This window comes from Salvelinus namaycush, chromosome 35 (assembly GCF_016432855.1).
Source record: "Salvelinus namaycush isolate Seneca chromosome 35, SaNama_1.0, whole genome shotgun sequence".
NCBI lineage: Eukaryota > Metazoa > Chordata > Actinopteri > Salmoniformes > Salmonidae > Salvelinus > Salvelinus namaycush.
The window spans coordinates 8,347,636-8,918,163 of record NC_052341.1 but is presented as its reverse complement, the minus strand read 5'-3'; the positions used below and the strand labels follow the sequence as shown (position 1 = coordinate 8,918,163).

Below are 570,528 nucleotides of genomic sequence, written 5' to 3'. Positions count from 1 at the left end.
AATACCATGGTAGCAATTGAAAAGGGAACAATTTTAAGATAATGCGGAAATTATCAGAACAAGTGTGAGGACACAACAGTTCATCTGACAAGGCCGAATCCTAACACTACACTCTTGATTTTATGTGCATTCTACTTGTAGTCTACATGAGTTCTCGAACAGAAATGTGAAATTCAAATGTTTTACTCACAGGTGTGTGGTTTGCTTGTATGACATAACATCCTGCTTTTGATTTACAAAATCACCTTGACAACACCACAATATGCAAAGGTAACCCAATTTGCGGGCAGGACGGGGGCAACAAGTTGCGGGTGCTACACCTGCTTAGAATGTCTGTCAGTTGAATCCCGCCGTAAAGCAGAGACCTAGAGCCCGCTCTCACATAATGTATAGTATGTTAGTGTTCAGCCACTGTGTTCCCATTTAAGCACTTATCAGTGACCAAATATGCTATTTTCAACCTGTATACGTGATGCAGTGTAAAGGGCTACATATTAATTAACACTGGCCTGACATCTTACCCAGCACCCACTGCTCGGAGAGAATCCTGCTCCCATCTGGTCTCTTGCCTTTGTACTTCCCCATGCAGAGGCCTGCCAGCCGGACCGTTTTGCAGACTGTGCCCCCACACAGCTCGATAAGCTCCACCAGGCTGTGGGTTGGGGGCTGGGCGTCCCGGGAGACAAACATTGCAGGCTGACCCAGGAACAGGTCCTGCTGGCACTCCCCTGCAGACAGGAGCTGCTTCAGATTACAGATCTGGGAGGAGAGACATGACAGAGTCTAAGGTGGTATGTATTTTCCCAGAAAGGGGAGTTGTTTGCAGTGTTTTTAAAAAAAGAGCCCATCTTAATATAGCTAAAAGAGTAGTTATTCAGCAATGTACATTTTGTATATGTATTGTTTGTTTGGCTGACCATTAGTTGTCACAACCAGTGTGTTGCAGTGTTCTCTTTTCACAAGGAGAGGGCAGAAAAACACCTTGAATTTGTAAACAAGTCTTCCTTTAGCCTGTATAGGGATAACCACATTTCATACAAACAGAGCTGCTGTCATCACCTGTATAATCAAATACCCTCCAAAAGGCTTGACCCCCATCTGACTCCAAACTCACCCAGTCTAGTATTTCTCCACTTGAACAATCTACTAACTTGGTATCTTGACAAATGTTGAATTTAAATAAAACATATGTGAAATACAACATGATATGTGAAAGGGATTTGAGGTTTGAATTGAAAATGAACATCTGCCTGCCAGAGTGAACCATAAAACCTCTTAGCAGTAAAATAATGTTATAACAGGAGTCGTGATGAATGATGTGGTTTTTGTAATCTGGGGCCATGCTTATTGACTTGTAATGATTGAAAATATGAACAAGCTAACCACATGGAAAAATATATATCCACTCATTTTGTTTAATGCTTTCCATTGTGTAATTTGAGCAATGGATTTAATGTCTTAGGTTTATAACGATGCATATTTTGGGGGTCCGACAAGGGGTAGAACAGGGTAACTATATTAAGCTTAATCTAAAAGGTGATCCCCTACTCAGACCAGGTAGACATTTATATTTCACTATGAGGACACGTTGGTCACCCTGGACTCCAGTCCACATCTCTGTGTAAGCAACAGCCCTTCTCCACAGCCTCTAGGGGTGGACAAATAGCCCTTCTCCGCAGCCTCTAGGGGTGGACAAATAGCTCTTCTCCTCAGCCTCTAGGGGTGGACAAATAGCCCTTCTCCGCAGCCTCTAGGGGTGGACAAATAGCCCTTCTCCGCAGCCTCTAGGGGTGGACAAATAGCCCTTCTCCGCAGCCTCTAGGGGTGGACAAATAGCCCTTCTCCGCAGCCTCTAGGGGTGGACAAAAAGCCCTTCTCCGCAGCCTCTAGGGGTGGACAAATAGCCCTTCTCCACAGCCTCTAGGGGTGGATGACATTGGCTGACACAGCTCATAGCTTGCAGTTGCGCCGAGTAATACGTCAAAGATTCAATAAAATGCCATTCTCCGCGCCTGGTTTGACTTCCTGGGGCTGCGGTCCAGGCTGTCCATCCTCATTGCCCGAGAGCACTGAATGAGAACATACAGGCAGTCTTCGCTGACATTGTGCTCCGTCTTAAGACTACAGAGTGGAGTTCTCAGCTACAGGGGATGTTTGGAGTGCTGCTCCAATCTGCTGCTTTATGAATGAGTGCCAGAAAACAGGCTTTACCTTGAATTAGACCTTTTGGAAGTTTTTTTTTGCAGGCCATTCTCAGACTTTAAAGCATGTTGGTCCTCCTCTGTACATAGCAGGAGCCTTTTTATCACTAATACTATAAAATAACATTTTGGTCAAATGGTTCAAAGGGAGAGTGAACGGAGCATTAAAGTACATTGTTCACTTCATGGGGCGTGATACTTGGGGTGGATTCATAATGAAGACATGAGGATTATCAGTGAAAACTGTGTCTTTCATCAGGGAACACTGATTTGAATCAAGTGAACCATTGATTCTCAAGAGATTTGTGACAGAGACTTGGCCTAAAGAAGCATTGCAATTGGTTGAATATCAATCAGGAGACATCTCATATTATTTGAAGTAGGCTAACTGTGGCATATACAGCTGGCAAAAATTGACACTCAATATAACTTTAAACTCATTAGTCACGCCACAATATTTAGCATAAAGCGCAACCCTAAAGAAAGTGTGTAAAGTTATTACTCTGAACTAATGTATTGTCTTTACAGATGTAGGATCTTAATTGTATCACCCTGTTGTTGCAGGAAATCTCCTGAAAAGCAGAAAATGCTAACTTGTAGTGTATTCAAGGTTCAAAAGGGCTTCTAAAGTTTGTAATTTCCACTTATATATTTCAGGCTTGACCCAACTAAAAATGTATCAACCCCTACAAAAATGGCCATAAATTATCATCTACACAAATAATTCACATTTCCTATTGCTGTATGATAATTTTTTTGCTGTGAGAAACTGGTCAAATTAAGATCCTTTATATATGTATTAATCTATATTGGAAAATATTGTGTGTTGGGGGGGGTTTGGATTTCTTTCAAATTATGTTCCTTTGGAAATGTAATTCGTCTTAACACTCTCCTTTTATGACATTCGAAGTTATTCCGTGGCTGTCAACATTTTGGTTGTTATTAACAAAAATTCAGAAAATGAAACACATTGAGTTTGTGGTTTTTCTAAAATTGGGTTCCAATCTAAAACAGCTGCTTGGCAGATTCTGTGCAGTCAAACAGGTCACAAAAGCAGTCCTCAAAAAAGGTGACAGTTGGGTTTACTTTATGAGAAGGTTAAACTACAACAGCTGATCAAAATCACAGGTTTGCAGTAACTAGACATTAAAGTTTTTTAAATCTCATGAGTCAAATAAATGAATGATTATTGAGAGACCAAGAATAATCTTAACAAGTTTAAGGTCTCTTCTTTCGTCAGCTGGGTCCAACAGAAATTCGACATACGCTTTGTCCCAACCCCTCCGAAAGACATGCATACGTATACAGGTTGGAGAGGTGCAGGGGGCTGCCACACTGAGCGCCCATGGAGCAGTTATGTGCGTCTTTGAAAATAAGTTGTCTTTAATTATCTTAAAATGTGTCCTAAGAACAAACTATTTCATAAACAATAAATACCTCTACATTATACACAACTACTACTAGTAGCCTATTGTGTTGATATAGCCTTTTAGCATCCACAAAGGAGCATGAGTGGATTGTGCTTTGGATCACAATTCCGGCATAAAATAGGCTAGGTCATTGTGAGTCACCTCCTTCCCCCTGATGAGCTTCCTCCAGACATGAAACGACTGACAGACAATCAGACGGCCACACATCTAATGGCTTAGCGATTCAACTGGAACTCATGAACCAACTCGTTTTTCTGAAAGCGGCCTTCCTCTGTGGTCATCTGCCTAAAACGTGCTACATTTCCTTCACATTCTGTTACCTCACTTCACTTCCTGTAATTCCGCTTCTTGTGTGTGCTGGGACTTGAGTATGAGTAGAAGACAAATGCAATGCATTGTAACAGAAACTGATGCTTAAAAATACACACAGAATATACCTAAAAAGGTTATATGACCTTTGGAATATTTGTAAAACCGGTCTCAAAGTAAAAAAACGGTCAATCAAAGAGAGAGACTAGCTGTTTCACCCAGATGTGAAATATGTAGAGCTTCAGTGTTAAGGGAAATGAAGAATGAAGCTAGTGGAGCAATAGGAAGATGACAATGATGGAGAAACATCCCTGGGGTTTAAGACAAAACATCCTCCAAGCGGATTCACTTCCTTTGTAGACCACCTGCATGGCCCCGTGTGTGATATCAGCGGTTTAATATAGCTCACATCATTAGAATAGACAATGACTTGTAAAACATTTTTACTATACTTAACAGGCTGGCTCATCTTGAAAATAATAAACGCAATACACCATAAGTCATGTTTAAATATTGCTAAATTATTTAAAAGTAATAATCAGCCTTGTGTATAAAGCAAATCAGCCTCGTTATTAGTATTTTATGTTTTATGTCTGTCGTCACTAGAAGAGCTCAACTACTGAACTGAACTGCATAGAACTGAGAGGGGCTCTTGTCAGGTTTGTTAATGTGTGACCCTCACTTTGCACCGACCCAACTTGATCTCTCATCCATTCAAGCCAAAGGTTAATGTAAACCAGCTATGTTTGCCATGTGTTTCAGTATATGCATGAACAGCATTATGTTAATGTCCTACATGTCAAACCCCAGGACTTATTTATACATCTAGAACTCCTGAAATGTATCAAGCATGCAAGTAGATGTAGCTGTAGAGATGTCAAAATGGTCATGGTTTTTATAGCGCTTATGCACCTCCCTTCATCAAGCAGCATGTCACGCTCTACTTTACCTGAAAGCCTTGAATAGCCGACCATGTAAGATCTCCCGAGGGTGACTGTACACACACACACACACAACCAAAAATCAACCACTAAGTTAAAACAAAGCACACATTCCAGAGCTCATTGGCACCTTTGAAAATGAGCCAGCATAAAAAATAAATAATCCTTGCCCCTCCTTGGAAGACAGTTTTCCCAACAACATTTATTGTCTATGTCCCCTCCCTATGGATAAATACGTATCAAACCATGCTTGAGCTCCTGAATAAATCACAATATTTTAGCAGTACGGACAACGTTTTTTAATACTATTTCAACCTGTCTGGTTTCAACTGACTAGACTACTTGGGACCGTTTTCTCCTCATGATACTCCATGCTAGTCTAAGAAAGGCTTGAGACAGGATGTAGGGAACACATCCTCTCAAATCAAAGGTGGGAAATCAAGAGGAGAACGTGGTCTGGCGACAGCCAGACACCTCTAAAGGTTCTAAGTTAACTACAGTACAATAAGCTAATAGTCAGGTAAATTACATTGGCTTCAGACATGGCTACTGTGTAGTACTGTGATTATGGTAGTTTCACAGCTGCCTGTCTACAGCTGCCAAGATCAGAGGTGATAAAGAAAAAAGAAGCGCCTTGAAAAAGGACTAGATGAAGAACCTTGACTACTTCATTCCCACACAGGAAAAAAAACAACAGGGCTCTGTGAAGCCAAGATCAGTTTATTTTAAGTCACATTAATGGAGATTTAGCATCTTATTAAGATGACATGAAGTGGACGGGTGAGCTTTATTAATGTCCCCAGAACTTCAGCCAGATACTCTTCTCCCTCTGTAAACATACTGGATCTCACCCCTTCATATGTAACCAAGACCCTGATACAGCCCAGTTGGAGAATGACAGGAAATAAGAGCTAATGTTTCTTAAGACTGAGCAAAGAGCTCGGAATGGGATGAGTGACGACAGAGAAATAGTCTCTTTCCCGCAACATTCTCATACTTAGACAAATGCCTGTACTTTTGTCGTCGACAGGGGAAAAAATATTTACAGTGGGTAGGGATGGATATTGCAATTGCAGACTTTGCTGGAAGAAGGCAGCTGCATCCAGAATAGATGATCGGCCATCGGCTTGTGAGAACACAAAAATATGGTAATTACTTTATACTATCTGCCCATCTGTCTCCCTGACCTGTTCATAAAGCTCTCACTCTCATGCAAACAAGAGGATATGGCGGGAAGTGTTTAATTAGTGCATCTGCTCCTGTGTGTGTGTGTGTGTGTAAGAACTAGTCTCCGCATTGCTGCTTCCAGCCCAGCTGCTCTTCACAGTGACTGGCCACAGGGATGTAGTGGGAGGGGCCTTGCCTTCACTCCCATATCTAGCTAATCAGAGGGCCAACTGCAGCTGAAACCAAGAGGCTGGGGGCTTAATGAAAAAGGGTAAGCGTGCAGTCTAGGACTGGGAACCTGCAGGAATGACACCATCTACCCGGTATACCCGCTGACCGTATCCCCTCCTCCCGCCTATAAAAGAACCTGAAGAATTGAAAGAGGACTGTGTGCATTTGGATATTCCAGAGGAAAGAATTACAACAATATTTCCCTTCTAAAAACAAATCCATTGAAAGGCAGTGAGTGACCCAAAAGAAGAATTTTGGATAACAATTTTACAATACAAATTTTCGTTTTAATTCTTAAAATGTTTTATGTTGGCTTACTGGTCTTGAGTGGCTGCTTGGCCCGGGGGACCGGCTACAGGAAAACTCCAGACACGACAGCTGTTAATCAGAGACAGTACCAGATCCAGAATGGCCCGTGCAGCTACACCTTTCTGCTGCCTGAGCAGGACAACTGCAGGACCCCGAGCAGCACCTACACCAACCTGGTCCAGAAGGACGATCCGGCAGAGTATGACGAGTCTGCCCAGAGGCTGGAGCAGCTGGAGAACATCATGGAGAACAACACGCAGTGGCTCCTCAAGGTACAGTGTTCTGCTTGACTTCTCACAGCTTCTCTACTGGGAGTGCAGGTGTGTGTGTTCAACAAGGTCTCACACCCATTCGCATGATATTATACGTTTTTTATTCAGTCCCTCTATATCTTATGATCTGTTTCGTCTTTCTAATTAATTTATGTTACAAATGGTTCCACGAAAAGGTATGTTATTTGCACTCTTTGGATGAGTGCCCATATTTAAAACATAAGGGACTTGGTTCCGGATACCCCGTTGGGTGCTATGAGCCGTTCAGTGATTAAGCAGTAAATTAATGGCTCTGCTGCTCTGCCACTATGTTTAGGGCTGGCACAATTACCGTATAACTGACGGTTATGGATGAAGAGTCATGAAAATAACCATTTTTAAATCAGCTGATTGAAGACAGGACCGCTGAGCATTCCTGCAGTTGAGTCCATTTCAGCTGTACCATGGACTCTTAACATGAAACTTTATTGTAATGTAAAAAAATGTCATTCAAATTCTGTTAACTGATGTGGGTCATGTAATGGAATGTATTTGTTATGATATTGAGTTGAATCAACAAATCAAAGCATATCATTTTACTTCCTGTTTGCGCCTATGGGTACACTCGCAATGGCCGCCAGTCCACCCATTATGCCATCGTTGACTTGAAAAGGGACGCCCGTTATATTCATTATATTTCTATGGCAGCAAATGCATAGAAATAAAAAAAATATTGCTATTCAAATGGTGACTGCGGTCATTTGGCTGGCCAATTACAATCATCCAAAATTCCTTGATCGTCACAGCCCAAATTATGTTACGTAAATTTAAGATGATAAAGTTAAGAGACAGTAAGCTTTTGCAGCCTTCGGCATAGATGTATAATCTGTGTTAAACTGACCTCATTATGTATCTTACTGTGCAGAGGTGATGTTATGTAGTATCATGGACTCATTTCAACTCAGGGAAATATTCATTTAGGCCAGTTACAGGTTCTGGTTTCCCACTCCGCTCAATATGGCTTACAACAGGGCTCTCCAAACCGGTTCCTGGAGAGCTACCCTTGTGTAGGTTTTCAATTCAACCCTAGTTGCAACTAACCTGATTCAGTTTATCAACCAGCTAATTAATTGAATCCAGTGCCCTAGATTAGGGTTGGAGCGAAAACCTACAGGACAGTTGCTCTCCAGGAACAAGGTTGGAGAGCCCCGTTTTACAAGTTGCTTTCTATAGGACAATTTTATTTCCCCCCCATGAGAGAATACAAGAGTATACAGTAGGACCAGGACTATACCAGTATCATGATTCTCGTTAGTATCATGGCAGGAAACAAAACAAAGCGGATTTGACTTCTTTAGGAAAACAGCCCTAATGTTGGAAACAAACATCATGTCATCCAGAGTCACATTTATTTTCCAAGCTATAGCACACAATATTTTACATACAGCAGGTTTTTAAAAGGAACAAATCATTTCTTCCCCCAAAAACAGTGATACCAGTATCTTCACAGCCCTAGTGTACACACCAACTCTTCAGTGATGTGCAGGCACGTTATACTCCAGTCACTTTCCTTACTGCCAAGATGGCTTTGAAAGACTTCCATTCAGATTCAAAGAATCCTCAGATTCTGATTGAGAGGACTGAACTTGACCTTGTAAGGATGTAGGCAAGTGAATTGTGACATTGTCCTACTATTCGAAGGGGGCATCTTGAAATGGATTCAGTCTTGAGCAATAAGAAAGTGAATGTGAGCCGAAGTAGGAAGAAAGTATCCTGAAAGACCATAAAACAAAGAAGCGTCCCAGAACAGAAGCAGGGCTGTGGTGGCTCTGTGAGTGGGTGAGAAGGGCCTGAGAAGTGACAAAGCCTCAACACAGGTGCCCAGATGAAGGGCGTGCGCATCCCTTTCAGCACTGCTGAGCCATCGCTTGTGAAAGAAACAGAGTGCCTCTGCTTGGGCTGCCTCCATTCTTTCGTCTCTATAGAGTTTGATTAATGATGAGGTCTATAGAGCTCTGACAAGACAAGCACAACTTCAAAGTCTTATCACACAGCTCACACCTCTTCAAGGAAACAGACCCTGACCTGAATCACTCCGCCAGCTAGGTCAGCTGCTGCTAAGCGTTAGGGTCCCTAGACCTTTTGTCATTGCTGTTACATCAGAGCCACTGCTTAATAAGAACACCTCAATTAGAAAAATGTAGTCTTTAAAGGATGATGTTTTGAATATGGCACTCAACATAGCTTAGAAATACATTACGGACAGCAACTTTTAAGCTAAGGACAGTGATTGATCTGAAAAGTCAGCTCTCACTCCGGAGTTTAAAAGCCTCGAAATGAAGCCGTTAAAATAGTGAATCTGTAGTCTTCAGACTCCGTGATAATCCGTCATTCAGTTCATTAAGCGTTTACTGCCTCACAGAATTCTATCCTCGAAGGACATATTTGTTATGCGCAAACATGCGTGTAACTCTGCTAAAATCTCAAATCCAATTGACATGCATGATTTATGCTACACAATAGTCAGAGTTATGTGTGTTCAAGGTTAGGATTTGGCCTAAAGTGACTACTCTGGATGGAAAGGATTAAGAACATTGTCATTAATGTCTGTCATGGAAAGGAAGTCCAGTCTTTAACTGAAATGCAATACATTGGATGTAAAACAAACAAGTGAGCGGAACTAATCTATAGGAGATCTGCAAAGGTTCAGAGACTCCTGGTAAAAGTGAGGTCGGCTCAATGTGTCCAGAATTCTGGAGGTATTTTAAAGGAAAAAGTAGACTTTGTAATAGGGTCATTTGAAGAGAATTACTAATACTAACAAGTAAGAACAAAGCCTTATGCAAAATGTAAGTATCTATTTCCCAAATACATTGCTAATAAAATAAAATATAATTTTTCCTGACACGTCATAATTTCACACACTACAGCTTGTGGGAATATTGGCATGATCTGTAATAACAGAGGAAAGGCTCTTCCTCTGTACTGCACAATGTAAGACCCTGAGTCAAGGACAAAAGGAAATCACTGTACATCAACTGATGAAATGAACATTTATTGTGAGAGCAGAGATAATACCTCAAATTATTGCACTGTCCCACTCTGAAAAAAAATAGGGAGTCCAGCGGATGAACTTAAAAGATGTGTCAGTTTGTGATCACGCTTTTCATGTTAACGGGGAGGAAAAACAAGCATTGCTCGTGGAATCCTTAGAGGCAGGAGTGGAGTAAACAGCTGATTAGATAGCCGTCATTGGGAACTTCCCGCTTGCAGTTCCGATGGCACACTCTTCCAGCCTCCACGTGTCTGTGTCCAAGAACACAGCCAATATGGAAGTGGAGAAAGGAAGAAAAAAAAGAAAATTAGCACTGACTGCAGCACTGTCATTCATTGACATGGGAAAAGGCTAAATATGCTTCCCAGTTTAAACTTAGTCACAATAGTTTAGCTTCTTGGCGGATGGGTATACAACCTAATTGTTTACGCAAAATACCAGAAAAACTCGGTCTACAAGTGCCATGATATCATCTTGCAGTGGAAGACGCTGTGTCGTAGAGGATGCAACTCATCACTCATCATTTCCAGCCTGTTTACACGACTTTCAGGCCTAATTGCCACTCAGGAACTTGATGCAGAAAAAGCTTTATGATTGGGTTTGTTCTAAATCTGACAGGTGGATACTGATTAGGGGACATAACTCCTATCTAAAGCTTTTATTTTCTCTGAAGACAATGATACCATGTGGGATAGACACTAGAGAAGACAGCTTATTTAGAACTTTTCCACTAGTAGATATTTTACAATTTATTAGTTGTCGTCACGATGACTGAACCTAAGTCATGTAAAGGCTCATTCAGAAGTACAATTTTACAAAAAGAACCTTAGCGGTTGAATATAGCATGTTGACAGGGAATTACAGTGCAGTCCCCAATGATTGTGATACAATTTGATGTTACCAAAAACAACCATATACAAAATGTGTAGATTCAGTTAGATATTAATCTCTAGTATAGTTCAAGTGATGGCATTAATTAATATGAATCAGAAGGGATGCTGGGAAAATATTCTCAGTCTTCTATTTTTGACCCCAACAGAAGCAAGTGAACTTCCTGCAGCAATTTGAGGCTTCAATATAATGTAAATCTAAACACTAGTCAAAATGCCTGGCCTGTCACTGGATAATTGTCTACATCTACCTCAAGACTTCTCGGTCAGACAAGGGGAAAAGCCATGAACTCCATGACAAGGCTGTACTGCATAAAAGGAGTAATTCTAAAAGGGAAATAGGCTACACATTCACTGGGACATCCATATGGTAAACCACAGTATCATACACAATTCATTTGACGCCATCACAGTGAACCAATAATACTGATATATCACTTAAACCATCTCACTAACCTGCCTTCGTCAACTCTTATTGATCCTTACTGCAGCTGGAGAACTATATCCAGGAAAGCATGAAGCAGGAGATGGCCCAGATCCAGCAGAATGCTGTCCACAACCACACGGCAGCCATGATAGAGATTGGGGCTAACTTGCTGAGTCAGACCACTGAGCAAACACGTAAACTGACCAACGTAGAGGCGCAGGTGAGGACCTTTAACTTAACAATATTGGTTGTGTGTGTGATATATATACATACTGTATACAGTGCTGTGAAAAAGTATTTGCCGCCTTCCTAATTCTCTACTTCCGCATTTTTTTTTATACTGAATGTTATCAGATCTTCAAACGAAACCTAATATTAGATAACAGGATCCTGAATGAACAAATAATACAATTGCATACTTATCTCATTTTAAAAAAAAATGTCACACCCAATTTTTATTTTACTTGGCAAGTCAGTTAAGAACAAATTCTTATTTTCAATGACGGGCTAGGAACAGTGGGTTAACTGCTTTGTTCAGGGGCAGAGCGACAGAATTTTACCTTGTCAGCTCGGGGATTCGATCTTACAACCTTTTGGTTACTAGTCCAACGCTCTAACCAGTAGGCTACCTGCTGCCCCAATGCCACCCAATGCCCCTGTGTGAATGTCCCCTTACACTCAATAACTGTTTGGCTCCCTTTAGCTGCAATGACTCCAACCAAACGCTTCCTGTAGTTGTTGATCAGTCTCACATCGCTAGAATTCTCTGATACAGAGCAGAATTCATGATTCCTTCTATTAAGGCAAGTCGTCCAAGTCCCGAGGCAGCAAAGCATCCCCAAAGTATACATTTTTGTTATTTGTAAAGTCAGGTTCCCTTTATCTAATATTAGGTTTTGGTTGAAGATCTGACAACATTCAGTATAAAAAAATATGCAAAAATAGAGAAAATCAGAAATGGTGCAAATACTTTCACGGCACTGTATGCTAAATGACTAAACATTCATTTAGCAGCAGCGGGGATAGTAAAATGTTTTCAGTGTAAACGTAGACGACTAAAACCAGACATAAAGTATGTAGAAAAGATCATGGAGCTCTATATATCACCAAAATAAAGTCACCAAAACAATCACCAAAATAAAAAAAACTTGACAGTCAGGGAGAATGCTCAATTCCAAAAATGTCATGGCATGGGGACCCCATTAATTTTCTTATGTTTGACACACTCCAATAGCATAAGAAAACTGCATAAGCCATGGAAAAGTGTAGAACTGCAGGAAATTAGCTTTAAAACTGCAATTTTTTCTCTTCCCCATGGTTAAAATGTGTAGAATTGCAGGAAATTAGCTCTGTGGCCAAGAGGGCCTCTAAAATGTTTGGTCAGAGACACCGCCGTTAGCCCCACCCCCCCATGCTAACTTTGCCACCACCACTGAAAAAAATCCTAGGGGAAACACTGCAATTAATGACAAAAGTAATCAAATTGGCAAAATATATATATATATTTTTAATCGAATGCTGTCCAACAGGGCCAGGATTATGATTTGCTTTAGAAGGCCATTGACCATTTTGTGAACGAACTACACAGCATTTCCTGTTACTAACGCCATTGTATTCCCACAAGAAAGGGTTTATCAATTTGTCACAATCAGACATCCGTGTGTTCAAAGTCACCCACACCAGCTCCAAATGGTAGACAGACACATACCCAACATTCATGTAAACAACAAATTGGCCCAGGATTTTGCTGAGTTCAGTTCCTCAAACTGGAAAATCAGAAGGGGTTTTCTGGACCTAGGATTTCAAAACATCTAAAGAAATTCATTACATTATAGAGCCACTCTTTCACAGTAGCCTCTACATCCTCTGCCCCTTTCCAATATATTTGTCCTTTATTGGAATTTGATTGTTCAGTTTTTTCCTGTTTCGAAACAGATTTCCACGACCATCTACACCCATGCTAATTGTGCTCTAAGAACGTGAAGTGAACCACAAAGTGTTTGCACATGAAGTAAGATAGGACTGTTACAAATTGAGTTTGCACTCCTAGAATTTTTATCAAGGGCTACATTTACAAAATACAAATCTCTTGAGGGTGCTGTATTGTAAATGTTTTCAGTCTACTGTGAGTGTGGATAAAAACTAAACTTATGGCAGGCTGTGCACAATTTATTTTCAACTGTAGCTGATCCAAAAGAATTGCTGTGAACTATGGAGCTGTTTATGAAACGGACTACTCTAGAGAATACAGGGATATATCAGAATCCATTACATATTACTAATTTGAGATATTTTTCTAGCCAGGAAAAGACCAATGTTTCATTTAGTCATACTACATCCCCAATTGAGAGATTGCCACTTTAAAGTAATCAGTAGTTGAAACAATAACGAGCCCCCGCCACTGTTTCGGTAAAAAGCTGAGGGATGGGGGTGGAGAATTGGAACCACTCAAATTCATAGATGGAGCTATTAATGCAAGGATTGACCATCCATGATATCAAAATTAGTTATATCGAGGTTTTTTGAATATACAGTGTTTGTTTACATTGACTTTGTTTACACCATTGTAGTAAAACAAGCTTATATTTTGGGCTCTGATGAGGAATTTATAAGTTCTATTCTTCAAGAATCAATGGGTACATTTCATTAAATGGGAAAGTCCAAAAATGTATATACAGTGCCGTGAAAAGTATTTGCCCCCTTTCTCATTCTCTAGTTTGCACATAACTGACACTGAATGTTATCAGATCTTCAACCAAAACCTAATATTAGATGTGATCAAATGTCAGATACTTTCAAGCATGACATGATTGTTTCAGATCCTGCCACAACATCTCAAATTGGGTTTAGGTCTCATCTTTGACTAGGCCATTCCAGAACTTTAAATTTGTTGCTTTTCATCCATTCTGATGCAGAATGACTTGTGTGTTTTGGATCATTGTCTTGCTCCATGACCCAGCTGTGCTCCAGCTCATGGACATATGGCCTCCTTTAGAACTCTTTGATACAGAGGAGAATTTATGGTTCCTTCAAGGAAGGCAAGTCATCCAGGTCCTGAGGCAGCAAAGCATCCCCAAACTATTACACTACTACCACCACCCGATCGAGAGGTTGTGGCAGGACCTGAAACTAGCAGTTCATGCTCAAAACCCCACTAATGTTGCTAAGTTACAGCAGTTCTGGATGGAAGAGTAGGCCAAAATGTATCCACGGGGATGGGAAAGACTACAGGAAGCATTTGGTTTCAGTCATTGCAGCTAAAGGTGGCACAACCAGTTATTGAGTGTAAGGGGGCAATTACTTTTTCACACTGGGACATTGGGTGTGGCATAACTTTGTTAATTAAGTATCAACATTGTCATTTGTTCACTCAGGTTTCTTTTATATAATATTAGGTCAAGGTTGAAGATCTGATAACATTAAGTGTCAGAAATATAAAAAAAGAGAAAATCAGAAAGGGGGCAAATACTTTTTCATGGCAATCAGCACTTTAAGGGCAGATTCTGAAAATACAAAACAAAATTACTTGCGGGAAAACAAAAGCAAATCCCTCAAGATCCTGTGTTCTTAATTTGATTCTTGACAAATATCTGACAATGACAACAAAATTATGTTTACTTAATTTAATCTGTAAAAGGCTTGCAGCAATTAATAGCGCACTCTCATCTAACATTTTCTGTGGGAAGTAATTGTCTCTCATCTTTAGGTAATAAATAATACAACTCGGCTCGAACGTCAGCTTCTTGAGAACTTTCTGTCAACGAATAAGTTGGAAAAACAGCTCATTTTCCAAATAAATGAAATAAGCAAGCTGAATGACAAAAACAGGTAAGGATGTTTTGTTGTTTGTAGTAAACTGCACTGTCATGCAGGTGCCCAATCTCTAAATCATGCTTTAACTAAACAGGCTACAAACACCAGATATTAGACTAAATATTTACTGTTTCCTATATTCTGTGTGAAACAGTTTTGTAAAACAAACCTCTTGATAAGATAGCTAGTTGCTTGGATTGGAAACCAGGGAAGTTGAGTTGCCATATGTATTGTACAACAGTCCACAACAGTAATAATTGCTGGGACAACACCAACATACTATGTAGTGCTATAAGACCAGTAATGCCCTGCCAGCTCTGTTGCGAGTTGCTGAGCGTGTACCCTGCCCTTCCTCCTCCTCAGCTACCTGGAGAAGAGGGTGGGGGAGATGGAGGTGCAGATGCAGGTGGAGCTGGAGCAGCTGAAGGAGAAGAAGGAGCAGCTCTCTACACTGGTACTGAGACAGACTGCCGTCATCGAGGAGCTGGAGAAACAGCTGCTCCGGGCCACCACCAACAGCTCTGCCCTGCAGCGGCAGCAACAGGAGCTACTGGAGACCGTCAACAACCTAATCTACACCATCTCCGTCCCCTCAGGTGGAGGAGGGTGACAGAGTCTGATAGACTCAGGAGGGGGGAACATTGGCATCTCAGCAGCATCATTGATTAAGGCCAGAATGCTATGGTCAATTCAATTAGTCTAATAAGACATAGGTTTAGTAAAAAAAAAAAAAAAAAAAAAAAAAAAAAATTGTTTCAAATGTAGTAGATCAAAACCACTGTTGAAAAGTAACTATCCTACTATATATTTATGGAAAAGTAAACTTGCTGCAGTATAAATTTGATGTGCTATCCACTTTTTGCAGTGAACAAGCCTACCATGATGCAGGATACACCGACCACATACCCAGACTGTGCTGCACTCTATAAGTCGGGGAACACAGACAGTGGAGTCTACTCACTGGCCCTTCCCAACACTACACAGGAGATTAAGGTACAATTAAACTCTTATGTTAATATCCATTTGTCCTATGCAATTTATAAGCTGTCTACATTCAGAATAAATGTACAATTACAGTTGAAGTCAGAAGTTTACATACACCTTAGCCAAATACATTTAAACTCAGTTTCACAATTCCTGACATTTAATCCTAGTAAAAATTCCCTGTTTTATGTCAGTTAGGATCACCACTTTATTTTAAGAATGTGAAATGTCAGAATAATAGTAGAGAGAATTATTTATTTCAGCTTATATTTCTTTCATCACATTCGCATGGGTCAGAAGTTTACATACACTCAATTAGTATTTGGTAGCATTGCCTTTAAATTGTTCAACTTGGGTCAAACATGTCAGGTAGCCTTCACAAGCTTCCCACAATAAGTTGGGTGAATTTTGTCCCATTCCTCCTGACAGAGCTGCTGTAACCGAGTCAAGTTTGTAGGCCTCCTTGCTCGCACATGCTTTTTTAGTTCTGCCCACAAATTTTCTATGGGATTGAGGTCAGGGCTTTGTGATGGCCACTCCAATACCTTGACTTTGTTGTCCTTAAGCCATTTTGCCACAACTTTGGAAGTATGCTTGGGGTCATTGTCCATTTGGAAGACCCATTTGCGACCAAGCTTTAACTTCCTGACTGATGTCTTGAGATGTTGCTTCAATATATCTACAATTTTCCTGCCTCATGGTGCCATCTATTTTGTGAAGTGCACCAGTCCCTCCTGCAGCAACCCCCGTGCTTCACGGTTGGGATGTGTTCTTCGGCTTGCAAGCCTCCCCCCTTTTCCTCCAAACATAACGATGGTCATTATGGCCAAACAGTTCTATTTTTGTTGCATCAGACCAGAGGACATTTCTCCAAAAAGTACGATCTTTGTCCCCATGTGCAGTTGCAAACCGGTCTGGCTTTTTTATGGCGGTTTTGGAGCGGTGGCTTCCTCCTTGCTGAGCGGCCTTTCAGGTTATGTTGATATAGGACTCGTTTTACTGTGGATATAGATACTTTTGTACCGGTTTCCTCCAGCATCTTCACAAGGTCCTTTGCTGTTGTTCTGGGATTGATTTGCACTTTTCACACCAAAGTACGTTCATCTCTAGGAGACAGAACACGTCTCCTTCCTGAGCGGTATGACGGCTGAGTGGTCCCATTGTGTTTATACTTGCGTACTATTGTTTGTACAGATGAATGTGGTACCTTCAGGCGTTTGGAAATTGCTCCCAAGAATGAACCAGACTTGTGGAGGTCTACAATTTATTTTCTGAGGTCTTGGCTGATTTCTTTTGATTTTCCCATTATGTCAAGCAAGGAGGCACTGAGTTTGAAGGTAGGCCTTGAAATACATCCACAGGTACACCTCCAATTGACTCAAATGATGTCAATTAGCCTATCAGAAGCTTCTAAAGCCATGACATCATTTTCTGGAATGTTCCAAGCTGTTTAAAGGCACAGTCAACTTAGTGTATGTAAACTTCTGACCCACTGGAATTGTGATACAGTGAAATAATCTGTCTGTAAACAATTGTTGGAAAAATCACTTGTGTCATGCACAAAGTGGATGTTTAAACCGACTTGCCAAAACTATAGTTTGTTAATAACTTCTTACAGCTGAGATCCCGTTAACGGGATCGACTTGACAACAGCCAGTGAAAGTGCAGGGCGCCAAATTCAAACAGAAATCTCATAATTAAAATTCCTCAAACATACCAGTATTTTACACCATTTTAAAGATAAACTTGTTGTTAATCCCAACACAGTGTCCGATTTCAAAAAGGCTTCACGACAAAAGCTCACCATCTGATTATGTTAGGTCAGTACCTAGTCAGATGAAAAACACAGCCATTTTTCCAGCCAAAGAGAGGAGTCACAAAAAGCAGAAATAGAGATAAAATGGATCACTAACTTTTGATGATCTTCATCAGATGACACTCATAGGACTTCATGTGACACAATACATGTATGTTTTTTCCCGATAAAGTTCATATTTATATCCAAAAATCTTAGTTTACATTGGCGCGTTATGTTCAGTAATGTTTTGCCTCCAAAACATCCGGTGATTTTGCAGAGCCACAGCAATTTACAGAAATACTCATAATAAACATTGATAAAAGATACAAGTATTATACATGGAACTTTAGATAAACTTCTCCTTAATGCAAACGCTGTGTCAGATTTCCCAAAAACTTTACGGAAAAAGCACACATGCAATAATCTGAGTACGGCGCTGACACAAAAACAAGCCATACAGGTACCCGCCATGTTGTGGAGTCAGCAGAAGTCAGAAATAGCATTATAAATATTTACTTACCTTTGATGATCTTCATCAGAATGCATTCCCAGGAATCCCAGTTCCACAATAAATGTTTGTTTTGTTCGATAAAGTCCATAATTTATGTCCAAATACCTCCTTTTTGTTCGCGCGTTTAGTTCAAAAATCCAAATTCATGACGCGCAGGCCAGACGAAAAGTCAAAAAATTCCATTACAGTTCGTAGAAACATGTCAAACGATGTATAGAATCAATCTTTAGGATGTTTTTAACATAAATCTTCAATAATGTTTCAACCGGAGAATTCCTTTGTCTTTGGAAATGAAAAGGAACTCAGCTACCTCTCACGGGGGCGCGCCTGAGTGAGCTCGTGGCACTCTGCCAGACCCCTGACTCAATCAGTTCTCATTCCCTCATCCTTCACAGTAGAAGCATCAAACAAGGTTCCAAAGGCCGTTGACATTTAGTGAAAGCCTTAGGACGTGCAATATGACCCCATAGACACTGTATATTGGATAGGCAAACCTACAAACCTCAGATTTCCCACTTCCTGGTTGGATTTTTTTCTCAGGTTTTTGCCTTCCATATGAGTTCTGTTATACTCACAGACATCATTCAAACAGTTTTAGAAACTTCAGTGTTTTCTATTCAAATCTACTAATAATATGCATATCTTAGCTTCTGGGACTGAGTAGCAGGCAGTTTACTCTGGGCACCTTATTCATCCAAGCTACTCAATACTGCCCCCAGCCATAAGAAGTTAACAAGAAATTTGTGGAGTGGTTGAGTAGGGGTTCTCCTTAGATACTTTTCATTGGTGAGTTACAATCTGGCAATTACACATCGCTTGTTCTCACAAAACTACCATTGCTTTTAAACTACTGATATGGAACTGTTTTTATTGTTAAGTTTGTTGCTGTAGATACCGGGAGAAAATCTTTGTTGTTTTGTTTGAAGGCTTACTGTGACATGGAGATGGAGGGGGGTGGATGGACAGTACTACAAAAACGATTTGATGGTCGGGTTGACTTCCACCGTACGTGGAAAGAGTACAAAATGGTGAGCGCTAGAGGAAATGATCCCAGTCCCACAGCACAAAGCTTAGATAACGCTGGCCAGTGGCAACAAACAGAACAAACATTATGATCATATTAAAAGTTGAATAATTATGTTTTTATATTCCTTCAAAGGGCTTTGGAAACCCTTCAGATGAATACTGGTTGGGAAATGAGTTTGTTTCGATACTGACCAATCAGCAACCATACGTCTTGAGAATACAGATGATGGATTGGGAGGAAAACTCAGGATTCTCACTATATGACCAGTTCTCTCTCGGCAGTGAAGCAGAAAACTACAGGTATGCCTAGATTTCCCAGGTGTGGTGTTCCAATGCTAGGCTACTTATGTGACGGAAACTATGTTGGGGGAGTCTGTGTGGAGGACCTTTAAATATAGGTGATCGCTTTTAGTACTTTGCGATGTGGACTGAAACACATTATCATAGCTGCATGACAGAGACAGATTTAGTCTGTTACTCAAGATGTTTTGATGTAGTAATGTTAAAGTAAGTTCTAACAAAATGGTGCATACAACATGTTCTTGAAAATCAACAAACAAAACATTTACCTTGCCTGAAAATATAAATATGTAGGGTGGGCGGTGGGAGGATCAAACACTTGTCACCAGTCCAAAATAAATATTTTGTCATCTGGAAAATGGTCAGGATCTGTGAAACAGAAGACTAAAATGCTTCGGTCTCCTAAACATTCAATCTGCACCCCTAGACATCACCAGTACCTGCCATTTTCTTTGCTGAACATAAGCTGATTTTAAGGAGAGAACTGATACTTCCTCTGTTTGAACATTAGACCTCTACTCAAGCACACTCCTATTCATTACTTTAGTCTCAAAGTATGACCCTTGACTATTCTAGAACCAGAAATATAAATGATTCCATATAACTCATCTTAATACTGAAATTCAAAGGCCACAAAACAACAGAGGTTAGCAATGACATCAATACCTCATCACCAGCATTGATATTTTCGACAGAATGAATGGGCGGAAGTTAGGCCTAGCGGTTAGAGCATTGAACCAGTAACCAAAATATCGCTGGTTCAAATCCCCGAGCCAACTAGGTGTAAAATCTGTCGATGTGCCCTTGAGCAAGGCACTTAACCCTAATTGCTCCTGTAAGTCGCTCTGGAAAAGAGCATCTGCTAAATGACTAAAATGTAAAATGTAATGAACAACCAAACCATAACAGGGCCCTTCTGTCAGCAAACCCTACTGCAGCTGTCATGCTTCACTTAACTTGCAAATGACTAGTGTGAAGACATAGCCTATAGTAGGGTTACTCAACTCTTACCCTACAAGGTACAGAGCCTGCTGGTTTTCTGTTCTACCTGATAGTTCATTGCACACACCCGGTGTCCCAGGTCTAAATCAGTCCCTCATTAGAGGGGACCAATGAAAAAATTCAGTGGCACTGGTTTCGTGGTCCAGAGTTGAGTTTGGGTGCCGATAGCTTGTCATGGAGCACAAGAAAGGTTCAAAAGTAGTCACGGAAAACCAAGGGATCTACAAACACAGCATCTTGTAGGTTAGTGCTAGCAGAGTAAGGAATCCTTGGCGGACTAAACTTGGGTCTTCTGACGAATGGCAATCATGTACTTCCTCCTCACATTGTATTTCTCTGTTTTCTTTACACAGGATACACCTTAAAGGCTACAGTGGAACAGCAGGCAAAATTAGTAGCCTTGGTCAACCAGGAAGTGATTTCAGCACAAAAGATGCCGACAATGACAGATGTGTTTGCAAATGCTCACAACTGACAACAGGAGGTAAGGAACAGGTTCATTTGCCAATCTCCTCGGCTTTTCCACCGGCCTTCATTAAGATCAATTATTTCCTCCATTTTCACATTTAACCCCCCCCCCCACAAGCGTTTGGCACTACCCCCAGAAAAAAAAGTTAAGACGTCTTGCCTTTTCCTTCTGTCGTGGGGTCAAGGCTCTCAAGCAAAATTAGATATGAGCTGATCAGTAATTAACTCAGTTGGGAATTCAGCCCCTGCAACAGTTGACATTAATAGTCTGGGAACTAAGGATTTCCCCCTCCCCCTCTCTCTGAGCTCAGAATAGAGGTCCTCCTCCATGCCTCTGATTTGTAGACTGCTTTGGGCGCTAGACTTGGACTTGTTCCGTGTATCGGGGGTCTGCCTACTCTACATGTAAGCTGCTCTCCAAATGATTTCCCCTCCCGAGGTCTCGCATAGAGGAATCCCTATACCTCAGGGAATTGTTGGGGATAACCAGCTGCATATGAACAAAAATAGGACTAAGATGACAGACACAGGGGGGAATGAGCTGCACAACTTGCAGTCCATGTGATATAACAATCCCGACTTTCCCATTGAACTCAACGAAACTGAGGCTACAAAACTGTGGGAGTTAATCGTAATGTGATAATACAAAACGTCAGTGTTAGAAGGAGAAGCACAGCCCCTCATTGGGCTTGTTGTCTTACAGACCATGCACATCATGAAAAACCTCAGACTGACAATCTCTTGTTTTCTGCTTTTCAAGGCTGGTGGTTTGACGCCTGCGGCCCCTCTAACTTGAACGGAATATTTTTCCAGCACGGCCAGAACTCTAATCGATTCAATGGAATCAAATGGTACTACTGGAAGGGCTCAGGCTACTCACTGAAGTCTACCACAATGATGATCAGACCAGTAGACTTCTGAGGCTGTCCCAGAGACATGCCTCTCACAGACGGACATAGGAGAGCATTGTCACTCTGGGAAACTACAGACAAGACAGACAAAAAAAGACTGAACTGCTCCATAACAGCAACCTCACCACAAGGAAAGGAACAAATTAATTCACTCCAACAAAATTGACAGGTGAAAACATGCAGAAGTCTATGAACTGTGTATTTTCAGAAACATATGGGCTTTGGACTGCATAACCAACCAGGACAAGGCAGTCAAAGGATGAAACAGGTATTTATAGCTAACTGGAACTGTGGTAGAGATAACAGTATTGTTTTCTATAACAAGCAATACCAGGGGAAATGTCAGTGTGTAACACAATGCAAGGTTGACCAAGTACATTCTGTAATAATGATATTTCACCCCATTACATTTGATACAATGAATTTGAAAATGGTTACATTTTATAATAGGCCTAATACTAAAAGCAAAGAGAACTAGGGTACAAATACTTGATCAAATATGAACATAACGCGCTATGGTCATCAGTAATGAATCTCTACTGCTTTTCTTTCTTAGAGCTTGTACATACTTACATGATATAATTTAAAATGTATAGATGGTTCACAAAATGTATTAAAATCAGATGTGATAACTTTTATTGGGATGTTACTCAAAACATGTAATCAATGTCAATTAACCTAATTATGCACTTGTGCGAATCTATTGCAAGTGTGTTCAACTTTTTCCATGATTACACAATCGACTGAGTAATTCGACTTCCACATCCTTTGCCTGACTTAGGCTACGTACTCTGTTGTGATTCTAATCTGTACAAGGTATCCAGAGAAAGTGGAGCATATCTGCTTATATTTATCAATCAAATTTAATTGTTGTACTGTAGAAATGTGATTTATGGTTATAATAATTTATGTAATACATTTTACCCATGCTTCTGTGAACATTTGGGACCAAAACTTTTTCACTTAATTCTTCTAAACGACTGGCGTTATGAGTAGGATTAGTGTATTTAGGAATTTTTCTGTGTGGAGTACAATGTCTTGTCAGATCCTGTCACTCCTACGTGACGCTCGTCCCTGAACCGACGGCCGTCGCGCAATCTGATGTGAAACAATGATGTGGAGAATGGATAATGGTTGTCAGAAAGGCAAAGAAATAGACTTTAGAACACCATGCAAATTAAATTATCTTAAATTCAAGCTACAGTTGTCTTCATTCTGCTTTAACACAAAACAGTAAAAATGTGTTTTAATGTCTGATGTGTCATGCCTATGATGTTTAAAAAATGCCTTCAACTTTCAATTCAGTTAGATTCTCGGACAACGTCAGGCTTTTGCAGGAAGCTATTTACCTCAGCACTACCCACTACTGCACAAGACCGAAATCAGCACAGATTGAGCGTGTGTCAGGTAAAAATGCTGAATGGCCCCATTCAAATCAAATGACCTGGCTCATCAAGAGCCTTCAGGGAGTGTGGAGATTGTTTTGGCCGCCACAACAGAACTGTGTGCAATTTCAAAAGGAAATGTGATGAGACAGTATTCTATAGCAAAACACCCCTTCCCCTTCACAGATGCAAGCCAAAGATTAATGAATGGAGAAGGACAGGAAGAAGCAACATCCACATCTGACACAGGATGCTGGAGTGAAAAAACACTTTGAAAATTAATTAATGGCAATAAAATGAGGTGTCCTACCCACTTCCTACTGTTTGGAATTCCAGCTCTTAGAGACAGTTGCAGCATATGCTAGTAAACTGACCAGGCCATTTCATTATAAAAGCATAGACTTAACCAATATGACCCCACGGGCTATGTTTGAATAAGAATAGTATACAATATTAGTAGAATCTTCAGTTACTTACAGGTGCTGCTCACATGGTTCTTCTGGAATTGTCTTTGCTCCAAACACCACAAAACCTGTTTAGGGGAATATTACCAGCAGTCACGGGCGATGCCCAGGAGAATGTTGTGGGTCCGCCGGTGGCCCACCGACACCACGTGGGTTGTGTTCTTACACACCTGGTCCACCACTGGGAACCCATCCAGAGTTTGGACCACCTGGGTCAATATGTGCTGCTTTCTGAGGAGCCAGAGGTGTAAAGAAGAAAACCTTTCTAAATATCGAGGTTAGTAGGTTGAGAAGGCAAAGTACCACCAAGAAGTTCAACAAGACATGATCAAATGTTAATCTGTCTAAGATCCCAAATGTGGCTGTAACAAATACGTTTGGATCTACTTACTTTGTGGGCATGCTTGTCATAACTAATGTCCTTAGTCTGGATTGAAAAATTATAAACAAATTATATGCACTTTAGAGTACATTAGCACACAGTGAGTTCAATACAAAGTACACACCTAAATAATGACTAAGGGATAATAGCAGCCATAAAGTCTCAGTTTTCAATAGTTTGCATATTGCTTTCCTTTGTTGATATCGAGCGGCAACACAGTGGTACAGCTCTGGATAGGTAAACAGTGAACACCACATGCCAGATATCTGCAGAATTTGATGTGTGAAGAGGAAATAAACGCCCCAAGGCCATGAAACAGTGTAAAACAGGTTGGAGCACACCGCCGGTATTTAAAATTATTCTGGACCATCCATCTTATATACAGACACAGTAGTACCACCGCCCCCTCACAGTCAATCAGCACTGAACACCTGAGCGACAGGGCGAACAGGCTCTTTCCCGTCAGGAACCGCTCTCCAGTCCCCCAGCCGGAAGTCTGGGGTGAAGGCGTCCTGAGCAGAGGGCATCAAAAAAAGCCCACCAGTACACGGCCCCATACATGACTGCTTTACATGCATAACAAGGCATCCGTGACATCAATGTGGCCCAGGTGTGATAAAAAGGTTGCTCGTTGCGTATTAGTAATGGCGGGGTTGGAAACAGTCAGCATACGGCAAGGGTTGAGAAAAGTTTAACAGGCCTTTTGTAAAAAAGGTTTCAGCTTTCTTTAGTAAAGCATGGCATGGTTTGGTCATCCATCGCAAACGATTGTCCTTAGCGCAGTGCTGAAATAAGTTACTCACTGATCTTTAAGATGGACATCAACCATCATCACTGTGATGGAAGCTGATTATATGGGATGGAAAGAAATGCTGCTGTTGATAATACCAAAGAAAGGTGTGCATCAGGGAGGAAACAATGTTTTCAGTAGCAATGCAAGAGACTGGCTGCCCATTGCTGACACTGATCTGGGAATGTTTTTCTGACATCAAACAAGCTGGCTAGGAGGATTTTCTGTTAGAGGGTAAAAAGCCTAAAGAAATATTATTCATTTTTCACTCTTTTGCCAAGAAACAAATGAGGAATTTCAACAACTACGTTTTTTGGAGTTTCCTCAAAGGGGATTTTTGGCTTCACTTATGCAATGTTCTGGCAGCAGTGCAAGAGGGCAGGCATTGAACAAAGAGTCTGCACTAAATAAACCTAAGACAAAGAGTTGGTGTAAACTGTTGCACCAGGCTCCATTTCAATGCGCCTCTCACAAATGAAGGAAATTATTTTGGGTATGACGAGGTCCCGTTGATGGCCGGTCTATGCAAACTGAAATGACTCAGGCTCTATCCATACAGTCAACTTCCATTGGCCTTTGTCCTAATCTATCTGGGGTCAGGGGGGCTGGAATGGCCAATTTTAACTGAAAAGCACAAGGGTACAAAGATCTGATTACCGATTGAACATTTGCAACAGCCGTGCATAGAAAACATCAACAATCACACGGTTAGGCTGCATGAAGCCAATAAAGTGGTTACGGCATCATGTTTCCTGAAGTTCTTTAAGAGCACATGCACAATGGCATCTTATAAAGCCAAGTACTCAAGATAAAAATCAACTAATTTCTACATTAGGGGGTCATACAAATAAATGCTCAATGATACACATACAGGACAACTCCCCTTACTGCTAAGGGTACAAAGATCACATCAGATGTCATGCTTCATCAAAACGTTTCATTAAACATATATTTTTCCCTCAGTAAACTACTCTACAAAATCAGACTAAGTTTGATAATGCTGATAGTGTCAGAAGAACAAAGAGGATAAAAGTGATTTATGTTATGACTGTTGTACTTGCACATGACTTCATTCCACTCTTGGTGAATGGTAAGTCTACCTTTGTTGAGATGCGGAGGGGATTGAAGCCAAATCCAAACAGTTCACTCCATAATATCTTATGAGTGCTCAAAGGCCCTCCTTTCGGAGATTTTTGCATTTTTTAAAACACCTGTAACTGCCAGTTCCTGCAACACAGCGCAAAAAATGGCCTTATATGATAACAAATCAAGGGAAAACTATTTCATAAAAAAAAAAAAGCACATTCCACAAAGTGGAGCAGCACCTCTTACAAGCTTACATTCATTGGGGAGAACCCTCGCCCCTATTACACAGGCTCTTCTGTGAAGGTTGAAATCTATTACACAGGCTCTTCTGTGAAGGTTGAAATCTCTTCCACAGTTGTAAATCAAGGGGCCAGTTCTCCTGAGAAGTACCCAGATTTTTTTTCCTCCATCAGATTTTGGGGTGGAAGTTTCATGACATTATATTCAAATCACTCTATTAAATGTAAACTAAAAAGTAGACGAACTAGCGCATGTAATGATGAAAAAAATACTATGTATTCTGCGATACAGTTCACATGGGAATTCAAACAAGATTTCTTCATAGTGTTAAGAGCTGAAGTTTTGTTCAGGTTGAGCGAACACAGAAGACAGTGTCAGGTACATTTTCACAGGAGAGGATGTTATCCTACCAACATGTAGGTATCACAGAGAGCCCCTGTGGCAGCAGCTTCAAAGACCATCATGACTACTCATTCACCCACTGCAGTTTGAGCAGCTGTGTTCAAAAGGAATGGAACACAAAAGGCAAACAATATGCCACTGTTCCTCCACAGGTTGGCTTTACCAAGAGATCATAGCGAACAAGTAGACCAACTCTAGGTGTCGGGCCTAAGTCGTATTCCAGTCACAAACTGTCAGGTTAAATAAATATCTATGAAAATCAAAACCATGACACTGTTTAAAATGATTGGCTATAAAAAATGTAAAAAAAGAGTCATACACGATATACAAGCTTCAGGTAATTTATTGGGTAAACCAATGCTGGGCTATAATAATTACAGCCAACACCACCACAGAAGCAACTTCAGATGATCAATTTGGTTACCTTTGTATTTTTGTCCATGCTCTTGCCCAACACATTGACTTGTCTTTTCCGTTTGCTTAAATTTAAATGGTCAAAAATTGTGTCCGTGTCACCAGCTGCTGCAGCGTAGGCAGTTCCTCTGCCTACAACTGCTGAATGCGTATTCGCTTGTTTTTGTATGATGATGGTATCAGGCGAACAGACATTGTCAGTAAGGTTCTTCTAGAAAGGTTAACATTTGTTTATTAGAAAATGTATCACCCCATCAGTATTAAACCGTTAATTTAATATTGTTTTCCCATCATTTCAGGGGAATCCTCAATAGGCTATATTAAAACTTCCAATTCACAATATGATTAACTTACATGGGCCATACAATGTTTTTCAGCCTTTGCATCAAGGTAGTATGATATGGTTAATGAATGCCATACTGATGCTGTAATAAAATGGTATCACATTTTGGGACACTGGCAGAGAAAAGATTGCAAACATTCATGTGGATAATGAAACTCAACAACCACTGTGCCAATTCTACAGCATATTATTATTATTACCTGAGAGGCAAAAGTGTTTGATGTTGATCAGTTACATTTAAGTATAGCAAACATTGAGAATACCTTCCTAATATTGTGTTGCCCTCAGAACAGCCTCAATTCGTCGGGGCATGGACTCAACTAGGTGTCGAAACCGTTCCAGAGATGCTGGCCCATGTTGACTCCAATGCTTCCCACAGTTGTGTCAAGTTGGCTGTATGTCCTTTGGGTGGTGCACCATTCTTGATATTAAACCCAGCAGTGTTGCAGTTTTTGGCACAAACAGGTACGCCTGGTACCTACTATCTACTACCTACTGTTCAAAGGCACTTAAATCTTTTGCCTTGCCCATTCACCTGCTGAATGGCACACATACACAATCCATGTCTCAATTGTCTCTAGGCTTAAATCCTTCTTTAAAACAAATCTCCCCTTCATCTAAACTGATTGAAGTGGATTTAACAGGTGACATAGCCTTCACCTGGATTCACCTTGTCAGTCTGTCATGCAGGTGTTCTTACTGTTTTGTATACTCCATGTATATTGATTAGTAAAACATGCTAATGTCTTGAATACCATTGCATTGATTATATTGATGACATGGTAACATCACAACACGTAGTATATACGGTTTAGAATTCATATACTTTTGAAATGTCGGCTACTTTTTACTTGTTTGTCCTTGTGCCGAGTTAAGAGAATCAAACTTGTTTGCTTATCTAGTGCTTTGTTTGCTGCTGCCAAACTTGGTTTTGAAAGGTGTGTGGGATCTGTTGAAGCACTCTGCTGGTCAGGGGCACTAGTCAGTTCATCAGTGAAGTCTTTAGACACTCTAGAGAATGGCAATGCGCTATGCCTACTTCTTCTAGTCAGAGTTTGTTTTGTATTATTGTCCTCGGAGGATGGACATCCCTTTGTATCCTGGCGTGGATGAGCATGTTGATCTAACATGCTGTTTACACTGCTGGTTTCTCTTACACTGGGCACCCCATGTGTTCTCTTTTTGGCACTGGCCGACTCAGACCCTGTGGTTTCACTCTTGCCCCTCTTCCTCTTCCCAGGGCTAGGCTGAGGCTCCAGTTCAAAGGGGATCGGAACCTTGGACTCTAAGGGCAAGCTGGGTAAGAGGCAGCTTCGTTGTCTCCTAGGGTTGTTAGCTGGAGAGAAGAAGTCCACAAATACCCCATCATCATCGTCTGCACAGGGGGAGGCACGGAAGCTATTTGAGACCGTGCAAGATCTTTCTAAAGCAGGAAGCGAGGATTTTATACATTCGCTCACTTTTGATTTCGGTGTGGTAATCTTTAGGGACGTTCGATGAGGCACAGTGGGTTTTTCGGGTAAACATTTTGAAGAACGGCGACTAGAAATCTCCAGATTAGTAGTTGGCTTACTTTCTGGAAGGGACTGTGGTGTTCTGCTTTTCCTGACAGGTGGTGTGACTTTTTCCATATTACTTCTGCTGGATGATAGCCCATTTTTTCCCATCCCGAAACTGTTAAACGTAAACACTGATTGCACACTCTTGCTACCCTCCGGGCAGTCATCCAGACAGGGACTCTCTAAGGAGATGTGCTTTTTGATGACATTACATTTAATTGAGGTCCTCTTAGGATTTTTGTCTTGTTTACGCTCTTTAGCCGGTGAATTGGGCAAAGGACTTTGAACCAATGCATTTTGTCTGGGCAAATCACTGCACGTTGACTTCCAAGGTTTCTGAAAGTCTTTCTTGTGCTGTGGTTCACAGGTGGCTTCATGTTGCTCCTCTCCATCAGTCTGATTTGAGCCAAAATATGTATTAAAATCCTGATCAGATTCTTCTTCTGCAGGAGAAAGATATGCCATTATGAGAAGAAAAAATACTGATAAACTTCTAGCATGGTAAAATTGATACCGTCAACGCATCTTATGTACTTACCCAGGTTTTTCAAGAAAGAGTGGGATGGTGTATTCCCAAGAGAAGGCTTAAACTCAGGTGATAACCTAGATTGTCCCATCTGTGAAGCTGAGAGAAAGCATTAACTAGAGTCAGCAAATATGTCTCAACTCAATCGTTTAACACCCCGGCCCATGTTTTGCAGATGCTACACATACTATACACATAAAACCATTGGCCAGTCACAAAACATACCTGCGGCGGATAGATTTTCCCTAGCTTCTCTCATCTCCTTCAGCCTCTGTGCCATGAAGTCACACCGTTTCATAGAAGGACTGTAAACTATTCCTTTCTCTTCGTCGATAATGTAAGGGGACACATCTGCTACTACACAGAAATATATTTACATATGAAACCACAACCACACATAAAAAAAACATATTTATTTATATTAAATGAATAACATATTATGAATATAATGTATGACATGAGGAGAGATTCCTTACTAAAAGGTGATTTTGGTACTAGGTCTTCGATCATCTTGTCCAGTTTTTTCTTCATGCGCCTATCATTCTCAGGGGTCCTCTCAGGGGTGTCTCTTGGCTGCATACAACGATGCTGTATAAAAATAAAATAAAAGATATAACACTCATTTTAGATAACACTTCAACAGACCCTTTCAATAAAAATAATCTCCATAGCCTAATAATTTAAAGAAATTAGGTAAATATGCAGTAATGGATGAATTGCAGAAAGCTAAGTAATTAATGACAGTGATTAACTATTGCCCACTGGTATATTAATGTCTTCTTGATAGTGAAACCCAAGAGAAGTTATGCACTGTGAATACTTAAACCTAACTGAGAATTAAATTTGCCTACCACCCTTTTCTTGAATGCTGAATTGACTTCATCATTTAATGCCGGATACAACTCCTCATCAACATGTTCACCATCATCTTTACATCTGCATTAATAAAACAAACAATATGAGTGACAGGATAACAGGGGCAGAAGGTAGCCTACGGTTAAGAGTGTTGGGCCCTGAGCTGACTGGCACTTAACCCACATTTTTGTTTTCACACTGTTGCTACTCACTGTTTATTATCTATGGATAGTCACTTTACCCCTACCTACATGTACAAATTACCTCGACTAACATGTACTCCCGCACATTGACTCGGTACCCCCTGTATATAGCCTCAATATTGTTATTTTATTGAGTGACTTTGTATCTTTATATTTGGTTAAAAAAAATCTTAAAAGTGCATTGTTGGCTAAGGGCTTGTAAGTAAGCATTTTCTGGTAAGGTACCTGCTGTATACCTGCTGTATTCGGCGCATGTGAAAAATCTAATTGGATTTGCTCATGTAAGTCGCTCTGGATAAGTGTGTGTGCTAAATGACTAAAATATAAACACAACATGTAAAGCGTTGGTCCCATGTGCTTAAAATATCCCTGAAATTTTCCATACTCACAAAAAGCTTATTTAGCTAATATGTTATGCACAAATTTGTTCCTGTGGGAACATCTGAGACCAACCACCCAGACAGCTGATGAATATTTATGTCATTAATAAAGCCCTTGTGTGGAAAAACTGATTGGTTGGGCCTGACTACCAAGTGGGTGGGCCCCTGCCCTCCAAGGCCCAGCCATGGTTGGGCCCCTGCACAATCATGTGAAATCCATAGATTAGGGCCTAATTAGTTTATTTCAATTGATTGATTTCATTATATGAACTGTAATTCAGTAAAATCGTTGAAATGGTCACGTTTATATTTCGCTCAGTATAAATAACAGAGCTCACAGCTATTTTATTTGTCAGTCAGTGACACCTTGTGGCTGATGAAATAATTGCAAAAACAACAAAATGGTCACCGACTTGTCATCATGCAGACCAATAGATATTGGTAAAGCATGGCACTTGCAACACCAGGGTTGTGGGTTCAATTCCCAAAGGGGACCAGTATATAAATGTATGCACTCACTACTGCGAGTCGCTCTGAATAAGAGCGTCTGCTAAATGTTGAAAATGGAAATGAAGCTTGAGGCTTACCTGGCCACCCAGAGGACAGACACAAGTCTCACACCTGTCTTCTTGGCTTTATTCCAGGTTGCTTGATGGCCATTTTTAAAGACTACGTGTGTGACTTGTTTCTTGAAGGTTTTAGATACCTGGAATGATACAGGTAAATATCACAATGTGAAATGTGTACATAGAAATAACCTTTCAAACTACTTAAAGGAAAATACCACTCAAAAACAATGTTGGTGTGTTTTGATAGTCTCCAACATTATTTGCATGTCAGCAGTCACATTTTCAAGATACAGAACTAAAAAAAAAAAAAATGTCACAGTATGATGTGTTTTGCATAATACCAAAAGATAATGGATTTGAGTGGAATTTTTCCTTTAAGAATGGTAGTTTTAAGAACCCCACAGGATGTCATTAAAAACAAACGTCTGGTTTTCGAGAGCCAATAGCTCTCGAAAACCCTTCTCTGTACATAGGGTTTTCAGCAGTTAGTCCCCCACAGTTGGCTCCATGTGAACTACAATTCCGACGCTGTAATTTAACGTTTAGACACATCAATAATCACTTTCAAACTGTTTTTTCCCCCTAAACATATGCTCCTTATCTTTCATAAGAGCGAGAAGGAATCTTCCAAATAAAAATGTAGCAGTTTTGCACAGATCCACAAGCTGTGTGTGCCTCCAGTTGACGAACTTCCTCTCTAGTTACGCTTACATACAGGTGTTAGGAGCATGCTAGATAGGTGGCCAGCTGTGCTAATTAGCTATGTCTAAACATGAGCTGTAACATGGAAATATATGGCCATGTGGGAACACTAACCTATAAAATATGTAATTTAACCTTTTTTCCCCCCTCCTCGCCAATATGAAAGATATGTTCCTTGTGTTTCCAAAAACGTACCGCAAGCGATGCGTTTTAACGTTCAGAATGAGAGTCTGGGATCTTAACAGAACTCCCCCAACCAGAATACACTATCGTCAATAGGCGCTAATGTAGTTAGCATCTATGACAGGGTTAGTTATCCATGTATAAAAGGGTAACTCACCACACCTCCCATATCCTGCAGCTGCTGGATGAACGGTTTCGAGTAATTCTCTGTTTTACTTGATGACCACACGTCAACGTAGGCAACAACATCTAGAGAAAATATCAAACCCCACCCCCCCATCCTTTATTCAAAGACAAATGAGAAAATACAAGAAAAAGCTGTAGCTAGTTAGGCAAGCTATCCAAACAATGATGTTAGTTTACACATTTACCTTTCAGAATAGAAGCAGATTTAGGTGTAGTGTTTGTGGTCATTTGAGTCTCTTACTGAAGGATTTCCCTACAAAATTGGAGAAAGAAGTAACCAAGTTCAATTTGAGGAAGGAAAGTGCAGTCAGTTAGCTAGTGCAATGGGGGCGCATACTGGGAGGGGGGGTGCTTCTGGCAAGTAATATAAACCATATTTGATGACATATTACAAAAAGCTACAAATCCATTTGTATGTGTCACATGCTCTGAATACAACAGGTGTAGAATTTACAGTGAAATGTTCGCTTACGAACCCTTCTCAACAATGCAAAGTTTAAAAATAAAATAGTAACACAAGCAGAATAAAATAAAATACAACAATGGAGCACCAGTACCAGATCAAAGTGCAGAGGTAAGAGGTAGATATACATGAAGGCAGGGTAAATTGACTAGGCAACAGGATAGAAAATAAATGAGTAAATAACAAGTAAATAACAGAGCATCAAATGAGTAAGTGTGTTTGTGCGCATGAATGTGTTTGTGTTGTATCAGTCTGCATGTGCATATGTTGCGTAAGTGAATGTGTGGGGGTTGTGTGGTAGAGTATGTACAGATAGTTTGGGTACCATTAATAAGCTGCAATATATAACTTTTTGTAGGACCTGACCAAATTCACATCGAAGTGGTATAGATCTGTCATTCTCATTGAAAGAAAGTCTAAGGAGCAGTAGAGCTGTTCTATGTATTTTATGTATATGCTTACCGTTCTTAAGTTATTTTGTTCGCCTTTTACTTTCGGTTTTGTATACCAACTTCAGACAGCTGAAAATAAAATATTTTTGGTTATGTAAAATATATTTCCCAGCTGTTTAGATGGCACATTATCTACACTATTTAATTAGTTGCTTGTTTTGTCACAAACTAAAATTAGGAGAACAAATAGAATTATAGCAACCAGGAAATGGCGGAGAGATTTCTGCATAGCGCATCTTTAACTTACTATTTAACAGCATGGCTACGAAACAGTCTTATGGCTTGGGGGTAGAAGTTGTCTCGGAGCCTGTTGGTCCGAGAGCCGGTGCTCCGGTACCGTTTACCGGACGGTAACTACACCCACTTGCAAACTCGTAACTATCTAGTTAGGCTAGGTAGTTAACTAGAACTACAAAGTGTATGTATAGTACTGCAAGCAAATTCACAAAACATTGGGTCCGAAGACATCTAGCAAAGTAGTTAACTTGTGAATGCAAATCGTAAACGCTTTAATTTCCCTGCAAACTGTGACCATGACTAACTACTTGCCATTGAGTAAGGAGTGCTAACTTTAGCTAGCTAGCTAGAACATTTCGACTGAATTAAGACCATTTCAAACAGAGTAGTTACCGTCATTTTGCTACTAATTGTATAAAGTGTGTAATCTGTTAACTAAAATGTGTGGTTAAAAAAAACAAAATATATATATAACGTTATATATACACACTTTTCGCTACTTACAGTCGGGCGCTGGACAAATCCTTTCCAAAATCTTGACTTTCCGCGCGTGTATTTTTTTAGGACACAAGGCTTGCTGGGAAGTGGATGTGGTGTAACCTGTCATTGGTTGGTGAAAGTGTTGCCATGTTTGAAGTTTTCCTGGAAATTGGCCTATTTTGAAAACGACGTCGCGGGTGAAAATGACACACACACAGGATGCCGCGCGGTGAAACACTGCTTCACATTCATTTAATTGGAAGGACAGTTTGAGACGCGAATAGGGCGGTGCGAAGGTGATATAGGACGCGGTGAAAAATATAAACTTTCCCAACTTTATGCAAATCACCAGTGGCAACGGCTGGGTGATGACCAATCATATCGAGTGGTTCCCATGACGAATTTGACGCTATGCGACCCAAGGCTGGGGACTTTCTTCAGCAAAGACGGCTGACAAGAATAGCAAATGTAAGTGATTATAACGTCATAACGAATCATGCAAAAAATGTACAGTTGAGAGGAATATGTTAGCTAATGTAGAGACAAACGATTATGCATATTTTTTTTTATCAGAAAGTTAATTTACGAAAATCGCGATGTTGCAAGCTAGCTGACTATTGTTAGGGTTGCGAAAGTTCAACTGAGATAGGAACAATAGTACACCTGAACTTGGTTAAAATAATTGTTTAATTCAAAAGTTAATAAATGGCAAATACATTTTTCGTATATACGGGTTCACTGCACCACCCCGCAGGGTGGAACAGAGAAGACACTTGTTCCTGACAAAGATAGTATATTATACTCGTGACAGAGGTTAGTTCCCACTTCCGAGCCGGCCTGTCAGAGTAGAGACTGGGCGTGGTTTAGACTCACCCAGCCTATCGTTGGTGTTGGCACATAAGCTGGTCCCAGCCCCTTTGCGCTCTCTGGTGTCCTTTCATTGTTGCTGTGTAGATTACGCTCCCTCACCCCAGAGACTGGGGTCAGACAGTTTTGTAACATTGTCTGAGATATCTGCACCTGTATACAATGTCCACTGTTCTCGCTCAAGGCTAACTACAGCTTCCCAGCACTCTTATCTGAGCTAACTGTTACTTCCAGCACACACACACAGACACCCAGGCGCCCGAACAACAGTTTGTTAATATCCAATCACATTTAGTACAGTTGCTAATCACGTTTGTTATAGTATTCAATCACATATGATATAGTTGTTAATCACGTTTGTTATAGTATTCAATTACATATGATATAGTTGCTAATCACGTTTGTTATAGTATTGGGTTATAGTCCATTGTACACCACAGTCAGCAGTCTCATGATTCACCCCCTCCTGTGTCTCTCTAAGATTAGCACAGTCTCGGTCACACAGTACAGCTTCACACTACTGATACATTTGTTGCATACACACACATATTTCATACACACACATATTTCATACACACACATATTTCAGGCTGTGGCCTCATGGTTAGACAGAGCACTGGTAAGAGTAGAGACTAATGGAAAATACAGGTTCACATGAGTCAGTAATTCAAACTTTAATGCATAAGAAGCCCTACTAGCTTATAGTTAGTTAAGCATGTCAAAAAACCTTATAAAACCCCACACTAGCTAACATTATCCAGCTAGCTGGCTAGCTTTATGAGTGTTGTGACAGGAGTATGAAATTGTAATTCTGGTTTTTAATGTTTTAGGGACTCCTGAAACAACCAGCAAACCGGGCTGTCGTCTTGTGAAACAGTGGATTTAAATAATCTAGCTAGCTAAAGCATTTACTGCCAATTGAATGTACAATTTTGTAAGCTTGTCTTGCTGATATTTGCCCGGCAATGCAGATAGATTAAATAACGTATGTTCTTGCTTATTGTGCAGTGGAGAATAAAAAAACCTGTGTGCCTATGGATGTGTAGCTAGCTATGTAGCCGATCTGTGTATGGACCCAAACGTTTGGTATACATATTAGTTCAGAACCTAGCTTTGAACCTCAGCAATCATAGCCAGTTGTATCAACTTCAAAACAGTCTGAATGACATTAATGAAGCCTGTGGGTTGAGTAGAATATAATATAACTTTGTGTCAAGGATGCAAGTCGTATATACATGTAGTTATTACCATGCATGAGATCCCCACATTGTAGCCTTTACATATCATGTACTCTACCTTGGCAAATAAAGGTGCAGTTCAGGTATGAATGTCTTTGAGATTATTTTTGTCATATCCATGACCAGTATCACATTCCAGTCTTTGTATGATGCTTTGTATCATGCTGTGTCTGCATGTATGTATTACAATTATACACTTCAACAGTGTTTACCAATCTTGGTCCTGGGACATCAATGGTTACACACTGTAAATAATAGACTACAAACAGGATTTAACTAGTTAAAGGCTGATTTGTAATTCATATATAGAGAATTTAATATATAGAATAAAAAAAAACAGTACACTACACTTCCTATGCATCATGTACAGTTGAAGTCGGAAGTTTACATACACTTAGGTTGGAGTCATTGAAACTCGTTTTTCAACCACTCCACAAATTTCTTGTTAACAAACTATAGTTTTGGCAAGTCGGTTAGGACATCTACTTTGTGCATGACACAAGTCATTTTTCCAACAATTGTTTACAAACAGATTATTTCACTTATAATTCACTGTATCACAATTCCAGTGGATCAGAAGTTTACATACACTAAGTTGACTGCCTTTAAACAGCTTGGAAAATTCCAGAAAATGATGTCATGGCTTTAGAAGCTTCTGATAGGCTAATTGACATCATTTGAGTCAATTGGAGGTGTACCTGTGGATGTATTTCAAGGCCTACCTTCAAACTCACTGCCTCTTTGCTTGACATCATGGGAAAATCAAAATAAATCAGCCAAGACCTCAGAAAAAAATGTTGACCTCCACAAGTATGGTTAATCTTTGGGAGCAATTTCCAAACACCTAAAGGTACCACCTTCATCTGTACAAATAATAGTACGCAAGTAGAAACACCATGGGACCACGCAGCCGTCATACCGCTCAGGAAGGAGACGCGTTCTCTCTCCTAGAGATGAAGGTACTTTGGTGCGAAAAGTGCAAATCAATCCCAGAACAACAGCAAAGGACCTTGTGAAGATGCCGGAGGAAATAGGTGCAAAAGTATCTATATCCACAGTACAACAAGTCCTATATCGACATAACCTGAAAGGCCGCTTAGCAAGGAAGAATCCACTGCTCCAAAACCGCAATAAAAAAGCCAGACTACGGTTTGCAACTGCACATGCGGACAAAGATCGTACTTTTTGGAGAAATGTCCTCTGGTCTGATGCAACAAAAATAGAACTGTTTGGCCATAATGACCATCATTATGTTTGGAGGAAAAAGGGGGAGGCTTGCAAGCCGAAGAACACCATCCCAACCGTGAAGCACGGGGGTGGCAGCATCATGTTGTGGGGGTCCTTTGCTGCAGGAGGGACTGGTGCACTTCACAAAATAGATGGCGTATTGAGGAAGGGAAATTATGTGGATATATTGAAGCAACATCTCAAGACATCAGTCAGGAAGTTAAAGCTTTGTCGCAAATGGGTCTTCCAAATGGACAATGACCCCAAGCATACTTCCAAAGTGATGGCAAAATGGCTTAAGGACAACAAAGTCAAGGTATTGGAGTGGCCATCACAAAGCCCTGACCTCAATCCTATAGAAAATGTGTGTGCAGAACTGAAAAAGCATGTGCGAGCAAGGAGTCCTACACACCTGACTCAGTTACACCAGCTCTGTCAGGACGAATGGACCAAAATTCACCCAACTTATTGTGGGAAGCTTGTGGAAGGCTACCCGACACGTTTGACCCAAGTTGAACAATTTAAAGGCAATGCTACCAAATACTAATTGAGTGTATGTAAACTTCTGACCCACTGGGAATGTGATGAAATAAATAAAATCTGAAATGAATCATTCTCTCTGCTATTATGCTGACATTTCACATTCTTAAAATAAAGTGGTGATCCTAACTGACCTAAAACAGGGAATTCTTACTTTGAATAAATGTCAGGAACTGTGAAAAACTGAGTTTAAATGTATTTGGCTAAGGTGTAAGTAAACTTCCGACTTCAACTGTAAATACTCTAAAACTGGTTCATCTCAATATCTAATGCTCTTCATCTGCATTGATCTGATAAACAGGATAGGTGTAGTATTTCAACAATTGAGAGACTTAATTTCAACCAGTAGAGAATGCAAAACGCTTTATTGAAAGAAGTTCATTATCCAAGTGTTATAAATACAAGCATTATAAATATTATAATTGTAATATTATAAATACAAGTTCAATCTGTACTTCAATGCACATCTGTTGTGCATTATAAAACAGAGGAAGAAAGAGGAGGTGCGAGAGAGGTGTAAAATACAGAAAGGGAAAGAGATAAGAACATAGGAGCAGGGAAGGCAGCATATGATTAATGAATCATAGTGCAACCCAAATATTCTCTCAGTTCATCACAATTACATAAGTGTCTAGTTGGCCCGAATGTTATCTTAAAAGCGGGTGAGGTGGCGATGATGGCACTGGGGGTTGGCATCCTCTCTCACATCAAAACATATCTGCAGATGAGCGACAGATAGCATGTTTAATCCTTTTATTTTTTATTCTGACATTGTTAGTCATCATAATAATCAGGAGGTGAAATGCAAAACTGACCTTGGATCATTAACTCTGGGACTACTGCATCTCTATCTGTATTTCAATGTAAAGCATCTCTTTATAATACTTCCTGTTGACCTCTCACCTCTGATCATGCTGTGGCCTCTATGTAGCCAGTTCAGATGCGGGAAGGGTTCACCGACACAGCTGATATAACCTAGAGGATTTAGGGAGAAGAGGAGAGAGGGATGAAGTGAAGGAGAGACTCATTCAGAAAATAAGGTAGTTAAAGAGACAGTGTTCAACAGGAATCTGTGTGTGTGGCCTCACCTGGTGTCCACACCACACTAAGTGGCTGCAGAGTACTTTATGCTGAAAAACATGAACGAACACATTAGGACAAACAATATAGCGTAGTTATAGAAATAATGACGTTTCTTACTATTCTCCATGGTGTGCCCTCTTGCCTATTCTTTGAAGGTGGAAGGAGCCACAGTTATACACCTGAGCCTGCTTACTGCACAACACAATCCATCAATCAGATTGATACATGACTGTGTAGGTGTGGGTTATAGCGTGTCTAATTGTTCTACATTTTTTCAATATGGGTGATTTAAAATAGCCTGTTTAAAAAAAAAAAATATTATACCTAAACAGCCCCCTCATCTGAGAAGTAGAAATCAAAGGGAGAGAAACTGGGAATTGAATAACTGCAGTTGACATAGCTAAGTTAATGGAAGAATACTCTTATTGCAATGTGAATGGCTCTTTAAAGAGCCTTTGGTTGTGCATAGTGTAGTCTATGGTGTTGCCAGGGAACAGCACCCTCTTCGAAGAAGTAGGTGGTGAAGATCTCCCGCACACAGATTGCCTGTCTTGCTGCGTTGTTGGACCCCATCCTTGAAACATCCTGCAGAGCAGCAGACTACTCCTTTGGCACACGGCAGCGAGCTGCACATCCCCTCCTGCTCCTCGTGTCCATCCTCATGAAGTTATGCAGGACACAGGTAGCCTTAACACACCCAAATTCCTCCAGGAGGCAGTCCCAGATGGCCCTTGTCACCCAACCTTGCAGTGCCCTACAAGTTAACTGTAAGCAATCATTATGAAGGAATCTCCAGTTACAAAGTATCTGTAGGAATATGGAAGACAAAGCAATTAGACTTTTACATCACCAGGTCATTGTGGATTACTAAAGTATAATATCCCTGATAACAAATCATGATAACATTGGATTGATAGATGCATGGGCACACATATGTGTATGTGTAGCATGTGACAATAACAGGATCATAACAAGGATAGCATCACAAATGAATACATAAATACCACTTGAAGTTTGATGATGAGTTGATCAGTTGAAACAGCTCTGCAGCGCTAAGGAAAAAACCAAAATGTGCACCCCTTTGAGTCCCCAGGACCAGGACTGAGAACCACTGCTCTTCATATGTAGACAAGCTTTCATAGCTCTCTTTATCTGAGCACAGAAAACATCACAAGAAACATACTTCATTATAGTCAAATTACACCGCACTGAATATTATGTTACTATTATCTCCATCCTCACTTCTAGGGACAGGAACTACACAAAAGTACCTGCCCTATCCAGAATAGCTTACTCTCTTACTGACAGTTGGGGCTGCTATCCTTTTACCCTCCTCCATGGCTGTTAGCTAGCTACCTACAAATGCATTTGGAGTTAGTTTTTTACAGTGATAAAAACATCAAGATAGCTGGCTAATATGTTGTTTAAGTTAAGCAGATGGTGATTTTTTATTAACTTAGCTATCTATACAGTATGTGAAGTTGGCTAGATAGCTAGCTAGTTGGCAGCTCAATACATAGTTTGTTTTACATTTTCAAAATGTAAACTCAGCAAAAAAAAAGAAACATCTCTTTTTCTGGACCCGGTCTTTCAAAGATAATTAGTCAAAATCCAAATAACTTCACAGATCTTTATTGTAAAGGGTTTAAACACTGTTTCCCATGCTTGTTCAATGAACCATAAACAATTAATGAACATGCACCTGTGGAACGATCGTTAAGACACTAACAGCTTACAGACAGTGGGCAATTAAGGTCACAGTTATGAAAACTTATGACACTAAAGAGGCCTTTCTACGGACTCTGAAAAACACCAAAAGAAAGATGCCCAGGGTCCCTGCTCATCTGCGTGAACGTGCTTAGGCATGCTGCAAGGAGGCATGAGGACTGCAGATGTGGCCAGGGCCAGGGTACTGTGAGATGCCTAAGACAGCACTACAGGGAGAGAGGACGTACAGCTGATCGTCCTCGCAGTGGCAGACCATGTGTAACAACACCTGCACAGGAAAGGTACATCTGAATATCACACCTGCGGGATAGGTACAGGATGGCAACAACAACTGCCCGAGTTACACCAGGAATGCACAATCCCTCCATCAGTGCTCGACTGTCCACAATAGGCTGAGAGAGGCTGGACTGAGGGCTTGTAGACTTGTAGGCTTGTAAGGCAGGTCCTCACCAGACATCACCAGCAACAACGTCGCCTATGGGCACAAACCCACCGTCGCTGGACCAGACAGGACTGGCAAAAAGTGCTCTTCACTGACGAGTTGCGGTTTTGCCTCACCAGGGGTGATGGTCGGATTCGTGTTTATCGTCAAAGCAGTGAGCGTTACACCGAGGCCTGTACTCTGGAGCGGGATCGATTTGGAGGTGGAGGGTCCGTCATGGTCTGGGGCGGTGTGTCACAGCATTATCGGCCTGAGCTTGTTGTCATTGCAGGCAATCTCAACGCTGTGCGTTACAGGGAAGACATCCTCCTCCCTCATGTGGTACCCTTCCTGCAGACTAATCCTGACATGACCCTCCAGCATGACAATGCCACCAACCATACTGCTCGTTCTGTGCGTGATTTCCTGCAAGACAGGAATGTCAGTGCTCTGCCATGGCCAGCGAAGAGCCCGGATCTCAATCCCATTGAGCACGTCTGGGACCTGCTGGATCGGAGGGTGAGGGCTAGAGCCATTCCCCCCAGAAATGTCCGGGAATTTGCAGGTGCCTTGGTGAAAGAGTGGGGTAACATCTCACAGCAAGATCTGGCACATCTGGTGCAGTCCACGAGGAGAAGATGCACTGCAGTACTTAATGCTGCTGGTGGCCACACCAGATACTGACTGTTACTTTTGATTTTGACCCCCCCTTTGTTCAGGGACACATTATTCAATTTCTGTTAGTCACAGGTCTGTGGAACTTGTTCAGTTTATGTCTCAGTTGTTGAATGTTGTTATGTTCATACAAATATTTACACATGTTAAGTTTCCTGAAAATAAACGCAGTTGACAGTGAGAGGACGTTTCTTTTTTTGCTGAGTTTATTTACTTTACCTCCTCCCAGGCATGTGGACAATTGGAAACAGGGCAGCAAAGTTTGTTTGTCACCAGAGCTTTTTAGAGGATATTCCTATTGAACTATGTACCCATTTAATAACCAGAACTTCATACAAACTTGCTATGCTGAATTCTTGACGCACAATCGAACATGCTGCCATATGCTGCCAGCATACCCACAAGCGACTCACAATGGGCGGCCTAAGCAGCACACTGCAATTTACTGCTATTTGGTGTACATTCACCGTGACTTAGCTTATAACTGTACTGCTCTCAACACACACTCACACACACCCTCCCACCAATCACTCACTTAGCAACAGCCTGCCTAACTACCTGACAGTCAGCAGCAGGTCACAGTGAAATATATTTTAAAGAAAAATGCCATGTTGGACGCCATTTCTCTTCAAAATATATAGAGGAGAGAGAGCAGGTTGTGACAATATATTTCACTGTGACCTGCTGCTTTCCAAACCTTTCTCTGTAACACATTAATGCGCTAGAACTGATGCACATCAAGAAATAGTGCAGACAAAGCACTGGAAAAAGACTTTGGGCGCACTAGAGCGCATTACACAAATCCGCTAGGAGGTGGTTTAAACTGCATTCTAATGTTGACTGCTTAAAGAAAATGGTTATCAAGCCAAGTGCTTTATGCATGCTCAGTTCTTGAGTCTCAGGGGCTGCCCTAGTGGAAATTTCAAATGGAAGTTGAAGTTATGGAACCTAGCAAGGTTCTTTCTATGGGGAAAAGTCCTCAATGAAGCTGACATTAGGCTAAATGTGGAGAATTATACATTTGCCTCTGTCGGCCGTCAAGTAGCCTATTAATGTCTATGCCATTGTAGGCTTCCATTTTATACAATACATATGTTGAAATAACAATATCACTAGAGTCATTGCAAATCAATTTGTGCCACTTGTGTAGCCTATAGGAGCTGGCATAAGTAGCCTATAACTTCAGTTTATTGTTGTTATAGCCTTGTGTTATTATGAACGCATTAGATTGACAGTAACAGTAGTCAGATTAGGCTACAGGTAAAACAAATTATAAAAAATAAACACTGGCTGTTGTTGACAAGCATATTCGGGTAATATACATATTATTAATATTTAATTCAGTGATTGAAATTATGACCACATCCTCAGTAGCCTATTACTGGGAAACACAAGCACTTCTTATTGCGAAATCGCCTCGCTATTCATGTTGAATAAATTATTCTGTTCATTTGAACTAAGCGTGAGATGTAGGCCTATCAGGGGCTATAGGCTACAGGCTACCTGCCTTTATTTAAGCAAACTATGGCAAAATGTAATTACAAACATAAACACAGATTTTAGTCTGTAGCCTATATCTATTGAAATGCAAAATCAATTTTGCAAATGGGCCATTTATAACGGTTTGTAGTCTTGACATCTGGCACATAATAACAGGCGGTGGCAGGTAGCCTAGTGGTTAGAGTGTTGGACTTGTGATCGAATCCCTGAGCTGACAAGGTAATCTTTGTCGCTCTGCCCCTGAACAAGGCAGTTAACCCACTGTTCCTAGGCCGTCATTGAAAATAAGAATTTGTTCTTAACTGACTTGCCTAGTTAAATAAAGGTTTTAAAAAAACAGCACAATTGCCTAACATTATTTTTTTTAATGTACATCCAAGCATTTCTTGCTCAAGAGATTTAGAGATCCTCTGTCCAACTTTCATCACTCAAACTCTCCTGTCAGATTTATCTATAGTTATGCACAAAGGGGATTTATTTACAATTATATACCTGGATCGAGCCCTGAATTCTGATTGGCTGAAAGCTGAAAGACCATATACCACAGGTATGGCAAAACATAACTTTTTACTGTTATAATTACATTGGTAAGGAGTTTATAATAGCAATAAGGCACCCCGGGGGGTAGTGGTATATGTCCAATATACCACGGCTAACGGCTGTATCCAGGCACTCCGCGTTACGTCATGCTTAAGAACAGCCCTTAGCCGTGGTATATTGGCCATATATCATACCCCCTTGTGCCTTATTGCTTAATCATAGCAGTTAAACGAGTTACATTGACATCCATTGATGGAAATTTATCTGGCGAGTTTAATAAGGGAAAATGATCTTCTCTTGCTACATATTCAAATTCCTTTATGTCATAGCTTGCAATAATTATTATTTTGAGGAAACCCGAATTTAGCTTCAAACGTCATTACTATGATATTCCTTCTTAATTGGCTCGAAAACGTTATGAAACAAATGGTTTATTGTATAGATATGGCAACAACAAAAAATAGGGCTAGTATTCAGGCCTTTTGGGCGGGTTTTGAGTGGTCATTGGTGAGACATTTTTGCTTGACCTGGCAACCCTGGTTGGTCAGAAATGTACAACTCACATCATGCATATCAAAATGTTAACTCATACCCAAATGATGTTGTTGACTAGTTTTATTCATGGATTGCACCGCCTTCACTCGGTTGTATCGTTCCCATTGTTATGAACTTTCTACAGACGCCGCCCGCAGCCATATTGGTGCCCCACTGATGACCAATGCCGTCATTCTGAACAGGCATAATGAGTTGTCTAAATTAAACTACAGCTTGCTCTGAAAAACAATGACAGTGCTAAAGTAGGCAAATAATTAGTAGGAAGCAACTTTGCCATCATTATGTTGTCAAATGTACTTTAAAGAGAGGGAAATGTTGCCATTAGCTACCAAAGTTAGTCAGAAATAGCTAGCAATGCTAACATTAGCTAGCTCAAATGTTGTACTGTCCATTCAATCTTAGCTAGCTAACGTAAACTCACCCCATTCCGTACAAATGTGCGTAACCGCGACATTCAAACGAGGCTACAAAGAAAACTAATGGGACTGTAGCGACTGTGTTGACTTCAAAATCGGGGGTGTGAACTAGGTTTCTATTCAAGCGTTGATCGACATGGTAATGGCTCTATAGTATTGGAGAAAAGTTGAAAAAACTGACCCTCTGATACATCTTGACGTGTCATGTCGTAACGTACAGCACACATAAAGCAACTATTTCTGTGTTACAATCTCTCTCCACCAGGTGTAGCACTTCTCTCATCGTTTAAAAACAAGAAATGGACAGTGACGGGTAAGGGGGGATACCTAGTCATTTTTTTCGTCATCATTGCATGCGATCATCATTCTCAAAGCCGCTGTTTACTTCTAAGATCACTTTAGCACCGCCCTAAAAACCCGATTCAAATTCGACACAAACCTTCAAATAGGTATGCAATGACACATTATATAAACTCTTTATAGTGTTTTATTTACATTTTAGAGGCGATAAGGTGATAAGTTGGACAGATCGAGTGAAAATAAGGGCAACTGTACGGACCAAGGCGATGTACGAGTTTACGTGAGTTTACGTTACCTGAAGTTATACCACTGATAGAACAATGAGACAAATAGTTCACTGGATGAACGAGAGGGATTTTGGCCGACATTCTGATAATTTACCAATCGATTAAACATTTGATCTTAATACAGTTTTCTGTTCCCAAAATTACAATCTGTTACGAACAGCGTGGACTAAGTTTTGTAGACTTTACCCAAGTTTTGAACACGTTCACTTCACAGAGTAGGCGTTCCCCAACGGAAATATGCAAATGTACCTAGAACGCACCAATAGGATTTCGCTAGCTCGTTCTTGGCTCTGCCCACCTCCTTGCTTGTTCTGCCCACTATGGCTCATTTGTTCCCATTTGCTACGACAGGATGTGGTATGTATTGGTTTAGTTATACAAATCTGTGGTTATACTGCATCTGAAGTCAATCTGCCAACAGCATAATGATGACAAAAGGTTTCCTATGAATTATGTCCCTCCTTTTGAAATGTCATCGTGTTTCCAAGACACTGGAATCATTGCCATGCATTCATGGATGCATAGGTTCCCCAAATATTTGACCAATAAAAAATATGAATCTCTTTGTGTTTTCATAATTTTCTGTCAATTCGCAAGTGGCTGAATCTCACTGGAGAAATCATTCGAGCGAGGGAACAGCGCCCCTCTGTCTCAGTATGTGTAGCTCATGTATCTGATGCTGTCTGGACCAAAAAATAGTATAACATGTTGAAGCCGTAGCGTTTTATTGATATTAAGCCAAACAGAAGACACGATTTTCTTGTTTTTTAAATTTACGGATAGCCAGGGGCACAATTCAACACTCAGACATAATTTACAAACAAACATTTATGTTTAGTGAGTCTGTCAGATCAGAGGCAGTAGGGATTACCAGGGATGTTCTCTTGATAAGTGCGTGAATTAGACTATTTTCCTGTCCTGCTAAGCATTCAAAATGTAACGAGTACTTTTGGGTGCCAGGGAAAATATAAGGAGTAAAAAGTACATTATTTACTTTTAAGTTGTCAAAAATAAAAATAGTAAAGTAAAGTACAGATACCCCAAAAATGACTTAAATTGTACTTAAAAGTATTTTTACTTAAGTACTTTACACCACTGAGATTGGGATTTGGATTTGTGGTTTTGACTTAATTCTCTGCATAGGCCATTGATTATGAAGGTGTCAGGGTTTACCAAAATTGGACCCAGAAGCAGACCAGGACAAGGTGAGTATGAAGATGGTGAGTATTTATTAATAAATGAGAACGTGGAGGTAGATAGTTCCAGGTGGCGGAGCGGGCAGCGGAGGTGTGTTGATGGGAGTGGATAGGCAGATCCAAGGGATAAACAAAAACTGGCGACGAGCAGACAGGGATGGGATATGGGTTCCGGGTGAATGGCTGTAGACAGAACAAACAGAGGTAAGTTAAAGGCAAGCAAGACGTACAAAACAACAAAACAAACTCTATCAACTGGAGGCTGGTTCGTGGGCACAACATACTGTTCATGGCTAACGATCCGGCAGGGAATGGATGTCAGGTCCGGGCTTAAGAAGAGGAAAGATGATGATCAGGACCAGGTGTGCAGATAGCTGATGGGATACAGGTGCGGGTAATCAGAACTCTCCCAACTGGCTACATTGCCCGGCAACCAGACAGGGTGCGTTCCAGGACGCCGGAAAAAACACTCCAGGACAGAACACAGGCAAAAAACCGACTCAGGAAACGGGATTCGTGACAGTACCCCCCCTCCGACGAACGCCACCGGGCGGACTACCCGGAGCGCCAGGGTGGAGGCGGTAAAAGTCACGAAGCAGGTCATCGTCAAGGATCTGACGCCGAGGAATCCAACTCCTCTCCTCTGGACCATATCCTTCCCAATCCACTAAATACTGGAACCCTCGACCCCGCCGTCTGGAGTCCATGATGCGGCGCACCGTGTAGGCAGGACCACCTCCGATCATCCGAGGAGGAGGAGGACGAGGAGGAGGGGGCAACAGAGGACTGAGGAGAACCGGCTTGAGGCAGGAGACATGAAAGGTGGGGTGTACTCTAAGCGTTGCCGGCAATTTGAGTCGGACCACAACAGGGTTAATGATTCTCTCCACCACAAACGGACCAATGAACTTTGGTGACAGTTTCCTCGACTCAGTCCGTAGAGGAAGATCCCGTGTAGCCAACCAAACCTTATCTCCGATGGTATAAGCGGGAGCAGGAATACGGCGACGATTCGCCTGGATCTGATACCGGTCAGAAACTCTAAGGAGGACCTTCCTGGCCCGATGCCAGGTCCGGTGGCAACGACGAATGTGAGCCTGGACAGAAGGAACCGAGAGATCCCTCTCCTGAGAAGGAAACAAGGGAGGTTGGTATCCGTACAGGCATTGGAAGGGGGACATCCCAGTGGCAGATGAAGGAAGGGTATTATGGGCATACTCGACCCAGGGTAATTGAGATGACCAAGAGGTGGGATCAGAGGAGACAAGACAACGCAGCGTGGACTCCATCTTCTGGTTGGCTCTCTCCGCCTGACCATTAGATTGTGGGTGAAATCCAGAAGTGAGACTGACTGTAGCTCCAATGGCCAAACAGAAGGATCTCCAGACAGCAGAGGTAAACTAAGGACCACGGTCAGAAACAATGTCACTGGGCAATCCGTGGACCCTGAAAACCTCCCTAACAAGGATCTCGGACGTCTCCGTGGCAGATGGAAGCTTGGAGAGAGGGACAAAATGAGCAAACTTGCTGAATCTGTCCACAATGGTCAGAATGACCGTGTTCCCAACAGAAGAGGGCAATCCCGTGACAAAATCCAGGGCCAGATGCGACCAAGGTCGCCGAGGAATAGGTAGGGGGTGAAGAAGCCCAGAGCTGGGCCGATTGGTACTCTTGTTCTGCGCACAAACAGGACATGCGGCAACAAACCTCCGGGTATCTTCTCCCATGGCAGGCCACCAAAATCGTCTGCGCAGTAGCGCCATAGTCCGAGCAACGCCAGGGTGACAAGCTATCTTGCTGGCGTGGGACCACTGAAGGACAGCAGAACGGACCGACTCAGGCACGAACAACCGACCGGGTGGACCGTTACCGGGGCCGGGCTGCGTCCGAAGGGCCGCCATCACATCCTCCTCAATCCTCCATGTAACGGCTCCCACGACAAGGTTCTGGGGAAGAATCGTCTCAGTCTTGGCCCCACTCTCATCCGTCTTGGAGAACATCCGGGACAAGGCGTCCGCTTTGCCGTTCTTCGACCCAGGTCGGAACGTCAGGGAAAAATTGAAACGTCCAAAAAACAACGCCCACCTGGCCTGACGGGAGTTGAGACGTTTAGCCGATTGCACGTAAGCCAGATTCTTGTGGTCCGTCCAGACCACAAACGGTTGCTCCGCTCCCTCCAACCAGTGACGCCACTCCTCCAAGGCAAGCTTCACAGCGAGAAGCTCCCGGTTACCCACATCGTAGTTTCTCTCAGCTGGTGAAAGACGACAAGAGTAGAAGGCGCAGGGATGGAGTTTACCGTCAGTGGAGCTACGCTGGGACAGGATGGCGCCCACCCCCACATCAGACGCGTCCACCTCAACAACAAACTGACGGGAAGTGTCAGGTTGAGAGAGAATCGGGGCGTTGGTGAATCGGCTCTTCAAGTCCAGAAATGCTCGGTCTGCCTCAGGAGTCCAACAGAAATTCCTGGTACAAGACGTCAAGGCAGTAAGAGGAGCGGCCACCCGGCTGTAATCCCGGATAAACCTCCGATAGAAGTTCGCAAATCCCAGGAATCTCTGGAGCTGCAATCTCGTACCGGGCTGGCCCCAATCCCGAACCGCCCGAACCTTCTCTTGGTCCATCTTGATCTCTCCCCTGGAGATGATGTACCCGAGGAAGGACGTAGTGTGGGCGTGAAAATCACACTGCTCAGCCTTCACGAACAGACGGTTCTCCAATAACCGCTGCAGGACCTGCTTGACGTGGCTAGAAAGCTCCCTCGAGAAGATGAGGATATCATCCAGGTAAACGAACACAAAAATACCAATCATATCTCAGCACGTCATTCACCATACTTTGGAACACAGCAGGAGCGTTGGTCAGTCCAAACGGCATCACCTGGTACTCGAAATGTCCCATAGGTGTATTGAACCCAGTCAACCACTCGTCCCCCTCTTTGATCCGAACCAAATGATAAGCATTGCGTAGGTCAAGCTTCGTAAACACCGTAGCACCCTGTAATGAGTCGAACGCAGAGCTCATCAAGGGCAGGGGATACTTGTTTTTGACCGTAATATCATTCAAACCCCGATAATCAATACACGGTCGAAGTGAGCCATCCTTCTTGCTCACAAAAAAGAATCCTGCTCCCAGGGGTGATGACGAGGGACGAATGAGACCTCCATGAGACTCAATGAGACTCTCCACAGCCAATGTCCTGAATTCAATCACAAAGTCTGCCACACTGCGAGCTCCTTGGCGAAGAGAGAACAAACGTTTAGCTGCGTCCTTACCTCGGACTGGATGGTCAAAAAGCTTTCTCATCTCTGCCGTGAAACCCTGGTATGACGTCATGCAGGTGTCCCGTCGTTCCCAAACGGCTGAAGCCCATTCCAGAGCTCTACCACGCAGCAGCTCAATAACAAAAGCTATCCTAGCCTTATCTGTGGCGTAAGAGTAGGGCTGCAGATCAAAAACTAACCCACACTGCAAAAGAAATGAACGGCATCCTCCCAAATCTCCCTCGTACTTATCCGGTGTCGGAACCTTGGGCTCACGGAAGGAACCCACTCCCGAATCGGCAGGTGATATGGGTGAAACAGGTGGTGGATGATCTGCCGGCAAACTGAGCTGATCCTGGATACTCGTTAAGCTAGCCGATAAGTTCCGGATTGAACCCGCTATCTCGTGTAGCGCCGTGTTGTGTTGTCCCAACATCTTCTCCTGCTGGGTAATTGCATGGCAAACCGAGTCCAGGTCCGCTGGGTTCATCGCTGGCCGGATCGTTCTGTCAGGGTTTACCAAAATTGGACCCAGAAGCAGACCAGGACAAGGTGAGTATGAAGATGGTGAGTATTTATTAATAAATGAGAACGTGGAGGTAGATAGTTCCAGGTGGCGGAGCGGGCAGCGGAGGTGTGTTGATGGGAGTGGATAGGCAGATCCAAGGGATAAACAAAAACTGGCGACGAGCAGACAGGGATGGGATATGGGTTCCGGGTGAATGGCTGTAGACAGAACAAACGGAGGTAAGTTAAAGGCAAGCAAGACGTACAAAACAACAAAACAAAACAAACTCTATCAACTGGAGGCTGGTTCGTGGGCACAACATACTGTTCATGGCTAACGATCCGGCAGGGAATGGATGTCAGGTCCGGGCTTAAGAAGAGGAGAGATGATGATCAGGACCAGGTGTGCAGATAGCTGATGGGATACAGGTGCGGGTAATCAGAACTCTCCCAACTGGCTACATTGCCCGGCAACCAGACAGGGTGCGTTCCAGGACGCCGGAAAAAACACTCCAGGACAGAACACAGGCAAAAAAACGACTCAGGAAACGGGATTCGTGACAGAAGGTGTTTGTGATCTAACCATAAATTAATATGTTGTGCCAATTAATATGTTATACGCGTAAATATAACAAAAGATAACATAAAATATAACAATGGGAGTATAACTGAAGAATGTATGGATTACAGGATTAGTGTGTGTTAATGATGGGTTGGGGGACGAGAATCAATGTGGCGAGGGGTACAGTGTCATGCTTAGACTTTGGTATCTGCGGTGGTGGCAGGGAGGTATGAATGGGAAGTGATGAGAGAAACCACAGTAGGGAGTGATCATTTTCTGGTTCGATAGTAAGGTCAATATGAGTGTGTGTATGCAGAATAGAGGCAATAACATGAGGTGGTGCTTTGAGAAAGCTAACTGGAAGATGTTCAAGTACCTGGTGTGAGCGGGCGGGACAAAATGTATCAACGGAGGGGGTCTGTGGATGAGTGCGCTGAGGCAGTAACATCTGTAATTATATCAGCTGCAGATGTGACCGTTCCGATGTGTTCAGGGGGGAGGAAGACAGCGGGTGATGCCATGGTGGACAGATGAGTGCTCAAAGGTGGTCCAGGAAACAGATATAGCTCTACGGGAATCGCTTGACAGAAAGGAATCTCATGGAGTATCAAAGGAAGAGAGCGATAACGAGAAGAACGATTAAGAGGGAAAAGGGAGGCATGGCGGGAATTTTTCTCCACTATTGGTAAAAAAGAAAATGATGGGGAAAGGTAAAAATGCTGGAATTCCCTGAGGCCTCACGTTTAATCCCACAAATAAGGACCCTGTCTGGTGCCACCACAGTTATACATAAAGAGATCAATGATCAATTCAAACAATTTTACTCTGCGCTATACACCTCTGAATCCCCTCAAGACCCTTTGCTGATTGATTATTTCTTTAATGCTTTGAAAATGCCTTCAATTGATACAGACTCCCATGACTGTTTAGAAGAATTTACACCTGAGGAGATTGCAACAGCAGTGTCCGCAATGAAAAGTGGTAAATCACCGGGTCCGGACGGTTTTCCAACCAAATTTTACAGGACGTTTTCTGGTCTGCTTTGTCCATTCTTGTCTCAATTATTTGCAGAGTGCCTTAATACCTCAAAGCTACCGCCTAATCTTTATCAGGCTTCAATTTCATTACTTTTAAAGAAAAACAAAGACCCCCTGGAATGTGGATCCTATCACCCAATCTCACTTTTAAACTGTGATTACAAAATCCTAGCCAAGCTCTTAGCCATTCGTATGGAAGGCTCGCTGCACCAAGTAATACACTCTGACCAGACTGGCTTTGTGAGAAATAGGCATTTGTTTTTCAATATTAGACGCCTAATGAATATACTGTACTCCCCAGCGTCGGGGGACCCAGAGGTGGTGGTCTCACTTGATGTGGAAAACGCTTTTGACTGCGTTGAGTGGGACTACCTAACAGCGGCCCTTTATAGATTTGGCTTTGGCCCCAAATTCAATGCGTGGATAAAGAGTCTTTATTTTTCTCCCATGGCTTCGGTGGGACAACTTGTCGTCTGACTACTTTCCCTTGCACTGGGGATCCAGACAGGGTTATCCACTCTCCCCCTTGTTGTTTGCTTTGGCAATCGAGTCCCTCGCCATCGCACTACGCTCTAATGATGCCATTCAAGGTATAATCAGGACGGGCTTAGAGCAGAAAGTCTCGCTATATGCTGACGACCTCCTTCTGTTTCTCTCCAAACCTGATACCTCATTGCCACGTGCCTTATCTGTTCTTAAAAAGTTTGGATCAATCTCAGGGTACAAGCTGAATCTAGGCAAGAGTGAGCTTTTTCCTGTAAATAAGGCTGCTTTAAAGTGTTCTTTTACAAGTTCTCAGTTTAGGATTGTCCGGGATCAATTCACCTACTTGGGAGTTAAAGTGACAAGGAAATATTCAAATTTGTTTCAGGAAAACATTGTTGCTCTAGCAGACAGTTTGAAACAATCTTTTACTTTTTGGAATTTGCTACCTCTTTCTCCTATTGGAAGGATTAATGTCATTAAAATGAATGTGTTGCCCAAATTTTTATATTTACTTCAATGTTTATCAATTTTTATTACAAAATCTTTTTTTAATTCACTGGATCAAACATTCATGTATTTTATTTGGGATGGCAAGGTACCACGGATTGATAGAAAACATTTACAGAAGCCTAAGGCATTGGGTGGTTTAGCTCTACCTAATTTTTAGACATACTATACATACATTTCAGAGCCCTTTTGTACTGGCTGCAGACTGATCCTACTGGCCCTAGACCACTCTGGGTCCAGATGGAGTCTGAATCATGTAAACCTGCTGCACTTGCTTCTGTGTTGTGCTCGTCTCTCCCAGTGTCCCTAGGCAAAAGGTGTGTCAACCCAATTGTAAAGCAGTCTCTTAAAATTTGGAATCAGTTCCGTTTAGCCTTCAGCCTCCAAGGCTTTTCTCTATCAGGCCCAATCAATCAGAACATTTTATTTCCTCCATCTTTAAATGATGGGGCTTTTGGCATCTGGCACTCACTAGGCCTCTCCTCACTAGCCCAATTATTCTTTGATGATACATTTGCCTCTTTTGCTCAGCTACAGGAAAAGTTCAACCTCCCCAATCCCACTTTTTCCGCTATCTCCAGACTAGGAACTTTGTCAGAGCTAACACACCTGCATTTCCACATAGGCCTGCGAATACAGCTATAGAGAGCATATTTGAGCTGGACAAGTTTCCTAGGGGCGCAATTTCAGATGTATATGCAATCATTAATGACTTCTTTGGTGCCTTTAAAGACTCGATGGGAAAATAATTTATGGGAGGAACTTGGGGAAGCCACCTGGGAATCTGTGCTGCACAGGGTGCATTCGTCCTCTTTTAGCACTAGACACAGCCTCATTCAATTCAAGGTGGTTCACCGTATCCACTGGTCCGGGGCCAAACTTAGAAGAATATTCTCTGATTTTGATCCTGCCTGTGTCCGATGTAAAACAGAACCAGCCACACTGTATCATATGTTTTGGGACTGTCTCAAACTGTCAGGTTTCTGGGAATTAATATTTAAATGTTTCTTTGATATATATGACACTGATCCGTCTCCCCTTACAGCCCTTTTTGGAGTACTGCCCATAGGTACCTCCCTGTCAAGAATTTAGTTGGACACTGTTGCTTATACAACTCTTTTAGCTTGACGGCTAATACTACAGAACTGGAAGATGGCAATTCCCCCATCTTATAAATATTGGGTGAGAGATGTGTTGTGCTCTCTGAAACTAGAACATTTTTAATTCAATACACGTGGGAACCCCAAGCTGTTTTATGAGGCTTGGGCTCCATTACGGTGTCACTTTAAACAGTTCATCCCGGCATTCATATTAAAACAAAAATAAGTCTGTATTTGACTCCCCTGGGACTTAAGGGTTGGATGAGCATTTCTTTGTGTTTTTTTTTTTGTTGGGGGGGGGGCATTAAGGTTGATGATGTGCTTATTGATTGTGACCTGCGGATGCCTTGTTCATCTTGCCCGGTCAGAGACTAAAATGTGAGCTTGTTTTGCTCTGTTTTTTAATTATTATTATTATTTTTTTTTTTAAACATTCTAAACTTTATTTTTGGTACAGTGGATGGTCGGTCTGTGGCCATGACTGTCTGTGAGTGGTTGCATTTCTCCACCCCTATCCCTTGTCTGTTTACAGGAACAATGGTGAGGTGTCTGCTCTGTCCCTGTACTACAGATTGCCCTTTAGCCCTTTAACCTTTGTAGCCTTCTGCCCAGTGTGTTTAACTTGTCTAAAGTACGGTCTCTTTAAAGCTATTGTTTTTTATTTGTATTTTTTCTAGTTGAGAATATTATTTATATTGTTTTGTGTTGTCTTGTGTGTAAAACAGAATAAACAGAGATTTCAACAACAAAAAATGCTGGAATTCCAGTGTTGGTAGAAGGAAACATCACAGCTGTATCAAGTAAAGAAAAGGCAGATGTCCTAGGTGGTGCGTTTCCAGCGGTTCATAGATGTGATCACCTGTGTGATGAGAGTAAGAGGAGACGTAGGGAAAAGTTAAAGGAGCGTGGAGATGTTTTAAAGAAATAAGGGGAATCAGGAGAAGCTATGGATGCAGAGTTTTCTATGTTTGAGATGACAAGGGAGTTGGAGAGGTGTGGGCGGACTGCTCCTGGAGAAGATAGGGTGTGTTATGTGATGTTTAGGCACACACCGAACAGTGTGTTGGAAGCAGTGTTAGGGTTGTATAATAAGGTGTGGAGGACTGGGGTGATACCTGCTGGGTGGAAATGTGCGGTGGTGTTGCCGTTTGTAAAACCAGGGAAAGATCCCGCTAGGGCGGGCAGTTATAGGCCTATCGCACTGACATCCAACATGAAAGTTGATGGAATAGATGTTAGTGAGTAGGATGATGTATTTCTTGGAAGTTAGGGGTTTAATGAGCATAGCACAGAGTGGGTTCAGGTGAAGGTCTGCCATGGATGCCCTGGTGACAGTCAGTACAGAGACAGCCAAGGCCCTGACAATAAAAGATGTGATGAGTGTTGTGTATTTTGACATTGAGAAAGCTTACAATACCATGTGGGTTGTTGATCAAGTTGAGTGCATTGGGCATTGGGGGACGTGTGTATAACTGGATCATTGACTTCCTGTTCGATCCCACCTATTTAAGGAGGTGGGACAGGGAGTGGGTGTGGCCTTGTATGCTGATGATGTATGGAAGAGAGGTGGGAATGTGAAATATGTGATAAGGAAGATGCAAGAAGCTGTGGCAGTTGTGGAAGATTGGTCTCTAACATAGGGATTTAGGATGTCTGTGGCCAAGTCCTACTTTATGGTGTTTTCTAGGAGGAAGGTTAAAGATGTTAGGCTGCAAATATACGGTCAGGATAGAGGTAGGGTGGCTGAGTTTAAGTAGTTATGTATGTGGTTTGATGAGAGGCTTACGTGGAAGAGACATGTTGAGTATATTGAAATTAAGGATAGGAAGGTGATGAACCTCATGAGGCAGTGTGAGGATATGATTGGGAGTCAGATAGACAAACACTGTTGATCATTGATCAGGTCATCTTTGGATTATGGGTGCTTTGTATATGGATCGGAAGCCAAAACGGTACTACAGCACCTGGGTAGGATACAGTCAAGGGTCCTGAGATTGTGTGTGGGTGCCTTCAGGACGACACCTGCTTCAGGTGGATAGTGGGGAACTGCCACTGAGGATAAGGCGGGACAAAATTGCATTAGCGTACTGGGCAAGGTTGAAAGGGAGTTCAGAAGAACATCCTGTGGTCACGGCAACTGGGGAATGTTGGGAGCAAGGAGTGGGTAAGCAGAGGGCGTACGGATGGACGATTGGGCAGAAAGTGGTAGAATATGGACTGGGCGAGAGCGATAGGGCCGACAAATGCATTGTGGAGCGTTCCTTTGTGATTGTTTCCAAAACCAAGTGTAGATGTGGAAATGATTGAGGGCAGGAGAGAATGGGGTGATGACATGAGACGGGGTGCGGAGCGATATATAGATAATCGTTTTTATTGTTTTTTAAGGATATATAAAGATGGTTCAAATGATCCAGTCAGCGGTAGGGTGGGGGCAGGGGTGTATATCCCAGATTTCAATGTTAGAGTATGTTAGCGGTTAACTGATTATGTGTCAGTGTATGCGGCCGAGTTGATGGCCATGATTATAGGTGGAGGTGAGTTGAAACCACTCAGAGTGGTGATCTGCTCTGATTCGGCTGCAGTGTTGAGTAGCGTGAAGACGAGCATGTCTGATAGGGGAGACTTGTTTGTGGAGGTGATGGTGCTGTTAATGGGATTGGAGAGAATGGGAGTGGTGGTAAGCTTTGGCTGGGTTCCCGCCCATGTGGGTGTGGAGGATAATGTAAAGGCTGATGTTGTGACTAAGAGTGCTGTGAGGAGAGAGGGGGTAAATATTCAGGTCTCGCTGGGCTGCAGGGAAGTCAAGTCCTTGATCCGGGCAAAAGGACTCGATCTTTGGCAATGGGAGTCGGATGCTAGTAGTAGGGGGAGGCAATTATATTGCGTGCACCGGTCAGTAAAGGAAGAGGTGGGGAGTATGGGATGTAGGAGAGATGAAGTTGTGTGCAGTAGACTACGATTTGAGAACAGGTCTCCCTATCACGCACGCACACAGACAGAAATCAGTACCATGGACAGCCACATGATATTTAGCAACATTGATTGAACTAAATAGTTATTTGGTATCTTTAAGTTTGTTTTCAGTGTACTACACTAAGCATACTGTAGGTTGTAATATGGCTTTTTTTACTGGCTTGGCTTGGCTTCATCAGTGATTTTACCCACGCACCGCTATTGACTGTAATGCACTTTTGGTGAAATCTTCATCAGTGCCGACTGACCATATATTGAGTAGAACGTTCATTCTGGCGTCTGTCCTCAAGTGAACGTTCAAACCAATATTGTGACGAAACGTGTAACCTATGTATTTGTGGCCAAAGCATACATTGGAGAAAAGAACACTTTAAAAAACTCACCACAGACTGTTTTCAAACATGCTTGCTATTTCCTCATAGAGGATGATCTCATCCTTCTGAAGAGGATGAGCTGGCCAATCAGTGATCTACTCGCATGAATATTTTTAATGGCTGGTATACACCGACACCATCCTGTTGTTGGGTTACGTTCACACCAATCCAACATAGAAAAGCTGCTCTTTAGCATACTTAATAAAACAAACTTGTAAGGAAAACTATTTTACTCATATTGTAACTAATTATAGGTCATATTTCTTTGAAATCTGGAAACACTGGACAGTTACTTTAAGGTAAATAATGTGCAAGGGACACAACCATCAGAGGTTGACTGGTAACCCAACAATCGGTATAACATTTTAATTTCCATACAAAAAAAAAAGTTGCGCTAAGGGCCGTAGAAAAAAGTTTCAGAAAAAGAGACGAAAATGCATTAACTCAGATTGGTTGATCATTTAGATGTGCAATTCAATCCCAGGTGCATGGCACTGAGAAGCTTTCCATCACTCAAACTCATTTGCAGGGGTAATGCTTAATTGATTTTTAACTACTCTGTTGGATTCATAGACCCTGACATAGATTGGAAAACAGCAAGACAGTACATACATACACAAACTTAACTAGAACAGCTATAACATACAACTATTTTATTTTATACAGTTCTATGATTATTCTTTTATGAATCTATTTTCAATGCTTTTTTTAAGGCCCTTCAATATGACGGTTGACAAACCTAATGCTGTACTGCAACCTCTTGCCAGTAGAGGTCACTATGTCTCCAGCTTGCCTCAACTTTCTGCAGTGGGATGCTTTCTGTGTGTGTATTTTTATCCATTGTGTTGATTCTATTTAGCAGTTCATTAAGGTGATACCATACATTGTAAGGGCACCGAAGACACATACTATTTCTCATAAATATAGAATAAAAACGATAGCGTAACTGCTAAACAACATGAATAGTTCAAAGACTTTTAAGGTCTCCTTGATTTAGCTCTTGCACTTTAGGGACTATTCTATTCGTTCCAGAATACCAGGCAAATTAAATAAGAAGTACGTTAAGTATTTGAAAGTGTAACATACGTATTTGACCCACGTCTGGAGTCTTTTTTGAGTAGAAATAATAATAATTTATTTAACTTGCATAGCACTTTTCATTACAGAAAATAATCTCAAAGCGCATAAAAAGCAAAACAAACAAACAACACATTTAAATTGAGATGGTAGAGATGGAAATTGAATGTCTCTATTTGGCTTGAGATGAAAGGCTTGGAGTTGAGGCAGTTTGGATTGGAAAGGCAGTGTAGCTTCAGTGGAGGGAGGGGGCATCAATGGTACAGCCAGGGAGAAACAAAGACGGTCTGACAAACAGGCCCGGAGCGCTTCATCAGTGCACCACATCTGCTTCTCTGACGGTCCATAGAACCCACTCCTCCGCAGGTATTGGTTTCTCCATTGTCGGACATGTAGCACCCACCTGGGTTATAAGTGCACGAACAGCAACCACACCTTGGCAGTCGTTAAGACCATACACCATCTGAAATACACTCTGAAATACACTCTGGTATTGTGCTCAGGCCAACATCTACCTGTTCCCTGGAGAGAGGAATGACATTATTTAAGTAAACCTCTAAAATTGGCAGTGTATAAAAGAGAGGGTTGGCTCCTGTTTGGCTGGATGTGCTACCACCACAAGCATGCTGTGCCCTCCTCATGCACAATTCACCTTGACATGGTGAAAACACAACCCATTTTTTAAATCAAATAGTAGGTGGGATGTAAATATTTTGTTAAGAGCCATTTGAGAATTAAATCTAATTGACATACCCCATAGAGGGTGTGGTAAAGATTTGCCACATGTCAGGCTTGCAATTTGCATGGGGAAATTTATTTTCAGCACCCGTCTGTCTGCTGGTCTGTCTGTCTCAAAAATAGTTATCTACCTTTATTAACAGCCTGGTCTCATAGACTAGATGTAACATAGTAAACGTAAATCCAGGACACTCAAATTAGCATGATATATTACGTTTAGTATGGTTACATAAGACAGATGGTTACTTGGTCGGGTTGGATGGGTGGGCGAGTTTGAATGTCATTACGGACAATTGTAGCTAATTAGCAACTTTTCAACTACTTACTATATTTTAGCTACTTGGCAACTACTTAGCATGTTAGCTAACCCTTCCCCTAACCCCAACCTTAACCCTTTTAGTTAACCCTTCCCCTTCCCCTAACCCTAACTCCCAAACTTAACCTTAACCCCTAGCCAAGCTACCGCTAGCCACCTAGCTAGAATTTGTAACATAACATACGTTTAGCAAATTCCTAACATATTGTACATTTTACAAATGTGTAAAATAAACTCAGCAAAAAAAGAAATGTCCTCTCACTGTCAACTTATTTTCAGCAAACTTAACATGTGTAAATATTTGTATGAACATAACAAGATTCAACAACTGAGACATAAACTGAACAAGTTCCACAGACATGTGACTAACAGAAATGGAATAATGTGTCCCTGAACAAAGGGGGGGGGGGGGTCAAAATCAAAAGTAACAGTCAGTATCTGGTGTGGCCACCAGCTGCATTAAGTACTGCAGTGCATCTCCCCCTCATGGACTGCACCAGATTTGCCGGTTCTTGCTGTGAGATGTTACCCCACTCTTCCATCAAGGCACCTGCAAGTTCCCGGACATTTCTGGGGGGAATGGCCCTCACCCTCAGCCTCCGATCCAACAGGTCCCAGACGTGGTCAATGGGAGATTGCCTGCAATGACAACAAGCTCAGTCTGATGATGCTGTGACACACCGCCCCAGACCATGACGGACCCTCCAAATCGATACCGCTCCAGAGTACAGGCCTCGGTGTAACGCTCATTCCTTCGACGATAAACGCGAATCCAACTCGTCAGTGAAGGGCACTTTTTGCCAGTCCTGTCTGCTCCAGCGACGGTGGGTTTGTGCCCATTGTTGTCGGTGATGTCTTGTGAAGCCCTCAGTCCAGCCTCTCTCAGTCTATTGTGGACAGTCTGAGCACTGATGGAGGGATTGTGCGTTCCTGGTGTAACTCGGGCAGTTGTTGTTGCCAACCTGTACCTGTCCCGCAGGTCTGATGTTCGGATGTACCGATCCTGTGCAGGTGTTGCTATACGTGGTCTGCCACTGCGAGGACGATCAGCTGTCCGTCCTGTCTCACTGTAGCGCTGTCTTAGGCGTCTCACAGTATGGACATTGCAATTTATTGCCCTGGCCACATCTGCAGTCCTCATGCCTCCTTGCAACATGAGCAGGGACCCTGGGCATCTTTCTTTTTGTGTTTTTCAGTCAGTAGAAAGGCCTCTTTAGTGTCCTAAGGTTTCATAACTGTGACCTTAATTGCCTACCGTCTGTAAGCTGTTTGTGTCTTAACGACCGTTCCACAAGTGCATGTTCATTAATTGTTTATGGTTCATTGAACAAGCATGGGAAACAGTGTTTAAACCCTATACAATGAAGATCTGTGAAGTTATTTGTATTTTTCCGAATTATCTTTGAAAGACAGCTTCCTGAAAAAGGGACGTTCATTTTTTTGCTGAGTTCATAATACGAATTGTAATTCGTAACATATCATACGAAATGGGTGATGGACATCCACAAATTAATACATACCGTATGAAAAGTAAAATAACATACTAAATGAAGTGTCTCTGATTTACTTACAGAATAATACGAAATGCTCTGAGACCAGGTTGTTATAAACAATGTATCACATAGCAGATCTCACCTATTGCCAGGGAAGACAGAGCAGTTTAATAACTGAACACAGATATCCGGGCTCACAGTTACATGTATCGAGAAATCAAGCATTGTTTTCCATGTCATTGTCCATCATCAAACATCATCAAAATACAGCTCTTCATAGGTATACTGGGACATGTTACTGTAAGAGAGAGACCGGTGATTATTTTGTATTGAGGTTACAATACTTTGATTTCTAGCACCTTTGATTAAGCTCCGAAGCTAGAATTCTCAAAAGCGATGGCAGCTGCTTTCCGGTCCATGTCAGTGTGTATTGGCATCTACCTTTATTCCAATTAATTCTAGGGAGAGGTGGGGCTCCACTACCAGAGAGTAGATGCAATGGGCTCAGCTGCTCTGAGACAGCTTGACACTGTGGTACTTAGGTTGTACCTTTGTGCCTCAGTCGGTAGAGCATGGCACTTGCCATGCCAGTGTTGTGGGTTTGATTCCCACGGGGAACAATATGAAAAAGTACAACAAACGTGAGCATTTGCTATTGTGAGTCTCTCTGGATAAGAGCTCCTGCTGTAATGTAAAATGTGGATGGCACCAGGGCTAACAAAAAAGGAGGAACGTGACCACTGTTTGCTTTTTTCCAGTCCACCACATAGTTGGCAAAGCAGACGTAGAGAGGGGGAAAAACCCAGCAGACCTGATTGAACAGTGAACTAAGCAACAAGAGAAAGCTCTTGCCATCTGCCCAAAGCTCTCCTGCACAGCTGTACTCCCACCAGCATCAGACACATTTTGAACAAGTGGATTCCAAAGAGGGTATAATTCATGCTTCTCTAAAGAGGGTATAATTCATGCTTCTCTAAAGAGGGTATCATTCATGCTTCTCTAAAGAGGGTCTCATTCATGCTTCTCCAAAGAGGCACTTGGAGAATGGGAGCAAAAGGAGAACAGATATTAAATGGAAACTTGGACAAAATTCTGCATGTGTCCCAGAGCTGTCTGGCAAGCTGGTGGAAACATGGTTCAGCTGGTAAACCATAGCTTGACCTAGCTGGTGGAACTTGGAAGTAGCCTAATGATTGAGCTGGTAGACCAGTTTGGCCAAGCTAGTGGAAATATGCTTGAGCTGACCAGCTTGGTCAAGATGGTAATATAATTGTTTGAGCTGATATTGACATTGGCATTGATGTTCATTTATTTTTTTAAAGAAAACTCAGCTGTCTGTGACCAGGCGAAAAAACCTTTCCAAGCCAAACCTTCATATCAGAACCGCTAACCTCTACACACAGCCTACATCGTTGTCATTAGTAAACCCACTACAATCATGCAGTACAGTGAGCAAGCAGTTTAGCAGTTACACCAGCGGGCCCCAGTGGCAATAAATTAATCAAATCAAAAGCTTACCTTGACTTGGAAGAGTTCCAGTGTTGGATAGCCATAGCCAGCTTGCTAACATAACATGTTTGACCCGGGTGTTTAAGTAGGCTAAACTAGCTAACTAAGTAAGAAAGTTAGAAAGTAAAAAAAAATAACTTCATTTTTGAAGAAATATATTTGTTCAAAACTGTTCAACTATTGTTTTTCTCTCTCTTTGAGTCAATTCCTCACCACATGTTAAGCACTGCAGTGATAGCTAGCTGTAGCTTATGCTTTCAGTACTAGATTCATTCTCTGATCCTTTGATTGGTTGGACAAAATCTCAGTTCATGCTGCAAGAGCTCTGATAGGTTGGAGGACATCCTCCGGAAGTTGTCATAATTACTGTGTAAGTCTATGGAAGGCGGTGAAAACCATGAGCCGCCTAGGTTTTGTATTGAAGTCAATGTACCCAGAGGAGGATGGAAAGTAGCTGTCCTCCGGCTACACCATGGTCCTACCCTAGAGAGTTGTGTTGAGGCTACTGTAGAACTTCATTGCAAAACAGTGTGTTTTAATCAATTATTTTGTGACGTGAATATATTTATTATAGTTGATCTAAACATTTTAACTTTTTTAATGTTTCACTATTTTCATTAAATTCCCTGAGGAGGATGTACCTCCCCTTCCTCCTCTGAGGAGCCTCCACTGATGTGTTGCTAGTTAGCTAGCTTTATGAGGTTTATAGTGATGTTGCTAGGTCTGGATTTCTCTTGCCAACCTGTGATAAAGGTCGATGTTGGAAGTGCGATGATGCGACAGCGTAATAATGGCGCTGTTAAGATCAGTGATTAGTCTCCTGAGTTCGAGGTGTACATACCTACAGTTGAAGTTGGAAGTTTACATACACTTAGGTTGGAGTCATTAAAACTCGTTTTTCAACCACCCCACAAATTTCTTGTTAACAAACTATAGTTTTGGCAAGTCGGTTAGGACATCTACTTTGTGCATGACACAAGTCCTTTTTCCAACAATTGTTTAGACAGATTATTTCACTTATAATTCACTATATCACAATTCCAGTGGGTCAGAAGTTTACATACACTAAGTGCCTTTAAACAGCTTGGAAAATTCCAGAAAATGATGTCATGGCTCTAGAAGCTTCTGATAAGCTAATTGACATCATTTGAGTTAATTGGAAGTGTACCTGTGGTTGTATTTCAAGGCCTACCTGTAAACTCAGTATTTATTTGCTTGACATCAAGGGAAAATCAAGAGAAATCAGCCAAGACATGAGAAAAAAATTGTAGACCTCCACAAGTCTGTTCATCCTTGGGAGCAATTTCCAAACGCCTGAAGGTACCATGTTCATCTGTACAAACAATAGTACGCAAGTATTAACCCCATGGGACCACGCAGCCGTCATACCACTCAGGAAGGAGACGCGTTCTGTCTCCTAGAGATGAACGTACTTTGGTGAGAAAAGTGCAAATCAATTCCAGAACAACAGCAAAGGACCTTGTGAAGATGCTGGAGGAAACAGGTACAAAAGTATCTATATCCACAGTAAAACTAATCCTATATCGACATAACCTGAAAGGCGTCTCAGCAAGGAAGAAGCCACTGCTCCAAAACCACCATAAAAAAGCCAGACTACGGTTTGCAACTGCACATGCGGACAAAGATCGTACTTTTTGGAGAAATGTCCTCTGGTCTGATGAAACAAAAATAGAACTGTTTGGCCATAATGACCATCGTTATGTTTGGAGGAAAAAGGGGGATGCTTGCAAGCCGAAGAACACCATCCCAACCGTGAAGTACGGGGGTGGCAGCATCATGTTGTGGGGGTCCTTTGCTGCAGGAGGGACTGGTGCACTTCACAAAATAGATGGCATCATGAGGATGGAAAATTATGTGGATATATTGAAGCATTATCTCAAGACATCAGTCAGGAAGTTAAAGCTTGGTCGCAAATGGGTCTTCGAAATGGACAATGACCCCAAGCATACTTCCAAAGTGATGGCAAAATGGCTTAAGGACAACAAAGTCAAGGTTTTGGAGTGGCCATCACAAAGCCCTGACCTCAATTCTATAGAAATATGTGGGCAGAACTGAAAAAGCGTCTGCGAGCAAGGAGGCCTACAAATCTGACTCAGTTACACCAGCTCTGTCAGCAGGAATGGGCTATAATTCACCCAATTTATTGTGGGAGGCTTGTGGAAGGCTACCCGAAGCATTTGACCCAAGTTGAACAATTTAAAGGCAATGCTGCCAAATACTAATTGAGTGTATGTAAACTTCTGGCCCACTGGGAATGTTATTATTCTGCTATTATTCTGACATTTCACATTCTTAAAATAAAGTGATGATCCTAACTGACCTAAGACAGGGAATTTTGTGTCAGGAATGTCAGGAATTGTGAAAAACTGAGTTTAAATGTATTTGTCTAAGGCGTATGTAAACTTCCGACTTCAACTGTAATTGTACATTTAAAATTTTCAACTGTAACTCTGCAATGTTGGATTGTATTGGAGATAGTCTCAGTCTTAAATCATTTCCCACACACAGTCTGTGCCTGTATTTAGTTTTCATGCTAGTGAGGGCAGAGAATCCACTCTCACATAGGTACGTGGTTGCAAAGGGCATCAGTGTCTTAACAGCGCGATTTGCCAAGGCAAGAAACTCTGAGTGCAGCCCTGTCCAGAAATCTGGCAGTGACTTCTGATGAAATCAAATTTTCACAGAACCGCTTGTTGCATTTTCGATGAGGCTCTCTTGTTCAGATATCGGTAAGTGGACTGGACGCAGGGCCTGAAAGTGATAACGAATCCAGTTGTTCGGGAAAGTCCATGCGTAACTGCTCACCAAGCTCACTCAGGTGCTTCGCTATATCACATTTGACATTGTCTGTAAGCTTGTGTTCATTTGCACACAAACAAATCATACAATGATGGAAAGACCTGTGTGTTGTCCTTGTTAATGCAGACAGAAAAGAGCTCCAACTTCTTAATCATAGCCTCAATTTTGTCCCGCACATTGAATATAGTTGCGGAGAGTCCATGTAATCCTAGATTCAGATCATTCAGGTGAGAAAAAACATCACCCAGATAGGCCAGTTGTGTGAGAAACTCGTCATCATGCAAGCTGTCAGACAAGTGAAAATTATGGTCAGTAAAGATAACTTTAAGCTCGTCTCTCAATTGAAAAAAACGTGTCAATACCTGCCCCTTGATAACCAGCGCACTTCTGTACGTTGGTAAAGCGTTACATGGTCGCTGCCCATATCATTGCATAATGCAGAAAATACACAAGAGTTCAGCGGCCTTGCTTTAACAAAGTTAACCATTTTCACTGTAGTTTCCACAATGTCTTTCAAGCCATCAGGCATTCCCTTGGCAGCAAGAGCCTCTCGGTGGATGCTGCAGTGTGCCCAAGTGGCGTTGGGAGAAATTGCTTGCACGCGCGTTACCACTCCACTATGTCTCCCTGTCATGGCTTTTGCGCCATCAGTACAGACACCAACACATCTTGACCACCAAAGTTCATTTGATGTCACGAAGCTTTCCAGTACTTTAAAAATATCCTCTGTTGTTCTGGTTTCCAGTGGTTTGCAGAAGAGGATGTCTTCCTTAATTGACCTCCCATAAATGTAACGAACATATAACAGGAGCTGTGCCAGGTCCGCCACTTCTGTTGACGCTTCCAGCTGTATTGTATATAATTCACTGGCTTGTATGCGAAGCAGTAATTGTTTCAAAACATCTCCTGCCATGTCACTGATGTATCGTGAAACAGTGTTGTTTGAGGAAGGCATTGTCTTTTTGGACTTTTCCCCCAGCATTGTCCCAGCCATAACGGCGGCAGCAGGAAGAATATAGTTCTCCACAATAGTATGGGGCTTGCCTGTCCTAGCCACTCAATAGCTCACCATATAAGAGGATTCTAGCCCCTTCTTATTAATGGTATCTGTTGCTTTTATACATGTCTTACTAGTCGAAAGTTGTATTATTTCTCACTCAAAAAACTCCTGTGGCTTATTTTTCATATTGTCATTTTTCGTTTCTAAATGTCTGCGCAAGAGTGAAGATTTCCCGTGAGAGGGTAATGGTTAATGTGATTGGATATTAATTATTTGACTAGGCTACCTTTATTTGACATTGTGTTGTTATTTCGCTGAATACTAGACGGTTTAATTTTATTTTTGGCAGTGAAACAAGGCTACTCCGGTGAGAAAAAAAACTCACCCAAATGTATAGCCCCGTTGGAAAATATAAATGTACTGTTTGAAAATGTGAAGAATGTGAATCAGTACCCCCGACAGCATTGCGCGTACCCCATTTTGGGAATACCTGTTCTAGAGGAATCGGGCGCTTCGAGTCACGGGGTCCGGGGCTCAACCTGTGGTGTGCTTTGCTCTCCAGAGCCGCTAAAAGGGATGATCAGTGGGGTAGCATTGAGTGCAGTGGTGGATCAAAGGAAAAGGAATATTCCCAGTGTTTGTGATGCCTGCCGTTTGGTGAGACATAGACCCGGTGGCAATAGCGAGACCGAGACTGTTTGTCTTGTTGAGCACTACCTGAAGGTCAGATTAGGTTATATTTGCTATTCAGAACCCACTTCAATGCTTTAGTTGCCAAGAATTCAGATATGTTGCAGCAGTGTGTAGAAGGGAGATCCCACAATGTGAGAAATGTGCATAGTGGCGTACCGTGAGGTTCTTCTAGGCCTTAAGAGAAGTTTTAAGGATTTATATCTTTTAAAATATATATATATTTTTAGACCCTTTTTATATATTTAGCCCCTTTTTTGTGGTATCCAATTGTTAGTAGTTACTGTCTTGTCTCATCGCTACAACTCCCATACAGGCTCGGGAGAGACAAAGGTCGAGAGCCATGCGTCCTCCGAAACACAACCCAACCAAGCCACACTGCTTCTTAACACAGCGCGCATCCAACCCAGAAGCCAGCCGCACCAATGTGTCAGAGAAAACACCGTACACCTAGGGACCTGGTCAGCGTGCACTGCACCCAGCCCACCACAGGAGTCGCTAGTGCGCGATGAGACAAGGATATCCCTACCGGCCAAACCCTCCCTAACCCAGACGACGCTAGGCCAATTATGCATCGCCGCATGGACCTCCCGATCACGGCCGGCTGCGACAGAGCCTGGGCTCAAACCCAGAGTCTGTGGTGGCACAGCTAACACTGCGATGCAGTGCCTTAGACCACTGCGCCACCCGGGAAGCCTTAAAATATATATTCTTTATTAAATGTCATTTTAATTTAACTTTACAATAATTTTAATGATTCGGAAAGTATTCAGATCCTGTCACACCCTGATCTGTTTCACCAGTCTTTGTGCTTGTCTCCACCCCCCTCCAGGTGTCACCCATCTTCCCCATTATCCCCAGTGTATTTATACCTGTGTTCTCTGTTTGTCTGTTGCCAGTTCATTTTGTTTCGTCAAGCCTACCAGCATTTCCCCCGTGCTCCTGTCTTTCTCTAGTTCCTGTTTTCTAGTTTTCCTGTTTTTTTACCATTCTGCCTGCCCTGACCCTGAGCCTGCCTGCCGTTCTGTACCTTTCAGACTCTGCTCTAGATTACTGACCTCTGCCTGCCCTTGACCTGCCGTTTGCCTGCCCCCCTGTTTTTGTAATAAACTTTTGTTACTTCGAAACTGTCTGCATCTGGGTCTTCTCCTGAGTCTTGACAAGATCCCTTCCCTTTTTCCACATTCTGTTACGTTACAGCCTTATTCTAAAATTGATTAAATTACATTTGTTCCTCGTCAGTCTACACACCTTACCTTATAACGACAAAGCGAAAACAGGTTTTTCGATTTTTTAGCAAATGTATTAAAAATAAAAAACAGATACCTTATTTACATAAGTATTCAGACCCTTTACTATAAGACTCGAAATTGAGCTCAGATACATCCTGTTTCTCAGGTGCATCCTGTTTCCTTTGATCATCCTTGAGATGTTTCTACAACTTGATTGGAGTCCACTTGTGGTAAATTCAATTGATTTGGAAAGGCACACACCTGTCTGTACAAGGTCCCACAGTTGACAGTGCATGTCAGAGCAAAAACCAAGCCATGAGGTCAAAGAAATTGTCCGTAGAGTTCCGAGACAGGATTGTGTCGAGGCACAGATCTGGGGAAAGGGTACAAAAACAATTCTGCAGCATTGAAGATCCCCAAGAACACAGTGGCCTCCATCATAAAAAATTCTGCAGCATTGAAGATCCCCAAGAACACAGTGGCCTCCATCATTATAAATTGAAGACGTTTGGAACCACCAAGACTCTTCCTAGAGCTGGCCGCATGGCCAAACTGATGGGAGAAGGGCATTGGTCAAGGAGGTGACTAAGAACCTGATGGTCACTCTGACAGAGCTACAGAGTTCCTCTGTGGAGATTGGAGCACCTTCCAGAAGGACAACCATCTCTGCAACACCACCAATCAGGCCTTTATTGTAGAGTGGCCAGACGGAAGCGACTCCTCAGTAAAAGGCACATGACAGCCCGCTTGGAGTTTGCCAAAAGGCACCTAAAGGACTCTCAGACCATGAGAAACAAGATTCTCTGTTCTGGTGAAACCAAGATTGAACTCTTTGGCCTGAATGCCAAGTGTCACATCTGGAGGAAACCTGGCACCATCCCTACGGTGAAGCATGGTGGTGGCAGCATCATGCTGTGGGGATGTTTTTAAGTGGCAAGGACTGGGAGACTAGTCACGATCGAGGGAAAAATAAAGGGAGCAAAGTAAAGTGAGTTCCTTGATGAAAACCTGCTCCAGAGCGCTCAGGACCTCAGACTGGGGCAAAGGTTGACCTTCTAACAGGACAACAACCCTAAGTACACAGCTAAGACAATGCAGCTGTGGCATCGGGACAAGTTTCTGAATGTCCTTGAGTGGCCCAAGCGGCCTGAATATTTTCTGAAGCCACTTTACAGTGCCTTCAGAAACTATTCAAACCCCTTGACTTTTTTCATAGTTTGCTGTGTTACAAAAGAGGTTTAAAAATGGATTTAATTGTCATTTTTGTTCAACGATCTACAAAAAATACAATGTGTTCAATACCATTCCATTTACTCCATTCTAGTCAATACTATGAGCCCGTCACCCCCAATTAAGGTGCCACCGGCCGCCTGTGGCATTGATCCCCCTGAGACAATACATGGTAGAAACACCTTTGGCAGCAATTACAGCTGAGAGTCGTTTTGGATTGTACAATATTTGCCAATTATTCTTAAAAAAATGATTCAATCTCTATCAAGTTGGTTGTTGATCATTGCCAGAAAGCCGGTGCTTAGCTGTTTTCCTTATCTTTTTATCCTAAAAAACCCTCTTGTTAATACATAACATGATGCAGTCACCACCATGCTTAAAAATATGAAGTGGTACTCAGTGATGTGTTGTGTTAGATTTGCCCCATACATAATGCTTTGTAAATATGACAAAAAGTTCATTTGTTTGCCGTGTTACTTAAGTGCCTTGTTGCAAACAGGATGCATGTTTTGGAATATTTTTATTCTGTACAGCCTTCCTTCTTTTCACTCTGTCATTTAAGTTAGTATTGTGGAGTACTGCAACTATAATGTTGTTGATCCGTCCTCAGTTCTCATACCACAATCATTAAACTCTGTAACTGTTTTAAAATCACCATTGGCCTCATGGTGAAATTCCTGAGCAGTTCCCATCCTCTCTGGAAACTCTCTGGAAAAAGTTAGGAAGGACTCTTGTATCTTTATAGTGACTAGGTGTATTGATACAACATCCAATGTTGAATTAATAACTTTACCATGCTCAAAGGGATATTCAATGTCTTTTTTTTTTTTTTTTTACATGTCTACCAATCAGTGCCCTTCTTTGTGAGGCACTGAAAAACCTCCCTGGTCTTTGTGGTTGAATCTGTGTTTGAAATTCACTACTCGATTGAGGGACCTCACAGATAATTGTGTGTGTGGGGCACAGAGATGGGGTAGCCAATCAAAAATCATGTTAACCACTATTATTGAACACAGAATGAGTCCATCCAACTTATTATGTGATTTGTTAAGCACATTCTTACTCCTGAACTTATTTAGGTTTGCTATAACAAAGGGGTTGAATACATATTGACTCAAGACATTTCAACTTTACATTTTTTATTAATTTGGAAAAATGTCTACAAACAAAAATTCACTTAGACATTATGTGGTATTGTGTGTAGATCAGTGACAACATCTCAATTTAATCACAACACAATGTGAATACGGAATGCACAGTAGGTAGAGAACATTGAACAGAACAAGGCTATGTCAATAACTACATTTTGACAAAAATGCAGATAGAACCTTATACTCCCAAGCTCTCAACATTTCGAAAGAGCAAGAGAGGAGGCAAGGCTCGATCCCTTACTGTGCAGATGAATTTTCTTCAGTGGGCCTCTGTCTGGATGTTCCTCACAGCTGTCCATAATTCCTCCACTAATTATGCATGCCAATGATTAATTATTGATATGCCAGACCACTGACTGTCCAAGCTGTCTGACTTAATGAGATAGACAGGAAAAAAACATATTTTGGTCCAGTTCCAAAAGGTGCTCTTTGGGGTCTCCTCTCCATGCGTCACAACACATCTCATCACCTAAATTCCTCTTGACATAGGATAGGCACATTAACATTTTCTTTTTAGATAATGGCTTAAACTCTTGGTCACCACAACCATTTAGAAATGTCCACGTTTTTCCTCTCTTACAGTTGAATTGATTGACGTGTATGCAAAAAAATAATTCAATTGTGGCATTGCTATTCTCAAAAGCACTTTTGTTTCTAGCTATATGCCACCGCTATCTAGGGCTGATAATAAACACAGAAAGCTCCAGTTGATCTACATCCCAGTGCTCTACAATCCACACACCTTGCTTCTTTCTAACCCAGATATGTCATAAAAAGTCAGCAAGAAATCGACTTCTATCGATCAAATGGAGTCTTGACATGGTTCACTAGTTTATGTTGTGTAGGCTCTAAATTATTAGCGATTACAGGCAACATCTAGAATGTTTTTATTTTATTTGATTGACTTCATTGAGGTTGGACAAGCTGACTAAGCTGAAATCATTGTCAGAGTGGAAAATGAGACCGTCAATACAGGGTTCAATAGTGTTCTGTGAAATTGTGTAATTATGTTCAACTTGACTTCCTTTGGGGCATGTATAATTTGGACTTTTCCATAAACTAGGGATTGAAGTTTAATGAGTAGTCTAACTTGTATAAAAATCGAATGACACAGATTTCAAGTTTACATTAGTTCAAGTTCAAAATGCAACTTGATACAGCCCACCTGTAGCCTGACCAGTATGACTACATCCCTTAGACCAGGGTAGAAGAACACTACTGTAAAGTAACCAACCACAGCTCATGCTGAGGAGCAGCTGTGCAGAGTGAGATTTTCACTGTTGATACACAGCAGTGCTTACTCATGGTTAACTAACTCCTAGAGGACTTCTGGAGAGCAACGCTCTCACTGTTAGCCTGACTCCTAGAGAACTTCTGGAGAGCAACGCTCTCACTGTTAGCCTGACACCTACAGAACTTCTGGAGAGCAACGCTCTCACTGTTAGCCTGACACCTAGAGGACTTCTGGAGAGCAACGCTCTCACTGTTAGCCTGACACCTACAGAACTTCTGGAGAGCAACGCTCTCACTGTTAGCCTGACACCTACAGAACTTCTGGAGAGCAACGCTCTCACTGTTAGCCTGACACCTAGAGGACTTCTGGAGAGCAATGCTCTCACTGTTAGCCTGACTCCTAGAGGACTTCTGGAGAGCAACGCTGTCAGCAACACGCTGTCATACACACCAATCCAGAGCATCCTAAACATGCTCAATGGGTGACATGTCTGGTGAGTATGCAGGCCATGGACGAACTGGGACATTTTCAACTTCCTGGAATTGTGTACAGATCCTTGCGACATGGGGCCGTGCATTATCATGCTGAAACATGAGGTGAAGGCAAAGGATGAATGGCACAACAATTGGCCTCAGGATCTCATCACGGTATCTATATGCATTCAAATTTCCATCAATAAAATGCAACTGGAGAGTACCTTATGTACCTTATGCCTGCCTGCCCGTACCATAACCACACCGCCACAATGGGGAACACATTGACATCAGCAAACCACTTCTTCGGTTATGCAAACCCAGTTTCACCAGCTGTCCTAGGTGGCTGGTCTCAGACGATCCCACAGGTGAAGAAACCGGATGTGGAGGTCCTGGGCTGGTGTGGTTACACAATTCTCTGGCATTCCTGCAGTCAGTATGCCAATTGCACACTCCTCAAAACGTACATACAGTTGAAGTCGGAAGTTAACATACACCTTCGCCAAATACATTTCAATTCAGTTTTTCACAATTCCTGACATTTAAATCCTATTAAAAATTCCCTGTCTTAGGTCAGTTAGGATCACCACTTTATTTGAAGAATGTGAAATGTCAGAATAATATTAGAGAGAATGATTTATTTCAGCTTTTATTTCTTTCATCACATTACCAGTGGGTCAGAAGTTTACATACACTCAATTAGTATTTGGTAAAATTGCCTTTAAATTGTTTAACTCGGGTCAAACGTTTCGGGTAGCCTTCCACAAGCTTCCCCCAATAAGTTGGGTGAATTTTGGCCCATTTCTCCTGACAGAGCTGGTGTAACTGAGTCAGGTTTGTAGGCCTCCTATGGTATGATGGCTGCGTGGTTCCATAGTGTTTATACTTGTGTACTATTGTTTGTACAGATGAACGTGGTACCTTCAGGCATTTGGAAATTGCTCCCAAGGATGAACCAGACTCGTGGAGGTCTAAACATTTTTTTCTGAGGTCTTGACTGATTTCTTTTGATTTTCCCATGACGTCAAGCAAAGACGCACCGAGTTTGAAGGTAGGCCTTGAAATACATCCACAGGTACACCTCCAATTGACTCAAATTATGTCAATTAGCCTATCAGAAGCTTCTAAAGCCATGACATCATTTTCTGGAATTTTACAAACTGTTTAAAGGCACAGTCAACTTAGTGTATGTAAACTTCTGACCCACTGGAATTGTGATACAGTGAATTATAAGTGAAATAATCTGTCTGTAAACAATGGTTGTAAAAATGACTTGTCATGCACAAAGTAGATGTCCTATCCGACTTGCCAAAACTATAGTTTGTTTAACAAGACATTTGTGGAGTGGTTGAAAAATTTGTTTTAATCACTCCAACCTAAGTGTATCCTAAGTGTATGTAAACTTTCAACTTCAACTGTATGTGGCATTGTGTTGTGTGACAAAACTGCACATTTTAGATTGGCCTTTTATTGTCCCAGCACCAGGTGCACCTGTGTAATGATCATGCAGTTTAATCATGCTGTTGATATGCTGTCAGGTGGATGGATTATCTTGGCAAAGGAGAAATTCTCACTAACAGGGATGTAAACAAATGTGTGCACAAAATTTGAGAGAAATAAGCTTTTTGTGCCTGTGGAAAATTTCTGTGATATTTTTATTTCAGCTCATGAAACATGGGACCAACACATTGCATGTTGCATTCATATTTTTGTTCAGTATATTATGTTACTTTGATATTAACATCCCCCATTTTAAGTAGCTACCCATTGGGCACACTGGTTGTATCAGCATTGTTTCCATGTCATTTCAATGAAATGACATTGAACCAAAGTGGAGTCGACGTTGAATTGACGTGTGTGCCCTGTGTGTACCTATTTTTGAAGCAACATTTAGGTATTGAGATGGAAAAAACTAGGGAAGATAATTCTGGACTTTTCTGTGTTTTAAATACTTCCATAATTCCATATTGTAGCCTATAAAATAAATGTAACAACAAATGAATATGATGTGGTGTTTTGACTTCTTCCCACAGATGCTTCCAGAGAGTTGTTTTCCTCACACAACCATATAAGGTCCACATAAGGTGAAATAAACAGAAATAATCCCAAACAGAAGGTCTGCTCTGCTCTCCTCTCTATCTTTGTGTAGCCTATGTTGAGGGATAATTAATTGTGCACCATCTCTGCGTAGTTCCTGACTCCTAATTTTTTACCACCATGAAGGAGTCATGAAGCAGTCACCATGTGTCATCTATTCACCTGTCTTCTTCTTCTTCTTCTATGCACCATCGGAGTTTCTCTTCAAGGAGTCTGGTAATAGAGTGCCAATTGTCCTTGAAAGAGTCTAGCATTCCAAAATGGCTGCTCATAGCGCCATGACTACATGGAACTCTATTCCACATCATGTAACTCAGTCGAACAGTAAAGTCTGAATTATACAACATAAAACTATGGAACACCACAGACTGTGAAGAGACATACACAAAGGCACACACACGGCATTCGCAAACACATGCCAACACACACACTCTACACACACATACATTTTAATATTGTTATTTTGCTGTATTATTATTTTTAATTGTACATACTGTATGTTATGGTAGAGTAGTGTGTAATAATGTGCTGTGTTATGTATTGTTTTATTGAGTTTATGGTACGTTGGCAGCAGCTAATGGGGATCAGGAATAAAAAATAAAAACAATTACAAAAAATATACACTGCTCAAAAAAATAAAGGGAACACTTAAACAACACAATGTAACTCCAAGTCAATCACACTTCTGTGAAATCAAACTGTCCACTTAGGAAGCAACACTGATTGACAATAAATTTCACATGCTGTTGTGCAAATGGAATAGACAAAAGGTGGAAATTATAGGCAATTAGCAAGACACCCCCAATAAAGGAGTGATTCTATGCTTCCTGGCTGATGTTTTGGTCACTTTTGAATGCTGGCGGTGCTCTCACTCTAGTGGTAGCATGAGACGGAGTCTACAACCCACACAAGTGGCTCAGGTAGTGCAGCTCATCCAGGATGGCACATCAATGCGAGCTGTGGCAAGAAGGTTTGCTGTGTCTGTCAGCGTAGTGTCCAGAGCATGGAGGCGCTACCAGGAGACAGGCCAGTACATCAGGAGACGTGGAGGAGGCCGTAGGAGGGCAACAACCCAGCAGCAGGACCGCTACCTCCGCCTTTGTGCAAGGAGGAGCACTGCCAGAGCCCTGCAAAATGAACTCCAGCAGGCCACAAATATGCATGTGAGAAGTGGTCTGTGGTCACCACCTGCAGAATCACTCCTTTATTGGGGGTGTCTTGCTAATTGCCTATAATTTCCACCTTTTGTCTATTTAATTTGCACAACAGCATGTGAAATTTATTGTCAATCAGTGTTGCTTCCTAAGTGGACAGTTTGATTTCACAGAAGTGTGATTGACTTGGAGTTACATTGTGTTGTTTAAGTGTTCCCTTTATTTTTTTGAGCAGTGTATATATATATATATAGATATATTTTTTTTTTTATACAAAAAACAATACAGATATAGTTCTGTTCAGACCAATAGCATGCTGCATATGTAAATAATGCTGCTGTAGGTCAGATGTTTTTTTTCTTCATATTTTCCTCTTATATATATGCTTCGGATGAAATCTTATTAGGCATTTTTGTGTCAGTGGCCAGAATAATAATCGAGCTGTGAAGTTAGACTGTAAAACTGTGTTTCATTTCAGTACCCATTGTTGTCTTTGAGCATGTATGTATGTTTGCATGTGTGCAGTCACATGTGGACATATCCAGGATGCATTGGTCATTAAAAAACGTTTTAATATTTCTTTGAAAGTTTGAAGATCAATGAACTGTTGGAAAATGCAATAGCATACTGTGCTACTCCTGGATGTTTTATTTATTTCGCTTTTACGTTTTTATGAGAAATGTTTGAAGCTTTGAATGCCACACTACACTGGAGATTCTGGTCCTCATGTCTCATCCTTCGCTTCATGTCTGCACAACAGAATTATAAAACAAGAGAATGCCAGGGAGGTAAACCAACAGAGGTGAAATCAGGGGGAAATATTTAAAGTCTCTTTACTTGTCCAGTCATGTAGAAACACAGGAAGCTGGCTCTTGATCCACAAGCAGCTGGACTCCATATCTCTTTTCATCTAGATGCAGCCAGCTGAGTAAATTTATTCACAGAAGATGCATCTCAGACTTATCAAGGTATGGGGGGAAATGCTATGCATGATCTTTTCTCAAGCAGAGAATGTGAAATACCAATAATGTGAAACAACAATACAATTAGATACTGTGTGAACCATCAACATTTAGTAACAATTGTATGGAAAACTGTGGGTGTAAGATTTACCTATGCTAAACGTGAAGGGGCAGTTTCTCAGACACAGATTAAGCCTAATCCTTAACAACAACAAAAATATTTTAAATGTGTTATCCATTGAGTTAGCTTTTTAGTCCAGGAATCCACCCCAATACACATGTATTGGTACTGCTTTGCTTTACCATACAGGTTTTGTCATTTCAGATTGACTCATCCCGCATCACACTTCCTGAAGAGTGACTTTCTTAGAGTAAACATATTTTTATAGGTTTGTTCCTCTGAGAACTTGTCAGTAAATATTACTGTGGCTTCATAGGTTTTTTTGTTTTTTTTAAAGCAACAGGACTTTTTTTTAACATCTTTTGATAGAGCTGAAGCATCTGACATTTTGTACAATTTTTTCTACTGAAACATAATATTGACCAGACTTTCTTTCAAATATAGACATCCCAACCCAGTAGCACAAAAGTCATCTAAAGTACATTATATTATTACAGTGCCCAGTTAAATCAAAGGCGGTAACTGAGTTATAGATATAATATAATTTAATTGAAACAACCCTGCAATGTCAGAATGGTTGTCAATGCCATTCACTTCATTGGGCAACATCTTGCCATATGTTAAATACTGTGCTGTCTTTCAGCAACCAGATGGATTATACATTATGTCGAGCGGAGAACCTATCAAGAAACATGGCGCCACCTGTAGGGTTAATTTTTGTTGACTACTTTTCATTACTTTATTAAATCCATGAATCTAAATATATCTTCTGGAAGCAGTTGAATAATATTTGTGGGATTTGAGAAACCCATTTATCAGTTTTCATAAAATAAGACCTAAAAATCTGTGACCTACGATTTTTGAAGAGCCTGTCTAGACTGGTTCCCTTGGAACCATGAGATTATAGACGTAATGTCATGTAACGCAAACTTTCAAAGTCGATTTTTGAGAGCAAGTTGAACCAAAGTGTTTATACAGTCCTCAACAGTGGAAGAATATCTATTTTAAGTTTCTTTTAACTCTCTAAAGTGGGATGTTAGCAGTGTGTACAATATTTTATTGAATCCAAAGGACATGACCCATACCATCTGATCTACCTGAAATCCAATACAAAACGTCTGCAACTTACAGCCAAATCACATCGCAGGAACTTATTAGTTAATAGCCTTAAGTACAGAGCCCACCCCTTCTCAAGGTTACTGGTGAATAAAAACAAGGTAATTAAACATAACCTAATTTCCTCTCCCCTCTCTCCTGTTTGAAAGCAGGATAATCACGTTCAGTCCAGCACACTGTAGATCTCATAATGCAATCTTCTCTTCTGCTTGTTATAAATATTTCCTTGGGGCTTCCAGATTTGCATTTAGCCATTCAAAGTCGCAAAGCTGGTTTAAAGACCCAGGAGTGTTTTCGGGGTAGGACTGACCCCAAAGAGCTGGAGATGTGCTGCAGCAACAGGGTGTTTTCATAATGCACCGTAAGATTTTCGCTTTGTCTCCCTTCTGTCCTGAAATGCTAAACAGACACGTCTATCTCAACAAAAATGTTTTATTGTCACATACAATAAGGCTAGGTGCAGTGAAATGTGTTCATTTACAGGGTCAGTCATAGTACAATCTTAGAAAAAAGGGTTCCCATAGGAGCACCCTTTTTGGTTCGAGGTAGAACTATTTTCGGTTCCATGTAGAACCCTCTGTGGAAAGGGTTCTAGGAGAACCCTTTGAAGAACTCCTTTTGGTTCCATGTAAAACCCTTTTGTGATTCTACATGGAACCAAAAAGAGTTCTACCTGGAACCAAAATAAGTTATTCAAAGGGTTATCCTATGGTGCAGCCAAATAACACTTTTTGGTTCTAGATAGCACCTTTTTATCTAAGAGCACATTAGACTTCCTGCATCGACAGACTTTTCACCTTTTCAGCTGGGGTATTTGAACCAGAAACCTTTTAATTATGGATTCAACACTCTAACCGCAAGGCTACCTGTGGCCCCTCACCTCAACCCACTGGCAATGCCATCTATCAACATCTCACATGTCGCTTTGTTTCTTATCCTGGGGAGTTGGGTTGTTTTTGCACAGCCCCATTGTTGAAGGGATCAATAAAATAACACGTTTATCACCCATCTCTATGCTGTGAAACACATTCTATGTTTTCTAAGACCTAGCACTACCATAGGCTTAACATAGAAATAACTAAAATGATGTGTGGATCGACCCATATTGTCTGGAGGAGTGTGGTTGTTCTCAAAATCTTTTCAGATTACTTATTTCTTTAATTTACCTATGTGTATGTTTCGACTGTTTTCCACAGACATGGCAGTAAGGGAATTAGATTTTAGATTTAGATTTAATTTGTGTCCTCTACCCTTTCTTGTAATTTTCATGAAAGAATTGCCTGCAGTTTTACTTATTCATGTGTTCCTTTCCAGACAGGAGCAGAGACACTAATTTTGAAATCATTTTGAAAAATATTAAACTGTTTTCCTGAAGATCGTCTATCACACCAACACATTCACCTCTCTTTTGTCTTTTGCAAATAACATCATTCTTCTCTCGTTATGTTTGAACATTGTTCACTTTCAGGAGATCCACTAAAGGTGGATAAACCAGGTCAGAAACTTGGCTCTCACCAAGTTCCTTTTTTCACTTTTTTCATTCCCTCAATTCATACTCTGAGAACTACCTTGAAATGGCTTGTGGTGATAAGAAGTCACCTACTCTTAGTTAAATGAATCATATTTCCACATATTTTTGTTCTCCCATGAAATGTAATGTGCTGTTATGCAAATAGACAGGCATCCCTCTCTGGATCTGGTTAAACACCAGTACAGTATGAGGAGGGAGAAGAAAAGCATGTTCCCCACAGACAACAGTTTACTTTCCTCCAGTGTCCCCATACCAGGTTCAAACCAGTGATCCTCGACCTTCAGACACGCTTGACTGCCCTCTTTGACATCATACCAACCGGTTGAGCTATCAAATTTGATTGCTCCATCAGCAACATTTCAAGTTAGCTGTGGAGTAAATTTACGGTACATTGTCAACTCTGTTATACATGCAATGGTTTATAACACAAAGGGCAGGCCTAGGGTTGTGCTGTGCTGTACCCAATCTCTCTAGATTATGAGGCACATTGTAGTTAAAAACAAATATGTCTCCGTTGCTGAAAACCCATTCCATCTTTAGCGTGGAAGGTTTTCATAATTCACAGTACAGATATGAAAAAAGTTGTTCCTTGTCCATCTGTCGGTGTTTCTTTTATCATCTTCTTTGATTGTTCCCAATATGCAAAGTGGTTAAGGAGGCATGAACACGTAGAGAATGGAAAATAGAGTTTATTTTTAATCCTTTTGAATTAAAAGCAAAAACAAGTCTAAACAAAAGTAATACCCACTAACAATATTTTGGAGATGGTGTCTGTTGATTCAAGACGTTTTTTTGTTCTTTTCTAAAAATAGTTTGTTTACAATCAAAAAAATGAAAGAAAACCTGCTGTTATTGACAGCCAAATGTGAGCCTGTGCATTTTGAGAGGAACATTATCATTGTTCTATTGTGCTGTATCAGAGGTACATAACATCAAGATCACTATGACAAATTGTTCAGAGTTGAAAAACATAAAAAATAATCATAGCATCAACAAGATCGAGTGCATGAATAGGCAGGTTGCTCGAAATTGTAATAATCATTTAATCAGTAAACAAAGGGACCGGGATGGCAAAAATATACAGATACGCAGACAGAAATTGAGCAGGATTTTCAAATTCCCAAGGGATATAATTAAAGATCACTTCCTTATGCGCTCCTTATGAAAGATTACAAACAACGACGAGTATAGAGAGCAAGAGCTGTGGAATGGATAACTATCTAGACGAAGCCTTGTGGAATTACCTTCATTTTGTGGTGGGCAGCAAAACTCAAATGCCTCTTGGAGAAAATTGACTGGAAAATTTAACTATGCAGTTTGTCTCTTTTTATAGTCACATACATGTGTGGATACTGGTTAGACAAAGATTAATGCAAAGTGAAAAGTAGTAGGCTATTAGCCTGACAAATCACATTAAATTCTTCCGCTGCTCTGCCGTTCGCTAGATACTTTATTCTGAGACTGCCGTCATTGAAGCCGTTTTTGGTGACGAGGGGCACGAGGGGCGTTGTACAAAACAAAGTCATCGGCGATCGGATCGTCTCTAACCAATCAAAGCCAATGACGCATTTTCTAACCGCCGCTTTACCCACGTGTGTTCTGGCTCTGGCCCAACCCATCGTTTTCTGGACCAATCAGACATCCCAGAATGTGCTCGCATTTGGTGACCTGTCGGGTAGGTACTCAGATCTAGACTCATTGCGGAGAAGAAACTAACGTCCGTGGGCGTGGCGTAGCATTTGACCGGAGCAAGGAGTCTGGGTAGCCAGGCAAGTAGGCTATTGCTGTGTTATAGCTGTGTCAGCCATATTCAACATTTAATTGAGGGAGACAATCGGTCAAATGTCCAAAGTGGCCATTGAAATGGAAAACAGTAAACATACTGCAATGATAAAAGAAATGGTGATTTGAAAATGGCACTGACATTTCTAAAGCCATATAAGTTGAAAGAAATATATACAAAACTACCTAGCCGTCTCGAAATGGCAATGGAGCAGAATTAAAGGAGTTCTTTCTTGATGGCTCACTTCATTGCAAAGATGGGCCCACCATTTTCTCCACCATAACTGTCAATGCATTATTACCGAGGAGCCTTAACAGATGATTCGTGGCTAACACATAGCCTATATAATGCATCAGACAGAAAATGAAAGGTATTTGAGCTGCTAGTAGCTTGAAGAAGATGTTGAGAGCATTGAGGACAAAGTGGAGTTCATTGAGGGTGACACAGGGAACTGTACCCATCAGCTGCATTTCAAACACATTGTCAAGTTGAACCAGTACGACCCTTGACTGAGTTGATTTGTATCGGTAACCAAGATGACGTACAGTACAGTCTGACATAATCTCTGTGAAAACAAAACGCTGCTAGCACTATTATGAAATCTATTTCTATGAGTAATTGGAGGGAGGGAGGGAGGGAGGGAGTGTCACGCCCTGACCTTAGAGATCTTTTTTATTCTCTATTTGGTTAGGTCAGGGTGTGACTTGGGTGGGCAAATCTATGTGTTCTATTTCTTTGCCGGCCGGGTATGGTTCCCAATCAGAGGCAGCTGTCTATCGTTGTCTCTGATTGGGGATCATACTTAGGCAGCCCTTTTTCTCACCTTCAGTTGTGAGATCTTGTATTTGTACAGTTACTGTGTAGCCTGTAGAACGTTACGTTCGTTTGTCTTTTTTTTTTTTCTTTTTTTTTTTTCTTCATCATCATCAAAATAAAGAAAGATGTATGCTTACAACGCTGCGCCTTGGTCTCATTCCAACAACGGATGTAACAGAGGGAGAGAGGGAGAGCGAGAGGGGGAGCAGCAGGGAGGTAGGTTCAGTCTATACTCTGTAGTATAACTTTAATTACTTGTCTTATCTGGGTGGGATGATTGTGCTAAATTACTGCCCTGTCAATCAGTTTGGCTGTGCTTGGAAACTCTGAAATGTTTATGCATTGGCCCATAGAGGTGCTTAGCTCATTTAAACATCTTAAATATAGAAGAACAATGGAAGTAAATTCCTACGAGAAGGTGCTTAGAGAGGGCATCCATTTATAGCTCTTAGAGAGGCAATTATAGAGGACTTTATTACTGTAAAAAGGCTAAGTTGGGAGAAACACTTTTTAGGATCAGATGGTCTGCAATGAACTCTACTTCATATTAAATCAAAACCAGCCTGTTCTTTTGCCAGATGCAAAATAATAGTGATTGTTTTGTCCCAAAATGCAACCACTGTGTGTCAAAACAGATTATAAACTGGGTGGTTCGAGCCCTGAATGCTGATTGGCTGACAGTCGTGGGTATGACAAACGGGTATGACAAAATACGTTGGTAACCAGTTTAAAACAGCAATAAGGCACCTCGGGGGTTTGTGGTTTATGGCCAATATACCATGGCTAAGGGCTGTGTCCAGGCATTCCGCAATGGGTCGTGCATAAGAACAGCACTTAGCCATGGTATATTGGCCATATCCCACATGCCTTATTTCTTAATTAGACCCAATGATACCATGATGGTGATTGTTTTGTCCCAAAATGTAACCACTGTGGTTCAAAACAGATTAAAGCCAATGATACCATGATGGATAGTTTATTCGATAAGTTTGAAGAATCAAATTACTTTAAATGACTCTAATGTCGGACAACCCCCATGAGATGCCATTGTGGGACATGAACATTGTGACTTACTGTAGAGGCTGTCCCAATGAGCGCTATAAACATTGCTCTTTCAAGTAGTGACTTCTCTTGCCTAGGGGACAAACAGTGTAATGACATTAAAATCATGTTTATGCTAGACGTGGATAACCAATGAAATTAATTTTCTATAATCCACTTTAATCCTTGCTTTAGGGGCATTGGCACGTGTGAGAGGCAGGTCAGGTTACTGCCATAGAAATGTTTGAAGTTTGTCACAGTTAAGTTTGGGAAAAAGTCAACACGTCCACATTCGTCACAAAAGGCCTTTTATAAAGTTCTGAAGGCAACGTTTATTATGTAACTGAATGTAAAACAGTAAAAAGCAAGGCTGCACATTGTCCCTGTTAGTGTGTGTTTATGTGGTCTGAAGGACAGCTCCACCAAACATGCCATGTGTATATTAGTCCCCATCCTCTAGTTTCTGTCAGAGCACTGCACACTTTTCATGCTCTGTTAAGCTTGTCACTTTCAACTGACACCTGCGTTCCTAAATGAAGCACATGCAAAACCCTAAATAACTCTTCATTGGGGTGTTTTAGCTAAATCTGCACCATTCAACCTTTACAATACGTTTTTTTTAGCAAGATGGCCAAAAATAAGCTTAGATGAAACAGGCACTCATAGGACATTCATTGTTCTAATGAATATCAATCCCACTGAACTGACTTACACCAGCTTGTGATTTTGATGGCACTGCACTTTTTGCTAAACAGGTTGTAGAAACATGTAGGCTACACCGAGGCTGTATAATGTACTAAAATTACAGCACTGATCGTTGACCGCTACAGTATTTTGAACTGTGTTACTGCTTTCAATCCAGATAAGATTCTTGGACACTACACAGAGTTTCCTCCAAAGAAACATGGGATTGTCTGCCATAAGAACAGCAGGGGCATGTGGCCCACTGTTTCCCCCCACGGGTGAACACAAAGTAGAGAAACAGTTGTGTTTGCTTGATGGTGATTCTTGTCAGATGCCATTGAGACAACAACCAACATTTGCATAGCTACTGTATGTGAGGGATGCAATACATGGCAGAACTACTTATCCATGAAGATGTACAAATACACTGATCACCGCTGCATGAGTGGGCTCCCAAATGGCACAGTGGTCTAAGGCACTGCATCTCAGTGCTAGAAGCATCATTACAGACCCTGGTTCAATTCCAGGCTGTATCACAATCGGCCATGATTGGGAGTCCCATAGGGTGGCGCACAATTGACCCAAAGTCATCTGGGTTTGGCTGGTGTAGGCCATCATTGTAAATAAGAATTTGTTCTTAACTGATTTGCCTAGTTAAATTAAAAAAATTAAACAGAGGGATAGTGGTTTGAAAGGATGTTTGGTGAGCCTGTACATGGAAAATTTCCAAGAATTTGTCAGAACAACCCTTACGGTAGCATGATTTACTTGAACAATTGTTTACTATGACTGGTTCATTGTGGTCCTCTATTGCTAAGCAAGTGGCTGCAGGGCAAAACAAGTGACATGGACACTCTGCCATACATTCAATCATACACAATGCCCACATATTTACATAATATATACACATCTAACAAATCAGTCCACTAGCGCAGAACGGTTTAACACTTGGCTAGGAGGCCATCTCAACATTAACCAAGCCTTGCAGGAGTGTTTGAACCTAAGACTGGCAGAAACAGTTATCTCAGCCGGGAGTTTGTTCTACTCTACCTCTGCCGTATATAAAAATGTGTTCTGGCCAGTACAGCTCTTGAATCGACATTGCACAAAATAGTAGTAAAATAGCTTTTTAGATACTGTGGAACTGTACAGTACCATACATAATTTTATGGACAAATCTCAGATTCAGCTTAGTGAACCTTTTATCAACGGATAGCAACTGTAGTTCCCTGAGCGGAGAAGGGCCAACATGAGCCTGAGGGCTAAGATTCAGAATGACCCTTGACATTTTATTCTGAGCTGTCTGTAGCTTGTTCTTGATGAATTTAGGGGAGCTACTGTACCAGGTTATGCATGCATAGTCAAAGTAAGGCTGCACTAATGCTGCTGAAAGTGTTTTCAAGGTCCCTTTATCTAGAAATGTGGCATCCAATGCAAAAAAAGAGGTATCTCTGGTTTAAACTGATTGATTTTGATGGGGGATTTTGTATAATGCTAATTAGATTTTTGCAGTGGCTCGGACATCGACCTTACACAGTTCTTGGCTGTAGCAGCTGTGTCACCAACCATGACCCTGAAGCCTGGTGCTCCACCTAGCCTAATCTTAGAGCCATATAATATTAGAGCCAGATAATCTTAGCAATATATCATTTTAGAGATATTTAATATTAGAGTCATTTAATATTAGAGCCAGATAATCTTAGATATATAATCTTAGAGCCATATAATCTTAGAGCCATATTTTCAAAAATCTGGGGCCGGCCCTGGGGAGATGGGGGAGGGGGATTATATACACTATCCTCGCCAAAAAGTTTGAGCATTGAAATCTCGTGCAATCTCTCAGTTCGGTCCAAAAAGCAGATGCGATCTTGTTTCCTTCTTCATCAAATAATATGAAAGGCATCCAATCATCCACTCCTGACTGGCATACAAAGCTCGAAGTGGTTTGTTATGATGGTTTGTTTGCAATGGTGCTGCCGGAGTGCAGAGGAGCCGGCGCTCCCTCACTTCTTTTCATTTTGAGAATACATGGAGCTGGTTAAACTATTTCTGGAAAATGTATTATTTAATTTCACTAAAGTTCCATGAAAAACGATAGTATGACAAACCAAATAAATATGTATAGCAGCCTAGAGGTAAATGGTGGTTTGTTCCCAGTCTTTTCTCTGGTGGTGACGAGAATGATGGAGAACTGTAGGCTACGTGTGCACTGTGGAGACCTGTCGGAGGCTTGACCACTTTGGCCAATCAGAACGTTGAAAAAAAATACCTAATTCACTGCGTGTCTGCCTTGCGCAGTGGAACCCAGAAAGATATGTGACCACTTGGTTACAGCAGCACTGTTCTGCGAAGGACACCCAAACCATGGCACTGCAAAGCCCAAGGAGCCTGACCCTCTCTGGAAGTTGCTGTAGCTCTGCTTGGGATATTTTCCTACATTGGCTATTGGTTGAGATGCAGGGCCCATTCTAGGATGTTATGCCAGGGTGTGCAAATGTAAATGTGAATTGGGGCAAGTTGGAGGTAATAATGCATTTAGGTTAAGGTACTTTTTAAAATATTTGTGTTCTGTACAGGTTTTCTTTTCACTCTGTCATTTAGGTTAGTATTGTGGAGTAATTACAAACTTGTTGAGCCATCCTCAGTTTTCTCCTATCACAGCCATTAAACTCGAACTTTTTTCACTTCACCATTGGCCTCATGGTGAAATCCCAGAGCATTTTCCTTCCTCTCCGGCAACTGAGTTAGGAAGGACGACTGTATCTTTGTAGTGACTGGGTGTATTGATACAATAAATTAATAACTTCTCCATGATATTAAATGTCTGCTTTTTTTTTTTTTTTTACAGATCTACTAATAGGTGCCCTTCTTTGCGAGGCATTTTAAAACCTCCCTGATCTTTGTGGTTGAATCTGTTTGTAATTCAGAGAGTGTGCAATAAGTGTCTTATTATGTACACAGAGTGTCTTATTATGTACTTGCTAAGAAAATGTTTACTCCTGAACTTATTTAGGCTTGCATTAAAAAAGGGGTTGAATACGTATTGACTCAACACATTTCAGCTTTTAAGTTGTATTAAGTTATAAAAAATTATAAAAAACATAATTCCTTTTTGACATTATGGGGCATTGTGTGTAGGCCAGTGACACAACATGTAAATTGAATCAATTTTAAATTTAGGCTGTAACACAATTTTTTTTGGAAAGAGTCAAGGGGTGTGAATATTTTATGAATGTACAGTACTGTATGTACACACCTTAATTGTATACCTTTCACTGCTTTTCAAACAGGTTTCCATGCTGTTTAACCATTCATCTGTCACGCTTGTCGTGGTTGGAAGAAGAGGACCAACGCGCAGCGTGGTAAGTGTCCATATTCAATTTAATAACTGAACACTAAGAATACAAAAATAACAACGTGAATGATACAAAACGAAAACGTCCCGTATGGTAAAACCACAGACACAGGAAACAACCACCCACAAAACACAAAGGAAAACAGGCTACCTAAATATAGCTCCCAATCAGAGACAACAACTGACACCTGCCTCTGATTGGGAACCATACTAGGCCAAACACATAGAAATATAACCATAGAACAAAACATAGAAAAACAACATAGAATGCCCACCCCAACTCACGCTCTGACCAAACTAAAATAAAGACATAAAAAAGGAACTAAGGTCAGAACGTGATATCATCTGTAATGCCTTAAAAGAAAAATATAATTATTCATTAATTTGTCGATTTGTATCTGCGTCAGCCTAAGTAAACATTTAAAAGAAATCTGAAGTCAGTCACAAATAGAGACAAAGACCATCTCTACAGTCATCAGACAGAGAGAAAGTAAACAAACCTTTTCATCTGTTAAACAAATTGTTACCTTTACCCTGCCGGAGCTTCTACCTAACACTATGACCTGTGACAGTGGGGAATGCTCTTCATTTTCTATTCAAGCAGAGAATACAAACCCTTTTATATCCTGAAGCAGAGACGCTGGGCCATGTGGATATTACAGGAACATCTCGTGTGGATTCTGTCTCTCGAGGAGTCACATCCACTCCTTCCCCCCACTGTGGTAATATTTACATTTCTCTTGGATGTAGCATGGGGAGAGGAGATGTCTACAAGACTTTTGCCTTTGACAAGCATGCGTAGTTAAGTAGTCTGACATGATTGGTATTCAAAAACTGAGAGAGGTCTTGTCTTGATAAGAACATACAACGCTGTAGGTCACTGTATAGATACATCTGAAATTCACAACCTCTCCGCTAGGAGCATTCATATACATCAGCAAGGGAAAGCTTTGAACTCAGTGCTCTGCTCCTGTAATATATTCTACAGATTTGTAGGCAAAATATCACTGATCTTTCATCCTTTGTTTGATGGATTAGGAAACACCACACTCATTAGATTCAATGATTTAAAAATCAAATTAAAATCAAACAACAGCCTCAAATGTTGTAATTGACTTTTCTTTCTCAAGTGCTTCTTTACTCTGAGTAACACAAACAAACTTTGTTGAGTTTATCCCTCAGCTTCTCACAAAGCATTATGCATTGGTATATTTCGTCCTCACAGATTAAAGTGTGATAATTATTTTTCTTTCCATAGGGACATAAACTAAATTATTTGGTACACCTTCACTTTGGCTCATGAATACTGATCTACATTGTGAAACAAGCGTCTAAGCTGATTAAACATTTCTCATGGTAGTTATCCCTCAAAGCTTTAAGTCAAATTAAAACTGTGTTTGCAAAGTCTTCGTATTTAATCCAACCCAAGATAGGAATTTAGCTCGAAGACTATGATATAGCTGCCAACTTCATAACCATGGAATATATTTCAGAATTCTCTGGGCTTTAAGTATGCAGTGACACGACGTGTTACATTACATTTGACGTTTTAGTCATTTAGCAGACACTCTTATCCAGAGCGACAGACAGGAGCAATTAGGGTTAAGTGCCTTGCTCAAGGGCACAACAACAGATTCACCAAGTTGCATCAGGGATTCGAACCAGTGACCTTTCAGTTACTGGCACAACGCCCTTAACCGCTAGGCAACCTGCATTCAAAAGAGAAAGTTAGTTCATTTTCACCTCAGTCTGACCTCAGTCATTATTTATTCTCACCAACTGTGTCACAAACATGTTTTTACTTCAGCAGTATGCTACCTTTGAGAGAGACTTGCCAATCCATTGTGCCAGTCTGACTCCTGGTCTGCCACAACAATATCAAACGGAAAAAATGCTAATTAGCCCACAATGTCCACTGCTATTGCATATCAATTGAATTTTGTAAATTAGACACTGTAGGGAAATGCTACCATGGTATGTTACTGCATGACAGGCAATTTAGTCTCTGATTCGTATCATAACTCAGTAGGCCCTACATTATCTGTTAGATCATATTACAGAGTGTGCTATTCTAATATAACCTCCTATACAATTTTGTATTACCTGGATGTTCACTTTTTGAGGTGCTGATGACCATCTTCCATCTATTACAAAATGTCTAATCACAAAGTGTAAGAGGAAGGTGAGGAGACTAGAGGGGCAGGTAGCCTAGTGGTTAAGTGTGTTGGGCCACTAACCGAGAGGTTGCTACTTTGAATCCCTGAGCCGGGAAGGTGGAAAAATCTGCTATTCTGCCTTTGAGCAAGGCAATTAACCTCCCTGTTGATTAAGGCAGCCCCCCGCACCTCTCTGATTCAGAGGGGTTGGGTTAAATGCGTAAGAAACATTTCGGTTGAAAGCATTCAGTCTTGCAACTGACTAGGTATCCCCTTTTCCTAGTTTAAGAAGTTGTAATTTCTCTCTTGGAGCAAGCTTACTGCTGTTTTGACATGTGGGTGTGGTGGCAGTAGGAACCAGCTGCAAGTTGAAACACAAAAAAATGAATTTTCCTGCAATCTAAAGCCATAATCATTATGCCTAATTCTATATTTTTTTCTATTTTCTGCATTTCTAAGCATACCTCTTGAGCTGTCTGTATCGTCCAAACAGTTTAGTTTTTTTAATTAAACATGACAAATCTGAGGGGGCATGTGCCCCTGTGCCCCCTATGCCATAGACCCAAATGTTTTTTTTTTCAATGCCAAATAGGTTACCAAAGCAATTTCCCAAAATCTTTTATTTGAAATATTTGTTTTGTCTAAATTAGCTTATTGTTTACAGAAATGTTATATAATGTGATAAAAATTGGACACACAGTGTTCTCCATGTGAGAGATTTTATAGCAGTAAGAGAGATATAAGGGACAATCAGTACCACGGAGCTGCACAATCAACATACAAAAGTAATTTGTCATTTCATATTAATTCCGGTGTTGGTGTGGAAGGCTGTATCGTGCTTCTGTCTCTGTGTAAGTTACAACATTATTCCAGTTAGAATAAAAGCCAAAGTTTTGTGACAGATTCAGTGAAAATAATTGATTAAATATTGACTTTGAAATTTGATGAGCCCTGTGAATCAAAATTAAATATTAGCCCTAATTAAAAATACATATTTGTTATTAATTGAATGCTCTTTTGAAATTCCTCTATAAATGTAAAAAAGCTAGTGTTTATCTTTTTCTTTGAACGATAAGAAACTTGACACTCTGTGTGACATACTACGATGACATGTTGAGAGCACTGGAGAAAAAGAAAACAGCCACATGTCATTAGGCTGTTGGACAAGACATATCTTTTCAATGTTACTAAATGTTCAGTGTATGTGACACGCACAGTGGGGAGAACAAGTATTTGATACACTGCCGATTTTGCAGGTTTTCCTACTTACAAAGCATGTAGAGGTCTGTAATTTTTATCATAGGTACACTTCAACTTTGAGAGACGGAATCTAAAACAAAAATCCAGAAAATCACATTGTATGATTTTTAAGTGATTAATTTGCATTTTATTGCATGACATAAGTATTTGATCACCTACCAACCAGTAAGAATGGTGGGATTTTGCACAGATGGGGCTCCATCTATGGCGGTACGGCGGGCAGGCCTCTGCGCTCTAGTTCTGAATGTGTCTCCCTCTGCAATATGGAGGCATTGTATGATACACTGAGAGCAACTGGCAGCAAAAGAGCTGAGCACAGAACTCAGAGATATACTGTAGCAGGTAACTTCGATTGTATACTACATCAAACCACATCCAATGAACGCACGCCTGAAACAGCATCAGTAAGTGTCCCACACGAGTGATGACTGCTCACCTCCAACGCTTGGAAGAGCACTTTGGTACCTACTTCCCAATCCATTTGACTGTGATCCTGGCTCAGTTGACATGACGGTAAGTAAAATCGAACAGCTGATCGAGCTGTCATGTGACCAAATACACTCACGGGTCACTACGGAGAAGTTTTGGTTCCTGACTCAAAGGGAATACCCTGCCACCTGCCTCTGAGCATTAATGCCGCGTTCAAAACAAATGTAAACTCCAACTACCTACTTCAGTGCATTCAAGACAACTGAACTCGGGAAAAAACGAGCTCCGACTGGGAAAAATCGTTTTGAGCGGTCAACAGGAAATTCCAACTTGGGAACTCTGGCCTATTTCTAGAGCTCTGACTTCCCGACCTGAAGATTATTGACATCATGATTTGACCTCGTATTTTTAAAAGTTCCCATGATACCCTTTGTCAGCTCATATCTGTGTGAAGCTGGATTCAGTGCTCTTGTCTGCATTAAATCCACATTTCGATCCAGGTTGGATATGACAGCAGAGATGAGGTGCGCACTGTCATCCACACCCCCTGACTTTGAGAAGGTCCGATGCGACATACATCAAGCACAACAATCTCATTAGTGGTGGTTAAATAATATACATTGTCAGACTAATTTGCAATTGACTGTCATAGGCCCACATTAAAAGCATGTGATGAGTTGAGGAGACAATCTTAAATACTTTTAGAATGTTTTTCAATTGAATGCCATAGTCCTAAATAAAAAGAAAGCATCGGTTGTAAATTAGATCATTTTTTTCCATTTTCAGATATCAAAATGTGGTCGTGGGCCAAAAAAGTTTGGTCTACCCTACATACTGTAATTCTGTGATAAAAAAGATAACCAATTACGAGTTATAACAAGTCTTCATTGCCATTTTACCTGAAGTGAAAATAAATATTTTAGTGCCTGAAACCTATAGCCACTTCTAGAAACCCCATTGGGCACAGATGTCATTTCAACATATATTTTTGATTTACATTTGTTTGCGTCAACTAATGTGAATTCAACATGAAATCAACAAAACATTTCAAAATGTCATTGGATTTAGGTTCAAAGTTGGATGAAAAAAATATGAAATTCCATTACATTGATGACATTTTGCAAATCCAATGAGTTTTCCACATTGATTCAACGTCATCAAATATATAACTTGGAAACATTGATTCAACCATTTTTTGCAGAGTGGGCCAGTCCAAGTTTATTGTTGCTCTTCAGAGACAGTTTTTCAGTTTCTATCAAGCTGGGGATCACTGCTACAACAAGCTCACCCCTACTACCTCATGCTGACAAAATGGTTCTTTGAAATAGTTTGTTTCTCAACTCTCACCTGTTCATCTCTGTTTTTCCTGTTTGAAATATCCTTGTTCAATGGGATTCACACTTTATTTTGTTAGTCCCCTATAGATGGTTCAACTAACTGTCAACAAACTGTTCTACTAAATACTGTACAAGTGTCTTCATGACTGCTTTGACCTACTGTATCAAAAGTAATCGCACAAAATAATTTAAATCACACAATGATCACTAGGCTACTGATACTGGAACGGGTTCATTTGGGTGTCCATACAGATGTAAGATCTTAATTTGATCACCCTGTTGCAGGAGAACTTTCCTGCAATGCAGGACATTTAGGAATTGCAGCGTATTTGAGGTATAAAAAGCTTCTGAAGTTTGTAATTTCCACTTTGAAACTTCAGAGTTGATTTTCCCTTCTGAAAAATGTATCAACCCCTACAAAAATGTCCATTAATTATAGTCCACATATCCTGTTGCAGGATTATTTTCCTGCTGTAGCACACTGGCTCAAATTAAGATCCTACATCTGTATGACATACCTGTGTCAACATACCCTGAGGGCAGATGTCTGTATGTACTCTGCACTATATGTTTAGCTTTAGGCAATATATAAACTTAATTATGCCTGAACATTAAAAAGTTGTCATAGTGCTGTCAAAGATAAAGCACTTTCCCTGTTGAAGCTGTGTTACTTTTTTGACCACTCCCTAACTTTCTACTTTAATAATACATGTAGCTTAGCGTTACGCACGCCTCTGAGAAGAGGGAACGCAACACCCTGCTACAACTCAACTCCCCGTGAAGTGAAAGAGGTATGGACTGTAGGTGCGAGTAAGGATGACAAAAGTCAGAATTTACCGTTTAAGGAAATAAATCCTAGTAATATGGGGAAAAGGGGCTGGATGGAACCAAAGCAAAGAAAGTAAATATCAAAGCTTCCCCCTCTCCTATCTAACCACTTAACTTACCTAACTTAGCACCACCTGGTGCCCTAACCAAAATACAGGGGGTGGTCCGCCCAGGTCTTACCTAGTGTGCCTAGACATTGAATATACTACGGGTATATGTATGCCCGCGGGCCTCTTGCCTAAGCACTCCCAAAGTGCCTTCTCCTTCCCCCCTGGGAACAAATGAAACAGAACAAACAATTTCAATAATCAAAACAGTGCGTCCTATAACACATAAGACATAACCAATCAGCTCCCTCAGCAACAACTTACATAGTACATACCAAATCTCTTTGAGAAACAACCAACACTTTATCACAATCAAATTCTCCAGAAAAAAATCTCTCTCTCTCTAATCTCTCCAAAATATTCAATCTTCTCTCCTCCTGAACAGAACACTGGCTTTTATATAGCTTCAGGAGTCTAATTGGATACAGCTGCATCTTGACGAGGGGGTGGGGTCAGCTCTCTAATCATCCATTAGCCATTGAGTCGACCAATCAGCTGGTTGGGGAGGCTTCCAGGAAGCCATCTCCTGAAACACACACACTCAAATACAACACAGAAACTGGGGAACGTAACACTTAGGTGCTGAGAGATGTCTGCAAATGGAGAAAAAAATAGGAATTTTAAGATTCTGTATTTGTTTACTTGTACTTAATCGAAGGGGCACAACTTTGGTTTTAGAAGCAGGGGGACATAAACAGCCTACCCGACCACTTGGAGGCGTCCGCATGGTCCAAAAGGTGCCTTGTTTTGTATCACATTCCAATGATAAAACTGGGAGTGACAAAAATGCTATTTCAGAATGTGGGGGGACATGTCCCCCCCCGTCCCCAGTGAAAGTTGCGCCCCTGCTTAATCCACATTTCATATTTACTTCCAATTTCAGTCAAACAAATATTCCATTAAACACAGGGTTGCAAACTGCCACACGCCTCAATGGAATACTAATATCTTTCATATTCAGTTGACAAGAACAAAATTAAGTCAAGCGATGTCAACCAGTTTGGCTCGCTCGTAAAACAGGTTCAATGCAGATTGACAGTCTGTGTAAAACGTCTGCATGGGCTCAATGGAAGCATGAGACTGAAAACCTGTTTCACTCAATGCAGGCAAGATACACCCCGAATGAGGATCAATAATGGCAAACCTGTGCATCTCAAGGCAGAATCCGTTAGTAAAAGAGATGAAAGTGCATCAGTTAGGCTGAGCAGAATTGAAATTGATTCGGCAGACAATTGTAATTGCATAGGTCCTCATCTAAGCTGGCTGTATAATTACATGTGAAGCGTTGCCCAGGAGAATTGATAGAGCAGGTTTCTGCTAGTCTTGTTAGACGTTTCTTTGTTCTGTTTTCTGTGTTGGCGCAGATCTAGTATCAGTCTACCCTCCCTCAAATCTTAACTCAGAGGGGAAACATAGAACTGACCTAAGATCAGAATATAAGGGGTTGTATAGGGGCAACTTCATCCTATTGTGGTTCATTCATAATGTAACAATCTCAGGGCTATGCTGTGCAGTTCACAAAGGAATCAATCTTTTTTACTTATCTTGGTTAGTTGTTAGACTTGTTCCCAGGAATGTGTTGATCTTTTCCCCTCTGAAGAAGTAATTGATGCGCAATTAATTAATGGAAAATGGAGCACAGCAATCTACCTCGATCAATGACTTCTGAGGTAATTGGACTTCGATATCAATAGCATTATAGGCATTTATCATTTTTGTGGTTTTGCTAGTAGAAAACTATTAGGGCTTCCAATGGCATGCCTTATACTTAGTCAGCCTAGATGTTGCTGTCCATGGTTCTGAAACCTAGTTGACCTTTTTGTTTATTGGCCTACCTGTTTAATTTGGATCCAGCGACGTGGTTAGCCTCAGTTGCTGGGAACGCTACTATCTGTCCAAACCCCAAACACTGCCAAACCCTAAAGTCTGAAGATATGCTGCTTGGCAAAGCAGCTAGCTTAGCTTCTAGCTATCAAGCTAGCCAGGTTCCTTGACAGTTTGAACACAGCCCGCAATGCACTTAGCCCTTGTGGCTGGGACCGTGGATAGTGCCAGGCTTGTGGCTGTTTAAATCCCTGCTGTTGCTGTTTCCATCGGCCCTGCGAGCTGTGCTTGCTGAAATTGCGTGGCGTACCAGCTTTAGCTTACGTTACTATAATCATGCCACCCAAAGTTAAAGAAGGTTGGAGTAATGGAGAGGACAGTGTTTGGCTATCACCGGTGCGTGACCTTTTAAATGATAAAAAAAATATGTCTACAAGCAATTGTTACAGCAACAGGAAAATAGCTTCAAGAGCTTTGTCCAAATACTGATCGACACAACTAACAAAAGAATGGACGATATGACCAGAGAGGTCCAAGACCTTAGGAACAGTTTGTAGTTCTCCCAGGGAGAGGTGGATGTCCTGAAAGAGACTTGCAGCAAGATGATAATAAACTGCAAGTCCGTGCGAGATGACATCAGCACTGCCTGTGACTCATTATTACGGATGACTGGGAAAACAGACTTTCTATACGGACAATCCAGGAGGAATAACATTGTTGTGGATGGCATACCAGAGTCTTAAAGCTGCAGATGGATCATAGGAAGATTGAGCTGGAGCATGCCGACAGGTCTGGAAAACCTGTAAGCAGCCCAGGTGACATACCCAGGCCAATGGTGAAGTTCCTAAGGTTCAAGGATAAGATGGCTGTTCTAGAGAGAGCCAAGAACTTGAGGAACCAGCATCTACCTCAACAAGGACTTCTCTGAAGCTGTGCGCCAGAGGTGGAAATAACTTATCCCAGCTATGAAAGTTGCCAGAGAGTGTGGGGACATTGCCTAGATCCTCTACGAAAAGCTCATTGTCCACTCTCCCTCCCAAAAGCCTGGGAGGAGTGAGAGAACCAAGCTTCCGTGTCAGTAGCTTCGGCCCAACATCACACACATACACCAACTGACACAAGTGCCTGATTGACTGACTATTAGCTAAACAATGTTTTTATTTTAATTTTACCTATTATTTTACGTATTAATTTACGTTTCTCTCTATTATTTTTTTCTCTGATAAGCTACCCAGGAAAGGTCTAAGCAAGGTTAATATGGTTAATGAAATCAATAACTTGCATTACATTCATATACTGTCCAACTCTGAAACTCACTTAGATAATTCCTTTGATACAGCAGTAGCAATACAAGGTTATAACATCTACAGAAAAGACAGGAATGCCTATGGGGAGGTGTTGCTGTATATGTTCAGAGCCATATTCCTGCAAAGCTTAGAGAGGATCTTGTGGTTGCAAGTTCACCTGCCTCATCTAAAGTGTCTTGTTTTTGGGGACTGCTGTAGGCCACCAAGTGCTAACAGTCAGTATATGGATAATATGTGTGCAATGCTTGATTGTGTGTGTGTGATGTTAAAAGAGGTCTATTTTCTGGTGACCTGAACATTGACTGGTTAGCAACTATCTGTCCTCTCAAGAGGAAGCTTCTAACTGTGACTAATATCTGTAATATGACCCAGGTTATCACTCATCCAACTAGAGTGCATAGCAATGGTGTTGGATCTGTGACATCCACTTGTATTGATCATATCTTCAATAATGCTGCAGAGCTTTGCAAAGCAATTTCAGTTCTCATTGGATGTAGTGACCATAACATTGTGGCAATAATAAGGAAAGCCAAAGTGTCAAAGGTTGGGCCTAAAATAATTTATAAGAGATCAGACTCTTGTTGAAGATGTAAAAAATGTACATGTATGTTGGTCTGATGGGCACGAGGAAGTGAATTCAGATGCAGCACTAGAAGTATTTGTAAAATTATTCATGCCAGGTGTTGGCAAGTGTGCACCTTTAAGAAACTAACTGTGAGAACTGTTAGAGCCCTCTGGATTGATGATGAATTAAAACATTTTATGGTTCAAAAAATTATGCAAAAGAAGTGGCAAATAAGTCAGGCTGCTCAGCTGATTGGTTGACATACCGTAAATTGAGAAATGTTGTGACTAAACTTTAAAAAAAGAGAAAATAGGAAGGAGAATAAATTATATTCCAAAAGATAAATTACATAAAACACAGTGGAAAAATACTTTTGAGTATCTTAAATTATATCATGGGCAGAAAACCCAATTAATCTCCATCGTTCATGGGTCATTTATAACAAAACCTTTCAATATTTCCATTCATTTCAATGGCTATTTCACTAATAAAAGTTGAAACACTCAGAAGTAAAATGACAACATTGAATAGTGAACCATCATATTTTTGTATAAAAGAAGGATTTCCGTTTTGAATTTTGTGAAGTTAGTGTGGGAGAGGTGGGGAAACTATTGTTATCCATCAATAATGATAAGCCACTAGGTATAGACAACCTTGATGGGAAACAATTGAGAATGTTAGCGGACTGTATTGCCACCCCTATTTGCTACAGTATATCTATAATCAAAGACTAAAGGAGTGTGTGTTGACAGGCGTGGAAGGAAGCTAAAGTTATTCCACTGCCTAAAAATAGTAAAGCACCCTTTGCTGGCTCTAACAGCCGCCCAATCAGTTTGCTGCATGTTTTTAGTAAACTGATGGAGAGAATTGTGTTTGACCAAATACAATGGCATTTTTCAGAGAACAAGTAAACTACTGACTTTCAGCACACATATAAAGAAAGATACTCAACTAGTACTGCACTGATTCAGATGACTGATGATTGGTTAAAATAAATGGATAACAAGATGATAGTTGGAGTTGTATTGTTAGAATTCAGTGCAGCCTTTGGTGTTATTGATCATACATTGTTATTGAAGAAACTTGCTATGGCTTTAAATCACCTGCCATCACATGTTTGGAGAGATATTTATCCAATAGAACCTAGAGTGTTCTTCAATGGAAGCTTCTCTGACATCAGCTATGTACAGTGTGGTGTCCTTCAGGGCAGTTTCCTTATGCCGTTACTCTTCTCTATTTTTACAAATGATTTGCCAATGGTCTTACACAAGAATGACGTACGCGGATGATTCCACACTCTACATGTCAGCACCCAAAGCCAGTTAGATCACAGAAAATCTAAATAAGGAGTTATAGTCATTATCGGAATGGGTGATTAATAATAATAAACTGGACTTAAATACATTAACAAATAAAAACCTCAACTGGAGTTGTGCGTAAAGGGTGTGACCATTGAGTAAGTTGAGGAAGCTAAACTCCTAGGTATACCACTGGATGGTCAATTATCATGGTCAAGTCATACTGACAAAGTTGTTGGAGAGATTTGTCAGTTTTAAAAAGATCAACTGTACTAGTTGTTCAGGCTCTGGTCTTGTTCCATCTTGATTACTGTCTGGTAATATGGTCAAGTGTAGCAAAGAAAGACCTAGCAAAGCTGCAGCTGGCTCAAAACAGAGCAGCATGCCTTGCCCTTAACTGCACACAGAACTAATATCAACAACATGAATGCCAGTTTTTCCTGGTTGAGCGTTGACGGGAGATTAACTGCTTTTCTTCTGGTTTTTATGAGAAGTTTTACAGTGATTTAAAATTCCAGATCGTCTGCATAATCAAATAACATTCAGCTCAGACACCCATACATTCCCCACAAGACATGCCACCAGGGGTCTCTTCACAGTCCCCAAGACATGCCACCAGGGGTCTCTTCACAGTCCCCAAGTCCAAAAGTAATTCACGGCAGCGCACAGTTTTAAACAGAACGATGATCACATGGAACTCCCATCTCCAATTAAGCAAACAACAAAATGACCTTCAAAAATCTGATTAAACAAAATATCATATAACAGCGGGGACTGTGAGGACACACACACAGACACACATACACAGACAGACTCTAATACACACATTATTTTTGTTGTATTGTTTGTATTATTATTATTTATTTTGTATTGTTTGTATATCGTTGTATTTTACATTTGTGTGACAGTCCTTGTCTATCAGTGTGTCAGTGTTTTGTTACTTGCTAATTGGGATCCAAATAAACATGTTGAACCAATCGTTGTTCCCAACCTCACTGAATTTTCAGACAATTTTCAGACACAGCCTGCTCACGATTCAGCCTGCTCACGTTTCAGCCTGCTCACGATTTGTTACCCACATTACATAGGCTATTGTGATCCAATTAGTGCTCTTCTTGGTGGTCGTCTGTAGCTCAGTTGATAGAGCAAGGTGCTTCTAACGCCAGGATAGAGGGTTCTTTTCCTGGCCCCACCTGTACATCAACTGTACAGGTGACTATAACACGCTTTGCATAAAAATGTCTGCTAAATGGAATATATTATTTGCGGTCCATGGTTCTGAAGCCTAGCTTGGTTAGACTCTGGCACCTAAATGAGTCTGACTAATACTAAGTGGATGTGGGGAGCTGGGTTGTGGTCCTGTGTGGCTCAGTTGGTAAAGCATGGTGCTTGCAACACCAGGACTGTTTGTTCAATTTCTGCTGAGGTCACCAATACAAATATGTATGATTGTTAGTTACTTAGGATAAATGTGTTGTTATTGCATATTAGGTCTACATTCCCCCTTTTGCTTAGACCAAGCATTGAAGCATTGCTTTGTAAAGTTTTGACATTTTCACATACATCCTGGTGTCTACTACTAAAATAATATAAGGGATTACATTTTGCCATTACATTTTCATCAGCAGCTGTCAAAGATGTCTACTTGCACTCATTTTATTCAGGAGACAACATCATCTTGACAATCCAATGATTTGCAATGTTTGATTGATTAATGCAACGGCATCTCAAATTCAGTACATTGCAATAGGCAATTAACCAGTCCATTAGACTGGCGAACAGATGTTAATTTAATATGAGTTGGCAAGGCATGACTCCATAAGGAGGCAGATTCTAAATCTTCTCTTCATTTTCCTTGGAGGCCTCGTTAGACCTGACGTTTAAAGTGATACCTGCAACTGAATAACGCTCTCCCCATCAGCTCACGGCATGACCTTTAACCTTTAACCTAATTGTGTTAGCGTGACCCCAGCAGGAGTAATGAAGCTAATCTGAAATAGTCCTCAGCTTTAGCAGTGTCAAATGGAAATATTAGCTTTCCCTCATAATAGCCCGAGGCTGCAATTCACTTGTTGGTATATTAATCAGACAGCCGATTGAAGAATTGATAAAGGATTTTTTTGGTGCAAATTCTAAATAGAGAAAGAAAAAGAATCATATGCTTAAACGTGTAAAATATGAGTCTAGGCATGTTACGTCTTCAATAATAATTAAGCGGGGCTTCTCGATGGAGAGAATTAAGCAGTGTTTTGTAAGTTGATGCTTTGTGGACTTGCTTCAGGTGACCAAAAACAACCTGACACAGGACTTTTCTTCCACAAGATAAGTTGTCAATCAAAACATAGAAGATACATTGGGAAAAATTCCAAGAGTCCAAGATCATGGGGCTACTTTGCCAACAGTTAGTCATAAATCATTGGATCTTATTAATGGAATTTTCATGTCAATATAACGATGGGAATAGATGCTTTATTTTGGAAATAGAGCACAAATCTTTTGTGAAAACCCCCTAAGTTATATATTTGGAATACAAGTGTAAATTGTAGTGTACATTGCTCATTAGCTGCAAGTATTTGACTGCAGGATGATAGCTTAACGATACTGCAGTGGGCTAAATCACAGTCAGGGTGATTCTTGGTAGTCTTAAACGAATCTACTTTGAAACGAAAGTATACACCTCACACACATGGTTATGTGCTTAAAAAAAGAAGACACCTGTACCATGTCAGATATAGAGTTGAAATGTATTACATTTTGAGTTTGCATCCCAATATTATACATCACAGAAGACAGACTGAAATACACTGTTTGATATAGAAACACTGGATTTTCATCATTTTAAAAAACAAACATCTTTATTAATTATGAAAAACATTCCAGCCATGAGGCCAAAAAAGGCACTTTTGGTCATTGACTGCAGGAAAGGGTTACGGGTGTTGTAAACGTAAGGCTCTCGAATTCTGATCAAATTGTATATCTTATTAAAATTCAACCTTCAGGCATATTCAGATAAATGGAAGGAAAAGGATTGCACCCTCAATTAAAGCAAATCCTATTTGATAGCTCTGGCTCGAATCACAGGATGTCAGCCATGTTTTATTTATTCATTATCAATGTCAGAATCTGAGGCCATACAGCGTTGCAGACGACCAGCAGCTGGCAGTTTTTGTTTAGAGCAAAAAGATGTGTGTTTTTTTTAGCTTAAAAGGACTCAAGTCAAGATAATATCTCTATTTTTATCCACTTTATGAACAGGAAAGCAAAGCAGCACGTGCATCACAAAGGGAATTAGAATGCTACGGAATTACATGGTGAAGTGAAACAATCAAGTGCCAAGAATTAGATGAGCTATGACGTCATGATGATCCTGGATGTAATTTACATTTGGAAGCTTGTGATGGCACGGATCTCATATTTACAAAAGACTTTCAGTGTTAATTGCAAATTCTGTGTAATTGCACTGTGGATCGCTGAACAGAATGAAAATAGCTTAGCCCTGTCTTTGCCTCAGAATGAGGACCTGAAATCCTGAAATCCTAGGATGTGGGGTGTCAAATTAAATTAAAATGTATTTGTCACATGCACCAAATACAATTGGTGTAGGCTGTACCGTGAAACGCTTGCTTACGAGCCTTTCCCAACGATGCAGAGTTGAATAATAAAAATAAAAAAGTAACACGAGGAATAAAATATACAAGAATGGAGCTACAGTGCATTCGTAAAGTTTTCAGATCCCTTGACTGTTTCCACATTTTGTTACGTTACAGCCTTATTCTAAAATTGATTAAATCGTTTTTTCCCCCTCAACAATCTACACACAATACTACATTTACATAAATATTTAGACATTTTACTCAGTACTTTGTTGAAGCACCTTTGACAGCGATTACAGCCTGGACACATGTATTTGGGGAGTTTCTCCCATTCTTCTCTGCAGATCCTCTCAAGCTCTGTCAGGTTGGATGGGGAGCATCGCTGCGCAGCTATTTTCAGGTCTCTCCAGAGATGTTCAAGTCCGGCCTCTGGCTGGGCTACTCAAGGACATTCAGAGACTAGTCCCGAAGCTGCTCCTACATTGTCTTGGCTGTGTGCTTGGGTCGTTGTCCTGTTGGAAGGTGAACCTTCCCCCCCAGTCTGAGGTCCTGAGTGCTCTGGAGAAGGTTTCCATCAAGGATCTCTCTGTACTTTGCGCAGTTCATCTTTCCTGAGTAGTCTCCCCGTCCCTGCCCCTGAGGGGCCCCCATGTTGAGGATCAGCGTGGTGGAGGTGGTGTTGTTGCCTACACTCACCACCCGGGGCTGGCCTGTCAAGAAGTCCAGGATCCAGTTACAGAGGGAGGGGTTCAGTCCAGGGTCCCTAGCTTGGTGATGAGCTTGGAAGGAACTATGGTGTTGAACACTGAGCTGTAGTCTATGAACAGCATTCTCACATAGTTATTTCCCCTCTTGTTCATGTGGGAGAGGGCAGTGTGAAGTACAATTGAGATAGGTGTGAATGCATTAGCATGCATAATGAGGCAAAGTTGAAGTTTGAATTGAGAAAAATACTTTAGAGTGTGCAGAGATACACAAATGTTTTTTATTGAGACAGTCAATTGAATCAGCATTGGTATTTCTTTGTAGTGCATCTTTACACAGTGCTACCTACAATAACTGCCATAGATTCAAATTGGTATTTTTCATACAATCCCCTTACAACTATTTCTGAATAGAATTGGTCTGGACTGTAGATATTCCCAAAAGATCATCCCACTTACTACACAATTAACCATAAATGGATTTAAAGTAGAGACACTGAAGATGTTGATCTCTAAAATACTCTCGGAAAACAACACATGGTTATTCTCAGCAATGACAGTCATACCCAGGATTATTCTAAAATGCACATTAAATATGCACACAAAGTACTGTGATCATATTTGTAACATTTCAAAGCAACCTATGAAAGTAAACATCCTGCTGGCCTTTCAATGAGAATCACTTGTTAATTTCAATGAGAATCACTTGTTACTTTCAGTGAGAATCACTTGTTAATTTCAATGAGAATCACTTGTTACTTTCAATGACAATCACAAGTTTATTTTCTTTATCAAGGTCTAAATGGACAGAGAAGAACGATATTACAGGGCAATCTATTTATCCTTCCTTTGATACAGATGTCTAATTAAGATGTATTTCTGCACTGGCCTCTTTTCCCACACCCCCGGGTAGCTCTTCCATACAAGCAGCTTCACCCACTCACTGTTAACAACTGACTGCCTTCAATGACCAACTCCGTCATTCGCCTCCTCGCCTCGTCTGCCCCCTAATCTAGTCTAGTCTGTGGGCAGTAGAAAGTCTACTCTTTGTAATAAACACAATCAATTGCTTAGTTCACAGAGAGGGGTTACATACTGTACATCCACATGAAATGCACCAAACAGAAATTACATCCTGGAGGGGTCATTTGAGCAGATTAAAAGTTAACCAAAAGACCTGGTTAAGTCTGACATTTTCACAAAAATTCCTACTTTGAGCATCCATTTGTTTATTACAACTTCTTGATTAGATCAACGCTGCAATGACCTACATTGTCTGGTGAAGGTCAAAGGTAATCTCCTCATTGAGGTAGTGCAGTAAATTAAACATAGCGTCCATGGATTTAAAAGAAATGTGAATGCATACTGTGTGTGAGACATAACATTGGGCACCTTCACCGGGTAAAGCCTTGAGCTTTTGGCACATTTGGCACATTGTTAAAGCCAAGGGCACGTTACTCCTTTTTCACAACACAGGGTTGGATGGAAATGAGAAGGTGGAAACCTTTACATGCAATGAACACATGTTATTCCCCCTCGCCGTCATTCATTTCACAGTGATATGTCTACTTGGCTTCTTATGCACAGTAAGGTGTGTACAATGCTGGTCTAATGTATTTTCTATCTGTTTGTAAAAACAAACAAACATTTCTTTGTCATATTGGTCTCTCTTAGTTGAGTTTCAAAGGGTTTATTTTTTTTAATTTTGACTGAAGCTCATGTCATTATGTATTCTGACTTAGTGTCATGGGTAGTCATTTGGTGGCAAAACTGAGAAAGATGTCCCTAGTCAGTTACGAATGTGAATCTAAATACACAGTGATTATAGATATTAATGCTTGACTGACTGTGGCATAGTTTTGCATTATGTTTGTTCTAACCTCACACCGTAACTGAGAACTCCTGAATATGATTTTGAAAAGGTTTGGATTTTTGTCCACTGCTTGAATTTGCCATTAAGTAGAGGTTGAATGCTCTGACATTGTTATCCACTTCAAGTTCTACATTTTTATTCTAATGTACTCTAAATATTATAAATGAGAGATGTATTATTATAAACTGGGTGGTTTGAGCCCTGAATGCTGATTGGCTGACAGCCCTGGTATATCAGACCGTCTACCACGGGTATGACCAAAAATATATTTTCACTGCTCCAATGACATTGATAACCAATTTATAATAGCAAGAAGGCACCTCAGGGGTATGTATGGCCCTTAGCCATGGTATATTGACCATACAACATACCCCCCCCCCCGGGCCTTATTCCTTAATTATGAAGTCCCTTTTCAGAACCAAGCGTTCAACTTAGTTGACCATTCCAAGTAAGGTTTTGTCCTTGAAAACAGTGTGCCTGTTTGTGCGACGTTGTCGTTTGTGTGTGTATGTTTTGTGTTGTTTAAAATATAATCTTTAAAAAAATAAAAAATAAAAATATGTTGTGCCTGAAATTGCATCTAACTGTAATGTAAACATAGCAACGGTACATCTTGATACATCAGGGCATGTCTATTGCTTCTACATGGAACAATATCTTTGATGTAGCCTCACAGCCCCTCGGTTTGATGAAATCCACTTACGTGAGTTCTCAATCTATTTGTGAGTGAATTCTCAACCGTTTTGTGAGTGAATTCTAAAAGCACTCGAATTGCTTTTATCCCTTTAAAAACATAATATCCCCTTTGAGTGCAGTCTATTGAGGTTAAGGAAACATTGATATTGAAGAGTTCCTCAATCCCATTCAACACAGTTTGTTTGTGATCTACAAACAGAATGTGATCTACAAAGAGTCTGAACCGATTCAGGGTGTCAGCAACTGCTTCCATGTTTATTTTGTACCTCTTAAATTTCAGACCATGTCCAAGTGGGATTTGGATTGAGTGAGGGCGATTTACTTGCAGAAACTTGGTTTAAATCCATAATGTGTCAGATAATTACCAATTTGCCTTTCAGGATGTTAAGGTGTTTGAGAGGGCCTGTTGTCAGAGGTGTTTGAGAAGAAATATAGAATTTGTTTAATTTGCTTGATAGAAAAGTTATGCAAAAGCCATTATTACTGTATTACTTGTTGTCTCACATTCCTGTTACCTCTCTGTATGTGATAAATAGACGTATTGTGCATTACCAACTTCACGTTGATCAATCATCCCTATCTCATTTGATCATAATGTAAGACCCGTTTTGATTGAAAATATTCCTCAAGGTTCTTGCCCACGGACAAAATAATGAATAGCCCCTACACCCTGTGGTGATTGATGTACTGCATGACCGCGTTGTTTATAAAACGTTGTCAGAATGTAATTGAGGTGACCAGCACATCCGTTATTAGCCTGGCAAGTCTACACATAAAATACCTATTTCCCATCAAGTTTGTAGGTTGAACCAATTTTATTTAACCTTTATTTAACTAGGCAAGTCAGCTAAGAACAAATTCTTATTTACAATGACGGCCCACCCTGGACAAATTGTGCACCGCCCTATGGGACTCCTAATCACGGCCGGTTGTGATGCAGCCTGGAATCGAACCAGGGTCTGTAGTGACGCCTCTAGCACTGAGATGCAGTGCCTTAGACCGCTGCGCCCTCAAGAGCCCAAGTTATCAAGTCATGTATTTACTTTGGGCTAGTTCCTATAATTTCATTATCCCAAAAATGATGATAACGGATTGAAAAATACAGCGTAGATAATGGCCAGAACAACCATATCCAACAACCATACACATGCAGGTTAAACGTTGTTGACTGAACTATTGCACAATAATATTACAGGATTGTATTTATTTGTTTATAGTGTAGGTTTTGTTCGAGTCTCCGTTTTATGATATGACTTCTTCAGCCGTGTCTATTGCTACAACTCAGATTCCATATAACATCCTCTAATTCAAGGATAGTGGCAAAGTCACAAACTATTTTTAGTAACCTTTCTTCAGTTGTTGGATTGGTTTCTGTTAGTCTCTGAGCAGGTACCAGGAGAGAGCTGCCGGAGGGATGTCTGGGCATCCGGTACAGATGAAGACCTGACCCAGTAGCCGCCACCGGCAGAACCAGCAGGGGTTTTCAATTCAAGCTCTAGCGAGCCTGAAATTCACAACACTACAGACCTGATTTCAAGTTTCATTACAGATAGTGGTGAGTTAAAATTGGCTAAAGGTGCATTTGAAATGGTTAAAAAGTGTCTGATAATCTGGACCATGCAAGTAGAGGCAAAAGGACATTTGTATTCTAATGTACTCTAAATATTATAAATGAGAGATGTATTATATATGCATTATTATAAACTGGGTGGTTCGAGCACTGAATGCTGATTGGCTGGCAGCTGTGGTATATCAGACCGAATGCCACGGGTATGACAAAACTTTTATTTCTACTGCTCTAATTATGTTGGCAACCAGTTTATAATAGCAATAAGGCATCTCTGGGGTTTGTGATATATGGCCAATATACCACAGCTAAGGGCTATATCCAGGTGTATGGGTACCATGGTTTAAGGAATTAAATAAATATTTGTTGAAAGACCTAATTTGAAAGACCTAATTTGACAACTCATCAGAAACTTAACCTTAAATGTCAATGTCATTCCTGGTACTAAATGTACCTTTTGTTGAGGCTTGTCAGTCATTATCTTATGTTTAGTTTAAGGTAATGAAGTCTTACATGAATGTTGCTTCAGTTGTGTCCCTGCCTCTTTTGAACGTTACCTCTCAATTGTGGCAAATGGAACCTCTCAATAGTGGTAAATATAACCTCTCAATTGTGGTAAATGGAACCTCTCAATAGTGGTAAATGGAACCTCTCAATAGTGGTAAATGGAACCTCTCAATAGTGGTAAATGGAACCTCTCAATAGTGGTAAATGGAACCTCTCAATAGTGGTAAATGGAACCTCTCAATAGTGGTAAATAGAACCTCTCAATTGTGGTAAATAGAACCTCTCAATTGTGGTAAATAGAACCTCTCAATTGTGGTAAATGGAATTAGATTTATTTCACCTTTATTTAACCAGGTAGGCAAGTTGAGAACTGGTTCTCATTTACAATTGCGACCTGGCCAAGATAAAGCAAAGCAGTTAGACACATACAACAACACAGAGTTACACATGGAGTAAAACAAACATACAGTCAATAATGCAGTAGAAAAATAAGTCTATATACAATGTGAGCAAATGAGGTGAGAAGTGTGGTAAAGGCAAAAAAAGGCCATGGTGGCGAAGTAAATACAATATAGCAAGTAAAACACTGGAATGGTAGATTTGCAGTGGAAGAATGTGCAAAGTAGAAATAGAAATAATGGGGTGCAAAGGAGCAAAATAAATAAATACAGTAGGGGAAGAGGTGGTTGTTTGGGCTAAATTATAGATGGGCTATGTACAGGTGCAGTAATCTGTGAGCTGCTCTGACAGCTGGTGCTTAAAGCTAGTGAGGGAAATAAGTGTTTCCAGTTTCAGAGAATTTTGTAGTTCGTTCCAGTCATTGGCAGCAGAGAACTGGAAGGAGAGGCGGCCAAAGGAGGAATTGGTTTTGGGGGTGACCAGAGAGATATACCTGCTGGAGCGCGTGCTACGAGTGGGTGCTGCTATGGTGACCAGCGAGCTGAGATAAGGGGGGACTTTACCTAGCAGGGTCCTGTAGATGACCTGGAGCCAGTGGGTTTGGCGACGAGTATGAAGCGAGGGCCAGCCAACGAGACCGTACAGGTCGCAGTGGTGGGTAGTATATGGGGCTTTGGTGACAAAACGGATGGCACTGTGATAGACGGCATCCAATTTATTGAGTAGGGTATTGGAGGCTACTTTGTAAATGACATCGCCGAAGTCGAGGATCGGAAGGATGGTCAGTTTTACGAGGGTATGTTTGGCAGCATGCGTGAAGGATGCTTTGTTGCGAAATAGGAAGCCAATTCTAGATTTAACTTTGGATTGGAGATGTTTGATGTGAGTCTGGAAGGAGAGTTTACAGTCTAACCAGACACCTAGGTATTTGTAGTTGTGCAAATATTCTAAGTCAGAACCGTCCAGAGTAGTGATGCTGGACGGGCGGGCAGGTGCAGGCAGCGATCGGTTGAATAGCATGCATTTAGTTTTACTTGTATTTAAGAGCAGTTGGAGGCCACGGAAGGAGAGTTGTATGGCATTGAAGCTCGTCTGGAGGTTAACACAGTGTCCAAAGAGGGGCCAGAAGTATACAGAATGGTGTCGTCTGCGTAGAGGTGGATCAGAGACTCACCAGCAGCAAGAGCGACATCATTGATGTATACAGAGAAGAGAGTCGGCCCAAGAATTGAACCCTGTGGCACCCCCATAGATACTGCCAGAGGCCCGGACAACAGGCCCTCCGATTTGACACACTAAACTCAATCAGAGAAGTAGTTGGTGAACCAGGCGAGGCAATCATTTGAGAAACCAAGGAATCTCTCAATTGTGGTAAATGGAACCTCTCAATAGTGGTAAATGGAACCTCTCAATAGTGGTAAATGGAACCTCTCAATAGTGGTAAATGGAACCTCTCAATAGTGGTAAATAGAACCTCTCAATTGTGATAAATAGAACCTCTCAATTGTGATAAATAGAACCTCTCAATTGTGATAAATAGAATCTCTCAATTGTGGTAAATAGAACCTCTCAATTGTGGTAAATAGAACCTCTCAATTGTGGTAAATAGAACCTCTCAATAGTGATAAATAGAACCTCTCAATAGTGATAAATAGAACCTCTCAATAGTGATAAATAGAACCTCTCAATGGTGATAATACTACAATAAACCAGATTCAATTGCTTTCTCGCATTATGCTGTGGAACATCATGTTCAAATCATCTCTTTATGAAAATAGTCAATACATTTCATCTTAGAACCCTTTTCTTAGAAATCCTTAGAATCCCTCTACTGATATTCTACTCATAGGACATTTGAGTGGTTCTAATAAGTGACTTAAGGCAAAATAATAAAGTCAGCAAGTTTTCTCACTATTTTTGATTGATTGTTTTGTTGTTGAAATGGATGACTGTGTATTGCCATATCATCTAAAGAGGGTTGATGTTCTAGCACAGATGTTGTGTCCTCTCAAAAAACCTGTTTTATAGGTCCCAAGGTACATTTTAAAGGTTATTATGGAGAAGAATTGCATCTAAAATGCATGAGGTGCACTTCAACAGCATGACCAGTGCTGTTAAGTTCAAGGTTGCAGTCCATTAAGATGCATGGATTCTGTTTATTTTGATTGTGTACTCTTAAGGAATCAATAATGAGTTCAAAATGAGGTTATGGTACACACGTGTTCATGTACATTTGATTATTGTCAGTTTGGAAATTTGAGTTAAAATGTTAGTTACGTACTCAGATTTAAGTAGGTTTTGGCTAACACTCTATTGAGGAAATGTGAGTCAGAAAGTACTACAAAAGTAACCATTACTGAAACTGCTTGTAAATTGTTAAGAGATGTTTCCCATGCTATCCCAAAGAACAGGAACCTTCTGACATCCCTGTAATGAAATGGCTTGGTTCATTGATTAAGGTCAAAGATGGAAATCATGTTATAAAATGTTACAAACAGAAATATACAGTACATAGATTAAAGAAAATAATAATTTAAGATTACTTCTTGAACAATTTGATTATATATCAAAACACAATCCTTTCATAAAGTCTATGAGTTTATTATGAAAACATGATAATGTACATACAGTAACATGTTTTGGCATCGCCAGGGCGGGGATTTATTATCTACAACATTTGCTCGTATTCTTTGGGCTAGTAGGGCTAGATTAAAGGGGCAATCTGCAATGTTTTATATGTAGTCCAATTTTGGACTTATAAATTAATCAAATGTATCCATATTGATTCTTGAAGAATATAACTTAGAAATGCCTCATGAGCTTAGTTCAACTGTTGTACACCAAAAGATAAGCTTGTTTTACTCCAATGTTTGTAAAGAAGGTAAATGTAAACTCTATATAGCCTCAAAACATGGTTAAAACTATCATTTTGATATCAGGGATGGTCAGTTCTTGCATCCATAGCTATGTCTATGAGAGTGGTACCATTTCTCCAGCCCATTCCCTCAGTATTTCACTGAAACAGAGGCAGGGATATGGCTTTGTTATTGTTTCAACTGCTGATTGCACCTTTAAAGCTACTCCTGAACGTGATTACCTTTCTAATGAAGAATGATGAATATTTGGTTTAATGAGTCTGCTTGACCTTCAAGTTTGTAACCTACAGTACTACCAACCTCCTACGATGTGTCCAACTGCTTGCCATCACATCAAGTGAAACATACAACAAAAATGCCTTCTAAAACTCTGAATGACTAATCTACTTGCTTCAGTCTGCTTATATGGACAGTATGCTACTAACATCCATATCACTCTCTCTACACCAGTGGTTCTCAAGCCTGGGCCTAGGGACCCAAAGGGGTGCACATTTTTGTTTTTGCCCTAGAGCTACACACCTGATTCAAATCATCAAAGCCTTTTGATGAGTTCATCATTTGAATCAGCTGTGTAGTGTTAGGGCAAAACAAAAATGTGCACCCCTTTGGGTCCCCAGGACCAGGATTGAGAACCAGTACTCTACACACCTAGCCAACTTCATGTGTTACTGATACTCAAAATCTAACAGTCTAGTAATTAATGAGGGACAAAATTGTACTTTGAAAGTCTCATTAGAGGCCATTGCCAAATCACTAAATCAAAGTTATGAAGTTTCCATAGCTACTGATGGTTTGAGTGATACTGAGACCTTGGTTTTCCAAATCAAGTCTTGCTTATCTCCTCCCAAAATCTCCTAGTTGAGGCATCTGCACCCAAAAAGCCATTGGCACTAATTACTTTGTTTTCCTGAAATCTTGTTCCCACCTGTTGCACAATTTAATTTCAGGCTTTAGTGCTGTGTCACTGTCAGCATTATTTAATAATGTTTGAAAGACATTGTGTCTTTGACGTGAGTTTGTATTAAATTAGGAACACTTCATGCTTTGGGGATTACTTTCTGATTTGGTGGGTAGTAACTTGCATGGTAATGGAGTTGCCAGAAAGCCCCCAGAGTTCCCAGTAACTCTAGCCTAGCGGTTAAGAGCGTTGGGTCAGTAACTGGAAAATCGTTGGTTTGAATCCCGAGCCGACTAAGTGAAAAAAAATCTGTTGATGTGCCTTTGAGCAAACAGTTTAACCATAATTGATCCAAGGTAACCTGTCTAAATGACTATCGCCCCATAGCACTCACATCTGTAGCCATGAAATTATTTTAAAGGCTGGTCATGCCTCACATAACAGATCCACAGATGATGCAATCTCTATTGCACTCTACACTGCCTTCTCCCACCTGGAGAAGAGGAACAACTATTTGAGAATGCTGTTCATTAACTACAGCTCAGCGTTCAACACCATAGTGCTCATCAATAAGCTCAAGATCCTGGATTTGAACACCTCCCTCTGCAACTGGAACCTGGACTTCCTGACGGGTCGCCCCCAGGTGGTGAGGGAATGCAACAATACATCATCCACGCTGACCATCAACACAGGGGCCACTCAGGGGTGCGTGCTTACTCCCCTCCTATACTCCCTGTTCACCCACGACTGCGTGGCCACGCACGATTCCAACACCATCATTAAGTTTGCTGATCACCGACGATGATGAGACCACCTATGTGTGGCAGTGTGGTGCCAGGCCAACAACCTCTCCCTTAAGTCAGCAAGACAAAAGAGCTGGTCATGGACTACAGGAAACGGAAAGGCTGAGCACGCCCCCATTCACATCGACGGGGCTGTAGTGGAGAGGGGCAAGAGCTTTATGTTCATCTGTGTCCACAGGAAGGCCCAAAAAACTGTCTCAGCCACCCAAAAAGCTGAACTCAGCCACCCAAAAAGCTGAACTCAGCCACCCAAGTAACATACTGTTCTCTCTGCTCCCGCTGCACCAGGTCTGGAACCGTCAGGACCCCGAGCAGCTTCTACCCCCAAGCCATAAGACTACTAAATAGTTAACCAAATAGCTAACTGGACTATCTCCATTGACCCTCTTTGCACTAACTCTTTTGACTCATCTCATACACTAATGCTACTGTTTATTATCTACCATGTTGCCTAGTCACTTTATCCCTACCTACAGTATATATGTACAGTTCTACCTCAATGACCTTGTACCCCTGCACACCAACTCAGTACTTGTACCCTGTGTATATAGTCAAGTTATCTTTACTCATTGTGTATTTATTCCTTGTGTTATTATTTTATATATATTTTTCACCCTATGCATTGTTCGGAAGGGCCCATAAATAAGAATTTCACTATTAGTCTATACCTGTTGTTTACGAAGCATGTGACAAATACAATTTGATTTGAAGTCGCTCTGGATAAGAGCATCTTCTAAATGACTAAAATGTAAATGTAAAATGTAACTGCTCTCACTTGTGCAATCACAAAAACTGCTGAACTCAATTACTATGCAATTACAATACAATTACTATGCAATTTAATGCAATTACAAAAAAAACTATAAAATGACTATGCAATTACAATAACATTAATATGCAACTGTGATATTACTTTAAAAAAGTGTTACTACCCACTTATAAGAGAAACTTACAGGGTAGAAGCATACAGTGGTTGCAATGCATTGGTTGATTGTTTCTTCCATTAAAATCCATTTGAGTTTTCTTCAGGATGTGTGGTAGTTAATTAAATCACAAGAGGTTATGCGTGCAGGCACTGCCAATCATCACCTCTTGCTGAACTGCATACCTGCAACCTGTGGGTGGAGGGTGAGTGAATTGTGGTGTTATTTATTTGCAGAGTACTGTCATTAGCAAATGTGTTTGTCATAAGTTGGGTGCAATAGGTAGAATTTTTGCTTACGCAGTGCTCATAACAACTCACAGACAGCCTCAAATGGTTTGATAGATTGGCCCCAAAGCCTTCCATAAATTGTAGAACACAGAGACAGGCCCATTGCAGTACATCAATGTCAAATAGATCAATAAATCCATGAATTGAATGTCATGCTATTTTTCTTTATGAGAAAATAGTATCATAAACTGTAGTACTGGATTTAACTACCAAGTATGCTAAGTGACAAGTAGGTGACTAAGGCAAGGAGTCCACTGGTGTGCTCATAAATTCATGACTTTCCAACCCACTCATATTCAGAGGATTACTCTTTTATTTAGATTTAAATGTACAAATATTTTTAATATTCATTATGATTAAAAGTCTGTATGTCCATGCTTTTCAGTGGCCATTTTACATAATAATAGTGATAAGCCACAGGTACTCAATATCTACAGGTAGTTTACAGAATGGCATGGCTAGTGCTGTTGCCAAGAAAACAATAGTATGTGACCAACTGAACTAAAGCACAGGCTACTAGACTGTGTTAGTCCACTGAACTAAAGCATAGTCTATTAGACTGTTAGTCCACTGAACTAAAGCACAGGCTATTAGACCGTGTTAGTACACTGAACAAAAGCACAGGCTATTAGACTGTATTAGTACACTGAACTAAGGCACAGGTTATTAGACTGTGTTAGTACACTGAACAAAAGCACAGGTTATTAGACTGTGTTAGTACACTGAACTAAAGCATAGGTTATTAGACTGTGTTAGTCCAAAGAACTAAAGCACAGGCTACTAGACTGTATTAGTACACTGAACTAAAGCACAGGCTACTAGACTGTGTTAGTACACTGAACTAAAGCACAGGCTATTAGACTGTATTATTCCACTGAACTAAAGCACAGGCTACTAGACTGTGTTAGTACACTGAACTAAAGCACAGGCTATTAGACTGTATTAGTCCACTGAACTAAAGCATAGACTATTAGACTGTGTTAGTCCACTGAACTAAAGCACAGGGTATTAGACTGTGTTAGTCCACTGAACTAAAGCACAGGCTACTAGACTGTGTTAGTCCACTGAACTAAAGCATAGTCTATTAGACTGTTAGTCCACTGAACTAAAGCACAGGCTATTAGACCGTGTTAGTACACTGAACAAAAGCACAGGCTATTAGACTGTATTAGTACACTGAACTAAGGCATAGGTTATTAGACCGTGTTAGTACACTGAACAAAAGCACAGGTTATTAGACTGTGTTAGTACACTGAACTAAAGCATAGGTTATTAGACTGTGTTAGTCCAAAGAACTAAAGCACAGGCTACTAGACTGTATTAGTACACTGAACTAAAGCACAGGCTACTAGACTGTGTTAGTCCACTGAACTAAAGCACAGGCTACTAGACTGTGTTAGTACACTGAACTAAAGCACAGGCTACTAGACTGTGTTAGTACACTGAACTAAAGCACAGGCTATTAGACTGTATTAGTCCACTGAACTAAAGCATAGACTATTAGACTGTGTTAGTCCACTGAACTAAAGCACAGGGTATTAGACTGTGTTAGTCCACTGAACTAAAGCACAGGGTATTAGACTGTGTTAGTCCACTGAACTAAAGCACAGGGTATTAGACTGTATTAGTCCACAGAACTAAAGCACAGGGTATTAGACTGTGTTAGTCCACTGAACTAAAGCACAGGGTATTAGACTGTGCTAGTATACTGAACTAAAGCATAGACTATTAGACTGTGTTAGTCCACTGAACTAAAGCACAGGCTATTAGACTGTGTTAGTATACTGAACTAAAGCATAGACTATTAGACTGTGTTAGTCCACAGAACTAAAGCACAGGGTATTAGACTGTGTTAGTCCACTGAACTAAAGCACAGGCTATTAGACTGTGTTAGTATACTGAACTAAAGCATAGACTATTAGACTGTGTTAGTCCACTGAACTAAAACATAGGCTATTAAACTCATCACTCAAGCGTGGTTCACTGAACAGCCAATACATGAATCCCTCAATGAAATATGCATGATGGCATACTTAGACCTTGCAGACTATACAGAAATATCAATGTCACTGTTAATCAGTTATAATGTTCAGCTCAGTGAAGTTTGTTATTCAAATTAATCTAGAGCAACAGAAAATGACATGTGTATGTCCACACCCATATTGATATCTAATTCAGTGCTTTCAGTGCCACATTCAGAATAGACAATTGGTCTACCTGGTTGCTAATGTGTGTTGAATTACATTTTAATTGTATGGATAATAAAAATAAACAAATCTAAATCTCAGCAGAACTCTTATTTGCATAGACCCTTGATTAATTGTTTGTAAATGTAAATATATGGTGGACTTTGGCTCATTCCAAAAAATGGACTCATTTTCACTAGATGGCAGCAGTTACACGTTTTAGTTTACTCTGTCGCTGTCCAATGTACTTGACGCAGTTAATAGAAAATAGCTGGACTAACCATAATACTTTTCATTTTGGCAGTGATCTTTTATGTAGTAATGACCACGTGAAAAGCCAAACACAAATTGTGATCTAGCCTATTTGAACATTTGAAATTGGATAAGTTTTCTTCCATTGGTTACCTATCCAGGAAAATGCCACCTTTTTGCTCCCATTACAGCAATCCGGGTAGTGTAGGCTAACCTAGTAAAAAAAAAATTGACTAGAGTACTTTATAATCGAATAGATCCAAGTAAACATCCGCCTTGAAAAGGGAATCCCAGCTTCAGTCATCCACACCTTCTGAAACAGAAGTGCATTAATGAAATATAATGATGTCTATGTACGTTTTAGTAGGTTACCTAACCAAATGGAGGGAGCATAACATTGGTGATAGTGAGAGAGTGATGATATTATGTAGTGTTACATTAACTGTCTATAAAGCAGCGATGTTTACACTGCTTACATACTGGGCAAACGTTAAACCATCAACACCTAGGCTACACACAACAATCCTTTGCATATGAATTTGATCGGATATGTAACGGGTGTATCAATTTACACGTGTGATCTAGTGAATTTTGTTTTATTCTTAGGGTTCGTGTAAAGCAGAAACGTACAAAATATCAATATAAAAACATGTCATTTTTGTTGGTCACGGTGTCGCCACTTGGTCTAGTGACTAGTCGATATTACGGCGCTAACATGCGTTTCACTGGGTTGTATGCATTTGCACCTGTGTTTCTTCAGAATGGTAGGCTACCAGTCTCAAAGTTGCCGTGAAGGCACTCAGATTGATTTACAATTCCCCTGCATCATATATGATGGTTGAGTCCAACTCCTTCCGTTGGATACAGGCACCCTCTATTCGTTCCTCTCTTGCAATCTCCTAGTTGCCTACGCATTCTGTCTTTATACTTGCATCCAGGAAACCTATTTGGGTCTCATCTCTACAATCTCGTATCTCTGCAGTAGCCTTTCTTGATGATATGAGAGCTAATATAGGCGAATCCCTGCACCATAGGCGTCACATCTTCTTGCCAAAGCTGGATCTCTATGCATTTTTGTGATCGTTGAACAAAACCCAAGAAACCGGTGGCTGCGTGGAATAACAACGAACATGACTGCGATGGGGAAATTTAAGCATACCCTGCTTATTTTTGCAGGTCTGATTACCGCAGCTAACGGTAAGTTACTCCATATGTGGAGTTTGCTCTCTATAGATGTGACTCTGTCATAAATCTTGTTCGATGTGTTTAACGAAAACGTCAATGATAATCTGACGTTTAATAGTTTGAGAAAAACTTGCATGTGGGCAATTTATCCAGAAGCAAAACGTTTCACAATTACGGTGACTTAACGCCTGATTAATAATTGTGGTTTATTGTGTATTTTGATGGTAGTCCATGGTTAAATTACAATTTAGGCTTAATTTCAGTTTCTATGTAAGCTTATGACTGAAACCTGACGGTCGGTCTCATTCCTGCTTTTCTGAGCGAGACTGGCATGCCGTTGCACAAGTGGCTCATCAATAGCGCCTTTATAGGTTTTACATTTTATTTAGCCCAGGCGGTGTCTGTGCCCCCCAATGGTTTTAAGTGTTTTAAAAAGCCACATTTGAGTGAAAGAAACAATGATGGTGGCATACTCTTGTGTCACCTTGGCCTCCACAGAGGTTTCATGATTAGGCTATCATTTTCATTACCATTAATATTCCTCTAGCCTAATTATTCATGATTCAGCCTGTTATTTATTGTTTCTTCACCATGGATTGTAAATCATTGCCATACACTTGTGCAAATAATTCCCCCTGTAATATTGCAGTGGTTTTCTTATTCTCATATACATTTCATTGCCATTATTGGAATAATAATGTAGGCCTATTTGAATTGTGTGTACTTCTTATTTGAGACTATTTTGGTTCCTATGAGTTATTTTTTGATCATATCTATAGGTTTTGTGTAATTTAGTTGAAATACTGTATTTTTAATGGTAAACCACAGAGGTACAGTGATGGGCAATTCATGAATATTTGTAATGGTTAAGAATATATTGCTAGTAATGAAAACACATAGATGACTTGGCAAATAGGCCATCATCATTGACTTTCTCTCAATAATACCTCTTAAAATGACAGTTTCAATCACCTAAATGTAATTGAAGGGGATAACCAGTTCAGGGGCCACAGTTGAATATTGAATATATTAGAAGCATCTGTAGTCATAGCTAGCTGGCTGCTACGCATTTCTGAACCAGATGTGAATTCCGATCTTGCTCTGACAATTGGCAGTGATGATAATGACATGCCTCAGTTTCAAATTCGTAGGCTATTTGGGATGGTACAATCTACCCTAACATCCAAAGTTTATCCATGAAAAAAACCTCTGGAACACATGTTGACAAGGGAGGTTCACTGCATAGGTTGTTGTACAATAACATCTGAATATTGGTGATTCAACATTGTTTCACTTGTGTCATCAAAACTAGACTTTTACCATAACACCAGGTAACATAGCAACCTCAGCAGCATATGACTATATGACTGTTTTTATTGCTGTCTGTGAGTGACAATTGTTTTGTAGCAGCCTAACCACAGACCTTGTACATTCTCTCAATGTAGTCTCAATGTTAGTCTCACGTAGTAAGGCCATGGAATCACCCTGGAATTGCACATGCGGGCTACATGTTTCTAAATTGAGGAGTGTCTGAATCTCTAAACACAACATCCACGGCACGCTTACAGGTCATAGGCCTGCCACCTGACATAGAGTGAACCCCTGACTTCTACCTTCAATTCATATTTTGTCTTACAATTGATAGTGAAGTGCAGTGTCATCACCACTCCCACCCACCCACCCACCCACTCCTGCAGCCATATTAGGCAAGATCACATGCTTGTTCTGATGCATTTGGATTCTAGGTCTTTCTATAAACCAGGGTACCAGTGAGGATTTCCTACACTGGACAACTTGTTACAGCTGTTGATAAGTCATCGATAATAAATCAGCCAATTTTCTGTATGTCATTACATTAAGATATAAGGGCAACATAGCTACAGTATATTAAATGAAATTCACAATTTGATTTAAAACCAACGTTTAACCCTTTCTCATGGTTGGTGTCTTGACGGATTTGTCCAAAATTGTGTGACATAAACCATTACTTTTCTGTCCTTTCATTTATGGCAGTGTAAATTGCCCTTTTATCATACATTAATCATTAATCAGTTAAATTAGACATAGCATTTTAACCCTGTAATAATCCTGGATCTTGCTGTCTGACAGTTTTTTGTAAAGAGATTTCAGAAATGCAGTGTAACTACGTAACATTTCGTGTCTCCTTATGTTATGGGATGGAAACAGTTTTCATAGGCACACAAATCCCCCAAAATATATGCCATTGCAAAATCTAATGCTTCTACCCGAAGGAGTCACCTTATCTTGATACTTAAAACCTAAATCGATACTGTCATTAATGTGGTTCTTCAATAATTATGCACAATAATTGTTGGATGCACATTTGGTGTTCAGCTGATTAGTTACGCTGTGATATTTTCACACTTCATCATCTGATCCAGGAAGGAATTTTCCAAATAAGTGACGAACAGCTGTTGTGATAGTGCATGCGACACAACAACAGCCCAAGTGCTGGAATCCACGGTTGTGGTTGTGCCTGGATCCACGTTGGATCTAATCATTGATGTTGATCATCTGTTGTTTTCTATGTGATTTACAGCAGGTTCTCGTTAGATTTAACAGAAAAAACATCAAGGTAATAAGGTTCATGTTTCCACAGTATGTTTTTGTACCTTGGATTAACACCAAGGCTACTGTGTTCAATTGTGTAGGAAAGACTTTTGCACCACACCCAAAGCTATTCCTATTCATTATTCTGGATAAAATGACAACAAATTACATTGCCTAGTGGGCTTATTCACAACATCTGGTAATGAAATAACATGACACATACATTTTGTTTTTCATGTTAGACCTGTAATTTTAAACAATACAAGGGCTTAGCCGTGGGAAGTAGGGGTGCTGCAGCCCCCCCCCCCCCCCCGAAAACAGACTTTTTGAAGAATCCACAAAAGTAGTTCACTTTACTAGTCCTGTATTAGCGGACCGACATAGATGTCACGCCCTGACCTTAGTTATCTTTGTTTTCTTTATTATTTTGGTTAGGTCAGGGTGTGACGAGGGTGGTATGTGTGTTTTTGTCTGGTCTAGGGTTTTGTATGTCTAGGTTGTGTGTGTAGTCTAGGCATACGTAGGTCTATGGTGGCCTGGATTGGTTCCCAATCAGAGGCAGCTGTTTATCGTTGTCTCTGATTGGGGATCCTATTTAGGTTGCCATTTTCCAGTTTGGTTTGTGGGTGATTGTTTATGTGATGTTGCATGTCTGCACTCGTTATAATTAGCTTCACGTTCGTTTTCAAGTCCAGGAGCAGAGGGTTCTGGACTCCTGGACTTGGGAGGAGATACTGGAAGGCAAGGGAACCTGGGCACAGGTTGGGGAATATCGCCGTCCCAAGGAAGAACTGGAGGCAGTGAAAGCTGAGCGGCGGCGATATGAGGAGGTAGCACGGCAGCGCGACAGGCACGAGAGGCACGAGAGGGAGCCCCAATTTTTTGGGGGGGGAGGCACACGGGGGAGTGTGGCGGAGTCAGGTTTTAGACCTGAGCCCACTCCTCGTGCTTACCGAAAGCAGCGTTGTACTGGTCAGGCACCGTGTTCTGCGGTCAAGTGCACAGTGTCGCCAGTACGCGCTCATAGCCCGGAGCGCTATAGGCCAGCTCCCCGCAAGTGCCATGCGAGAGTGGGCATCCAGCCAGGGCGTGTTGTGCCGGCTCAGCGTGTCTGGTCTCCGGTACGCAGTTTCGACCTAGGGTATCCTGCGCCGGCTCTGCGTGCTGTGTCTCCGGGGCGCTGGGAGGGTGCAGTGCGTCCTATGCCTGCGCTCCGCCCGTGCCGGGTGAATGTGGGCATTGAGCCTAAGTGAGAGGTGCGAGTAGTATGCACCAGATCTCCAGTGCTCCCCCACAGCCCGGTCCATCCGGTGCCTCCTCCACGCACCAGGCCTCCTGTAGGTCTCCCCAGCCTGGTGGGTCCTGTGGCAGCCCCACGCACCAGGCTGTCTCTCCTTCTCCTTCCTCCAGGTTCTCCCGTCTGTCCTGAGCTGCCGGAGCCGCCCGTCTGTCCGGAGCTGCCGGAGCCGCCCGTCTGTCCGGAGCTGCCGGAGCCGCCCGTCTGTCCGGAGCTGCCGGAGCCGCCCGTCTGTCCGGAGCTGCCGGAGCCGCCCGTCTGTCCAGAGCTGCCGGAGCCGCCCGTCTGTCAGGACGATAAAACGACAACGATAAACAGCTGCCTCTGATTGGGAACCAATCCAGGCCACCATAGACCGACATATGCCTAGACTACACACACAACCTAGACATACAAAACCCTTTGTTTTCTTTATTATTTTGGTTAGGTCAGGGTGTGACAAGGGTGGTATGTGTGTTTTTGTCTGGTCTAGGGTTTTGTATGTGTAGGTTGTGTGTGTAGTCTAGGCATACGTAGGTCTATGGTGGCCTGGATTGGTTCCCAATCAGAGGCAGCTGTTTATCGTTGTCTCTGATTGGGGATCCTATTTAGGTTGCCATTTTCCAGTTTGGTTTGTGGGTTATTGTCTATGTGATGTTGCATGTCTGCACTCGTTATATTTAGCTTCACGTTCGTTTTGTTATTTTGTATTAGTTTGTTTATTGTTCTTCGGTATCATTAAAGAAGATGTATTCACATCACACGCTGCGCTTTGGTCTCCTTCGTATGACGAACGTGACAGTCCTGTATTAGCGGACCGATATAGATGTCTTCTGCGCTGGGACTTTACTAGTCCTGTATTAGCGGACCGATATAGATGTCTTCTGCGCTGGGACTTTACTAGTCCTGTATTAGCGGACCGATAGAGCCATCTGTAGTGCAATTTTTTTAAAGCTGCAGACCGTTCTCCTGCTCACTTATAATTATCTGTGATTTAATTTTTTATCCGTTTTTGTGAGATGTTTACACGTTTTCGTTTGTTTCTCTCTGATTCAATTGAAGGGTGTTGTGCTACTCTGTTGCAGTAAATCCACGTGTGGTTATTATTAGGATGACAACATCTAATGCTGGCTTCAACTTGGCTTTCCATACAAATCCTTCCATTAAAAAAGGAACATGGTTTTTGCTCACTTTCTCATTATAAAAACAGTGATGGTGAGATTCAAATAGTGAGATTAATGCTGCTGCTATTCCTGGCTTTATTATGTGTGCCTGCGTCAGCCACATAGGGTACAGAAAAATCTGCATCCATCCAATCTATTTAGTCACCATGTCCACATTATTGTTACATATTGTAGAATGTAATATTCCTTTGAATATCAATGCACTGGCAAGGCCAAACAAACAAAAAAGGTGTGTGTGTGTGGGGGAAGGGTCTATATTAGGCTCTATATGTACAATTATTTACATTTTATAATTGTATAAAATTGAGGTCCTTAAATTACAATTAAGTCCTTTAAGAAGTCTCTGAAGTCCTGAACTTGACTTATCAATGTCTGTATGAACCCTGCTTAAAGGATTTATAGTCCTATGTTGTTGCATAGGTGGAATTATGGGCCAGTTTGCATGTATTCACTTTTATTTCTCTCACACATTGGCCCCATTATTTATAAAAATACCCATATCTGGTCATAATGAGAACTTTGACCGACTCTCACAATACTTGATCAAATGATCTCATTATCACACCAATTCTTCTATATTTAATTAATTTGTCTGAACTCACCCCTCACATGCTAACTTCCTGATAAATATATTTTTTTGATGCAGCAATCGTCATAGTAAAGGGAAGATTTGGTACTTTGTATTCATCATCTCTCCATGTTGGTTATTTGATGTAGTGCAGCTGGCATTTCCATAGAAATAGAGGACTTAACCCAAATGGTTTGTTTATACTCATCATAATAATCTAGTTTGAAATGGCACAATGACAAAGGTTAAATATTTAATTTGGGTTCAGTAAGACTGTGATGGCCTCCTCTTACAGTAGGCTAGCATCCTTAGCCCCGGGATGCTGTTAAAGGACGAGTTTAGGAGTCGCCGGCAAGGCAGTCGCCATTTTAGATTTTTCATTCTTTCACCTTCATTACAGCATTGGTACTCATTTATCCAGACTGATACGCATATGAAGCTTCTACTTTCTGCACAGAGGGCCTAGTGTGCATGAACCATACGTCAAACACTGGTTTTTCCGACTCCCATAATATTTTGGGGAGGAGTGACACGGTTTCCAGGGGAATTAGCGATGCTGCAGGCATTTTCAATGGTTCCCAGGCTTGTGAAAGAACCATTAGTTTTGTCACAGCTGTGCCATCAGAGATAATGACAATGACTGCTGCTATGCCTTGTTGAAAGGCATGTGGGGACTTTGGACGGACAAGGACTAATTCATCTTGTTTTATCAGGCAGGATGTTACAGATTATTTGAAGAAAACGCATCATACACATTTCCGACCTATATCATTGCAATACCATGAATATGTTTATGGTAAACAAATGCGTGTTTATTAACTTCTCCATATGATAGAAAGTAAGCTCCTTGAGTCACTGAAATTCTAGACTCAACTGTTTGCCTACAATGCACAGATGGAGACCCTATGATGGGGGCAGAGATGTGTAGGCAACAGCTTTAGAGGGCTACAAAAATCTATTTGTTGCAATTATTTGCCAATATGTGCAACGACCTTGTATTAAAAAGGTGAAATTACTGTAAAAACCAATTTACATTGAGGCTGTAACACAAGCAGTGTGGTAACTTAATTTGCCAACAAAACTTGTGCTTGATTGTCCAATGCAGATACATGGTGACAATTAGATGACATTGGGTCGTTACCAAACTACAAGACATTGTGAATCCGTGAGACCATAAGCCTTGCATGCAAATGTGACATTCTAGACCTTGAGAGAGTGCAGTCATAGCAAGGCACTTGTTGATTGAAACCGGTTGACCTTGTTGATTTGTGAAACAGCCTAATTAAGCAGAAATAGTGCCATTATTAGAAAGGTAGCGTCAGTCCTTTACCTCATTTCTACTTCTGGAATGTGTCAACTGGATATTTTCCTGTGGCTATAGTCCTTTGGAACATGACTCTTAAAAATGATCTGGGTTGGACATTGTTCGGATAGTTTTGAACAGCTGACCTATACATAACTAAAATATAAACGTAACATGTAAAGTGTTCAATATACACAAAAAAGCTTATTTCTCTCAAATTTTGTGCACAAATTTGGTTACATCCCTGTTAGTGAGCATTTCTCCTTTGCCAAGACAATCCATCCACCTGACAGGTGTGGCATACTGTATCAAAAAGCTGATTAATTAGTATGATCATTACACAGGTTCACCTTGTGCTGGGGACAATAAAAGGCCACTCTAAAAGGTGCAGTTTTGTCACACAACAAAATGCCACAGATGTGTCAAGTTTTGAGGGCGCGTGCAATTGGCATGTTGACTGCTGGAATGTTCACCAGAGCTATTGCTAGAGAATTGAATGTTCATTTCTCTACCATAAGGTGCCTCCAACATCGTTTTAGAGAATTTGGCAGTACGTCCAACTGGCCTCACAATTGCAGACCACATGTCACCACGCCATTCCAGGACCTCCACATCCGGCTTCTTCACCTGCGGGATCATCTGAGACCAACCACCTGGACAGCTGATGAAACTGAGGAGTATTTCTGTTTGTAATAAATCCCTTTTGTGGGGAAAAACTCATTCTGATTGGCTGGGCCTGGTACCCCAGTGGATGGGCCTGGCTCCCAAGTGGGTGGGCCTATGCCCTCCCAGGCCCACCCATTGCTGTGCCTCTGCCCAGTCATGTGAAATCCATAAAATAGAGTCTAATGAATTTATTTAAATTGGCTGATTTCCTTATTTAAACTGTTTGGACACACCTACTCATTCAAGGGTTTTTCTTTATTTTTACTATTTTCTACATCGTAGAATAATATTGAAGACATCAAAACTTTGAAATAATACAATATATTTTAGATTCTTCCAAGTAGCCACCCTTTGCCTTGATGACAGCTTTGCACACTCTTGGCATTCTCTCAACACGCTTCATGAGGTAGTCAACTGGAATGCATTTCAATTAACAGGTGTGCCTTGCTAAAAGTTAATTTGTGGATTTTTTTTCCTTAATGCGTTTGAGCCAATAGTTGTGTTGTGACAAGGTAGGGGTGGTATACAGAAGATAACCCTATTTGGTAAAAGACCAAGAACAGCTAAAATATGCAAAGAGAAACGACAGTCCATCATTACTTTAAGACATGAAGGTCAGTCAACCCAGAACTTTTCAAGAATTTTGAAAGTTTCTTCAAGTGCAGTCACAAAAACCATCAAGCGTTATGATGAAACTGGCTCTCATGAGGACCGCCACAGGAAGGAAGACCCAGAGTTACCTCTGCTACAGAGGATAAGTTCATTAGAGTTACAAGCCTCAGAAATTACAGCCCAAATAATTGCTTCACAGAGTTCAAGTAACAGACACATCTCAACATCAACTGTTCAGAGGAGACTGTGTGAATCAGGCCTTCACGGTTGAATTGCTGCAAAGAAACCACTACTAAAGGACACCGATAATAAGAAGAGACTAGATTGGGCCAAGAAACACGAGCAATGGACATGAGACCAGTTTAAATCTGTCCTCTGAGAATTTTGGTTCCAACCGCTGTGTCTTTGTGAGATGCAGAGTAGGGGAACGGATGATCTCTGCATGTGTGGTTCCCACCGTGAAGCATGGAGGAGGAGGTGTGATGGTGCTTTTCTGGTGACACTGTCAGTGATTTATTTAGAATTCAAAGCACACTTAACCAGCATGGCTACCACAGCATTCTGCAGCGATACGCCATCCCATCTAGTTTGCGCTTAGTGGGACTATCATTTATTTTTCAACAGGACTATGACCCAAAACACACCTCCAGGCTGTGTAAGGGCTATTTGACCAAGAAGGAGAGTGATGGATTGTTGCATCAGATGACCTGGCCTCCACAATCACCCGACTACAACCCAATTTAGATGGTTTGGGATGATTTGGACTGCAGAGTGAATGAAATGAATCCAACAAGTGATCAGCATATCCTTCAAGACTGTTGGAAAAGCATTCCAGGTGAAGCTGGTTGAGAGAATGCCAAGAAAGTGCAAAGCTGTCATCTAGGCAAAGGGTGGCAACTTTGAAGAATTTAAAATATAAAATACATTTTGATTTGTTTAACACTTTTTTGCTTATTACATGATTCCATATCTATTATTTCATAGTTTTGATGTCTTCACTATTATTCTACAATGTAGAAAATTGTAGAAATAAAGAAAAACCCTTGAATGAGTAGGTGTGTCCAAACTTTTGACTGGTACTGTACATTTTTTCTTTATCCAGAGTGACATACGGTCTGTAATTTCCTGGTTTCTAAAATTCTAATGGTTCGCTTAATTTCAGTTTGTGACAAAACAACCAAGTATTGTGTTGAGAATCATTGTACCATCTAAACCTCTGTGAAATAAATTTTCAATAACAAAAAATATTGTATTTTCAGCTGTTTGAAGCTGGTGTACAAAAGATGCAAAAACAAAACTTTAGAATGGGAAGCATAGAAATAGAGCACATACAACATATCTATTGCTTCTTAGACTTGCTTTCAATGAGAATGAAAGATCTATAACACACATTTCTATGAATTTGGTCAGGTCACCCAGAAAGTAAAATATTGCAGCTTTAAGTGCCTTGTTCAAGGGCTCTGGAATTCAAACCTTTCGGTTACTGACCCAACGCTCTTAACTGTTTGGCTACATGCTGACATGTCTGCCATGCATCTTGTGTATCAGTTTAATTTAGCTCACATCAGCATTAACACTCATGAACGTCCATTGAATCTTTACCTCTTGCTATTTTGTATTTGTATTTATTCTACTAAAGCACTCTTCAAGACAGACTTAACCAAACTTAGTATAAAACAAAGAAGGCTATACATGTAGTTTATTGCTGGTGCTTTTTTACACGTATACTAAATGCTTTGAGTTTTGTCAGTGATTTTGGAAGATACACATAGAACACATACACTGTTTTACAAAGAAAAACATTTGAATGAATAGAAACATCTACAATTCTTAGAAGAGTCAAGAAGCATAGCTTTCCACACCATTTTAGACTCTAAATTGTGTAAATCACTCAAATAGAATCCTATTTATAGGTATACACTTTCCATTGAAAAACATTGATTAGACAGATGGATGCAAAGTTGAGAGCCAAAAACATACATTATTTAGCAGACAGCTGGCTCTATGTGACAGCAGAATCTTTTATTTGGAGTTTGTGACAGCCACCCCATCTCCTATACAAAGTAATGGAGAGTTTTGTGACTTCAAAAATAGTTCCCTGTCTAGTTATTTCCCTTGGTTGGGCATTAGGTTGGAGGCCCACTTAATATAATGCATTTAAAAGACCCCTCTCATACATGCATAACCAATAAGGCCATTTGCATTTAAAAGCGTCCAGAGTCAGCAGATATCGTGAAATGAACACGTGAAATGTTCTAAAAAACTTTTATTGTGATCACGTGATCTTATGTGAAGTTAATGTGATAACGTGACAACATGTAAAGCAAAATGTGATAACATGAAACTACATACAGTATGTGAAAACGTGATCACATGTGAAGTGTTCCAAAAACACATTTTCACATGATTTCATGTGAAATTTCATGCGAAATCATGTGATTTTCCACATGTGAAATTATGTGGTTTTTCTGTACAGGTTATGGAGACCAGGGGCAGAATAGAAAAAAAGTCTACATGGTTTGGAATTCAGAAAATATGCATTTTAATTAAGTGGCTGTTTGGCACAGTTTAGGGATGATATTGTCATTTTGAAGTGGTTTCCTACCATTCGGGATTTACGGTATATGATAATTGGAATGGTTCAGAGGAGAAATTTGAGGCATTTAAAATGACTCTGTCAATCATTCACTCCATTGTGTAGTGTACTTTACATTGCCATATGAGTGAAGTGCTTTGCAGTGGATGTGTGGTGGAGGAATGCTACTATTGCATTCATATAGCATTCATATTTTATAGGCTTTAAATGGATTGTGGTTTCTGAAATAACCACTGGGAATTGTGAAATGTCCCATGGTCAAAGTCGTCTCATTGGTTGAAATTGAGGTGCTTTAACGTCAAGGCTCCAAGACTTCGCTAACACACTTAAGGCATACAGGTAATATGCATGACGATGTAGTCATCATACATTCTAAAAATGGTCAGCATTCAAAAGTATCAACATTGCCACATGGAAATGAACATAGGACTGGGAGAATTTAGTGGTTGTTGTCTTCTGGTGAGTTAAGAGACAGTTTTAGCAATACACTCTTAGAAAGAAAGTTTATTTTGGCTGTTCCCATAGGAGAACCCTTTTGAAGAACCCTTTTTGGTTTCAGGTAGAACCATTATTGTTCCACGTAGAACCCTATTGGGTTCCATCTAGAACCCTTTCTACAGAGGGTTCTACCTAGAACCAAAAATCGTTCTACTTGGAACCATAAAGGGTTCTCCTAGGGGACAGCTGAAGAACCCTTTTGGAACCCTTTTTTTCAAGAGAGAATGTTTACTGTGGATAGATGCAAAACCATTCCTGACAGGAAGATGCAGGCTAGGCCTACTCAATACATTTTATGGGTGTCACTCAGGCTATTTATAACTACCATGAACCATTTATAACTATGGACATGTTCAAAAGTTTATGAGTACTTGACGGGAAGTCTCATTGGTTGCGGTAGATGCCATAGTTCTGTAAGAATATTGTGATGATATTTCAGTTGCTTTATTTCTCCTTTGGTTTATTTTGAGATTCAATGTATGGTTAACCCAGGGCGGTGAGGCTCAGGGTGCATACTAAGCACAAGAACAGTGAATTCTCATGTGACCTTGCTGGTATGTCCACACAGCTGTTCAGGGTAATACTTCATGTATAAATCAGTTCAAAGTAGGGCCTACTCCAAAATTCAGAGAAATGTGATGTATCAGAATACCTTTATTTGCCAAGTATATTTAAACATACCTGGAATCTGACTTAATGACAGGTCCTTCCAGCAATAGACAATGTACAGACAGAATACAGACACAAAGTCAACATAGTCAACATACAGAATATACGTACACTATAAGTACATTGAACATAAAACATTAAACTCCGGAGTAAATATAGATGTAGGCCTACAGTATATTTAGGAAAAAGACAAACTGTATTCTAGTTCTTTAGCCTTTAGAGTCCTCCTAACTAGTCAGATATGAAGAGGTTCTCCTGACCTCTCTTTTAGAGTCCTCCTAACTAGTCAGATATGAAGAGGTTCTCCCGACCTCTCCTTTAGAGTCCTCCTAACTAGTCAGATATGAAGAGGTTCTCCTGACCTCTCCTTTAGAGTCCTCCTAACTAGTCAGATATGAAGAGGTTCTCCTGACCTCTCTTTTAGAGTCCTCCTAACTAGTCAGATATGAAGAGGTTCTCCTGACCTCTCCTTTAGAGTCCTCCTAACTAGTCAGATATGAAGAGGTTCTCCTGACCTCTCCTTTAGAGTCCTTCTAACTAGTCAGATATGAAGAGGTTCTCCTGACCTCTCCTTTAGAGTCCTCCTAACTTGTCGGATATGAGAAGTCTGCGTTTCCTATTTAGGCAGTGTGCAAGTACTTCTTGCGTGACGTCAGAATTTGAGAAAGGAAATGAGGTTGAGAAACAAGTGTGATGAATCCAGACTCATTTCTGATAGCTATTAATAGCTATTACACAGTACTAGCTAATATCTTGTGCTTTGAACAGTTGATTCAATTTTACAACCTGTCTGGAACACACAGAATCAGATTAGACACAATAGAGTATTTTTTGTTGTTGCAGAATAGCGGTTTTGTCAGTAATGTCATGGATATAAGCAACTGCATAAGTGAGTAGTCAGGAAAATCAAAGTTGGTCACTTTCAGTAGCATATTGGCTAATATCAGCACTAAACATCAAACATTTAATAAGCAACACATGTAGAGATCCTCCTCTTCACAAGTTGCGGGCCTTTCCAAAAATACAGCATAACACATATGCATGAAATTGTAGTTTTTAACTGAAAATGTAATCATCTCACCCATTCTGATTGCACTGCAGAAAATAGCTCAGCGTCCTGAAATCATTTATTTGGTAAAATGGGAAGAGAACGTTGAAGACATCTGATTTGAATGGAGGAAGTAATTGAGCTAAATTTAGAGTCCATTAAAAACTCATGCACTTAACAGCTTTAGCTGTTCTGCAATACGTAGTCATTGACAGAATCATAATCTGACATCACACCCACACAACATTCTGGTGACTAAATCTTAATCAGTCTCATCAAGAAGTTCTCACTTTAAGACTGAACTAGAGAGAGATGTGAGAAGCAACAGATGAGGCCCTGAATGGTGCTCTGGATACTGTACATTTACATCAATGTGTTTACTCCTGCTGCATCCCTTAAGTACAATGCTGATGGCTGAAATTGCAATATGTGTTGGGCTTACCTGTGTACGCAAATAGAAATGGATAATTTAATTAGCTGTGAATGCAACTTTAGATCATTGTCTCTATATGAAAGAAAATAGATCAACTGCAACACTTGGTTGTCAACTGTCAATCTCTCTCTCTCTCTCCAAAATCTGCTAAGTATCAAAGAGTAAGAGTCATCACGCGTGATAAAAATTGTGGTGCTTCTGGACAATTCTTTGACACCTTCAGTAGAGAACTGAGGACAACTGCAGTGTTTCACAATAGAATAGAACAAGCATTGTTAGTGCTATGTTGTCCATGCAGGCAGCACAGATGTATTGACAGTAATTGGAGCCAGAGATCTGAGGGTATGAGAATCGCAAAAAGAAAAGCTTCAGGAGAGGCTTACGTAACACTTCAAGAAAATGCCAGCAACCTAATCAAAATTCTCTAAAGGGCAGAAATATTGCCAAAAATAGGAGTTGCCAGCTGCTTGGTATTTGACATTTACCTTTTGAAGGTGGATTTTACTAGCCTCGCAAGCCACTGATCTTGCGAGCTTACATGAATGTTCGCCGCAGCGAACATTCATGTAAGCTCACAGGATCAGCAGCTTGCAAGGCTAGGATTTTACTGGACTATTGCAACTTTCTCCTCAACTTTTTAGGGAGTGTTTCAAATATTCTACTACCCTCTTAAAATATTGTACTCCATGAACATGCTTTCTTGTGTAAGTACTTAAGAAATACCACATCTAGTCGTTTGGTCGACTAGTGTGAAGTGAAGTTCCTTTCAGTGTGCTGAGGTAACAGGTAATCTGAGAAACAGTGGCAATAGCAGTTAAACTGGAAGGTGTTCTGATTGGCTTCTCCAGAGATACCATCACTACATTATTCAGTTTTCTACCTCCCTATTTCCTGCCTTTGCTCCTGAAAATGTTCAATACAAACCTACCTGTAGTACTAATGTGAGCTGTGAGATGTGACTGTTTGATGCCTACATTGACCCCTTTTATGCTGTCAAATGACCTAGTGGCCTCATAGGTGGAATGTTTATAATTTCATAATTAATCAACTTTATTTTAAATAATCCACAAAAAATCTGGTGTTTCTATATCAAACGGTTTTGTTATATTTCAGTCTTCTGTGATGTATATTAAGTGTAATATTGGGACGCAAACTTAAAATGTAATACATTTCAACTCTATATCTGACATGGTACAGTTGTCTTCTTTTTTTAAGACCATAACCATGTGTGTGAGGTGTTTACTTTTGTTTCAAAGTGGATTTGTTTAAGACTACCAAGAAACACTGTGTGACCCTGATTTAGCCCACTGCGGTAAGAGGGTAAAAGAGGAAAAAGTTAGCCCATTTCCTGGGGCCAGTTCAGAAAGCTTTACTCTTACCCAATGAGAGTACTATCCTGGAACTGGAATGTATTGAAACAGTGATGAATGCCCAGATTTCGTTAGATTTTCTGTTGTCTATTTCTCACAGTTAAAACGTGGATAAGGACACCCACCTATTGGCATGTTTGCAGTTAGAAATGGTAAAAGAAAATCCACCTCAATCTGGCCCACATCCATCATTGGAACAATCCAACTATGGCCACACTTCAATGACTAAGAACCTGAGCCTGGTTTGAGACACCAGGCTATTGGATACGTCTCAATACTTCTGTTTGATATTGGTAGGATATTTTTGATATGAAAACAAAATAAAAAAATAAAACTGTCCTTTAGATCTGGTTCTAATGTTCACCAGTGACCAGAATAGATCCTACACCAATTTTTGTGTCAGTCACAGTACATTTGGTCCAGACATATTCCACACTTTTTGTGACTTTATTCCATACAAAAAATAACCAAGCACTTTTTCTGATTACTACTTGTATCATTTTGTTGTCATTTGTCTCATAAAAGCAACAATTTACATTAGCTTTAGCTAAGAAGTCATGGAGCATAAAGGCTACGTCAGATGTGGAAAGATTTGCAGACCACCTACTGTGATGCACCGAGATCTATCAACAGTCAGGAGGTGGTTTGTCTCCAGGGTATTCACTTAAAGTGTTTAAATGAATGTTTTTCTCGTATTTGAGCATCATTATTCCAAGAGTGAGCCCGGATGTCTTGTTTCAAGCCAGCTTGTGAGTAAAAGGTGCAACTGGTATGGATTGGATTCCCATCAAAGTCATGTTCCTCCTCTGATTTTATATTTTATTTATTTGACAGATTTATTTTGTAATGAAATGTTATTGATATTTGTTGAGGACAATTCTATATGCATATGTTGGAAACTTATGGTGATTTGCACAACACTATTTCTCCTTCTGAATCTATCAAGTTGTGAATCATAGCAGCTTGCGTTGCTTTCAGGGTCATATACTTTAAATGTATATTTTTGTAGCTACATTATGCCTCTACAATTGTCTAACGTTGAAGGTAGCTTTATTCAGTCAGTCTCAAGCACTAATAAAGCAGCAATCAGCAGTTGAAAGAATAGCAGTGCATCCCTGCCTCTGTTTTGGTAAAAAGCTGAGGGATAGGGCTTAAGAAATCTAACCACGTTCAAATTCATAGACAGAGCTATTGATGCAAGGACGGACCATCCATGAAATCAAAATGATAGTTTAACCATGTTTTGAGGTGTTTATTTTGTAGTGTTTATTTACATTTACTTTGTTGACAAACATTGGAGTAAACCAAGCTTACATTTTGAGTTCTGATGGGGTGCGACAGTTGAACTTAGCTCATTAGGCATTTATAAGTTATATTCTTCAAGAATCAATGGGTACATCATTAATTTATAAGTCGAACAATGGATGTACTGTAGCAACTGCAGGTTGCTACTGTACTTTGATCAGGGAGATGGTCATGATATCCTTGTTAGATGCTTGTGTAACCACACATGTAGACATGCGTCAGAGGTGCTTTGGTGGTGACAGAGACAATGTTGAATGTACAGTATTCCTGTAGAAACTTGAATTGATCCACACAGAAAAGATATGAAAGGGCAGAGAATCCCCTACATGTAATAATCCTGAGGGCCAAGGAGTGGCATCAAGAGGAGTGACAGGACAAATCCTGGCTAAACCTGGTTTATGTGTTTTCTACAGGTTGTATCTGTCACCGGCTCCCTTTCAGGCCACAAAATACTTCCTGAATTGTTCTATTTTATACAGGGGTTCTGTTTAGTTGGCTTTATGGTGTAGAAAAATGTCCTTCATTTACTACCTTGAATGGTTAATATTTATATAGGATAAGCAGCAATAATGCATGTTGCTGCTGCCAAAGCCACAGCTTTAGTTGGTCCTGTACGAATGCATGTTGCTGCTGCCAAAGCCACAGCTTTAGTTGGTCCTGTACGAATGCATGTTGCTGCTGCCAAAGCCACAGCTTTAGTTGGTCCTGTACGAATGCATGTTGCTGCTGCCAAAGCCACAGCTTTAGTTGGTCCTGTACGAATGCATGTTGCTGCTGCCAAAGCCACAGCTTTAGTTGGTCCTGTACGAATGCATGTTGCTGCTGCCAAAGCCACAGCTTTAGTTGGTCCTGTACGAATGCATGTTGCTGCTGCCAAAGCCACAGCTTTAGTTGGTCCTGTACGAATGCATGTTGCTGCTGCCAAAGCCACAGCTTTAGTTGGTCCTGTACGAATGCATGTTGCTGCTGCCAAAGCCACAGCTTTAGTTGGTCCTGTACGAATGCATGTTGCTGCTGCCAAAGCCACAGCTTTAGTTGGTCCTGTACGAATGCATGTTGCTGCTGCCAAAGCCACAGCTTTAGTTGGTCCTGTACGAATGCATGTTGCTGCTGCCAAAGCCACAGCTTTAGTTGGTCCTGTACGAATGCATGTTGCTGCTGCCAAAGCCACAGCTTTAGTTGGTCCTGTACGAATGCATGTTGCTGCTGCCAAAGCCACAGCTTTAGTTGGTCCTGTACGAATGAATTATCCTACAACTTTGGAAACAGGAGATATCTTCATTGTTGTTCCCAAAAAGTCCTGCAACATTTTTCTTAGCTACTTAGCTAATCTGGCAGCAGCTAATCATAATGTGACAGCAGGCAGTACTTTTTGTTAATACTTGGTTTGAAATTCATAAAATTAGGTGGATTGTTAGTTTGCACAGTATAGGTGGGTTGTTCTTGAATTGTGGTGGCATTTGCATCCCTTGCCTTTGCAAACATGAAAAACACTTTAAAATGACAGTTACACATATTACATTTGAAAGAAAATGATTAGTTAATCACACCCTTTTAGTATGTCATACATTTGAGGATTCCATTGATAATTTGGTGTAAATACAAATTGTCACTTCATGTTACTTAATTGAAATGAAGGGAAATAACAGTTTGAGTAAAATGATTAATCATATCACTTTAGTGGTTGATTTTTAAAGGGTTGATGACCTTACACGGAACCCAAACCGGCTGCGCAAGTGCGCCATCGTGCATATATTTATTTTGTCCCCCTACACCAAACGCGATCACGACACGCAGGTTAAAATATCAAAACAAACAATGAACCAATTACATTAATTTGGGGACAGGTCAAAAAGCATTAAACATTTATGGCAATTTAGCTAGTTAATTTCTCAATAGGGGGTGCTGTTGGCACTTTGTAATAATTTCGTTCCCAAATTAAACTGCCTCGTACTCAATTCTTGCTCGTACAATATGCATATTATTATTACTATTGGATAGAAAACACTCTCTAGTTTCTAAAACCGTTTGAATTATATCTGTGAGTAAAACAGAACTGGAGTTAGAGCAATTTTCCTATGAGGATGTGAGAATGCTGAATTCTGCTGGCTGTTCTGAGGTCGGTTTATAAATTTGCCTGTCTTCTATTGGTTGAGATGCACTGCATACGCCTTCCCCTGGATGTCAGCGAATAGTGAGAATTGAAATGGAGTCGCTAGGCAGATCTGAGAGCTTATAAATGGGCTGGGAACGTGGGGTCCGTCCTTTGTTCACTTCGCCAGGACGCAGAAAGGACCTCTGGGTGTCGTTATAGAAAGCTCCCTTTATAGCCCTTAGATATATCCGGCTCTGATTTTATTCGATATAGGTGTTAAAGACATCATAATGTTGTTATTTTAAACCGAGTTATATCAGTTTATATCAATATATTGCGATTTTCGGATATTTCTTAGTGCTGCGTTTTAGTGAGTTGGGCACGTCTTTGCCACATGGCTAATGTTTACTGTTAATTCCAACGTTGAAGGCGACAATCTACAACCGAGCAACGATTCTTTTGGACAAAGGACACCTTGCCCAAGATTCTGATGGGAGCTCATCAAAAAGTAAGAAGTATTTATGATGTTAATTCGTTGTTCTGTTGTAAAATGTAAAAATACTATTCCGCCATTAATTTCGGTGCGGTCTCGCTTTAACCCACGCTGTATGTCGTAGTAACGTTAATTTTAAAAATCTAACACAGCGATTGCATTAAGAACTAATGTATCTTTCATTTGCTGTCCAACCTGTATTTAGTCAAGTTTAGGATTAGTTACTGATTAGACTAGGTGCCTCTCCCAAGATTTCTCCCGACATATTGTTGGCAGTTTGGCTACTTTTCTCATTGTATAACCACGATTTGTGCCGCTAAATATGCACATTTTCGAACAAACTCTATATGTATTGTGTAATATGATGTTATAGGACTGTCATCTGAAGAAGTTTGAGAAGGTTAGTGAAAAAATTAATATATTTTGCTGGTTTTGTCGCTATCGCTATTGTTGGCCTGAATCAATGCTGTTGTGTGGTTGGCTATTGTAGTAAGCTAATATAATGCTATATTGTGTTTTCGCTGTAAAACACTTAAAAAATCTGAAATATTGGCTGGATTCACAAGATCTTTGTCTTTCATTTGCTGTACGCTGTGTATTTTTCAGAAATGTTTTATGATGAGTATTTAGGTAATACACGATGGTCTCTGTAGTTATTCTAGTTGCTTTGGTGAGAGTTGTGATGGTGGCTGCAATGGTAAACTATGATTTATACCTGAAATATGCAAATCTTTCTAACAAAACATATGCTATACAATAAATATGTTATCAGACTGTCATCTGATGAAGTTGTTTCTTGGTTAGTGGCTATTTATATCTTTATTTGGTCGAAATTGTGATAGCTACCTATGCAGGAAAAAAATGGTGAAAAAAAAAAGTTGTGTCTTTTGCTATCGTGGTTAGCTAATAGATTTACATAGTGTCTTCCCTGTAAAACATTTTAAAAATCTGAAATGATGGCTGGATTCACAAGATGTGTATCTTTCATCTGGTGTCTTGGACTTGTGATTTAATGATATTTAGATGCTAGTATTTACTTGTGACGCTATGCTAGGCTATGCTAGTCAGCTTTTTTACTGATGGGGGTGCTCCCGGATCCGGGATGGTGACTCGTGAGAAGTTAACTTGCACTTGCTAGCTAATTTGTCCTATTTAGCTAGCTTGCTGTTGCTAGCTAATTTGTCCTGGGATATAAACATTTAGTTATTTTACCTGAAATGCACAAGGTCCTCTACTCCGACAATTAATCCACACATAAAACGGTCAACCGAATCGTTTCTAGTCATCTCTCCTCCTTCCAGGCTTTTTCATCCTTGAACTTATTGGGATTGGCATCTAAACTTTATAGTATTACTACGACGACCGGCAACACAGTTCATCTTTCAATCACCCACGTGGGTATAACCAATGAGGAGATGGCACGCGGGTACCTGCTTCTATAAACCAATGAGGAGATGGGAGAGGCAGGACTTGCAGCGCGATCTGCGTCAGAAATAGAAATTACTTCCATTTTAGCCCTTGGCATCGCAGACGCTAGTTGATGCGCGCGAGCAGTGTGGATGCAATAATTGAATAACATAGATTTCTAAATTTATTTTGCAACGCTCGCACACCTGACGCGAGCGGTGTAGTCAGGGTATTAGCTTTCAGCATGTGGCCTCCATTTCAGAAAATCCTAATTTTTTACCAAAAATGTCTCATTGGTGTTACCATCATTGGTGTTCTCTCTCATACTGGTGACACAATGTTATCATAATGGTAAAAAAATATGTAAAGTTGTTAAGCTACCATATTAATTGATTTAGAATGGGAATATTTACAAAAATTAATTTAAATAGAAATCTAGAAAAATTAAGTTCATTTTTCAAAGAATACAATGACTAAATGCCACCGTAATTCAAGAATGACCCAGGCCGTTGCCCAGGAGGTACCAATATGGCTGGCAGGGCATTATGGGATCTTGTCTACGCGAATGTTTGATTAATGTCTGACTGACTTTGACACCAAGTCTGTATGACTGAGATTTGTCTGTCCCTGATACAACTTCCATGGATGCAGTCCATAGTAATTGGGCAAGAAGTTCAAGAAATCCCCTTCATATAAAGTTTATTATTGACAAATTTCTGCTGTGGTTTTCTGCTCCGTTACTGGAAGTAGAGAATATAATGACAACATAGTCCGAATGAGTAGTATGGCGCCTGTGAACCTTTGGCACTCTTGTTTCACAGTACACAGCACTCTACTGTGGAGCCGCATAAGAGCCCCGGGCAGCCGACCCAGCCAGGGACTGTGTTCACCACAATCTAATGAGCTGTCAGGGCAGAATTTATGGTTTAACACTGGCAATTTCTAAATTAAATTCACAGCTGCATGTAAATCGTCACGGCATTAAATACAAAGCGTGAGCTGGTTTATTACAAATGGCTGGAGAGAGGGTTGGCCAAAAGATTGGCTGACATTTGTAACAACGCCATTGGATGCCAGGAGTCAGGTCATTGATAAATGTTTTTGATGTAAAACTGTTGTCAAATATACCTACTGCTTATTGAATACATTATGTTTTTAGGCCTTGAGTGTATGTTTTTTATGTGTTAAATGGAGACTTTAGAGCAAACAATTTTTTATTTAAAATAATTCCATAAGTAGTGCAACTGCAGGATAACCCTCTGAGTTCAATACCTCATTGCTTGGTGTGGAAAAAAGGTTGTGATCAGGAGAGAAAAAGTCACATTACCAGCCGTTCTTTTTAACGTAGATGTACAATATGGAGTAGTATGGAAGTACCTTGGAGCCGCTTTACTCAGCGTAGCCAGTTCCAGCCCCCGGGTCTATTTGTACATGCAGAGTTTGTGTAGAAAGTAAATAGAGATACCAATATGATACAGCCACGCAGAATCATTCCACCTTGGGAACTGACATGGCAAACTAAGGGCTCCCTCTATTTCCTCTGATAAACATTGGAGTGTTATGAAACACCTTCCCTTATGAATCAAGTACATTTACATAATCCTGACTGAGACCCTGAAGGGCAATGTGTGTTACTGTATATGAATCAATAAAAATAACACCAAGTATAAATCACTTGGAGCTGAATCCTAATGTATGAATTTGTGTAAGTCATTCAGTGGTGTAAATAGGAGATTTACATATAAAGTCTCGTTACACACACATCTCATGTTCCTGTTCACACCTTTTTATCTGTAAAATGATTGATCTCAGGTTGTGTTTGCTGAATTGTAAGCGTTACAGGCGCAAAAGCCCAGAGCACTTGAATACAAACAAAGCCATACCTATCCATAAAATATTAGTTTGAAATCTCAACTGTTTAGAATGCAGACAAGGATTGTTTACATTTTGTGCTGTTTGAATTTTTCAATGCACAGTGATTGAATTAGAACATTTTGTGGTAAAAGGTTTAACATCTGTCTGTTTCATGGCCTCAAGGCCAAAGGAGGAGGTTACCTTAGCGGTTGATTTGCTACCCATGCAGTGATCTCACTGCCAAAGGTTGTTCATTATTCCCACATTGGAGAGATAGTTGTGTATGCAAGCAACATGCCTTTTATTAATGGCAGTAGTCAGTTTCCAGATACGGACATCAACTTGTGTAGACTCAGGCAATGCTGCGTTTACTCCTGGGCTGTTGTATACCAAGCAGCTTCTGACAGCCTTGTTTCATACTTAATTGGACTCCTATCACCGCAATTTGCAGGAGATTAACTACTTCCTGTCTGTCTGGATACCACACTACAATGAGGAATAATTCTGCTTGGTGAGTGTTTCCTTTGGCCTTTCAGCTATGATTTTCGAGATGTGTGTGGATAGGTGAATGGCTCTCAAAAGGCAAATATGAAATGTCTCCACAACTCTTCCAGAAGGGAGATGGAGAGGGAAAGGGCCCTCTTGCAATAGGAAGAGAGACAGTACGCTACAGTGGGCTGTTCAGCTAATCTCCTTGAAATGATTAATACCATTATGTCGAGTGAGAAGGCTGATATCTATGTGGTTCTGGATTGTGCATTGTGAGTATGTGTGTGTAGTGTAGCGAGGTCTGAATACAGTAGTAGTGGAGGACAGTAGGTGGTGGAGGAGGTGCACCTAATCCAATTCCCCAGAGGCGATCACAATCATTTTAATAACCTGACCTGAATGAGGTTGAAAATTGAAAGCACGCGAATAGTGCCATAAGCCATAGAAGCATACCTGCATGCTTCACATTTCATCGTCTACAGTATATTCCTGTAAACAAAGGGATATGGTTTCTATTAACTGTTGATTAGAGGCCACATCAACAGAATGAGGGCTGTGTAGGGAAGGGCAAGTATACAGATGTAGTATCTTTGAGCCAGTTTGCTACAGCAGGAAAATAATCCCGCAGCAACAGGAAATATGAATTATTATGTGGATTATAATTAATGGCCATTTTTGTATGGGTTGATACATTTTTCGCTAGGGCAAATCAAGTCTGAATTTCGAAGGTGGAAATTGCACATTTTAGAAGCCTTTTTAAAACTCGGATACACTACAAGTTTGCATTTTCTGCTGTGCAGGAAATTTCTCAGCAACAAAAGAGTGATAAAATTAAGATCCTACATCTGTACTAATCATGTCGTCTGAGGACACATTCTAACAGGAATTTTAAATTGTTTCGAATGACTATTATGAATAATAACTATTAAGGTAAATTATGTACAACAGCCCATCCTCATGTTTGCAACATTGCAATTACTAGCACATTGTTCCTTAGGGTATCTCCATGTAATAACTGTCTTAGAGGGTAAATCTATCAATTTGAATGCCAGCACTTTCATTTTGTAAAAAATTGATTAAAAAAACAATCAGGTTCAAGTAGGCATGAAGGAGAGGGAACCACATGACCCCCACTCAGTGTGCTGTTTTCAACAGGGAAGAGAAACACATGACACCCACTCAAAGTGTGCTGTTTTCAACAGGGAAGAGAAACACATGACCCCCACTCAAAGTGTGCTGTTTTCAACAGGGAAGAGAAACACATGACACCCACTCAAAATGTGCTGTTGTCAACAGGGAAGAGAAACGCATGACCCCCACTCAAAGTGTGCTGTTTTCAACAGGGAAGAGAAACACATGACCCCCACTCAAAGTGTGCTGTTTTCAACAGGGAAGAGAAACACATGACCCCCACTCAAAGTGTGCTGTTTTCAACAGGGAAGAGAAACACATGACACCCACTCAAAATGTGCTGTTGTCAACAGGGAAGAGAAACGCATGACCCCCACTCAAAGTGTGCTGTTTTCAACAGGGAAGAGAAACACATGACCCCCACTCAAAGTGTGCTGTTTTCAACAGGGAAGAGAAACACATGACCCCCACTCAAAATGTGCTGTTTTCAACAGGGAAGAGAAACACATGACCCCCACTCAAAGTGTGCTGTTGTCAACAGGGAAGAGAAACACATGACACCCACTCAAAGTGTGCTGTTTTCAACAGGGAAGGGAATTTGAAACATTTATTAACACACAGACAACTCAAACTGAGTGGTGGTAAAGGCCCTGGAGCTTAATATGGCTATCTTGGACATTTTAATCAATATAGAGCTCTCTATCAAAGGTTGTGAGCTTGAGAGAAAAGGGACAGGATGATTGTGTTGCTTTCTTGTCTTCGCCAAATGCACCATACTCTCTATACAATGGTACCAAGCTGAGAGAGTATTTGGACAAAAAGAAACAAGATTCAAGATAGATGTCGAGCAGACAGCCATGTTTTGTTTGACATTTCTATTTTGAAGGAGATATTCAGCTTTGGTCAACATGTGATTTGTTTGTAGTACTTTAAAGCTTTTGTTTTGATATTTCTGATATACTGTCCCACAACAGCACATTTAAATATATAATAATAATAGTAATAATATATGCCATTTAGCAGACACTTTTATCCAAAGTGACTTAGTCATGCAGTCATATATTTTGTATGTGTGGCCCTGGGAATCAAACCTACAATGCTGTGTTCTACCAACTAAGCCATACAGGACCACATTTGTTATGTATCTTCGTACTGATGGAAAATAATAATACAACGTGAACATGATTAATAGAGTATAGATTTTCTTTAATAATTTACCATGAACTAAAAATGTAATTAATTAAATATTTCCAAGAATAGATTTGAGGCAAATAACTTGACAATATTACTTACCGCTGACTGAAATTGGCGATAGTAATATCTAAATCAGTCTTGTAACCACTTTGAATGCAAACCTGTTTATGATCCAACCCTTTCATCCAAGAGAGGTAGATTATTCAATGACAGTGATTTTACATTAGAATTGGTCTGTTCTATTTTGTTATAGATCTGTTTAACTTCTGCCTATGCTTGCTTGAATGTAACATTGAAAGACTATACGTATTCCTAGAAGTGGCCACCAACCTTTTCTGAGTCAAGATCATTTTTGCAGTCAAAAAGCAAGCTGAGATCTCCTGCTCAGATTTTTTTTATTTTTAAATGAACCTCACATAAACAGTTTTGTAGGAATGAGGTTTGGGCAGTAGGCCTAATACATTATCACAGCATATTGGCTATATGATTGGCCTGCCAATATTGTTCATCAGACCATATTATATTTCAAAACTCGAGCTTTGATAACAAAATAGATCAGTTGGTTTAGGACCTGTGAGGCACTGTGGAGCATGAATTGAAATCATTTGCTTTTTTATTTTACTGGACTGATAGTACCTGCATCTGATGGTCAACGAGGTCACATCACGACATCAGTGATCTTCAGGTCTAAAAGTCGGAGCTCTAGAAAGATGCCCGAGTTTCCGACTTGGAATTCCGAGTTGGATGAACGTTCAAAAAAAAAATCCCAACCGCCTATCACGGTCCTTGCTCTCTCCTTCCTTTCCTCGGGTGAGACTGACCAGAGAGAGGGGACACCGTCTTCCACCTCATGGCGAAACTCGAGTCGCACCGCATCTGGCTCATGCACAAATTCATGTTGTTCCTATGACCAGAGAAAGTTAAATATTGCTTAATATTAAAATCGACACGACGAGCTGCTAATAATAATAAAACGCAGGGCTATCGATACTTGGCTACTCATTCATTGCAGCTGCAGCCCGAGGGGAAGTACGGAGAAGCGCGTTTTGTAATAGTGTTGAATAAAAACAATGACAGTGCTGAATATAAACGTAAACATGAACTCACTCATAAAAACAGCAACTCGTTTCTGTATTCGTTGACAGTCTGTCTGTGGTCATGGTTTTAAAGTTATTAAATCTGCGTAGGCTAGTAGCCTATTAAACTTGGCTGTGGCCAGGGTCATGGAAACTCTGTAGCCACAGTGATTTGAGCTATCCGATTGGGCAGCGCAGTAGGTGCACTCGATTTAGTCACAGATTTTCCCGGTCTGCCGGGTAGGCGGAGTTTGTCTCATGGGAACACTTTGCTTACCTGGTGCGCAGGACTTTTGAATCAAGTGCACCTACCGGCAACAGCTCAACACGATTTTAAAAAAGGACTGCAAGCCTTTATCGTTCGTTGGCTTTTCAACAGAAATATTTGGTGATCGACTAGGAAGGCCTTGAAGATTGACCAGTCGATTGCGACCGACTGGTTGGCGACCACTGTCCTAGGAGTACTCTCCACCCCTTGGCCTTTTAGCTGACCTACAGTAAATCAATCATTCTGGACTGTCCACCGCCTTCTAAGCTTATTGCAATTTCATAATTGCTTGTCTTACTTTTCAATTGCAAAGAAATCATCCCCTTTTTCGAATTCCTTTCCTGTGATGAGACATGTCAGTGAGGGCATTTGCTTTGACAATCAAAAATCACAAGCTGTGAAAGAAGTTTGTCTCAATTCCCATGGAGTAGATTTACTCTGATGATATTCCAAATGGGCTTGTGACTATTTTCAGTGCTGTCATTGCCTCTGGACTGAAAACCAAGAGAAAAAGCACAATCTCCCATGAAGTACATTTTCTTCTGGGGCTTTCAGTCTACTGAACATTGTAATGGGAAACATCTAAATTCATCAGTCCTGCTGTTAAGTCAATGGTTAGTAGAAACAGATGATTTGATTCCCTTGGTAATGGCAACCTAAAGACCCACCTGACAGCCCCAAGCAGTGTCATGTTCTTTTATAGGATTCCATTTTTCTTAAGTGTCACTTTCCACTGGGCACCGACATCAATTCAATGTCTATTCCACGTTGGTTCAACGTAATTTAATTGAAATGACATGGAAACAATGTTGATTCAACCAGTGTGTGCCCAGTGGTTTGGGTGTTACCTGCACAAGTAATGTTTAATACCTGCTGTTTACAGCTACTCTTTGTTGAAAATGTAGGTTTTTATATAGTACTTTTATTTATTTACACTCAATAAAGGACCACTTCAAGTTTAATATGGAGTCATATTGTCTAGTCTCACTAATACTATGGAATAAAAAATACAATGAAATTCAAACGGACTTTTCAGGTGAATTGTCTGAGGTATTAAGTTAATTGGGGTCTAATCCACATTTGACAATAAAGTGTTCAGGCGAGAGTGGAGGAACGTGGTGTTAATTACAGATTTGGTTCTTCTATAAAGATCAGAGGTACTGTTTAAAAAACATCTAACCAAGCTTGCAATAATGAGTTGTTTTTACACTCCTATCTGCCCTTTTGTAGAAGACAGAGAGGGCCCTGGTCATTCAAATTTGCACAATACAGCACATTCCAATTAAGCTTAACACATCTGTTGGGTTTAGAGGGGGAAAGCTTCAAAATGATCCTCCTAAATGGGAGTTTAGTATGGGCAACCTGTCTTCTTCAGGAATCAATGGCAGTATAGAACATTGTGATACACTGATAGCAGGATTATATAACAGGCTTCTGTTGTGGTTGGGCTACATATACATTTGTTATAGGACGTCTATAGTAGACTTTCACAACATCATGGACACTTCACATCTCAACCCTGAGTGATGCAGTAATATGTTTTTAGCGTGCCATTTGTGGCACTGCTTCGGAATGTCATTTAAAGCATGCTTTGAATGGAAATGATCAACAATTCAGCAGCTCAGAATAACCCATAACCCCCCTGGCCACCCCGGAGCTTAGTCAATATTATTTTTGTTCCATACCGTGAGCAATTATTGAATTATATAAACCAACAAACTAATACCATGTTCAATGCGTGTCACTTGGTCTTGTGTAACCTGGTTCTCAGTCAGCTCCACTGATTGACAGGTTGTGCCACAGATCACTCTGGTGCTATAGCTCACCGCCGACTACATCCTCTCTCCTGTCACGGCGAGGGATCAGTGTCACGCCGCCACCCATCTCATATTCAGTGGGAGAAAACGCTGAGGTTTCTGCGATTTTTCAGCTGAACGCCTGACTGTCTCTGAACATAAGCCTGACTTAATTGGCTGGACTGCCACCTCTCCCACGTCTCCTGCTGCATTATACTGCTCCCTCTTTTATTCGGTCTGCACTGTGTGCACTGCTGGTACTAGAGTAAACGGAACTGCTTTGGTGCCTCTCAGACGGTTCTTTTCCAATAACACTGCTTGATGAGACTCCTGCCATTGAGAAGAGTTGGAGGGTCCCACTCATTCCCTTGCAGTCTTGTCACCCCACATGAGCTCGCATTATTCTGCTCTTTTACTTTCAGAGACTGTGTGTCTCCACACAACTAATCTGTTCCTCTTGAGTTTCAGGGAATGTTTGTCTCCCCACAACTAATCTGCTCCTCTTGAGTTTCAGGGAATGTTTGTCTCCCCACAACTAATCTGCTCCTCTTGAGTTTCAGGGAATGTTTGTCTCCCCACAACGAATCTGCTCCTCTTGAGTTTCAGGGAATGTTTGTCTCCCCACAACTAATCTGCTCCTTGAGTTTCAGGGAATGTCTGTCTCCCCACAACTAATCTGCTCCTTGAGTTTCAGGGAATGTTTGCTGAAGCCTCAGCTCAGTGTTGATGTGGGATTATTCAGGGAGATAATGTCGAAAACTATACTTATACCATGGCAAGTTCAAACTGCCATTTGGCACTCCATGTAGGCTCAATCAACATATTTTAATGAAAATAAATACCATTTGAACCCAGGTCTGATAAAGTCTGATTCTCCACTTTGTTAATTTAATTAAATCACAGTAGCTCAGAAGAGTGAGATTGATGTTGTGTGAAATGTTGAGCGATCAGGTGACAGACACATTGATACAGAGCGTTTCACACTGAAAACGGACTAATTGATGCTTTGTAACCTCTGTAACCTTTCTCAGGTACTTAACGTGCTTGGGTAGCTACATGAAGAAAGCCACTGTGAAATATGCGTTCATGAGGAGATACATGAGGCACTATTAGCAGGGAACCCGCAAATTGAATTGAGTTGCACTGATCAGCTCTGTAATCGAGAGAGATAAATGTCAGAAGGAAATCTGGGAATTGTCCAATGATTAATGATGTTCAACTTCCTCCTGCTGTTGTGAAATCCCAGATGCTCTTCTGATGGATATCTAAATTATACTGTATATACTGTATTTACAATACTTAACTTTTCGAAAACCTATACAATTCCATGCATTATAGACCATTTTCAATACCTTGTGGATGTTAGAAGAACAGTGTACTGTATATGCTCTTTCAAAGGAAGTTTCTACATTTAATTTACGAAAGCAATACCTCCACTGTTTAGCAGAATGAATAGCGCTTTCAGGCACAACTCGTAAAACAACATTCATATCATACAAGGACTGTATGTGTAGTGACGGAGAATGAAATGTCTGCTCAAAGCATATTCACATAGAGAACAATTATACGTGGTGAGATTATTAGATGATAGATATAAAAGGGGGTGGTTGCTTTGCCAACCTCACAGAGGAAGGATTTGATTGTTGACTGCCAGAGTAACAATTTCAGTTGAGCGATTTCAATGAACATTCCAAAATGTTACGGTGAAATATCAAACAGCTATTTTCGTAAGGATTAAGTTTGCCGACAACACAACGGTGGTAGGCCTGATCACAGACAACGATGAGACAGCCTATAGGGAGGAGGTCAGAGACCTGGCCGTGTGGTGCCAGGACAACAACCGCTCCCTCAACGTGAGCAAGACAAAGGAGATAATCGTGGACTACAGGAAAAGGAGGGCCGAGCATGCCCCCATTCTCATTGACGGGCTGTAATGGAGTAGGTTGAGAGTTCCTTGGTATCCACATCACCAACAAACACCAGCAAACAGTTGTGAAGAGGGCACGACAACACATATTCCCCCTCAGGAGACTGAAAAGATATACAGCTGCACCATCGAGAGCATCCTGACTGGTTAAATCACCCACTGGTATGGCAACTGCTCTGCCTCCGACCGCATGGCTCTACAGAGGGTAGTCCGTACGGCCCAGTACATCACTGAGGCCAAGCTTCCTGCCATACAGTACCTCTATACCAGGCGGTGTCAGAGGAAGGCCCTAAAAATTGCCAAAGGCTCCAGCCACCCTAGTCATAGACTGTTCTCTCTGCTACCACACGGCAAGCGGTGCCGAAGTGCCAAGTCTATGACCAAAAGGCTTCTGAACAGCTTCTACCCCCAAGCCATAAGACTGCTGAACAGCTAATCAAATGGCTACCCGGACTATTTGTATTGACCCCACCCCCTGTTTTTTATGCTGTTGCTACTTGCTGTTTATTATCTATGCAATGTCACTTTACCCCTACCTACATGTACATATTACCTCAATTACCTTGACTAGCTGTACCTCTGACTCGGTACCGGTATCCCCTGTATAAAGCCTCGTTATTGTTATTTTATTGTTGCTCTTTTATTTTTGAATGCATTGTTGGTTAAGGGCTTGTGAGTAAGCGTTTCACGGCATGTTGTATTCGCCGCTTGTGACAAATACAATTTGATTTGATTACTGTGGCTTTTTAGCAACAATATTCAAACTGAAATCGACTTTCCTCCTAAATATAGTAGAACGTCTACATGACCACTTGATTATTTTTAGCGGCAGTTTAGACCCAAAACAGACATTTACGTTCGACGCACACTACTGTACCTTCTCAGACTGTAAGCTAATGTTAGCGAATGGTCGCAGCTAACACAAAACAAATGGAATATGTTACGTTCGCAAACAATTTCCTTTGTTGCACGCACCTCAGGTCTTTGAATCAGAAACTGAAAAGGATAGTCACATGAAAGAAGACACAGAATGAAAGGGAATTTTGAAGGAACGATAAGCAAGCAGTTATACCAACGGGGTGGGGGTAGCTGGGTTACAGGGTTTAGATTTAATTTTCAGTTTGAAGTACAACGGAAAAATATCCTACTTTTGCAGAGAGCAAGATCAAGGATTTAGATTCACACCAGATTGTCATGTGTGTTTAGAGCTAATCTGGTAAATTAAGGAGATGGGGTTATTTACTTTCGATTGGAGGGTAGATGATTCAATGATCTTCTTCCACCTAATAAAGTCTGCTATTGAAGCTACATTAGTTTAAACCAGCAGACAGATGAGCAGAACTGCAATGTCTTTATTTATGAAACATTACTCCCTTTCACAGAAAAAGCGGAGGCGTACAATGATTTTGCTGGTGGTTTATCCCTAAAAACAAAAATATGTAAAATCAGTACCAAGCTCACCCGGTGGTGCTGGAGAATGTGGGCCACAGACAGACAGACTTATGCAGGCCATGTGTGTGTGATTCAGGCATGACTCACTCTACTACCACCATGTTGTGTTGTGTGGCTCTGTAGGACACTATACAGATGTAGGACCTTAATTTTACCACTATTGTAACAGCAAAATAATCCTGCTGCATCAGGATTTTTATGTTTAGTCCATAATGTTGCTTGATCGGTGGTTAGACTATTACAGAGCATTCGGGAAGTTTTCAGACCCCTTCACTTTTTCTACGTTTTGTTTCGTTACAGCTTTATTCTAAAATGTATTGTTTTTTCCCCCTCATCAATCTACACACAATACCCCATAATGACGAAGCAAAAACAGGTTTTCAGAAATTTGTGAAGATTTATACAAAATGTAAAACTGAAATATCACATTTACATAAGTATTTAGACCCTTTACTCAGTACTTTGTTGAAGCACCTTTGGCAGCGATTACAGCCTGGAGTCTTCTTGGGTATGAAGCTACAAGCTTGGTACACCTGTATTTGGGGAGTTTCTCCCATTCTTTTCTGCAGATCCTCTCAAGCTCTGTCAGGTTGGATAGCTGAAAATAGCTGCACAGCTCTTTTCAGGTCTCTCCAGAGATGTTTGACCGGGTTCAAGTCCGGTCTCTGGCTGGGCCAGTCAAAGACATTCAGAGACTTGTCCCGAAGACATTCCTGCGTTGTCTTGGCTGTGTGCTTAGGGTTGTTGTCCTGTTGGAAGGTGAACCTTCCAGCGCTCTGGAGCAGGTTTTCATCAAGGATCTCTCTGTGCTTTGCTCCGTTCATCTTTCCCTCAACCCTGACTAGTCTCCCAGTTCCTGATTCTGAAAAACATCCCCACAGCATGATGCTGCCACCACCATGCTTCACCGTAGGGATGCCCCCGGTGTTGCGTTGTGCCATAAAGGCCTGATTGGTGGTATGCTGCAGAGATGGTTGTCCTTCTGGAAGGTTCTCCCATCTCCACAGAGAAACTCTGGAGCTCTGACAGAGTGACCATTGGGTTCTTGGTCACCTCCCTGACCAAGGCCCTTCTCCCCCGATTGCTGAGTTTGGCCGTGCGGCCAGCTCTAGGAAGAGTCTTGGTGGTTCCAAACTTCTTCCATTTAAGAATGATGGAGGCCACTGTGTTCTTGGGGAAATTCGATGCTGCAGACATTTTTTTGTACCCTTCCCCAGATCTGTGCCTCGACACAATCCTGTCTCGGAGCTCTACGGACAATTCCTTTGACCTCATGGCTTGGTTTTTGCTCTGACATGCACTGTCAACTTTGGGACCTTATATAGACAGGTGTGTGCCTTTCCAAATCATGACCAATCAATTGAATTTACCACAGGTGGACTCCAATCAAATTGTAGAAACATCTCAAGGATGATAAATGGGAACAGGATGTACCTGAGCTTTTTCAAGTCTCATAGCAAACTGTCTGAATACTTATGTAAATAAGGTATTTCTGTTTTTGATTTTTAATACGTTTGCAAAAATAAAATGAACTGTTTTCACTTCGTCATTATGTGGTATTGTGTGTGTCGATTGATGAGAATTTGTATTTATTTAATCCATTTTAGAATAAGGCTGTAACGTAACAACATTTCAATTCCGAATACATTGTAGCTGGCCAAATGAAGGCTAGATGAAAAGTGCAATACTGTTAAAATAACTGTGTGTTAGTGTGGGTTTTCAGTGAGTTTATGTAAATCCCAAAGCTCATCTACATTTTCTCAGCAACAAAAGAGTGATCAAATTCTGTAGGTGACCCGAGCTATTGATGTCTATCTGAATCCAAGAGATAAGGAAGCAAGTCTGAAGGGGGCTATGGCCATGGACGGTCTCCCAGTCTGTCGTGAGAGCTGCTTCACACACAGAAGAGGATCTTGGACGAGTGGTATATGTTCCACATGGTTACTACGATACTGCACTCTAGCCATGCAGAGAGGACTGAGAGGACGGTAGGGATGTGAGATGAAAAAAGTCTGGAGAAGAGGGACACGGAGTTGATGGATGTTCTGGCACCGACTTACTGTAGGTGACAGTCAAATGTAATTTTGAAACAGATAAGGGGGAGTTAAAGCAGGTCACACCTCCCACAGGGATCTGGGAATAATGTCATTTTTCAAACATCATAGGCTTGAAATTACACGTATAGGATACAGTTGCCATGGAAATATCCTTTACTTGGTTTCATTGTAAGGTTTTCATTCTGTAATGTTGTGTGATTCATTACTTTATCATATGTGAAGCCATAAAACATTTTAACCATTGAATATAGACATGCAGAGTAGAAGAGCTGAACTAAAATAGCCACATCAGTTCCTGCAGTATACAGAGTATGTCACAGATGTAGTTTTGTATTATAGTAAATAGATATGATATTCAACATTTTGGGGAAAATCTAAATATCAGTTGCATTGAGATAGAGCACCATGTACCTCGTCTGGAAAAAATGTGACGTTTAAATGGACCTTGTAGAATTAAATGAATCTTCGGAAGGGTAAACTTAAGCTGAAATATGCCTACTTCACCAGACCTGGGGTGATTTTCAAGAAGGATTTGTAGCTAAAGTGGCACTTTAGGGCATATATACTATATGGAGAGTATACAATTGTAAAATCTGTTTCTCAAGGGTGTCTCAATTACCAACACACCCTTGAAAAATGTGTAGTCATGTAAATGCAGAACAATTAAGAGTACATTTGGAGACAGATGAAGACTAAAGTGCAAGATTTGCAATGTAAAGGGTCTGAAGAACAATCAAACATTGGGAATGTACATTTCCCTTGATAAACCACCTGAGACCTCTTTAGAGTAATGAGTGACAAGAACAACTGTAAACTTAAAGTATGGTGCATGAACTGTTAATAAATCACTTTCATACGACAAACATGGATAGAAACCAATAGTGGCTGTCGTACTAACATATAACCTGTTACATTTTGCTTCACTGTGTGTGGATGGACATGCATCTTCTTCTGTTTCAACCAAACAGCGGATATTTTTTCACATTTTCAGTTTTCTTTTCCTTTTTATTGTCCAAAATGATGCCCAAGTCATGCACAAACAAGGCAAACAAAAGTCCTAAAGCCTATTGGCATCTGGCATGCGTTTTAGAGGGCAATGTTCCTGATGTTAATGTGAATAAGTGCAAGACTGTGTGTGTGTGTGTGTGTGTGTGTGTGTGTGTGTGTGTGTGTGTGTGTGTGTGTGTGTGTGTGTGTGTGTGTGTGTGTGTGTGTGTGTGTGTGTGTGTGTGTGTGTGTGTGTGTGTGTGTGTGTGTGTGTGTGTGTGTGTGTGTGTGTGTGTGTGTCTATATCAGAGAGAGGGAGATTGAAGCGGGAGGGGGGGACTGTGCACATTAGGGTTTAACCAGCAAATTCATCAAATTAAACACAGTGAAAACTAGAATGGTTTAAGGATGGGGGAAAAAGGGGCTATTCTTAGGAGCTTCTGGTGCTAACTGCCTCTGAATCTGCTGCAGATTACTGACATCTTTTCCCACTCACTGTGTGGCTGTAGATGGTTTTCTGCTGCAGAGGAGGAGACAGAAATGAAGGCACTGGAGATAAATCCGCATTTATGCATGTTCCCAGATAAAGGACTGTGTTCTGTTTTTTTTCTTCCATCTCTCTCTCCACTAGCTCCTGTAGCAGATAAGAAAATATGCTTGTTCTTGCTCCTTATAACCAAGAAGAGTTTGAGTTAATGAGGTTACATTTTGACAAAGTGGCTGTAGCTTTAATGCCTCTTGCTAGGCACAACTCCTTTAAGCTCCTAGCGCTAGTTAGTTGCGAGGACTAATTTAGCTCTGGTTGTTGTGTTTCCTGGCATTTATGTTAGCTGTCCCTTGCACCACGGGAAGCATTTGATTAATGTGTTTAGGAAATGCCCTTCAAACTCTGACAAGCCAGCCATCTTTTGCGTATTACGCACTGTAAATAAGCTGTCATAAATGGGATTGAGAAAAACATGACTGGTTGTTCATGGAGCCGGATGTGTCCCTATCTCTCATTGAACCTCTAAGATAACACCCTCCAAAGGAGCAGCCTGGAAGAACCTAATAGTGACATGGGTATACCCTTGAGACTATTTACATTATTGTTTCATACTGATGTACATATGCTATTTTCGTGCAGCCATCGTTTTCTTCATCCCCAAAGCTTTCTTGCTTTGACTGAGCAGACTGTCAGGCAACACCCAGGCATAGATATTTTGGATCATGTCCAAAGTACTGGAGTGCACAAAGTATGGCTGTGCATCTCCTACTGTAGCTGGCAACTATGTACAGACTGTAACCGCAGGGCCCATGTTTTTCTGTCTGGTCATGTCACCCGAGGTAATTCACGGTGCTAGTGTAGGCAACATACTGAATAACCACTGCTATAATGAGTAGAACAGGCTGCAGTAAAGAGACATATTGGTTAGAGTTATCATACAGCCATGTTTTCAGCTCACCGTCTTCTTCTAGTCACTATGGATGGAATACAGTGGCATCACCATCTACACTCCATCATGGTTATTATTGACCTTTTCCATGCCAGAATTGCCGTGGCCTTTTTGTCAATTTAGTGGTTGCCACTTTAAATTAAATTGATTTGTCACATGCTTCGTAAACAACAGGTGTATATTAACAGTGAAATTCTTACTTACGGGTCCTTTTACAACAATGCAGAGTTATAGATAAAGCCATATGAATTAGAACATGAAACATCTCTCAGAGCTTCAGAGAGATGATGTCCTTGTCCTCCGCACTGACTCATTTCTCTGGTGCCTCTCACTCACACTCACTAACATCGTCTTGACAAGCAGTGTCAGAGAGGAATGACTCACGTTAATCTTAAAGCTAAGCGACACTAAAATCTCAGGCTTCGTGTATGAGGGAGAGTGAGTACTGAGCAGCGGCGTGAGTCTGCCTTACCTCACATAACGCCTCCAACGATCTGTCCTAACACTTTAATCAAACTCACTGCCTGGATGTGACATGCCAACGTCTGCTCCTGGCCATAGGCCTGCTGGTATGAGTTTATGAAGTCCTACTTCTTCTTCCGAACTGCACCTCGTTGGAGGAAGTGGTTAAAATCCAGTCCGTCTTTAAGGTCAAATTCAGCAATTTGTGTCTCAGTAGCAAATCATTTCTGGGTAACAATTAAGTACCTTACTGTGACTTTTTCTCTCAATTCAAATGGTCAAAAATGTAAAAAGGATGCTTCCACTAATGTAATTGTCTGCATCATTTCCAATCCCCCATATATTCTTTGTAATGTATTTTCCTTTATTATTGCATAGCCAGGCGCTAAAATTGAACTTGATTCTATTTGTGATGCTTGATGTGCTACATGTCCCGCCTCTCCCATCTCCTCATTGATTTTTAGGAGCATAATACCCACGTGGGTGATTGAAAGATGAACTGAGGTCCACACTCCAGTCCAGTTGGTGGTGGTAATGCACCTTAAGGTTGGTTGCCAACCGCCATATAAAGTCCAAAGAAGGAGAAGAAGCGAGGAGAGATTACTAGAAACAAACTCGGTTTACCCTTTTATCTGTGGATTAATTGTCAGAGTAGAGGACCTTGTGCATTTCAGGTAAAATAACAACCCAATATTTATATCCCAGGACAAATTAGCTAGCAACAGCAAGATAGTTAACTAAATTGACATAAATGTTTAATGTTTTTGACCTCTCCCCAAATTAATATAGTTGGTTCAGAGTAATATTTCAACCTGTGTCCTGATCGAGTCTGGTGTTCGTGGACAAAATCAACATGCGCGCAATGGCGCAGGTGGACTAGTTAGGCTTTTACTACCAGCTTATACATTCTATATACATTTTACGGACACAGTATAGTTCATAATAGTTATCTTTTGTTTGTTTTAGGTCACAAAAATTGTTTCTTAGCAAAGAGCAATTTCTCAAGCAAGAATTTTGTTAGCACTGTCTAAGTGTGGAGGGGAAAACTGAAAACTAGCTGTTATTGGCAGACAGGTTTGGAACTCTCTTTCTTATTGGTCTATTAACACATGTACAGCCTATTGATTTGACCAGGCAGGCCAAAGCTCTATCCCACCAAAACAGGTTGACATTTCAGGCAGTCTTTTCAAACAGCTCTTACACTAAAATGGCATTATCATAATTTTAACAGTTTTAAACTGTTATTCCAACCTCATAGTGTGGAAATATATATAAAACACATGAAATCACGTTTTTGACTGCACTGGGCCTTTAAGGTTGATTGTTTTTCAATATCAAACGGGCTGTTGACTCCCAGATTCTGTGATGCTAGGAACACTGTGCACAATAGAAGCAAGCTTCTTATGACATATATATTGTATTAGTATGCATGTATTAGTATGCATATTAATTCTCACAGATCTTGGGAAGACTTTTGATTAGAGGCACCTTTTTATCTTTGGCGTGTGTTTATACAGAGTACAGGTGTAGAATACAATTAATTGGACATTTTTGTAGGGGTTGGTATATTTTTCGTAAGGGAAAATCAAGTCTGGAATTTCAAAGTGGAAATTACAAACTTCAGATGCCTTTTTAAACCTCAAATACACTACAAGTTTTAAATGTTCTGCATTGCAGGAACATTCTCCTGCAACAGGGCGATCAAACTAAGATCCTACATCTGTACAGAGTTCTCTTTCACAGACCACTCTCCTGCTCAGTTCAGCACTCACCACTGTCACCAGTGGGAAGGTACTGTAAGCCAGCACTAAAGGGCTTGTCCCAGATCCGTATGGCATTAGGACTTGATTGAGGTCCCACTATCTCTTCTCAGCCTGTATTCATGTGCCATCTGCTTTATGAATTAAGCAAACCCTTACAACAATGACACAGAGTCCCCAAAGACAAAATTCCATATGAGCTGCGGTTGCCTTTTGAAATAATAATCATAAAGACGGCAGTAAAGACTGACAATATTATAGTCATAAAAGGCACAATAAAGTTTTCAACACCACTGTCACATACAGTATATGTAAGCGGACACAAAGGTTCACCAGCACTATGCTGTATGGTAAGTGTATTTTCAACACTCATATACACTAGTAAAGGATAGGGAAGGCGAATCAACACAAATTCACTACTCCTTCTGATTTTGTAGGTTACTGACTTAAAACAGTCCCACAAAAGGATGGGTCTCTGTGAACTTCTTTTTGTTTTGGAGGATTCTTTTTCCTGGCACTGAGGGATTACTTGGAAGGGTTATTTTTATGTTATGTCTTGTACTCTCCTGTGTGCATACAGTATGCATACTGTATAGGTATAAAGTGTCCTTAACTGTCATGTGTTGAAAAAGAGCCATGGTGATGTTAATCGAAATTAACATTCAGAGGACAGGAACACTGAGAGAAAATATGCATGCAAATTAAGTCTCACGCTGTAACCCTTTTCATACTGTATCCAAATGAAGAATTATACAAACCTTCACCTGCTACTGGGTTTACTCATGTCTATGGGCCACTGAGTAGCCAATGCGTCAGGCAAACAGAACTGTCAGTGACCAATGGATGACGGAGAATTTAACATGATTTGTTTGATCAATGCATATTTCAATATCATAATGTGTCAAGCTTTCGGTTACAGTAAAATTGTCATTAAAATGTTTAAATTTGCATTGATTTAAGTGTAATTAATTGAATGTGTACTTTTAGTGTATTTCCTGTAATCACTGCATGGTTCTGTAGAGATATGAGGTGCAGTCTTATGCTTAACTGAAGTGGACTAAAAAAACTGTATTTATCCCGCCTTTAGGAGAACAATAACAGCTGTGAACTGTCATAGTTTGTTAGGTGTAGGCACAACTGCATGGTGGGGTAGCCTAGTTCCTAAAAAGATAGCAGACATGCACAACAGGGTGAATTAACCCCTCTTTGTGCAGTGGGCAAGCACTTGTACTGTGTACTTCCATAGTAAGTGGTAAAGCTACAACTGTAAAAATATAATGTCACTCTTGATCACGGTGAGGACAGAGGAGTGGAGGAAAACTTCAACTTGCTGTCAGCGACTCGGCTAGAGGGTAGATGTATAACAGAGAACAACAGTAAAGTGTAAAAGAGAATGACAGTAAAATGTACAAGAGAACAACAGTTGTGTTTTGTGATGTGATGTGCTGTGCTGTGTTTTGTGATGTGATGTGTTGTGTTACATTGTGATGTGCTGTGTTATGTTGTGATATGTTGTGTTGTGTTACGTTGTGATGTGTTATGATGTGTTGTGTTACGTTGTGATGTGATGTGTTACGTTGTGATTTGATGTGATGTGTTGTGTTACGTTGTGATGTGTTACGGTACGTTGTGATGTGTTACGTTGTGATTTGATGTGATGTGTTACGTTGTGATGTGTTGTTACGTTGTGTTGTGATGTGTGTTACATTGTGATGTGTTGTGATTTGTTGTTACGTTGTGATGTGTTACGTTGTGTTGTGATGCGTTACGTTGTAATTTGATGTGTTGTGTTATGTTGTGATGTGCTACGTTGTGTTGTGATGTGTTACATTGTAATTTGATGTGTTGTGTTACGTTGTGATGTGTTATGTTGTGATGTGTTGTGTTACATTGTGTTGTGTTACATTGTGATGTGATGTGTTTTAATGTGTTGTCTTAAGTTGCGATGTGTTAGATTGTGATGCGTTGTTGTGATGCATTGTTACGTTCTGATGTGATGTGTTGTGATGTGTTGTGTTACATTGTGATGCGATGTGTGTTGTGTGCTTCCACTGCTCTCTTTCATGAGCGTTATCACCCTCCAGGTACTGTATGTGATTAGCAATGGGCTGCAGCTGCCACCATTGAGTCATCAGCTCTGTCTGTGGTGCTGAATAGTGAGGGGGAGAGTGGTGGATGCTGTCCATATTGCTACGGCTCTCAGCTGAGCCACACAGGCCTATTGGGATGATGAGCGCAAAGTCCCCTGAATTGAAGGGATAGAGGGACTGAGACCATGAAATGCAACATTAATCATTGAAATTACCAGCAAAGTTTGTATAGTCTGTAGACTAGAGCCAAATTATCATTGAGCTCAGGGGGCTAGAATGAGTTCTCACTCATAATGTCTTAGCCAACATGCTATAGGCATAGCCAACATGCTACAGGCATACCCTGTTTGTAAGTTCAAATCTAAATAAATGACAGATAATGATCGCCAAGGTGTTAAGAAACAAATACAGTAATAAAATGGATAAAACAACAACTAAAATAGATATCTCTGCTTATTTCACGCGGAGCGGAACAGTGGAACCCAAGAGCAGACTCAGACGAAGATACTGGAAGGAGGTAACCAAGGTATTTATTGAAACACGGGGGGAAGATTGAGTGCAGGCCAGGGGAAGCTCGGACGGGTTGACGGAAACCAGGTGCGGAGGCTGGAGCGAGAGGTGTCAGGACAGGGTAAGCAGGTCCGGAGGGGAATCCAAGGGAGCGTAGAGTGAGGAATCCAGGACAGAGTAGCAGGACTGACGAGAAGTCGGACTGGAGACAGGGACCAGAGCCAGAGTGGGCAGGACTGTAGCGGAGAGGAAAACAGCGCCAGGCAAGGGAAACCAGGCACAACAGGAACAAACGGCTAGAAACATGGACTGACTGAGCTGAGATTACGATCTGCCAGTGTGCAAGTGGCAGGACTGAGTATTTGTAGAGGTCTTGATTATGGAACAGGTTGCAGCTGGTGGGGATCTGCTCTGACTCCAGCACACCTGTTTCTACACACACACACACACACACACACACACACACACACACACACACACACACACACACACACACACACACACACACGGAGAGGGAGAGAGCACTGGGGGAGTGGCGGCAGGTCAAGGAGACACAGGATGAGCGCTAGAGGGCGTGGCAGGAGCAGATGTGACAGCTTAAAGTTTAGTGGCCCATTTTATGGGCGACACCATAAGGTTCCAATACATTTAAGTGTATTGTTCTTTATTTGCTGACAACTTCCTGACCCAAACTACTCTGGCCTCAAAGGACTCAATGGCTATATGAAATTAAAACTTAGAACCCTTTACGGAAAAACTACATGAATTTCACGTGATCAAGTGAAGTATTCCAAAAACACGTTTTCATGTGATCACATATGTGAAGTTCATTTGATAATATCTGATAACATGTAAAGCAACTTGTGATAACATGAAACTACACATGTGAAAACCTGTGAAACAATGTTAAGTGTTCCACAATCATGTGATTTTCCACATGTAAAATCATGTGGTTTTTCTGTAAGGGAATGGATAATAGAATTATTTGAATATGAACATGTATGGATTGGATTTATTGGTGGGCATGTTGTGTGTCACTTTTATGACTGATCCACAATGAATATTACACCAACGAATAGTTGACCTGTACTATTCATTCCTTTCTACAGCAGATAAACTCTAAGACAGTCATGGGATTTATAGGAATGTTCAAAGGTCTATGTAAACAACAACAAAAACAACAATTTGCCGATGTAGACAAATTAGATGAATAACGATTCACACAGGCAAGCAATGTGTTAGCCCCTATGGGTAGAATTACCTTGGCTAATGTTTGCTATTTGGTAAGAGTTTATAGACAAACACAGAAATGTGCTGAATCATGCCTACACCAACGTACAACAGTACTGTCATTTCTCATATCTTTGTGTCTCTTTTACATGCATGTTGAAAAGGCTCTCAACTTTTTTCTTAGATATATTTAAAAAAATGTTTACTTGGCTACTTTACCCATGACTTCCTTAATAAGTATGGGATTTGTACGGTTTGTTCTAGTAAACGTGTAGACTATAACTGCATTATTCCTTGTCGCTCTTGTCCCTGTGTAACCACTGTCTATATTATGTCATTGTAGGAATGTATTGCACACCCTCTGTTCCTCAAATGTTTAAATTTGCCATAAATTACTAGCCTTCTCTGGAGCGCTTTCTCTCCTGTTAACGTGTCTCAAGGGGCGACACCGACAAGCTGTGATATTTACTGGCTAAGAAACCCACGTACTGTATTAATACAAATACACAGCATGCATAGCACCCAGCATAGGGTAGAAAACAACAACCCCTTTGAAATGCATGGTCCTGCCCAACAGAAAGCATTTCAACTCTCCCTGTGACAAATGTGCACTGCAGCTCAGATTAGCATAGCTGATAAATGTGTTTTCCCTTATTAATAATGAAGGGGATCAAAATAGAAGAGAGATGGGGGTTTGTATGAACAATGATGGAGAAACACGTCAACAAACCACTTAGGCCATGCTCACTCCAACACATCGGGTAGGGTTGAGAAAAATCCAATCTTGGTACCAGATAATTTAGGCAAACTGTTTAGACACATGTTGTGAGGTGCCACATAGTCTATGTGATTTCTTTCATGTAGACAGAGTTTTTTTATCGTGACTGTCATCTGCGGATGATCTCAAATTATACTAGCAAAATTCAAAACTGATAAATTATTATTATTGTTACCACTGCCCGTGGTAATCCTTGAAACGCGAATGTTTGTGCATTTAGACAATGGTCTTGAATAAGCATGCAATTTGACAGATTTCTAGATATACAGTCAGTCACATTTCAAATGACCTAGCAAGCCTTCAGACATGGACAGCTAAAGCTGATCCTGTTCACAAAATCCTGTTCATTTTTGGCTTGACTGAAAACCATCACATGTACTTTCAGGTTTCAGTGCTCTTTTCATAGATGAGATTTCTAGCAAACCCAAATGATTTTGACCTTCACAGCAGCACAGATGCAGTTACTACAGGGAGATATATACAGCTGCATCATTGTTACCATTAACCACATTGTTTTGTGTTTTTCTTTCTATTTTTATCAGTAATCTTTTTGAAGGATTGTGCAGTAGCAAGGCCTGTATGGTGTTCATTTGTAAAATAAAAAGAAAAAGATCTCTCTCTCTCTCTATATATATATATACATGTATATATATATATATATATATCTGGAAGCAATCATTCCCAGTTTAGAGGCAGCGGACATTAATGCAATTAGCCAGCCTGGCAGTTGTTACACTTGGGTTCAGCATGTTTAATGGTTTTATTCACTTTAATGACAAGATATTTGTGTGGATGTAGCTCTGTGAAATGATGATGTCTTTGGTGGGAGGTGAGTGATGGGGTTCTAGTTCATTACATCAGATAGAGGCTGAAGTGAATACATCAATCAGATGGACAGATGGCATGCTGGGATTTATTATTACCTTGTGCAGGTTACTTAGTGTGTATATGGCAGTACTTCAGACAAACAGAGGGGTTTACTCCCATTGTTTTGGCATCAGATAAGATCTTGCCTAGTCTAACATGGAGGAGGGACGCGCTTTGAAAATCAAAATACTGTTGTGATAAGACGGCCATTGACAGCAGACAGCCAATAGGATTTGGAAGTTTCATTAGGCCTGGAACGTTAATAATTGGCATGCAGGAGTCAATGTGCAGGATTCATTTTAGACAGGGCTTGTTTCAATTCACTAATCCATATCTTCAGAAACATTTATTCCAGGGTGTTAGTTATAGGGTATTATACAACGGGTGGGTCTAATGCTGAATGCTGATTGGTTAAAAGCGCATTCCAGCCGGTGTCTATTCCACAAGTTACCACCGGCTAAATCTATGACGTTAAAAAGCTTATTTACTCTGTTCCATCTGACTGCACAATCCACTGTCTCATCAACCCAGGCAGGGAAGTTATAAACTTCGTCTCCACTATAAAAAGCATCTCACATTTCTTTTAGACTACCATTTAGTTTTCAACGGCGGAGATTTGTATAAACCTTGTTGTCTGTCTCTCCGACATTTGCAACATTGTTCCAATATTCAAATTTGATCTCCAACTGTCCCATAGTAATGAACGTGTAGGGGTCGGCAGTCTGACGAGAGAGAGAGGCAGGCAGCGTTTCTCAGCCAGTAAAAATCATGAATCAACTGGCCTAATTTTTATGGATATATACAAAGAATAAAGGTAAAATGAAATGAAGTGCAGCTAGTTTGTTGTCTTTCCAGCTTCAGTTTGAAGTGATTGTGTTAGCTGTGTTGTTGGCTAGCTCCTCTGAACAACAGTGTCCTGACGAGAGAGCACATGTTCTATGCCAGATGAAATCGTGCCTCATTAGGTCATTGTTATGGATGTATCCAAATAAATGTCACTACAAAACAGCTTAAACAAATGCAGCTACTGTTGTTATTCTGTCTGCACTGTTTGATGTGACTGTAAGTTAGCCATAGTTGGCTAGCTAGCAAGCAAAGGATAAGAACGTTGCCAGCCAGTATGGCAATGGTAAATGTAGAACGAACATCCATAGATACAGAACAAAAAGACTGAACGACTGGATCGCGTTTCTGGCAACCGAATCAATAGAACGAACGACCAGCCGACTTGGGTAGCAACCCTAGATTTGTTTCGGGACTATATCTTGTAGAAGAATGAAACAGTATGAATAAATTCATCAATATAATGTTTTTAATTAAAATATGTCAATCATTATTTGAATATGTTGGTAACCCATTGTATAAAAGTGATAATGCCCTCGAAGCCGGTGTTTGGAGCTTATATAGGCATGGTTCGTGGGCCCTCGACTTCGTATTGGGCCTAACAACACCTGTGCCAATATATCCTCAAAGCACCTGCTTCTCGGGCATTATCACTTAATTATGATGTAGCTGGCTCTATAAAACCAATTATTCCAGGGTGTTAGTTATAGGGTAATGTGATGTGGCTGGCTTTATAAAACAAATTATTTCAGGGTGTTAGTTATAGGGTACTGTGATGTGGCTGGCTCTATAAAACCAATTATTCCAGGGTGTTAGTTATAGGGTAATGTGATGTGGCTGGCTTTATAAAACAAATTATTCCAGGGTGTTAGTTATAGGGTGATGTGGCTGGCTTTATAAAACAAATTATTCCAGGGTGTTAGTTATAGGGTAATGTGATGTGGCTGGCTCTATAAAACTCTATTCGTTTCACCCTTGGTGAATTTGCAGTTTGAATGTCTACAGGTATGCATGCATGCACGCGCACACACTGACACACACTGACACACACACACACACACATATAGTACTTATCAGCATTGATGTCACTTGTAAGCACGCAGGCATCTTGTGTCTGATTATGTCCAAGTAATCAACACAGAGCAGCGTGCTGGTCAGAACACGCTGGTTTTCAGGGTATTAATGGTTAATAAAATAAATCATTCAATTCGCCTGTGACTGAGGGGCAGACTGCCTTCCCGCTGCGAGACGGCTGGAATGAAAGAAACAAGTGTATGCCTGTGTAGATATTTGCCGAAAGGTTGACAGGAGGGACACAAGCTATTCTCGCCCCTGGTAGGATGCTGATGACTGAAACACAATGTTTTTCAATTAAATCTACTGCCTACCTAGGGGATTGTTGCAGAGGAATTGGAGGGACTTTGGCACAATGACAGGGTCTGGTTTTCTTAGTCTTATTAGAGGTATTTCATTAGCCTACTGATTAGGTAGGAAGAAGAGCCATTCACAATTACAACACCAGGCATAGCCCAATACGATACTGTGACAAGTTAAATGTTGCCAAATAGAGAGCTCTTCTGTTAGGCTTTGACACGCAAGTTTGTTCAGATAATTCTATTGTAACATCACTGTTATAGGCCTACAGTGCATTCAGAAAGTATTCAGACCCCTTGACTTTTCCTCATTCTGTTACATTACAGCCTTATTCTAAAATATATATATATTTTTAAATCCTCATCAATCTACACACAATACCCCATAATGCAAAAACAGGTTTTTAGAAATGTTTGCAAATTTATTACAAATAAAAAAAGAAATACCTTATTTACAGTTGAAGTTGGAAGATTACATACACTTAGGTTGGAGTCATTAAAACTAGTTTTTCAACTACTCCGCAGATTTCTTGTTAACAAACTATAGTTTTGGCAAGTCGGTTAGGACATCTACTTTGTGCATGACACAAAATTCCAGAAAATTATGTCATGGCTTTAGAAGCTTCTGATAGGCTAATTGACATCATTTGAGTCAATTGGAGGTGTACCTGTGGATGTATTTCAAGGCCTACCTTCAAACACATTGCCTCTTTGCTTGACATCATGGGAAAATCAAAAGAAATCAGCCAAGACCTCAGAAAAAAATTGGAGACCTCCACAAGTCTGGTTCATCCTTGGGAGCAATTTGCAAACGCCTGAAGGTACCACGTTCATCTGTACAAACAATAGTACGCAAGTATAAACACCATGGGACCACGCAGCCGTCATATCGCTCAGGAAGGAGACGTGTTTTGTCTCCTAGAGATGAACGTACTTTGGTGCGAAAAGTGCAAATCAATCCCAGAACAACAGCAAAGGACCTTGTGAAGATGCTGGAGGAAACAGGTACAAAAGTATCTATATCCACAGTAAAACAAGTCCTATATCGACAACCTGAAAGGCGTCTCAGCAAGGAAGAAGCCACTGCTCCAAAACCGCCATAAAAAAGCCATACTACGGTTTGCAACTGCACATGGGGACAAAGATCATACTTTTTGGAGAAATGTCCTCTGGTCTGATGAAACAAAAATCGAACTGTTTGGCCATAATGACCATTGTTATGTTTGGAGGAAAAAGGGGGAGGCTTGCAAGCCGAAGAACACCATCCCAACCGTGAAGCATGGGGGTGGCAGCATCATGTTGTGGGGGTGCTTTGCTGCAGGAGGGATTGGTGCACTTCACAAAATAGATGGCATCATGAGGAATTGAAAATCATGTGGATATATTGAAGCAACATCTCAAGAAATCAGTCAGGAAATTAAAGCTTGGTCGCAAATGGGTCTTCCAAATGAACAATGACCCCAATGGCTTAAGGACAACAAAGTCAAGGTATTGGAGTGGCCATCTGTCACGGTTGATGCTGGAAGAAGACCAAAGTGCAGCGTGGTGAGCGTACATTTTCCTTTTTATTAAAATGTCGCCAACAAAACAAGAAACGAAGAAAACAACCGTGAAGCGTACAGGGCTAAGTGCCACTAACAAAGTTAACTACCCACACTGAAAGGAGGGAAAATGGCTACCTAAGTATGATTCCCAATCAGAGACAACGATAGACAGCTGTCCCTGATTGAGAACCATACCCGGCCAAAACATAGAAATAAAGAAACATAGAAAACAAAGCATAGAATGCCCACCCCAAATCACACCCTGACCAAACCAAATAGAGACATAAAAGGCTCTCTAAGGTCAGGGCGTGACACCATCACAAAGCCCTGACCTCAATCCTATAGAAAATTTGTGGGCAGAACTGGAAAAGCGTGTGCGAGCAAGGAGGCCTACAAACCTAACTCAGTTACACCAGCTCTGTCAGGAGGAATGGGCCAAAATTCACCCAACTTATTGTGGGAAGCTTGTGGAAGGCTACCTGAAACGTTTGACCCAAGTTAAACAATTTAAAGAAAATGCTACCGAATACTAATTGAGTGTATGTAAACTTCTGACCCACTGGGAATGGGATGAAAGAAATAAAAACTGAAATAAATCATTCTCTCTAATATTATTCTGACATTTCATATTCTTAAACTAAAGTGGTGATCCTAACTGACCTAAGACAGGGAATTTTTCTAGGATTTAAATGTCAGGAATTGTGAAAAACTGAGTTTAAATGTATTTGGCTAAGTTGTATGTAAACTTCCGACTTCAACTGTAAGTATTAAGACCCTTTACATTGAGACTCGAAATTGAGCTCAAAATTGAGCGCATCCTGATCTCATTGATCATCCTTGAGATGTTTTTACAACTTGATTGGAGTCCACCAGTGGTAAATTCAATTGATTGGACATGATTTGGAAAAGCACACACCTGTCTATATAAGGTCCCAAAGGTTACAGTGCATGTCAGTGGAAAAACCAAGCCATGAAGTCGAAGGAATTGTCCGTAGAGCTCTGAGATAGGATTGTGTCGAGGCACAGATCTGGGGAAGGGTACCAAAACATTTCTGCAGTATTGAAGGTCCCCAAGAACACAGTGGCCTCCATCATTCTTAAATGGAAGAAGTTCGGAACCACCAAGACTCTTCCTAAAGCTGGCCGCCTGGCCAAACTGTGCAATCGGGGGAGAAGGGCCTTCGTCAGGGAGGTGACCAAGAACCCGATGGTCACTCTGACAGAGCTCCAGATTTCCTCTATGGATATGAGAGAACCTTTCAGAATGACAACCATCTCTGCAGAGTGGCCAGACGGAAGCCTCTCCTCAGTAAAAGGCACATGACAGCTCGCTTGGAGTTTGCCAAAATGCACCTAAAGGACTCTCAGACCATGAGAAACAAGATTCTCTGGTTTGATGAAACCAAGATTGAACTCTTTGGCCTGAATGCCACGTGTCACATCTGGAGGAAACCTGGCACCATCCCTACGGTGAAGCATGGTTGTGACAGCATCATGCTGGGAAGATTTTTTTCATCGGCCAGGGACTGGGAAACTAGTCAGGATGGAGGGAAAGATGAACGTACCAAAGTACAGAGAGCTCCTTGATGAAAACCTTCTCCAGAGCGCTCAGGACCTCCAACTGGGGCGAAGGTTCACTTTCCAACAGGACAACAACCCTAAGCACACAGCCAAGACAACGCATGAATGTCCTTGAGTGGCCCAGCCAGAGCCAGGACTTGAACCCGATCGGACATCTCTGGAGAGACCTGAAAATAGCTGTGCAGCGACACTCCCCATCCAACCTGGCTGTAACATAACAAAATGTGGAGACAGTCAAGGGGTCTGAATACTTTCCGAATGCACTGTATCTATATTCTGTTTCTCACAGTCAACGTTGTGTTGGAAAATCATTACATTTGTATTGAAAATACATTTTTACCTCATTATTTCATTTGATCACCCTGTTGCTACAGTATTATTTTTTTGTTGTGAGAAACTGGTCAAATTAAGGTCCTACATCCTACAAATCCTTTGATCTGGCAATTAGTTACCCCACAGACTGACAAACATACCTGCACCCGAGTCTCAGGGTGCTCTGTAAAGCCCAACATAAGGGTCACCAGATTTCAGTTCAGTCACATTGGTACTTGAATGCAACAGATGCTAACACAATTAGCCACCGCTCGCAGTTGTGCCACTTTGGCAGTGCAACTCCCACAGTTTTATGAAGACCATGCTCTAAAGCGGACAACAGCTGTGGAGGCTCTGTCAGTAAATGGTGTTAGCTCTTTAATGCGTGAAAAGAGCCCTTCAACCAAACCACATTTCCGAGTCCCCATAGACTGAGACAATATGGATGGAGGAGAGGGGCCTTCCAGAAGGAGGACATGAGAGGATACCACCAGCCAGGCAGGGAGAGCATGCCCTTGAACAGCTATCTTCATTTCCCGCTGCCAGCTGCAGCCAGGGTTGTAATTAATGGCGCACAGAATTAGCTGGATTGAGGATACAATTCCTTCGACCCCGTTCGACAGGGAGAGAATTCCTCTAAATCACACAATGCACAAGATAGGTCTGAGAGAGAGAGAGAGAGAGAGAGAAAGAGAGAGAGCTGCTAGTGTAATGATGCATACTGAAATGCAGGCCAATCTGCAGTACATATGTTTGGTTTTGTTTACCTAACATATTGTGGGCTATGCTTTCCAACAGTTACCTGACCTTTCGAAAACCCAAGTTTTGATAACGCTGAATAAATTGATTAGGCCTAATTCTAAATTAAATAGCTAAATTGTAAAATGGTGTGTTGAGTAATTTAATATTTCACCCAAAAATCTATATTAAAGAGATGTTCCGTTATTTAAAACTACCCCGTTGTTTTCTAAACATCCCGTTTTGACTCGACTTGTCAATGTATACATTCATAATAAACTATCTACAGTCCTCTCCCAGCGAAAAAAGGCACAGAATTACATTATAACCTGCCATAATTTAGTACAGGGATGGGCAATACCAGTCCTCGGGGTCTGGAGTGGTGTCACACTTTCCCCCCATCCCTAGCAAACACAGCTGATTAAACTAATCACATTCTAAACTCAAGATCAGTTGATTTTGAGTCTGCTGTGTTTGCTGGGGCTGGGGCAAAAGTGTGACACCAATTAGGCCCCTGAGGACTGGAGTTGCCCATCCCTGATCTAGTGTATGAAATTACGTGCTCATTCCTGTCATGTAGTGAAGTTAAAAAACATCTGACATTAGAAGTTATATCTCGTAGACCTCGGTAGTAGATTTCATTTATCTCTTTCAATGCATTTCTCTACAAACCAGAAAATGTTATGCGCTAAAGAGGGCATTGTAGCCACGCAAATACATTAGAAGATCATTGTTAACCTCATCAGAAACACTATGCTCACAACCTGCATCTCCTGAATGGTGCTGCTGGTGTATTTTGTTAGAATTTTTGAATATATTGTGCAATAGGCTATAAGGTTTTTACAAGGCGTGCATCCATCCATGTTTGTGAATTGTGACAGAACACACAACTTTGATGCGCTCGAGAAATGTATTCTGCAAAGTTTCACCCACTTTTTAGATAAAGTACAAAAATATTGACCTTTATGTTGTATCAACCATCCATCCAAATCAAATAATTCCATATGTCCACCTTTTGTCTTTAGAAACTTTCACACACATATTCCATGATATGGGGTAATCTAATGTAGGCAACACTGTATCTGTTGATTGCCAGCAATCATCATTCATAACGTAGGGAAATTATATAATCAATACATGGCTTTCAAGAAGTATACATTTTATTTTGTATAAAATTGCATATTATCACATTCGCTTGCACTTTTGCGATACTAGTCAGATGAGACCATACACTACAACGGAAGCCTGCAAAAACCGAACTTGATGGACAATGTTGATTAGCGGGTGGAATGATTTCCAAAGAGGTCTCAAGGTTAAAGTGGGAGGTGAGATCAGGTCAGCATAGTATTGCCCAATGAGGTTGCGGGGTGAGCCCAACATACACACTTCACATGAAAACCAAATAGTTGTTTTTTCTCTTCGGGCACACGCTACAAAGGCTCAAGAACAATGACATGATGATATTGTACACAATTGTGCACAATTTTTTGGGACCCGTTTTCGCTCGTGAGCGCTACTTTCAAAACTACTGGCTGAAATTATACGACACTTTTATAACGCATCTTTGATCAGTGGTTCTCATACCTCGTTGAGCGGTGTCCATGTTCCATGGCCGACTCTCTTCTCTGTATACATCAATGATGTCGCTCTTCCTGCTGGTGATTCTCTGATCCACCTCTACGCAGACGACACCATTCTGTATACTTCTGGCCCTTCTTTGGACACTGTGTTAACTAACCTCCAGACGAGCTTCAATGCCATACAACTCTCCTTCCGTGGCCTCCAACTGCTCTTAAATACAAGTAAAACTAAATGCATGCTCTTCAACCGATCACTGCCCGCACCTGCCCGCCCGTCCAGCATCACTACTCCGGACGGTTCTGACTTAGAATATGTGGACAACTACAAATACCTAGGTGTCTGGCTAGACTGTAAACTATCCTTCCAGACTCACATTAAGCATCTCCAATCCAAAATTAAATCAAGAATCAACTTCCTATTTCGCAACAAAGCATCCTTCACTCATGCTGCCAAACATACCCTCGTAAAACTGACCATCCGACTGATCCATGACTTCGGCGATGTCATTTACAAAATAGCCTTCGACACTCTACTCAACAAATTGGATACAGTCTATCACAGTGCCATCCGTTTTGTCACCAAAGCCCCATATACTACCCACCACTGCGACCTGTATGCTCTTGTTGGCTGGACCTCGCTTCATACTCGTCGCCAAACCCACTGGCTCCAGGTCATCTACAAGTCTCTGCTAGGTAAAGCCCCGCCTTATCTCAGCTCACTGGTCACCATAGCAGCACCCACCTGTAGCACGCTCTCCAGCAGGTATATCTCACTGGTCACCCCCAAAGCCAATTCCTCCTTTGGCCACCTTTCCTTCCAGTTCTCTGCTGCCAATGATTGGAACGAACTGCAAGACTCATATCTCCCTCACTAGCTTTAAGCACCAGCTGTCAGAGCAGCTCACAGATCACTGCACCTGTACATAGCCCATCTGTAATCAGCCCATCCAACTACCTCATCCCCATACTGTATTTGTTTACTTATTTATCTTGCTCCTTTGCACCCCAGTATCTCTACTTGCACATTCATCTTCTGCACATCTACCATTCCAGGGTTTAATTGCTATATTGTAATTACTTCGTCACCATGGCCTATTTATTGCCTTACCTCCCTTATCTTACCTAATTTGCACTCACTGTAAATAGACTTTTCTTTTTTCTACTGTATTATTGACTGTATGTTTGTTTATTCCATGTGTAGCTCTGTGTTGTTGTATGTGTCGAACTGCTTGTGCTTTATCTTGGCCAGGTCGCAGTTGTAAATGAGAACTTGTTCTCAACTAGCCTACCTGGTTAAATAAAGGTGAAATATAAAAATACAATTAAAAATGTTCCATGGTTATTTTATTTTCATTATTTTTCAACACTATATTCCCAAAGGTTGTCTAGTCCGGGCGCTGAGAGAGAGAGACACTTTTCCCCACTCCTCATTTCCTGTAACTTGACCAGGGTTGTGGCAGACAGGCTGAGGCTCAAAGACAAATCAACTCAGTCCAGCTGACGTCAGTTAACCTCCAAAACAACTGATGATTGAATGAAAAGCAGTCCCTCTGGGAGCTGTTGCCCTTTGACCCAGGGGATAATGACTAGACTGATTGGTTCTCCTGTCTTTATTCATACTAACTAGCTAGTGCCTACAGAGAGGTGGACTAAGACTGACTGGAACACATTGCTTCACAGACCTTGTCTCTGTCATTCTCCTACCCACACAGATGCACTCTTCTCTGTCATTCTCCTACTCTACACAGATGGACTCTTCTCTGTCATTCTCCTACCCACACAGATGGACTCTTCTCTGTCATTCTCCTACTCTACACAGATGGACTCTTCTCTGTCATTCTCCTACCCACACAGATGGACTCTTCTCTGTCATTCTCCTACTCTACACAGATGGACTCTTCTATGTCATTCTCCTACCCACACAGATGGTCTCTTCTCTGTCATTCTCCTACTCTACACAGATGGACTCTTCTATGTCATTCTCCTACCCACACAGATGGTCTCTTCTCTGTCATTCTCCTACTCTACACAGATGGACTCTTCTCTGTCATTCTCCTACCCACACAGATGGACTCTTCTCTGTCATTCTCCTACTCTACACAGATGGACTCTTCTATGTCATTCTCCTACCCACACAGATGGTCTCTTCTCTGTCATTCTCCTACTCTACACAGATGGACTCTTCTATGTCATTCTCCTACCCACACAGATGGTCTCTTCTCTGTCATTCTCCTACTCTACACAGATGGACTCTTCTCTGTCATTCTCCTACCCACACAGATGGACTCTTCTCTGTCATTCTCCTACCCACACAGATTGGACACTTTCAATGGTCCTTTTGTGTGGTTGTTTTTTTGCTAACATTTTATTTTCATTAATGTGAACTGATCTGCCGTTGTGGCAAGTCAATTATAGGCCTTGGTTTAATTAAAGCATGTCTCTGAAATGTATATTTTGATTGTTTGGCAATGTGAATAACATTAGCTCAGTCTTTTGGCTCTTGGTTCTAAGATGTTTTCATCCATGTGGCCTCCCAGGAAAATCCCTTCCCCGTGATGGATCTAACCTGGTTGTCGTGGCCGGGACTTTACATTAAATGTGCCAGTGTATACTGTAGGTCAGAGATAGGCAACCCTGGTCATGTTTTTGATTTAACTGACCTGGAAGACCAGGTGTGTTGAATTTAGGCAATCACTGAACTGATCAATTAGCTCAGTTGGTCAACTGTGGTGCCTAGTTGTAACAAAAATCATGCGGTTAAGGGTGGCAGGTAGCCTAGCGGTTAAGGGCGGCAGGTAGCTTAACGGTTAAGGGCAACAGGTAGCCTAGCGGTTAAGGGCAGCAGGTAGCCTAGAGGTTAAGGGCAGCAGGTAGCCTAGTGGTTAAGGGCGTCAGGTAACCTAGCGGTTAAGGGCCTGCAGGTAGCCTAGCGGTTAAGGGCGGCAGGTAGCCTAGCGGTGAAGGGCGGCAGGTAGCCTAGCGGTTAAGGGCCTGCCGGTAGCCTAGCGGTTAAGGGCCTGCAGGTAGCCTAGCGGTTAAGGGCATCAGGTAGCCTAGCGGTTAAGGGCGTCAGGTAGCCTAGCGGTTAAGAGCGGCAGGTAGCCTAGCGGTTAAGGGCGGCAGGTAGCCTAGCGGTTAAGTGCGGCAGGTAGCTTAACGGTTAAGGGCAACAGGTAGCCTAGCGGTTAAGGGCAGCAGGTAGCCTAGAGGTTAAGGGCGGCAGGTAGCCTAGCGGTTAAGGGCGGCAGGTAGCCTAGCGGTTAAGTGCGGCAGGTAGCTTAACGGTTAAGGGCAACAGGTAGCCTAGAGGTTAAGGGCAGCAGGTAGCCTAGAGGTTAAGGGCCTGCAGGTAGCCTAGCGGTTAAGGGCCTGCAGGTAGCCTAGCGGTTAAGGGCGTCAGGTAAACTAGCGGTTAAGGGCCTGCAGGTAGCCTAGCGGTTAAGGGCGGCAGGTAGCCTAGCGGTGAAGGGCGGCAGGTAGCCTAGCGGTTAAGGGCCTGCAGGTAGCCTAGCGGTTAAGGGCGTCAGGTAACCTAGCGGTTAAGGGCCTGCAGGTAGCCTAGCGGTTAAGGGCGGCAGGTAGCCTAGCGGTGAAGGGCGGCAGGTAGCCTAGCGGTTAAGGGCCTGCAGGTAGCCTAGCGGTTAAGGGCCTGTAGGTAGCCTAGCGGTTAAGGGCCTGCAGGTAGCCTAGCGGTTAAGGGCCTGCAGGTAGCCTAGCGGTTAAGGGCGTCAGGTAGCCTAGCGGTTAAGTGCGGCAGGTAGCCTAGAGGTTAAGGGCAGCAGGTAGCCTAGAGGTTAAGGGCGGCAGGTAGCCTAGCGGTAAGGGCCTGCAGGTAGCCTAGCGGTTAAGGGCGTCAGGTAACCTAGCGGTTAAGGGCCTGCAGGTAGCCTAGCGGTTTAGGGCGGCAGGTAGCCTAGCGGTGAAGGGCGGCAGGTAGCCTAGCGGTGAAGGGCGGCAGGTAGCCTAGCGGTTAAGGGCCTGCAGGTAGCCTAGCGGTTAAGGGCCTGCAGGTAGCCTAGCGGTTAAGGGCGTCAGGTAGCCTAGCGGTTAAGGGCGGCAGGTAGCCTAGCGGTTAAGAGCGGCAGGTAGCCTAGCGGTTAAGGGCGGCAGGTAGCCTAGCGGTTAAGGGCGGCAGGTAGCTTAGCTGTTAAGGGCCTGCAGGTAGCCTAGCGGTTAAGGGCCTGCAGGTAGCCTAGCGGTTAAGGGCCTGCAGGTAGCCTAGCGGTTAAGGGCCTGCAGGTAGCCTAGCGGTTAAGGGCGGCAGGTAGCCTAGCGGTAAGGGCCTGCAGGTAGCCTAGCGGTTAAGGGCGTCAGGTAACCTAGCGGTTAAGGGCAGCAGGTAGCCTAGAGGTTAAGGGCCTGCAGGTAGCCTAGCGGTTAAGGGCCTGCAGGTAGCCTAGCGGTTAAGGGCGTCAGGTAACCTAGCGGTTAAGGGCCTGCAGGTAGCCTAGCGGTTAAGGGCGGCAGGTAACCTAGCGGTTAAGGGCAGCAGGTAGCCTAGAGGTTAAGGGCAGCAGGTAGCCTAGAGGTTAAGGGCAGCAGGTAGCCTAGAGGTTAAGGGCCTGCAGGTAGCCTAGAGGTTAAGGGCCTGCAGGTAGCCTAGCGGTTAAGGGCCTGCAGGTAGCCTAGCGGTTAAGGGCCTGCAGGTATTCTAGCGGTTAAGGGCCTGCAGGTAGCCTAGCGGTTAAGGGCGTCAGGTAGCCTAGCGGTTAAGGGCGGCAGGTAGCCTAGCGGTTAAGAGCGGCAGGTAGCCTAGCGGTTAAGGGCGGCAGGTAGCCTAGCGGTTAAGGGCGGCAGGTAGCTTAGCTGTTAAGTGCGGCAGGTAGCCTAGCGGTTAAGGGCTGCAGGTAGCCTAGTGGTTAAGGCCGCTGGTTTGAATCCCAGAGCCAACTAGGTGAAACCCTAATTGCTCCTGTACGTCACTCTGGATCAGAGTAAATGCTTATTCTTCAATAGTATTTTGCTGATTTGTCTGGAAAACCTAAAGTATTAGGCCTTATGTAAAGATTTATAGGTTTTAACTTAGTCACAAGATGGCACTAATGCCTTTTCAGCTCTCTGACGCTTTTACAGTTAATGAGAATCCATCCTGCCTGGGGAGAAAAAACCCTGTAATGCCAGTTATGCTAATTAGACAATATGGTGTAAGTCTCATCACAGGAAGTAAGGAGGTTGTGACAAATATCCTACTTGTCAAGTTCTACCAGTTTCTGTTCACAGCTTAACGAATTAAGCATGGAACAATCTGATAGATCTGCACAGTGAGTCACTATTTTATCTCCTCTGTCAACAGGGGAAGCTAACACTGCAATTAAATCTTCCTTTAATTATTTAATGTACATATACCCCTTCCAAAAGTAATGAATAGAAGAATCTTACTTAGCCAGGGGAGCAAAGTGCTTTAAGGAATATAGTGCCTTCCAAACATATTACACCCTTTGACTTTTTCCACATTTTGTTGTGCTACAAATTGTATTTAATTGTAATTTTTTTGTCAACGATCTACACAAAATTCTAACATTATATAAAACAAAAACACTAGTATACCTTGATTAGATAAATATTTAACCCCCTGAGTGAATACATGTTAGAATCACCAGCTGTGAATCTTTCTGATTAAGTCTCTAAGAGCTTTCCACACCTGGATTGTGCAACATTTGCCCATTATTCTTTTCAAAATTCCTCAAGCTCTGTCAAATAGTTTGTTGATCATTGCTAGACGACCATTTTCAAGAAGATTTATATCAAAACTGTAACTCGGACACTCAGGAACATTCACTGTCTTCTTGGTAAGCAACTCCAGTTATTTTTTTACCCATCTAACAATAGGTGCCCTTCTTTGCGAGGCATTAGAAAGACTCTCTGGTTTTGTGGTTGAATCTGTTGTTTGAAATTCACTGCTCGATTGTGGGAGCCTACAGATAATTGTGTGTGTGGGGTACAGAGATGAGGTAGTCATTCAAAAATCATGTTAAGAAATATTCTTGCACACAGAGTGAGTCCATGCAAGTTATTATGTGACTTGTTAAGCACATTTTTACTCCTGAACTTACAGTATTTACTCTTGCCATAACAATGAATACTTATTGACTCAAGACATTTCAGCTTTTAAATGTTAATTAATTTGTAAAAATGTTGAAAAACATAATTCCACTTTGTCATTATGGGTTATTGAGTGTAGGCCAGTGACAAAACATCTCAATGTAATCAATTTTAAATTCAGGCTGTAACACAACAACATGTGGAAACAGTCAAGGGGTATGAATACTTTATGAAGGCACTGTATGCTTAATCAAACCAGTAATTTTCTCAAAAAGGAATAATCGCTAATTCCAGAATTAATAGGCTTATAGGTCCCTGGGGAGAAAAGTAGTTGGCGAACGGGAGCAACCGAAAGGTTTTAAAACCGTTGCCATGGGCAATGTTGTTGTTGCTTAGAAAATAAGTCCCATTTAAAGGATGCGCCAAACCACTCTACTGTTTTTCTTTTCATAATCATGCAGTAACTAAGACTTACTATAACTGTGGTATGTGGTTGTCTCACCTAGCTATCTTAAGATGAATGCACTAACTGTGAGTCGCTCTGGATAAGAGCGTCTGCTAAATGACTAAAATGTAAATGTAAAATGTCAACTGCTGTGGAGGAATCCCATGGGGATGATGGGTAGATGCCTTCTGTTTAGGTCTTTTGTTGACGGGGTGCATGTGTCGAGATGACGCTGCCAATGGGCTGGACTTTAACTGACTCCACGCCCACTCTCTCACCCGGACAGATATACATGGGCAATGGAGTGAGAAAAGCCTGTGTTCAGGCACCATCTGGTCCACGATGGATCCAAGTAAAGATCTCCATGCCACATGAACATTTCATGGAAGAGAACCTCTAGGGGATTCATTCCCAACCTTGGCTTCATCTGAACCCAAATGTCCCTCTTGTATAGCCAAGCTGAAATATCACCAGAGAAGTAATTGTCTCTCAGGCCACTGAATAGCACTCATGTTCCCATTGACCCTTCTTGATCATTCTGTTTTTCCCAGTGATAAAGTTGAGTCTAGGGATCACAAAACCATAAAGGGCTGTTGTTCCATAAAATCTTTGCCAAAATGTAATTCTCTACCTGTGCGTTTGGACACTTCATATTGTTGGTAGCCAAGCGGAGGGTACAGTTAAATCATATTTAATGTTGTTTCCATTCCTCTGAGGTATAGCCTACTTGTATTTCATGTTTACCCTATTAAAGACCTGTCTATGTCTCACCATGCTTTCAGCTCTTAGCTACCTCAGACCTGGTTCTTGTAGAATATGTGTTTCTTCTGTTACTTAGATGGGGCACCTGGGGAGAACGTCCTGATAAATGGTAGGGCTGGAGGTCTGCCTCCTTAAAACATGATTCACTTAAGTGTTTCCAATATTGTCTTACATTTTCTTGGAAATCTGTGTTTTCTAAAGAGGATGGAGGCCCACTCTCATCTTTGTTTGCAAGTGAACATCTACGAGCCTTGAAAATGCCATGTCTGTTGCTGGCATTATTTAATTATTGAGTACAGATATTTCCATGAAATCTCAAAGAAGAAAAAGGAACCGGTAGTGTAATGATGATACAGAAAGGCATTAGTAGCTTACCTGTTCAGTACCTGTTCAGTACCTGTTCACTGCCAGTAATATCCAATGTTTTCACGGACTGCAAAAATGTGCAGGAAACAGTTGATTATTATCACATGTAGGCTACGTTTATGTTCATTGTGTCCTTAAAGCCGCTGGGTGTCAAATTACTTCGGTAACTACAATTGTTCCTGCTGCGAAATGCAGTCAATGTCAATATTAAATCCTATTTATTAGATACAATTAACACTGCTACTCATGAAACAATATCTTCTCTATACTGAGAAGTTACCTCATAAAAAAAGAGTGAGATCAGTGCCTTTGATGTACTATATGTTGAAATAAATACTATCTATTTCATTCAGTGCTTCACTTCAATGCTACAATATGCTGTGTCATTTTTGCATCGATGTTTATCACAATTTGGGTGTTGAGTGGATATTTAGGTGTTTCTGCAGAACATTTCAAATAACCTTCTATTGAAACCGAGGTTTATTCAATGCAAACAACTGTAAAGGATCAACAACCAATTTTTTTTCATGTTGAACCCAGATGTGAATGACATATATTGCCACAGATAACCCTGAGGGAAATCACATTTGGACCTGCTATTCATTCAACTTTACAGTGCTCTCTAAGACCATGGTGTCGTACCTGCCCCCATTTTACACTGCCACGATACGACTGAGTCACAGTGAAAGGCGGCCCTGTGTCCTCTGTGTTATTGGATGACACCTCCGTAATCCTCCAGTTAATTAACCTCTGAACCCTGACACCAGACAGCTCTCATGCTGACGCTGAATGCTCATTCATACAGCCTCGTTTCTGTTTTGAATGATTTTCCCTGGAAGTGGCTCTCTAATAAGTACTCATACGGCACAGTATGTTTAATTATCCAAACTCTTGAGGGTGGTCAGTGAAAGCAATATTGAGCAGTGAACATTGTTTTTTTTTTCATATGTAAAGTAATAACAGGAGTATGTGAAGGATAGCTTCCAGCTGTATAGTGGGCGTCAACATGTGATTGTATTCCTATGTGCAGATGATGACACACACTTTTAAATCTTCTGCCTCTGTGTCAGTTGGACTAAAAATAAAGAGAAAACAGAAGCTTTGCTTTGGTCTCATCATATCTGATTTGATTCTCAAAGTGTGCACTTATACTGTCTGTGTAAAAAAAAAAAGGTTTAGAAGGTACAGTACCTTTTTTTTTATGATCTGTCTGTCTGGAAGTTTGTTGGCAGTGCTCTGTCATTCAATGCTGGGGCTGAGGATTCACAAAATCTTTGAAAGGACCTGTGTCACTGGCCTTTTCTGTAAGCCAACTACTTCATCTGGTCACTTATGTAAGAGAAAGGGGCGTCGTGACACACACACACACACACACACATTTGTTAAGCACCAGGAACATTTTTGTGCTTCATTTCCCTTTATAGAATCTGACCAAAGACTGAATTAATTCCTTGAAAAGGACACATTCAAAAGTCTCATTCCCTTTAGAATGGAAGGTTAATGAAAGTAAGATTGCTCTTCCATGACTCACTGTACTGCAACAACAAAGGATTTACTGCTTCATGTATATCCATAATGAAGGAATAATTCTAGCTCTACTGTACATGTATGTACATATTTTTAGAATGAAGTGACTGGCCTTAGCTCAAAATAATCATTGGTATATATGCAATAACAGTGAACATGTAACAAAGTGGGGGCACTGAGATCCTGCGAATCAGTAGTTGCCAGACTCAAAAATAGACTTTCTGTACATGGAGGCAGATGTCAGCATAGCAGTAGGTCCCCAGAGAGAGTCAATGCTTCTGTATTCAAAATCCTCTGACCCTCCACATCTTTCCTGTAGGTGCAGTTAAAAGTAGGAGTCCTTACAGAGAGACACTATGTATTGTCAGCTTGTGGAAAAGAGGGAGACTTGACCTGAGACTAAAAGACTGACTGAATATTGATTACGGGGTCTGATTGACACTCTAATCTCCTCCTGTTATCTGTCCTGGAAGTAAAGCCAGGGAGGTGAGGAAGAACTGAACCCTTGAAAATCCTGGGAGGTCTGTGTGTTGACTTATGGGGCCATGCACTCTGGCAGCTGGCCATCCAGTTATCAGTCTTGGGTGACAGGTGAGCCTGGCGTGAAAGGTAACTCGGGAGCAGCATTGGATTGCCCACCGAGACATGTAGAGGAGGGCAGACCTGACAGGGCATTTTTTGTTGTTGTAATCCTAGCACATGATGCATACCAGAGGGGGTGAGACTAAATGCTCCTCTCCGCAATGGGCTCAACACACTTGCCAGAGCTGACCTAGTTCCATTTTAGAAAAACAATACTGGAAGAGCTCCAAACAGCATTACAATTCTGCCAATCCAGGACATGGAGAAGGAGAAGATTAGAATGAGATGAATCCATTCTAATCCGACTTGCTACCCTTCTCTTTTGACTATCAAAACCTACAGGGCAAGACAACTGCCCTTATTCAAATCACACCTCCAGATGTCAAAGGGCAATGTTGTAAGCCAATGCACCACTCTGGCAGCAATTACATCAAAATTAATGAAGCTGTCAAGGCTATATTTAGTAGTATGCCCATGCCATGACTTCCATTTCATTTATTTGTTCCTTTACTTTCCCGGTCCTCATGAGCTTTCACCGTAGGAGAGAAGTGCAGACCTCTGAAGTCACAGTTAACACTTTTAGTGACAGTGTCATTTCCCCTCTGTGAATATCTGCTTGATACGCCATGCTTTAGCATATTAACCTCTCTGGGAGGTCCCACATGGCGTCCCACATGGCCAACATCCAGTGAAAATGCAGAGCGCCAAATTCAAATAAATTACTATAAAAATTAAACTTTCATGAAATCACACATGCAATACACCAATTTTAAGCTACACTTGTTGTGAATCCAGCCAACGTGTCAGATTTCAAAAAGGCTTTACGACGAAAGCACACCAAACGATTATGTTCGGTCAGTACATAGTCACAGAAAAACACAGCCATTTTTCCAGCCAAAGAGAGGAGTCACAAAAAGCAGAAATAGAGATAAAATTAATCACTAACCTTTGATGATCTTCATCAGATGACACTCATAGGACTTCATGTTACACAATACATGTATGTTTTGTTTGATAAAGTTCATATTTATATCCCAAAATCTCAGTTTACATTGGCGCGTTACGTTCAGTAATGTTTTGCTTCCAAAACATCCAGTGATTTTGCAGAGACCAACATCAATTTACAGAAATACTCAGAATAAATGTTGATGAAAATACAAGTGTTATGCATGGAACTTTAGATAAACTTCTCCTTAATGCAACCGCTGTGTCAGATTTCAAAAAAGCTTTACCGAAAAAGCACACCATGCAATAATTTGAGTACAGCGCTCAGACAACAAAACGAGCCATACAGATATCCGCCATGTTGTGGAGTCAACAAAGTCAGAAATAGCATTATAAATATTCACTTACCTTTGATGATCTTCATCAGAATGCACTCCCAGGAATCCCAGTTTGACAATAAATGTTTGATTTGTTCGATAAAGTCCATAATTTATGTCCAAATACCTCCTTTTTGTTTGCGCGTTTAGTACACAATCCAAACTCACGACGCGCGGGTAGGTCCAGGCGAAAGTTCAGACGAAAAGTCATATTACAGTTCGTAGAAACATGTCAAACGAAGTATAGAATCAATCTTTAGGATGTTTTTATCATAAATCTTCAATAATGTTCCAACCGGAGAACTCCTTTGTAGAAATGCAATGGAACACAGGTCGCTCTCACGTGAACGCGCATGACTAGCTCATGCCACTCTGGCAGACCTCTGACTCATTAAGCTCCCATTCCCCCCTCCTTCACAGTAGAAGCATCAAACAAGGTTCTAAAGACTGTTGACATCTAGTGGAAGCCTTATGAAGTGCAATATGACCCCATAGACACTGTATATTCGATAGGCAATGATTTGAAAAACTACAAACCTCAGATTTCCCACTTCCTGGTTGGATTTTTTCTCGGGTTTTTGCCTGCCATATGAGTTCTGTTATACTCACAGACATCATTCAAACAGTTTTAGAAACTTCAGAGTGTTTTCTATCCAAATCAACTAATAATATGCATATATTAGCAACTGTGCCTGAGTAGCAGGCAGTTTACTCTGTGCACTTTATTCATCCAAGCTACTCAATACTGCCCCCCAGTCCCAAAGAAGTTAATCAGGCCCATCTGTGCATAGTTCATACCCCCTCATCAATTTTTGACGTAAGGATCAGAACAAGGGGGAAACCATACCATTGACAGTAATTGATTCAGTGTGTAATAAAGTCTGCGATGTTGGTCACCTTTGGTACTTTTGTATTCTACCATCACAAACCACCATGGTCTGTGACAGCCAACAGACCCTGGGGTCATTATAAGGGTCTCAAGGTGTATTAGAATTCCTCATGGTCTAATAGTAGAATCACCAAGGCACATCTAACCATCCCTCTCACTGCAGCGCTGTGCATCATGTTTCTCTGTGGTGTCATATACAGTACATTCCAAGATGAAAAATGATGAGCCCGTGATTTAATTTTCCTTACATAATTCCTTTTATTTTCATCTCACGGTTCTTCAGCATTTTGACAAAGCATGACACAGCATTTTGATGGCACTCAATTCTAAGTATGATATTTGCAATTTGCCTATTCATAAAGGCATAATGGACACATATCAACAATACTGCTACTAATAATACTGCTCAATGATTTGCTATCACTTTATTTTACAGTGCTGTTCCCAATGGTATTTGAAAATATTCTGGTACTTTCTTAACCTAATTCTTAACCTAATTCAACACAATAGTTAACTACCTGGGACCAACCAGTGCCCAGGGGTTTTGATTTTGTGAATGTGTACCAATGAAAAAACATTATTGTGTAACTGTCATTTACCATGCAATTTGCTAATAATAATTGTAAGTAAATAAAAGGTAATTTCTGTACCGTAAAATAAAGTGCCACCAGTTATTTAGTTACTGTATTATAGTATACTGTCCTATAGTAAATTAATCCAATGTTTATATGCAGGGGTGAAAAGTAGATTTTCTTCATGCTACAGGACCTCCTGCGCATGCACCAAAAACAATGTATTGGCAAAAGAGTGGTCCTGTACGTTCTGCCCGGGAAAACCCCGGCTAAACTAGAATATTGTACGTCAGGGGTCGGCAATAGGTTTGGCTTTGGGCCAATTTATTTCTCAGCTAAAAATCGGAGGAAGAGAACATAATAGTAGCCCAATTCATAGGCCTATGCTACAAATTAAACACAAATTAAACACATCTGATTTACTACCAAGTGCCAAGCTTCCTCTGGAAGCAACATCAGCACAAGAACTGTTCGTTGGGTTCCATAGCCGAGCAGCCGCACACAAGCCTAAGATCCCCATGTGCAATGCCAAGTGTCAGCTAGAGGGGTGTAAATCTTGCCGCCATTGGGCTCTGGAGCAGTGGAAATGCGTTCTCTGGAGTGATGAATCATGCTTCACCATCTGGCAGCCCAATGGACGAATCTGGGTTTGGCAGAAGCCAGGAGAACGCTACCTGCACGAATGCATAGTGCCAACTGTAAAGTTTGGTGGAGGAGGAATAATGGTCTGGGGCTGTTTTGCATGGTTCAGGCTAGGCCCCTTAGGTCCAATGAATGAATGGCTTAACGCTACAGCATACAATGACATTCGAGACAATTCTGTGCCTCCAACTTTGTGGCAACAGTTTGGGGATGGCCCTTTCCTGTTTCAGCATAGCATTGCCCCCATGCACAAAGCGAGGTCCATACGGAAATGGTTTGTCAAGATCGGTGTGAAAGAACTTGACTGGCCTGCACAGAGCCCTGACCTCAACCCCATCGAACACCTTTGGGATGAATTGGAACGCAGACTGTGATCCAGGCGTAATCGCCCAACATCAGTGCCTGACCTCACTAATGCTTTTGTGGCTGAATGAAGTCCTCTCAGCAACGTTCTAACATCTAGTGGAAAGCCTTCCCAGAAGAGTGGAGGCTGTTATAGCAGCAAAGGGGAGACCAACTCCATATTAATGGAGCAGGTGTCCATGTGCAGGTGTCCACGTACTTTTGATCATGTACAGTAGTGTAGCTGCCTGGGTTTAAACATATTCTCTTTTCAGAAAGTGACAAGCTCAATTAATAGGGACAGAATAGCAAAGTACATTTTTTGTGTCCTCGAATATTGAAGGCCACAGCTCAGCCTCAGAATGTCATAGAGATTAATCAATATATCCCATTATGTATCAGAGTAAAGTCTTGTCTGGGCATTTTAAAGCTTGTTTCTAGCATAAGGCTTCACGGACTTCAGCATTGTTATAGAACGCTTTATATTATCTAACAATAGGTGTCCTTTTCGGCCCTGTTCTTTAAGAAAGGATATGCCATACCCTCATTCAATTTGAGCCCTGGTTTTAACCAAACACATCAAGCCCTCTCAGACTACACAGAGTGCATGGTGACAGTACTGGAGGATTTGGCTGTACCGACAAATCTATGGATAGCATAACCTCGTCTGTCAAACAGGTAGGCCTACCTCTTATTTTTTGAATAGGAAGAAATAGGCTCCAACACAAAGCCCTCTTGTTGTTAGTGAAGTCAAATTCAAATGAAAGCAATTGTTGAAATGAATTACTTTCAGCACCATTTACTGTCCACCTCTGTTTGATTATGTCGTAGCAACTCCAAAGTTGATGTCTGCCCATTTTGCCTTTTTAGTTAACTTTCTCCTGCACTCTCTCTGCTCATTAATAAGTTAATGATTTAAAAAGTGTCTGTCTCATGACATTGTAATATGTTTGGTCTGCAGTCTAGGGGCTACAGAACAACGTCATAGGGTACTACTCTTTCTACCTTAGGCTTCATAATTGATGTTAAATTAATTTGATGGAGCGTTGGTGGAGCGCCGCAGCGCTGCGTCTCCAACAGCACCCTGGAGGGATGCGCTGAGTATGGACAAGCTAAATATTTTGCACCCCTGCGTTGGACAAAGTGGGCACTGCTTATCATGGGGCAGCATCTATATAGCCCTATTACCACTGGGTGAGAGAAGTTATCATTGTTTTATGGCAGAATAATGTGACGTATGTGTTGTTGGATGTGCGTCTTGGTGAGTTTAGCTCAGAAAATGCTGCCCTTGTTAAACTGCCGCACTAGGTGGCTCCCAAATCCTGCCTAATGGGCAGACCGGCAGTGGGGTCTAATCCTGCCTAATGGGCGGGCCGGCCGTGGGGCCTAATCCTGCCTAACTGGCGTGCCGGCCGTGGGGGCCTAATCGTGCCTAACTGGCGTGCCAGCCGTGGGGGCCTAATTCTGCCTAACGGGTGGGCCGGCCGTGGGGCCTAGTCTTGCCTAATGGGCAGGCCGGCCCTGGGGCCTAATCCTGCCTAATGGGCGGACCGGCCTTGGGGCCTAATAGAATTATATTTAGAATCCCTGTTAATTCAATAACATCTCTGTGGGCATAGTCATAAACATGTGTCATCTGACTTTTAATGTAGGATAAACACAAGTCATGATGTTTTCATCTGATTGTCAATCACTTGAAAGGGCTCCTTTACTAGGCTACCCGTGCACGTTCATCCATACACAACATATTTCCAGCCTCCAAACAAAATAATGAATGGAAAGAGACTTCTGTAACACAAAACACCACAAAGTTTAATAACATTTGGCGATTGTCATTAAGCCAGAATTAACGTCGCCGCTGCTGTCCACGCGTGTCTCGGGTTCGGCCACTCATCTCTGCCTTGGCAAAATGTCAGTGTTCTCATCGAACCACATTGAATTTTGGAGCGTAGGATACCACCCATTTTCAAGTCCATTTTTCATGCCTCTGACATGCGGTAATGATAAATAATGGTCTAATGTCCTACAGTTTTCTTGACATTTTCTTTTCATTATTGTGATAGGATCATGTTTTACAGGTACGGCGTACTCCCACGTACTGGACCGTACAACCTTACTTTCACCCCTGGTTATATGAGATCTTTCATGTATTAGGTTTATAGAAGTTGCATTATGTACTTTTGAAAGGATGGGCAGAAAGCCAGCACATATTCCACCAGAATAAATTATTTACAGCCATATTATCTTAAAACAACCTCAGGTCAGGATTACGCAGGATGTCTCTCTTTTCGTCCTTGTACTGCACAAATCCTGCAGATAGCCTACCAACCGTGACTTCACAGGGTTACCAATTGGGCAATTAATAACCATCAATCAGAATGATCCTCGCTGTCTCCGAGGGGAGACATGTACACAGCAAGATACTAAAGAAAACATGTAGCAACTATGGCAATTTTTCTCAGGAAGAATGACCTTTGTGGCTGTGAGACAGTAGCTAACAGCATGGTAGCAATATCCATAGCAGATGAACATGTGTTCTCTCAGATTCATAATCAATTAAGAAGGCTCAGGACTTTTTGTCTGCCATTTCTCCATCTCAGGTGTAAAGTGATATTTTAGGAGGGAATATAATTTCCCAGAGTCCATGCAAGTGCCACAGAAAGAAGGGTTTGCAGGGCTGCCATTCTCCTTCAGTCCCTTGGAAAGAAATGCTATTAGTTTCCATGGAGACGATGCTCTTGTACATATTAGCATACTATCACAATATCACTTCTATTCTGTTTCGTTGCTATGGTAAAGTAGTCCATCACGTATGTTTCTTTAGTTTTGTTTCTTTTAGTGGAAGGTCAACGTTTTCCATCTTTCAGTCATGAGTGTCCAACTATTTCCTTGGACTTCCGTATCTTGTACACAAACACCACAGTCCCCTTGAGACTCACAACTCAAGTAACTGCGCCCCTCAAAAAGAAAAAACAGCCACTCTATTTGAAATTAGTACTGTATTGTGAGGATGAGGCCGAAGTAGCTCATTGTGTTTTTCTCTGGATAGGGATGATGCTGAATAAAAATATGAATGGCCCAGTTGGCCGAATAAAAATATCCTGGTTCAACTCAGTATGATATTCCTTACAACAGATGGAGGAAATATAATTATCATGATGTGACTCCTTCCAGCTTTCACTGTTGGCAATAAGTCTGGACAAGACATGTGGCCTAAAATGTACATTGGACGCATTTGACATAACACTGTCCACAGCTGTAAAAAACCCCACTATCAAATTGTTTTGAAGTGGTGTTAAAGTGAAAGCATATGGGTAACTGCCAAAATAAAGGAAACACTTGAGTAAATGAAGGATACAAAGTATATTGAAAGCAGGTACTTCACACAGATGTGGTTCCTGAGTTAATTAAGCAAAATTAACATCCCATCATGCTTAGGGGTCATGTATAAAAATGCCCAGTTGCCCATTATTTTGGCCACCACGGCTGGAGGAAATCTCAGGGACTTTGAAAGAGGGGTCTCAAAGGAGTACAGGGGGTGTAAAGTGTGTGTTTGTGTGTGTGTGCGTGCGTGCGTGTGTGTCTCAGTAACCAGATCTCAACCCAATCGAACAATTATGGGAGATTCTGGAGCGGTGCCTGAGACAGCGTTTTTCACTGCCATCAACATAACACCAAATGGTGAATTTCTTGGGTTGCATTCCTCCAATAGAGTTCCAGACACTTGTAGAATCTATGCCAAGATGCATTGAAGCTGTTCTGGGGGCTCGTGGTGACCCAACGCCCTATTAATATACTTTATATTGGTGTTTCCTTTATTTTGGCATTTACCCATATATACAGTCCCTCGTCAGGCTAAGGTTGTTTATCAAGTATTTTCTTGGAATCACTTGTGACCCTAGTGCCAGAAAAATGAGGTCAAGTTGTTAACAGCATATTATCTTCCAGAAGACCACTTCTCTTAGATGATATTACCGTGACAACGCAAAGGCTAGAGTGGTTTTGGCTTGGGCTCTACTCTCCAAGGACTTCACCCCACTTGATTTATCTGTGTGGGTTTCTAGTTAAGTGAGTGTAGTGTCCTAGCCTGCATTGATAATTTAATTTGAAAGTCTGTTTGTAGGCGATTGTAGTGTATGGCGTCAAAAGATTGGCATTCTAGGTTGTGGTGTTAGATGTCTTTAAAAATGTACGGTGTTGGAGAATCTTGTGCTACTTAACCAATCATTCATCTATTTTACGTAATGCTATCTAGATTTAGATCTGTTGGTTGATGCTTCAAGCATCTGCTGTAGAGTGATCTTAATTAAGAATTCATTTTCATCTTGATTTAATTATCTAAAGTTCAACCTAATTGAGTTTCCATTTGTTCTGTATTTTTCCTTGCCTCCCTTTGTGTCACGGTCCCTGTGTTTTGTATAGAGAATGAATTTTATGACAGGAGCTGAACATTTTTAAAACCATGGTGTACTGTGTATTTAGAAGATTACCTAATGCGCACTAGGATTACTTTGATACACAATCCCACTTTCATCATAATAGCTACCTGAGCTCAGCCCTCATTTCTGTAGTAAACACTATCTGTTTGTATTCAGACACAACCATGGGTTCAGCAAGATCAGCAAGAGGGCCAAGTGCAGCAATTTTCTATTATAATTTCCCCCCAGGGCATTCTGAGTTTTAGTGTTCAGTTGTTGTTGTTCCCTTGAGATGTGTGTTTCATGGGGTGTGTGGCTCCTCAATGTGCAGCTTCTTGGACCAGCTCCAGGTTTATAATTAATGCTGCCTCCGAATCATCTATGGCGAGACCACCTGAGTCAGACGTATTGAGACGAGAAAGGGGGGGATAAACAGCCATAGTTCTTTATTAACAGTCAACAGCTTAATGAAATCGTCACAGGTTTGTTCACGGTTTCATGCATCAGCGTATTGTCTAAAGCTATTTCCTGAGGAATGTGCCCCGCCGAGGCACAAAAGGCAGGTATTTAAATACATTAGCTTTGGGTATCCAGCCTATTGAAAAAAGGCATTCGGGTGAAAATGAGTTAAGAGAGCTAGGATGAAAACTACCCTGTGGGATTGATCTTCAAACTTCCACTCTGTGCACTGATCTTTAGAAAAAGCTAGGCTGTACCTACCTTGCTTTAGTAGGCTAAACGTCTCTCTCATAATATAGGCCATGGCCTCTGATTAATTGAATCATGGCCCCCTGACATTTAATGTTTGCTGAAGTGGTATGGACGTTTGTACAGGTTGGTAGAGCTAGACTTCCCCTATGGACTTTACCTTCGTAAGATCCATCTGTCTGAGCCCGAGGAGCCTTTAAATCAGGATGACTGCGGCAGAAAGAACTGCCTTGGTTTGACAATTTACTCCCATGTTCTTTCAATGAAGATAGTAATTTTACTCAACTCAGAGCATACATTCCAGATGAATAAGTAATTGTCAGTTTGATTAGATTTGTAGACTGCATCTGACTGGAATTGAAATGAGGTTGACGACAAGGGCTGGCATGGCTTCACTAACAAGCTCGCTCAGGCAGTATACACAACAGGAGACTGAGGAGCGAAACACTTTGGCACACCCCATTTTTAGCTAAATATAACAGTGTGAAGTTTCCATATACACCCTCTGCAGTGCCAACTAGTTCACAATACAGATCTTAAGATAGCACAGTACAATCAACACTTCATTAGGCATTGCAAATTATCATAGTTTTTTTTTGTGTGCAAATGATCATAGGTTTGGCCCTCTTCACATTGTATATTTGGTCAGTTTACATTTGACAAACATTTGACAAAATGCTGTGATTAAAAAAGATGATTTCCCTGTACGGTGCTGTGCCAAGAGTGGGCTGTAAAAGGGGAGTTAAAGAATCGAAATTAAACAAATACAAAATAATTTCAGGGGACTCAGAATCAAGCCAGGCAGGTATAATAATGTCTAATAGGCTGTTGTTGGAATAATAAACTCAATCTGGCTACAGCTGGGTAGTTGTTTCCAAATTATGGAGGCAAAATCAACATCCATGAAAGAAAATCCTATTTACTTTAGTGATCACACTGAATTAGACCACACAGTAGACTGAAAATGTGAGAGCGTACCACATCTAATTCCATCTTAAAGTATTCACTTATTGATTCTGTTTATGCATTTGTCAGGAACCATGCATAACGTGTGTTGCACCACTTAAATTAATTTATATCTAAGGTGCTTTCATATTGGGCCTTGTATACCGTACACATGACATTTCTTTAGTTTGCATGCACTCCTACAAAATACCATAAGTACCTGAATTTTGAAAGGGCAAGGGGATTTCTTAAGCAGGGGATAGATCACATCTCCTGTACATACATTTACAGAATCACAAACATGATTACCGGACTGAGTGCATCATTCAGTCACACGTTTCCACATTCAAAACACAGGAGTTACATGTTGAATGTGTATCATGAAGGAGGATTTTCATGTGTGTGTTCACAGAACAAGACAGTTCACAGTGACCTTGAGTTCTATTGAAGTGAGCTTCAGTCCAACTACCACTGCAATGTAATTACTAGTGAATTTCATAAGTTCAAGCAGCCTCTCTTTGATCACTACAGAAGCGAGAAATGAAAGAGCTTGTGTTACGAAACCACCTAGCTAGCCTACTGATTTTGCTACACTCGCTAAGTTTAGGGGTCCTAGGCCTACAGTTGCTAAAGTGTCTGTAACCTGATTTAGTCTGTGCATTTACATAAACAATCAGGCCATGTTGTGTGCATGAGACAGAAAACGTATGGACCATCTCAGTCTGGACTCCTTGGATGGCCAGGCCAAGTAGATTATTATGAGTTCAGTTTCTGGTGACGAAAACAAATCTATACAAAAAAGAAAACGACAAAAAGGCATGCCTAGAGAGATAACACAATACAACCACTGGTAGGCTGAGAGGCTCCTGTCCACGTCTCTCTCACTGATTGCCTATCCCTGATTGGCCACACCTGTATGCTTATTAAGGCTTGTCACCTGCCACCTGGGACTGGGTTGTGGAAGTGGTAGTGTCCTGTCTATTTATGTGCTAACACTAGCCCCTCATATCATAACAACAGCTTCTCCCAAAAATAGTATATTTGGTTCATTTTGTAGCATGACGCAGATGCACTTAAAAAAATAAAAAAAATAAAGAGAATAAAGCACACTATCATCATGGTTGGACAACCCTGTCAATTTACCATGCATGAATCTAGGGAACTTAGTCATATGATCTTGCTCCCTTGTGACGTGCCAAACATTAAATTGTACACAGCGTTAGGCGAAGAGGGAAAGATGCTTGTGTGATTCAGCATCAGCATCACAGTGCCGTGAGTGAGATTAATTGGACTCACGCCAGTCAGTAAGTGTGTTGCTGAGTTTGCTGCAGAGTTTGGGGAGGGAATGTGCACCATGGTTCATTGTGTACATAATGAGCCTCTTACAGTGGTGTCAACCCGTGTTAACAGCGTTCAGATCCTCAGCGCCAGGAAGCTGGTCTTCAGGCACAGAAGGTTTGTGGTGATGGATTGGAGGGGGGCTAGCATCTGCAGATGCTGTTGGAATGGCAGTTTGGATGTCTGAATGGCTCATTAGAGAACAATAGAATCCACAATGTGCCATACGTCTCCCAATCAAAGAGTGGAATTGAGAGAGAGCACATTTTCTGCCAAATAACAGAGAAACATGTTGCTGTTGCTAGGATTTATTTGATGGAGAGAATAGTACACACTATACACTGAGTGTATAAAACATTAGGAACACCTGCACATCCATGACATAGACTGACCAGGTGAATCCAGGTGAAAGCTATAGATCCCTTATTGATATCCACTTCAATCAGTGTAGATGAAGGGGAGGAGACTGGTTAAAGAAACATTTTTAAGCCTTGAGACAATTTAAACATGGATTGTGTATGTGTGCCATTCAGAGGGTGAATGGGCAAGACACAATATTTAAGCGCCTTTGGGCAGGGTATGGTGGTAAGTGCCAGGCGCACCAGTTTGAGTGTGTCAAGAACTGCAACAATGCTGTGTTTTTCACAGTTTCCCATGTGTATCAAAACTGGTCCACCACACAAAGGACATCCTGTCACGCTCTGACCATAGTTCTTTTGTGTTTTCTTTGTTTTAGTGTTGGTCAGGACGTGAGCTGGGTGGGAATTCTATGTTGTGTGTCTAGTTTTCCTGTTTCTGTGTTTGGCCTAATATGGTTCCCAATCAGAGGCAGGTGTTAGTCGTTTGTCTCTGATTGGGAGCCATATTAAGGTAGCCTGTTTTGTGTTGGGTTTTGTGGGTGGTTGTCTTCTGTCTTTGTGTTCATTGCACCAGATAGGACTGTTTCGGTTTTGCCACATTTGTTATTTTGTATTGTGTTCATGTTCAGTTGTTTATTATTAAATCATGGACACTAACTACGCTGCGTCTTGGTCCGATCCCTGCTACACCTCCTCTTCAGACGAAGAGGAGGAAGGCTGCCGTTACACATCCAGACAACTTGACGCAACCGTGGGAAGCATTGGAGTCAACATGGGCCAGCATCCCTATGGAACGCTTTCGACACCTTGTAGAGTCCATGCCCTAACGAATTGAAGCTATTCTGAGGGAAAAGGGGGGGTTGTCTCAGGGGTTAGTTGTCTCAGGGGTTAGTTGTCTCGGGGGTTGGTTGTCTCGGGGGTTGGTTGTCTCGGGGGTTGGTTGTCTCGGGGGTTGGTTGTCTCGGGGGTTGGTTGTCTCGGGGGTTGGTTGTCTCGGGGGTTGGTTGTAATATTTTTAAGGTTAAAATGTGTGAATTATTTGAAAGAACTCATCCAACTGGTGAATTCATTTTAGCATGTAAAAACATTGAGGTGAGGGGAATTTGGATTTTTCATAGGTGAAAGTTTAAAAAAAATTGTCTTGGTATTTTCTTTATAAATGTTTGAATTATAGGAGTATCCATGAATAATTGTGTTTTTTGAAAAGAGGTAAGGGATAGCCACATTCAAAACCCAATACTTTAGTTGTTAGGTCAAGCCATGTGGTACCTGGCATCTTAGGGTGTTTTCACACATAGTTCTGAGCTACAGTTTGAATCAGAGTTCAACTATTTGTTACATTGTATTTTTTTCATATGGTCCGGTTGGTTTCACATTGCAAAATGTCAAACAAACTAAAATGTCTAAACAAAACCACGTGTTCATGCAAGTAATTTGTTTAGCCTATTGGTGAACAGAATCTCATGTTAACTCCATCTATGATTATCAAGAAGCATAAATTGTGTCCCAAACTTCATATTACTTCCGCTTTGGTTTTCCAACAACATGCGGGAGGAAACAGCGCAATATATTCAGTAGCCTACATATTCAGTAGCCTATATATTCATTCCTATATATTCAGTAGCCTATATATTCAGTAGCCTATATATTCAGTAGCCTATATATTCAGCAGCCTATATATTCAGCAGCCTATATATTCAGTAGCCTACATATTCAGTAGCCTATATATTCATTCCTATATATTCAGTAGCCTATATATTCAGTAGCCTATATATTCAGTAGCCTATATATTCAGTAGCCTATATATTCAGTAGCCTATATATTCAGTAGCCTATATATTCAGCAGCCTAAATATTCAGCAGCCTATATATTCAGCAGCCTATATATTCAGTAGCCTATATATTCAGTAGCCTATATATTCAGTAGCCTATATATTCAGTAGCCTATATATTCAGTAGCCTATATATTCAGTAGCCTATATATTCAGTAACCTATATATTCAGCAGCCTATATATTCTGTAGCCTATATATTCAGTAGCCTATATATTCAGCAGCCTATATATTCAGTAGCCTATATATTCAGTAGCCTATATATTCAGCAGCCTATATCCCAAGTTTTGCCAATCTCCCCTAATCTCATCGAATACGCTCATAAATGCACTGCTACTCACAGAATGTTTCAGATATACAGTATCAAGTTATGGTAGGCTACTGTGTGCATTTCATAAAATGCTCTCAGTCAAACAACCGCTAATACTGCACGCCTCTGGTTCTTTTCCTATGTTTGGTCCGGACTGTGTTCTCACCTCCAGCGAACCGTACCACGGTACTAATGGACCGAGACCACCCTTTTTAAACGAACCACGTGCGTTGTTTGGTGCGCTCCCGAGTGCAGAGAGTGTTCACACCAGTCCAAACGTTTGTCGCATGGAATGTGGGGTTGGTTGTCACTATCAACGCCATCATAACCATTGTCACTTTTACAATACAATAAATCCCAAGGTCTTTTCTGCTGTTGCTATGAAGACCTAATTTCCCAGTAAACATGAACACTTTTGGCCGACGACAAATGTGTTGGGAATATGTAGTGTGGAGAGCGTTGGGAAGATGTGTTTGGAGAGCTTTGCACATTGGGAAGACATCGTCGAGACATCAGAATTGAATGTTGATGCCTGGCCGACATAAAAACAATGTAGAACTGTAGAATTTAGAATGCCGGCATTCTACACACATCTGTAAGACATCTTGCCAATTAGCAAACAATGTCTAAACTGCATCTTCTCAATGCATCATATACTGTATACAGTATGTCTGTTGGGCAGCGGTATCTCTGCTATGTGTGCTACACACACCTACTGTACACACACACAGATTTACTCAAAATGTAATATGTTGTTCTCAAGGCATAAAATACTGAATTTTGTCAGGAATACCGTTCGATCAAAGAAAGTCTGTTTCTAAGACTGTGTGCTGTATTGCTTCATTTCCTATTACAACAGGAAGAAGCTATTTGCAACCATTGTGACAACCAACCCCGCAATGGGTCTGGGTGTCACAAGTGGACAGAGTATGTTTTATTGCTTATAACTCCATGTTGGAATAAGATATGAGGAATAAAAAGGGTCCCTATTTCAACCCAAGACCTTGGTCTTTCTATTAATGTTGAAAAGAGATATACTGGTGCTTAGAAAATACACACGAGGGTAAAAAGTGTGACAACCAACCCTGGTCTCTCCTGGTCATTTGGATGTAATGACTTCTGTCCATGTTGATCATTCCACTACTTATTTGTACAGTAGGCCTACTGCTTTCTACTGAATTGTGAAACAAATACACAGATTTCTAGAAATCCATTCCCAGGTTGATGCTCACACAGCGTGCCATAAAACTAAATTATTAAAGAAATCCATGTGCTCCCAGCTCTCCAGCAACGTTGAACTTTTCAGCCATTCCCATCAGTGAGTGACCGTGCTATGCTTTGAGGCATCAGCCGTGCTGTTCTGCTTGGAGTAACTGTCTGAGAGGATCTCCTCACTGGGTGAGCAGCCAGAGGCTGACTGTCCAGGTAAGTGCTTGGCAAAAGGCACTTGTCATGTGCAGTCGTGCTCTATACCACGCAATTTTCTAAAGGTCTTTGACACGTGTTTGCTGTTCTCAGATCGCATTACTGCTGGTGGGTTCCTACATTAAGTCACATCTTAAAGTAAATTGTCAAGTCTCTCCCCATCTGCTTTTTAAGTGAATAAACAACTTGGCTTTAGGAATGGACTGTATTTAAGTTGCTAGATGTGTTAGATATGACTAGCAACAGGTTAATAAAAATAAAAAAACAATCAAGATATTTGCCCAGTTCCATCAGTATGGAAGATTCTGTGGTAACACTTCATTTTGTGTCTCTCTGGTTCTACTTTGTCAATTTGAACATATTGTTATTTTCAGAGAAGGAAATACAAAGCATCACATTACTGTTTTACCCATGGCTAAGCAACAATTGTATTTGATATCTTGGCACATCGAGATTAAAAAAGCTCATTTAATGCTGGTGTCTAGTTTTTGATCACTGATAGAGCCGTTTCACGGTAATACCAATGTCCACTTTCTCTCTAGAGAAAGAAAGGCAGACTTAGATGAAATAGTGTGGTCTGTCAGGAGTTGGGAAAAGCTCCTTGTTAAAAGAAGGGGCAAACTGTAGTGTAGGACTCCCTCTGTTTAAGCATGAATGTAGAGGTGCTAGAGCCTTTAGTACAAGTTCAGCTTTAGAGTTTCTATTCCCTATCAGATTTTTTATTTTTATTTAACTAGGCAAGTCAGTTAAGAACAAATTCTTATTTACAATGACAGCCAAGGAACAGTGGGTTAACTGCCTTGTCCAGGGGCAGAACGACAGGTTTTTTTCCTTGTCAGCTTGGGGATTCGATCTAGCAACCTTTCAGTTACTGGCCCAGCGCTCTACCTGCTAGGCTACCTGCCGCCCCAAAATGGCAGGTAGATAAATGTGAAAAATCCTGCAGCCTTAGCACACACTAGCTGTCTGACAAATCAGACTCATAAGTCACTGCCGTTGGAATAATGTCCATGTCCATAAAGTTCAAACACTCCTTAATGAATGCAGAATATCTGATAAAGGTATTTTATACTTGAAGACATTCCAAAATGATGGAAAGCAACAAAAAAAAAGAATTGAAATGCACCCTCTCATCTGTCAATGCTTTCTGACCATCAATTCCCATAGGACGAGGTGGTGAGGAGTTCATGTGTCACACCTCCATGCATGCACACACCTTTTTTTGCCAGGCAGTGAGCCATTAATGTCTGAACAATAGAGTAATGATATGATACTTTTGGATGGCTCCCAAAGGTAGACTTCACTTCGTAAGAGAAAACAAACTGACTCAGAAGTCACACTTAAATGTCAGAGGCCAAGTCAGAACTGGTCAGGTCACAATTTAATGTCTCAAAAACAACTCCAGTGCTTAGTGCACTGTGAAGAACGCCACATCAATGGTCAAAAGTTGCTCTCCACTATTGATTGTCATCATTACCAGTGAAGAATTGCGAACATCGCTATTGGAAAGGCTAAGACAGTCTTTAGTGACTTCTCAAGCCTTAATAATTAGACTTCTGCTACTGCTCTGGTGTCCAATCCTGTTATCTTAGACTGACAATGTGGGAACATTGAGCCCAAATTCTGTTTACCAGACTTTAGTATTTGACATTGACAAGAAGAGGACTCCAAGATGAACCTGTTGATCTCTGAAAAAAATAAAAATTTTAAGATGAGGAATTCTATGCAAGCAACCTTCAGTGAAAGAAAAAGGCATATTATTTTGCCATCAATCTCCACAGATAAAATAACACATTCAAAAACACTGTTTGTTTTGACCAAGCCTTATCTTCATTTTATGTTTTTATGTCAGTATAAACTGCTGAAATACTGACACAGTGCTTCTCAGGAGCACATAAAGCTCCAGTAAGGATTTTCTGATGCTGGCCAATACATACAGTATAGGGAGCTAAATGTAAAACATGCATGAGGTAATGGCAACTGTTACAGCTCTGTTGAACTGGATGAACACAAAATGAATGTGGTTGAACAGTTGATGACCCCTTCGTTAATGGTGGACAAATGCATGGCCTACTGTTCGCAGTTCAAAATGTTGTTGGTGTGCGAGATGGACCACACTCTGTGCTTAGAGTTGGAGCAGATGGCTGGAAAGATGTATAGTACCTTCCCACTGGGCACAGATGTCAGTTTAACGTCTAGTTTTGATTTATATTTGGTTGAGTTGCCAACGTATGTGAATTTTTACGTGAAATCAATAATATTATGTCACCATATCACTGGATTTAGGTTAAAAGTTGGGTGAAAAATCTACGAAAATGCCCTTATGACTTTTTTGCAAATCCAATTAGGTTTCCACGTTGATAAAATGTCATCGCATAGATTTTTTTGTTGAAATGACATGGAAACAACGTGGATTAAACCAGTTTTTGTCCAGTGGGTTATTAAAGATGTTCACTTGAAGTTGGTAATGGAGCTCCATAAGAATCTCCCTTGTGTTAAATTTGTACTAAGGATGCTCTGAAGTTGTAACACGACGTGGCTTGCTACTTGGCTATCTCTTTAAGATGTTTTCCATCCAGGTTCGCTTTATCTTTCAGAATTCCAATAGCATATTGGTTTTCTATCAGTTAATGACATCATTCCATTGTTTCTCTTTCATGTTGCCCTGAAAGGGACAAGCAGCTTTATATTTCTGATTTGTGGAGGATATTGGAATGTCTGCCTCAGCTATCTCCGATAGACCAGTGACGGAACACTTCATTTTCTAGCGTTGTCAAGGTGCAGCGTTTGAGTGCAATCTGTTCTGGGCTCAAACAACCTCTCTCATTTCACCACCTTGAAAGGCTTAGAATTGCCATTTAATCTTAGCTTATTTTGTCTGAATGGCACACTCTGAACAATGCCTGTGTTCCAACACAATGGCACATACACATACAGTACATACAGTGCATTCAGAAAGTATTTAGACCCCTTGCCTTTTTCCACATTTTGTTAGGTTACTGCCTTATTATAAAATGTATTAAATAGTTTTTCCCCCTTATTAATCTACACACAATACCCCATAATGACAAAGCAAAAGCTGTTTTTTTTTTACAATGTTTGCTAATTTATTAAAAATAAAAAGAGAAATCAAATTTACATAAGTATTCAGACCCTTTACTCATTACTTTGTTGAAGCACCTTTGGCAGAAGTTACAGCCTCGAGTCTTCTTGGGTATGACTACAAGCTTGGCACACCTGTATTTGGGGAGTTTCTCCAATTCTTCTCTTCAGATCCTCTCAAGTTCTGTTAGGTTGGATGGGGAGCGTAGCTGCACAGCTATTTTCAGGTCTCTCCAGAGATGTTTGATTGGGTGCAAGTCCGTGCTGTGACTGGGCCACTCAAGGACATTCAGAGACTTGTCCTGAAGCCATTCCTGAGTTGTATTGGCTGTGTGCTTAGGGTCATTGTCCTTTGGAAGGTGACCTTCGCCCCAGTCTGAGGTCCTGAGCGCTCTGGAGCAGGTTTTCATCAAGGACCTCTCTGTATTTTGTCTCCCATCTCCACAGAGGAAATCTGGAGCCCTGTCAGAGTAACCATCGGGTTCTTGGTCTCCTCCCTGACCAAGGCCTTTCTCCCCCGATTGCTCAGTTTGGCCGGGCGGCCAGCTTTAGGAAGTGTCTTGGTGGTTCCATTCTTCTTCCATTTAAGAATGATGGAGGCCACTGTGTTCTTGGGGACCTTCAATGCTGCAGAAATGTTTTGGTACCCTTCCTCAGCTCCGTGCCTCTACACAATCCTGTCTCGGTTTGATTTGATGATTTGATTTGAGCTCTATGGAGAATTCCTTCGACCTTATAGCTTGGTTTTTGCTCTGACATGCACTGTCAACTGGGGGACCTGATGGTGACAGGTGCGTGCCTTTCCAAATCATGTACAATCAATTGAATTTACCACAGGTGGACTCCAATCAAGTTGTAGAAACATCTCAAGGATGATCAATGGAAACAAGATGCACCTGAGTTCAATTTCTAAAAAACTGTTTTTGCTTTGTCATTGTGGGGTATTGTGTGTAGATTTCTGAGAATTTTATTTTATTTTTATTAAATACATTTTAGAATAAGGCTGTAACATAACAAAATGTGGAAAAAGTCAAGGGGTCTGAATACTTTCTAAAGGCACTGTACTTTGGCATAGATTTTGCCATGTAGGTCAGGGTTAACACAAGTAAACACTATTTGTGCAGGTTGTTTATTAAGTGAATTGTATCTATACACCTACTGTATAAGCTAAACAAGTGTTGTTATAGCGTTTACATTTACATCACTAGCTTCCCATCATCTGGACAGGTGCTCAGTGTTTACCCACCTTTTTTTTACCACTTGATCCCTGCATACACTATTCTATATTATTTTTAGTGTGAAAATAACAGGTATACTCCTCTCACCTGTAGATGCTTCCAGTTTGCAGTTTTCCTGCTAGGTAAACAGCGTCAACAGCGCTGGTGAATGCCATACCATTAGCTGTAAGGCACTGGCAATTCTCTGTTAATGGTTCCAGCAGTGGTTGTTCAGATTTAGCATCTTAATTTGAGCCAGTTTTCTACAGCGGGAAATAATTATAAACATAAACATGAAATATGAATTATTATGTGGATTATATTTAATGGACATTTTTGTAGGGGTTGCAAAAAAAATGTCGTAAGGGAAAATCTAATCTGAAATTTCAAAGTGGAAATTACAAACTTCACAAGGCTTTTTAAACTTCAAATACACTACACTTTTTATATGTCCTGCATTGCAGAAAAGTTATCCTGCAACAGGGTGATCAAATTAAGATCCTACACCTGTAGCTGCAAGGTAAAGGCAGTGATCTGTTTATGGTTCCAGTAGTGGTTGTATGACAGCTCTGCAAATCAAATCGGAGCGAGCATTGATGTATGGCTTATTTTGAGCTCAGCTATGTACAATGTGAATGGCCCACATGGCCTTGCCAGATTGTGGATTATGGGAAATCAAAGACATGGAACCATATCTTTGATGTAGCCTCACATCCCCCTGTTAAACAGTGAGAGTGCCTTGAGGGCCTGTGTGAAAGGAGGGTCCACAGCAGCCGACTGCAACCTCACAGTGGGATGACAGACAAGTAATACCAAGGCAGCGTCAGGAGACTCGAGGGTAAATGGATGCTATTGAGCGATCTTGGAGGGAGGGGTATTTGCCAAGGTTAGTAGATTTGGTGGTCTGTAAACCAATATTAGACGGGCTAGTGCTGCAGAATGATATCTCTCCAGATGTGACCTATGCAAGATGGAAGGGCAAAGGATCAGAATTGTGTTTGCGGATTGAATCCCACTCGGATTGATTTGCTTTGCAGAGGGTTAAGGGACGATGGCAGTCGGTTGGCAGTCTGTTGGTGGACTGGTTTATTTAACAGGGTGTCATGGTGGATATGACCTAGCAACTAGAGACGAGCAGCATGTCACATCAGGGATGAGCATCATACCACATCAGGGAAACAAACGTGAATCCTGATACGCTAAACCCTAAAACACAAACCTCAAAAGGAAATATGTTTTTATTATACATGAGAAAGAAAGGTTTCCATGTGATACTGGAATTCTAAAAATGATAGTCAACATAAACATACTGCTCTCTGCTAGACTCTTGCCTTAAAACTATTGTATACCGTGCCAGTCTGGCGAGACACAGTGAAGACTGTAAACCAAACAGCGGAGAGCATGGGCATATGGGAAATGGCTGAAAACGGATGACAACAAGAGATTAATTGCTGACAAAATCAGTAAATCAAGGGGAAGAAGTCCAAAGGGAAGTGGAACGGCAGCTGTACATCTCAATGGTGGGCAACCTGATGCACTTGGCAGGTGGTTGGTCTATTCTCAGTTTTCTACATCACAATGTGTGAACAATATAGCAGTGGAAACAGTACCATAAAATAAAGTGCTTCCGATGTAGGATCTTAATTTGAACCAGTTTGTTACAGCAGGAAAATATTCCTGCAGCAATAGGAAATGTGAATTATTATGTGGATTATAATTAATGGACATACACTACATGACCAAAACTATGTGAACACATACTCGTCGAACATCTCATTCCAAAATCATGGGCATTAATATGGAGTCGGTTCCCCAATTTTGCTGCTATAACAGCCTCCACTCCTCTGGGAAGGCTTTCCACTAGATGTTGGAACATTGCTGCGTGGACTTGCTTCCATTCAGCCACAAGAGCATTACTGAGGTTGGGCACTGATGTTGGGCAATTAGGCCTGGCTCACAGTCGGCGTTCCAATTCATCCCAAAGGTGTTCGATGGGGTTGAGGTCAGGGCTCTCCACAGGCCCGTCAAGTTCTTCTACATCGATCTCGACAAACCATTTCTGTATGGACCTCGCTTTGTGCACGGGAGCATTGTTATGCTGAAACAGGAAAGGGCCTTCCCCAAACTGTTGCCACAAAATTGGAAGCACAGAATTGTCTAGAATGTCATTGTATGCTGTAGCATTAAGATTTCTCTTCACTGGACCTAAGGGGCCCGAACCATGAAAAACAGCCCCAGACCATTATTCCTATTCCACCAAACTTTACAGTTGACACTATACATTGGGGCAGGTAGCGTTCTCCTGGCATCCGCTAAACCCAGATTCGTCCATCAGACCGCCAGATGGTGAAGCGTGATTCATCACTCCAGAGAACGCGTTTCCACTGCTCCAGATGTGACCTTTCCAAAAAAAAGTCCTTTCCACACGCAAAGGTCTGGAGGTTGGATGTGCTCTCATGCTGGTTTCAATAGTCTGAAGCAGTGGTACATGTCTTGGCTTATTCATTATTCTAGCATTAACCCAAGCATATCCAGGGTGTTATATAACAAACTCCTTAACACAGTTTTAACGGTACTAGGCTACATGGCTTATGTGTAGAAAAACACATGAAGATTTAAATGGTCTCTCTCAACATGCTGTTGACTCTCTTGACATAATTTTGGGGAGTCAGCATTATTATCATCCAAACTTCCTCAAATGTAACATATTAACATACTTTTATGACTATATACTATTTGATCATAACTGTAAACTAAAACTTGAACGTTTTATTAATCTATGAACATATTTTCATTGGCATTGATTACAGACGTCTCTGGCTAAAATTGCTTTAGTGCAAGATGTTGTGACGTAAGTGACAACCCCAACTGTTGTTAAATTTAGTGTACATCTGGCGAGGTCTTCATTATACCCTGATTGAATGGTCATGAGGCAGTTTAATGGAAGAAGTAGAACATTCTCATCAATCTCACCTTGTCACAATTCAGATGTAGGATCTTAATTTGATCACCCATGTTGCAGGAGTAAACTTATAGTGTATTTGAGGTTTAAAAAGGCTTCTGAAGTTTGTAATTCCCACTTACAAATTTCTGACCTGATCTTCCCTTACGAAAAATGAATCAACCCTTACCAAAATGTCCCTTAATTACAATCCACATAATAATTAACATTTCCTGTTGCAGCAGGATTTTTTTTCTGCTGTAGCAAACTGTCTCAAATTAAGATCATACATGTGTACTACACATCTATCTCCATGACAACGGTGAAATACAGCCTAACAGCTGTGGGGAGGAGAGAGACTGTAGGAGTGTGCGGCTTTTATTTAGAAGTTTTGCCTCCCGGCCCAGTCGGTGTCACCTCTAAATACAAAGTCTTTAGTTGCATGGTGGAAGTCCTTTTTTCAGGAAACCCCTTATTGATTTACGTTATAACCCCAGATTCTGCAATTTCGAGATAAGAGTTTATTCTAAGGCAGAATTAGTAATGCTGTGAAAGGAGCATAACGCTGCAGTCACCAAAAGGCTTCCATCTCTTTTTGTCTCTGTGTGCGGCGGTCATAAATACAATGTTAAGGTAGGCCAGGGGCCGTCATGTCCAATTAGCTACAAAACAACCTTCCTTACTGATCCTTCCCTATCTCCTTAACATTCTCAATCTATACAGTGTGTTAAAGGGATACTTTGAGATTCTGGCAGTCAAGCTGTTTTTCTAGCTAGCATATGCTACCATACCTGTAGACTTCCAGTCATTGCGCTAATACTAGTTAGCATTGGCTCACAAAACTATGTCTAACTTCCTTCATACCGCACGCAGAGACATAAAAATGGTATCCATGAGTTAATCTGACTCTGGGTAAGTAGAAGAAAAATTGCTTAATTGCCAGAGTCTCGCAGTATCCCTTTAAGCAAACTAGTGTGGGGGCAGTAGGATATGAATGCTTCCCAAGGGTACGCACCAGTCAGTTACAGGGTACTGGAGTGTGTCCATATAATACAGCTTAATGTTGAAATAATTGGCAATGTATTAGAGCAAAATGTAAGAGTATTAACTTGAGTCACCTTAAATGGCTTTTTGAAGTTCCCCTGATTGACACAATGTGAATCTGAATGACTATTGGGGGCCCACGTTAATTGAGTTGGAATATGTTGATATTCAGAGAACCGTGTCGTGTGTTAATGATTTCTTATCTGCAAAATTCTTTCAGATGGAAATACTATGTGTTTCTTTTTGCAGTAATGTTCAGAAAATAATAATTTTTGAAGAAAATATATTGGAGTCAAAAAATATTGACATTAATTTGCGATAAAGAAACTGTGATGTGTATTTATCTATTCATTTGAATATAAAAGCTACTAGTTTCTTTTGAAGTTTTGCAGTGATGACACAGCCACGTATTCATCAGAAAATACATAAATTGGCACAAACATTCCTCCTCCCCCCGTTGACAATGCTCAGCAAATATACCAAATCTATAGTTCATCAGTAGCCTAGGCCTAGGTTGGAACATTGAATTCCCCTCACAACTTTGTTGTTGCATCTTCCAGGTTAGTGCCATTTGAAACTGTGATGACATTTTTTTCCATTCACTGTAATTGTATTACTAGGATTGGAAAGCATATCAAATGGTTGATCAGAGTTTATAGAAATATAATTGAAAAAACACACTGTACCAGACTGCTGGTCTCAAGTCATTGATGACTCATTGTCAACAAAAAAAAACGTTGAAAAGGGAACTGTGCTTCACCTAAAGGAAAAGGATTTTGAAAGCCATAGGTTTAAATGGGTTACCAGAACCCAAGGACACAGTTTTTTCAACTGGGCATAGCAGAGCTTTATCTTTGAGGTTTTTCTGAGATAGGATTCCTGCATTTGTATGGAAGACAGGGTGTAGCATGACATTAAAAGCTAGACGGACGATCTTGAAAGATTCTATCCTCAGACCACAACAGGAGAGTAACTGTAAATCTAAGGCGAGAGGCTTCATCTGATGTTTTCCCAGGGTAGCTTCAAGGACACTATTTGTCATTATGTTTCCATATGAAGCCTGAGGAGAAAAAAGTGGTTATAAACATGACATTAAACTGAACTAAACTCTGAGGGCTTTCAAATAATGTTTCAGACACCTCGGCCAGCCTTACCCATAAATATCAGAGGTGCGTCAATAGATACAAGATTTTTAGATGACAAATAGTAGAGGTATACCTGAAAACATAAATACAAGTCATTCAACCCATGTCCTTTTTCCTGTTGGTATACCTGAAAACATAAATACAAGTAATTCAATCCATATTATTTTTCCTGTTGGTATATATATATATATATATATATATATATATATATATATATATATATATATATATATATATATATATATATATATTTGTATTTATCCTTTATTTAACTAAGTATTATCAGAACTCATGATAAGACCCAGATGCAGACAGCTAGAATCACAGATGTTTATTGATCCAAACAGGCGTCAGGCAAAAGACAGGTCAAGGGCAGGCAGGGGTCCGTAATCCAGGGCAGAGTCAGTAAGGTAAAGAACAGCAGGCAGGCTCGGGGTCAGGGCAGGCAGAATGGTCAGAACTGGGGAAACTAGGAAACAGAAACTTGAGAAAGCAGGAAGACGGGAAAGCACACTAGTAAGAACTGGCAACAGACAAACAGAGAACACAGGTTTAAATACACAGGGGATAATGGGGAAGATAGGCAACACCTGGAGGGGGGTGGAGACAAGCACAACGACAGGTGAAACCGATCAGGGTGTGACAGGTATACTTGAAAACATAAATACAAGTAATTCAATCCATGTCCACTTTCCTGTTGGTATACCTAAAAACATGAATAGAAGTCATTCAATCCATGTCCTTGTGATTTACTATTGACAAACCAAGATTGTACAACATGTCGTGGTTGATTTGATCAGTCAGGTACTCATACTTTGCCAATTTGCATCATCATGATGATGTGGCCGGTGACACTTTGCTTCCTGAAAGTCCAATAGGTCGTTATCAATAAAGGTTTACAGTACTGTGCAGAGCGTTCAATTTGGCTGCTGGGGGGCAAGGACAACTATGTGCAGTTTACAAGGGATTGTTAAATAAATGTTATAACTATTCGGTTTTAATATCATCACCTCTTGAATAGCATAGTCAGAACTACACATTTCTGATTATTCCACATTTAGCTCTATCATCAGAGTGGTACAGCAAGTAACTGCATGCTTTTCATCATCAGTAAAACAACTGATCATGTCATTTCAGATATGTGAGGGTATCCTCAAGTAGCCTATCAATTTAGCATGTCGCTAGCCAACTAGCTAAGCAAACGACGTGTCATTTAGCTTGCCTCATCAGGGATTAGGCTTTTGGAAAGAGCTTGACATCTGCAAGTTGTCAGCCGGACTTCTGTCAGCACCACTATAGATGACAAGCGAATCAAACAATATTTGGATATAGCCATCTAGTTTGTCCCCTGGAAGTTAGCCTGTTAAGTAGCCATATTGATGTAATCTGTTATTATCTAGCTGGCCAAATTGACATGGTCCATCAATCAATGTAGCCTGTCATGTCTGTCAGCAGCAATCGTGATTGAACACTATTAAAAACAATGTTGAAATGGGGATAATGTTAGTTAACTTTTCTAGGTAGGGCTACGTTGGTTGGAGAACACAAGTACATTAGGTCTACTTGCCACTATGTTTAGCCAACTGTACAAAGTTTCTACCGGTAGCTTGCAAAGTAAACATTACATCGGCAAATTAACCCTTCTGCTGCTTGACAGGCAATTAATGCCAACAAAGGATGGGAAATTAATCGAAACCACTCATACTTGCCAGGTATAGTTAACTTTTATTTGATATCACTCAAATATCAAATTGATGGTGGCCAATATTGAGTGATATTGTGAGGCTACTGCTACGTATCTGAAATTACATGATCAATGGATGTTTACTGATGATGAAAAGCATACAGTTACTTGCTGTATAACTCTGATGATAGAGCTAAATGTGCACAGTTGTTTTGCATGGAATAATCCAACTTTTTTTTCTGACTTTGCTCTTCAAGAGATGATGACATTACAACCAAATAATTGACATTTATTTAACAATCCTTTGAAAACGGCACGCAGTTGTCAATGATTTTAGTGGAGCTGGTGGTCTCCTTGCCCACCAGCAGGCAAATCGAACACTCTGCACCTTATTGCACTGTAGGCTACCTGAGCCCTATTGTCCCTGTACTGTAGGCTACCTGAGCCCCATTGTCCCTGTACTGTAGGCTACCTGAGCCCTATTGTCCCTGAGACATTCTTAGCAGTACGTTCAGTAAATTGTAAAAAAAAAAAAAAAAAAAAAAATTGACTGGTGCTGATCCCTCCATCAGTAATCAGCCACATAATTAATCACGAACATAGAATAATTACTCAGAGATCTGTAATGATCTGCACTTCATTTAACTAAGTATAATACACCTCCATTGATTAATTACCGCTTGTTATATAATGAATTATGATAGACATTTTGGGAGTCTGCAGTTTCTTAGCAGGAGCATGACTCACTGTGCCTTCCAGGTATTACTTACTGCATGTGACTCTTGCTACAGTGTGCACATTTTTTCTGGATCAATAAGGGGCTTATGTGGTGGGTGTAGTGGGGGGTGGGGCATGGGGCGTGGCAATGGGCGTGGTAATGGGCGTGGTCAGCCCGCATTTCAGAGATCATTCTAGAGGCCCCAATCTTGGTGGTGTAGATTCTTTTTTTTGCATTTTTAACCCAATTTTCTCCAATTCTACAAATTTCTCTGTGGAGCTGAGCAAAAATGTTGCAGTTTTAAAGTAAATATTCGTAGTTTCTATGCCTTTTGCCATGGCTAATGCTCAAACATAATAACAAAATCAATACTGCTAAATTCATTGTTTTTGGAATTTTGAATTCTCCCTGATTGTCTAGCTTTTATTTAGGTGATTGTTAGCTCTCAAAGATTATATTGTTACAAAATATATAGGTCCATTATATTTTCTACATACTTTATATCTGTTATATACTTTACATATCTTAGTCGTTTAAGTTTACACTGGAAGTGTTTTCCCATCCTAAAATGATGTCTATATATATACAGTGCCTTCGGAAATTATTCAGACCCCTTGACTTTTTACACATTTTGTTACGTTACAGCCTTATTGTAAAATGTATTCAATTGTTTTTTCCCCCTCATCAATCAACACATAATACCCCATAATGACAAAGCAAAAAGAGGTTTTTAGAAATGTTTTCAAATTTATAAACAAACAACAACTGAAATGTGACATTAACATAAGTATTCAGACCATTTACTCAGTACTTTGTTGAAGCACTTTTGACAGCAATTACAGCATCGAGTCTTCTTGAGTGTGATGCTACAAGATTGGCACACCTGTATTTGGGGAGTTCCTCCAATTCATCTCTGCAGATCCTCTCAAGTTCTGTCAGGTTGGATGGGGAGCGTTGCTGCACAGCTATTTTCAGGTCTCTCCAGAGATGTTAGATCGGGTTCAAGTCTGTGCTCTGACTTGGTCTTTTACCAAATAGGGCTAGCTTCTGTATACCACCCCTACTTTGTCACAACACAACTGATTGGCTCAAACGCATTAAGAATGAAAGAAATTCCACAAATTAACTTTTAACAAGGCACATCTGTTAATTTAATTGCATTCCAGGTGACTACCTCATGAAACTGGTTGAGAGAGCGCCAAGAGTGTGCAAAGTCGTCATCAAGGCGAAGGGTGGCTACTTTGAAGAATCTCAAATATTTAATATATTTTGATTTGTTTAACACTTTTTTGGTTACTACATGGATTCCATTTGTGTTATTTCATAGTTTTGATGTCTTCACTATTGTTCTACAATGTAGAAAATAGTCAAAATAAAGAAAAACCCTTGAATGAGTAGGTGTGTCCAAACTTTTGTCTGGTACTGTATATAGTGTATCTGCAGTCTTGGAACAATAACGACAGACTGGTAAATGGAGGTTGGCTTTGATGCTCTGTACCTGCTGTTTGAAGTATCTCCTGTCCTCCTCATCCACCAGCACCAGGTTGAGGAAGTACCGCACAGAGAACTTCTTGTTGACGTCCCTCATGGTGGCTGTCAGGTCGTAGCCAGCCAAAAACAGACGGATGGGAATGGACTCTCCTAAGAGTGAAAGAACAGGCATGAAGAGGATTGTGAAACAAGTTCCATGGCAAGAAGAGACAGATGTACACTAGTCCTGAAAACATTATGCTGCTTTGGTGGGGTGGAATAACAAAATAAAATAGATGAATTGAAATAAAAAATCATAATATTGGGACAAATCAACACCATATTGTGCTTACCTTTCACAGGGGCGCCATCCATTATGTCATACTTGGCGACAGTTTCCGTCTCTGTAGTTGTGCTAGGCCCTGCGAAGGAATGTCACATGACCAAATACATACATTGCACTCTGTTCTTAAAGCAAACGCCGAGATTACAGGGCAGTTTTACGTTTTCACAACATTTGAAATCTGAAGAAACTGGAACATTCAATAATTTAAAATAAAACATTTATTTAAAAGAGTAACATCTTATGCCGTTTTAAGTGAACTATCCATTGAAGTAAACCTCATCTCACCTATTCCAGTCATCTCCTTCTTTATCCACTGAAGTTCCATGTGCTGGATTTTGATTCTCACCAGAAGGAAATCTGAGAAGACAGTTGAGGTCAGGTCAATTTATATATTTATAATAATGTATATATAACTTCTATAATCATTTATTTAATTTATGATTTATGAATTCTGAATCTGAAACAGATTTTGACATGTATTTGCTACTGTGCTATGGTTTGAATGCATAAATGTCTTATAGTGGTATATATAAACTCAGCAAAAAAAGAAACGTCCCTTTTTCAGGACCCTGTCTTTTAAAGATAATTCGTAAAAATCCAAATAACTTCACATATCTTCATTGTAAAGGGTTTAAACACTGTTTCCCATGCTTGTTTAATGAACCATAAATAATTAATGAACATGCACCTGTGGAACGATCGTTAAGACACTAACAGCTTACAGACAGTGGGCAATTAAGGTCACAGTTATGAAAACTTAGGACACTAAAGAGGCCTTTCTACTGACTCTAAAAAACACCAAAAGAAAGATGCCCAGGGTCCCTGCTCATCTGCGTGAACGTGCCTTAAGCATGCTGCAAGGAGGCATGAGGACTGCAGATGTGGCCAGGGCAATAAATTGCAATGTCCGTACTGTGAGACGCCTATAAGACAAGTACAGAATGGCAACAACAACTGCCCGAGTTACACCAGGAACGCACAATCCCTCCAGCAGTGCTCAGACTGTCCGCAATAGGCTGAGAGAGGCTGGACTGAGGGCTTGTGGCCTGTTGTAAGGCAAGTCCTCACCAGACATCACTGGCAACAACGTCGCCTATGGTCACAAACCCACCGTCGCTGGACCAGACAGGACTGGCAAAAAGTGCTCTTCACTGACGAGTCGCGGTTTTGTTTCACCAGGGGTGATGGTCGGATTCACGTTTATCGTCGAAGGAATGAGCGTTACACCGAGGCCTGTACTCTGGAGCGGGATCGATTTGGAGGTGGAGGGTCCGTCATGGTCTGGGGCAGTGTGTCACAGCATCATCGGACTGAGCTTGTTGTCATTGCAGGCAATCTCAATGCTGTGCGTTACAGGGAAGACATCCTCCTCCCTCATGTGGTACCCTTCCTGCAGGCTCATCCTGACATGACCCTCCAGCATGACAATGCCACCAGCCATACTGCTCGTTTTGTGCTTGATTTCCTGCAAGACAGGAATGTCATGGCCAGCGAAGAGCCTGCATCTCAATCACATTGAGCACGTCTGGGACCTGTTGGATCGGAGTGTGAGGGCTAGGGCCATTGCCCCCAGAAATGTCTGGGAACTTGCAGGTGCCTTGGTGGGAGAGTGGGGTAACATCTCACAGCAAGAACTGGCAAATCTAGTGCAGTCCATGAGGAGGAGATGCACTGCAGTACTTAATGCAGCTGGTGGCCACACAAGACTGTTACTTTTAATATTGACCCCCCCTTTGTTCAGGGACACATTATTCAATTTCTGTTAGTCACTTGTCTGTGGAACTTGTTCAGTTTATGTCTCAGTTTGTTGAATCTTGTTATGTTCATACAAATATGTACACATCTTAAGTTTGCTGAAAATAAACGCACTTGACAGTGAGAGGACGTTTCTTTTTTTACTGTGTTTACATCTCGCATACATTACATGGCCATAAATTTAGTCTGCGTGGAATGTTATCAATGGTCAGGGCATGTGTTTACTGTAATTTCATTTTTTAAACATTTATTATTCAACCTTTATTTAAGAGGAGGTCATGCGAACCGTACCAGGATTTCCGATACTTCAGTTTGTGACCACTATTGTGCATTACGGCTTGAAATAGAAACTGCATAGGCTTTTGTAGTGATACTAACCTTGGCTTGACTAAACATAAACAATATTTTGGAGGCTATATTTTATATATTTGAACCAATCTCCACAGCAACCACTTTTGCAAGATACAACCTTACCTTAGCTTTGCCTAAAGGAACAAAGAAAGAATCCATGTTCAAAGAAATCAGTGTTGAATCTGTTTTCCCCTGTGAGGTGTTCCTTTAATCACTTAACAATTAGTCTCTTTGCCCTTTCACTCACCTCATGCACACTTACTGTTAATTCATCACTGCTTCTGTTTCGTCACACCAGCGGGTCCCCTCTCCCACTCTGACATTAAAGCCTTCCACTAAACCCTTTAGACCCACATTTGGTTTCCCGCATCCACCACACGGGTGAAGGTCTGTCTCAATCCGATCCAGCTTCTCAGCACTACCCTCATATCTCCGCTCACATTCTGTTGGCATTTATTCCCCACACAAAATCCAATCAGAATCAGTTGGCCTCGAGTCCTGGCACTGGTTCTATCGTGCCACAACTGCAACTCTCTCTTATCTTGCCATGTGTCCCTTTCACAATGCCTGTCGTTGTGGCAACTGTGTCACTTCCAATGGTCTTTGTGGAACCTACAGCCCGTCCCAGACATTTGTCCACTGACCTACTGATCCAAGGCATTTGACCTTCTGTTAACATGTAAATGAGAAATGTAGTTTGATGATACTCGATAAAATTTATATTTTATTTATTTTGAAACTTGTCATTATCCCTTATGTTGTGCTGTGGAGGCTTGCACTGATTATGGTTGACTTAATTTCTGTCAGTTGGATTTTTCAGGTCAACAACTGTGGCTCATCATGATTTTACCTAGTTGTGGTTTATCTCTACTTGAATGAGTGAGAGTTCATTGAACTGTGTGCAGTGACCTTTTTAGTGGTTGTTTGTGTTTGAAAAGGTGGTTTTGGATCTCAATTTGGCCTCTGTGAATACAGGTAACAGTTTAGATCCTGAGAATGCTTAAGCATGTTGTCATTTTGTCACGCCCTGACCTTAGATATCTCTGTTTTTCTATATATTTTGGTTAGGTCAGGGTGTGACTAGGGTGGGTACTCTAGTTTTTGTATGTCTAGGGTTTTTGTATGTCTAGGGGTTTTTGTATGTCTATGTTGGCCTGATATGGTTCCCAATCAGAGACAGCTGGTTATCGTTGTCTCTGATTGGGGATCATATTTAGGTAGCCATTTTCCTCATTTGTGTTGTGGGATCTTGTCTACATTGAGTTGCCTGAGTGCATATAAGTAGCGGTTCGTTTTGTTAGGTGAGTTTCAGTTGATTAAAATTATGTGGAACTCTACGCACGCTGCGCATTGGTCTCATCATTACAACGATCGTGACACATTTTCCCAGAGATAAAATTAGAGTCCTGAGAGGGAATTACAAAGAAATAATGCAATCCATCTCCCTTTCTCTCTGTCGGTCGCAGAAACTCTGAGTTTGTTTGTTTACGTCAGTCATGCATTATTGAGCAGCGCTTTAAACATTACCACTCTCCTGTCACGAGAACCAGCGTCTTCTCTGTTCCAGGGTTGAAGTACAGGTGTAGGATCTTAATTTGACCTATATTGTCATAGCAAAATAATCCTGCAGCTACAGGAATTTAATGTTTAGTCCATAATGTTGCTTGATCGGTGGTTAAAATATTAGCTGGCCAAAAGTAGGTTATATTAAAAGTGTATTATTACTAATATAACTGTTAGTGTGGGTTTTCAGTGAATTTATGTAAATCAAAAAACGAATCTGCATTTTCTGTGGCACAGGGAAAATTCTCAGCAACAAAAGAGCGATCAAATTAAGACCGTACATTTGTAGCAGGCTTAGTTCCAACAAACAAACATGTTTACCTACACTTTGGTTACAAAATTAATCATAAATTAATGCATTGGTTCATTTCATGCAGTAGATTGATGTGTGTGAGAACTTTCATGAGCGAATGAGAAAAATAGAATCGTACTCATTGGAAAGGGATCCTGTCCCCTCCATATTTTCAAATGTTTCAAAAAGTTTCATAGTTATATTTGCAATGCAAATATCCTTCAATAATAAATAGATATATGATTGTGTAAGTCTTTTTAATAACATGGGAAATTGATTGAAAAGGTAGGCTAGTGCCCATTTATTAAACATTCATTTGAATTCTACCATGATATTAATAATCCTGGTATTTTAGTCAGTGGCGTCTCTCATTGCATAATTTTCAGTGCAGAATTATACAGAAATGTGGCTGATGTAACCATAGGATTAAAGCAGTCTCTGCTGCAACTTTATTCTTGTGTGGCAGAAGCTAAGTTTAATGCAACTCTGGAAGCTAATTCAATACCGCACATGAACACCAAGGGCTCAGTTTTGACAGCTTAAATAAGTGGTGTCAAATGAAAACATAATACACCCAACACTTTTACTTCAAAACATCTAATTCTGTGACATGTAGGGTGATTTTCATTTCTGCGGGTTTAGAAGGGTGTGGGTACAAGCCCTCTGATTCAGACATAACTCACATTCTAAACCTGTTTTAAAATGAATGATGTGCTTAAAGTGATAAGGTGCATTTTTTTGTACCCTGTCAAAATATCAGCCTTTTCATCCACTTAATTAGGGGATAAACAAGCCAATAAATGACATATCACCAATAATTTATTTGAGCCATGCAACAAACTAATTTGGTACTTTGCCACTTAAAGACTGGAAGTTCAGCATTGTAGTTTCACAAAGCCCAGTTCAGTCAAAAATGTGATTTTCTTGGGTTATATATATTAAATATATACTGTATTATATATATATATATATATATCTACACTATGAGGTTGGAATAATACTATGAAATTGTGAAAATTATGATAATGACCTTTTGGTTTAAGAGCGGTTTCAAAAGACCACCTGAAATTTCTCCCTGTTTTTGTGGGATGGAGTTTTGGCCTTCCATGGTGTGGTTTATTACTTAATAGATCAATAAGAAAGAGAGCCCCCCACACACACACAGACGTCCTGACCACTACTTAACTGTTACCCAGAAATTATTTGAAATTGAGATAAAAAGGGCTGCATTGGACCTTTAAAGTTAAAAATCAATGTTGTTACATGCTACCCGTATAATTTGTGATTGATCCACTATTATTGTTGCACCTCTCTTTTTAGAGAATCAGTCAAACTCCCCCCAAAACTATCATTATAACTGATGCTAAATTACATAATACAGAAACTAATTTGCACTAAGAAATACACTTGAGTCAGTCCCATGCATTGGCAGTTCAACCAAACGTGAGGTAATGGGAGGTTTAGGAACCTGAAAAATGCAGCGCTAATGTACCAGTGAATTTCTGAAGGACAGGGCAATTAACAGGCTTCAAGGGGAATACAGTCGTTTATTGAGGGAGGGAGCGGCACAGTTGATCATTCCGTTCCCCCAATGATAAAGGGCTAAATTGATCGGCGTGTCTCGCAGTGTATCACCGACAGACATTGTGCTGAAGGCCTCTTTACTCTTGACTAATATGCCTTTGTTACCTAATTCAGAAGCTTTTATATCTTCCTTATACATTAGATGCCTAGTGGGTGAAATTGAACCTATTCTAAAATGTCACAAGCCATACTGTAAAAGGTTGAAAATTCCATCCATGGCATTTTTCACCCCATATGTCTCAATAAGAACTTTGAACATAGCAATCTAAGATTAGATTTTATTTTTAAAACTACACTTTAGATTTTGAACCTCTGCTGCTTTTAACTCAAAATAAAATAGTAAAGGTAAAGGGCTATATCAATCTTGCCATTGATTTATTTCCAATATGGATTTTTGTTTTGTTTTTTGCCTTGGGCATGCATGTTACACCTAAACACTCAGGGCCGACTCTACTAATAAGCCACGTAAGCCCCGCTGCTGCTAGTGGCCCCGCCGCTGCTAGTGGCCCCGCCGCTGCTAGGGGCCCCGCCGCTGCTAGTGGCCCCGCCGCTGCTAGTGGCCCCGCCGCTGCTAGTGGCCCCGCCGCTGCTAGTGGCCCCGCTGCTGCTAGTGGCCCCGCAGCTGCTAGTGGCCCCGCTGCTGCTAGTGGCATCGCAGCTGCTAGTGGCATCGCAGCTGCTAGTGGCCCCGCTGCTGCTAGTGGCCCCGCTGCTGCTAGTGGCCCCGCTGCTACTAGTGGGCCCGCTGCTGCTAGTGGGCCCGCTGCTGCTAGTGGGCCCACAGCTGCTAGTGGGCACCCGATCAAAGGAGGAACTCCGTCTGTTGAGACCCTGACTAATAGTATACTATAATACACAAGGTCTAATTTCGAAATTTGGTAGGGTTAGCAGACTATTCTCTTATGTCAAAACATTTAGCTTAGGGCCCCCAAAAGTCTAGGGCCGGTCCTGTACACACTCAATGAGGACATAGTGGGAAAAAGAAAATTAATGAAGTTGGTTTTCCTTACTGCTATGCTCTGTGGATGGCATTTCCGTTGCCTCAGAGAAAGTGTTTTGCTAGTTACAATGAAATTCAGTTTTATTTGTATGGTATTTTCTTCAAGTTAGACAACTTAAGAATAGACCTTCAAGGGCCAATCAGCAGTTGTTTCGGTAAAAAGCTGAGGGATGGGGCTGGAGAAATGTAACCACTCTGAAATTCATAGACAGAGCTATGGATGCAAGGACTGACCAATTCATGATATCAGTTTTAACCATGTTTTCAGGGTATACAGTGTTCGTTTACATTTACCTTGTTTACAAAACAAGATTATATTTTGGGTTCTGATGGGGTACGACAGTTAAACTAAGCTCATGAGACATTTATAAGTTATATTCTTCATGAATCAATGGGTACATCATTCATTTATAAGTCCAAAAATGGATGTAGCAACTGCTGATTGCCCCTTTAAGGCATATAAAGCAAACCAAGTGTGAGTAGCAAGTGGACCATGTAAACTGCGTTGAGAAAACAAAAGTACCCTCCATGGCACCCTGTGTATGGCAAGGTTTATTTGCAGGGTTTCTGTCTATACAGGGCCTATCTAATGTTGCAGATGTAACGAGATGCATACTCTCTATGCAATCTCTCTGTGCATTCTCAAGGGTGCTCCAGTCCTCGCGGTCTGCAGTCTATGTTGGTTCCAGATTTGATAGACCTTATTTGTGACAATAGTTGATCAAGTATGTACTGTACCAAAGATATACAAATACCAGCAGCCATGTCTGCTGACCTAGAGGACTGGAATTGGGAACTGCAGCACAGTGGGCACAGCAGGCACCACAACCTTTTGGTTAGACAAACCCCCCAAAATATTGCTAATATCATTCAGGTGGTTGGGCAACATTTTTCTACTTGACAATTACACTCATGCTGCCAAACATACCCTCGTAAAACGGACTATCCTACCGATCGTTGACTTCGGTGATGTCATTTACAAAATAGCCTCCAACACTCTACTCAGCAAATTGGATGTAGTCTATCACAGTGCCATCCGTTTTGTCACCAAAGCCCCATATACTACCCACCACTGCGACCTGTATGCTCTCGTTGGCTGGCCCTCGCTTCATATTCGTCGCCAAACCCACTGGCTCCAGGTCATCTATAAGTCTTTGCTAGGTTAAGCCCCACGTTATTTCAGCTCACTGGTCACCATAGCAGCACCCACCCGTAGCACGCGCTCCAGCAGGTATATTTCACTGGTCACCCCCAAAGCCAACTCCTCTTTTGGCCGCCTTTCCTTCCAGTTCTCTGCTGCCAATGATTGGAACGAATTGCAAAAATCACTGAAGCTGGAGACTTATATCTCCCTCACTAGCTTTAAGCATCAGCTGCCAGAGCAGCTTACCAATCATTGCACCTGTACATAGCACATCTGTAAATAGCCCACCCAACTACCGCATCCCCATGTTGTTATTTTTTTGTTCGTTGCTCCTTTGCACCTCAGTATCTCTACTTGCACATTTATCTTCTGCACATCTATCACTCCAGTGTTTATTTGCTAAATTGTAATTATTTTGCCACTATGGCCTATTTATTGCCTTACCTCCCTAATCTTACTATATTTGCTCACACTGTACGTTTGTTTATCTTATGTGTAACTCTGTGTTGTTGTTTGTCGCACTGCTTTGCTCTATCTTGGCCAGGTCGCAGTTGTAAATGAGAACTTGCCTCAACTGGCCTACCTGGTTAAATAAAGGTGAAATAAAAAAATAAAAAAAATAAAACAATGTGTACAGTTCTTTTTTAACCAATTGTCCTCAGACATTACTACTTCAGCATATTTCAGATGTTATTTTCCATTCTACTTTATTCAAATGAGAAAACAGAATACTGTCAAAAAGGTATAGCAGGCTAGATTACAAGGATATTGGGCTTTTACTGCACAAGTCCAAAATATGAAATTTCCACCAAATAAAATAAAACCAGCAGCTTAGGCTACTAATTGTAAGTGATATCAACCACTGAAATATTTCAGATTAGTGTGATCTGGTTCTACTGCAAGAAAGTGTTCAAATGCTTAAATCCAATCTCTTTGGTATTACAGTTGTGACTGAATTTGCCTTTTCATTGATGGGGTATTACATGAACTACATATCATCACTGTTAAAGGTTTCCATTAGATATTTGGTATTTTATTAGGATCCCCATTAGCTGTTGCAAAAGCAGCAGCTACTCTTCCTGGGGTCCACACAAAACATGAAACATAATACAGAATGACATAATACAGAACATCATTAGACAAGAACAGCTCAAGGACAGAACTACATACATTAGGGATCCAATGTTGCTTTCCACCTTTGTAAAATAACATGAAAAGAAGAAGCTGTAAACCGAGTGTGATGACGTTTCCCCACCAAGCAGTCTGTTCCTGCTTCCTCATTGTTTGAAGCTTTGACGCTTCACTGTATGTGAGAGCTAAAGCATGAACACACTCTCTCCTCATCTCTCCCATCTACTCCTTGTTGCCTGGCCGCGGCACTCAGCCACTCACTTTTCGGCGTACACTGCAGTCAGCCAACAACACTCTCCCCATTCCAATGCTCCTATTGCACCTGCTTGCACTCACCTTAGCTGTCCACATCACTCACATGTTAACTTGGTGGGCGCTCTACCTCGCAGCAGCACACTGCACTCCAATGATCCTATCATACATCCTGCCAGTGAGAGCACTAAGGCCCCCGGGGACTCTTGTGTGAGGCCTGTTCCTTCTTCTAGCCCACCACATATGGTTGGGAAATAGTTTGTATGAAAAAATATATATATATAATAATTGTATGATAATTTGGCTAAATGATGATAAATTTAGTCTAAGATTTTGGCCACAAAGTGCTTATTAGAGGGTATATGGTTTATTTGTCAGACCAGTGTTGATGTGTAAACAAGGCTTTTAATTAGGCTAGAGAAGGCTAAAGAGCCTGAGAGGAAACAGAGGCTCAATTCAGAGATCTCTCTAACATAGCCTATACCCTCTGGGAAATACTTAAATTAAAGTGCAAGCTACCACCGTTTTATGACATTCAGTACCAACATGGGGAAGTATTGAGGATTTAAAAAGTTTTGGATATAAAAGAATACTGTGCCATTAACTAGCTAAAAAAGACAACAGCAGTCCAATGTAATACAAATAGCGTAGCTGCTAGTAGAAAGAGTTCTATGCCGTAGTGACCAGATCCACTTTTCACCACCACCATGATTAAGCCACTGTAAATAACATCACGCTGTTTGCTTAGTGAGTACCACTTCCTCCTGATTCGGCTCTGTCACGTTCTGACCTTAGTTCCTTTTTTATGTCTTTATTTTAGTTGGTCAGGGCGTGAGTTGGGGTGGGCATTCTATGTTGTTTTTCTATGTTTTGTTCTGTTGTTATATTTCTATGTGTTTGGCCTAGTATGGCAGGTGTCAGTCGTTGTCTCTGATTGGGAGCCATATTTAGGTAGCCTGTTTTCTATTGTGTTTTGTGGGTGGTTGTTTCCTGTGTTAGTACCATACGGGACTGTTTCGGTTGTTTGTTTGTACTTTTGTTATTTTGTTCAGTGTTCTGTTGATTTATTAAATATCTCATTATGGACACTTACCACGCTGCACATTGGTCCGATCCTTGCTACTCCTCCTCAGACGAAGAGGAAATCCGTTACAGGCTCACACAAGGCTCGAACCCAGAACCTCTGCCTTGTTAGCACACGTAACCTTCCTGCTGAAGCGTCTTACCAGTCGGCGCTACATGAAAAGTTATCTATTCGCTGGCGCAGGTGGGGACACTTCAGGCTGAGGAGTAAGCTTCACACATCCCCATGTGCTACACCAGCAAAAAAAACTATGTAACAACGTCCTTGTGACTTCCGCGGGCTTTGTGTACCAATGCATGGCTGGAACCCCTATTTTAACCAATCAAAATGCAAGGCCGAAACTAACCGTTTTATAATGCACATTGAATTCAGGTGGGTCACCGATCCAAACATTGATTGCAGGGGTCTATGCCTGTAGGGTAGATTTAACAAATTCGAGTACACAGCTCTGCAGAGACCATTAAAAACTATGACAGAACATTCATCTCAGTTCTCATCTCAAAGCCACAGTTGTAGGCGTTAACAGAATTTTCTATATTTGATTGAGAGCTGACTGCTCCCCGGAGAGTGATGAATAACCCTTTACTTAGACATTGGATTAAAATTAAGAATGACAAGGTCAACGGTGAAGACTCAAAAGAGACTATGAGAACTCATTTAGCAGAGAGAATTCTAAAGTGTTCCAACATAATCCATGCCGAATCATCTACTTTCCAACATACAGGTCATTCAGCTGCAGGAAAATCCAAACCAAATCATCTACTTTAACAGGAAGAGAAACATTTGACGTGGAGGGTGTTTCTGTCTTTTACATGTTTGGTTTTAATTTCATTTCCTATCCTTGTGTTTGTGGTGATCTCTCTCTCTAAGGGATGAGGGTGTCATTATTTATATATGTATGCAGGGGACGGGGGACATGTCCCCCCCACATTCTAAAATTGCATAATTGTCCCCCCCAGTTTTATCATTTATCAAAACGAGGCAACGGTATGCTTTAGGACCATGCAGACGGTTCCGAGTGGTCGGCTAGGCTGTGTTTGTCCGACTGGATAAAAAAAAGCTATGCCCCACTTCTAAAACCAAAGTTGCTCCCCTGCATGTACGCTAGATCATGTAATGGCATGAAACAGTTTCATAGAGCATCCATATAATACATGGATGGAAGGAGGAGGAAGAAGAATGGAGTTTGAACAATGGAATGAGGATGTCATTAAATGGACACCGGACTGAGTCTATAGAGGATCTGATGGGATCACATGCATGGGGAAAGGGAATATGCCTTTAAAGGGATTGAATTGATAAAAAATACATTGATATATTAACATAATATGAACAGCCTTTCACAACAATGCTACTCTATTATCAAATGTAATAGATCACAATAGAAATGTGCCAGCTAACTAGGAAGTTTATCTCAATTAAATGCATTATTCATCAAAATCAAATGTACTGGAGACTATTGTCAAACAAAGTTGATGTAATTATGGTGAGTGTTATGGAATGACACTGCTCCATACTTTTTTTTAAATGGTGTTATCCATAGCAATAAGGGAGTTATTTGAAGTGCATGTATTTCTGTCAGTGGATACATTTTCTAAAGATACAGCTTTATAAAGACCTTTACATATATTTGTCTCAAGATGTAAACAAGGCTAATACGTCTGTTAAAGATACAAACACAAACTCTGAACTTGTCTGATTAAAATGTTCTTTTACATTTTTTTATGCATTTATACTACATGGATGATTTCAGAACTTATGCAAATATTTGATGAGACTGGTGGTGTTATTTGTAAGATGGAGGACAACAACATGGCATACATACAGACAGAGGTATTAACACTGGGAACTCACTTCTGACAAAGCAAAAGACAAATGCATGGCCCCTCCCCATAGCATTAACGCTAGCCTTATCAACAAACATCATCTATAATTTCCTGTTTAGTTGGAAATTAACATCTTTGTCGCCTTATGCAATAGCATTAGCATGTTGATTGTAATCTCGGCGATGAGCTAAACTATGTCATTGGACTCAGCAAATGGGCCGGCCACACAGTGTACATTATGCCCAGTATAAATGGAATGAAGCCAATTTAAATATGGTACTCATGACTTAGATTACACATTTGTGTTAGTGATGATAATTTTACAGAGGATGATAGTAATCATACTGCATTGGCTCAAGCTTCTTACCACTGCTATTGTTTTTGTAGGCATCTTCAATTTGAATGTGTGAGTTGATAAATGCATCCTACTATCATACATGCATAGTTGTGGTTCAGTTTATTTAGTTATGACGTCATACTGATGGATTTACTTTAAGACTGGTTGATTATTTTGTGTCATTCTAATGGTTTGATGTTTCAGATGACCTGAAGTCACCCTAAAAGGAGTCAGCAGGCATGCCAGAATAAGCCTCTTCATTTTGTTCTCCTTTCTGCCTCATCCTTGTGATAATGTCATGATGTGATGATGTGATAATGTCATAATGTCGTAATGCCATAATGTGATAATGTGATAAATCATAATGTCATTATGTAAAAATGTCATAATGTGATAAATCATAATGGCATAATGTCATAATGTGATAAATCATTATGTAATAATGTCATAATGTGATAAATCATTATGTAATAATGTCATAATGTGATAAATCATTATGTAATAATGTCATAATGTGATAAATAATAATGTCATAATGTGATAAATCATAATGGCATAATGTGATAAATCATAATGTCATAATGTCATAATGTCATAATGTCATAAATCATAGTGTCATACTGTCATAATATGATCAATCCTAATGTGATAATGTGCTAGTCATAATGTGATCATGTCAAATTGTCATAATGTGATAATGTCATAAGATGATAATGTCATAATGTGAAAAAGCATTTCTTGATGAATTTTTGCCTTTTCTAATTCTCTCAATGATAACAGAGCTAGCTATTTATGTTTGTTTACTCCTATACAATCTATTTTGGAAGTTTTGAGTGAAGATTAAAGGGGCAATCAGCAGCTGAAACAATAGCAAAGCATAATCCCCGCCCCTGTTTTGCTAACAAGCTGAGGGACGAGGCTTGAGATATGTAACCTCTCTCAAATTCATAGACAGAGCAATGGATGAACTGACCATCCATGATATCAACATGATAGTTTTAACCATGTTTTGAGGCAAGTGTTTGACTAGATTTACTTTGTTTATAAACATTGGATGTAAAGAAGATAATATTTAGGGTTCTGATTGGTTATGACAGTTGAACTCATGAGGCATTCATAAGTTGTATTTTTCAAGACTCAATGGGTACATATCATTAATTTATACGTCCAAAAATGGATGTAGCAATTGCAGATTGCCTCTTTAATAAAGTCTGTAGTATTACTAAAAAGGTTCAATACAATAGCTGATGATTGAGTTGAGCATACAAAAGTATGGATCAAAGGGCCAGGGGTGATAGCATTCTTCCTCCATTTGGTGTAATGTTTACAAAGATCCAGACTTTATAAATGCCTTAGTGTTATATAGCTGTAAATGATATTATTCTGGCCTGGTTAATGGATGACCTATTTATCTTATACAGTATCATTGCCATTTGCTGGGTCTATGTCCAGACTTTACAGTCACAGTGTGACGCATATCCTCTAATAAAACAAAGTCAAACGTGGCTCTCTAACAAACTTGGCCAAGAAATGATGCATTGCTCATCAGGCAATAGGCATTGCAGGCTTTTAACAATACATCATTATTCATCTTGCCAACAATTTGTTTATCAGCTCTCTTCCAGTTTGTGAGAAATTATGAGGGAGGGCTTGAAGTTGTGGCTGATAAGGCTGAGAGAGACAAGGGTACGAAGACGTGACTTATATGTGAACTTAGTGAGTGAAAAAAGTGATCTAGAGCAGTATCGTTTAGTATCAAACACAATCAGTCTTATCTTGTCTCATAACACTTTGTTGAGGAATAAGGCAAAGAATACTTGCTATCTTTTAAATTGCATGTAATGTCAAAAGAAAATCTGTGGCTACGCCAGTCCAGTCAACCTTTTCATCTAACCTTTGTGTACCATAGAACAATGTCTTTGGAGGGATATCACTTTGGTAGAAGTGCAAAGACATGTGCCACTGGGTCATATGCCAAGGTGTGACATATAGCTGACAGTGCCCTGAGCTGAGTCAGTATGTGTTTAACCTGTTTTCAGGAGGTTCTAGCTTGTAGAACAATTTGTTATCATTGAATCGACATGAGACAGACCTGTGACCTCTGTTGTCAACTTCACATATGACGTTCTGTTCTGCTAGCATGCAACCCAGCGTGAAACAGCATTCACCTACAGATCAACTCGCTCGGCCAAAGTTACATGTAGACTAATATGAAACTATGGAGTCTGGTGACGCGATACTAACTTACAGCTAACAATGTGAAACAACGGCTGGAAATGTACAATGTTCCTGTTTGTGCACAGTACAGTATGTCATAAATCATGTCTGAAATAAGTGTGGTAACAAAAACACTATTCTATCACTCTCTATGGAATTTAAGATACACTGTAGTATCGTTTTAGATGATTACAACTACATTATTTGATTTTGTAAAACTACAATAAAGCAAAATTAAATAAAGGTTAAATAAAAATAAATAAATTAAAAAGTACCTGCCTCGCCTCAGCAGGCCCAAATGTCCAGGCTCAAATGCATCTGTACTCCAAATCAGCAAAATCAGGACTGCTTACAACTGACATCCACAAATTCATGCTGACCAAAAAACATTGTCCCCCCCCAAACCCCCTCTGCACTGTTTTGAATTTTGTGAACAGCAAACCTTATTTATTCATAGTCTCTTTGATTTACGTTAAGCTTGTCACCTTGGAAACCTTGAATAGATCAGCTGGAGAAGGCTGATGGTATCAGTGCAAGCAGGGTTTGCAGGTAAAAAATGCCTGCATTTGTCTGGAAGGTGTCATCTCCTGTGATATGTGCTCTTGGTTCCTTTCACGGTTGCCATGGTGATTATTTAAGCCCAACCTACTATCAACAAACCTTTTAAATCTATGGACTGGGAGAATCCTTCATTTTCCTTTTTTTCCACTCTGTAACTGAATGTAAACAATGCATCAAAAGATACATTATTTTATCCCTGCTCTGGCTCCTGATATGCATTGTTCATGTGTTCCTTACAGATTGTGATTTTGTGCTACTGTTATTTATAGTATTTGTGTGGGTGTGTAAAAATATGACTAAAAATGCATTGCATGGAGAGAGACAGCAGACATGGTTAATGTTATTTAAATAGTAAGTGTAGTTAAATCATTACTGTGCAGCTATAACTATAACTCATAAGCTTCTTGTTTTATATATATATTTATACATATAGATAGACACAGTACCAGTCAAAGGTTTGGACACACCTACTCATTCAAGGGTTTTTCTTTATTTTTACTATTTTCTACATTGTATAATAATAGTGAAGACATCATAACTATGAAATAACACATGTTGAATCATATAGTAACCAAAAAAGTGTTAAACAAATCAAAATATTTTTTAAATTTTAGATTCTTCAAAGTAGCCACCCTTTGCCTTGATGACAGCTTTGCACACTCTTGGCATTCTCTCAACCAGCTGGCATGCTTTTCCAATAGTCTTGAAGGAGTTCCCACATATGCTGGTCACTTGTTGGCTGCTTTTCCTTCACTCTGCAGTCCGACTCATCCCAAACCATCTCTATTGGGTTGATGTCAAGTGATTGTGGAGGCCAGGTCATCTAATGCAGCACTCCATCACTCTCCTTGGTCAAATAGCCCTAACACAGCATGGAGTTGTGTTTTGGGTCATTGTCCTGTTGATAAACAAATGATATTCCCACTGAGCGCAAACTAGATGGGATGGCGTATCGATGCAGAATGCTGTGGTAGCCATGCTGGTTAAGTGTGCCTTGAATTTTAAATAAATCACAGACAGAGTCACCAGCAAAGCACCCCCACACCATCACACCACCTCCTCCACGCTTGATGGTGGGAACCACACTTGCAGAGATCATCCGTTCACATACTCTGCGTCTCACAAAGACTTGGCGGTTGGAACAAAAATCTCAAATTTGGACTCGAGACAAAAGGACAGATATTCACCGGTCTAATGTCCATTGCTTGTGTTTTTTGGCCTAAGCAAGTCTCTTCTTCTTGTTCATGTCCTTCAGTAGTGGTTTCTTTGCAGCTATTCGACTATGATGTTGATGTTGAGATGTGTCTGTTACTTTGAACTCTGTGAAGCATTTATTTGGGCTACAATCTGATGTTTAGTTAACTCTGATGAACTTATCCCCAGCAGCAGAGGTAACTTTCTGTCTTCCTTTCCTCTTGCGGTCCTCATGAGAACATGATGGTTTTTGCGACTGCACTTGAAGAAACTTTCAAAGTTCTTGACATTTTCCGGATTGTTCTGACCTTCATGTCTTAAAGTAATGATGGACTGTCGTTTATCTTTGCTTATTTCAGCTGTTCTTGCCATAATATGGACTTGGAATTTTACCAAATAGGGCTATCTTCTGTATATCACCCCTACCCTGTCACAACACAACTGACTGTCTCAAATCCATTAAGAACAAAATACATTTGTCACGACTTCTTCCGAGGTCGATGTCTCTCCTTGTTCGGACGATGTTTGGCGGTCGACGTCGCCGGTCTTCTAGCCATCGCTGATCCATTTTTATTTTCCATTTGTGTTGTCTTGTTTCCCCACACACCTGGTTTCATTTCCCTCATTATGTGTTGTGTATTTAGCCCTCTGTTTCCCCCCATGTCTTTGTGCGTGATTGTTTATTGTTAGGTCGGTACGTTTTTGGCTGGTTTATTCCCGGATGCTGTTTTACCCGTGTTTAGTGGCAACCGTTATTTTGTTCGCACATTGGGTTTGTTACTTTGTGCTTTTGCATTAATTAAAATGCGTTGTTCACTTATCTCTGCTCTCCTGCACCTGACTTCATGCACCAGCTACACCCACTGCCTGACAATATTCCACAAATGAACTTTTAACAAAGCACATCTGTTAATTGAAATGCATTCCAGGTGACTACCTGTTCAAAGGGCTATTATAATTCAGAAATTTTCACAAGTTGTTCATTGTTTTCACAAGAGACAGACTGACAAACATTTTCTGTTTTGACTGATCAAGGCAAAGGCTGCTGCTTTGAAGAATTTCAAATATAAAATGTATTTTGATTTGTTAAACACTTCTTTGGTTACTACATGATTCCATATGTGTTATTTCATAAGTCTGATGTCTTCACTATTATTCTACAATGTAGAAAATAGTAAAAAATAAAGAAAAACCCTGGAATGAATAGGTGTGTCCAAACTTGGTCCACCCTTTGCTGCTATAAGAGCCTCCACTCCTCTGGGAAGGCTTTCCACAAGATGTTGGAACATTGCTGCAGGGACTTGCTTCCATTCAGCCACAAGAGCATTAGTGAGGTCGGGCACTGATGTTGAGCGATTAGGCCTGGCTCGCAGTCGGCGTTCTAATTCATTCCAAAGGTGTTAGATGGGGTTGAGGTCAGGTCTCTGTGTAGGCCAGTAAAGTTCTTCCACACCGATCTCATCCAAACGTTTCTTTATGGACCTCGCTTTGTGCACTGGGGAATTGTCAAACCGTTGCCACAAAGTTTGAAGCACATAATCGTTGAGAATGTCATTATATGCTGTAGCATTAAGATTTCCCTTCACTGGAACTAAGGGGCCCAGTCCGAACCATGAAAAACAGCCCCAGTCCATTATTCATCCTCCACCAAACTTTACAGTTGGTACTATGCATTCGGGCAGGTAGGGTTCTTCTGGCATCCGCCAAACCAAGATTTGTCCGTCGGACTGCCAGATGGAGAAACGTGATTCATTACTCCAGAGAACGCGTTTCCAGTGCTCAAGAGTCCAATTGCAGCAGGTTTTACATCGCTCCAGCCAACACTTGGTATTGCGCATGGGGATCTTAGACTTGTGTGCTGCTGCTCGGCCACAGAAACCAATTTCCTGAAGCTTCCGTCTAAATGTTCTTGTGCTGACGTTGCTTCCAGGGGCAGTTTGGAACTCGGTAGTGAGTGTTGCAATTGAGGATAGATGATTTTTACGCTCTATGTGCTTCAAAACTCGTCGGTCCGTTCTGTTAGCTTGTGTGGCCTACCACTTTGCGGCTGAGCCGTTGTTGCTCCTAGACGTTTCCACTTCACAATAACAGCACTTACAGTTGACCAGGGCAGCTCTAGCAGGGCAGAAATTTGGCACCTATGGCGGTGCCCCATTTAAAGTCACTGAGCTCTTCAGTAGGGGCCATTCTACTGCCAATGTTTGTCTATGGAGATTGCATGGCTGTGTGCTCGATTATATACACCTGCCAGCAAAGGGTGTGGCTGAAATAGCTGAATCCACTAATTTGAACGGGTGTTCAGATACTTTTGGCCATGTATATACATCCTATGAACAAGAAGCGGATAACCTAAAAGGTAGACTAAGCGATATGCCGAAGATGCAGTATGTAAACATCATAGTGGGTCAATTTCCGTAACAACTAAGATTGTTGTAGCGCAAGGCTCACCTTCTCCGCTGTTTTGGTCCATTGGCTACCACACTAACAGCGTGAAGCGAACCCTTACACATGCGCAGATACTGTGTGTGATTATTTGAGAGCAAAGTGTTGTATCTCGCTCATCTCAATATCTGTGGTGCTGCTCATGGCAACGTCATTTCTCTGGGGATTAATCCGTTAAAAATGACATAAAAATGTAATGTAAAAGATTAGCGTTTCACATTTCATAATAAAACAGTCAACAACGTCATATTTGACATTCGCGGAAGAATTTAGGGATAACAATGGTAACAATCATTGCTGCTCCCGAGTGGCGCAGCGGTCTAAGGCACTGCATCTCAGTGCTAAAGGCCTCACTACATACCCTGGTTTGATTCCAGGCTGTATCACAACTGCCATGATTGGGAGTCCCATAGGGTGGCGCACAATTAGCCCAGCGTCGTCCGGGTAGGGTTTGGTTAGGGTAGGCCGTCATTGTAAATAATAATTTGTTCTTCTGACTTGCCTATTTAAATAAAGGTACAATTAAAATGATAATGTATGTAAGAGATAGTTTTTCTTCCTTTTTGTAAATGTCATTCACATGATTTTGTGTCAGTAAATCATAGTCCACTGTAATTGAAACATGGATTTTCAATTCTCCTGCTTTTCCAGTGACTCACAATGCTGCATCTTAACAGTGTCACAATCTTGATGTGTGATAATCAATACAATTATAGGACATCACAAGCCACTTCTTCTCAAAACACTTTAGATTGTAACACTGCAGTGTGAAACCACCCTTCTGCCTTATATGATTCTGTTTGGTTGGCTTGATGTTAGATTTGTTAGTTAGATAATCTAAGGCAATTGCAATAATGGGCATTTTCTTAAATGTGTGTGGAAATGTTTGCAGGCATGGTTGCTGAAATGTTTCTCCAGCTTACAAAAGAGGCTCATTTCAAGCTTAAATTCATGTCAAAATGGCAAGGTATTCAAGAAGATTTGCTGATAATAGTAGCTGGCCATGTTATTCGTGTTCACAGTTGGTTCTGACCTTATATGAGAGGTTAGAATAACATCATTACACTGTTACAGTTAGGGTTAAGCTAAGGTTTAGAATAAGGGTTAGGGTAAAGGTTAAGGTTATAGTCAGGGGTAGGGTTAGGGTAAAGATTAAGGTTAGAGTCAGGGGTAGGGTTAGGGTAAAGGTTAAGGTTAGAGTCAGGGCTTGGGTTAGGGTAAAGATTAAGGTTAGAGTCAGGGGTAGGGTTAGGGTTAGGGTAAAGGTTAAGGTTAGAGTCAGGGCTAGGGTTAGGGTAAAGGTTAAGGTTAGAGTCAGGGCTTAGGTTAGGGGTAAAGATTAAGGTTAGAGTCAGGGGTAGGGTTAGGGTAAAGATTAAGGTTAGAGTCAGGGCTTGGGTTAGGGTAAAGATTAAGGTTAGAGTCAGGGGTAGGGTTAGGGTAAAGGTTAAGGTTAGAGTCAGGGCTTGGGTTAGGGTAAAGGTAAAGGTTAGAGTCAGGGGTAGGGTTAGGGTTAGGGGTAAAGATTAAGGTTAGAGTCAGGGCTAGGGTTAGGGGTAAAGATTAAGGTTAGAGTCAGGGGTAGGGGTAGGGTAAAGGTTAAGGTTAGAGTCAGGGGTAGGGGTAGGGTAAAGGTTAAGGTTAGAGTCAGGGGTAGGGTTAGGGGTAAAGGTTAAGGTTAGAGTCAGGGGTAGGGTTAGGGGTAAAGGTTAAGGTTAGAGTCAGGTGTAGGGTTAGGGGTAAAGGTAAAGGTTAGAGTCAGGTGTAGGGTTAGGGGTAAAGGTTAAGGTTAGAGTCAGGGCTAGGGTTAGGGTTAAGGTTAGAGTCAGGGGTAGGGTTAGGGTTAGGGTTAGGGTAAAGGTTAAGGTTAGAGTCAGGGCTAGGGTTAGGGTAAAGGTAAAGGTTAGAGTCAGGGCTAGGGTTGGGGTAAAGGTTAAGGTTAGAGTCAGGGCTTGGGTTAGGGTAAAGATTAAGGTTAGAGTCAGGGGTAGGGTTAGGGTAAAGGTTAAGGTTAGAGTCAGGGGTAGGGGTAGGGTAAAGGTTAAGGTTAGAGTCAGGGGTAGGGGTAGGGTAAAGGTTAAGGTTAGAGTCAGGGGTAGGGTTAGAGTAAAGGTTAAGGTTAGAGTCAGGGGTAGGGTTAGGGTAAAGGTTAAGGTTAGAGTCAGGGGTAGGGTTAGGGTTAGGGGTAAAGATTAAGGTTAGAGTCAGGGGTAGGGTTAGGGTAAAGATTAAGGTTAGAGTCAGGGGTAGGGTTAGGGGTAAAGGTTAAGGTTAGAGTCAGGGGTAGGGTTAGGGGTAAAGGTTAAGGTTAAGGTTAGAGTCAGGGCTAGGGTTAGGGTAAAGGTTAAGGTTAGAGTCAGGGGTAGGGGTAGGGTAAAGGGAAATAAAATGCAAAATTCAACTTCATATTCATCATCATCATCATCTACAGCACCACATCAACATAATATGTGAAAATTACGTGTTTCTATGTTTTGTAGTAAAAGAGATAGAAGATAACTGTTTCCAATGACATCATCAACCAATTGGTTGACAATTAGTAGGCAATGCCTACTCATAATTTGTTAAAATCACTTGATGATGTCATTAGGTGTTACTGGAGATGAGTTTAGGGATAGGATAAGGGTTAAGGTTCGAGTTAGGGTTAGTAGATAGTTCGTTGAAATGTTACTGATAGTCTGTAGATTGATAATTGTAATGGACTGCACCAAGGGATGACCATGAAGCCAGTGAAGTAGATAACTTATTTCAGCAGAAGTGGTCTTGTACTGATTGGTGTTTTTCTGAACGGCACAGGATGTCCCTGTTCTAACACATGCATGCTGTGATCACTTATTGGAGTGACCTCTAGAAGCATGTTTACTGTGCATTAATAAAAATAGAATTTGCCATTGCTTCTACAAGCCCCCCCCCCCCCCCCCCCCCCCCCCCAACTGGGTATTTATCATGATGTCAGTTTTCTTTCTTTATTCATGGAGTTGTATGGCTGTTTATTCAATGCTATCTATTTCAAAAGCTGACCCCTGCTTGGTTGTTATGGAGGCAAAGTGTGGGAATTTATTGACCATCGACCACAGGTTGGCTACTGCAGTGATAATGTTAATGAATCAATACAGAGTGCTATCAGTGGCACAATTAAGGCTGTATTTCATGTTCCACACCAAGTTGTACCTCTGTAAGGGCAGCTCTACTGTCTGTCACTTCAAACTAGTGCATTAGTCTGTATTATCCTGACAAAATGAATCCCTGGTTGTGGATCTCATTAATGTTGCACTGGGGGGAAAAACAGTCTGTGGTGAAAAACAAATAAGCGATTTATAGTGCCTTTGGTAATGAATCACAGTGCACTTGCTTTTGACCTGCAAGTTATATTTGAGTTTATGATTATCAGTCATGCTAACAAATAAAAGATGATGAGAATATGCCAACACAGATGGTCCTGAACCCAAATGCCAACCTACAGTATTATAGTACAAACACAAAGTGCATTGGACCAGAATACAGATGTCTGAGGGTGTCCAGCATCAAACAAATCCAGCAGCATCTGGTTGCAGCCTGAGCATGTTTTAGGCACATTTGATGTGCTCAAAGAGTGTCAACAAATTGGAAAGATGGCATGTCCCATCTGCAGACTGTCTATTTATTTGTGTGAAATGTGCTATGGTAGAGAGACAAAATGGTTACACCGTCTCAAGCTTATTGAACTACTGTAGCCCTTTCTGTTTTATTTGTCACCAAACATTTGACAGAGTCAAGCATTTTGACAAGTGCAAACTTTTACATAGAAATATGGTATAACATGTCCCTCTTCTTCATAACAAAACGTTTTCATAAAATGCTGAATTACCAGTACCCTCTTTAACCTTCCATGTCCTTCACGGATTACTAATGTTCTGAGTAATGGTGTTTTGGCATAAAGTGATACATGTTTAACTAACAGAACAGAAAGTCATGTCTTCTACCAGACAACAGTATAATTAGTCTCATTCACCCAATATAATGGTTGTGGTTGGTAGAGTTCCTGCTAAATGTTTTTTGTTGTGTGCTTCAGTTTCTATTGCTGCTTATGATTTTAGAGGTCTTCTGATTTTGTACTTTGATGGTAACATATTTATCAAAATATTGTCTCAGAAGCGTTGACAAAGCTTTGATGAGTCAGCATTTTTTTCAATCTTCATTTGTTCCCAAAAATTGTGTTCTTCTTACATATGAACAGACCTCCATGCTTTTAGTTCCATTGCTATTTATCAATGTAGAGCTCTAGACTATACAATTGTGGACTGTTTATATTTCTGACATAACAGTTCTTAGAACAACAACATGCTTCTTAGAACAACAACATGCTTCTTAGAACAACAACATGCTTCTTAGAACAACAACATGCTTCTTAAAACAACAACATGCTTCTTAGAACAACAACATGCTTCTTAGAACAACAACATGCTTCTTAGAACAACAATATGCTTCTTAGAATAATAACATGCTTCTTAGAACAACAACATGCTTCTTAGAACAACAACATGCTTCTTAGAACAACAACATGCTTCTTAAAACAACAATATGCTTCTTAGAACAACAACATGCTTCTTAAAACAACAACATGCTTCTTAGAACAACAACATGCTTCTTAGAACAACAACATGCTTCTTAGAACAACAATATGCTTCTTAGAATAATAACATGCTTCTTAGAACAACAACATGCTTCTTAGAACAACAACATGCTTCTTAGAACAACAACATGCTTCTTAGAACAACAATATGCTTCTTAGAATAATAACATGCTTCTTAGAACAACAACATGCTTCTTAGAACAACAACATGCTTCTTAGAACAACAACATGCTTCTTAAAACAACAACATGCTTCTTAGAATAATAACATGCTTCTTAGAACAACAATATGCTTCTTAGAATAATAACATGCTTCTTAGAATAATAGCATGCTTCTTAGAACAACAACATGCTTCTTTAGAACAACAACATGCTTCTTAGAATAATAACATGCTTCTTAGAATAATAACATGCTTCTTAGAACAACAACATGCTTCTTAGAATAATAACATGCTTCTTAGAACAACACCATGCTTCTTAGAACAACAACATGCTTCTTAGAACAACAACATGCTTCTTAGAACAACAACATGCTTCTTAGAACAACAACATGCTTCTTAGAATAATAACATGCTTCTTAGAATAATAACATGCTTCTTAGAATAATAACATGCTTCTTAGAACAACAACATGCTTCTTAGAACAACAACATGCTTCTTAGAATAATAACATGCTTCTTAGAACAACAACATGCTTCTTAGAATAATAACATGCTTCTTAGAATAATAACATGCTTCTTAGAACAACAACATGCTTCTTAGAACAACAACATGCTTCTTAGAACAACAACATGCTCTTAGAAAACATCAACAGATATGAAATTGCGAGCAATGTTTTCCAGTGGCAGATAATCAAAAATTGTGCTAACCTTAAAGCTACTCTCGTGTTTTTTCTATGAGTGGTTTTGGATTGACACAAATGTCTGCCTGGGAGTATTAGCAACAAGCATATTTAATTGAAATCATTGCTTGACATCTACATGCAGAAACACTCTATTTACTTTAAGCTAATGATTCTTGGCAAAGAATGGCAGGATTTAACCTTGTTACTCTTTCATTGCAAAGCTTGTGAGGTTGAAAGGACAATGGCATAATCTCCTTTCATCAAAGATTCTACACCTCTTTGATGAGGTATAATGACTTGGTATAATCATGCTGTGTGCAAGCGTTGTTGTGTGTGCTGTATTTCTCACCTTGGAGAACAGTTCTGAATAGTGATTGCAAGTTCTCTTTCTGCTCCAGGTAAGATTATGATTAAGGCCAATGGGTTTGGGTACCTTTTCAGTTTGGGTCCGTTAGTTAACAATACAAAATGACTCCGCTTTCATGCATACTGCTTTTCAATCATAAATAAGCCAAGATATTGGAAGGTCCCCCTATGCTGCTCACAATATGACACAGCGAGAGATGAGACATGTGAAATGGAGCACTGAGGAAAATTTACCATACATTTGCATATGTCAACATACCCAAACACATATATATTTAATGTTTGTGAAGAGAGGTTCTTGTGTTCAGGCCTGAGGCTTCCAATGGGTAATGGAAGGGGGTGCTTTGTTGTGCTACAGAAATGCTGTTTCAGTGGCATATTTGAGAACAATATATAGCTGTTTCACACCTGAGTCATGCATAATATTCCTGAATTTACAGCGTGTAAATTCTTAGATTGGTCATCTAAAAGATCCATATTATATCTTATATCTGTCTTTGATTTTATCCTCAGGTCAAACTTGTGGTGGTGTTGCACAAGGACTAAATGGAACGATAGAGAGTCCTGGCTTTCCCCACGGCTACCCAAACTATGCCAACTGTACCTGGATCATCATCACAGGAGAACGAAACAGGATACAGTTGTCATTTCACACCTTTGCTCTTGAAGAGGACTGTGACATCGTCTCTATTTATGACGGACAACCACAGCCAGGAAACCTGAAAATGAGGTAACAGACTCTTACTTACCCACATGCATTTTTCTATGTAGGTCTACTGGGTGGTGATCTGAGAACATTTCTTAACAATGGCTTGGTTTTGCGTTCATTTGATTTTAGTGCTACTGTATTGTTGTAACATTAGTGGTTCGGTGTGGCGCTAGCAATGTCAAGTTGTTAATAAACACCCCTTGACATTTTCAAAATGTTGTGGTGTTACAGCCTGAATTTAAAATGTATTACATTTAGATTTTTGTCACTGGTTTAAATAGAAAAAATGAAAAAGCTCAAATGTCTTGAGTCAAATAAGCATTCAACACCTTTGTTATGGCAAAGCTAAATAGGTTTAGGAGGAAAAATGTGCTTAACAAGTCACATAATAAGTTGAATGGACTCACTCTGTGTGCAATAGAAAATAAAATAAAAAGCATGCTTTTTGAATGACTAACTCATCTCCGTACCCCACGCATACAATTATCTGTAAGGTCCCTCAGTCGAGCAGTGAATTTCAGACACAGATTCAACCACAAACACCAGGGAGGTTTTTCAATGCCTTGCAAAGAAGGGCATCTATTAGTAGATGGGTAAAATAAATAACAAAGCAGACATTGAATATTCCTTTGAACACGGTTAAGTTATTAATTAGGGATGGTTCGAAATTTACAAAAAGGTTACCTGGAGGAAAATGGGGGAGGATCAGGCTTTTTCAATTTCAGTCAAGGGGGCGGTTTAGATTTTTTAAATATCAAGTCTAGAGGAGGGTCAAATAATTTGCAATTGATGAAATTTCAATATTTCTCAGTGTTTAACAATTATTTGCTTATTAAGCTATATATTGATGTGTGCCCGATGCTGCCCCTCATCTATGATTCTCCGCTGGGCACGCAATATCAATTGCACCTATAGACTATTTAGTGTGGTCTCCATAAAATAATCCATAGCCTATAGGCTATAGGCTACGAAGTGCATGCTCGGAGAAGCACAGAACAAAGTTATATTTCAAAGATAGATGCTGGGATGGAGTAAATAAAACAAGGCAGCATCACACACTGCAATGGATATTCTAACCCTGAGCTCGGCCTGCTCTGCTCTTGCTGATCAAACACGTTTTTATGTGATGCTTAACCTATGGCAGTGCTGTGTAGGGAAGGTGGAAGTTCTGTAGGTGGAAGTTCATGAGGAGAGTCAAAGTTTTTTCCCCAAAATATTTTTTTTAGAACGCCTAGTCCAAAAAATGCACTCTCTTGCGTGAGGGATAGCCTATAGCCTCTGTTCTGTTCAGTTTGAGAAGGACAGCGCGAAGATGAGAAGGAGGACCGGAGGTCAACTTTGATAGCTTGCTACTACTGTACTATAATTAATCAATTTTGAAATCAGGCTGTAACACAACTAAATGTGGAATAAGACAAGGGGTATGAATACTTTCTAAAGGCACTGTACATGCTGACATGACAGCTTATTTCAGTATATAGATTTGTGTGCTATTGTGCTACGCATTTTAGTTTTGTTGTGTTGAACATTCCTGTGTACCCACTGAACAGATCTATTGGTGTTAAAAAGGCATTCATTCATTCCCAACTGTACTTAAAGTACCACAGTGAGTCTATCTTGCCATAAAAGAGACAATTAACTCAAAACTTCTGAAACAAGTGAACATTTGTAATGACATGCAGACTAAACAGCATCCCTGTGGTTGCCAATGTTGCACTTACCAGGTTTGAAGTATGCCGATAGGTTGGTACGGAGGGCATCCTCTAGGTATTGAAGTGAATAATGGGAACCTGCAATCAATAAAGGCAATCTCAAAATACTTGTGTTCCAAGTGAAAACGGAATGGCTTTAATTAGATGCAGAATGCTTTAAGTAACAGATGATTAACACAACTATTTGCATAAAGAGGTTGAAGATAAACTTTGCTGCTGAAAAGTATTTTTTATTTTATTTATTCATTTTATTTAACCTTTATTTAACTAGGCAAGCCAGTTCGATTCCCTTGTATTTACCTTGGTTTCACAGTATTTACAAAGTAAATGATGTGAGTGGTAATAGAAAGTGTTGATCAACTCAGTGCCATTGTGGTTTGAGTGTTCACCCTGAGATTGGAATGTCGGGAGTTCGATTCCCTGGTCGAGTCAAACCAAAGACTCTAAAATGGGATCTGGCGAGCCGTTCCGTCTTGCACAAGCCAAGGCTACTTACTTAATTAATAGAAAGTGTTAGGCAGCACCCGCTCAATGTGATTCCATGCATAGGACCTAGTATAATGACGCAGATGTAACATGCATTCTGCTGTTGCAAGCAGAAGTCTAGGAGGTAACGAGAAGCCTATTAAGTTTATACAGTGCCTTCAGAATGTATTCATAGCTCTTGACTTATTCCACATTTTGTTTCAGCCTGAATTCAAAATGGTTTAAATATATATTTTCCTCACCCATCTACACACAATACACGATAATGACAACATGAAAACATGTTTTTAGAAATGTTAGCAAATTTGTTGAACATGGAATACAGAAATATTTAATAGACATACATGTAAGTATTCTCACTTCTGAGTCAATACTTTATAGAAGCATATTTGGCAGCGATTACAGTTTTCTGTAAGTCTTTCTGGGTAAATCTCGAAGAGCTTTCCACACCTGGATTGTGCCCATAATTAAATTGGTTGTTGACCATTGCAAGACAACCATTTTCAGGTCTTGCAATAGATTTTCAAGTAGATTTAAGTCAAAACTGTAACTCGGCCACTCCGGAACATTCACTGTCTTCTTGGTAAGAAACTCCAGTGTAGATTTGGCCTTGTGTTTTAGGTTATTGTCCTGCTGAAAGGTGAATTCATCTCCCAGTGTCAAGTGGAAAGCAGACTGAACCAGGTTTTCCTCCAGGACTTTGTCTGTGCTTAGCTCCATTACGTTTATTTTTTATCCTGAAAAACTACCCAGTCCTTAATGATTATTAGCATACCCATAACATGATGCAGCCACCACTCTGCTTGAAAATATGGAGAGTGGTACTCATTAGTGTGTTGCGTTGGATTTGCCCCAAACATTACACTTTGTATTCAGGACAAAAGTGAACTTAATTGCTTTGCCACATTTTTTGTAGTATCGCTTTAGTGCCTTGCATGTTTTGGAATATTTTTATTCTGTACAGGCTTCCTTCTTTTCACGCTGTCAGTTAGATTAGTATTGTGGAGTAACTACAATGTTGTTGATCCATCCACAGTTTTCTCCTATCACAGCCATTAACTGTTTTAAAGACACCATAGACCTCATGGTGTAATCCCTGAGAGGTTTCAAATAAAATAAAATAAAATTTTATTTGTCACATGCGCCGAATACAACAGTTGTAGACCTTACCATGAAATGCTTACTTACAAGCCCTTAACCAACAATGCAGTTGGAGAAAAATGTCCTTCCCCTCCGGCAACTGAGTAAGCTGTATGCTTTTCAATGTAAATGTAAATTAATGTAAATTAAAGCCCTTTTTCTTAGTTCCACGCTATTGGTAGGGCAGTATTGACTCAAGACGTTTTAGCTTTTCATTTTGAATTAACTAGTAAAAAAAACATAATTGTACTTTGACATTATGGAGTATTGTGTGTAGGCCAGTGACCCCAAAATCTAAATTGAATACATTTTAAATTCAGAATGTAACACAACAAAATATGTGGAAAATGTCAAGGGGTATGAATACTTTCTGAAGGCACTGTAGCCCCTTACTGTCATGTCTATGAAATCCAATGGACTGCTTGAGCTTGCACAAGTGGAAGAACAATGGACTGCCTGGGCTTGCACAAGTAGCAGACCAATGGACTGCCTGGGCTTGCACAAGTAGCAGACCAATGGACTGCCTGGGCTTGCACAAGTAGCAGACCAATGGACTGCCTGGGCTTGCACAAGTAGCAGACCAATGGACTGTCTGGGCTTGCACAAGTAGCAGACCGATGGACTGTCTAGGCTTGCACAAGTAGCAGAATGTGGAGTAGCTATAGTAAAACCACTACTACTATTATTATTGATATATAATGATGATGATGATGGTGATGGTGAGGATGATGTTTATCCTTATCATTATTATCATTATTGTCTTTTGCCATTTTGTATGCTGAAAGAAAGTGGCCTAATGCAGATGCAAAAACAACAACAGCATGCCAATGGATTTGAGGTCTCATTTAATCTGGTACTGAACTAGCTGCAGACAGATAGACTGGAAGGGATTCTGTGCAGATGCTTAATGTGGCCTGATCAGAGAGGGAACATATTTAGAGATAAATACCTGACATATGCATATGGCCTGACAAAGAGTAACTCTTCCTGATTGGAGATGGAGACAATGCACTGGTGCTTAAGTCATCACAGTATAGTGCAGTACATGCATTCAGTTGTGCTTTAGGTATGCGTTCAGTTGTGCTTTAAGTATGCGTTCAGTTGTGCTTTAGGTATGCATTCAATTGTGCTTTAGGTATGCGTTCAGTTGTGCTTTAAGTATGCATTCAATTGTGCTTTAGGTATGCGTTCAGTTGTGCTTTAAGTATGCATTCAATTGTGCTTTAGGTATGCGTTCAGTTGTGCTTAAGTATGCATTCAATTGTGCTTTAGGTATGCGTTCCGTTGTGCTTTAGGTATGCGTTCCGTTGTGCTTTAGGTATGCGTTCAGTTGTGCTTTAAGTATGCGTTCAGTTGTGCTCTAAGTATGCGTTCAGTTGTGCTTAAGTATGCGTTCAGTTGTGCTTTAGGTATGCGTTCAGTTGTGCTTTAGGTATGCGTTCAGTTGTGCTTTAGGTATGCGTTCAGTTGTGCTTTAAGTATGCGTTCAGTTGTGCTTTAGGTATGCGTTCAGTTGTGCTTTAGGTATGCGTTCAGTTGTGCTTTAAGTATGCGTTCAGTTGTGCTTTAGGTATGCGTTCAGTTGTGCTTTAAGTATGCATTCAATTGTGCTTTAGGTATGCGTTCAGTTGTGCTTTAAGTATGCGTTCAGTTGTGCTTTAAGTATGCGTTCAGTTGTGCTTTAAGTATGCGTTCAGTTGTGCTTTAAGTATGTGTTCAGTTGTGCTTTAGGTATGCGTTCAGTTGTGCTTTAGGTATGCGTTCAGTTGTGCTTTAGGTATGCGTTCAGTTGTGCTCTAAGTATGCGTTCAGTTGTGCTTAAGTATGCGTTCAGTTGTGCTTTAGGTATGCGTTCAGTTGTGCTTTAGGTATGCGTTCAGTTGTGCTTTAGGTATGCGTTCAGTTGTGCTCTAAGTATGCGTTCAGTTGTGCTTAAGTATGCGTTCAGTTGTGCTTTAGGTATGCGTTCAGTTGTGCTTTAGGTATGCGTTCAGTTGTGCTTTAGGTATGCGTTCAGTTGTGCTTTAAGTATGCGTTCAGTTGTGCTTTAGGTATGCGTTCAGTTGTGCTTTAGGTATGCGTTCAGTTGTGCTTTAAGTATGCGTTCAGTTGTGCTTTAGGTATGCGTTCAGTTGTGCTTTAAGTATGCATTCAATTGTGCTTTAGGTATGCGTTCAGTTGTGCTTTAAGTATGCGTTCAGTTGTGCTTTAAGTATGCGTTCAGTTGTGCTTTAAGTATGTGTTCAGTTGTGCTTTAAGTATGCGTTCAGTTGTGCTTTAAGTATGCGTTCAGTTGTGCTTTAAGTATACGTTCAGTTGTGCTTTAAGTATGCGTTCAGTTGTGCTTTAAGTATGCGTTCAGCTGCGCTTTATGTATGCGTTCAGTTGTGCTTTATGTATGCGTTCAGTTGTGCTTTACGTATGCGTTCAGTTGTGTTTTAGGTATGCGTTCAGTTGTGTTTTAAGTATGCGTTCAGTTGTGTTTTAAGTATGCGTTCAGTTGTGTTTTAAGTATGCGTTCAGTTGTGTTTTAAGTATGCGTTCAGTTGTGTTTTAAGTATGCGTTCAGTTGTGTTTTAAGTATGCGTTCAGTTGTGTTTTAAGTATGCGTTCAGTTGTGTTTTAAGTATGCGTTCAGTTGTGCTTTAAGTATGCGTTCAGTTGTGCTTTAAGTATGCGTTCAGCTGCGCTTTATGTATGCGTTCAGTTGTGCTTTACGTATGCGTTCAGTTGTGTTTTAGGTATGCGTTCAGTTGTGTTTTAAGTATGCGTTCAGTTGTGTTTTAAGTATGCGTCCAGTTGTGTTTTAAGTATGCGTTCAGTTGTGTTTTAAGTATGCGTTCAGTTGTGTTTTAAGTATGCGTTCAGTTGTGTTTTAAGTATGCGTTCAGTTGTGTTTTAAGTATGCGTTCAGTTGTGTTTTAAGTATGCATTCAATTGTGCTTTAGGTATGCGTTCAGTTGTGTTTTAGGTATGCGTTCAGTTGTGCTCTAAGTATGCGTTCAGTTGTGCTTAAGTATGCGTTCAGTTGTGCTTTAAGTATGCGTTCAGTTGTGCTTTAAGTATGCGTTCAGCTGCGCTTTATGTATGCGTTCAGTTGTGCTTTACGTATGCGTTCAGTTGTGTTTTAGGTATGCGTTCAGTTGTGTTTTAAGTATGCGTTCAGTTGTGTTTTATGTATGCGTTCAGTTGTGCTTTACGTATGCGTTCAGTTGTGTTTTAGGTATGCGTTCAGTTGTGTTTTAGGTATGCGTTCAGCTGCGCTTTATGTATGCGTTCCGTTGTGCTTTAGGTATGCGTTCAGTTGTGCTTAAGTATGCGTTCAATGGTGCTTTAGGTATGCGTTCAGTTGTGCTTAAGTATGCGTTCAATGGTGCTTTAGGTATGCGTTCAGTTGTGCTCTAAGTATGCGTTCAGTTGTGCTTAAGTATGCGTTCAGTTGTGCTTAAGTATGCGTTCAATGGTGCTTTAAGTATGCGTTCAGTTGTGTTTTAGGTATGCGTTCAGTTGTGCTTTAAGTATGTGTTCAGTTGTGCTTTAAGTATGCGTTCAATGGTGCTTTAAGTATGCGTTCAGTTGTGCTTTAAGTATGTGTTCAGTTGTGCTTTAAGTATGCGTTCAGTTGTGTTTTAGGTATGCGTTCAGTTGTGCTTTAAGTATGCGTTCAGTTGTGTTTTAAGTATGCGTTCCGTTGTGCTTTAGGTATGCGTTCAGTTGTGCTTAAGTATGCGTTCAATGGTGCTTTAAGTATGCGTTCAGTTGTGCTTTAGGTATGCGTTCAGTTGTGCTTTAAGTATGTGTTCAGTTGTGCTTTAAGTATGCGTTCAGTTGTGTTTTAGGTATGCGTTCAGTTGTGTTTTAGGTATGCGTTCAGCTGCGCTTTATGTATGCGTTCCGTTGTGCTTTAGGTATGCGTTCAGTTGTGCTTAAGTATGCGTTCAATGGTGCTTTAAGTATGCGTTCAGTTGTGTTTTAAGTATGTGTTCAGATGTGTTTTAGGTATGCGTTCAGTTGTGTTTTAAGTATGCGTTCAGTTGTGTTTTAAGTATGCGTTCAGTTGTGTTTTAAGTATGCGTTCAGTTGTGTTTTACATGGGTTTGTGTACTTACCAAAGCTAAAGATAGAGACTGTTGTATTGCAGATTTAAAGGTGTAGGCCTTAGTTCTGCAGTTTCACTACAGGGCTAATATGTAGGGCATGCAGTGTCGCTAAGAGAGACTGGTGTTAATTATAGCTTTAGATCTCTTACTGTTTCTAGAAATACTACATACTTTACTGTGCATCATAGCACTTTCGCTGTTTGTACATAAAATAAGCCATTCTTGGTTGGTTTTATGCGACTTCCATCTCATTAATTTTCTATTCACAGGCTGTTCACATAAGCTTAATGAACTTCTTAAAAATCCATACTGCTCGATCCTCTTAAAAATTAAAAAGAGTTGATATAGTCATTAGGATTATGATACAAAATATCACAAAAAGGAATCAAGTAATGAAGTCATCTTCACGTTGTATATCAACTTCCTTCAGAGAATGATTATATTTCATCCAGCCCCTCCCTTAGTTTATAATTTTATTAACCTTAACGTGTGTGTGTGCGTGCGTATGTGTGTGTTATAAAGTTCATATTAGCCCAAATCCTTAATGGATGTCCTGACAATCGTAATCTTATCTTAATGATCTGCGACATTGAAAATACAAAACCTGAAACAGTATTAAGCTAATATTGATTGACTGTTTAGTTTTAAAATGGAAGTGAACAGATGGGTGTCGTGATGTATCCACAAATCTGTAGAAAACCTGTCAATATGAACCTATAGTGGGGAGTCTGTGACACTGAACACACGTGACTTAGTTGGCAATGCCTTAATGTAAATTCTAAAAGTGTCTGTCCAATTCAATGTCTAAGTGCAACATGTCTTTAGAATCTGTGCTTGTTGGACATTGCTAGATTTCCTTGACTCTGGTTGCACTCGATTCAGCTCGCTTGGCTTAGCCTTTGCTCAGAGCAATACATTCAGTGAAACGTTTCACAACAAATGGCTTGAAATCGCAGGCGAACTCCACCCACCCGAAACAACCTGCTGGGTTATAAGTCATGTGTGCTCTCTCTGGATTTGTATCCGTCATCCCTCTGCACAATCTGCCCATGCAAAATGCAAACCAAGCTTTGTGGAAGTGTCGTACAGGAGGATATGAATAAGGAAGTTACGTTTGAATTTCAAGTGCATACAGTAGCTGTGCCCTGTAGCATTACTTGGGCTTTATTCAATCCGTATCGCGGAAGTTCAGCTTTACAGTGCGATTGAAATTTAAAGGCAAAGTTCCTGCGTTGGTGGAGACTGCATTCACGGTAAAAACTGCATATGTTAGCTCAATCTGAATTTACCTTTCATTTTCTATTGCGCTATCTGTAACTCTTCAGAGCCATAGATCAATTAAAATGTCAGTCAGTCTCTTGGCCAGTGTTAAAATACCAAGCTGATGATAAATATGCATTTCATTATTCACTCAGTACATTGCCAGTTAATTAGTACACCCATCTAGTACCAGGTCGGACCCCCCTTTGCCTCCAGAACAGCCTGAATTATTTGGTGCTTGGATTCTACAAGGTGTCGGAAACGTTCAAACATTGTTCAATTGGTATCAAGGGACCTAACGCGTACCAAGAAAACATTCCCCACTCCGTTACACCACCAGCCTGTACCTTTGACACCAGGCAGGATTGGACCATGGACTCTGCTGTTTACGCCAAATCCTGACTCTGCCATCAGCATGACGCAACAGGAACCGGGATTCGTTGGACCAGCCATTCCTCAGTTTTTAGTTGATAGGAGTGGAACCCGGTGTGGTTGTTTGTAGCATGCCTGTAAGTTTGCACGATTCTTGCCATTCTTCTTCAACCTCTCATCAATATGCTGTTTTTGCCCACAGAACTGCTGTTGACTGGAGTTTTTTTGTTTGTCGCACCATTCTCGGTAAACCCTAGACACTGTCGTGCATTAAAATCCTAGGAACCGACCGTTTTTGAGACATTGGAACCGGCACGCCTGGCACCGACGATCAAACCATGCTCAAAGTCGCTTAGGTCATTTGTTTTGCCCATTATAACGTTCAATTAAACAGTAACTGAATGCCTCGATGCCTGTCTGCCTGTTTTATATAGCAAGCCATGACCACGTCACTCACTGGCAGCAGGTAGCCTAGCAATTAGAGCATTGGGAGAGTAACTGAAAGGTTGCTTTTTAGAATCCCTGAGACGGCAAGGTGGAAAAATCGACAGTTCTGCCCTTGAGCGAGGCAGTTAACCCCCACAACAACTGCTCCCCGGGCGCCGATGACGTCGATCAAGGCAGCCCCCCGCAGAAGACACATTTCGGTTGTGCAACCGATGAGGTATCCCCTTCCCTGTCTGTAGGAGTGAACCATTTTTGTGAACCGGGTGGTGTACCTAATAAACTGGTGTACAGCGTTCAAGGTCAAGATAACAATGTTTAAAAGGACATGCAAATATTTAATTTTATTGTATTTATGTATTTATAGGGGACAATGCACATGAAACCTAGGAAGAAACCTAGAGAGGAACCAGGCTCTTAGGGGTGGCCTGTCCTCTTCTGACTGTGCCGTGTGGAGATTATAACAGAACATGGACAAGATGTTCAAATGTTCATAGATGACCAGCAGGGTCAGATAATAATAATCACAGTGGTTGTAGAGGGTGCAACAGGGCAGCACCTCAGGAGTAAATGTCAGTTGGCTATTCATAGCTGATCATTCAGAGTTAGAGACAGCAGGTGCGGTAGAGAGAGAGTCCAAAACAGCAGGTCCGGGACAAGGAGGCACGTCCAGTGAACAGGTCAGGGTTCCATAGCCGCAGGCAGAACAGTTGAAACTGGAGCAGCAGCATGACCAGGTGGACTGGGGACAGCAAGGAGTCATCAGGCCAGATAGTCCTGAGGCATGGTCTTAGAGCTCAGGTCCTCCGAGAGAAGAGAGCGAGAAAGAGAAAGAGAAAAAGAAAAAAAGAGAGAGAGAATTAGAGGGAGCATACTTAAATGCACACAGGAAACCGGATAAGACAGGAGAAATATTCCAGAAATAACAGACTGACCCTAGCCCCCCAACACATAAACTATTGCAGCATAAATACTGGAGGCTGAGACAGGCCTCCACTATTTACAGTTGAAGTGAAAATGTTGTGTAGGTGATATTACCTACAGTTGAAGCCGGAAGTTTACATAGACCTTAGCCAAATACATTTAAACTCAGTTTTTCACAATTCCTGACATCTAATCCAGTAAAAATTCCCTGTCTTAGGTCAGTTAGGATCTCCACTTTATTTTAAGGATGTGAAATATCAGAATAATTGTAGAGAGAATGATTTCTTTCAGCTTTTATTTCTTTCATCACATTCCCAAGTTTACATACACCCAATTAGTATTTGGTAGCATTGCCTTTAAAATGTTTAACTTGGGTCAAACGTTTCAGATAGCCTTCCACAAGCTTCCCACAATAAGTTGGGTGAATTTTGGCCCATTCCTCCTGACAAAGCTGGTGTAACTGAGTCAGGTTTGTAGGCCCCCTTGCTCGCACACGCTTTTTCAGTTCTACCCACACATTTTCTATAGGATTGAGGTCAGGGCTTTGTGATGGCCACTCCAATACCTTGACTTTGTTGTCCTTAAGCCATTTTGCCACAACTTTGGAAATATGCTTGGGGTCATTGTCCATTTGGAAGACCCATTTGCAACCAAGCTTTAACTTCCTGACTGATGTCTTGAGATGTTGAAGCAACATATCCACATAATTTTCTTTCCTCATGATGCCATCTATTTTGTGAAGTGCACCAGTCCCACCTGCAGCAAAGCATCCCCACAACATGATGCTGTCACCCCCGTGCTTCACGGTTGGGATGGTGTTCTTCGGCTTGCGAGCGCCCCCCTTTTTCTTCCATACATAACAATGTTCATTATGGCCAAACAGTTCTATTTTTGTTTCATCAGACCAGAGGACATTTCTCCAAAAAGTACAATATTTGTCCTCTTGTGCAGTTGCAAAATGTAGTCTGGCTTTTTTATGGCGGTTTTGGAGCAGTGGCTTCTTCCTTGCTGAGCAGCCTTTCAGGTTATGTCGGTATAGGACTCGTTTTACTGTGGATATAGATACTTTTGTACCTGTTTCCGCCAGCATCTTCACAAGGTCCTTTGCTGTTGTTCTGGGATTGATTTGCACTTTTCACACCAAAGTACGTTCATCTCTAGGAGACAGAACGCGTCTCCTTCCTGAGCGGTATGATGGCTGCGTAGTCCCATGATGTTTATACTTGCATACTATTGTTTGTACAGGTGAACGTGGTACTTTCAGGCGTTTGGAAATTGCTCCCAAGGATGGACCAGACTTGTGGAGGTCTAAACATTTATTGTCTGAGGTCTTGACTGATTCCTTTTGATTTTCCCATGATGTCAAGCAAAGAGGCAGTGAGTTTGAAAGTAGGCCTTGAAATACATCCACAGGTACACCTCCAATTGAATCAAATGATGTCAATTAGCCTATCAGAAGCTTCTGAAGCCATGACATAATTTTCTGGAATTTTCTAAGCTGTTTAAAGGCGCAGTCAACTTAGTGTATGTAAACTTCTGACCCACTAGAATTGTGATACTGTGAATTATAAGTGAAATAATCAGACTGTACACAATTGTTGGAAAAATGACTTGTGTCATGCACAAAGTAGTTGTCCTAACCGACTTGCCAAAACTATAGTTTGTTAACAAGAAATTTGTGGAGTGGTTGAAAAACGAGTTTTAATGTCTCCAACCTAAGTGTATGTAAACTTCCGACTTCAATTGTATGTCAATGACCCGGGGTTAGCCAAAATCTAATTTGCACCTGTAGTACCTTTGCAGGAAAGGGCCTTAACACAGCCACTATACAAATAGTCACTAAAACAATACAAACTACAAATACATTACATCCAATTAACAAGAACAGCTCGTTGGGAAGAATCAATGGATTTCTTAGAGAAGTACATACAAACAGTCTTGTCGATATTTTAATACAGGCAAGAATTAGTCATCCATTTAGAAATATGTAGCATATTTTCAGTTAACTTGTTTACAACTAGTTATTTATTTTTTGAGTGTACATACAGAACTGTTTTGGCTGCATACATCTACATCTTAACTTGTGGGCAAGTAAGTGGGAGATCATTTATATAGATGGTAAACAGAAGGGAGCCTTATTGACCCTTATGGGACCCTAATGTTATAGTAAAGAGAGTCCGACTGAGTGTCCCCCAGACGAACCCTTTGACTTCTGTTTGTCAGATAGGAATACATCCAACTAATAACTTCAGTGGACACAGTAAGGGCGGATAGTTTGGATACGAGGACCTCATGATTCACAGTATCAAAGGTCTTTTGAAGATCCAAAAAGACTGGCCGACTTCACCACCTATGTCCAGTATAGATTTAATGCACTCCAGAAAATAGCAATTGGCTGTTTCAGTAGAATGGTTAGTTCTGAAACCGAATGGCATTTGATGTATTGAGTTGCCCAGAATGAGGTGATCAGTCAGATGATCAGCCACCCATCTTTCAGATACTTTTGATAGCACTGGAAGAATGCTTATAGGTTGGTAATTTTCCACCAGTGTTGGGTCACCAGATTTCCAAGCATTGGTGAAGAACCCATATTTGATGGACAGATTAACTAGATGTACAATAGGGACAATCAGAGAATATTTGTGTCTCTTCAGGAATACAGTGTTTAGACCAAATACATATTTTGTTTTAGAGCTCCTGAAGAAGCTAATAATACTGTCCACTGCCGACGATGAGATTTCAGGAATTGTGAAAATTGGTTTATTATTGTCTATGAGAACTGTGGTTTTGGTTGAAAATCTTTTAGCCAGTTCCCTGACAGAGTCAACAACAAACTGGTTAAAGGTGGTGGATATGAAATATGAGTCTTGAATTAGAATCCCATTAACCTTTAATTCAGGATGTTTTTTGGACTTTTCAGCTCCTGTTAGTTTGTTGAGATTTTCCCAAATCACTTTGCCATTTCCTTTTCCTTCATTGATCACTATAAGAAAGAACTCTGCCTGTGCTTCTTTTATATTCTTTACCACCTTATTTATCAGTGCTGTTAATATACGTCTTTCATCATTCTGACCAGAATTTAGTGCTGTTGCACATTGTATTGTTGCACATTAATATGGTTCTTAAATCTCTTTTTAGTGAGCTTTCTAACCACCAATGGAACATTGTGGTCAGATATGCCAGTTAGTAAGTTAATGGACTTAGTTATTCGATCAGGTCTGTTAGTAAACACCAGATCAATTTGAGTCTGGGATGACTATGTTACTCTGCTTGGTCCTTGTATTATTTGAGTCAGGTTGAAATATATAAAATGATGTGTAAAATTAAAAAGTGCCCTGCAACACACAAGCAAAATCACTAGTGAAGTACATTAAACAGCAAGACATGCGCAAAGACCTAAAAAATGTAGGCCTACTTTTAAGTTTAAAAAGACGAGTTTAACCAAAAGACAAATCTGAGAACAGTGAGCAAGTCTGAGTGACAGACATAGGCAGAGAGAGCGTTCCCAACTGTCGAGGCCGCTTGAGAGAAAGTTCGATCTCCACTTCAATCGATTTCTGTCTTTTACCTCGCAATTCTGTTCCAAAATGGTAAAGGCTCGACGAATTCCATCTGGTTTTCACAGCCTCCTCATTCCATCTCATTTAAGTGTGTGTGAAGACATGAATAACTTCTCTCTTAATAGTCTGTTAACACACCCTGCTCACACAGTGTGCCGACGTGTTGATGTCATCACCGTGCTTCTACATCTGCATTGGTTGCTTTTTGGGGTTTTTAGGCTGGGTTTCTATATAAGCACTTTGTGACATCTGCTGATGTAAAACGAGCTGTATAAATACATTTGATTGATTTACATCAAGGTAAAACTAGCCTAAGCAGGTCATTACACGGGCAAAGATCACTGACTATCTGGTCTCCTCTCCAAAGATCACTGGCTATCTGGTCTCCTCTCCAAAGATCGGAGCTCAGACTCTGTAAAGGGGGATCTTTACCCCGTCCCCCTTTTTCACCAATGGCTCTTTATCCTTAAGGATTTAATAGTATGGTAATGGAATGTTGTGTTTATGCTAATTAAACACAAGGCATTACCAGAGGGTTTGGAGCGGTGCTCCAGTGACAAGAAGTATACGTCTCTGGTGAACCTCTCCTGGGCTGAGATGGGACTCTACCTCTGTGTATGTGGAGGGTGACAAATAGTATCCGTCTCTGGTGAGCTTCTCTTGGGCTGAGATGGGACTCTACCTCTGTGTCTGTGTAGAGTGAAAAACATTGCTCACCATGACTGCAGTGTCAAACTTTATTACACTGTGAGCCTCGACTAATAAACGCTGCCTGCTACCGTCACAGATGCCCTTTCTCTCTCTCCTCAGCTCCAACAATGTGATGATTACCTCTAAGATGCTGGCTGTTAACTGTGACTTACCGCCACAAGGTGTCAGTGAAACCTAAATTCATGTGTTCTTATGATAATGACATGCATCATACATATTTTTACAGAAAACCCTACATTCAGCAAGGAAAATAGGGCAGGCAAAGATAACCAGTGACTTGAACAAATCCAGCACAGGGGGATAGGGACTCAAGCTAGCTGAACTGAGTAAGCATGGGGAGGATGGGGAGGAAGTGGCTTTGCCCGGTTGGTCGTATTGTTGCGCTTAGATAATTCTATAAGCTGCTTTATACATGTCTCAGAATGGTATCAAAAGTTGAAGGCAGATAACAAATAGTGCCGTACCAGCAACACACAGCTGTACAGTACTGCAGGCCCAACAAACCCAGCTGTATAGTACTGCAGGCCCAACTAACCCAGCTGTATAGTACTGCAGGCCCAACTAACCCAGCTGTATAGTACTGCAGGCCCATCAAACCCAGCTGTACAGTACTGCAGGCCCAACAAACCCAGCTGTACAGTACTGCAGGCCCAACTAACCCAGCTGTACAGTACTGCAGGCCCAACAAACACAGTATGGAGCTGTATTGAGGACTATGAATAAACACAACAGTCTTGGGAAAGTATAAATAAACACATCTTCCCTAAGAAGGCTTCTTCACATTCATTGGAAGAGAGAAGTAGCACTTTGTGGTTCTGAGAGTAGATAAAGGGCACTGAAACAGTCATCCAAAGAGAACATGCTGACCACAGCCGGCAGACTGGCCTTTTTGACTGATAGGAGGCATTATGCTGCATAGATTTCTTCCACATGTAGCACCTGTTATGATGCATATGCTGTCCTTTGAGGACGATACTTCCCCTAACCTCTGAATAACATTCTGCTAGCTGAACATGTGCAGACTGAATATGGATGCAGGTTAAAAGGGAGTTATACTGTGTATTGTAAAGAGATGGAAGCCTACAGATGTAGGATCTTAATTTGATCACCCTGTTGCAGAAGAACCTTCCTGTAATGCAGGTAGTGTAAAAATTGTGGAGTATTTGAGGTTTAAAAAGGCGTCTGAAGTTTGTAATTTCCACTTTGAAATTAGACCAAATTTTCCCTTACAAAAAATGTATCTACCAATACTAAAAAGTCCACTAATTAGAATCCACATAATAATTCACTTTTCCTGTTGCTGCAGGAATATGTTCCTGCTGTAGCAAACTGGTTCAAATTAATATCCTACATCTGGACTGTGTATTATAGTGAAGAATTACATGTCATAATGTCTCATATGGCAGTCATGCACACAAAGCAAAACAAATGACATTAACAATTGTTATTGCAATATACTTATATGACCTTTCTTGTTTGTTACGGTTGCACAAATGTCATGTTTATTATTTTTGAATGACAAATGGCTTCTACTTAACAGTAAGTGTACCTAGCTATACACCTATATATTTTCATGGTATTTACATAGGCTGTCAAAGTGTAATTACAGAGTAACTAATTCATTACCATGTAATAACAGTGGTCACTGAAGATCCCATGGCACTTATAGTAAGGGAAGGGGTGTTAACCCCGGTGTCCTAGCTACATTTCCAATACGGCCTTCATACCATCACGGCCACCTATGACCTTGTGTTTTATGTCCAGCAACCACATGGGAGAGAAAAACTACAGAACGCTCCTTTCAACCTGAAAGGAGTTTTAAAGGAATGCACTAGATCCCTGTCAGTGCACCATCATATTTTCTACACAAGAAAAGCGACATGATGTTCCATATTTCCCTTCTTCTGTTTTACATCTTGGCGTCTGAGTGAACAGATACCATGTTTGGCTGAATCTAATAACGCACTGGCACAGGAGTAATTACTACTAAGTGTTAGTGATTTCTGGGGTGAGAAATAGCCTCTTTGGCACCTGAAGGCAGGCGATTATCGCAGTACTGTATTGAATAAGAACATCAGAACACAACATGACAGCTACTGTATTGAATAAGAACATCAGAACACAACATGACAGCTACTGTATTGAATAAGAACATCAGAACACAACATGACAGCTACTGTATTGAATAAGAACATCAGAACACAACATGACAGCTACTGTACTGAATAAGAACATCAGAACACAACATGACAGCTACTGTACTGAATAAGAACATCAGAACACAACATGACAGCTACTGTATTGAATAAGAACATCAGAACACAACATGACAGTACTGTATTGAATAAGAACATCAGAACACAACATGACAGTACTGTATTGAATAAGAACATCAGAACAAAACATGACAGCTACTGTACTGAATAAGAACATCAGAACACAACATGACAGTACAGTAATGAATAAGAACATCAGAACACAACATGACAGTACTGTATTAAATAAGAACATCAGAACAAAACATGACAGTACTGTACTGAATAAGAACATCAGAACACAACATGACAGCTACAGTACTGAATAAGAACATCAGAACACAACATGACAGCTACTGTACTGAATAGGAACATCAGAACACAACATCACAGTACAGTACTGAATAAGAACATCAGAACACAACATCACAGTACAGTACTGAATAAGAACATCAGAACACAACATCACAGTACAGTACTGAATAGGAACATCAGAACACAACATCACAGTACAGTACTGAATAAGAACATCAGAACACAACATCACAGTACAGTACTGAATAGGAACATCAGAACACAACATCACAGTACAGTACTGAATAAGAACATCAGAACACAACATCACAGTACAGTACTGAATAAGAACATCAGAACACAACATGACAGCTACTGTACTGAATAGGAACAACAGAACACAACATCACAGTACAGTACTGAATAAGAACATCAGAACACAACATCACAGTACAGTACTGAATAAGAACATCAGAACACAACATCACAGTACAGTACTGAATAAGAACATCAGAACACAACATCACAGTACAGTACTGAATAAGAACATCAGAACACAACATCACAGTACAGTACTGAATAGGAACATCAGAACACAACATCACAGTACAGTACTGAATAAGAACATCAGAACACAACATCACAGTACAGTACTGAATAAGAACATCAGAACACAACATGACAGCTACTGTACTGAATAGGAACAACAGAACACAACATCACAGTACAGTACTGAATAAGAACATCAGAACACAACATGACAGTACTGTACTGAATAAGAACATCAGAACACAACATGACAGCTACTGTATTAAATAAGAACATCAGAACACAACATGACAGCTACAGTACTGAATAAGAACATCAGAACACAACATGACAGCTACTGTACTGAATAAGAACAACAGAACACAACATCACAGTACAGTACTGAATAAGAACATCAGAACACAACATGACAGTACTGTACTGAATAAGAACATCAGAACACAACATGACAGCTACTGTACTGAATAAGAACATCAGAACACAACATGACAGTACTGTACTGAATAAGACCAACAGAACACAACATGACAGCTATTGTACTGAATAAGAACAACAGAACACAACATGACAGTACTGTACTGAATAAGAACATCAGAACACAACATGACAGTACTGTACTGAATAAGAACAACAGAACACAACATGACAGCTACTGTACTGAATAAGAACATCAGAACACAACATGACAGTACTGTACTGAATAAGAACATCAGAACACAACATGACAGTACTGTACTGAATAAGAACATCAGAACACAACATGACAGTACTGTACTGAATAAGAACATCAGAACACAACATGACAGCTACTGTACTGAATAAGAACATCAGAACACAACATGACAGTACTGTACTGAATAAGAACATCAGAACACAACATGACAGTACTGTACTGAATTAGAACATCAGAACACAACATGACAGTACTGTACTGAATAAGAACAACAGAACACAACATGACAGTACTGTACTGAATAAGAACATCAGAACACAACATGACAGCTATTGTACTGAATAAGAACAACAGAACACAACATGACAGTACTGTACTGAATAAGAACATCAGAACACAACATGACAGCTATTGTACTGAATAAGAACATCAGAACACAACATGACAGTACTGTATTAAATAAGAACAACAGAACACAACATGACAGTACTGTACTGAATAAGAACATCAGAACACAACATGACAGTACAGTACTGAATAAGAACATCAGAACACAACATGACAGCTACTGTACTGAATAAGAACAACAGAACACAACATGACAGTACTGTACTGAATAAGAACATCAGAACACAACATGACAGCTACTGTACTGAATAAGAACATCAGAACACAACATGACAGCTACTGTACTGAATAAGAACATCAGAACACAACATGACAGTACTGTACTGAATAAGAATAACAGAACACAACATGACAGCTACTGTACTGAATAAGAACATCAGAACACAACATGACAGCTACTGTACTGAATAAGAACATCAGAACACAACATGACAGTACTGTACTGAATAAGAACAACAGAACACAACATGACAGCTACTGTACTGAATAAGAACATCAGAACACAACATGACAGTACTGTACTGAATAAGAACAACAGAACACAACATGACAGTACTGTACTGAATAAGAACATCAGAACACAACATGACAGCTACTGTACTGAATAAGAACATCAGAACACAACATGACAGTACTGTACTGAATAAGAACATCAGAACACAACATGACAGCTATTGTACTGAATAAGAACATCAGAACACAACATGACAGTACTGTACTGAATAAGAACAACAGAACACAACATGACAGTACAGTACAGTATTGAATAAGAACATCAGAACACAACATGACAGCTACTCTACTGAATAAGAATAACAGAACACAACATGACAGCTACTGTACTGAATAAGAACATCAGAACACAACATGACAGTACTGTACTGAATAAGAACATCAGAACACAACATGACAGTACAGTATTGAATAAGAACATCAGAACACAACATGACAGTACAGTATTGAATAAGAACATCAGAACACAACATGACAGTACAGTATTGAATAAGAACATCAGAACACAACATGACAGTACAGTATTGAATAAGAACATCAGAACACAACATGACAGTACAGTATTGAATAAGAACAGCAGAACACAACATGACAGTACTGTACTGAATAAGAACAACAGAACACAACATGACAGCTACTGTACTGAATAAGAACATCAGAACACAACATGACAGTACTGTACTGAATAAGAACATCAGAACACAACATGACAGCTACAGTACTGAATAAGAACATCAGAACACAACATGACAGCTACTGTACTGAATAAGAACATCAGAACACAACATGACAGTACTGTACTGAATAAGAACATCAGAACACAACATGACAGTACTGTACTGAATAAGAACATCAGAACACAACATGACAGCTACTGTACTGAATTAGAACATCAGAACACAACATGACAGTACAGTACTGAATAAGAACATCAGAACACAACATGACAGCTACTGTACTGAATAAGAACATCAGAACACAACATGACAGCTACTGTACTGAATAAGAACAACAGAACACAACATGACAGTACTGTACTGAATAAGAACAACAGAACACAACATGACAGCTATTGTACTGAATAAGAACAACAGAACACAACATGACAGTACTGTACTGAATAAGAACATCAGAACACAACATGACAGTACTGTACTGAATAAGAACAACAGAACACAACATGACAGTACTGTACTGAATAAGAATAACAGAACACAACATGACAGCTACTGTACTGAATAAGAACATCAGAACACAACATGACAGCTACTGTACTGAATAAGAATAACAGAACACAACATGACAGCTACTGTACTGAATAAGAACATCAGAACACAACATGACAGCTACTGTATTAAATAAGAACATCAGAACACAACATGACAGTACTGTACTGAATAAGAATAACAGAACACAACATGACAGTTACTGTACTGAATAAGAACATCAGAACACAACATGACAGTACTGTACTGAATAAGAACATCAGAACACAACATGACAGTACTGTACTGAATAAGAACATCAGAACACAACATGACAGTACTGTACTGAATAAGAATAACAGAACACAACATGACAGTTACTGTACTGAATAAGAACATCAGAACACAACATGACAGTACTGTACTGAATAAGAACATCAGAACACAACATGACAGTACTGTACTGAATAAGAACATCAGAACACAACATGACAGCTACTGTACTGAATAAGAACATCAGAACACAACATGACAGTACTGTACTGAATAAGAACATCAGAACACAACATGACAGTACAGTACTGAATAAGAACATCAGAACACAACATGACAGCTACAGTACTGAATAAGAACATCAGAACACAACATGACAGCTACTGTACTGAATAAGAACAACAGAACACAACATGACAGCTACTGTATTGAATAAGAACAACAGAACACAACATGACAGTACAGTATTGAATAAGAACATCAGAACACAACATGACAGCTACTCTACTGAATAAGAATAACAGAACACAACATGACAGCTACTGTACTGAATAAGAACATCAGAACACAACATGACAGCTACTGTACTGAATAAGAACATCAGAACACAACATGACAGTACAGTACTGAATAAGAACATCAGAACACAACATGACAGCTACAGTACTGAATAAGAACATCAGAACACAACATGACAGCTACTGTATTGAATAAGAACAACAGAACACAACATGACAGTACAGTATTGAATAAGAACATCAGAACACAACATGACAGCTACTCTACTGAATAAGAATAACAGAACACAACATGACAGCTACTGTACTGAATAAGAACATCAGAACACAACATGACAGCTACTGTACTGAATAAGAACAACAGAACACAACATGACAGTACAGTATTGAATAAGAACATCAGAACACAACATGACAGTACAGTATTGAATAAGAACAACAGAACACAACATGACAGTACAGTATTGAATAAGAACAACAGAACACAACATGACAGCTACTGTACTGAATAAGAACATCAGAACACAACATGACAGTACAGTATTGAATAAGAACAACAGAACACAACATGACAGTACAGTATTGAATAAGAACAACAGAACACAACATGACAGCTACTGTACTGAATAAGAACATCAGAACACAACATGACAGTACTGTACTGAATAAGAACATCAGAACACAACATGACAGCTACTGTACTGAATAAGAACATCAGAACACAACATGACAGCTACTGTACTGAATAAGAACAACAGAACACAACATCACAGTACTGTACTGAATAAGAACATCAGAACACAACATGACAGCTACTGTATTAAATAAGAACAACAGAACACAACATGACAGTACTGTACTGAATAAGAACATCAGAACACAACATGACAGCTACAGTACTGAATAAGAACATCAGAACACAACATGACAGCTACTGTACTGAATAAGAACATCAGAACACAACATGACAGCTACTGTACTGAATAAGAACATCAGAACACAACATGACAGTACTGTACTGAATAAGAACATCAGAACACAACATGACAGTACTGTACTGAATAAGAACAACAGAACACAACATGACAGTACTGTACTGAATAAGAACATCAGAACACAACATGACAGCTACTGTACTGAATAAGAATAACAGAACACAACATGACAGCTACTGTACTGAATAAGAATAACAGAACACAACATGACAGCTACTGTACTGAATAAGAACATCAGAACACAACATGACAGCTACTGTACTGAATAAGAACATCAGAACACAACATGACAGTACTGTATTAAATAAGAACAACAGAACACAACATGACAGTACTGTACTGAATAAGAACAACAGAACACAACATGACAGTACTGTATTAAATAAGAACAACAGAACACAACATGACAGCTACTGTACTGAATAAGAACAACAGAACACAACATGACAGTACTGTACTGAATAAGAACATCAGAACACAACATGACAGCTACTGTACTGAATAAGAACATCAGAACACAACATGACAGTACTGTACTGAATAAGAACATCAGAACACAACATGACAGTACTGTACTGAATAAGAACATCAGAACACAACATGACAGCTACTGTACTGAATAAGAACAACAGAACACAACATGACAGCTACTGTACTGAATAAGAACAACAGAACACAACATGACAGCTACTGTACTGAATAAGAACAACAGAACACAACATGACAGTACTGTACTGAATAAGAACATCAGAACACAACATGACAGCTACTGTACTGAATAAGAACAACAGAACACAACATGACAGCTACTGTACTGAATAAGAACATCAGAACACAACATGACAGTACTGTACTGAATAAGAATAACAGAACACAACATGACAGCTACTGTACTGAATAAGAACATCAGAACACAACATGACAGCTACTGTACTGAATAAGAACATCAGAACACAACATGACAGCTACTGTACTGAATAAGAACAACAGAACACAACATGACAGCTACTGTACTGAATAAGAACAACAGAACACAACATGACAGTACTGTATTGAATAAGAATAACAGAACACAACATGACAGCTACTGTACTGAATAAGAATAACAGAACACAACATGACAGTACTGTACTGAATAAGAATAACAGAACACAACATGACAGTACTGTACTGAATAAGAATAACAGAACACAACATGACAGTACTGTACTGAATAAGAACAACAGAACACAACATGACAGTACTGTATTGAATAAGAATAACAGAACACAACATGACAGCTACTGTACTGAATAAGAATAACAGAACACAACATGACAGCTACTGTACTGAATAAGAATAACAGAACACAACATGACAGCTACTGTACTGAATAAGAACATCAGAACACAACATGACAGTACTGTACTGAATAAGAACATCAGAACACAACATGACAGCTACTGTACTGAATAAGAACAACAGAACACAACATGACAGCTACTGTATTGAATAAGAACAACAGAACACAACATGACAGTACAGTATTGAATAAGAACATCAGAACACAACATGACAGCTACTCTACTGAATAAGAACATCAGAACACAACATGACAGTACAGTATTGAATAAGAACATCAGAACACAACATGACAGTACAGTATTGAATAAGAACATCAGAACACAACATGACAGTACAGTATTGAATAAGAACATCAGAACACAACATGACAGTACAGTATTGAATAAGAACAGCAGAACACAACATGACAGTACTGTACTGAATAAGAACAACAGAACACAACATGACAGCTACTGTACTGAATAAGAACAACAGAACACAACATGACAGTACTGTACTGAATAAGAACATCAGAACACAACATGACAGTACTGTACTGAATAAGAACAACAGAACACAACATGACAGCTACTGTACTGAATAAGAACAACAGAACACAACATGACAGTACTGTACTGAATAAGAACAACAGAACACAACATGACAGCTATTGTACTGAATAAGAACAACAGAACACAACATGACAGTACTGTACTGAATAAGAACATCAGAACACAACATGACAGTACTGTACTGAATAAGAACAACAGAACACAACATGACAGCTACTGTACTGAATAAGAACATCAGAACACAACATGACAGCTACTGTACTGAATAAGAACATCAGAACACAACATGACAGCTACTGTACTGAATAAGAACATCAGAACACAACATGACAGTACTGTACTGAATAAGAACATCAGAACACAACATGACAGTACTGTACTGAATAAGAACATCAGAACACAACATGACAGCTACTGTACTGAATAAGAACATCAGAACACAACATGACAGCTACTGTACTGAATAAGAACATCAGAACACAACATGACAGCTACTGTATTAAATAAGAACATCAGAACACAACATGACAGTACTGTACTGAATAAGAACATCAGAACACAACATGACAGTACTGTACTGAATAAGAACATCAGAACACAACATGACAGCTACTGTACTGAATAAGAACATCAGAACACAACATGACAGTACTGTACTGAATAAGAACATCAGAACACAACATGACAGTACAGTACTGAATAAGAACATCAGAACACAACATGACAGCTACAGTACTGAATAAGAACATCAGAACACAACATGACAGCTACTGTATTAAATAAGAACATCAGAACACAACATGACAGCTACTGTACTGAATAAGAACATCAGAACACAACATGACAGCTACTGTATTAAATAAGAACATCAGAACACAACATGACAGCTACAGTACTGAATAAGAACATCAGAACACAACATGACAGCTACTGTACTGAATAAGAATAACAGAACACAACATGACAGCTACTGTACTGAATAAGAACATCAGAACACAACATGACAGCTACTGTATTGAATAAGAACAACAGAACACAACATGACAGTACAGTATTGAATAAGAACATCAGAACACAACATGACAGCTACTCTACTGAATAAGAATAACAGAACACAACATGACAGCTACTGTACTGAATAAGAACATCAGAACACAACATGACAGTACAGTATTGAATAAGAACATCAGAACACAACATGACAGTACAGTATTGAATAAGAACATCAGAACACAACATGACAGTACAGTATTGAATAAGAACAACAGAACACAACATGACAGTACAGTATTGAATAAGAACAACAGAACACAACATGACAGCTACTGTACTGAATAAGAACATCAGAACACAACATGACAGTACAGTATTGAATAAGAACAACAGAACACAACATGACAGTACAGTATTGAATAAGAACAACAGAACACAACATGACAGCTACTGTACTGAATAAGAACATCAGAACACAACATGACAGCTACAGTACTGAATAAGAACATCAGAACACAACATGACAGCTACTGTACTGAATAAGAACAACAGAACACAACATCACAGTACTGTACTGAATAAGAACATCAGAACACAACATGACAGCTACTGTATTAAATAAGAACATCAGAACACAACATGACAGCTACAGTACTGAATAAGAACATCAGAACACAACATGACAGCTACTGTACTGAATAAGAACAACAGAACACAACATGACAGCTACAGTACTGAATAAGAACATCAGAACACAACATGACAGCTACTGTACTGAATAAGAACAACAGAACACAACATCACAGTACAGTACTGAATAAGAACATCAGAACACAACATGACAGTACTGTACTGAATAAGAACATCAGAACACAACATGACAGCTACTGTACTGAATAAGAACATCAGAACACAACATGACAGCTACTGTACTGAATAAGAACATCAGAACACAACATGACAGCTACAGTACTGAATAAGAACATCAGAACACAACATGACAGCTACAGTACTGAATAAGAACAACAGAACACAACATGACAGTACTGTACTGAATAAGAACAACAGAACACAACATGACAGCTATTGTACTGAATAAGAACAACAGAACACAACATGACAGTACTGTACTGAATAAGAACATCAGAACACAACATGACAGCTACTGTACTGAATAAGAACATCAGAACACAACATGACAGTACAGTATTGAATAAGAACATCAGAACACAACATGACAGCTACTGTACTGAATAAGAACATCAGAACACAACATGACAGTACAGTATTGAATAAGAACATCAGAACACAACATGACAGCTACTGTACTGAATAAGAACATCAGAACACAACATGACAGTACAGTATTGAATAAGAACATCAGAACACAACATGACAGTACTGTACTGAATAAGAACATCAGAACACAACATGACAGCTACTGTACTGAATAAGAACATCAGAACACAACATGACAGTACTGTACTGAATAAGAACATCAGAACACAACATGACAGTACTGTACTGAATTAGAACATCAGAACACAACATGACAGCTACTGTACTGAATAAGAACAACAGAACACAACATGACAGTACTGTACTGAATAAGAACATCAGAACACAACATGACAGTACTGTACTGAATTAGAACATCAGAACACAACATGACAGCTACTGTACTGAATAAGAACATCAGAACACAACATGACAGCTACTCTACTGAATAAGAATAACAGAACACAACATGACAGCTACTGTACTGAATAAGAACATCAGAACACAACATGACAGTACAGTATTGAATAAGAACATCAGAACACAACATGACAGTACAGTATTGAATAAGAACATCAGAACACAACATGACAGTACAGTATTGAATAAGAACATCAGAACACAACATGACAGTACAGTATTGAATAAGAACATCAGAACACAACATGACAGTACAGTATTGAATAAGAACATCAGAACACAACATGACAGTACTGTACTGAATAAGAACAACAGAACACAACATGACAGCTACTGTACTGAATAAGAACATCAGAACACAACATGACAGTACTGTACTGAATAAGAACATCAGAACACAACATGACAGCTACTGTACTGAATAAGAACATCAGAACACAACATGACAGCTACTGTATTAAATAAGAACAACAGAACACAACATGACAGTACTGTACTGAATAAGAACATCAGAACACAACATGACAGCTACTGTACTGAATAAGAACATCAGAACACAACATGACAGCTACTGTACTGAATAAGAACATCAGAACACAACATGACAGTACTGTACTGAATAAGAATAACAGAACACAACATGATATGGAACTAGAGAACACCATCTTCTGACTTACCTATTTACTTGAATTGTAAATGTATGTTACTCTTGCAAACAAGAAAATCCAGAAGATGAAAGGAGGTAAAGAATTCAAAGAGATATTCACTTCCCTTTACCCTTTAAGGCTGCAACAGAAGCTAAGAGGGGGAGAGCAGCAGTGTGTGTCTACAGTAAAGCTTTAAGTAGCTATTTGTACTCTGAGTTGGCCCAATAGCATGTCATCACCTTCACAGCAGGATGCACTGTTGTTTTATCGCACAGAGGGTTTGTATTGCCCATCGCTTTTCTCTCTCCTTGTAATCTTGATTCTAAAATGTTCAGAGTTTGCCACTAGGCTAAAGTGTTTCCAAATTGCTTGCCTTGTCACTGCTGACTTTGCGAGTGCATGAATAAATGATAAAACCCTTGTAAGCTTGTGACACTGTTTTAATTGCTTCTGCCACACTAATGTATACGTACAATGGAAGTACAAAAATGCAAATGCCAAATACAGTTATAGTGTATGACTTCCGCACATGGCCAAACACCATCCTAGGCATTTACTCCACAACATACAGTATATTATGTCAATTTGGAGGTTGGTCAGGAGGTTGAAATCACAGCTGTTGGAACCCACATTGTTGGAATTTCACTGATATCATTAGGCTACTCTGTCGGAGACATTCTAAAAACATAATTACATGTCTGCAACGCTGTTGATTCCCATGAATAGGCTGTATGGTATGACGACAGGGACAATGCTTTAACATAATGCTCCCCAGCTGTTCTGTTGTGACATACAATATTGATTAATTATAAGGGCGTTATAAAAGGCAGGTTGGATTAGATTTCCGTGGTTCTTTATCCAATGAGAAATTGACTCATGTGGTTATCACTATAGCTTACATGGAATGTGTGTATGGCATATAGTAGATTGATTTAACACTTCTCTGAGGCAATCGAGTTAAGTTGTTTACATTCTTCTCTAGAGTATGCCTCATTACCGAACAAGAAAAGAGCAACTGAAGGGCCAGTGGATTAGGCGTTCTGTTTGGAGATTGAGATGCCTTTTCTGTGTGGGGTCTGCAAAAGGTGTGTTGATGAGGCTTTCATTTCACTGTTGTTTTACACAGTGCTTATATGTACTTAGAGGTAATGAACGCCACTACTAGCAGTGGTTAGAGATAAAAAATCTATAGTGAAGTAATGTTGCTAGTATCACTGCTTCATTACAAGAGCAAACTTGGAAAGCTCTGGGATCTATAAAGAAGATCATCCTTGAAACAAATAAAGCAGCTACTCATAGTTGGATATTAACCCATTTCCAAACCGTGTTGTATTCAGTAGCATGCTTTGTAAGACAAATCCATAATTCCCTTAATGAAGTCTCAAAGATAATAAAAAAAGTCTGCTGTCTCATCCTCCTCATCCCTCAAAGTGGAGGCTTGGGAAAGTCAAAATCTCAGTGTTTTCCATTTTTCATTTTTTGCACAGTAGTCTCGGCTCAGTTACATCCTACTGCTCCTTGTCTACTGCAGTTCTCGATCAACTCTGATTCTTCTTCCTTTGTTTGCTCCCACCACACCACCTACAGTAAGGCCTATATAACCCTGTCATTACACAGTCACAACTCACAGGCCCAGAGCAGAGCTTTACTTTCAACCCAGAAACTGGCACCAACGTTGGCAGTTAAGTGAGAAGAAGCCTTCATCACAGATAGCGAGTGACGTGTGAGGTTGCTGTCATGTTTTTGCAAAAAAAAAGAATTATTATAATGTGAGGATAGGAATGCTGGTGCAAGCTCCCTTCCTGAGGAAGAGTAATTGCTCTAGGGGCTGTGATAAAGAACATAAAGAGGATGAACCCAGTTCTTCTTGTGATAAAGAATGTCAGAGGAGGCCTGAAGGACTATTATGAAGGCTGCATGATTGTGTTATGAATATGAAAATAAAGGAAGAAAAAAAGACATTAATGCTGATGCTCAGTCGTAAACCGTGAGATGACTTGGTTAACATAATATTTGCATAACAATGCTTCTCCTAATTTTAAGTATTGGTGTTTCTTTAAGCAACTCTTTGTATACATGTGTCAGTCAGAAATCACTTCATCGTCTACAGTTAGTTCAAAATGGTGCAACTAAGCTTTTAACAGGCACCAGAAAATGTAACCATATCACACCTATTCTAGCTTCTCTACACTGGCTACCAGTCAGAATAGAATAGATTTTAACATTTTATTAATCACGTTTAAGGCTTGTTTTAGCCCCATGCTATATCTCTGATCTTTTATCTCTCTACGAGTCAGGACACAGCCTGAGATCCTCTGGCAGGGCAATGCTAACCATTCCAAAGTCTAGGTTGAAAACTGAAGGAGACCGGGCATTTGCCATTAGTGTCCCTAGACTTTGGAATGGTCTGCCAGAGGAGATCAGGCTTGCCGATTCAGTGCCTCTTTTTAAATCCCTGCTGAAAACACTTTTATAAAGATTATTTTAATGTATGACTTCAGTATATGATTTTGATTGGCTATCTTTTTTTATTCTCCTTCCGCCTATCTATGTTTCTTTGTTAGTACTTTTATTTTATGATGTGAAGCACTTTGTTACTTGTATTGAAAAGTGCTACACAAATAAAGTTGATTATTATTATTATTATTTCTCCTCTGGGGCTGCTCTAAAGTGAGTAATGAAATACAAAGCAACTTAATAGGCTACAGGGCATTGAATAATCTGAGATTGGACCAGACGTCTGTGTTTTATAGCCGTTTAGAAATTAAATGTACAGTACCTTCAGAAAGTATTCATACCCCTTGAATTATTTCACATTTTGCTGTGTTACAGCCTGAATTCAACATGGATTACCTTTATTTTTTTTCTCACCCATCTACACACCATACCACATAATGATAAAGTGAGCATGTTTATAGAATTTTTTGCATTTATTTTGAAAATGGAATACAGAAATATCTAATTTACATAAGTATTCACACCCATTTGCTTTGACACACCAAATTGAGCTCAGGTGCATACAATTTCCTTTGATCATCCTTGAAATGTCGCTACAACTTGAGTCCACCTGTGGCCAATTCAAATGTTTGGACATGATTTAGAAAGAAACACACCTGTCTATATAAGGTCACACAGTTGACAGTGCATGTCATAGCAAAAACTATACTATGACGTCCAAAGAACTGTCCGTAGGTCGCCAAGATAGAATTGTGATGAGGCATATATCTGGGGAAGGGTATAAAACTATTTCTAGAGTGGTGAATGTTTCCTAAGAGCACAATGGTTGCCATCATTGGGAAATGGAAAAGATATGGGACTACCCAGACTCTGCCTAGAGCTGGCCGTCCTACCAAAGTGAGTAACCAGACAAGAAGGACCTTGGTCAGGGAGGTGACCAAGAACCCAATGACCACTGATAGAACTACAGAGTTCCTTGGCTGGGATGGGAGAACCTTCCAGAAGGACAACCGTCTCTACAGCATTTCACCAATCTGGGATTTATGGGAGAATAGCCAGATGGAAGCCACTCCTGAGAAAAATGCACATGACAGCACGCCTAGAGGTTGCATAAAGACATGTGAAAGACTCTGAGAACACAAGGCAAAAGATTTTGTGTCTGATGAGACAAAAATGTAACTATGTGGCTCGAATGCAAAGCGCTATGTCTGGCGAAAACCACACACAGCTCATCAACCATCTAACAACATCCCTACCGCAAAGCATGGTGGTGGCAGCGTCATGCTATAGGGATGCTTTTCACCGGCAGGTCCTGGAACAAAGAATAGGGCCAGATACAGGCAAATCCTTGATGAGACCTGATTCAGAGTGCAAACGACCTGAGACTGGGGCAAAGATTTACGTTCCAACCGGAAAATGAGCCCAAACATACAGCCAAAGAAATGCTAGAAAGGCTTCAGAACAAGAATGTGAAAGTCCTTGAGTGGCCCAGCCAAAGCCCAGACTTGAATCCCATAGAAAATTTGTGGAAAGACTTGAATATTGCTATTCACCGCTCCCCATATAACTTAACAGAGCTTGAGAAAATCTGCAAGGAAGAATATCCCCAAATCCAGATGTGCAAAGCTGATACAGACATACCCAAGACGAATCAACTCTGTCCTCACCGCCAAAGGTGTTTCTATAAAGTATTGACTCAGGGGTGTGAATACTTATTTAAATTAATTTAAATTTAATTTTTTTTAATTAAAAATTTTTTTTTCAATACATTTGCAAAAATTTCTAAAAACCTGTTTTCACTTTGTCATTATGGGGTATTGTGTAAAGATGGGTGAGAAAAAAATATATTTTATCCATTTTAAATTCAGGCTGTAACAAAACAAAATGTGGAAAATGTCAAGGGGTGTGAATACTTTCTGAAGGCACTGTAATCATGCAATGAGAAAGTTGAATGTTAATCATACTTTTCTTTATTGGCATGGAGCCTACAACATAGTTATGAAGATATCTAATAAACTAGTGGGCAGTACAGAGGATATAGACATGCACTGTGGTTGTTTTATTCTGACTCGAGGCTGAAGCAGATAGGCTTTGTTACTGCAATCAGCATGTCACATTACACTGGCCTCTCATAGTGGCCTCCTAGAATTCATATCTGATTCTACACATATCATCTCACATCTAGCAAGTGTTCCTTATGAGTAAAAGTTGTCTCTCCATGAATACAGTTCACTTGTGTGTCATATACAATCTCCTGCTGCCATCCTGGATATGAAAAACAATCCAATTCATTTCCGCCATAGAGGTGAACATTGAGTAACAATTTCAATATGAATTTTCTTGGCACCATTTCAAGGATCACAATCTATCAGATAAGGTTAATAACAGTGCATGTTAACACTTATGAAAGTCGCACATTTTAGTCTCTATGGGAAAATGCACTCTATTCTAGAGAACCCAGTGACATCTTCCCTGATGACAGACTGGCAATTAATGTCTTCCCCTTAATATACACAATATTATTGTTCACTGCAAAAGGAAATAGTAATCAGATAATTCATGTGTATATATATATTTTTATTTAACGTCTACAATACCATCACCCCTCATATATGTTGCTAAACCACTGAGATAGGACATACTTTAACACAATATGATTACAAGGATAGTGAGAGACTGAGGGCAGGGAGTAAGAGACCCAAATGGGAGAGTGAGTGAGTGAGTGAGTGAGTGAGTGAGTGAGTGAGTGAGTGAGTGAGTGAGTGAGTGAGTGAGTGAGTGAGTGAGTGAGTGAGTGAGAGAGAGAGAGAGAGAGAGAGAGAGAGAGAGAGAGAGAGAGAGAGAGAGAGAGAGAGAGAGAGAGAGAGAGAGAGAGAGAGAGAGAGAGAGAGAGAGAGAGAGAGAGAGAGAGAGAGATCATCAGGGGAAAGAACAGCAGTATAACTTCATTGAAGAGAGAAAATAAACCAATGTTCACTGTTGTATAACTTTTGAAAACCCCAGGGCCAGGCAAGAAATTGAACAGTGTAAAAATAATTAGAACAGGTGTGAGCACAATGAGATGGAGGCAGAGACTGTTGACAAAGCAGTCCAACCATCTTCTTCTCCTCACACTGTGTTGAAAGTCAATTTAGAGTTTCCTCGGCCACTTTTCTTTGTCTTTCAGGCACAGGCACGTCACTAGGCGACAGAAAAGGGTTAAGAGAAGATTCAGATTCAAACCACTGCTGTATAAGCATGTCTTGATTCACGCGCCCAGTGTAAAAATGAATATACATTTTTACACTGCATTCTGTATCTCAATAAAGAAGTTCTGGTTCAGTATATTGTAGGATTCGGCGGTGATTTTCCACCATTTTACTGTCCTCAATGGCAAGACGATGGAGGAATATTTCTGCAATCTAATCCTTCACTGTTAATGCTGAAGGTGGCAGTTCCCACAGGATTGTTTGGTTATTTCAGGCAGTTTTTTAAGGCATATTTCCATGGGCTTCAGAGACAGAGACAAAGCGAGGCAAAAATTGACTCCCCATTGTTCAGTGCTGGGAGGCATCACTGCAAAGATTTTCAGCAGGTGAACAAACAATCATGTTTTAAGATGTTCAATAGAATATTTGAAATAATGGTTCAGCCGAACCCAGTTCTATCCTCAACTGGTTGCATGCAGAGAATTTAGTGTGGCGACTTATTCCGTGCTGATTTAATGCTGACTTACTCACTTAACATCAGGACGCACACAAGCTCTGTAATTTTATGCAATGTATTACAAGGTTACATACATAACATATAAACCAACTATTAGTTGTGCAGATGCTTGAAAATAATCCACAATGAAATGTGTTGGTACGGTCTAACAACCCTGCGGTGATATAGAATACAGAACTGAAAATAGCAGTCTGTTACTACTTGATATGAGAGTAAACACGGCAAAGAATGACAAAACTGGTCTGCGGAAATGATAATGCAAAGTATTTGCTGTTGATGTGTATGGTTAGGCTATTGTTTAATAAGGTACTGCTTGAGTGGTAGGGATGTCAAACAAAATGCTGGATTAATGTAGACACACACACACACACACCTCTTTGCCTATATTTCTGAAGAACACGTGCATCTGCATTTCTCTCCTCACAGTGGTCTCAGCTGGATGCTTTGATTCTTAATTACATTCTCACATTCAAAAAACAATCCATCTGATATGCAAGATGATTCCTTTGGAGTGTAACCCCCATTCCTATAAGCCTCTTCAAATTGTCCCAGTGGATGTCATTTTGTTGCCGAATATCATTATCTGTGTGATGCGTTAATTATGTCATTATTGATGCTCATATTTTAGTCAACATCCATTCAAATTTTTGCATCGTCTGGGTATTTCTTGGTTATGCCTTTTCAGTATGGTCACATACTATCTTTTCAGAGACAGTATTGTATGATAAATGAGAGAATGATTCATCTTTATACTTTTTGGATGTAACATTGGGGTCTTCGGGGTTGCAGTCCATGTATGATTGACCTAAGACATCTCCTTGAGAGGAGTATTTCTCAGAAACCTCATGTGGCCTGCCATGCCTTTCTAATCACTGGGGCAACCATCCATTTCAGAGGATTTTTCTGTGTCATCATGGCAATGTCCATGAAGGCCCCTCATCATTTATCAAGGGCATATGATCAAGCCCATTCAGAATGACAATAAAATAGTACTTTGAAGCAGATATGACAGAAAACCCAAAGCTTCTGTTCTAAACAATCAGCGGTATTGAAGCAGTATACTGGAGCCCCAGGTTTATCTGGATTGCAGGTGGTGATTAAAGCTGTAAAAAAAGGTGATGCCTCTAACAATGTTCAGCTAGGTTTGCCCGACTACTAGCTAATGACATTAGAAAGAAATAGATTAGTACAGGTTTTAACACTGAATCTTAAACTATTGGTGGGAGGCCAGTGAAATAATATATTTTAAAACTATTGAAGATACAGTTGAAGTTGAAAGTTTACATACACTTAGGTTGGAGTCATTAAAACTTTTTCAACCACTCCACAAATTTCTTGTTAACAAACTATAGTTTTGGCAAGTCGGTTAGGACATCTACTTTGTGCATGACACGTCATTTTCCCAACAATTGTTTACAGACAGATTATTTCACTGTATCACAATTCCAGTGGGTCAGAAGTTTACATACACTCAATTAGTATTTGATAGCATTACCATTAAATTGTTTAACTTGGGTCAAATGTTTCGAGTAGCCTTCCACAAGCTTCCCACAATAGGGATTCCCGCAAGTACTGGGAATGTGATGAAAGAAATAAAAGCTGAAATAAATCATTCTCTCTACAATTATTCTGATATTTCACATTCTTAAAATAAAGTGGTGATCCTAACTGACCTAAGACAGGGAATTGTTACTAGGATTAAATGTCAGGAATTGTGAAAAACTGAGTTTAAATGTATTTGGCTAAGGTGTATGTAAACTTCCGACTTCAACTGTAGGTAATATCACCTACTGTCACGCCCTGACCATAGTTTGCTTTGTATGTTTTATGTTTTGGTTGGTCAGGGTGTGATCTGTGTGGGCATTCTATGTTGTGTGTCTGGTTTGTATATTTCTATGTGTTTGGCCTGATATGGTTCTCAATCAGAGACAGGTGTTTTGCGTTGTCTCTGATTGGGAACCATATTTAGGTAGCCTGTTTTGTATTGTGGGTTGTGGGTTATTGTCTATGTTATGTTGCATGTTAGCACAGTGTTTATATAGCGGTCACGTCGTCTTATTCGTTTTGTTGTTTTTGTTTAAGTGTTCTTCATTAAATATAGAAGAATGTATTCAAAGCACGCTGCGCTTTGGTCCGCTTCTTACGACGATCGTGACACCTACACAACATTTTCTCTGAAATTGGTATACAATCTACTGCAGCTTTTCAATCCCAGTAACGTGTAAGGCATCACAACTGTTTAACATACAAATTCTGAGGTGGATAGCTGGTCAAGGTATTAGGGCCAGGTGGGAATAGTGAAGAATATTCTTCACTTTAATGATAACTTTAATTCCCATGTGGCTTTATTCCTACCTTGTTTCCCCAGAGTGCTTGTGGGGCAGTGTATCATCGGCTTGCAGCTAATATGCTGGCTATTGTTGCAATGTGCTGATTATCTATTTTAAATTCAGTTTGGCATTATGCAAAGCTGAATTGGTGATTCAAGATGATTTAAAGCCATATTCTGTAAGATCTTTACACCATTAAATAGTGGGCCACCAAGAAAAACATAAATTGATGGTAAAAGAGAGAAAGATAAATAATATATTGAAATATCTATTTTTAAACAACCTTAGGTATGTTTGGTGGTCGTATTGGAGAGGAAGTGACTTACAACGTCAGTGTTGCTCTGACTACCGCCCTTGTCTACCAATGTCATCTACATTCAGACCAACGCAGTGCTACCCCACTGGCAAGAGCACACTTTACCACAGGCCAGACAGACACGTGGCAATGACTGGTCAGATCTGAATGACAATGTAAAGACATAAATCATGTCTGTTCGAATCGACCGAATCGTACACGGTGTCAGGGACAGTTTGATAGACAGCATTACTATTCCTTGAGCCAGAGCTTTATCTCTACGAAATGAAACCTCCACCAAGTCCACTTTTATTTCCCCAGGCATATGACTTTCTTGATTCTTCAACACAAAGAAGGCAGGAAGAAATGTCATTTGGTAATGACAATGAACAATGCCAAAACACCTTTTTTGGTTGTCTATTTTCTCCATGCAAGCCTAGTTTTCCCCAAAAGTGGTTTGTTCTGTTGAAACTTGATATAGAAATTGTCAGTCTGGTTGAGTACTCTGGATGATTTCTCAGACAGGTTTGCCATCAACAACAGTCCCACACCATGGGACTGCCAGTTTCTAAATCAGGTGTCAAATCCCTCCACCCGGGACATGCTGCTGTGCAAATCAAATGTACTTATGAAAGCCCTATCTGGAAAACCACTATCTGCCGTTGATTGAATATCGGATATATTGAACATGGGAATTACCAATGTTGTTGTTAAGGAGCAAGCTCTATGTATTGCAGTGGAGGCTGTTGAGGGGAGGACGGCTCATAATAATGGCTGGAACGGAGTAAATAGAATGACATCAAACACATGTGGAACCATGTGTTTTATGTATTTGATACCATTTGACCTATTCCGCCCCAGCCATTAGCACAAGCATGTACTCTCAAATAAAGGTGCCACCAGCCTCTGGTGATGTATTGTAGTGCGGCCAATAATTTCACTACACCAAAGGAGTGATTCGCAACTCCAGTCCTCCAGTACCCCCAACAGCCCAACTCCAGTCCTCCAGTACCCCCAACAGTCCAACTCCAGTCCTCCAGTACCCCCAACAGTCCAACTCCAGTCCTCCAGTACCCCCAACAGCCCAACTCCAGTCCTCCAGTACCCCCAACAGTCCAACTCCAGTCCTCCAGTACCCCCAACAGTCCAACTCCAGTCCTCCAGTACCCCCAACAGCCCAACTCCAGTCCTCCAGTACCCCCAACAGTCCAACTCCAGTCCTCCAGTACCCCCAACAGCACATATACAGTTGAAGTCGGAAATTTACATACACCTAGGTATTACATTTTTCAACCACCCCACAAATTTCTTGTGTACAAACTATAGTTTTGGCAAGTCGGTTAGGACAACTACTTTGTGCATGACACGAGTCATTTTTCCAATAATTGTTTGCAGACAGATTATTTAACTTATAATTCACTGTATCACAGTTCCAGTGGGTCAGAAGTTTACATACACTAAGTTGACTGTGCCTATAAACAGCTTGTAAAATTCCAGAAAATTATGTCATGGCTTTAGAAGCTTCTGATAGGCTAATTGACATCATTTGAGTCAATTGGAGGTGTACCTGTGGATGTATTTCAAGGCCTACCTTCAAACTCAGTGCCTCTTTGCTTGACATCATGGGAAAATCAAAAGGAATCAGCCAAGACATCAGAAAAAAATTGTAGACCTCCACAAGTCTGGTTCATCCTTGGGAGCAATTTCCAAACAGCTGAAGGTACCACGTTCATCTGTACAAACAATAGTACGCAAGTATAAACACCATGGGACCACGCAGCCGTCATACCGCTCAGGAAGGAGACGCGTTCTGTCTCCTAGAGATGAACGTACTTTGGTGAGAAAAGTGCAAATCAATCCCAGAACAACAGCAAAGGACTTTGTGAAGATGCTGGAGGAAACAGGTACGAAGATCATACTTTTTGGAAAAATGTCCTCTGGTCTGATGAAACAAAAATCGAACTGTTTGGCTATAATGACCATCGTTATGTTTGGAGGAAAAAGGGGGTCGCTCGCAAGCCGAAGAACACCATCCCAACCGTGAAGCACGGGGGTGGCAGCATCATGTTGTGGGGGTGCTTTGCTGCAGGAGGGACTGGTGCACTTCACAAAATAGATGGCATCATGGAAGGAAAATTATGTGGATGTATTGAAGTAACATCTCAAGACATCAGTCAGGAAGTTAAAGCTTGGTCGCAAATGGGTCTTCCAAATGGACAATGACCCAAAGCATACTTCCAAAGTTGTGGCAAAATGGCTTAAGGACAACAAAGTCAAGGTATTGGAGTGGCCATCACAAAGCCCTGACCTCAATCCTATAGAAAATGTGTGTGCAGAACTGAAAAAGCATGTGCGAGCAAGGAGGCCTACAAACCTGACTCAGTTACACCAGCTCTGTCAGGAGGAATGTGACAAAATTCATCCAACTTATTGTGGGAAGCGTGTGGAAGGCTACCTGAAATGTTTGACCCAAGTTAAACCATTTAAAGACAATGCTGCCAAATACTAATTGGGTGTATGTAAACTTCCGACCCACTTTGAATGTGATGAAAGAAATAAAAGCTGAAATGAATCATTCTCTCTACTATTATTCTGACATTTCACATTCTTAAACTAAAGTGGTGATCCTAACTGACCTAAGACAGGGAATTTTTAATAGGATTAAATGTCAGGAATTGTGAAGAACTGAGTTTAAATGTATTTGCCTAAGGTGTAAGTAAACTTCCGTCTTCATCTGTATTAGCTGACAAGTAGCTGACAAGTAGAATCAGGTGTGCTTGTCTGGGGCTACAACAAAAATATGAGCTGTCGGTACTGGAAGACCGGATTTGGGAAACTGCACTTTAGGACTTATGCAAATGTTTGCACCAACTAAATACAGTTAAAATTACAGACTAATTAGCTATCCCTTGAAGAAAGGGAGTTTTCAAACGGAACCTTTCAAACGGGAGTTATTGTAATAGGTTTTTGTGAGCAAACAACTATTAAACCATGATCATGATAGATGTTTATGCTCACCATGCAAATGTGATCACAGGTCTTTAATCTTATATTAAAAGGCTGCTAGAATAACTTTTATGCTTGAATGAGACTACTCCCTTTTATTTTGGCCAATAATTGCTTTTCTTTAATAATTGAAAGCGAATAGTTGCTATATAGATGCCAAGGCCCCTGGGGTAAGTCAAAGACAGAGGCAGAGGACAAACCAGCAATTAATGATGGAGTACAAAAAGTACAAGACTGTAGTCTTTCAATACAACGCCACATTTCAACTGAGTAATGTGCTGATTGTCAATGCCTATTTCAATGCAGAAAATGAATGGATTTACTGGCACAGTGAGAACTCTTGACCATCCCTATCCAGTTAGATATCCAACACAATTTATCTGTTGGTTGTACACTGCATATAATATAAAAAGGAGGCAGGCTCTGAAAGATGGCCTAATTTCAAAAATGATCCAGTGTAGCTCAATGCGTACACACAGGCTTGTTCATCCAGTATCAATACATGCCACTTGAACTCACTCTAACCTCAGTGATTAATGGTACCATGGATGGATTTATAGTTTCAGAGGAAGCGAAGTACTGCACCTTAAATTATGTAGCAGATGGGGATCTGTGAAACTCACTCCTGAGCTTGAAGTGTCCCCCCTTGCACTGGCGAATAGCTAGGTTTTTGGTGGCGCGACTGATAAGACGCTTTAGGAGAGCGGTTACGTGTGTTTGCGAGGCAGTGGTCCTGAGTTTGAGCCTTGGTACTGTATAAGCCGAATCAGGGGGAAGCAGTACTCGCTAAGCAAGCAGTGTGATGTTATTTTCAATGGTGCCAAGTGATCTGCAGTTGTGCTCAGCTCAACGCTGTGCGGTGAGTTTGGGTGGGTGAATGTAGCAGATGTTGATCTGTGAAACTCACTCCTCAGCCTGAAGAGTCCCCACTTGCGTGGGAGGTGCCCTTTTTTTAAGCACCTGTAGGGCCCTATAAAATCTGCTATGCTGAGAACGCTGACGGAATCACACAATCCAGACATAAAAAAATGTCATTCAACAATATAACATTTTTTATTGAACTTAGTAGGGAACTAACTAAATGTATTGAAACTTAATACATTTTTGCAAGTTTATCATAACACGTGAACAGAATGTATCAGTGACTGGTATTTCCTGCAACTTTCTGAAGAGGCAATGAGAATTCTCCGTCTGTGTATGTGCAGTGCAGTGCGCGCGTCCACCACTTTGTGTAGCGGTTAGCAAGCTAGTGAAGTCTTCTGGTAGACGGAAAGGCTTTCCCAAAAACCTTTTCAATTAAATGATATAATATAATATAATTTCATGAAATCACAAGTTCAATACAGCAAATGAAAGATAAACATCTTGTGAATCCAGCCAACATGTCCGATTTTTTAAATGTTTTACAGCGAAAACACAACATATATTTATGTTAGCTCACCACCATATCCCAAAAAACACAGCCATTTTTTCACAGAAAAGATAGCTTTCACAAAACCCACAAATAGAGATAAAATTAATCACTAACCTTTGAACAACTTCATCAGATGACAGTCCTATGACATCATGTTATACAATACATTTATGTTTTGTTCGATTATGTGCATATTTATAGCCACAAATCGTGGTTTTACATTGGCGCCATTTTCAGAAATGGCTCCAAAATAGCCAGAATAATTACAGAGAGCAACGTGAAATACAGAAATACTCATCATAAAACTGATGAAAAATACATATTGTACATATAATTAAAGATAAACATCTTGTGAATCCAGCCAACATGTCCGATTTTAAAATGTTTTACAGCGAAAACACAACATATATTTATGTTAGCTCACCACAATATCCAAAAACACACCGCCATTTTTTCACAGCAAAGATAGCTTTCACAAAACCCACAAATAGAGATAAAATTAATCACTAACCTTTGAACAACTTCATCAGATGACAGTCATATGACATCAAGTTATACAATACATTTATGTTTTGTTCGATTATGTGCATATTTATAGCCACAAATCGTGGTTTTACATTGGCGCCATGTTCAGAAATGGCTCCAAAATAGTGAAAGTAATTACAGATAGCCACGTGAAATACAGAAATACTCATCATAAATTTTGATGAAAGATACATGTTTAACATATAATTAAAGATACACTGGTTCTTAATGCAACCGCTGTGTTAGATTTAAAAAATAACTTTAGTAAAAAGCACAGCATGCAATAATCTGAGACAGTGCTCAGCCATTCTCCGCCATGTTGGAGTCAACATGGCGAAATGACATCATAAATATTCCCTTACCTTTGATGATCTTTCATCAGAATGCAGTGCCAGGAATCCTAGTTCCACAATAAATCATTTTTTTGTTTTATATTGTCCATTACTTCTGTCGAATTAGCAACTTTGGCTAGCATGTGTAGTTCACGTGTCCATAGAACTTTACGCTAATGAACGAAAACTTCAAAAAGTGATATTACAAATCGAATAAACTGGTCAAACTCAGTTGAGAATCAATCTTCAGGATGTTTTTCTCATATATATCCAATAACGTCCCAGACGGAGCATTTCTTCATGTCTATCTAACGCATTGCAGACAAGGACATCACATGCGTAGTGTGCGTGGCCAAGAACTGGCAATATGCCTGACCTGTCACTCCAAAGGCTCTCATTCGGTCCCACATCAGGCTAGACGCTTCATTCCACGTTCTACTGCCTGTTGACATCTAGTGGAAGGCGTATGAAGTGCATACAGATCCATAAATATAAGGCAATTGAATAGGTGATGTCTTTCACAGCGACCCATTTCAGAATTTTCACTTCCTGTTTGGAAGTTTGCCTGCCATATGAGTTCTGTTTTACTCACAGATATAATTCAAACAGTTTTAGAAACTTCATAGTGTTTTCTATCCAATAGTAATAATAATATGCATATCATATGATCTAGGACAGAGTACGAGGCCGTTTAATTTGGGCACCAATTCATCCAAAAGTGAAAATGTCGCCCCCTAGTTCTAAGAAGTTTTAAATACAAAGTAGCCTATGCTTACCTCTCAGAATGATATCAGGATTATTTGCATCAATCCAGTGGGTATTGGTTTTGCAAACACTACCATCACATGTGCACTACAAAAAAATACAAAAAAAGAATATATATATATTTACATAAAACAATACACATTTCTAAAAACCTGTCTTCGCTTTGTCATCATGGGGTATTGTGTGTAGATTGATGAGGAATTTATTTTATTTTATCAATTTTAGAATAAGGCATGAAAAAAGTCAAGGGGTCTGAATACTTTCTGAAGGCACTGTATATATATTTACCCCAAAATTATGATTGAAAATTATGCAGAAAATTACATTGATGGAAGCTACAATCTATCTGCAATATTAAAGTTGATACAACTTATTATTAAAAAATAATAATAGCTTGGTGAGACAACAACATTTCACAATAGTAGCACGTATATTTTCCCTCAGAGTAGTTATAAGCAGTCAGTGCTACAGGCGAAAGACAAGTGCCTTTTTTTCTCTCTATTTCCCCTGTCTTTAAAAAAATAATAATACATAAAATAGAATATGGGATGTTTCTCAGAACTGCTGCTGTATGCATACCAGGATTACTTGGATTAACCACCAGGTTTTAACAGGCATATTTGACACATATGATTGTTCCTATTGTGCTGGTTAATGTATTCTACGTGATCAAGTGACAGTGGGTCTAAATTCAATCAAAGCTGGTAACTGGGCTGCCGAGATAATCCTTCACCTACTTTCTTTTTGTAATTCAGACAAAAATGCAAACCACAAAAATTCCGATTCATATGCTTGTGCTAAATATTCTGTTAGAATATTGTATAACACTCTATGGGATAAAGGGGGAAGCAGTCTCTCTGTTAAGGCATTTCAAAGATGGATTGGGAATGATATTATCTGTGAGGGTCATGTTGATATCATGGCTTTATGCCATCTTACACTCAAGTATGATCACTGGAGTGATGTACACAATATATAGAAAAGTATGTGGACATTAAATGGTTATCTTTGTCACTCTGTTGCTGATGGCTGTAAAACTCCCAGTGGAATGACACCATATAATTATACACTAATTATGTGGGCACGCCTTCAAATTAGTGGATCCGGCTATTTCAGCCCCACCCTTTGCTGACAGGGGAATAAAATCGAGCACACCGCCATGCAATCTCCATAGACAAACATTGACAGTAGAATGGCCCCTACTGAAGAGCTCAGTGACTTTCAACGTGGCACTGTCATAGGATGCCACCTTTCCAACAAGTAAGTTTGTCATATTTCTGCCCTGCTAAAGCTGCCGCGGTCAACTGTAAGTGCTGTTTTTGTGAAGAGGAAATGTCTAGGCGCAACACCGGCTCAGCCGCGAAGTGGTAGGCCACACAAGCTCACAGAACAGGACCGCCGAAGCGCGTAGCATGTAAAAATCGTCTGTCCTTGGTTGCAACACTCACTACCGAGTTCCAAACTGCCTCTGGAAGCAACGTCAGCACAATAACTGTTTGTCCGGAGCTTCATGAAATGGGTTTCCATGGCTGAGCAGCCGCACACAAGCCTAAGATCCCCATGCGCAATTCCAAGCGTTGGCTGGAGTGGTGTAAAGCTCGCCACCTTTGGACTCTGGAGCAGTGAAAACGCATTCTCTGGAGTCTGGAGTGATGAATCACGCTTCACCACCTGGCAGTCCGATGGACAAATCTGGGTTTGGCAGATACCAGGAGTATGCTACCTGCCCCAATGCATAGTGCCAACTGTAAAGTTTGGTGGAGGAGGAATAATGTTCTGGGGCTGGTTTTCATGGTTCTTAGTTCCAGGGAAGGGAAACCTGCACAGAGCCCTGACCTCAACCCATCGAACACCTTTGGGATGAATTGGAAGAGCAACAGAGCCAGGCCTAGTCGCCCAACATCAGTGTCTGTCTTCACGATTGTTCTTGTGGCTGAATGGAAGTCTCCGCAGCAATGTTCCAACATTTAGTGGAAAGCCTTCCCAGAAGAGTGGATCTGTTGTTATAGCAGCAAAAAGAGGGGACCAACTCCATAATAATGCCCATGGTTTTGGAATGAGATGTTCGACGAGCAGGTACATTTCTTAATTTGGAAAATATTTTTTTAACTATATTGTCTTTTTATTGAATAGGAGAGACAGAGGTAAAAGGTAAGAGTGAAAGAGGATTCAAACCCTTGCTGGCAGTGGCACGTAGTACATGTCCTCCAGAGGCAGCTTAGACTGCTAGACCACCCTAGGCCATGATCAGTTAAGTTTCTTTGAGCCCTGCAGTTGAGTGAAATTTGCAAAGATCGAGGATATTGCTGCAATAACCACACTAATGGAAGTGTGTGCCCTTGAGAACACACATTTGTCCCTTTAATGACAGGAAAAGTCGATTTTGTTGAGACAACGTGGCGAAGGGATTACTAGGGTTGTCATAATGAAATATATTTATGGTTATTTTCCAATTATTTAATGTTGCAAGCTTGTAAATATTGTTACAAACTCTATTTGCATAGTGTTTCCCCAATCCTATCCAGTCTATCAGAGGAGGTTGGTAGCACCTTAATTGGGGAGGATGAGCTCGTGGAATGGTATCAAATACATCAAACACATGGTTTCCATGTGTTTGATGCCATTCCATTCGCTCCGTTCCAGCCAATATTATGAGCCGTTCTCCCCTCAGCAGCCTTCACTGCTGTCTATCTCTGGGTAACAGGGTTGATGTGTTGTGCTCCACCTACTCAGTTTTCCACCAGAAAACACCAGAAAATGGCCACAACGAGTAGAAGAAACTCACCTGCTTTTACACTATGATTTGACTATTACATGTTTCTTTAGAATTTTTTTTTTAAGGAATGGTTTCATCATATTAAAACAAAAGTTCAGTTCACATGACAGGGTTGACCTTAAAACGAGGGACAGTGCTTGTTATTTGTTTTACCTTAAGATGATTTATTTCATCACATGAAATAAATATTAATCTTCAGAAATGACTGAAAAGCATCAAATTAACTAGGGCTTTACAATGATGGTGAGAACTTGGATAACTGGAGCACCTGGAATTATTTGCTAGACATTTTTTAGATGTGTAGATATGTATGACTAGGCAGGGCAATGATGCACTAGAAATCACATCCTCCAGCTGACAAATATTTCATAAGAAATATTTCTCTCTCTCTTCCTCTCCTTCTCTCTCTCTTCCTCTCGTTGTCTCTCTCATCTCTCTCTTCCTCTCGTTGTCTCTCTCATCTCTCTCTTCCTCTCGTTGTCTCTCTCATCTCTCTCTTCCTCTCGTTGTCTCTCTCATCCTCTCGTTGTCTCTCTCATCCTCTCGTTGTCTCTCTCATCCTCTCGTTGTCTCTCTCATCCTCTCTCTCTCTCTCTCTCTCTCTCTCTCTCTCTCTCTCTCTCTCTCTCTCTCTCTCTCTCTCTCTCTCTCTCTCTCTCTCTCTCTCTCTCTCTCTCTCTCTCTCTCTCTCTCTCTCTCTCTCTCTCTCTCTCTCTCTCTCTCTCTCTCTGCCTCTCTCTCTCTCTCTCTGCCTCTCTCTCTCTCTCTGCCTCTCTCTCTCTCTCTGCCTCTCTCTCTCTCTCTGCCTCTCTCTCTCTCTCTCTCTCTGCCTCTCTCTCTCTCTCTCTGCCTCTCTCTCTCTCTCTCTGCCTCTCTCTCTCTCTCTCTGCCTCTCTCTCTCTCTCTCTGCCTCTCTCTCTCTCTCTGCCTCTCTCTCTCTCTCTGCCTCTCTCTCTCTCTCTGCCTCTCTCTCTCTCTCTCTCTCTCTCTGCCTCTCTCTGCCTCTCTCTCTGCCTCTCTCTCTCTCTCTCTGCCTCTCTCTCTCTCTCTCTGCCTTTCTCTCTCTCTCTCTGCCTTTCTCTCTCTCTCTCTGCCTTTCTCTCTCTCTCTGCCTTTCTCTCTCTCACTCTTCCCCTTTCTATCTATTTCTCTCTCACTCTTTATATCTCCCTACACATTAACCTGTCCATTAATCCAACTTCTTAGGGCATTTGATCTCTTTCATATACAAAATGTGTTTCACATGTTCAAATAAGAGTGCCTGCACAGTCACCTTCATAAAACCTTCCCTGGCGTTCCTACATTAATATTTTTGAGTTGAATGCTTTTGAAAGATGAAAATTACCCCACTTTGTTTTAACAGCTCCTGTGACCAGTGGAGCATCATGCAGAGACAAATGCTGGACCTCTTTTGCCTCATGCTTTAATTAATCAACTTGTCATCTTCATTAGTTTATGCAGTTTTAAGCTTTTCATAATCTTTCCCCCCAAAATGAGCCACAGAGACCTTGAGTTTCAAGTTGAGCATTCAGGAATAGCCCTTTCTGTCTTCATGTCCATGCTTATAGGTTTAGAGTGATTAACCTTAATTTAATGGCACAGTATAGATAATGGGTAATATTTTGACAGTGCCAACAACAGCTATATCGTTTCATATGATGTGCTCAGCTTGCATAATACACACCTACTGTAAGTTGTACAGACAGGGAAACCCAATTCACAGGTGGACATGCTGTTGGAAATCACAGATGAAACATTATATTGACCAGATACTCCAGTGGCCGCTCTAACGATGAAAATAAATGTCTTCAAAAATGGAAGGCAGTCGGCAGGAGGCAAGATCAAGTGGGACCTTTCTAGCCAATGAGAAGGCAGATACATGGTTGAACAACAGGCACAATGGTTTCCACTAGTTTCGGCAGACACAAAGTCAAAATTGTATGTATGAAAATCCAAAATGTGCTTTTTGGTCTTCATTTCGGGTTAGGGTTAGGCATACGTTTAGCAGTGTAATAAAGGTTATGGTTAAGTTTAAATCACATTTTAAGAAGATAAATTGTAATACCAACATGCAGACCACCATAGTCTGCAGACCACCATAGTCCCTGTGCCCAATAACACTAAGGGAACCTGCCTAGACCCACTTAAAATTTGCATACCGCCCCAACAGATTCACAGATGATGCAATCTCTATTGCACTCCACACTGCCCTTTCACACCTGGACAAAAGGAACACCTATGTGAGAATGTTATTCATTGACTACAGCTCAGCGTTCAACACGATAGTGTCCTCAAAGCTCATCACTAAGCTAAGGACCCTGGGACTAAACACCTCCCTCTGCAACTGGATCCTGGACTTCCTGACGGGCCTCCCCAGGTGGTAGTGGTAGGTAACAACACGTCTGCCATGCTGATCCTCAACACGGATGCCCTTCAGGGGTGTGTGCTCAGTCGCCTCCTGTACTCCCTGTTCACTCATGACTGCACGGCCAGGCATGACTCCAACACCGTCATTAAGTTTTCCGATCACACAACAGTGGTAGGCCTGATCACCGACAACAATGAGACACCCTATAAGGGGGAAATCAGAGACCTGATCGTGTGGTGCAAGGACAACAACCTCTCCCTCACCATCATCAAGACAAAGGAGATGATTGTGGACTACAGGAAAAGGAGGACCGAGCACACCCCCATTCTCATCGACGGGGCTGTAGTGGAGCAGGTTGAGAGCTTCAAGTTCCTTGGCGTCCACATCACCAACAAACTAACATGGTCCAAGCACACCAAGATTTGGCATGGGTCCTCAGATCCTCAAAAGGTTCTACAGCTGCACAATCGAGAGCATCCTGACTGGTTGCATCACTGCCCTGTATGTCAACTGCTCGGCCTGCGACCGCAAGGCAGTACAGAGGGTAGTGCCTGCGGCCCAGTACATCACCGGGGCCAAGCTTCCTGCCATCCAGGACCTCTACACCAGGCAAGGTCCTAAAAGGAAGGCCCTAAACATTGTCAAAGTTTCCAGCCACCCTAGTCATGGACTGTTCTCTCTGCTTACGCACGGCAAGTGGTACCGGAGCGCCAAGTCTAGGTCCAAGAGGCTTCTAAACAGCTTCTACCCCAAAGCCATAAGACTCCTGGACATTTAATCAAATGGCTACCTAGACTATTTACATTGTCCCCCCCTCTTTTACACTGCTTCTACTATCTGTTATTATCTATGCATAGTCACTTTAATAACTCTACCTACATGTACATTTTACCTCAATTACCTCAACTAACCGGTGCCCCCGCACATTGACTCTGTATCGGTACCCCCCTGTATTTAGCCTCGCTATTGTTATTTTACTGCTGCTCTTTAATTATTTGTTTAGTAGTTTGTCTATTTTTTTAGTATTTTTCTAGAAACTGCATTGTTAGTTAAGGGCTTGTAAGTAAGCATTTCACTGTGAGGTCTACACCTGTTGTATTCGGCACATGTGACAAATAACATTTGATTTGATTTGAAAGGTGGGGTTTATGACTTTATGGGTGTGGGTAACTAGTGAAGACCAGGCACAACTCCGATATGAATAGTTTTTTCTCAAAGTTGCCGGGATGTCACGTGTCCTACTTATATCAGTACACTCGTAACAACCTAATCATTACGAAACTTCTATTCGATCAAATAAGCCTCACTAAGAAAATAAGCCGTAACATTTTTTTGACCAAATTCAACACTCTCTCATTGACCTCCATACAAAAACTCCTCGCTTGGTGAGCGAAAATAATGGAAAACGGCACCTGCTGGACAAGATAGATTTTGGGCCCAGTTATCCCTCTCGTTTCGCCTCTTCCTCTCTGTTGACATGTGCCAGAGAGGAAGAGGCGAAGCGAGAGGATTAACTCCACCTAAAATCTGTCAGTGCCAGAATACAGCGATAAGCAGACCAAGTGGGGATTTTTTGTTTGGATGTCTATGAGAGAGAGTGTCGATGTTACACATGCACTGATATAATATTTTATGTCGGAGTTGTGTCTATTGTTCACACGCGTATCTGCCCTCTCATTCACACCTGTCTCGCCTCCTCTTGCATGCTTTCCGCCGTTGCGGTCAGTCGACTATCTTGTCAATAAAAGGTAGGCCATGATACATCATGCCAATTGAAATAATTCTGTGTGCATTTCAAACATACAGTGGGGAGAACAAGTATTTGATACACTGCCGATTTTGCAGGTTTTCCTACTTACAAAGCATGTAGAGGTCTGTAATTTTTTATCATAGGTACACTTCAACTGTGAGAGACGGAATCTAAAACAAAAATCCAGAAAATCACATTGTATGATTTTTAAGTGATTAATTTGCATTTTATTGCATGACATAAGTATTTGATCACCTACCAACCAGTAAGAATTCCGGCTCTCACAGACCTGTTAGTTTTTCTTTAAGAAGCCCTCCTGTTCTCCACTCATTACCTCTATTAACTGCACCTGTTTGAACTCGTTACCTGTATAAAAAGACACCTGTCCACACCACTCAATCAAACAGACTCCAACCTTTCCACAATGACCAAGACCAGAGAGCTGTGTAAGGACATCAGGGATAAAATTGTAGACCTGCACAAGGCTGGGATGGGCTACAGGACAATAGGCAAGCAGCTTGGTGAGAAGGCAACAACTGTTGGCGCAATTATTAGAAAATGGAAGAAGTTCAAGATGACGGTCAATCACCCTCGGTCTGGGGCTCCATGCAAGATCTCACCTTGTGGGGCATCAATGATCATGAGGAAGGTGAGGGATCAGCCCAGAACTACACGGCAGGACCTGGTCAATGACCTGAAGAGAGCTGGGACCACAGTCTCAAAGAAAACCATTAGTAACACACTACGCCGTCATGGATTAAAATCCCCCTGCTCAAGCCAGCGCATGTCCAGGCCTGTCTGAAGTTTGCCAATGACCATCTGGATGATCCAGAGGAGGAATGGGAGAAGGTCATGTGGTCTGATGAGACAAAAATAGAGCTTTTTGGTCTAAACTCCACTCGCCGTGTTTGGAGGAAGAAGAAGGATGAGTACAACCCCAAGAACACCATCCCAACCGTGAAGCATGGAGGTGGAAACATCATTCTTTGGGGATGCTTTTCTGCAAAGGGGACAGGACGACTGCACCGTATTGAGGGGAGGATGGATGGGGCCATGTATCGCGAGATCTTGGCCAACAACCTCCTTCCCTGAGTAAGAGCATTGAAGATGGGTCATGGCTGGGTCTTCCAGCATGACAACGACCCGAAACACACAGCCAGGGCAACTAAGGAGTGGCTCCGTAAGAAGCATCTCAAGGTCCTGGAGTTGTCACAGCTTTCTTCCTGGGATGAAGGAGAGGACCAAACTGCAGCGCGGTTAGTGTTCAACATGTTTAATAAGACGATAAATGGTGAACATCAACAAATAACAAAAATAACAAACGTGAAAGCCGAGACAGTCCTATCTGGTGCAGAACACAAACACAGAGACAGGAAACAACCACCCACAATCCCCAACACAAAACAAGCCACCTATATATGATTCTCAATCAGGGACAACGATTGACAGCTGCCTCTGATTGAGAACCATATTAGGCTGGACACAGAAACAGACGAACTAGACAAACAACATAGAATTCCCACCCAGCTCACGTCCTGACCAACACTAAACAAGCAAAACACATAAGAACTCTGGTCAGGACGTTACAGGAGTGGCCTAGCCAGTCTCCAGACCTGAACCCAATAGAAAATCTCTGGAGGGAGCCGAAAGTCCGTATTGCCCAGCGACAGCCCCGAAATCTGAAGGATCTGGAGAAGGTCTGTATGGAGGAGTGGGCCAAAATCCCTGCTGCAGTGTGTGCAAACCTGGTCAAGAACTACAGGAAATGTATGATCTCTGTAATTGCAAACAAAGGTTTCTGTACCAAATATTAAGTTCTGCTTTTCTGATATATCAAATACTTATTTCATGCAATAAAATGCAAATGAATTACTTAAAAATGATACAATGTGATTTTCTGGATTTTTGTTTTAGATTCCGTCTCTCACAGTTGAAGTGTACTACCTATGATAAACATTACAGACCTCTACATGCTTTGTAAGTAGGAAAACCTGCAAAATCGGCAGTGTCTCAAATACTTGTTCTCCCCACTGTATTACTAAGTATGCATTTCAGTGTTCATGTTTACCAAGAGGCTCTGGCCAGGCCTAGTGTTTGTGAGCAAGAAAAGATCAATCACATTTCAACTCTTCCTATGGACACTACTATTCCCCACGTCATGGCATTAGTGGCTTTTTGGACTGACAGACAACTGAAGAACAGTGCTCTATTAGTACAGAATACAATATTGTTTTTAATAATGGTTTGTCAAATAATGCATTTCATCCCCACAGAGACTATTTTATGTATTGTATTTTTCAGGTTTGTGCGTGAGTGGGTGGCATAATGTGAATATTCTCTTGCCCTACTTTAGATTTTTATGAAAATAGCTTGGAGCAGTAGCTTATACAGACAGACAGACAGACAGACAGACAGACAGACAGACAGACAGACAGACAGACAGAGACACAGACAGACACAGACAGACAGACACAGACAGACAGACAGACAGATTTTGTCACGATCGTGTGGAGGAGAGACGGACCAAGACGCAGCATGTGGAAAATAAGCCATCTTCTTTTATTATTGAAGAAGGCAAAACGAAACAAAACACTTACAAACTACCAAAACAATAAACGACCGTGAAGCTAATAAACGTAGTGCACACACACAGGCTACAAACGTTCAGACATAGACAATTCCCCACAACAAACTAAAGCCTATGGCTACCCTAAATATGGCTCCCAATCAGAGACAACAGAAACCAGCTGTCTCTAATTGGGAACCCATTCAGGCAACCATAGACTTTCCTAGACAACTACTCACAACAGACACAGCTAGACAACTATACTAAACATAAACCCAACTACTCTAAATAAACCCCCTAAACCTTACAATCACCCTGGACACTACAAAACCCACATAAATACCCATGTCACACCCTGACCAAACTAAAATAATAAAGAAAACAAAGAATACTAAGGCCAGGGCGTGACATAGCCCCCCCCTTAAGGTGCGAACTCCGGGCGCACCAGCACAAAGTCTAGGGGAGGGTCTGGGTGGGCATCTGACCACGGTGGTGGCTCAGGCTCAGGGCGAGGTCCCCACCCCACCATAGTCAATCCCAGCGCCCCCACCCCACCATAGTCAATCCCAGCTTATATCTCCCCCTACAAATGACCACCCTCATATTACCCCCACTTAATCTTTTGGGTAACATCGACACAAGGGGCAGCACCGGGATAGAGGAATAGCTCAGGATAGAGAGGTAGCTCAGGATAGAGAGGTAGCTCAGGATAGAGGGGCAACTCCGGACTGAAAGGCAGCTCCGGACAGAGAGACAGCTCCGGACTGAGGGGCAGTTCTGAATAAATAGCCGCTCTGGGCTGAGGGACAGCTCATGACTGGCTGACGGCTCTGGACGCTCATGGCTGGCTGACGGCTCTGGACGCTCATGGCTGGCTGACGGCTCTGGACGCTCATGGCTGACTGACGGCTCAGGACGCTCATGGCTGGCTGACGGCTCTGGCAGATCCCGTCTGGTTGGCGGCTCTGGCAGATCCTGTCTGGTTGGCGGCTCTGGCAGATCCCGTCTGGTTGGCGGCTCTGGCAGATCCTGTCTGGTTGGCGGCTCTGGCAGATCCTGTCTGGTTGGCGGCCCTGGCAGATCCTGTCTGGTTGGCGGCTCTGGCAGATCCTGTCTGGTTGGCGGCTCTGGCAGATCCTGACTGACAAATGGCTCTAGCGGCTCCTGACTGACTAACGGCTCTGACGGCTCGGGACAGACGGGCGGCTCTAATGGCTCGGGACAGACGGATGGCTCAGACGGCGCTGGGGAGACGGATGGCTCAGATGGCGCTGGGGAGACGGATGGCTCAGATGGCGCTGAGGAGACGGATGGCTCAGATGGCGCTGCGGAGACGGATGGCTCAGATGGCGCTGCGGAGACGGATGGCTCAGACTGATCCTGTCTGGCGGAAGGCTTTGGCTGCTCCTGTCTGGCGGAAGGCTCTGTAGGCTCATGGCAGACGGGCAGTTCATGCGGCGCTTGGCAGACGGACAGTTCAGGCGCCGTTGGGCAGACGGCAGACTCTGGCCGGCTGAGACGCACTGTAGGCCTGGTGCGTGGTGCCGGAACTGGAGGTACCGGGCTAAGGACACGCACCTTCAGGCTAGTGCGGGGAACAACAACAGGGCACACTGAGTTCTCAAGGCGCACTATATGCCTGGTGCGTGGTACCGGACTGAGGGCACGCACCTCAGGACGAGTGCGGGGAGAAATAACAGTGTGTACAGGACTCAGGAGACGCACAGGTGGCTTAGTGCGTGGTGCCGGAACTGGAGGCACTGGGCTGGAGACACGCACCATAGGGAGAGTGCGTGGAGGAGGAACAGGGCTCTGAAAACGCACTGGAAGCCTGGTGCGTGGTGTAGGCACTGGTGGTACTAGGCTGGGGCGAGGAGGTGGCGCCGGAAATACCGGACCGTGCAGGCGTACTGGCTCCCTTGAGCACCGAGCCTGCCCAACCTTACCTGGTTGAATGCTCCCCGTCGCCCGACCAGTGCGGGGAGGTGGAATAACCCGCACCGGTCTATGTAGGCGAACCGGGGACACCATGCGTAAGGCTGGTGCCATGTAAGCCGGCCCAAGGAGACGTACTGGTGGCCAGATATGTAGGGCCGGCTTCATGACATTTGGCTCAATGCCCAATCTAGCCCTACCAGTGCGGGGAGGTGGAATAACCCGCACTGGGCTATGCACCCGTACAGGAGACACCGTGCGCTCTACTGCGTAACACGGCGTCTGCCCGTACTCCCGCTCTCCACGGTTAGCCTGGGAAGTGGGCGCAGGTCTCCTACCTGCCCTTGGCCCACTACCTCTTAGCCCCCCCCCAAGAAATTTTTGGGTAGTACTCACGGGCTTTTCAGGCTTCCAGCCACGTCTCCTTGCTGCCTCCTCATATCTCCGCCTCTCTGCCTTCGCTGCCTCCAGCTCAGCTTTAGGGCGGCGATATTCTCCTGGTTGAGCCCATGGTCCCTTTCCATCCAATATTTCCTCCCATGTCCATGAGTCCTGGTTACTTTGCCGCTGTTGTTGGTTCCGCTCATGCTGCTTGATCCAATGTTGGTGGGGAATTCTGTCACGATCGTGTGGAGGAGAGACGGACCAAGACGCAGCATGTGGAAAATAAGCCATCTTCTTTTATTATTGAAGAAGGCAAAACGAAACAAAACACTTACAAACTACCAAAACAATAAACGACCGTGAAGCTAATAAACGTAGTGCACACACACATGCTACAAACGTTCAGACATAGACAATTCCCCACAACAAACTAAAGCCTATGGCTACCCTAAATATGGCTCCCAATCAGAGACAACAGAAACCAGCTGTCTCTAATTGGGAACCCATTCAGGCAACCATAGACTTTCCTAGACAACTACTCACAACATAGACACAGCTAGACAACTATACTAAACATAAACCCAACTACTCTAAATAAACCCCCTAAACCTTACAATCACCCTGGACACTACAAAACCCACATAAATACCCATGTCACACCCTGACCAAACTAAAATAATAAAGAAAACAAAGAATACTAAGGCCAGGGCGTGACAGCTTTGTATTTAGTCACCTGTTGTGACTTTGTATCTTAGTGTTTTTCCTTGTTTGGTTATTTGATCCTATAATGTGTACTATGCAGAAAGTATTGCCACAAACACACACCACTTTCCTGCAACAATTTTATGACTAATTCTCAATATGCTAAAGGTCTTGCTATCAGTCATTCTCATCATGGAGAAACAATCATCCAAGATACAGATGTTGGATCATATTTTGAACAGTTTCTCACAGCAGGAAAATAATCCTGCAGCAACAGGACATGTGAAATATTGTGTGGATTATAACCAATGGACATTTTGTAGGGGTTGAAATTACAACGCCTTTTTAAACTTTGAATACACTACAAGTTTTCTGCAATAACAGAGTGATCAAATTAAGATCCTACATCTGTAGTACACTATCATTCCTTCGTATCAGTATGGATCAGAAGTCACGGATAAAATCAAAGTTTATTGGTCGCGTACACAGTTTAGCACATGTTATAGCGGGTGCAGTGAAATGCTTGTGTTACTAGCTTCTAACAGTGCAGGACATTTTTCAAACAAGTACACAAGTAATAATAAAAAAACGAGAAACAAGAAATCCAGAATGTCAGAACGAACCCAGTTGACAACCCAAATAACAGTGTATCAGTGCTGGGGGGTGTAGAGAGTACTGTCAGGGAAATTCATTCTGTAACAGAGAACAGATTTTGTGTTTGACTTCTATGATTAATGCGCTTGTACTGTGAGTAAAGGAGAGGCTTGCTGAGCCATGTGATGGATATACCAATATATGTTGACTACACCATTGATGGGCTCTAATGGCGTGCTCATCTTTTTGCAGGATGACAAAAATGGTACACTCTTAGAAAAAAAGGTGCTATCTAGAACATTAAAGGGTTATTTTTTGGTTGCAGCTAGAACCCTTTTGGGTTCTATGTTGAACCAAAAAGGGTTCTACCTGGAACCAAAAAGCTTCTCCTATATGGGGATAGCCAAAGAACCCTTTTGCAACCCTTATTTCTAAGAGTTTACAGCCGGTGTCCATTTCATGATTCACTATTCTGTATATTGGGTTGTATTTCTAAGACAGTTGTGAGTCCATTGTGTGGCAAAACATATATTAATTGCATTCAAACGTAGTTATTGATTGTTTTGTCTATTGTTGTTTCCATACACCTTGCAGCTGATGTAATACACCTTGCAGCTGATGTAATACACCTTGCAGCTGATGTAATACACCTTGCAGCTGATGTAATACACCTTGCAGCTGATGTAATACACCTTGCAGCTGTTGTAATACACCTTGCAGCTGTTGTAATACACCTTGCAGCTGATGTAATACACCTTGCAGCTGATGTAATACACCTTGCAGCTGATGTAATACACCTTGCAGCTGTTGTAATACACCTTGCAGCTGATGTAATACATCTTGCAGCTGATGTAATACACCTTGCAGCTGATGTAATACACCTTGCAGCTGATGTAATACACCTTGCAGCTGTTGTAATACACCTTGCAGCTGATGTAATACACCTTGCAGCTGATGTAATACACCTTGCAGCTGTTGTAATACACCTTGCAGCTGATGTAATACACCTTGCAGCTGATGTAATACACCTTGCAGCTGTTGTAATACACCTTGCAGCTGATGTAATACACCTTGCAGCTGATGTAATACACCTTGCAGCTGATGTAATACACCTTGCAGCTGTTGTAATACACCTTGCAGCTGATGTAATACATCTTGCAGCTGATGTAATACACCTTGCAGCTGATGTAATACACCTTGCAGCTGATGTAATACACCTTGCAGCTGTTGTAATACACCTTGCAGCTGATGTAATACACCTTGCAGCTGATGTAATACACCTTGCAGCTGTTGTAATACACCTTGCAGCTGATGTAATACACCTTGCAGCTGATGTAATACACCTTGCAGCTGATGTAATACAGCTTGAGGGTTTTGAAACACAGAAGGAAATTACTTAGATTTCAACGTACTTTTATGAATTACTTTTGCCTGGCTGATGATTATGTTTGATGATGTAAAGTTGTTGAATTCCCTGTTAGATTGTTCCTAATCCACAGTAGCTGTCTATGTCAACTAAGCTTTTTCTCCAGTTCATCTCAAAATGCACATTTGTGGCCTGCTGGAGGTCATTTTGCAGGGCGCTGGCAGTGCACCTCCTTGCACAAAGGCGGAGGTAGCGGTCCTGCTGCTGGGTTGTTGCCCTCCTACGGCCTCCTCCACGTCTCCTGATGTACTGGCCTGTCTCCTGGTAGCGCCTCCATGCTCTGGACACTACGCTGACAGACACAACAAACCTTTTTGCCACAGCTCGCATTGATGTGCCATCCTGGATGAACTGCCCTACCTGAGCCACTTGTGTGGGTTGTAGACTCCGTCTCATGCTACCACTAGAGTGAGAGCACCGCCAGCATTCAAAAGTGACCAAAACATCAGCCAGGAAGCATAGGAACTGAGAAGTGGTCTGTGGTCACCACCTGCAGAATCACTCCTTTTTTGGGGGTGTCTTGCTAATTGCCTATAATTTCCACCTTTTGTCTATTCCATTTGCACAACAGCATGTGAAATTTATTGTCAATCAGTGTTGCTTCCTAAGTGGACAGTTTGATTTCACAGAAGTGTGATTGACTTGGAGTTACATTGTGTTGTTTAAGTGTTCCCTTTATTTTTTTGAGCAGTGTATAATCAGCTGCTGTGTCTGTGCCTGAGGTGTGAACACATTGTGGACTACTGAGATACCTCTATTCACAAACCAGGCTGCAGAAAGATTAAAGAGAACAGTTCTATAATACCATGTGAATAAGAAAACAGAATAACCCAGTACTGAGAATTCCTGCAACTTGAAACTTCGCAATATGAAATCGCAATATACTTATTTCTATGACTGTTATTGTTCAGTCTAGAGCTTCCCAAAGCCAGAAAACTAAACCTCTTCTAAGAGAGCCAAGGATATTCTTTGCAAGGCGAAGCTGCCCTTATGGAACACTCTTGAAGTGATACCTGGCAATATGAATAGGGTCGAGGGAACTGCACTGCTTTCCTTACCTTGAACTGAAACAAAAGGCTTGACATTGTAGCTACTTCTTTGTGGCCCCCACAGAGGTATTACACTCGAGACAAATTGACTTTAAAGAATGCTTTGAGGAATTTAAAGAGTCGAACGGCAAAGCCTAAGCGGAACTGATTTCTCAGACACTTGATAATCAGACTATTTTTTTCATTATGAGACTTGTCTTTCTGACGGCATTAGTCTCAGTGAACTTTCCCTCTTTAATTCCCTGATGAAGGTCCTTTTTGAATAGATGTGTGGGTGGCAAGAGAATTCCCGGTGAATTCAAGAGGTTATTGGTCAATGGTTTTGAAATATTTAATGGTAAGTCTCTTATAAATCTACATATTGGATTCTTCGTCAACACATCAATCAGAGTGATTTCATTCAAACCCAATTTTATACAGCATGATAATAACATGGCAAACACTGGAAATGAAAAAGTGCAAACCTTGAAAAGGGCTCACCATTCACTTGAAATACACCACTGAAGACTTGTAAGACAGACATTCAGAGTTCAGCTATCATAATCTAATAATCAGTGTTCACCAGTGCAATTATGCATGCAGCTCTCATTTCTAGGAACCCCCATCACGGAATATAAAGGTAATTTCAGAGCTGCCCGACTTTATTCCACACAATGCGTTGTTCTTTTGCATGGAGTCCATTGAGATACATTGCAATCAAGCTCCAGATCAAGCCACTTTAAAAGGGAGGGAGTTCTAAGAAAAGTTGAAGTAATTGGACACAGTTGTGTGTCTGACTAACTGATCACTTAGTTACTTTTCCAAGTTTATTTTATTATTCAGCTCAAGAATCTGAGCCTAACGAGACAAGCGAGGATGTCTGATCTTTGGACTTCTGTACCTTTTTTTCTTTAGAGATGCATGACCACAGTGATCAGTAGAGAGGATGTATAAACCCGGAACTAACTATGTGTAAGCCTGTAAACTTAAGTATAGGTTTTAACAAAGAAATTAACTATCAAAAGAGGACGTTAGATCATCTGTGAAGAATCTATTGCTATACTTCTGAAAATACTTTAGAAATTATAATTAAAGGGATCGATTGAAGTCTTTAAGGTGGATGAATCTTCTGTCAGTAAAGAGAAAGGCCTGCCCAGTCATTTCAAATGGAGCCAAGTCCCATGTTCTCTCTGAGCTAATGCACACTGTACTGACCCCCTTAGAGTAGCAGCTTCACAGCTTACATTAACATCATTTAGCAGAAGCTCTCATCCAGAGTGATTTACAGTGAGAGCAAACATTTTCATACTTTCTTTTCATACTGGTCCCCCGCAGGAATCAAACCCACAACCCTGGCGTTGCAAGCACCATGCTCTACCAACTGAGCTACATGGGCCTAGCTCTGTTGTGGACTCTAATAAAATAATCTGACTGGCACGAGAGCTCAGTGACACTATAGCCTTTCAGCACCAATCTGGCATCTGTTTGCAAACTGCAAAAATACATCCATTCCAAAAGTCCTAAATGGATTACTTAGAAGCCCAAGTTCATTTTTAAATGATAAACTGGCAAATCAGGCCATTGCGCTGGTTGTAATTAATAACTCAATCGATCCAACTCTAGGTACAATGGTATTGGCCAACAATGGTATACACATCAGTTGACCATGCTATACAGTATCCAGGCTCTAAGAACTCCATTGACACAAGTTTAGGTTCGTTAACCATTTGTGAATGTTAGCAATGTACAGTAATTATTGTACTTGGTTCTTTGTACTTGATGAGGAAGTTGTATTACCCAAGAGCGAAAGCTGACAACATGAATCTAAGTGCTTTAATAACCCCATAACTGTCTCTACTTGCAGAAAGGTGCTGTTATGCCGTGATCCAAGTCCGTTGATTCTAAGAAAACAATGTTTGCAATTTGCCACTGCTCCATTTGAAATGGAGTAATGGTGGACCACTAATCACTAACACAATCTCTGTGACCAGACCCTGGCATTATTCTTGCTGTTATCATTACTCAGATTTTTTCGCTACTCCCCTTCTCCATTAAGACTGATTGACAAACTAAAGAGAATGTCCTGAATATGTCCTCCTAGTCCTCAGTTCCGGTGTGCTTATTCAAATATTATCCATATAACAACAATTACCATCTAATTAATTGTGTGCTTCCAAAGTATGGTGATGTGGCCATGGCAGCGTCAATAAAAATTCTCTTTTCAGATCTGTTGTCAGTGCAGCTGCTAATCAGGAGTTTTCATCTGTGAACAAGTGCTGCATTTACTCAAGGGTCTCGCCTTTGAGGTGACGGAGAAACCACTTATTTCATGCATTTTGACTCTTAGACAACTTTTCAAGTGATTCGCCAAGAGGAACTGAAAGTTAACCCAAACAATCATTCAATGTCAAGCAAGGATAAAGAGCCTATTCTAATTGAATGAAGGGTGCATAGATGGTATTTCAGTGAGTTGAAGCTGTTTAGGGTGGTATCCCTTCATTTGAACCAATAGTGTTGTCAATATTTAAATAAGGACATACGCGTATCGTTGACAGAATACACAGCCATTTTCTGTAGAGTATACCTAGATAGGCTAACAAAGGCCTGAAACCAATGTTATTGCCAGAGGCTTTCACAAGGACATCTCAGATGCCCACACAATCATCCTCAGTGTAAACCGTTTAACACATTGTTGGTCTTCCGTCCTTTGATATTTTAGTCATTTAGCAGAAGCTCTGATATGGAGCGACAAGGTTTAAGTGCTTTGCTCAATCAAGATCACATCAACAGATTTTTCACCTAGTCAGCTCAGGGATTTAAACCAGCAACCTTTTGGTTACTGGCCCAATGCTGTTAACTGCTAGGCTGCCTACCTGTCGTTCTCCACAAGCATAGCTTGAAACATGTTTCTGGCGCGGACGCCTGTGTCTGAATTAGTTTGATTGTTTAGATTAGAGACTGGGTCATGAAGACTGGGTGGCTCATGTTGCATATATTAAATAGTGTGGCATTTAAGAGATTGAGTCATATTACCTGTCAATCTATTTTACCCGGTAATAGCCTGTGTGTGGACAGCCATTGGTGAGCTAACAGAGGCTATGGCATTTTTAGTAGCTGTGGAAAACATACAGTATGTCTCACAGGTGAGGGAATCAAACCATTAGTGGTAAACATTACAGCGGGTGGGGGGGTGAAGTTGTTGTCTCCAGTACCAACACAGAATTAAAGATTCATAAGCTGCTCAAGTTTTAAATTAGATAAACACGAAATGGCATGCAGAACAAGTATAAGAGGGAACATCACTGGACATAACAATATGGGAAAATGAATGCTTCATCAAAGATTTGCCAGGCATCTTCCATGTGGCGCAGAGGTTTAAGGCACTACAAGGCATCACTACAAATACGGGTTCGATCTCGGGCTGTCTCGCAGCCGGCTGCGCCCGGGAGACCTATGAGGCGGCGTACAATTGGCCCAGCGTCGTCCGGGTTAGGGGAGGGTTTGCTGGCCGGGATGTCCTTGTCCCATCGTGCTCTAGCGACTTCTGTGGTGAGCCAGGCACATGCACGGTTGCCAGTTGGACGGTGTGTCTGGATTCTGGGTTAAGCGAGCAGTGTGTCAAGAATCAGAGCGACTTGGCAGTGTTGTGTTTCGGAGGATGCATGGCTCTCGACCTTCGCCTCTCCCGAGTCCGTACGGGAGTTGCAGTGATGGGACAAAACTGTAACTACCAATTGGAGAGAAAATCGGTAAAAAAAAGTATATACACTACCGTTCAAAAGTTTGGGGTTGTTTGTTGATGTTGAGACTGGTGTTTTGCGGGTACTATTTAATGAAGCTGCCATTTTGAGCCTGTAATCGAACTCACAAATGCTAATGCTCCAGATACACAACTAGTCTAAAGGAGGCCAGTTTTATTGCTTCCTTAATCAGCACAACAGTTTTCAGCTGTGCCAACATAATTGCAAAAGGGTTTACTAATGATCAATTAGCCTTTTAAAATGATAAACTTGGATTAGCTAACACAACGTGCCATTGGAACACAGGAGTGATGGTTGCTGATAATGGTTCTCTGTACACCTATGTAGATACGCCATAAAAATCTGCCGTTTCCAGCTACAATAGTCATCTACAACATTAACAATGTCAACACTGTATTTCTGATCAATTTGATGTTATTGTAATGGAAAATAGCTTTTCTTTCAAAAACAAGGACATTTCTAAGTGACCCCAAACTTTTGAACGGTAGTGTATATAAAAAAAGACATGACAGAGTATACACTTTAGGGAAACAAGAACTGCATACAACATTCTGGGAACATGTTACACTAGAAGTAGAGGGATGCCATTGGTAGCTAGGAAATATCTATGGTAAGCGTTTAATTTCAGTGACTAGTATGATTCACATCAGCCTTGAGAATGGTTGTCATTGAGAAAGGATTAAAAGCCTCCTTCTGTGAAATGATTATTGGATAGACGTGATGGATTAGGGCTGTACTACCTTATTTTTTACAGACTTTACAACTCTTAGCTTGATGGGTTGAAAGAAGATTATAGGCAAACTAGGGTGGCAGGTAGCCTAGTGGTTAAGCGTGTTGGGCTAGTAACAGGTGGTTGGTTCATATTCCCGAGCTGACTCTGTGAAAAATATGTTGAGCAAGGCACTTAATCCTAATCGCTCCTGTAAATCGCTCTGGATAAGAGCATTTGCTAAATGATTCAAATGTAAATTTAGCTTGTTTGACCCCATACTATTGAAGTAGGTTACTAGGTGTTTTACCTAAATCTTATTGTCACAAATCAACAATGTCTTATTATCGAGAAAATATGATGTATTTGCTTGGTACTCTGTTCAGTAACACTTTTTGGATTGTTAGAAGTTAGCTACATTAGCTAAATTAGCAATATTAGCTACTTTCACTCTACTTATTTTTGGCAGCCTAATTATCTTGGCATGTGCATTAATGGGTCGGTACAACAAGTACAGGACGGCCATTTTTTAAGTAGAATCTGACCCGTCTGTACTGGCTCTAGGAAATAGAAAGTTGTGAGTGCCCCACACGCAGCTATACACATTTTGGGAAGCTTTATCTATAATTGAATGTGGACACTAGAGATGTAAGCGTCCAGGGAAAATCAGTTGGATTTATTTCTACACTGTTTCTGTGACACGATCTCATCAGAATGTGCTTGTGTTTGATCCCAGTGAAGGCTGGGTCTTTGCTAAAGGGTCCTTGAACCGGTCTAGCAATGCTATGGTCCTTCTGTTCTTGTTCCCTGTTATTGTGTGTCTGATGTCATTGCCTTTTCTGCTGAGTGTAAAGCATTTTGTTTCATTTTATGAAAACTGTCTTTCTATGAAAACGGTTCACATTTGCGACATGACCACAGTACAAATCTGAGACCACTAACAATAATGCAAAGTACTTAATTATTTGATAACAAGTACTAAATGTAATGTAACATTTCTCTCTTTGCAGGTTATCTGGCTTCATGTTGCCATCACCTATTGTGAGCACAGGGTCAATAATGGCCCTTTGGTTCACAACAGATTTTGCTGTGAGTGCACAAGGATTTAAAGCAATTTATGAAGGTAAGACCTATTATTATTGATTATTTCTCCAATTAAAAACCTAGCTGAATTGATGTAAGAGAGGGTTAACAAAAAGGGTTAAACAAATATTTGTGTTAACAAAATGGTAATTGTCTAACTATTGACTTGTTTTTCTATTCTATATTGAGTTCTTTCAATGGCTAAGTTGGCGGTGGATTGTGATGGCTGCACCAGAGTCATTTGTTTGATTCCCCCATGGGTCACAGATCCTGAAAATAAAATATATAAATGACTATGTTATTATTGTATTATCGAGTAATTCATGAATCGGTGTCTCAAAATCAGCATATTAATATGCTTTCAGAGAGCGGGGTGCATTTCGTATGATGAACACTGCTAAGTAGTGTGCACTTAACGTGCACCTCTTCAGGACATGTCAATTGGTTACTGTTTAAGCCTTGTGTAGAGAGTTCATCTGCTAAGTACATGTTTCAGTTTACAGTTTACATGATTAAACCTGTGGTTGATAGCTGTGGCATTTCATGTGAGTTTCGGCTGACTGTATCAAACTAGGGTCATTACAAAGCCCATATAGTCTGTTTCACACAGTATACAGCACAAACCACAACATCTCATATATTTTCCATGAAGTCTAATATCACTGGAGTCTCAACTCACCCCCCTTGTAAGAAAACATCTCTCAGGCTGGCATACACGGCAGCAAACTTCATGAGCCCTCATGAGACACTGGGACCTAGGCTATGAATGATGCACGAGCATGGCACTTTGCTCGTAAACCTTTGTAAGGATAAGCTTTCTTTAAAAAAAATTTTTTTTATTCCTCCTTCTGAACATTTTCATCTCTAGGGATTCAGAGTTTTGTTATTGCTACAGGGTTTTGAGTGGATACCAAAACTCAATTCCCTAAATGGAATATCAATCTCGTTTGGTAACATTAATTGTTGCTGGTTGTGACAATGTCTGAAGTACTTTATGTTTTATTGTGCGTAGAGTGAGATAGTTCTTACTGTGAGTGATAATGAAATAATGAAGCATGATAGGCTAATCTAATGTTGGTTGTATCAGAACACTATTTCCTGATATCTTAACATACTGTTTTTGAATCAAATTTAAGTACTAGCCTAACCACTGCCTCAGAATTATCTACAGCTGCTGTATGTTACAGCATGAATAAGATTAGCAAGATTGTGTTATCTTTACATTTGCTTCATTTCTCCACATAGAAGAAGAACTGTGTTGCATTCTAGGCTAACGTCAAATCTTATTTTTATTATGCATTAGTGGCTGCCCTCTCAGAACATTAATAGCCTATCCATCAGGTTGATGGAGTTTTAATATGGCCGTTTCTTCTGGTTGCCTGAATGGATTCCATTTAAGCTGACAAAGATCGATATTCCATGTAACCATTGGAGTCTAAATCGAAATTGACTGCAGATTTTGTCTTGGATTTTAGAGAATTCTGATACAGGCTATGATTTCATTGATGAAAGTGTCACAACCATTGTTATGATGGAGGGCGTTAATGAACCCCTAGAGTGTTGATAGTATTGATGGTAACTAAAGTTATTTTGGAAGCATTGTGTTTGTCATTTTCATTTTATTGCAGTTGAAATTGAGATATGATGTCATCCAACTATGCAACCTGCAGGTTTTCCCAACAGCCCTTAGTTTGTGATTTATGGGCCATTACACTTGAGTAATTGTAATCTATTTGCCTGCAGAGTCTTGATTGGTACAGCAGTGTCTGTGAGATGGATTTATAACCTTGCAGCGTATTTCCCTCCCGGATGTTCTTAGGAATCAGAAATAGCTATGTTTGCTAATTGGTTTACTATTGTTGAAGCTAATTGAGAACACAAACCTGTTCTGACAAGACAAAAGCTGTGTTTTGGAACCACATTACGTGTTTTGGAACCATTATTACGTGTTTTGGAACCATATTACGTGTTTTGGAACCATTATTACGTCTTTTGGACCATCATTTCATGTGTTGGAACATTATTAGTATCTATGTTAAGCAGTTGGACTTATCTGCCGTCATTGTGCTCTGAAATCATGGCAAATTAAGAGGATGAAAAACAATATTTCATCTTTGTGATCCCATTGTAATTCAATCATTGCCACTAATATTTTTTTATTTTATTAAGTATATTTCTTTAGACCTTTATTGGAAAGATTCAAATAAATGACAAGGACAAAATTCTGCAGCGGTGAGCAGACTCCATGAGGGTACTGCTCCAAAGATATAAATCAATTAATTTCCCAACATAAAGTGAAAACTTCAAATGGAGCCTGGGCCATCAAGTAGGTTGAGAGTCCAACCGATATTTAACCAAGCTTCGAAGATTCAGAATAGTGCTTTATGCCAGGAATAAGCTTTATATGAAATAATTGGGTTACTATGTTGTTGCAATTAAAAATATATTTTAGAGGTCCACAGTAGCATACAAATATGCTATTTTACTCAGCCTTTTAGTCTTAAGGCTCTACGGGGACACACACTTAAATTTAAAATACAGTCCAAGTTGAGCGACAACAATAATCTAAGAAGTGGCATCTCTCATATTAGACCAATGTAAAAATAGTCATTTTTCTCAAATGATCTTTGAAAAGATTACTTGGGAAAATGCACAGGAGCCCCACCTGTTATCTGTTACACCTAGGTGTGAATCAATCTGTACTAGATAGTACAGAGAAAGTGCCCATGAACAACCCCTCTCCTGTTTGTTAAAGATATTGCTCCCCATAATACTAACTTCAACAAATAAAATGCCGTCTTCAAAGCACTAAAGTTGGCAAACCTTGCTTGGTTGGATGGATTTAAATCCATGTGCCACTTTGAATCATTCCTTTGAGTCTCTTGTCAAGGGATTTCTTTACCTTTCTTGCACAGTGCAGCATGAAGACGTTTTAAAATCAACTTAAAAAATATCTGAATATTATTTGCTGGAAATATTCTCTGAGACAAAATACACGATACATAAATATAAACGCAACATGTAAAATGTTGGTCCCATGTGTCACGTCCTGACCATAGTTCTTATGTGTGTTGCTTGTTTTAGTGTTGGTCAGGACGTGAGCTGGGTGGGCATTCTATGTTGTGTGTCTAGTTTGTCTGTTTCTGTGTTCAGCCTAATATGGTTCTCAATCAGAGGCAGCTGTCAATCGTTGTCCCTGATTGAGAATCATATATAGGTGGCTTGTTTTGTGTTGGGGATTGTGGGTGGTTGTCTTCTGTCTTTGTGTTCTGCACCAGATAGGACTGTCTCGGTTTTCACATTTGTTATTTTGTATTTTGTATAGTGTTCACGTTATTGTCTCTTCTTTATTAAATCATGTTGAACACTAGCCGCGCTGCATTTTGGTCCTCTCCTTCATCCCAGGAAGAAAGCCGTTACAGAACCACCCACCTAACCCGGACCAAGCAGCGTGGCAACGGGCAGCAGCGACAGCAGCAGCAGCGGCCAGCTACACAGGACTCCTGGACATGGGAGGACATTTTGGAGGGAAAAGGACACTGGGCTCACATTGGAGAATATCGCCGCTCTCGGTAAGAGATGGAGGCAGCTAAAGCCCAGGAGCGGTGGTATGAGGAGGCAGTACGGAACCGGTGTTATGAAGGTACGCGGCTAGCACGGAAACCCGAGAAGAAATCCCAAAAATTTCTTGGGGGGGGGGCTAAAGGGTAGTGTGGCGAAGGCAGGTAGGAAACCTGCGCCCACTTCCCATGCTTACCGTGGAGAGTGGGAGTACGGGCAGACACCGTGTTATGCGGAAGAGCGCACGGTGTCTCCTGTACGTGTGCATAGCCCGGTGCGGGTTATTCCACCTCCCCGCACTGGGCGGGCTAGATTGAGCATTGAGCCAAGTGCCATGAAGCCGGCTCAACATATCTGGCCTCCAGTACGTCTCCTCGGGCCGGTGTACATGGCACCAGCCTTACGCATGGTGTCCCCGGTTCGCCAACACAGCCCAGTGCGGGTTATTCCACCTCCCCGCACTGGACGGGCTACGGGGAGCATTCAACCAGGTAAGGTTGGGCAGGCTCGGTGCTCAAGGGAGCCAGTACGCCCGCACGGTCTGGTATATCCGGCGCCACCTTCCCGCCCCAGCCCAGTACCTCCAGTTCCGGCACCACGCACCAAGCCTCCTGTGCGTCTCCAGAGCCCTGTACACACTGTTCCTTCTCCCCGCACTCGCCCTGAGGTGCGTGCCCTCAGCCCGGTACCACCAGTGCCGGTACCACGCACCAGGCCTATAGTGCGCTTTGAGAGTCCAGTGTGCCCTGTTCCTGCTCCCCGCACTAGCCTTGAGGTGCGTGTCTCCAGTCCGGTACCACCAGTTCCGGCACCACGCACCAGGCCTACTGTGCGCCTCAGCAGGTCAGAGTCGGTCATCTGCCCAGCGCCGTCTGAGCCATCCGTCTGCCCAGCGCCATTTGAGCCATCCGTCTGCCCAGCGCCATCTGAGCCATCCGTCTGTCCAGCGCCATCTGAGCCATCCGTCTGCCCAGCGCCATCTGAGCCATCCGTCTGCCCAGCGCCATCTGAGCCGTCCGTCTGCCCAGCGCCATCTGAGCCGTCCGTCTGTCCCGAGCCGTCAGAGCCGTCCGTCTGTCCCGAGCCGTCAGACCCGCCCGTCTGTCCCGAGCCGTCAGAGCCGCCCGTCTGTCCCGAGCCGTCAGAGCCGCCCGTCAGTCAGGAGCCGCCAGAGCCGTCCGTCAGTCAGGAGCCGCCAGAGCCGCCAGCCAGTCAGGAGCCGCCAGAGCCGCCAGCCAGTCAGGAGCCGCCAGAGCCGCCAGCCAGTCAGGAGCCGCCAGAGCCGCCAGCCAGTCAGGAGCCGCCAGAGCCGCCAGCCAGTCAGGAGCCGCCAGAGCCGCCAGCCAGTCAGGAGCCGCCAGAGCCGCCAGCCAGTCAGGAGCCGCCAGAGCCGCCAGCCAGTCATGAGCCGCCCTCCAGTCATGAGCCGCCCTCCAGTCATGAGCCGCCTTCCAGTCATGAGCCGCCCGCCAGTCATGAGCCGCCCGCCAGTCATGAGCCGCCCGCCAGTCATGAGCCGCCCGCCAGTCATGAGCCGCCCTCCACTCATGAGCCGCCCTCCAGTCATGAGCCGCCCTCCAGTCATGAGCCGCCCTCCAGTCATGAGCCGCCCTCCAGTCATGAGCCGCCCTCCAGTCATGAGCCGCCCTCCAGTCATGAGCCGCCCCTCTGTCCTGAGCCACCTCTCTGTTCTGAGCTACCTCTCTGTCCTGAGCTACCTCTCTGTCCTGAGCTACCTCTCTGTCCTGAGCTACCTCTCTGTCCTGAGCTACCTCTCTGTCCTGAGCTGTCTCCTCTATCTAGGGGGGACCTTTGTGAAGGTTCCTAGACCAGGGTCGGGGGCGAGGGTCGCCACTCAAAGGACGGTAAGGAGGGGGACAAAGACAATGGTGGAGTGGTGTCCTCGTCCTGCGCCGGAGCCGCCACCGCGGACAGATGCCCACCCAGACCCTCCCCTTGAGATTTAGGGGTGCGTTCGGAGTCCGCACCTCAGGAGGGGGGTACTGTCACGTCCTGACCATAGTTCTTATGTGTGTTGCTTGTTTTAGTGTTGGTCAGGACGTGAGCTGGGTGGGCATTCTATGTTGTGTGTCTAGTTTGTCTGTTTCTGTGTTCAGCCTAATATGGTTCTCAATCAGAGGCAGCTGTCAATCGTTGTCCCTGATTGAGAATCATATATAGGTGGCTTGTTTTGTGTTGGGGATTGTGGGTGGTTGTCTTCTGTCTTTGTGTTCTGCACCAGATAGGACTGTCTCGGTTTTCACATTTGTTATTTTGTATTTTGTATAGTGTTCACGTTATTGTCTCTTCTTTATTAAATCATGTTGAACACTAGCCGCGCTGCATTTTGGTCCTCTCCTTCATCCCAGGAAGAAAGCCGTTACACCATGTTTCATGAGCTGAAATAAAAGATCACAGAAATTCATTGTGCGCAAATTTGTTACATACATTTCTCCTTTTCCAAAACAATCCATCCACCTGACAGGTGTGGCATATGAAGAAGCTGATTAAACAGCGTGACCATTAAACAGGTGCACCTGGTGCTGGGGACAATAAAAGGCCAATCTAAAATGTGCAGTTTTGTCACACAACACAATGCCACAGATGTCTCAAGTTGAGGCAGCGTGCAATTGGCATTCTGACTGTAGGATAGTCCACCAGAGCTGTTGCCAGAGAATGTAATGTTCATTTCTCTACCATAAGCCGCCTCCAACATCATTTTAGTGAATTTGGCAGTAAGTTCAACCGGCCTCACAACCGCTGACCATGTGTATGGCATCGTGTGGGCGAGCGGTTTGCTGATGTAAACGTTGTGAACAGAGTGCCCCATGGTGGCGGTGGGGTTATGGTATGGGCAGGCATAAGCTACGGACAACAAACATAATTGCATTTATCGATGGAAGAGATAACGTGACGAGATCCTGATGCAAATTGTCGTGCCATTTATCCACCACCATCACCTCATGTTTCAGCATGATAATGCACGGCCCCATGTCGCAAGGATCTGTACACAATTCCTGGAAGCTGAAAATGTCCCAGTTCTTCCATGGCCTGCATACCAGACATGTCACCCATTGAGCAGGTTTGGGACGCTCTGGATCAACACGCATGACAGCGTGTTCCAGTTCCCGCCAATATCCATCAACTTCGCACAGCCATTGAAGAGGAGTGGGACAACATTCACAGGCCACAATCAACAGCCTGATCAACTCTATGCGATGGAGATGGTGCTGCATGAGGCAAATGGTGGTCACACCAGATACTGACTGGTTTTCTGATCCATGCTCCTACCTTTTTATTTAAGGTATCTGTGACCAAAAGATGCATATCTGATTTGCAGGTCATGTGAAACCCATAGATTAGGGCCTAATGAATTTATTTAAATTGACTGATTTCCTTATTTGAACTGTAACTCAGTTAAGTCTTTGAAATTGTTGCATGTTGTGTGTATATTTTTGTTGAGTATAGAAGGAACAAACAGCAACATCAGAGAGAATACAACCAAGCAGGAGAGGAAACATGGAACCCATTGTTTTAAATGCCAAGAGAATTATACGGCGGTATCAGTGTTAATCTTATAACAAACTGCCAAAAGGTTAAGCCTTCAAAAAAATTATAATTTTGTATTGCAGTTGGTCGCAGCTTATGCATGTGCATGTATTGGTGTGTGGTGTGTGTAAATCTGTGAATGTTGGAGGCATAAAAAGCGACATGCTACATCACTTAAGCTTAGATACACAACCACACATACTGTAATTTACGTTGGTTTCAGATCCCACAGAACCAGAGTCAAGCACTCAGCATTATTTGCCCCATTTACCATTATTTCAGTCCCGCAAAAAAAAAAATGTTTTACAGGGGATCATTCTCAACAGGATCCTGTAAGCGAATTTCCCATTACATTAAAGGGGAATATAGGCCTGTTTACTATTTCCTTGAGGAGGATGTTTACTGCTGCATCTTGCTGATATTCTTATTTTTGTTATGTACCTTATAAGGAATTCTATACCTCATGGGTATTTATATTGCAACAGCCTCGTTTAGAGCCATAATGATATTTCATATTGAAAAAAGCCTGAGAGGCAATAATCAAGTGCTGCAGAGCATTCAAAGGATGATAGACTATCGCCTGTGAAATAAAATGATGGCTTGGACATATTGGAAGGCCAATAGTGTGAGGTGAGCTAATCCCATTAATGGCCAAGCTATGAAACAGAAGTCATTTGAATGATAAAAGCACACAGATACTGTTAAACACCTTGAAGATGCGTGTGAATATTTAACACTCACAAGCCTTGGAGCTTTTATCTACAATTTAGAAACACATTACTCCACATTATGTGAATGTATTGGTATTTACAGTATGGGGAAGAATCGACATTGGTATTCAGATCAATCAGCGCCGAGTGTTTGTGGTTTTAATGACAGATCCTTATATCGACTCTCAAGGACAAACTCCAAGACAGAGTGCCTTACATATCCAATCAAATTCAAGCTGCCTCTTGGAGTTAATGTTTGAAGTTGTTGCTGAAAAGCTTCTCACACCTTTACACTGATTTTGCTCATCCTTCTATCTGGGCCACCAGCCTAAGGGAGCTGCTTTAGGGAACTCTACAAGTCGAAAGGATTTGTAACATCAGAAAAAAGCATTTCATTTCTGTATCAACATTTCTATATTTCTCTAAACTTTTTTGTGGATTTTTTATTTGATACCATAACCAATAATACAGTAGCTATGTTCAAATTGTCTCACTCCAAGCTGCAATAATATATAATAATATTCAAGTATATGTCAGAAAATGCCATGCCGAAATTGTAGAAATGAAAGCACTCTAGTTCTGAACTCATAGACTGATGTTCTGCTCATAGTGGAAATACACAATGATGTTAAATGTCCTACTCCCTGGCTCAGTCAACAGTGACCCTCATGGGCTCACCTATCCATAGAGGCCATGACAGATCAGTAGGGGTAAAAACCTTCAAGGGTCATCTGGGACCATGGACATTTCACATTCAGCAGGTGTAAAGAACACTTGGCTCCGCTCTGGGAGCACAGCTCTAACACGTTGTCCACATTTTAGACTGAAATTTAAAAAATAAAATAAAAATAAAAAGTAGCTGGTATAGATGGAAGTAGCATTTTGCATTAAAAAGAGAGGGACGCTTCCTTGAAACTGTGACTGAATGGACCAACTATTTTCTGCAGAGTCATTCAAATGGCTCCAACTTTTAACTTGAGATGTGAATTAGAAATCAAATGACCAAATAGTAAGGGCTAGAGTCACTGTTGTAGGAGAGGGCGATTTTGCTGGCCCATGTTGACTTCAATGCTTCCCACAGTTGTGTCAAGTTTGAGTGGATGTCCTTTGGGTGGTGGACCATTCTTGATACACACAGGAAACTGAGCGTGAAAACCCCAGGAGCGTTGCAGTTCTTGACACGACACAAACCAGTGCGCCTAGCACCAACTACCATAACCCATTCAAAGGCACTTTTGTCTTGCCTATTCACCCTCTGAATGACACACATACACAATCCATGTCTCAATTGTCTCAAGGCTTAAAAAATCTTATTTAACCTGTCTCCTCCCCTTTATCTACACTGACTGAAGTTTAAAAATGTTGTACCCCTTTTTCTACCCAATTTCGTGGTATCCAATTGGTAGATACAGTCTTGTCCCATCACTGCAACTCCCGTACGGCCTCGGGAGAGGCGAAGGTCGAGAGCCGTGCGTCGTCCGAAACACAACCCAGTCAAGCCGCACTGCTTCTTGACACAACGCCCGCTTAACCCGGAAGACAGCTGCACCAATATGTCGGAGGAAATACCGTACACCTGGCGACCGTGTCAACGCGCATTGCGGGGGGTGAAACCGAGTCAAGACCGAGACCGGGAGGGGACAAGGGGTACGAGACCGAGTCAAGACCGAGACCAGATTTATAAAATAATGATTATAATAATATAATAATAATGATAATTATATTATTCAATGATGTTCTGATTTAATCTTTTCAGTTTATGTTGGAAAGGAAAAGGTTAACACTGAAGAGAAAAATAGATCCAATCAGGATTTTTCTTTGCTGTTCTCTGGGGAGATACATCTAGCTAGCTAAGTCAGACATTGGCTAAGCCATCAGAAGCTAGATTAAAGGCATCTGCCATTCAACTGTATTGGGGCAAAACTGTGGAGTGACAGTGGAATCAACAAATCACATTTTGACTTAATGGGTGGGACCGTATTTACAAAAATGTATGGAAACTGCCTTCTTGAAGGCCAACAGGTCACTAGGCAATAGCGAGCAGTAGTTTCCCCACGGTCTAGCTAGCTAGCTTTTGTTGTCGGCTAGTTTGCAGCAGCTGGAGCAGGTGTTATCAAAGAGGATGTTGTTGCTAACTCGTTAGCTTCTCCCTTTTCAATAATAACTTTCTAATAGAAGTTAGGCTTCAACCGATCATCATCTGATGAGTGGAATTGTGTTTTTTATTTCGGTGCGCTTGCTGTTGTTAGCCATCTCTTTGAAAAAAACGTATGTGTGAAACATTGTTGCATTTCAATGGGAACTGACTGCATTTTAGCAACATGAAATCTTATTCAAATCTGTTCAAATCTGCCCAGGAAGAATATGACATTAAAAAAATATATATATATTATCTGACAAGTGACCACTTAGATATGGAAATGTTCACGTTTTCATAAGTTATTAGAATGTTTGGGACTTTTTAGAAAATTCTATAGCGGCTGTGCATTTGGACAATTAATAGACGCTGTAGTAAATAAAACTGTTTTTTAAATATATATCACGTGTTGGTCATTGTTGCGTGTTCTGTCGTTGTAAGTCATTGGGAAAGGGAAAATGGGATACCTAGTCAGTTGTGCATCTGAATGCCTTCAACTGAAATGTGTCTTCCTCATTTAACCCAATCCCTCTGAATCAGAGAGGTGCGGGGAGCTGCCTTAATCGACATCCACGTCTTGGGCGCCTGGGGAACAGTGGGTTAACTGCCTTGCTCAGGGGCAGAACGACAGATTTTTACCTTGTCAGCTTGAGGATTCGATCAGGAACCTTTTGGTTACTGGCCCAACACTCCATTGATGATGCATGCTGTGATAAAACTATTTCCCAAATTGGGATTAATAAAGTAACACTCTACTCTCTCTATGCTCTCTAAAAACGTCTGTCTTGTCCAGGACCGGAGTCTACACAGACATGTGCGCTATAGCCAATCAGAGCTACAGTATGCCTTTATACAAACAAGCCATTTGCCACACGGGCCTGCCATCATTCACTTTGAACTACACTGTGTTTACAGGAAGTTGCAACAGCACGACTTTAGATCATTAGAACGCATTCGCCAAAAGCCAAAAAATACACAAATGAATTTCTGCAAATATGTAAACACCATGGGAGTCCTCTTACATTTTGGAACTTTACAGTCCTATTAATCAAACAACCATGAAAAGGTAGGCTCTCTCTCCCTCAGTTATGCACATCAACAAAAAGATCAACAACTAATGTTAGCCAGAGCAAGATGAGCTAAAATCTAATGAAGGAACATTAGATAAACCCTCTCAAACTTTTTGAGCTAGTTGGCCATCAAAATTGCACAGATAAATGGGGAATTGTAGCTTCCTCGTCCTTCTGCATCTTGACTGCCAATGCATGCTTGTCCCAAACAAGCAACTGCCATGACTCTCCTGTGAGAATGAAAGACAAGGCCATCTGAAGAGGGCCCAACAGAGATACACGAGGAAGACCTTCAACACGTAAGTACATCGTTACATTACTTCTTACCCAAAGGAACAGCAGTTTGGGGCAAGGTATTAGGGCTAAACTAAGCGTAGTTTACAAATGTATCCAAGTGTTGCTTCTCTTTCTCTCTCGCTCTCTCTCTCTCTCTCGCTCTCTTTTTAAATCTCCATCTTGCGTAACAAGTGTCATATTGTGTTAGTCCGCTAGGGACTTGCTGTTGTCGTATTATTTTCCAATCAATAACCTATACCGTGTGTGTATCCTATGTTATCATTTAGTGAATAATTTATTTAGTAAATAAATAATCAAATCAATATGTGTGGTACGGAATGATCAGTGAGACCCGGGTTTGTGCAGATTTACAAAGTCTACGACATTCAGAATGAGACTGATATGAGGAAATGATTAATTAGTGACTGTTATGATATCTATATATTCTTGAGTTAATTCGGGAGATGGCAACTCATTAACTTCTTGCCGCACGGATCCCTTTAGCGGGATCATTTTCGTAAACAACCGCTGAATTGTAGAGCGCCAAATTCAAAAATAATACTAAAAATATTTATAATTGTGAAATATACCAAAACACAGCTTAGCTTGTTGTTAATCCACCTATCGTGTCAGATTTTGAAAATATGCTTTACAGCGAAAGCAATCCAAGCGTTTGTGAGTTTATCAATCACTAGACAAAACAGTAAGAACAGCTAGCCGCAAATTAGCTTGGTCACGAAAGTCAGAAAAGCAATAAAATTAATCGCTTACCTTTGATAATCTTCGGATGTTTGCATTCACGAGACTCCCAGTTACACAATAAATGTTCTTTTTGTTCGATAAAGATTAGTTTTATAACCAAAAAAACGCCATTTGGTTTGCGCATTATGTTCAGAAAACCACAGGCTCGTTCCGGTCCTATAAGGCAGACGAAAATTCCAAAAAGTATCCATAATGTTCGTAGAAACATGTCAAACATTTTTTATAATCAATCCTCAGGTTGTTTTTAACATACATAATCAATAATATTTAAACCGGACGGTAACCTATTCAATACTACAGAGAAAGAAAATGTTGAGCTACATCTCTCGCGCGCAGGAACTAATCAAAGGACACCTGACGCGTTTTGAAAAATCTCGCTCATTTTTCGAAATAAAAGCTTGAAACTATGTCTAAAGCCTGGTCACAGCCTGAGGAAGCCATTGGAAAAGGAATCTGGTTGATACCCCTTTAAATGGAGGAGGGGCAGGCAACGGAACAGGGATTTTTCCAAATAAAAGGCACTTCCGGGTTGGATTTCCTCAGGTTTTCGCCTGCAAAATCAGTTCTGTTATACTCACAGACAATATTTTGACAGTTTTGGAAACTTTAGAGTGTTTTCTATCCTAATCTGTCAATTATATGCATATTCTAGCATCTGGACCTGAGAAATAGTTTGTTTACCTTGGGAACGTTATTTTTCCAAACATAAAAATTCTGCCCCCTAGCTGAAAGAGGTTAAACAACTTTTCCCGTAGTGCCCCAAATTCCTAATGAGTTAATTGTTACATGATTAATTTAATCGAGTATCAATTAAACATAGTTAGCTGATAAAATAAATAACAGTCATCAGATGAATGATTGTCACGTCACGACACACCCAAGCTAACTGGCTAAAGTTGGCTAGCTTGGTAGCTAGCTACTTCCATACACAAATAAGAGAACACCTCACTCTGAATATTGTTTTCTCACCGTAGCATAGCTGGTTAGGCTGTTTACATGCTGTCTAGAGCATTCTTGACTAACTATTACTTATTTTTTTTTATTTTTTTTATTGGTTTACTGACACTGGTCATATTCAGCGGGTGTTGCACGTTCGTAAATTCATCAGTTGTTCTGCGCTCTGGCACACTTAGACGAGGATGCTCTGACATCGGAGTAGATAGCCAGAGTAAATTTGCAAATGCAAGAGATATGCTAACTGGATAACAGTCTTTCAAGTTCTTGCTAGCTAACCAAATGACACCTGCATCTCTAGCTGTGTATAGCCACTGAGTGGAAAAACTCACCCACTCCTCCAATGGCATGGCATGACATCTTCCTAGCAGCTAGCCATCTAGCTAATGTTAGGCTCTGTGTTGTTAGCTTGCTACAAAAATAGATACGCTAGCCTATTAGCCACGTTATGACTGACTTGTGATCATTGCCCTTGCTAATTTGATTGTATCAACATTCCCAGTCTTAGTTACATTCATCTGTTTTTGTCCAGAATATTGAGTCATTGAAACTGAAACAGTGCATCCCGAATGGAGGCAGCAAACAATGTACCAGGTCAGCTGTGATTTATAACCTGATAGCAATATTTTTTGGACTACCAAGAAATGTATTGGTGAATTATAGTAATCATGCATTGAACTGCATCCATCTATTCTGCCAACAATGTCTTAGTGTACGTCAGGTATTACCAAACTGGGGTACGCATACCCCTAGAGGTACGCGCAATGCCGTCGGGGATACGCCAAATAAAAACGTGATTCACATTTTTTTTTTTTTAAACAGTACATTTATATTTTCCAACGGGGCTAAACATTTAGGTGAAGTTTTTTTCTTGCCTGAGTAGCCTCGTTTCACTGCTAAGAATAAAATGAAACCATCTAGTGTTCAGCGAAATAACAACACAATGTCAAATACAGGTAGCCTAGTCAAATAATTAACATCCAATCACATTAAGCGTTACTCTCTCACGGGAAACCTTTACTCTTGCGCAGACATTTAGAAACGAAACATGACATTTTGAAAAATAAGCCACGGGAGTTTTTGAGTGAGAATAAAGACAATTTTAGAGTAGTAAGACGTATAAAAGCAACAGATACCATTAATAAGAAGGGGCTAGAACCCTCTTATATGGTGAGCTACTGAGTGGCTAGGACAGGCAAGCCCCATACTATTGTTGAGGACTTCAAAAATATATATATATCACAATTTTTGATGAACAAATAAGGTTTTATATGTAAGATGGCTAAATAAAGAGCAAAGGTATTGATTATTATTATATGTGCCCTGGTCTTATAAGAGCTCTTTGTCACTTCCCACGAGCAGAGTTGTGACAAAAACTCATACTCATTCTTATGTTTAATAAATATATCGTATAGTGTGTGTGTGGCAGGCTTACAATGATGGCAAAAAACAGCATTTGAGAATGAGCTGACCCTGGTGCTAGAGGAGGTACGCAGCTGGAGTGTCACGATCATTAGAATGATTGGACCAAGGCACAGCGTGCGTAGAGTTTTAATCAAAGAAATTCACCAAAACAAATACAGAAAACAAACTAACCGTGAAGAAATTGCAGTGTTAACAGGCACTACACAAAAACAAGATCCCACAAAGCACAAAGGGAAAATGGCTGCCTAAATATGATCCCCAATCAGAGACAACGATAAACAGCTGCCTCTGATTGGGAACCATACCAGGCCAACATAGAAATATAAGCAGTGTGGGATCCGTAGTCTAAGTGCATTTCTTTCTCTGTCTGCTGGGTGGCCCCTCTACATTAATGTAAATAATAGCCCGAAATATGACATCTACAGTGTGCCATGCTTAATTATTGAATTATTGACTTATTGTCATAACCTTCACGATTAATTATGTGTTTATGACTTATTCTATACTCAAAAGACAGATGTTTTGGAACGTTTCTGGGGAGGCCTCGGCCCACAAAAAGGAGCACATTTTTTTTTGCCATTTTATTTTTAAATTATAATTTTTCCAAGCCTGAAGGCTACTTATAAACATTGATTCTGTAGTATTACTTGATAGCCTGCCAAGCATAACCACTTCTTACAATTTTCTATAACATTATCCAAAAATAAAAAGGACAATTGATGTCTGAAACGTTTAAGATGTTCCCCATGAAGATAAAGAAAGATATCCTGCAGTTGTTTAGATTTTTTTAAGTGCCTTTCTGACAGAATTATCTCCCAGATTTATCCTTATGGAAGATCTTCCATAATTTCCTCCCACATTAACAAACATTTAACTTTCTACTGCGAGATAAAACAGCATTAAAAAATAAATGGATCAGTCATGTCAAACACAGTACCTCTTGCACAGGGCAGTGTTGGTTAAAACAAGATTGTGTTGATTTTCGTGCAGGCTCAATGGCACTTCTAAATACTCAAATCGATCAAATTCCTGACATCTGGTCAAACATATTTTTCTGCAATAAAGCATGACTGTACAACCTCACAGTCTGAACCACCCTCCACTCTTTGCTACTCTCTCATTTAAATATCATGGGCTTATTAATAATACTTTTTAATAAATGACCAAAAAGTATTCAGCCATAAAAAGTACAGAATATATATAACAGATCTGTTTTGCTGTCTGGTGAGTATTACGAAATCAGTTAAATGGTTTGATCACCATTGACCTGCATCATCTTTAAAACTCGGAGAGAAAATTAATGGAAGCTGATATCTTAGACTTTTAGAATGAGTTATGCTGTTGCATTTAACTGACAGGTATAGTCAATTAGATGCAAGGAAAGTTGACACAAACACCCTTCAATTTGAGTCTGTATAGTGCTAAGTACTCTGATTCCATATATTCATCACATCTCCCTTTAAACTCACCATAAAAGTATTACCTACTGTACCTACAAAGGATATATTTTAAATATTTCAGGAACACCTTGGTACTTTATTGTTGTAATGTAAAAGCACTGGATTTCAAAAGGTCTAATTAAATGTACGATTAAATTAAACATAATTAAACATTACACCTTTATAATCATGAATGCAATGTCTCATACGTCTCAGAACACTTTGAAATCCTTTACAAGGTACACTAGGTTGTCAAGTGTCAGGTCCAAATGTGGTTAATTAAGTGTTCCGGGTACTGGTTGATTGTAATATTGATGCCAGAGGCAATCAATGTTTGAGCAAGGGTGACATTTGGGAAATAAGGAAGTGAGCCATATTCCTGATAGGACAGAGTGGTTGACTGGTGTTGATTCATAGACTACAGTGGTGTGTTGAAGGGATGATAGCTAAACAGAGGTGAATAATGTTTGTATTCAGTATAAATTAATAACTTAACATTTGTGTATCATTTCTCATCAAAACTGTCTGTGTTGACACAAAATGATGTAATTTCAGTCATTTCACTGAAGCCAGTTCCAAAGAACATATTTTAAAGACACCAACATGTCAAAAGATATACAGTATAATACAGTAAAGATAACATTCTGCCGCGTCTGCGTTAATAATCCATTACTTCCAGCGACAAGTGGACTCTGGGAATTGAAGTGAATTCTGAAAGCAACTCAGAGAGTCTGTTAGTCTGAAAGAGATGTCAGATGGGAAGGCCTAATGGACAGCGGTCTTAATGTATATGTACGTAGTGACCCTGTTGGAAATGGATCCGCTGCAAATGGAGACCAGGGTGTGTACTCACTTGCATTGCATTCTGAGTAAACACACAAATCCCCAGTGTAAACCCTCTCCGTAAGCTAACATCTTATCGCTACCTGATTTAGCTTGTAGAGTCGTGGACTTAGTCATGGAAGAGTGGAGGAAATGAATATTCTTATCAGCTACGCATAGACTGATCTGGAGAATTAAAATATACTTGGGCTATTTGAGCTGGGACACCACATAAAAATAATTAGAAATGAAGCACTTTATTGGGAAAATATATATATATATATATTTTTCTGATTATCTGTTGTAATGCACTCCTCAGAGCAACTGTGATTAGACGCGTATTGAACTAGATTCTAAATTGAACGAGATAAACGACACTAGAGGATTGTTGCTTTACAGTGGCACTAATGTTATGCACCAGTTATACTCTACATTGCTTAATATTTTCCCTGGCAACAAAAACAAGGGCCTGGCATATTTGTCACAGAAACGGGTCCACTGGGTTTTGCAATTGCTTTATGTGGAAGAAGTTACTTTGTTTCAATGAAAAATCAATGCTACGAGCTGATTATATCTGGATCTTGGCTCAGGATTAAAGCCCTTTAGAGATATTCACAAACCACCCCAGACAGCACCCCCACCCACCCACCCCCCATCCTCTCCCTTTAAGATCTACTTTACCACATCACTTCCTTATTTGTATGCTTGCTTTAGGACACCATTCCAATTATATCAAAAGACTAAACACTTTGACAAAAGCAATATTAATCCGTGTATTGCTCTGTATCCTCTGTTTAGATCTTGTTTCCTTTGGAAAAGTAGCACCCAAAGAAGAGATCATTTTGACACTTTCTCTGCAAAATAAATACATGAATAGTTAAGAGGAAGAAACACACAATGCACTCCTTAGATCAGATCAAAGCAAATCAAATTTTATTTGTCACATGCTCCGAATACAACAGGTGTAGACCTTACCGTGAAAATGCTTACTTACAAGCCCTTAACCAACAATGCAGTTCAAGAAATAGAGTTAATAAAATATTTACTAAATAAACTAAAGTAGAGAAGAAAAAAAATCTAATCAAAAAGTAACGCAAGAAATGTACATAACAATAACGAGGCTATATACAGGTGTCACGCCCTGACTTTAGTTATATTTGTTTTCTTTATTTTTTGGTTAGGTCAGGGTGTGACAAGGGTGGTTTGTTTAGTTTTTGTATTGTCTAGGGGTTTTTGTCTTGTCTAGGGTTTTTGTTTATCTATGGGGATTTTGTATGGTCTAGGGTTATGTAGGTTTATGGTGGCCTGAATTGGTTCCCAATCAGAGACAGCTGTTTCTCGTTGTCTCTGATTGGGGAGCCTATTTAGGTTGCCATTTTCCATGTTGGTTTTGTGGGTAGTTGTTTTCTGTTTTGTGTTGCTGCACCTTACAGGACTGTTTCTTTTTTCGTCCTTTCTCTTTGTTATTTTGTTTAGTGTTCTGTTTTAATAAATATAACATGAACACTTACGAAGCTGCGCTTTGGTCCGATGATTCCTCATCTTCCGAAGACGAATATCGTTACAACAGGGGGTACCAGTCCCGAGTCAAAAGCTTTTGGTAATGTTTTTAAGTTTTGGTTTGTAGTAACCTATACATTAGTTAAACCACATTAAAAAAATGGAACAGCTGAGTATGAAATCAGGTAAAGCAAAAACAAACATGTAGATATCTATAACTTGTCTAATTGAATAGAGCCAAAACACAGGGGAAGGGGAAATGTAACCCCTCGACAGAGCGTCATTACGGATGCAAGGACTTGATAATTAAACATATTTTGAAGATATACCTTGTTTATTTCCAATGACTCGCATGACAAACAGACATCCATAATGGAATAGTAACATCTTGACATATTTTATCATCCAATTGTCACGCTGGTATAAAGGGATCGGGAGACAGGCACAGGAATGCGTAATAAGGGTTTTTATTTACCCAAATTACAGCGTGCCATATACAGGCACGGGGACGAAGACCAAACAAACACTATACAAAACACAGTGTTGAGACCCAAACAAAAGAGTGAAGAGTACCTCAAATAAATACACAATCACACAATGATTATCACACGTGATGAGACCCATAATCATCTGCACAATATACACAGCACGAAAGCCAAAACATAGCACAGGTACTCACACGACCAACGGACATTGGAACAATCGACCGCCCAATGGAAACCAAAGGGCACACTTATACAAGTTCTAATCAGTGGGAATAGGGGACAGGTGTGCGTAATGAAAGTTCTGGAGGGATCCGTGACACCAATACTTTAAAAAAAAGTGAATTCCCATTCAATCCCTTGACCTACATTTCTGATGATCAAAGTTGTAGCAGCATTTTATATAATAAACTCCAGCATATCAGGCAGTTGATATACTCCAATGTATCGTACAGTAGTCAATCTGAGAAGCCACCTCGATTTTCCTAAAAAGTGGAAGAGGAGTGTAAATCGGATTATTTAATATACTGCCAGTGCCCTGCAGCTTCAGCTTTGTGGCAAAATTTGTGGATAGAAATAGCTTGCCTGTGGCCACATATATGGAGTAATCTGAAGTTTTCTTTCTTCTAAATGTGGCAGCTCAATCTTTTTTTATTAAACAGAAAATACCTTCCCTATTCCTTCCCTGCAGTCAGACAACAAGTGGTATGAGAAGTCAGGTCTACCTTTGACAGGAGGTAGACCTGAGGAGACCTGAGGGAATTTTTTTATTTTTAGTTCCATTCGCAGAGACCATCTTGAGTGCAGAGGGCATTGAGCTGTGGATGATTTCTTCAGTCAGCTCCAATCTGAGGTGGCTTGATATTCTAAGGACCATCCACCTCCTTTGCCCTGAGGGCCTAGACAGCACCTTTGGAGTGTTCTTTTTAGACAGCAAGCTTTTAAAACATTCTAACGCTGGTGTTATCAATGCCAGGTGATTAGGGATTCTCAGGAAGTTCTTTCACCCAGACATAAAGGGGCTACTTGTATTCTTGTCACCCCATTCGATCCCAAGCTCTTCATCATACTGACCAAAGATTAAAGAGTGTAATATATTCAGTGCTAATCACTGAACTCCCTTTTCTCTCTAAAATACCTCAATAGCCTTGTTTATCTTCAACAGTTCTACCCAAAAAGTTAATGTTTCTATAATTCAGAAATTATGACAAAAAAACTATTTGGAACAACATTGTGGAGTTTATACATCCAAATGTCTGTCTTTTAGTTCTCCTAGAGTAGGCCCAAGCAATATGCACCAGCTGACCTTTACATTAATGTGCCAGGTATTTTGGGAGGTGTTGGGATCTGAACACCTACCAACCTCTCTGCATGGCTTTACTCTGGCTCTACTAATCGTCCATTCTCGGGGCACTCCCAAACCTAATAAGCAATCAAGTAACTCCCCGTAAATGACAGCTTTCCACTAGGGACGCAAGAGATGCCAGGACTCAGACCCTCCAGCCCTCCTTTGAAAACTCCACACACTAATATCCCATGTCAACACAGTGAATTAAAGCCTTTGCTTAATTAAGAAGGATAAACAGCAGCAATCATTTTCCAGAGAGCTATAACCTCTTGTGAATTTAAAATATGGCCACAGGGACTTGGGGACAGCTGAAAACGATGAGGTGGCTTTTTCTATTTTTTCATTATCCACTCACTGCTGCTAATCAGATGACATGAATGTATGTGGATGACTAAATTGGGCTGTCAATTAACTATTATTTTCAAGATTGTTTGACATGCATATCATGGCATTTTAACTTAAACTATTCAACCACTCATTAAATTTAAACAAAATACCCACTGCGCACACCGCATCATTTTAATGTGTATAATTGAGTAATATTTGGTTGAGATGTTGATCAATGAGATTACAACCTATAATCATCCATTCAAAAAGACAGCCAGAAGTTAGTTGAATTTCCAATGTGTTATCACTATGCTTTCAACCATCTCCAAGCTCCAGCAAATTCCAATGGAAAAACAATGTCTGATTTTTTGTTTACTTGTCACCCAAATGTCTATCACTGCGCATTCAACCATTTAAAAACACAGCAAAGTTCAAATGTTAATACAATGTCAGATATTTTGTTTATTTATACAACAGATGCATGTGTTATAACTGTGCTTCATCTAATAGCGGAACCAAATGACCTGGATTGCAGTTGAGATTACATTAAAAGCACAGTGCATTCGGGAAATATTCAGACCCCTTCACTTTTTCCACATTTAGTTACGTTACAGCCTTATTCAAAAATGGATTGCATTGTTTTTTTTCTGTCATCATTCTACTCACAATAACCCATAATGACAAGGTAAAAACAGATTTTTGTTGACATTTCTGCAAATACATATAGATTTTTAAAACTATTCAGACCCTTTACTCAGTACTTTGTTGAAGCACCTTTGGCAGCGATTACAGCCTCGCATCTTCTTGGGTATGAAGCTACAAGCTTGGCACACCTGTATTTGGGGAGTTTCTCCCATTCTTCGCTGTCAGGTTAGATGGGGAGCGTCACTGCACAGCTATTTTCTGAAAGACATCCCCACAGCATGATGCTGCCACCAACATGCTTCACTGTAGGTATGGTGCCAGGTTTTCTCCAGATGTGACGCTTGGTATTTTACTAAGGTGTGGCTTCCGTCTGGCCACTTTATCATAAAGGCCTGATTGGTGGAATGCTGCAGAAATGGTTGTCCTTCTGGAAGGTTCTCCCATTTCCACAGAGGAACTCTGGAGCTCTTTCAGGGTGACCATCGGGTTCTTGATCACCTCCCTGACCAAGGCCCTTCTCCCCCGATTACTCAGTTTGGCTGGGTTGGCCAGCTCTTGGAAGAGTCTTGGTGGTTCCAAACTTCTTCCATTTAAGAATGATGGAGGACACTATGTTCTTGGGGACCTTCAATGCTGCAGAATTGTTTTGGTACCCTTCCCCAGATCTATGCCTCGACACAATCCTGTCTCGGAGCTCTATGGACAATTCCTTCAACCTCATGGCTTGGTTTTTGCTCTGACATGTACTGTCAACTGTGGGACCTTATATAGACAGGTGTGTGCCTTTCCAAATCATGTCCAATCAATTGAATTTACCACATGGGGACTCCAATCAAGTTGTAGAAACATCTCAAGTATGGTCAATGGAAACAGGATACATCTGAGCTCAATTTCGAGTCTCATAGCAAAGGGTCTGAATACTTATGTAAATAATGTATTTCCGTTTTTTATTTTTTTTATTTTTATAAATTAGCAAAACATTCTAAAAACGTGTTTTTGCTTTGCCATTATGGGTTATTGGGTGTAGATTGATGAGGGAAAACATTTATTGAATCTATTTTAGAATAAGGCTGTAACGTAACAAAATGTGGAAAAAGGGAAGGGGTCTGAATAGTTTACGAATGCACTGTACATGGTGCAAGTGATCAGTGCCGTTCGATATTCTGTGCAGATTATTACAGCAATTGTGAAGATCTCCACAGACCTGTGACGACCTATACGTGCTATCTGAACCCATAAAAGTCTAAGCCCTGTCTAAGCCGGGGGAGGGGGGGTTATACTAAACTAAATGGAATTGTTTTAAGAAGGTCATACCAAGGATAATTTAGCTTTTTGTTTTGAATTTTAAGACCCCTTGAAGTACAAAAAAAATCAATAAAGAAATTATTTGATGAAAAATTATTTTGGGCCTTATTGCTATTAAATCAAATCAAAGTTTATTAGTCACATGCTCCGAATACAACAGGTGTAGACCTTACAGTGAAATGCTTAATTACAAGCCCTAACCAACAGTGCAATTTTTAAGGCAAAAAAATGGTATTAGGTAAACAATAGATAAACAGTAAAATTACTGTGAAAATAACAGTAGCGAGGCTATATACAGGTGGTACCGGTACAGAGTCAATGTGCGGGGGCACCGGTTAGTCGGGCTAATTGAGGTAATATGTACATGTAGGTATAGCTAAAGTGACTATGCGTAGATGATAAACAGAGAGTAGCAGCAGCGTAAAAGAGGGGGTTGGCGGGTGGAGGGTGATGGGACACAATGCAAATTGTGGGTTTGTATAAGCCCATACAAACGCATTGAATAACAGATTCACTACATGGAAGAACAGATAGCTTAGACAGTCTAAACCCTGTCTAAGCCGGGGGAGGTAGGGGGAGGGTTCTACTAAACTACTGTACTTCCATGAATTTTTTCAACTGGTACCAGGGGACCTTCAGACAAGTCTCGTGAGGACTGTGGGGAAAAAACAACCAACATGTACGTGTTTGTGAAAGTCTCACCTTTGCACAGATGTGTCACATTAGTGTGTAGCCCAACTGTTTGGACGCTACAGACAGAAGTTGGCAGATCGGCTGTACCAACTTAAAGACGAGTCCCAAGACACTTGTGGGGGTCGTAGAGCAAAACAGAGAACACCACCTTTCCATAGAAGGGTCATAATAGTTTGTAGGCCAAAAGCCAGATTTTCGGGATGTCTCATGGTCTGAAAAACACTGCTCTACCTCACTCACCTTTCACTGCAGATGCGGAATTGCGACATAGGCGGATGCGGTGGATTGAGACGCATCCAATACAAAAAAACAGATATCTCTAGCTTAAACTGACGGATTTTGATGGGGATGTTTGTATTATGCTAATGAGATTTCCGTGGGGCGCGGACATCGACCTTAGGGGGTACATGCATGCTTTATATGATTACATAAGACATTTATAGTTACAGTAACCTTAAAATGTGGCCATGGATGTGTTAGTCATTTTAAGGTTGAATGTTACATTAGTTTGTATGTTAGCATTAACTTTATGCTTTTCATTGTATTTCAAAAGTGATATTGAATTGTTTGGTTGTCAATGCAGCCAAATATCAAAATTTGAATGATATCTATCTTCTGCTTGAATAGTTCCATATGTGCCACTGACTTAGTCTGGCTTTAATTCCAGTTTGTCTACAAATTAATGTTGGATTCACGTCCCCAACTCAACCAAAGATCTAAGTTAAACAATAGGACTAAATTAAATTAAATCTAACTTTAAATGCACTTTGAAGTTTGATTTGATTTAGTCCTATTCTTTAACTTAGATTGTTGTTTGTGAATCCAACATACAGTGTAAATAGCATCATTGATGATATATAAGTGATAAAGTATGGTCACATTTCATTTGCTCTGTTAAAACTACCCTTTGGAATTAATTTGATAGCATCAGTGAATCAATTTAGTTTGGAGATCTTTCAACAATCATTCTCATGATAGCACATTGGTAATAGTCAGTGACAAATATCATAGCTATGCAGGGCTGGGCTTGATCAAAACCCTGCATGGGAGACCAAAGGCCTCCTGTAGATTGCTAGATCAATTCAGTAAGGTGCTGCCCAGCCTATTGCTGATAGTGGAAATAACGTTGAAGATCTGACGTTGTTTTAAAGGTACAAATTCAACATATTTTATACAATGTTTGTTTATGTTGAAATTTGGTGACCACAATGACATAATCCTGTGGTTGAAATGTCACCCTCAAAATCAAATTCAATGTGTTTTCCACATAGATTCCACATCACAATAAGTTGACAAATTACGTTGAAACAATGTTGATTCAACCAGTTTGTGCCCAGTGTGTACTGTCCAATAAAATAGTAGCTTCTCTGATAGTTTGTTTACCCAAAGGCTTATTCTATTCTTTGAATATATCAATATAACGTTATTTTACTCTACATCATTGGGAAAGGTTTGTAAGCAAGCATTTCACTGTAAAGTCTACACCAGTTGTATTCGGCGCATGTCACGCCCTGACCTTAGTTCTCTATGTTTTCTTTATTATTTTGGTTAGGTCAGGGTGTGACGAGGGTGGGTATGCTTGTTTTGTATTGTCTAGGGTTTTTTGTATGTCTAGGGTTGTTGGTAAGTCTAGGCATATGTATGTCTAAAGTGGCCTGAATTGGTTCCCAATCAGAGGCAGCTGTTTATCGTTGTCTCTGATTGGGGATCATATTTAGGTTGCCATTTTCCCTTTTGGTTTTGTGGGTTCTTATTCTATGCTTAGTTGCCTGTCTGCACTAGCCATATTAGCTTCACGGTTCGTTTTGTTATTTTGTTTGTTTTGTTCAGTGTTCATTCTTTAAATAAAGAAGAATGTACGCTTATCACGCTGCGCCTTGGTCTCCTCCCTACGACGGTCATGACAGCGCATGTGATAAATACAAATTTTATTTGATTTGACTAGTGTGTAAATAGTATTTTTGTTGTCTCGTGGTGTCTTTCCTATATTTAACTCTTATATATATATTTTTTTTAAATGTAATATCTTATGTTGTTCTTGACTATTACTGTTCTATACTTTGTCATGTATTTTGCACACCAGTATCACTACTTACACACCATCATCTGCTCATATATCACTCCAGTGTTAATCTGCTAAATTGTAATTACTTTGCCACTATGGCCTATTTATTGCCTTACCTCCTCATGCCATTTGCACACACTGTATATAGACTTTCCTTTTTTTCTATTGTGTTGACTGTACGCTTGTTTATTCCATGTAACTCTGTGTTGTTGTTTCTGTCGCACTGCTTTGCTTTATCTTGGCCGGGTCGCAGTTGTAAATGAGAACTTGTTCTCAACTAGCTTACCTGGTTAAATAGAGGTGAAATAACATTTTTTTTTTATAAAAAATGTGTACGTTTTACGTGGATCCCAGGAAGAGTAGCTGCTGCATGTACAGTAGCTAATGGGGAAAATAATAAACTAAACCTTCCTCTATGCACACCTAATGTGCAAGATTCTGAAGTTGGTGAGTATTAAGCTTCCCCTGTTTACTGTTACAATGTAAGAGTGCAATAACCATTCAAGTAATTCTATGTCCTCTGTGACAGTCATGAGAATGTCAAACAAACAAAGATTTTACTTTGGTACATCAGGTGGCTTGTCATCTGAGTTTTTAGTCAAGCAGATGAGGAAAAATGTTTTCTATCCCTCAGAGATCTCCCACTTTTTTCATTCTTTGCTCCGTAGAAGGGAAACCACAGCAGCAGGTTGTTTTAATTACACAACACAGAGAGGAATAACTCTGAGTCATAGAGAACAAACACAAACTCCTTAAAATTACCAAGGTGACATTTTCTGAAGATGGTTTCTATGGTACTGAACTTTAGATGTGTCATGACTATTGAGAGCCCACTTCAGATCTAATAAGACAAGTTAATCCTCCATCTTAAAAGGATATTATCAGCACGTTGTTGTAATTCGTCGGAATGGTATGCACTTAAAGCATAAAAGCTTTCAACCCATTAGAGATCAAAATAATAGAAATAATATAATACATGCTATTTAGCAGACACTTTTATCCAAAGCGACTTACAGACATGTGTGCACGCAATATTCAAAATGCACCAATTAAGCTACCTGTATGGGTGGGCATGAAACACCTAAACTCCCAATATGTGGTTGTGTCACTACATACAGTAAACCACTTCATTTCATTAAAACATAATTCAATCGTGGGGCGGCAGGGGCGACGTGGGGCGGCAGGGTAGCCTAGTGGTTAGAGCGTTGGACTAGTAATCGAAAGGTTGCAAGTTCAAATCCCCGAGCTGACAAGGTACAAATCTGTCGTTCTGCCCCTGAACAGGCAGTTAACCCACTGTTCCTAGGCCGTCATTGAAAATAAGAATTTGTTCTTAACTGACTTGCCTAGTTAAATAAAGGTAAAATAAAAAAAAAAAAATAAAAAAAAATCCCCATGATGTGTTGCAATTAATATGTTGTATTAAATGTTGGCGCCAATCTTATTTTCACATTTGTAATGTCATTTGTAATGTCAGTTTAATTTTAGTTACTAAATGCAGTGCTTTCCTTGAGTGAATGTTGTCTGTCATTACTGAAGTGAAGGTGAAACATTGGGGGTCTTTTTGGGGATAAACTTAATAGCTCGAGAAGATAAAAAGTGCAATCTGTAGTTTAATTCTGGTCAAAATATCAACCTCAGCCTCATTTTCAACCGTTCGTACATTTGTTACAAAATTCTGGCGTATGTGGAGATTCTAGGATTTGCGTGCACGACAAATTATTGGGATTTATCAAACTGTCGCACGCAACATATACGTGTTTTCATTTCGCTCCAACCCCACCTGGAAAACGCCCTCCATTCACCTTTTATGGTAAGAAAAACGCCCTCATTTGCTGTATGATTTGGAGATATTGGAACTGGGCCATGATAGTTCCTAAAAGAAAGCACAATGGCAAATTTGATCACATTTCTGTAGAGGTGTGGGCAGAATGTTGCAGTGACTTTCCCACACTAAAAATGCATGCCACCTATTAGAGCCAAACACATTCTGTAAGATTCATCGTCCTTTCGAACAATTTAAAAGTAAACGCTACAGCCAACACTTCTATGCAAAATACAAATTGTTGTTCAATATTTTGTTCATCAATACATGATTGTGTCTCCTGCTTTGTTATAGGCTCTGCAATTATATAGGATATGACGTCGCACTCCTAATCCTATCGCACAGCAATACTGTAGTTTACCCATACTGTCACATACTTTTTTTTTACCCATACTGTCACATACTACTATTTGTTGTGTAGCGCAAATAATTTAAACCAGTTATGGCAGAAAATGAAATACATGTCCTGAGATATGATTAGGATTTAGGCCTATATAATAAAAGTAAAATAATCATATTCGGCTACATGCTGCTATGCGATGTCCTTACTAATGGCAAATGCATCTGCTTTATCATTAGACCGACATTTTAATGTTTTATTAGCTTACCGTTATTATATTTCATGTGCATCTATCACCTTCCATTTCCCCCAAACTAACAATAAGCGTATTTGTTGGAGATTTGCGTAGAGATATATGCACACTTTCCTGTGAAGTTCAAAATGGATAAATACCAACCTTTGTGGGAAAACAGGTGCAACAAGGTTTAGAGTCTTTTTTGTTGTTGACACACCTATGATAAATGAGGCCCCTGGGGCATGGGCTTTTGTTCAAGCTTTGATTGTGAAGTTTGTCCTGTGGCCACAGAGAACAAATAAATGACAATGTGCCTTTAAAATGTGAGATTATTTCAGAATGCAGAGAGGAATTGGATACCTGCAAACAGTTTACAGTGCCTTCATAAAGTATTCATACCCCTTTTACTTTTTCCACGTGTTGATGTGTTACAGCCTGAATTTAAAATTGATTACATTTAGATTTTGTGTCACTGGCCTACACTCAATAACCCATAATGACAAAGTGGAATTATGTTTTTAGAACATTTTACTACTTAATTAAAAATTAAAAGTGACTGAAATGTCATGAGTGAATAAATTCAAATTATTAAAATTATGCCAAGCCTAAATAAGTTCAAGAGTAAAAATGTGCTTAACAAGCCACATAATAAGTTGCATGGACTCCGTGTGCAATAATAAGGGAAAGGGGGATACCTAGTCAGTTTGTCACGCCCTGACCGTAGAGATCCTTTTTATTTGGGTGGGCATTCTATGTCTGGTGTTCTATGTTGTCCTTGTTTTGTATTTCTATGTGTTTGGCCTGGTATGGTTCCCAATCAGAGGCAGCTGTCGATCGTTGTCTCTGATTGAGAATCATACTTAGGTAGCCTGTTCCCACCTGTGTTTGTGGGTGGTTGTTTTCTGTTTTGTGTGTTCACCTTACAGAACTGTTCGTTTGTCGTTATTGTTGTTTTTGTTCAGTGTTCAGTTGTTTAATTAAAATAATGAACACTCACCACGCTGCACCTTGGTCCTCTTCTTCTCCCGACGACGTACGTTACACAGTTGTACAACTGAATGCCTTCAACTGAAATGTGTCTTCCACATTTAATCCAACCCCTCTGAATCAGAGAGGTGCGGGGGAATGCCTTAATTGACGTCCACAGGACCCGGGGAACAGTGGGTTAACTGCCTTGCTCAGGGGTAGAGCGAGAGATTTTTACCTTGTCAGCTCGGGGATTCAATCCAGCAACCTTTCGGTTACAGGTCCAACACTCTAACTACTAGGCTACTTGCCACCCAAATATAGTGTTTAACATGATTTTTGAATGGCTACCCCATCTCTGTTTCCCACACATACAATTATCTGTATGGTCTCTCAGTCGAGCAGCGAATTTCACAGATTCAACCACAAAGACCAGGGAGGTTTTCCAATGCCTCGCAATGAAGGGCAATGAAAGACATTGAATATCCCTTTGAACATGGTGAAGTTATAAATTACACTTTGGATGGTGTATCAATACACCCAGTCACTACAAAGATTTTTTTATTTTTTTTATTTAACCTTCATTTAACTAGGCAAGTCAGTTAAGAACAAATTCTTATTTATAATGATGGCCTACAGTCGTTCTTCCTAACTCAGTTGCCGGAGAGGAAGGAAACCGCTAATGTATTTCTCCATGAAGCCAATGGTGACTTTAAAACACTTACAGAGTTGTGGTTGTGACAGGAGAAAACTGAGGATGGATCAACAACATTGTAGTTACTCCACAATACTAACCTAAATGACAACGTGAAAAGAAGGAAGCCTGTATATAATAAAAATATTCCAAAACATGCAACATGTTTGCAATAAAGCACTAAAGTAAAACTGCAAAAAATGTGGCAAAGAAATTAACTTTATGTCCTGAATACAAAGTGTAATGTTTGGCGCAAATCCAACACAATACTCTTCATATTTTCAAGCATGGTGGTGGCTGCATCATGTTATAGGTATGCTTGTCATCGGAAAGGACTAGCAAGTTTTTTAGGATAAAAATAAACAGAATAGAGCTAATCACAGGGAAAATCCTAGAGGAAAACATGGTTCAGTCTGCTTTCTAACAGACACTGCGGGACAAATTCACCTTTCAGCAGGACAATAACCGAAACACAAGGCCAAATATGCACTGGAGTTGCTTAGTAACAAGACAACATTGAATGTTCCTGAGTGGCCTAGGCCATTGTTCGTTTGGGGGAAATGGGAGGTGTTAGATGCACACAAAATATAATACTGGTAGGCTAATAAAAACATTAAAATGTCGGTCTAATGATAAAGCAGATGCATTTGCCATTAGTAAGGACATCGCATAGCAGCATGTAGCCGAATATGATTATTTTACTTTTATTATATAGGCCTAAATCCTAATCATATCTCAGGACATGTATCTCATTTTCTGCCATAACTGGTTTAAATTATTTGCGCTACACAACAAATAGTAGTATACAATTGCTCATTCAACAGCCAAGCATGCTCGAAAGTAAATAGACCGGTTGCCTTGAAAGTATGTGACAGTATGGGTAAACTACAGTATTGCTGTGCGATAGGATTAGGAGTGCGACGTCATATCCTGGGTGACACTGCGGGACAAATTCACCTTTCAGCAGGACAATAACCTAAAACACTGGACCTAGGCCAAATATACACTGGAGTTGCTTAGCAAGACAACATTGAATGTTCCTGAGTGGCCTAGTTACAGTTTTGACTTAAATGCGCTTGTCTAGCAATGATCAACAACCAACTTGACAGAGCTTGAAGACTTTTAATAAGAATAATGTGCAAATATTGTACAATTGATGTGTGCAAAGCTCTTAGAGACTTACCCAGAAAGACAAACAGCTGTTATCGCTACCAAAGGTGATTCTAACATATATTGACTCAGGGTGTGAACACTTAAATTAGCTAAACATGTTTTCACTTCGTCATTACGGAGTATTGTGTGTAAAAAAAATATGTCATCCATTTTTAATTCAGGATGTAACACAACAAAATGTGAAATAAGTCAAAGGGTATAACTATTTTCTGAAGGCACTGTAAGTACTTGGTATTTGGTATTTTTTGGGGGTTATATTAGGATTCCCATTAGCTGTTGCGAAAGCAGCAACTGCTCTTCCTGAGGTCCACATGAAACATGACTTAACAATACAGAACATTAATAGACAACAACAGCTCAAGGACAGAACTACATACATTTAAAACGAGACACATAGAACTTAAAGGTTCTATACAAAGTCATTAGTGAGAGCAGACACAGAGAGACTTATTATTCTAGAACTATATTTATCATTTACATTTTTATATATTATATTTACATTCAGTAGCATCTATCAGTACTTACACACTAAATGGTTAAGTCAAATAGGGGAGAGGCCGTGTGCTGTGTTGCTTTATCTGTTTTTTTTAAACCAGGTTTGCTGTTCACTTGAGCAATATGAGATGGAAGAGAGTTCCATGCAAGCAAACACATTCATGTTTCTTATAAAAACAAGAAGTGATGCAGTCATTCTCTCCTCTACTTTAAGCCAAGAGAGACTGGCAGACCTTCCTTTCTATCAGAACGGGGAAAGGTGTTTATAGTTAATGCAGGTAATACAGGTCTACTTATAAGTATTATACTCTAATAGAATACATCTAAATGTCTCAAACATTTAGGGGAAAATATCAAGTCCGGGACAGGGTAGCACATCCGGTGAACAGGTCAGTAACTGTAGGCTTACCTAATTCACAATGGCAAACTACTATAGCTCAGGATTAAAACATGACTAAAACTGATACCTAATGAGTTACATTATCAGAAATATAATCATCTATTTAATCAAAGTTATCTCATTCATGTCACAGCATGCCCTTTTTTTTACCACAATGAGGTATTGAATACTAGTCGCAGGGGGTCAACGTATGGTCCCGAGAACAAATGCTAATTAGCAAAGTAAAGGGTGAAATACAGCCTTTGGCTGCAGTGTTTTATTAGAAAGGGAATGCAATGTTAGATTTATAGCATGTTATCTATTTGGTTTTTCACGGACATTGGTCATTTTTAATACTTTTCCAGACTTTTAAATCACAAAGTACAGCCGCAATTCAGAATGGCTGAAATAGAGGTCAAATTGTCTATAACGTGAACATTAAGATCACAGCCAAATGAAAGGCCTTTTCAGTTCCAGATTCGCTGTTTAGTGTGTGATTCTGTTTAGTCATTCCATAAGGTATGTAGTTTGATTGGCTAGTCAGCTGAGAACTGGGTCTTAATATGACTTTGCAAATTCAAAATAGGCCTGTCAGCATTGCTTTTCATAGAATCATCTGAAATCTATGCAGTTCTTGAACTAAGTTGTGATTATGGTTTATTTTTGGTTTATTCTCTCTGTTCTGAGATTCCCAAGATATTGTTTATCTGTTCTTCAATGTGATAGGCCTTAATATTGTTTATTAAACATTTGATAGGCCAATTTTATTTCTAGTCAAAGTGGTTGAAATGAATATACAGTGTGTGTCCCTTTTCCCTCAATTGAAATGTCAGAGGACTTTCAGACAGCATGCATTGTTCCAAGTTACCTTATCCATTTTAGGCTTGAAAATGACTGTAATACTGCAGGGAATACTATGTTGTGGATGTCAGACATTTTGTACTTATGCAAATAGGCTCTATGGTTTCTGTAAAGTTTTTCTTCAAGGACTGAGAACTTTATCTTCCTTTTATTCTCGCTCCCTTTCTCTCCATATATTTTGCAAAATTGTCATGAAAACCAGTCAGTCATACCAAATCTGTCTCTTTCAAAGTTTTACTTAAGAGAGTATCTCGTTGGAACAGCTTACTCAAATGACTTTCTATTTAGGTTGGGCTGCCATAATCTGACTTGCTCTGCTGGAGACCTTTATGAAAACCGTTTTTGCTTGACAAGAATAGACAAAATATGTTTTTGTAAAAATCCTCATAGCAATATATTTTGAGAAGCTAATAACAATTAACATAATTCTCCAAAACATATTTATTTGTGAGGCATTACATAACAAGACAGGCAACAAAGCCCACATCAACAGTAAATGCCAAAAATACACTCTTTCACCCAATGATATATCTTGACATTACATTTAATCTACAATGTCAGTGACTGTATATGCCATCCAGAATGGCATTGAGGTAATGGGCCTTTAGTGCTTTGATGCCATACAGAGACACGTAATGCTACTTAGAAAGACTTTCAGCAGGCACATACATTGGCACATCCAATGTAAAAACAGATGAAGCATTCAAGAGGAAGTGACCAACTGCAAACCAACATGACTGACATTCAAGATGACATGAAAATCCATCCAAAGTTCCCACAAACAGATGGTAAACAAAAACAGCCCTGGGCTCAAAAGACAGTCCACATCAGAACCAGGATGTCAACAGTGCTGTGATGTTAGGCAGGCCAAGAAAGCCAGATGTGTAATATACCAAGCAGGTATGGGATGGTCATTATTTCAATATTTCACTGCAGAAAGACAAGGCAAGGGGTTCATAGGGAGACCCATGTTTTTTAATGCTGATGTTTTGACAAGCACCACAGCACGGTCTCAGTAAACTCATAAAAAATAAAGGGCCAACTCTTTTTCACTTACAAAAATCATTCATTTCTGTCAATTGGACATTTGTGTAGAAATTCCAGTTATAGGCACACTAATCTCAAGTGAGGAGTTTTATTTTAGTTTTAAGATTATTGGTCAGACAGATACGCATAAACTATTGAAAGAAGTTTGTTGACCAAGTTTTTGTGATCTTGCATGCGACATGAAGGCTTATGAATACAAAAGCAAATAAGTGCCTCTTAAGATTTTCAATACTGCTACAAGAGAAGACACTTGATGCATTTTGACTAATATAAGCAGGTAATTTACATTCACATTAAGTAAAGCTGTGGAGTTTCACTAGTGTGCAGTGACTGAATAATTATACAAAAAGGCTGAAAAGGTCAACATAGAATATCATATTCAATTTATAATTTAGATTAACCCTTTTACCCCTGTTATCGCTGAACTATTTTGAATGTTTTGTCAAATTAGACATTTGAAGATGAGATCACTTTGCCTCCGTAATTGGTTTGTTCATTCAGTAAACAAATATATAATTGAAGTGAACCAAGACTGCATTTGAAGTTTGGCATTAGTGTGGCAACTGTCAGAGTTTTTGTATATAATTTAAATAATTATTGAGGTGAGTATCTTAATTAATTGCAAACAAACCTGAATCATGATGAGGACATTTGAAAAGCAGTCTTCCTCGTCTCTTGAAATTACTTTTTAAAAACTTGTTTGGGGCTGGTGTGCAATGCATTACAAGACCATGGAGGTTGGTATGCATGGAGGTTGGTTGGGGTTTGATTGGCTGGGGTGAGTGACAGCTGCTCTGTGAGTGACAGCTGCTAGAATACAGGCATATTTTGGTTTTCTAACCTTACCCTAACCTTAACCACTAGCTACCATCCTAAACTGGTATCACTTAACCCTAACCACTCGCTAGCGTGCCTAACCCTAACCTGCCACGGTTCTAAATGTCAGTCATTTTGGGATTCAGAGAATGTTCACCTTTTATCAAGCTAAGTTCACAAGGATACAATAGGATCTTAATCCCCCATTAAGCCTACGTACTGCGATTCACATAAGAAAGTGCTTAAGTGGCTATGTTGAGATCAGACAATATTAGGTGGGTTTGTCATGAAGGGTTGAAGCAGAAATATGATCCATATACAGTACATGACTTTAGATGAGCCAAATTCTCCAACAATGCCATTGCTAAAGACATTAAATATACTGGGCTCTCAAATCCTCAAAAGGTTCTACAGCTGCACCATTGAGAGCATGTTGACTGGCTGCATCACCGCTTGGTATGGCAACAGTACCGCCCTCGATCACATGGCGCTACAGAGGGTGGTGCGGACAGCCCAGTACATTACTGGGGCCGAGCACCCTGCCATCCAGGACCTCTATATCAGGCGGTGTGAAAGGAAGGAAGTTGTTAAAGTCTCTAACAACCAAAGCCATAGATTATTCTCTCTGCTTCCGCACGGCAAGCGGTACCGGTGCATCGAGTCTGACACCAACAGGCTCCTGAACTGCTTCTATCCCCAAGCCATAAGACTGCTAAATAGCTAACAGAATGGCTACACAAACTATCTGAGTTGACCCTTGTTTTTCATTTGTATTTTTGCACTCTATTCACACTAACAGGACTCTACACACTCACGCACACAGACACTCTAACACGCATAACATGTACACACATTTATACTGACTTAAGACACGCACACACACACACACTCACATACAATCATAATTTACGCTACTGCTACTCTGTTTTATCATATATCCTGATGTCTACTCACCTTACCCCTATACATATGCATAAACATATCTCTCCAGTATCCCTGCACATTGTAAACATGTTATTGGACACTGTATTTAGCTGTATAGAAGCTTATTCTTCTTATTTTTATATCTTCTGCAGTTTTGTTCTACCTTATGTTATTTTTAGTACTACATTGATATTGACTGGTTTGGATCTAGGTTTGAGGTTGGAGCTTGCAAGAAAAGCATTTCAGTGTACTTGTGCCTGTGACATTAAAAACAAATGTCAAAATAAATCTAGTTCTTTGAAGTACAATGTGTGATTGTGTTGACGGTTTTACCTAAAAAACTCTACTTCTCAAGGATTCCTTCTTGACATGGTCTCAGTTGTTACATATAAAGAGGAGCCAAGTCGTAATATTTGGCTTTGAGTGTTATGATGATATATTCAGAATTTATAAGGGTGAACAATCATACATAAACAAATGTTTAAAGTATCTCAGTAATGGTATTCTATGTCCTTAGCTAATAATTCACTTTTTTAAGAAAAAAGTATTTGTATTATAATCATACACATACAGTTGTAAAATGTAACAATAAGATGAAACTGAACAGTTAGATTAGGGTCAGTGGTCCAATCTCCATAGAGCTCTTTGTTGGAAATTTGATTGTCTCAAGGCCATGTTGTCATTTGGATAATATATGTGTATTGCATAAATCTGTAGAGTTACCCTCAAGTGCTAGCATACTGTGGAGAATTCTAATGTTTACAGTAATGTACAGTACCATATATGCTGAACTTTGCAGTATTTATAAATCCTCTTTCCAGCAATCTCATGGGGAAATTAATTCATTCTGGCAACAGCTCTGGTGGACATTCCAGCAGTCAGCATGCCAATTGCATGCTCCCTCAAAACTTGAGACATCTGTGGCATTGTGTTGTGTGATAAAACTGCTAATTTTAGAGTGGCCTTTTATTGCCCCCAGCACAAGGTGCACCTGTGTAAGGATCATGCTGTTTAATCACCCTCTTGATATGCCACACCTGTAAGGTGAGTGTCTTTACCATGGCACTTTGAGATTTATTTTAAACTGCAAAACCCTTACGCACCACTGCACTTTGTATACCAGGGTTGGCTGGCCTTCTCTAGTCACTCGTAGGCTCAGTCACTGGTATACTTTTATTTACAAAGCCATTTTGGGTTTACTACCTTTTTATTTGGGCATTTTTATTGTTCAGAAATGTGGTGGGTACTCTCTTCGTTCACTGGACTTTATCCTGCTAACTGTTCCAAATGTCCGAACTGAATTTGGTAAAAGGTCTTTTATGTACTCTGCGCCATCGTCTTGGAACACCTTACAAAATAATTTTAAACTGGAAGAACTTGTCCCGATTGGTGTTTTTAAATCACTGATGAAGGATTTTGAGGCTGATTCCCTGACCTGTCAATGTTTTTAATTTGCTGTTTTTGATATTGTTATACTCTTGTGAATTCATGAATGGTTTTTACTAGATTACTTGTAGTTTTTCATGTTGTCTGTCTGTAATTTTTTGTAATGACTTGGTGCTGCCTATCTTGGCCAGGACGCTCTTGAAAAAGAGATTTTAAATCTCAATGAGCCCTTCCTGGTTAAATAAAGGTTAAATAAATAAATAAAAATTATCTTGGCAAAACAGAAATACTCAATTTGAGAGAAATAAGATTTTTGTGCACATGGAACATTTCTGGGACCTTTTATTTCAGCTCATGTAACATGGGACCAACACTTTTCATGTTGTGTTTATATTTTTGTTCAGTGTAATATCATAATTAATCAACATTATTTCAAAATATTTGCAGAAAATCCGTTGTTTATATGTCAAAGAGTTTTGTTATATTTCAGTCTTCTATGATGTATATAAAGTGCAATATTGGAATGCAAACTCAAAATTGAATACATTTCAGCTCTATATCTGACATGGTACAGGTGTATTCTTTTTAGCCCACTTCCGCAAAAGGTTAATTAAGGGCGGTTTACATCTGGGCTGGCTGTGTTGTCACATATGGTGGCACTGTTAGAGACACTGGAAATGGAACACAAGCATTTCACTACACCCGCAATAACATCTGCTAAACATGTGTATGTGACCAATACAGTTTGATTTGAACATCTTTTTTTTTTTTTTATGGATCGGCATATGCTCATCGGGAATGAGAGTGCTTATAATTTAGTAAATTTAGTAAATTATAAGCAAATCTTTGTTTTCCCTTTTTCCTTTTTCTTGCATCACAATGAACTAATCATGTAAATATAACATTTGTAGACAGAAAAAGTTGTACGCTAAAGAAATGTATGAGTCCAGACTGTCAATAGCTTAGATGACAAAATGTTCTGCCCAAATGTAGTTAATCTATGATTCACCACATCACTTCTCTCAGTATGATAGCTAATGTGTTAAAAACACTTTCATGTCTTGCAGTGCTATATGCAGTGATGATTGTAATAAGAAACTGCTAAATATCCTGAAGTATTTGCATCCTTCATGCTCTGTGATTTGACTGATTACATTCCTATTTATAGATTCAAAAAGGTAAAACAGTCCAAAGTATGCAGTCACTTGGTATGCATAAATAAGCTGCTGTCGTCCTAATACACATTGATTTTAGAATGTATTATCTGATTATTATTTAAAGTTGGATCACTGCATTAGGTTAAAAGGGGTTCATATGAGAAATCTTTAGGCTGAATAGATGGGTTAGCTGACAACGTCACGACAATGATGCACACCCTTCAATGTGGCAGAAGTCCATGTTTTGTTGTGATTATGGATGGCCGGATAGCTACTGACAATGACAAGAAACTGCCTTGTGGGGAATCGTAAGTGACTAAGTTCAGCTAGTTTCATAATGTTCTTGATAAGGGTCTTGTTTTGAGGTGTTTGACGGATTTCATGTCAATGCTAATATGGCTCAAATTCACTAGCTAACTAACCAACAACTGTAACAATGTATTTGAGAGACACCAAGTGCTCATGTATGTATGTTTTCAATAAATATTGTCGACAAAATACAGTTTACATGTTGTCAACAATCTAAGCCAACCCTGTCAGTTTTGCCCCATAGTTCAGCACGTGTTGGTTTTGTTGCTAAACAACCAACCAGTATGTTGGCTATTTTTCCCCACACATAAAAATCAAATCAAATCAAACTTCATTTGTCATATGCTCCGAATACACCATGTCAAATCAAACCAAAACAAATCAAAAATGTATTGGTCACATACACATGGTTAGCAGATGTTATTGCGAGTGTAGTGAAATGCTTATGCTTCTAGATCCAACAGTGCAGCAGTATCTAACAGGTAATATCTAACAATTCCACAACAAAACCTAATACACACAATCTAGTAAAGAAATGGGATAACAATATATAAGTATAAAATATATGGATGAGCAGTGACAGCGAGGATACGATGCAATAGATAGTAAAGAATAGATAGTGAAGGATACAGTATACAGTATATACATATGAGATGAGTAATGCGAGATATGTAAAAATGTTTAAAGTGGCGTTATTAAAGTGACTAGTGTTCCATTTCTTAAAGTGCCAATGATATCAAGTCTGTAGGTAGGCAGCCGCCTCTCTGTGCTAGTGGTGCCTGTTTAACAATCTGATGGCCTTGAGATAGAAGCTGTTTTTCAATCTCTCTGTCCCATATGTAGACCTTACCCCTGTACATTGACTTGGTACCGGTACCCCCTGTATATAGCCTCATTATTATTATTTTATTGTGTTACTTTTTATTATTTTTACTTTAGTTTATTTGGTAAATATTTTATTAACTCTTTTTGAACTGCACTGTTGGTTAAGGGCTTGTAAGTACGCATTTCACGGTAAGGTCTACATATGGGACAGAGAGATTGAAAAACAGCTTCTATCTCAAGGCCATCAGATTGTTAAACAGGCACCACTAGCACAGAGAGGCGGCTGCCTACCTACAGACCGGTACCAAGTCAATGTACAGGGGTACATGTTAGTCGAGGTAATATGTACATGTAGGTAGGGGTGAAGATAATAAACAGCGAGTAGCAGTAGTGTAAAAAACAAATGAAGGGGGGAGGGGTGTCAATGTAAATAGTCCGGTGGCCATTTGATTAATTGTTCAGCAGGCTTATGGCTTGGGGTTAGAAGCTGTTAAGGAGCCTTTTGGTCCTAGACTTGGCGCTCCGGTATCGCTTGCCATGCGGTAGCAGAGAAAACAGTTTATGACTTGGGTGACTGGAGTCTTTTACATTTTTTGGGGCTTTCCTCTGACACCGCCTAGTATATAGGTCCTAGATGGCAGGAAGCTTGGCCCCAGTGATGTACTAGGCTGTACGCACTATCCTCTGTAGCGCCTTACGGTCAGATGCCGAGCAGTTACCATACCAGGCGGTGATGCAACCGGTCAGGATGCTCTCGATGGTGCAGCTGTAGAACCTTTTGAGGATCTGGGTACCCATGCCAAATCTTTTCAGTCTCCAGAGGGGGAAAATGTTTTGTTGTGCCCTCTTCACAACTGTCTTGGTGTGTTTGGACCATGATAGTTCATTGATAATGTGGACACCAAGGAACTTGAAACTCTCGACCTGCTCCACTACTGCCCCGTCGATGTTACCTGCTCCACTACTGCTCCTTTGTCTTGCTCACATTGAGGGAGAGGTTGTTGTCCAGGCACCACACTGCCAGGTCTCTGACCTCCTCCCTATAGGCTGTCTCATCGTTGTCGCTGATCAGGCCTACCACTGTTGTGTTGTCAGCAAACTTAATGATGGTGTTGGAGTCATGTTTGGCCATAAAGAAGTTAGAGGGTTATTTTCCCCACACATAAAGAAGTTAGAGGGTTATTTTCCCCACACATAAAGAAGTTAGAGGGTTATTTTCCCCACACATAAAGAAGTTAGAGGGTTATTTTCCCCACACATAAATAAGTTAGAGCGCTATTTCCCCCAACATAAAGAAGTTAGAGGGCAATTTTCCCCACACATAAAAAAGTTAAAGTTTCCCCCCCCCCCCCACACATAAAGAAATTAGAGGGCTATTTTTCCCCACACATAAAGAAGTTAGAGGGTGTAATTTTCTCAATCTGAAAAGGCTCACCACCATCCATTGGAGACCTGAGATTAATTAGAATTCTAATGATTGCCCAGCCGCCTTAATGTCAGCGAGTAATGTGGGGAGGTTGCTGTGCTAATGGTGTACTTAAATGGATAGGTTATAAAACCTAATAGTTAACCTTAAAGAGACCTTTAAAGAAGATATTGGATGGATTCTTTGTGGATATTAAAAGAGCCCACCCACTTGGCACACACTGGTTGAATCAACGTTGTTTCCACGTCATTTCAATGAAAGGACGTGTAACCAACATGGAATAGACGTTGAATTGAGGTCTGTGCCCAGGGAGCACACCATTAATATGCATTGTTAAAAAAGGAAAAAGAATACATCGAAGCAAAAACCTACCTCTGTTACCTAACTAACCTAAATAGCATGCATCAGTGGAGTTCTCTGTGGTCAAATGGAATTCCTTGCCTGCATTAAGAACAGTTCATAGATAAAAGAAAAAGGAAAATCCCTTTTTAGGAGATTTTTCAGCTTTTCTTGAGCATCCACTTGCCACCCTTTTTATGATGAAAAGGGAATCCATTTGTGACAGAGGAAAGATTCTGCTGCGACCCTCAGTGTGTTTCTAATCAATGGAAGCCTTCACACATATCGGGCCTTTCAGTCCTATGCAAATGAGGATGCTCAAGCAAAAGCTGAAATGGACTTCCTGACTGCGTTTAGACAGGGAGCCCAATTCTGATATTTTCTTCTACTAATTGATCTTTTGACCAATCACATCAGATATTTTCACATCAGATCTTATTCAGAGCTGATCTGATTCATAAAAAGACCAAATAGTGAGAAGAAAAAGATCAGAATTGGGCTGCCTGTCTAAATGCAGACAATGAGACCTAAAGAATGTGTCTAGGTTTGTCACATGGGCATGTGATGGAGTACCATCTCTCAGCATCTCAGGGAAGCATGTCAGTGCTAATGATACTAAGGAGCAAAAACACATGGCTAAGTGCTGACAGTGGAATTGGAATTGTTCACTCCCTGGTCTTTACTTACAATCAGTGAGTAGGGAAACCCCTCCCCCCAAATTCATAAGAACCTCGAATGTACGATGTCTTTTATAAAATGGAAGAGTATATAACACATTAAAATGTGTATGTTATCTAAATAAGGCAATCTAAATGGTAGGATTTGTGAGACATGGGGCCCTCAACAGGTGACTCTTTGGAACTGCAACTCCAACACAGAAATGCAAATTATGGCTGAGGATGCTAAGGCAGAGACGGAAAAGAAAGTGAGACATTTCATAGGCTCCTTTTTTTCTGGTTCATAATACACAGTCAATGAACTAAGTAGACCAGACCCAGCTGCTATCACATTGGTGCCTATGAGAGAGCCACCTCTTAAGTAGACCGGAACTGTGACCATTATTTTCAATGGTAAACGGACATAATGGGATTTCTTCATTTCTCCGCCATCTTTGGCTAAGGTTCCAGAGCTGTAATGTAGTAGCAAAAGAATAGAGCACTCTGCTGAAGCAAAAATGGTTTTGTCATTGTCCCTATGATTCGGTGTCATCTAGAATGGTGCAGAAAACAGCACGGAAATATTTTAGATTTTCACATCTTTTATAATTTTGTGTTGAATACAAATGTCAGGGTATTGAAAAATTCATGCATTGAGGTCTCACTCAGACTTCTCAACTCCATATAATGCATTTGATGAAAATGATTATGTGTGGTTGTAAAGAAAAACAAAAAACAGAAGGCATTATTTGCTTCTGTCCTGATCCCTATGGTGTTTGGAAATGATAAGGTTTGCAAAAGCAACTGTAAAGGGGAGGTCAGACCAACCTCTCAGAATTAAACTCAGACTGATTCTGTTGCCTAGGAACGCTTCATGACAATGTTAAAACAAAGGAAATGTTTGCTGATACGAACTTGTAGACAAACTTTCATAGGTTTACTTGTACTGTCAGTTAATATATCGCTCTGACTAAATGGAGAGAACTTGGATCAACATTTAGTTGTGTTGATCCTGGATCATCATTTAGTTGTGTTGATCCTGGATCATCATTTAGCGGTGGTGATCCTGGATCATCATTTAGCGGTGTTGATCCTGGATCGTTATTTAGCTGTGTTGACCCATGATCGTCATTCAGCAAAATGACAAATTGCTATAGATAGCAATTGTAAGCTAGCCAGCATGGATTTGTGCAGGTATTGGTGCATCAGTGCCCTCGTGGCATGAACAAGTGACCTTGTTCAAGTGACCTTGTGTGTGTGCGTGTGCACTGTCCTGTCCCAGTGATACAGCTGTGTAAAGTTGTCTCGCTCAAAATAAAAGCATTTTTTGGGGTGGGTCAGGTTAAGATGCAAATGTTTTACTCCTACCAAAATCTGTCCACGAAAATAAGCCAACAAAGTGAGGAATTTTATATGGATATCAATGAGAGGGTCGAATTTGGACAACAGAAAGTTGAATTGCTAATTTTCTTAGTGAGGCTTATTTGATCGAATAGAAGTTGCGCAATGGTTAGGTTGTTACGAATGCACTGATATAAGTGGCATTTTGTCAATTTACCCCAAAACGACTTTATACTGGAGTTGTGCCTGTTACATAAAGCACTAGTCAGTCATTAAGTCATTAAGTGTCTGCTTCTACACCTGCTTTGCTTGCTGTTTGGGGTTTTAGGCTGCGTTTCTGTACAGCACTTTGTGACATCAGCTGATTTAAGAAGGGCTTTATAAATACATTTGATTGATTGATTGATTGATTGATATAACTTGTTTTAGAATGGACATTGCCATTGAGGACTTCCACCATTTTAAAGGAGTCAACTGGGTGACGATTCCTATGAGTTGCGTGGGGCCGTGGGGCGACACACAATTGGCATAGCGTCGTCCGGGTTAGGGAGGGTTTGGCCGGTAGGGATATCCTTGTCTCAGTATGTAAAATGTAATATGTAAAATGTAATAAAATGTATGCACTCTACTGTAAGTCGCTCTGGATAAGAGCGTCTGCTAAATGACTAAAATGTAAATGTAAATGTAGTTGGGATCAATCAGCTAATGAAGAAGAAGACGATTGACTACTTTAACATATAGATAGCCTCAATGGTACTGCCCCTGCTGTCACAGACACTATAATGGCACAGATACAAAGATGAGTCCTCTATCTATCTCTATGGCCTGTTGGTCACACGCATATCTGCCCTCTCATTGGCAAGAATGGTCCCACCTGATCTCGCCTCCTCCCGCCTGCCTTCCATCTTTGAGGTCATGTATTTCCATCGATAGAGTGGTCACCCGAATATCTTGTCAATATAGTAGACAATCTCTGGCTGCGATGCGCAGGATCTGGTGTGTATCTGTGTTCAATGTCAGATTGAATCCCATCAGGATCAGACAGAGGAGAGAGAGCAGTGGCGGATTTAGGCATAGGCGACATGGGCAGCTGCCCAGTGCGGCATCTTGCCGGGTGTAGCATGGGGCGCCCACACACACACACACACACAAATATATATATATACTGTATATATATATATATATATATATATATATATAATTCCGAATGGTGACATTTTCACGATCGGTTTTCTATCGCTCATTTGCACGTCACGTCAATGATATCATGTCACCGTGTGGGACTGTGGGTCAATTAACCTTGTCGGAGTGGGCGCCCTGATTCTAGGTTGTGAGCTAGGCAGGGTACTGCCTGGGAAGATCTCCCACTCAGAAGTACGAGATGGGGAGGGGGCGGGGGTAGGTTGACCTCAGGTCTCCCCACTGGAAGCCCGAGGTAGGGGGAGCGGGGAAATCTATCAAATAAAATAACGCACCTCTAACTTTGTACAGTACTAATGTTGTGCAATTTAGTTTGTGTGTTTCTTGTTTGAAGTGCAATAGTGTACTAATCAGGTTCTCTTCTTTATAAATGTGTTATTCTATTTGTGTATTTGTGTAATATAGGATTTGTGCAATTTCGTTTTATTTGTGTGTTTTTTGTTAGCAATAGGGTAATAGTGTAATAATTCAATTCTCTTTTTTATTTGTATTTATAAACTACAATTTGTTTCTATTTGTCTTTGTTACTTCTTTTTGATATTAAGATTATTTATTTGTGTTCCAAATGTCTGAATAAAAATGACAGTTAGTGCAGAATGGTGCTTTTGTTTTTGATGAGATGGGGGGGGGGGGGGGGGGGGGGGGTGCTGCTGCTGAAGGGGGGGTTCGCCCAGGGAGCCATACAAGCTAGAACCGCCACTGAGGGAGAGAGAGCACTATTTAATTAAGATGGGACATTCGTCTTCTTTCTATACAATGTTCCCTCTCCCCTTCTCTCACTCTTTCTTTCACTTACTGTCCTTTTCTGACTTGTATTACTTGTTATGGGCACAGCATTCATTGTGTTATGTCGTTTGAAAAAGTCATTAAGTGTCTGGGGCACGTTGACATTTGGGAGATTTTTTAATGAGAGTTTTTCACTAAAACACTGTACCTCTTCATGTCTGTGAGATGAATCAGCAAAGAGTGGATTATTTTACTGACTAATCCATTCATCTCCTTAGTCAACAGCTAGCCCTCTTTCTGAGGGAACGTTTTTGATGTCGCATCATAGCATCATGATTGTGTATTAAAGGCTACACAAAAAAATATGATGTTACCTTTCATCTAAAAAATCAACGAATCATACTAAAGCAGTGCTTGGCTGCAGCACAGCCTTATGTGGAATAATGTAGATCAGTAGAAAAGATCAAGGATTTTTGATCAGTGATTTGAATGAACAATTTCCCAAAACATTCTCTGATCTCACCTTTAATTCCTTTTTATATGTTGTATTTCTCCTTTTAGCTATTCTCCTGCGTAAATGAAATTCTGCTCCTTGGCAGGTATTGGAAAGACGTTAAATCATGCCATTTGTAGAACCTCTGACAGCCATTGGTTGTTGTGTAGATAACGTTCAGAGGTGGTGAGTGGAGAGAGACCGTATAGACTAGTGATGCACCGATATGACATTTTTGGCCGATACCGATATCTGATATTTTCCTTGACCCGCCCAAAAAATTATACCCATAACCGATATTTTACATTTTAGCCGCCTTTTAAGCATTCTAGTACAGTTAAATAGTTAACACACACACATGGATGTAGCGGTCTAAGGCACTGCACCTCAGTGCAAGAGGCATCACTACAGTCCCTGGTTCAAATCCAGGCTGTATCACATCCGGCCGTGATTGGGAGTCCCATAGGGCGAAGCACAATTGGCCCAGCGTCATTCGGGCCATCATTGTAAATAAGAATTTGTTCTTAACTGACTTGCCTACTTAAGGTTACACACATACACACACACCACACTGACCAAAATGTTATTTTGTTGGCATTTACATATGTTCCCATTCCCAGTGAAAAATAATCAAAACCTATTTCTTTCACTTACTTGCTGGGCTGTTTCGTTGTTCATTTGTTCAGTCATTTCATTCTCAAACAGGATTTCTATGGAGCCGTTTGGGTCTTTGACGTGTCAAATAACACTATTTGACGTGTTAAATAAGCTTGTTGACCAATCAGGACCTGAATATGAATGCACGTCACATAATAATTTCACGCGTTCATACATTTTTGAAGAAGTTATTACACATTGATTACACTATCACTCATATTTCATATGTCACAACGATTCATCAATACGTATGCTATGATGCTGGTAAAGTTGTCTCGCGCACCTACAGTGCTGGTCATAAAAAAAAAGCTAGATAGCTCATGGATGCAAACAATGTTCTTCCCCAAAAATATAGCAAAACGATATCTGTTTCAGTAGCTGTATAGTTAGCTAGCTATACAGCTATACAGCTATATGTAGCTAACTATATAGCTAGCTAACTATACAGCTATATAACTATATAGCTAGGTGTCATTATCTAAAATAACCTTAATTTATAAGACAGTTCTTATTTGGTTAATGGTGGTCGGACCCATCTATGTGAAGCTAGCCACAATAAGGATTAGCCACAATAGTGGACTTTGAGGTTATCCTTCAAAATAAAAGTATGACATAATTCTACTATTTGTATTCATTTGCATCACTGTCAATGACATACTTTTATTTTGAAGGCAAACCATAAATTCCCCTATTGTGCCTAATCCTTATTGTGGCTAGCTTCATAACACATAACCTGGTCCGGTTGAGCCTCACTAGCCAGATGAAGCTAGCTGGCTGCTTATAACGTTAGCTTTGGGCAACAGGGTTAAGTAGCTGGTTAGCTATTTATTTTCATGAACTGAAGTTCAATTTCAATAGGTGAACAACAAGTGGCAACCTAGCTAATACTTATTCACAAGGATTCCTAAATCATTGCTAAGAATAATGAAAATGACTGCAGTTTCTACTGGACATTGTTTTCAGGCTGGTTGTATTGGTGCTAGCTAGGTACCAAGCTAAAGCTAGCTACCCCAGAAGTTGCGGTCTAACAAATTATGCTTTATTACCAACGCGGTATTGTAAACACATCATTCGTGGCCGGTGTTTGCTTGTTTGCAGACTTTTTTGTACAGCTTTGACAGTGCTACTATGTCCTTTTTGACACGCAAAGACCCAAACGGCATTTCATAGTATGTATGTCGTGAAGTTAATAGCAATAGCAGCAGCTCCGGTAGGGCAACATTTGAAAAATAGCGCACTTGGTAGTGTGTACCGGTGTTCAACCAGTCGGCGAAAGCCAACATCACCCAAGACAGAGAACAGTTGATTGTCAAGGGCAATGAATTCCATTATCTTGGCATTAATGGATTTCACCTTTGAGTTGTCTGAAATGTTCTTACTCTTTCATGGTAGCTTCGACATCTGTTTTTAACATCGGCGTTAAACTAGACATCGGGCCTATACCGATGTTGGCATTTTTAGCTAATATCAGCCGATTCCGATATGTTCACCGATATCTCATGCATCCATAGTATAGACCTACTTATGTGCTCATTTAGTGACCTGAATTTTGGGGAATTCATTGGATTTTCTTGTCTTCAGGTAAATAAATCATCATAAAACTCTGGTTCTGCTGTCATTGCTATGAGAAAAGGCAGTAAACTACCTTGGCAACGTGCTTGTAAGCCTGCTTATTCATATCAGTATGGTTGGCCTCATGGTAAGCAGGCAGGTAAGCCAACCTCTGCAAGGAGCAACAGTGGGACGTGGGTTATAGAGCAAAAACGCAATTATGACAACGTAGGTTGTAATATGGCTTATTCCCCGGCTTGGCTTCCCCTGTGATTTCCCCCACACACTGCTACTGGGTACGTTTGACACGGGGCATGTCAAACATGACTTCTGTTGTGTTTCACAGAGATGGCCTCAGACAGGGAGCGTTGGTTAAGTCCATTATATATCTCAGGCAGACTAACAACAGCAGCACTAGTGATAACACTAGGCCCCCTGCAGCTGTGACAGCTGTATGTGGTTCTGTGCCATCGACCTCCCATTTATGGAATGTACATGCATTTCAATCTGTTTAGGTTGGAGATGGGCCTATTCCATTTCCAACAGTATGGTGTCTGATACCATTAGACTTGACAGAACAGGTCAGTGTAATGGAGGTGGTTCGGTGTACACGCTCTAGTGATAACTAACCTTGCTTTGACTCTGAGCGGGCTAATGCACTTTTCTGGCACTCAAGAGACATGGAGTTCAAACCTTGTTGAGCTTTGTCGATCATATCAGTACCTTCATCTTTCATTATAGAGAAAATATCACAATCGTGACGTGTCACGCAATTTATTAATAGTGATCTTGACATTCATGCCAGACAATAAGATTGAATACAAAAATAAAATGGAAAAATTATAACAATTGGATGTGGTTCTGTGCTTCTGACCTCAGTGCTACAGGTTCAGCCCCAGATCGGACACTCATACTGTAGCCTTCAGCAATAATACTTAACCTAATGTGCTTTTGCATGAATCAGGCATTTCACATTTTGGGTGAAATGGCTGCATTTCAGCAATTCCTATTACATGGTCTAAAAATTAAGTAATAGTATGTCTCTTTCAGTCAGAATGTACACTAAGGGACAGCTTTTCTATTCTAAGGGAACAGTGACAGTTTCATGTCCTTTTTGGTATTTTATTTCTCAGTAAAAACAAAAGATCCAGCATAATACGTCTGGCCTCTACATGTACAATACTGTACAATAAGTACACAAATGGTGGTAAATACATTTGAAAAGTACAGAAGGACCAAAGTCTGTCATAGACTATTTCAGTCTTACATAATGCAATACAGTGAGTAATGTGACCTTCCTCATCAGAAAACACAGTCAAACAAAAAGCCTGTATTACTTTGTATTAGTTACCATGAAGTGGAAAATTACAAGGGGCTCCAGAAAATGAAGGTTCACTGAGATACTGGGAAAACCAAGGTGTCTGTCAACATCCATTGTTTTATTTATCCCTGCACCAGATCAGTGGTGATTCACCTTAAGTTGGAACTACAGGACCAGACTTTTCAAATACTATGGTAGCCTTTCACAGTTTCCAGTAGCAGAACACAGGTTGACGTTTATTGTCATGAGTCTTGTCCTGGAGGTACAACGGAGCGATTTCCCCTTAGATAGGCCAGCTGCAAAGTCAAAATGGGCTAAATTGTAAAAATTCATGAAAATGTTGATTTAAGGTTGGGTTAGCATTAGGGTTAGCAATGTGTTTAAGGTTAGGGTTAGGTTTCTAAAGTGCTTTTCATTATACAACAATAATCTCAAAGTGGATCATAAAAAAAAAGAGTTCAAAAACAATATACACTACAGTTAAAAAGTTTGAGGTCATTTAGAAATGTCCTTGTTTTTGAAAGAAAAGCAAATTTTTTGTTTCATTAAAATATCAAATTGATCAGAAATAGAGAAGGCCAGCATCCAGGAGTCGCTTCTTCACTGTTGACGTTGAGACTGGTGTTTTGCGGGTAATATTTAATGAAGCTGCCAGTTGAAGACTTGTGAGGCGTCTGTTTCTCAAACTAGACACTTTGATGTACTTTGATGTACTTTGATGTACCTCTTGCTCAGTTGTGCACCGGGGCCTCCCACTCCTCTTATTCTGGTTAGGGACAGTTTGTGCTGTTCTATGAAGGGAGTAGTACACAGCGTTGTACGAGATCTTCAGTTTCTTGGCAATTTCTCACATGGAATAGCCTTAATTTCTCAGAACAAGAATAGACTGACGAGTTTCAGAAGAACGTTCTTTGTTTCTGGCCATTTTGAGCCTGTAATCGAACCCACAAAGCTGATGCTCCAGATACTCAACTAGTCTAAAGAAGGCCAGTTTTATTGCTTCTTTAATCAGGACAACAGTTTTCAGCTGTGCTAACGTAATTGCAAAAGGGTTTTCTAATGATCAATTAGCCTTTAAAAATGATAAACTTGGATTAGCTAACACAACATGCCATTGAAACACAGGAGTGATGGTTGCTGATAATGGGCCTCTGTATGCCTATGTAGATATTACCTAAAAAATCTGCCATTTCAGCTACAAAAGTAATTTACAACATTAACAATGTCTACACTGTATTTCTGATCAATTTGATGTTATTATAATGGACAAAACATTTGCTTTTCTTTCAAAAACAAGGACATTTCTAAGTGACCCCAAACTTCTTGTCACGCCCTGACCTTAGAGAGCCTTTTTATGTCTCTATTTGGTTTGGTCAGGGTGTGATTTGGGATGGGCATTCTATGTTTTGTTTTTCTATGATCTATGTTTAGTTGCCTGTCTGCACTATCCATATTAGCTTCACGGTTCGTTTTGTTATTTTGTTCGTTTTGTTCAGTGTTCGTTCTTTAAATAAAGAAGAATGTACGCTACTACGCTGCGCCTTGGTCTCCTCCCTACGACAGCCGTGACACTTCTGAACTGTAGTGTATATACTGTATATCACTGAACAAAAATATAAACGCAACATATAAAGTGTTGGTCCCATGTTTCATGAGGTGAAATAAAAGATCCCTGAAATGTTCCATACATAGAAAAAGCTTATTTCTCTCAAATGTTGTGCACAAATTTGTTTACATCCCTCTTAGTGAGCATTTCTCCTTTGCCAAGATAATCCATCCAACTGACAGGTGTGGCATGTCAAGAAGCTGATTAAACAGCATGATCATTACACAGGTGCATCTTGTGCTGTGGACAATAAAAGGCCACTCTAAAATGTGCAGTTTTGTCACACAACACAATGCCACAGATGTCTCAAGTTTTGATGGAGCGTGCAATTGGCATGCTGACTGCAGGAATGTCCACCAGAGCTGTTCCCAGAGAATTGAATGTACATTTATCTACCATAAGCTGTATCCAACATCGTTTTATAGAATTTGGCAGTACGTCCAACTAGCCTCACAACTGCAGACCACCTGTATCGCGTCATGGGGGCGAGCGGTTTGCTGATGTCAACAGTGTGAACAGAGTGCCCCATGGTGGCAGTGGGCTTATGGTATGGGCAGGCATAAGCTACGGACAAAGAACACAATTGTATTTTATCGATGGCAATTTGAATGCACAGAAATATCGTGATGAGATACTGAGGCCCATTGTGAGGCCCATTTCTTTTAAGGTATCTGTCACCAACAGACGCTTATATGTATTCACAGTCATGTGAACTCCATAGATTAGGGCCTAAAGAATTGATTTCAATTGATTTTACTGATTCCCTCATTTGAACTGAACTCTTTGAAATTGTTGCATGTTGCGTTTATATTGTTCAATAAATATATGTATCTAACTATGTCAAAGTCTAGGAGGAAGGGTAGGCCAGCCGATAGAGATTAGTTTTAAGGTCAGCTTTAAAATCTCCAATAGTCTGAACAGCCCTGAGTTTATCTGGAAGGGAGTTCCAAAGGTATGGTGCATGGAAGGGAAAGGCATAGTCCCCCATTGTGTGGAGCCTGGTCCTGGGTGCATGGAGGAGTTTGGCGTGGCTTGAACGTCGGGTGGGTGGAGGTTCATAGGGTAGTGTAGGTCTGACAGGAAGGCGTGTTCAATTTAGGGCATGTAGACGAGGAGTAGATTTTTGTTGTCAATTCTTTGAGGAACAGGCAGCCAATGGAAATCAGCAAGGATTGGGGTGATGTGGGCAGACTTTTTTGTTTGTGTCATAATCCTTTGGGCATTGTTTTGGAATAACTGTAGTTTATCAATTGAATTTGCATTTAGGAACCCAAAAATATTCTCTCTTGGCCACTGTGGTTCTTAATATATCCTTCCAGTGTACTTAGCTACGTGAGAGAGAAACCCCTCTTATTGAATTCTAACTACATATACAGATGTGAAATGCTTGTGAGATGGTTGCTTTATTGTAAATGGGATATTATGTGACATAACTACCAATTAATTTGCCATAATTATATGATTCTGTTTACGGAATCGGATGTAATTGATCACCCAGCTGTGTGCAAACACAACACATGCTGAAAGAAAACAAAATGGCAGGTGCATCATTATCATCTACTAGGGGTGTATATCAATAGATGCATATGAAAGTAGCTTCCTCTCCTCAGCTCCTTTGCTTCATCTGTATTGATGTGAATGAACTGGTTTGATGTGAAAGAACTGTAAAATATAAAGTACAATCCCAGGCAGCCATATTGCTTACACTAGTCATGTAATGTCACATGAATGTAAATGATGGAGAACAGACCAGGAGAGGAAAACACTTCAGACCATTGAGATGCCCCCTTGTAGTGATAAAACAGATACACTATCTTTTCGAGTGATGATATTTCCCATATTATCAAATTCCATGATTCCAGGAGCACGCAGATCAGGGAATCCTTGCGGGTGTGTCATCGATAGAGGTTCTGTTGCTGACAGAACACACATTGTTGTGTATGGTAGCCCTGTCATACAGTAACATATACAACAAATCCTGTTTTCAGGCAAACATTAAGAAAAAATAGTAGAGTGTTTGTTTCCTGGTTTTCCTGGAATTGGAGTAAGGTCCTTTGAGACAGAATCATAATTTCCTTTTTTTTAAGGTCGCCCTCCCTACTAGTTTCCAGTAGGTTGGGAACAGCTTGACTGAGTATACCGAGGACCTTGTGTGTGAATTCTAGGCCTCAGGGGCAGGTTACTCAGTTGGGACAACAACACTGGCATTAACAGATGAAACCTTTGCAGCATTTCAAACACGTATTCGGCACATTTTGTGATTTCTCTGAGAGACAAGCTCAGATCTAACCATGCTCGATGACAGGAAACTGTAACGAAGCTTAAACTTACATCTAATTTATGACTGGACACAATGTAAATTATTTTGTATTACAAGGTTATAAAGCAAGGATAATGTACTATATAAATAATTGAAATGGATATGGGGTGAAAGGCCTCAATGTCAATGCTTCCTCTTGTGTATAAGTAAAATGTTAAGGTGCCCAGTTTTATATGCCTCACAGTAGTAGATGTTGGTGATTTCCTTACATCCCTCTTTCCTCCTCCAAATTCAAGCTACTGGTCAAACTCAAAAACACATTTTATATCTATGTATCGTCTAGACTCGGGACAGACCATATACTTGTTCATCAATTTCTATTGCATCAAAGGTAAAAAGCTTAGGATAGAGCAACCGTGTCTGTGGAGACACACTATAAATGTCAAGATAAGGGAAACCATCAATCAAACTAATGTTTCCTTAGATATAATCACTGATACTTTATACGTCCAGAAATAAATCAATGCGCCAATCGGGTACATTGGTGAATCCAGGACCATAATCAAGTTGGCCGAATTCCCTTCACACTTTTAAAACATATTTTGGATAGCAAAATTACATGCTCTTGTGTCACAAAGGGACGTTGGATGAAATTGTCTCTTATCAGATTGGGTGGATATAGAGTGCAGGACAGAATGGGTGCAGGGTCAGATTGTGGTCTTGAATTGGCAGTAACTTGTAATTACTGTATCTTTATCAATGTTGTAATACCGTTGTATTACTAGTGTGAATAAATTAGGGTTAGAGAAGGAGTGAGTAACCATGTTTTTATTTGAGTTGCATAGTAACAGATTTGGCCTCCAGAAGATTTGTACATACAGATTTGTACATACAACTGTCAGGGAAATCCTTGGCCAATAGAATAGGACATTCCATTGCCACAAAGTGCAGGGTGAAAAATGATGTGTCCCCAAATGTGTCATTCATATTGGCGTGCTGTGTCAAGCTGTGTCTCTTGGATTAGATTATGCAGGTGCATATCCATCTGTTGAAAAGATTGAGCAGAGAGGAATATCCCTAATATCCCTAGTGGGACTATCCCTAGTGGGAAAAATGTGTTTCTGGGCCACAGAGTAATCAAATGTAAATGTTGTAAAAATGTGAATACTGTTTTCAGTATCGCTTTGTACAGGTAACTGCCAAAATAAATGAAACACCAACATATAGTGTCTTAGCACCTTTAAAATATATATATATATATATTATCTAGAACCTAAAAGGGTTCTTCTGCGTTCACCATAGCATAACCCTTTGAAGAACCCTTGTTGGTTCCAGGTAGAACCCTTTTGGTTCCAAGCATAACCATTTTGGGTTCCATGTACAACCCTTTCCACAGAGGGTTCTACATGGAACCCCAAATGGTTCTAACTGGAACCAAAAAGGGTTCTTCAAAGGGTTATCCTATGGTGAAAGCAGAAGAACCCTTTTAGGTTCTAGATAGCACCTTTTTTAACGTATTAGGTCACTAAATGTTGGTGTTTTCTTTATTTTGGCAGTAACCTGTACAAAGCAATACCTGAAAACAGTATTCACATTTTTCAGACAGCCGAAGAAACCTTTTAGAACCCTTTTTGTGTTGGGCCACCACGAGCCGCCAGAAAAGCTTCAATGGATCTTGGCATAGATTCTATAAGTGTCTTGAACACTATTGGAGGGATGTGACACCATTATTCCATGAGAAAATCGATCATTTGGTGTTTTGTGGTGGAAAACGCTTTCTCAGGTGCAGTTCCAGAAACTCCCGTAAGTATTTAATTGGGTTGAGATTTGGTAACTGAGACACACACACACACACACACACACACACACACACACACACACACACACACACACACACACACACACACACACACACACACACACACACACACACACACACACACACACACACACACACACCCTTTAATTCGCCTATGCTCCTTTGAGACCTCTCACAGATCTCTTATTCTGTCCATGGTAGCCAAAATAATGGGCAACTGCGTTTTTATACATGACCCTGAGTATGATGGGATGTTAATGACTCAATTAATTAAGGAACCACACCTGTGTGAGAGCACCTGCTTTCAATATACTTTGTATCCCTCATTTACTCAAGTGTTTCCTTTACTTTGGCAGTTACATGTATATTGCTAGCAGATATGCAATACATCTATACATACACTGTATAATGAGTCCCCTCCCACGCAGTGTTCAATTCATCAACACTAACTATGATGAAAAATAGTCGTCAACAACCTATTTTTCCTGACTAAAACTACAAAAATAATGAGATGAGATGCCCTGGAAAAAAAACATAGCTATTACAAATTACATTTCATTTTAGTTGACGGAAAAGTGACGAGGCGAGAATTCCAAGTGAGACTAATGGACATTTAATTTGACATGAAGCTACTTTTCATCTGTTTTGTCCAATCAGAAGCATGCACGTATGCAGAATATTTCATGTAATCCTCTCACGCCGTCTGATTGATCTGATCTGCCCGGCTGTCCCACATAGGTCCCAGGAGGTCACTTCAGTCACTCGTCAATCTTTTGAACTGATGTGAAGCCAGAACACATGACTTGTAACTAACCTCATCTAGAAACAATAATGTTTACTCTCTCTCTTACTTTCATGTAAGCAATTTTTGCTTTGATCACATCCCATGTGCTCTGTTATTTATTCATCTGTGTTGCCGCTCTCGCGCCACGGTCCGCAAATGCGAGTTGTGGTTGCTTTTTTCCTATGAGACAAACTAATGCAATTTGTTGAGTACAGTAATACTTCTGGCATTTTTGTAAAGATCAAATTCTCCCATTTTCAAGGAAACCACTGTTACGGCAGGTAGCCTATTGGTTAGAGTGTTGGGCTAGTAACCAATAGGTTGCTGGATCAAATCCCTTTGCTGACATGATAAAAATTGGTCATTCTGCCCCTGACCAAGGCGGTTAACCCATTGTTCCCTGGTAGGCTGTCATTGTAAAGAAGAACTTGTTCTTAACTGACTTGCCTAGTTAAATAAAGGTTAAATAAAATGAAAATGAAACAATTATTTACCCCCTTGAGGGTTATGATGGGAATTAGAGCTGTAAATTGTTTAACTGCTCTGGGATAGGTGGGACGGTAGCATCCCACTTGGCCAAAATCCAGAAAAAATGTAGCGCGCCAAATTCAATTATATTACTATAAAAATCAATCTTTCATGAAATCACACATGAAAGACACCAAATTAAAGCTACACATGTTGTGAATCCAGCCAACATGTCTGATTTCAAAAAGGATTTACGGGGAAAGCACACCAAACAATTATGTTAGCTCAGTACATAGCCACAGAAAAACACAGCCATTTTCCCAGCAAAAGATAGTAGTATCAATAAGCAGAAATAGAGATAAAATGAACTAACCTTTGATGATCTTCATCAGATGACACTCATAGGACATCATGTTACACAATACATTTATGTTTTGTTAGATAATGTGCATATTTATATCCACAAATCTCGGTTTACATTGGCGCCATGTTCAGAAATGCCTCTAAAATATCCGGAGTAATTGCAGAGAGCCACGTCAAATAACTGAAATACTCATCATAAACTTTGATGAAAGATACATGCTATACACAGAATTAAAGATACACTTGTTCTTAATGCAACCGCTGTGTCAGATTTAAAAAAACTTTACGTAAAAAGCACACCATGCAATAATCTGAGACAGCGCTCAGATTTAACAACATTTCTCCTCCATGTTGGAGTCAACAGAAATACGAAATTACATCATAAATATTCCCTTACCTTTGATTATGTTCATCAGAATGCACTGCCAGGAATCCTAGTTCCACAATAAATCGTTGTTTTGTTCGATAATGTCCATTACTTATGTCCAATTAGCTACTTTTGCTAGCATGTGTAGTACACGTGTCCAAACGCTCGCGCAGATGCAGGCAAACGTTGGACGAAAACTTCTAAAAGTTATATTACAAGTCGAATAAACTGGTCAAACTTAGTAGAGAATCAATCTTCAGGATGTTGTTATCATATATATCCAATAACGTTCCAACCGGAGCATTTCTTCATGTCTGTATAAGTAATGGAACGCAAGGCGATATCATGAGGAAAGCGCGTGAGCAAGAACTGGCAACCTGCCAGACCAGTGACTGAAACACCTCCCATCCGGCCCCACATCACACAAGAGGCTTAATTCAGCGTTCTACAGACTGTTGACATTTAGTGGAAGGCGTAGGAAGTGCAAACAGAACCATATATTACAGGGAATTGAATAGGCGATGACTTTAACATCAACCCTTCTCAGAATTCTCACTTCCTGTTTGGATTTTTTCTCAGGTTTTTGCCTGCCATATGAGTTCGGTTATACTCACAGACATCATTCAAACAGTTTTAGAAACTTCAGAGTGTTTTCTATCCAATAGTAATAATAATATGCATATATTAGCATCTGGGACAGAGTAGGAGGCAGTTCACTATGAGCACGCAATTCATCCAGAAGTGAAAATGCTGCCCCCCATATCAAAGAAGTTAACTTCTTGCCACTATAGGGGGTGCTGTTTCGCATTAGCATAATTTGCTCTACAGATTAAACGGCTTCCTACTCAATTCTTGCTCGTACAATATGCATATTATTATTATTATTGGATAGAAAACACTCTCTAGTTTCTATAGCCGTTGGAATTTTGTCTCTGAGTGAAACAGAACTCCTTCTACAGCACTTTTCATGACAGGGAGTGAGATTTCAGACATCTTGGCCCCTGTTCCCAGGTCGGTTGTAATGTCCCTGTAAATGCTATGGAGAAACAGACACTGCCTACGTCTTCCTCTGGATGTCAGTACGTGGTGACGCTTTGAATGGAGTCGATTGCGCAATCAGGGCCTGTATAAAACACGAAATACCGGAAGTAGCTTTCTTTTGCTGCCTGCGCCTGACGCACGAAGGACGTCGGACTTGCCTCCTTCCAAGCGGTTGTTTAGCCAGTAATATTTCTCCGGTCATGTTTTTACTCGTTATAGGTGTTAAAAACATCATAAGGTAGTTAATTTGAACCGTTTTATAGCAATTTATATCCGTTTAGGGCGATTTTATGGCATTTCTGTGTAATACACTTTGAAGCGCTGGGCACTTTTCGAGTGCATGGTGAACGTTAGTGACCGTTTCGACCGGACAAGAGGAGATCTTTCGACCAAAAGACGATTAGACCGGAGAAAGGATTCATTGCCCAAGATTCTGATGGAAGAACAGCTCATAGTAAGAACAATTTATGATGATAAATCGTGTTTCTGTCGAAAAATGTTAAACGCTTATGCCGCCATTTTGTTTGGTATAGCTTCGCTTGGCGCAACCTGTATTGAAAAGTAAGGATAATTTAAAAAATGTAATTCAGCGATTGTATTAAGAATTAAATTGTCTATCAATCGCTGTCCACCCTGTATTTTTTAGTCAAGTTTATGAGTATTTATGTATAAGACTAGATCACTGTCTAATATGGCGCACGACATTTTCTGACCAGCTGGGCTACTTTTCTCATTGTCTAACCATGATTTTGGTGGCTAAATATGCACATTTTCGAACAAACTCTATATGTATGTTGTAATATGATGTTACAGGAGTGTCATCTGAAGAATTCTGAGAAGGTTAGTGAAAAAATTTATATATTTTGGCGATGATTACGTTATCGCTCTCTTTGGCTAGAATCAATGCTCTGGTAACGTTTGCACATGTGGTATGCTAATATAACGATTTATTGTGTTTTCGCTGTAAAACACTTAGAACATCTGAAATATTGTCTGAATTCACAAGATCTGTGTCTTTCCATTGCTGTGAGCTGTGTATTTTTAAGAAATGTTTTATGATTAGTAATTAGGTAATACACGTTGCTCTGTGTATTTATTCTAGTCGAGTTGTGATGGTGGGTGCAATTGTAAACTATGATTTATACCTGAAATATGCACATTTTTCTAACAAAACCTATCCTATACCATAAATATGTTATCAGACTGTCATCTGATGAGGTTTTTTCTTGGTTAGTGGCTATCAATATCTTTATTTGGCCGAATTGGTGATAGCTACTGATGCAGTAAGAAAATGGTGGAGTAAGAAAATTGTTGTCTTTTGCTAACAGTGGTTAGCTAATAGATTTACATATTGTGTCTTCCCTGTAAAACATTTTACAAATCAGAGATGATGGCTTGAATCACAAGATCTGTATCTTTCATTTGGTGTCTTGGACTTGTGATTTCATGAACATTTTTTTTAATGATATCCCTGTAACTTTAGGCTAGGCTATGCTAGTCAGCTTTTGTGTTGGGGGGGATCCCGGATCCGGGTTTGGTAGGCGTTAGAGGTTTTAACCTGTAACCAAGGCATTATAGCTATACGGTTAATTATGGCTGGCATTGGTTACAATCTGCCAAATATCAATGATGCCAGCTAAGGTATACAAGGGGATAGTAAGGCCTAAACCACATGTGTCAAACTCATTCCACGGAGGGCCGAGTGTCTGAGGGTTTTTGCTCCACTCCACTCCACTACTTGATTGATGAATTAAGGTCACTAATTAGTAAGGAATTCCTCACACTTATTTTCTAGGTCTTAATTGCAAAAACTAAAACCTGCATACACTAGGCCCTCAATGGGATGAGTTTGACACCCCTGACCTAGTTGGACAAGGCTATCTGAATGTGAACATGATGGAAGTTAGAGGTAGCCTAAATGTATATATTTGTAATAATTGTGATGTTTTTATAGTCACATACACTGTATATATTCTTTGTTTTGCACTGACTCTATAAACACTCACTGAACTCCACACACACACAAACACACACTGTCATGGTTCCACCTGTCACCAGAGGGCGCCAGAGACTGTCCTAGAGACATTAACGACACTCAGGTGTGTCCTATTTACTCATTATGATGTCACTGTTAAAAGAGGTGTGTTTTCTGTTGTCCTTTGCTGAAGCTGGAATTGTTTACCGTGTGTGGTTGTTTCGAGACGTAGTGTATCCTTAACCACGGATTCCTCGTCTGGTCTCTTCTCTGCACCTGGGTCCAACCTCACCACATCACAGACTACATACGCTCACACACACAAAACACATACACACACACAAACATGCATATTGATGCCAAACAAACACATAGATGCACTTTCACACTTCACATCCTGCTACTCTGTTTATCTATCCCGATTGCCTAGTCACTTTTACCTCTACCTACATGTACATATTACCTCAATTACCTCAACTACCTCGTACCCCTGCACATTGACTCGGTACCGGTACTCCTTGTATATAGCCTCGTTATTGTTATTTTATTGTGTTACTATTTACTTTTTTATTTAGCAAATGTTTTGTACTTTTTAGCTCTGCATTGTTGGGAAAGGGCTTGTAAGTAAGCATTTCACGGTAAAGTCTACACCTGTTGTATTCGGCGCATGTGACAAATAACATTTGATTTAAAGGTGCAGTAAAATGTGTTGTTTTACAGGGTCAGCCATATTAGTACGGAGCCAATGGAACAAATTAGAAAGTGCCTTGATCAAGGACACATCGGCCGATTTTTCACCTTGTTAGCTCGGGTATTCGAACCAGCAACCTTTCCGTTAGGCACAACGCTCTAACCGCTAGACTACCTGCCGCCCTAGAACTAGACTAACATTTTCCCCTCAAAATGTACTGATAAAAACTGAAACTAACAATGGATGAAATTAGACTAAAAGGTATATTAAGACTAGAACTAAAATGGCTGCCAAAATGAACACTGCTCCCACTATATACAATTGAAGTCAGAGGTTTTACATACACTTAGGTTGGAGTCATTAAAACTCATTTCTCAACCACTCCACAAATTTCTTGTTAACAAACTATAGTTTTGGCAAGTCGGTTAGGACATCTACTTTGTGCATGACACAAGTCATTTTTTGTAGAATTCTGGTTAATCCTTGGGAGCAATATCCAAATGCCTGAAGGTACCACGTTCATCTGTACAAACAATAGTACGCAAGTATAAACACCATGGGACCACGCAGCCGTCATATCGCTCAGGAAGGAGACGCGTTCTGTCTCCTAGAGATGAACGTACTTTGGTGCGAAAAGTGCAAATCAATCCCAGAACAACAGCAAAGGACCTTGTGAAGATGCTGGAGGAAACAGGTACAAAAGTATCTATATCCACAGTTAAGCAAGTCTTATATCAACATAACCTGAAAGGCGTCTCAGCAAGGAAGAAGCCACTGCTCCAAAACCACCATAAAAAAAGCCAGACTACAGTTTGCAACTGCACATGGGGACAAAGATCGTACTTTTCTGAGAAATGTCCTCTGGTCTGATGAAACAAAAATAGAACTGTTTGGCCATAATGACCACCATTAAGTTTGGAGGAAAAAGGGGGACGCTTGCAAGCCGAAGAACACCATCCCAACCGTGAAGCACGGGGATGGCAGCATCATGTTGTGGGGGTGCTTTGCTGCAGGAGGGACTGGTGCACTTCACAAAATAGATGGCATCATGAGGCAGGAAAATTATGGGGATATGTTGCTTCAATATCTCAAGACATCAGTCAGGAAGTTAAAGCTTGTTTGCAAATGGGTCTTCCAAATGGACAATGACCCCAAGCATACTTCCAAAGTTGTGGCAAAATGGCTTAAGGACAAAAAGGTAAAGGTATTGGAGTGGTCATCACAAGGCCCTGACCTCAATCGTATAGAACATTTGTGGGCAGAACTGAAAAAGTGCGTGTGAGCAAGGAGGCCTACAAACCTGACTCAGTTACACCAGCTCTGTCAGGAGGAATGGGCCAAAATTCACCCAACTTACTGTGGGAAGCTTGTGGAAGGCTACCCGAAACGTTTGACCCAAGTTAAACAATTTAAAGGCGATGCTACCAAATACTAATTGAGGGTATGTAAACTTCTGACTTCAATTGTATATAATTCAGCAGACATGAGGAGACCCATGTGGAACATATGACTCAAGCACTCCAATGTTCAGACCAACAGATACAGTAGAATTATCTCCTTGTAGATATTCTGACACATATGTAATGATGAATGTAATCATGAAAAACTAGGTGTACAGTATGCTACATGCTTGTGGAAGCATGGGTATATATTTTGAGGCAAAGTGTTTTTTGAGGCAAAGTTCTAGTAAAATTGTGAAAGTACTACAACATTAAGCAAGTATGTGCTGGTTCCCTAATTTTGTAAGTATCTTTTTATAGAAAACATCTTATATATATATATACACACATTGCTTATATAAAACACGAGGAACTGCTCTTTCCATGACATAGACTGACCAGGTGAAAGCTATAATCCCTTATTGATGTCCCCTGTTAAATCCACCTCAATCAGTGTAGATGAAGGGGAGGAGACAGGTTAAAGAAGGATGTTTAAGCCTTGAGACCATTGATACGGATTGTGTGTGTGCCATTTAGAGGGTGAATGGGCAAAACAAAAGATTTAAGTGCCTTTTAAATGGGGTATGGTAGTACTACAATGCTGCTGGGTTTTTCACACTCAACAGTTTCCAGTGTGTATTAAGAATAGTCCTCCAGCCAAAGGACATCCAGCCAACTTCACACAACTGTGGGAAGCATTGGAGTCAACATGGGCCACCATCCCTGTTGAACGCTTTCGACACCTTGTAGAGTCCATGACCTGATGAATTGAGGCTGTTCTGAGGGCAACTCAATATTAGGAAGGTGTAATATTTTGTAGACTCATATATATATACACACAATTTACTTTGACTACATATCCATAATGCATGTATTACACATCTATAAGCATTCCATGAACATGTTATGAGAGGTCCCAACTGTATTATGAAAGCCTAATGAAATATATGCATAGCATATCTATAGTACATTCATGGCATGCTAGGCAAGAACTTATATTTAATAGATGCATCATTACAATGAGAGCATAGTGACATCATTATGGCTGTTCTCAAACGTGTGCTTCTTCCATACCAGTGTTAGTGAATATGCCAAAAGGCCAACCACCTTTTCAAAATCATGCTGATATACAGTAATATATATATATATCAAACGTTTGGACACACCTATTCATTCAAAGGTTTTTCTTTATTTTTTACTGTTTTCAACATTGTAGAATAATAGTGAAGACATCAAAACTATGAAATAACACATATGGAATCATGTAGTAACCAAAAAAGTGTTAAACAAATCAAAATATTTGTTACATTGGAGATTCTTCAAAATAGCCACCCTTTGCCTTGATGACATCTTTGCACACTATTGGCATTCTCTCAACCAGCTTCATGAGGAATGTTTTTCTAACAGTCTTGGAGTTCCCACATATGCTGAGCACTTGTTTCCTGCTTTTCCTTCACTCTGCAGTCCAACTCATCCTAAACCATCTCAATTGGGTTGTGGTCGGGTGATTGTGGAGACCAGGTCATCTGATGTAGCACTCCATTACTCTCCTTCTTGGTAGAATAGCCCTTACACAGCCTGGAGGTGTGTATTGGGTCATTGTCCTGTTGAAAAACAAATGATAGTCCCACTAAGCGCAAACCAGATGGGATGGCGTATCGATGCAGAATGCTGTGGTAGCCATGCTGGATTCTAAATAAATCACTGTCAGTGCCACCAGCAAAGTACCATCACACCTCTTCCTCCATGCTTTGTGGTGGGAACCACACATGTGGAGATCATCTGCTCTGCAATCTCACAAAGACACGGCAGTTGGAACCAAAAATCTCAAATTTGGACTCATCAGAATTAAGGACAGATTTCCACTAATCTAATGTCTCTTGCTCGTGTTTCTTGGCCCAAGCAAGTCTCTTCTTATTATTGGTGTCCTTTAGTAGTGGTTTCTTTGCAGCAATTCAAACATGAAGACCTGATTCACGCAGTCTCCTCTGAACAGTTGATGTTGAGATGTGTCTGTTACTTGAACTCTGTGAAGCATTTATTTGGGCTGCAATCTGAGGTGCAGTTAACTCTAATTAACTTATCCTCTGCAGCAGAGGTAACTCTGGGTCTTCCTTTCCAGTGGCAGTCCTCATGAGAGCCAGTTTCATCATAGCGCTTGATGATTTTTGCGACTGCACTTGAAGAAACTTTCAAAGTTCTTGACATTTTCCGGATTGACTTGTTTTAATGTAAATATGGACTGTTGTTTCTCAGTCTCGCTAGCGGGACAAATTCTGGTGGATCTGGAGGGCGCGCAATTCAAATAAATAATCATAAATATTATGGATTTTAAACATTTATGTACATATAAGTGTCTTATATTGGCTGAAATCTTAAATTCTTGTTATTTGAGCTGTTCTTACCATAATATGGACTTGGTCTATTACCAAATAGGGCTATCTTCTATATACCTCCCCTACCTTGTCACAACACAACTGATTGGCTCAAATGTATTAAGAAGGAAAAACATTCCACAAATTAACTTTTAATTAACCTGTTAATTGAAATGCATTCCAGGTGACTACTTCATGAAGCTGGTTGAGAGAATGCCAAGAGTGTGCAAAGCTATCATCAAGGCAAGGGGTGGCTACTTTGAAGAATCTCTTTTATAAAATATATATAAAAAAGTATTATAAATATAAAAAATATAACACTTTTTTGGTTAATACATGATTCCATGTGTTATTTCATAGTTTTGATGTCTTCACTATTATTCTACAATGTAGAAAATAGTAAAAATAAAAAAAATCCTTGAATGACTCGGTGTGTCCAAACTTTTGACTGGTGCTGTGTATATATACATTTAGACTGTACTTGAAAAAAATCATAATCCCAAGCTGTTTTGAAGATTTGAAAGATTCTAATTGAGATACAGCTTTGAAAGGTCATACATAACAGCAAGTCATTATATAAAGTTCAAGACTTGTCTACACAACACACTGTGGCGGGATAACATTTAAATTAATTGAGCTATAATGATCAACCTTTATACAATTGTGCCTATGATGAATTTGTTAATGTTTATATGCAAATTGACTGTAAGCTGTGACTGGAGAGGTGACTTCTGTGAATGTTCTGCTTCTGCTTATGTTTTGTACTGTATGTTGTAGAGGTAACAGGCAATTCTTAACAATTCATCTGAATATTGTTTTTCTGACCTGGTGTGTTTTGAAGATCTGTCTGAACGTGTCTGGATGTGGGTTTTTTATATGTAGACCTGGATCAATTTTAAAACCCAAAAGAAGCTTTCACACAAGGACATTCAAAATAAAAAAGTATGACAGTATTTGGCAAGTCGGTTATCAAAGTAAACTTGGAGAGAGAGACGGCAAATAACTACCCTCGTCAAATCAATATTCTTGATTGGTGGTAGTCCTTGTCTAGACGTTCCCATATGAATGGGTATTTTCACCACATGGACTAAAGAAATAAAATGTGTCATGAAGAATATCAATATGAGGATAATATACCTATCAGAGCATTAGCTACAGTGATGATTGACTGAAAATTATGATATCGCTCACATGCATCATGTGCTTAACTTTCCAAAGCTATTAATTCAAAGTTATTGACCTGCTACAGTATGTTTGTTAGATTGTTACTGAATATGTCATGAAATGTCATAGTTAATTACTGTATGCACAACATGATACTGTTGTAACTTGACAGATATCAGCAACATTGATACGTATAGTATGTTAATGATGTATTTTGGGAAGAGTGCTACTCTTCGCACAGTGTGCATGTTGTCTCTTTCCCAGCAGCACTTATTGTACCCAGACAACATGTGTCTTTATGGATTTATCGCCATGGGCTAGATATTTGTTATTTTATATTTAATGGTTCGAGTTATGTAAAGGGAAAACAAAAATAAACACAATCCTTTCATTATTATCAAGTGAAGTTAAATTAAAACAATATATCGTCATATGAAAAATAATATATTAGCTTTGTCTGTTTTTGTGGCAGTGCTGTTTTTGTGGCCGTGCTGTTTTTGTGGCAGTGCTAATTAGGTTCTAATAGTTCTTTTTTTCTGGTCTCAATGTATTGCATAATACAGATCCCTTAATTGCCCCTCAGCAGGAATTCATGACAACTGAGTGTCATGGTTTTGGATGTGTTTAGGAATTGAAGGCTAAACTCAATAAAAATCATAACTTCAAATTCTTGTCCAAAAGACACAAGTAGGTTTCCAAGCAGGGTAGCAATCTGGGATAGCTTTCGCTAGTTTTTTTAATACTTTAATGTGCATTTGTGGGAGAAAAAAAAACAACTTAAATATCATATAATTTGTTCCGCACATGTCAATAAAGAAACCTACAATATCAGTTCCATATTAGTCACAAGGCAGTAGGTTGACTGTATTACCACTTGCCACTTGAGTCATTACAATGTAACCATGCAAACACAGTCTAAGAGCAACTCACACATCATTCTGCCACCCCTGTGCACACTGTCAGCTCCCATTCTCAATAAAGTGTGGGTTGACCATAAAAGAGAAAGCTCCCATAAAAGAGAAAGCCAGAACACATTTCTCTCTCTCTACTTTAATTTCACTGAGGGTGCAAGGATCAATATCTGCTGATGCTTTAAAAGTAAACATCCTCTTTAGGGGTCTCTGTTGTGTGGCAATGCATGGTTCCACTTGTCCAATAAGCCTTTTCTCAAGAGCTCACTGATATTCAAAAGACATATGTGATTCTGCTGAAGGGGCTTCCCACTGGGCACAGACGTCATACAACGTCTATTTCACGTTGGTTCAACGTAATTTTATTGAAATGACGTCGGAACATCGTTGATTCATCCAGTGTGTTTCCAGTGGGTTTAGGCTGCTGGCAGCAACACTGAGAGGTTTGTGCCCATGAAGTGATTCATTTTTTTAATATGCAGATTTCTTCCTCTCCATTCGAGGACCATCTTTCCAGCTGGGTAACCAAACACAATTTTTACCATGCTGTCAGTACAGCCAGACACAAGGCTTCTAATTGGCTAAACCAGGGTTACTTTAGTTCACATGTACGTAAAGGTTGAAATAATTAAGTGGACTGTACATTAAAGAATTCAGCCAACAGTGACTCTTAAATGATTGACAGGTTGTTTCTGTGAAGTTTGCACATGAAAGCCACACAAGTGTTAGATGCAAGGCAAACCAACATAGGCTCAACAGCAAAGGCTATAGTGAAACAGTTTTCTAATACATGGTTTTAACACGGTATTACAAATATGCAACTCCAGATTGCATTTAGGAAGGATTGCAAAGTTTGTGCATTTCCAAAATTTTCTCAACTCTCTCTATCACACTTCATGTGTTTGTCCGGGGAGGTGATGTAAACCTATCAGCTTAGGGCAGTCAAAACAATACCACAAATGACCCATAACTGCTAGTCCAGTCATGCCATGTGATTTGTTCGGACAAGGCAAATGATTCATGGGGCAAAACAGACGCTAAGGTTACCAACAAACCTCTGAGCTGATGGGGAATAATGAACAGCCTCCTGAGCAACAAGGTCTGTGGGAAATTGACTTATATCCCCTTCCGACTTAATGCATCTTCATTTAACAGCTTGCAGTCACATTTACATCTGTCATCCCCCATTAAATAGGGATTGATAGTTTGTGCCTGGATGGAACCTCCGTAGGGCCACAAAGTGTATGGGGACCACAATGAATTCAACCAAAGTACTGCCACATAAAAAAGCTGTCCCATTCTGTATTTTATGTGATATTTGGCTGAATGACCACTGGTTACATACTTTTTTAACTGGACATGTTTTCATAAATGCCACTCGTTGACTTACCAACATCTAAATCAAATCAAATCAAATTGTATTGGTCACATACACATGGTTAGCAGATATTAATGCGAGTGTAGCGAAATGCTTGTGCTTCTAGTTCCGACAGTGCGGTAATATCTAACAAGTAATCTAACAATTCCCCAACAACTACCTAATACACACAAATCTAAAAGGGGTGAATTAGAATATGTACATATAAATATATGGATGAGCGATGGCCGAGCGGCATAGGCAAGGTGCAATAGATGGTATAAAATACAGTATATACATATGATATGAGTAATGTAAGATGTGTAAACATTATTTAAAGTGGCATTATTTAAAGTGGCATTGTTTAAAGTGACTAGTGATCCATTTATTAATGTGGCCAGTGATTGGGTCTCAATGTAGGTAGCAGCCTCTCTGAGTTAGTGATTGCTGTTTAGCAGTCTGATGGCCTTGAGATAGAAGCTGTTTTTCAGTCTCTCGGTCCCAGCTTTGATGCACCTATACTGACCTTGCCTTCTGAATGGTAGCGGTGTGAACAGGCAGTGGCTCGGGTGGTTGTCCTTGATGATCCTTTTGGCCTTCCTGTGACATCAGGTGGTGTAGGTGTCATGGAGGGCAGGTAGTTTGCCCCCGGTGATGCGTTGTGCAGACCGCACCACCTTCTGGAGAGCCTTGCGGTTGAGTGCGGTGCAGTTGCCGTACCAGGCTGTGATATAGCCTGACAGGATGCTCTCGATTGTGCATCTGTAAAAGTTTGTCAGGGTTTTGGGTGACAAGCCACATTTCTTCAGCCTCTTGAAGTTGAAGAGGCGCTGTTGCGCCTTCTTCACCACACTGTCTGTGTGGGTGGACCATTTCAGTTTGTCTGTATTTGTATTTATTATGGATCCCCATTAGCTGCTGCCAAAGCAGCAGCTACTCTTCCTGGGGTCCAGCATTGTTTGACATGCATATTATTAATATTAGCAGATTGACATGCATATAATTAATATTAGCTCTCTGTGTACATTCAAGGGCCAGCCGTGCAAGCCCTGTTCTGAGCCAATTGCAATTTTCCTAAGTCCTTTTTGTGGCACCTGACCACATGACTAAACAGTAGTGAACAGGGCCTATAGGACCTGCCTTGTTAGTAGTGTTGTTAAGAAGGCAGAGCATCACTTTATTACAGACAGACTTCTCCCCATCTTAGCTACTACTGCATCAATATGTTTTGACCATGACAGTTTACAATCTAGTGTAGTCATCTCAACTTGCTCAATTTCCACATTATTTATTACAAGATTTAGTTGAGGTTTAGGGTTTAGTGAGTGATTTGTTCCAAATACAATGCTTTTAGTTTTAGAAATATTTAGGGCTAACTTATTCCTTTCCACCCACTCTGAAACTAACTGCAGCTCTTTGTTGAGTGTTGCAGTCATTTCAGTTGCTGTAGTAACTGACGTGTATAGTGTTGAGTCACCCGCATACATAGAAACTCTGGCTTCACTCAAGTCAGTGGCATGTCGTTAGTAAAAACTGAAAAAAGCAAGGGGCCTAAACAGCTACCCTGGGGAATTCCTGATTCTTTATTTGATAGGCTTCCATTAAAGAACACCATCTGTGTTCTGTTAGACAAGTAAATCTTTATCCACATTATAGCAGCAGGTGTAAAGCCATAACACATACGTTTTTCCAGCAGAAGACTATGATCGATAATGTCAAAAGCTGCACTGAAGTCTAAGACAGCCCACACAATAATTTGGTCATCAATTTCTCTCAGCCAATCATCAGTAATGTGTGTAAGTGCTGTGCTTGTTGAGTGTCCTTCCCTATAAGCATGCTGAAATTATTTTTTCAATTTGAGTTGAAAGTTTACTAAGGGTTGGTAACAGGCTGATTGGTCGGCTATTTGAGCCAGTAAAGGGGGCTTTACTATTCTTGGATAGCGGAATGACTTTAGCTTCCCTCCAGACCTGAGGGCACACGCTCTCTAGTAGGCTTAAATTGAAGATGTGGCAAATAGTAGTGGCAATATCATCTGATATTATCCTCAGTAATTTTCCATCTAGATTGTCAGACGCTGGTGGCTTGTCATTGATAGACAACAATACTTTTTTCACCTCTTCCACACTGACTTTACGGAATTCAAAAGTACAATTATTGTCTTTCATAATTTGGTCCGATATACTTGGATGTGTAGTGTCAGCGTTTGTTGCTGGCATGTCATCCCTAAGTTTGCTTTTCTTGCCAATGAAAAAGTCATTAAAGTAGTTTGCAATATCAGTGGGCTTTGTGATGAATGAGCCATCTGAACCAATAAATGAAGGAGCCGAGTTGGCTTTTTTCCCCAAAAATTTCATTTAAGGTGCCCCAAAGCTTTTTACTATCATTCTTTTAATAATTTATTTTTGTTTCATAGTGTAGTTTATTTTTATTTAGTTTAGTCACATGATTTCTTAATTTGCAGTACGTTTGCCAATCTGTTGGGCTGCCAGACTTAATTGCCATAGCTTTTGCCTCATCCCTCTCAACCATACAATTTTTCAATTCCTCATCAATCCAAGGGGATTTAACAGTTTTTACAGTCATTTTCTTAATGGCTGTGTGCTTATCAGTAACTGGAATAAGTCGTTTCATAAATGCGTCAAGTGCAGCGTCTGGTTGCTCCTCATTACACACCACAGACAAGCAAATATTCTTTACATCATCAACATATGTATCACTACAAAACTTATTGTATGACCTCTTATACTGTACACTATATTAGGCCTTTGGAACTTTGGTTTTCCTAGATATGGCTATTATATTGTGATCACTACATCCTATGGATTTGGATACTGCTTTAAAGCAAATATGTGCAGTGTTAGTAAAAATGTGATCAATACATGATTTAATTTAATTCCTGTGCTGTTTGTAACTACCCTGGTAGGTTTACTGACAACTTCACCCAGGTTGCAGGCACTGGTTACAGTTTGACGTGTTTTCCTGAGTGGGCAGCTTGATGATAGCCAGTCAATATTTAAATCACCCAGAAAATATACTTCTCTGTTGATATCACATACATTATCAAGCATTTCACACATATTATCCAGATACTGACTGTTAGCACTTGGTGGTCTATAGCAGCTTCCCACAAGAATGGGCTTTAGGTGAGGCAGATGAACCTGTAGCCATATTATTTCAACATTAATTAACATTAGATCCTCTCTAAGCTTTACAAGAATGTGGTTCTGAATATAGACCACAACACCGCCTCCGTTTGTCGTTTCTGTCTTTTTGGTAGATGTTATAACCATGTATTGCTACCACTGTATCAAAGGTATATTCTAAGTGAGTTTCAGAGATAGTCAGAATATGAATGTTATCTGTTAGCAAGTTATTGACTTCATGGACCTTGTTTCTTAGGCTACACATGTGTTGCTTGATTGTTTCTAATGCTTTACTGGGAAGCTTATCAGAGGTAGACTTACTCATGTTATTTACATTGGAGCTGATAGTGCAGGGTGAGCTGCATAAAGTGGTCTTCCTACTATTGCACACCACCTCAGTGCTAACAGTGTAAATCTGGTTTATAGGCTCATGATTACTGCTTACAATAGCTGTAGGATAAACAGATGTATTCAGTGCAATTAGGGGTACATAAATTAAATTACTTACATGGTGTTTGCCAATGCCCCTAAGATCATGTACATTTGATGCAGCATTATGTCGACTCATTGTCACAATGGTAGGGATTAACTGAGTTGGTCTTGGATTATTTACTAGTCATTGTTTCAACGCAGCCTTGATGTGATGTGTATGCCGAGGAACTTAAAACTTTCTTCACTGCTGTCCTTTCGATGTGGATAGGGGGGTGCTCCCTCTGCTGTTTCCTGAATTCCATGATCATCTCCTTTGTTTTTTTATGTTGAGTGAGTAGCTGTTTTCCTGACACCACACTCCGAGTGCCCTCACCTCCTCCCTGTAGGTTGTCTCGTCGTTGTTGGTAATCAAGCCCACTACTGTTGTGTCGTTTGCAAACTTGATGATTGAGTTGGAGGCGTCCATGGCCACGCAGTCATGGGTGAACAGGGAGTACAGGAGGGGGCTGAGCATGCACTCTTGTGGGGCCCCAGTGTTGAGGGTCAGCGAAGTGGAGATGTTGTTTCCTACCTTCACCACCTGGGGGCGAAAGTCCAGGACCCAATTGCACAGGGCGGGGTTGAGACCCAGGGCCTCCAGCTTGATGATGAGCTTGGATGCAAACTGTATGCAAACTGAAGTGGGTCTTGAATGGCCGGTAAGGTGGAAGTGATATGATCCTTGACTAGTCTCTCAAAGCACTTCATGATGACAGAAGTGAGTGCTACGGGGCAGTACTCATTTAGTTCAGTTATCTTTGCCTTTTTGGTTACAGGAACAATGGTGGCCATCTTGAAGCATGTGGGGACATCAGACTGGGATAGGGAGCGATTGAATATGTCCGTAAACACACAAGCCAGCTGGTCTGTGCATGCTCTGAGGACACGGCTAAGGATGCCGTCTGGGCCAGCAGACTTGCAAGGGTTAACATGTTTAAATGTTTTACTCACATTGGCCACGGAGAAGGAGAGGGGGGGTGCAGTCCTTTTTAGCGGGCCGCAATGGTGGAACTGTATTATCCTCAAAGCGGGCAAAGAAGGTGTTTAGTTTGTCTGGAAGCGTGACGTGGGTTGACCATGGCTGGTTTTCTTTTTGCAGTCTGGGATTTCCTGTAGACCCTGCCACATATGTCTCATGTCTGAGCCGTTGAATTACGACTCCACTTTGTCCCTATACCTACGTTTCGCTTGTTTGATTGCCTTGCGGAGGGAATAACTACACTATTTATATTCAGCCATATTCCCAGACCTTTTTCCATGGTTAAATGCGATGGTTCGCGCTTTTAGTTTCGCGCAAATGCCGCCATCCATCCACAGTTTCTGGTTAGGGTAGGTTTTAATAGTCACAGTGGGTACAACATCTCCAATGCACTTCCTTATAAACTCTCTCATCGAGTCAGCGTATTGATCAAAGTTGTTCTGAGGCTGACCGAAACATATCCCAGTCCGCGTGATCAAAACAATATTGAAGCGTGGATTCTAATTGGTCAGACCAGCGTTGAATGGTTCTAGTCACTGGTACATCCTGTTTGCGTTTCTGCCTATACGACGGTAGGAGCAAGATGGAGTCATGGTCGGATTTGATGAAGGGAGGGCGGGGAAGGGCTTTGTATGCATCGCGGAAGTTAGAGTAGCAGTGATCAAGTGTATTACCCCCCCGCACGTAGTGCAATCAATATGCTGATAGAATTTAGGTAGCCTTCTTCTCAAATTTGCTTTGTTAAATTCCCCAGCTACAATAAATGCAGCCTCAAGATATATGGTTTCCAGTTGACATAGAGTCCAGTGAAGTTCCTTGAGGGGCATCTTGGTGTCTGCTTGAGGGGGAATGTACACAGCCGTGACGATAACTGCTGAGAATTCTCTTGGGAGGTAATATGGCCGGCATTTGATTGCAAGGAATTCTAGGTCGGGTGAGCAGAAGGACTTGAGTTCCTGTATGTTGTTATGATTACACCATGAGTTGTTAATCATGGAGCATACACCCCCTCCCTTCCTCTTCCCAGAGAGGTGTTTATCTCAAGAGAGCCATGTTTCCATGAAACAGAGAATGTTACCATCTCTGATGTTTCTCTGGAATGCAACCCTTGCTCAAATTTCGGCTACCTTGTTGTCAAGAGTCTGGGCATTGGCGAGTAGTATACTCGGGAGCAGTGGGCGATGTGCACGTCTACGGAGCCTGACCAGGAGGCCGCTCCATCGGCCCCTTCTGCGTCGCCATTGTTTTGGGTCGGCTTCTGGGATTAGATCCATTGTCCTGGGTGGTGGTCCAAACAAAGGATCCGCTTCGGGAAAGTCGTATATTCCTGGTCGTAATGTTGGTAAGTTAACGTCGCTCTTATATCCAATAGTTCTTCCCGGCTGTATGTAATAAGACTTAAGATTTCCTGGGGTAACAATGTAAGAAATAAAACATAAAAAAACTAAATACTGTATAGTTTCCTAAGGACTTGAAGCGAGGCAACCATGTCTGTTGGCGCCATCTTGATTCTACACATTGATAGTGAGTGTGAGGGACTGCAAGGTAGCTTCTCATCACATCTCCAACAGTGAGCAGTTCTGGAGTAGCCCTCTTCTGTGAACCAAAACAAACTGCAGGGGATGTTACATTTAGCTGGCTAGTGATGCAATCCGTTCGGGCAGTCAGCGAAGGGAAGCAAATCCAGTCTGTTGACAGTGCATTTTCTGTAATTTCAGAGGCCGTTAAAAAGTGTAAATTTGTTGTGGAAGCCGATAGATCTTAATGGATGCCCATCATTTTCACATTATAGGTAATCGTTTAAATCTAGGCCTACTTGAAAACCAACTTGTGTTCCTCATTGAGCACCCTGTAATGAGGAAGTGCATGTACTGTATATTGGAATTAAAGAGAGTTTATTCTTCACCTTTGAAAACAAACAGATCTTCACATGAATAATGGCTTAAATGAATAATTTGGTCTTGTCTCGTCATTAAGAGGATGAAACTGACAAACAATTATGAAAATAAATCAATGAGGTTCATTATACAATCACTATGCTGTCAGCACACATGAATTAATCAACATTTTTTATCTAAAAAAATATGCTATATGGAGACAGAGAAAGCATGATGACAGAGAAGGAAGTGTCAGAGTGAGACATAAAACAAAGTCTCTAAAAGTGCATGCAAAGTGAACAATACTGCATAATAAATGCCCCTCCGCTGTAACAGAATTTAAAGGCACTAACATTTATTTAGACAAAGGCTTCCATTGATTTCTGCATTAAAGGAAAAATCCACATTAAAACTATATTTTCATATTTTTTATAAAATAAAATAAAATTGTATTTGTCACATGCACCGAATATAACAGGTGTAGGCTTTACAGTGAAATACTGTAAGAAAGTAAGAATATGTAAAGGGAAATAGTAACACAATAAAATAACATTAACTGGACTACCGAGTCAATGTGCAGGTGTACGAGGTAATTGAGGTTGTAAACTCAGCAAAGAAAGGTCAGTTTTTCAGGACCCTGTCCTTCAACGATAATTCGTTAAAATCCAAATAACTTCACAGATCTTCATTGTAAAGGGTTTAAACACTGTTTCTCATGCTCGTTCAATGACCCATAAACAATTAATGAACATGCACCTGTGGAACGGTCGTTAAGATACTAACAGCTTACAGACTTTAGGCAATTAAGGTCACAGTTATGAAAACACTAAAGAGGCCTCTCTACTGACTCTGAAAAAAAAAAAAAAAGAAAGATGAAAGATGCCCAGGGTCCCTGCTCATCTGCGTGAACGTGCCTTAGGCATGCTGCAAGGAGGCATGAGGACTGCAGATGTGGCCAGGGCAATAGATTGCAATGTCTGTACTGTGAGACGCCTAAGACAGTGCTACAGGGAGACAGGACGAACAACTGATCATCCTTGCAGTGGCAGACCACGTGTAACAACACCTGCACAGGATCGGTACATCTGAACATCACACATGCGGGACAGGTACAGGATGGCAACAACAACTGCCCGAGTTACACCAGGAATGCACAATCCCTCCATCAGTGCTCAGACTGTCCTCAATAGGCTGAGAGAGGCTGGACTGAGGGCTTGTAGGCCTGTTGTAAGGCAGGTCCTCACCAGACATCATCGGCAACAACGTCGTCTACGGGCACAAACCCACCGTCGCTGGACTAGACAGGACTGGCTAAAAGAGTCGCGGTTTTGTCTCACCGGGAGTGATGGTTGGATTTGCGTTTATCGTCAAAGGAATGAGCATTACACCGAGGCCTGTACTCTGGAGCGGGATACATTTTGAGGTGGAGGGTTCGTCATTGTCTGAAGCGGTGTGTCACAGCATCATCGGACTGAGCTTGTTGTCATTGCAGGCAATCCCAACACTGTGTGTTACAAGGAAGACATCCTCCTCCCTCATGTGGTACCCTTCCTGCAGGCTCATCCTGACATGACCCTCCAGCATGACAATGCCACCAGCCATGCTGCTCGTTCTGTGCGTGATTTCCTGCAAGACAGGAATGTCCGTGTTCTGCCATGGCCAGCAAAGAGCCCGGATCTCAATCCCATTGAGCACGTCTGGGACCTGTTGGATTGGAGGGTGAAGGCTAGGGCCATTCCTCCCAGAAATGTCCAGGAACTTGCAGGTGCCTTGGTGGAAGAGTTGGGTAACATCTCACAGCAAGAACTGGCAAATATGGTGCAGTCCATGAGTAGGAGATGCACTGCAGTACTTATTGCAGCTGGTGGCCACACCAGATACTGACTGTTAGTTTTGATTTTGACCCCCCCTTTGTTCACAGGCACATTATTCCATTTCTGTTAGTCACATGTCTGTGGAACTTGTTCAGTTTATGTCTCAGTTGTTAAATCTTGTTATGGTCATGCAAATATTAAGTTTGCTGAAAATAAACGCAGTTGACAGTGAGAGGACGTTTCTTTTTTTGCTGAGTTTATGTACATGTAGGTAGGGGGAAAAATTACTTGGCAATCAAGATAGATAATAAAGGGAGTAGCAGCATGTGTGAGTGTGTGTGTGTCATCAATATATGTGTGTGTGTGTGTGTGTGTGTTTTGTGAGCGTATGTACTGTACAGTGCATTCAGAAAGTATTCAGACCCCTTCACTTTTTCCAAATTTTGTTACGTTACAGCCTTATTCTAAAATTGATAAAATATATTTTTTGCCTCATCAATCTACACACAATACCCCATAATGACAAAGCAAAAGCTGGTTTTAAGAAATGTTTGGAAAAAGTTTGGAAAAGCACACACTTGTCTATATAGAGTCCCACAGTTGACAGTGCATGTCAGAGCAAAAACCAAGCCATGAGGTTGAAGGAGTTGTCCATAGAGCTCCGAGACCGGATTGTGTCTAGGCACAGATCTGGGGAAGGGTACTAAAAAATGTCTGCAGCATTGAAGGTCCGCAAGAACACAGTGGCTTCCATCATTCTTAAATGGAAGAAGTTTGGAACCACCAAGACTCTTCATAGAGCTAGCTGCCTGGCTAAACTGAACAATCGGGGGTCAGGGAGGTGACGAAGAAGCCAATTGTCACTCTGACAGAGCTCTAGAGTTCGTCTGTGGAGATGGGAGAACCTTCCAGAAGGACAACCAACCATCTCTGCAGCACTCCACCAATCAGGCCTTTATGGTAGAGTGGGCAGACGGAAGCCACTACTCAGTAAATGGCACATGACAGCCCGCTTGGAATTTTCAAGATTCTCTGGTCTGATGAAACCAAGATTGAACTCTTTGACCTGAATGTCAAGCGTCACGTCTGGAGGAAACCTGGCACCATACCTACGGTGAAGCATGGTGGTGGCAGCATCATGTTGTGGGGATGTTTTTCAGTGGCAGGGACTGGGAAACTAGTCAGGATCATCGAGGGAAAGATGAACGAAGCAAAGTACAGAGAGATCCTTGATGAAAACCTGCTTCAGAGCGCTCAGGACCTCAGACTGGAGCAATTGTTCACCTTCCAACAGGACAACAACCCTAAGCACACAGCTAAACCAACACAGGAGTGGCTTCGGGACAAGTCTCTGAATGTCCTTGAGTGCCCCAGCCAGAGCCCAGACTTGAACCTGATCGAACATCTATGGAGAGATCTGAAAATAGCTGTGCAGCGACACTCCCCTTCCAATCTGATAGAGCTTGAGAGGATCTGCAGAGAAGAATGGGAGAAACTCCCCAAATACAGGTGTACCAAGCTTGTAGCGTCATACCCAAAAAGACTCGAGACTGTAATCGCTGCCAAAGTTGCTTCAACAAAGTACTGAGTAAAGGGTCTGAATACTTGTGTAAATGTGATACTTCCGTTTTTTATTTGTAATACATTTGCAACATTTTTGAAAAAACTGTTTTTGCTTTGTCAGTATGGGGTATTGTTTGTAGATTTATGAGGAAAAATAATACGGCTGTAACATAACAAAATGTAGAAAAAGTCAAGTGGCGTGAGTACTTTTCGAATGGACTGTAGTGTGTGTGTGTGTGTGTGTGTGTGTGTGTGTGTGTGTGTGTGTGTGTGTGTGTGTGTGTGTGTGTGTGTGTGTGTGTGTGTGTGTGTGTGTGTGTGTGTGTGTGTGTGTGTGTTGGAGTGTCAGTGTAGTATGTGTGAGTAGAGTCCAGTGAGTGTCCATAGAGCCAGTGACAATTAGCTTTTTTAAAGTTTTGTATCGCTTGATTGCTGACATGCAAAACATTTTGGGATAGTATCAACAGTGGAGTAATGAAAAGAAAAACCCAAATATCGTTTTTGAGTCGATTTTCCCTTTAAGGGTGAAATATCAGTCTCTGTATATTTGGCATGGGGAGGAAAGGAAAGTGAGTCATTCCTTCAGGAAATCTCCATTTTATTTGGAAGATGTGCCACGGGCCTTAATAATAAACACCATACATACTGTAACATGTTGTTTTCCACCAAAGGCTGTTGCTCATGATTTATTAATACTAATCATTTATTTAATTTCTATAGTGCTTTTCATGGCAATCTCAAAGTACTTGATACATCATTATTGTTTGCTAGGTCAACCAATAGAGGCCAAGTCTTTGAGTACATGCATCCTCAAAAGATGGAAAGGGACACTTCATGGCTTGATCAGAGGAAGGTGGTCAGAGAGATGGGTTGATGAAGAGTCTGGTGGCGATCTTGTAGAGGGCTATTCTGGGAACCAGCCAAGCAATGGGCGTAATTTTTTATTCTAATTTACATTTTCACATTGTAAAATAATTTGGCATATATTTTTTGTCTGCTTCTCTTGAATGTTGCTAATAGAATTCAAGCTATGAGATAACTACTTAATCTAAAAATCTTCACATTGTCTGTCAACTACTGCATCTTCGCTCATGTAGCCATTACAATCGTGTGTTTGTAGTAATCCCTTGATTCATGAAGAAGGCTGGGAGCCTCGTTTTGACAGTGCTAAAAAGAGACTATATTACTCCCAATACCAGTTACAGCATTTATTTCAAAATCCCAAATGGTGAAGCATCCATCCGAAGGCGGGAATAATTTATGAGGGTTTTGATTACAACCGTGCTGATACATAGTGCATGCGATGTAGCCGGAAAACTGCTGCATTTCAAACTCTTTTTAAAATGTCTTCTAGATCTTAACCAATCCTGGTCATTTTACACATTTTAGGGGATGTAGGGTATGCTAATTGTGCAGCCTTACAGTCTTCTCTTCATTACTCATGTGTTTATATTAACATTAGTGTATGTACGGTACCTATGGTTGTTTTGTCTAAGGCAGGGCAGTACTGTGACAGATGGTCTGATCCACTGGTTTAGCAGTGTTGCAGAGACGGTCTGATCCACTGGTTTAGCAGTGTGGCAGAGACGGTCTGATCCACTGGTTTAGCAGTGTGGCAGAGACGGTCTGATCCACTGGTTTAGCAGTGTGGCAGAGACGGTCTGATCCATTGGTTTAGCAGTGTGGCAGAGATGGTCTGATCCACTGGTTTAGCAGTGCGCCACAGACGGTCCCACTGGTTTAGCAGTGTGGCAGAGACGGTCTGATCCATTGGTTTAGCAGTGTGGCAGAGATGGTCTGATCCACTGGTTTAGCAGTGCGCCACAGACGGTCCCACTGGTTTAGCAGTGTGGCAGAGATGGTCTGATCCACTGGTTTAGCAGTGTGGCAGAGACGGTCTGATCCACTGGTTTAGCAGTGTTGCAGAGACGGTCTGATCCACTGGTTTAGCAGTGCGCCACAGACGGTCCCACTGGTTTAGCAGTGTGGCAGAGACGGTCTGATCCATTGGTTTAGCAGTGTTGCAGAGACGGTCTGATCCACTGGTTTAGCAGTGTGGCAGAGACGGCCCCACTGGTTTAGCAGTGTAGCAGAGACGGTCTGATCCACTGGTTTAGCAGTGTTGCAGAGACGGTCTGATCCACTGGTTTAGCAGTGTTGCAGAGACGGTCTGATCCACTGGTTTAGCAGTGTTGCAGAGACGGTCTGATCCACTGGTTTAGCAGTGTGGCAGAGACGGCCCCACTGGTTTAGCAGTGTGGCAGAGACGGTCTGATCCACTGGTTTAGCAGTGTGGCAGAGACGGTCTGATCCACTGGTTTAGCAGTGTGGCAGAGACGGTCTGATCCACTGGTTTAGCAGTGTGGCAGAGACGGCCCCACTGGTTTAGCAGTGTGGCAGAGACGGTCTGATCCACTGGTTTAGCAGTGTTGCAGAGACGGTCTGATCCACTGGTTTAGCAGTGTGGCAGAGACGGTCTGATCCACTGGTTTAGCAGTGTTGCAGAGACGGTCTGATCCACTGGTTTAGCAGTGTGGCAGAGATGGTCTGATCCACTGGTTTAGCAGTGTAGCAGAGACGGTCTGATTCATAAGGGAAAGGAGGCGGGGGGCGGACTCAGCCACCAGACTGAACCTGGGGGCTTGTATCAGGCTTTCAGTACCCCATGCATTTTATTTCCAGTTAGGAACTGCAATTAGACATTTAGCTCATTCAAGCTTTAATCAGCACAGAGGTAGTTATTTCATAGGTCCACAGAACGGAGTACTAAGGAGGCAGCATTTGCATTTGGGGCATGCAGTTATTTATTTATATCGAATTACATGTATTTGAATTAAGCCGGAATATCCATGACTTAGGTGCCTTAGATGAAATGAAGGGAAAAATAAAGTGTCCAGTAAACTTGAAGCACTGTCCATCTGTCTTTGAGATAATGCTGATATATATAGTATTCTGTAATATATATAATTTGATGATGTTCTATTTCTGTCATAAAGTTTTAAAATTCTATCCAGAATTCCATCAGAAGTGTAGATTAAAGCAATTCTCAGTGGTAGGGTAAAATAATGTTTCCCTCTTATTTTGTGTGGAAGACTGGTCCCATGTGTTGTTTGACACAGTTGTTTAGGAGTTGACAGGATGTAACAATGCTCTTTGACATGATCCCTGCAAGTTGAGGTTTTGGAACGTATCTTAAAAATCAAGAAAACTGCTACTTGCATAATGTGCAATAAAATATGAATATAGTCCCTTATTTGTGGTATCTGTTGGGTTGTGCCAAAGTAGAGAGGTTTTATTCTACAAGACAGGCAATGTTTTGTTTTAAGATCGATGATGTTTTCATTTTACCCTAGTGACTTTTTATTTATGTGTGAGAACATTGATGCATTCCATTAGATTTGAATTCTTTCAACTAACAAAATAAACAAATAAATTATGCATACTTAAATACTTCAGCAATGAATTAACCTCTTTCTAGTTACAACATTGTAGTTCTCCTGAAACAGAGACTTTACCACATTTAAGCTTAGTCTAATTAAAATATACTGAACAAAAATATAAACGCAACACGTAAAGTGTTGGTCCCATGTTTCATGAAAAGAAAGAAAAGATTCCATATGCACAAAAATATTATTTCTCTCAAATTCTGTGCACACATTTTTTACATCCCTGTTAGAGAGCATCAAATCAAATTGTATTTGTCACATACACATATTTAGCAGATGTTATTGCGGGTGAATAGAAATGGTTGTGTTTCTAGTGGCATTGACTAAAATACAGGAGAATAGAATACAGTATATACGTACATATGAGATGAGTAAAGCAGTATGTAAACATTATTAAAGTGACTAGTGTTCCATTATTTAAGTGGCCAGTGATTCCATGTCTATGTATATAGGGCAGCAGCCTCTAAGGTGCAAGGTTACGTAACCGGGTGGAAGCCACCTAGTGATGGCTATTTAACAGTCTGATGGCCTTGAGATAGAAGCTGTTTTTCCAGTCTCTCGGTCCCAGCTTTGATACACCTGTACTGACCTCGCCTTCTGGATGATAGCGGGCTGAACAGGCCGTTGCTCGGGTGGTTGATGTCCTTGATGATCATTTTGGTCTTCCTGTGACATCGGGTGCGGTAGGTGTCCTGGTGGGCAGGCAGTGTGCCCCAGGTGATGCTTTGGGCAGACCGCACCACCCTCTGGAGAGCACTGCGGTTGCGGGCAGTGCAGTTGCCATACCAGGTTGTGATACAGCCCAACAGGATGCTCTCAATTGTGCATCTGTAAAAGTTTGTGAGGGTCTAAGCCGAATTTCTTCAGCCTCACCACACTGTCTGTGTGGGTGGACCATTCCAGATTGTCAGTGATGTGTACGCCGAGGAACTTAAAGCTTTTCACCTTCTCTACTGCGGTCCTGTTGATGTGGATAGGGGCGTGCTCCCTCTGCTGTTTCCTGAAGTCCACGATCAGCTCCTTCATTTTGTTGATGTTGAGGGAGAGGTCATTTTCCTGGCACCATTTGCCAAAATAATACATCCACCTAAGAAATGTGGCATATCCAGAAGCTGATTAAACAGCATGATCATTACACAGGTGCACCTTGTGCTGGGGACAATCAAAGGCCACTCTAAAATGTGTGTGCAGTTGGCATGCTGACTGCAGTAATGTCCACCAGAGCTGTTGCCAGTGAATTGAATGTTAATTTCTCAACCATAAGCTGCTTCCAACATCGTGTTAGAGAATTTGGCAGTACATCCAACCGGTCTCACAACCGCAGACCACGTATAACCACGCCAGCCCAGGACCTCCACATCAGGCTTCTTCACCTGCGGGATCTTCTGAGACCAGCCACTCAGATAATGATGAAACTGTAGGTTTGAAAAACCGAAGAATTTCTGCACAAACTGTCAGAAACCGTCTCAGGGAAGATCATTTGCGTGCTCGTCGTCCTCACCAAGGTCTTGACCTGGCTGCTGTTCGACGTCGTAACTGACCTTCGATGGCCACTGGCACCCTGGAGAAGTGTGCTCTTTGTGAACAGAGTGCCCCATGGTGGCAGTGGGGTTATGGTATGGGCTGGCATAAGCTAAGGACAATGAACACAATTGCATTTTATCGATGGCAATTTGAATGCACCAAGATACATTTGTAAGTCGCTCTGGATAAGAGCGTCTGCTAAATGACTTAAATGTAAATGTAAATGTAAGATACCATGATGAGATCCTGAGGCCCATTCTCATGCCATTCAACTGCCGCCAGCATGATAATGCATTGCCCCCTGTAGCAAGGATCTGTACACAATTCCTGGAAGGAAAAACATTTCCCAGTTCTTCCATGGCCTATATACTCAACAGACATGTCACCCATTGAACATGTTTGAGATGCAGCGTGTTCCAGTTCCCACCAATATCTAACAACTTCACAAAGCCATTGAAGAGGAGTGGGACAACATTCCACAGGCCACAATCAACAGCCTGATCAACTCTATGCGAAGGAGATGTATCTCGCTGCATGAGACAAATGGTGGTCACACCAGATACTGACTGGTTTTCTGATCCACACCCCTACCAGTCATGTGAAATCCATAGAGTTACTGATTTCCTTACATGAACTGTAACTCAGTAAAATCTTTGAAATTGTTGCATGTTGTGTTTAGATTTTTGTTCAGTATACAAATAAAGTGGAACAGTAAATGTAACCATAAAAACTGACTAGCAGAACTACACAATATGATATAATTGACCTTCAAATTGTCTTTGTGAAAGATGGATGTTGACTCCACTGTTGTGACAGAACAGAGGTGGTTGAGTATGGAACTCTTATATTCTTGTGGGTGATGAGGACCTGAAATTATCTTGGTGCTGGACCAGCATTGTGGTGTCATCTGATTTGAAAATGGAGTCGTGAGAGAAATAATCACTCTTGGTTCAAATAATTTTTTATGCCAAAACGGGTTCACGCCAAAAAAAAGTTAGGAAAGCCCTGTGCTAGACTCGACAACAGAATAACACTGGGGTCTGCCATGGAATTAAAAGTATTATCTGTTGTTTTGTTTTTCAGTGCTACCAAGTCACACATGCGGAAATCCAGGGTTGATACCAAAAGGAGTAATTCACGGAACAAGGTACAACATTGGAGACAAGATCCGTTACAGTTGTCTCATGGGATATATACTGGAGGGACATGCTGCACTCACTTGTATTGTGAGTCCAGGTACCGGTGCATCGTGGGACTTTCCTGCACCATTTTGTCGAGGTAAGACACAGTTTGTAGTGTATTTACATATAATATCATATTATTTTACAATACTGTTTGGAGCGTAAGAAATTCCCTGGAACATCATTTAGCTGCATTGATCCTAGATCATCGTTTAATGGTATTGATCCTGGATCGTCATTTAGTTGTGTTGATCCTGGATCCTCATTTAGTTGTGTTGATCCTGGATCGTCATTTAGTTGTATTGATCCTGGATCCTCATTTAGTTGTGTTGATCCTGGATCCTCATTTAGTTGTGTTGATCCTGGATCCTCATTTAGTTGTGTTGATCCTGGATCATCATTCAGTTGTATTGATCCTGGATCGTCATTTAGTTGTGTTGATCCTGGATCGTCATTTAGTTGTGTTGATCCTGGATCGTCATTTAGTTGTGTTGATCCAGGATCCTCATTTAGTTGTGTTGATCCTGGATCGTCATTTAGTTGTGTTGATCCTGGATCGTCATTTAGTTGTATTGATCCTGGATCCTCATTTAGTTGTGTTGATCCTGGATCGTCATTTAGTTGTGTTGATCCTGGATCGTCATTTAGTTGTGTTGATCCTGGATCCTCATTTAGTTGTGTTGATCCTGGATCATCATTCAGTTGTATTGATCCTGGATCCTCATTTAGTTGTGTTGATCCTGGATCCTCATTTAGTTGTGTTGATCCTGGATCCTCATTTAGTTGTGTTGATCCTGGATCCTCATTTAGTTGTGTTGATCCTGGATCGTCATTTAGTTGTGTTGATCCTGGATCATCATTTAGTTGTGTTGATCCTGGATCATCATTTAGTTGTGTTGATCCTGGATCATCATTTAGTTGTGTTGATCCTGGATCATCATTTAGTTGTGTTGATCCTGGATCATCATTTAGTTGTGTTGATCCTGGATCGTCATTTAGTTGTGTTGATCCTGGATCGTCATTTAGTTGTGTTGATCCTGGATCATCATTTAGTTGTGTTGATCCTGGATCATCATTTAGTTGTGTTGATCCTGGATCATCATTTAGTTGTGTTGATCCTGGATCATCATTCAGTTGTGTTGATCCTAGATCATCATTTAGTTGTGTTGATCCTGGATCATCATTTAGTTGTGTTGATCCTGGATCAACATTTAGTTGTGTTGATCCTGGATCGTCATTTAGTTGTGTTGATCCTGGATCATCATTTAGTTGTGTTGATCCTGGATCATCATTTAGTTGTGTTGATCCTGGATCATCATTTAGTTGTGCTGATCCTGGATCATCATTTAGTTGTGCTGATCCTGGATCATCATTTAGTTGTGTTGATCCTGGATTGTCATTAAACTGTGGTGATCCTGGATTATCCTTGAACCTGAAGTATCAAATCATAGGTTTTAGAGGTCCTAGGAAAGTCACAAGGCAGTAGCTTCCAATGGCCACTGTTTTGGTTGTTCAACTTGCAACAACAACCACATTTATTTTACAGATTTGCCAAGCTTGTGTGAGGAACAAGGCCAATCTTAGTTGCTGTAAAACCTTAATCTCTTACTAGTAAATATTTGTCCACTCAATAGGAGCTGGAACAATAGAGAGTCAGGACTCAGTCGAGACTGATTTATTTTAGAAGAGCAAGTTGTGACCCAGTCAGCAATGCATTTGTCTCTCACTTATTTTCTTAATTTTAGCTGAAGGAGCTTGTGGTGGGACATTGAGGGGAACAACAGGGACGATATCAAGTCCACACTTCCCCTCAGAGTATGAGAATAACGCAGACTGCACATGGAGTATTCTGGCTGAACCAGGGGACACCATCGCCCTAGTCTTCAGCGATTTCCAGCTGGAAGACAGATACGACTTCCTGGAGATAAGTGGGACTGAGGCACCATCAATATGGTAAGTAATTAACAAACACAATATAATTAAAGCACCTAATTCCTTGTATTCTAATGGTGGCAACTGTCATGGCATCACTGCTCTGCTGATTGCTAGAAAAGTAATTTATGGTGATTCACAAATGTATGAAAGCTATGTAAGTTAGTGTTTTTGTGTTACACGGTTGATCCCAGTATGTCAATAACAGACCTTTATTTTCAATTGAGAGGATGCAAAGATGAGTCACTAAAGTTGTACAGGACCTCACACCACTTTTGGAGAATAGATAATAATGTTTAAGTTTGTCCTGTCAAGAGCTGAGACATTTCAGGTCTTGAAACCTGACACTTCAATAACCGGTTCATTTGAGAATTCCTTGACAAAATAATATTCAAGGCCTATTGTCAACAGAATGCTACAACAATGCAGAGCACTATAGTGTGTTCTGAGCAGAAAGGGATGAAATATCTGTATTTAAACACATACACAGCCTGCGAAGACTGTTGAAACTACCTGTGAAGACTGTTGATTAGGCTTCCATTTCTGTTAGGGAATTCCATTTAAAAACAATGTGTCCGTTTTAGGACATCCTCGTGCCAACGTCCTTCACACTAGTTGTGGTAACTTGACAAGGAATGCCCACACACATTTCAATATTACTTTCCTTTACTTTCAACTTAAGAAATAAAAGGTGTACAGCCATGTACAAATGGTGCAAATACAGCCAAACGATACAGCCCACTCAACATGTGGTAGAGTCACATTCTACCAATCCGACTCGGGGTGATGACATCATCCAAGGGGAAAGGTCACGGTCAATGCCAATAATAACCATGCACACATGAATAGCAATCATACTATACTGCAGGGAAGTACAATACATATTCAATGTAATTATTTTTATAGTGTCCACACTATAAGACTCGTGATCACCACCGATATGAAACATCTGTATAAATGTCAGTAAAATATCGATATCATATTAGTTTCATGATATAATGGCAGTAGTGGCGGCAGGTAGCCTAGCAGTTAGAGCGTTGGGCCAGTTACCGAAATGTTGCTGGTTCGAATACCTGAGCCGACAAGGTGAAAAATCTGAACCTTGAGCAAGGCACTAAACCCTAATTTGTTCCAAGTGTGCTGTACTACTATGACCCTGTACAACAACACATTTCACTGCACCTATCTGGTGTATGTGACAATAAAACATATTTTTGTATATATATTTTTATGAATAACTGCATTACTGCACCATCTCATGATACAGTGGGGTACATAACTATTTGTACCCTTGATAAAGATGAGCAAAAAAGACTGGATATAATGAATAATATTGTATACTCCAAAAAGTTGGGAAATTCAGAGAAATATTTTGTTTAATGAGTAAAATAAAAATAAAAAATTGGTCAAAATTATTGGCACCCCTGTTTTCAGGCTAATGACACTGAATCTTTTTCTTAAAATGTTTTATGTGTTTGGAGGACACATTGGGGGGGATCTTAGACCATTCCTCCATACAGAATATTTCCAGATAATTGATATCCATTCTCTGTGCTTATGGACTGCCATCATGGACTGCCATCTTGAATTCAAACCACAGGTTTTCAATGGGTTTCAAGTCCCGTTGAAAGTCCCAAGTACTTTTCTGCATATGCTTTGAATATTATTTTGAATGTTATTTTTGAAAAATATATATTTTAAAGGAATAGTTGTACCATATTAAAACAAGAGTTCAGCTCACGGTATAGGGTTGACTTTAAAGCTGGGGGACAAATGTAAATGTATCACTATTCACATAAAAAATCTTTAGATATGACTTTCCCAAAGCAACAAAATAGCTAGGACTTTACAATGATGGTGAAAACGAGGGAAAATATTGGGGTTAAATGGTTTAAAATGGTTTTAATGAAAACACACAGCTATTGAAATGTTTAACATGGTTTAGATTAGTTACAGCATAGATGTATTTGAGCCAACTGTTAAATTGAGTGTTATCAAAACATAATGTCTGAAGGACATGAAAGGCACTCTATTCGTGGAACAACTATGTCTAATTAGCAACATGTAGTATTTGCTTTGACTCCCAAGTAATATTTATACTGAATAGTATAATTTTTCTGGACTTCAACAAACCACTAGACTTATTTTACCGAAGGTTTGAGGAACTTTTCTGAATATGCTTCTGCCAAAACCACCACTAATGTGGATGGCATGATAGCACTATTTTCATGTCATCTGACCATAGCACTGCCTGGAATTTGTTAGATAAATGGCACTTGGATTGGAACTGGTGCTATGGTCAGATGACATGAAAATAGAGCTCTTTGGCCATGCACACCAGTGGTGGGTTGGTGTCGAAAAACAGCAGCATGTTTGCTTTCAGTATGTGTTTTGTTTGCACACAGCTGGGTGATCAATTACATCCGATGCAGTAAACAGCATAATATAATTATGGCAAATTAATTGGTAGTTATGTCACATAATATCCCATTTACAATAAAGCAACCATCTCACAAGCATTTCACATCTGTATGTGTAGTTAGAATTCAATAAGAGGGGTTTCTCTCTCATGTAGCTAAGTACACTGGAAGGATATATTAAGAACCACAGTGGCCAAGAGAGAATATTTTTTGGGGCCTACCTGCAAATTCAGTTCATAAACTACAGCTCATCCATAACAGAGAGATTGTGCGCGAGTTGACAAATCATGAGGCAAATCGATCTAAAAAACAGCACTTTGCCCCTCTTTTTAACGCTTTCCGTCGATAATTTTTATTAAACTAAATTAAAAGTGATTGAAAAGTGCTGTGGCAAATGCCGCCTCGCCACACGTTTTCTGGCGGCTGTAACTAATCTAAACCATGTTAAAAATGTCATTATGCAATAAAATAAGTTATTTGTTTTCTTTGAAAATCCCACTTCGGACTATTTTAACTCACTTAACCCCAATATTTCCTCACATTTTCATCAACATTGTAAAGCCCTAGTTATGTTGTTGCTTTGATAAAGTACTTTCTAAAGATTTTAATTATTTAATGTGAATAGTGATTCATTTACATTTGTCCCTCAGCTTTAAGGTCAACTCTGTACCGTGAACTGAACTCTTGTTTTAAAATGGTAAAACTAACATTCAACATAATAGTCAAACCATAGTGTAAAACCAGGTGAGCTAGTTCTACTCTTTTGGCCATTTTCTGGTGTTTTGTGGTGGACAACTGAGTGCTTCGAGCATAATACCCATAGATAGATAGGCTAGAAATGCCAACTTTCTAAGGTCAACCCTGTCACTTTACAGTAATTCTTCTTTTTTTAACATTGAGATTTGTTATGAAGTTGAAAACACTTGCTCTTTATGACAGAATGTTAAAATAAGTTTAAATAAATAGTTATTTCTGACAAAATTACACTACCCAAAAGGCACTCTATTCGTAGAATGACACATACATGTAAGCTCAGCAAAAAAAGAAACGTCCTCTCACTGTCAACTGCGTTTATTTTCAGCAAACTTAACATGTGTAAATATTTGTATGAACATAACAAAATTCAACAACTGAGACATAAACTGAACAAGTTCCACAGACATGTGACTAACAGAAATTGAATAATGTATCCCTGAACAAAGGGGGGGTCAAAATCAAAAGTAACAGTATCTGGTGTGGCCACCAGCTGCATTAAGTACTGCAGTGCATCTCCTCCTTATGGACTGCACCAGATTTGCCAGTTCTTGCTGTGAGATGTTACCCCACTCTTCCACCAAGGCACCTGCAAGTGCCCGGAAATTTCTGGGGGGAATGGCCCTAGCCCTCACCCTCCGATCCAACAGATCCCAGACGTGCTCAAAGGGATTGAGATCCGGACTCTTCGCTGGCCATGGCAGAACATTCCTGTCTTGCAGGAAATCATGCACAGAACGAGCAGTATTGTTCGTGGCATTGTCATGCTGAAGGGTCATGACAGGATGATCCTGCAGGAAGGGTACCACATGAGGGAGGAGGATGTCTTCCCTGTAACGCAGAGCATTGAGATTGCCTGCAGTGACAACAAGCTCAGTCCGATGATGCTGTGACACACAGCCCTAGACCATGACGAACCCTCCACCTCAAAATTGATCCCGCTCCAGAGTACAGACCTCGGTGTAACGCTCATTCTTTTGGCGATAAACACGAATCCGACCTTCACCCCGGGTGAGACAAAACCGCGACTTGTCAGTGAAAATCACTTTTTGACAGTCCTGTCTGGTCCGGCGATGGTGGGTTTGTGCCCATAGGCGACATTGTTGCCGGTGATGTCTGGTGAGGACCTTCCTTACAACAAGCCTACAAACCCTCAGTCCAGCCTCTCTCAGCCTATTGCGGACAGTCTGAGCACTGATGGAGGGATTGTGCGTTCCTTGTGTAACTCAGGCAGTTGTTGTTGCTATCCTGTACCTGTCCCGCAGGTGTGATGTTCGGATGTACCGATCCTGTGCAGGTGTTGTTACATGTAGTCTGCCACTGTGAGGACGATCAGCTGTCCGTCCTGTCTCCCTGTAGCGCTGTGTTAGGCATCTCACAGTACGGACATTGCAATTTATTGCCCTGGCCACATCTGCAGTCCTCATGCCTCCTTGCAGCATGCCTAAGGAACGTTCACGCAGATGAGCAGGGACCTTGGTTATCTTTCCTTTGGTGTTTTTCAGAGTCAGTAGAAAGTCCTCTTTAGTGTCCTAAGTTTTCATAACTCTGACCGTAATTGCCTACCATCTGTAAGCTGTTAGTGTCTTAACGACCGTTCCACAGGTGCATGTTCATGAATTGTTTATGGTTCATTGAACAAGCATGGGAAACAGTGTTTAAACCCTTTACAATGAAGATCTGTGAAGTTATTTGGATTTTTATTGATGATCTTTGAAAGACAGGGTTCTGAAAAAGAGTTCTTTTTTTGCTGACTTTATATTGACACTTCACATGCAGTTGACAGTGTGACGTGGTGAGGTTGGACCCAGGTGCAGAGAAGAGACCAGACGAGGAATCAGTGGTTACGGATAAACATAATACTTTACTGAGAAACAGTAACCGCAGGATCACAGTACACTTGGGGGGGAAAAAAACAGCAAACACTAAGTCTCAACCACTCAGGACACAAATGAACGCACACAGTAAACAATTCAAGCTTCTGCAAAGGACCAGATAAAACACACCTCTTTTAACAGGGACACAATCATGAAATAATAACACACACCTGAGTCCAATAAAAATCTCTAGGGTGGTCTCTGCCGCCCTCTGGTGCAAGGAGGAACCATGTCAGACGGGCTGCTTCTGTCTGAATTAATTAAACTCAGACAAATGAATACGATTATAAAATATTATATATTGGTCACTGATACGTCGTTGACACAAGAGGTGAGGACTTGTGATTGATATACAAACAGACATGAAGGAATGAGACTTGGTGAACAAGATTGACAACTGACAGGTGATCAAATTCCTGTATTGATGCCTGATACATATCGTGCTCTTAGGGAGCTCCCTGAAAGGCTTTCCTGAAGCAATTTCCACCACATGATCCTGGCAGGCAGGTGCCTGACAAGCTGTCATGCCAGATTTTGTCACTCTTCATAGCACAATAAATATGTTCATTTCATTATTGAACTCTTTAGCCAATGTCAAGATCATTTATTTAATTCATAAATGTGATTAAAATTAAACCAATAATACTATCATTTGGTGGGTGCTTATGTTTGTTCCTATTTCACACATGTACAAGTGTGTATTAATACACATGTGAATTAGAATTATATATTTTTTTATATCCCAACTCTCCCTGAGACACCGTCAGCACAAGGGATATTTTCGACTTGAGCTGTTAAAATCAATGTTGATGTCACCCAAATGGCATATTCGCTTCGAGAGGGTATTTTCAGACGTTTCGAAAGCTTGCTTAAAGTGGAACTGACAGCATTTTAGCAACATGGAATCTTATTAAAATCTGTTCAAATACACCCTCAGGAAGGATATGACACCATTTTTTTTTCTTTTTCTGACAAGCGAGCACTTAGATATGGTAATTTTCACATTTTCATAAATTCTTAGCATGTTTGGGAATTACGTATAAGGATCGGCATCCCGTCAACAGGACAGTTGTAAATCATGCAGCACGTTATGTCAAGATCGCAGATTTTAGAGAAACAACAAATGTCGGTCCATATAAGTGTCTTAAATCGGCTGAAAGCTTAAATTCTTGTTAATATAACTGCACTGTCCAATTTACAGTAGCTATTACTGCGAAAAAAATGCCATGCTATTGTTTGAGGAGAGCTCCTAACAACAAAACACTTTTTTCACCGCAATAGGTTTGATAAATTCACCTCTGAAGGTGAAATGTGTCAGGACCCGGTGTGAGAAACAGTCACTAATAGTCGGCAGAACCCAGAAGATGAGGCAGACACAGCAGTACTAGAGATGGTGGTTTAATAAAAGAAAAAGATCTTCAGGCAAAGAATCTAAATCCACAATGACAAAAATAAAGCCAAGAGGCAAAAATGGATATCCTCCAAAATACAAAGAAACTCCACAAAGTGGTAAAAAACAGCAGGGAAAAAACAACCCTCAAAAGACTAATCAAAACTAAACAAGAACTAAACCAGAGAACCTCTGGAAAATCCAACAAGAGAAATATATGTTCACAGCAAGGCTTGGGCTGGGGCTGGGTGCTAACATACAAACACTGAGCAAAGAACTGAGGAACACACAGGGTTTAAATACCAACAAGGAAACGACACAGGTGCAAACAATAATTAGAGCAAGGAAAAAACAAAAGGTTCAAAAAAGGTGCAATGGGGACATCTAGTGACCAAAACCTGAACAATCCTGGCCAAATCCTGACAGAATCCCCCTCCTAGGAACGGCTCCTGACGTTCCTACCAGCCTTCTCAGGGTGGAGGGCCCTGAACTGACGAATGAGGTCAGGGTCCAGTATGTCCTTGGCAGGAACCCAGGAGCGCTCCTCGGGACCGTAGCCTTCCCAGTCCACCAGATACTGCCAGGACCGCTGCACCCGGCGGGAATCCAGTATCCGATGGACGGTATAAGCCGACTGGCCACCGATGACACGGGGCGGAGGGAGAGGTCTGCCTGCCGGGATAAGGGGAGAAAAAAACAACAGGTTTTAACAAAGAAATGTGAAACGTGGGATTAATCTTAAGGGATCTGGGTAAGTGCAGGCGAAAAGTGACGGGATTCACTCTCCTGGCAACCTTAAAGGGACCGATGAATCTCTGGGACAGCTTGCGAGACTCCACCCGTAGCGGTAAGTTCTTAGTCGAGAGCCATACTCTCTGGCCGAGGCGTAGGGTAGGCCCGGGACGGCGACGTCTGTTGGCTTGTCGTTGGTACTGCTGTGAGGAACGCAGAAGATTAAGACGAGCCTTCTTCCACGTAAGCCGACAGCGTCTGATGAACCTCAAGGCTGAAGGCACTCTGACTTCTGCCTCCTGGTCCGGGAACAATAGCGGAGCATAGCCAAACTGACACTCGTGCGGGGACATACCAGTGGAGGAGGAGCACAAGGTGTTGTGCGCGTACTCGGCCCAAACAATGAAGGATGACCATGTGGACGGGTTGTTGGAGACCATACATCTGAGGGTAGTTTCCAGCTCTTGATTCATCCTCTCGGTTTGGCCGTTGGACTCCGGATGGTACCCTGAAGAAAGACTGGCCGTGGCCCCTATGAGTTGGCAGAAGGCCTTCCAAAACCTAGAGGCGAACTGGGGACCTCTGTCGGAAACCATATCTTGCGGAATGCCAAAGACTCGGAACACATGGTTAATCACCAACTCAGCCGTTTCCTTGGCAGACGGTAATTTGGTCAAGGGAACAAACCTGGCCGCCTTAGAAAACCTGTCGATGATGACTAGGATAGCAGTATTACCATGGGACGGAGGAAGGCCAGTAATAAAGTCCAACGAGATATGGGACCAGGGTCGGTGGGGAATAGATAAAGGGTGAAGGAGTCCTTGAGGGCGGAGGTGAGAAGATTTGCCCTGGCAGCACACGGGACAGGCCTTGACGAAAGTGGCAACGTCTTCTTTTATGGTGGGCCACCAGAACTTACGCTGGATGAACTCCAAGGTGCGACCTACGCCCGGGTGACAGGTGAGGCGAGAGGAGTGCCCCCACAGAAGGACTTGGGACCTTGCTGCCTTGGGAACAAACAACCGATTGGCAGGACCTCCTTTAGGACCCGGTTCGATAGCTTGAGCTTGTTTCACGGTATCCTCAACTTGCCACGAGATCGGAGCCACGATCTTAGCGGCAGGAAGGACAGTCATGTCAGTATCTTCTCGAATGGCAGGAGAGTAGACTCGTGACAAGGCGTCCGGTTTGAGATTCTTCGACCCGGGTCTATAGGTGAGGATAAACTGGAATCGGCTGAAGAAAAGAGACCATCGAGCTTGTCTGGAGTTCAACCGCTTCGCCTGCTGGATATACTCCAGATTTTTTGTGGTCCGTAAGCACTTGAAACGGTTGAGAAGCCCCCTCGAGCCAGTGTCTCCATTCCTTCAATGCCATCTTAACCGCTAGGAGTTCACGATCCCCCACATCGTAATTCCTCTCGGCCGGGGTAAGCCGGTGAGAGAAGAAGGCGCAAGGATGAAGCCTCTTGTCTTCACCCCTCTGAGACAGGACAGCTCCAACACCAACCTCTGATGCGTCTACCTCCACCACAAAAGGTTCATCCGCCGTCGGTAGTGTCAGGATGGGAGCAGAGAGGATGCGCTGCTTGAGTCCTTGGAAGGCCGTCTCAGCTTCTCTTCCCCACAGAAACCTTGTGTTGCCACCCTTGGTTAAAGCTGAGAGAGGGGCTGCCACCGAGCTGAAGTTTTTGATGAACTTGCGGTAAAAGTTAGTGAAGCCCAGGAAACGCTGAACTTCCTTAACGGACTTGGGGGTGGGCCAATCCGCTACCGCCCCTACCTTCCTAGGGTCCATCTGGACTCGACCGGGTTCCACTACAAATCCCAGGAATTGTACTCGAGAGGAATGGAATTCACACTTTTCCGGCTTAACGTACAAATGGCTGTCTAGGAGGCGTTTGAGCACTTGTCTGACATGCTTAGTGTGTTCTTGAAGGGAGCTCGAAAAGATGAGGATGTCATCCAAGTAAACAAACACGAAGATGTTAAGCATATCCCTAAGCACATCATTTATGAGCGCTTGGAACACAGCCGGGGCGTTGGTCAGGCCGAAGGGCATCACCGAGTATTCGTAGTGACCAGTAGGCGTGTTGAAAGCGGTCTTCCACTCGTCACCGGGTTTGATCCGCACAAGATGGTATGCGTTCCGCAGGTCAAGCTTAGTGAAGACAACTGCTTCCTGGAGCAGCTCAAAGGCTGTGGCCATAAGGGGTAGCGGGTAGCGGTTACGGACGGTTATGGCATTGAGTCCCCGGTAGTCGATGCAAGGACGTAATCCACCGTCTTTTTTGGCCACAAAGAAAAACCCTGCTCCCGCCGGCGAGGTGGATGGACGCATGAGGCCTGCTGCCAGAGCGTCCTTGATGTAGGTATCCATGGCAGCTCGTTCGGGAGGAGATAAGGAAAAGATCAGACCCCTGGGGGGGCAGGTGCCCGGAAACAGGTCGATGGGGCAATCGTAAGGTCTATGGGGTGGTAGTTTGGTGGCCCTCTGTTTGCTAAATACCGGTTTGAGGTCATGGTAACACTCGGGAACTCGGGACAGGTCGATGGATTCTAGAGACTCGGGAGGGGAACTCGGGAAGATACAAGTGGCTTGGCACGTAGGACCCCACTGCTTGATAGTGCCCACAGACCAGTCGATGTGAGGGTTATGGCTGTGAAGCCAGGGGTATCCAAGGACGAGAGGGAACTCGGAACAGGAGATCAGATGAAAGTTCATCACTTCCTGGTGTTGGGAAACTGAAAGTCGCAAGGGGGTAGTGACACGAGTGACAAGTCCAGATCCCAAAGGGCTTCCATCCAACGTAGTAACCCTTATGGGGTCACTTAGAGGTTCAGAGGGAACGCCATTCTCCTTCGCCCAGACACCATCCATGAAGTTACCTGCGGCTCCAGAGTCTACCAAGGCTTGAAGGGGAAGCTCGTGGTTGTCCCAGGAAAGGGTAACTGGAATGAGCAGGCGGGAGTTGGATGGATGGGAGGAGGTTATGTTTCCCGTTACAGTCCTCCCAGGCCTGCACGGGAGAGTGCGTTTCCCTGGAGCCCGGGACACGTGGAGCGGAAATGGCCCGGTTTGCCGCAATATAGACAGCATCGCTCCCTCATCCGGCGGTCTCTCTCAGACTGGGAGATGCGTGCAACCTGCATGGGTTCCGGTGGAGTCAGCGAGGATAAAGGTGGAGACTCGGAGCTGGGACCTATAGGAGCTAGGGTGAGAGGTCTACGGTTGAGCTCTCTCTCTCTCAGACGCTGGTCTATGCGTGAAGCCGACTTGATCAGGGACTCGAGGTTGTCCGGTGGTTCCCGAGTGGCCAGTTCATCTTGGATGGTGTCGGAAAGACCCTTCAAAAAGCACACTGTGAGCGCCTCGTCGTTCCAGCCACTCGCTGCTGCCACCGTGCGGAACTGGATGGCATAGTCCGTCACGCTGCGCCGACCTTGGCGGAGAGTCAGGAGCTGTTTGGCTGAGTCAGGACCGCTGGTAGGACCTTGAAACACTCGCTTGAATTCTTCAGCAAAGGTAGAGTAGCTGGCACAGCAGGGACTTTGGGCATCCCACACAGCAGTAGCCCAGGCTAGGGCTTTTTCCGACAGCAGGGTGATGATATATGCTATCTTGGACCGGTCGGTGGGAAACGACGAGGGTTGCAGCTCGAAGGAGAGAGAACATTGGGTGAAAAACCCCTTACAAACACTCGGATCACCTGAGAACCGTTGGGGAGGCGGCAGACGAGGTTCAGCCAGGGGGTTAACTGCCACGGGCACTTGAATCTGATGAACTGGGGCAGAAGCGGTTGCAGGGGAAAGTCGATCAGAAATCTGCTTTATGGAAGTCATCATCTCCGACAGCAGTTGAGAATGTCTAGCCATTAAGGCCTCTTGCTGAACCAGAGCAGCTTCGTGGCGTTGGACAGTTCCCTCGTGGTGGGACAGCATGGGAAAAAAATCCTGGGTACTGGCTGCCTCTGGGTTCATTTTAATGGCTCAGTGTTTCTGTCAGGACCCGGTGTGAGAAACAGTCACTAATAGTCGGCAGAACCCAGAAGATGAGGCAGACACAGCAGTACTAGAGATGGTGGTTTAATAAAAGAAAAAGATCTTCAGGCAAAGAATCTAAATCCACAATGACAAAAATAAAGCCAAGAGGCAAAAATGGATATCCTCCAAAATACAAAGAAACTCCACAAAGTGGTAAAAAACAGCAGGGAAAAAACAACCCTCAAAAGACTAATCAAAACTAAACAAGAACTAAACCAGAGAACCTCTGGAAAATCCAACAAGAGAAATATATGTTCACAGCAAGGCTTGGGCTGGGTGCTAACATACAAACACTGAGCAAAGAACTGAGGAACACACAGGGTTTAAATACCAACAAGGAAACGACACAGGTGCAAACAATAATTAGAGCAAGGAAAAAACAAAAGGTTCAAAAAAGGTGCAATGGGGACATCTAGTGACCAAAACCTGAACAATCCTGGCCAAATCCTGACAGAAATGTGTGTACTTACATTCTGAAATCTTGCTCTGATTTATCATCCAAAGGGTCATCCAAAGGGTCGTTTGTTAGATAAAATTATTTTTCATATCCTAAAAGGTCCAGATAGTATGCACGATTTTTTTTGTATTTCAACTCGTTCAATTTGCAAAGAAAGGAATCTGTGAAAATCTCACCCTAAACGTTGTTTCAACGAGTCAAATCACGTTCGTATGTATTCATCAGAGATCCTAGAAGGTAACAAGACTTCACTATATCATTAGGGGTGTAGTATATCCTATAGGACACCATATTTGGTTAGAGAGCAACACCTTCATGGCACGCCGATGACGCGGGTGGTCATCACTTGAACAACTGTCAAACAAAGCTAGCTAGACAGCCAATGAGCTGGGCTTTACGGGAGTATCCGGAAAATGTAAAATGTAGCTACTAACCTTGTACGACAGCATGCCTTTTAATTTTGGACCAAAATTATAAGGATATTCAGAGTTATGAAAACTGGTTGTTTTGCAAATGTTGAACTTATACAATGGCTACTAAAACTTGGAAAGCTGAATCAAAGTCCAAGTGTACAGAGTTGATGATATTCTTGCAAAAAAATGTAATATGAATGCGAATGTCTCCTTCACGATTTGCCCAAATGTACCTGGGGACTTCACACTAAAAGTATTGTCGTTCACTCATACTTCAAGTTATCCATCTGAAACTTTGCGCACCCACTGCTGCCATCTTGTGGACACTATCGGAATTACAACCAGAGTAATGGCTAGAACTGTGAACTTTCTCTGCATTTCAAAGATTGTGGTAGAAAAAGATTGGTTGGTTTTTCTTTCTATTTTCTTCTACCAGATCTATTGTGTTATATTATCCTACATTCAATTCACATTTCCACAAACTACAAAGTGTTTCCTTTCAAATGATACCAAGAATATGCATATCCTTGCTTCGGGGCCTGAGCTACAGGCAGTTAGATTTGGGTATGTCATTTAGGCAAAAATTGGAAAAAAGAGGGCTATCCCTAAGAAGCTTTAGCTAAGGCATTTGTGAAAATGATATAGAAATAGAGTGGGAAAAAGGCAGTGCTTTTGGACAATTAATAGACACTGCAGTAAATACAACCTAATAAAAACATCTGTCTTATCCAGGATCCAGAGTCTACGCAGACCGGTGCGCCATAGCCAATCAGAGCTACTGTAGGCCTTTATGCAAACAAGCCATTTGCCACACAGTCCTGCCATCATTCACTGAACTGGACTGTGTGTTTACAGGAAGTTGCAACAGCGAGACTTTAGATCATTAGAACGCATTCGGCAAAAGCCACAAAATACACCTGAATGGATTTGGGAACTTTACAGTCCTATTGATCAAACAACCATAAAAGGTAGGCTATCTTTCCCTATATGCACATCAACAACATCAAGATCAAAAACTACTGCTAGCCAGAGCAATATGAGCTAAAATCTAACGAAGGAACATCATGCCAGAAACCCTAGACCCACTCCAATTCGCATACAGCCCCAACAGATCCCCAGATGAGGCAATCTCAATCTCACTCCACACTGCCCTTTCCCGCCTGGACAAAAGGAATACCTATGTAATAATGCTGTTCATTGACTACAGCTCAGTGTGCAATACCATAGTGACCACAAAGCACATCACTAAGCTAAGGACCCTGGGACTAAACACTTCCCTCTGCAACTGCATCCTGAACTTCCTGATGGGACGCCCCCAGGTGGTAAGGGTAGGCAACAACACATCTGCCACACTTATCCTCAACACTGGGGCTCCTCAGGGGTGCGTGCTTAGTCCCATCCTGTACTCCTTGTTCACCCACGACTCCGTGGCCAAGCACAACTCCAACACAATCATCACATAGGTGTAAAGATGGTGTAGCAGTCAGACATCGTTGTCTTTGTCTTGTCCCTTGTATATATCTATTTACATATTTTTCTTTGCATATCTTTTAAACATATTTTCCTAAACATCAACTTCTAAATATTCTCCTGCAACCCGCCTCACCCAATGTGGCGTGGATCTGCTTTTTTCTAAAGTATTTCTATTTACTTCGGATCTGGAATCCCTCAACTGAAGATAGCCAGCTAACTACCTACCAGCTATCAGTTAGCAAACCATTGCTGGCGGTCATCAGCCAACCTTTAACTCGGAAAGCTCTCGCCATTTCGAACAACGTGACTCAAACCAGAGCATAACGGACCTATTTCTCTCTATATCCCCGGATTCCTACCGCAAACTCTGAACATTTTCATCTGGATCTTTGCAACTAGCTAACCACAATCCCGGGTGACCACTCCTGGCTACCGTTTCCATCCCGGAGCAAGCACCAATTAGCCTGAAGGGCTCCAGCCCCAGGGCTCCTGTGCTACCACCGAAGCCCACTCCTGGGCTACAATATCCGGACCCCTTCTACTGCCGGTACGGGGCACGGATCCTCCGCGACTGGAATACCGACATAATCTGCCCGAAGACTCCAACAGGCCCCTCAGGCGCGGCGCCCACTGATGGCCCATTCTGTTAACCTGCTAGGCCTGCTAGCTACCTAGAGCTACCTGGAACCCTACTAATTCCACGACTGGTCTATCGACGTCACCGCACGAAGAGGCAAAACAGACTTACCCCCATCGCGACGACCCCCAAAGGCTAACTTGCTAGCCCCGGTTTACTAACTGCTAGCTTGCCTGCCCCGGTCTGCTAACTGCTAGCTTGCCTTCCCCGGTCTGCTAACTGCTAGCCCCTGCTAACTGCTTGCTTGCTAACCCGGTCTGCTAACTGCTAGCTTGCCTGCCCCGGTTTGCTAACTGCTAGCTTGCCTGCCCCGGTCTGCTAACTGCTTGCTTGCTAACCCGGTCTGCTAACTGCTAGCTTGCCAGCCCCGGTCTGCTAACTGCTAGCTTGCCTGCCCCGGTCTGCTAACTGCTAGCTTGCCAGCCCCGGTCTGCTAACTGCTAGCTTGCCTGCCCCGGGCTACTAACTCTTAGCTTGTCTGACTTGTCTAACTGTCTGAATCGCCATGTCCCCAGTCAGCCCAACCACTCACTGGACCCATATGTTCACTTGGCTACGCATGCCTCTCTCTAATATCAATATGCCTCGTCCATTACAGTCCTGGTTAGTGATTACTGTCTTAGTTCACTGTAGAGGCTCTAGCCCTGCTCAATATGCCTTAACCAACCATGTTGTTCCACCTCCTGCATATGCGATGACATCACCTGGTTTAAACGTCTCTAGAGACTATATCTCTCTCATCATTACTCAATGCCTAGGTTTACCTCCAATGTACTCACATCCTACCGTACCTTTGTCTGTACACTATGCCTTGAATCTATGCTATCGAGCCCAGAAACCTGCTCCTTTTACTCTCTGTTCCTAACGTGCTAGACGGCCAGTTCGTATAGCATTTAGCCGTACCCTTATCCTACTTCTCCTCTGTCCCTCTGGTGATGTAGAGGTTAATCCAGGTCCTGCAGTGCCTAGCCCCACTCCCACTCCCCAGGTGCTCTCATTTGTTGACTTCTGTAACCGTAAAAGCCTTGGTTTCATGCATGTTAACATTAGAAGCCTACTTCTAATGAAGTTTGTTTTACTCACTGCTTTAGCACACTCTGCCAACCCGGATGTCTTAGCCGTGTCTGAATCCTGGCTTAGGAAAAACCCCAAAAACCCTGAAATCTCCATCGCTAACTATAACATTTTCCGCCAAGATAGAACTGCCAAAGGGGGCGGTGTTGCAATCTACTGCAAAGATAGCCTGCAGAGTTCTGTATTACTATCCAAGTCTGTACCCAAACAATTCTAGCTTCTACTTCTAAAAATTCACCTTTCCAGAAACAAGTCTCTCACTGTTGCCGCTTGCTATAGACCTCCCTCTGCCCCCAGCTGTGCCCTCGATACCATATGTGAATTGATTGCCCCCCATCTATCTTCTGAGCTCGTGCTACTAGGTGACCTAAACTGGGACATGCTTAACACCCCGGCCATCCTACAATCTATGCTTGATGCCCTCAATCTCACACAAATTATCAATGAACCTACCAGGTACATCTCCAAATCCGTAAACATGGGCACCCTCATAGATGTCATCCTAACTAACTCGCCCTCCAAATACACCTCTGCTGTTTTCAATCAAGATCTCAGCGATCACTGCCTCATTGCCTGCATCCGTAATGGGTCTGCGACCAAACGACCACCCCTCATCACTGTCAAACGCTCGCTAAAACACTTCTGCGAGCAGGCCTTTCTAAATCGACCTGGCCGGGGTATCCTGGAATGACATTGACCTCATCCCGTCAGTAGATGATGCCTGGCTATTCTTTAAAAGTGCCTTCCTCATCATCTTAAATAAGCATGCCCCATTCAAAAAATGTAGAACTGGGAATAGATATAGTCCTTGGTTCACTCCAGACCTGTCTGCCATTGACCAACACAAAAACATCCTGTGGCGTTCTGCATTAGCATCGAATAGCCCCCGTGATATGCAACTTTTCAGGGAAGTAAGGAACAAATATACACAGGCAGTTAGGAAAGCTAAGGCTAGCTTTTTCAAACAGAAATTTGCATCCTGTAGTACTAACTCAAAAAAGTTCTGGGACACTGTAAAGTCCATGGAGAATAAGAGCACCTCCTCCCAGCTGCCCACTGCTCTGAGGCTAGGAAACACTGTCACCACCGATAAATCCACTACAATTGAGAATTTCAATAAGCATTTCTCTACGGCTGGCCATGCTTTCCACCTGGCTACCCATACCCCGGTCAACTGCCCGGCACCCTCCACAGCAACCCGCCAAAGCCCCCACCATTTCTCCTTCACCCAAATCCAGATAGCTGATGTTCTGAAAGAGCTGCAAAATCTGGTCCCCTACAAATCAGCCGGGCTAGACAAACTGAACCCTCTCTTCCTAAAATGATCTTCCGAAATTGTTGCAACCCCTATTACTAGCCTGTTCAACCTCTCTTTCGTATCGTCTGAGATTCCCAAAGATTGGAAAGCTGCCACGGTCATCCCCCTCTTCAAAGGGGGTGACACTCTAGACCCAAACTGCTACAGACCTATATTTATCCGACCCTGTCTTTCTAAGGTCTTCGAAAGCCAAGTTAACAAACAGATTACCGACCATTTCGAATCCCACCGTACCTTCTCCGCTATGCAATCTGGTTTCAGAGCTGGTCATGGGTGTACCTCAGCCACGCTCAAGGTCCTAAACGACATAATAACCGCCATCGATAAGAGACATTATTGCGCAGCCGTATTCATCGACCTGGCCAAGGCTTTCGACTCTGTCAATCACCACATTCTTATTGGCAGACTCGACAGCCTTGGTTTCTCAAATGATTGCCTCGCCTGGTTTACCAACTACTTCTCTGATAGAGTTCAGTGTGTCAAATCGGAGGGCCTGTTGTCCGGACCACTGGCAGTCTCGATGGGGGTGCCACAGGGTTCAATCCTCGGGCTGACTCTCTTCTCTGTATACATCAATGATGTTGCTCTTGCTGCTGGTGATTCTCTGATACACCTCTACGCAGACGACACCACTCTGTATACTTCTGGCCCCTCTTTGGACACTGTGTTAACTAACCTCTAGATGAGCTTCAATGCCATACAACACTCCTTCCGTGGCCTCCAACTGCTCTAAAACGCAAGTAAAACTAAATGCATGCTATTCAACCAATCACTGCCCGCACCTGCTCGCCCGTCCAGCATCACTACTCTGGACGGCTCTGACTTAGAATACGTGAATAACTACACATACCTAGGTGTCTGGTTAGACTGTAAACTCTCCTTCCAGACTCACATTAAGCATCTCCAATCCAAAATTAAATCTAGAATCGGCTTCCTTTATCGCAACAAAGCATCCTTCACTCATGCTGCCAAACATACCCTTTTAAAACTGACCATCCTACCGATCCTCGACTTCGGTGATGTCATCTATAAAATAGCCTCCAACACTACTCAACAAACTGGATGCAGTCTATCACAGTGCCATCTGTTTTGTCACCAAAGCCCCATACACTACCCACCATTGCGACCTGTACGCTCTCGTTGGTTGGCCCTCGCTTCATACTCGTCGCCAAATCCACTGGCTACAGGTTATCTACAAGTCTCTGCTAGGTAAAGCCCCGCCTTATCTCAGCTCACTGGTCACTATAGCAGCACCCACTTGTAGCACGCGCTCCAGCAGGTATATCTCACTGGTCACCCCCAAAGCCAATTCCTCCTTTGGTCGTCTTTCCTTCCAGTTCTCTGCTGACAATGACTGGAACGAACTGCAAAAATCTCTGAAGCTGGATACACTTATCTCCCTCACTAGCTTTAAGCACCAGCTGTCAGAGCAGCTCACAGATTACTGCACCTGTACATAGCCTATCTATAATTTAGTCCAAACAACTACCTCTTCCCCTACTGTACTTATTTATTTTGCTCCTTTGCACCCCATTATCTCTATTTCTACTTTGCACATTCTTCCACTGCAAATCTACCATTCCAGTGTTTTACTTGCTATATTGTATTTACCTCGCCACCATGGCCTTTTTTTGCCTTTACCTCCCTTATCTCACCTCATTTGCTCACATTGTCTATAGACTTATTTTTTCTACTGTATTTTTGACTGTATGTTTTGTTTATTCCATGTGTAACATTGTGTTGTTGTATGTGTCGAATTGCTATGCTTTATCTTGGCCAGGTCGCAGTTGCAAATGAGAACTTGTTCTCAACTAGCGTACCTGGTTAAATAAAGGTGAAATAAAAATAAATAAATAAAAAAGTTTGCTGACGACACAACAGTGATCACCGACAACGACGAGACAGCCTACAAGGAGGAGGTCAGAGACCTGACAGTGTGGTGCCAGGACAACAACCTCTCCCTCAATGTGAGCAAGACAAAGGAGCTGATCATGGACTATCGATAGGGCTGAAGTGGAGCGGGCCGAGAGTTCCGTGGTGTCCACATGGTCCAAACACACCAAGACAGTTGTGACGAGGGCATGACAACACTTTTTCCCCCTCAGGAGACTGAAAAGATTTGGCATGGGTCCCCAGATCCTCAAAAAGTTCTACAGCTGCACCATCAAGAGCATCCGGACCATTTGCATTACCGCCTGGTATGGCAACTGCTCGGCATCTGACCGTATGGCGCCGCAGAGGGTACGGCCCAGTACATCACTAGGGCCAGGCTTCCTGACATCCATGAACTATATACCAGGCAGTGTCAGAGGAAGGACCAAACAATTGTCAAACACTCCAGTCACCCAAGTCATAGACTGTTCTCTCTGCTACCGCACGGCAAGCAGAACCGGAGTGCCAAGTCTAGGACCAAAAGGCTCCTTAGCAGCTTCTACCCCCAAGCCATAAGACTGCTGAACAATTAATCAAATGGCCACCCGGGCTATTTACATCGACCACCCCCCCTCTTTGTTTTTACACTACTGCTACTCGCTGTTTATTATCTATGCATAGTCACTTTACAAATTACCTTAACTAATCTGTACCCCGCACATTGACTCGGTACCAGTACCCCTTGTATATAGCCTCGTTGTTATGTAATTTTGTTTTGTTACTTTTTTATTTTATTTTATACTTTAGTCTATTTCTTGAACTGCATTGTTGGTTAAGGGCTTGTTATCTAGAATGTTCGTTACTAACTATTACTTTTTTGCCTACATTTACTGACACCGGTCATATTCTGCGTTCGTAAATTCATCAGTTATTCTGCACTCTGGCACACTGAGACGAGAGTGCTCTGAAATCGGCGAAGATAGCCATAGTATATTGCGAATGCAAGAGATATGTTAACTGGATAACAGTTGTTCAAGTTCAGCATAGCTAGCTAGCAAAGCAATTTACATTTTTGTTGCTAGCTAACCAAATGACACCTGCATCTCTAGCTATGTAGCCACTGAAAAACGATTTGAGGGGAAAAAGTCAGTCACCCACCCACTCCTCCAATGACATGACATCCTCCCAGTAGCTAGCTAGCTATCTAGCTAATGTAAGGCTATGTGTTTTCAGCTTGCTACATAAATAGATACGCTAGCCTATTAGCCACGTTATGACTTACTTGTGATCATTGCCCTTGCTAGTTTGATTGTACTGACATTCCTAAATTTGTCTATTTCTTGAACTGCATTGTTGGTTAAGGGCTTGTAAGTAAGCATTTCACAGAAAGGTACTGCTGTATTCGGCACATGTGACAAATACAAGTTGATTCGATTTAGATAAAATTCAGCTACTTGGCCGTCAAAATTGCACTGATAAATGATGGGGAATTGTAGCCTGCTCATCCTTCTGCAGCTTGCCTGCCAATGCATGTTTGTCCCAATCAAGCACCCAAGCTAGCTTGCTACATAAATAGATACTCTAGCCTATTAGCCACGTTATGACTGACTTGTGATCATTACCCTTGTTAGTTTGTTTGTACTGACATTCAAATCAAATTAAACTTTATTTGTCACATGCGCCGAATACAACAAGTGTAGACTTTACCGTAAAATGCTTACTTACAAGCCCTTAACTCTTCTTGAACTGCACTGTTGGTTAAGAAAATATTTACCTAGTAGACTAAAATAAAAAGTAATAATAAAAAGTAACACAATAAGAATAACAATATCGAGGCTATATTCAGGGGGCACCGGTACCCAGTCAGTGTGCGGGGGTTCAGGTTAGTTAAGGTAATTTGTACATGTAGGAGGGGGTGAAGTGACTATGCATAGATAATAAACAGCGAGTAGCAGCAGAGTACAACATGGAGGGGGGGGTCAATGTAAATTGTCTGGTGGCAATTGTATTTTATTAATTGTTCAGCAGTCTTGGTGGTAGAAGCTGTTGAGGAGCTTTTTGGTCCTAGACATGGTGCTCCGGTAATGCTTGCCATGCAGTAGCAGAGAAACAGTCTTTAACTTGGGTGACTGGAGTCTCTGACAATTTTATGGGCTTTCCTCTGACATCGGCTATTATATAGGTCCTGGATGGCAGGAAGCTTGGCCCCAGTGATGTACTGGGCCATTCGCTCCACCCTCTGTAACGCCTTACGGTCAGATGCCGAGCAATTGCCATACCAGGCGGTGATGCAACCGATCAGGATGCTCTCGATGGTGCAGCTGTAGAACCTTTAGAAGATCTGGGGAGCCATGCCAAATCTTTTCAGTCTCCTGAGGGGGATAAGGTTTTGTCGTGCCCTCTTCACAACTGTCTTGGTATGTTTGGACAATGATAGTTCGTTGGTGATGTGGACACCAAGGAACTTGAAACTCTCGACCCGCTCCACTAAAGCCCGTCAATGTCAATGGGGGCCTGTTCGGCCCGCCTTTTCCTGTAGTCCACGATCAGCTCCTTTATCTTGCTCACATTGAGGGAGAGGTTGTTGTCCTGGCACCATACTGCCAGTTCTCTGACCTCCTCCCTATAGGCCGTCTCATTGTTGTCTGTGATCCGGCCTACCACTGGTGTGTCGTCAGCAAACTTAATGATTGTGTTGGAGTCGTGTTTTGCCACGCAGTCATGGGTGAACAGAGAATACAGGAGAGGACTAAGTACACACTCCTGAGGGGCCCCAGTGTTAAGGATCAGCATGGCAGACGTGTTGCTGCATACTCTAACTACCTGGGGGCGGCCCATCAGGAAGTCCAGGATCCAGTTGCAGAGGGAGGTGTTTAGTCCCAGAGTCCTTAGCTTAGTGATGAGCTTCGTGGGCACTATGGTGTTGAACACTGAGCTGTAGTCAGTGAACAGCATTCTCACATAGGTGTTCCTTTTGTCCAGGTGAGAAAGAGCAGTGTGGAGTGCGATTGAGATTGCATCATCTGTGGATCTGTTGGGGCAGTATGCGAATTGGAGTGGGTCTAGGGTGTCCGGGAGGATGCTGTTGATGTGAGCCATGACCAGCCTTTCAAAGCACTTCATGGCTACCGACGTGAGTGCCACGGACGGTAATCATTTAGGCAGGTTACCTTCGCTTCCTTGGGCACAGGGAATATGGTGGTCTGCTTGAAACATGTAGGTATTACAGACTCAGTCAGGGAGAGGTTGAAAATGTCAGTGAAGACATTTGACAGTTGGTCTGCGCATGCTTTGAGTACACATCCTGGTAATCCGGCTGGCCTAGCGGCTTTGTGAATGTTGGCCTGTTTAAAGGTTTTCTTCACATCGGCTAACGAGAGCATTATCACACAGTCATCCAGAACAGCTGGTGCTCTCGTGCATGCTTCAGTGTTGCTTGCCTCGAAAAGAGCATAAATTCCTAGCCTTAGTTAAATTCGTCTGGTTTTGTCCAAAATATTGAGTAATTGAAAATTAAACAGTGCATCCCGAATGGAGGCAGCAAACAATGTTTTTTTAAATGTATTTTTAAAACCTCTTATAAAGTTGGTTTTGTAGCATAAACTGGTATTTTATATTTTTGACTGATATTATGACTTTCTGTTTGTTTCATATCTGCAAAGCAGTTAAAACACTCTCAGTTCCACTATAAGTTACACAGCACATAATACAGTATGAGTATCAATTGTGTCCCTGAAGCATCATTAGTCACTTAGCAATGGATATGAAGGAGATGTGTCAAGTGCTTCCATGGCGACAAATTATGTCACGTGACACCTTTTAACCAATTAAGTTCAGACTAGGATATGATCATCAGAAACATACTGTATTTGACAGAAGCCACAATGACCCAACTCCCTCTATGTATGGCTCTATTTGTCAGCTGTCATGCCAATCATGTTATTGTGCAAAAAAGTTTTGAAGGTGATAGAGGTCTTATAAACTCTCAGGCAGAATAATGGATGTTGAATGCATTTGACACCTCATGTGTGACAACAGATATTTTTGATTAATGTGTATGGACAGCAAGTTTTGCACAACAATTGTAAGGTACACTCTTAGAAAAAAAAGATGCTATCTAGAACCTAAAAGAGTTCTTCTTCTGTCCCCATAGAAAAACCCTCTGAAGAACCCTTTTTGGTTCCAGGTAGAACACTTTTAGGTTCCATGTAGAACAGAAGGTTTTCAGAACATCATGATCTCATAACTACCACTACTCAATCAAATTATAAGGTTATAAACTCATTATAAACTATTTCCCCCCCCCCCCCCCCCCCCTTTAATGTAAAATAGATTGACAAACAAGGATTTTAATGTTTGTAGAATAGATAGATCATACATTTCATTCTTACAAAACCTCCCTTGCATTGTCTTGGATTGAAGGTCCAGCCGGAGTTGGCACAGGACAGTGAGCGAATAGCAATTACTGCTGAGTGGTGTTTGGTTTTTTTCTCAATTTCTTTTTTAACAGTGTTGTTCATTGGAGTGTGAAAACTAGGCTGAGAGGAAGAGGCAGTCTGAGCAGAAATAAGGCAAAGGTCTTCCCAATACAAGGCACAAGGAAAAGGAGCAAGAATTAAAAGGAAATTGCTGCTGTACTTGAAATAACCACTGTGTTTTTAGTACTGTTTGTGAAGATTTAAGAGTTGGCTAATGAACAGGTATTGGTTTCAGTTGCTGGGAGGCTATTGAAATAAACAGAGATTGAACTGGACTTGTGTAACTAAAATGCCTGAGGTGTTGGTGGAACAATCATGTGTCCATGGTCTGAGGTACTTTACCTAAATTGCTACACCTGCAGCGACCCACCATCACCAAAGCTGCTTCCCATAAAGACTTCATTATGATCGGGAAATACAGATAGCACAGCATGTCGGTAAAGATTGATTTGAAAGATAACTGTACTGTCACCTCCCAAATTATTGGCACCCTTGATAAAGATGAGCAAAAAAGACTGTATCAAATAAATAATACAAATACCCAGCTATATTGCGTGCTCAACAAATGTGAAAATTATATTATTTTACACTAATACAATTACTCCGAGAAAAAATATCAAAAGTAGACCCCAGATGTATAATGCATACTCAAGGGTTCTTCATCCTCCAGGGTTCTTTATACTCCAGGGTTCTTCCTCCTCCAAAGTTCTTCATCCAGGGTTCTTTATACTCCAGGTTTCTTCATCCAGGGTTCTTTATACTCCAGGGTTCTTTATACTCCAGGGTTCTTCATCCAGGGTTCTTTATACTCCAGGGTTCTTCATCCTCCAAGGTTCTTCATCCAGGGTTCTTTATACTCCAGGGTTCTTCATCATCCAAGGTTCTTCATCCAGGGTTCTTTATACTCCAGGGTTCTTCATCTCCCAGGGTTCTTCATCCAGGGTTCTTTATACTCCAGGGTTCTTCATCCCCCAGGGTTCTTCATCCAGGGTTCTTTATACTCCAGGGTTCTTCATCCCCCAGGGTTCTTCATCCAGGGTTCTTTATACTCCAGGGTTCTTCATCCCTCAGGGTTCTTCATCCAGGGTTCTTTATACTCCAGGGTTCTTCCTCCTCCAAGGTTCTTCATCCAGGGTTCTTCATCCTCCAGGGTTCTTCATCCTCCAGGGTTCTTCATCCAGGGTTCTTCCTCCTCCAAGGTTCTTCATGCAGGGTTCTTTATACTTCAGGGTTCTTCCTCCTTCCAGGTTCTTCCTCCTTCAAGGTTCTTCATCCAGGGTTCTTTTTACTCGAGGGTTCTTCATCCTCCAGGGTTCTTCATCTTCCAGGGTCCTTCATCCCCCAGGGTCCTTCATCCCCCAGGGTTCTTCATCCTCCAGGGTTCTTCATCCTCCAGGGTCCTTCATCCCACAGGGTTCTTCATCTTCCAGGGTCCTTCATCCCACAGGGTTCTTCATCCTCCAGCGTTCTTCATCCCACAGGGTTCTTCATCTTCCAGGGTTCTTCATCTTCCAGGGTCCTTCATCCCACAGGGTTCTTCATCCCACAGGGTTCTTCATCCTCCAGCGTTCTTCATCCTCCAGCGTTCTTCATCCTCCAGCGTTCTTCATCCTCCAATTTGAACATCCATGCTTGCAAACACAAACCAGACACAGAAAGTTAATGCACATGGTTACACGCTATGGGATATACACTTAGCTTGTTGTTAAACAATTTAAACCAGCAGAATGGAGCAATACAGCCATTCTGAAAATATATCAAAATGTGTGATGATTACTCAAGGCATCTGTGAAGTAAATGGGCTAGAGCAGCTAAGTTAACCCTGCAAAATATAAAACAAACTGCTTTCGAATTGAGTATGACATTGTATAACTCAGGCTAGAGTAAACCATGTGTGTGATTTTACAACACAAATGTTATTATATTAACCATTTGATCTGGTATGTACTCTTAGCATTCCTACCAGTTAATTCACTCTGTAATGATTCCTGAAGTCATGCAGTGCATATGTTCCATTGTTACTAACAGCGGCCCATGTGTTTCATTTTGATGGAGGTGTTGGGTCACTTGGTTGAAATTAGAATCTTATTTTCTTCCAGGCTGACCGGTATGAATCTACCTTCCCCCGTCATCAGCAGCAAGAACTGGCTACGGCTACATTTCACATCTGACAGCAACCATCGACGGAAAGGATTTAGTGCCCAGTACCAAGGTAAGGGGTCAGTGTCAGAGGGCTAGGAGAGATCTCTTCCCATTGCAGGCCGTCGTCAGTGCACATGGCAGTGAGTTCTTTGCCAGAGTTCAGCTAAACATGACGTCTTGGCCTGGCCTGGATTCTGCCAGCACACGGTTCGCAGGTATATCCATAGGTATTTCTCTGGTTTCTTTTGACGAAGTTCAACACGGCTTGAGGCCCTCCAGGCTTAGTCACTAAGTGTAGTCTAAGATACTTCTGACTAAAAGAGAGTTGAGAAACTAAACCCAGTCTGCACATTATATTTCAATTATTTAGGATTTGTGTGTATTTTCCGGTAAAATTACAATACTCCTTTTATTAATACCTGGCAAGGGGATGAAGTCATACTGGAGAGAGGATAACTCACACTGAACCTATTTTACCTTTCTCAGGGTTTAATTAGCTTTCCTGCATGACATAATTACCAGATTAGATTCCGAGTTGTATCCAAATCCAAATTGGCTCCCGCTGACACAAATGCAGGCTACGCATTGGGCTGCCTGCTGGGTACTGAGCCCAGTGGTGTTAGGTGACTGTGTGGCCACCACTATTCACAATCTGGCCCTCCCTTGCCCTGCACAACAAATGACTCCTGTGCCTTGGATGTACTGATCCATAAAGACTAAATACCACAGACCCAATAATGCTGGTTGACGTTTATTGGGATGAATCTTGTCCTGGAGGCAGAGCTGAGCGATCTCCACTAGATAGGCCAGCTGCAAAGTCAAAATTGGCTATACATCGTAAAAAAATCATAAAAACAAACATTTGCTTTTTGGTCTAAATTTAAGGTTAGGTTTGGGTATAAGGTTAGCAATGTGGTTAAGGTTAGGGTTAGGTTTAAAATCAGATTTTATAACTTTGTGTCTGTGCCAGCTAGTGACTACCCTGCAGCGCTGCCTACAGTGCATGAGTCATCCCAATAAATTCCAACTTGCAAGAGCACGGAAGCCTGGGCACATTGGCACCATCCTGGCCCTCTGCAATCACCTGGAGGACAGCTTGACATCTCTGCGTGTGAACTTCTACAGTAAACCCCATCTTCAAAGGATTTTGGGGAGGCAGGGAGGGACAGAGAGAGAGAGGGGGAAGCTGCTTGCATAGCAAGGAATCTCACAGAAGTGTTTGCACGTTGTGACAGATTTTCTTTCAGCCTTTGCTCTTAGGGTGTTTTGCTAATTAATATAATAATAATATATCATTTATGCTAATTACATAAATGGATTATAATGTGGACTATTTTCTCTCTCCAACAGTGAAAAAGGCCATTGAGCTGAAGTCAAGAGGGGTGAAAATGCTTCCAAGCAAAGACACAAACCACAAAAATGCTGTTTGTAAGTACTTTCTTATGCTCACGAAGGTTCCGTTTTTACCCACATTACATTTGTAATCGCACTATCATAAAATCAAGCATATCTTAAATAGTGTTTTCTTTCCCCAGGCAGTCCAAACAGTCCAGAAATGTACACTTATGATAAGCATTTTAAATTACGATAAGTATTTAGGATGTGGTATTTAGTATTTTATTCACATCCCCATTAGCTGTTGCAGAAGCTACAGAGTCAAACGAAGTAGGTTTTCTTACAAAGTTAAGTCAAACTGAGTGATATTTCATCCTACGGATCTCCACATACATTGGACAAGCCCTCTTTGTGTAAAAATTCATGCCATCTGTATCGGTCCATTGACAGTTATATGATCAATGTAAATATGTGCATAATTCTATTGCACAATTACTATTCATTACCCAGGGGGTATACTAACAGATTTTATCTGCCAGATTTATTATATACTAAATCCACGAAATCCACCCAGTCTGACGTATGCGTATGCATGGTGATCAGGTGGTTCCCGATGTGATGTGTGTATGGATACAGATGGAGGATCTTAATTTGAGCCAGTTTGCTACAGCATGAAAATTTACCTGCAGCAACAGGAAATGTGAATTATCATGTTATTATTATATTATTAATTAATGGACATTTTTGTAGTGGTTGCTACAGTTTCCTTAAGGGAAAATCATGTCTGAAATGTCAAAGTGGGTGATCAAATTAAGATCCTACATCTGTATGTATGTGCACATACAATCTCTTTGACATGACAAATAACCACCTTTGATCAAAACGCTGTTACAAGAAATACATTGAACTTTTTTAATTCACACTGGCTAGTGGCCCAAAATGCATTTCAAACCCATCTAGTACCACTACTGAGTTTCCAGGGAAGAAATACAATTAAGGTCAAAGTATTTTTTTTATAGATATTTTTTTTAAGTGGTAATATGTTTGATTATCAGTTAGACATGAGTAGCTATCACACATAATTCTGTGCATAATTGATCATGATGATTTTCACACATCCATATGTACACACATACCATAATCCAATTTAGAGTGTTTGCTTAGCATTTAATGTTTGCACAATTTCCATAATGTATTTTCCAAAAGATGCCCTTGATGCTATCTATAATGGTATAGGGAAAACAACCCCCTCTTTAACACCACATTAAATTGTATTAATAATTTGTTCCATGCTATGCTTCATAAAGCATGTTCTATTGCAATTAGTGTTACTAAATGACTGACTTTGCAAAAGTGAGGCACCATTTCTAATCTGGAATTTACATTTCAGGTACAATATATGGTGATATTAGATCCTGGATGGATAAACAAATAGCAATTATAAACACACTATTTTGTGACTCTGGTGTAAGGCAACCTTGTCAACTCGGCAACATAATGCAGTGTATAAAACAAGTCCACTTTATATACTTGAATAGCATCAATAGGCTCAGGTAATTATTAACCAAGTTTGTAACTCTTAACTGCCATTAAAACATTCTAAATTCTGCAAAGCCAGAATTGATGTGGTCATTCATATATGAATATGCATATTATCACCATCACCAGACACTTTTAGATGAGGGATTAAGCTCAGGTCCTGACTCACTGTGGTCATTAAAGATCCCATGGTGCTCATTTAAAGAGCAGAGGTGTAAAATCATGCACTCTGGCCAAACCCCGGATGTATAGCCAGCCTTCTCCTCATATCCTCCAAGACATCTAATGACTACAGCTAAATTTCAGTTGGACAGAATTATTTTAATCTTCATTGAAAAGGCAGATTTTTTGTAAATTTTGCTGATGGCTGGAAAGATGTCTGACATTGATCACCGAGATGGCTTCTCATTTTTCACGGGGTAAAAATTCCAACCACCTACACAGTGTGGAGCCTGTGTTTGCCATCAAAGGGGTATCCCCATTGGACCAAGAATGAATTGATACTGATCCAAACTGGCTGCCCACCTCTGTAAATTGTTTGCCAGCTTTTTAAAACTAGACTAGATCCAATGCTTAGGATAACAACATAATATAGAAGGGAAATAAATGCTTCCACAGTTTATTGCAGAATTTCGACCAGAAGGTCTTTGCCAGGCTAAGGTTGAAGTCCTGGCGAAAACCTTCTGGTCGAAACCTTGCTATTATCTGCGGGAGAATACAATAGTGTGTGGTTATTAATTACCCTTCCTTTTGATGGTCTCCAATTCCCGATCAAAAGAAGCACCTCTACCTGCACAAGTTTAGTAGATTGATTGCATGTGGGATGAAAGAGTTCTTTGTTCTATTGTGATTAACGTTGGGGAGCATAAAAATGCAGGCCTAAAGGAAGAAGTTTGTTATTCAAGTTACATTGGTCACTATCTAAAATTGTCTTAGCTTTACCTATAAAATACTAGATACTGTACAGTAGTAGATACTGTAGAAGATAGTGTATAAGATACTGTATTAATACTGTAGTAGATACTATACTGTAGGTACTGTAGATACCATCGTAGATACTGTAGTAGATAATTTAGTAGATACTGTAGTAGATACTGTAGTAGATATTGTAGTAGATACTGTAGTAGATACTGTAGTAGATACTGTAGTAGATACTGTAGTAGATATTGTAGTAGATATTGTAGTAGATACTGTAGTAGATACTGTAGTAGATATTGTAGTAGATACTGTAGTAGATACTGTAGTAGATACTGTAGTAGATACTGTAGTAGATATTGTAGTAGATACTGTAGTAGATACTGTAGTAGATATTGTAGTAGATACTGTAGTAGATATTGTAGTAGATACTGTAGTAGATATTGTAGTAGATACTGTAGTAGATACTGTAGAAGATATTGTAGTAGATACTGTAGTAGATACTGTAGTAGATACTGTAGTAGATACTGTAGTAGATATTGTAGTAGATACTGTAGTAGATACTGTAGTAGATATTGTAGTAGATACTGTAGTAGATATTGTAGTAGATACTGTAGTAGATACTGTAGTAGATATTGTAGTAGATACTGTAGTAGATACTGTAGTAGATATTGTAGTAGATACTGTAGTAGATATTGTAGTAGATACTGTAGTAGATATTGTAGTAGATACTGTAGTAGATACTGTAGTAGATATTGTAGTAGATACTGTAGTAGATACTGTAGTAGATATTGTAGTAGATACTATAGTAGATATTGTAGTAGATACTGTAGTAGATATTGTAGTAGATATTGTAGTAGATACTGTAGTAGATATTGTAGTAGATACTATAGTAGATATTGTAGTAGATACTGTAGTAGATACTGTAGTAGATATTGTAGTAGATACTGTAGTAGATACTGTAGTAGATACTGTAGTAGATATTGTAGTAGATACTGTAGTAGATACTGTAGTAGATATTGTAGTAGATACTGTAGTAGATATTGTAGTAGATACTGTAGTAGATATTGTAGTAGATACTGTAGTAGATACTGTAGTAGATATTGTAGTAGATACTGTAGTAGATATTGTAGTAGATACTGTAGTAGATACTGTAGTAGATATTGTAGTAGATACTGTAGTAGATATTGTAGTAGATACTGTAGTAGATACTGTAGTAGATATTGTAGTAGATACTGTAGTAGATATTGTAGTAGATACTGTAGTAGATACTGTAGTAGATATTGTAGTAGATACTTTAGTAGATACTGTAGTAGATATTGTAGTAGATATTGTAGTAGATACTGTAGTAGATACTGTAGTAGATATTGTAGTAGATACTGTAGTAGATACTGTAGTAGATATTGTAGTAGATACTGTAGTAGATACTGTAGTAGATACTGTAGTAGATATTGTAGTAGATACTGTAGTAGATACTGTAGTAGATACTGTAGTAGATATTGTAGTAGATACTGTAGTAGATACTGTAGTAGATACTGTAGTAGATACTGTAGTAGATAATTTAGTAGATACTATAGATACTGTAGTAGATATTGTAGTAGATACTGTAGTAGATACTGTAGTAGATATTGTAGTAGATACTGTAGTAGATACTGTAGTAGATACTATAGATACTGTAGTAGATATTGTAGTAGATACTGTAGTAGATACTGTAGTAGATATTGTAGTAGATACTGTAGTAGATATTGTAGTAGATACTGTAGTAGATATTGTAGTAGATACTGTAGTAGATATTGTAGTAGATACTGTAGTAGATATTGTAGTAGATACTGTAGTAGATACTGTAGTAGATACTGTAGTAGATATTGTAGTAGATATTGTAGTAGATACTGTAGTAGATACTGTAGAAGATATTGTAGTAGATACTGTAGTAGATACTGTAGTAGATACTGTAGTAGATATTGTAGTAGATACTGTAGTAGATACTGTAGTAGATATTGTAGTAGATACTGTAGTAGATATTGTAGTAGATATTGTAGTAGATACTATAGTAGATATTGTAGTATATACTGTAGTAGATACTGTAGTAGATATTGTAGTAGATATTGTAGTAGATACTGTAGTAGATACTGTAGTAGATATTGTAGTAGATATTGTAGTAGATACTGTAGTAGATACTGTAGTAGATACTGTAGTAGATATTGTAGTAGATATTGTAGTAGATACTGTAGTAGATACTGTAGTAGATACTGTAGTAGATACTTTAGTACGTGAATCTTTCTGAGTGCTGTCTGTTGTATCATGATGACCTCACTGAATACCATCACAAGCATATTCAGTCTGTTCCAATCATTGGTGTTTACTTCAAATCCCAAACTAGGCAGCCATGGAAACAGTTAAAACAGATGAACAAATCTATAAAATATAGTTACTGTAGTTATATTTATAATGAAATCATTCTCAGAAAATAGAAGGATTTTACAAATTGGTATCTGTGTGTGCAGCAAAGTTCAGTTTGTTATCGGTGACAGTACCCAAATATTTATCTTAAAGAAGCCAATCCGGGGATCTTGAATGATAGTAGTCCAGCAGCCATTGGTGGAGTGGGAAGTTTACCTTTCGCAGCAGAAGTGAGCTATGTGGGCTTCATCATTGATTATAACAGTAGTCTAGAGAAGTGTCGAAGTGGGGAGGCTGTGAGAGGAATGGATGCTTTGTTGTTGTTCTCCCTGTTATAAATTCCCTGCTAAAAAACACGCTGACCGACAAAATAGCTTTATTAACATAAGAAATAAAACTAGTATGAAAGTAAAGTCATGATCCTTTTCATTTTCAAACCAAAGTCCTAACACAGAAAAGTGGAGTAAGATTATCATTGGGCAGAACAGGAAGCAGAAATGGTGGTGCAAACAGCACATCAGTAAGCTGGACAAAAGCTTTGGATGGTGGAACTTTTTAAAACTAATATCAGGATTCACAGGAGGTGACATTTGAAGACAACATCAAACAGAAATACATGACAATTGATCAAAAGGGATAGCAATGGCTGTCCATGCCGCTCACTCCAACACATTCTCTGACCTTGGCTTGAAATGAACATTATTATTGCACCGGATTTCATGGGATACGGTTAATACATTCTCAAATGCACTTGTATGATCTTAATTTTATCACTCTTATTGTGTATTCAAGGTTTAAAAAGGCTTCTAAAGTTTGTAATTTCCACTTTAAAATGTCAGACTTTATTTGCCCTAACAAAAAATGTATCAACCCCTACAAAAAATGACTATTAATTATAATCCACATTTCCTGCTGCTGCAGGATTACTTTCCTGCTCTGGCATACTGGTTCAAATAAAAATCCTACATCTGTACGTATCCTCCAATATACGATTTCTCGCAAGTAGCATGTTGATCTTTTATAGAAAGTAATGGTCACTTAAACCAAAGCCACATGGTACATTGAGAGTTCACGCATAGAAATTGTTTACAGTATGAAAGGATTCTGTAGTCTGTGATTACTGTGCAGTGCATCAAAAGGAATGGATGGAAAAAGGGCAACAACAAAAAAGTATTTTTATTTTTCAATGCCTTTTGCACCAGCTTTTTGTGACCAAGTTAAAATGATGTGTAAGCTGACCTAATGTGGTTCTGGGCCCGTAAACAAACTGAGGTTATGTGACAGAATGATGCAGAAATTAAGGTGAGAACACAAACACACACTGGCACAGGAATGGTGGAAGAGGATATGCTATGAAGCATGACCTTTTCACAGTTTGTTTTCGTTATATTGCCACGAGCAGTGAATCATTAAAGCTCCTGTCATCACAAGGTGGAAGTACATATTTCATATCTGAATGCAACCCATACAAATGTTATGATGAAACATTTACTTGTAGAGGCTGTTTTATTTCTATAGCTGTTGATCCACCTGTTCATTTATTTCTCTTTAAGCAAAGCTTATTATCAAGTTCACTATAAAAAATGTATTGTTCTTTTGATAAATGCACCTATCCAACTCTTGTTCTGTAAATTGTATGACCATTTTCTTACCTTCTTACGTAAATTTGCAATTGTGCATATGCTAACATACACTGAGTGTACGAAACAGACCTTTCCTAATATTGAGTTTCACCCCCTTTTGCCTTCAGAAAAGCCTCAGTTCGTTGGGGCATGGACTCTACAAGGTGTCGAAAGCGTTCCACAGGGATGCTGGCCCATGTTGACTCCAATGCTTCCCACAGTTGTGTCAAGTTGGCTAGATGTCCTTTGGGTGGTAGAACATTCTTGATACACACGGGAAACTGTTGAGTGTGAAAAACCCAGCAGCATTGTAGTTCTTGACACAAACTGGTGTGCTTGGCGCCTAATACCATACCCCGTTCAAAGGCACTTAAATCTTTTATCTTGCCCATTCACCCTGTGAATGGCACACATACACAATCCATGTCTCAAATGTCTCAAGGCTTAAAAAAACATTATTTAAGCTGTCTCCTCCCCTTCATCTATGCTGATTGCTGCTGCTACTCTCTGTTATTATCTATGCATAGCCACTTTAATAACTCTACCTACATATACATAATTACCTCAATTACCTCGACACCGGTTCCCCCTGCACATTGACACTGTACCGGTACCCCCTGTATATAGCCCCGCTATTGTTATTTACTGCTGCTCTTAATTATTTGTTATCATTATCTCTTACTTTTTGGGGGATTTTCTTAAAACTGCATTGTTGGTTAAGGGCTTGTAAGTAAGCATTTCACGGTTGTATTCGGCGCATGTGACAAATAGAATTTGATTTGATTGACATCAATAAAGGATCATAGCTTTCACCTAGATTTACCTGGTCAGTCTGTCATGTTCATAATGTTTTTCATAATGTTTTGTACACTTTTTTACACAGTGTATGTTAACATTACTTAATGTGTATTATATTGCAGGATAGAATACACTAAACGTTGTATCCAGGGTATTGTCCAGGACTGTTAGATGCAATGCATTTCGTTTTGTAATGTTTTTATTAAACCTTTATTTAACCAGGAAAATACCCTTGAGGTTAGAAACCTCTTTTGTGAGGGGGATTAGGTGTAATGATTTGTTTCAGTCTGTGTTATGGCCATTAGAGACTTAACTTCTTCGTTCACATGAATGTTTTCAGTGCAACAGTACACAATGATCAATGCAATTCTATTCTGAAAGCCATTATTAGACCAAATTGTCTCCCAAAGTTTTCATTGATAATTTTACTGCCAATGATCTAAATATGCAGTAACTGTAAGTGGACTCATCTTTGTATTCATTCATGGCTTCTGAATTAATGGCAGCGATAGAGGAATCATTTCCTTTCATTGAGACTAATGGAGCGTGATCTTGTTAGAACATGAAATTAGGATTAATTGCTCTAATCCTATGCTTGTGAGAGTGCTGTTTGTCACCATTGTCTCTTGCTTCTGGCCCTGTGTTTCTAGTATAATACCTTTCCGATTCTTGTCAGCACTTGTTATGGAGCATCAATATGGGCCTTTGTTAAAAGTATCCGAGACTCTGTATAATCCCATAGCAAACTCTTAACCTTTTTTCTAACCATCAGTGTGTATATTTTGTACTGTCAATTAATCAACTAAACATAAAAACTGTACAATCAAGCTTATCACATTACATTTGACTTACCCAGACTATACAGTGCACTTGAGGCGCATAACTTTCCTGGTATTATTTTATAATATCTGTCACAAGTAATTCAATAGATTTGCTACTTCTTTTCTCACCACTCTGTATTCCACCTTTATCCTCTTTCTGTAGTGAGCCAAGGGGGCATGGCAGCAGACATTTGTCCAGATCCTGGGATTCCAGAGAATGGGAAGAGGATGGGCTCAGACTTTCAGTGGGTTCCTTTGCTTCACTCTCATCAGGTTTGGCCTCAGTGAATTGGGAACTGTGTGGAACAGCTTTAATCAAGGCGATCCCTGCTGTGTGGAATAGGCATTTTTAAACCCCCACTGCTATGCCATCACCATTAGTGACTGAAATTAGACCCGCACAATAGGTGATAAGACCCTCTTAGAGAAGATGCCTTAATTCAACAAGGGCCATTACTGGTTTGTTAAGGAGGCAGATGTACTTATCACCATTAAAAACTAAAAACATTTGAGAAATTGAGGGAACTTGTTCACAGACCAAAAAAAGTTACATTTGGTTGTTTGGAACACACCGTAGCAATCTACTGGTGGAAATAGATTTTTTTTTATCCCATGTTGCTTGTTGCAGATTTGACAGAAGGAAGTCTGTCACAGGCATAGAGGAGTTAGGGGTTGATGCCGTGCTCTGTGCGGCAGGTCATTTGTTTCTCCAATTCCTACAGGGTCGGAGCCAGCATCCAGTTTTCCTGTGATGACAGCTATGTGCTTCAGGGATCAAAGAGCATCACTTGCCAGAGAGTGACAGAGACGTTGGCCGCATGGAGTGACCACAGGCCTATCTGCCGCAGTAAGTGTGAACGCAGGCAGGCTCTTTTACCATCGCAACACTTTCTGTAGGTACAGATATGCTCTCTTAATTTGATCACCCTGTTGTGGCAGAGTATTTGTAAATCCAAAACTTGTAGTGTATTCAATGTTTAAAAAGGCTTCTAAAGTTAAAATTTCCACTTAAACATTTCACATAATTCATATTTCCTGTTGCTGCAGGATTATTTAACTGCTGTGAGAAACCAGTCAAATTAAGATGTATAATGTCACACCTCATCACCAGTGGTGAGGAGGGTGTGGGGTGTTTAATGGTGAGGCACGACAGTACAGATATCATTGTATTTAGAGGATTTAACTGTTACCTACTAGCCAGGTCAAATACTTGAATGTTCTCTATTCCTCATATTACCATGGCTTTAGCTGGAATTTACAAAGGCTATTGAAGATTCAATCACCTTGATTTAAAAGCATTGAAAGGTCTTATTTATGTCTTTATTGAGACATGTAGTTGCTAGCCATCTGTGAGAAGTAGTAACTGCTTTTGAACTGTTAATAGCTATGATTAATACCACATGAGCTTCCAAAACTATTATGACTGCATGGTTCACTTTTGCTTGCACAGACTGTGTACAAAAATAATAACATTTGTTTACTTTTTTATATTTTTGCTAAATGCACTATTTATCAGTAATCCCTATCCATTTAGAGTTAGGGAAGCATGACATAAATTTTAGGTAAACATGACATGTTTTTTGAGGGAAGCATGACATGTTTTTGAGGGAAGCATGACATGTTTTTGAGGGAAGCATGACATGTGTTTGAGGGAAGCATGACATGTGTTTGAGGGAAGCATGACATGTGTTTGAGGGAAGCATGACATGTGTTTGAGGGAAGCATGACATGTGTTTGAGGGAAGCATGACATGTGTTTGAGGGAAGCATGACATGTTTTTGAGGGAAGCATGACATGTTTTTTTATTTTGTTTCGCAGGAGATAATCGCAATCACAATCCATATAGGTTAGGTTAAGTGCTACCAAACTGTAAATTACAGTTGTGGCTATACTGATGGTAACTGATGATCGGCTCACAGTTGTATTATTGGTGTGTACAGGCAGCTAATGCCCACTGGAGGTGAGATCTGCAGAGGTCTAACTTTCAAAGCCATAGAGGACACAGGCCTCCAGATGACATTAATCAAAATGAAATGAGGCAGTATGTCAGCCATCCAGAAGGAAAGAGTAACCATGTTTGACAATTTCTTAGCACCATTCCTGGGGAGTACTGATCGATCCAGACACTTTTTGTCACAGCGTCGCCCGGTAAACCCTTTAAGAATAACACTCTACTACCCCCTCGCCCCCAGACCTCTCTCCACCATCACCCTCTCCATGCGGAGCTAAGTACCAGGTAGAAGCCATTAAATGTGAAGTTAAAAGGCCTCCAGAGATCCACTGCTGCTCTGTACTCTCCCGGATATGTATAATCCCAGGTGATTATTTAGAGTTAATTATAGAATGCTTTTCCGACCTGTGAATGAAGGATGTGCTCGTTTAGGAGTTTTTTCTACCAACTTCAGAACCCTCTGACTCTTCGATAATTAACAGGCGCACGGCGTAGTCATCAGAGATTTCAGAATTAATCATTTTCAGTCATTTTAACCAGACAATGGGTGATGTCAAACTTTGCTTCTTCACCTCTTGATGATTTCACTCACCAATCTTCAGGATAAATGTTAAGTAATGAGTAATTAAATGTTCAGTAATTAGGTGCAGTAACCCAAAGGTTGCTGGTTCGAATCCCCAAGCCAGCAATGTGGAAAAATCTTCCGTTCTGCCCCTGAACAAGGCAGTTAATCGCCAACAACTGCTCCCCGGCCACCGATGACATCGATTAAGGCAGCCCCCCACTCTTCTCTGATTCAGGGTGGTTTGGTTAAATGCAGAAGATACATTTAGTTTGAATGCATTCTGTGGTGCAACTGACTAGGTATTCCCTTCCAATGTAGCATTTACTTATTTTTGTCTGCTAAATGTATTTGTATTTTATTTCAACAGCGAGAACATGTGGTTCTAATTCAAGAGGACCAAAGGGCTTCATCACCTCTCCTAATTACCCTGTTCAGTATGACAACAATGCCCACTGTGTTTGGGTCATAACAGCACTGGACAATAGGAAGGTGAGTCACATTTATTTTCTTTCTTATTGCTTTCTTTCTTTTTATGTTCTTTCTTTATATCATAGTGAGTTATCAGCATGCATAGCCGTGCTAATGAGTCTCTCTGCAAGGTGAATGGTTCAACTTCAATAATTTAACTCAGTTTGTGTTGTCAAAAATGTCAAAATCACATTATTTGGGATGTAGTTGAAGGATAATCCATTTTATTGTGACAGTGAACCAACAGGACATCTAATGAAAGGGGTATCCAAGCACATAATTATGATTATGATATGGCATTAATGCAATGCCATTGTGTTCATTGGCATACAAGTGGTATTAGAATCACTAAATTAGCATAACAAATATAAATGGGGAAATTAACAGAAAAAAAGCTTATTTTGTAAAGAGGGCCCACTTAAAACGGTTTAATTACTGGTTTCTACTTGTCTTTTATATCCCTCGTGCCACGTAGGGGTCAGAGAACTAAAGCTAAAACAAACAGTAATTAATATCTTCTGGTGTAAATTATGGATAGTTCAAGAAGGAGTGCCTTAAAGGAAATGGAACGCTTCAAAAGGATTATAAATGAATAATTAGTCACTTGGCTGTAAATTGCTGCATCTCTGATGAATATGAATTTCTGCATGTGACCACCAGTATTTGTTATGCTGCCGTTAACACTGTCCACCCAAAACCAAAACTCCCTATGAACATAATTAATGGAACTTCACCTTCTTGGTGCAGCCACAGATCAGCACTCGGGTGAATTAAGTCAAGCTAGAAATTACTTTACAAAGTAGTTTGAGAATGCTGTTAAAAGTTTGACATGTCACCCAGGTATTCAGCATGCCCAATTCAGCAAGAACCTGATAACAATGGAGGTATCTTGCACCTACTACTGTACATGTTCATTAGAGATTCACGTTGGATTCATTAAGTGAGTTCAACCTTTAAATCGTCTCCCGAAGGCCAGAGTTCTGTCAAATTTTCCTATCTGTCTGCCGTGCAAATTGATACATTTGTTCCTTTCCTTAAACCTATTCTCAATTAGTTTAGCAAATTCTAAACTGCAGAATTATCCAAAAGTAGTCCTTGTCTTGTAATTCAATTACTGTTCTGAATTATGTTTTTACCTGTAATTATTACTTGCTGCAGAAGTCAACTGTTTATTATTTCCTTCTCGTATTTGTGGCATGTGATCATTGAAACATATGAAACTTTATCTTGGTGGAAAACATGGGTTTTGACTTGGGTTTTAAAACATTGAAAAAGAGACTCGAAAATTGCAGAGCTCCTAGAGTCTCTTGGGATAGTGAGCTGACAGTTGCTCTTCTTTTTCACTATCTTGTTTATACTTATTGAAACACACCAGAGAGGTTTTTTTTGAAGAGTCACTGACATAGCACCTGTCAGGGAATATTGAATTTTGGAAAATGCACCTTAAATGCACATTCAGTGGACACTATAATTTGAATGAATGTTTTGACTCACAATTTGACTTTTGTTATGCTCTAACCTGAGCTGTGTATTTCAGCATCACCTGGCATACCCTCATAGGAATATGACAATAATCAAATCAGTACATCGCTGCGGGGACTTGCTTCCATTCAGCCACAAGAGCATTAGTGAGGTTGGGCACTGATGTTGTGCGCTAAGGCCAGGCTCGCAGTCGGCATTCCAATTCATCCCAAAGGTGTTCTATGGGGTTGAGGTCAGGGCTCTGTGCAGGCCAGTCAAGTTCTTCCACACCCATCTGGACAAACCATTTCTGTATGGACCTCACTTTGTGCACAGGGGCATTGTCTTGCTGAAACAGGAAAGTGTCTTCTCCAAAGTTGGAAGCACAGAATCATCTAGAATGTCATTGTAGGCTGTAGCGTTAAGATTTCCCTTCACTTCAAGGGGCCTAGCCCGAACAATGAAAAACAGCCTCAGACCTCCTCCACCAAACTTTACAGTTGGCACTATGTATTGGGGCAGGTAGCGTTCTCCTTGCATGTGTCAAACCCAGATTTGTCCGTCGGACTGCCAGATGGTGAAGTGTGATTTATCACTCCAGAGAATGCGTTTCCACTGCTCCAGAGTCCTATGGCGGTGAGCTTTACACCACTCCAGCCGACGCTTGGCATTGCGCATTGCACATGGTGATCTTAGGCTTGTGTACAGCTGCTCGGCCATGTAAACCCATTTCATGAAGCCCACTGATAAACAGTTATTGTGCTGACATTGCTTCCAGAGGCAGTTTGGAACTCGGTAGTGAGTGTTGCAACCAAGGACAGACAATTTTTACACGCTGCGCGCTTCAGCACTCGGTGTTCCCGTTCTGTGAAGATGTTTGGCCAACCACTTCGCAGCTGAGCTCTTCAGTAAGGCCATTCTACTGCCAATATTTGTCTCTAGCGATTGCATGGTGGTGTGCTCAATTTTATACACCTGTCAGCAACTGTTGTGACTGAAATATCCGATACATGGCCCCATCCATCCTCCCCTCAATACGGTGCAGTCGTCCTGTCCCCTTTGCAGAAAAGCATCCCCAAAAAATGATGTTTCCACCTCCATGCTTCACGGTTGGGATGGTGTTCTTGGGGTTGTACTCATCCTTCTTCTTCCTCCAAACACGGCGAGTGGAGTTTAGACCAAAAAGCTCTATTTTTGTCTCATCAGACCACATGACCTTCTCCCATTCCTACTCTGGATCGTCCAGATGGTCATTGGCAAACTTCAGACGGGCCTGGACATGCGCTGGCTTGAGCAGGGGGACCTTGCGTGCGCTGCAGGATTTTAATCCATGACGGCGTAGTGTGTTACTAATGGTTTTCTTTGAGACTGTGGTCCCAGCTCTCTTCAGGTCATTGACCAGGTCCTGCCGTGTAGTTCTGGGCTGATCCCTCACCTTCCTCATGATCATTGATGCCCCACGAGGCACATTAATATACATGCATTCGGAAAGTATTCAGACCCCTGAACTTTTTGAACATTTAGTTAGAGCCTTATTCTAAAATTGATTAGATATTAGTTATTTTCCTCATAAATCTACACACAATGACAAAGCAAAACAGGTTTAAAAAAAACGTAAATATAACATTTACATAAATATTCAGACCCTTTACTCAGTACTTTGTTGAAGCACCCTTGGCAGCGATTACACTCTCGAGTCTTCTTGGGTATAAACCTACAAGCTTGGCACACCTGTATTTGGGGAGTTCCTCCCATTCTTCTCTGCAGAACCTCTCAAGCTCTGTCAGGTTGGATGGGGAGCATTGCTGCACAGCTATTTTCATGTCTCTCCAGAGATGTTCGATCGGGTACTAGTCCGGGCTCTGGCTGGGCCACTCAAGGACATTCAGAGACTTGTCCCGAAGCTACTCCTGCGTTGTCTTGGCTGTGTGCTTAGGGTCATTGTCCTGTTGGAAGGTGAACTTTCGACCCGAGTCTGATTTCCTGAGCGCGCTGGAGCAGGGTTTTCATCAAGGATCTCTCTGTACTTTGCTCCGTTCATCTTTCCGTCCCAGTCTCTGCCGCTGAAAAACATCCCCACAGCATGATGCAGCCACCACCATTCTTCACCGTAAGGATGGTGTTGCCCAGGTAATGAGCGGTGCCTGCTTTCCTCCAAACGTGATGCTTGGCATTTAGGCCAAAGCGTTCAATCTTGGTTTCATTGGCAAAACTCCAAGCGTGCTGTCATGTGCCTTTTACTGAGGAGTGGCTTCCGTCTGTCCACTCTACCATAAAGGCCTGATTGGTGGAGTGCTGAAGATATGGTTGTCCTTCTGGAAGGTTCTCCCATCTCCACAAAGGAACTCTGGAGCTCTATCAGGGTGACCATCGGGTTCTTGGTCACCTCCCTGGCCAAGGCCATTCTCCCCCGATTTCTCAGTTTGGCCGGCGTGGGCAGCTCTAGGAAGAGTCTTGGTGGTTCCAAATTTCTTCCATTTAAGAATGATGGAGGCCACTGTGTTCCTTTGGTCTTTCAATGCTGCAGAAATGTTTTGGTAGCCTTCCCCAGATCTGTGCCTCGACACAATCCTGTCTCTGAGCTCTACGGACAATTCCTTCTACCTCATGGCTTGGTTTTTGCTCTGACATGAACCGTCAACTGTGGGACCTTATATAGACAAGTGTGTGTCCTTCCAAATCATGTACAATCAATTGAATTTTCCACAGGTGGACTCCAAACAAGTTGTAGACACATCTCAAGGATGATGAATGGAAACAGGATGCACCTGAGCTCAATTTCGAGTCTCATAGCAAAGGGTCTGAATACTTATGTAAATACGGTATTTCTGTTTTTTAGATTTACAAACATTGCTTTGTAATTATGGGAATTGTGTATACATTATTGAGGACCTTTTTTAAAATTTAGAATAAGGCTGTAACATAACAAAATGTGGAAAAAGTGAAGGGGTCTGAATCCTTTGCCAAGGCACTGTATATACCCCCGATGTGTTTGTGCTTGTGTATGTAACTGGTAGACAGTATTCATAAACAAATAGTGTGATGCTTTTGACAAAACAGTATCATTGAGTGGAGACGAAACGATGGGCAAATTGTATAGGGACAGGTGTTCCAATCAGACAGTGATTATTTTGGATGAGTTACAAAACATCAACAACCTATAGAAGGTCAAATGGATGTTTTTTCAACAAATGAAGACAAAACAGAACCATTGAACCAGCCTTCCGGTTCTGTATAAAACAAAGGAATCAATAGTGCCCTAAAATATTGTATATAAGCCAGGTGAAGGAACAATCACCAAGGTGCGCTGTCAGCTTGCAATTGTGTTGATATAGACCACAAGTGCTGTTTCTCCTCTTGCTAAGTCTTCTGTAAAAACCCTTTCTGTTTTTGACAGGGTAATTTGAGAGGGTGGTATTGTAGACGTCTCATTTAAGATTGCCTCAAACTGCTTACTACAAAGTTTGACATTCCACACAGATTGCTTGTCCAAAAACTTCAGAGGTGCTTAGCAGAATCACAGTTGCGTAAAAAACAACAACATATGTTTACCTCTGTTGACAGTATGTTATCCCAGAGACATAAAGAGAAGACTAGTAAAGGGTGCCAACAGTCACCTGTTTTAGGATGTATGTACGGTTATGGCACAGCTTGACATTTAATTGAATAAAATGAATCCTCCGCATTGGTATTTGTTATAAGAAATTATAATCTCCCTTAATTTATTATCTCTTTATAATCAGTTGACTTTATTGTACTCTATAGCATACTCTATCTGGACTGATACAATTTTGTGTTTACCATTTTAAACATCTCCTTAATCCTTTTTGCATCTTGAACTCTGTAATTCATTACGGGTAGATTGATTACCTTACAAGCAAATTGAGCATCAATACTTTCTGTTCATATTTATGCTGACAAATCGTGTTACCCATTCCTATTGTGTGGACATTTAGGAATCTTGCTCTGTCATTCAAAATATTTCCCATTTTAGAGGTCAAGACATGTCCTTCTATGATTATTTAACCACTCCAATGAGGCTGTCGGATAGGTGCGTTTCTAAATCATTACTGGCTGCCAAAAGGGAGTCGCCATGGAGATGGATATTGCTCTCCATATTCTATTAGTGTTGTAAATGGCAGGTCAGTGTGTAATTGCTAATTTATTCCTAGCCCTGTCTGTCTATCTGCTTGAACATTGGCTTGTTCCAGTCACCATGACTTCATCGCATTGCTGTATGTATTTGTACAGTGTCTGTTTTTCATTGTTATTAAAGCATAGGTCGGAATTCAATTTGAGCAGATATTGGTTTTCTTTAAAGGAAAACTCCACCCAAAAACAATCTTTTGTTTTGTTAGTCCATTGCTGACGTAGTCCCAAAATGTTTTGTTTGTCAGCGCTCAAGTTTTCAAGAGACATCCCCGTATGATGCATTTTAAAAGGAATTTTCCTTTAATGCGATTTCTCTCAGATGGTACATGCTGGAGCGGAGATGTCAAAGGTCAATGAAGATTGACATCTCATGGACATTGGATTGCCACAAAGCCACAATTTTGAGTTTTTGTGCGCTTTGAAGTGCAATGCATGAAGATTGAATTACAAACAGAGGGTTTCGCAGTCTAATTAAACCCACGTTTATCAAATCTACAAATCTATTATTGTATTGTTAAGTTCCATTAAAATGACTATTAATTATTGGTTAGCAGTCATTGGTCATTGGTCATTGAGGAAAAATGTGTGTGTGTGTGTGTTAGATCTTTACATGAGCTATTATTATTATCAATCCCTGCAATGTTTTATATCAGAATAGTTGAGTTTACATGACAGGGTGAGTTATAAGTGGCTCTTGAAAAGCAAACTGGCTATCAGTGAACTCGTACTCAAGGGTTTAGGCTCTCACATTGATCATTCACTTTGGGCCCCTTGGCTTGGTACTACATATTTCAGTGAGGATAGCCCAACCTACACAGGTAATACATTTGCTCTTTGAGTCTCAGGAGAAAAAAATATGGATGGGAATAATGGTTATTTAATGGTGCAATTGAGAGAATTTGAGGATGTTGATAATGGGCTTGTCCTAATTAAGCTTTATTTCTTCCCTTCAAGCAATCTCTGCTCAAATCCAATTTTCTTTTAACTGCTTTTCTTCCTGTGCCGGCATCAAAAGTGGAGCCATCTTTTTTTTCTCAAGCCTTTGTTCGTGCCCAGGCATTGCAAATACTTGAACTGCTCTTTTCCAGTTCATCATTGCACTGCCACCACGAAATGATTTGCAAATGTATTTCATGGTTTCATTATTTTAGTCTCCCTGGTAGCTGTGACAGCAGTGCTTTTTTTTGCAAATGCTATGCAATGCTAATTATTCTGTTTACCACAGAACACACACACAACAAGTGTTTGAAAGTATAGAGCTGCAGTAGCTGCAATGTTGATGTATTTTGCTGCTCTAATATGAATAAGCCATGTTTGCTATGGTGCATACCAGAGTACTATGATGTTTTTCTACAATACATGATAAAAGACTCAATATTATTTCATGGGATCTATGGTTAGAATTCAATCATAGTGCATTACACTATTCACATTTGATTAGATTTTCATGCAAAACCCCACCAATCCTGAAATATTTATTTAACTACTGCAGTGGGCTAAATCAGGGTCACACAGAGTGTTTCTTGGTAGTCTTAAAGAATTCTAATTTGAAACAAAAGTATACACCTCACACACATGGTCTTGGGCTTTAAAAAAAGAAGACACCTGTACCATGTCAGATATACAGTAATGTAATGTATTGAAATGTATTACATTTTGAGTTTACATCCTAATATTACACTTTATATACAGTACATCACAGAAGACTGAAATATAAAAGAACCGTTTCACAAAGAACCACCAGATTCTCGGCAGGTTTTTTTATTTTTCTATAATGTTTATCCATTATGAAATTCTGAAAAATATGAATAACATTCCACCCATGAGGCCACTAGGTCAGTTGACTGCAGGAAAGGGCTACATCCCAACCACTTTAAAGGGAATTTGCTATGATTTAATTATTTTAATTGATACCATTTCTAGGAAAACAAAGCACTTTGTATCAGAATGAATAGAAGAGTAACAAAATAAGCATTGGGTAAATAGTTCAATTGCAAAATGGTTTATGGCCATGTTATCATGGCTGTCCTTGAACCAATGTGGAACATATATCCGGTTTTGAGCAGGTTATCAAGCTTGCCTTTGAGGAGTTTGATCTTGAGAGAGGATATGACACGCTAACAGTGGGGGATGGAGGGAAGATTGGCGATGCCAGGAGAGTGCTCTATGTGTGAGTATTCTGCAGATTCCCTGAATTTATCATTTACTATCTCGAAACTTTCCCTCTATTTTCGCTCAAACCTTTCCCTCCAGCATTCACTGTATGATTTTAAGTTGCACCGAATTATGCTGTAGTCTACACAGACGAAATAGGACAATACATTGGGGCAGTTATTTTGATAATACATTGAACATAATTGTCATGTAATTAATAGACATTTACCCGTTTACTTGAAAATAATGACCATCGTTTTTGGAGCATTAAAACAATAAATGAAGCTACTGATGTGAGTGAGAGACAATAAGTTAATGAGTCATTGAGTTCCATGTGATGTGTTTCAGGCTGACAGGGTCTAGTGTTCCTGACCTGATAGTCAGTATGAGCAACCAGATGTGGCTCCATCTCCAGTCTGATGACACCATCGGGTCCCAAGGATTCAAGGCCACATATGAAGGTACACTTCCTATCTTCTTTGAGAACATATGCAATGGTCTGCCAAATAATGGATTTGGTCCGGATTTAAACCCTGTACATCTACCATTTCATGTTGAGGTCATGCTTATTTGAGTTCTCATAGTTGGTGGTACTTGTCAGCATAAGTAAAATTTGATATGTAACATGTGTTGGTCAGCCTACCATTTCCACATACTACAGTATGTGTGCGTTTCTCTACACCCCGTAGAACGATGTTCATTATACAACGGGTGGGTCTAATCCTGAATGCTGATTGGTTAAAATCGTATTCCAGCCAAGTCATCAATTCTGCAGATTCAGCAAAAGATTAAATGGGTCCGCATGTGATCGACACAAACATGTTAGTTATCCAAATGAAATGCAACAGCAAAGCAAAGTTCTATAAATAGGGTTGCAAAATTCCAGTAACTTTCCCCAAATTCCTTGGTTTTCCAAAAATCCTGTTTGGAGATTTCCCACATTTCCTGCTTATTCTGTTGTAATTTCAGGAATCTTGGGAAAGTTACTGGAGTTTTACAGCCCCATCCTATAAATGTATCAAAACATCTGTTTCAATAAACACTAATGTCCAGAATTTCCCTGCACCAGCATGAACTGTAATTCATTCCCAGTATCAGATGGTGGGACTAATTCCTTCCAACTGATGAATAGCACTGAACTTGCACTAATAAGTCATGTGTTGACTGGGCACAGTCAACAAACCTACATTAAAGTAGTGTCATGCTGTGAGAGAGAAGAGATTTGCATTGCTGATAAATACTGTAGGGACACTGTTTATTTTGGAAGTCATTTTCCATTCCACTCAACTGCTAGGTGGAAGTAAATTGTATTTAGGCCCCTGTTCAATCAAACCTGGTATGCCGATTTATTGCCACAGTTAGACAAATTATTGTTCTGACTGGGAGACCGTGTTTGTATTGCTTTAATAATGAATCAATGTTTACTCTGTGAAACAAAAATGAATGCTACTGAATATAAATTCACAGATACCTTTTTACAGATAGAACCAGCCCAGAAACATCAGGACACCAATATTGATTAAGCAGGGCAATTAGCTTGTAAACGATATTACAACCCATAAAACAGCTATGCTATAGGCTAGTTAGTAGTTTATTGGAGTCTATCTTTTTTTCTAAACTGTAGAGTTTATCCATGGGCCACGACCCTCTGTGAACTTTTGAAAGTTATTAGTTTACATTTTTGTTTGTAAACACTGTATGGAAAGTCCATTGTCACCACCATCCACTTTCCATTTAGAGATTACTATTACATCCTCAAGTGTCAACCCTTACCTTATAAGGTCATACAGACAGTTGACACAATCGGAAACTTAACACAATGCAGAACCCTGCACAATAACACAACCTCCATTAACTTTGTATAAACCCAACTTCAAACCTGTGCCTACAGTCCGGGTGTCACAGTTGACAGCAGAACCACTAGTGGTAGGACTTATTGTCAGGGGTCTGCATACAGTAGTTGTCCATGTCTACTGTATATACAATCTGGGGGAGAATTAAGTCAGGCTTGTTCACCTGTATTATGCATCTGTCTGATAAATGTTGGCAAAACAAAGTGATACCTATAGACGGACTATATGAAACATTTATAACCCATACATACTGTATAAGCACTACTGTACATAAGTAAATGCTTGTGTAATAATGAAACAACATATATCAGTTTGATGGAACAGAATCATGGTATCCCAATGGGGACTTCATAAAAATATATATTCTGAAGACTATAGGCACATACTGTATAAATCAGTAAATATAATGAACGTTACGGTTTAAGGATAAGAATCATTGCATAATACCATAAAAGTAACTTTGGAAGCAGGTGCGCATTTCCTTTAGGCAAAGGCTTCTAGTGGATATGTTGCCCCTAACTTGTATTTTACTTACTTAATTCCTTCCTGTAGCACATTCTATGGGCCTATTTGTTATTTATTCTGTGATGATTCAGATTTTCTCTCATACAACTGGCTAAGGTAGGCTCACTGTGAGAACATTGATTTTGAGGGATGTCTCACAAGGAGCTGAGTGAAGTCTATATTATGGCAAGAACAGCTCAAATAAGCAAAGAGAAACAACAGTCCATCATTACTTTAAGACATGAAGGTCAGTCAATGCGGATCATTTCAAGAACTTCTAAAGTTTCTTCAAGTATAGTCACAAAAACCATCAAGCGCTATGATGAAACTGGCTCTCATGAGGACCGCCACAGGAAAGGAAGACCAATAGTTAACCTCTTCTGCAGAGGATATTTCATTAGCATTAACTGGACCTCAGATTGCACCCCAAATAAAGTAACAGACACATCTCAACATTAACTGTTCAGAGGAGGCTGAGTGAATCAGGCCTTCATGGTCGAATTGCTGCTAAGAAACCACTACTTAAGGACACCAATAGGAAGAAGAGACTTGGTTGGGCCATAAAACACGAACAATGGACATTAGACCGGTGGAAATCTGTCCTTTGGTCTGATGAGTCCAATTTTTTTTATTTTTGGTTCCAACTGCCTTGTCTTTGTGAGATGCAGGGTAGGTGAACAGATGATATCCGAAAGTGTGGTTCCCACCGTGAAGCATGGAGGAGGACGTGTGATGGTGTGGGAGTGCTTTGCTGGTGACACAGTCTGTGATTTATTTAGAATTCAAGGCACACTTAACCAGCATGGCTACCACAGCATTCTGCAGCGAAACACCATTCCATCTGGTTTGCACTTAGTGGGATTATCATTTGTTTTTCAACAGGACAATGACCCAAAACACACCTCCTGGTTATGTAATTGCTATTTGACCAAGAAGGAGAGTGATGGAGTGCTGCAGCAGATGACCTGGTCTCCACAATCACCCGACCTCAACCCAAAGGAGATGGTTTGGGATGAGTTGGACCGTAGAGTGAAGGAAAAGCAGCCAACAAGTGATCAGCATATGTGGTAACTCCTTCAAGACTGTTGGAAAAGCATTCCTCATGAAGCTGGTTGAGAGACTGCCAAGAGTGTGCAAAGCTGTCATCAAGGCAAAGGGTGGCTATTTGAAGAATCTCAAATCTCAAATATATTTTGATTTGTTTAACCGTTTCTTGTTACGACATGATTCCATATGTGTTATTTCATAGTTTTGATGTCTTCACTATTATTCTACAATGTAGAAAACAGTAAATAAAGAAAAACCCTTGAATGAGTAGGTGTATCCAAACTTTTGACTGGTGCTATATTTACAGTTGAAGTCGGAAGTTTACATACACCTTAGACAAATACATTTAAACTCAGTTTTTCACAATTCCTAACATTTAACCCTAGTAAAAATTCCCTGTCTTAGGTCAGTCACCACTTTATTTTAAGAATGTGAAATGTCAGAATAATAGTTTTATTTCTTTCATTACATTCCCAGTAGGTCAGAAGTTTACATACACTCAATTAGTATTTGGTAGCATTGCCTTTAAATTGTTTAACTTGGTTCAAACGTTTCGGGTAGCCAGCCTTCCACACGCTTCCCACAATATGTTGGGTGAATTTTGTCCCATTCCTCTTGACAGAGCTGGTGTAACTGAGTCAGGTTTGTATGCCTCCTTGCTCGCACACACTTTTTCAGTTCTGCCCACACATTTTCTACAGGATTGAGGTCAGGGCTTTGTGATGGCCACTCCAATACCTTGACTTTGTTGTCCTTAAGCCATTTTGCCACAACTTTGGAAGTATGATTGGGGTCATTGTCCATTTGGAAGATCCATTTGCGACCAAGCTTTAACTTCCTGACTGATGTATTAAGATGTTGCTTCAATTAATTTTCCTGCCCCATGATGCCATCTATTTTATGAAGTGCATCAGTCCCTCCTGCAGCAAAGCACCCCCACAACATAATGCTGCCATCCCCGTGCTTCACGGTTGGGATGGTGTTCTTCTGCTTGTAAGCCTCCCCCCTTTTTTCCTCCAAACATAACGATGGTCATTATGGCCAAACAGTTCTATTTTTGTTTCATCAGACCAGAGGACATTTCCCCAAAAAGTATGATCTTCGTCCCCATGTGCAGTTGCAAACCGTAGTCTGGCTTTTTTATGGCAGTTTTGGGGCAGTGGCTTCTTCCTTGCTGAGCGACCTTTCAGGTTATGTCGATATAGGACTCGTTTTACTGTGGATATAGAGACTTTTGTACCTGTTTCCTCCAGCATCTTCACAAGGTCCTTTGCTGTTCTGGAATGGATTTGCACTTTTCGCACCAAAGTACGTTCATCTCTAGGAGACAAAACAAGTCTCCTTCCTGAGCGGTATGACGGCTGTGTGGTCCCATGGTGTTTATACTTGCGTACTATTGTTTGTACAGATGAACGTGGTACCTTCAGGCATTTGGAAATTTCTCCCAAGGATGAACCAGACTTGTGGAGGTCTACAATTTTTTTCTGGGGTCTTGGCTGATTTCTTTTGATTTTCCCATGATGTCTTTCAAAGAGGCACTGAGTTTGAAGGTAGGCCTTGAAATACATCCACAGATAAACCTCCAATTGACTCAAAGTATGTCAATTATCCTATCAGAAGCTTCTAAAGCCATGAAGTCATTTTCTGGAATTTTCCAAGCTGTTTAAAGGCACAGTAAACTTCTGACCCACTGGAATTGTGATACAGTAATTTATAAGTTAAATAATCTGTCTGTAAACAATTGTTGGAAAAATTACTTGTGTCATGCACAAAGTAGATATCCTACCTGACTTGCCAAAACTATAGTTTGTTAACAAGACATTTGTGGAGTGGTTGAAAAACGAGTTTTAATGACTCCAACCTAAGTGTATGTAAACTTCCGACTACAACTGTATATATAATTATAATTATTTTATTTTTATATCTCCCAGAAAACTGTTCAACCAAGACATCATAAACATAAATTAAACATTTCTCTGTTATCTGTGGACATTGATATGATGCTTTGACTTGTTTATGACTACTCTGAAATATTTGAATTAAATCTGAAACAGACCACTGTGTACCTCAAAGACACATATTTTAATGTTATGTCCTGCTTACTCTTTCAACAATGTTTGTAATTTCACCCACAATATGCATTGAAATGGTAAACATGTTCTGGACTGCTGATTTGACTTCCAGCTCCTCATAATGTAGGTTATTGGACAGTAGATTCAGTGATGGCCAGCCACTTGAGGCATGTTTACATATTAGTATTTAAGAGAATGGCATAGCCTTAGTAAGACCGTTTACATCTCTATCACGGTTGCGATTGGGCTGATATGCCCTTACTGATTATGGAGCTTCCGCATAGATCCTTCAACTAATTGCTCTTGGCAGATCCAAAGGTATTTAACCGGCACTTAACACCTCACAAAAGGTTGTTGAATGTGCTGCTGGAATAAAACCCATCCCCTGTAGATTATTGCTCAGATGGGCCAGTGGAGCGGCAGCAGCTGAGCTGACACGCTGGTTGTTAACACAAAAATCAACTCTTCCAGAACGTCATTCATTTGTCACTGTCATTTTACTCCAGCTAGAAAATGCTGCCTCCACCTGAAAATGTAGAGGAAATAAACAACTCTCGACTGTCTTGTTTTCTCTTGGATTATACCAGGGATAGCTTGTATCAGGTGAGCCATCCATGGTTCTCAGAATGTTTTACTTGTGTAAAGAATGTTGAGTTAGAGGAAAGCTGTCATGTTATGTTTTCAGGATCTGATGATTGCTCCGTGGATGTCAGTTTTAGGACATTCAACCCGAAGAGCATCTAGCCTGATATCCTTGGGAATTGAAACCACTGAATGAACTTGAACGTTGTAACAGTTGTATATTTTTTTACAGAAATCGACAAAGGAGGGTGTGGCGATCCTGGCATTCCGACCTACGGCAGAAGAACAGGGGAGCGTTTTTTACACGGCGACATGCTGACTTTCGAGTGTCAGGCGGCCTTCGAGTTGGTCGGCGAGAGAACGATATCATGCCAGCAAAACAACCAGTGGTCTGGAAACAAACCCAGCTGCGTGTGTAAGATGCCATTTAAAAATGCATGACTTTAATTAACAGCGCTGTCATTGAGATTGATCAATCTGTACACTGTTCCAACAGTCCGAGGGAACCAGCCAGGTAGGGAAGGAAGGTGATATGGTTATCCCCACTGACCCATGTAAAGCTGTCATCATCTCTCAGGTTTTGTTGTCGCTTGGTCAACACTCCCCGCTGTCTATTTTGGAAAGTCATACAATTCAATAATTACTATCATCATTTAGACACTGACCTTATTCATTACGGTTTCAATACAGAGGCCTTAAGAGTTCTTTTTTGAGAATGGAGACTTTTCAGATGTAAAGTAAGAGCCGCTGCTGCAGGTAATGCTGTATTCAATCTTTTGATTTCACCTTCCTTCTGGCATGCAGGCTGACACCTCTAAGCCATCCAACAAGGGTTAAGCAGCTAATCAGCCAAGGGCAATCAGGTCTTGGTTGTATGCACTCACTACTGTAAGTCGCTCTGGATAAGAGCGTCTGCTAAATGACTAAAATGTAAAATATCCTCTCTACTGTCATGACACTGGGTTATATTCTTCCACCTAGTACAGTGAATAGAATATGTGTCACCTGAAGCATTCAAAGGAAAGCGTGTATCCATCCCATTTCAAACTAAATGTCTTCAGTGATGTCTTATATAAGAGCTATTTTCGCTCACTGTGTGATGCGTCAAAGCATGATGGCAGATCTGTGTGTGTGTGTGCCCCTATCTATTTTTACAGTCTCCTGCTTCTTCAATTTCACAACCCCATCAGGAATAATCCTCTCCCCAAACTACCCCGAGGAGTATGGGAACAACATGAACTGTGTGTGGCTCATTATCGCAGAGTCAGGGAGCAGGATTCATCTAATTTTCAGCGACTTTGAGGTAGAGCCCCAGTTTGACTACCTCATTGTGAAAGATGACGGGATGTCGGAGCCCACCACGTTCGGCACGTTCTCTGGGAAGGACGTACCCTCTCAGATCGCCAGCAATGGACACATCATGCGCCTGGAGTTCCAGTCCGACCACTCCAACACTGGGAAAGGATTTAACATCACTTACACAAGTAAATGGCCCCTTCCTTTTAAAGATATGAGATTTTGCAATATTTTGAAGACCCTCACAATATCTTCTGATATGCAATTCAGAACTGCCTGTGGCACAACTACTGAGTCAAGCTGTCTCTATAGTGCTTCAGATGTATGCAATCAAACACTTAGTCAGGTATATTCTCACAAGGGTGGTAACGAATCAACATTATTAACAATCTTCAATTAGAGGATCCCTATTTGAGAATGGAGATCCATTAGCTAGAACTGTGGTACTGTTCTATTTAACAATTTGTATGGCCATAGATGTGTATACCATTGTATCTTTTACCCATAATTTAAACCAGGAACATCTCATTTGAATTATTACTAATTCTATTACATTTGATTAACTGCTCTAAAGATATAAGTAGTGCATCACTTTTACTAAATTATTTCCCACTGGGCACACACTGGTTAAATCAACATTGTTTCCACGTCATTTCAATGAAATTACGTTGAACCAACGTGGAATAGACGTTGAATTGACGTCTGTGACCAGTGGGTTTACTTTGTTTTTTTATTCAACAGATGACATTATGACAAATGAAATAAACAATTTGCCCTTTTCTCTCAATACTATACCATTTAAAAGGAGCTTGGGAATGTTTGCCATTTTAATCATTTACAATATTAACATTTGAATGCATATTGTTATGCAAATGTGTCTACCAGTGGGCCAAAAACATTTTTTATATGTAAACACAAGATAAGAAAAACAATAATACTGCAAGGCAATTCCAAACCTTGAAGGTAAACATTTAAAAACACATATTTTCTATTTTTTGTTGATATTTTAGAGACAGTATCATGGAAAAGAAAACAGCAATGGTAGAGGTCTGTTCAGGTCCTCTGCCCTCAACATAGACACACTATAGCACAAAAATGTTGAACTGATCCGGGTGTGCCCAATGTTAATGGAATTATGCCTGTACCACACCGAGCTGAAATTAGGTCTGAATATTGCTGTCCCCAGTGCCTGTTTGCTATCTCTAGGAAACATTGTCTCGTTGCACTCCCCGGGCCTGGGAGACAACACAGTGACATGTCTCTCCTCCACAGAGGAACAGAGGCAGGCTGCAGCGGTGGGGAAGGTTAATGAAATGGAGGAGGATGTTGTTACCGTTCTTATTCCGCATCAGAATCCGCTGGACCCTCCTGTCAGTGACTAAGACAGGGATGGGTTTTTTTTTTCTCTTGGCGGGGAGGTGTCAGCCATGTGATGGGGATGGCGGGGGAGCCGGTGGTGTGGCATCTCAATAGCAGCGCCGTAGAACTGGCGTGTCACTGTGTCAGGAGGAGAGGGACATGTCTCCCAATCTGGTGTGGGGAGTTACTGTCAGCGAGCAGGAGTGTAATAACAATGAGCCAGGGAAATAAGTGTTGCCTCCATGGCGTCAGTCTTCACCACTGTGCTGTGTTCATTTTGTTGGCTGATTAGCCTCTATTCTCAGTGACTAAATAATTAACCAGGTTCTCATCATGTTCTCTGGGATAAGACAAATGAGTTAAATTTGACACAGAATCCAGTTTGATGTCTTCTTATTGATTACAAAACAACAACACTGAAAAACACTGAAACCAGTTTTATTTTCCTCGCTAGCGTTTGGTCAGAATGAATGCCACGACCCCGGCATCCCTGTCAATGGCCAGCGGTATGGGGAACACTTCTTGTTGGGGAGCTCCGTTCTTTTCACGTGTGATGAAGGATTCATCAAAACCCATGGGTCTGAGTCCATAACCTGCATCATTCAGGATGGAAACGTAGTGTGGAATGCAGCAGTTCCTCGGTGTGAAGGTACTGTATAATGTTGAACAATAATCCATACAGTTTGCCAATGTCATCCTGACTCCCCTTGAGTTAGAGTGGGTGGGCACTGGACATGTCATGTGGGGGTCTGCTTTATTGTTGTCTATTGGTGTAACATTGTAGAGCCGCTGAAAATGTGCTACAATAACTAGTAAAGTTTCCCCTTGACAGTCTATACGGTTACATTCTGCATGCTGTTGCATATAGATGTGTAAGCTCTCTATGTCAGAACATTGCCACTAAAATATGTTCCCCTCTAGCACCTTGTGGAGGACATTTAACAGCTCCAACCGGAGTTCTGCTGTCCCCTGGCTGGCCAGGATACTACAAAGACTCTTTAAACTGTGAATGGGTCATTGAAGCCAGCAAAGATCACGCCATCAAGATATCCTTTGACAGGTTTCTATTTTGTTTCAAATGTATCTTATCCCTGATGAAGCTATTTCAATCATTCCATTTGAGATAATCTGCCATGATAGGCTACAGAAAAATGCTTGGATGGAATAGTAGCTTCTAATTCACTTCTCTTTTCTTTCTGTCTGTTTCCATGTAGATTCCAGACCGAAGTTAATTATGACACACTGGAGATTCGGGATGGCCCCTCCAACTCCTCTCCTTTAATCGGAGAGTATCATGGCACTCAGGCGCCCCATTTTCTCATTAGCACCAGCAATTACATGTACCTGCTATTCACCACAGACAACAGTCGCTCCAGTGTGGGCTTCCAGATCCGCTACGACAGTGAGTTCTACCGTTTTCATTTTGAAATGTATCCACAGGACTACCTTTGAAAAGCAGAGGACATTGTGTTGTCAATCCACACATTGTTTCATGGCTACAACTGCGTGGTGCAATATCACTTTAATACGTGTGCTGCTGATGTCAATATTAACTCTGCTTGTGTGTGGGTGTTGTGATCATATTGAAGTAGTGTAGGAGCTGTGAAATTAGATTTACACTTCATTTGGATAACTTGTCTTCATTGGGGTTGTTGCCTGAACAGGACTACGACTTAAATACCAAAGAATTGGTGATTGCGTAGGGAAACCTAATTTAACTCATTATATCACTAATAATAGCAATAGGCAGTGGTTTGCAATAAGATTATTAAGTAATCTATCAATAATTGATAGATTGATAGCGTTGTAAAATAGCTAGTCTAATTCTTTCTCCAAATGCCAAAATATCTTAGGAAGTTATGTCACAAAGGCTGTTTAAATGAATGCTTTAGGGTGCGTTCGTAAATTCAATCTGGAGTGCCAGAGTTCGCTCAGAGTGCCCTCTGGGCGTTCGTAAATTCAGAGCATTGTCAGATTGTCCGTTCTTAAATTCAGAGTGTTTGGCTCTCATAGCGTTCAGAGTTCACACTGGACGCTCTGGCCCGAGGAGTAGGGTTGATCCGAGCGTTCTGACCTCACAATGGCAGTCAAGCACCCAAGCTAACTGGCTAATGTTGCAGCCACAAATAAGAGAACACCTCACTCTGACCATTTTACTCGCCCTAGCAGAGCTGGTTAGGCTGTTTTCATGTTAACTAGAGCGTTGGTGACTGTAACTGTGCTGCTGGCAATAATTTAAGATTTTTTGCAAACGTTTACTGACACCAGCCAAATACAACGGGTGTTGAGCGTTCGTAAATCCATCAGTTATTTTTCCCTCTGGAATTGGAGTAGTTAGCCAGGGCGAATTTACGAATGCACCCTTAGAGAGAATGATTTCGTAAATAACATTATACAACGGGTTGATTTAATCCTGGATGCTGATTGGTTAAAATCACATTCCAGCCGTGGTCTATTCCACAAGTTACCACCGGCTAAATCTATGATGTTGAAATGCCTATTTACTCTGTTCCATCTGACTGGGCAATCCACTGTCTCATCAGCCCAGGCAGGGAAGTTATACATTTGATCTCCACTATAAAAAGCACCAAGACATTGTCTCCCATTTCTTTAGACAAACATTTAGTTTTCAAGAGTGGAGATTTGTATACATCTTGCTGTCTGTCTCTCCGACATTTGCAACATTGAAGTTCGATCTCCAGCTGTCCCATAGTAATGAACGTGTCGGGAGTCGAGACGAGACAGACAGGCAGACAGTTTTTCTCAGCCAGTCGAAATCATGAATCAGTTGGCATCATTTTTCTGGACATATATCATTTTCCCTTGCTAGCTAGCAAGCATGTTGCCAGCCAGTATGGCAATGGAACATTTAGAACAAACAACTGGGTCGCGTCCATAGATACAGAACAAAAGGACTTAACGTCTGGGTCGCGTCTCTGGCAACCGAACCGATAGAACGGCTTGGGTAGCAAGCTTAGATTTGTGTTGGGACTATATCTCATGGAAGGATGAAATAGTATGAATAAATTAATCAAAATAACGTTTTTTAATAAAAATATGTCAATCATTATTTGAATATGTTGGTAACCTATTGTATAAAAGTGATAACACCCGTGCCAATATATCCTCCAAACACGGGATTTATCACTTGTATGTACAACTGTCATCCATCAGTGTACTCTGATAGAGAACATGTTATCTATTTTCTTCTACTTTAAATCAGGCTTCCTTACTATACAGTTGAAGTCAGAAGTTTACATACACTTAGGTTGGAGTCATTCAAACTTGTTTTTCAACCACTCCACAAATTTCTTGTTAACAAACTATAGTTTTGGCAAGTCGGTTAGAACATCTACTTTGTGCATGACACAAGTCATTATTCCAACAGTTTTTTACAGACAGATTATTTCACTTATAATTCACTGTATCACAATTCCAGTGGGTCAGAAGTTTACATACACTAAGTTGACTGTGCCTTTAAACAGCTTGGAAAATTCCAGAAAATGATGTCATGGCTTTAGAAGCTTCTGATAGGATAATTGACATCATTTGAGTCAATTGGAAGTGTACCTGTGGATGTATTACAAGGCCTAGCTTCAAACTCAGTGCCTCTTCGCTTGACATCATGGGAAAATCAAAAGAAATCAGCCAAGACCTCAGAAAAAAAATGTGGACCTCCACAAGTCTGGTTCATCCTTGGGAGCAATTCCAAACGCCTGAAGGTACCACGTTCATCTGTACAAACAATAGTACACAAGTATAAACACCATGGGACCACGCAGCCGTCATATCGCTCAGGAAGGAGACGCGTTCTCTCTCCTAGAGATGAACGTACTTTTGTGCAAAAAGTGCAAATCAATCCCAGAACAACAGCAAAGGACCTTGTGAAGATGCTAGAGGAAACAGGTACAAAAGTCTCTATATCCACAGTAAAACGAGTCCTATATCGACATAACCTGAAAGGTCGCTCAGCAAGGAAGAAGCCACTGCTCCAAAACCGCCATAAAAAAGCCAGACTACGGTTTGCAACTGCACATGGGGACAAAGATCATACTTTTTGGAGAAATGTCCTCTGGTCTGAAGAAAAAAAAATAGAACTGTTTGGCCGTAATGACCATCGTTATGTTTGGAGGAAAAAAGGGGAGGCTTGCAAGCCGAAGAACACCATCCCAACCGTGAAGTACGGGGGTGGCAGCATCATGTTGTGGGGGTGCTTTGCTGCAGGAGGAACTGGTGCACTTCACAAAATAGATGGCATCACAAGGAAGGAAAATTATGTGCATATATTGAATCATCATCTCAAGACATCAGTCAGGAAGTTAAAGCTTGGTTGCAAATGGGTCTTCCAAATGGACAATGACCCCAAGCATACTTCCAAAGTTGTGGCAAAATGGCTTAAGGACAACAAAGTCAAGGTATTGGAGTGGCCATCACAAAGCTCTGACCTCAATCCTATAGAAAATTTGAGGGCAGAACTGAAAAAGCGTGTGCGAGCAAGGAGGCCTACAAACCTGACTCAGTTACACCAGCTCTGTCAAGAGGAATGGGGTAAAATTCACCCAACTTACTGTGGGAAGCTTGTGAAAAGGCTACCAGAAACATTTGACCCAATTAAACAATTTAAAGGCAATGCTACCAAATAATAATTGAGTGTATGTAAACTTCTGACCCACTGGGAATGTGATGAAAGAAATAAAAGCTGAAATAAATAATTCTCTCTACTATTATTCTGACATGTCACATTCTTAAAATGAAGTGGTGATCCTAACTGACCTAAGACAGGGAATTTTTACTAGGATTAATAAATGTCAGGAATTGTGAAAAACTGAGTTTAAATGTATTTGTTTAAGGTGTATGTAAACTTCCGACTTCAACTGTATACTCACTAATTAATTCCCTAAATGTTCCCTATAATTACATTATTGTAGTTACATAGTACAATACTGTCTGACATTACAATACTGTGGATGAGACATGACTTCCAGACAAATGGCTGGAAAATGTTAATGAAATCTATGGTGTTTTGTAAACATATTTGATTTATTGTATTGGGAAAAACTCCTTAATAAAATATATATTTGATTATTATTACAATATTTCTTATGAGGACAACCCTCCCCCATGGGATGAAATAGAACGCAAGGTAAAAGGAGAGAGCTCCTTTTGGCTCCCCCTCATGATTTATACAGTAAAGAGCGATTCCGACACCATCTTCTATTGAATTTAAGGCATGAAGGTGGAATTAAATCGTTCATTCTATCCCCACAGGCGTTATGATGGAAACAGATTCCTGCTTAGATCCCGGGATCCCAGTCAATGGAAAGCGGTTTGGGAACAATTTTGCCATTGGGACCAGGGTGACATTCAGCTGTGATCAAGGCTACACGCTGAGCGACGAGAAACCCATTGTGTGCGAGAGGAACCATCAGTGGAACCACGCACTGCCCAGCTGTGATGGTAGTGTACCCCGATTTAGCACCCTCCAACCCTTCCTTCCTCTCCTTTTCCCTGTTCCTGTCAGGTGCACTGACATGCATTGCAGCACTTACTCAGCCATCACCCCTTCTCCTCACACTCCCCATCCGATTCACAGAGAGAGATGTGGGCGACAGCGCACTGCTAACCAATCTCTCTGTCTTATCTGGTGGAAAGGGTACGCCTCTTTGACAACCCTAAGGAGCGGAGTTCATTGATTCCTGATGAGAGGAAAGGTAACTGGAATATGCACACTTAAGATAACTTTGAACGGCAGACAACAGAGAGTCAGAGTCGGTAGGCAGGTTGGAGATTCAGCAGGAAGACATAATTCCAAACGTTTATGTAATTTGTTTCCCGCTACTTGTGATAAAAATAACATTGTTCAGCATTTTTTTTCTTCCAGTAAATGGAGTCGAGCGTTTGACCATCAGGTTTGGTCGTCCAATATCACCCTCCGGACTACTAGTTCATAAGTTGTGTCTTCTATTTTAGTCTTCTATTCTGTTTTCTATTCTAGACTTCTATTCTGTTTCCTTCTGAACTTGACCTTCATGATTGACAGTGGTGGCATTTCCGCATCTCATTCAGATATGTAAAACGTTTTCTGCCGTTTTGTCCCTCTTACTCACTCTATCATTTCACAAGGGGGATGTAGGCATATGCAATAGACAGGTCCTGTTCTAGGCAAAGATGCTATCTGATTTTTAAATGGGATTTTGAGGAATAGATACAATGTTTTATATTAGAATGAGAATTAGAGCACAATCCTTTTTGCGAATGGTGAGAAATAATGAATCACAGAACACAGAATGATCACAGAACATAACATTGATCATCCATCATTGGTTTGTTGTTGTAGTGTCATTCTTAGAACCCTCCTACTTAGAAGTTACAGAAGGAATGCACGCTTCACTTCCTGTAGAAATGGTCCACTAGTCCTTCACCCTGAGCACCTGCCTCCTCCCCGCCCACTGCTGCGTTTATGGAGGAAGCAGGAGTTAATCTTTTAAGAGTGGGGCCAGCTTTATGATTATTTTATTTATGACAATGACGGTACTATATGGATTGTTCGCGCCCACAATTTGTCTTGTCCATGTCCTTTTGTGATAACTATACCAGAAGTATCAAGTACAAAAAATATATCTTCCCCTCTTCCTTCCAACGGGATGAATCAGACCTCAGTACATATATAGATGCATGTTGGGATATCATGCAATTATGGCATTTTTATTTGTCTCACACTCAAAAGAGCCATCCTCGCTGATTAACTTTCAGTGGTAGCCTTGGGCGAGTATGATAACACACAACATGAGCCCCATTTAATCACCAGCATCTCCATAGCCTACGGAATCGGGTATAATTGCAATTGCCAACTCCATACATTTGTTCATGGGAACCTGTGCTATCTTGGGAATGCCTTTTTTCAGCTATTTTCACAGCATTTAACTGATACTCACACCAATTAAAAATGCTGAGTGACTCAACCTCACAGGCTAGAGGTTGTGGACCTCTGTCTATTCACATACACATTCATGCTACAAATGTCATGCTTCACAAACACGGTAAATACAATTATCCTGTGATACATACACAGAAGTCATAGTAGATTAGCATATTTCCTTTAAGGCATTCCTTTTACTCATTTTTTCTTTTTATTCATCTTGTAATTAAGGCAGTGACAAGTTGTTGTTTAGACGACTCTGCCTGACTGTCTCCACTGACAGGGTCTTTCCTGTCAGAATTCTGCCTTGGTTATTAAGTTCCCTTTTGATCTTCCCAGACAGACTCACTATCAGCATACAGTATCCCACGTCTTCATCTTACTCAGCCCTAGCTGGGTAAACTCTGAGGCTTTTCATCTGGGAACATGATGTGTCTATGTCTGTGTTTCACACTGTCATCAGGTTTGTCTCTACAAATAACATGGAGGAGAGACTAAAAGTTTGTTTAGAACATTTACTAAGTCCAAAAGAGATCCTCTTACACCCAGGGATATTTTTTGCAGTCTCTGACCTAGATTCGGGTACTCTTTTTTTTTATGTTGCAATTTCTTTGAGCAATTTTCAATGATATTGGCATAGTAATCAAAAATCTAATGATACAAGCTCATAATCTTTTGCATCTTTATTTATTTAAATGCTGTTATTAATTTTTCAAAACCCCTGATTGTTATGCAAGAAATTGCATTAATTAATCATTAAAGGGCAACTCCGACACTTTTCGTTATCTTCGCAACAAACTGGTGTCTACATACACTACCGTTCAAAAGTTTGGGGTCACTTAGAAATGTCCTTGTTTTTGAAAGAAAAGCATTTTTTTGCCCATTAAAATAACATCAAATTGATCAGAAATACAGTGTAGACATTGTTAAATGTTGTAAATGACTATTGTAGCTGGAAACGGCTGATTTTTTATGGAATGTCTACATAGGCGTACAGAGGCCCATTATTAGCAACCATCACTTCTGTCTTCAAATGGCACGTTGTGTTAGCTAATCCAAGTTTATAATTTTAAAAGGCTAATTTATCATTATAAAACCCTTTTGCAATTATGTTAGCACAGCTGAAAACTGTTGTTCTGATTAAAGAAGCAATAAAACTGGCCTTCTTTAGACTAGTTGAGTATCTGAAGCATCAGCGTTTGTGGGTTCGATTACAAATGGCCAGAAATAAAGAACGTTCTTCTGAAACTCATGTCTGTTCTTTTTCTGAGAAATTAAGGCTATTCCATGCGAGAAATTGCAAAGAAACTGAAGATCTCGTACAATGCTGTGTACTAATCCTTTCACAGAATAGCGCAAACTGGCTCTAACCAGAATAGAAAGAGGAGTGGGAGGCCCCGGTGCACAACTGAGCAAGAGGACAAGTACATTAGAGTGTCTAGTTTGAGAAACAGACGCCTCACAAGTCCTCAAATGGCAGCTTCATTAAATAGTACCCCAAAACACCAGTCTCAATGTCAACAGTGAAGAGGCGACTCCGGGATGCTGGCATTCTAGGCAGAGTTGCAAATGAACAGCCATATCTCAGACTGGCCAATAAAAATACAAGATTAAGATGGGCAAAAGAACACAGACATTGGACAGAGGAACTCTGCCTAGAAGGCCAGCATCCCGGAGTCGCCTCTTCACTGTTGACGTTGAGACTGGTGTTTTGCTTTTCTTTCAAAAACAAGGAAATTTCCAAGTGACCCCAAACTTTTGAATGGTAGTGTATGTGAAAACGCCACATTTCTACATTTTGTGAGAAAAAAAAACGTTAAAACATTGTGCCCAATGACATCATAAAAGGTTTAAACATTTTAAAAACAGTGATTTTCAAACATTATGAGATTCGCGGTGACATGGCGAGCAAGAAAATACCCACCCTCTGGCTAGAAACACGTTGCAGATTTGAAAACCAACATTTAAAAAAATCTTTATCCTACCCTATGATATCACAGAGAAGCATTTTTTAGGACCTTTTTAACCACAGATCATAGAAACGCCCTATGTAGACATATGTAGACACTGGTTTGGTGTTGGAGATAATGAATATGAGATTGAAAAGTAGCGGAGTTGCCCTTTAATAATGGAAATGTTCAGTCCTCAAAGTTCTCAAAATATGGGAGTTTAAAAAACGATGCTTCATTCATGATGTTTCATTTTGTTTCCCTTAGCGTTGTGTGGTGGTTATATCTTTGGTAAAAAAGGAACCATACTCTCCCCTGGGTTTCCTGATTTCTACCCAAACTCCTTGAACTGCACATGGACAATAGAGGTGTCTCATGGCAAAGGTAAGCCTCATGAATAGCTGTCTAATGTAAGTACCAACCAATAATTTGTTGCAGCAACTGAGTGAGTAAAATCCGCTGTGACTGGCCCTACAGCACCTCATTTGAATGATGAGTCTCTATATTCTCATTAACATTAAGCCCCAGCCCTCACTTAGCCCTCACGTGTGACGTGGAGACAGGGTTTTTGATGTGTGACTTAGGGAGGCCTAATCTTATCTGAAACTCTCCAGGAGTGCAGCTGCTCTTCCATACGTTCCACCTGGAGGACTCCCATGATTACCTGCTCATCACAGAGGATGGCATCTTCACGGAACCTGTGGCCCGGCTTACTGGCTCCGTCCTGCCCCCCTCCATCAAGGCCGGCCTGTTTGGAAACTTTAGCGCCCAGCTCCGCTTTGTCTCCGACTTCTCCATGTCCTATGAAGGTTTCAACATGTCCTTCTCAGGTGGGTGTCACATATTGTGTATAAAGGGTAATCAGTTGTTGCGGATACATTTTAAGAGTTCCTTTCATGTAGATTCAAAGATATGAGGTCACTGCAGTGATTAACATTGGTGTAAAGTACTTAAGTAAAAATACTTTAAAGTACTACTTGAGTTGTTTTTTGGGGGGGTAACTGTACTTTACTTTATTATTTATATTTTTGACTACTTTTACTTCACTACATTCCTTAAGAAAATATTGTACTTTTTACTCCATACATTTTCCCTGACACCCAAAAGTACTTGTACCATTTGGAATGCTTAGCAGGCCAGGACGGACAATGGTCCAATTCATGCACTTATCAACAGAACATCCCTGGTAATCCTTTCAGCCTCTGATCTGGCGGACTCACTAAACACAGATGCTTCATTTGTAAATGATGTTGGAATGTTGGTGCCGTCTGGTTTGCTTAATATAAAGAATTTGAAATTATTTATACTTTTACATTTGATACTTAAGTATATTTTAAACCAAATAGTTTTAGACATTTACTCAAGTAGAATTTTACTGGGTGACTTTCACTTTTGTCATTTTCTATTAAGTTATCTTTACTTAAGTATGACAATTGGGTACTTTTTCCACCACTGGTGATTAGAACACTGTTTTGATGAAAAATGGATCGAGAACCCAGCCGACTATTAAGTCAATGTGAAGCAGTAACAGTTGAGACGTCAGTAGATCAAATACTGAAATAGTTGGTATTTATTTATAGTGCAGGTGATGGAGAAGACTGGCTCCAGAGTTGTATCTACAAAGATATACAAACTTCAACAAATACTTAAAGGCTGTGTTTTGTTTCATATGTGTACAACCGCTGATAAAATTAACACTGTAAAAGTGTAGTAAAAATGTGATCAGTTATTTTTGATAGTTGCTGGTTAGAAATACAATCTACACATGACCTTCTAAACAGCAGGTTTTGCATGGGTGGAGTTTTGGCTTGCCTGGTGACATCATCAGGTGGTATAAGTGAATCGACCAATAACAATAAGATTTCCGAACCTCTTTGCCAATAACAGATCGTTTTCAGGTTACAGTGCATTCGGAAAGTATTCAGATCCCTTGACTTTTTCCACATTTTGTTATGTTACAGCCTTATTCTAAAATGGATTAAATTGTTTTTTCCCCCTCATCAATCTACACGCAAAACCCCATAATGACAAAGCAAAAACAGTTTTTTAAAAACATTTTGGCAAATGTATTAGGGAAAAAAAACAGAAATATTACATTCACATAAGTATTCAGACCCTTTACTCAGTACTTTGTTGAAGTACCTTTGGCAGCGATTACAGCCTCGAGTGTTCTTGGGTATGACGCTACAAGTTTGGCACGCCTGTATTTGGAGAGTTCCTCCCATTCTTCTCTGCAGATCCTTTCAAGCTCTGTCAGGTTGGATAGGGAGCGTCACTGCACAGCTATTTTCAGGCCTCTCCAGAGATTTAAATCAGGTTCAGGTCCGGGTTCTGGCAGGGCCACTCGTGCACATTCAGAGACTTGTCCCGAAGCCACTCCTGCGTCCTGAGCGCTCTGGAGCAGGTTTTAATCAAGGATCTCTCTGTTCTTTGCTCCATTCATCTTTCCCTCAATTCTGACTAGTCTCCCTGTCCTTGCTGCTGAAAAACATCCACACAGCATGATGCTGCCACCACCATGCTTCACTGTAGGGATGGTGCAAGGTTTCCTCCAGACGTGACGCTTGGCATTCAGTCCAAAGAGTTGACTCTTGGTTTCATCAGACCAGAGAATCTTGTTTCTCATGGTCTGAGAGTCATGTGCCTTTTACTGAGGAGTCGCTTTGGTCTGGCCACTCTACCATAAAGGCCTGATTGGTAGAGTGCTGCAGAGATGGTTGTCCTTCTGGAAGGTTCTCCCATCTCCACAGAGGAACTCTGGAGCTCTGTCAGAGTGACCATCGGGTTCTTGGTCACCTCCCTGACCAAGGCCCTTCTCCCCTGATTGCTCAGTTTGGCTGGGTGGCCAGCTCTAGGTAGAGTCTTGGTGGTTCCAAACTTCTTCCATTTAAGAATGATGGAGGCCACTGCGTTCTTGGGGTCCTTCAATGCTGCAGAATGTTTTTGGTACCCTTCCCCAGATCTGTGCCTCGACACAATCCTGTCTCAGAGCTCTACAGACAATTCCTTCGACCTCATGGCTTGGGTTTTGCTCTGACATGCACTGTCAACTGCGGGATTGTGCCTTTCCAAATCATGTCCTGTCAATTCAATTTAGGTGACTCCAATCAAGTTTTAGAAACATCTCAAGGATGATCAATGGAAACAGGATGCACCTGAACTCAATTTCGAGTCTCATAGCAAAGGGTCTGAATACTTATGTAAATACCTATTTTCGCTTCGTCATTATGGGGTATTGGGTGTAGAATGATGAGGAAATAAATGAATTTAATACATTTTAGAATGAGGCTGTAATATAACAAAATGTGAAAAAAGGGAAAGGGTCTGAATACTTTCTGAATGCACTGTATTGTAAATATCCCTCCCATTAGTCTCCTCCATTCATGGATTGATCCACTCTGTGGTTAATGCATTGCTTTTGCGCCCTTCCCCTCCCCACTCAGACCACTCCTAGACAGTCCTAGCAAATGTCTTACTTGAGAAAAATTTGTCATTTTTTTGGTAAAATACTATTTTTGTTTCTTTTTGACCATTTTAATGGAAAACTATCACAGTAAGTTACTTAACTGTTACCCAGAAACTATTTGATATTGAGATAAAAATGGCTGCATTGGGCCTTCAAACTTGGTTGCAAAATAATAAACTTGCTCTGCCAATAATATAATAACCCGACTCGAGTACAAAGACAAATCACTTCAAACACAGGGCAAAATGCCCATAAACATCTGAGTATGGCAGAGCTATAATAACAGCATGTTACCTAGACAAACAGCCCTGCATGAGGATTAGGGAATCATAAATAATAACCCCATTACCAGGGATAAATCATTTATACCTTTACATAGGTAAATTCTCACAGAACAATGATAACCCACTTTAAAGTTTTTGCAATTACCAAATGAACATCAGTGGTCAATAGTTAACACGTTTATGAAAAAAAAAAAACATTATTAGCATAAACATGAACATTTCCTATAAACAAGGACAACACCTCAGAGAAACGGGAGAAACCTAATAACGAGAGACGTGCCTAACGCCTCGATCACACCGACAGCACCAATACGCAAAATGTTACGCAGCATCATCTGGGTACTGTATGTGTGTAACAAAAATTCAACATTCACGTTCTGCTACCATTTCTGTCAAGTCGTCTACGCATACAGTTTGACGCATACGTTCGATAAATCCAACATATGCATCACACAGAACGTACTGAAGCTGCCTCTGCTGCAAGGCAAATGCAGTGTTCTATTGGAAATTAATGTACAATGATGCGTGGTGTGATCGAAGCGTAAAGCTGTGGTCTTCACCGGTGAGCTCAAGTAGGAGCCAGTTCACATTGGTGGTGAGTAGAGAACAGGACAGGTTGGCTTTACCAAACAGAGGTAATACTAACATTTCAAAATAAATAATAATAATTACTAGTGATGGGAAACCGAGGCTTTCTGAAGGCTCCGTAGTTTCCCCAAATTGTGCTGAAAAACAGTTCATTACTCGGAGCTTCATTATCTGTTCGCAATACGCATTAGTGACATCTGCTGGTCAGCAATAAATAGCAGTGTGTGAACATCAGATAGATGTTTATTTCCCCACTGTTTTTATCAAAACTCTGTGGCGCAGCAGTAAATCGTTAATTTCAGTAGCCTATAAACAGTTGGAGAATAAGGTTCACATCATGCTTCCATTTTTTGCCTTCATGTTTACTATTTTTCAAAAACGGGCATTATTTTGGATGTTAAACTAAACGAAACAAAATATTTGACAACAGTGCAGAAAGTGTGGTTTCACATAAAACAATTTTCAAAACATTGTGCCTTCAACAGAATTCGACCTCATAGCCCTGAATGTTCCATAGTTCCCTACTCTACCTGCTAAACTACCGGTCAAGTGAAACTGTACAAAATCCTAGGTATATATATTTGTAAGTATGACGTTCAGTAGAAGTTAGTGTTTGAAAGCTGCTTGGAATCAAAGAAAAGACCAGAACCAAGGGTAATTCAGTGGGATCTCGCATTTTGCAACACACGATTTGAAAAAGCATGTGATCAAACGACGCATCGGACGTCATTGATGACGTACTTCTGAGGAAGCGTTACAGACATCAGCACACAGCTTCGAATGCCGCGTTCATATGCTATTCGGAACTAGGTAACTCAAAAACTTCCGATGTGCGGATTCGTTGAACGCAGCATGTATATATCTACAACCAGTTAGCAATTTGAACATTTCAGAGATTCCTAGTTCCGTCTTGTATGTGAACTCGGCAGAAGTTAGCTGCTTAGGCTCAATCACAATGACAGTGTTTTGCATTTTGGTACACCACAAGTACATTCATTTCCAATGAAACGCTGCGTTTGCCTTGCAGGGTTGCGTTGCTGAGCGTTCTGATGCTTGCGCACCATTTTGCGTAAAACACTGTAGATGAGATCGAGGCGTAAGCAATTTCGATACATGCGTTGAAGCTCCGGAATCAAACGTAACATCACTTATGATAACCATATCCTTTTACTGACCAGTCTTTGATTACAAAACACACGCAGCAGTGTTTGAAGGGACAAAGGATAGCATGGTTAGCAAGCAATGTTCATACTAATTGAGCAATCTCAGCTCCACCATATGTAGGCTATGTAATTGTGTCGATTAGTTTTTGCGGAGTGACATCAGACGATACTTGTAAAAATGTCCATTCTTTAAATCGTACCTATGTTTGTCCTGTGTAAAATCGTTATTTTCTTTGGGTGCTGCAATCCATAGTTTTGGATAAAAACGTCATTCAATGTGACTAAATTGCACCGCGTAATCCACTGTTTTACAATAAAGTATGAAGTTAATGACTTCAAACATACACTACCACTCAATACTTTAAGAACTATCAATTATGTCATGCTTACTTTGTACCTGTGCTTCTCTTGATTGTTGTCAGTGGGAGTTGGCATCCATAGTTTTTGATTAAAAAAATGTGCCTTTATGCATCTCCTGACAAAACTACTAAATATTCCGTGCAATGAGGGGTTGCTCCTTATCTGTTATCTGCCCCCTTGGCGGAGGTCGCTTAAAATGTTATTTTAATCCCAAAATATGGATCGCAGCACCCAACGAAAATAACGCCTTAACACAGGACAAACATAGGTAGGCTACAATGTATTCATTTAAGTCTCTTATGACTCAATGTAGTTGGAGGTATACTCCGCCAAAACTCATCACCACTCAACTCCATTGTATAGTGGAGTTTAGTACCAAACAATTAGTCGGTTTGTGTGGGGAGAGGCCCAACACGTGTTGATAACTCAACGCATATCATCACACATTGTTATTTTCTAAAAACCTCTTAAGGATCGGACCTTTTTTTAAATTTTCGCCTAAAATAACATACCCAAATCTAGCTGCTGTACTGTAGCTCAGGACCTGAAGCAAGGATATGCATATTCTTGATACCATTTGATACCATCTTGATACCATTTGAAAGGAAACACTTTGAAGTTTGTGTAAATGTGAAATTAATGTAGGATAATATAACACATTAAATCTGTTAAAAGATAATACAAGGAAAAAACATGCTTTTTTTGTTTTTTGTTCCATCTTTGAAATGCAAGCAAAAGGTCACAATGTATTATTCTAGGTTAGGCACAATTTCGATTTTGGCCACTAGATGGTATCAGTGTATGTGCAAAGTTTTACACTGATCCAATGAACCATTGCATTTCTGTTAAAAATGTTGTTCAAGTCTGCCCAAATGTGCCTAATTTGTTTATTGATACATTTTCAAGTTCATAACTGTGCACTCTCCTTAAACAATATCATGATATTATTTCAGTGTGATAGCTACTGTAAATTGGACAGTGCAGTTAGATTAACAAGAATTTAAAGCTTTCTGACAATATCAGATATGTCCTGAGAAATGTTCTTGTTACTTACTGTACAACCTTATGCTAATCACATTAGACTACGATATCTCAACTGTCCCGCGGGGAGGACCGATCCTGTAGAACAGGTATTCCCAAACTGGGAATATGCCAAATAAAAATGTGATTCACATTTTTTTTTTATTAGAATAATAATATTTCTAAAAAAATATATACAAATCTTCACATTTTCAAACAATCCATTTAGATTTTCCAACGGGGCTATACATTTGGGTGAGTTTGTTTTTCTTGCCTGAGTAGCCTCGTTTCACTGCCAAAAATAAAAATAAACCATCTAGTGTTCAGCGAAATAACAACACAATGTCAAATACAGGTAGCCTAGTCAAATAATTAACATCTAATCACATTAACTGTTACTCTCTCGCGGGAATCCCACTAACGGTCTGTATGTAGCCAAACGTAGCTGCTGCTCATTCTGTTTGCTTGAAAAAGGAAAAATGGTAAAAAAAAAAAAAGTAAGGCCCATAGAGACGCATACCAGCTCTACTGGTAGTACTGCTAGTACTTGGCTACTACCAGCAGTACTACACCTGCACCTGTCGACGACACAAGTTCGTTTGCTTCCACGAGCACATCCAATGCTAGCATCAGTAATTCTACATTTGTTGTTAGCCCAGCTAGCATGGACACTAACAGTTGTGAATCTGATGCAGCCAAAGAGCTACTGCCCCCTTACCCGGGAAAGCACCTAACAACAGACCGGGACGTTGGACCATCGAAGAGGTGCAAATATGATGAGAACTACATTGATTTGGGGTTCACTTATATTGGGAGTAGTGCCTTTCCTTAGCCACAGTGTGTTATATGTGCAAAAGTACTATCTCACAACTCGTTGAAACCTTCACTCTTGCGCAGACATTTAGAAACAAAACATGCCAATTTGAAAAATAAGCCACAAGTTTTTTGAGCGAGAATTAAGATGACTTTTGAGTAGTAAGACATGTATAAAAGCAACAGATACCATTCATAAGAAGGGGCTAGAAGTTTCTTATATGGTGAGCTACTGAGTGGCTAGGACAGGCAAGCCCTATACTATTGTGGAGGACTTAATTCTTCCTGCTGCCGCCGATATGGCTGGGGGAAAAGGCCAAAAAAACTATATAGACAATGCCTTCATCAAACAATACTGTTGCACGAAGCATCAGTGACATGGCAGGAGATGTTTTGAAACAATTACTGCTTTGCATACAAGCCGGTGAATTCTATGCGTTACAGCTGGATGAGTCAACAGATGTGGTGGGCACAGCTCCTGCTATATGTCTGTTACGTTTATGGGGGGTCAATTAAGGAAGACATCCTCTTCTGCAAACCACTGGAAACAAGGACAACAGGAGAGGATACATTTTAAGTACTGGACAGCTTTGTGACATCAAATGAACTTTGGTGGTCAAGATGTGTTGTCATATCTACTGATGGCGCAAAAGCCATGACAGGGAGACATAATGGAGTGGTAACGCGTGTGCAAGCAGCTGCTCCCGATGCCACTTGGATACACTGCAGCATCCACCGAGAGGCTCTGCTGCCAGGGGAATACCTGACAGCTTGAAAGATGTTTTGGACACTACAGTGAAAATTGTTAACTTTGTTAAAGCAAGGCCCCTGAACTCTTGTGTATTTTCTGCACTATGCAATTATATGAGCAGCGACCATACAGAAGTGTGCTGGTTATCAAGGGGCAAAGTATTGACACGTTTCTTTAAATTGAGAGACGAGCTTGAAGTTTTCTTTACTGACCATAATTTTCACTTGTCTGACCGCTTGCATGATGACGAGTTTCTCACACGACTGGCCTATCTGGGTGAAGTTTTTTCTCGCCTGAATGATCTGAATCTAGGATTACAGGGACTCCCCGCAACTATATTCAATGTGCGGGACAAAATTGAGGTTATGATTAAGAAGTTGGAGCTCTTCTCTGTCTGCATTAACAAGGACCATCCTCCATGCCCTGCCTCCAGTCCACTTACTGATATCTGAACAAGAGAGCCTCATCGAAATTGCGACAAGCGGTTCTATGAAAATTGAATTTAATCAGAAGCCACTGCCAGATTTCTGGATTGGGCTGCGCTCAGAGTATCATGCCTTGGCAAATTGCGCTGTTAAGACACTGATGCCCTTTGCAACCACGTACCTATGTGAGAGTGGGTTCTCGGCCCTCACTAGCATGAAAACTAAATACAGGCACAGACTGTGGGTGGAAAATGATTTAAGACTGAGACTCTCCAATTCAACCCAACATTGCAGGGTTACAGTGGGGAGAACAAGTATTTGACACACTGCCGATTTTGCAGGTTTTCCTACTTACAAAGCATGTAGATGTCTATCATTTTTATCATAGGTACACTTCAACTGTGAGAGACGGAATCTAAAACAAAAATCCAGAAAAATCACACTATGATTTTTAAGTAATTCATTTGCATTTTATTGTATGACATAAGTATTTGATACATCAGAAAAGCAGAACTTAATATTTGGTACAGAAACCTTTGTTTGCAATTACAGAGATCATACGTTTCCTGTAGTTCTTGACCAGGTTTGCACACACTGCAGCAGGGATTTTGGACCACTCCTCCATACAGACCTTCTCCAGATCCTTCAGGTTTCGGGGCTGTCGCTGGGCAATACGGACTTTCAGCTCCCTCCAAAGATTTTCTATTGGGTTCAGGTCTGGAGACTGGCTAGGCCACTCCAGGACCTTGAGATGCTTCTTACGGAGCCACTCCTTAGTTGTCCTGGCTGTGTGTTTCGGGTCGTTGTCATGCTGGAAGACCCAGCCACGACCCATCTTCAATGCTCTTACTGAGGGAAGGAGGTTGATGGCCAAGATCTTGCGATACATGGCCCCATCCATCCTCCCCTCAATACGGTGCAGTCGTCCTGTCCCCTTTGCAGAAAAGCATCCCCAAAGAATGATGTTTCCACCTCCATGCTTCACGGTTGGGATGGTGTTCTTGGGGTTGTACTCATCCTTCTTCTTCCTCCAAACACGGCGAGTGGAGTTTAGACCAAAAAGCTCTATTTTTGTCTCATCAGACCACATGACCTTCTCCCATTCCTCCTCTGGATCATCCAGATGGTCATTGGCAAACTTCAGACGGGCCTGGACATGCGCTGGCTTGAGCAGGGGGACCTTGCGTGCGCTGCAGGATTTTAATCCATGGCGGCGTAGTGTGTTACTAATGGTTTTCTTTGAGACTGTGGTCCCAGCTCTCTTCAGGTCATTGACCAGGTCCTGCCGTGTAGTTCTGGGCTGATCCCTCACCTTCCTCATGATCATTGATGCCCCACGAGGTGAGATCTTGCATGGAGCCCCAGACCGAGGGTGATTGAACGTCATCTTGAACTTCTTCCATTTTCTAATAATTGCGCCAACAGTTGTTGCTTTCTCACCAAGCTGCTTGCCTATTGTCCTGTAGCCCATCCCAGCCTTGTGCAGGTCTACAATTTTATCCCTGATGTCCTTACACAGCTCTCTGGTCTTGTGGAGAGGAGAGGTTGGAGTCTGTTTGATTGAGTGTGTGGACAGGTGTCTTTTATACAGGTAACGAGTTCAAACAGGTGCAGTTAATACAGGTAATGAGTGGAGAACAGGAGGGCTTCTTAAAGAAAAACTAACAGGTCTGTGAGAGCCGGAATTCTTACTGGTTGGTAGGGGATCAAATACTTATGTCATGCAATAAAATGCAAATTAATTACTATAAAATCATACAATGTGATTTTCTGGATTTTTGTTTTAGATTCCGTCTCTCACAGTTGACGTGTACCTATCATAAAAATTACAGACCTCTACATGCTTTGTAAGTAGGAAAACCTGCAAAATCGGCAGTGTATCAAATACTTGTTCTCCCAACTGTAAGTGTATCCTTTCAAGCACACCATTCTCATTAACCTGTGGTGAGTTATTCACAATTTTCGATGAACAAATACAATTTTATATGTAAACTGGCTAAATAAAGAGCAAAATGATTTATTGTTACTATATTATTATTTGTGCCCTGGTCCTATAAGAGTTCTATGTCACTTCCCACGAGCCGGGTTGTGACAAGAATTCACACTTATTCTTATGTTTAATAAATGTATCGTATAGTGTGTATGTGGCAGGCTTACAATGATGGCAAAATCAACATTTGAGAGTGCGCTGACCCTGGTGCTAAAAGGGATACGCGGCTGGAGGTTGAATGTTTAAAGGGGTATAGGACTATTAAAAAGTTTGGGAACCACTGCTGTAGAGGTTACAAGGCACACACATAATGAGCCATATATGAAAAAATGTATTTCAACATTTAAAAAAACGAAATGATAATACAATCAAATCATTGTAAATCTGCATATTAGTACTAATGTGGATTTTATTTTGAGATTTTCTTTAGCAAAAATAAGTCTGTTTTGGTACATTTGTTTTCCAGATAACATTATTTAAATGAAGTTGACATTTTGCTGTGATTGTTTTTTCCCCCCAATAGTTTCTTCTTTGGGTCAAAATTACCCCAGTTAAAATATGTTAGCAGTTTGAGGGTTAGGAAACATGTTGGTGTATTCCACAGAGTACAGCCTAGAGCCTTGTGAAGATCCAGGAGTGCCAGCCTACAGTCGGCGAGTTGGGTTCCAGTTTGGGGTGGGGGACTCGCTCATTTTTTCCTGCTTCCCGGGTTATCGTTTGGAGGGGGACCACAAGATCACCTGCCTGGGGGGAGGCCGGAGGGTCTGGAGTGGAGCCCTGCCAAGGTGTGTGGGTAGGTGGACACATGCTTTCATTTCATTTGAACAAACTGAGAATACTTGTGCTTTGAAATAACTTGTACTGTACTTTGCCAACGGCAGGAGAAGGAGCTATACTGAGCATACAGTATAATGCAAGTGCATGAGCTAGTTTCTAATGATTGATTTACCTACATTTCTGAATATTGTCAAATGGTTAACTTACAATCTTAAGAATATTACTCAACTGCTTCCTATTATCAGTTATGCATACTTTTATAATCAGAGCATGAAACCAGGGCAGAGTTAGAAACCACAAATGATCTGGCTGTCATTTTGTCATCCCCTACAAAGAGCCATGTGTTTTCTCATAAAAAGTTCAGTAGAGAAAATTAGGCAATAACCCCACAAGAACCAAACTAGAGTTTAAGCTCACATGGCTCAAGGTCTACAGGCAGAATTTGCTTTTATACCTGAGGTACAACATCAGAATATTAACTACAAGGACATCCAGTCCCAGCACAGCCCCGAGCCTTGGTGACCAACACACACTTAATGCAGAGAGCTGTTCATTAATTCATATTCCCCTCAAGTTTCTGTTGTGGAGATTCATCAAAATTCCAGCAGGGGAAACATCTGATTGGCCCATCAGTTGATAACAGGTCGCAGCTGCTGAAGTATTCTGGGTTCAACCTGCTGAACATTTGTGTTGAACTCTTCTCTTAGGGTTAAACGGCTCCTTTAATGCCCCTATTCAGATTCATAACAGACAGATATGACTTTTCTCACAGGTCTTTTCTCTCTCTCTCTCTCTCTCTCTCTCTCTCTCTCTCTCTCTCTCTCTCTCTCTCTCTCTCTCTCTCTCTCTCTCTCTCTCTCTCTCTCTCTCTCTCTCTCTCTCTCTCTCTCTCTCTCTCTCTCTCTCTCTCTCTCTCTCTCTCTCTCGTTTGGAATGAGCAGCATATAGTATGTAGGGAAATATGACAGTTCTCTAAAGATAATCAAGACAAATTTTTCTGACTTTAAACCCAGATTGCCATGAAATGTCTTAATATCATATTCTCTCTCTCTCTTGCTTATTTTCTCTCTCACTCTCTCGCTCTCACTTTCTCTCGCTCGCTCGCTCTGCCTAGCTGAATGTGGAGCCACTACCGTTGGGAGCGAGGGGGTTCTGCTATCACCCAATTACCCATCCAATTATGACAATAACCATGAGTGCATTTACCGCATTGAGACGGAGGCAGGGAAGGGCATCTGTGTCACGGCCATTAACTTCCTGCTCCACGAGGGGGATTACCTGAAGGTGAGTCTCACATCACTCATACACAACACTGGATATTTACTCCGTAGATGTTACATATCAATACATCCCCACGCATAATCTTCTCACTGCAAGGTGTGCAAATAGTTAATAAAGGACTCAATGTGAGACTTTTCAATGTGAGACTTTTTCACTGCAGCATCAACTTTTTGAATGCAGTTATGGTCCAATGTAACCCGTAAGAGACCAGAGGTAGTGACTCAGTCAAATCATGAATTATTAATGCCTTCATTAAAATTACATGATGCCAGAGCTTGAGGCATAGAGAGGCCAATGAAAAAATGTGTATCAAATCTTACAGTAGTGCATAACAACATAATAACTGGTTATAAAGTGGCGGAATTGTCCTTTAAAATTCTGTTCAATCTCTTTAAACAGAAAATCTAATCAAATGTTATTGGTCACATGCGCTGAATACAACAGGTGTAGACTTTTATAGTGAAATGCTTGCTTACAAGCCCATTCTCAGCAATGCAGAGTTTTAAAAAAGTTAGGAAAATATTTTCTCAATAAAAAGGAAATAGTAACACAATAAAATAACAATAAAGAGACTATATACAAGGAGTTCCGTTACCGAGTCAATGTGCAGGGGTACGAGGTAGTTGAGGTAATTGAGGTAATACAGTACATGTGGGTAGGGGTAAAAGTGACCCCTAGGCAATCAGGATATATAATAAACAGAGTAGCAGCAGCATATGTGAAGACTGTGTGTGTGTGTGTGTGTGTGTGTGTGTGTGTGTGTGTGTGTGTGTGTGTGTGTGTGTGTGTGTGTGTGTGTGTGTGTGTGTGTGTGTGTGTCGTCAATATGCGTGTGTGTGTGTGTGTGTGTGTGTGTGTCGTCAATATGCGTGTGTGTGTGGGCGTATGTATTGTGTGTGTGTTGGAGTGTCAGTGTACAGTAGTATGTGTGAGTGTGTGGGTAGAGTCTCATGAGTGTGCATAGAGCAGGTGCAGGAGAGTCAGTGCAAAACAATTAAGATAAATAAAGAAATAATAAAGGGTGTCAATGTAAATAGTCCAGGTAGCCATTTCGTTAACTGTTCAGCAGCCTTATGGTCCCAGACTTGGCGCTTAGGTACCCCTTGCCGTGCGGTAGCAGAGAGAACAGTCTATGACTTGGGTGGCTGGAGTCTTTGACAATTTTTAGGGTCTTCCTCTGACACTGCCTGGTATAGAGGTCCTGGATGGCAGTGATGCACTGGGCCGTACGCACTACGCTCTGTAGCGCCTTGCGGTCGGCTGCCGAGCAGTTACCAGTCAAGATCCTCTCAATGCTGCAGCTGTATAACTTTTTCAGGGGGTATAGGCGGTGTCATGCCCTCTTCACGACTGTGTTGGTGTGTTTGGACCATGATAGGTCCTTAGTGATGTGGACACCGAGGAACTTGACGCTCTCGACCCGCTCCACTACAGCCCCGTCGATATGAATGGGGGCATGTTCGGCCCTCTGTTTCCTGTAGTCCACGATAAGCATCTTTGTCTTGCCCACGTTAAGGGAGAGGTTGTTGTCCTGGCACTACACTGCCAGGTCTCTGACCTCCTTCCTATAGGCTGTCTCATCGTAGTCGGTGATCAGCCCTACCACCGTCTTGTCTTCGGCACTTAATGATGGTGTTGGATTCATGTGTGGCCATGCAGTCGTGGGTGAACAAGGAGTACAGGAGGGGACTCTCACCACCTGCGGGCGGCCCATCAGGAAGTCCACAATCCAGTTGCAGAGGAAGGTGCATGATGAGCTTGGATGATGAGCTTGAAGATGAGCTTGGTGATGAGCTTTGATGTCACTATGGTATTCAACGCTAAGCTGTAGATAATGAACAGCATTCTCACGTAGGTGTTCCTTTTCTCATGTTGGGAAAGTGCAGTGTGGAGTGCAATAGAGATTGCGTCATCTTTGGATCTGTTTGGGCGGTATGCGAATTGGAGTGGGTCTAGTGTTTCTGGGTTGATGGTTTTGACGTGAGACATGACCAACCTTTCAAAGCATTTCATGGCTAAAGACGTGAGTGCTATGGGGCGGTAGTCATTTAGACTGGTTACCTTGGCATTCGTCGCCACAGGGACTATGTTAAGAATATGTAGGTATTACAGACTGGATTAGAGAGAGGTTGAAAATGTCAGTGAAGACACTTGCCGGCTAGTCAGCGCATTTTCTGAGTAATCCGTCTGGCCATGCGACCTTGTGAATGTTAACCATGGTTCAGTGTTGCTTGCCTCGAAGCGAGCATAGAAGAGATATACAGTTGAAGTCGGAAGTTTACATACACCTTAGCCAAATACATTTAAACTCAGTTTTTCACAATTCCTGACATTTAATCCTAGTAAAAATTCCCTGTCTTTGGTCAGTTAGGATCACCACTTTATTTTAAGAATGTGAAATGTCAGAATAATTTATTTTAGCTTTTATTTCTTTCATCACATTCCCAGTGGGTCAGAAGTTTACATACACTCAATTAGTATTTGGTGGCATTGCCTTTAAATAGTTTAACTTGGTTCAAACGTTTTGGGTAGCCTTCCACAAGCTTCCCACAGTAAGTTGGGTGAATTTTGACCCATTCCTCCTGACAGAGCTGGTGTAACTGAGTCAGGTTTGTATGCCTCTTTGCTTGCACACGCTTTTTCAGTTCTGCCCTCAAATTTTCTATAGGATTGAGGTCAGGGCTTTGTGATGGCCACTCCAATACCTTGACTTTGTTGTCCTTAAGCCATTTTGCCTCAACTTTGGAAGTATGCTTGGGGTCATTGTCAATTTGGAAGACCCATTTGCGACCAAGCTTTAACTTCCTGACTGGTGTATTGAGATGTTGCTTCAATATATCCACATAATTGTCTTGCCTCATGATGCCATATATTTTGTGAAGTGCACCAGTCCCTCCTGCAGCAAAGCACCCCCACAACATGATGTGCCACCCCCGTGCTTCACAGTTGGGATGGTGTTCTTCAGCTTGCAAGCCTCCCCCTCTTTCCTCCAAACATAACGATGGTCATTATGGCTAAACAGTTCTATTTTTGTTTCATCAGACCAGAGGACATTTCTCCAAAAAGTATGATCTTTGTCCCCATGTGCAGTTGCAAACCATAGTCTGGCTTTTTTATGGCGGTTTTGGAGCAGTGGCTTTGTCCTTGCTGAGTGGCCTTTCAGGTTATGTCGATATAGGACTCGTTTTACTGTGGATATAGATACTTTTGTACCTGTTTCCTCCAGCATCTTCACAAGGTCCTTTGCTGTTGTTCTGGGATTGATTTGCACTTTTCACACCAAAGTACGTTCATCTCTAGGAGACAGAACACGTCTCATTCCTGAGCGGTATGAATGCTGCTTGGTCCCATGGAGTTTGTAGTTGCGTACTATTGTTTGTACAGATGAACGTGGTACCTTCAGGCGTTTGGAAATTGCTCCCAAGGATGAACCAAACTTGTGGAGGTCTACAATTGTTTTTCTGAGGTCTCGCCTGATTTCTTTTGATTTTCCCTTGATGTCTTTCAAAGAGGCACTGAGTTTGAAGGTAGGCCTTGAAATACATCCACAGGTACACCTCCAATTGACTCAAATTATGTCAATTAGCCTATCAGGAGCTTCTAAAGCCATGACATAATTTTCTGGAATTTTCCAAGCTGTTTAAAGGCACAGTCAACTTAGTGTATGTAAACTTCTGACCCACTGGAATTCAATTGTTGGAAACATTTCTTGTGTCATGCACAAAGTAGATGTCCTAACCGACTTGCCAAAACTATAGTTTGTTAACAAGAAATCTTTGGAGTGGTTGAAAAAGTTTTAATGACTCCAACCTAAGTGTATGTAAACTTCCGTCTTCAATTGTAGCTCGTCTGGTAGCCTTGCGTCGCTGGACAGATCTCAGCTGTGTTTCCCTTTGTAATCCGTGATAGTTTGCAAGGCCTGCCACATCCGATGAGCGTCAGAACTGGTGTAGTAGGATTTGATCTTAGTCCTGTATTGAAACTTTCACTGTTTGATGGTTCGTCGGAGGGAGTAGCGGGTTAGTGTCCGGATTAGTGTCCTGCTCCTTGAAAGCAGCAGCTCTAACCTCTAGATCAGTATGGATGTTGCCTGTATTCCATGGCTTTTGGTTGGGATATGTACGGTCACTGTGGGGACAACAGCGTCGATGCACTTATTAATTAAGCCGGTGACTGATGTGGTAAACTCCTCAATGCCATTGGATGAATACCGGAAAATATTCCAGTCTGCTAGTGAAACAGTCCTGTAGCTTAGCATCCGCTTCATCGGACCATTTCCGTATTGAGCGCGTCACTGGTGCTACCTGTTTGAGTTTTCTTTCTTGTAGGCAGGAATCAGGAGGATAAAGTCATGGCCCGATTTGCCAAATGGCGGGTGGGGGAGAGCTTTGTGTGCATCTCTGTGTGTGGTTAAGGTGACCTAGAGTCTGATTTCAGTTTTCCTGCATTAAAATCCCTGGCCACTAGGAGCGCCGCCTCTGGATGAGCATTTTGTTGTTTGCTTATGGCCCTATACAGCTCGTGGAGAGCGGTCCTAGTGCCAGTATAGGTTTGTGGTGATAAATAGAAAGCTATGAAAAATACAGGTAAATAGTGTGGTATACAGCTTATCATGAGGTATTCTACTCAGGCGAGCAGAACTTTGAGACTTCCTTAATATTAGAGATTGTGAACCAGCTGTTGTTAGTAAAGACACACACACCACCCCCCTGATCTTATCGGACTCTGGCGTTGTGTCCTTCTGATGCATATAAAAACCAGCTAGATGTATATTATCCATGTCCTTGTTCAGCCATGACTCAGAGAAGCATAGTATATTACAGTTCTTAATGTCCTGTTAATAGGATAGTCTCGAACGGAGCTCGTCCAGTTTATTCTCCAGCGATTGTACTTTCGCCAAAAGAACAGAGAGTAGAGACGATTTATTAATTTGCCTCCGTAGACTTATCAGACTCATTGAAGTAGAAGTCCTCGTCCAAATCGAGGTTAGTGATAGCTGTTCTGATGTCCAGAAGCTTTTTTCGGGCATAGGAAACGATGGAGGAAACATTATGTGCGAAAAAAGTTAAGATCAGCACCAAAGAATACACAAAATAACACAATTAGTCAGGAGCCCGTAAAACGGCTGCCATTCCATCTGGCGCCATTCTCATATCTATGTGTATCATATTTCTGTGTAGTCCACTGTAAGTTTTAAATGTACACTACCGGTCAAAAGTTTTAGAACACCTACACAGGGTTTTCTTTATTTTTGCTATTTTCTACATAGTGAAGACATCAAAACTATGAAAGAACACATAGGGAATCATGTAGTAACCAAAAAAGTGTTAAACAAATCAAAATATATTTGAGATTTGAGATTCTTCAAATAGCCACCCTTTGCCTTGATGACAGCTTTACACACTCTTGCCATTCTCTCAACCAGCTTCACCTGCAATGTTTTTCCAACAGTCTTGAAGGAATTCCCACATATGCTGAGCATTTGTTGGCTGCTTTTCCTTCACTCTGCGCTCCGACTCATCCCAAACCATCTCAATTTGGTTAAGTTCGGGGGATTGTGGAGGCCAGGTAATCTGATGCAGCACTCCATCACTCTCCTTCTTGGTAAAATAGTCCTTACACAGCCTGGAGATGTGTTGGGTCATTGTCCTGTTGAAAAACAAATGATAGTTCTACTAAGCCCAAACCAGATGAGATGGCGTATCGCTGCAGAATGCTGTGGTAGCCATGCTGGTTAAGTGTGCCTTGAATTCTAAATAAATTACAGACAGTGTCACCAGCAAAGCACTCCCACACCATAACACCTCCTCCTCCATGCTTTACGGTGGGAAATGCAGATGTGGAGATCATCCCTTCACCCACACAGCGTCTCACAAAGATACAGCGGTTGGAACCAAAAAACTCCAATTTGGACTTCAGACCAAAGGACAAATTTCCACCTCCCCATTACTCGTGTTTCTTGGCCCAAGCAAGTCTCTTATTATTATTATTGGTGTCCTTTACTAGTTTTTTATTTACAGCAATTCGACCATGAAGGCCTGATTCACACAGTCTCCTCTGAACAGCTGTTGTTGAGATGTGTCTGTTACTTGAACTCTGTGAAGCATTTATTTGGGCTGCAATTTCTGAGGCTGGTAACTCTAATGAACTTATCCTCTGCAGCAGAGGTAACTCTGGGTCTTCCATTCCTGTGGCAGTCCTCATGAGAGCCAATTTCATCATAGCTCTTGATGGTTTTTGTGACTGCACTTGAACAAACTTTCAAAGTTCTTGAAATGTTCCGTATTGACTGACCTTCATGTCTTCAAGTAATGATGGACTGTCGTTTCTCTTTGCTTATTTGAACTGTTCTTGCCATAATATGGACTTGGACTTTTGTCAAATAGGGCTATCATCTGTATACTCCACCTACCTTGTCACAACACATCTGATTAACATCTGATTAACTTTTAAGAAGGCACACCAGTTAATTGAAATGCATTCCAGGTGACTACCTCATGAAACAGGTTGAGAGAATGGCAAGAGTGTGCAAAGCTGTCATCAAGGCAATGGGTGGCTATTTGAAGAATCTCAAATATAAAATATATTTTGATTTGTTTAACACTTTTTTTATTTTGATTTGTTTAACACAGTTTTAATGTCTTCACTATTATTCTACAATATAGAAAATAGTAAAAATAGAGAAAAACCCTTGAATGAGTAGGTGTTCTAAAACTTTTGACCGGTAGTGTATGTTATTTGGATTAGGCACCCTTCTGGTTATCCGCGTTAACATGTTTCTGCCTTTGTCTTGACCACTATCCTCTGGAAGCCCAACTTTAATTATTCTCCCGTAGTGTATATATTCATATTATGTATGTACAATATGTATCTACCCATCGGCTCTTTATTATTTTCTTGATGAATTGAATGCTAACTACTGACTCAAACCTCTTACGCTGCCACTCAGCAAATATTGTAATTGTACTGCAAGAGGCTGCATACTGTACAGTACACAGTATGCTATTGAATATTCCCTTGAATATTAATAGCATTTTGACAAACCTGTGCATTATAGTGTTGTTCTTTCATCAACAGGTGTATGACGGGAAGGATACTTCACATCGTCTTCTTGGCAATTTCACCAAAACTGACATGTACAATGTCATCATCAACAGTACCTCAAATCACCTCTGGATTGAGTTCAACAGCAACGGCACTGAAACCAACAAGGGATTCAGACTGACCTACAGCAGTGAGTAGATTATGTCCTAGAGACACAGCCTATATATATAATCCCTGATTCAAGTTTTAGTGGACACTGGACAGATGTCTTTTTAATGTTTAAATGGGCTAAAGCGTCAAATCTGTATTTGTAGGTTTTGACCTTGTCAAGTGTGAAGAACCAGGAACTCCGATTTACGGATACAAGATTCAAGATGATGGCCATTTTGCGAACACTTTTGTGTTGTACAGTTGTAACCCTGGCTATACTCTCCATGGAAGCAGCACTCTGACATGCCTAAGTGGAGACCGTAGGGTTTGGGACAAACCTTTGCCTTCCTGTTTAGGTGAGTGAGTAGTTGCCGAAAATAGACAAATCAAATCAGAGTTTATTGGTCGCATACACAGATCTGCAGGTGTTATAGCAGATGCAGCTAGTAGAATGTCTCACAAATACAATAAATGTAATAATTAAGAAATCAAGAATTAAGAACCCAGAGTAGATATATTATAGTGAGCATGTGTCAGAATCCAGAATATAAATACGTGGTGTGTATAGACTATAGAATTTGGAAAGAAAATGTAGTAGGTATCATCAGGGAACATTCCCTGATTATGGTGAAACACACCATTTCCATTCATTTTTTTACATTTACATTTTAGTCATTTAGCAGACGCTCTTATCCAGAGCGACTTACAGTAGAGTGCACACATTTTATTACATTTTTTTTACATACTGAGACAAGGATATCCCTACCAGCCAAACCCTCCCTAACCCAGACGACGCTATGCCAATTGTGCGTCGCCCCACGGACCTCCCGGTTGCGGCCGGCTGCGACAGAGCCTGGGCGCGAACCCAGCCCAGCCTGGGCGCAAACCCAGAGACTCTGGTGGCGCAGCTAGCACTGCGATGCAGTGCCCTAGACCACTGCGCCACCCGGGAGGTCATTCCTAAGGAAGATTTTGTTGACATTTCAATTATCAGAGTAATGGTCAAGATGCCCATATCAAAGGATTAATTTTCATCCACTGCATACTTTTGAATATAGTATACTATTTTACCAGTCAACATGGACTTTGTTGTGTTGTCTGCATTCTGTCCCACTGTTATTAATATCTTACTTCCATAATCTGACGAGCTCTGCCAGTTCCGCTCTCTCAGGCTAACTATGAGTCAAATCTCCTCCAGTCATACTGCCATTTATACTATACCGAAATATTACACTAGTTAACAGCTATGAACATTTATCCCCTAATGCTGGCTATATTACTGCCCCTAAAGCTATATATGAAGAAACCTTGTGTGTCTCTCTCTCTTAATTTAGTAAGAACACTCTGAGCTTTCTGTGCTGGTGAGAACTGATACATTACAGTGTCATTCTTCAGTTCAGCCTCATTCCTTAATTAGCCCAGCTCGCTTCAGACACATTTCTATACTGCAGAAAAGTAGCATGGAAAATGGATGACATTGCCCTAGGCTGTCATTGTATTTTTTCTTTCCTTTGAACGAAGTGACATAATAGGGATATCCTGTTTTCTTTTTCTGTCGTCAGCAGTGAATAAAATAATACACATACGTATGTGGAGAAGCTAGAGAACATATTAGGTTCTTTCAAGTGTGATTATGCAATGTATTATGGGATGCTTATGAATTGGTCTGGTTGATGCCAGAGAGAGAAGCCAGCCTGAGGTTCATCAGGATTAAGACACCTCAAAAGATCAGGGTAGCTTATTTAATTAACTTTCTATTGTGATGATATGAGCCTGCCCTTAACATATTTACACTGAACACTAGGGCTGCTGATGACTATGGTAAAATACACGTTTCGGTTTCCTCATCTAGCTGAATGCGGAGGCCACATCGCAGGTGCAATATCTGGACGGATACTCTCCCCGGGTTACCCTGCACCCTACGACAACAACCTCCACTGTACCTGGTCCATCGAAGCGGACACAGGCAAAACCATTAGGTACAGTATCTCACAATAGGGACACACCCCTTGGAATATGCGATTAGATACACAATAGCTCAATTTTTCTTGACTCCATTTAAATTTGAAGTGAAATCAGCTAGTTTATTGCGAGGCGTGTCTAGTATAGCGGAGCAATTGTTCTGCTGCACATTTGGAAAATGATTTGTGATTAAATGTGCCATTGCTGATTGCATTTCACCCCCACTGCTAGGCCTTCCTTACCATTAGCATATATTCCTTTAGGTCCATTACTGGCTTCTTCAAAACCAAACAATAACCTCCAAAGATAAACCAATTATGCCCGCTAGAAATGCCATAGAAATCAGATATGCCAATTCAATTCAAGCAATCTAAGGATCAAGGAGGGGGAGAGATACAATTGACATCGCTGGCTATTGGACTTTTTAAAGAATTCATCCTCTCTCTACTTTGCCGCTGAAAATAATTGAAACATTCCTTTGGCGAGAAAGACCGCTCTGATCTAGATGTTTCCTTGGTCTGAGGCATTACTTGAGGACTGATTCGCTAGAACTCCAATGATAATTTTGTATTACAAGTTGGTAACTACCCTTGGTCAGTTGATTTATGGGGTATTGTTGTGTAGGTGTTTGTCACAAATGTGAACCAATGGTAAGGCCTGACTATAGTGCTTCTACACCTGCATTGCTTGCTGTTTGGGGTTTTAGGCTGGGTTTCTGTACAGCACTTTGAGATATCAGCTGATGTAAGAAGGGCTATATAAATACATTTGATTTGATTTGATATAGTATGCAAGGTTCTAATTCTTGAAGAGCTGCATAGTGTATAATTAATCATTCTCTCTCTTTCTATTTAGCCTCCACTTCATAGTGTTTGACACGGAAGTGGCCCATGACATCCTGAAAGTGTGGGACGGTCCAACAGAGGGGGGTATCCTCCTGAAGGAATGGAGTGGGTCAGCTCTGCCCGAGGACACCCACAGCACCTTCAACATCCTAACACTCCAGTTTGACAGTGATTACTTCATCAGCAAGTCAGGCTTCTCCATTCAGTTCTCAAGTAAGTAGCACTCTACCTGTCACAACAGACCAGAAGTATTCTGATATGACATTCATACCAGTAACTTTTCAGACGAAGGCTACAGTATGTTTCTTGACATTTCCCTCTCTCAGCCTCGATTTGAACTTGTTTTTATGTCCTTTATATCTACATATAAACCACTCTTATGACGAATAAAAAATTTGCACCATAAATATTTCATGCAAATATAAATGAAATGGAGCATTGCATTTGCATATAAATGGCAAATATTTTCTGGAACTATTATTTCAAAGACAAGTAGTCTCCACAATTCAGTTTGCTGCCAGTCCAATGATTTCAAATACAATATTATATTATATCATAATCAGCATTTGGCCGAATTTTGTTTTAGTTGTATAAATGAAATGCGTGTTGTCAAAATGTCAGCATTTGTCTCATGTTAATATTCATAAGTGATTCATTTGTGTGATTTCAGCTACTACTGCCATGACCTGTAATGACCCTGGGACACCCCAGAACGGGACGCGTTACGGGGATAGTCGGGAGCCCGGGGACACCATCACCTTCCAGTGTGACCCAGGTTACCAGGTCCAGGGCCTGGACAAGATCACCTGTGTACAGCTCAACAACAGGTTCTACTGGCAGCCAGACCCTCCAACCTGTATAGGTATGTTGCTTTGACTTCCACAGTAATGGAGAAAGGACTTCACTGTTATTTCTCTTCTTGGCTTGATGTCCGCAAAGGGTTTGTACAATAGGTAGATGTTCCTTCCCTTTAGGATAATTCTGCTGCAAGAAGGTCATTTGAGATGTGTATGCTAGGCCGCTGCGTGGTTTTCATTGAAGGATTTGTGGTATCTGAAAATCCATGTAAACAGTGTTTTATGAACCACCACTCATTTGTGTCTGCTTAATTACTTTATGTTGAATGAGTGACATGTTTATTATTAGAATGAATGAACTGTAACATTAGGAATGTAAACCATGTCTCAGTAGAGTGTGAATCCCCCTGTGAAAAATGATTCATCAGTAACTGAAATGTAATTGGCATTTTCAGCCATTGTCAACCAATCCTCTTGCCAGACAGTGTGCTTTGTCACTTCTAGTCTTTTGGAATGTTTACCACACCACTAATAATTGTTTGATGGAAGGCCATTTATAGCAAGAACCATTTGTAATGGTGGAAGATTACTAAGATTAGAAACATGTTGCTCTTACAAACCCTCCCAATCAAGTACATGATTGACAGGATTGAAACTCAAATGGAGTCTTATTTTGCTTAGCTCACGCTTGAATTGACATTCAAACAAGTCTCACACAACGGTAAAATTAAAGAAGCAAAGATGTGAATAACTTTTCTGAATGACAGTGGCAGGGAGGAATTCCATCGCTACTGTTTGTCACTGAACGTCTGTGCATGGTGGCCTGTTTTGTCACTTCAATCAACATAAACAGTTAATGTGATGGAGACAAGTCGTATTAAAACCTGTGTGTTGCCCTCACTCTCCTTGATGTGATAGCTACCTGCGGCGGCAATGTGACAGGCCCTGCTGGGGTGATTCTATCACCCAACTATCCACAGCCGTACCCACCAGGAAAGGAATGTGACTGGAGAATTAAAGTCAACCCTGACTTTGTTATAGCCCTAATTTTCAAAAGGTATGTCACTCACGCTATGCTGCGAGGCACCGACGGTAATAAGGAGCAAGGTTAAAGAGCCGATGGAAGGAGTGTATCCACTCTGTCTTTGTCAGTTTGGTAATTACCGTAAACAAACATCAAACACATCTGTGTTTGAGGTGAAATTGTTTGCCTTTGTTCAAATATTATCCAAATCGATGTGTGTTACTGTATTACGCCATATACCTAGATGATACCTATAGATGGAATAGCTTTGATGAAATGTACTATAGTTCCTCGAATTACAAAGCACCACAACCCACATGAATTACATAGGCTCAAATGAGAAAAATCCCAAAGAACTCTTATCAGTTGATCTCAGATTCATCAGAACATTACTTGCTCACCATCCCTCTAATGGCAGTTACAGACAGTACAAACAGGCCCCCACATGCCTGCTTCACAATGTAGGGCCAAGGCGAGCTGAACTGGCCTGGCCTTGCCATAGTTGCTGGGAAGAACAATGTGAATGGAAACATCCGAGCCAACAGAGTATGGTTCTGGTTGGCACTACGGTGTAATTCAGGCTCAGGTTGATGTGATTTGGGATGAATCTTGTCCTGGATTTTCACTAGATGGGCCAGTGGCAAAGTCAAAATTGGCTATATATCATAAAAAGTTATGAAAACAAAAATATGCGTAGGGCTAGGCATAAGGTTAGCAGTGTGGTTAAGGTTAGGGTTAGGTTTACAATCAGATTTTATGACTTGGTGGCCAACTAGTGAAACACTGCAGAGCTGCCTCCAGTACATAAATCATCCCAATATATGCCAACCTGCGAATCAGGCATCAGTCTTTAATAAACATTGTTTTCTATTGCATACTTCCAGTTTCAACATGGAGCCCAGCTATGACTTCCTGCACATCTATGAGGGGGATAACTCCAACGGCCCATTGATCAGCAGCCTGCAGGGAAATCAGGCCCCGGAGCGCATCGAGAGCAGTGGCAACAGCCTCTTCCTCGCTTTCAGGAGTGACGCTTCCCTCGGGATGTCTGGCTTTGCCATTGAATTCAAAGGCAAGTTGTCAACATGTTAGTCTCACAGGAAGTGACCCTAGGTTTCTATGGAAGTGTATAGCATTGGCCATATCGTAAGGTTGATGTCTCTATAAAAAGATGCTTTCAACAGATATAGATTTCTAAGATGAAAGATTTCCAGGAACTGGAGAATACATTCTATAGACAACATGTTTTTATAAGCCTTATTGCATGTTGTTCTTCCTGTCAGCTAGATGTCCTTATTTTGTCTGTTGTCTACACACAGCTATGCAGTAGCTTCTGAAAAACAGTATGTATTCCAACCTACTTCTTTTTATGAAATGCTTTTTGATTAAAGGCATTGATGATAGAACTACTGTAGATCAACTGGATAATTGGTTTGATTTGTTACAGAAAATCAATGAAAGTCACAAAACACATGAACACAGATGTGTATAGTATTTTGCCACTTCAACGTCTCGTTCTTCCTGGAAGATTTTTTCAAACCAATCAATGGCATAATTTGTCGTTTTGTTTTGTTGGTCCTGTATTTAACTGTGCTTTTGTCAATAAAAACAGTTAATTGCCTTCCATGGGAACCCATCTCCCAAGGCTGAAAGCACTCAAATGTTTCTTCTCTCTCTAATTGAAAATATAATCTACGCTCTTTTTTTCTGTAAATCAATCTCCTATATTCATATTTTTCTCCCATCCATGCACCATTAACTAAGGTAATTTAAATGTTGAGAAGGTTAAAATAATGCCATTTCTGTTTTCATACTTATTACTGTAATAAACTTAATATATTTGTTGATGTTTTCTACTACTTTATTTCTAATTGTATTCATAAATCCATATCAAAATGTAGCTTTAGGTTGAGGGCATTGGCATGTATACTTTGGCCTTGTGTGTTGAGAAGCATTTTCCCTCTCTGGGTATTGGAATGCGGATGAAATTGTGATGCACTATAGCAATTTCAGTGATAAAATCTCCCACCTCTACCCTCCAACATTCACTGCTTCTTAAAGCACAAGGCAGCAGAGAGAAGTGGGTTGTTAGCTGTCATCTTGTTTGGCAGTGTATACAAGCACCACCTCCAGAGCTTTTTCCAACTGTCCTTCTCCTAGTGTCTGTTCCCTTAAGGACACTGGCTGCCCTCACCCCCCCACCCCCCTCCCCCATTTTTCCTACAGACCCAGATGCTTACCTTGCATTCCCCTCTGTGCTGGTCTTTTCTATTGAGGATTCCTTGGAGCAACTCTACTTGCTCTTTTGTACTCTACACTCCCTGTGTTCTGCCTCTTACATGAAGGTTCACCATAGAGAAACATCAGTAGCGGCTTCCGAGAATCCCTGGAATGTTCATATATTTATATATTTCTTAATTCCATTCTTTAACTTTTCGATTTGTGTGTATTGTTGTGAATTGTTAAATACTACTGCACTGTTGGGTCTAGGAACTCAAGCATTTCGATGCAACCGCAATAACATCTGCTAAATATGTGTGTGTGACCAATAACATTTGATCTGATTTGTTTGAATGCACCCTGTAACCCAGGATACCATAGCCTGCCTGTTCCCGATATCTGAGCTTTTCAACTGCAGAGTTTCTTTTGCATTTATGGATAAGTTGCAATGCTTTAGCAAAAATCATTATGGTTTGACATTTTCCTCCTAGGTGTTGTATTGAAATAAAGTCTCTCAAGGTCTATTGTCCTGCACGGTACTTTATCTTAAGCTTGTGTATATTTTCTACTCCACAGAGAAACCCAGGGAGGCATGCTTTGACCCTGGAAATATCATGAACGGCAGTCGCGTGGGCATGGACTACAAACTGGCCTCCACAGTGACCTATCAATGTAACTCTGGATATACTGTTGTTGGACCAGCCACAATCACATGTGTTATCGGTTCAGATGGAAAACCTATATGGGACAAGGTCCTGCCATCGTGTAAAGGTAAGATCTTTTCAGTTTGCCTACGGTTATAAAATCTGATTCCCAACAGCTTATCACAGAGAGAGTACCTTGAGTTCTTGTTGTCCTCCCTTCAAGTCTAATTGATTTGTCTTGGTACACTCATCTAGCCTCTTAATTACAGACTGATTACCGCTCTGTGGGAGAGAACCATTCATGTAAGCTTGTGAGATCAGGTGGCTTGCGAGGCTAACCATCATCGGCACTATCAATCAAGGCTAATATCAAGCCAATTTTTACTGGTTTCACCGAAAGGTTTTGTGGACCCCTTTTTGTCTTTGCACAAGAAGGAAGTATTGGTTTTTTAAAGACCACGGCTGAACTTTCTAGCAGTTTATTGACAGTTGTGAGAGCTTGGGCGGTGACAACTGCCACTCACTCGTCCTTTCACACCCCCCCCTTTCTCTCTCTCTCCTTCATGTCCGTGTGTCTCTGAGGAGACTCAGACAGGTGGCTGTGTAGTTGCTGCCACATCATCTCTATGCCTCCACCCTGCCACTTCTCACACTGAGCCTCTACCTTACAGCAGCACGGCCACTGGAGACATGACTTGGATATGAGAGACACACACCAAAGTGTTATAGTCGACATGATGAACATGGAATTATGTTGTTTTCAATAAAGATTTCTAGATGTATGCATAAAGCTGATCATTTTAGGATATAAACTATTTTCAAGGAAACAAGCAAGATTAGCTAGCTTCTAATTTTTAAAACAAATGTTCACCTGTTTTTTTCCCCCGTATTCCATCAATTGTCAGATCTAGTGGGGGAGTGTGAGACTCATGAGTGAAAATCTACCTGAGCTCCTACCGTTAAGAGATTTGGGGCTTATGTGAATCTGATTGTATGTCATTAAGAAGTTACTCCGGCATTCACATAAACAACAGAGAGGGTTTTGTGCACCAAGACACAGCTGAAGCAAAGCAAACAGCTCATTGTCTCTAGTCTAGACCCTACTGGGTCGAAAACTGAACAAACACTAGAGCTAGTTTAGAAGGATATACAACAACAGGAGACTGCAGAACAAATCAGCAGAGGAACTACAAATGAAGCCTTGGATCTATAGTTAGTCCCTCCAGGATCTCAGTGGCGTGCCGTGGGCCTGGGGCCTGGGCCTTCAGTGAGGTACTACACAGTCCCACCCGAATTAATCCACCTCATTATGATGCCATGGCTCTAGAAACTATACATTTAGACAGAAACGCAGTATAACCAGGCGTTGCGTCACCTTGAAATTGACAAATTGACATTTTTGGGTAAACAGTGTTTACCCAAAAACATGACACAATCAATGAGTCTTTTCAATATTTCCCTTCACCTTTTCATTGTGCAGCTCCGTTGCCCTGCGCGTTTGTTCTTTGAGCTGTAGATCCACTCCGGTGTCCCCAAAAGTTTTCAAAAGCACCATTGCTTGTTAGTGCCCAGCCGTACTTTGGTGTCTCGTTGCTGCCTTGGTTAGACAACTCAAGTTTGCAAAGCCAGTGTGGCTCCAAACACCAAATCGATCACTTGCAAATAATAGGCATTCCCAGCAGTACAGTTTGCAGTGCTTCTCGGAGCCAAGGAGCCTGTGAGCCATTGACAGCGCTCGTAGTTGAAACTTTGAAAGTGGCGAGCGAACGAAGCACTTTCCCGCCTGTGACAGGCTTTGTGGCGTCGGGCGACCTCTCCTTACAATGTCTAACTTTTCTTGAAAAGTTCGTCTTGAGAATGGCGTTATAATTATATCCTCGACCAAATCGATATCTTCTCCTCCTTCCGCCATTGTGGGTTGAAAAAACAGCTTAGTAGTACGCGAATTAATTCGTTTATCAAATTCAGTTTCCTAGATCTCCATAGGACCTGCCTCTCAATATTGGTAATCCAATCAAAAGACGTGCACGCACTACGCCTGCTAGCTGGCTCCTGTGTAACACTGGAGCCAGCCAGAAGGCGTACAATAGCCAACTCTAAAGCTGATTGGTTGACACTACATTTTCATTTCCATTCACTATAAGCTACAAGCGCCCGCACTGTTGATTCTGAAGGCCTGAGGGCAGATTTTAGACCCCTGGCAACACAAGATGGCTGAATATGATTGGATAAAAGATCTAACATAAAGACCAGCTGTAACGACCTGGGTGTCGGGGGGTGCGAAGTCAGACGCAGGAACAGCAGAGCTTCAATATGTTGAGTCTTTAATACCCAACTGGCAAACAAAATGTCCAACACGGACGTACTGGGTGTCATACACAACGGTCCAACGACACGAGAAACAAACCCAGTCCACAATAACAATATCCACTCCCGAAATCCAAAAGCTACAATGTAACAATCCCGCACAAAGAAGCGTACGGGCTGGCTGACTAATAAAGCCACACTAATTAACAACTAACTGAACACAGGTGATACAAATAAACACATAAGGAGGGGGAGGAAAAAGAGTCAGTGGCAGCTAGTAGGCCGGTGACGACGACCGCCGAGCGCCACCCGAACGGGAAGGAGAGCCTGCCTCGGTTGAAGTCGTGACACCAGCCCTCAAAATCTCAACCTGGGGCTGGAAGCAGTGCAACCAAGAGGAAAGCTATGAAATGAAGAGTATAACTCTTACTCTGGGGAATAATTTAATACATATTTGTGGGAAAATATATTTAAAAAAAAATTATATTCTGATGATGTTTAGGCCAGCAGAGAAGGCCTTGCAGGCCCTGACTGCCCACCACTGCAGGATCTATAGTTAGTCCCTCCAGGATCTATAGTTAGTCCCTCCAGGATCTATAGTTAGTCCCTCCAGGATGTATAGTTAGTCCCTCCAGGATGTTTAGTTAGTCCCTCCAGGATCTATAGTTAGTCCCTCCAGGATCTATAGTTAGTCCCTCCAGGATCTATAGTTAGTCCCTCCAGGATTCTGCTATTCTGCGATCGCAATTTTCTTTGCAAAACCAACAATTTTTCATATATTATGCGAGGGTTTGCAAATTTGACCAATCCCTGCTTTATTTCTGCATAAACAGTCAAATCATTGCAATATTATTGCATAAAACTGACCCATCAACGCAGTATAAGAACAGGTCTCGCAATTTCAACCAGTCACTGTACATTTACCGCATAATATGGTTCGAACAAGTTACATATCAACAAAGTTTTTCCCTTGTCAGTGCATTTTCAAATTGGACAAAATCATCACGTATTGCCATGGAAAATGTCAGAATTGCCGCAGCAAAATCAAGTATTTTTGCTCACATATCACAGAAAATCCCAGCAAAATCCTGGAGGGACTGTATAATGGTTTTACATTGCTAACACTCTTAACCCCTGTCTGTAAGTCAGTCTAAAGGGATTTGAGCTTTTAAACAGCATGTGTTGATTAGTTGACCCTTTTTGATTCTGTACCTAGAGAGGGATAGCTTTCATTTCTTCACTCCCAGATCATTTATTTGCTCACACTGATGGTATAGTTGGCTGTTTGCCTTTAACGATTTTATTATTTATTTTATTTTAGTTTGGTGGAGAGCTAGAGAATTATTACCATGAGCTGCATTCCCTTGTTGACCATTGTGCATTATGGATGTGGCTTAAACATTCCATTTGTCATTCTGAATGGAACGATTCAGTAGCGTTGTGTAATTAGAGTTATGGCTTGGTCATGGACACAGTTAGCTTGAACTCGTAGTGCAGCTGAGGACCTCAGGATCACTGTCTGCTTCTCCATTCTAGTGTTCTCTAGTAACACTCTTGTCTCATTGAATCTTTCATACATTTCAATGGGAAAGGGTCTTTCCGCTAAGAGCTTATTGAAATATAATTTGCCATTATCAAGATTGTTTAACCGTGACAATGAACGGCTATGTTCTGTGGGGTCCCATAACATTGGTTTATGGATGTCCGAGCACTTGCTTTTTAATCCCTAGACTCCATAAAGAAGAAGTGTGTGGATTATAAGGGTGAGACATGATGTTATTGATTCAAAAATGCCACCATGGCACAATGGCCTTTGTTGATCGATAACCCGGGCTTGAAAAAAAATGGTAGCCTAGCGGTTAAGAGCGTTGAGCCAGTAACCGAAAGGTTGCTGGTTTGATTCCCCGAGCCGACTAGGTGAAAAATCTGTTGTTGCCCTTGAGCAAGGCACTTAACCCTAATTGCTCCTGTAAGTCGCTCTGGATAAGACTAAAATGTATGAAAGTAGTGAGCAAAATGGCTGGTTCTGGTTTATGACCTTTCTCAACAGTTGTAAATAGCCTGCTTTCAATGACACACAACATTTGATCGGAGATATGAATTCCATATTATTGTATTTTTTCGAAAGTGAAAAGCACACAGCAGACACAATTGGAAATCACTCTGAAAACCAGGGTGATGTGAAGCAAATGTTTCTGTTTCATTTGCTTGTATTGTCTGTCAGTTATGTTTATGTCTAGTCCTATAAATATGTTATTTATGTCACCTTCAAGGAGGATCGTAGGTTTGTATACGCTACACTAAAGCCACGTTCTAAAGAACACGTTTTAAATCAATGAAAGGAAGGGAAATTATGTATTTTTCATAGTTGGAATCATTCGTTCAAGGTTAAGGTCAGATTTTGGCTAGATGAAACAGCATATTGATTGAGGAAATCCATTGTAAGCCGCATAGTTTGATATCTGGGAAACGTAGTTGCCTAGCCTTTTTTAACATGCCTGAACATAAGCATACAGTATGTGAGAACACACATAATCCCCTTCAGCAAGCGCATTTAACCCTCTTGTCTGTGGTTGAATTGAGCTTATTTTGCCTGATGATAAAGAGGTGAACAAAGCTATTTGCTGGTTGTGTTCATAAGTGAGCAAAAGAAAGAGCCATTTCTAAAGGCTGTGGCTGTGCCTGCAAGCCAAGGCCTCTTGAGTGACGGTGAAAACGCCAGAGTGCCACGTGGGTTATATGCAGATCAGTCACAGTGAGACAGGGAGGACTCACTGTGAATGTTAAAACTCATTCTGCTGCCGGTTGAGGGAAATGATTACTAATGTCCCCAGTATCACCCGGCTAATGAAAGGAATCGTTATGTATTTAATGACTGTGGGGGGAGGGGTGGGAATATTTCTCAGTGTAAACCGCTCCTGTACCCAGTTAATCCCCATTTTTAGAAGCCGTGGGTGTGTACATGTAAGTGGTACAGTATAGAAGAAAAGCAAACACTTTAAATGTGTCAGTTGTGTGTTATTATTGTTGCTTCAGGGTGGTTGTGAGACTCTATAGGTCCAGTTTACTGACAGTTTCAACAACTGTCATGTTCAGCAATGAATATTAATGCAACAAACAAGAACAAAAACCATGATACCGTCTTTATTTAACACCAGCAACCCTTCTCTTCACCTTTATTTAGCTACTTCATGTTCTAATCTTTGATATTTTAGTCTCCTCTGAAAATAGTAGGTGCAAAACTACAGTATATCTACTGAAGACCAAATTTTAACCATTTGAGATTTTTCACTGGTCTGTTATTTTCCGCTGCTTTTTGGAATACTGATTCACTCCAAGGCACTTCCTTGGGCTTTCAGACAAAACTAATTAGAAAGGGGTGAGATCCTTTTAAATAATAAAGGATTTTCCCCCCTCTTTCTCTCAGCTTCTCTCATCCAAACAGGTCTTTTATTCGTTTCCATAGTAACTACAGTAAAAGACTGTCTCTTGAATGAGGAATCCTCCATGACTGTAAATAGAAGGTGTGTAATAATGTTAAAGCATGGTGGTATAGCGCCCCTCAGAGGCGGGCAGTGTTGACACACAGCCGCGCCGGCGCCAGATGAATTGCATAGACTAGAGGAATTAGAGTTTGTTTGGATTTATGCATGTCTGTGTGCTTCTGTGTTGAGGGCATAACAATGCAATAGCTGTGTCCACACTACAGTCCTCAATATCCACTCTACGGTCCTCTGTATCCACTCTACGGTCCTCTGTATCCACTCTACGGTCCTCAATATCCACTCTACGGTCCTCAATATCCACTCTACGGTCCTCTGTATCCACTCTACGGTCCTCAATATCCTCACTATGGTCCTCTGTATCCACTCTACGGTCCTCAATATCCACTCTACAGTCCTCAATATCCTCACTATGGTCCTCTGTATCCATCATATGGTCCTCTGTATCCACTCTATCGTCCTCTGTATCCATAATATGGTCCTCTGTATCCACACTATGGTCATCTGTATTCACACTATGGTCCTCTGTATCCACTCTATCGTCCTCTGTATCCATAATATGGTCCTCTGTATCCACACTATGGTCCTCTGTATCCACACTATGGTCCTCTGTATCCACTCTATGGTCCTCTGTATCCACTAAATGGTCCTCTGTATCCACTCTATGGTCATCTGTATCCACTCTATGGTCCTCTGTATTCACACTATGGTCCTCTGTATTCACACTATGGTCCTCTGTATCCTCACTATGGTCCTCAATATCCTCACTATGGTCTTCTGTATCCACTCTATGGTCCTCTGTATCCACACTATGGTCCTCAATATCCTCACTATGGTCCTTTGTATCCACATCTGAACTTCCTTCCTCCTCTCTCTTTCTCATTCTCTCTCTCTTTCTCTCTCTCATCCTATCTGTCTCAGGCATGCTCTCATTCTCCCTCTCTATCTGGCTCCCTCTCTCTTTCTCACATTATCTCTCCTGCGGTATTACATGGATGTTTTTTCACGGCTGACTCCTCTAGATGAGACGTTGAGGTCAGGTGGAAGACACGTCTGTTTCCATGATACTAGTGAAGGGAAATCACACTTGCTTACATTGGTGTAGAGATGCATTCATATCAGGCACATGTCATAGCAGCCAACGTTGTACGGTCTGTTAGGTTTAAGCGGCTTGTGGCGTCTGTCCGATTACTGTATGCATAAACATGACGCTATGTTTGAATGTCCTTTAAATAGCTAAAGTATGTACATTCCCACATACAATTCTTATTATAAATAAGGTCTGACGATGACTACCTTGGCACGTCGCTACAGTGGCTGGCGTATTATACAGTGTTGATTTGAGCATATTGTCTAGTGTCATTTAATTTGTTTGTCTTTATTTTCTTTGTTTTTGTCCATATTTCTATTCATTGGGGCGTCAGGTAGCCTACCAGTTAAGAGCATTTGGCCAGTAACCGAAAGGTTGCTAGTTCAAATCCCAGAGCAGACTAGGTGAAACATTTGTCAATGTTCCTTGGAGCAAGGTACTTAACCCTAATTGCTCCTGTAAGTCATTCTGGATAAGAGTGTCTATTTAAATGTCGAATATTTCCATATATTGCACAGAAAATCTAATAAATAGGTCATGGCTTCTGGAAGCTTGTCATTGTCTGTAACTCTCACCTAGTCATGATGGTAAAAATACTATCATCATAATTCATACTGGCTGACCAATGCTCAAGTAACCAGTTATCTCAACAGCATATTTAATATTAAATTGTAATATTCAGTATAACCATGGTTACCCACAGTTGGATGTATGCTGAGTAGATTGACCCCAAGTCAAGTCAAATGTTATTTGTCACATTGTAGCGATGTTCGTCTGAGGAAGAAGGAGAGGACCAAGGTGCAGCGTGGTACATGTTCATGATTTTTAATAACACTGAACCCTCGAACAAAAGCTGAACAAACAAAACAGTCCTATCTGGTACAGAGACAGAAAACAACTACCCACAAAACCCATGTGGGCAAGAGCTACCTAAGTATGGTTCTCAATCAGAGACAACGATAGACAGCTGCCTCTGATTGAGAACCACACCCGCCAAACAACAAAGAAATACAAAACATAGAATGCAAAACATAGAATGCCCACCCCAACTCACGCCCTGACCAAACCAAAATAGAGACATAAAAAGGGAACTAAGGTCAGGGCGTGACACACATGCTTCATAAACAACAGGTGTAGACTAACAGTGAAATGCTTATCCCTGATCTTTGAGATGTTCAGTTTTTTGTAGGTTTTTCCCTGATTTGTCATTTCCCTGATTTGTTCATGTATAATGAAGATTGTTACATAACCTGTTTTGAAAGACTAAATAATGAAATCCAATATTTGTTATGATAAATAGTGAGTGAGTGATCAAGCATTTGATACCTAAAAGAGAAAGTACACTTTTGCTTGACATGACACTGCTTACAGTGCCAACAGTTAAACAATTATCAGACAGCAATTCCCCTTTCTTTACGAATTACTGACGTGATCTGTGTTAACTTCTACTTGGTCACAATCCCGGATCCGGGAGCACCCCCATCAGTAAAAAAGCTGACTAGCATAGCCTAGCATAGCGTCACAAGTAAATACTAGCATCTAAATATCATTAAATCACAAGTCCAAGACACCAGATGAAAGATACACATCTTGTGAATCCAGCCATCATTTCTGATTTTTAAAATGTTTTACAGGGAAGACACAATATGTATTTCTATTAGCTAACCACGATAGCAAAAGACACAACTTTTTTTTCCCACCATTTTTTTCCTGCATAGGTAGCTATCACAATTTCGACCAAATAAAGATATAAATAGTCACTAACCAAGAAACAACTTCATCAGATGACAGTCTGATAACATATTTATTGTATAGCATATGTTTTGTTAGAAAAATGTGCATATTTCAGGTATAAATCATAGTTTTACATTGCAGCCACCATCACAACTCTCACCAAAGCAACTAGAATAACTACAGAGACCAACGTGAATTACCTAAATACTCATCATAAAACATTTATGAAAAATACACAGTATACAGCAAATGAAAGACAAAGATCTTGTGAATCCAGCCAATATTTCAGATTTTTTAAGTGTTTTACAGCGAAAACACAATATAGCATTATATTAGCTTACTACAATAGCCAACCACACAACAGCATTGATTCAAGCCAACAATAGCGATAACGAATAAACCAGCAAAAGATATTAATTTTTTCACTAACCTTCTCAAACTTCTTCAGATGACAGTCCTATAACATCATATTACACAATACATATAGAGTTTGTTCGAAAATGTGCATATTTAGCGGCACAAATCATGGTTATACAATGAGAATAGTAGCCAAGCTGCCAACAATATGTCGGGAGAAATCTTGGGAGAGGCACCTAATCTAATCAGTAACTAATCATAAACTTGACTAAAAAATACAGGTTGGACAGCAAATGAAAGATACATTAGTTCTTAATGCAACCGCTGTGTTAGATTTTTAAAATTAACGTTACTACGACATACAGCGTGCGTTAAAGCGAGACCGCACCGAAATTAATGGCGGAACAGTAGTTTTACATTTTTCAACAGAACAACGAATTAACATCATAAATACTTCTTACTTTTTGATGAGCTCCCATCAGAATCTTGGGCAAGTTGTCCTTTGTCCAGAGGAATCGTTGCTCGGTTGTAGATTGTCGCCTTCAACTTTGGAATTAGCAGTAAACATTAGCCATGTGGCGAAGACGTGTCCAACTCACCATAACGCAGCACAAATAAAATACCGAAAATCGCAATATACTGATATAAACTGATATAACTCGGTTTAAAATAACAACATTATGATGTCTTTAACACCTATATCGAATAAAATCAGAGCCGGATATATCTAAGGCCTATAATGGTAGCTTTCCAGAACGCCATCCTGAGGTCTGTCTTGCGTCATGGCGAAAGATGAAAAGACTGGACCCCACGTTCCCAGCCCATTTATATGGCCTCAGATCTGCCTAGCAACTCCATTCCAATTCTCACTATTTGCTGACATCTAGGGGAAGGCGTATGCAGTACATCTCGACCAATAGAAGACATGCAAATTAATAAACTGACCCCAGAACAGCCTGCCTTATTTCAGATTTCTCACTTCCTCACAGGAAAATTGCTCCAACTTGAGTTCTGTTTTACTCACAGATATAATTCAAACAGTTTTCGAAACTAGAGAGTGTTTTCTATCCAATAGTAATAATAATATGCATATTGTACGAGCAAGAATTGAGTACGAGGCAGTTTGGGAACAAAATTTTTACAAAGTGAAAACAGCACCCCCTATTGAGAAAAGGTAAAGGCCCAGTGTAGTAAAAAACTTGATATTCCTGTTTATATATAAATCAAATTTTATTTTTCACATACACATGTTTAGCAGATGTTATTGCGGGTGTAGCGAAATGCTTGTGTTTCTAGCTCCAACAGTGCAGTAGTATCTAAGAATTCACAACAATACACACAGTACACACAACCTAAAAGTAAAATAATGGAATTAAGGAATATATAAATATTAGGATGAGCAATGTTGGAGTGGCATTGAGTAAAATACAGTAGAATAGAATACAGTATATACATGAGATAAGTAAAGCAAAAATATGTAAACATTATTAAAGTGACTAGTGTTCCATTATTAAAGTGACCAGTGATTTCAAGTCTATGTATATGGGGCAGCAGCCTCTAGGGTGCAGGGTTACATAACCGGGTGGAAGCCACCTAGTGATGGCTATTAAACAGTCTGATGGTCTTGAGGTAGAAGCCGTTTTTCAGGCTCTCAGTCCCAGCATTTATGCACCTATTCTGACCTTGCCTTCTGGATGATAATGGGGTGTACAGGCAGTGGCTCGGGTGGTTGTTGTCCATGTTGATCTTTTTGGCCTTCCTGTGACATCGGGTGCTGTAGGTAGTTTGCCCCCAATGCTGCATCGGGCAGACCACACCACCCTTTAAAGAGCCCTGCGGTTGCGGGCGGTGCAGTTGCCGTACCAGTCGGTGATACAGCCTGACAGAATGCTCTCAATTGTGCATCTGTAAAAGTTTGTTAGGGTTTAAGGTGCCAAGCCAAATTTCTTCAGCCTCAAATTTCTTGTGCCTTCTTCACCACACTGTCTGTGTGGGTGGACCATTTCAGATTGTCAGTGATGTGTACGCCGAGGAACTTGAAGCTTTCCACCTGCTCCACTGCGGTCCCGTCGATGTGGATAGGGGCTGCTCCCTCTGCTGTTTCCTGAAGTCCACGATCAGCTCCTTTGTTTTGTCGACATTGAGAGAGAGCTTATTTTCCTGGCAACACACTCCCAGGGCCCTCACCTCCTCTCTGTAGGCTGTCTCGTCATTGTTGGTAATCAGGACTACTACTGTTGTGTCGTTTGCAAACTTGATGATTGAGTTGGAGGTGTCCATGGCCACGCAGTCATGGGTGAACAGGGAGTACAGGAGGGGGCTGAGCATACACCCTTGTGGGGCCACTGTGTTGAGGATCAGCGAAGTGGAGGTGTTGTTTCCTACCTTCACCACCTGGGGGGTGGCCCGTTTGGAAGTCCAGGACCCAGTTGCACAGGGTGGGGTTTAGACCCAGGGCCCCGAGCTTAATGATGAGCTTGGAGGGTACTATGGTGTTGAATGCTGAGCTATAGTCAATGAACAGCATTCTTACATAGGTATTCCTCTTGTTCAGATGGGATACGGCCGTGTGCAGTGCGATGGCGATTTTATCGTCTGTGGATCTATTGGGGCGGTAAGCAAATTGAAGTGTTTCTAGGGTGTCAGGTAAGGTAGAGGTGATATGATCCTTAACTAGCCTCTCAAAGCACTTCATGATGACAGAAGTGAGTGCTATGGGGCGATAGTTATTTAGTTCAGTTACCTTTGCTTTCTTGGGTACAGGAATAATGGTGGATATCTTGAAGCAAGTGGTGACAGCAGACTGGGATAGGGAGAGATTGAATATGTCTGTAAACACTCCAGCCAGCTGGTCTGCGCATGCTCTGAGGACGCGGCTAGGGATGCCGTTTGTAGTCCGTGATAGTCTGTAGACCCTGCCACATATGTCTCGTGTATGAGCTGTTGAATTACTACTCCACTTTATACTGTCTCTATACTGACGTTTTACCTGTTTGATTGCCTTATGAAGGGAATAACTATACTGTTTGTATTCGGCCATATTCCAAGTCACCTTGCCGTGGTTAAATACGGTGGTTCGCGCTTTCAGTTTTGCTGCCATCTATCCACGGTTTCTGGTTAAGGTAGGTTTTAATAGTCACAGTGGGTACAACATCTCCTGTACACTTCCTGATAAACTCAGTCACTGTATCCATGTATTTGTCACTGTTATTATTTTAGGCTACCAGGAACATATCCCAATCTGCGGGATCAAAACAATCTTGAAGCGTGGATTCCGATTGGTCAGAGCAGGGTTGAATAGTCCTTAGCACGGGTACTTCCTGTTTTAGTTTCTGCCTATAGGAAGGGAGCAGCAAAATGGAATCGTGATCAGATTTGCTGAAGTGAGGGTGGGGGAGGGCCTTGTAAGCATTTCAAAAAGCTGAGTAGCAGTGATCTGTTTTCTCAGGGCGAGTGCTGCAGTCAATGTGTTGGTAGAACTTCTGTAGCGTTTTTCTCAAATTAGTTTGTTTAAATCCCCAAAAGGAATAAATGTGGCCTCAGGATATGTGGTTCCCAGTTTGCATAGAGTCCAGTGTAGTTCTTTGAGGTACTTCCAGGACAATGACTGAAAGTCGCAATGACTGCCAGCAGATACCCATAGATTTCCAGTTATTGTGCTAACGCTACTTAGCATTGCCTCACAAAACGACCTCTAACTTCTTTCATACCGGACACAGAGACATAAAAATGGTATCCACGAGTTCAACTGACTCTGGGGATGTAGACATATTGCCAAAATCCAAAACTATCCCTTTCATTGTTACCCAGAAATGATTTGATATTGAGATAAAAATGGCTGCATTGGACCTTTAACTAAATCTCTCGCTCCATGGGTGTGAAATTTCTAGTTTTAGGCTGGGAAGACCCAGATACAAAACATTTTTTTACAGCAGAAACTCTGTCTTCCCATAGGAAGTATGAGGTGAGGGTGATGTGATCAAAGGTATGGGGAAGGAGTTTGATAAGCAGAGGACCATGAGCCGGGGCTGCATCCTGACACCAGGTTTATAAGCTCCACAAGGTATTGTGGGCAGATGAAGGAGCAGACCTGGGGGAGCAAGGTATTGTGGGCATGAAGGAGGAGACCTGGTGGAGCGAGCGCAGGGAGTCTTAGGGTGCTTGAGACGTGGCAGGAATCTCAATCGATGATCATTGTAGCAAGGACCAAGGGGATGGAAAGAACAAGGCAGGTGCAGGAAGAACACAGGAGGGTATCAAGCGATTGGGGCATTGACATTTTCTGAAAGGTGTACAGCAAGTAATAATACTTAATAAAAAGGAAATGAGAAGAAGGGTTAACTAGGGATTTAGTGTCAGGGAGAACAAGAGGGGACCAGATCTCACTGCCCCCTAATGTTGTGTGTTCCGTCATTTTCTCTCCTTTTGCCAGTATTTATTCAGAGTTTCTCAAAGTAGTTATGAGTGAAGCCACGTGTGTCCATGGAGCCATTGAAATCAGTATACTTCACCTCTGGACACATTGCAGGCCATATTAAGGACTTACTGTACACATGCTTAAGGGCAACATAAACACAGAGATATATGGAATCTTAATAATGTGGGCATGAAGGAGCAGACCTGGTGGATTAACCTTTAAAGTTGGTCTGAAACTGTGTTGATATTTTGTACAGTGAGTTATGCCTCTGATAAACACTTTTTTTTGGTAGTTTGGTTGCTGAAAAAGGTCCCCGTAGACATAATTTAACAGGTTGTACCGGCTCCTTTCAGAGGGACTAAAAGAAACAAAACAAGTTGTGGATTGAGTTGTTTTGAACCATCATCATTGAGCTGCTATGAATGTCGAATGACGCTCCAGATGTTAAGAGAACGCACAGCACATCTTTGTTCCAACATAATAGCTCGCAACTAGTGCACTGACTTTTCTCCCATGTGTATACATGGTGCTTGTCCTTTCATGATTATTGTCTTTGGGAATTGAGTAACACAGAGATGGTTTCTGGTGTCTTTCAGCTCCTTGTGGTGGTCATTATGCTGGGTCTGAAGGCGTGGTACTCTCTCCTAACTTCCCCCAGAACTACACCACTGGTCAAACGTGCTCCTACTACATTACTGTCTCTGGAGAATTTGGTAAGGTTTTTTATTTTATTTAACCTTTATCTAACTAGGCAAGTCGCTTTTAAGAACAAATTCTTATTTACAATGACGACCTACCCCGGCCAAACCCGAACAACGCTGGGCTAATTGTGCGCTATGGGACTCCCAATCACGGCCGGCTGTGATACAGCCTGGATTCGAACCAGGGACTGTAGTGACGCCTCTTGCGCTGAGATGCAGTGCCTTAGACAGCTGCGCCACTCGGGAGAAGGGTTAATCAACTGCAACATTATTAAAGCAGCACTTAGACTTAATCTGACAAGTGTGATTTAGCTGCCTACAGTCCAATGGAGGATTTACCATCATTTTCAGATATTATCATTGTGGAAAGTATGTATCTTAAGATAGTCTCCTCCTATCCAGGCTTATACAAAGCATAGTTCAGTCATGAAGTGCTGAATCATGGATCAAGGTATGTTAGAGTTATCCCTGGTTCTTGTCTGACCTCATACAAGTTATGCTTTCTCAATTGTGCGTGATATTCAGCCGTGATGACACAACCAAAACATATCTAATTGTATAAGGTATATATCTGTGCCTCAGTGCGTATTTATCATGCATGAACTGGTGTAGCAGATGTGAAATCGCAAGGTTAACATTGTTGGTTAGCCTGTTGTGTGGTGACATCACCCACCCTGAGACCTGGGTAGTTAGCATGCTAGCCTTGTGTCATTGTTGACAAGATTCCAAGTTCCATTTTGCCATTTTAAACACTCGGTTTACCATTTGCAGATAGGATTGTTTTGTAGCCACGTTTTTCATACTGAGGTAACCTATATGATGTCCCCATTTTGTCTCCTCAGTGGTGTTTGGGCAGTTTGCCTACTTTCAGACGGCAATGAATGACTCAGTGGAACTATTTGATGGGGCCAATCAGAATGCCAGGCTGCTAAGCTCCCTCGCTGGGTCTCATTCTGGTACGTAATAGCTTTCCATTCTTTCCGTTGTTAAATGAACAAAACCGATGGAAAACACACACGCACATGCGGATGTTGTTGGGGAAGACAAGAGGTGTTAATACAAAAAGGTCTCAGCATGATCCCTGTATTAATAACTGCTGTTGGCACTTGGTTACTGTCTCATTCAAAATGTTTTCATTTCAGTAATTCATATTGCGACATAACGTCCATATTGTGACATAACATTCATATTGCGATTTGATGTCCATGCCATATCAGAAATAAGCAATGCTTCAATGATCACGAGTATCCATGGTTTCAGTCCTTAGGCTACTGTTGCCGTCTACACTGTTCTTACCCCTAGATGGCTTCAGAGAGAGCTTGTGTGGCCTACCACTTTGCGATTGAGCCGTTGTTGCTCCCAGTCCTTAGGCCACTCTCTCAGTATTTTTGTATTATTTAAAGCCACCTAATAAAATACGAAAAATTCAACACCTGTCCTCATCCGATTTATTGCTGGTATTAACAGCGGAAGGTAATTACATTTCAGAACAGAAATCAGCCTCAACTTTACATTCTTCTGAGGATTGATTAAGGCTGTTGGATATAAACTGTTTGTATGGGACCTTGTACTATTCAGATTTGTGTTATTCTGCAGTGCAACAATATATTCCCAAGGGAGATGATGGTCTTTGACTTTGTCTTTGGATTTCACCATTCAGGAATGCAGTATGTGATGTGCTATATAAAATTTAAATGGAAAGGTTATACTGAATTAGATAACATATTAATTACCTCTGACATTTGTCCAAGACGTGTATACTAATATTTTCTGTACACTATTGCTTTGCACTGGTAATTGAGATTTTCTATCAACAAGTAACTTGATGTGTTTTCCCTGTCTATTCATGGTGACATTTGAATTATAATGATACATTAGATCATAATGCATTGGCTGTGTTCACCTTAATGGAGGCTGATTAGCAACCTACATTAGCCACATCCACAATAAGCTACTCTACCTAATTATAGGCGTTCAAATGTCATGGCTTTCAATAAGTTCACGCCATCAAGAAGACACTTCCTACCATGTTTTCATTGTCACAGCTGATTACGTTTTACAAGACTCAGGCCTACAAATGTGTAGCCTATACAAAGTTGTTTGCTTGTCCAACATTCTCATTATTGATAAGACTTTGTTCTTCCTCTTATTATTAAGAGAGTCCTCTACTGCATAGACCATACTTAAAAGTTCAACTGCCAACAGCATGCTATTTACCCAGCAAGATTTTGAATGGGAGCTAGTATATTTATAAGAAGCAATTCATCATGCAGCTGAGGTTTTGTTCTGTATAGCACACAAGAAGGGTCGGGAATCTCAAGAAAGGCCACTGTTGGCTTCATAGGGTTAATACTGAGTCAGCATATTGTGTGTGTTTAAAAAAAACATCTATTCATCCTTTTTTTGCAGGAGAGACCTTGCCCCTGGCGACATCAAACCAAATTATGGTGCGATTTACTGCAAAGAATGGTCCTTCCGCCAGGGGTTTCCACTTTGTTTACCAAGGTATGTTTATATACTGTATGAACAGGTAATACGTTGCAATATATACATACTCAGGTCACATGCATGACCCTTCCTTACTGTTTTTACCCCTGTGGCAGTAGGTGTGTTTCTGAGGGTCCTGGAGGCCTCCTGAAGCCCTCCATCCCCAGGCAGCAAAGGGTCTTATCTATCCATGTTATGGTTCCCATGGTTGTCAGGCTGTTCAAGGCATTTGCCGTTATCTCTCTTGCCCCATGGGAGCCTAGGGTGCCAGTACTCTAATCATTATACCTGCGCAAGGCATGTCATGGTAAAAGGGATTTCTAGCTGCTTTAGTAGGCAATGAGCAGAAGGGCTCATACAGATACACTATAGAACAGTATGTTGAAAGTGTCATATCCAATATTTAAGGACTCCCTCTCTCTTGCATAATCAATATAAAATGTCACACATTAATATATAAAATATAAACCCACATGTTTTATAAAACGTTTCCAGGATGGCAGAGTACGATTTTTCTTTTTTCTTTCTTAACTCAATCCTTTCAGATTCCTTAAATCCAATGATGCCTTTGGCTTTTATCATCGAGGTGTCATGTCTACTTTATTTTAGTGTCATTTAGAGGTTCTCTCTCTTGTAGATAATAGCTCACCTCAGGACACATCAAGCATTTTCTCTCTCTGTCAAAATTGTAATAAATAAGCTATGTGAATTACATGAACTTTTACTGTCAGCTGCCTTATAAAAATGAATGATCTCAAATTGTAATTTTTCATGAAGTATGTTGAGCACATATACTGTACAGTGTTTACCAGACTGTGGGGATGGAAGGGTTTTTAAAATACTCCCTGACAGTTAGGATAGTTTGTTTGGTACTTGGAGGTATCCAAGTCATGATTGCAGAACACACTCCGCTCTGGTACCTATCTAGAAATATCCGACACAATCCCTCCCAGCCCAACAGTAAAGGCCTCAATATTGCACTAAGGTATACTATATACTGTAGATAAAATAGTATTTGAACTCTTACCCCCCCCCCCCAAAAAATAAAAACATTCACATGTGAAGATCGGATATGGAGTTTCACACGTGAAAAACCTTAACGTCTGTGAGAGAAGAGAGGACAAGGCCATGCATGCAGTGGTACATAATGTTTTGCTATACTGTAGTACAGATTGTAACCAGTCATGTTTTGAATATCAGATATATATATATATTTGGTTTCATTGTCATCTTCCATGCCTTGGTGTCCTGAGTGTTCATGATTGAATAACAAAGTTATAACACATGCTGAAGTGTTTTTACTTCAGCATGAATTAGCCATTAGTATGGCTGATGATACACTGGGATCATTCTAAAGATCTCAAATGTCCATAATGACAAATCATATATTACAACCACATTGTATTGCAATTTTCCTGTGAGCTTTAAGCGAAGAGTTCACACATCTAGGTGTTAAACACTGGGTACTATTTTCTTTGTAGCTGTTCCTCGCACCAGTGACACGCAGTGCAGCTCTGTCCCAGAGCCACGCTACGGTAGACGGATTGGGTCCGAGTTCTCCGCTGGTTCCATTGTTCGCTTTGAGTGCAACCCTGGGTATCTGCTACAGGGATCCAAAGCCATCAAATGCAATGTGGTCCCCAATGCGCTAGCCCAGTGGAATGATACTGTGCCCGCTTGTGCTGGTAAGCCTCCTCAAATCAGTCACATTTGTGGAGATTGATTTAGAGATGGGTACATGTTGTTGTAAAAGGGAAATTCCACCACTTTTCAACCTGGTATTAATTATCACCAGACCCATACCGAGTCTGTGAAAACGACTCATTTCCACTATCTGCTGTTAAAATAAATGTTTTTACTTTATATATTTTTTACGGTAAAACGTAGGAATGCGCCGTTTTTACATATGTAGACATTGGTATGGTGCTGAGATAATGAATATGAGGTTGAAATGTGGTGCAATTGCCCTTTAAGAACATACAGTGTGTAGAACATCTAATAGATATGTCATCATTTTTTACATTTGTAAGTTACCATAAACACCATAAACATACTGAGATATTGGGAAGTGAGATGATTCTTTAGTCACAATAATGTTCTAAACTCAGCAAAAAAAGAAACGTCCCTTTTTCAGGACCCTGTCTTTCAAAGATAATTCGTAAAAATCCAAATAACTTCACAGATCTTCATTGTAAAGGGTTTAAACACTGTTTCCCATGCTTGTTCAATGAACCATGCACAATTAATGAACATGAACCTGTTGAACGGTCGTTAAGACACTAACAGCTTACAGTTGGTAGGCAATTAAGGTCACAGTTATGAAAACCTATGACACTAAAGAGGCCTTTCTACTGACTCTGAAAAACACCAAAAGAAAGATGCCCAGGGTCCCTGCTCATCTGCATGAATGTGCCTTAGATGTGGCCAGGGCAATGTCCGTACTGTGAGATGCCTAAGACAGCGTTACAGGGAGACAAGACGGACAGCTGCTCGTCCTCGCAGTGGCAGACCACATGTAACAACACCTGCACAGGATCGGTACATCCGAACATCACACCTGCAGGATAGGTACAGGATGGCAACAACAACTGCCCGAGTTACACCAGGAATGCACAATCCCTCCATCAGTGCTCAGACTGTCTGCAATAGGCTGAGAGAGGCTGGACTGAGGGCTTGTAGGCCTGTTGTAAGGCAGGTCCTCACCAGACATCACCGGCAACAACGTCGCCTATGGGCACAAACCCACCGTTGCTGTACCAGACAGGACTGGCAAAAAGTGCTCTTCTCTGATGAGTCGCGGTTTTGTCTCACCAGGGGTGATGGCTGGATTATTGTTTATCGTCGAAGGAATGAGCGTTACATCGAGACCTGCACTCTGGAGCGGGATTGATTTGGAGGTGGAGGGTCATGGTCTGGGGCGGTGTGTCACAGCATCATCGAACTGAGCTTGTTGTCATTGCAGGCAATCTCAACGCTGTGCATTACAGGGAAGACATCCTCCTCCCTCATGTGGTACCCTTCCTGCAGGCTCATCCTGACATGACCCTCCAGCATGACAATGCCACCAGCCATACTGCTCGTTCTGTGCGTGATTTCCTACAAGATAGGAATGTCAGTGTTCTGCCATGGCCAGTGAAGAGCCCGGACCTCAATCGCATTGAGCCCGTCTGGGACCTGTTGGATCAGAGGGTGAGGGCTAGGGTCATTCCCCCCAGAAATGTCCGGGAACTTGCAGGTGCCTTGGTGGAAGAGTGGGGTAACATCTCACAGCAAGAACTGGCAAATCTGGTGCAGTCCACGAGGAGGAGATGCACTGCAGTACTTTATGCAGCTGGTGGCCACACCAGATACTGACTGTTACTTTTGATTTTGATCCCCCCCCCTTTGTTCAGGGACACATTATTCCATTTCTGTTAGTCACATGTCTGTGGAACTTGTTCAGTTTATGTCTCAGTTGTTGAATCTGGTTATGTTCTTACAAATATTTACGCATGTTAAGTTTGCTGAAAATAAATGCAGTTGACAGTGAGAGGACATTTATTTTTTTGCTGAGTTTATATAGAATTATAAACTGGGTGGTTCGAGCCCTGAATGCTGATTGGCTGACAGTTGTGGTATATCAGACCGCATGCCATGTGTATGACAAAACCATTTATTTTTACTGCTCTAATTACGTTGGTAACCAGTTTATAATAGCAATAAGGCACCTCGGGGGTTTGTGGTATATGGCCAATATACCACAGCTAAGGTCAGTGTCGAGGCACTCCGCGTTGCATTGTGCTTAAGAACAGCCCTTAGCCATGGTATATTGGCCATATACCACACCTCTGGCCTTATTGCTTAAATGACTCATGTCAAATTTCCCCTCGGTGTCTTGACTCACCATGGCTACAGGAACCTGGCATGTGCCCCATTCAATTTGACTCTAATTTCCCCTCTGTTTCGCTCCCCAGTTCCATGCAGCGGTAATCTGACAGAGAGAAGAGGCACCATCCTCTCCCCCGGATTCCCCGAGCCCTATGGGAACAGCTTGAACTGCGTGTGGAAAATCATTGTCACCGAAGGAGCTGGGATTCAGGCAAGTACAAAGGGGGCAGGTCTGAACTCATCGAAAGTAATAAGCTACACCGACAGACAGAGAAGAGAGGGAAAATTGTATTTTTTGAGTGACAGGCTATAGCACATTTTAACCGTCAGTCGTCCTACTGAGAAGAAAAGAAAATTAGACGGTATAAATTAGACCCGTTGCCAGCAGAAGAAGTTTTAAAGCACATAAAAAAACAGCTGCAGTCTTATTGCTATTGATCGTGCCCTAATGAGAACAACTCGTTTTTTTTAAATACTTCTTACAAGAGCACAGTATAAAACCTGGTTTTATGTCTATAGCAGGAAAGAAAACTTCCCTCAATTAAAAACACCAGTCGCTCATCTAACCATTCAAAATGCTTGTCCTTTCAAAGAGATGCAATGTACATTCTTTTTGTCACTCTATTTACGTATTTTTTTCTTTTGCAGATTCAAGTAATGAGCTTCGCCACTGAGCATAATTGGGATTCCTTAGAAATCTATGATGGAGGGGACATGACAGCTCCTAAACTTGGAAGCTTTTCAGGTGGGAATTGGATTACTTAATCATGCATGGAATCACACGTTTCCCCTTGAGATATCATGTCTGTGTGCAATATAATACTTATTGCGAATTAGGTTTCATGTGTTTTACAGAATTGTTACAGGCCTATTATTTTGAAGACCACAATAAAAATGAAACCGACTCATGTTATGTTCCGTAGTTCTTCTAGGGGACTGAACATTGATCATGGGTCCAATACCTTTCTCCGCAATCTTTTACACAGCCAACCAATGTCCCAATCGTCATGTTGGATGACTCACAGTATTAGCTCCAGAGACCTTTTAAAATCCAGTTGGCAGCCATCTTGGCCTTTGGTGCCTCCCAGTTAATCCTAGGAACAGCATTTCTACAACTGAATAGCTGTGTCTGATATCTAATGAAGATGTTGAATGCTATGGCTGCATTAGGTATGATCAGTGATATGTATGGGCATATTCCATCCTTGTGAAAATAGAGGGCACTTCCCCTGTCTGGCAAATGTGTGGGTTTATCAATCTTGAGTAGATCCATTAGTTCATTACTTTCAGTATGTGTACGTGATTTTAAATGATTCAGTAAGCGAGGTCAGTTGGAGAAGAAGGTCATGACGGACATGTACATTGGGGACATGTTGGAACTCCTCCATAGGAATGAATATAATTCTGCAGTATTTCAATTCAATATTTCAAGGACGAAATTACATATATTTAAGTATTTTTGTTGTTGTAGTGGGGACAGTAACATTAGTACTTTCTAAAAAGTATTCTTTAAGGAAAATGTTTTTTTATATATATATATATATATATATATATATATATATATATATATATATATATATATATATATATATATATAAACTTCAATTTGAAGTTTGGGGTCACTTAGACATTTCCTTGTTTTTGAAAGAAAAGCACATTTTTTGTCCATTAAAATAACTTCAAATTGATCAGAAATACAGTGTAGACATTGTTAATGTTGTAAATGACTATTGTAGCTGGAAACGGCTGATCTTTTATGGAATATCTACATAGGCGTACAGAGGCCCATTATCAGCAACCATCACTCCTGTGTTCCAATGGCACGTTGTGTTAGCTAATCCAAGTTAATTATTTTAAAAAGGCTAATTTATCATTAGAAAACACTTTTGCAATTATGTTATGTCGCTTTACAGCTATTTTCAGGTCTCTCCATAGATTTTCGATCAGGTTCAAGTCCGGGCTCTGGGTGGGCCACTCAAGGACATTGAGACTTGTCCCGAAGCCACTCCTGCATTTGTCATTGCTGTGTGCTTAGGGTCATTGTCCTGTTAGAAGGGGAACCTTCGCCCCAGTCTGAGGTCCTGAGCACTCTGGAGCAGGTTTTCATCAAGGATCTCTCTGTACTTTGCTCCGTTCATCTTTGCCTCGATCATGACTGACCTCCCAGTCCCTGCTGCTGAAAAACATCCCCACAGCATGATGCTGCCAGCACCATTCTTCACCGTAGGGATGGTGCCAAGTTTTCTCCAGACGTGGCCCTTGGCATTCAGGCCTAAGAGTTCGATCTTGGTTTCATCAGACCACAGAATCTTGTTTCTCATGGTCTGAGAGTCTTTAGGTGCCTTTTGGCAAACTCCAAGCTGGCTGTCATGTGCCTTTTACTGAGGAGTGGCTTCTGTCTGGCCACTTTATCATAAAAGCCTGATTGGTGGAGTGCTGCAGAGATGGTTGTCCTTCTGGAATGTTCTCCCATCTCCACAGAGGAACTCTAAAGCTCCGTCAGAGTGACCATCAGGTTCTTGGTCACCTCCCTGACCAAGGCCCTTCTCCCCCGATTGCTCAATTTGGTCGGGCGGACAGCTCTAGGAAGAGTCTTGGTGGTTTCGAACTTCTTCCATTTCAGAATAATGGAGGCCACTGTGTTCTTGGGGACCTTCAATGCTGCAGAAATCTTTTCATACCCTTCCCCAGATCTGTTCCTCTACACAATGTTGTCTCGGAGCTCTACGGACAATTCTTTCGACATCATGGCTTGGTTTTTGCTCTGACATGCACTGTCAACTGTGGGACCTTATATAGACAGGTGTGTGCTTTTCCAAATCATGTCCAACCAATTGAATTTTCCACAGGTGGACTCCAATCAAGTTGTAGAAACATCTCAAGGATGATCAATGGAAACAGGATGCACCTGAGCTCAATTTTGAGTCTCATAGCAAAGGGTCTGAATACTTATGTAAATAAGGTGTTTCAGTTTTTGTTATTTTTAATAAATCTGGAAAAATTTCGAAACCTTTTTTTGCTTTGTCATTATGGGTTATTGTGTGTGGATTGCTGAGGATTTTTTTATTTAATCCTTTTTAGAATATGGCTGTAACGTAACAAATTGTGGAAAAAGTCAAGGGGTCTGAATACTTTCCGAAGGCACTGTATGTTATACAATGGTGGAGGAGTGCCAAGATGGTGGCTTTAAAACAGCGCCCCTGTTAGCCATCTAGTGTATATATAAACCATTTGGTGCACCAGTGGGTGAAGGGTGTCTTAACTTGCGTCTGTCCTCCTTTATACAACCTGATCATGCTAAATGCCAGCTGATAGGTGTTAGCTGTGTGGGAGTGTTAAACTGTGGGGGATTTCCATGGCAGGTTATGTTGTCAAGCCTCCCCATCTGTGATATTTTAGGATGTCCTCCGTGGGGCAAAACTACACATCCTTTATGTTAGAAAATATAGATGTAAGAATGGACACATCTGTTACACACACCAAGACAGTCGTGAAGAGGACAGGACAACGCCTCTTCTCCCTAAGGAGGCTAAAAGGATTTGGCATGTGCCTTCAGATCCTCAAAAAGTTATACAGCTGCACCATTGAGAGCCTCTTAACAGGCTGCATCACCTCTTGGTATGGCAAGTGCTTGGCATCCGACCGTAAGGTGCTATAGAGGGTAGTGCGTACGGCCCAGTACATCACTGTGGCCGAGCTCCCTGCCATCCAGGACCTCTATACCAGGCGGTGTCAGAGAAAGGCCCTAAAAATTGTTAAAGACTCTAGTCACCCAAGTGATAGACTGTTCTTTCTGCTACCACACGGCAAGCGGTATCGATGCACCAAAAACCCTGAACAGCTTCTACCCCCAAGCCATAAGACTGATAAATAGTTAGTTAAATAGTTAACCAAATAGCTACCCGGATCTCTGCGTTGACCATTTTTGCACTAACTTCTTTTGACTCATCAAATACACTGTTGCTAGTATTTATTATCTATCCTGTTGCCTAGTCACTTTATCCCTAGTTATATGTACATATCTACCTCAATTAGCTCGTACCCCTGCAAGCTGACTCTGTACTGGTACCCCGTGTATATAGCCAAGGTATTGTTACTCATTGTGTATTTGTTATTACTTTTATTATTACATGTTTTACTTTTCTATTATTTCACTATTTTCTTTCTCTCTGGGAAGACTAACATTTCAATGTGACGAATAACATTTGATTTGATTTGATTACCATGGTCTCTCCAGCAGGAGGGGATCTCCTGCAGCGGGAAAGGGGGGATTAACCTTTTTTGTGCCTCCCAATGGATATACGTGTAGCCATGCCCCGAGCAATGCCTTCTACAAGCCTGTAATGAACTCAGCTAGTGTCACAACAACAGGCTTAGAAAAGGTCAGGCAACTAGGGAGTCATGTGGCTTTAAGGCAAAATGTCTATGCTAAGATATCATTCTGAATGTATTAGTTCACGTGGTTCACCACTGCCGCACTCCTCTAAGCCAAGGCTTTAAATGCAACAAAAAAATGGTTGTCTTGGCCATCTAGCGAAGAAATAAATAATGATATCAGAGAACACCTGGTGACGGTTGTGTATGACTCATTGAATCTAAAGGAAAATACAATGGTAATTTACCTCCATTTTGAGCTGGGTTGTCCAAATGGCACAGGCACTGAGTCATCTTTAACATCGGTGAAATGTCTCCAAATCAGTAATCAGTGACATTAGGAGGGAATAAGAGAGAGGCCGTATCGTGTGCAGTGGCACGTTAAAATGCACAGTTTCCCCTTCATCGTTGTGTGGTCCGCCTTTACATCCTTGACATCCTCACCATTATAATCAGTCTTTTTATTCTTCTTTTAGTTACAAATCCATTAGTATAATTCTCTTAATTAAACTGTCGGAAATGCTTTGTGTTCTCTGTCGCCTTCCTTTTTGCATGATGTATCATACAGGATTAATCACACTTAATCAAATACCAATTCAATTACAATTGAATGAGGCTTATCTTTTCTGTTTACCACTATCCCCTATTACCACTATTAACAGTAGAATGTGCAAATGATGAGGATATGCTGTTGAAAAATGGTAAACGTGATATTTGTTGAAAAGTCCACTTCACAGTAGCTGCTGCTGTTGCATAGTTTGGTATTCCTTGCCTCAAATTGATTTCAGATTGTGGCTTTAATTGCTTTTGCCGTGAATACTTACATTTGAAGCATGATTCATTTGTGATCGATGGAAATATTTAATAATTAATCATACTTCAAATGTAAGTATTCACTGCAAAAGTAATTAAATCCACAATCTGAAATACATTTTATAGGACTCCAAAGATCAAATCAAATGGTATTTGTCACATGCTTCATAAACAATAGGTGTAGACTAACAGTGAAATGCTTACTTACAGGCCCTTCCCAACAATGCAAAGAGAAAAAATAGAAATAATATGAAAATAATAAAACAAAGAATAAATACACAATAGCTTGGCTATGTACACGGTATACCAGTACTGAGTCGATGTGCAGGGGTACAAGGTATTTGAGGTAGACATGTACATATACTGTAGGTAGGGATAAAGTGACTAGGCAACATGACAGATAATAAACAGTAGCAGCAGCATATGTGATGAGTCAAAAGAGTTTGTGCAAAAAGGGTCAATGCAGATAGCCCGGGTAGTTGCTCATTTACTGTTGCCGTCGCTCGATAGCGACAGTTTATGTCTGTATACCTCTCATTCTGTGGCCATTGTGGCTATTGATTGGGTTTATGTCTATATACCTCTCTCATTATGTGGCCATTGTGGCTATTGATTGGGTTTATGTCTATATACCTCTCTCATTCTGTGGCCATTGTGGCTATTTATGGGGTTTTGTTTCATCATGTTTAGAGATGAATGCCAAGTGGTTAATGTAAAAAAAAATATATATGGTAAATTGTATTTCAAGATTGGTTTTCCATCTTTACAAAAAATTAAATTAGCCTGCTTCCTGGCTGAAAGTTCACATCAAGAATTTCTTTAATCATAAGGTTCTAGACTGCCTAATAATACTAAATGTGCCAGATTCAATCCCGCAAAGTGCATTTTAAGCTCATCTGTGACTTATCTGACAAGCTCTGAAAACACTGGAGATGCCGTCTCACTAATAGAGATGATGGACCTCTGAATAGCTGGACAGCGGATGAGCTTTACAGAGCTGTCAAACTTCATCCAGAAATTATTAGTCAAGTCATTCAAGCGTAAAGGAGCATTTTACAGACTGCAATCATCAGCATAATGTACTCAGACAATTTTATGCCCGCCCGTTCTTCTACTGCCATGCTATGCTGGATCCCATAGCATTACAGAAACCCATTGCAAACTTGGTAGCTCACTGACATGATTTGCAGGTGAACATATCGTAATGTCTATCAAGTCAGGGGTCTCCTCCTAAAGCAGGAGAGCTTTAGTCATTTCATCAGAGTTATTCATGTGATTGATTATAAACGTGTTAAGTCAGTCAACGGTTTGTCATGAATGAGTGAAGGGTATATTGCTGTCTCATAGCATAGAGTTAAAACCTGTGAAGATGGCCTCCGAGGATACAGATGTAATAATAGGGTTGCAGAATGCTGGAAACTTTCCACGGCTTTTCAGAAATCCTGGTTGGAGGATTTCAGATTTCCTGTTTATTCCCTCGTGATGGAAGGAATTTTCCAACCAGGGTTTATGGAAAACCTATTTATTTTTTATTACCAGGTTTTTGCAACGCTATGTGTGACATCGATGAAGAGCATAAAAATAATTGCTTTCTCTAACTATGTCACAGAACTTGTGAGCTGGGGTTTGAACATAATATCCTGAAAATATAAAAGCTGGTGTCTCAACAGAATATGTTGCTGTATCTTTAATCTGCCCAGGGGAGTTTCAACATTTCTTTATTAAACTGACCAATGCCCAAGACACCAGAGATTTATTGCTATTATAAAGTTTGACACAAGTGATGAATGACACTGTTTCAGGTTATATAACCGCATATACGCTATTTTTCAACCACATGTTTGCTTACTCATGATGAGCACTGTGTTCTGATTTTCAGCAGCCTGAGCCAAAGCATATCATCCAAAAACATAGGATATCTACCACCCTGATCAAATCAAATCAAATTGTATTTGTCACGTGCGCTGAATACAACAGGTGTAGTAGACCTTAAAGTGAAATTCTTACTTACAAGTCCTAACCAACAATGCAGTTTAAAATATATATATATATGAATAAGAAATAAAAGTAACAAACAATTAAAGAGCAGCAGTAAAATAACAATAGCGAGGCTTTATACAGGGGGTACTGGTACAGAGTCAATGGGCGGGGGCACCAGTTAGTCGAGGTAATTGAGGTAATATGTACATGTAGGTAGAGTTATCCAAGTGACTATGCATAGATGGTTCCCTGTGAGCTCTGTAGACTTTTAACATTTTGACTTTTCCTATCTGTGGTGGTATGGTTGACTGCCCCCTGGAAACATTTGATGAGAACTCTCCCCTGGGAGCTCAGATACTGAAGAACAGAAACAAACTTCAGTGACCATTGTCTGTTAGAATTTCAAAGCATGTTTTTTTATTCTCCTTCCCCCCTTTCCCCTCTTTTCATTTGGTTGACCTCCAAAAAGGAAAGTATTTTATAGAGGAGGAAAAATGTCCATAGAATAGTGAACAGCTGTTCACCTTATTCTGTTTTGGCCATTGATATAAACTGTAGTCACTTGACGAACCAACCCTCCAGAAAACATCCATATATATTCAGAATTGCAAATGGAACTTATTTCAACAGTGAGATGAATGTAGATTTCTCCTGTGTGATGTATTTCAGGTACAACTGCTCCAGCCTTGCTGAACAGTACCTCCAACCAGCTCTACCTTCACTTCCAGAGTGATATCAGTGTTGTTGCTGCTGGATTCCACCTTGAGTACAAAAGTGAGTACAGTGTGTGTCTCATCATGAAACCTTCATTTTCTCCATATCCTCTGACCTTGTGAAATAAAGGAATCTACAAGATTTCCTCTTGGCTAATAAAATGTTGCTTACTCTCTCTCTCTCTCTCTCTCTCTCTCTCTCTCTCTCTCTCTCTCTCTCTCTCTCTCTCTCTCTCTCTCTCTCTCTCTCTCTCTCTCTCTCTCTCTCTCTCTCTCTCTCTCTCTCTCTCACACTCTCTCTCTCTCACACTCTCTCTCTCTCACACTCTCTCTTTCTCTCTCTCTCTCTCTCTCTCTCTCTCTCTCTCTCTCTCTCTCTCTCTCTCTCTCTCTCTCTCTCTCTCTCTCTCTCTCTCTCTCTTTCTGCTTCCTTGTTTATAACAGGGATGCAGTGCGTAATGTATGTAGTAGCATCACCTACAGTGCAGCTAAAACTCTGAATAAAAAGCACTCAACGGGGCATTCTACTTTTATAATGTTAAAAATTAAGCAGCTCTGGGTGAGGCATGTGCATTTTGACATTTAAAAGCTTTAGAGAAATTACCAAAGCTGTCATCATAGTTGACACTCAGTCCACCTGTCTATTGACTCACTACTGTAGCCTACTGAGTAAGACTGATCTGAATACAGTAATCTGTCTAAAGGAAAATGGTAGCCTTTGGATGCTATCTCGCTCACCTACTTTCACTAGCACAACAAAAGACAGTAGACCAAAGAATGTCCCCCTCTTGAATTACTACTGTACTGTATGTGCTTTAGCAGGGTCCAATCAAACATAATGTACAAAACTGACTCATTTCAGGAAACTAGGTGTATGTCACACGTCACTAATTCACATGAGAGGCATTTGAACTTAAACATACATTTTTTTATCAAAAAAGGTTGTTGGCAGAAATGCCTTCTGGAACATGTGAACTTTCATGTGCCTTAATAACAAACTTGTATTCCATCCGTAAATACCAATAAAGTTGTTAAATTACGAGCTTAGTTGGTTTAGCCATGGAAAAAGACAGGGACCGTCCCGTTAGCCATGATTGGCTGAGATAATGGATGGGCTGGACATGCCGAGAGATGAGTTTGGATTGGTCTTTAGCATGCTATGTGCACAAAAGATGCTATCATGGCTTTGAAGATTTAAACAACAAACTTACAAAATTAGCATAAATTGTTCAACAAGTACAGCATAATTCACTGATAACAACAATTCTGTTAACCCAAAAATAAATACCAAGAAAACTGGCTGATAAAATCCAATTTCTCTACCTTTTACCATGGGTTGGAGCCTGATGGGAATTCCTCTTTTCAATTCTGAAATGGGCTCCCAATCTGTACTGTGTGGACACTGATAGCATCAGAGATAGTCTGTCTCTGTGGCCGCTTGCCTCATCTGCCTCTGTCTCAACAGAAGAAACAGTGCCCTTTAGCTGCTGTGGACAGTCCTGATGTAAACCATTTCATCTTATTCATTCTTAACACCTCAACATCCTCTGCTACTATCTCTAAGTCCTCTCAGTGGGGATCTCAATTCGGCTATTTCCCCTCTCTCAGCCCACTTAAAAGTGTATCCCCCATGTGCAGCCTATGTGCTATGTGATACGGCAGGGCTGTTCAACTGGCGGCCCGCGGGCCAGATCCGGCCCATTTATTAATCCCTTTGATCAATTCTTAACATTAAGAAATTATCTGCAAAAAAATCCCTGCCAAAATCCAGCTTTCAGTGCCAAAACACTCTCACATTACAAACGCTCACATACACAAAACACACACACGTACATGCATATTGACGCCACACACACACACACACTCACACATAGACACACTTTCACAATCTTCACATACACTGCTGCAACTCTGTTTATTATCTATCCTGACTGCCTAGTCACTTTTAACCCTACCTACATGTACATATTACCTCAACTACCTTGTACCCCTGCACATTGACTCGGTACCGGTACTTCTTGTATATAGCCTTGTTATTGTATTGTGTTACTATTTTTTTTCTCCTTATTTGCAAATGTTTCTTTTTAACTCTGCATTGTTGGGAAAGGGCTCGTAAGTAAGCATTTCACTGTAAAGTCTTCACCTGTTGTATTTTGTGCATGTGACAAATACAATACACACCACTACTGTGGTTGTCTATACAGTAGTGTGGTTTCTAGCGCCTATGTGGCATGTTGATTTATTCATTTTTTTTCACATGAATTTGACTCTAGCATTTGAAGGGTTTAAGCAAAAAAAATATTATGACCTCATTCCTAAAAGCTACAACTCTCAGGAACTCGTACCTGCCTTTTCTTATAACCCTAACCCTTCTGTTTCCCTGTCTGATAACCCTAACCCTTCTGTTTTCCTGTCTGATAACCCTAACCCTTCTGTTCCCCTGTCTGATAACCCTAACCCTAACCCTTCTGTTTTCCTGTCTGATAACCCTAACCCTTCTGTTTCTCTGTCTGATAACCCTAACCCTGTTTTCCTGTCTGATAACCCTAACCCTTCTGTTTTCCTGTCTGATAACCCTAACCCTAACCCTTCTGTTTCTCTGTCTGATAACCCTAACCCTAACCCTTCTGTTTTCCTGTCTGATAACCCTAACCCTTCTGTTTTCCTGTCTGATAACCCTAACCCTTCTGTTTCCCTGTCTGATAACCCTAACCCTGTTTTCCTGTCTGATAACCCTAACCCTTCTGTTTTCCTGTCTGATAACCCTAACCCTAACCCTTCTGTTTCCCTGTCTTATAAGCCTAACCCTTCTGTTTCCCTGTCTGATAACCCTAACCCTTCTGTTTCCCTGTCTGATAACCCTAACCCTTCTGTTTTCCTGTCTGATAACCCTAACCCTTCTGTTTCCCTGTCTGATAACCCTAACCCTTCTGTTTCCCTGTCTGATAACCCTAACCCTTCTGTTTCCCTGTCTGATAACCCTAACCCTGTTTTCCTGTCTGATAACCCTAACCCTTCTGTTTCCCTGTCTGATAACCCTAACCCTTCTGTTTCCCTAACTGATAACCCTAACCCTTCTGTTTCCCTGTCTGATAACCCTAACCCTTCTGTTTCCCTGTCTAATGGGAGGGAAACAGGGACTCATTTATAACACACCTAATGACTGAGGGAAATTAATTCAATGCATACTTCCTGCACACTGGAATTTGGCATTACCTAATGTAACACATTGTTATTTATTGAGATGCTTAGTTTTCAGGCTATTTTTATGTGACCTAATTACTTTTAAGAAGCTTATAATAGTTGTTTAACTAAAAACAAATAATGGTGAGCGAGAGTTGCGCCTTTACCTTTTCAATGATGATAAAACATCTTGGTTGCACCTCGACTCATGTTGATTGAGCGTCCTCCATTTCTTTCCTGATTACTTTTAGCAACATTTAATTTGAAGAAAAGTTATTTATTGGTGTGTGTGCGTTGCTTTTTATACAGTTATTCCGAAGCATGTGTAAAATTTCTGTCCCCTCTGTAATAACCCTTTTTTACATCTGGCCGCTGTAAGAATATAGTTGAATAGTCCAGTCATACAGCATCAACCGTAAGGGATCTAACCAGGAAACGTACCAACGTTTTTTAATCAGTCTTATCTTGATTAGAGATAGATTATTTCTCTCACCGCTGCACGAAGAGGAGATATTTAACACAGGGCATGACTCCTTCTGGTCACTACACAACCACACACGCTAGATTAGGCGTGTTAACCCTGGAGTCCTGGCTCAATTGCCAACCTGGAACCTCCTTAATACAATCATGGCGACGGCAACCTAATCATCCCTAGCTTTGAATTGTCTCGTTTAACCCTTCGCCTCTCCATAGCAACACTTCCCTTTCCAAGTCGTTGTTGTAAATGAGAATGTCTCCTCAATCAATCGATCTGTTCAAATGAAGCTAAAACATGGCAAAAAATCTCATGTGGCCCTTACTAATAGATTTGGACAAAACTGAGACATGCTGAGAATGTCAGGATGTTACAAATTAAAGATGTTTAGGCCAATTTAGTATGTATTCTTTGCCAATTGTCTTCCATATTAATACACATAATTGGCAGGATGTCTTCCTGGAAGCGTTATGCCTGATATAGCCATGTCATTTCTGCAATGTTATGCAGAATAGGGGAGAGCCAGTGTTTGTAAAGGACATCAACTGTATAATTAACCAATAAGGCACGAGGAGGTGTGGTATATGCAGTGGTGTAAAGTACTTAAGTAAAAATACTTTGAAGTATTTTGGGGTATCTGTACTTTACTTTCCTATTTATATTTTTGCCTACTTTTACTTCACTACATTCATAAAGAAAATAATGTACTTTTTACTCCATACATTTTCCCTGACACCCAAAAGTACTTATTACATTTTGACAGGAAAATGGTCCAATTCACACACTTATCAAGAGAACATCCCTGGTCATCCCTACTGCCTCTGATCTGGCGGTCTCACTAAACACAAATGCTTCGATTGTGTTGGAGTGTGCCCCTGGCTATCCGTCAATTTAAAATAAACAAGAAAATGGTGCCGTCTGGTTTTACTTTTGATACTTAAGTATATTTAAAACCAAATACTTTTGGACTTTTACTCAAGTAGTGTTTTACTGGGTGACTTTCACTTTTACTGGAGTCATTTTCTGTTAAGGTATCTTTACTTTTACACAAGTATGAGAATTTAGTACTTTTTCCACCACTGTGTATATGGCCAGTATACCACGGCTAAGAACTGTTCTTATGTATGACGCAATAGCAGAGTGCCTGGATACAGCCCTTAGCTGTGGTATATTGTCCATATACCACAAACCCCCGAGGTGCCTTATTGCTATTATAAACTGGTTACCAACATAATTAGAACAGTAAAAAGAAACGTTTTGTCATACCCATGGTATATATAATATACATTTTTACCTAGAGCTACGTGTACTGTAAAAGTAGATATCATTAAAGAAGAATAGCTTTGTGACTTTCTGTCAGAACAAGAGGAGCTTGTTATATTTGCATAGAGATGGTTGTCATTGACTTTTAGGTTCATCCTGAATGTTTACCGTTGGATGACTGTGGCTGCATCTTAATGATCCTAGACTGAATCTGGCTTGTGCACGGTAGTTACGAAGTGCCACATCTAAAATTAGATTCATGCCACGTGTTTTTATCACACATCAAGATGGTGAATTTGTTAGAGCTTGGGTGAGGAGACAAGTGTATTAAATGTTTGACTTTCTGGATCTTGAAGGCTGAATTCCTGCCTGGATCAGTCCGTTGTGGTTGTAGAGAAAATGTCAGATTTTTTCCCTCAAGGGTTATCATTTATCCTCTGAGAGAGAGACTATGGCCATGTGGCATTTTATTGATTTATTCTGCAGAAAAACACTTCAAATGGTTGGTATGTGTAACGTGAGTGTCAGATAGATGGAAATGGAATTAACAAGTGGTATTGATCTAACGTTAAATAAATGTGTTAGTAGTTTGGTACAAGCCAGGGTTCTGATGCCTTAGCATTTAAAGAAATGCCCAGTGTTCTTTTTGTGGTTCACTGTTTTTTGACCAGTTGCATACTGTACATCTCCGCTCACTCCCTCCTGAACAGGAGTACATGCTCCTTAGAATATATTGAAAGTAACTTGCTCCGAATTCTGCTGTGAAATCCCCTTGAACCAAAGCTAATGTTTAATCTCCCTAGTCTCGCCCTAGCCGCCCACAGCCATTTGGGCTTCCCTGTTTGAAACAGTCACCTACACATTAGGGTGTGACAGTGTCTGTTGGGTTTTGTTGTGTTGGGTAATGTAGGCATCGCAGGTGAAAGTCCTTTGCTATTGATGGGTAGAAAAATAATGAGAGAGTTTTACACACACTCACAACTGCACGGTGCTACCTGCTGAGTGGTGCAATCCAAACAAGACAAATTTATACAGGATCTCCTTTCATTGGCTTGACGAAGGTGGTTGTCATGGCAACATACTCTCTCACTGTCTCCTCCTGCAGTGTGTACAGTTTTAACCCACTGGAAGATGTTTTCAAGAAATGAACAAAAGCACAATGCATATTTAAATAACACAGATCAGTGGGTATGCTATTTTCAGATTTTTTTTAACAATACTGTTGTAGCGTTCTAAATGAAAAAGCATAGAGATAAAGGTTACACACTACAGCACAATACACGTATAGTTTCATGACGTTGTCAGTACCCTGTGCCCCTTGGTACCCGACTGTGATGACGTTGTCAGTACCCTGTGCCCCTTGGTACCCGACTGTGGTTATGTATCTGCATTACCTTCCTACGACTGGGGGTTTATAACCATCCAAATGACAAATGATTTAACTATAGAAAACTTAACAAACGTACAATAATCCTATGTCATTGTGACAAAACCAATAATCATTGTATCTATTTTAATAGCTATAGGCTATACCAGAGCCTGTTGACAGCATACAATAATCATATCCACTTGGCTTTGCAATACTCTCCGATGTGTTTGCCTCTTCTTGCTCCAGCTTTGAGGAATACTGTTCTCTGAAACATGAAAACAGGATCACCATACTGAGTATTGAAGACCAATCATTCATGTGATGTGCAACATCAAGTACTTTATCTAAGCAGGCATGATGAGGCCTTTTTTATCTCTCTGCTCCATCTAGCCGTTGGTCTCACTGCCTGTCCGGAGCCAGTGGTGCCTGCCAATGGCATCAAAACAGCGGACAGGTACATGGTCAATGAGGTGGTGTCATTCAGCTGTGAACCAGGATACATACTGCAGGTGAGAGCTGTACTGTGTTCCCACTGCTGTGTCAACGTGCTGCTAAGCTTTATCCCCTAAGTCAATGTGTAAAGATGTGTGCTGGGTCGCAAGTCTAGTATGCAAAGTCAACTCAGCAACTCAGCAAACTGTGATTTGTCTTTGAGTTCAGTGTGCTGAGAAGCCCCCTACCTTCACATTATAGAGAGAAACCCCCTACCTTTACATCTGAGAGAGAAACCCCCTACTTTTACATTATAAAGAGAGACATCCTACCTTTACATTATAGAGAGAAACCCCCTACCTTTATATTATAGGGAGAAACCCCCTACCTTTACATTATAGAGAAAAAAAACCTACCTTTACATTATAGGGAGAAACCCCCTACCTTTACATTATAGAGAAAAAAAACCTACCTTTACATTATAGGGAGAAACCCCCTACCTTTACATTATAGAGAGAAACTCCCTACCTTTACATTATAGAAAGAAACCCACTACCTTTACATTATAGAGAGAAACCCCCTACCTTTATATTATAGGGAGAAACCCCCTACCTTTACATTATAGAGAAAAAAAACCTACCTTTACATTATAGGGAGAAACCCCCTACCTTTACATTATAGAGAAAAAAAACCTACCTTTACATTATAGGGAGAAACCCCCTACCTTTACATTATAGAGAGAAACTCCCTACCTTTACATTGTATAGAGAAAACCCCTACCTTTACATTATAGAGAGAAACTCCCTACCTTTACATTATAGAGAGAAACTCCCTACCTTTACATTATAGAGAGAAACCCCCTACCTTTACATTATAGAGAGAAACCCCCTACCTTTACAATATAGAGAAACCCCCTACCTTCACATTATAGAGAGAAACCCCCTACCTTTACATCTGAGAGAGAAACCCCCTACCTTTACATTATAGAGAGAAACTCCCTACCTTTACATTGTAGAGAGAAACCCCCTACTTTTACATTATAAAGAGAGACATCCTACCTTTACATTATAGAGAGAAACCCCCTACCTTCACATTATAAAGAGAGACATCCTACCTTTACATTATAGAGAGAAACCCCCTACCTTCACATTATAGAGAGAAACCCCCTACCTTCACATTATAGAAAGAAACCCACTACCTTTACATTATAGAGAGAAACCCCCTACCTTTATATTATAGGGAGAAACCCCCTACCTTTACATTATAGAGAAAAAAAACCTACCTTTACATTATAGGGAGAAACCCCCTACCTTTACATTATAGAGAAAAAAAACCTACCTTTACATTATAGGGAGAAACCCCCTACCTTTACATTATAGAGAGAAACTCCCTACCTTTACATTGTATAGAGAAACCCCCTACCTTTACATTATAGAGAGAAACCCCCTACCTTTACAATATAGAGAAACCCCCTACCTTCACATTATAGAGAGAAACCCCCTACCTTTACATCTGAGAGAGAAACCCCCTACCTTTACATTATAGAGAGAAACTCCCTACCTTTACATTGTAGAGAGAAACCCCCTACTTTTACATTATAAAGAGAGACATCCTACCTTTACATTATAGAGAGAAACCCCCTACCTTCACATTATAGAGAGAAACCCCCTACCTTCACATTATAGAGAGAAACCCCCTACCTTCACATTATAGAGAGAAACCCCCTACCTTTACATTATAGAGAGAAACCCACTACCTTTACATTATAGAGAGAAACCCCCTACCTTTACATTATAGAGAGAAACCCCCTACCTTCACATTATAGAGAGAAACCCCCTACCTTTACATTATAGAGAGAAACCCCCTACCTTTACATTATAGAGAGAAACCCCCTACCTTTACATTATAGAGAGAAACCCCCTACCTTTACATTATAGAGAGAAACCCCCTACCTTCACATTATAGAGAGAAACCCCCTACCTTCACATTATAGAGAGAAACCCCCTACCTTTACATTATAGAGAGAAACCCCCTACCTTTACATTATAGAGAGAAACCCCCTACCTTTACATTATAGAGAGAAACCCCCTACCTTTACATTATAGAGAGAAACCCCCTACCTTTACATTATAGAGAGAAACCCCCTACCTTTACATTATAGAGAGAAACCCCCTACCTTTACATTATAGAGAGAAACCCCCTACCTTCACATTATAGAGAGAAACCCCCTACCTTCACATTATAGAGAGAAACCCCCTACCTTTACATTATAGAGAGAAACCCCCTACCTTTACATTATAGAGAGAAACCCCCTACCTTTACATTATAGAGAGAAACCCCCTACCTTTACATTATAGAGAGAAACCCCCTACCTTTACATTATAGAGAGAAACCCCCTACCTTTACATTATAGAGAAAAAAAACCTACCTTTACATTATAGGGAGAAACCCCCTACCTTTACATTATAGAGAGAAACCCCCTACCTTTACAATATAGAGAAACCCCCTACCTTTACATTATAGAGAGAAACCCCCTACCTTTACATTATAGAGAGAAACCCCCTACCTTTACAATATAGAGAAACCCCCTACCTTTACATTATAGAGAGAAACTCCCTACCTTTACATTATAGAGAGAAACCCCCTACCTTTACATTATAGAGAGAAACCCCCTACCTTCACATTATAGAGAGAAACCCCCTACCTTCACATTATAGAGAGAAACCCCCTACCTTTACATTATAGAGAGAAACATCCTACCTTTCTATTTTCCAGGGCCACTCTCATATATCCTGTATGCCAGGGACCGTGCGGCGCTGGAACTACCCTCCCCCTCTCTGCATTGGTAAGAACTTTTACTTGGAAGTGGTCACATTCAAGGCAATGGTTTACTGTTTCAGTGTTATTCGTTGTCTGCAATATTGTTTCAATGTGTGCCACACATTATGTGCATTTTTCTTTTCCAGCAAAGTGCGGTGGAACAGCTGTTGACTTGGCCAATGTTATTTTAAGTCCTGGATTCCCTGGCAACTACCCTGGTAACATGGATTGTACATGGAGGATTCTATTACCAGTTGGATATGGTGAGGAATCTGCTATGATAACGATAATGATAAGAAGCCATGGTTAATTTTAGTAATGCCAGAGATAATAGCTTTATTTTTATATAATTTTTTGTAATAATCTCCATTAGCTGTTGCAAAAGCAGCAGCTACTCTTCCTGGGGTCCACACAAAACATGGAACATGACATAATACCATAATACCAATACCATACCATACTTCCTAAATTATTTTGTTCACCCGACCTAGAATTCCTTACAAACAAATGCCGACCGTATTATCTTCCAAGAGAATACTCTTCGATTATAGTCACAGCCGTGTATATCCCCCCAAGCAGATCCCTCGTCGGCCCTGAAAGAACTTCACTGGACTCTATGTAAACTGGAAACCATACATCCTGAGGCTGCATTTATTGTAGCTGGGGATTTTAACAAAGCTAACCTTAGAACCATACTTCCTAAATTCTATCAGCATATCGAAAGCGCGACAAGAGCTAGTAGCTTTCTGGATCATTGCTACTCGAACTTCCGCGATGCATACAAAGCCCTCCCACGCCCTGCCTTCGGCAAATCTGACCATGACTCCATTTTGTTGCTCCCAGCCTGTAGAGAGAAACTAAAACTGGAAACGCCTATGCTCAGGTCATACAACGCTGGTCTGACCAATCGAATTCCACGCTTCAAGATTGCTTCGATCACGTGGACTGGGATATGTTCTGGTTAGCCTCAGGCAATAACTTTGGCATATACGCTGACTCGGTGAGCGAGTTTATTAGCAAGTGAATCGGAGATGTCGTTCCCTCTGTGACCATTAAAACCTTCCCTAACCAGAAACCGTGGATTGATGGCAGCATTCGCGCGAACCACCGCTTTTAATCATGGCAAGGTGTCCGGAAACACGACCGAATACAAACAGTGCAGCTATTCCCTCCGCAAGGCAATCAAACAAGCAAAGCGTCAGTATAGAGACAATGTAGAATCGCAATTCAACGGCTCAAACACGAGACGTATATGGCAGGGTCTGAAGTTAATCACGGATTACAAAAAGAAAACCAGCCCCGTCGCGGACACCGACGTCTTGCTCCCAGACAAATTAAACAACTTCTTTGCTCGCTTTGAGGACAATACAGTGCCACTGACACGGCCCGCTACCAAAGCCTGTGGGCTCTCCTTCTCCGTGGCCAATGTGAGTAAAAAATTTAAACGTATTAACCCTCGTAAGGCTGCCGGCCCAGACGGCATCCCTAGCCGTGTCCTCAGAGCATGCGCAGACCAGCTGGCTGGTGTGTTCACTGACATTTTCAACCAATCCCTATCCCAGTCTGTTGTCCCCACATGCTTCAAGATGGCCACCATTGTTCCTGTTCCCAAGAAAGCAAAGGTAACTGAACTAAATGACTATCGCCCCATTGCACTCACTTCTGTCATCATGAAGTGCTTTGAGAGACTAGTCAAGGACCATATCACCTCCACCCTACCTGATACCCTAGACCCACTCCAATTTGCTTACCGACCCAATAGGTCCACTGACGATGCAATCGCCATCACACTGCACACTGCCCTATCCCATCTGGACAAGAGGAATTCCTATGTAAGAATGCTGTTCATTGACTACATCTCAGCATTTAACACCATAGTACCCTCCAAACTCATCATTAAGACCCTGGGTCTCGACCCCGCCCTGTGCAACTGGGTCCTGGACTTTCTGAACGGAAACCCCCAGGTGGTGAAGGTAGGAAACAACATCTCTACCCCACTGATCCTCAACACTGGGGCCCCACAAGGGTGCGTGCTCAGCCCCATCCTGTACTCCCTGTTCACCTATGACTGCGTGTCCATGCACGCTTCCAACTCAATCATCAAGTTTGCAGAGGACACTACAGTGGTAGGCCTGATTACCAACAATGACGAGACAGCCTACAGGGAGGAGGTGAGGGCCCTCAGAGTGTGGTGTCAGGAAAATAACCTCTCACTCAACGTCAACAAAACAAAAGAGATTATTGTGGACTTCAGGAAACAGCATTGGGAACACCCCCCCATCCACATCGACAGGACAGTAGTGGAGAAGGTGGAAAGTTTTAAGTTCCTCGGCATACACATCACGGAAAAACTGAAATGGTCCTCCACACAGACAGTGTGGTGAAGAAGGTGCAACAGTCCCTCTTCAACCTCAGGAGACTGAAGAAATTTGGCTTGTCATCTAAAACACTCACAAGCTTTTACAGATGCACAATCGAGAGCATCCTGTCGGGCTGTATCACCGCCTGGTACGGAAATTGCACCGCCCTCAACCGCAAGGCTCTCCAGAGGGTAGTACGGTCTGCACAACGCATCACCTGAGGTAAACTACCTGCCCTCCAGGACACCTACAGCACCCGACGTCACAGGAAGGCCAAAAAGATCATCAAGGAAAACAATCACCCGAGCCACTGCCTGATCACCCCGCTATCATCCAGAAGGCGAGGTCAGTACAGGTGCATCAAAGCTGGGACCGAGAGACTGAAAAACAGCTTCTATCTCAAGGCCATCCGTGTAATGCGGTCTGTGTGTAGCTGGTGTAGAGGAGTCAGGCGCAGGCCAGCAGATATGAGTAAATAAACGTAATTTACTCAAAATATACAAATGCAATACAAAAATGAGAGCCCACAATAACGGACCGTACTACATACAAACAATTACTCACAAACAGACATGGGGGAACAGAGGGTTAAATAATGAACAAGTAATTGGGGAATTGAAACCAGGTGTGTAAGACAAAGACAAAATAAATGGAAAATGAAAAGTGGATCGGCGATGGCTAGAAGGCCGGTGACGTCGACCGCAGAACGCCGCCCGAACAAGGAGAGGGACCGACCTTGGTGGAACTCCCGCAGCAACGAAGGGTGCAAGACGTCCTCCACCGGCACCCAGCATCTCTCCTCCGGACCGTACCCCTCCCACTCCACGAGGTACTGCAGGCCCCTCGCCCGACGCCTCGAGTCCAGGATGGCTCGAACAGCATATGCCGGGGCCCCCTCGAGGCGGAGGAACCTCCCGCACCTCAGGTTCCTGGAGTGGACCAGCCACCACCGGCCTGAGGAGAGACACATGGAACGAGGGATTAATACGATAATCTGGGGGAAGCTGTAACCTGTAGCATACCTCGTTCAGTCTCCTCAGGACTTTGAATGGCCCCACAAACTGCGGACCCAGCTTCCGGCAGGGCAGGCGGAGGGGCAGGTTTCGGGTCGAGAGCCAGACCCTCACTGCGGTGACGGTCGGCGCTCGCCTTCTGCCGCCTCACGGCCCGTTGCAGGTGCACATGGGCGGCGTCCCAGGTCTCCTCCGAGCGCTTAAACCATTTGTCCACCGCAGGAGCTTCGATCTGTCTCTGATGCCAAGGTGCCAGGACCGGCTGATACCCCAGTACGCACTGGAAGGGCGAGAGGTTAGTGGAGGAGTGGCGGAGGGAGTTTTGGGCCATCCCAGGGGATGAACGCCGCCCACTCCCCCGGCCGGTCCTGGCAATATGACCGCAGAAACCTACCCACATCCTGGTTTACTCTCTCCACCTGCCCATTACTCTCGGGGTGAAAACCTGAGGTGAGGCTGACCGAGACCCCTACACATTCCATGAACGCTCTCCAGACCCTGGTCGTGAACTGGGGACCCCCATCAGAGACTATGTCCTCAGGTACCCCGTAGTGCCGGAAGACGTGAGTGAACAGGGCCTACGCAGTCTGTAGGGCCGTAGGGAGACCGGGCAAAGGGAGGAGACGGCAGGACTTAGAAAACCGATCCACAACGACCAGGATCGTGGTGTTGCCCTGTGAGGGAGAAAGATCAGTCAGGAAGTCCACCGACAGGTGCGACCACGGCCGCTGTGGAACGGGGAGGGGTTGTAAATTCCCTCTGGGCAGGTGCCTGGGAGCCTTGCACTGGGCGCACACCGAGCAGGAGGAAACATAAACCCTCACGTCCTTGGCCAAGATGGAGCACCAGTACTTCCCACTAAGGCAACTTCACCGTCCGACCAATGCCAGGGTGACCAGAGGAGGGTGACGTGTGGGCCCAATAGATCAAAAGGTCGCAGACAGCAGACGGAATGTACAGGCGCCCAGCTGGACACTGGGGGGGAAGTGGGCTCTGTACGTAACGCCCGCTCCCACACCACCGGTGCCACCAGGCAAGAGGCCTGAAGTATGGGAGTGTGATCCATGGACCTCTCCTCTGTGTCATACATCCGGGACAGTGCGTCTGCCTTAGCGTTCTGGGAACCTGGTCTGTAGGACAGAGTTAAAACAAAACGGGTAAAGAACATGGCCCACCTTGCCTGGCGAGGGTTCAGTCTCCTCGCCGCCCGGATGTACTCCAGATTGCGGTGGTCAGTCCAGATGAGAAAAGGGTGTTTAGCCCCCTCAAGCCAATGTCTCCACGCCTTCAGAGCCTTGACTACAGCCAACAGCTCCCGGTCCCCCACATCATAGTTTCGCTCCGCCGGGCTGAGTTTCTTTGAAAAGAAAGCACAGGGGCGGAGCTTCGGTGGCGTGCCCGAGCACTGAGAGAGCCCGGCTCCTATCCCAGCCTCGGACGCGTCCACCTCCACTATGAACGCCAAAGAGGGATCCGGATGAGCCAGCACGGGAGCCGAGGTAAACAGAGCCTTCAGGTGACCAAAAGCCCTGTCCGCCTCAGCCGACCACTGCAGCCGCACCGGTCCCCCCTTCAGCAGTGAGGTAATGGGAGCTGCTACCTGACCAAAACCCCGGATAAACCTCCGGTAGTAGTTGGCAAACCCTAGAAACCGCTGCACTTCCTTTACCATGGTGGGAGTCGGCCAATTACACACGGCTGAAATGCGGTCACTCTCCATCTCCACCCCTGACGGGGAAATGCGGTACCCTAGGAAGGAGACGGACTGTTGGAAGAACAGACATTTCTCAGCCTTGACGTACAGGTCATGCTCCAACAGTCGACCAAGCACCCTGCGCACCAGGGACACATGCTCGGCGCGTGCAGCGGAGTATATAAGAATGTCGTCGATATACACCACTACACCCTGCCCGTGCAGGTCCCGGAAAATCTCGTCAACAAAGGCCTGGAAGACTGATGGAGCATTCGTCAACCAGTACGGCATGACGAGGTACTCATAGTGCCCCGAGGTGGTACTAAATGCCGTCTTCCACTCGTCCCCCTCCCGGATACGCACCAGGTTGTAAGCGCTCCTGAGATCCAATTTTGTGAAGAAGCGCCCCCCGTGCATTGACTCGATCGCACTGGCGATGAGAGGCAGCAGTGATCTGTTTGATACCTCGATAGTCAATACACGGGTGCAGACCTCCATCCTTCTTCTTCACTGCCTGCTGCCTCGAATCCATGAGGAACCTCCCCAGCACCGACCAGCAGTGTGCCCTCTGTGGCCACAGATGGTGCAGGGAATGGCCCCTCCTCCGGTCGCCCTAAGCGCAGCACCTCCCAGCTCCAGGGGTGTCAAAGCGGAGATGCTGGGGAATGGAACTGACAGGCCCCGATCCGGACGTCCACGGGTAGCCAGCAGGTTGTCCAGCCGGATGGACAGGTCCACCAGCTGGTCCAACGTGAGGGTGGTGTCTCGGCAGGCCAACTCCCGACGGACGTCCTCGCGCAGACTGCACCGGTAGTGATCGATCAGGGCCCAGTCGTTCCATCCCGCGCTGGCGGCCAGGGTCCGGAAGTCCAAAGCGAAATCCTGTGCGCTCCTTGTCCCCTGCCTCAGGTGGAACAGACGTTCACCTGCGTAATGGTCCTCCTTCACTCCATACGGCGTTGGCCCACTCCAGGGCTTTGCCTGAGAGGCAGGAGACGAGGGCGGACACGCTCTCACGTTCCGAAGGAGCCGGGTGGACGGTCGCCAGGTAGAGCCCCAACTGGAGTAGGAACCCCTGGCATCCGGCAGCCGTCCCATCATACTCCCTCGGGAGCGCGAGCTAAATCCCGCTGGGACCGGGTGAAGGAGGGGTGGACAGTGGGGCCTGCTATAGTGGGGCTGGTGGAGGCGCTGGACGACCTCCTCCTCTCTCCCAGCGATCCATCGTTTGCAGCAAGCGATCCATGGCGGTGCCCAGAAGTTGCAACATGGTCGCGTGCTGCTGGACGTGCTCCTCTACTGCCACAGGGAGGGCGTCTGCTCCTGCTGACTCCATTCAGGTGAGTAATTCTGTAATGCGGTCTGTGTATAGCTGATGTAGAGGAGTCAGGCGCAGGCCAGCAGATATGAGTAAATAAACGTAATTTACTCAAAATATACAAATGCAATACAAAAATGAGAGCCCACAATAACGGACCGTACTATATACAAACAATTACTCACAAACAGACATGGGGGAACAGAGGGTTAAATAATGAACAAGTAATTGGGGAATTGAAACCAGGTGTGTAAGACAAAGACAAAACAAATGGAAAATGAAAAGTGGATCGGCGATGGCTAGAAGGCCGGTGACGTCGACCGCCGAACGCCGCCCGAACAAGGAGAGGGACCGACTTCGGCGGAAGTCATGATAATCAGACTGTTAAACAGCCATCACTAACATAGAGAGGCTGCTGCCAACATACAGAGTCAAATCTCTGGCCACTTAAATAAACAGACTTAATAAAGATATCACTAGTCACTAAAATAACGCCACTTTAATAATGTTTACATATCCTACATTACTCATCTCATATGTATATGCTGTATTCTACACCATCTACTGCATCTTGCCTATGCCGCATGCCATCGCTCATCCATATTCTTATTCATCCCTTTACATTTGTTTGTATTTGTGTGTATAAGGTAGTTGTTGTGAATTTGTTAGATTACTTGTTAGATTTTCCTGCATAGTCGGAACTAGAAGCACAAGCTTTTCACTACACTCGCATTAACCACTGCTAACCATGTGTATGTGACCAATAACATTTGATTTAATTTGAATGCAGAAAACATTAATAGACAATATATTTGTGATTTACATCTCTCCCTGGAACTAACAAAATGTAGTTGTTGTTCTGTGACATCTTCCTTTTGGAAATGGATCCCCTTTAGTTATCCTCTTTCTCTATCTACATTTTGAGTCAGTTTAGCAATATACAAGAGAGCTGTGGGTTGCAGCCCACATATTTGCGGTGCTTCACAGTTCAAATGACTCCAGAACAAAGTAAACACTCCAGATGTTAACAAGGTAATTGTGTGTGATTTATAAAGCTATTCAGGCTTTCCTCTGAGCACAAAGAATTCTCTCTACCTAACCTAAGAAAAATATTGTATACTCTACCCAAAAGCAATTTTCTGCCTTATCAAGCAAGAACTTCACAAGTAAGAACAAGAATGATAATTTTGTGCTGTGTGTGTACCAAAAAATGCATTAGCTTGTGTTGTTTACAGGGCCCAATATTTAAAATTAAAAAAAGACACAAGAGGCTTTGCAGACGCTGATGACAGCTTTTAGGACAGACAGAATGGGTAGGATAAAGCATTGTGAGAAAGAGGTACATGGCTGCATAACAACAAGATTATCGTTCAAAGGATTCTCCTAAGCATCACCAAGTGGCAAATGCTTTCTTCCACCATCAGACCTTTGCTACCCTTCGAAGAACCGAACATAACATAATTTTTTTTATTGTATTGTATTAATTTCCCATTTCTGTGTCTCCCCTGGAAAAACATGAGCTGATCTCAGTATTAGATTGCTGAATCATTTCTTCCATCATAACATATTAGTAAGTTGAAGAGTTTTTCTCAACATGCAAACATGATGTAGCTTGACAAAAAAAGGTTGGTACAGTATGTCAAAAGCACATTAAATGAGCCAAGGTAATGTCTGCTAAATGCATTACATGATTACAACACATTTCACAATATCACTGTTAATAGTTAACACTTTAGGTAATCTCTGGTGAACAGATCTATCTAAGAAGGAATTACATTTTTAAAAAAAGATTCACCTGTATTTAACCAGGTAGGCCAGTTGAGAACAAGTTCTCATTTACAACTGCGACCTGGCCAAGAAAAATCAAAGCAGTGCGACACAAACAACAACACAGAGTTACACATAGAATAAACAGATGCACAGTCAATAACACAATAGAAAGTCTATATACAGTGTGTGCAAATGAAGTAAGATTAGGGAGGTAAGGCAATAAATAGGCCATAGTGGCGAAATAATTACAATTTAGCAATTAAACACTGGAGTGATAGATGTGCAGAAGATGAATATGCAAGTAGAGATACTGAGGTGCAAAGGAGCAAAAAAATGTACAATATGGGGATGAGGTAGTTGGGTGGGCTATTTACAGATGGGCTATGTACAGGTGCAATTATCTGTAAGCTGCTCTGACAGCTGATGCTTAAAGTTAGTAAGGGAGATATGAGTCTCCAGCTTTAGTGATTTTTGCAATTCGTTCCAGTCATTGGCAGCAGAGAACTGTAAGGAAAGGCGGCCAATGGAGGAGTTGGCTTTGGGGGTGACCAGTGAAATATACCTGCTGGAGCGCGTGCTACGGGTGGATGCTGCTATGGTGACCAGTGAGCTGAGATAAGGCGGGGCTTTACCTAGCAAAGACTTATAGATGACCTGGTGCCAGTGGGTTTGGCAACAAAAATATGAAGCGAGAGCCAGCCAACGAGAGCATACAGGTCGCAGTGGTGGGTAGTAGATGGGGCTTTGGTGACAAAACGGATGGCACTGTGATAGACTGCATCCAATTTGCTGAGTAGAGTGTTGGAGGCTATTTTGTAAATGACATCGCCGAAGTCAAGGATCGGTAGGATAGTCAGTTTTACGAGGGTATGTTTGGCAGGATGAGTGAAGGATGCTTTGTTGCGAAATAGGAAGCCGATTCTAGATTTAATTTTGGATTGGAGATGCTTGATGTGAGTCTGGAAGGAGAGTTTACAGTCTAACCAGACACCTGGGTATTTGTAGTTGTCCACATCTTCTAAGTCAGAACCGTCCAGAGTAGTGATGCTAGACGGGCGGGCAGGTGCCGGCAGCGATCAGTTGATGAGCATGCATTTAGTTTTACTTGCATTTCAGAGCAGTTGGAGGCCATGGAAGGAGAGTTGTATGGCATTGAAGCTCATCTAGAGGTTTGTTAACACAGTGTCCAAAGAAGGGCCAGAAGTATACAGAATGGTGTCGTCTGTGTAGAGGTGGATCAGAGAATCACAGCAAGAGCGACATCATTGATGTATACAGAGAAAAGAGTCGGCCCAAGAATTGAACCCTGTGGCACCCCCATAGAGACTGCCAGAGGTCCGGACAACAGGCCCTCCGATTTGACACACTGAATTCTGTCTGAGAAGTAGTTGGTGATCCAGGCGAGGCAGTCATTTGAGAGAGCAAGGAAGTTGAGTCTGCCGATAAGAATGCGGTGGTTGACAGAGTTGAAAGCCTTGTCCAGGTCGATGAATACGGCTGCACAGTATTGTCTTTTATCGATGGCGGTTATGATATTGTTGTACTTTTTAGCTGTACTAAAAATGTGATGTGTGGGCAAACGAGCAGCAGTATTTCCAGTGTTTGGGTTTTTCATGACTGGTTATTTGGACAAATGCCCGTAACTTTCAAAGACAGTGGGAATGTTTTGATGCATGTTTTGGTTATGAAATAAACATAGCTCCATCAACCGAAGCCTTTGTCCATACACTATATCTCATATAATGTTTCTGTGTTTTACAGGGGCTCATATTCAGTTCCTCAACTTTTCCTCCGAAGACAACCATGATTTTTTAGAGGTGCGAAATGGGCCGCAGCACAGCAGCTCTCTGATTGGACAGTTTAGCGGAAGTCAGCTGCCGCCCAACCTGCTGAGTACAACACATGAGACCGTGATTCACTTCTACAGTGACCACTCTGAAAACAGGCAGGGATTCAAACTGGCCTACCAAGGTGAGCTGTACTTCATTTTTATCCACCATGTCTAGCATGGTTTCTCCTCACCTAAAAGAGCTTGGTTTGTATTGGTTTCAATTGACAATTTTGTTGGCGCTAGGCTTGGATGTTGTTTTGGGGCATTTGTGTTAAATCTGGGAAAGAATCTATGGGAATGTCTGATGTGAAATCCTTATTGATACTGTTTTTATCTATATTTTGTTGATATGCTCTAGCTTTCTTTTTAGGATGATTCAAGGTTAAATACAAAATAGATGAAATGTCAGCTTCAAGGACTTAAGTACCTGTCAGTTAAATTATCTGAGAATCTGCCCTCTCAGGATCATTGAGAGGTTACTCCGTTATGTTGCTTCTCCCGCCTGGAAAAAGCATTCAGAATCAATGGAGAGCGTCATTTAGATGTTGAGTGCACTTTGATGTTATGGGGCTATTTTGCTTCCACTGGTCCTGGGGTTCTTGTTAAGGTCAATGGCAACTGTAGATGTTGAGTGCATGGCTTCCACTTTTCAAGAGATAACCCTGTGTGTTGTCTTCTTCCACATATAGGCCAGAGGGTTCATATCCTGGCTTTTCCTCTTCTCCTCTTACCAAAAAAACCACCACATCTCATTTAACAATTGCTCTCTCATTGTACGCAAAAAGAAATGTGAACTTGATCGTCAATTTCCAGCACTGTCAAGCTTCAATAGATTTTTGGAGTAACGTTGCTGTAACGTTGCTGTATTTTTTTAGGTTGAAACAGAAAAGTTTATTGGTTTCCTGGCGTCCATTCTTTGTTGTTGGCATTATGCTTGAAATAGACATGTCATAGTGACATTTTGTGAAAATGTGTCTGACAGGTGTCATGTGTGTTCCAGTACTGTCTCAAAAGGTTAAGTGGGATGGGTCACCTGTGGGCTGTGGACGATAGTCCACATAATTTGTTTGAACATTTCTTGAAATATGTTTTATTTTGTTGTGATGTATGTGCATTCCTGTTATAAGAAATATGTATTTTTATTGCACAAGCTTGTAACCCCACTTTTTTTCTGACTTTCTCTCTTGCATTTTAGCATATGAATTGCAGAATTGCCAAGACCCTACTCCATTCCCTAACGGATATATTATTAATAATGACTACAATGCTGGCCAGTCAATCACTTTTGAGTGCTTTCCTGGATACGTTCTGATTGGACATCCTGTGCTCACATGCCAACATGGAATCAACAGAAAATGGAATCATCCCTTTCCCCATTGTGAGGGTGAGCATGGGTTAATATTATACATAACAGATATTTTAACAAAAGCATCAATGGCTCTTTGCTTTATTTATCAAACTATTTTAGAATGTATTTGTTAGGACGTTTTTATCAGCCCTATACTAGATGTTATTATATAACCCTCGTAATACTGTTGTGAAGTTCGGTTCTGTTATACTGTATGAAAAAAGGCAGCGTTTCCCAAAACTGCCTCTCATATTACTGCCTTTGAAAACTGCTCCAGTTGAGACCCACACTACTGGGACATGTGCTAAATTTCTTCTGCATTGAGCAGTGTACGAGCTGGCAAAGGCTTACTCAATCAATACCTGCAAAGATTTCTCAGAGCTGTCCCTCATTCAACGACACCTTTCAGCGTCATTGTATTGTGTTTTGGAGGTGTATTTGGTAAATTGGGTTCTTGTTGAAGTCATCACTGCATCCCTTTTGGGTTCAAAGTTGTGCAGGATTGACTAATCCTAGATACCAGGGAAAGAGACACTTACCATGATAGTATAACACAGTATGGGGTTTGCTCTGTTGTCAAAACTGCTCTCGTGATTGCTGCTCATAATATTTAATCTACAAGTAATACAGTGTACAGATATTTTAAATTAAGGTTCAATTGGTGAAGAAATGCTCTTCAGTTGTTAGCAGACAAATAACACCAATCTACTTAACATCAATTCCTACTATATGCTCTACGTTTAGCAGACAGTTTTATCCAGAGCAACTTACAGTACTGAGTGGATACATGTAATACTTTTTCCCCCTGTTCTGGTCCGCCGTGGGAATCGAACCCACAACCCTGGCGTTTCATGCATCACACTCTACCAACTGAGCTACATGGGACATACCCTCTGTGATGATACCGCTTCGTCTTGTCTTCTACTGCAGCTCCATGTGGCTACAATATGACAGCTCAGAATGGCACCATATTCTCGCCCCAGTACCCAAATGAGTACCCTAACTCACAGGACTGTACCTGGCTTATCACCGTGCCACATGGACATGGCATTTACATCAACTTCACCCTGCTTCAGACGGAGCCTGTCACAGATTACATTGCTGTATGGTAAGGGATTAATGGTTTCTCACAAGCCCCATCAGTTCATAATTGGCTGATATGTCTTTTACTGTGAAGAACCATGTACTTCACAGCACAAACGAGCAGGTTGACGTTTATTGGGATGAGTCTTGTCCTGGAGGCAGAGCTGAGCGATTTCCGCTAGATGGGGCAGCTGCAAAGTCAAAATTGGCTGTATTGTAAAAATTCCAGAAAAATAGCTTTTTGGTCTTAATTTCAGGTTAGGGTTAAAACTCAGTGTGGTTAAGGTTAGGTTTAGGTTTAAAAATCAGATTTTATGACTTTGTGGTTGTGACAGCTAGTGACCACCCACTGGGCACAGACGTCAGTTCAACGTCTAGTTTTGTTTTGTTTTATATTTAGTTGATTTGTCAATGAACATGAATTCAACGTGCAAATCCAATTAGTTTTCCACATTGATTCATCGTCATCAAATTATTTTTTGGTGTTGAAATGACATGGAAACAATGCTGATTCAGCCAGTTTTTGCCCAGTGGGCGCTCTGCGGAGCTGCCTCCAGAACAAGGTTCATGACGAAAACGCTAACCTTGCACAGGAAAACCCAGAGTTATACTGTAAATACAGCAAGACAGGAAACAAATCAACATAGTGCCTTTTTATTCCTTTTACTAGTGAAGATGAACTTGAAGGTCACAATATAATAAGTACATGCCATGGTTTAATCTGCAGCACCCGAGAGTGGATTAAAACGATGTATTTCAATGGGTAAAATACACACTTTCTGCCACAATACAGCCCTCTGTGAGTTATATGGATTATTCATCTTCAGAAGCCATTAAAAGAGGCCAGTAGTCTGTAAAGTCATCATTTTTTGCTGTTTTCATTCAACACTGTCTGTAATGTAATGGTTTTTATATGAACGTCAGCACAAATCTTGCTATAGATTTGAGAGCAAATCAATTCAACCAAGCCACACTGAAATTCTGGACATTATTGCAATGTTTAATGTGTGTGTTATAAATGTAATGCACTTTCAATGTCTTCTGGCCTCTTCCAGGGATGGCCCTGAGCAGAGCTACCCACAGCTTGGGATTTTCAGTGGTAATACAGCGCTAGAATCAGCCTACAGTTCTTTCAATCAGGTCCTTATCAAGTTTCACAGTGACTTCTCCACAAGTGGATTCTTTGTCCTCAATTTCCATGGTCAGTTTCTCTTCCAAATAAAAAAATGTTGTAGCTAAAATGCAATGCATACTGTTACTGCTAAAGCTTGCTGATTCCCTGTTTCGAAAGTATTTCAGAAATAAAGTTGTAATATCTCATGGTTTTACTTTGTGACCGGTTGAATGTGGTCAATTGTCCTCTAACAGATTGTATTTATATATACAGTTGAAGTCGGAAGTTTACATACACTTAGGTTGGAGTCATTAAAACTTGTTTTTCAACCACTCCACAAATTTCTTGTGAACAAACTATAGTTTTGGCAAGTCGGTTAGGACATCTACTTCGTGCATGACACAAGTCATTTTTCCAACAATTGTTTACAGACAGATTATTTCACTTATAATTCACTGCATCACAATTCCAGTGGGTCAGAAGTTTCCATACACTAAGTTGACTGTGCCTTTCAAAAGACCTCAGAAAAGACCTCAGAAAAAAATGTGTAGACCTCCACAAGTCTGGTTCATCCTTGGGAGCAATTTCCAAATGCCTGAAGGCACCACATTCATCTGTACAAACAATAGTACGCAAGTATAAACACCATGGGACCACGCAGCCATCATACCGCTCAGGAAGGAGACGCGTTCTGTCTCCTGGAGATGAGCTTTGGTGCGAAAAGTGCAAATCAACCCCAGAACAACAGCAAAGGACCTTGTGAAGATGCTGGAGGAAACAGGCACAAAAGTATCTATATCCACAGTAAAACGAGTCCTATATCGACATAACCTGAAAGGCAAGGACAAAGCCACTGCTCTAAAACCGCCATAAAAAAGCCAGACTACGGTTTGCAACTGCACATGGGGACAAAGATCGTGCTTTTTGGAGAAATGTCCTCTGGTCTGATGAAACAAAAATAGAACTGTTTGGCCCTAATGACCATCATTATGTTTGGAGGGAAAAGGGGGAGGCTTGCAAGCCGAAGAAAACCATCCCAACCATGAAGCACGGGGGTGGCAGAATCATGTTGTGGGGGTGCTTTGCTGCAGGAGGGTCCAGTGCACTTCACAAAATAGATGGCATCATGAGGCAGGAAAATTATGTGGATATATTGAAGCAACATCTCAATACACCAGTCAGGAAGTTAAAGCTTGGTCGCAAATGGGTCTTCCAAATGGACAATGACCCCAAGCATACTTCCACAGTTGTGGCAAAATGGCTTCAGGACAACAGTCAAGGTATTGGAGTGGCCATCACAAAGCCCTGACCTCAATCCTACAGAAAATTTGTGGGCAGGACTGAAAAAGCGTGTGTGAGCAAGGAGGCCTACAAACATGACACCAACTCTGTCAGGAGGAATGGGCCAAAACTCACCCAACTTATTGTGGGAAGCTTGTGGAAGGCTACCCGAAACATTTGACCCAAGTTAAACTATTTAAAGGCAATGATACCGAATACTAATTGAGTGTATGTAAACTTCTGATCCACTGGGAATGTGATGAAAGAAATAAAAGCTGAAATAAATCATTCTCTCTACTATTATTCTGACATTTCACATTCTTAAAATAAAGTGGTGATCCTAACTGACCTAAGACAGGAAATTTTTACTAGGATTAAATATCAGGAATTGTGAAAAACTGAGTTTAAATGTATTTGGCTAAGTTGTATGTAAACTTCCAACTTCAACTGTATATGCCCATCCCTTTATCTTGTGTGATTTCTTTGTTTTTTATGTTTGTCAGATAGATGAAATGATAGAATACGTATCCATAAGTATAGTATACTGTGGATTATGTGATTTTGGCAAATTACTTATGAATTGTTTCTCTCATCCAGCCTATCGTCTGAAGAAATGCCCACCTCCACCAACAGTGGAAGAAGCTGAAATAGTATACGAAGATCAAGATTATGAAATAGGTACGTTTGTACCAGAGATGGTCAACACTGGGTTATATAATTCAACACAGAGTTGCAGTGGGACGTCAGACAGTGACCCGCTACATGATTCAGTTTAAACATGCTCCTATGTGACTTTGAATCAAAGAGGTATACCATGCTGGAGTGTGAACCTTTATTTGAAATGATCTTGGACAACCATGTTAGGGGTATATAGCAGACTGTTATGTAATATAGCTGTTGGTATTGTATCGAGAGACATAAACTTAATATCCAATGTAGGTTTCCATCAGACGTTGATGATGTCACAGCTGCTATAAGACGTATGAAATAATTATTTTGTCCAGGAGACGTTGTGAAGTATCGCTGCTTCCCTGGATTTACCCTGGTAGGCAACAGTGAGCTTACCTGTAAACTTAACTCTCATCTCCAGTTTGAGAGTCCTCCGCCTACTTGTGAAGGTAAGAGAATGTTCTGACCTTTTCTGATTATTTTATTTATTATTCCATTTATAACAGGAGGTGAACTTTCAGCTCATATACTTCCAGTTATTTGCTTTTACAAGCGTATCAGTTTACCTGCCTGTTTTTTTTTTAAATCTGACGTTCTACCCTTGTTTCTTTGTATCCTTCTGATGACTCCTTTATACGACACTATTACTAGACATTGTTCCAAGGTGTGCATCAGCCTGTTAAAAAACAAAGTGCAGCTAGAGTGTAGCTAGAGTCTCTGTGACTCTTTGAAATCGAAGCTCTGACTGAAAGTGAGTCACAGATTGAATGGCTTATGAATGGTGGACATATAATTTCTAATTATAGTGCCAATGTGATGACACAGATGGAAGGCAGCAGTATGGTTCCATTAGCAGAGCACAAAGTACATTTTCTGGGGAGATATGGAGATAAGCGCAGCAGAGTTTCCTTAAATGTTGTAATTCCGTAATGCAGCTATGGTCCATTCGGTTTGTTTTCATTATCATTTGCCCACAGGGTAGAAGAGAACAGGACAATGGAAAATGCCTTCACATTATTTCTTGCCATAGATCACTAACCCTGAGCTCATTTGGATTTAGCAACCTGGAGAAGCTCAAGAGAAGAACAGTTGAGGTGATAAAGATGTGTACTGTAGCAGTAACTAACTATTTCTCATTTGTCTGCATGTGTGTGTTGTGCGTTTAGCCCAGTGTCCTGCAAATGAAGAACGCTCCTCCTCATCAGGAGTTATCCTTAGTCCAGGTTTCCCTAAAAACTACCCCAACTCTCAGACCTGCTCCTGGGTCATCAGGGTTCAACCTGCGTACACTATCTCCATCTTCGTGGAGATGTTTCAGAGTGAGAAGCAGTTCGACGAACTTGAGATCTTTGACGGTAATTTCCTCTTCCAACAGCCAAATAAGTCATATGCATGTTTTATTTTGTTTGTTCTAAAATGTTTATGCCATGTCAGAGATGATTTAATGTTCAAATGCCTTACAACAAGCACTGTCATTTGTGAGTGTTACTTTTGCTCTGTTAGGACCATCTGGCCAGAGCCCTTTGCTGGTGGCCCTTAGTGGAAATCACTCCACACAGTTAAACTTTACAAGCAAGACCAACCACCTTTACCTGAGATGGTCCACTGATCATGCAACCAGCAAAAGAGGATTCAGAATCCGCTACACAGGTTTGTAGTGCATAACAATATGTTTCAGTTTGTGATAAGGCTTTAATGCCCATGTGCTGTGGGCATGTCTATTTCTACTAATGCATCATCATTCGTATGTTTCATAACAGACACCAAATGAAACATTTGAATTACAGGACATTCAAAAAGTGGGACAGCGCCATAGCCTTTTTTTCTCTTGTATGGGTGTCAGAGAAGCTTAGACACCAGCCTCTGTCCTCTGAGGCAGTTGCTTTGGATCCAATGTAGGTCAAAGAGTGTGAGGCAGTCAGACTTTTACAAGTTAGCCCTCATTAGACTGTATACCTGCAGGGATCCTTTTGCAAGTCCTCCATAATAGAGGTCAAAGATCCGATAATGAATTTGGCTGAATAACCGCCATGTCCGGTGCCTCAAACCGACATTTCCACCAATGACCAAACATGATATATAGCTCACAAAGCCCGGTGGCAATGATTACTCTCCATTTCTTCTCTCTTCTTTTCTCTCCCTCTGCCTTTTCTGTTGCTTTTCTTCTCTCAATTCATTTTAGTCGATAATTTTGCCGTTCCAGCCCCTGTGCTGGTTATTATTCCAGTTTGTTTCCACATGTTTCCCCATTTATTCAATTTGCCATCCCTTGTGCGAAAAAAATGACTCGGTAAAAAAATTGTTACATTGCATTGAGGCCTGACGTGTCAGAATGAGTGATGGTTTCTGAAGGCTTCAGAGTGGCTACCTCGGTGCTGTCAAACTATGTAAAAGTATTTTTAAATAATGCATGGATGTTGAACACAGACAGGGTAATACACCTCCGTTTGATCTTTACAAAACTGCTTTGGGAGTGAAGAAGTCTTTACCCAGCCAAGGGATTTTTCCCTTCGTCTTAAACAGTCCATTGGTCTTTCATCAAAGTAAATAAGAATGATGCCTGGAGTTTTAACATGAGGTCTAATCACCTAGAACCTAGACTTAACCATTTAGTACTAGTCATCTGGTGGATGGATTTAATCTAATGTTATACTAATATAAGGTAATATAAAGTACTAATGTATATCTAGTGTATATCGTTAATCATTTAGGAGGAATGGTATAGAAAACACTTAAATTGCTCCTTTCTTTTCAATTTAGCTCCTTATTGTAGCATTAACGACCCACCTGGAAATGGAGGAGTGCTTAACCGAACAAGAGAGATCCCAGGAAGCAATCTGCACTACTATTGTTATGCTGGCTACAGACTAGTGGGGCCCAGAAATTCCACCTGCCGGTTACATCCGAATGGACTGTATCATTGGGATACCCCAGCTCCACTATGTCAAGGTAATGCAGAACAGCGAATGGCATTTACAGACTCGAGGGGGATTCACTTTAATGTCTGGTGAAAGTCTTGCAAATGTGATTGGGCTCCCTCTTGTCACAATGTTGACATGTGTTTGTGGAATTGTGATTCATTGTCTATTTATTTTTCTCCTTGGTCTTCAACATAGTAGGCTACAATTCATGAATATTTCTTAATATCATAGAAAATATCTTAATGAATAGATTCTGAGAAGTCTTTTAACAAACTTTATTCAGAAATATATAATCATCGATGGTGATGTAACTGACCCTTTCTGCATTGTGTTCACTAGTGTGACAGCCCATTGCTGTAATGAGATGTATATTTGCATAAAGGAATAGAGTCTAAGATGGAGCTAATTACTTCTGGGGGTTTTATCTTTAATGCCTGTTTGCGATAGAGCATGCAAGACAATTATCTATTTTAAAGGTACAAAGGAAACTGTGTCCACTCATTTGTGGTAAACTACAGGTGGGTAACTAGTGAACAAAACAAGATAGCTGTTTGTTATCCTCACTAAACCTGATAGGAAATTATCATTTGATATGATGAGATCGTCTGTTCCATTTGCACGGTATTATAAACATGGTATTCGAACGGTAAGCGTGGGTTTAAGCAAGTGAATGCCACAATCTTCAACGGTAAATATCTGGTTTCCATTGTACTCTAATAGTTGGTACATACTAACAGCATAGGTACATACTTTGCTTACTTCCTCTTTATCCCTCCCATTTGAGACACAAGGCCACTATAGTCAGAACACTCCTGTGATGAGAAGTGTCCATAGTGTCTACTAATTATGTGCCATAATTTCTGTAAGTGCTGAGAGTAATCCATTCAGCTGTTCTTAAGGTCATGGAGAGGCAGTGGAGGATTCTGGCTTCTCTGTTTAATCAAATCAAATGTTATTAGTCACATGTGCCGAACAACAACATTACAGTGAAATGCTTACGTATGAGCCCCTAACCAACAATGCAGTTTAACAAAAAATAAGAGTAAGAATAAGAAATAAAAGTAACACGTAGTTAAAGAGCAACAGTAAAATAACAATAGCGAGACTATACACAGGGGGGTACCGGTACAAAGTCAATGTGCGGGGGGCACCGGTTAGTTGAGTTATTAAAGTAACTATGCATATGTAACAGTATAACTTTAGTCCGTCCCCTCGCCCCGACCCGGGCGCGAACCAGGGATCCTCTGCACACATCAACAACAGTCACCCACGAAGCATCGTTACCCATCGCTCCACAAAAGCCGCGGCCCTTGAAGAGCAAGGGGAACCACTACTTCAAGGTCTCAAAGCGATTGACGTCACCGATTGAAACACTATTAGCGCGCACCACCGCTAACTAGCTATCCATTTCGCATCGGTTACACATAGACGATAACCACAGAGAGTAGCAGCGGTGTAAAGGGGGGGGGGCAATGCAAATAGTCTGGGTAGCCATTTGATTAGATGTTCTGGAGTCTTATATCTTGGGGGTAGAAGCTGTTTAGAAGCCTCTTGGACCTAGACTTGGCACTCCGGTACCGCTTGCCGTACGGTAGCAGACAGAATAGTCTATGACTAAGGTGGCTGGAGTCTTTGACAATTTTTAGAGCCATCCTCTGACACCGCCTGGTGTAGAGGTCCTGGATGGCAGGAAGCTTGGTCCCAGTTATGTACTGGGCTGTATGCACTACTTGGTGTGCTTGGACCATGTTAGTTTGTTGGTGATGTGGACAGCAAGGAACTTGAAGCTCTCAACCTGCTCCACTAATCCAACTTAAACGTAAGGTTGTCATCAAATTCGACAAGAAAACAGCCTAATTGGTCCCACTGATTTTACTGGAACTATGAAGACATCTACTAGCTTGAATTGTTCTCAAAATATGTTGCTTTGTTGCTTTTGTAGATGTTGCTTTGGAAGATGAAATTCTGATTTGAATAAACAGTTGCAGGTTGAGAAATGATCGTTTGATGAGAGTATAATTTTTATATTTTCATATCTTTCCATTGGCAGCTATATCTTGTGGAATCCCTCAGTCTCCTGCCAATGGTTCATTCCATGGTTTCCAGTACACAGTAGGAAGCAAAGTTAACTACCAGTGCAATGAAGGGTACAGGATGGAGACAAGTTTCTCCACGAGCGCCATCTGTCTGGAGGAGGGGACATGGAGCAATGCTGCACACCCACCTCTTTGTTTACGTGAGAAAAATAACCCTTTGTTTCTATGCCAACGGTATGTTAAAATCGCCTGCCTCATTGAGCCACTGCAGTCAATGCATGTCTCATTAACATCCTCCTTAGAGAGTAATTTGGAGCAGGTAACGGGTGAGCAATAATGACTAGATTTTTGCGGTTAAGCACTCACACAAAAGAAATGGTAGGATGCAACCCCGCCTCCTCAGGCCTGCATTACCAGAAACACTCTCAGCAATCATATTTAAGTCATTTTGGGACATGACTGTTTAAATGACATGTTCATACTACAATGAGTGGGATTTATGTGAATATAAGATATATATATAACAAATATTTTTATGCTCATTATACTTTCTGATTTGCTTTGGCATTTCTCAGTTTTATTAATAGAATGTAATACTATGTATATACTGTAGGACAAAGACCGATAATGTACACATCACAAGACTTTTAGAATATCAAATCACTAAAGTTGGAGAACGTAAAGGAAATTGAGATTATCTTTCTCTGTCATGTCTGTATTTTTGAGTGTGTTCAGAATGAAGGCCAGGGTCACAGTATTCCATTAACTCTGGCCTATTCTCTCTCCCCTCACAGCGATCCACTGCCCTAACATTGAGAGCGTGCTCTCAGAACACATGGTGTGGCGGCTGATCTCAGGGTCGCTGAATGAATTTGGAGCTCAGATAATGCTGAGCTGCACTCCTGGCTTCTACCTCGGAGGACAGAGGACAATCAAGTGCTTAGCTAATGGAACCTGGGCTGGAATTGAGGAGAAGTCTACCTGCAAGAGTAAGATACATACTGTGCATGTACCACAAGGCTGCAGTGCTTAGAGTAATAGAAAATAAAATTTAAGTAATTTAGCAGATGTTCTTATCCAGAGCAACTGACAGTAGTGAGTGCATACATTTTCATATATATTTTTGAATACTGGTCCCCAGTGGGAATCGAACACACAACCATGGCTTTGTAAGCACCATGCTCTATCAACTGAGCTACACGGGAAAGATTATAATTTGTAAGAATGGAGTGCAAAATACTTGACATTTCGAGTATGAATAGTACCTTTTTCTAATTACTGAGAGCAATTTCATTGTCTGACCGGGGCTGTAATTCAGACTGGCAGTTAATAAATCTGAAATCCTCCGTGCCTCTTTGTGGCTCCCAGTGTATTTCTGGACCGTAACATGTATAATCCCCAGGATTTGGTGTAGTAGCTGGGAAGTCATAAGGCAGTATCCAAACTTGCTATTCGTTTTGATCACAGCTCTACCTATTTCCTCTACTTAAACATGTTGTGTAAACAACTGCAGTGGTGATGAAGTAATCATGGAAAATAGCCTCTGCCTAATTAGTGGTCAGAGGGAGAATGTAAATATTTTGATTAGCGGGGACTTAATATTTAATGTGTTTACATGCCATTGTGGACATGCAAAGGCACATTGGCCTTGGCTTTGATTGGGTGCATCCAGGAGTCCCTGGTGTGTTTTCTGATCATTCCCTGGGTACCTCCTTACGGGGAAGACATGCATTATGCTCAGGGATGGAATCTAAGGATTTTGGGCACTGGCCAGCTGGGCTAATAGAATAGACCATTATTTTTACTAGCCTGGGTCCAAACTCTGTCATGTGAAACTTAAAAAGAAAACATTTTACTAGCTGGTGGGTTAGTTTGGAAAATGTTCTGATAGCCTGGTCAGAAAAGTACTAGCCTCGGGCTAGCAGGATAGCTTCATTTCCATCCTTGATATGCTGCATGAGTACTCATTTTCATCAATAGCCAATGTCCTTACATACTGTAATGTTTAGTGCCTCCTTTCTATTATGTGGTGAACCAGACTGTATGTGAATTTAAAGATGGTGAATGCACAATGACAAACAAACAAGCATACTGTTGCATTTGTTAGAATGGTCTGACAAAACAAAAAGGACAATATATAATGAATGTTAACATAACAGCCAGCAATGTGTGTTTACATAAGGTAGTTGGATATTTAAATGTATTGTAACATTTACAGGTAACTTGTGAGAGCTGAGTCAATCAGCTGCTGTAAGACACGACGTGCCACTTCCCCATTTAGTGTTTGAGTACAAATACACCAGTGGAGGCTGGTGGGAGGAGCAATGGGAGGATGGGCTCATTGTAATGCCTGAAATGGAATCAAGGGAATGGAGTCAAACGTGGTTTCCATATGTTTGATAGGTTTGATATTCCAGCCTTTACAATGAACCCATCCTCCTATAGCTCCTCCCAACAGCCTCCACTGAAATACACAATTCTCTGCATGCCTTTCATTCAGGGATATCTAGTCATTGTAGATCAAAATGCTCCACTAATCAGTCCTTATTGTGGAATTTGTTTCCACTCAGGCACAGTGGCGTGCAACCAAGTATAACTCAGTCTCTGATTGTCTGTGTCACTTCCAGTTATCTCGTGTGGGGACCTCCCCTCTCCTCCCTATGGCAACAAGATAGGAACCCTGACTACATTTGGCGCCACAGCGATCTTCATGTGTAATACGGGATACACACTGGTGGGGTCACATGTGAGGGAATGTGGGGTCAACGGGCTCTGGAGCGGAGTGGAAACCAAATGTCTTGGTACAGTAGAATTTTTTTCTTTTAATGATTAAGATTTCTGTCTTTTCTCATCCTGGACGAGCTCCAAAATTGTATCATCCTGGATGTCCCTCAATGTTATGATCTTGGACGAACACCAAATGGGGTAGAGCACCTTTATGGTTTTCAAATCATTATGCCAGAAACACATTAAGATTCCTCAGGTTATAGTTGATCCACTTCAAACTCTTGAAGGTCAACCTCTTTAAGGTAATTTCGCTTCAATTACCAGTGTCCAAATTTGATGTAGGGTAGGCAACTTCTTATACTGACCATTCTATAATTAGATTTAATCTGACCCCAGCAGTCAACTCCAAAATGTCAGTAAAAAATGAAGATATATACTGTACCACCAACATTATTATCAATTAGATTATCGATCAGATAAAATGATTGAGGCAGTTCTCACCACAAAGACATGAATTATCAGGGGAGAAAAGGATACAATGTTTTCATATGTCAAAGTGCCAAATGGTTATTACAGTCCTGAGACCATTTCAAAGGTGTGTTAGGGAATAGAAAGAAATTTTGCATCACAAATGTACTCTTTCATGCCAATCCACACTGTCTCAACTATTTCAAGTATCATCTAAGAACTGAAAATAAGATGCAGGTATCTGGTTTATTCTCCCTTCTAGCTGGCCACTGTGACTCCCCTGATCCAATCATCAACGGTCACATAAGTGGTGGTGGCTCCAGTTATCGTGACACTGTTGTCTACCAATGCAACCTTGGCTTTCGCCTTATTGGAACATCGGTTCGGATCTGTCAACAAGACCACAGATGGTCCGGACAAGCTCCTGTTTGTGTTTGTAAGTGGATAAACTTAAGTTTTGTTATTGCCTTCATCAATTCTTCCTTAATGATCAGAGATTTACAGGAATTCTCAACCTTTGAATCACCATCACTAATAATTGTGTAAAACAATTTTTGCTCTCTCTTGGCTACCTCTACTTTCTTCAAAGCCATTACCTGTGGTCACCCTGGAAACCCAGCAAATGGTCGAACTAACGGCAGTGAGTTCAACTTGAACGATGTGGTCAACTTCACCTGCAGCACAGGATATCTGTTGCATGGTGCCTCAAGAGCTCAGTGCAGGATGACTGGACAGTGGAGCAACCCTCTTCCAGTCTGTAGAGGTAAAACACAGTAACAAATACATTCAAAGCATTTCAGGTATATCCATTTCATTTTGTGGGTAGAGTGCATACTTTATTTTGTATTGATAGTTTGGGCATGTCGATGGCTCACAAAGCAAATACATTTTACTCATTGTGTATTAAAGTGGAACTGACAGCATTTGAACTACTTTGCAGATATAAAACAAACAACACATTCATAATATCAGTCTAAAATGCCCAGTTTATACTACAAAAGCAACTTTACAAGAGGTTTTAAAAATAGGTTATATATGACTCAACATTCCTTGAAGTACAGTAAGGTATTGTTGGCAGAATAGATGGATGCAATTCACTGCATGATTAATATAATTCACCAGAACATTTATGGTTATTCTAAAAAATATTGCTATCAGGTTGTAAATCACAGCTGACCTGGTACATTGTTTGCTGCCTCCATTCAGGATGCACTGTTTCAGTTTCAATGACTCAATATTCTGGACAAAAACAGATGAATGTAACTAAGACTGGGAATGTTGATACAATCAAACTAGCAAGGGCAATGATCACAAGTCAGTCATAACGTGGCTAATAGGCTAGCGTATCTATTTTTGTAGCAAGCTAAAAACACGGAGCCTAACGTTAGCAAGCTGCTAGGAGGATGTCATGCAATATCATTGGAGGAGTGGGTGAGTGACTGACTTTTTCCCCTCATATCGTTTTTCGGGGGCTATACACCGCTAAAGATGCAGGTGTCATTTGGTTAACTAGCAAGAACTTGAACGACTGTTGCGCAGTTAACATATATATCTCTTGCATTCATAAATTCACTCTCGTCTGAGTATGCCAGAGCGCAGAGTAACTGATGAATTTATGAACTCGCAACACCCGCTGAATATGCGCGGTGTCAGTAAACTTAGGCAAAAAAAGTAGCAGTTAGTCATGAACGCTCTAAATAGCATGTAAACAGCCTAACCAGCTCCGCTACGACGACCAAAATGGTCAGAGTGAGGTGTTCTCTCATTTGTGTCTGGAAGTATCTAACGTAAACTCGTACATCGCCTTGGTCCGTACAATTGCCCTTGTTTTAGCGCCCCTAAAACGTAATAGTTCCAGATCAACTGTAATGTCAATACCATTGTAAAGCACAATTTCTCCCCTTTCCAACAAAATCAATTACATGATCTAAACACTGCCCGTTTCTGCATAATTCAAGCAGGCAATGAGCCCCGTCGGGTCTTTTTAAAAATGGCTGGTGGGGAAGCGAAACTAATGCGTGATAGTGAGAAGGACAGATGTCGTGTGGGAAAATTGCTTTTTTCACTCGATCTGTCCAACTTATCACCTTATCGCCTCTAAAATGTAAATAAAACACTATAAAGAGTTGATATAATGTGTCATTACATACCTATTTGAAGGTTTGTGTCGAATTTGAATCAGGTTTTTAGGGCGGTGCTAAAGTGATCTTAGAAGTAAACAGCGGCTTTGAGAATGATGATCGCATGCAATGATGATGAAAAAAATGACTAGGTATCCCCCCCTTACCCCCGTCACTGTCCATTTCTTGTTTTTAAAGAGAGAGATTGTAAGACAGAAATAGTTGCTTTATGCGTGCTGTACGTTACGACATGACACGTCAAGATGTAACGGAGGGTCAGTTTTTTCAACTTTTCTCCAATACTATAGAGCCATTACCATGTCGATCAACGCTTGAATAGAAACCTAGTTCACACCCCCGATTTTGAAGTCAACACAGTCGCTACAGTCCCATTAGTTTTCTTTGTAGCCTCGTTTGAATGTCGTGGTTACGCACATTTGTACGGAATGGGGTGAGTTTCCGTTAGCTAGTAAGCTAGCCAATTTGCTTGGTTGGGACAAGAAAGATTGCATTGACAGGCAAGCTGCAGAAGGACCAGTAGGATATAATTTCCCATTGATTATCAATGGAATTTGAGTTTGAAGGTAGGCTTTGAAATACATCCACAGGTACACCTCCAATTGACTCAAATTATGTCAATTAGCCTATCAGGAGCTTCTAAAGCCATGACATCATTTTTTGGAATTTTCCAAGCTGTTTAAAGGCACAGTCAACTTTGTATATGTAAACTTCTGTCACACTGGAATTGTGATACAGTTGTATATAAGTGAAATAATGTCTGTAAAGAATTGTTGGAAAAATTACTTGTGTCATGCAGAAAGTAGATGTCCTAACCGACTTGCCAAAACTATAGTTTGTTAACAAGAAATTTGTGGAGTGGTTGAAAAATGAGTTTTAATGACTCCATCCTAAGTGTATGTAAACTTCCGACTTCAACTGTATTTGTATGACTAGAATAGTCCTCCATGCTGAAAAAGCAAGGGAAAATAAGGGGAAAAAAGTATATATATATTTTAAAAAAAATAGCCTTCTTCACCTGCCACAACAATGGTCAGTCACTCCTCCCTCCCTCAGACTGTTCAGTATTCCTACAGTATGTCAGTGTGTTCCCTGCTACCTCAGCCTGCAGTATTCCTACAGTATGTCAGTGTGTTCCCTGCTACCTCAGCCTGCAGTATTCCTACAGTATGTCAGTGTGTTCCCTGCTACCTCAGCCTGCAGTATTTCTACAGTATGTCACTGTGCTCCCTGCTACTGAGACACTGTTCAATTTTATTTTGTAAGCCACTCTGCACACCCACACCCTCACCCAGGGTTCCAACAAACACCTTTTTTCAAGAGGGTTACCTGAATAATGGTGTCTATTAAAGGCAAGGAACATGCCAATAGCAGGTGCCAATTATCAATTTTGGAGGGGTTTTTCCTACCTCTCTGTCCCTAGGGGTTTAATTGACTGCCAAGGCATTGGCAGCTGTCACTGAGGGAAAGCGATCTGTTTAGCTTCCCCTGGACATTAACTTTAGGCTGTTTTTTGTTGAAGGGCAATAGCTGAAAACAATGTTCAGCCAACTCTGAGGCAAGACGTACAGCTTGTTATTGTTACTGGGGCTTCCTGCCCTGCTGGTTTTAAGTGCAACTGGAGTAAATAAGGAATCTACATTTTTGTGACAAGTTAAACTAAACAGAAACTGCATATCAACCCACATGTATGACATTTCTACACAGTTATTAGAGTAAATGCATGTCAAATGCTATTGACTGTAGAGAATCTGTAGTTACAGTACATGAGAGAAGCTGTATATCTTAAAAAGCATGGATGGGTTGTTTTGAAATGAGTCGGAACTTGAACAGAAATCCTGCTATTCAAACTTTCCCATTGATTTCCCTTCTCTTCTCACTCTTGGGTTCACTGTCAGACTTTAAGCATGCGGATGGTTTTATCTTGCAGTGGTAAACTGCTCCGATCCAGGCTTCGTGGAGAATGCCATTCGTCACCCGCAGCAGCGCTTCCCCGAGAGCTTCAACTACAGAACCAGTGTGATGTATCACTGCAAGAGGGCCTTCTATCTGCTCGGCTCATCACTTCTCACCTGTCAGTCAAACGGCCTCTGGGACAGATCACTTCCTAAGTGCCTTTGTGAGTAATATGCTGGGATTGTCTTGCTCAGGGTACAAGAAGTGGTAGAGGTAGAATCTGGGTCCCAAGTGGTGTGGTTAGTCGCTGTTGGAGAATGATAAAAAAGAGTGAAATTTACTGTTCTTATCGTGGTGAGAAAGAAAGAATCATTATGGCTGTGCTGACAATTTTGTATATAGTGTTAAAGTTAGTGATGAAAAGGGGTTGTGGGAGTAGTAGTGGTAACAGAGAAGGCATAGAATAAGGAATTGGGGTGTTCAACTCGAACGTTTATAGTAATAACAAGTGTTTTGGTGCTGGGTTCAAAAGGCATATACTTGATAAAAATAATAGACAGTAACACTGAAGGCACACAAAAAAATGAAGTATATCCTGGGCGGCAGGTAGCATTACAGTTAGAGCGTTGGGCCAGTAACCAAAAGATTGCTGTTTCGAATACCCGAGCCGACAAGGTGAAAAATCTGTCGATTTGCCCTAATTTGCTCCAGGGGTGCTGTACTACTATGGCTGACCCTGTAAAAAAACACATTTCACTACAGCTATCTGGTGTATGTGACAATACTACCATTTTTATAATATTTTCTTTAGATACATGATGGATATAAAAAAGTATTTCTATCAACTGTCCTCTGAACATTTTCTCTCCATTTCACCTGCAGCTATTTCCTGTGGTGATCCTGGCACACCGCCCCAAGCTATTATGTCAGGTAGGAAGTTCACCAACGGCGCCGTGGTCCATTACACCTGCAGCCACGGCCGAGCACTGATTGGGAATGCCACGCGCTACTGTCAGGAGGACGGACGCTGGAGCGGGCCACAACCCTACTGCTCAGGTATATCCATCAGCAGGGTCCTACACCCTTTGAATAACCTCTTTTGGTTTGAGGTAGAACCCTTTTTGTTCCAAATAGTTCTACCTGGAACCAAAAAGGGTTCTAACTGGAACCAAAAAGGGTTCTAACTGGAACCAAAAAGGATCCTGCGGCTGTCCCCATAGGAGAACCCTTTTTGGTTCCAGTTAGAACCCTTTTTGGTTCCAGGTAGAACTATTTTGGGCTCCATGTAGAACACTCTGTGGAAAGGGTTCCACATGGAACACAAAATTGTTCTATCTGGAACCAAAAGGTTTCTACCTCGAACCAAAAGAGGTTCTTCAAAGGGTTCTCCTATGGGGACAGCCTAAGAACCCTTTTTGGTTCAAGATGGCACCTTTTTTCTGAGTGTTGCACACTGCCAGGCAGGGAAACCTGAAGGCTCTCTAATGGACAGAAATAACAAGTGACAGGTTTCAGGAAAGTCAACCCCAGCTGAAAAGACTAGGGGTTTCTGTGGGTTTTTCAAGTTTTGTAGCTAGAGCTGTAGGAAGCAAGCACTCTGGGTAGAGCCTTGGTAGCCTTTCATGGAAGTTGAAAGGGAGTGGGGGAAAAACTATTTCCATCTCAGAAAACAAGGCTAGAATGACTGATATGCACTGCCTATGGACCTGCTGCAGTGAGTGATGGGTGGTCGTTTGAGCGTTGGATATTTTCTCTCTCCTTCATTAGGCGGTAGTTCCGGGGAGTGTGGTGACCCTGGAATCCCACCTCATGGCTCCAGGTTGGGGGACGAGTTCCAGCTGAAGAGCCTGCTGAGGTTCACCTGTGAAGCCGGCTTCTCCCTGAGTGGCTCGGCTGAGAGGACCTGCCTCCTCAACGGCTCCTGGAGTGGCACCCAACCAGTCTGTGAAGGTGAGTACCCTGCCATATACGGTGCATTCGGAAAGTATTCAGACCCCTTGACTTTTTCCACATTTTGTTGCATTGCAGCCTTTTTCTAAAATGGATCCTTGCTTGGTCTGTGAGTTTTGGTGGGTGGCCCTCTCTTGGCAGGTTTGTTGTGGTGCAATATTCTTTCCATGTTTTAATAATGGATTTAATGGTGCTCAGTGGGATGTTCAAAGTTTCGGATATTTCTTTATTACCCAACCCTGATCTGTACTTCTCAACAACTTTGTCCCTGACCTGTTTGGAGAGCTCCTTGGTCTTCATGGTGCCACTTGCTTAATGGTGTTGCAGACTCTGGAGCCTTTTGGAACGGGTGTATATATACACTGGGGAGAAGAAGTATTTGATACACTGCCGATTTTGCAGGTTTTCCTACTTACAAAGCATGTAGAGGTCTGTACTTTTATTCAGAGGTACACTTCAACTGTGAGAGACGGAATCTAAAACAAAAATCCAGAAAATCACATTGTATGATTTTTAAGTAATTAATTAGCATTTTATTGCATGACATAAGTATTTGATACATCAGAAAAGCAGAACTTAATATTTGGTACAGAAACCTTTGTTTGCAATTACAGAGATCATACGTTTCCTGTAGTTCTTGACCAGGTTTGCACACACTGCAGCAGGGATTTTGGCCCACTCCTCCATACAGACCTTCTCCAGATCCTTCAGGTTTCGGGGCTGTCGCTGGCCAATACGGACTTTCAGCTCCCTCCAAAGATTTTCTATTGGGTTCAGGTCTGGAGACTGGCTACGCCACTCCAGGACCTTGAGATGCTTCTTACGGAGCCACTCCTTAGTTGTCCTGGCTGTGTGTTTCGGGTCGTTGTCATGCTGGAAGACCCAGCCACGACCCATCTTCAATGCTCTTACTGAGGGAAGGAGGTTGTTGGCCAAGATCTTGCGATACATGGCCCCATCCATCCTCCCCTCAATACGGTGCAGTCGTCCTGTCCCCTTTGCAGAAAAGCATCCCCAAAGAATGATGTTTCCACCTCCATGCTTCACCGTTGGGATGGTGTTCTTGGGGTGGTACTCATCCTTCTTCTTCCTCCAAACACGGCGAGTGGAGTTTAGACCAAAAAGCTCTTTTTGTCTCATCAGACCACATGACCTTCTCCCATTCCTCCTCTGGATCATCCAGATGGTCATTGGGAAATTTCAGACGGGCCTGGACATGCGCTGGCTTGAGCAGGGGGACCTTGCGTGCGCTGCAGGATTTTAATCCATGACGGCGTAGTGTGTTACTAATGGTTTTCTTTGAGACTGTGGTCCCAGCTCTCTTCAGGTCATTGACCAGGTTCTGCCGTGTAGTTCTGGGCTGATCCCTCACCTTCCTCATGATCATTGATGCCCCACGAGGTGAGATCTTGCATGGAGCCCCAGACCGAGGGTGATTGACCGTCATCTTGAACTTCTTCCATTTTCTAATAATTGCGCCAACAGCTGTTGCCTTCTCACCAAGCTGCTTGCCTATTGTCCTGTAGCCCATCCCAGCCTTGTGCAGGTCTACAATTTTATCCCTGATGTCCTTACACAGCTCTCTGGTCTTGGCCATTGTGGAGAGGTTGGAGTCTGTTTGATTGAGTGTGTGGACAGGTGTCTTTTATACAGGTAACGAGTTCAAACAGGTGCAGTTAATAGAGGTAATGAGTGGAGAACAGGAGGGCTTCTTAAAGAAAAACTCTCTTCTTAAAGGTCTGTGAGAGCCGGAATTCTTACTGGTTGGTAGGTGATCAAATACTTATGTCATGCAATAAAATGCAAAATAATTACTTAAAAATCATACAATGGGATTTTCTGGATTTTTGTTTTAGATTCCGTCTCTCACAGTTGAAGTGTACCTATGATAAAAATTACAGACCTCTACATACTTTGTAAGTAGGAAAACCTGCAAAATCGGCAGTGTCTCAAATACTTGTTCTCCCCACTGTATATATATACTGAGATCATGTGACACTTAGATTGCACACAGGTGGACTTTATTTAACTAATTATGTGACTTCTGAAGGTAATTGGTTGCACTAGGTCTTATTTAGGGGTTGCATAGCAAAGGGGGTGAATACATATGCACGCAGCACTTTTCAGTTTTTCATTTCAATTTTTTTTTTTAAACAAGTAATTTTTTTCATTTCACTTCACCAATTTGGGCTATTTTGTGTATCACATGAAATCCAAATAAAAATATATTTAAATTACAGGTTGTAATACAACAAAATAGGAAAAACACCAAGGGGGATGAATACTTTTGCAAGGCACTGTACAATTCTGAGTTGAATGAAAGTTCCAAACTTATTTTCCCATTCGTAGCTCATTTTTCCCAAGTTCCCAGTTGTCTTGAACTTTGAGGGCTGATAAGGCAGTGTCATGGTCCACCCTGAAAAAGTGTCTCAATGACCAGTTCTGCAAAAAGGAAACATTTCAGATAATATAACGTTGCACAAATTATTGTTTTCACAATGTGTTGCTATTTTAATAACAAATCAATTGCGAGAGCATTGCATTTCAGTGCTATGCGGTGTTTTTTTTCAATAATTGTGATAAACTGTAGAACTACTCAACCATGAATTATTGTGATAAGAGTTCAACTGTCTATTTGACAGATTTACTGGTTTCTCTTACAGGTTGCTCTTACATGCCCAGTGCAGTCAAAAATGTGCATTTCCTGTGGTTAATATATATTTCCACAATATAAGATTGGATTTATACTGTGGAATTGTGATAATGATAATACTTTGATTGTAAAAGCCGTTTGAATAGATCGCCTGAAATGTCATCCTTTTTGGTGGGATAGAGTTTTGGCCTGCCTGGTGACAAATAAGACAGAGAGTTCAAAACCTCTCAGTCAATAACAGCTCGTTTTCAGTTTACCCCTTCCCCACTCAGACCACTCCCAGACAGTCCTAGATAAATTCTTGCTTGAAAAATGCTCTTTGCTAAGAAGCAGTTTCTTTTTGACCATTTTAATTGAAAACACTTACAATAAGGTACTTAATTGTTACCCAGAAATGATTTGATATTGAGAAAAAAACTGCTGCATTGAACCTTCTGAATTTAGGACTCCTTGATGTATGCAAGGGTGAGGAGTCCTACACAGACCACCTACCACTGGTAATGTACTGTATGATAATCGTTGCTTTAATGCAAGTTTTCAGAAAGGATAACTCCATCCAACACCTATTATAGTCTATTACCTTAATGCTCAGCAATGTTGGGAGGGATTCAAAAGAGAAGCATCCAGGGTTATTTCTGTTTAATTCATCGTTTGAAAAATTACATGGGAAACCTTGAGTGAAGCCAAGGTGCTTATTGGCACATTCATAAGAAGTATGAAATTCTGTGCATACACACATCCAGTAAAAAGGTACAAGTATGGGTGTACTGTATATCTTAGCTGATCAGGGTTGGAGGTCAATCCCATTTAAATTCCAGTCAATTCATAAAGTAAACAAAATTCCAAAATGTCCTCATTGAAAAGCATTGAAGAGAATTGGAGTTGGACTTTCAGTGTACTTCCTGAATTGACTGGAATTGTCTCCAACACTGAAGCGTATCTATTGTATATTTCTACGTTTTAGAAAGATAATAATTGACCGTCAATTATCTCATCATTCACTTTTAAATAGACTCGTTTGGACATAAAGATATCTTACGTAAATGTATTTAATGTCTTTAGTACGTCTTAAACTGTGTCTCATTAACCAATAACTTTGATTGAGTTTGATAGCTCCTTAATCCCACAATTAAATTCAAATAATTTGTCCAAATCTAATTTATTATGACCATGTTTATGATGTACTGTATACTCTACACGACGCATATTGTAGCTGTGCCATAGGATTTTGTGTAATGATGGGTTCCTTGTTTTCAGGTTGTGTTGTTTCTCATTCCTGTGTGTGTTTTGGTGTTGAAGTTGTTGTTTATGTTCTTCAGTTATTTGCTGCTCTGTTTGTCATATTTTTAACCCAGTTATCATGAGTGTTCAGTGTTGTCTGTTAGATGGGGTCGGACATGGAACTAGAATACTAGAATGGACATGAACCTTGTTATGATGGGATAAAGGTCAGCGATTTGGTCAGGGTGTTGGTCAACTGTGGTTTGCCAGTGCTGTGATAAGATATGTAAAATAATGAATTTGAATAATGTATATGCACTGTATATTTGTTAGCTAGCTAACCAAAGGAAGGATTCCATACATTTTTTCAAATTAACTGACAATATGCCAACATTTTATTCAAACAATGCAGTCAATGCACAGCCATACACTGGCTGAAATCAATTGATGATAGGACTTAGAGAAGTTGTAAATGCAACAAGTAGACTTCTGATGTTGTATTGTATAATAGCACTCACAGCTTTTCAAGAAAACACAAATGTTGACCTTTATGATCTGTTTACATATTTTGGAGGCTATTTACACAGAACATTGGTGAAAAACCTGTATAAACAATATGTATAATTATATGACTATATAATTATATGAATATTTCAACAATAATTCTATTATACAATTTCTGATATATCACATGCCTTACTTTTATTTTCCTGCACTAGTAAAATCAAGATTATGCCTCTACTGCCATTCATTCACATTAGACTGGTCTTGATTTCTCCCTGACCAATTGGCTGCCATTTTCACCCATTCTGGAACTTTTAGGGTTTATGACATATCCCCTCTAGTAATTTAAAGTGGAACTGACAGTGTTTTAACTACTTTGCAGATATGAAACAGACATAATTTCAGTCAAAAATATGAAATTCCCAGTTTATGGTACAAAACCAACTTTATAGGAGGTTTTAAAAATAGGTTATATTTGACTCAACATTGAATGACGTACACGAAGGCATTGTTGGAGAATAGATGGATGCAGTTCAATGCATTAATATAATTGACCAATACATTTCTTGGTAGTCCAAAAAATATAACAAACTGTTTGTAAATCACAGCTGGCTGGGTACATTGTTTGCTGCCTCCATTCCGGAAGCACTGTTTCAGTTTCAATGACTCAATATTTTGGGTGCAGAATATGACCGGTGTCAATAGACATAGGCAAAGAAAGTTCAAGTTAGTCACGAATGCTCTATATAACATGTAAACAGCCTTACTAGCTCTGCTACGGCGAGTAAAATGGGTCAGTGATGTGTTCTCCCGTCTGTGTCTGGAAGTAGCTAGCTAGCCAACTTTAGCCAGTTAGCTTGGGTGCTTGGTTGGGACAACGCATGCATTGGCAGGCAAGCGGCAGAAGGGGAAGCAGGCTATTCCCTATCGTTTATCAGTGCAATTTTGACAGGCAACTAGCTGAAAAAGTTTAGCTAATGTTCCTTCATTAGATTTTAGCTCATCTTGCTCTGCCAAGAGTGTGCAAAGCTGTCATCAAGGCAAAGGGTGGCTACTTTGAAGAATCTGACATATAAAATATGTTTTGATTTGTTTAACACTTTTTTGCTTACTACATGATTCCATATGTGTTGTTTTATAGTTTTGATGTCTTCACTATTATTCTACAATGTAGAAAATAGTCAAAAATAAAGAAAAACCCTTGAATGAGTATGTGTGTCCAAACTTTTGACTGGTACTGTTTATATATGTATATATATATACATATATACTTAGCCAAATACATTTAAACTCAAGTGTTTCACAATTCCTGATATTTAATCCTAGTAAAAAATTCCCTGTCTTAGGTCAGTTAGGATCAACACTTTATTTTAATAATGTGAAATGTGAGAATAATAGTAGAGAGTGATTTATTTTAGCTTTTATTTCTTTCATCACATTCACAGTGGGTCAGAAGTTAACATACACTCAATTAGTATTTGGTAGCATTGCCTTTAAATTGTTTAACTTGGGTCAAACCTTTTGGGTAGCCTTCCACAAGCTTCCCACAATAAGTTGGGTGAATTTTGGCCCATTCCTCCTGACAGAGCTGGTGTAACTGGGTCAGATTTGTAGGCCTCCTTGCTCGCACACGCTTTTTCAGTTCTGCCCACAAATGTTCTATAGGATTGAGGTCAGGACTTTGTGATGGCCACTCCAATACCTTGACTTTGTTGTACTTAAGCCATTTTGCCACAACTTTGGAAGTATGCTTGGGGTCATTGTCCATTTGGAAGACCCATTTGTGACCAAGCTTTAACTTCCTGACTGATGTCGTGAGATGTGGCTTCAATATATCCACATACTTTTCCTGCCTCATGATGCCATCTATTTTGTGAAGTGCACTGGACCCTCCTGCAGCAAAACCCCCACAACATGATGCTGCCACCCCTGTGCTTCACGGTTGGGATTGCAAGCCTCCCCCTTTTTCCTCCAAACATAACGATGGTCATTATGGCCAAACAGTTCTATTTTATGGAGGTTTTGGAGCAGTGGCTTCTTCCTTGCTGAGCGGCCTTTCAGGTTATGTCGATATAGGACTTGTTTTACTGTGGATATAGATACATTTGTACCTGTTTCCTCCAGCATCTTCACAAGGTCCTTTGCTGTTGTTCTGGAATTGATTTGCACTTTTCGCACCAAAGTACGCTCGTCGCTAAGAGACAGAACGCGTCTTCTTCCTGAGCGGTATGAAGGCTGCGTGGTCCCATGGTGTTTATACTTGCGTACTATTGTTTGTACAGATGAACGTGGGTGGTGCCTTCAGGCATTTGGAAATTGCTCCCAAGGATTAACCAGACTTGTGGAGGTCTACACTTTTTTTCCCGAGGCCTCGGCTTTTCCCATGATGTCAAGCAAAGAGGCACTGCGTTTGAAGGTAGGCCTTGAAATACATCCACAGTTACACCTCCAAATGACTCAAATTATGTCAATTAGACTATCAGAAGCTTCTAAAACCATTACATAGTTTTGGGGAATTTTCTAAGCTGTTTAAAGGCACTGTCAACTTAATGTATGTAAACTTCTGTCCCACTGGTATTGTGATATAAGGAATTAAAAGTGAAATAATCTGTCTGTAAACAATTGTTGGAAAAATGACTTGTGTCATATACAAAGTAGATGTCCTAACCGACTTGCCAAAACTATAGTTTGTTCACAAGAAATTTGTGGAGTGGTTGAAAAACGAGTTTTCATGACTCCAACCTAAGTGTATGTAAACTTCCGACTTCAACTGTATTTATTATTTATTTATTTGTTTGTTTGTTTGCTCAGAACTTGGGGAGGCAAAGTTGGGCCTTGTTGATTTACTCCATTTACTTCCTTCTTTCCTTCTTGTTTTTATTTTCATCAATTGGTCAGTTTTTGTGCATTTCTATATTTATAAATGTATTATTAATCTTATTTATTCAGTCTTCACGGCAACACAGTACACAGTGAGATAAGCCTGCAGATTGCTTACAGGAGATCAATAGAGTTGCATTATTTAGAGGCCATTCATGATTGAGGATGGTTTAACGGTTGTTATAAGGGAGTTGAGATGGATCACTGCTTGGGAGATTTAAAGTGGAATGCTGCGCACTATTTCTGTGATACAAATAATGCTGTGCCCAAGTATGAAATGCGAATTCTTGTGCACAGGGAGATCACAAGACGCCTGTGACTTGGGAAATAATTACTTTGAGTCAGGAAATACATATGGCCACAGCGGTCTCCCTGAGGGACTTCATAAACTCTTTATTGGACCAGTTGTTTTCTATTTGTAAATGGTTACATTGTTAAGGGAAGCTGTACCGGGGGATTTTATTTTAATGTAATTTTTTTTGCCTTTACAGAGTATCCTATTGCAGCCTTGGAGTGATATTATGTCTACACAGATAATGCTAATCATTCTTATGAAGATTAATGAATAATTAAGTTTACTGCTCTTAAAGTGATGTTTTGTATAATTTTAGGTAGTAGTTTTGAAAGTAGTGCTCACGAGCCAAAACGGGTCTCCGAAAATTGTGCACGATTGTTTGCAATCTCATCCATTTCGTATGATACAGTATGTTACGTCCTGTAAAAAAAAAAAAAAAAAAATCCTGCAGATCGTATGATACCTTATGAATTCCAATATGTTACGAATGTATTAGTGCTTAAGATCCCATTCAATCTCTTTAAATGTTCAGCTATTTAGCTATTCTATGACTTGAGCTAATGAGTATGTGCTCAATCAACCCTAATTGAGACATAAATACTCAAAGCTAGCACTGTAGCATATGCCCCGGAGATTCCCAATGTAATCAAAAGCATTCATTACTTTTTTGAGATCAGCATTTGTGTACATTTGCCATTCAGTTTCACATGGGGGAAAACGGAGAGCATGTTTCCTCACAACTGATGTCACGCTTTGCCTGATCCCTCTTTGATTAATGGCCTCTGAAGATTCCCATGTTGTTAGTTCTCCCCTTCTGTAAACAAAGATGAAAATGCTTAAGCCCTATTGAGAGTATTTAAAGACATCCTCTGGAACTTTGGTGACTACTAAATATTTTTGAAATGTCCTGCCTTGGGCTGGATGTGTCAATGTGTAGTTCATACATGCATAACCTATGAGCAGAATTACTGTCTTACCTCAATTAACCACGAAATCCCTAATTAAAAAACAACAGTTTTTCCTGGAATCTGATTTCCCTACATTTTACCCCATGTGGGCCAGCCCCCTAGCAATTCCAGTTCAACCAATGCGCTTTAGCACCTCACCATTTGAGTGACAGCTAGCAAGATGCACACACAGCAGAGTGAGAAAAAGAGCAATGACGTGGTGCGCATATGTGACGTAGGTGATTTTTGGGGACCACTTTTAGCTTGTGAGCACTACTTTCAGAACTATTGGTTAAAAAGTATACAAAAGTACCGGACAATCTCTTTAAGCAGGCTGTGTGAGTAAAAGCTCTATTCATGTGAGTCATGTGGTTATTTGTTTGTGAATATGTCCCCGATGCCTCATTATTTATGGAAATAGCCTTGTTGTTCCCAATTAACCTAATTGGTTTTTAAAGCCGATATCTATGAGAGTGAGGATCCCATTTCATTTATTACCGTCTTCTAAAATGCCACTTCAAATCACTGACAAAAGGCATTTCCTTAAAAAGCTTTAACTAATTGGATCAAATCAATAGGACTTTTATTTTAATATCTTGTTTCTGTTAGATTACAATTAAGTTGATCTGCTTGGCCAGCATCTGTTAAATATATTGTACCGAAGAAAGATTGGACTTATTATGGGGCGGCAGGTAGCCTAGTGGTTAGAGTGTTGGGCCAGTAACCGAAAGTAACTCCAAAGCTGCAATAGGATACTCTGTAGATTAAAGGCAAAAAAAAAATATTAAAGCTGACAAGGTAAAAATCTGTTGTTCTGCCCCTGAACAAGGCAGTTAACCCACCGTTCCCCAGTAGGCCATCATTGTAAATAAGAATTTATTCTTAACTGAGTTAAATAAAGGTTCAATTAAAAAAATATAAATTATATACACATTTCCTTTTATCAATAGCCAAGAGTAGTGCTTTCATGATTGCAAGTGACAATTCTGTTATGGTTTATTTACCTTAAATTTACCTTGACGAATGTTCCAGTTTTTTTATGTTTATCTATTTGGTTTTTTTCTCAGCGATTTCGTGTGGAAATCCAGGTACTCCTGCCTATGGGAAGATTGTCTTCAGTGATGGAATAGTGTTTTCAAGCTCCGTAGCATATGCCTGCTGGGAAGGATATGAGACCTCAGGTCTCACCACTCGCCACTGCACCACCAATGGCACCTGGACCGGCTCTGCCCTAGACTGCACAGGTATACTGTACTGTGCACTGTAGGAGCTCTACAGTGGGCTCGTCTAACACGCATCTTGTATTCATTCAACCTAGACCATGAGACATGGACGCAATACACCTAATCTTATATGCTACATGCCATGCTTTGCTTTTGATTATGCTTATATAGTACTGCATGTACAAATGTTCTACCAATTCAACAGTGATCAGCTGTGGAGATCCAGGTCCTGTTGCCAATGGGATTTACATAGGAAATGAGTTCACCTTCAACAAGACTGTTCAGTATCACTGTAACCCAGGCCACGTCATGGACACTGTCGGTTCATCTGTGCTCCTCTGCACCAAGAACGGGTCTTGGAACCAAACCAAGCCTTACTGTAAAGGTAATTCAACTTTGGTTATGACTCAATAATACTTGTCGTTGGCTTACAAAGAAACAAACATTTCTACTTTCATTTCTTTACTGAGGGCTGAGATGAGACGCAACCAGAGAAATATAGTACAGATATCACAACACTCCAGAATTTCAAGCACTCGGAGATCAAAAGAACTCGAAAAGTTTTTTGATCTTGTTTGGAGTAGTTTCTCTACCTTTTTTGGCACAGCAAGCACAAATTATTCACTTACACAGACTGAAGGGATGTTATCCATGAAATGTGTAGGATCTGTGCTATCAGATGTCAGACTTGAAACGTGTGGAGAAAACGATGCATCCAGTTAGTGGTGCAATGCAGACAAGCATAGAGCAGGGAAGTCTCCTCCCAAGCAGATTGACAGGCAGAGAGTGAATGTGTGTGCACTTCACATATAATTTCCCACAGTAGCGATTTACCAGACATGTGGTTATAGACCAATTGCAATCCTGTGGGTGAATACTGTTTAATATGCCAGAAGTTCCTATTTTTACAGAATAGACATCCAATACCACAGCATTTGCAATGATTTCTTTTAGACTTAGAATATGTTATCGTCTCAACGGGAAATAACAGTGCAATACCCTGCATATAATCGAAAACAGATACACAGTCCATATCGGATATGTATTGTGATTAATGGGACCTCTACTTCCCAATTAACTATATTACTTGTCAATAATAGGCAAATGAAAACACTTTCTCCCTGTGGGAGACAGAATATGATCATCAAAGAGGATATGAACCGCGATAAATCATCCATTCCTTTCTAGCACATTAAAACATATGTTTTGAGTTAACATGCAGTACTTACTCACTAAAAATCATTACATCCGTCCTGATGATATTGTTTTGTCCCCACATCAGTGATCATGTGTGGCCGTCCTCCGGCTGTTCACAATGGGAAGGTTGAGGGGTCAGACTTGCAGTGGGGCTCCAGCATCACCTATAGCTGCTTCGATGGGTACCAGCTATCCAGCCCTGGAATCGTTTCATGTGAGGGGAACGGCACATGGCGAGGGGAAATCCCTCAATGTCTTCGTAAGTTAAAAATCAAGTCCCTTTAAGACTGAAAATCTGAGCACTTGATCTAGACTTTAGTGCAATGGCAGTGTCATCAAAGCTTAGCAGTGTTTATCTATTGCTATGTTTGTGTAAAACAATATTTTATAGTAGATGCATCAAACTGACGAAAGCAGTGCCTATCAGTTTAAAGCGAATTAAATGTGCACACCTGGCCTACTTATCCTTCCGATAGCCCTGTTAAAGTTGTGCCGCTGGGGGGGTGCATGACCCGGCTAAATCCTCTGTGAAATGCCAGATTTGACAGGTTGGGAAACTGTTGTGACAGATGCAAAAAGAATGTCAACATTTCCTAAATGGATCCCTCAAGTATCCGCAGCTAGGGCTGCCCATAACATGAGCATTACAAGGTACATGGACGGAGTCTGCTGCTGCAGCCTGCAGGCCTTGATCATAAGCTCCTGACACGGTGTCAGAAGTACTGCCAGAATGTTCTGAAATTCCATGCACAGAGTGGGTTGTCATGGAAAGTGGGTTGTCATGGAAAGCCTGCAGGAGAACACACTCTGTAATAACAACTTCTCATACTGTGGGTCTGAAACGGGTCTGAGTGACTTCCACTGCTAAACTCTTTGTGGAACATTTATGTGGGGCATTTCACAAACATGAAGGACCTATTATGAAAAAGCATCTTGAAACCATTGTATTATCCATTATACAGTAGGGGTTAGCAGGTCTAGTTTAGCTATGGTGCTTTCTGTTTCTCACAACAATATATTTTTTCACCTCGTAATGTTATAATTCCAAGAGCCATGTTATGAATGACTAGCTGGTCAGTAGTGCCTATATGAAACGTTGTGATCATCATGCCTATGAAAAATTGTGAATAAAGATTCTGAAACCCACGTAACCTGGGGGATGTGTGTGATGTGAAGTGTGTGATTTTATTAATGGTCTCTGTGCTTTGTTGTGCCTAGCTGTGCTGTGTGGAGACCCAGGCACCCCAGCAGAGGGTTATACTGAGGGCAAACAGTTCACCTACAGGTCAGAGGTCACCTTCTACTGTAGGGACCCCAACATCCTGGTCGGCTCATCCAGGAGAGTGTGTCAGGTTGATGGGACTTGGAGTGGAATACATCCCTCATGTATAGGTGGGTTGTCCTGCCCATTCATACCTTAATAAAACATGACTCAAGTAAAAGGAAAAGTCACCCAGTGAAATTCTTGAGGAAAAGTATTTGATTTAAAATAAACTTAAGTAGTAAAAGTATAAATCATTTTCAAGTTCCTTATATTAAGCAAACAAGACAGCACCAATTTCTTATTTTTTTAAATTTACAAATAGCCAGAGGCACACTCCAACATTCCAACATTATTTACAAATGAAGCATGTGTGTTTAGTGAGTCTGCCAGATCAGAGTTAGTAGGGATGTCATGGGATGTTCTGTTAAGTGCATAAATTGGACCATTTTCGTGTCATGCTAAGCATTCGATATATAACGAGTACTTTTTTTGAAAATATATGGAGTAAAAAGTAAAATATTTTCTTAAAAGAATGTAGTGAATACATTTTTTATTTAAGTACTTTACACCACTGTCTGCTGCCTTAGTTGTTGTAGTGTAGTCTGTAGTGGTGTGGTGTTGTGTTGGGAAGTGTTGTGTGGTGTCATGTAGTTGAGTGTTTGCTTATTTTCTTCAGTGATGATGATGATGATGTTGATAGGCAGTGAGCTAAACATGTATTTTTCTTTAGATCCTGCATATAACACATGCAGAGACCCTGGAACGCCATCTTATGGGATACCAGTCACATCCCAAGGAATTGAGGTAAGGTCCTTACTTCTACCGATGTCAAATTGTGGGTAAACATACTGTACAGTGGCTTGTGAAAGTATTCACCCCCTTGGCATTTTTCCTATTTTGTTGCCTTAAAACCTGTAATTAAAATATATTTTTGGGGGGTTTGTATTAGAGGTCGACCGATTATGATTTTTCAACGCCGATACCGATACCGATTATTGGAGGACAAAAAAAAGCCGATACCGATTAATCGGCCAATTTATTTAAAAATAATAATAATAATTTTGAATGAACAATGAACACTTTTATTTTAACTTAATATAATACATAAATACACACACACACACAGCTCTGAAGTGACAATGATACTGAAGAGTCTGCTTAGGAGACAAATACTCTCAACTGTTTGAATAAAAATAGAGTTTAAGTTACCTGTGATGAATGTTGAAAACAAAAACTGTAATTTCTATATGCAGGAAATCCTATTTTAATAATGGGCATGGTAAGAATTGACGACCAAAGTGCGAGTCATAATTCCCATGACACCTTCTTGCAAAATCTGAAAAGCGGTTCCTTCATTTATTCCATAGGATATTTTTAGATTCACTTAAAATAAGGTCTGTGTTTCGTGTAGGCTTACACCACCGTGCCAATTTTATAACTGTTTGATATCCATAGGACAAGGTAACTCTGATCAATATTGGCTAAATATAAGCGAAGATCATTTTTTTTGTAGAGTGGATTTATGAAAATATGTTGACAAACGTTACCTTATCCTAGTGAGATTTACACGGGTATCAAAACGCAGAGGCGGTTTAAGCCTGCATGAAACACAGACCTTATTTGAAGTAGATCAAGACATTCTCTATGGAAGACATGAACGGTAAAATAACGAAGGAACCCCTTTCACGTTCAGCCGCAAGTTATTACAGGAATTATAACGCGTCGACTATTTCTCTCTAAACCATATACCTTTGACTAATCCGGAAACTATCACCTCGAAAACAAAACGTTTATTCCGTTCCGTATTTTATCTAACGGGTGGCATCCATGAGTCTAAATATTCCTGTTACATTGCACAACCTTCAATGTTATGTCATAATTACGTAAAATTCTGGCAAATTAGTTCGCAAAGAGCCAGGCGGCCCAAACTGTTGCATATACCCTGACTCTGCGTGCAATGAACGCAAGAGAAATGACACAATTTCACCTGGTTAATATTGCCTGCTAACCTGGATTTGTTTTAGCTAAATATGCAGGTTTAAAAATATATACTTGTGTATTGATTTTAAGAAAGGCATTGATGTTTATGGTTAAGTACACATTGGAGCAATGGCAGTCATTGATTGATTGTTTTTTATAAGATAAGTTTAATGCTAGCTAGCAACTTACCTTAGCTTACTGCATTTGCGTAACAGGAGTGCAATGTAAGCAGGTGTTAGAGCATTGGACTAGTTAACTGCAAGGTTGCAAGATTGGATCCCCCGAGCTGACAAGGTTAAAAATCTGTCGTTCTGCCCCTAAACGAGGCAGAACGTTCCTAGGCCGTCAATGAAAATAAGAATGTGTTCTTAACTGACTTGCCTAGTTAAATAAAGATTAAATAAGTGTGTAAAAAAAAAAAAAAAAAAAAAAAAAATACAGATTTCCGGTAGTTATAAAAACTTGAAATCGGCCCTAATTTACACAACATGCCTACCACTTTGAAGATGCAACATATTTTTTATTGTGAAACATACAAGAAATAAGACAAAAAAACAGAAAACTTGAGCGTGCATGACTATTCACCCCCCCCCCCCCAAGTCAACAGTTTGTAGAGGCACCTTTTGCAGCAATTACAGCTGCAAGTCTCTTGGGGTTTGTCTCTATAAGCTTGGCACATCTAGCCACTGGGATTTTTGCCCATTCTTAAAGTCATGCTCCAGCTCCTTCAAGTTGGATGGGTTCCGCTGGTGTACAGCAATATTTAAGTCATACCACAGATTCAAATTAAATCAAAGTTTATTTGTTACGTGCGCCGAATACAACAGTGTATGTAGACCTTACAGTGAAATGCTTACTTACAGGCTCTAACCAATAGTGCAAAAAAGGTAGTGCAAAAGAGGATTCTCAATTGGATTGAGGTCTGGGCTTTGACTAGGCCATTCCAAGACATTTAAGTGTTTCCCCTTAAACCACTCAAGTGTTGCTTTAGCAGTATGCTTAGGGTCATTGTCCTGCTGGAAGGTGAACCTCTGTCCCAGTCTCAAATCTCTGGAAGACTGAAACAAGTTTCCCTCAAGAATTTCCCTGTATTTAGCGCCATCCATCATTCCTTCAATTCTGACCAGTTTCCCAGTCTCTGCCGATGGAAAAACATCCCACAGCATGATGCGTTTTCCTTGATGGCCACAAAGCTCAATTTTAGTCTCATCTGACCAGAGTACCTTCTTCCATATGTTTGGGGAGGTTCCCACATGCCTTTTGGCGAACACCAAATGTGTTTGTTTATTGTTTTCTTTAAGCAATGGCTTTTTTATGGCCACTCTTCCATAAAGCCCAGCTCTGTGGAGTGTACAGCTTTTATTTATTTATTTATTATTTAGCCTTTAACTAGGTAAGTCAGTTTAAAAACTAATTCTTATTTACAATGACGGCCTAGGAACAGTGGGTTAACTGCCGTGTTCAGGTGCAGAATGACACATTTTTACCTTGTCAGCTTGGGGATTCGATCTAGCAACCTTTCGGTTACTGGCCCAACGCTCTAACCACTAGGCTACCTGCCACACCGGCTTAGTGGGCCTATGGACAGATACTCCAATCTCTGCTGTGGACCTTTACAGCTCCTTCAGGGTTATCTTTGGTCTTTTTGTTGCCTCTGATTAATGCCCTCCTTGCGTGGTCTGTGAGTTTTGGTGGGTGGCCCTCTCTTGGCAGGTTTGTTGCCATATTCTTTCCATGTTTTAATAATGGATTTAATGGTGCTCCGTGGGATGTTCAAAGTTTCAAATATGTTTTTATAACCCAACCATGATCTGTACTTCTCCACAACTTTGTCCATGACCTGTTTGGAGAGCTCCTTGGTCTTCATGGTGCCGCTTGCTTGGTGGTGCCCCTTGCTTAGTGGTGTTGCAGACTCTGGGGCCTTTCAGCGCGTGTGTGTGTGTGTGTGTGTGTGTGTGTGTGTGTGTGTGTGTGTGTGTGTGTGTGTGTGTGTGTGTGTGTGTGTGTGTGTGTGTGTGTGTGTGTGTGTGTGTGTGTGTGTGTGTGTGTGTGTGTGTGTGTGTGTGTGTGTGTGTGTGTGTGCGCGCGTACTGAGATCATGTGACACTCATGTGATTGCACACAGGTGGACTTTATTTAACTAATTATGTGACTTCTGAAGGTAATTGGTTGCACCAGATCTTATTTAGGGGCTTCATAGCAAAGGGGGTGAATACATATTCACGCACCACTTTTCAGTTTTTTTATTTTTTGAATTTCACTTCACCAATTTGGATTATTTTGTGTATGTTCATCACATGAAATCCAAAATAAAATCCACTTGTCATTTGTCATTTGTGCTCAGATAATTTGCTAAAATAGTCTTCTGGTCAGTCAAAGCAATTATCTGGTTGTTCTTAGACCATTTATAGTAATGAGTCTTTTTCCGTTTCAGGTTGGAAGCAAAATCTCCTTCAAATGCCGTAAAAACTACCACATACTGGGATCTACTACAAGAACCTGTCTGGAAAATTTGACGTGGAGTGGTGTGCAACCAGAATGTATCGGTAAGTATTTTTGGAAAGATTTGTTTTTGTGACAGGACATTGTCAAGAAAACAGGAAAAAGTTATTTATTAATCCACCAGGTGTAAATTTTCTTAGCGTTGACTTGTTAATGAGTAAAGGTAGAGACACAGGCGGTGTAGGGGGGGTATGACAGCCAAAGGGAGTAGAGCATTGTTTTAGCACATGTAACCCTTTCATTTACTGCATTCCAGGTCACTACCCTCCCAATGGTAGTGTCATGTTCTCCATCTCTCTCCTTAATAACTCTGCCCAGGATTATAGGTCTTGAGCTGTATATATGGATTAAAAGAAAGATCACAACGTAGAAGCCATTGTGGGACTGTCAAAAGGGAATGGACATTTGAGAAAGAGCTGTATGAATCATGGAGGGAAGTTAAGTAGGGATTGCTGCCCTCAGCAAAGAATAGATAAAGTTTGCCAAGTTTAAGCTGTTCGTATGTGAGTGGTAAATCAGTAGGCGATTTTTGACAGCGTACCCACGAAATTCTTCAGGCGTCTCCTCCACATAAAGCGGCTTCACTGTCAGAGGCTTGGGAGTGGGGAGGCTTAAGTTGACGACAGGAAAGTGCGAAGACTGAGTTCATATATTATGTTACAGATGGATAGTACCACTCTGGCCTTGTTTTATATGTTTGCTCCTGATAGGATTGCTCGATCTCTACATAACTCCATGATACTGGTGTGGGTGTGGGGCTGCTGTATTCTGACTGGTAATCCTGGTCAGTGGTAGAGTGAATTTATTGTGTTTTACCATGTTTTTTTCTTCTTCGTTCTTTCTTTTTTTGCAGCCCATGCCTGCAGACAGCCCGAGACACTGTCTAACATTGACGTGAAGGCTATTGATCTACCAACTCTGGGCTATACTTTGATTTATACATGTCAGGACGGATTCTTCCTGGCCGGGGGATCTGAGCACAGGACATGTAAACCTGATTTTAAGTGGTCCGGAAAGCCACCTGTCTGCAAAGGTATACTTATGCACTGGAATGTGCCTATTATTCAAATGTAACTATTTCCTGTGAACCATTCACAACCTGAGGAGAATAAATTGTACTGCAGGCCATATACTTAGATTAGCAGTTAATCTGCTACTTGTATGTGTCAATCATATTTTCCCTCATACATTAGTATTCAACACAGTAGTTAATTTGCTGTGTGCCCTGTGCTAGCTGAGAATATCTAGGTAATTGAGTATACAACATTTCAGCAATCATCAAGTCTGAATCGCTCTGGTAAAATGTAGACCAAAAAAAATGTTGTCATTACACGGCTACAAGCAGCAACTGACAGTGAGTAGGTCACATCCATAAAATGTCATGTAGTCAATTATTTCTTCCGTCTTTCAGTTGGGCCCAAAATAAATGGTAAAAAAGGAGTGGAGTCAGATGTTCAGAAAAACAAGATTGGTGGTACGTTTATCTCCTCTGAGTCATTTTATTCATGTTCAAATGCATGTCCATTCAATGTAACACGTATTGTGCTAACTGTACGTCTGAGGTTTCTCATAATGATGGCTGTACAGACAGGCGATGGATGACGCAAAAGTACCTTATTTTGTTCTGGTCATACAGTATAACATGAGTCTTTCTTTCCTTCAGTTCCTGTAGATGTGTTTTCTTTAAACTTTGGCTGGACCGGGTTCTATGAGTACCTTGGAGCAAGAGAAGTTGCCACTATTACTGTAAATGGATTCAATGAAACAACAAGTAGAGTCAATGTCACACTTCTGGATCAGAGCAGAGTGCAGCTTAAACTTGCTGGTAAATCACAACACACATGTTAACTCTAACATTATTTGATTGGGCAAATATTACAGTTGAAGTCAACATTACAACAGTAAACACCAACCGATAACCCAATTTCCTTTGTTTTCAGGAACGTACAAGAAGGAGGAAAACCATTTGCTGCTGAAGGTTTACCAGATACGTGGTCCAACAGAGCATCATTTCAGTAAATTCAAGAATGACAACTGGGCAATGGATGGCTACGTGAGTCTTTTATTTGAATTAAATTATCAATAAAGGGCCTAATGATGGACTTCCAACCTAATCAGGAAACACAACAATAGTTTGTCTCCTTTACCTACCATATTCTCTCCGCTCAGTTTTCTGCAAATGCTGTACATCTAGTTCATGAGGTGGTAACATCTGCAGACTATGTCATTCATCAATATGCAGTTCTGGCATTAGGTTCTGTCTACCATAACCAACACAAAACACTGCAACTTAAAATTGTATGGCCTAATGGCCTAAAATGATTTGAATTCAAATGTGTCTGTTGAAGATATTACTTGACTGTAGCCCTCTTTTGTAAGTTCAAAGAAGATATGTTCTTGTGAACACTATAGCAGTTAGTCACTTCAAAGGCGATAGAGACAGTGATAAGCTGCATGAGGACAAAGGAGGGATATGAGGTGAATGGGTAATAGCGATAGCTGTGTAATGGTTCTGCATTTCAACTACTGTATGCCCTGAAAAATCAGCAAAAGTCCGATTTCTCCCCCCCCCCCCCCTCTTTTGTGTTGGTTTAGGTGACCGCAGAGTCTGACAAGAAAACCTTTGTTTACCAGGGTCATATTCAAAGCAAGGACTTTGGAAGATTTGTACTAACAAGAGGAGGTACAATCATTGTATAATCTTAGTAATAAACAAAAACTACATGCACAGTTACCTTTTACTTCCTGATACCATTGCTTTTACATAAGTTACTTTAAGAAGTTTGACAAGAATGGTTGTACTGTTATGTTTCTTTATTAGGTCTCTTTACAACAGACCTGGAGCCATCAAATCCTCCATACTATGGCACCAACAGCAGTTCAGTAGCAGCTGCCATACTAGTGCCATTCTTTGCCCTTATTCTGTCAGGGTTTGCATTTTACCTCTACAAACACAGGTAAGGAGTGCCGGCTATTGGATGTCTTGGTAACCTGCATTGGTGATGTTTGTCCATATATGCTTGGATGTTAAGCATCGTAGTCTCTTATAAGTTATGGGAAACTCCTGTGCCAAACGATGAGTGATCCCTAAAAGTTTCAGTTGATAGATCGTTACATAACAAAATCCAATGTTAGATGAGTGCGAAACAAAATGATTACAATACATTTGCATTGGCGTTTTCCAAAGCTAACTGAACAAACAAAATAAATAAAGTATGTGACATTATTGTCAGATAAAATGGAAATTACCTAATATTAAAGTACATGAAAAATTGGCAGGGTACTTTCACAAGACACTGATGACAATGAGAGACCCAAAGACGTAATCAGGGCGGGCGGCAGGTAAGACATAAGAAACTAAATCACTATACGCAACAATTCCTACTTTCACATCGTCATTATCGTCTTTTACTTTTTTCATTTAGTGAAAAAAAAAAGTTTTTTTATTTGTTGGGCTAAAATGAAAAAGGTCTTTGATCTCATATTGTCATCTCTCTTTCAGCATATTTCAACCAACTAAATGTTGTTCTATTTGTTTTTTGTGATCATTTGCCTATAAGCTATCATGAGAATCCATTTGTTTTTGACTGTTACATTTACTGGAGGGGAGTTTTGAAGTATTGTGTTTTAACATTAATACAGAATCACGCTTAGAAAGTATCTTCATATTCACATAGATAAAGAAAATGTATACTGTAACTTTTATTAACATTTCACTCATTTTGTATGCCAAATGCTACAAACCCATACGTGTGAGATTTTGAATACTGTCTTTTGACAATTTTATAATAACATCATGTAGGATCAGTCTGTTTTGATAGTTACAATATTTCTTTCTTTCTGTATAGAATTTTGCATTTCCATATTATACATGTTTAGCCACAAGGCTTCATTACGACTTACATATATAGAATCTTAATTTGATCACCCTTTTGCAGGATAACTTCCTGCAATGCAGGAAATGTTTAACTTATAGTGTATTTGAGGTTTAAAAAGGCTTCTGAAGTTTGAAATGTCCACTTTGAAATTTCAGACTTGATTTTCCCTTACAGAAAAAGTATCAACCCCTACAAAAATGTAAATAAGTTATAATCCACATAGTTGCTACAGGATTATTTTACTTCTGTAGCAAACTGGCTCAAATTAAGATCCTACATCTGTACTCTACGTCATTCATACTCCCACAGAGACTTTGCAAGGCTTTGGAAACGTGTTTTTGAATATGCAGAGGTATTCTCCACACAGCAGATAGATCCTGCTTTAACAATGCCTTGATCTAAGATTAGGTAATGGACTTTATATATCCACACAAAGTTTAAATAGAAGACACTAAACCCTCCAGGTAGTCACTAAACCTGCATTTGTCTGACTTAGTAAGATTTGTAAGGTAATGGAGGGACCATTACGTTTACTGCACTGTTGGAGCTAGGAACATAAGCATTTTATTACACCCGTGATAACATATGTGTAATACGACCAATACAATTTGATTTGATTTGAAGTAAAGGCTTACAAAATGCTCCTGGGTGGAATCAAGGACTTTACGTTGATCTTATATTGAGGTTTAAAAACAGCTCAGTGGGCTTTGAGTGGGACTCCCTAGTCTCCTCTTTCAAGTAATAAGAGGTTAACATCCCTTCATGAAACAAAGTCACATTTGTCTGAAAAGTAAAAAACCAGTCATAGCTAGTAGAGTTATTAAAATAACGTAAATGTGCTAACACGTTTTATTTGTTCACCTTTCAGAACAAGACCAAAAGTTCAATACAATGGCTATACCGGTCATGAAAACACCAATGGACAAGCGTCGTTTGAAAACCCTATGTATGACACAAACATGAAACCCACGGAGGCGAAAGCTGTGAGGTTTGATACAACTCTGAACACAGTCTGCACAGTAGTATAGCCCTCTTATCACCGACATTGGACTGGCTTTTACAGCCATACCTCTTGTGGTAAGCAGTATCTTATTTTTCGACAGATGCCAATATTTCTTTGAACTCATCACGTTATAACCTCTCTGTGGAGAAGATAAAATACACCATTTAAAATCAATGACAATTTTATATGGACTTGCCACCACAAAATAAAACGACAACTATTGGTGTTCTATGGAGCAGAGATCATGTATGTGGCCAGGAAAATAAAGCAGAGACGATTATCTCTAGGATCAAGGAGTTCTGCTTTTTATGGCTCTTTGCAGGATGAAAGTTGTTTTCATTCTCCGTTTTTCTTTCTGTCTTTTTCCCCCCAAAGGCCCTCCTTGGGGAAATACTAAAGTGTCTTGAAAAGCCACATAATTGTTGATAAAAAGTGTTTTCTTCAGTGAAGATGTACCACAAAGGAGGAAGCAACTTTGAACGTGTTGCTGCTCATTCCTTGCCAGACTTCTCCAATAAAGGGAACATATGCTATAAACTACAACTGTCTCGCAGGAGAACATGGCTATCTAATCTAGGAACTCGCTCAGCTGTTGTGTTGAAAAACTTTATCGCACAAATTTTGCACTAGTGTGTTATGAATGGGTATGAAATGAGGCAAAAGAGAAATTTTCAAACTAACTGAAAAATGACGTACAGGGTTTTTGACCATTTGTAGATAAGCATACAGTATATTTCCATATCCACAGGGAGCATAATGTCATGCTACTGTTTATCAATAGAGATGCTTATTTTATTTTCAATATTAGTTTTGCAAATAAATGTATGGAACACCCTCCTTACTTTTTACATGGTTATATAAATGATTTTTAACTCTGGAGTCACAAATACCATGCAGCTTATCTAGAAACATTTACATCCACAAATATCAATTAAGGAGCAACTGGTGTACATGCAATCGTGAATGATATTTAATTTTATTCACAGATAAATATTACTGCAGAGCAAACTGATCTGGCTCATCTACTCTGAAAAAACAACAATGTTCAATATTGTTGTATACTGTAAATTGCATCAAATACTTACAGTATGTATCATGCATGTTAATCATGAATGTTTGTTTGTATCGTCGATCATCAGGTTGCTGTTTATATTGTAGTTTATTTCACATTACCCCAGGCATTGAACATTGTCAACATTCGGAACACTAGACAACAGTTGGCAGTCCTATCTTGTGGTCTTGCTGCAAATTTGCTTACGTTTCAAATATACCTCTTGCGCAGAAGGACGTCATTTTTCTACTCTACAGTACTGTAACTAATAAAATGTTTATTTTTCATAAATGCTGCCCTTGCTTTAAATCACAGTTTTAATGCAGAAGTGTATTTTTGTTTAAATGTGCCATACGAATATGCCATGTTTAACTCAACTCAACTGTTTGACACACAACCTTGTTTTGGTAGGCCTACTTAAGGCAAGGTGGGGAATCAAGTTGGATAACAATCCTTCTTTAGCAGTGGCATGAGCTGGTCGTTTAGAAGCTAGTCTTAATAATCTGTTTTTCTCCCTTTATGATATGTCCCTCCTATCCTTAAGGGTATTGAGTCAATGATGATGAATTGAACACAGACTACTTACTTACACTCCAGGAAACACTGCCTTATTCAATTAAAAAGCTGTCACAGTTACAAATGACCTATTACAACGCTAAGGCTACTTGAATGCATACAGTACACTGTGATTCCAAAGTCAGAGATTAGCTTGTTGTTTTTCCTAATAATTTTGGTTATGCATGTATTCACAAATAATGTTCAAAACTTACAGTAGATGAAATATCTTAGCTTGGCTTTTCGAAATCTGTTATCATATGCACTTGCTTAGAGATCAATGCACCAGTGACAAAATGTGTATTATAATCTTGTGAGATATCAGATTCCATTTCATATCTGTTGTATTTGTGGCCATAGTAGCACAACTAAAATTCCCCTGAGTATGATGCATTTTATGTGTGAAGTATGTTTGGAAAATCAGACGCATTTTAATTTCCATAATTTTTCTACAAACTATTTAACTTTTTACATTTCAAATTAAACCTAGTGTTCATTACACACCTACGCACTATACGGCAGTGGTTTCAATAAATAGGGTTAAGACAGAATTTAATCAAATCATCCCCTTTCTTTGTAAACATTTTGATGTAAGACCCACTGCTTTTAATCCACATTTTGCCTTCCTTTGGGCTTGCTGCAATAACGTTTTTTCTTTCAACATCTGTAAAATGGTTTCCCAACTAAAGAGGTGTATAACTGCATTCAATTTAATATCATTCCATTTTACAACATCGGGATATCACGTGCTGCTGACTTGAAGTAGGTGCAAAAGAAAATGTTTTTGTACAGAAATATATTTTTTATGAAGAATTTGTAAAATTATTAAATATGCTGTACTTTTTTGATTAATGTAGGTACAAAACTTGTTAAAATAAATGTTTTTACTATACAAAATGTACATTTATCGTCTATCTGAGTATGAATATCAAATGTATATTATCTATGGTTTAAACTTTTCTTGCAAATGTCGATATATACAAGCTGTTATTTTAAAACATTGCTCGTATATATTTGTTTATGTGAGAGAAAACAAACCTTAGAAAAATGGATCTATGACACATGTTCTATGACATATTTTGAAAACATTATTTCAGATTAAACTTTTTAATATAATTATGGTCATATCTATGTGGAACTGTTTTCTTTTCCATTCGTGTCATGATGTATTTTACAAGGCTATAGTCAGATCTATACAACAAAATCTGAATGTTTGCACTTAAACTGCACCTTTAAAGACACTGTTCCTGCCTTGGCAGAGACCGTATTCACAGTAAACACTGCGTATGTCGGCTCAAAGGAACGGATTGAATCCTGGCCTTACTCTAACTCTATGAAAATAGATTTACAATCATGATGATAATAAGATATAGATATATATATATATACACAGTGTAAAGTACTTAAGTAAAAATACTTGAAAGTACTACTTAAGTAATTTTTTTAGGGTATCTGTACTTTACTATTTATATTTTTGACTACTTTTACTTTTACTTCACTACATTCCTAAACAAAAGTATGTACTTTTTACTCCATACATTTTCCCTGACACCCAAAAGTACTTGTTATTTTGAATGCTTAGCAGCACAGGAAAATTGACTAATTCACACACTTATCAAGAGGACATCCCTGGTCTTCCCTACTGCCTTTTATCTGGCAGACTCACTTAGCACATGCTTTGTTTGTAAATTATATCTGAGTGTTGGAGCGTGCCCCTGGCTATCCATAAATAAATAAAAAACAAGAAAATGGTGCTGTCTGGTTTGCTTAATATAAGGACTTTTACTTTTGATACTTAAGTATATTTTAGCAATTACATTTACTTTCGATACTTAAGTATATTTAAAACCAAATACTTTTAGACTTAAACTCAAGTAGGATTTTACTGGGGGACTTTCACTTTTACTTGAGACATTTTCTATTAAGGTATCTTTACTTTTACTCAAGTATGACAGTTCGTTACCACTGTATATACATTATGAAATGTAATATGATAGAATGAACACTGTTATTTATGCTATAACAGCTGTGTTTTAAAATATCTGGCTGCATGACATTGTTACTAATGTAGAATACAGCATGTTCCTGATCCAGAACCCTTGAAGATGCCCTTCACTGCCATAGCTGACCAATACATATACCTCAAGGTAAGCAACTGTTATAGCATCTCTTTATCTAGTCTAAGCTATAGTAACCCACATTTCATGATTTGGGATTTTCTTCCCTTTTAAAATGTTTGTTTTGTGACCTGTAAGACCTCTAAACCATTGAGACTTGATTACCTCAGAAGCAATTTCCCTCAAGCAGAAATGTATTTTTAAAAGGCCCTGAGCTTTGCTGATTATCATTCCACTTCGACATATAGATAAGACTGTAGTTATCATTTTATAACTGTATTATCAACCATTTGCTGACATGTGCTTTCTTGCATTGCCAGGAAATGTGCTGGCCATCTCTTTGCTCTAATATATTGATTTCATGCCCCCTTTGCTATGCCAGGCATCAAGGTTTCTGATGGGATTCCATTGATTCCTTTTGTTTCCCTAAGATAGTCTTAAAGGGAAACACTAGGCTTTGGGCTTCCCCTTTAATCACTTAAAGATTGAAAAAGCAGTGTTAAATCAGTAGATTGTCATCCATTCCTGTGTGCTGCAGTCCAAACAAATTAATCAGTAGGTGCTCTTGTGCACCAACATAACCATCCCTTTGTTAGATTGCAAAAATATCATAAAACCACACATCCAAATAATAAAGGTATTCTGAAACTGAAATGCAACAATGGTATTAAAAATGAAAATAATGGAAATCTTTCCTGGTAGCACTGCTGTAGACATCTAGTATTCACTTATTTTATTTTAAAAAACTATGATTTTCTCTTTATGTTCATGGGATTAAAGTAAACGTTGCCTTAATCGTACAGGATTGGAAGAAACATAGCGAAAAACAGATTTAAGCAGAAAGGGAGTCATCACTCAGCTCAATATTTAATGGCAAGCTACACATTTGTTCTCTGTGTGTCTTCCATGATGGCATGGGCTCATTGAAAAAATTAGAAAAATCCACAATTTATCTTGCTTAGTTCCCCGTTTGCTGTTCAGAGACGTAATCCAATGTCTTCCCAACCAGAAACCATGGATTACAGGCAACAGCAGCACTGAGCTAAAAGCTAGAGCTGCCGCTTTCAAGGAGCGGGACACTAATCCGGACGCTTACAAGAAATCCCAGCATTGACCTCCGACGAGCCATCAAACAGTCAAAACATCAATATAGGACTAAGATCGAATCCTACTACACCAGCTCTGACTCTTGTCGGATTTGGCAAAGCTTGCAACTATCACCGATTACAAAGGGAAACCCAGCCGCAAACTGCCCAGTGATGCAAGCCTACCAGATGAGCTATATTCCTTCTATGATCGCTTTGAGGCAAGCAACACTGAACCATGTATGAGAGCACCAGCTGTTTCGGATGACGGTGTGATCTTGCTCTCCGTAGCCGATGTAAGACCTTTAAAACAGGTTAAATTCACAAGGTCGTGGGGCCAGCCGGATTACCAGGACACGTACTCAGAGCATGTGCTGACCAGCGAAGTGTCTTCACTGACATTTTTAACCTCTCCCTGACCCAGTCTGTAATACCTACATCTTTTAAGCAGACCACTATAGTCCCTGTGCTCAAGAACTCCAAAGATAACCTGTCTAATTGACTATCGCCTCGTAGCACTCAAATCTATAGCCATGAAATGTTTTGAAAGGCTGGTCATGGCACAGATCAACACCATCATCCCAGACACCCTGGACATACTCCAATTCGCATACTGCCCCAACAGATCCACAGAGGACGGAATCTCTATTGCACTTCACACTGCCCTCTCGCACCTGGACAAGAAGAACACCTACGTAAGAACGCGGTTCATTGACTATAGCGCAGCGTTCAACATCGTGTGGTCCCGTGTGGCTCAGTTGGTAGAGCATGGCGCTTGCAACGCCAGGGTTGTGGGTTCAATTCCCACGGGGGGACCAGGGTTCAATTCCCACGGGGGGACCAGGATGAATATGTATGAACTTTCCAATTTGTAAGTCGCTCTGGATAAGAGCGTCTGCTAAATGACTTAAATGTAAATGTTAAATGCAAATGTTCAACATCATAGTGCCCTCCAAGCTAATCACTAAGCTCAGGATCCTGGGACTGAACACCTCCCTCTCTAACTGGATCCTGGACTTCCTGACGGACCGTCCACACATAGTGACATCTGCCAAGCTGACCCTCAACATGGGGGTCTCAACATGGGGGTCCCTCGGTTGCGTGCTCAGTCCCCTTCTGTACTCCCTGTTCACCCATCACTAAGTCGTAAAGAAGACACGACAACACCTCTTCCCCCTCAGAGAAGAGGGCCCTCAAAGTTCTACAGCTGCACCATTGAGAGAATCTTGACTGGTTGCATCACTGCTTGGTATTGCAACTGCAGGACAACACCGACCAGGGGGGGGACCCCGAGGAGCGGGTCGGTCCGGGCGGCAAAGGTGGAAATCACAGATGATGTTGGGGTCCAGAATGCCCTCCAATGGAACCCAACCCTCCCAGTCCAGCAGATACTGGAGCAGAACCCCATTACGTTGGGAGTCCAGTAGGGATCTGATAGTGTACGCCGGGCTCCTCTCGATGTCCAGGGGGGTGAAGGTGTGTCGTGGGGGACAGCATCAGCTAGGGGACCAGAAACCACCAGCCTGAGAAAGGAGACATGAATAGAGGGTGGGATATGGTAGTGACTGGGTAATTATAACCTGTATGTCACCTCATTGACCCTCCAGAGAACCTTGAATGGCCCCACAAACCGGGGGCTCAGTTTCTTGCAGGGTAGGCGAAATGGGAGGTTCCTGGTAGAGAGCCAGATGCGATCCCCAGGATGGAACACAGGGGTCTCACTGCGGTGACGGTCTGCCTGCTCCTTCTGACGATGGACGGTGCGCTGGAGTCTCACGTGTGCATTGTTCCACCCCTCCTCCACGCACTGGAACCACTCATCTACTTCAGCAGCCGCAGTCTGGCCCGGGGTCCATGGGGCCAGGCCCGGCTGGAAACCCAAAACACACTGGAAGGGGTCAACCCAGTGCAGGAGTGACATAGAGAATTCTGTGCGTACTCTGCCCAAGGAAGGAAACATGCCTACTCACCCTGCCGGTCCTGACAGTGACTCCTCAGGAACCTTCCCAGCTCCTGATTCATCCTCTCCACCTGCCCGTTAGACTGAGGCTGATATGCGGATGTGAGGCTAACTATGACCCCGAGCTTCTCCAAGAAGGCCCTCCATAGTCAGGATGTGAATTGGGGGCCACGGTCCGAGACGATGTCCTCCGGATGGCCATAATGCCGGAAGACCTGCTGGAAGAGTGCCTCAGCGACCTGGAAAGCAGTGGGAAGACCAGGAAGAGGGATTAAACGACATGACTTGGAGAATCATCAGAAGGGGGAAGATCAGTAACAAAGTCAATGGATAGATGGGACCAAGGTCGCTGAGGCACGGGAAGTGGCAGAAGCTTCCCTGCTGGAGCGTTCCGGGGGGACTTGGTTTGAGTAACATCCTGCACCAAGGTGGGCCACCAGTATTTCTCAGTGATGGAATGGATGGTACGAGAAATACCTGGATGTCCAGCGATGACAGCTGTGTGCCCAGGTCTGCAGTTGATCCCTTATCCCTGTGGGAATGTAGATGCGCGCGGGTGGACAATCCCGGGGTGCGGGCTCCCTCTCTAGACCCTGGCGGATGTCCACATCTACATCGTACACCACTGGACCCACGACTCAGGAGGATGGGATTATGGGTGCCCTCTGGACAGGAGCCTCTCCCGAATCGTAGATACGAGACATGGCATTGGCCTTGATGTTCTTAGAACCTGGGTGATAGGTCAGCATGAAGTCGAACCTGGTGTAGAAGAGGGCCCACCTGGCTTGGCTCGGATTCATTCTACTTGCTGTCCGTATGTACTCAAGGTTCCGATGGTCGGTGAGGATGACGAATGGTTCCTTGGCACCCTCCAGCCAGTGTCTCCACTCCTCTAATGCCAACTTCACCGCCAAGAGCTCCCGATTGCCAACGTCATAATTCCTCTCTGCAGGGGACAGTTTCTTGGAGAAGAAAGCACAAGGATACAATTTTACTGGGTCCCCCTGTCTTTGTGCAAAAACTGCCCCACACCCACCTCTGATGCGTGTATCTCAACCACAAAAGGTAGCGTGGAATCTGGGTGTTTTAGCTAGGGGGCAAGGTGAAACGCCCCTTGAGGAGACGAAAGGCCTCGTCGGCTGCTGGAGACCAAACCAACCTACGAGGCCCACCCTTGAGGAGGGAGGGGAGGCGACGGCACTGAAGTTCCTGATGAAGCGGCGGTAAAAGTTGGAAAACTCCAAAAACCGTTGTAACCCCTTGATGGTGGTTGGGACTGGCCATGATCTTACCGCATCTACCTTCTTGTCCTCCATCCTCACTCCCTGCGGGCTGATTTGGTAACCCAATTTGGAGACAGCCCACTGGTGGAATTGGCACTTCTTCGCCTTGACGAACAGGTGGTTAGCCAAGAGGCGTTCCAGGACTGCCCGAACGTGAGTGATGTGATCCTCCAGGTTGGTCGAGAAGATCAGGATGTCATCGGTGTACACAATCACCTGACGTCCGAGCATGTCCCTGAACATCTCGTTGACGAATGCCTGGAAAACTGACGGAGCATTGGCTAAGCTAAAGGGCATAACCAAGTACTTGTAGTGACCAGACATCGTGCTGAACGCCGTCTTCTACTCATCTCCCTCCCGGATGCGAATGAGATTGTAGGCACTCCGCAGGTCCAGTTTGGTGAAGAACCGGGCACCGCGGAGCTGCTCGATGGCTGACGGCATCAGCAAGAGAGGGTACCGATACTTCGTGGTGATGTCATTGAGTCCACGGTCCAGCAGGTCTCCCGGCATTCAGGAGACCAGTCCGTGATTCTCATCCTCTACCATGAGATGGTAGGGTTATGGCGCTGAAGCCAAGGTAGGCCGAGGATGATCTGGTGCATTGGTGATAAAGAAGGGGATGTTTTCCTGGTGATTTGGCTCCATGGTGAGGGTGAGTGGTTGGGTGATGTGTGATCCTAGAGGCCGACAGTCAAGACCTTGAACCGGAAAAGGAGATGAGAGCGGGTAGGTAGTAATATTTAGAGAGGAGGCAAGGGTCTGATCCATAAAGTTCCCCGCAGTGCCGGAATCCACTAAAGCTGTAGACACAGGGCTTGAGGGACAGTCAGCCAGAGTGATGGGTACTAAAAAGAGTCAAACAGGAAAATCAGTAGATGGCATACTCACTCCTGGTCCAGGAGCATCACGTGACCGTCCCTCTGCTCTAGTGGATCCCGGATTCTGAAGTAACGGACACCGCTGGCGCTTGTGCCCTCCCTGGCCACAGTACAGACAGAGCCCCAGCTGCATCCGTCTGCGTTGGTCCGCCGCGGGAAGGCGTGTGACCGCTACCTCCATGGGTTCAGGCTCTGATCCCGAACACTCGCCGAAGGAGGGAGAGAAGTGATGTAGATGCCGACGCTCCCGGAGGAGGTTATCCAGATGGATGGCCATCGCAATGAGTGCATCCAGGGTGAGGTTGTCGTCTTGGTAGGCCAGTTCCGTCTGGACCTCCTCGCGCAGACCTCTTCTAAATAACGTGCTGAGAGCCGGCTCATTCCATCCACTGGAAGCTGCTACTGTCCGGAATGTAAGAGCATACTCAGCAGCTGTCTGATTCCCCTGCTGAAGCAGACGCTCATCTCCCTCTCTGCCCTCCGCGGGATGATCGAAAATACATTTAAACCAAGCCATGAACCCCTCATAAGACTCAAGCTCCTCCTCTCCTCTCTCCCAGGCGGCCGTAGCCCATTCCAATGCCTGCCCAGTCAGCAGAGAAATAACCGTGGCAACCTTAGACCTCTCGGTGGTGGGACATACCGCATGGCAAGCTGTACCGTGGCAACCTTAGACCTCTAGGTAGTGGGACATACCGCACGGCATGCTGTACCGATACACCACGTTTGGAACCAACAGTACCCTGAAAAGCTTCTACCCCCAAGCCATTAGACTGCTTAATACGGTAGTTAGTCCGGGTAGCTGTTAGTTCAATATTTAACTATCTGCATTGACTCTTTTTGCTACTGTTTATCTATCCTGTTGCCTAGTCACTTTACCCCTACCTATATGTACATATCTACCTCAATTACCTCGTACTCCTGCACATAGACTCTGTACTGGTACTCTGTGTATATAGCCAAGTTATAATTGACTTGGTACTGGTACTTTGTGTATATAGCCAAGTTATCATTGACTCTGTACTGGTACCCTGTGTATATAGCCAAGTTATCATTGACTCTGTACTGGTACCCTGTGTATATAGTCAAGTTATCATTGACTCTGTACTGGTACCCTGTGAATATAGCCAAGTAATCATTGACTCTGTGCTGGTACCCTGTGTATATAGTCAAGTTATCATCGACTCTGTACTGGTACCCTGTGTGTATAGCCAAGTTATCATTGCTCATTGTGTATTTATTCCTTGTGGTATTATTGTTCTATTATTTCTCTTTTTTCCTCTCTGTATTGTTGGGAAGGGCCTGTACGTAAGCATTTCACTGTTAGTATACACCTGTTGTTTACAAAGCATGTGAGAAATGGTATTTTATTTGTCATTAGCTGTGGTCAAGGGCCTCACCTTTGGACATCATTAGACTTAAAC

General features: G+C 41.0%; 3 protein-coding genes across 3 annotated transcripts; 2 read left to right on the top strand and 1 right to left on the bottom strand.

Moving 5' to 3' along the window:
• Positions 1 to 6,578: 6,578 nt before the first annotated feature.
• Positions 6,579 to 22,771, top strand: LOC120029386 (angiopoietin-2-like). Its single transcript, XM_038974610.1, has 9 exons — positions 6,579 to 6,860; positions 11,276 to 11,431; positions 14,918 to 15,039; positions 15,388 to 15,620; positions 15,890 to 16,017; positions 19,244 to 19,345; positions 19,477 to 19,643; positions 20,999 to 21,129; positions 21,874 to 22,771. The coding sequence occupies exons 1-9, from the start codon at positions 6,579 to 6,581 to the stop codon at positions 22,032 to 22,034; spliced, it is 1,482 nt and encodes a 493-aa protein (XP_038830538.1). The 3' UTR covers positions 22,035 to 22,771.
• A 5,383-nt stretch (positions 22,772 to 28,154) lies between these two features.
• LOC120030028 (microcephalin-like) lies at positions 28,155 to 34,667 on the bottom strand. The gene is made up of 10 exons (XM_038975345.1): positions 34,350 to 34,667; positions 33,619 to 33,677; positions 32,879 to 32,946; positions 32,665 to 32,756; positions 31,641 to 31,759; positions 30,467 to 30,551; positions 30,092 to 30,203; positions 29,841 to 29,972; positions 29,628 to 29,714; positions 28,155 to 29,532 (listed from the first exon to the last, which is right to left on the bottom strand). Exons 3-10 carry the CDS (start codon positions 32,919 to 32,921, stop codon positions 28,349 to 28,351), a joined length of 1,854 nt encoding a protein of 617 aa, XP_038831273.1. The 5' UTR covers positions 32,922 to 32,946; positions 33,619 to 33,677; positions 34,350 to 34,667; the 3' UTR covers positions 28,155 to 28,348.
• Positions 34,668 to 231,991: 197,324 nt separating this feature from the next.
• Positions 231,992 to 560,197, top strand: LOC120029385 (CUB and sushi domain-containing protein 1-like). The gene is given in 69 exon segments (XM_038974609.1): positions 231,992 to 231,995; positions 232,183 to 232,399; positions 295,842 to 295,954; positions 378,650 to 378,844; positions 380,493 to 380,700; positions 405,716 to 405,828; positions 407,109 to 407,186; positions 415,352 to 415,433; positions 415,911 to 416,035; positions 418,072 to 418,193; positions 425,852 to 425,955; positions 426,288 to 426,400; positions 432,230 to 432,412; positions 433,155 to 433,481; positions 435,107 to 435,301; positions 435,574 to 435,712; positions 435,867 to 436,054; positions 439,921 to 440,109; positions 443,788 to 443,904; positions 444,135 to 444,350; positions 454,985 to 455,173; positions 456,272 to 456,441; positions 463,516 to 463,672; positions 463,797 to 463,988; positions 465,485 to 465,611; positions 466,450 to 466,652; positions 467,110 to 467,301; positions 468,155 to 468,293; positions 469,145 to 469,332; positions 471,057 to 471,251; positions 485,129 to 485,245; positions 486,076 to 486,189; positions 487,643 to 487,738; positions 489,202 to 489,405; positions 491,674 to 491,798; positions 492,236 to 492,332; positions 499,424 to 499,528; positions 506,148 to 506,266; positions 508,965 to 509,034; positions 509,156 to 509,272; positions 518,925 to 519,134; positions 520,190 to 520,378; positions 521,273 to 521,450; positions 522,481 to 522,626; positions 524,418 to 524,498; positions 524,825 to 524,938; positions 525,656 to 525,844; positions 525,993 to 526,139; positions 527,250 to 527,438; positions 529,461 to 529,646; positions 530,241 to 530,435; positions 532,074 to 532,247; positions 532,904 to 533,077; positions 533,231 to 533,404; positions 536,710 to 536,898; positions 537,558 to 537,731; positions 538,443 to 538,625; positions 548,193 to 548,369; positions 548,554 to 548,733; positions 549,631 to 549,804; positions 550,764 to 550,937; positions 551,540 to 551,613; positions 555,224 to 555,335; positions 556,145 to 556,324; positions 556,883 to 557,116; positions 557,232 to 557,344; positions 557,887 to 557,974; positions 558,128 to 558,248; positions 560,038 to 560,197. Coding segments are annotated over 69 exon segments (10,623 nt in total).
• The last annotated feature ends 10,331 nt before the right edge of the window (positions 560,198 to 570,528 follow it).

Coding starts and splice junctions, on each gene's coding strand:
- LOC120029386 (XM_038974610.1), top strand. CDS start 6,579: ATGTTTTATGTTGGCTTACTGGTCTTGAGTGGCTGCTTGGCCCGGGGG. Junction 15,621..15,889: donor CACCATCTCCGTCCCCTCAG/GTGGAGGAGGGT, acceptor CACTTTTTGCAG/TGAACAAGCCTACCATGATG. Junction 19,644..20,998: donor AGTGAAGCAGAAAACTACAG/GTATGCCTAGAT, acceptor TTCTTTACACAG/GATACACCTTAAAGGCTACA.
- LOC120030028 (XM_038975345.1), bottom strand. CDS start 32,921: ATGACCACAAACACTACACCTAAATCTGCTTCTATTCTGAAAG. Junction 31,760..32,664: donor TGCAGGATATGGGAGGTGTG/GTGAGTTACCCT, acceptor GTATCATTCCAG/GTATCTAAAACCTTCAAGAA. Junction 30,204..30,466: donor CAGCATTCAAGAAAAGGGTG/GTAGGCAAATTT, acceptor ATTTTTATACAG/CATCGTTGTATGCAGCCAAG.